At 36.2% G+C, this 576,716-nt stretch overlaps 1 protein-coding gene and 1 pseudogene across 3 annotated transcripts; both read right to left on the bottom strand.

The window, feature by feature from the left end:
* Window positions 1–204,208: 204,208 nt before the first annotated feature.
* LOC143670311 (melanoma-associated antigen B1-like) lies at window positions 204,209–206,705 on the bottom strand. Of its 3 annotated transcripts, none has more exons than XM_077145018.1 (3): window positions 206,619–206,705; window positions 205,756–205,876; window positions 204,209–205,669 (listed from the first exon to the last, which is right to left on the bottom strand). In XM_077145018.1, the coding sequence occupies exon 3, from the start codon at window positions 205,660–205,662 to the stop codon at window positions 204,628–204,630; it is 1,035 nt and encodes a 344-aa protein (XP_077001133.1). In that variant the 5' UTR covers window positions 205,663–205,669; window positions 205,756–205,876; window positions 206,619–206,705; the 3' UTR covers window positions 204,209–204,627. The 3 variants fall into 3 exon arrangements, with proteins under 3 accessions (XP_077001133.1, XP_077001131.1, XP_077001132.1); XM_077145016.1 differs by having other exon boundaries at window positions 205,777–205,876; XM_077145017.1 differs by having other exon boundaries at window positions 205,777–205,876; window positions 206,626–206,696.
* A 13,503-nt stretch (window positions 206,706–220,208) lies between these two features.
* LOC143672115 (large ribosomal subunit protein eL33 pseudogene) lies at window positions 220,209–220,560 on the bottom strand (annotated as a pseudogene).
* Window positions 220,561–576,716: the final 356,156 nt, after the last annotated feature.

Here is a 576,716-nt window from a genome sequence, read left to right as displayed (position 1 = left end):
AATCAGACCACATGCTCTAAAGTAACTCAGAGGAAAGGGACAATACCATGCTTCATAGAAGAAGAAAGGAGATATGTTTTGCCTTGAAATATAGGTAATCTTACTAGAGATTTCTGTGTAATCAGCAGTGTACAAAGTGTGTCACCCTTCTTATTATGCTGACAGAAAGGCAGAATGCAGAAAAGCAGAGATTGACACAATTCTTATGGCCTAAAGTGAAGATAAACTAACAACCAGTAAAATAGTCTACCTACAGCAGTGTTTTCAAGTAATAGATCAGTTAAAGTAACGGTAAACGAGCTGCATTGCAGAAAGCTTGGTATAGTAGAAATAACCTTGATCTAGATGTCAGAATGCTTGGGTTTTGTCCTGGTTTGAAATAGTTATGTATCCCAGAAAAACCATGTTCTTCTAATCCAATCTTATGGGGACAGACCTGTTGCTGGGTGGGACCTTTTGATTAGATTATTTCCATGGAGATGTGACCCCACCCTTTCAAGATGGGTCTTAATCAGCTTACTGGAGTCTTTTAAGAGGAAACCATTTTGAAGAAAACTCAGACACAGACATCTTGAGATGCAGAAGGCAAACATTCCAGGAGATGCCAGAAGCTTAGAGAGCCATTTGAAACCAGCAGCCAGGAGAGAATGACAGCAGACATCACCATGTGCCTTCCCATGTGACAGAGGAACCTGGATGCCAGTTGCCTTTCCTCTAAGAAAGTATCCTATTTTTGGTGCCTTAATTTGGACATGTCCATATAACTTGCAACTTGATAAATACCCTTTACAAAACCAATCCATTTCTAGTATAGTGCATTCTGGAAGCTTTAGCGAACTGAAATAGGGTTCAATTCTAACATCTACTATTTAGTTATACCACATAGGCAAACTATTTCACTCTATTTTTTTATTGCCCTCATGTGTAAGGTAAGGTTAGTAGACTTGATGGAAGCTAACGATGCTTTTAGTTCTGAAATATTGTGGTTCAATGGGAAGTCATTAAAGGTTTTGATCAAGGACAGTGATGTGCAAAGCAATGCAAACATATAGTATGCATGTTGGAGGAGAGTCTGGAGGCAAAGGCAACCAGTACAGCATTGTACTATGTCATGCTTGAAGAACTGTTCCATCTATCAACTTATTATAAATATGGTGTACTTTATTTAATATCCTATTTATGTATGTTTGTTTGGTGGCTATTTTCTTTTTTGATGCTATTTGTGATTTTAGAAACATAAAGTCCATATTCCACTTTGCTTCTTTAGTTTCATGACTTTGTATCTCTACACAATTTGACCTTAATTTAAATTGTGAAATATCTCTGTTCTCATTTTTAATAGGCTAGCCTACTTTCCATTCATATGATACTTCCACTTGAATTTTAGATTGGTATTTCATTATTTTGCACACCTAGCTTCTTTGAAGCCATCCTATACTTATAAATACCATCCTTTTTTCCTACTTATTTCTTATAAGTAGAATTTATTTCCTAATAAATTCTATTTCTTTGAACTGACTTCTTTGTGTTGTTAAGTTTTTAAAATTTATTTTAGATAATAAAATGCTATCTGGTTATCATTCTCACTAAAATGCTATATATTTAAAATCATCAACAAATGTTCTCCTGTTTATAGAAAAAAATATTCCAGGTATTCCATAGAAGAAATTTAAGCATCTTGTGAGTGCATGAGCCAGCAGATATCTATATATTTAAGCCCCACATGAGTTTCATATAGAGTTTCGGCTATTTTCTTAAGTTGGTAATATATGTCTTTTATTTCTGTAGCAGGTATAGGTGGACTTTTTTCTGTAAAGAACCAGATAGAAAGTACTTTAGTCTTTGGGGGCTATCTGGTTTCAGATGCAATTATTTAAGTCTGTTATTGTAGCACAAAAGCAGTAAAAAATAATACATAGAATGGGCATGGCTGTGTGCTTCGATAAAACTTTATTTACAAAAACAGGAAGCAGGCTGGATTTATCCTGGCAAGTCCTAATTTGCTGATCCTTGATCTACAGTATCAAATGTTTGATAAAATTGTATATAAGCATCATTTTTCATTTTGAAATATAATGGGAAATGTTTACCCATTATATTATTCCATATTACAAGCCTGAAAATTTTATGCGATATACACAATTTAGCTTTCATGTATCTGACACTCTGGCAAAACATGAAGTCACTCCATTTCTTGAAAAACATTTATTTATAGTCAAACTTCTACAGGATGACAATTTTACTCTCTAAATGATCTAAATGATAAATATCACTCCTAGTTTTAGGAACAAACATGGGAAAATAAATTTTGTTCAGGAGCTGCAAGGCTGAAATTCAGAGACTAATTTTGCTTGCCTTCCCCCTCTAACGTAAATAGGACTGGGAAAGCTTCCGAATCGTTTATATGTATATCTCACAAGCCTAGGCACAGTGGTGGAAACACACAGAGACAGGGTCTGCAAAAGTCCACTAAGGCGAGTTCAAAGAACAACAAAAAAGTAATCAAAGGGTTTATTATAAAAGCATGGCAGTCTCTCACTCACCTCAATTGCAGAGAATGTAAGTGAGCCTCACAGAAAATAGAAAATCATGAAGTACTTACTCTCTCAATTTCTCTCTTCTTCTTTATTCCCATATAATTTTCCATCCATGTGTCTTTATTCTTTCTGTACCACTGTTCTCTCTGAAACTTGCCTGTGTCTAAAATTTTTAATTTTTCCCCTTCATAATTTTGGCACAGACATAGTTTTGGCTTGCCATAATATTTATTCTTGATTTTCACCTACCAAATCTCTCAGTTCAAGTATTCAATGTCTTCCAGCTACAATGACTTTATCCCTTAGTTCAGATTCTGGAGAGTGAGCGGCGGAGCAATTGAGTGAGCAAGTGAGGGAGAGATTCTGGTTGCCTGCTGGTAGGCAATGGATGCTTGGTTTTAAGCCAGTTGCACCCCATTTGAATGAGGTATGGCCAAAAAAGGTACAGGCATGTAGTCTGACCCCAAAACTACAGCCACTTTAGGTTGAAATAAATTCTGTGGGTAGGAGCAGAGGGCACTGAAGGAAAATTGTCTGAAATGTTTGCTACAGACTGGAAAATAGGATTCCTGCAATCAGGGGAGTTATTATCTTTGGAATTAAGAGTGAGCACCCCTTTAATAGCAGAGTTCATAAGAAAGAGAGTCCTGCCAATAATCATGACTTTTTCAATGAATCCCACCCAGGATAAGTAAAGATTAATCTATACCTACACATATCAAAGTAAACCTGCACACTAAAGACAAAAGGAAAATTTTGAAAGGAGATAAAGGGAAAAGAGAAACTGATTTCTTAATACGCAACAAGGAAAGACAGAAGCAAATGGAATAATATTTTTAAATTCAAGGAAAAAATTTCAATCAAGGAATATGTATCCAGGAAATGATCTTTCAAGAACAAAGAGTAAATAATAATTTCAGAGTAACACAAACTAAAAGTTCATTGCTAACAGGGTAATGAACTTTAGTACATTAATGGTACTTGTAAAGAATATACTTGAACAAGAAGGAAAATGATCTCCGAAAGAAGGTCTGAGATACAAGTAGAAAATGAATGAAGGAAATAGTAACTTTATGGCTATAATAAACAAATAGACCATTTCAGCAATAATGATAACTAATTTGTGGTATTAAACAATAATCAACATAAAACTAAACACTGTAAAAAATAAATTGCAGCTTGTAATGAGGGTGGTGTGAAGAGTCAAATCATTTTAATTCCCTTCTAAGATTTGAAAGAGGGCTGATTAACTTTAGATTGAATTGAGTTATATATCTGTGGTAGACTGATACATTGGCAACCTACAAAGAGTCAGATCTCTTGGTGGCTCATGGTGATTTATGTCCAGATATAGATGACTCCCACATTGGCTCTGTAGTTGAGCAGTTTATTATTCTTCTATTGCTATGTAACAAATTACCACATATTTTGCAGCATGAAACAGGACACACATTTATTATATCAGTCCCTGTAGTTAAGAAGTCTGGGTACTGCCTTGCTCAGTTCTATGCTTCAAGGTCTCACCAGGCTGAATTTCAGATATTGACTAACACTGTGGTCTCATCAGAGGCTCAACTCAGGAAAGATCCACTGCCAATTTCCCTTAAGTTGTTGGGAGAATTAATCTCTTTGCACTTGTAGGACAGAAGTTCTCGGGTGCTTCTTGGCTATTGGCCGTGGATTACTCTCAGCTCCTAGCAGATGTCTGCAGTTCCCTGCCACATAGTCCTCTCCAAAGACAGTTCGGGGTGTGACTGCTTTCTTCTTCAAGGCCAGCAGGAGACTCTTTCTCTCCAGTCTGCCAAGAGGGAGGCATATAATATAGTATAATTATGGGAGTGACATCTCATCACCTTTTCCATATAACGCAACTTAATCAAGATTGGGTTCATCCTATCATCACTGGATTATTCTATTGGTTAGTAGCAAATAAAAAATCATGCCCACACTGAAGGGGAAGAAATTATACAGAGAGTGAATATGGGTGCCGCTCTAAGTTCTATCCACAACACCCATATGGGCTGGGATATGAGCAAGTATGATGTAAGCAAGAGAGTTCTAAGTACCTGCACATTTGCACTTATCTTCTACCTGGAACCCAGCTTCTACACTCTAAGAAAATCTAACTGTTATGTTGGAGAGAAGGATAGTTGGCATAGGATATCCCTGGAAGATGAGATATATTCATGGGGAGGCCACATGGAGGAGATTTGAGCTCTCAGATAAATGGAGTCTCATGAGTGACACCAGCTGATACAATGAGAAGCAGCACAACCACAACTCAATCTACCAAATGTACCAGATGAGTCAAATGAGAAAAACAAATCATTATTGTTTAAAACCACTAATCTTTGGGGTGGTTAGTTATGCAGCAAAAGGTAACTGAGACAATATCTATGTTAAAATGTCTAGCAATATGTCTAGCAATATGCATAACGTTATGTTAAAATGCCTTAAAAAGAATAGCTTTTTAAAATTCCAAATTAATGGAGGAAAACAAAGGGAAGGAATCAAGCAGACCAAGACAAAAGTCCCAATTGATAAGAAGGCAAGAAAGGAGACTAAGTAAATACATAAAAAGCTGAAGGATTAAAAAGCATAAAATAAGAATAGAATTATAAAAGTAAATATCCTTTAGGGCAAAATGCATTAGAAGGGATAAAGAAGATTACCATATCTTGACAAAATGTTAAATTCACCAGGAAGCTATACAATGACTTTAACACAAAGGCCAAGGGGAAATAACAAAAACGTTATATGATCAAGGCAAAAAGCTGCTTTATTAGGAAATTTATTATTATAGGTTAAACCAAATGCATAAGGGAAACAAAAACCCTCCTGTCCAATGAAGCAGTGTGCTTGGACTGGATATACATGAGTTTTGCTAGAGATGAGAGTCTTTGATACCCTGATCTCACAAATGTTTATAAAGGTGTTGGCAGGTAGGAATTTGTGAATATGTTGTGATGCTGCATTGCTACAAAAATTTAAATTGCAGCTGAATTAATCATCTGTCCAAAAATTAGGGAGGTTACCCAGGATTATCCATACAGTTCCAATCTAATGAGCTCTTAAAAGCAGAAGAGGGAGACAAGGGAGTTTGTCAGAGAGATGAAAAGGAGGAAAAAGGAGGAGAGATTGGAAATGTGAAGACTGTTGTTGCTGGCTTTGAAGATGGAGAAATGGGACCAAGGAACAAGGAATGCAGGTGGCCTTTAGAAGCTATTAACAGCCTACAACTGACAACTAGAAACATCAAGGAACTGATTTCCACCAACAACCCAAATGAGCAGTAAATGGATCCCCCCCGTGGAGCCTACAGAAAGGAATGTGGCTCTGCCTACACCTTGGTTTTAGCTCTGCAAAACTCATATTAGACTTAGGATTTTTACAGAACTCAAGATAATAAATTTGTATTGTTTAAGATGCTAAATTTGTGGTGACATGTTATTGTAGCGATATAAAACTAATACAGAAGTGGTAGGTCGGTTACCCCCAATTGAATCAGAAGACCCCGAAACACATCAGGATTACAATGTTCTCAGATTCTAGTTGTCTAAGAAGTTTGGCTAATTGTCTAGGAATTTATCCATCAGTATTTGATTTAGGTGAAGTCTTGGAGTCCCCAGAGTCCTTCATCAGATGACCTGGATTACCACTCCATAAATCTGGATGCACTTAATAAAAATATATATAATCAAAATTATTTTACTTAGGTTTCCTAGAAGAATATCAAATCCACCATCCTCAACGAGGATGTCACAACCCTCTCTTAGGGCTTGACAGTTAAAACATAAAAGAACACAAAACATACAAAGGGCATGCAAGACTCAAATAATGCAACAATAATTTTTTATCTAACAAGCAAATATAAAGCCCTGCACCACAAACTGGAAAGACCATCGTCCAGCCCATATGGAAGATTTATGAAAATAAATAAATAAATAAATAAATAAATAAATAAATAAATAAAAGATTTATTGCTTGTCCATATAGCAAATTTCATTAAAATCCAAAGATTGCTATCACACAGAATACATTTTGTCACCATTGTGTTACAAATGTCTAAGTTCGAAATTAATATCAAATGGCAGGTTAGAGGTGCTGGCACTTCAAGCATTAAATTTGGCCCTAAAAGACTGTAGTTAGGGCAAAAGCTGGAAAAGGCTGGCAGATGAAGAAAGCTGCTGTTGGGCTGTATGTGTGTGTGTATGTGTGTGTAGATGGATTTTTTTGTTGTTGAACACATTAAAGGCTTTAATAAAAAATGTTAGAAGTCCTGGAAGAACTTGGGTGACTTCTCTTTGGCTGGGGCAGAAGTTCCAGGTGTCTTTAGGGCTACAGCAAAATCAGAGAAAGGATTAGGCTGCCTCCATGTTTCAGTCTTTGCTTTCGTGGTGATGCTAAATTGGGAAATTATGGATCACTACTGAAATCTGCAGCAAGGCAGGAAAGAAAGCAACAAGGATGAAAGGAAAGGGACATATTCCTGCTCATTTTTTCAAAATCCTGTTTTGTAGTAAAGAGAATCCAGGGGAGGGTCACAAACCAGTCTTCCATAACAAGTAGGCAACAATGTTAGATAAATTGAGCCCCAGTCTGTGAGGGAAAAGAGGGCTTAGGATTTTGCTTTGACTCTTAGGGTTTCCCCTCCTCCCTGAGGTCATAGCAGTAAACTTTTTGAAGGAATGTAAGGAGTAATGAGCATAGAACAGTTCTCCAAGTCTCATCCCTATGTGGGAAGTATAGTCTTCTGCTGTCCAGGCCCATCCTCAAACATACTGCTACTGGAGCAGCACTTCTAACGTGCAAATCTGAACTTGAAACTTCTCTGTTTCATATCTTTATGCATGTCTTCCAAGATAAAGTCAAATTTTCTCTTCATGATCCTCTATGTTCCAGTAATTTCCTACTCCTTCTTTCTCATCTTCTTGTTAAGCCTGCACAGATACTGCAATCAAACTTACAGATCCTGAAGGTAGTAATGCCACGTTCTATGCTATTCCTCAAATACTCTTGCTGTTTCCTTTCTCCAGGAGGTTTTCTCCTTTCTTTTGTCTTCCTAAAGAACTCCTTAACCAACTCTTTTTTTGTTTTATATTCTGTGAAGCATTCCATGACTTCCCCTAGGATACTCATGCCAAACACAACAGATCACTTCGTTCCTCCACCAGACTTTGATCATAGCTCCAAAAAAAAAACTCACTACTTATAGTTCATTTACAAATATTTAAAGAATTTCATCTAATTATGAAATATCTTTTACATTTTAAATGTCTGTGCTTGTTTGAAACTACTATGTACCCCAGAAAAGCCATGCTTTAATCTTGATTCAATCTTGTAGGGGGCAGCTGATTCAATATTATAGGGCAATAACTTTCGGTTAGATTACTTCCATGCAGATGTTACATACCCAATTGTGGGTGCAGTCTTTTGATTAGTTGGAGATGTGACTCCACTCACATCTTGTGGTCTTGATTATTTTACTGGAGTCCTTTAAAAGGGGAAACATTTTGGAGAAACCTCAGAAACAGATGCTTGGAGAAGAGTTGCTTCAGAGCTGACAGCAACATGGATTTTTGGAGATGCTCGGGGTGCCAACAGAGAGAGCTGAAGCCTAGACATGGGCAGAGCCTAACAGACATTGCCATGTGCCTTTCCATGAGATGCTAAGCAAGCAAGAACCTGGAGAGAGCAAAGGGAAGCCAAGAGATGAAACCCAGCCCTAGAGAAGCCAAGTGAGGAACTCCCACAGAAAATAGGCTGAAAGCAATGGAGGCCAGGAGCAAGGGACAAGTAGTTGCCAGCCAGGTGCCTTCTCAGCTGACAGAGGTATTATGGATGGCATCAGCCTTTCTCAAGTGAAGGTAACCTCTTGTTGGTGCCTTAATTTGGGCATTTTCACAGACTTAGCACTGTAAACTTATAACTAATAAATTCCCTTTATAAAAGCCATTCCATTTCTGGTATATTACATTCCAGTAACTTTAGCAATCTAAAACAATGTCTAACTACAAAAAGTGTTTTAAGAGATAATTTGGTTATAGTTTGAATTACATCAGTAATGCCAAGCCAGAATGAACTGTCTTGTAAATCTTTGAATAGAGAGGAAGTTTAGGCTCAGGAACCAAAATGGAGAAGTCATAGAAGAGGATGATGCAGCCTGACTTGTGTTTTTTTTTTAAACTGAAACAAATTTGTGAGGACAGTGGTAAGATGTCCCATTCCATCTCTGCCTTCCTATCCTTATACCTGTCAGCTCTACTCTATTAAGCTTTGCAATCTTTTTTTTTTTTGCCCTGAAAACCTCTAGCCATCTGAAATGAGAGAAACATTCATAATTCCTAGATATTGATGTGTCAATGAGCTATGCATCTACTGAATGGAAACATTATCCAAATAACACTTCTGTAACTTTCAGATTGGTATATCATGAGAGAACATATCCAGACCCCATAGGAATTCATCCCGAACTTGTCTTTGCATGTTTGGTTTGTATAATTTGTGATTGAACATTAAGCTAACCATCACTGATAGGATTCTAACAGGAAACAGAAAAACAAATGCTTTGTGGGCTTTTTTCTCCTGGTAGCTATCAGTAGGCAAACACTCTTGTGGTTTCATTGACTGCTATATTGGGGGAGATGCTAATGATATAAATCCAACACATGCTTGGAAGCACAGCACAAGTTAAAATATGCAACTAACAGAAATAAAAACCGAGGGCCGTTTGACATACTCATAGAGTGTTTTTTCTATATTTAGAGATAATTAACCATGTTAGGAGATCAAAAGCATCTTTTTTGGTCCTTGAAAAGCTAAATATAAACTGCAAACAGACACCAGCAGGTTCACTAAATTTACAAGATGCAGAATTTGTTTTGCAAAGGAACTAAGCCATGTTTTATAGCTAGTCCCCTTTTTCATTTCATATATGCTTTTCAAAGTGTACCTTAAATAAATCATTTGCTACATACTGTTTCCAGTAACATAAGTTAATTTTCTTAGGTAGAAACATATTTCCTGTAGTTACACACACACAGAGGGGTGGGGGAGGGGGGAGGGGGAGAGGGAGGGGAGGGGGAGGGGGAGGGGGAGGGGGAGGCAGAGAGAGAGAGAACCCTGATGTAGTCCTTCACAAAATGGAAACAAGCTTTCTCTTTAAATTTGTTCTCACTGGATTGCTTTACATGAAATTTTAAGCCTTGAAAACAAAATTTACATTTTGTAATTATAGTAGATAAATCAAAATACCAAAAAGTGGTATAGTACAAATTCTCTTTATTCAACCTATTTAAACCCAGTCCTGGTTTATTTAGGCTACTTAACTCCCACAGACACTTCAAGAATCATCTTCAAGAATCACGGCTACTTGGAGACTTCCGGAGAAGATGGCGGCTTAGTAAGATGCGCGGATCTTAGTTTCTTCTCCAGGACAGCTACTAGGGGAGTAGAAACGATACAGAACAGCACCCAAAGCCACAACAGAGATAAAAAAGACAGCGTACCCCATCCTGGAATGGCTGGCTGGCTGAGAGAAGCCGCTCGGGTGAGATCGCCGAGGCGCGTGGGCTTCACCGGGCGGGGCGGCAAGCGGCCGGAGTCACTCCCTTCCCCCTTCCCGGGCCGGCTGGGAGAATTGGAGAGGCGGTCCCCTGAAACCGCGGCGGCTGGCGCCCACACCACGCGCAGTCCCCCGGACCAACTAAGAGAATTGGATCGGAAATCCCCAGGCCGCGGAGAACGGTGACGGGTGGGGGAGGCCCCTTCCAAACCCGTGACTCCCCGGGAAAGTGCACTCTCCTGGGCGGGCCGCTGCTGCTGGCGCCCTCCCGCCACGCTTGTCGCCCGGGCGACTAGGAAATTCGGACGGGCGCTTTCCCGGGCTGCGGCGGCCAGCAACCCTTCCTGCATTCGGACCCCGGGCCGGCTCGAACTCTTCCAAGCCGCTTCGGCTAGCGAACCTCCCGGACGGCAAGAGTTTTCCAAAGTTAAAGGTCCCATAGCACCTTTTACTGGTGGGACCCGCAGACAAACGTGTGCCACGAGCGCCACCTACTGGGCAGGATAAGAAAAACAGAACCCAGAGATTTCACAGAAAAATCTTCCAAACTTTTGGATCCAATACCCAGGGAAATCTGTCTAAATACGCAGACGCCAACAGAAGATAACGGATCACGCTCAAATAATTGAAAATATGGCCCAGTCAAAGGAACAAACCAATAGTTCAAATGAGATACAGGAGCTGAGACAACTAATGCTGAATATACGAACAGAAATGGAAAACCTCTTCAAAAACGAAATCGATAAATTGAGGGAGGACATGAAGAAGACATGGGCTAAACATAAAGAAGAAATAGAAAAACTGAAAAAACAAATCACAGAACTTATGGAAGTGAAGGACAAAGTAGAAAAGATAGAAAAAACAATGGATACCTACAATGATATATTCAAAGAGACAGAAGATAGAATTAGTGATTTGGAGGATGGAACATCTGAATTCCAAAAACAAACAGAAACTATCGGGAAAAGAATGGAAAAATTTGAACAGGGTATCAGGGAACTCAAGGACAATATGAACCGCACAAATATACGTGTTGTGGGTGTCCCAGAAGGAGAAGAGAAGGGAAAAGGAGGAGAAAAACTAATGGAAGAAATTTTCACTGAAAATTTCCCAACTGTTATGAAAGACCTAAAATTACAGATCCAAGAAGTGCAGTGCACCCCAAAGAGATTAGACCCAAATAGGCATTCTCCAAGACACTTACTAGTTAGAATGTCAGAGGTCAAAGAGAAAGAGAAGATCTTGAAAGCAGCAAGAGAAAAACAATCCATTACATACAAGGGAAACCCAATAAGACTTTGTGTAGATTTCTCAGCAGAAACCATGGAAGCTAGAAGACAGTGGGATGATATATTTAAAATACTAAAAGAGAAAAACTGCCAACCAAGACTCCTATATCCAGCAAAATTATCCTTCAAAAATGAGGGAGAAATTAAAACATTCTCAGACAAAAAGTCACTGAAAGAATTTGTGACCAAGAGACCAGCTCTGCAAGAAATACTAAAGGGAGCACTAGAGTCAGATACAAAAAGACAGAAGAGAGAGATATGGAAAAGAGTGTAGAAAGAAGGAAAATCAGATATGATATATATAATACAAAAGGCAAAATGTTAGAGGAAAATATTATCCAAACAGTAATAACACTAAATGTCAATGGACTGAATTCCCCAATCAAAAGACATAGATTGGCAGAATGGATTAAAAAACAGGATCCTTCTATATGCTGTCTACAGGAAACACATCTTAGACCCAAAGATAAACATAGGTTGAAAGTGAAAGGTTGGGAAAAGATATTTCATGCAAATAACAACCAGAAAAGAGCAGGAGTGGCTATACTAATATCCAACAAATTAGACTTCAAATGTAAAACAGTTAAAAGAGACAAAGAAGGACACTATATACTAATAAAAGGAACAATTAAACAAGAAGACATAACAATCATAAATATTTATGCACCGAATCAGAATGCCCCAAAATACGTGAGGAATATACTGCAAACACTGAAAAGGGAAATAGACTCATATACCATAATAGTTGGAGACTTCAACTCACCACTCTCATCAAGGGACAGAACATCTAGACAGAGGATCAACAAAGAAATAGAGAATCTGAATATTACTATAAATGAACTAGACTTAATAGACATTTATAGGACATTACATCCCACAACAGCAGGATACACCTTTTTCTCAAGTGCTCATGGATCATTCTCAAAGATAGACCATATGCTGGGTCACAAAGCAAGTCTTAACAAATTTAAAAAGATTGAAATCTTACACAACACTTTCTCGGACCATAAAGGAATGATGTTGGAAATCAATAATAGGCAGAGTGCCAGAAAATTCACAAATACATGGAGGCTCAACAACACACTCCTAAACAACGACTGGGTCAAAGAAGAAATTGCAAGAGAAATTAGCAAATACCTCGAGGCGAATGAAAATGAAAACACAACATATCAAAACTTATGGGACGCAGCAAAGGCAGTGCTAAGAGGGAAATTTATTGCTCTAAATGCCTATATCAGAAAAGAGGAAAAGGCAAAAATTCAGGAATTAACTATCCATTTGGAAGAACTGGAGAAAGAACAGCAAGCTAACCCCAAAGCAAGCAAAAGGAAAGAAATAACAAAGATTAGAGCACAAATAAATGAAATTGAAAACATGAAAACAATAGAGAAAATCAATAAGGCCAGAAGTTGGTTCTATGAGAAAATCAATAAGATTGATGGGCCCTTAGCAAGATTGACAAAAAGAAGAAGAGAGAGGATGCAAATAAATAAGATCAGAAATGGAAGAGGAGACATAACTACTGACCTCACAGAAATAAAGGAGGTAATAACAGGATACTATGAACAACTTTACGCTAATAAATACAACAATTTAGAGGAAATGGACGGGTTCCTGGAAAGACATGAACAACCAACTTTGACTCAAGAAGACATAGATGACCTCAACAAACCAATCACAAGTAAAGAAATTGAATTAGTCATTCAAAAGCTTCCTAAAAAGAAAAGTCCAGGACCAGATGGCTTCACATGTGAATTCTACCAAACGTTCCAGAAAGAATTAGTACCAATTCTCTTCAAACTCTTCAAAAAAATCGAAGTGGAGGGAAAACTACCTAATTCATTCTATGAAGCCAACATCACCCTCATACCAAAACCAGGCAAAGATATTACAAAAAAAGAAAACTACAGACCAATCTCTCTAATGAATACAGATGCAAAAATCCTCAATAAAATTCTAGCAAATCGTATCCAACAACACATTAAAAGAATTATACATCATGACCAAGTAGGATTCATCCCAGGTATGCAAGGATGGTTCAACATAAGAAAATCAATTAATGTAATACACCATACATTATTAATTTTCTGCAGAAAAATCACATGATCATCTCAATTGATGCAGAGAAGGCATTCGACAAGATTCAACATCCTTTCCTGTTGAAAACACTTCAAAAGATAGGAATACAAGGGAACTTCCTTAAAATGATAGAGGGAATATATGAAAAACCCACAGCTAATATCATCCTCAATGGGGAAAAATTGAAAACTTTCCCCCTAAGATCAGGAACAAGACAAGGATGTCCACTATCACCACTATTATTCAACATTGTGTTGGAGGTTCTAGCCAGAGCAATTAGACAAGAAAAAGAAATACAAGGCATCAAAATTGGAAAGGAAGAAGTAAAACTATCACTGTTTGCAGACGATATGATACTATACGTCGAAAACCCGGAAAAATCCACAACAAAACTACTAGAGCTAATAAATGAGTACAGCAAAGTAGCAGGTTACAAGATCAACATTCAAAAATCTGTAGCATTTCTATACACTAGTAAGGAACAAGCTGAGGGGGAAATCAAGAAACGAATCCCATTCACAATTGCAACTAAAAGAATAAAATACCTAGGAATAAATTTAACTAAAGAGACAAAAAACCTATATAAAGAAAACTACAAAAAACTGCTAAAAGAAATCACAGAAGACCTAAATAGATGGAAGGGCATACCGTGTTCATGGATTGGAAGACTAAATATAGTTAAGATGTCAATCCTACCTAAATTGATTTACAGATTCAATGCAATACCAATCAAAATCCCAACAACTTATTTTTCAGAAATAGAAAAACCAATAAGCAAATTTATCTGGAAGGGCAGGGTGCCCCGAATTGCTAAAAACATCTTGAGGAAAAAAAACGATGCTGGAGGTCTCGCGCTGCCTGACTTTAAGGCATATTATGAAGCCACAGTGGTCAAAACAGCATGGTATTGGCATAAAGATAGATATATCGACCAATGGAATCGAATAGAGTGCTCAGATATAGACCCTCTCATCTATGGACATTTGATCTTTGATAAGGCAGTCAAGCCAACTCACCTGGGACAGAGCAGTCTCTTCAATAAATGGTGCCTAGAGAACTGGATATCCATATGCAAAAGAATGAAAGAAGACCCATCTCTCACACCCTATACAAAAGTTAACTCAAAATGGATCAAAGATCTAAACATTAGGTCTAAGACCATAAAACAGTTAGAGGAAAATGTAGGGAGATATCTTATGGATCTTACAACTGGAGGCGGTTTTATGGACCTTAAACCTAAAGCAAGAGCACTGAAGAAGGAAATAAATAAATGGGAACTCCTCAAAATTAAACACTTTTGTGCATCAAAGAACTTCATCAAGAAAGTAGAAAGACAGCCTTCACAATGGGAGACAATATTTGGAAATGATATATCAGATAAAGGTCTAGCATCCAGAATTTATAAAGAGATTGTTCATCTCAACAACAAAAAGACAGCCAACCCAATTACAAAATGGGAAAAAGACTTGAACAGACACCTCTCAGAAGAGGAAATACGGATGGCCAAGAGGCACATGAAGAGATGCTCAATGTCCCTGGCCATTAGAGAAATGCAAATCAAAACCACAATGAGATATCATCTCACACCCACCAGAATGGCCATTATCAACAAAACAGAAAATGACAAGTGCTGGAGAGGATGCGGAGAAAGAGGCACACTTATCCACTGTTGGTGGGAATGTCAAAGGGTGCAACCACTGTGGAAGGCAGTTTGGCGGTTCCTCAAAAAGCTGAATATAGAATTGCCATACGACCCAGCAATACCATTGCTAGGTATCTACTCAAAGGACTTAAGGGCAAAGACACAAACGGACATTTGCACACCAATGTTTATAGCAGCATTATTTACAATTGCAAAGAGATGGAAACAGCCAAAATCTCCATCAACAGAAGAGTGGCTAAACAAACTGTGGTATATACATACGATGGAATATTATGCAGCTTTAAGACAAGATAAACTTATGAACCATGTAATAACATGGATGGACCTAGAGAATATTATGCTGAGTGAATCCAGCCAAAAACTAAAGGACAAATACTGTATGGTCCCACTGATGTGAACGGACATTCGAGAATAAACTTGAAATATGTCATTGGTAACAGAGTTCAGCAGGAGTTAGAAACAGGGTAAGACAATGGGTAATTGAAGCTGAAGGGATACAGACTGTGCAACAGGACTAGATACAAAAACTCAAAAATGGACAGCACAATAATACCTGATTGTAAAGTAATCATGTTAAAACACTGAATGAAGCTGCATCTGAGCTATAGGTTTTTGTTTTGTTTTGTGTTGTTTTGTTTTGATTTTACTATTATTACTTTTATTTTTTTCTCTATATTAACATTCTATATCTTTTTCGGTTATGTTGCTAGTTCTTCTAAACCAATGCAAATGTACTAAGAAATGATCATGCAGCTATGTGATGATGTTAAGAATTAATGATTGCATGTGTAGAATGGTATGATCTCTAAATGTTGGGTTAATTTCTTTTTTTCCGTTAATTAAAAAAAAAAAAAAAGAGAAGGGATAATTGGAGATGAAGGGATACAGACTGTACAACGGGACTGGATATAAAAACTCAGAAATGGACAGCACAATACTACCCAATTGTAATGCAATTATGTTAAAACACTGAATGAAGCTGCATGTGAGGTATAGGTTTTTTGTTTTTGTTTTTTTTGTTTTTTTTTTTCTTTCTATTATTGTTTTAATTCTTATTCTGTTGTCTTTTTATTTCTTTTTCTAAATCGATGCAAATGTACTAAGAAATGATGAATATGCAACTATGTGATGTTATTAAGAATTACTGATTGTACATGTAGATTGAAATGATTTCTAATTGTTTTGTTAATTCTTTTTTTAATTAATAAAAAAAAAGACATTAGGTAACAAAATAAAAAAAAAAAAAAAAGAGAAAGAGAGGATCTTGAAAGAAGCAAGAGAAAAGCAATCCATCACATACAAGGGAAACCCAATAAGACTATGTGTAGATTTCTCAGCAGAAACCATGGAGGCTAGAAGACAGTGGGATGATATATTTAAATTACTAAAAGAGAAAAACTGCCAACCAAGACTCCTATATCCAGCAAAATTGTCCTTCAAAAATGAGGGAGAAATTAAAACATTCTCAGACATAAAGTCACTGAGAGAATTTGTGACCAAGAGACCAGCTCTGCAAGAAATACTAAAGGGAGCACTAGAGTCAGATACAAAAAGACAGAAGAGAGAGGTATGGAGAAGAGTGTAGAAAGAAGGAAAGTCAGATATGATATATATAATACAAAAGGCAAAATGGTAGAGGAAAATATTATCCAAACAATAATAACACTAAATGTTAATCGACTGAATTCCCCAATCAAAAGACATAGAATGGCAGAATGGATTAAAAAACAGGATCCTTCTATATGCTGTCTACAGGAAACACATCTTAGACCCAAAGATAAACATAGGTTGAAAGTGAAAGGTTGGGAACAGATATTTCATGCAAATAACAACCAGAAAATAGCAGGAGTGGCTATACTAATATCCAACAAGTTAGACTTCAAATGTAAAACAGTTAAAAGAGACAAAGAAGGACACTATATACTAATAAAAGGAACAATTAAACAAGAAGACATAACAATCATAAATATTTACGCACCGAACCAGAATGCCCCAAAATACGTGAGGAATACACTGCAAACACTGAAAAAGGAAATAGACACAAATACCATAATAGTTGGAAACTTCAATTCCCCACTCTCATCAATGGACAGAACATCTAGACAGAGGATCAATAAAGAAATAGAGAATCTGAATATTACTATAAAGGAGCTAGACTTAACAGACATTTATAGGACATTAAATCCCACAACAGCAGGATACACCTTTTTCTCAAGTGCTCATGGATCATTCTCAAAGATAGACCATATGCTGGGTCACAAAGCAAGTCTTAACAAATTTAAAAAGATTGAAATCATACACAACACTTTCTCGGATCATAAAGGAATGAAGTTGGAAATCAATAATAGGCGGAATGCCAGAAAATTCACAAATACGTGGAGGCTCAACAACACCCTCTTAAACAACGAGTGGGTCAAAGAAGAAATTGCAAGAGAAATTAGTAAATACCTCGAGGCAAATGAAAATGAAAACACAACATATCAAAACTTATGGGATGCAGCAAAGGTAGTGCTAAGAGGGAAATTTATTGCCCTAAATGCCTATCTCAGAAAAGAAGAAAAGGCAAAATGCAGGAATTAACTGTTCACTTGGAAGAACTGGAGAAAGAACAGCAAACTAATCCCAAAGCAAGCAAAAGGAAAGAAATAACAAAGATCAGAGCAGAAATAAATGAAATTGAAAACATGAAAACAATAGAGAAAATCAATAAGACCAGAAGTTGGTTCTATGAGAAAATCCATAAGATTGATGGGCCCTTATCAAGATTGACAAAAAGAAGAAGAGAGAGGATGCAAATAAATAAGATCAGAAATGGAAGAGGAGACATAACTACTGACCTCATAGAAATAAAGGAGGTAATAACAGGATACTATGAACAACTTTATGCTAATAAATACAACAATTTAGAGGAAATGGACGGGTTCCTGGAAAGACATGAACAACCAACTTTGACTCAAGAAGACATAGATGACTTCAACAAACCAATCACAAGTAAAGAAATTGAATTAGTCACTCAAAAGCTTCCTAAAAAGAAAAGTCCAGGACCAGATGGCTTCACATGTGAATTCTACCAAACGTTCCAGAAAGAATTAGTACCAATTTTCCTCAAACTCTTCAAAAAAATTGAAGTGGAGGGAAACTACCTAATTCATTCTATGAAGCCAACATCACCCTCATACCAAAACCAGGCAAAGATATTACAAAAAAAGAAAACTACAGACCAATCTCTCTAATGAATACAGATGCAAAAATCCTCAATAAAATTCTAGCAAATCATATCCAACAACACATTAAAAGAATTATACATCATGACCAAGTAGGATTCATCCCAGGTATGCAAGGATGGTTCAACATAAGAAAATCAATTAATGTAATACACCATATCAACAAATCAAAGCAGAAAAATCACATGATCATCTCAATTGATGCAGAGAAGGCATTCGACAAGATTCAACATCCTTTCCTGTTGAAAACACTTCAAAAGATAGGAATACAAGGGAACTTCCTTAAAATGATAGAGGGAATATATGAAAAACCCACAGCTAATATCATCCTCAATGGGGAAAAATTGAAAACTTTCCCCCTAAGATCAGGAACAAGACAAGGATGTCCACTATCACCACTATTATTCAACATTGTGTTGGAGGTTCTAGCCAGAGCAATTAGACAAGAAAAAGAAATACAAGGCATCAAAATTGGAAAGGAAGAAGTAAAACTATCACTGTTTGCAGACGATATGATACTATACGTCGAAAACCCGGAAAAATCCACAACAAAACTACTAGAGCTAAAAAATGAGTACAGCAAAGTAGCAGGTTACAAGATCAACATTCAAAAATCTGTAGCACTTCTATACACTAGCAATGAACAAGCGGAGGGGGAAATCAAGAAACAAATCCCATTTACAATTGCAACTAAAAGAATAAAATACCTAGGAATAAATTTAACTAAAGAGACAAAAAACCTATATAAAGAAAACTACAAAAAACTGCTAAAAGAAATCACAGAAGACCTAAATAGATGGAAGGGCATACTGTGTTCATGGATTGGAAGACTAAATATAGTTAAGATGTCAAGCCTACCTAAATTGATTTACAGATTCAATGCAATACCAATCAAAATCCCAACAATTTATTTTTCAGAAATAGAAAAACCAATAAGCAAATTTATCTGGAAGGGCAGGGTGCCCCGAATTGCTAAAAACATCTTGAGGAAAAAAAACGAAGCTGGAGGTCTCGCACTGCCTGACTTTAAGGCATATTATGAAGCCACAGTGGTCAAAACAGCATGGTATTGGCATAAAGATAGATATATCGACCAATGGAATCGAATAGAGTACTCAGATATAGACCCTCTCATCTATGGACATTTGATCTTTGATAAGGCAGTCAAGCCAACTCACCTGGGACAGAACAGTCTCTTTAATAAATGGTGCCTAGAGAACTGGATATCCATATGCAAAAGAATGAAAGAAGACCCATCTCTCACACCCTATACAAAAGTTAACTCAAAATGGATCAAAGATCTAAACATTAGGTCTAAGACCATAAAACAGTTAGAGGAAAATGTTGGGAGATATCTTATGGATCTTACAACTGGAGGCGGTTTTATGGACCTTAAACCTAAAGCAAGAGCACTGAAGAAGGAAATAAATAAATGGGAGCTCCTCAAAATTAAACACTTTTGTGCATCAAAGAACTTCATCAAGAAAGTAGAAAGACAGCCTACACAATGGGAGACAATATTTGAAATGATATATCAGATAAAGGTCTAGTATCCAGAATTTATAAAGAGATTGTTCATCTCAACAACAAAAAGACAGCCAACCAAATTACAAAATGGGAAAAAGACTTGAACAGACACCTATCAGAAGAGGAAATACAAATGGCCAAAAGGCACATGAAGAGATGCTCAATGTCCCTGGCCATTAGAGAAATGCAAATCAAAACCACAATGAGATATCATCTCACACCCACCAGAATGGCCATTATCAACAAAACAGAAAATGACAAGTGCTGGAGAGGATGCGGAGAAAGAGGCACACTTATCCACTGTTGGTGGGAATGTCAAATGGTGCAACCACTGTGGAAGGCAGTTTGGCGGTTCCTCAAAATGCTGAATATAGAATTGCCATACGACCCAGCAATACCATTGCTGGGAATATACTCAAAGGACTTAAGGGCAAAGACACAAACGGACATTTGCACACCAATGTTTGTAGCAGCGTTATTTACAATTGCAAAGAGATGGAAACAGCCGACATCTCCATCAACAGAAGAGTGGCTAAACAAACTGTGGTATATACATACGATGGAATACTATGCAGCTTTAAGACAGGATAAACTTATGAAGCATGTAATAACATGGATGGACCTAGAGAACATTATGCTGAGTGTGTCTAGCCAAAAACTAAAGGACAAATACTGTATGGTCCCACTGATGTGAACAGACATTCGAGAATAAATTTGGAATATGTCCTTGATAACAGAGTCCAGCAGGAGGTAGAAACAGGGTAAGATAATGGGCAATTGGAGTTGAAGGGATACAGACTGTGCAACAGGAGTAGATACAAAAACTCAAAAATGGACAGCACAAGAATACCTAATTGTAAAGTAATCTTGTTAAAACACTGAATGAAGCTGCATCTGAGCTATAGGTTTTTGTTTTGTTTTGTTTTGTTTTGTTTTGTTTTGACTTTACTATTATTACTTTTATTTTTGTCTCTATATTAACATTCTATATCTTTTTCGGTTATGTTGCTAGTTTTTCTAAACCGATGCAAATGTACTAAGAAATGATGATCATGCATCTATGTGATGATGTTAAGAATTACTGATTGCATATGTAGAATGGTATGATTTCTAAATGTTGGGTTAATTTCTTTTTTTCCGTTAATTAAAAAAAAAAAAAAGAGAAAGGGTAATTGGAGCTGAAGGGATACAGACTGTACAATGGGACTGGATATAAAAACTCAGAAATGGACAGCACAATACTACCCAATTGTAATGCAATTATGTTAAAACACTGAATGAAGCTGCATGTGAGGTATAGGTTTTTTTTTTTTTCTTTCTATTAATGTTTTAATTCTTATTCTGTTGTCTTTTTATTTTTTTATTTCTTTTTCTAAATCGTTGCAAATGTACTAAGAAATGATGAATATTAACTATGTGATGTTATTAAGAATTACTGATTGTACATGTAGAATGGAATGATTTCTAATTGTTTTAATTCTTTTTTTAATTAATAAAAAAAAAGAATCATGGCTACTGGATTATAGTTAAATAGTTTCAGGTATTTCCTTCTAGTTATTCTAATACACTAAAAACTAAAAAGGGATATATATATATATATCCCTTTGTTTTTGACATATATCCCTATATATATACATATATATATATATATATATATATATATATATATACACACATAATGCATAAGAATAACCTCCAGAATGACCTCCCAACTCTATTTGAAATCTCTTAGTTACTGAAACTTTGTCTCATTTCTCTTCCCCATTTTGGACAAGAAGGCTTTCTCAATCCCATGATGCCAAGTTCAGGCTTATTTCCACGAGTCCTGTCCCACGTTGCCTGGGAGATTTATACCCCTGGGTGTCATGTTCCATGTAGAGGGGAGGACGGTGAGTTCACCTGCCAAATTGGCTTAGAGAAAAAGTCCACATCTGAGAGAGGTTCTCTGGGGGTGACGCAGGCATCATTTTAAATAGGCTTAGCTTCTCCTTTGCAGGAATAAGTTTCATAAGGGCAAGCCACAAATTAAGGGCTCTCTTTTTCAGCTTTTTAAACAGTTGCTGTATGGGGTAATGCTGACTTTCAGAGCTGCAGCACCCTAGCTCTAAGTCTCAGGTGTCACAGATACTGAAAGTTCCAGGGACTGACATGTTATACAAAAGACCTCAGCATCTCAGAATTTAGAAAGAACAGCTACAACTGAGGAATAGCTGTGAGTGCTGTAAGAGCTTATGATCTAGGAACCTTTACAATAAGCTTTTCCCTGATAACCTATGATCTTGGCTTCAATTCTTTGTTTGCACATTATAATTAGTCCATGTTAGTGATGCATTATAATGTTTGTCTTTTCGTTTCTGGCTTATCTTGCTCAACATACTCTCCTCAAGGTCCATTCACGTTTCTGCTGAGGAATCCATACATGGTGCTATTGAGCTTCCCTTGTATGATGGATTACTTTTCTATTGCTGCTTTCAGGATTCTCTCTTTGTTTTTGACATTGGACAATATGATTAGTAAGTGTCTTGGAATAGGACTATTCGGGTCTATTCTGTTTGGGGTATACCACGCTTCTTAAATCTGAAATTTTGTCTTTCATAAAAGATGGAAAATTTTCAGTGATACTTTCCTTCATTATTCTTTCTGCCCCTTTTTGCCTTGCTTCTTCTGTGACACCCATAACATATATTTGCATGCTTCATGTTCTCTTTCAGTTTCCTGAGATCCTGCTCATATTTTTCCATTCTTTTCTCTATCTGTTCTTTTGTGTGTAGGATTTCAGATGTCCTGTCCTCTAGTTCATTAATCCTATCTTTTGCCTTTTCAGATCTGCTCTTGTAAACTCTCCATGGTTTTATATCTCTTCTATTACACTTTTTATTCCCATAAGCTTTGTCATTTGTTTTATCAAGCTTTCAAGTTCTTCTTTATGGTCACCCGATGTCTTCTTTATGTCCTTCATCTCTTTTGCCATATCGTTCCTCAACTCATTATTGATTTTTAATTTTATTTGGCATGTTTCTTTGAACATCTTTAATCAGTTGGTTCAACTCTTGTATATCATTGAATTGTTAGTTTGTTTCTTTGACTGGGCCATATCTTCATTTTTCCTAGTATGACTTGTAATTTTTTGCTGGTGTCTAGGCATCTGATTTCCTTGATTAGTTTATTCTGGAGGTAGTTTTCACTGTTTTACCTACGGTTTTCTTATTGGTTGGATTTGTTCTCTATCTGTTCTTTGGCACTCAGTTCAATTGATTCTAGATCTCTAGCATAGATTCTGTTTAACTGATCAGCTCATGTTTTTCTTGTTCTTGCCCTACCTATATGGAACCTTTTTTGAGGAGGGTCTCTTCAGATATTATCTACCCCAATCAGATTTTCCCACACTTGACAGGCCAAGGTCTCAGAAGGAGGGTGTAATCAGTATCAAGTTTCCCTGACAATGAGATCCAGCAGGTTGTCAGACTTTCCTGTGAGGCCTCTAGACTCTGTGATTTTCCTATCCTGCCCAGCAGGTGGTATGTGTCAGCCCACAGGTTCCCACCACATAATGTGATATGGTGCCTTTTATTCTCACTGAACCCTTTCCTTGCCAGAGGTGTGGTTGAGACAGAAGCTGAGGTAGAAGGTAAACTTAAGCTGTTTCTGTTTTCCATCTCCTGAGATCTGAATTCTCTGAATGAAGGTCACCACTTGAGCTGGGCCCACCTTTCCTTTTCTTGGGGAAGATATGCCCTTTAGAGAATTGATTTGTTACTTTGTCTCTCAGACATGTATTTGCTCTGTCCTTGCCTGGATCAGTATCAACAATTGAAAATGCCTGAGGCTTGTCTCTAATGAGCTACTTAGAATAGTTTAAAAACAAATAAGAAGAAACCCCTTTACAGACCCAGTCCCTAGCCCCCAAGGTTTGCCAATCAAGAGCTGGAACTGGTACCCAGCTCTGTGTGCCCCTTTTATGGGGCCACAGCCCTTTTCCAGTATTCTGATCTTGGCCAACTCCAAATGCCTCCATTGTCTTGTTTTGTTTGTTATTTTTCCCATCAACCCTGCTTCCTCTCTGCTGGGAGAGACCTCAGGGTTACCTTCCTTTTTTCTCTGGGTTTACTGTGCTTGGAGCTTGTATTTAACAGTCCAAATGTGTTCATTAAAACTGCAGTTGAAGCTTAGTTGATCTACCTTCCCTTGCTCCTGGTAGAATCTGCTGCTTTTTCCCACCGGGAACAGTATCCAGCAGCATACTATGCCAATGGGGAGGGACGACAGTTTTGTGCTGTGATCTTGGCCCTTGCACCCATTTTAGACAGTTCCTGGCTATTTACTAGTTGCTCTAGAGGACTAAGTAAATTCCACACCTCCCTATGCCACCATCTTGCCCCACCTTCTCTCCAGCCAGGCATATTTTTCTTGATTATAATTTGTGGTCTCATATTTCTTATAGGATAATTGCTAAACCTCCAAGGGTGACATTTAAGATCCATTTACAATATGGCTTAGGCCTACATTTTAAGCCAGATCCTTAATTATTTTCTCTAAACATCCTCTGGTGGCATTCGATTATTCATTGCTCATTGAACATATTATTTACTTTTCTACCTCCAAACATTTCCTTTTGACTCTATTGGGAATGTCCTTTTTAACTCACTTCCCCTCTCCTTTCTTTTCCTCTCCTCTCTTCTGTCTCCCCATACTCTCTTATCAATTTTGAGATTTCTTTCTCTTCCTGAAATGCCCACTCAAATGTCAACTATTTGGTATAACCCCCCCACACACACATACACACATACACCTATAATTAAGGACAGCTTTATCTGTATTCTCAGAGCACTCTGAATAGAAATTTGTTATACAAATTTGCCCCATTATCTCCATATCCATTCTTCCTACTAGATCCTAAGATATTTATACTCCTTCCAACTTTTCTTGGCTCCAATACAACCTGTTGCACATACCCTGTACACAATTGTTCAAAAATTTTTCCATGATTGCATGGTGCTATTGAGAATGAAAACATTAGTTTAGAGCAGGTGTTCTAGTTTGCTAATGCAATATACCAGAAACTGAACCGCTTTTAAAAGGGGGAACTTAATAAGTTACAAGCTTATAGTTCTAAGGCCATGAAATTGTCCAAGTTAAAACAAGTCTATAGAAACGTCCAATCTAAGGCATCCAGGGAAAGATACCTTGGTTCAAGAAGGCTGATGATGTTCAGGATTTCTCAGTCTGAAGGGCACATGGTGAACATGGCAGTATCTGCTGGCTTTCTCTCCAGGCCTCTTGCTTTATGAAGCTTCCTGGGAGGTGTTTTCCTTCTTCATCTCCAAAGGTCACTGGTTGGTGGACTCTGTGGTTCTCTCATCCTTCTGTCATAGTTCTGTGGCTCTCTCCTTGTTCTCAAAAGGAATTCTCTCCAAAATGTCTCCTCTTTTATAGGATTCCAGTAAACTAATCAAGATCCACACAGGATGGGTAGAGACATGTCTCCATCTAATCAAGTTTAATGCCAACAATTGATTGAGTCACATCTCTGTGAAGATAACCTAATCAAGTTTCCAACCTATAGTACTAAATAGAGATTAGAAAAAAAGTGTTGCTCCCACAAGCTTTATTAGGATTGAAACATGGCTTTTCTAGGGTACATAAATGTTTTTAAACTGCACAGTAGTTATAAGCAAACTACTGTTTACATAAATAAAGTTTTATTGGAACATAGCCATGTTCATTCATTTATGTACTGCTGTTGCAATAGATACTATATGGCTTGCAAATCTAAAATATTTACTATCTGGCCCTTTATTGAAAAAAAATTGCCAATGCATGGTTTAGAGCACTCTAGACTAGTTCGATTATGGTAATAATATATACTTGGGGGTACAATGTGTCAGCTTAGTCTACATATTATTTAGGGTAATATATGATGACTTAATAAATAATTTATTCTGATTGCCAGTTTTATGTGTCAACTTGACCAGGTTATAGGACCCTGTTATTCAATCAAATGCTAATTGAGGTGCTGCTGTGAAGGTATTTTGTAGATGCAATTCAAGTCCATAATCAGTTGATTTTAAGTAAAAGAGATTATCCTATTTCTGGAGGGTCCTGGTTCAATCATTTGAAAGGGTTAAGAGCAGAACTGAGGTTTCCAAGAAGGAGCAAATCTGCCTGTGAACCATACCTTCAGCTAGTGCGCAAGAGTTTTGCCCTTCCTGGTGACAAATCCTACAGATTTTGGAGTTGCCTAGCCAGACCTCACAATCACTTAAACCAGTTCTTTGTAAAGATCCCTTAATTACATTCTCTACTGGTTCTGTTTCTCTGGTTGAACCCTGACTGATACACGTATCTCTGTGACCCGAGGAGCTAAATCTCACTCAATTAAAGGAGTTCATTTTCCATCACAGGGAGGATCTATTCAATCATATTAAAGCCTTTTTATAGGAGCCTTGAGTTAGGAAGTTATTAAATTATATTATTGTCCTAATTTTGCCTTAACCTGACAGAAGTAAAAAAGCACTATGATATTTCTTACTACTTCACCTGTTTCAGTCAGTTATGTAATTCTCATATCTTTTATTTGAATATCATCAAAGCTGTTATTAAACCCCCAATTTTTACTTTTTAAACTTCTATATATTTCCCTTAATTCTCTGACATTCAAAAGATATACTATCTTTCCTCAGTGGCAAAGGTTACTTCCTAACCCCCAATGTTCAACTGAGGGAGAAAAGTCAAACCAAATTAAAAGGGAAAAAACAAAAAACCCTCATTTTTGGTCTGTGTAATCTTTTGTCTAGATATATCTGGATTGCATTTCCTCTTATGTGAAAGGAAACACTGTTACTTTGACTTTGCTTATCAAATAATCTTCCTTTATCATTGAGGTTCAAGACCTGAAATATTGTTCTTTCAGGTCTTCTGCTTTGCAAATAAGTTCCCTGCATCCTATGACCTGCAACAGAATTCAATATTCAGTCTTCATAGTGCACTGTTTGCTCCTGCCAGGATCATAAATATAACATTGCAGGGATGTAGGGTTATGGTATTAGACCAAGGATCTATTTGATGAGTGAAGTGACTGAAATTCTAATCAGAAAATGTTAGTATGTATTTTTAATCAGCAAAATACATTTGAATCAATGATTATCTTTTAAAATAAATATATCCAGTGTTTTAAAAACTAATTGCATGCTTCTTATTCAGTGAACTAGATATCAGATTTCCTGGGCTCTCAGCTTGGATTCTAAAATTGTTATCTGCATGATATGGCCAGTTACTTAACATCCCTGAGTCTCAGTGTCCCCATGTGTAAATAATATGAAGAATTTTTTATTTCTCCCCAGAGTATTATTCTCAGAATCTAAGGAGATAATAAAGGTGAAATTGCTGAGACAACTTTAATGTCAAGGTCATATTGTTTTGAGGACAATGTCACAGGAATTTTTGAGAGTATGTTGAAAACTAAAGGCACTTTCCCCCCAAAATGCACGAATTGCCACACACATGAAATTCCGCTCTTGTGCACAGAGGGTTCGCAGTTCACCCTATCTTTGGGTTGATCCATGGAACTCATATTTAGAATCCCTATTCTAAAGTGTTATGTTAATTTCTAATATAAAATTTTTTATTAGAGAATTTGTAAGTTCACAGAAAAATCATGCAGAAAATACAGAGTTCCCATATGTTCCCATATTATTAACACTTTGCATTAGTGTGGTACCTTTGTTACAACTGATGAAAGAATATTATTATAATTTTATTATTAACTAACTATATACCATGGTTAACATCAAGGTTAATTGTTTGCATGTACAATCCTATGGGGTTTTTTTTAAGGTTTTATTGCAGTAATACATATACAACCTAAAATTTCGCCTTTTGACCACATTTAAATATATTAATTTCAGTGCTGTTAATTACATTCACAAAGTTGTGCTACTATCACCACCATATATTACCAAAACTTTTCTATCAACCCAAACACAAATTCCGTACCAATTAAGCCTTAACTCCCCATTCCCTATTACTATGCCAGCCTCTGATAAACTACATTCTAGTTTCTGACTCTAAGAATTTGCTTACTCTAATTAAAACAAAATGTGATATTTATACGTACAATGGAATGTCATTCAGCCATTAAGGGAATGAAGTTCTGATACAAGTCACGATATGAATGAACCTTGAAAACATCAGGTTGAGTGAAATAAACCAGACACAAAAAGACAAATATTGCATTATGTTAATTTAATATGGCATTGTTTTATACAGATGTATAATTTTATAAACAATCTGAAGTAAATGAATTACGTGCTGTGTGTTTGTTTTTCCTCATCATTTTAAATTATATTCTTGACAAATGTGTTTTGCAAGTCATTCTATTGCTAATCTTCAATTTATTTCCTACCAGTTTTGCCTCTGGGTAGGACACTACCCTCTGCAATTTATTAGGGAATTAAAGAATAAATGACTATTCCAAGACAACAGTGCAGCATGAGAGCTCTCCTTTTAGCTTCAGAAACTATACAGAAAGAACAGAAACACACTTCAGTGTGCATAGATTTATAGTAACTTTTAACAGGTTTTTGCCTTCAAGGCAAAGATCATTCTCATTTGGAAGTAGTCATCCTACCTTTGGACATTTCCAGCCAAGCTCCTCTTCCAGTGGGAATGTATATCATTAAGCCAAGAACACATTTAACCTAAGCTACCTTTGTTATATGGAACTTTAATTGAGTGACAATTGAAAAACCTTTGAAAATAAGGGCAAGGTAGAATAAATAGCTCATAAGAAAGAATAATAATGAAACACAAAGCTTGTTCTTCTAGCCATATTGTCTGCAGTCATATTTTCTTTTTGAAAGGGCCACCAAAAATTATGAGTAAAATACCCTCCCCTTTTTGACAGGCAGTTCGTATACTTGTGGCTTGTGCAAACAAAACTGAGAGGATTTCCATTTAGACATTAATCTATCAGGTACACAAACACACGCGTGCACCCATGCACACTCACCTAGAACTTTAATGAAAAGGCATCGAAAAGGAGAAAAATGTGATCAAAGATATCCAGTCCCTTTTGGGACTTTGTTATGACTAATACTATTCACTTGCTAAGTTGGCATTTCTAATAATAGTGATGGTCTTTTCAAGATCACGTGTTCTGGCCAAGAATGGCAAATCACTCCTATTCCTCATTCAAATATACTTGTGGGAGCCTAAAACAGAAGTCTTTCATTCTCAAACACTGTAAAATTTTGACTATTGTTAAAATTTATCATTTTCCCTGACTTCTTTTCATCACCTAGAATAGAAAAGAAAATAGGAAGAGACAGTATTCAAAAACGAAAAATAATTCATTTTTTACATTTACCCATATACATTTATTTTTTCATGTGGCTTCAGTCAATTGTCCTTTCAAACTACAGAACTCCTTTTTTATTTCTGTTTTTTTCAGTAGTTTTATTAAGATATATTCACCTACCATATTATCTATCTGAAGTGTACAATCAATAGCTTTTAGTATAATCACAGAGTTGTGCAGTCATCACCACAGTCAATTTTAGAACATCTGCATTACTCCAAAGAGGAGAACCCTATCCCTTAGCAATCATCTCTCAATTCCTTTACCTTTCCCCAGCCCTACATAACTACTAATCTAGTTCTATGTCTGCAGATTTATTTATATTTATATTTTATACAAATGGAATCATTGCATATATAGTACTTTGGGTTTGGTTTGTTTCACTTAGCATAATGTTTTTTTTTAATTATTGCTTTTTTTTAATTTAGAGAAGTTGTAGGGTTACTTAAAAGTCATGTAAAAAATACAATGTTCCCATATAACCCCCTATTGTTGATGCTTTGCATTGGGGTGTTACCTTTGTCACAATTGATGAAAGAATATTAAAATATTACTATTAACTATAATCAATAGTTTGCATTAGTCTATTTTCCCCATATACCAACCTATAATTAACAGCCTGTAATAGTGATGGATATTTGATATAATTCATGAATGAACATTCTTATAGCTGTACTATTAATCAAATTCCTCATCCACAATGGGGTTCACAGTATTATACACTCACATGTCTTATATTCTTTCCTCCTAGCAACATACACAACCCAAAACTTCCCCTTTCGACCACATTCATATACATAATTCAGCACTGTGAATTATACTCACAATACTGTGTTACCATCACCATTATCAATTTCCAAACATTCAGAATCAACCTATTAGGAATCCTGCACAAATTAAGCATTAGCTCCCCATTCTGTACCCCCATTCTATCTCCTGGAAACCTAAATTCTGGATTCTAACTTTATGAGTTTGCTTATTATAATAAGTTCACATCAGTGAGATGATACAATATTTGTCCTTTTGTGTCTAGCTTATTTCACTAAACATAATGTTCTCAAGGTTCATCCATGCTGTCACATGCATCAGGACCTCATTCCTTCTTGCAGCTAATAATATTCCACTGCATGTACATGCCACATTTTGTTTATCCAGTCATGTGTTGATGGGCACTTAGCGTACTTCCATCTTTGGGCAGCTTTGTATAAGGCTGCCATGAACATTTGTGGGCAAATGTCTGTTCAAGTCCCTGTTTCAGTTCTTCTGGGTATGTACCTAGCAGTGGGATGGCTGGATCAGAGGGCAATTCTGTACTCAGCTTCCTGAGGAACTACCAAACTGCCCTCCACAGCAGTTGTACCGTTTTATATTCCCACCAGCAGTGAGTGTTCCTCTTTCTCCACATCCTCTCCAACACTTGTAGTTTTCTGTTTGATTAATAGTGGCCATTCTAATAGGTTTGAAATGATACCTCATTGTGCTTTTGACTTGCATTGCCCTAATAGCTAGTGATGTTGAGCATCTTTTCATGGGCTATTTGGCCATTTGTATTCCCACGTTGGAAAAATGTCTATTCAAGTCTTTTGCCCATTTCTTAACTGGATTGTTTGTCTTTCTATTGTTGAGTTGTAGGATTTCTTCATATATTCTTGATCTAAGCCCCTATTGGATGTGTGGTTTCCAAATATTTTCTCCCATTGAGTAGGTTGTCTTTTCACTTTCTTGACAGTCTTTAAAGTGCAGAAGTTTTTAATTTTGAAGAGGCCCCATTTATCTACTTTTTTCTTTCATTGCTTGTGCTTTGGGGTTAATGTCTAAGAAACCATTGCCTACCACATGATTTTGGAGATGCTTCCCTACATTTCCTTCTAGGAGTTTTATGGTCCTGGGTCTTATATTTACATCTTTGATCCATTTTTAGTTAACTTTTGTTTGTGGTATGAGATAAGGGTCCTCTTTCATTCTTTTACATATGGATATCTGGTTCTTTCAACACCATTTGTTGAAAAGACCATTCTGTAGTAGTTGAATGGACTTTACAGCCTTGTCAAATATCAATTGGTCATTGATGGGAGGGTCTATTTCTGAATCCCAGCTTGATTTCATTGGTCAATGTTCTAGTTTGCTAGCTGCCAGAAAGCAACACACCAGAGATGGATTGGCTTTCAATAAAAGATTTATTTAGTTAACGTATAGTTCTTTAGAGGAAAGGCAGCTAATTTCAGCCAAGGTTCTTTTTTACACGGGAAGGCACAGAATGATCTCTGCTGGTGTTCTCTCCAGGTCTCTGGGTCCAACAACTTTCCCCGGGGTGATTCATGTCTGCATCTCCAAAAGCCAGGGCTGAGCTGCGAGTGCTGAGATGAGGTATGCTGAGCTGTTTGGGCTGTGCTACATTGAGCCCTCTCATTTAAGCACCAGCCAATTAAATCAAACATCATTCATTGCAGCAGGCATGCCTCCTTGCCCACTGCAGATGTAATCAGCAACAGATGATGTTCACATACCATCGGCTCATATCCACAGCAATAGAACTAGGCACCTTCACCTGGCCAAGTTGATACCTGAATATAACTGCCACAGTCAATATATCTATCTTTATGCCAGTAACATGCTGTTTTGACCACTGTAGCTTTGTCAGGAAGTGTAAATCCTCCAACATCATTCTTCTTTTTCAAGATAGTTTTTGCTGTTTGGTGCCCCTGACCATCCAACTAAATTTGATAATTTGTTTTTCCATTTCTCTAAAGTAGAATGGAATTTTGATTGGGGTTTTTGAGTCTGTAAATCAATTTGGGTAGAATTGACATCTTAACAGTATTTAGTCTTCCAGTCTATGAGTATGGAATGTCCTTCAATTTATTTAGGTCTTCTTTGATTTCTTTTAGTTAGTAATGTTTTGAATGCTTTGTAATTTTCTGTGTATATGTCCTTTACATACCTGGGTAAATTTATTCCTAGATATCTGCTACAATTTGTTGCTATTGCAAATGGAATTTTTTTCTTGATTTCCTCTTCAGATTATTCAGAAACATTACTGATTTTGCATGTTCATTTTGTATCCCCGCAAATTTGGTGAATTCATTTAATAGCTCTCATAGCTTTGTTGCAGATTTTTTTGGCACTTTCTCTATGTAATCTCATGCCATCTGCAAATAGCGAACGTTTACCACTTACTTTAAAATTCTGATGCCTTTTATTTCTTTTTCTTACTTAATTGTTCTGAGTAGAACTTCCAGTACAATGTTGAATAACAGTGGTGACAATGAAATCATTCACTTTTAAAAATACTAAATCATGGCTTAGAAAAGACAGAACAATTGCTCAGTTTTATTATTTTTTTGCAACTGACTTCAGAAATGGCCTGTCTTCTATTATTATATAATAAAATATGAGTATTTTGATACAGTGGTAGGTTTATATGGCCAAAAAGTCAATACAGTACTCTAGCAGATGCTGATAAAGCTGAGATAAATGCAACTTAGATTATGGTATTGAAATACTAATGCAAATTCTTCAATAATATGACAAGCTAAAACTATTTATGTCCACCATCTAACAATTTGGACACTTTTAAGCAAAGGATAGATATATTCTCAAGCAATGAATTTCCAAAGTTTTATAGAATGTCATACATGGTGATATAATTTCTAATTCACCCTTTCTAGGCCTAAAGGAAGCAAAAAATGCAGGGTAGCATGTTGAGAAATGGAATTTGTATTCCACTGATTGTCCAACATTTTTCTTAAACTCTTCTGTTCTCAATGAGTGCAAATTCTATAGATGATAAAATAAACATGACTTTTGAATCACTTCTGAACAGTGCTTGTGAGTTTTTCAGAATGTGTAGTATAGCAGCAGCTAGCACAGTTCACATTCCCAACAGGGTCAGTTGAAGGTTGACACAAAACATATAAGGGTCATTTTAAAAATAGTTTGATGTTGTTTTATTGAGAAGACTGTAAGTGGTGGCATTTCATTATCCCAATATGAATTAGACATAAATAAATTCAGCAAGTACTAAACAGATTTAGAGAAGTACGCATTTGATACAACATCAAAGTTAAAGCCATTTAAAAATTCCTTCAAGAATATAGTATGAATAGCAGAAGTAGTGATAAAAGAAAACTTTCCCAAAGTTAAATTTTATAAAAGCCTTATTATAATGTAAATTACCCTAATTTTGTTTCTTAAAATATGCACATTTAATTATCGATTACCTACAATTTCCTCAAATCATGGTTAAAATTTTCATAGCTATTCCCTGTAGATAATATCTTTATTAATTCAATTTTTCTATAACCTTCACTTAAAAGGGGGTAACTTTTTCTTAGATCCTATGCTTCCTAAGCAATTTAACAAAAGCAAGATTATTAATGCAATCAAGAAATATAAATTCATATGTAATAGAGAGTTGACTGACACAGTTTCATCCAATTCAAGGAAAATGACTGAATATTTTTACTTAACTATCTGCACTGTCTAATAAGTAATTCTCGTTTATGATACCTCTGTAGATGTTGCCTCCGTACTGAAATGAAAATTCTTTAAATAGGTTGAAAATAATGCAAAGATATAAACACAATGAAGTACGTGATTTCCCCCTCATTTAATAGGTAAGGAATCCACAGAATAGGTAAGGAATCACCTACACAATATGCTTTAAGCAGCTCTTATGTCCACAGATCTCATTTACCAGTTTCCAATCCTGAAGTTTTGCTATGAAATCGTGTGGTAATGATTCTTCTTCCTAGTTTAGGTACTTGTAGTCTATAAACATTATGGCTCTATAGAATGGTTTTGTATCCAGATCTTTTGTCATAGTATATTTTCTTAGAGGTAGAGCAGAGACACTGTGGTTCTGGAGATCAGAGAATGGATGGGGAAATACAAAAGCAGAAAATAATTCATCGACAGATACAATTCACCAGGTTCACAAAGATTAGTTTTGGTATTTGAAACACTTGACTATGAGTGTTACTAGGCTAAGGGGGGTGAAGCTAAGAAAGCTGAAGACAATTTGTCAAACAACAAAGACATAAAGGTTGATCCATTGTTTTACGTAGCTACTGCAAAATATATTTTTCACTTAAAATAAATAATAAAGAGAAAGAATAAGGGCATCCGTAGAGAAGCAACATTTTTGACAGTCCATATCTGGGCACCCATGACCTTTTTGTAGGAATTAATCACAGGGGCCAAGGAATCACCCATATTCAACTGTGCTAAAATGTAGTTAATTTGCTAATTCAATTGGACACACAAGTCTTAAAAATGAGGGTTACCCTCAATTTAGCTGTTTCTCAGCATAATCCGTAAATAGACTATGTAATTTTCCATAGCTTCAATTGACTTAAAAAATAAATGCTAAATGAGTTCAGAGCAAAAACATTGATCTTGACTTGTGTTTTTTAAAATATGCTTCTTTGCATAAAAGTAAACTGTGGATGCAATATAATATATATTAATTATATACTAGCGCAACTGTTTTTCCCAGTTTTCTTGCTTTGTCTTTAATTTACAAAATGCTTTTCATTAAAAATATTTCTTTTTCTTGAATGGACTTAAGCATTTTAATAAAGACATTATTACCTCTGAATATGCCCCAACTCCCACAGATACAGAAAATGTAAAATGTAAAATAAATTCTATGTCTATGAAGACAGTAGGGTAATTGAAGTGCATTTATTTTGGTCTGCCTTCACAAGTAAAACGTATTTCAGTTAACAGATGGAGAAAAGTCTGGAGGTCTTAAACCTAATACTACTCTAATAAACTCAACATAAGGTTCTTATTTCCCTAACATAAAGCAACTTAATTCAAATGAGGATACAGAGTAAATATTACTTAGCACTCATTATGAAGTGTTAAATCAATCTTCACAGCATGCGGTCCAAGACCGACAAGTTTAGTTTATTCAGGTAACATAACTTGGGTATATAAATACGTCCTCCCTCAGAATCTAAAGCACATTTCATTTGTTGAAACCAGTCATTTTTAAGTACCTACTAACTAGCATTCTGTAAACAGAATGATTAATATTCATTATAATTCTATCCTTTGAAAGCAGGATATTTGGATGGTTCTTGATACCTGGACTGAAAGAGCTGAAAAATTAATGTCCATTATATGGTGGGACAATATGAAACTTTGTGAAATATAATTATGCTTGTATTTTTATCTTCACTCCTTATAAGTGTCATCCTATGAAAGTATCGTATATTTTCGTTCCAATTTATAAAATGTAAATTTACTTACCATTTCCAAACCAATTCATTAAGCAAGGATTGAATTAAACATGTTACATAAATAGTATTTTTCAAAAGTTCATAAAATTTTTTTTAGTAGTTTGGCAATTCCATTTGCCTACTATGTGTATATATGTATGTATGTATGTATGTATGTATGTATGTATGGATGGATGGATGGATGGATGGATGGATGGATGGATGGATGGATGGATGGTTGGATGGATGGATGGTTGGATGGATGGATGGATTTCTATATATATATTACCTACAAATACCTTTAGTTGGAACAAATCTCTTAGATATTCCAACAACTGTAAAATAATAAAAACAAGAGTGTCATATCTTTTTGTATCACTTTCCATTAGAATAGAAAATACTGGAAGTAAATTAGCACATATCTGTTTCAGCATGGCTTCTATCTTAACCTAAGTTACCTGCAGAAAGCATATTTCAGTTCTCTTTTGATTTTGACACTGCAATTATCCATACCTTAACAAGAGGTTTGAAAAGAAAACTAAGTCTATTTGGTACCATCATGTGGCAATTCAGTGGTGCTAACTAGATTCACAATATTACGCTGCCAACACAACTATCCATTACCCAAACTTTTTCATCTCCCCGAACAGAAGCCTGTAATGCACTCTGTCTCTATGTACTTCCTTATTCTAGGTATTTCATATAAGTGAAATCTGTATCCAATGCATGTCCTTTTGCATCTGCCTTCTTTCACTCAACATGATTCCTTCAAGTTTCGTCCAGGTTGTAGCATTTATCAGAACATTATTCCTTTTAATGTCTGAATAACAGTCCATTGTATTTTATACCTCTTTTCTTTTTCATATGCTGTATGATGGGAGTCACATTTCATTCTTTTTCTATGTTAGTATCCCATTATTGCAACACTATTTATTGAATTTTTGTTGTTTGTTTGTTTCATCCTTTGTTTTGCTTGCTTGTTTGTTTTGGGGAAGTGCATGGGCTGGGAATTGAACCTGGGTCTCCCACATGGCAGGTGAGAATTCTACACTGAACTACCCTTGCAGCCCTGTTACCACGTTTGTTTATTCATTCCTCCATTGGACAGTTGGATTGCTTCAACCCTTTGGTTATTATGAATAATGCTGCTATGAACACTGGTATACAAATAACTTGTCAAGTCCCTGTTTTCAATTATTTGGAGTGTATATCTAGAGGTAAGATTGCTGGGACATATGGTAGTTCTATGTTTAACTTTCTGAGGAACCATTAAACTGTTTTCCACAATGGCTGCACTATGTCACATTGCCACCATCAGTGCACAGGATTCTGTTAGGCACAGAGTTATTAAGGAATCCACAGACAGTGAGTTAAAGCTTAACAGACTTATTGAAGAGAGAGAAAGCAGAGAGAAAGCAGGCAGGCGGGAGACAGCGAAAGGAAAGAAAAATGGCTCCTACACCTTGTTCTGGGAGTTGTGTTTTAAAGGGACAGTGACACTGGGAGGGGAGGGTGCCCACTAGGTGGTGTGTTGTTCCTTGATTGGATGGGAGCTTGTTGACTTAGGGTACGATACATTGTTGAGATACCAACACACTATTCTCCTTTGATGTGCAGCTGCACGTATCAGGCAGGGTGAAGCACTTGCAGGGGCGGGTGTTAGCAGCAGAAGCAGATTATGACTCTATTTCTAGTTATCTGGGATGTCTTCATTCATTTGGAGAATACAACACCAGGCAGTATGGCAATTGGTTTATATCTGGATCCCTGGACTTGCCAAGGACACTGAAGAGGGGGGCTGAAGGGCACTTTGCATCAAGAGTTTCTTTTGCTCTTAGAATTCTTTTTCTCAGACCTAACAGAGTCCTATTTCTATATTTCTCCAACAGTTGTTATTTTTTTCTTAATAATAGCCATTCTAGTGTATGGAAAGTGATACCTCACTGTGGCTTTGATTTGCATTTCCCTAATGGCTAATGATATTGAACATCTTCTCATGTACTTTTGGGCGATTTGCATACCTCCTTTGGAGAAATGTCTATTCAAGGACTTTGCCCATGTTTTAACTGGCTTTTTGTTGTTGAGATATAGGAGTTCATTGTATGTTCTGGAATTTAAACTTCTATCAGATATACAATTTCCAAAATATTTTCTATTACTCTGCAGCCCTGTTTTTGATGGATGATCCTATTCTTAGGGGGAGTGTCATCAGGTATTGAACAGCATCACAACTCCTCACAAGAGGAATACGTATGTACTTTGCCATGTTTCCAAAAACCAAAAGAGAATACATCTTCTTATGCTTCCCCCATCCTCATGTACCATGATCTTGTGAGAAAAATTATTTTTTTTACTGTTTTCTCTCCTTCAAGTCTGTCATATCACAGGCAGTACAGCCCATTTCTCGTTAGTTAATTCCTACTAGTCCCACAGAAACATAACCATGTTCTATATGAAAATCTTGAAAGAGAGTTGCCTTCTTCTTTGTCTGAATTCACCTCAGAAACAGAATCTTAAGAACTCCTATAAATAGTTAACACCATTAGATTTCAAATGGGAGTTATACAATTTTAAAGCATATTGGAGCTTAAGTGTTTGAGTACTCTAACATACATTATTTTCCAAATAGGCAAAATGAGGCTCTGGGAGTCCAGATGACTTGCCAGTCTCGTGCCATTGCAGTGCAACCTGCTAACTTTCACCAGTATTAGGTCATATTAATAATGGCATTGGTCACTCGAGTTGGATATTCTGTTACATGTGGCCAAAATCATGCTAATTGTTACCACTGCTATTTACTATGAAGTATCTAACGCTTTCCAGGGCTACATTGAATCTGGAGTCAATTCCCCTTTCAAGATTCACCAAAATATCTAAATATTAAAAGAGAATTTTAATTTTAGCTGAGATTTATCATTAATACCTCATATATTTATTCAAAAGTTGTTCTATAAAGTTTAAATTACTGCTTTTCTATTTATCTTATAGCCAATATGTTATGTATAAGGCCCTAGAAACTGGTGTGCTTTTCAACAGTTACCTTCATTTGCATGAAAATTCTTAAATTGTGTGAGAAAGTGTGAGAGAATGCAAATATTTATGATGAAGATGTTTCATATATTAGCACTATGAAATCAGAGAGGCCAATATAGAATCTAAGATTTCAATTATTAGTGATGTAAATAATCACACCACAAAAATTCTGAAAACAAAAGTTTGAAACAGAACCAGATATCTCACTGAAGGGGATCTTGCAACTTGTCTAAATGTGGGAAGGGTAAATTAACTATAGACTTAAAAGTTTCTTATAGCATCATTCTTATAAGGGTAGCAATATTCTAATGATTACAGTTGTATTCTATTTATAAATTGTGTAGAATTGTATTTATCACTCATATTGGTAACTACTTTTTAAGAAATAACTCCATTACATTAAGATATATCAAGAAGAATCTGTTATATTTTATTTCATTTTTAGATCTCAGCTCAGTTAATATTATTTTAAAATATAAGGCTGTGAAAGGTCCCATTCTTACTTTATTTCATTTTTAAATTACTCTATTATTACATTATTCTAAAAACTAATTATTTATTAAACTATCTTATGTTTGCCCACTTTTCCCAATATCTACTCTCATTTCCCTCCATTCCACATATAGTTACTCATCATGTGTTATATCGTAACATATGCATGTACCCTTAAAAATCATACTGTTGTTTTATATGTTTTACTATTTGTACATGATATTGTGCTTTAATTCTTACTGTATTTCTTACAATTTTCCACTAAACCCATTTTTATGATTTGTTCTCGGGCTCTATGTATAGCTAATTAATTGTTTCTTTTTAAATACTTTTTATTATGAAATATAACATGTACAAAAAAGTGAAGTATATTTCAGCAATGTACATTTGAAATTTTATAACAAATTTCAAAGTATGCTGTATTAGTTAGGGTTCTATGGAGAAACAGAATTAACAGGGAACACTCGCTAATATAAAATTTATATAAGTGTCTCACATGACCACGGGAATGCAGAGTCCAAAATCCGCAGGGCAGGCTGTGAATCCGATGATTTCGATGGAGGGTCTGGATGAACTCCACAGGAGAGACTTGCCAGCCGAAGCAGGAATGGAAACTGTCTCTTCTGAATCCTCCTTAAAAGGCTTCCAGTGATTAGATTAAGCATCATTCATTGCAGAGGACACTCCCCTTTGGCAGATTACAAATGGAATCAGCTGTGGATGTAGCTGACATGATCATGATTTTATTCTATGAAATGTCCTTATCACAACAGACAGGCCAGCACTTGCCCAACCAGACAAACAGGTATCACCACTTGGCCAAGTTGACTCATGAACCTGACCATGACATATGCTATGGGTTAGAATCCCACCAGTTCAAGCATTTCATTCTAGCTGCTCTAAGACACCGGAGACTGAAAGCGATATCAATATAATGATTTAGTAGTCATAGTCATTTGCTTTTTGGTTTTTGAGAAAAACTATTTTTCTGTTTTTTGAAACAGAAGAATAACTATTTGTAAAACTTAGCCTTTTACCTAACAATTTACAGGACTGAAAAACTCTGTGCTGCTTATTTTCCATTGTTCAGTCTTCCATTGTTCAAGGCCCCATCTCCACCCTTCCCTGTGCCTACTTGGGCTCCCCTGCAGGTAGCATCTGGTTAGATTTTTCGAAGGGAAGCACCAGCAATTTGGTGCCACAAATCTGGTCATAATGCTATTGCCTACCAGGTGACCCATTCTCCATGACACACTTCTCAGTGGCCTCAGGGCCTATCTGGCCTAGGGACATCTGGAGGTTATAGGTTTCTGAATAATTGTTTCTTATTCCTGTACAATAGTCTACGATTTGTATTTCTTTATCAATATATAAAAACAAATGAGAGTTTTACAATATAATCCACTCATTCAAACCTTACTTTGCCAGGATGTGTACTGTTTCCTCACTTATTGCAACATCCATATTGTCTAATGTAACAATGATTTGGCCTTCAACAGTCATTTTATTAAAATCTTCATAAGAAAATAATTAAGAAATGAAAACCAACAAAGTAATCTATCAGAAACAGAATTTGGACTGTGATTTTTCAATGTTCCTTTTCAGTCTATCTGAATCACAGGACTGGGTGTTTGAATGTGTGGATTTAATCCCAAAACTATCCCTACACTAGCTCTGATCTTTGATTAGTCACTTAACATCTCTGGACTTTTTTTTTTCACTAATTACATTTTAATTGGGCTATATAATAGCAAATGTGCTTTCAGATTCTAAAACTCTAAGCTGTTTAGAATAGTTAAAAAATGGTATATTTGTCTAATGGTGGTTTAAACATGTGCAACACAATTGCACTGTTCTCCAAACACTGGTATTAATAGCATTCTTTCTCATAGAAACATGTAAACATCCTCTTGGATTTCAGAGATAATCAAACCTATAACTATGAACTGAATTTTAATAACCTTTGTTGAAAATGGTGAATGGCAACACACATAGGGTTACAAGGACATCTGCTAGCAATTCATAACTATGTGAAATGATCGTTTTTGAGAACAATGCAGGTCATCCACATTAGCTGAAAGGACGCTTTGGATCAAGGTGCATTTACGTTCAAATCCCAATGTTGTTCTAAATATTCCCGTCTCTCCTAATGAATTCCATAGAGATAAATACAGAGAACACACACACACACACGCACAACAGGAGGGATGGTTACACTTATTACATTCAGTGGCTTCATCTTCTGGTAAGTGATAGATTTGCTCTTTCACACTGCCAAATCCTATGCTTCCCATCTATCAAAATCCCATTACTGTTATAGCAGAAATTTTTGTGAAATTGGAATTCAGGTATTATGCTTTAATTTGGACTGGTGCTCTCTATGTTTCACACACAACTGTTATCCTGAAATCTGCGTGATCATCCTGAAAATTCCATTTGGTTCTTTTCCATGTCAGAGCACCTGTTTCATGATATCCTTGTCTTCTTTCCTCATTTCCTGGCATATGTTGCTGGAAGGCATCATTTGGCAAACTTCTCTTAAAAGGTATATGGGAGGGCAGGCCATGGTGGCTCAGCAGGTAAGAGTGCTTGCCTGCCATGCCCGAGGACCCGGGTTCAGTTCCCGGTGCCTGCCATGTAAAAAAAAATAAAATAAAAGGTATATGGAAGGTGTATTTTTGAGACTTCTAATTGTCTGGAAAGCATCTTTCTTCTCCCTTCACCTGCTTGATTGATTAGATATATTAAAATTTGAAAGCATTGTTCCAGTGTCTCCATGTTACCCCTGAGATGACAAAAGCCATTCTGATTACAGATACTTTTACATTTTTCCTCTTGGGAATCTGGTAGCAACTTCTTTTTGTCTCTGGGACTCTGGAATTTCATAACAATATTATTTGGAGTGGGCTTCTTTTCATCGACTGTGCTAGGCACTTGGCAGATTCTTTCAATCTGGAAATTCATGTATTTCAGTTCTGAGGAAGTTACTTGAAATAGTTACTTATTTCTTTCCATAAATTTTCTGTTTCTTTTTTTCCTCTCTTGGATGCTTATCATTCAGTTATTAGGCTTCCCGGAACACTCCATTAATTTTCTACTTTTCCTGGCTTGGCCTTTTGCTATATTCTCATAGAACTGTCCACCTTTATCTTTCAATTCTCCCACTGAGATTTTCATTTTTTCTGTTATGTTGTATCAGGCAGAGTCTTTTGAGAAGACAAAAATTACACCTGTTTTTCAAACAGAGAGAATTTAATAGAAAGAATGGTTAATTGGCTATAAGGTGGTTGTCACGGTCAGGTTCATGTGTCAACTTGGCCAGGTGGTGGTACCTGTTTGTCTGGTTGGGCAAGTGTTGGCCTGTCTGTGGTGATGGGGACATTTCATAGAATTAAATCATGATCACGTCAGCTACATCCACAGCTGATTCAATTTGTAATCAGCCAAGGGGTATGCTTTTTTAATGAGTGATGCTTAGTCTAATCACTGGAAGCCTTTTAAGGAGGATTCGGAAGAGACAGGCTCTTCCTACTGTCTGTGATTTCAGAGAAGGAGCCTTATGAGCCTACTGAACTCGTACAGGTGTCTCTGATGAGGGCGGGTTATGCTGCAGCTTCTTATGCAAAGTCCTGGAAAAACTGCAAACTGGATTTAGTTGCTGTTCTTTGAAGGAAGTACTGCTGCTGAGGTGGAGAAGCGCTGCTGGGAAGCGAATGAGAATAAGGGAGTCCTTTGTCCTTGTCCCAGCCTTCCAGTCCCCCTTTTCTACTCTTCAGTGGTGGAGCCTAAGAGGAAGCAGCAAATGGAAGGATGGGCTTGAAGCTGGGAGACAACTTAAAAAAGGTTTGTATTGTTCTCTCAACATTTCTTTTCTTATAACTTTCTGGTCTTATAACATGGGTGTAATATTTTCTCTCATCTCTCAGTATATATTGAGGTTTTCTTCTCCCACCCTAGTGCCTGTTCCTCCAAGTTACATTTTTCTATTATTTATTTACTTTTCATCGTCTTTTTCTCCTACTCTTCTTCCTCGTTTTGCTTTTAATTCTTAGCTGTCATATTCTGTGTTAGAAACTTTCTGGGAACACTTGGGCATCTGCCAATAATTATAATCAGGAGACTAAAACTCTGAATATGTGGGAGGTACTTAACAAATTTAAGCTTTGCCTTAGGTGGGTCTGCATGGGAAATTCTTAGGGAAATCCTGGTGGCAATATCCGCCTTTTGAGCTAGTCACATTCTCCAAAGTACTTTTCGAGTCTCTTGCTTAAAGGGTAGCATTTTGCCATTGAGCTCAGTAGGGAAAGAGTTCTGAGATATAATCATTTCAATAAAATTGTTACTATCCATCTATTTTTTTTCTTTGCTGTTTTCCTCTCATTTTTTCCCAATCTGTTCCTGTGGACATCTATCTTATGAAAATGATCTTCACTATATTAATATTATAACAATCATAATATTCTAGTGAAAGAATCCATTTTAACACCAACATTGAGTTGTTATATTTAAGCTGTTTATTAAGAGTACATGCGAAAATGATTTTTAAGTTAGGTATTGATTATTGGGGCTAGAAAATTTAGGCTAATAGAATCATTGTCAGGACGTTTTTCTCACTACCTTTCTTCTGACACTTTACACTTTTCAGTGGCCTTAAAAATGTTTGCAAAGTTTATTTTTTAAGTTTTTAGGGTGATAAAATTAAAAAAATTAATAAAATTAATAATTCCATACTCTTCAACTTTAAACACAAGTTGCTTAAAATAGATATACTTTTGAGAAAGAATTTTGTAAAACACTCAGCATGGAATCCTGAAATGCTTAATGCTAGAGGTTTCACTTTTTCTAAATTTGATTTTTTTAAAAGAAAAATTATAACACTCTGTAGAGTCACTTAAGTCCCTCAAATTTTATGCTGCCGTAAGAAGTAGAGTTTACCCCTGAGTTACCGTATGCACCACAGGTAATCTCTGTGCCTCCCACAGGTTATAAAAATTAATCATCAGTATTTTATCTCGAGGAAATTGTCATTAACCAAGACTGATGCTTTAATAATACTGTAGATGTAATAATAGCTTAATTTGGAATTGAATTTCAATTAGTTTTTCTGTAAAGAATGAACCATTATTATCAAGCAATATCAGAGCCTTAAAAATCTAATTTGTATTTGTTTTCAAATCAATGAAAATTTGTACTTGTTTTCAAAAGACAGCTTCAGCTTATCAACACTTTAATATTAGATGTCCGTTTTGAGGTGAGCTAAAGAGAAAAGTAACTGGAAAACTGCTTTGTTAGTATTAAATGAGTATACATTCAGATTTAATCTGACAATGATAAATGTAGATTTAGTGTTTAAATATTATGGGTCTCATTTTTTGACTTGTGTGCTCTTCATATACTGCCAGAGGCACAAATTGAAATTCCCACGTTATAAAGTATCCAATATAATATCAAAGAGCAAATTAATTACTTATTCTAAGTAAATATGATGTGCCTAATAAAGAGCTAAATAAAAGAACCACAAATATTTTAGTCTAATAAAAATAATAGATATTTATTGAATAGTCACTATGTATCAGATACTACTTTGCTGAAACTTTCATTTCTATTAATGCATTTAATCCTCACAAAATAGTGACATAGAGTATACCATTTCCCCCAATTACACAGAGAGAAAATTAAAGTCTAAAATGCTTCAAGAAAAGAAAAAAAATAAATAAAAAGAGCTTCAAGGTCTTGTCTAAAATCTATAGCTGAGGCAATACTAGGAAGTCTGTTATAGCATCAGTGACCTGAATCACTGTGCTATTCTGCTATTTATTCCTAACATTATTAGCACGATCGGCATTCTATTATACCACACGTGGCAGACAGGATTTGCCCTCCCCTCTCCCCCAAAGATGCACGCATCCTAATCTCCTGAGCCTGTGTACATGTTCAGTTCCATGCTAAAGGAAATTAAGTTTATGGATAGAATTAATGTTACTTATCATCTGTTCTTGAGATAGGAAGATTATGATTGATTATCTGTGTGGGCCCATCACTGGGTCCTTATAAGTGGAAGAGGGAGACAGAAGGAGAAGCAGACAGATGACAGCATGGCAAGGACTTCATCCAATGTTGCTGCCTTTTCAGATGGGGGAAAAAGGATGTGAGCCAAAGAGTGTGGGTGGCTTCTAAAAGCTGGAAAAAGCAAGGAAACAGATTCTCCCTTGGAGTCTCTAGGGAAGAACACAGCCATGTCAACACCTTGATTTTAGTCCAGTGAGATCCATTTTGGGTTGTTGAACTACAGTTTGATGTATTAAGTTTGTATGTTGTTCTGAGCCACTGAATTTGTGCTGACTTGTTATAGCAGCATTAAGAAACTAATATGTCATCTCAAAACTGAACAATAAAGAGCTAGAAAATACTTGTGGAAATTTTCCAATTCGGTTTCAATTTTGTCTTTTATTTTTATAAAAGTGTGCCTTGCTTTTTGACATGGTGGCCCAATATTTACATATATTGGAGACTCTAGCAGACTTTGTCAAAACTGTAATTGAGAAATAAGACAAACAAATGCTCTGTTTTCTGCTAATCTTCAGGCAATTGTGTGATACCATTCATGTAAATGGGGTAAAGTGTCCTTTGAAAAATCTTCAAAGTGTAAAACTATGTAATATGCTTTTTTGACTAAATCATTAAATCATGCTGAATTATAAGAAACAATTGTAAATTGTTCTTTCCTGTTTTCTCACTTCAGAATTTCTAGAATCATGAGCCATTACAAAATACCCCCAAACTCAGTGGCTTACAAAAAGCATTTACTTCTCATTCTCATATCTGCATATTGCCTTTCATGGATCTACTCCAGGCTGCATGGTGTGGTTCAGCTGGAGGGCAATGCTTCAGGCTGCAAGTTGTGTTCAGGTCTTGTACATGGGTCTTGTTCTTAGCCCATGATGAAGAGAGTTGCTTCCTGGGGAATATTTTTAGTGTGTTGGTAGTCTTAAGTTCCCTGATGGGTGAGAAGAGACACAGGAGGGCTCTTTAGTTGTAGATTCAAAACCCATAAGCTGTTACTTCTGTCTACTTTTCATTGTCCAAAGCAAATGCTTTGGCCATGCCATAAATCAACGAGCAGGAAAGTAGACCCCTCCCTTGGAGGTAGCAGCAGGGAAAGGAATGAATATTAGCTAAACAGTGATATAATGAACAACGCCTAAAATTAAAAATTGATCCTGAAGTGAGAGGGTAGTTCAGTGGTAGAATTCTTGCCTGCCATGTGGGATACCCGGGTTTGATTCCTGGCCCACGCACTTCCCAAACAAACAAACAAAATTCCATAAATGGTGCTGCAATAACAGGATATTCACATGGAAAAGGAATGAAATGTGACCCCGCCATGCAGCATACAGAAAAACATTGCTCTTAGCCAAGGTATGAATTATTTTTATGTCTCCCTGGGTATTGTTATTATTTATTATATCATCACTTAATTATCTAGGGGCAACTCTCTATTCAACCATAAAGAGCTTGAATATTAAAGTGACTTAAGTCATACTTTTATTTCCTGTGATTTTTATTCAAAATTATACTTAGGACTCTCACAAAGTACCTCTATGTACTTTATTAGCTTGGGGAAAAATTTTATAATGAAATGAAAATGGGCATTTAAACTTGTATCTTAGAGTGGTTATGTCTCTTTGTTGGAAGATACATAAAAACACAACCCCACGGCAATTAGAAATATGAAAATGAGAACCTAGTCTTGGAGAAGAAATATAATTTTTTCCAGAAACTGCTTTTTTAAAACAATTTCCTGAGAATTCAGTATAAGGGCCAATTATAGTCTTTGACAGAAGAGGAAGGTCTTAATTGTATCTTTGAACTGTGGGGAGTTTTGTTGCAATGCAACAAACAGTCTTCTTTCTATCTAGGTAACAAATAGATCTATTTTAAGAAGTTATGTTTAGTGCTTTTGAATGTATGGTTGATTGGTCAAAAGTGTTCCCTATCCTCTAAAATTAGCCACCTTATTAACTGTTTCATAATGCTGTCCAGCTAATTGGAAAAAAATAATAATGTTACTCATCAGTAATAATAAGCATTGAATATCACTCTCTGGGATCTAGTCCAATAACACTCTTAACATATAATAATACTCATGAGTTTGAATTTTTATTATATCTTAGGTAAAAGACTATAACAATAGCATTTTATTATTATTTTAAGTGTCTTTCATCAAATATGTTCAAAGCTAATTTCCTTAGAAAATGTCCCCATTTTAAATTCACCTCTGTTATATCATTTTTAAGACATGGTACTTCCATTTAATCGATAGAAAATTAAGTACTCCATAATGAGATTTGCTCTGATGAATTAGTATGGGAATTACAGTTAAAATTTTAGCTCATCTGCTGGTTCTACTCTTTGCCCTTTAATGAGGGCAATTAGGTGAAGAGAATATATAACTTTTACCATACAAATATTTAAGGAGCTTACCAAATTATCTTCTCACTATCTAACTTTTCTTATTTATTGAATTCTATTTGAGGGTATCCTTCTCTTACAAATCCTTCGCAGCCTACCCCTAGACTTTTAGCCTTGTTGGCGTCCTGTGGTTTGTCTTATCCATAACGTAGTAAGTACCTTGTTCATCTGTCATACTTGGTCCCTCCCTTCCGCTCTCCCTGTTGGGTAACAGGTTCAAGCAGCATGTAACTTCCAGTTACATATTTGTATTATATACATGTACATTATTTTAACTGATTCTCTTTACTACTGCTAGTTCTATAACTTTTCTAGAATTAGAAGTAAAAAAGTGTACTATCATTAAACAATTCTCTCCTCCCCCATTACCTACAATACCATTTTCTCTTGTTTATGTATTTTAAAAGTTATCTAGTGGGACAATGATTTTTAGCAGACTCTCTTCCTTAATTTTGCCCATAAGAATCACTACTGCCCAGTTTCCCAGTCTCTATAAAATTCTTTCTCTACACTTATCATGTGTAAATCCACTCAAATCACAAATCTCAACCACCAAGATCCATCATGTTTGCAAGATCCATTGACATTTTGATTAAGCATACCCCAAACTGAGCTTATGTCTCTCCCATTTTCCCTTGTATCGCTTAATACCATCACTATCTACTCAATCACCCAAACCAAGGGCTTTGAACTCACTCTAGATTCTTCCCCTTTTCTCATCCTCTACAAATTTCCGCAGATTCATCTCCTCTATTAATTTTTCTATCTGTTCTATCCTCACAATCTGTTCTACTATTTTAATTCAAACCACCAACCAATCTATTCAACTGTGTTTATTATCATGAACTCAATTCATTACCCAGCTCCATGACAATACCAGCTATACTGTTTGTCAGCTCTCTCTTGGATTCAAACCCACTTTCTCTACTTTGCTCTGTGCTCAGGCAGATGGATCTTTATTCACAGGCTTCTTTGCCTTCTGGCTTCTGGTTGGCTTCCACTAATGGGAAACTCAGGTAGGAGATCGGAATTGTGTAGAGTCAGCTCTGGGGTGTTTATTTATTAGCTTGATTCTCTCCTTACTGAGTCTTGATGACTTTGGCTTATTTCCCTACATATGGCCATAGCTCTTGTGCTTCCTGCTAAGCCTCGATGAGTCACGTCTTACTAGCCACATGCTTCTTGTGAAATTAGTTAATGTCAATGTCTTGGTCCTCTCAATGCAAAAATAAGAATAATAATCTCTCTTTCACATGGTTTTCATGAATATTAAATGATATCATGGACTGAAGCACTCTGTGTAATATCTAATATATAGGTTGAACCATAGAAAAGTGCAGCTTTGGTAGGTCAGATAGTTGTATATTAGCAATTTCAAATGGTCCAAACTCAGTATAAGTTCAAGAAATGTTAACTTGTGTTATAAGTATCATCATTACTCTCTCTCATCTGAAATTGCTATGAAAACTCCCTACTTGTGCCTAACTCTAGCCTTAGCCTCTGTTTCTTAAACGTGCGGAATTCTTTCCAACATTAGAATGATTGTGCATGAAGTTCTGCCTGTTATGTAGAGTCACCAAAGACTGGTTTCTTTCCTTTTCCCTTTCATGTATCAGTTTCAATATCACTTATACAGAGAGGCCTTCACTGACAGACTGAAAAAGCAAATAGAAACATAGATATGATGTATCTCTTCTGAGCATAAAGTTCTTTGTTTGAAAACCTTAGATCTAGGCCTTCCTTCTTTCACTGGTTTCATCTCTCACCACACTCTCACAGACCTTCTTTACTCTCATCATAAGAAACTATTTACACGATACATCACCTGGTTTATTTATGTATTGTTTCTTTATTATTTTCTGAGTCTAGAATGACTATTTCCTCTTCTCTTCTGAGCTAACTATTTATCATTCTTCAAGGCTCAGTTCAAGCACGTTCTCTTCAAGATTGTGTTATGAGTCTTTCATCAGGTTTAGCGAGCCCTCATCTTTGTTATCCTAATAGCTAGGCCTAAATTTTAGCACTTGTCACAATATGCTTCATTGTTCATTTACTTGTATATTGTTTCCACTAGACTGTGATTTCCCTTTAAGCCACAATGCATAGTAGAGAGTTGGTGCTCAATGTACAATATCGTTAATCTAAAAATATCTTCTAGGTGTTATGTTAAATGCTTCGAAGGGAAGGGTTAACCAGAGGGCTGTAACCTATTCCCTTCCTAGCTGGACAAGAGGGGATGGGTGATCAATGACCTCTACCAGTTTGGCTTGTAAACAAGCTTATGATATAGATTGTTCATTGTAAATAAAATATGAGTAGGGGGTAGTTAAATGAGCATTTTCTATTAGTGTGATTTGCAGTACATAAAACAGAAGAGTTCTAAAACTATCAAGAATTCATTTGGTAATGCAAAAGCGAAATTTGTCACAATTCACTAGAAGATGGACACCTGACAACTTGGGGTCCCTCCAGACAAGAAACGTTCTATCTGCTACTGATATTTCTCTGTATCCTTTGAATAATTAGTGCAGTTTGGTGGTGTGCAAGATCTATTATTAGTGAGCCTGACTTGTCAGGTAAGCCCTTTGTGGTCATAGAGATGTTAAACGTGAGAAGGTGGACTATAGATGGGAGTGTTACTATGTCATACTAAACAAGGTCTCTACTTCAAGGGCCTAATTCTGTAATAAGGTAAATGGGAAGTAGGATTGGACAGCTGTCAGAGCACATAGGTGCCAGATAGGAAAAATAAAAGGTAACAGTTTGAAGTAGAGAAGAGCCTAGGTTTATGGAACTGAGGGATCAAAGCGAGAATTTCAGGGCAATAGGTCGTGAGGGTTTGAGACAGAGAAATGGACAAGTTGTGGTACTATCACGGAGCAATGCTACGACCTTGCAAATCACCCTTGGGTAAGAAGTAGCATTAATGCCTAACCCTAGTGGGGTTTCTCTGAGGTGAAAATTGCTCATTTAACTTCCACAGCACTTGAAATCATATATTTTCTCTGCCCCTTTAGTCCATTCTGAAAGATCTACTATGATATTTACAATAAGGAAACTGGGTAGATGAAATAAGGAAGGAATCAAAGATTTGGGAAAATAATTCCACTTTCTTATTAGCTAACGGATTAAAACAAAAAGCACTGCTTCACCCATTTTTCTCACACATATATCCTTTTCTTCTTAATAATCTTATTAAAAGAACCTAAATTATAGATCAGAATGTTTTTGTCCTTTTTTCTCCATTTACATAGATGACAAACAGCTTCTGTATTTTTAAGTCAAAAACAGGAAAATACAGTACATCAGGAAAACCTATGTTATAACCCAAACATAGTTTCCATTTATTTCATTTTAATTCATTTATATTTTGATGCCAAAAAGAAAAAATATATATAAGAGAATTGAGGGGGAATGAATCTTAAAATGAATTTTGAAATTCTGTGAATTTTCACTGACTATGACCCTAATGAGTAAAATCATGAATGTTCTTATATATATATATATATATACACACACACACACACATCTATATCATGTGCATATACATATATATATATATATATGTATTCTTATATATATGAGAATAAGATGACCACTGTTATCTAGGGTGAGATGTTAAATTTCAATAATACTATCAGAGACATACATATAGATATTCCATCAAACTAGATGGCTTAAAACAACAGAAATATATTGTCCCACAGTCTTGTAGTTAGAGGTCTGAAACAAGGTGTCAACAGGGCCATGCTTCCTCTGGAACCCACAGGGAGAATCTGTCCTTGCCTCTTCCTCATTTCCAGTGGTTTCTCAGCAATCCTTGGCATTCTTTGCTTTGCAAATGTAGTACTTAAATCTCGGCCTCAATTGTCACATAACATTTTCCCCCTCTGTCTCTCTTCTCTACTAACAGCCATGGGGGGTAAGGGCCCATGCTACCACAGTATGACCTCCTCTTAATTTAACTTATTTCATCTGCAATGATCCTATTTCCAAATAAGGTGACATGCTGAGATACTGGAGGTTAAGACTTCAACATAAATATAAATTTGGGGGGAAGCAATTTATACTTGTGCAGTGTGAATGCAGAAGAGTAGATTTCCTCTTCTCTCTTTACATTTGTCTTTTAAGAGTCATGAAGGTAGAAGAATTGTATTTTTCTTTCTTCCTTCTTTCCCTCTCTTCCCCTTCCCTCTCCTTCTCTCCCCTCCCCTCCCCTCCTCTTCCTTCCTCCTCTCTCCTTCCCTTTCCATTTCAAACAATGTCTTTGAGATGATCTAATATGAATGTCAAAGATATATGTTATTCTTATATGAAATAAAACAAAATAGATGAGAAACATTAGCTCGAGAGAAATTAATGTGGGGAAATAAGATAAAGCTAAATAGTAAGACTAGTTTTAAAAGTCCTCTTATGATCCGAAACATTTTCTACTGGGGGATAACATAGTTTGGATTCTAAGTACTCCATCAGACCAGTAAAAGAGGTTTACTAATAGTTATGTGGTTCAGAATATATGTAAGATAAAGAAAAGAAATCAAACAGTTCCTCCAAAGAAATACAGCTATTTCTGACTCTGAGACCAGACAGAAATTTCTTTCATAATCCTCATAGAAGGAAAACCACAAAATATGATGTACAACATCTTTGACATTCTTCTAATAAATGTAGCTGTTGGGTTCCTAGAAATATTTAGGCTCCACAATCCTGCAATAAATGCCGCTATTTACTATATAAGAATATATAGGACTTATTAGAAGTCTGTCAACATAAGTTATCATTAAATGAAATTTTAAGTCTCTGAAAAGCTGTCTACAAAATGGGCTAATAAAATGTGGCCCAAAATCATAATAGGACTATAAAGACTGCATTTTATCCTAATGTCCGTAATGAGCTATTTGTGGATTTGTAGCCATGGTGGTGATGTTGTCAGATTTGATTTTTGAAAAATTACTCCATTAGCTTTTGGGAGAATGGATTGGGGTTTGACAATAGAGGTAAAGTCACAATGGTATTGTTCCTGTAAGAAATGAAAAAGGAGGACCTCTTGTCAAAGATGACTGTATACTCAATTTTTTTCTCTCTAAAATATTAGTCTCCTACTTTCTAACTTCCTAGGATTTTTTAATGCCTCAGTCTTTTAATGCCTCATCTCCTTCAGGATTCATTTCTAATTTTCTCACTTCCTCCCAAAAGTCAGGTGTTACTCCTCTGTGACCCCTGTGTAAACATCATATTTTAATATGTTTTGGCTTATCTATCTTTTTCCCCACAGAGATTGTGTCTCTGATCTCTGTATGTGTTAGTCTAGGGATATAATATGCAATTATTAATGAGTGCATTAGTATCTAAATGCATAAAGTAGAATGTGGTAACCATGTGGAAACCTACTAAGCCCTCCAGCTTCATATGTTAATGAATGAAAAACAGTATTAAAATCCCTTAGCATGGCATGTAAGTGTATCCAATTTGGATAAATATAAGAACATGGAAATAGCTTTAATAAATCACACCTTCTAAACTTTTTTAAAAAATATGTTATTGTAAAAATCATAGATTCAAAAATGTGTTAGAAAGACAAAAAATAGTTTCATTTCATTTTAAGAGACAAGGTCATTTGTTTTCCAGGAGAGGGGATATCTACTGAACAATGACAGAGAAAGCAAAATGTTTCTGAGCAATGGAAACAAAAATAACAGTGGACCAGTTCCCTCATCCCCAAGTCCAACCCCTAGGCTTTATACCCTGCCACTTCAAGCCAATAGTGCTTTCTCCTCTTACTCTATGTATCTGAAAACATAAGCTTTCTATCTGGCAGCATGATTCTTACAATTGATTGAATAAAAATATAATCGAAAAAAAGCATGTTGTCTTGCATACATTTTAGCTTTACTAATGTTTCTTTCCTGTTTCCTTTCTGTAGCAAATGGTGGTAATGGTGAGGATACTTAAGGACATTTAAAGGTGGGCATATAATCTTCCAGGTAAATGACATTTGCACTTGCTCAAGTGCCTGGGATTGCATCACTTGCAGAGACTATTGATTATAATGGCAAATAGCAGTATCTTACACTTCAAAGGTGAAAACATGACTTTGAGCAAGACAGCCATCTACTTCTTAGAGACTACACTGATTAATCTCTGACAACATCTATAGATTTCACCTTACACTCTGCCAGTTTTCCAAGGCTATTTGGCACTGGGTCTTAGACAGAGCAGAAAGGGGAGACATCATCTTAAATTATGGTGATTTGGTATGGATCTGAAAAACAGGGTAGGAATACCCAAAAAAGGTGCATAAAAATAAATGTCACGAGGCATGGATGAAAATGCATTTTATTAAAATGCCATCAGTTTAGTACATATCTCAAGAACATGTTCTAATATTTGAGAAGTGTATGAAACAGTACATAAAATAATGTATTAATATTGTCACCTATAAGAAGATGAATGACAAGGACTTCATGCAAAAGGTATTAGTTGTTTGTGTCCATAGATAAAGTTTTAGTTTACATGTTACACAACAAAGGTAATTTTTTTCAAGATTGCATCAATTACTGCTTTATTTTTTATTTTAATTTTTGATGACTTGTTTAATTATGGCTGTCTTTTTACTTTTAGGAGTTGGATATTTGGTTCCACTTGTTTATTTTTTCCTCTTCATGAAACAGAAATGAACTGCTGCTGATCTTTGTGCAAGCAACTGTTTACTTGATATTTTTAGATCCAGAAGCATTACTAGGAAAAATCTTGCCCTTGTGGGTATTTCCTAGGTTAAATTCTGGGAGCAGATACTATGACTTTCCATTCAGGGGCAGTACCTTGTTAGCTGCTTTAATTTTTACCAGAGACTGTCAAACCTACTCCGAGCTCTGTGGACTCCTAAAGGGCATGGTTCTGCACTTCACTGACAAAACAGAATAGCTGTGATCCCAGAGCTCATCTGTGAGTAACCTCAAACTCATGGACACTTTTTTTGGATGCTGTATGGCAGGGTCACATATTGTTATTTTTCCATGTGAGTATCCTGTTATTGCAGCACCATTTTGTTGAATTTTGGTTTATCTGTTTGGTTTTGCTTGTTTGTTTGTTTGGGAAGTGCATGGATCGGGAATTGAACCCAGGTCTCCAGCATGGCAGGTGAGAATTCTACCACTCAACTATCCTTGCACCCTCTCACAGCCATTTTTGTTTTCAACTATAAATGGCCAGACAGAGGAACATAAAATGTATGTAAGTTTACCTAAAGCAGCCCCCTCTAAAAATATTTGACCGCAGAGACTTTTCATTGTGAGAAAAGCATGAGGCTCTTTGAGAATGGGAGTGGGAGAGGAAAGATGAGCCAACCAAAGAGAATGAAGAAAAGTCTGGGAACTGGAAAGAATCCCAGAAGAGAGGGAAGTCAGATCAGGCCTGTGATTGAGAGAGACATGGGAGAGACAGCATTCAAACAGAGGCTATTTGCCACCATAATGTGGCTATCTGGCTGTCTTCTTTCTACCACCTTATGTCTGGCTACACCAAGGTTTATCAGAAATATTTCCATTGCATACTAAGTGTACTGGATAATAAAGTCCTTACGTGTCACTGTATGTGCGTGTGCCTGTCCATGAGAAGTGCCTGAAAGAGGAGCCAGGGGTCATGACGGGTCATAGATTAAACTAAAAGAGCATACTGTCTAAGCCCTGCGATGCAAGGTAAGATGTACCCCCCTTTCCACCTCACTATCTCCCCTTTTTGGAAAGTCTTTTAAACTAATGAGTAATTTACCAAGATCCTTTTGGAAAATGTCCATATGCCCTCACCCCACCCCCCTGATTACACTGAATTAAACATTCAAGAGCAGGCACTTTAAAAAAGAGCTTCTTTGCACTGTGTCATGGACAGAAAGGCAAAACAAAAGAAAGATGTGATGCCATCTGCCTACCTGTCTTCATTCCCTTCTAGTAGTCCTCTCTGCAATTGGTAACAATGACAGCAAGAATGAGAACCGCAGCAAAAATAAAATAACAATTTTTGAATACTTCCTACATCACTGACACTTCTTTATGCTCAAGGTCCCAAGAAAGGACATTCTCTCCATCCTAACAGTTTTTCTTAGGGTGAAAGTGGCTATGATGGGTGTGATGGAACAATTTCCCTTTGACCAGCTCAGGGCTTCACTTTTTCTGTATCCTCCCACCTCTTTTTATTTGTTTGTTTTGTTTTTTTGTTTTCTTTTGCTTTTGCTTGGTTTGGGTTTTTGCTTCTATATTTACTTACAGGCTATGTAATTTGGCTCAAATTCCATCAGAAATTTATCATCTGGATAAAAATATACTTTCAGTCCCTTTTTTTTTTCAAGTAAAAAGCTTATTTTTAAAACTAATCAATGTTTCTTCTTCCTCATCGATATATAGAATGCCACTTTATCAACACTAATGGTATTGATTCAGATGGGTCTGACTTTGGATTGTGGCTCTGTCAGTTACTTGACTATTTTTCTAGTTTGCTAGCTGCCGGAATGCAATATTTCAGAAACAGAATGGCTTTTGAAAAGGGGAATTTAATGAGTTGCTAGTTTACAGTTCTAAGGCCGAGAAAATGTCCCAATTAGAAATGTCCAATCTAAGGCATCCAGGGTAAGATACCTTGGTTCAAGAAGGCTGATGAAGTTCAGGGTTTCTCTCTCAAGTGAGAAGGTACGTGGTGAACACAGTCACGGTTTCTCTCTTAGTTGGAAGGGCACATGGCGAACACGGTGTCATCTGTTAGCTTTCTCTCTTGGCTTCCTCTTTCATGAAGCTCCCCGGGAGGTATGTTCCTTCTTCATCTCCAAAGGTAGCTGGCTGGTGCACTCTGCTTCTTGTCACTATTTTGTTCTGCTCTGCTCTCTCTGAATCTCTCACATTCTCCAAAATGTTTCCTCTTTTGCAGGACACTAGAAACTTCTCAAGACACACCTAAATGGGTGGAGACATGCCGTCACCTAATCCAGTTTAACAACTACTCTTGATTACATCATATCTCCAGGGAGATGATCTGATTACAGTTTCAAACATACAGTATTGAATAGGGATTATTGTGCCTTTATGAAATGGGATTTACATTAAAACATGGCTCTTCTAGGGGACATACTATAAAGATACTTTGTATCTCTGGGCCTCGGTTTTTACCTCTCTAAAATTGAGTGGATAATGTCATTTAGGATTCTTGGGAGGATTAAGAAGAGAACTTATAATGTGTGGCAGTCAGCAAAATGAACAACAGGAATTCTCAATTATCCCAGCCACTCATGTGTTTTAATCTATTAACTTCACAAACACAAAATGAATTGATAAGGTGAATAATTTATTTAATTATCAGAGATTTAAAATGTCATTTTAAGTGCTTTTGCCAAAGTTTTAAATAATGGTTTATATATGATTTTAGATTAAGAAATTCAGTTCTAATTCAGGGTATTATTCTAAACCCCTATACAAAATCTCAAGTAGAGTGCATCACATTTTGTTATTTTATGTGGATCTCAGTATTATCAAATCAGCTCGTTTGTCCCTAAAAGAATACCCAGTGCTCTGAGACTAAACAATTCACTCACTAAGTTTATTTTTCAGAAACCTATGACCTCCAGATTGTTCCTTGGTCAGATAAACCTGAAAACGCAGAGTTAGCAGTCTCTCCAAGGGCATCACCCAGTTGTAGCCCCATACCCCATAATGTCAGCACCCCTTTACCACATGAAGAAGTACACTGGCCATTACCCAACATCCCTAAAGATTGGGAGAAGGATCAAAGGAAAAGTAGGAGTTGTATCAGCAAAAATAGGATTTAAAAAATCAGTATGACTACTGAATCATTATATTGATATTTCTTTTTAGTCTCCAGTGTCTTAGAGCAGCTAGAAGGAAATACCTGAAATGGTAGAACTGTAACCCATACCATACTTTGAAATTTGTTCTAAAACTACTTGTTAAAATGTACTTTGAAATGCATCATTTTTTGTATATATATATTTCACAATTAAAAAATGTTAAAAAACATAAGCTGACTTTTAATGAACTAAAATTCCCAAAGTAAAATGTATTTGTAATACATGAATTTCCATGTAGATATCTTCTATTTACAAATTGATTGTGATGTAAAATAGTTGTTTCTTTTCTGCTTATATTTTTTGACTTGATTGTAGTTCATTTCTATTGTTATTTTTATTGTTTCAGTTTACTAGGATATTCACAACTCCCCAGCCTCTGGAAAAGAAAAACATCAAAAGTGGATAAGTTTATTTACAAAACAGTTTCTATAAGGAATCCTGGGATCCAGTTTGTTCAGCCAGGGCACATGTTTTCTCTCTCCCTCAAAACACTGGGTTGGATCTTAGATTGTGAGAGCCTTGCCTTTCAGAAAACCACAGTTACTTGGACAAAGGGAGACTGCCAGAAGCCAAAAGCTTGTCTTCACGCACAGAGCACTCGGTGACTATCCGCCTTAGCAGTGAAAATGTAGGAATCCAGTGTCAGTTACCAGTTAGTAGTCCCAAGAGGGAAACAATATCTCTTTGGTGATTAAGCCTCCAGAGAAACCTCCTGCCATCTCTTGTTAGAGTTCATTAAGTTTTGGATTGAGTTCTTTTTTTTATATGTAAATATTATATGAATTTTTATATTAATTGGCCCATGTTACTATGGGGTTGGGCAAATCCTATTTTGGTAGGGCATGTTACTAAGCAGGAAAATCCAATGAAGGTTTTTGATGAATTCCACAAGAGAAGCTGGCTAACTGAAGTAGAGATGGAAATTCTTCTCTTACTGTTGAAGCTATCTTCTTAGTTGATTGCAGATGGAATCAGTCGTAGGTACACCCAATTTACTGATGATTTAAATCCATGAAATGTCCTCAGAGTAACAAGCAGGCCAGTGCTTGTTTGGCCAAACAAATGAATGCCAAAGGGTAGTCAGGTCAGCACATGAACTAAACCATCTTACCATATAAAATGTCAGTCATTGTTAATGTTACTGCAGTGTTAACAAAAGAACTTTTGCAAACATTGCAAGTGCCACAAGTTGTATAATCAGACCAAGGCTTTACATCATTGCAATGAAAAGGCAGCAATTGGGCTTTATAATATGTAATTCCTTGTGATTTTCTCATGTCTTTTTGTCCATAGCCATCTGGGCATACACTGAAAGTATAATGAGCTTTTTTCTTTGTTGTTCTGTTTTTAATGATTTTTATTGATAAATACACAAATATTCCATACATGGTATACAAGCAATGACTCAAAATATCGTCAAATAGTTGTTTATTCATCACCATGATCATTGTTTAAAACATTTTTCCATCACTCCAGAAAAAGAAATAAAAAGAAAAAAGAAAAATCTCATACATACTATATCCCCTACTCTTCCCTTTCATTAACTACTAGTATTTCCATCTACCCTATTGATTTTAATCTTTCTCCCCCCTATTATTTGTTTATTTTTTATCCATAATTTTTACTCATCTGTCCATACCTTAGATAAAAGGAACATCAGTCACAAGGTTTTCACAATCATACAGGCACATTATAAAAGCTATATAGTTCTACAGTCATCTTCAAGAATCAAGGCTACAGGAACACAACTCAACAGTTTCAGGCACTTCCCTGCAGCCACTCCAATACACCATAAACTAAAAAGTGCATTCTTATATACTGTCTATATAATGCATAAGAATAACCTCCAGGATAACCTCTTGACTCTGTTTGAAATATCTCAGCCACTGAAACTTTATTTCATCTCATTTCTCTCTTCCCCCTTTTGGATTGAGTTCTTGATGCTGTTCCTATACAGTAAAATCAGGCACCATGATTTACAGACTGCCAATTCTCTGAAAGAGATCATCATTGATATACTTTGAGTAAAAGTAGTTTCTTAATGTCTAAAGGACGGAGAATTAAGGGTGTATGGAGCAACAATCATTAAGGAAAATATCCCGAGATATTACCCTCATACTGCATATACAACCACCTGGTCATTCTTGGGCAAACATTGGTGTCTACAATTCTCCATCAATCAGACTGATAACTCTGGAGAAACATCACAGCTTTCATATTAAAAGGTTAAAGTCAAACGTGCGGACCAAAATTTAAGCTTCACACTGATTATTGTGTGGTTTTGTCAAAGCTATTTAACCTCTTTATGTTTCAGTATACTAATATGTAAAATAGAGGTGCTGATAATAACTACCTTGCTGGGTTGTTGTGAGCATTAAACTTGTGAAAGCACCAGACCCAGGATAAGCATTCAATAAATGTTTGTATTCATTGTTGCTGCAGCTGGTACTCTAACCAATGGAATAATCTAAGACATTATAAGATAGGACTTCACTTCCACAAGGGTTCCATGCACCAGAGTAACTTTCCAGACACCTACAACCTCTACATGGGTCCCCGGTCCAGATAAGTCCTGACACCTAGCCCAACCTCTCCAGAACATCTGATAGTTTCATCTCCCTACCCCATATTAGTGACAGACCCTTCCAATGTCAAAAATTTAGAATTGCCATAGCCCAAACAACCCTAAAGAAAGGGATGGAAAGATCAAAGGTGATGGTGAAATAATACACAGAGGATAGGGTTTAACAAATGAATATGAATGCTAAATCATTACATTGATATTTCTTAGTCTCCAGTATTTTAGAGCAGCTAGAAGTAAAAACCTAAAATTGTGAAATTGTAACCTATGTCTGAAATATGTTCTACAATTAATTGTGGTGCTGTGTTTTGAAATTTACAGCTTTTTTGTGTGTATGTTATTTTTCACAAAAAGAAGGAAAAAAAGTTGATTGTGATGATAAAAAGGTATTTAAGCCCTCTAGCCTCCTATATTGTGGAGCAGCTAGAAGGAAAAATCTGAGATGATGGTATGGTAGCCTTGACAAACTCTGGGATCTGTCCTGTTACTAATTGATGAAGAGTGCTTTGAAAACTATTGCTTCTTTATTTCTTTGCTTTGTATATATGTTATACAATACAATAAAATAAGTTAAAAAAAAAGATAGGAGTTGGCAATATTCATAGACAACTACACATAATGATTAATAATGTTACTAACATAGTTTACTCCACTCTACTATTTAGGTGAGTTTTGCAAAGTGTAGATCTTTTTATTTTATTTATTTATATTCTCCCATATAACACTGCTTGGTAGAAAATATTTGCCACTTGGAAGCCCCTTCACTTTTCTCTTCACTGTTTCTTTTGATTAATTGCTAAACAAATGGCTGTTTGAGTCACCTCCTTCTGATCCTACTAAACTGCCATACAAAAATATCCATATGGCTAAAGGTTAAAGATTTTCAGTCTCTCATAGGAGAGAGCATACTAATTAGGTATTCAACATTGAGGGATTCATAGAAGCTGGAGCTGAGGGATATGTAAGCTTTAGGCTACCATATTTTGGGGGTCATAAGCAATCTCTACATGTACATAAATTCTTAAAGGACTTTAACAGTTTGAGTGACTCAAACCACAAGTAGTATATGAACATACTTTGAGAAAGTTTGGAAAATTTTGGTGAAAATTTGTATTAAATAATGGAGATAGTGTTTTCTAAAAAATGCATAAGTTTTCATTTCTCTTCTATATTTCTTGGGTTATGACTTCCCCCATTCAGTCAGAGGCATTCATTTGACTTGGGAAAGATTAGGATTTTTATAACAGGAATACAAAGAGATATGGGGATCAATAGTCAGCTTTTGAAACCCCAAATCAGCTTTGAGTTCAAAGCCTGGCAACAGTTTTAAAAGTCAGGTTTTATAAAGACAGAAAAAGATTTCTAAATTCCTTCATGTTTCATTAACATACTAAGAGGTGTACTTGGAGGACTAGATGATAGAATTTTCCCATATTTTAGAGAGGACAGTCCTTTTACCTTCCTGAGTTGTGACTGTCCTCTCTAAAATAGTAGCCAGTGTTAGCCACAGTTTCCTTCAATGTCTTCAAAATTGGGCTGAAACTAGGGGAAAGGGGCATTTTAGAAACACCAAAATAAGTATGGGAGATCTTGAGAACACTAGGGGTGTAGTTTATTGGGAAAAGTTTGTAGGAAGCTGCTGAAAGCCTAGGCATAGCTGAAAAACCTTTCTCTAGGCAAATTTCAATAGGATGTTGAATTACAGCACAGTGGTAGGAAAGAGAGATGGCTAGATTGATGAGCCTGAGGCAGAATTCGTGGTTTCCCACAGCCTGGGTATATGCTAGGTGCCCTAGTGAGAAGACTCAGAGTTGCTAAGAGTGCCAGTGACCCCAAAGGTAGACAAAAGGGGCTAAATTGCAGAGAACAAAAAGCTGGTATCATGGACTCTGAAAGTCAAGTCCAGGCCCTCTTTTGTAAAGGTAGTCACTCATCAAAAAAAACTAGAATAAACCAGCTACTCTGCATCTGATACCAGAGAGAATTCACAGGACAAGTGATAATGAACTCCTCTCCCTGCTGCCAGGAGGACAAATCATCCACACTCCTACACACTTTGTGAATACAAGATTCCCTGTTCTCCCAGAAGAGTAATTAAAACCCAACTAAAGGTCGGTCCCCCGCTCCTTATTGGAGAGAATGAATGGAATGAAAGGGAAATTAGAAGCCTGAACCTTTCCCCCGATTAGACTGATTTATAACAAAGATGAAAATCTAAACTGGGGAAAAAAAAAAAAACCTCTCAATATTGCCAATTTTTTTCTTGACCCCTATGGTGTGCATACTTATTCCTGACTAGGAGGTTACAGTGGATGAGATGAGGACGGTTTGCATGCAAGGTAGTTTCAAATTATAATGTGGAAGGAAAAGGCTACCACTCAGTATCTGGGGGAAAAAAAGGTAAATTTATTGCTTGTTAAGCAGAGGAGAGCTGTGCTTGCTTGGCACAGTCTCTTTGAACACACACACAAAAATATGCTGACAGTTATAGGTTTTAAGGAAGCAAGGAGTTCAGGGATGGGCAGACTTCAGAAATGGGAGTCTTTAGGCACTGGTTGATCTTTAGTCATGGCAGCATGGTTACCAGAGTGTGACTGCTGCTGATAGGTGGACTTTCAGAAGCATGAGACTGTTAACCATCCATTGTTGTCCTAAAGCCTGTGTCCTCTGGCCACTGATCAGTTGGGATGAGTGTAATACAATTCCTTTGTGGTTACTTGTTGCTACGGCCAGAAAACAAGTTTTTTTCCTAGAAAACAAGGTGTTTTGCTTGTGTTTATCATTACTGTTATTATTCTCAATAGGAAACAAAGAAGCTGCATTCGTGTCACATCTGAGCATGTAGTGTCAAACTGCACCTCTGCTTTCAAGTAAATGTTAACTTAATATGGTTGGCATTGCAGGTTTATTTACATGCAGATTTTACTCATGAGCTTCTGTTCCTTAAAAATTCTGCAAAGTCAAATATAACGATAGCACTAATAATCGCTTTGCTGAGCAAGGAGAAATAGTATAGTATATGACTGGAAAATGAAGCTGCTGCTTGGCTGACAAAAATTTTTCTTTGATGATGTTTGTGCTACGCCTTTCTTTGTATTAGTTTACTATCACTGCCATAGCAAATTACCAAACAGTGCCTTAAAACAATGTAAATTGATTATCTTAGAATTTGAGTCTTAAGTCTGGCATGGGTCTCACAGGGTTAAAATCAAGGTGTTTGCAGGGCTATGTTCCTTCTGGAGGCTCTAGGAGATCATCCATTTTGTTTCCTTTTCCAGCTTCAGAAGCCATTCCTCATTCTTGACTCATAGTCTCCTTTTCTCCTTGAAAGCCAGCAACATAGTTTCTCTGATCCTACGTCCATCGTCATATCTCCTTTTCTGACTCTCTTCTTCTACCTCCCTCTTCCACTTCTAAGGAACCTTGTGATTACATTGAGCACAACTGGATAATCCAAGACAATCCTATTTTAAGGCCATCTAGTTAGCAAGCTTAATTTTATCTGCAAACTTAATTCTTCATTGCCATGTAACATAACATATTCCCAGGTTCTGGGATTAGGGCATGGACATCTCTGGGCACTATTTTTCTGCCTACCACACCCTTCTTTTGCTAACAAACTCCAACCTGATTTCTATCAGAGAGGTGAGCAAGAGGGCAACTGAATGAATTTAAGTCAATCGTTGGACTTTCCTTACCAGGTCACAATGAACAATCTATTGGAATAGGAACCCATATGACCAAAAAGGGGCAATGAAAACCTTTCCCTAACTTGCCATTAAGCTGATAGAATGCAGTGTTAGAGAAGAATTGTTCTTGTAATAATTCTTTTTTGTTCTTTAACCTAGCTCAAATTGTGCTTCCTTTCTTTCAGTCAAGGCGTCTTCTGCTTCATTGACTGAAAGAGACTGTACAGAATTTTGATGCAGGGGAGGGGGGAATAATTTTCAACCTGAATATCCACCTCTGAGATTGGTACTAGTTGAGAAGTGATATGGACAATGATTTATTATCTAATTTGCTTTATTTTCAGAGAAAGCAGTGTGTGAAAACCTCCAGAAAGGAGTCATAATCTTATTTCTTAGCTGGATCCCCATCAGCAGCTAAAAGGCTGTGGCACTAGAGGGTAATAAATCAGCTTAATATGGTATTGACTAATGGTTTTGTAATTTTCAAAGTGCCTGTATTGTTCTAAATCTTATTAGGTTTTTACACTGTGTTGATATGATTTCTTTTTGTAAAAAAAGAATATGCTCAGAACTTATTGGTGACCTTCCAATTTCATTCTTGTGCTAAACAGAAACCATGGCAACCTGTAGATGGAGCATTTCATTTTTTGTTTTCTTTGTTAAAGAAAATCTCAATCTTCTTGGACTAGTCTTCTTTCAGATAAAAATCACTCTACTATAGATATATAACAGGAGCATATTTTCCAAAACCTTGAAATAGATTCTAAATATATTGTTTTTCATAGTGTAATCCCACCAAAATCTAAGTGGTTAAAAATGTATAAGAAAGTTTTCTTTTTTTCAACAGCTTCTGGATCATGTTTTCCAATACACCATTGCAATTCCTTAACACAGCATGTTTTCTCTTTCCTTGACAAACCATGAGAAGTAAAAACAGAGCTAAGTGACTACATTTTCTAGCATAGGTCATAATCCACTTGATCAGAGTGTATTTTACATGGATTAAATATGAGCATGCAGCAACTTTTCAGTTGTGTTAAAGCAGACAAGGCATTTTATTTATTCTATGTACCAAACTGATCTATGGGAACTACTTTCAGGATAATATTTATAATACAATGATAATACTAGTTTAAAAAGTGGCATTATGATATTATCCATAGAGTCCCTGGCTGTGAATCAGGACACCTGGATTTTAAAGATCATTTGGTTATCCATTCAAGAAATATTTATCAAGTACTTGCTAAATGCTGTAAGGTACTGCACCATGCACTGGGGTATAAAGTGGTTAACTAAACCATAAAGACTTCAGCTCTCATGGAGTCTGCTGTGAGAGATTAAACAGTATTGAGTTCTGTGAGGGACCTTATCTGAGCACAGTGAGAGAATAAAAGGGCTATCGAGGTGTGGTAAACTGAATTATGGTAATTTAAAGTCATCTATGCCTTAATCCCAGTGATTCACTTGATTTACTTCTGTGGCTCTTTTGAGACTCTTTATATCTCATCCACATATGGCCATCTTTGCTGCTTTTTGTTCATATTCAGTGTGAGTTCCAATATCCATGTTTCTTGAAATAATTTCTTTATCTGTCTGATTTATCGTTCACCTACTTTGCCCCATCCCAAACCCCTGTAAATATATAAGCACAAGTGGATACACACACACATACACACACACACACACACACACACACATACGCATACATCCCTCTAAAAACACACTAGAAGGCTTTTTCATTCATTAAAACAATAGCAAGAGTCCCCAACCATTGCATTGCTAAGGACTGGGACTTTGGTTTGGAATTAGAACAGATGTTTTGTTTCTTTTATCTTTTCTAAATTTAATGATTGTCATTCAGTGAAGCAAAAAGAAAAAATGCCTTGCTGAATGGAACAAGAACCAACAATGTAAAAGGAAAAATGGAAACGTCATACATAGTGCTCAAGGAATGTGTATCTGGGGGACACTAGACATACTTTCAAAGTTATATGCTACAAGGACTGTAAAGTTAAATGCCAGAGCTCAGAGAAGGGATTGTTGGTGAACTGCCTTCTCTGTTACCTTTTTTATTTTAAATTATTTTTTCATGTACTGATGTATTCTGTGAATCTCTTGGTGGAGCAAGTTCTTTAATCATATGCTAGGGATTTGCATTTGAAAATTGATTCCACCTAAAGCGACCAATTCACAAACAAACACTGAAAACAAATCTAGTAGCACTTTCTATCAGATGAGCCTATGCACAGGCTTGCACATGTGTGTGAAACAGGATGCTAAAACAGCCATTTTCCCAGAAAAACAACTTCAAAATGTATTATGGATGAAACCCACATGCCTTAGAGAAATCTCCTATGTAGAGATCATGCTGGGGTATCTTATTCAAGAAAAGAATTTCTTTCATACACATGGACTTGAAAATAATTTATACCTGAAGTAGAAGAAATGCATGATTCCCTGCACTTTAAAATAATGGTATCAAGTAATCTGAGTTGAGTAATGTTTTTCTTCCCATTTACTAAAATGATAACATAAAACCTTCAGTGATCCCTTAAAGATAGAAGAGAAAATGTGCAATTGACGAAAACAAAGTATTTGAGGGTTCTAGGAATCCTTTCAATACAACTGTCTCCCTTTCTTTGCTAGCCTCTTTGCCTCCTTTATTGTTGGTCCATTCTATAGAGTCACTCTGCAAACCAGAAAATAATACCCAGGAATTACTCAACATCTTAAAGCTTGGGGAAGCATGTTTGCTAGTTCACATTATAAGTTTAACATATAACTCGTGGTGAAACGTGCTGTTAATTTAAAAACCTTGAGAGAAATTAAGAATTATTATACCTGTAATGCAAAAATCTAGATACAAGGTAAAAATAATAAAACAAAACTACTTTTGGTATTTGAGATGATTAAGAATTTATCTGTTAAATTACTTTAATTTATCCAGATGTGATATTTCAAACATTCCAAGTTTAGTCATTCTTTTTTCTCTGGGAGACTAATATACATATTTTTAATCCAGTTTGATAAAAAAAAAACTTTTGAAATTGCTTCTGCATACATGGAAAAGGTAAAATTACCACAGTAGTTGCCCATTTAAAAAAATAATTCAAAACTTAAAATATATACTGAGAAGGCTACTGTGCCTATATATGATACATTGTAAAGCATTAATTTAAAAATATGCCACTCTTTATTTTTATTAAAAGAACATTTTAAGATATTTTAAGATATTGATATCTTAAGATATTTAAGATAGGGACATTGGAAGTCCCTTTGATTTATTACTGATATTTTCTAGGAGTAACTGATTTATCATTGCAGGATATTAAGGAAATGATAGTCACCTTTGAAAACTATTTCTTCAAATGTTTGTGACAGTTTTTCATAGACTATTAATCTTGAATCCCACTTCCTTTTTTTTAATAATAAAAATATTCTGCATTGATTTGTCTTACACTGGCAATAGTGCCAGTTTGTGCTGACTTGGGGCATATTTTCCTTCTAAATTCCCTTTCAGAATTATGCAGCATTATTCTGCACTGATTTTTTTTTTCTAAAGTAAATGGTGATTAAACCTTTATCTCCTGAAGAAACATAATTTGAAACCCTTCCTGAAATGGAAGCATTCCTTGCAAACTCTATTAAAGTATGGAAAAAATAATTGGGGCATTTTAAGAATGAAATTTATTTCCAGAACCTATGATTGCAAGTTTCCTTAACTGAAAACGATTACTGATTCACTCATGTACTTGTTTGCCTTGGTGATATCTAATTCTACATAATACTCATTGTACTTCATTTAAAAAAAAATAGATGCATGAAGTGAAGGTAAAGCAGTCCTTGAATATTGCATATTTACTTTGTAGCCACCAATATGTAAATCTATATTGTTTCAGAAAGTTACAATTTTATTCAGAGTACCTATATAAATTCTTTGTTTTTAATTGTTTGCTAAAGGTAAATAATTATCCTTACTGATTATCCAAGTTCTCATAAGACTCTTATATTGCGGAAACTAGACTCAGTGAATATAATAATTTATATTTAGGTGGCAATTAGCCTTTTTATTGTGTTTAAAAAAGAATAGGGAAGAAATAGATGTTTCCTCAGCCTGGTCTTTATTTCATGTGCTATAGATTTAAATTAACTGTTGGTTCTGAACCCATTGTCATTTATTTAAATCAACTAAAGGAGAGCAAAAGGGCCAATCCAAATATATTTAAGATTAGGAGGAAAGGTTGAAAGATTCATTATCAGGATCTAAGTTTTCTATTGATTTGTGGATACTGTAATCAGAAAGAGAACTTCATGATCTTGGCAGCCCGGTACCCGAATAGCACCATGGAAGGGCAAGTTTCTGACCCTAAAACCCTGTGAAGAACCAGGCAGTGTGGAGTGAGTTGCTACAATGGTGCGTCACGGGAGCAAAGGTTCAGGGCACAACAAAAACTTTCAGCAAATGATCCCTTTATTGTACCGTATAAGAAGTCCCAAAAGGGCAAATCTCCTTGTTACTTGCACAGCACATAAAGTCCAAAAGAGCAGGGGGAGAAGTCCCATAAGGGCTGGTCTCCTGGGGTGACTATGCTGCTTGAATGTGGGTTTTATCTACTTTGGTGAGGAAGGAGCCTTACCACTGAGAATTCCTGTTTTGATAAATATCTGGGGCTACTCCTTCCTAGTTTCAGGGGTTAGGATCTGGCTCAGGCCTTTTCATTAGGCTTAATATCTCCCCCAGGTTGTGGAAGGGCACGAAATAGAAAAGGAAGTGAGGGTACTGGAAGGCAGGAGGAGGGCTGCTTAGGGTATATTTGTAAGTTTCCCATTGAAGGAGTCAGGAGGGTGGTGAGGGCTGGGTGATGGTTGCTTAACAGGTTTCAGAAATTTCCCTAACATTGGTATGTAGCATTTGGCAAACTGATTCTCATTTTAATTGGAAAGAATAACTGTGAAGTTAGCTGCGATAGGAAAATAGTTTACAGCACTTGGCAGATATGACGATATACCATTGAAATCCCTTTTCACAAAAGGATTTGCTGGTCAGTAGCAAGCAGTGTACTTAGCAGATAGCCTCTAGCTATCAGTACCTTTAGGATATACTTTAGCTTTAGAGTTGAGGTCACATTCTTCCCATGTTGATCCCCAGATGATAACTCTGCCGGCACCCTGACTCCTATAACATTCATCGCAATGGCATCCACCGGCTTCTCTCAGCGCACATCAATCACTACATAAAAGGTCTTGAATGACCAGCTGAGGGAAGAAGAAAACGCCTGAGCTTGGGATACTGATGTCAACTCAGAATATGGATACATGCTGAAAATGGACTATGGCCATATCACATGCACATGTAAGGATAGCCTTGAAAGACAGTGGGGAAAGAAACCCAATGGACAGAATTGGGCGCAATAAACCTGATCATCCACTTTGCATAGAAGGACAAGTGGCCAGTGGTAAGAATATACAAATATGCCTGGGCAATGGCCAAAGGGCCGGCCAGCTGATCAGGTTCCTGGAAGGAGAAAGACTGGGAGATGGGAAATAAGGTCTGGAAGATAGGTATGTGAAAGGACATGGAAGTGGCAACAAAATGAGAATATCTTGGTATCACACCTTAATGCCCTCCAGACATTATCCTCCACTGGAGAGACGCTAAGCAACCAAACAGGCCAAACGACTCCGCAGGTTGATTTTAGCCAGACTTCAACACCGGTCCCTCCAGAACTGCCACAATTAGGCAAATGAGTGGAGTAGTCACAGTAGCAGGGATGGAGGGTAGCATGGGTTCAACACTGTGGACAATCCCCTACCAAGGCTACTCTAGCCATTGCTGCCTCTGAATGTCCAACTTCGCAGCAAGAGAAACCAATCCCAAACTTTTGGTTAGGCAGTTCTCCTCCTGGAGACCTTCTACCTTGGAAGTGGTTTATTCTCTCAGGTATGGGCTTTTGGTTTCTGCCCACACTATCTCAGCTAACACCACTATTTATAGTCATTAAAATGATTCTGTAGCTATATACTTAGTAATATAAAAATGTTTGTGGCATGTGACAAAATGTATAAGCTTCCGTCATCATTCAACTATGGATGTTTCTGTACGTGTATGGAAAACATTACCCCAGATTGATTACAGTGATTATCTGAGTGGTCATACTTTGTATGAATTATTTACTCAGTTTTTACTTCATGCTATAGGCTAATTGTTTTATAAGGAACATGAAATATTTAAATAATATTGTAATTTTTTTAAAAAAGCAATATTATAAAACAGCATTAGTTCCCACCTCAACAGAGAATCAGTGAATGCTTATAAGAATCATCTTCTTCATTCCATGTCCTGTAGTCCAGCCAGTAAGGCTGGAGAGTGCAGTTATAGAGTCCTAGGTCCATCTGAAGAATTACAGGAAAATAAATGGTCCAGAACAGAAGTTTATGTCTCCTTCCCAAATCTTTGGCAGAATAGCTACAGTAGTAAGTGAAAATTCACTTCGCTTCAAAACATAGCTTACATTTCTTAAAATTTTGTCTCTTTTTCACAAAAGGAAGAGCTGGTGGAAAATGTACAAAAATCTCATCAATTGTATAAAAAGTAAGCAAAAGTCTTGGATGCATCAGCAAGTATATGCCTCTGGGGATCCATAGCCTGCCTAATAGCTCTGAGTCTGTGTGACTGCTATCTGAAAGCAACATTCAAAAAGGCTCCTTGGGGACAAAAGAATTTGAGTATGAATTGCTTGCTTAATTTGTGTTTGTTGTCAGGAGTATGGTAAACCAAATCAGAATGTCTTACTTAGCAGCTAATCAACTCACCGAAAATGTTTAGGGATCAATGTCCAATCATATCAGTAATTATTCTCCATCAATATATTATTGCAAGGGAAGAGATTAGCAGGCATCAGTTTAAAACTACAACTGTGCAGCTTCAACTCAACTCATAGCTAAAACAGTATGCCATCTACAAAAATTTTACAATCTATCATCTAATGTCCTTTTCTCTTCCCTTTATCAAGTTCCTTTTAGAGACAGATAACTAAAATGACTACACACTAATCTTATTTGTATCTTAAATCCCGAAGTACTGCAGTGTAGAATAAAGACGTAGATAGCTTTATAAGCTAAGTAATGTAATAGATATACACCCCCATTTTTGGAAATAATCTGATAAATGTGTCCTCGTTAAAATGAATATATTTAATACATTTTATTCAAATGTCAGTATTAATTTAGCATACACTATTGAAATCATTTGATCATCATGATGGAAAATAAGTACTTCTTCTTTCAATTGCTCTACCTGCTTTTTTTCAGACTGTGGTAACAGTTCCAGACTGATTTAATGAAGGTAAATCATGCAGTAAGAATGTGAAATTAATTGCCATTATTAAATATATTTCAAAGGGCACAAAAATCATCTCCATATTGGTATGATAATTGAAGTCTCAAACCGTTTTAGAGACCAATATTTAATAGGTTGAAATATATTTTCTAAGCATAGACTCTTAAAAAGTTTTTAATCATGATTACTTAACATCTCCATATGTTAAACAACTGGATTGACTATTATTTTGCTTACTCAGGAATTTTAACTATCATGGTCTTTTTTTTTTTTTCCCTCACTTCCATCAATTAGTGTCAAGGTGGCTACTGCATAAATTAATAGCTGCTGGGTATGTACAAAGCCCTGTAAAAGCACTCTCTTGAACTATAGCTGATTTTATCCACTACTCTTGAGACTTATTTTGTAAGCTGGAAGAAAAGCTATATCAGCAAATTACAAAATGCTATTCACTCGTTACTGTGTTCCAGACAGGATCTGTCTAATCCTGTTTCCAGAGGAGCTGCAGTTGAGTTATGAAGAGGTAAAAATAACAGCAGTAACTGCTAATAGAAATACCAAGCTCAGGCAATCCATGGCATAGGACAGATAAATTTTCAGAGACTGAACAATTGAATAGTTTCCAGAGAGTAGTCAGTGCTGACTTTCACTCAGCAAAATCATAAAGGTGCAGGTAATCTGAAAGGTCACTGTATCAGGTAAAATTAGACTTGGCTGTGAATGATGAAGAAATGCAAAAAACCAGTGGCTTAGAAAAGAAAGAATTTTTTTTAAAATAGAGAAAGAAAAGCCTAGAAAATTATCCCAAAGATTAATATGACAGTTGCAGGATTCTATTTTATTGTGCTTCCATCTTCATATTTGACTTCTTCTTTGTGGTCAAGCGGCTGTTCTCACAGTAAACATCATACCTGCCTTCCAGCTAGCTGTAAGGAAAAAAGGAAGGAGGAGGATTCCTCCTTTTACAGAAGCCTTCTCCCTGTTACAACTATCAACATTTTGCATGTGCTGTCTCGGCATCCATGTTACTTTGGCTAAGCCACTTGCCTTAACACAGAACTTTGGCCTAGTTAAAAACAGTTTCCAGCCTTGGGGAATAAACTCCCTCAGAGCTGAAACCAGCATCTGCAGACACCACCTCCACCACCCACAGACCTCACACGGAACCCACGGCTTGTCCCGGTGATAAGCTCACCATTCCCACACACTCCCCAATCCCTTTTTCCTTTTGCTTTAAACTAACTCCTGCAGGAAATCTACTAATCTCTACCATTGCAACACGATAAAGGGACAAACCCACATGTCCCTCTCACTCTGCCTGTGTGCTCCCCAACTGCTGGTTGAGTCACAGGAGCCAACAGCACTCCCTTTTAACCCTTCATGGCTCTCGGACCTGTAAGTAACAAACATTCTTCTCTCCTGCATTATTTTAACTGATATGCTAAGTGATGATTATGAATACTGGATCGTTATATTGATATTCCTTTTTTGCTTTCTGGTATATTAGAGTAGACAGAAGTCTCTGAACTGTAATCCAGCTGCCTTGATCCCAGATAATGATTGTACAGCATTTATCTTGTGCCCTTGTGACTGTAAAAACCTTGTGACTGACCCTCATTTGTACACCATTGCATTCGGTTTTTCAACTTTGGAGTCGTGATCATTAAATACAGCACCCTAATATTTATTAATGAAGGGTCCTGGATCAGCCCAGAACTAACCCACCCCAATTCCAAAGTTATCTTGATAACCAAAACTTGATTAACCAAAATGGGCCTGCATGACATGCGCAGTAACTTAGGCTTTAACAAATAAGTAAACTATACCTCATAATACTAAAATTCACACCCATCGTCATATTGAGGCCACCATTTTCTTATATATGTTGTGATTAAACATGTAACCAATCTGCGCGTACTCAATAATTAGATCACCTCTAATTACATCATCTGGGGCCACTGTGCTCATTACCCTACACCTGACCATCTATTGATATTATAAAACTACCAGAATTACTGCAGCTCAGGGAGACACATTTTAGGCCATCTGATCTCCTGCTTCACACCTAGCAATAAACTCTCTCTCTTTGAAATCCTGGTGTCGCAGGAATTGGTCATTTGAGCACATCAGGCAGAGAACCCACCACCTTTGTCTGGTAAAAACTTGGTGACCCTCCAGATGGGAGGAAATGTGGTAACCGATCCTTTTGTGGCCACCAGATAATTCTTGAGGCCTGAGGTTTGTAATCATTTTCTCTGTTCTGCCAGCATTCCAGACCCTTTTGGTGCCTTAGAAAGCTTCAAAGAGGGAAAGTATTTTCAGTTCCAAGTCCAGGCATCTGACTGGGTGTGTGGGTCATCAAGGTAAAAATGATCAGGAAGTTAGTTCCATTTCCAGAACAATCCCCTTGCTCTGACTATTACACCTCCTGTTTTCTGAGTACCATTCTGAACAGGATTTGAGGCCCTGACCTGTTTTTGCCTGAACAAGGTTTAAAACCCTGGTCTCCATTTGTCTGTTAAGTATACTCCTCGAAAACAAGTCACCCAACAACTAGTGGGTAGTTAACGAAATTACATATGTCTATTTAACTGTTAACTGGTGTGTTACTTGAGTACAGTAAGTGTTTAATTGTTAATTGGTGTGTTTGTATCTAATTATTAATTGGTGTGTTACTTAAATATATAACTGTTAAGTGTCCTTAAATTTGTTAGTTGGTATCTGTGCCAGTTTGAATCTGTTGTGTATCCCAGAAAAGCCAGTATGACAATCAATATACTCTTGAGTCACTACACATTCAAATTCTTCCACATACTTGAATACTCTTGTTCATAATTTTATGATGCTATGAAAGTGAAGAGATTTTTCAACCTCTAATAGAAGGAATAGAAAAGCAAATACAGTTGCAAAAATGGCAGTGATAATATCTAGTCCGATTCTTGTTTTTATGATGACTTTTTGAATCAAACAAATGCAATTTTATTCTGCTTAGATATGTTCTATCTAAATGTATACAAACTAACTGATAAAATAAATTAGTATTTTATGTACATTCTCAAAATTCCCTCTTAAAGAAGTCTAACTAGACAGGTTGCATAAACTGAGCAATATACCTTGTAACAATGACACATATATAATAAAAATGAAGATATGCTGATGCCTCAAATATATCCTATTTAGGGATTCATTTAAGTCTAGTAGGAAATGTGAGATTTTGTAAGCTTGATTTCCTGGATATCAAAAAATCTGACTTCTTAATTACTTTGCCACTGTACTCCAGTATGTGGAAGAATTTGAATTGGTAGTGGCTTTGTTAATGTCAGTATATTTTTGATAGTAAGTGCTGTCATGAAAGGGGAAGACAATGCTTGACTTCAAGGAGTTTATATTCTAGTTGGAATATACTTGTAGCAGGGCATAGTATAAGGCAGTAGTATTTAAAGTATCTGCCAATTATCTTAACAAAGGAGGAAAATGCTGGGAGAATATTTTTTAAAGCAGATGGATGAAGAACCACCTCATAGAAGAGAAGACATTGCAAGACCTTTGAATAAGAAAATAGCATTTGAATAAATAGAGCTCAGAACTACTTTTTTTTAGAAACCATAGCTTAATTTTGTGAACTAACATATACTTAATATTATTTAATATTTAGGAAAAATTTTGATGAAAAAATGAGGTTTTTTTTCTGGATATAAATCCCTTAATTATTGAGGACTTGATTATATTTCAAACTTGGGCTCTTCTGACCTTTGAAGGTAGCGTTCAATTGGACTGAGAGATTTTAGGCATATTATGAAGTAATCATTTGTGCGTTGTGAGTAACAGTTTATAAATGCCTGGCTGCATTCCAAACTCAGGCATAATTTTTTCTTCCATTATGTTGTAATATCTCTGTCTCTTCTCTAATTCATGAATAGTTATTGGATGGTAGTATGCATGTTCAAAGAGCTTTGTAAATTTGTTATCTAATTTATTTCTAATTGTATGCAGAGTGGATAAATAAAGACTTTAGATGGGATAGATAGTATTTTTTATTATTTTTCATACTAAGATGACCATATTTTATGATTAAAGTAATATTGTTTGTTGTTGTAAAATGTTCACGAAAGTGAATTTTGTTTGTATCTGACTACATGCCCTGAATGTAAAAGGAAGATTGTAGAAGTTTTGAGAAAGTGAATTTTGTTTGTCATATTCATTGTTTATTATATTTCCTGAATGAATATGGATAGTTGAAGAAGGTTTATAAAAGTGAATACTCTCTGTCATAGTTAATGCTGATGAAAAATTTGACAAGCCTGTTTATAATATTTTTTAAGGAAAGCTTTTGTGTCAAACCATGCATTCATGTAAAACTAAAGTTTAGCTTTCTCTCTGTAAAAATAATGTGGATTGTTAGTCTGCTCTTAATGAAAAGTTACAAAAAGTTTTTCTTATCCATCCAAGGACTCTGTCTAGAAGACAAAGATTATATATCAGAATAATATTCTTGTTAATGTTTATGTTAACCTTAACATCCTTTATTTCAGAAGACAATTATTCCTGCTTTTAAAGGAAAACTGTTACAAAAGATTTGTTCTTTAACTTTTGAAAGTAAGGTGCTAAAATAGTTTAACATATTACATACATAGTAGGGGTTTGGGAAGTATCACAGTAATTAAAAAGGACTTTTCTGTCTGTTAGCTAAATTTGCATGGGTGAAATATTATTCATATATATATATAGATTATATAACACTCCCAAAGACTTAACAATGTTCTCACTGTCCGTGTTATATCCTGATACTGATCTGTATGATGTTAGATAATGGTATGATTTTGTTAGTCATAATTTTAGTTGTTCTTAGAAAAAAGGTTACAGATCATGGAAACAACCAAATTTTCTTGTTAGTCGTACCACCTTTCTCTAATGCTTCTCTAAAAGTATATGTGGTCACTTATAAGTCACAACTTTATCTGAAACAAAAAGGGACTTTAAAAGAGGAGCAAGACAAATATATAAACTATGTTTTACCTATTAAGGTAACCTAACCCTGCTAAAAGTATAAAGGTGAAACAGGACAAAACCTCTGCTGTGGTTTGTAGTTAATAGCCCCAGTATAAGAAAACTGTCAAATGTTTCTATTTCTGACAGCAGCTTCATTTATAAATGTTTACAAGAAAATTAAGGCTTAAATAGCAAGCTCTTACAGCAGTCATATTTACTCTTAAGCTTTAACTGTTATTTCTAAATGCTGAGATGATTTGCTCTTTCTATAACCTGATAGTTTCCTGGAACTTTAAATATCTGTGTGGCACCTGAAACTCAGAGTTAGAGCTCTCCAGCAGTCAAAGTCAGCATTGCTCCATACACCAATTGTTTAAAATGCTGAAAAAGAGATCAGACTTCTATTAGAAGTGTGAACGAAGCTGATCTGGTTAAGACTATGGTAAAGCAGAACACAGTGTAAGAAATAATATTGTCTGTATCCTAACACTTTAACTTCTATGTAAGACCATAAGAGGAAGTGTTTATTTTGTCCAAAATTTAAATTTTCTGTAGCACACTATCTAACTTAACCTGTCTGTTCAGTTTATTTAAACAACCTTATTCAATTTTATTTGACATGGAAGCTAAAATAAGGAATCAAATCTTGAAATTCTGCATGTGTTAATGTCATGCCCTGGTGTATTTCAAAGTATTTGGGGCAGAAAATGAAAAAGTATTTGTAAAATCCCTTGAGGGACTGGAAAAAAATGGAACTACTAAACTTGCATACCTGGGGAATCCCTGCTGTTCTCTTAAAGCAATAGGGGCTCCCAATTTAATAAGCCATGCCCTCGATCTTGAAGCATCCCCTTATGAAACTTATTTCTGTAATGGAAAAGGTAAGCCTACTTATAATTAATACCTAAAAGTCAACCCACAGGACCTCTTTTGTTGCTCAGATGTGTCCTCTCTCTCTAAGCCAAACTCCACAGGTGGACTCACTACCTTCCCCACTATGTGGGACATGACATCCAGGGATATAGATCTCCCCGGCAATATGGGACATGACTCCTAGGGATAAGCTTAGCCCTGGCATCATGGAATTGGTTGACCAAACGAGGTGAAAGAAATAAATACAGTTTCAATGCCTAAGAGATTTCAAACAGAATGGAGAGGTCATTCTGAAGGCTACTCTTATGCAAGTTTCAGCCAGATATTGCAAACTGGCACAGTATGGCAAACCTGAATCAGTGGCATTCCTGGATACCCTTCAGGATACCCTGGGCTCAAAATAAGTAAAAATTGTCCTTATTAAGTTTGTTTTTCAGATATTTAAATCCTCTGGATTGTTCCTATGCCAGAAAAACACTGAAACCCAGAAGTACCAGTCGTTCCAAGAACAACCACCAGTTTTACCCCTCTGCCACGTAATGTTGCCACCTTTTTCAGCATGAAGAAGTTAGAAAAGTCATCAGCCATCTGTCCCTCAAGATTGAGAGAATTATCAAATGAAAGGGAGGAGTTGTAACCAAGAAGTTAGGATTTAAGGATGGTAATGATTCCTGAATCATTACATCAGTATCCCTTTTTTGCTTTCTGGTATATTAGAGTAGACAGAAGGAAATACCTGAAATCTCTGAACTCTAATCCAGCTGCCTTGATCTCTGATAATTGTATAGCTTTTATCTTATGTCCTTTTGATTGTAAAAACCTTATGACTGACCCTCACTTTATACATTATATCTATTTTTTTTTTTACTTTAGAGTCTTGTGTTAACTAAAGACAGCCCCTAAGGTTTATTAATGAAGGGCCTTGGGTTAGCCCAGAACAAATCCTCCTCAATTCCAAAGTTATCTTGATAACCAAAAACTGTATCTAACCAAAACGGGCTCATCTGACATGTGCAGTAGCTTAGACTTTAACATATAAGTGACCTATACCTCATTATAATACTAAAAATCATGCCCATCATCATATTGAGGCCACCATGTTCTTACATACTTTCTGTGACTAAGCATGTAATCAACCTGGACATGCTTAATAATTAGATCACCTCTAATCACATCATCTGGGGCCATTGTGCTCATTATCCTAAAACCTGCCCATCTTTTAATGCTATAAAACTATCAGAATTGCTACAGCTCAGGGAGACAGACTTTAGGGCAGCTAGGCTGTCTGATCTCCTACTACCTGCCTAATAATAAACTTTTTCTCTCTTTGAAACCCTGGTGTCTCAGGAATTGATCGTTTGAGCACATTGAGCAGAGGATCCACAGCCTTTGTCTAGTAACATTACAGCCTCCATTTCCCATTTTGTGGCATCGGACCTCTACTGGATTCAGATTTAAAACCCAACTTAACTAATTCAAAACACTCCATTTAAAGATACTTCCTGAATTTGTTTTTTCACCACTCCCATATACATTCCATTGTCCAGAACTTAGTCATATGGCCACCCTTAGATGCATCTGAAGGTACTAAATATAATAGGTTCACTGCGGAAGTGTGGGTTCAGCAAAAAATTGAGTTTCACGATTGTAGATAAAAAACAAATAGCAGTCCTTGATACAGCCACAGAAATTTGCAAAACTGTTGTGACATCTATTTTTGAGACCCAGGCAGCATTAACACAGATGTATTTGGAATTTTGCAGACATGAACATGAAATATATATGGAAAATCTTCACAGAGCATCATTTTCCCTGATGCTAAGCAATTTATATTTTTTAACATTAAAACAAATGTAATTATTTAATGGGGTACACTGTAATTTTTCATGATTAGATAAAGTGAATGGCAAGATTTTAAGTAAATATTCCTTTTGAATAGCTTATCTTTTTTCTTTCATTTTAGAGTATACAGGTAATTGTACCTTGTGCTTTATTTTATGACTACCTTGCACAAGTATTTCAAAAAAAAAGGAGGGGGATGATACGAAAACTCAAACATGATGGCTATGAGGGGGTAGCAGATGCTGGGTCTTAAGCCTTGTTTGTATGATAAAAAAAGCTGTTAATTCTTCCTGTAAGGCCAAGGTGCTTCCTTTTCCACTCTACTATCTCTCTCCTGTGTGCACATATAAGCTTTCAAACATATTTGTGGATTCCTCTGGCCAAAAAGATGCAGTTTATTATTATCTTAGAATTTCATCTTCATTGCTGAAAATAAAAAACAATTCAAAAAGCATAAAAGAAGAAATAAAAACTATCCAGAATATAAATCCCAAAATATATATGTCCATATTTATAATTTTTGTGCCTAAAAATTGGGACATATTTTTAAAATTTTTTCCCCTTGATTTGTGAATTTCTGTACAAATATTTGCAGTATATTTCACATTCTTTACAAATTCTTTTTAATAATTCCATTAACATATACCCATAAAGATATATTATAATTTATTTGATCAGCACCTATATTTTTGCTATTTGAAATGATTATTAAGATTGACATTTGCCAATTGACCTCAATTTTCTCTTTGTAAACAACCATGATTATCTAAGATGAATTAGCATAAATGGACTTGATTAAGCAAAAGAGTTTTATTAGGTTAAAGGATTTTGATGCTTTCTGGAAGAAAATCCGCTCTTCAGAAATTTTGTAGTAATTAGTTTTCTCAACAGTGCAGGACAGTGCTCATTTTACAGAACCTTAACCAACCGGATATAATAACATAATCCACAAATAAATATCTTTTCAAATTGCTATTTGAAAAATATTATTCTACCCCTGGTTTATTACTTATTTGATTACTAGTACTTTTTTCATATGTTTGTGTCAACCAAGAAATAACAAACTGAGCTGTAAGGCAACAAAAAATGTTTATTTGGGGTCTTAGAATTGCAATTCAGGGAACACATATCAGGTAGCAACCCAAACTCAGTCCCACCTTGGGGCTTTTAAGCAAGGGTTTCTAAAATAAAAGGAAGTTTACATTAGTTGTTTGTAAAGAATAATTGGTGGGGCAGGCCATGGTGGCTCAGTGGCAAGAACGCTTGCCTGCCTTACCAGAGGACCCAGGTTCGATTCCCGGTGCCTGCCCATGTAAAAAAGAAAAAGAATAATTGGTGGATATTTGGGGCTTTGCAACAGTCCTTCATGTTAGACAATTTACCAGTTGTTTTTATTTTGTGTTTGGCTCATTGTGTCCATATATCCTCAGAAACATCTTTGCTTTTGGTTTTGTATACATTGGAGTTTGTGATATTAAGCTGAGACACATATAAAAGTAAGTTCCTGAATGGCATCCCAACTCTAAATTTTTTGCATGCTATATGGTATGGGTCACATTTCATCCTTTTTCCATGTGAGTATCCCCTTATTGAATTTTTGTTTGGTAGGTTTTTTTGTTTGTTTGCCTGCTTGTTTGTTTTGGGAAGTGCATGGGCCGGGAATCGAAGCCAGGTCTCCCGCATAGCAGGTGAGAATTCTTTTACTGAACTACCCTTGCACCCTGCCAACTCTATTTCAAACCTCTTAGGCATAGTAACTGCATTTTGCTCTATCTCTTCTCATTTCTCCCTTTTGATCAAGATCTTTCTCTCAAAATTTGGTATTAAACCCTCCACCCTCGGAATCATGTGCCGCATAGAAGGGAGGTTTGGGGTTTATCTGCAGAGTTTGGCTTAGAGAATGACCGCAGTCAAGCTTAAAGGAGGTTCCCAGGGAGAGTCTTTAAGGCATTAGTTATATTTAAGCTTATCTTCATTGAAAGTTTCATATATTCCATGAAAATAAGAATATTCAATAAAAGTTTCCAAATTCTAGAGGGTCAGGCAGGGAGAAAAAAGGTAAATGTTTGCTGAGTTATAGTTTAAGGGAAAAGAAATAAGGATTCCTTGTATTTTAAAAAAATAAAACATCAGCAATATTTTAAACAAAATCCATAATCATTTTCTTTTAATACATTCAGTCCTAAGTAATTAATTTTTGCTCTGCTCAATTTTGTGTTAGCAAATTTATGAACTTGCCAGCTTTCATTAGATTTCTAGAAATCTTGTCAGTCCCATGGTATGGTTTTAAAATTTTTAAACAATGTCATTAGACGCTGGTGCCCCAGAGTACCTGGCATGCTTATTTCCACAGGTCTCTGAGACAGTATTTTTGTGTCAAAGATGAAGCACTCTGGCCTGTAAGTGATTGGAAATGTTTTCATGAAAATAGTAGCATAAAATAAAAAATTATCTGTGGATTACAAAAGACTTTAAACATGAAAGTTCAAAGAATGGCTATGGTCAACTTACTATTGTCTTATAGAAGTGAAAGATTTAATGAGAGTTTATTACAAAATAATGCAATTCAAAGGATATTAGCTTGTTTTGTGGGAGGTAATATATTTTTAAGAATTAATGAATCTATGATTGATAATATTATGCTAATGTTTAATATGAGGCAGATTAGCACCAGGATATTTTATGGACAGTGAGGACACTGACAAATATTTAGGAAATTTGTATAGTTTTTGGAATATATATTAATAACATTTATATAAATCCAATGAATAGAAGGTCAGAAAATCCCTTTTAATTTGACACTTTCCATGCTTTATAATATGTCACATAAACCTTTGTCTAGCTCCTTTTATAAGGGGACAGAGTATATTCTTTGTGATTTTCCAGGGGCCCTCTGGAAATCCCAAAGGCCGTTTAAATAAAAATGTATAATTTAGCATTTGATTTGAGAAGGCAAAATGTCAAAAGTTGTCAGATGGGTTGAATACTTGGTTAAAAAATATCACAGTCACTGTGAAAAAATATTTGGCTCTCTTTTTTATTAAAGTGACAATAAAAGATTTTAAAAGTAAATATAGAAGATAACATGACTGTAAAATAGCCAATTTTTAAATTTCTTCCTTAAAAGTGGGAAGACTTGTTTCTTTTAAATAATTAAGGACATGATAAAATTAACAAATTTCAAGAAGTTATTTTGATAAGAGAAAGACACTCTGTCTTTTATATTGATTTTTCAGAAAAAAACTGTTACAACCTCTCATTTTTTTTTTTTTACAACAAACTGGCATTTCTTTAACTGACCACATAAAGTATTTCATATTATCCGACATAAGTAACATTTATTTCACTTGTGATATTGAGTGCCAAATGTCCTGTGGCCCTTAAACCATTAGAATTTTAGTAGGTAATACATGTATATGATATAAAATAAAAAACATACAAGGCGAGCCATGGTGGCTCAGCAGGCAGAGTTCTTCCCTGCCATGCTGGAGAAATGGGTTCGATTCCCAGTGCCTACCCATGCAAAAAAAAAAAAAAAATATATATATATATATATATATATATGAAAGGGTATACAATACAAAGTTTCTCTCCTGTCCCCTGTTACCTAGTCATTCTATTTCCCCTTCCTGGAAACAAATATTGTTATCAATACCATGTATGTTATTCCAGATATAATCTGTACATATACTAGCACATTCAAAACAATTCTTTTGAAATTCTCAGCAAATCAATATCTAGTAAAGAGACTATATCTGTCATCAAAAACCTTCCCAACAAAGAAACACCCAGGACCAGTTGGCTTCAAGGAGAATTTTATCAAACATTCCAAGAAGAGTTAATATGAGTCCTGCTCAAACTCTTCCAAAAAATTGAAGAGGAGGGAGCACTCTCTAATTCATTCTATGAGGCCAAAATCATCCTCATACCAAAGCCAAATAAAGTTACCAGAAGAAAAGAAAATTACAAGCCAATATCTCACATGAATATAGATGCAATAATCCTCAATAAAATACTAGCAAATGAAATCCAACAGCACATTAAAAGAATTATACACCATGACCAAGTGGGACATAATCCCAGATACGCAAGGGTGGTTCAATATAATAAAATCAATTAATGTAATACAACATATTAACAGGACATTTACAACCTCTTATTAAGAACAGATCAATAATGCAAGAGAACTTAGTCATTTTTATAGAGAGAAAACCAAATTTTAGTTTTGCATTAGAAAACTATTTGGTACCAAAGTTCTTAATTTTTTTTTTTAATAGATCCATCAAATCTTTTCCAAGTTTGACCACAAAAAATAAGATTCCTTTTCCACAAACCTTCTACTACTTTTCATATCCATTCAAGTCTTGTCGTACACTTTTCTCTTTCTTGTTCTGTAACAACCAGCCATGTATTTTAGTACAAAACTACTTTCTTTTTCCTTAATAAAAACATATCCTGTATACCTTATACATTTAAATTAGCAAAATGATTTTGGCAACTGTCTTCAAGCTCATGACTTACAAAACAAAATTACTGCCCAAACAAATCTTCTCAGCATAATGACTTAATTTGGTTAAAAACAAATGTACACATATATATGCACACACATAAATAATCATTTAAGCATCTAGTAGATATAATACTAGCTTACTTGATCAGGAAACTTGTATATGGTAAGGAAGGACATTTCTGAAAATGCATGCTTCATGTACTTAACGATATCTCAGAAGACAGGTTATTTTTTAAAATCAACAATATTATATTAGAATACAAATAGAGGACTTACTGCTTAAAATTTTCAGTCATGAGTCAGAGAAAAAAAATAGACTCAGAAGCATAGAAAGACAGAATACAAAGAACTAAAACGCACTGGATTATGTAAAAGAGCTGGCTTTCTGTCCTTGCCCCACTTTATTTTTTTTATTGGAGTGTTTTTTGTTTGTTTGTTTTTGGTAAAGAGGCAATTTTAGAATTATTATATCTGTTGGGAGTTTTTAAATACTAATTGGAGATGTATCCCATTTTTTGTGGAGTCTGGAATTTATTTTTTTAAGGAAAAGCCTTTGGTATGGCATTGACTGCATCCTCAAGAACTCGGCTTCCCTTTCTGGGAATATGCCCACCTGTCACATTGGTACAGTCCCTAATATCATCTAGGCTTTTCCCATGTAGTCACCTCAGTCCACTTTTTTTTCCCCCAACCCAGTCTCAAAGTCATATGCACAAATTGAAAAAGGTCAGGCAATCCTGGATTATAAACTCCAATTAGAATTCTAGATCACTCATTAAAAGTTTTGAACTGTTTTAGGAATGGGGAATTCCTTAACAATCATCCTGAACTCTGTTCTTGATCAGGGTCTAAAAGTTTTTGAGAGTGTCCTTCTGGCATCTCAGGTCTGGTCTTATAGGTCATTTGCCAAATTTTAGTAGCCAGGCAAAGAGGGATACAAGGAAGGGACACAAAAGGGGGCAGTAGGATTTGGAGAAGCAGAAACAGCAGCAACCTCCAGTCCAGTCTTTTCAGTCAGAGTTCTTAAGGCTAGATTTGTATTTCTCTTACGCTCTCTGTAAGAAGTCCTTTAAAGAAATAGTTTTGGGATCAAATACTCATTTGGCTGACTCAGCATACCCATTAAAGTACGCCGTCTATTGTTTCTGAGGGATCCTCAGTAGGATTTGGAATTTCCTAGGTTATGGCTCTTAGTTCAGCTTTAGTTCAGGGATCATAGGTGACAGAGGCAATTCCTGAGCCTTCTTTATTAGGTTTAACTTGAAAAGGGGCTGTGAGGGTGGGTCTGCAGGAGCTTCCGGGCTCTTGTTATGAGAGGGCAACTCTAGGGGGCTAAGGGTCAAGAGAAACTGAAGCAGCCTGGGAAACGTCAAAGGTTTCAGATAGTTTTCCAAGTTTAGTTACGCCTTTACATAAGTCTTTGTTTTGTTAATTTGGTATTTGTTTCTTGAAGAGAGGCAATTTTGACATGTGTCATGTGTTTGGAAGCTTCCAAGTACTAATTGAAAAAGGGATCCCACTTAAATCGTTTGCTCTTATAGCCCCTATTATCGAATTGTGTGCACTAATACACTAATGTGGGCCTATCAGAAAAGCCTCATTCTGTCCATTGTCCTTCAAAATTATCTTTAGTATACCAGATCCAGCCAGACAATAATCTACATGATGCAGGACCACAATTCTTACACATATAACCAACTGTAGTGCTTCGTGACAGTGCACCATTGGAATTTTTTGAAGAACTAGAGCCCACTGTTTCGAATTGAGAGCAATCCTGAAGTCAAAAAGCCTGAGGGAATTTATCTTCGGGTTGAGTTAATGAGATGGTTTATAGTGTACCTTTCACAGGCTACTTCTTTCACCTGGTGGACAGCCTGTGCTCTAGCTGTCGGACCTGCGACCAGGTGTCCCTAGTTGCATGGAAATTGTCTTGAAGGTGGCAGGCGACCTATTGTCAATCTAGCCCATTGTGACCACCTTATTCTTACACAGGAGTCTTCTTAAGTCTCTGGAAACCTGGGCTTCTCAAAGAAGAAGGCGTTTTAAATGCCTGACCCAGGCTTACCAAAATGATTATGTGATTGCTCTGTCAGGACAAAAGTTAATAAGATGTTAGGGTGGTGTCCCTCTCTATATCAGAGAAAGAAAGGAAGAAGAGATTCCAAATATTTGAGAACTCACCAAACAAGAGAAATTCTTATAAACCAAAAGGGCAACAAAAGGACTGCTGCCATCAGTCGAAACCAAACAAACAACAACCAAAAAGGTCAAGATAAACCAGAAGAACAAAGCAGAGGCACTCAAGCCCAGAACCTCAACCAACAGAAGGGAGGTTCGGAGCCAAGGGGACTCACCGACAGGATCCTGGGGCTGTCAGGGAGATGACAGGGTGCAAAGGGCCCTAGCAGGAACCACGCACAAATCCAGGGGCAGCTCCGGAGTGGAGGCGGCGGTTGCTTCCCATCCCACTTCCGAGCACCAGGTGATGTCGACTGAGAAAAAACAAACCGAGCTACAAAGCAACAAAGGCATTTAATTGGGGGTCTTAGAATTGCAATTCAGGGAGCACATGTCAGGTCGCACCAAACTTTTTCCAGTCTGGAAGCTTGCATGCAAGGGTTTTTAAAGAAAAAGATTACATAAAGTGTTTGTAAAGAATCTTGATTGGTGGGTATATGGGGCTTCCCAAATGTCATTTGCGTTAGACCGTTTGCTGATTTCTTTATCTAGTGTTTGGGTTGTGACATCCAAATGTCTGCAGAAACACTGTTGCATTTGGTTTTGCCTACCTTGGCAGTTTGTGACATCTGGCTGTGACAGGCATAAGAGTAATTTCTTCTGTGGCCTCCTAACTCCATTTTAAATCACCTGACTCCATTCTAAATTTCTTAACCATGGTAACTCGATTTCATTTTATCTCTTTTCTCCCCATTTTACTGTTGATTTTATAATTTCCTTATAGTTTATATGAACTATATTATGTTTGTCCTTTATATTAATTAGTCACTATGAAGTGACGGTACTTGATGAAGTTTCCTAGTCTATAACTTAAGGATTATAGAATTTGTGAGAAAAACTCCTGTTTTGTTCTTTAGTATAAAGTCCCAAAAAGTAGGCTTGCTTAGGAAAAAGACATGTATAATTTAAGGCTTTTGATGTCTTATGGAAATGTGACTGTAGAAAGTCTGTATTAATTTAAAATCCAAATAATTTGGGGATAGGTTGAATTGCCATCAACCTATTGTGTAGATACAGTGAGTTCAATGCTTTAGTCAATCAAAAATAAAGTGGACAAAGACTATATATTATACAAATATGAGCACTGAACTGCTCATTGGAAAGTTGACTGTCTGACTTTAAGCCAGTTGTTTAACACATCTATTGAAAATATGAATAGGCTCTGTGGTCCCTTTTCATAACTCAGATTCTATGTCTATATCTGAAAATTAATGGAAAGTATGAGTTCATTATGTATTTCATTATTATTATCTAACAATAGGGCCTGAGTAACTTATGATAAAATTCCGTTTACTTTCCATAGGTACCATTGGCTTGGATACTTTGAAAAATGGCACTTAAAGATATATTACTAATTAATTATCAAGTGTTTAAGGATATATTATCAGCTTTGATACTATCTTTTTAGAAGATTCTAGATCAATCCTCCTCAGATTTTAATTTGCATACATTTTGTTAGGTTTAAAGAAAGCCCAGCGACAAACTGGTCACAGGCCAAGGAATTTATTCAGGCACCAGCATGGTGGGGGGCTGAAGTCAGACTTTAGCCTGACAAGGAGAATAATGGAGGATTTTTTATATCTGAGGGACTGGGCAGGGAGATACGTGGGGTGCGACAGGAAAGGACCTTGAGCTGGTGGCCCGGGGGAGGGAGGGAGCCTTTTCCGACAGGAGAAGAACTTGAGCTGTTGGCCCAGAAGGGACAGAGTGCGGAGCGGGATGTGGACAGAACAGTCTGTTTCAATACCACCCCGGTGTCCTTGGGGGATGGCTTCTGGTATCTTGTCTCTTGTTCAAGGTCCAAACCTATCGCATATCACTTGGGGGTCTTGTTAAAATGCACATTCTGATTCTTTGGTCTGCAGGGGGGCCTGAGATTCTGCATTTTTAACAAGGTCCCAGGTATTGCCTAGCTGCTGTTTCCCTGACCATGATTTGAGTAGGGAGCTTCTAGGATGCTTTAACCAAATATAACTTTGCAATGAAGACTTTACTTCTGGAGTCACCAGATCATTCATTAACGTAACGAAAGTCTTGAGTTTCCAGCTATAAAATGGACTAATGCAACTTGATTATAATGTACCTTTTCAATTTAGACACTAACAATATGTTTGAAATGAAAGAATACTTTAGTTATATTTTTTAAATGAAGGATAAATTATATTTTGCCTGGGGAAATTCAGTTCCTAAATATCTTCCCATTCTCTGGAGCTGGGGGAACACAACCCCTAATGTCACAGTGCTTGGGTCCTGCCTGCACTGCCTCTACCAGTTAGCCTTATGAAGAAGGCAGGATGGACAAGCATCTCTCCCCTGGTATTGGGACCCACGAAAACACGATTGGCTTCCTTCTTGCCAGACTAGAAGAGAACAATCTATTATCTGACAGGACAACTGAAACCTTTAACTCCTTCTTTGACTAAGGAACCTTTTGTTTCTTTTCTATCATCTTCGGAGGGCAGGTGGATGGCATTAAGTTTTGTGAGTGGTTCTTAATCTAATGGCTGCTTATTACCGTAATTTTGGGAGCTTTCAAATATACTCCTCGTGAGCCTTATCCCAGAGCTCGGTTGGTTCCTGAGCCTCCACAATTTTTAAAGCTTCTGCAGTGATTCAAATACACAGCCACGGTTTTAAACCTCTGGACTTGAGGGAAGAGACCCTGCTCTAGTTCCCCTTGTAGAAGTAGAAAAATATTAAGCAGACTAACAGAGGTGTGAAAGGAATGGAAGGGAAAAAAAAAGGCCTTGTAGACTCTCAAGTAGGATTGGCAGATTTAGCAAATGAAAATAAGACATTCAGTTAAATTTGAAATTCAGATGAAAATGAATATTTTTAGTATAACTATGTCCCATGCAATATTTGGCAATTATACTAAAATGTGTTTGTTGTTTATCTGAGATTTAAATGTTACTGGGCATCCTGTATTTTATCTGACAAGTGTACTCACAAGGGTTGTCTGGGAAGAAAATGTGGCTAATACTTAGAGCAGGGACTACGTCGTTATCGACAATGAGAAGGGTAGTAACTACTAACTGATATTTAAAATGAATGCATTAACTGAGAAAAAGGATTGATCGTTAAGATTAGGATTTTGGTATTAGCTTGACTGTTGGTACTAGTTTTTTATTTTGCTTGTTTGTTTACATGGGCAGACACCAGGAATCAAACCCGGGTCTCTGGCATGGCAGGCAAGAACTCTGCCACTGAGCCACCATCGCATTGCCTTTGCTACTGGTTTTAATGTGGCGAGTTTTCAGGTTTTTATCCTAATTGTTCGGCTTTGTTTTCTGCTGATATAGTTATGTTATTGTGAATTTGGGAGAAGTTGAAGCCCGAGATAAAATTAGAACCTGCTTTGACTCTTTAACTAGAGCCCAAATCTGCTTTGTCGGAACATATCATTTTAAAATGTTTTCCATGACTTCTCACTAATTTCCTTCCCAGTCGAAATCTTTCAGCAGGCAGGCTCTCTTTGAAGAGACTGGAAAAACAGAATGTGACTTGGATGACCTTGTGACTCAGAACCCGTGACCCTGTCCCTTTCTACTTTATTACTATCTTTAGTGGGTCATAGGAACCAAACAGATTGTGAACTGAGGAAAGACCACAACTGCTGGATGGAGAGATATAGGTATTATTCAATAGAAATTGCATGCCTTCTTCAACAAAGAAGCGATGAAGTGCCATGGTTCCCTCCATAACAGGTGTAGAGGAGAGAATGTGCACAGGAGAATGAACACATCACTATGAGAAGTAGGTATGATAACTTCCAGTGATTTTTGATTTCCTTTTTAGTTTTCTTTGATTGACATGGATGCCACAACTGGAAAAGGCAAACAGACAAACAAAAGCAAAACACATATGGGCTAGCCCAGGCCATATCTGCCTCCCACATCAGCCCTTGCCACCACTGAGCAGAAACACAGAACATGTTATCTGGGGCTGTGAAGCAGACATACTGAGCAACTAATGGAAAGCCATGTGGGGTGGTAACCACATATGCTAAACAGCAAAGTTCTGTCCTTTGTCAAATAGGCACCATCTAGTAGACAAAGTTTGGCTTTTTTTTCAAACGGCTATCTGCAAGCAAGTAATTAAAAATCATTAAAGTGTAGTTTTCAGATTAAATTCAGGTTTGATCAAATGTTGCTTTTTCAGTCTCTGATTTTGGGCAAAATGATCTATTGCCATGAAAAAGATCTCACTGATTCTTATGGTGATATTACAAATTAAGGTTTTTATCTAAAGAAAAAATGTTTTAGAACCAAAGATATGGTAGAATTTACACAAGAGCTTAGTATATTCTATACAAACACAGTTGTGATTATTTGCAATGATCATTCAGAACTATATAGCATTTCGTATGTAGTTTCTGTAATGAAAGACTTTTTAGATAATACCTTAAGATAAATTCATTCAAGTTGTAGCTCTTTCGTGTATTATATTGACCTGAAGTCTTTTTACTGTGCATTTGGTTCTACTTGTCTGATTTTTGTTTATCAGTGAAGCAAAGTTCTTAATGCACAAAGACCTCTGTGCTATAGGTCAACACATTTGTTAAAGAAAAGACTGCAATGGACAATATTAAACGGGCAAGGATGACTTTATTCAGGGGCTTCTAGAATAGGGGAGAGAATGGAAAAGTCAATTCTAGTGAAACAGAGGACAGCGAGGTTGTTAAGAGCTGAGACTGGGTTGGAAGCAAAGCACGGACAGACAGTAGGGGGCTGAGCACTGGGGTGAGGAGGGATTTACTGAGGTTGTAATTAGGATGGTTTGGTTCTACCCCAGTTGGTGGGGAAGGAAGAAGGAGCTAAGGAACCATCCAGCAAGGCATCTCTTAGATGCTTGGATGGTGAAAGGGCCGGGGTGGGAGGGAGGTCAGGGGCCTTAAGTCAGAGAGGAGTCTGCTGAAAGTTTAGTCAAGCTAACGGGAAGTTAAGGCCTTCTTGGTCACATTGAAAGTCATAAAATGCTGGCAAGTCATTAAATCCAGCAAATTCAGAGAGTAGGACTATAAGCCTGCATTTTTTTTAAGTGCCTCTACCATCCAGAATTGTCTTCCTTCTTCTACTAAGTCTTCTATTCCAAGGCCAGGAATCAAAAATGGAGCAATTCCTGTGTGTTTCTCAACTGGAATACATAATACTGTGGGGATGCCTTAGGTTCACTTGGGCTTTATAATTCACCAAGATTCCTAGTGTACCAAGAAGTGACTTTCTTTATGATCTGGAAGGCTAGACTGGAAGGCCACAGAGTAGAGATCAAACCAGTCACCTGGGAAGGATTTGCAAACTATGAATCCTTATATAGAATAGAATCTTGGTACCCCATCAAGGTGTTGCCTATGTTAATAGTTCATTATTTTTATAGGTAGGTAGTATTTCATGGTACAGATGTATCCCAGTATGTTTAACCATTCACCCACTAAATGCTATCTGGGTTGTTTCCAGGTTTTGGGCATTACAAATAAAGTTGCTATGAATATTCATGTACAAAATTATTAACAGAAACAGAAAACAGAACCCCTCTCACCAAAGGTGGCTGGAGAAGTTCAGGCTACTCATTGTAAACTTCAGTTATGCAGAGGCATAAATGGTGCAATAATCCAGAAGAAAGGATTTCTTCTAAGGATTAAACTAAGAAGGATTTATAAGGAAGTTGATATTTGTATCTGACCTCGAGAAATAGGAATACTTTAAAGCTAGAGGATTACAAGTGTGTTTCATAAGCAGGGGTACCTAAAGATCCAGAAAATTTAAGTGTAGACAAAGGCACTGGTATACTTGAATTGAAAGGCTTATAGTTCAGTTCCACCTTTAGAACTAGGCAACAGGAGCCTCTGACTAGGCCTCATGCTGTAGAGGGCTCCACGTGCCATAGGGACACACACAAATGATCTCATTTTATCACACCTGGTGCCTATAGCACCTGGGATCAGACGCACTCAGTGCTAGCACAGAATAACAGATCAGTCCTAAATATCTGCTCTTATCAAATACCACTCAGGCCCCAGTGAAACCTTTATCCCCATCTGTTGTCCTCAAAACAAAAGATGACTGCATCCAAATGCCATGAAGCTTTAAGAGTTGGGCCACTGCCAGCATGGAAGTTGGAGACATATTCCTTCAGAGATTGGGAAGAATTTGAGTGGCAGAAGCATTTAAGTAAAAGAAAAGACAAATTAATTAAGTTGTCAAATGCTTTCTTTCAGAGAGCCTAAATACAAGTAGGTTCTGCATAATGAAATGTCATCTCCCAGTAGTTCAAAAGATTCATTTTTTGCTTCCTTTAATGTCCCAACTGATGGGGATATGAATTGGGATGGGCTTCTCCAAAGTTGCCCGTGGCAGCTGAGCAATATTTTACAATATTACTCTTAAAGTTGTATATGTAGACCTAGACACAACATTGTTTAAATTGACAATTTTGTATATATATATATATATATATATATATACACCATATGTTTTGAATATTTAATAGATTTTATAATTTAAAAAATTAAACTAAAAATCCAGCTTTGAATAATATTCTTTTAAAGTTTGGGTATTCATTACTTACACATTGTATTATGCCTTCTGATTTACGATGGGTATGGCTGAACATTTTGGAAGAAAAATAAATTTTTATGAAAATAATTTTAATTTTTGGAGCTTATCCATTTAATCTTATTTTAATTTTGATGACTATATATATGTGTACATATGCATATATATGTATTCAAATTCTGGGCAAACTCTGAATCAAATTATGTTTATTTCTTAATCCTTCAGATCAATGTTTTCCAATAGAATTATCTGCCATAATGAAAATGTTCTCTATCTGCCTCATCCCATAGAACACATCCCCATCAAAATATGCCTATTGTGACTAAGAAAGTAAAGTTTAATTTTGTTTCATTTTAAATATCTTAAATTTGAATTCCCATGTGTGGTTAGTGGCTCCTGTATTGGACAGCACAGCTCTAGAGCATTACTTTCTATTCAACACAAATCATAGAAAAATATTTTATGACACAACAATTAGTGATTTTGTTGAAGTAAAACCAAGAAAAGTAAACTTTGTTGGATAACTATGTCATAATTACGAACACAGGAATAACCATCCCATTACCAGAATATCTCGGACATGCGCAAAGCAATTATGCTGAATCATCTTTATATTTTGATCCTTTTAAGTCTCATAGAAACAGCTTTGCACATATTTTTTTCTCAATATGAAAGTCTATCAAAGTAAAAGGATGAAGCCTATTTTATTTAATTTTAGCTTGATTTACATCCTTTAAATATTTAGATCCATTGTACGTAGTCTTCTTTTTCCTCTTTTCCCAAGACTGATAGAAGGAAGTTATGGGAGAATAAAGTTGAAGGTATTAGCCAGATTATAGATGAATAGATTTCTAGACAATTCCAGGTTTGGATATTATTTTGAGAGCAACATGATGAAAATTGAAAATTTTTGAGCTCTACAATACCCTGTTTTATAGAGAATGATCTGGTGGAAAATATGAAGGAAAGATTTGAGGAAAACAGGAGCACAGGCAAGACTCTGGTGTGAAATGATAAAGGCTCAAAGTGGTAACAGTGCCAATGTGAATTAAAAAAAATAAAAGAAAATGCATCCAAGAAAGAATTTATATGCTATATTTCCCTGTTGTCCTTTGAAATTACGTTACGGAACTCAAAGGAAGAATTAGGACCAAAGATAGTGGAGTTAAATGAGAAATGAGTGACATTTTTCAAACTGTTATCTTGAGACAGAGGCATGGAATTTGCAAGGAAAGACTTTGAATCAAATTCTGGTCTCACTTTTCAGCTCTCTGTGAAACTTTAAAAGCACAACACTTGAATTCTTTGAGCAATCTTTTTGTCATCTATAATAAAATAAAGACAACACCTGCCTCCATAGATGACTGTGAGATTCAATACAGATGGGTGTGGGGGTGGGGATTGGGGGGGTGGAGGAGGAGCATTTAGTATAATCATGAGCACTATGCAACGTGTAATGATAAAAAAATCATGATCTATTTTCACGTTAATCATAATAATCATTAACCATAACTGCATGGTTCAATTTATATGCAGATTTATAATATTTATGAAAATCATTCCCTTGGTGGTTTGCTTTTCTTTTGTGAAAAATGCTGAGCTCTTTTCAGATTCCTAAATCCATAATCTCTGAAGATTTCCAAAGCCAGACAACTATGGCTAGAACTATAACAAATGTGATAAATTATTCGGAAACGGAAACAAAAAGATTTGCAAAGTTCTTTCATGCATTTATAAAGGTCATTATTTCAATAAAGCTAGGTAATCCAGACATTTCTACTCATAGTCAGTTTAAGTAACTATTTGCCATGGCCTAAGTGCTTTCTAATTAAATGGATGGAAGGACCAAAAATGTATATGTGTGTGTGTGTGTGTGTGTGTGTGTGTCTGTGTGTGTGTGTGAGAGAGAGAGAGAGAGAGAGGGAGAGAGAAGGAAAGAACATATGTTTCAGAGTATAACATAGCATAGTTCAAGAGGTTTCTAAATTAATAGACTATTCTTAGTTTCCTCCCCCTTGGGAGGTTTCATTTCTTTAATAAGAATTAGGAAAAAGGAAAAATCCATGTCTTAAATCCTCCATAGAGCAAAGCGAACACATAGACTCAGTATAATCAAACATATGCAGAAGGGAAAAATTTCAACATTGCAAATGAATAACCAAATACTGAGGTTTAAAGGGTATGCCACTGCCAGACGCCATGGGGCTAACCTATGCTCATCTTGTGGGGTCAGTGAGTTGACTAAAGTGGTATTCAGGATTAAATTAAGGTTATTAATCCTATTTCAGTTACTTCAAAGAGATGTTTCTTGAGCAGCAAAAAAGTACCCTGACAAGAAAATAAGTCAAATACATCCATAAATACACATCTTAACTCTTTTTTTTAAAAAAAATGGGCAGGTACTGGGAATCAAACCCGGGTCTCTGGTCTGGCAGGCAAGATTTCTGCTACTGAGCCACCGTCACACCCCCAATATACATTTTTAGTGCTGCACAAATCACTAGAAACTATATGCATTTGATTTCTCAGAAAATGCCTTTTAGGCATACCTATGCATTTTAATAACTGACAAAGCTCACTAAATATCAAGGTCTTAAAATCATTGTCAATAATTGCAATAATACCTAAAAGATGCTACTTATTGAGCATCTCCCATGTGCCACATTATGTTAAGCAATTTACCTGAAAAAATATGTACATATAACCATAGCCACAACTCTACATGTTTTTTTTCCACAAAAGAGAAAATTAAGACTTAAAGAGGTTCCAACTCTCTCTAAGAGACATGCACAGCTAAAGATATTTGCTGCTTGCTCCCACCCACCCAATGCTTTGTCTTGTTACCATCCATCTCAGTAACGAAGTGGGTGTGGGGGTAGAGTCCCAGATTTTGGCTTTTCCTGATACCCTGAGTTTCACAGATTTTTATACACCCTTCAGCTTGAGTGAAGAGGGATATAAGTCACCTTCTTCCAGGAAAATCTCCACCTTCCCGGAAAATAATCTAAATTTTGCCACCAAAACTACCAAAAAGGCCATCAAAACTAACCTAGGCATTCTCAAAATCCCTGTATACGTCAGTAACTACAAGAAACTCAAGATCTCAAATATATGCCTTATGGAGCATGCCCTGTGGTTCTGGAAATCCCTAGCCATTATCACTCCTCTCCAACTCTCCAGACCCTTTCGTTCTATTCCCTGGAAAATCCCATCTTTCCTGCAGGTTCTTGCTCTAACTGAGAGCCCCCATTCCACCGACGGTGCTGCTCCCTGTCAAGTTTCTTCAAGTATTGCTTTGCTTTCTCTCTCGAAGCCTTCTTAGAATTGGGCCTGAAAGTATGATTGATGTCTTCCTTGTTCCTATCTCCACTCACAGGCAATTGTACTGTTGCCTCCCTCCCTACTCCGGAATCTTTGTCTTTGAAGGTAAATGCTACTGACATATCATCTGCTTTTCCTACTTGCTGTAGGTATCCATGGATTGCAGATCCTTCTCTCTCACCCTTATTACTTAACAAATTGATTTCCTGGCTCATTCTCACTCTTCCCAAAACTACTTCTTTCATAATTTTTGGTGATTTCTTCTATATCCAAATATGTGCACATATTTGGCCTTTTCTCCTGTTACCATGGATGAATTGGCTGTGCTGCTGGTTAAGGCTAAAACTTCCTCTAGTACATGAAATTGTCTCTTCTTTACAAAGAGCCATTTATTTTCTGCATTTCCTGTGACTCTATAGTATTCTTCTCTCCCACTGTAAGAGAGCGTTCCAATCGCATATGAATATATGCCCGCTCTCACCTAACTAGTATCCTAATTCTCTGCTTCCTTCCATAAGAGAAATCCTCAGAAGACTTGTCTGCATACACTGCCTATACTTCTCTTCCAGTTCTTTCTGGATTTCCTACCAATCAGGTTTTTTGTTGCTACCACAAGAACTTACATTTGACAAGGCCACAAATGATTTCTATATTGCCAAATCTATCAGTCAATCCTCAGTTCTTACATTACCGGGTGGGTCTATCAGCAGCATTTGACACCACTGTCTACCCCCTCCTTTTTCTTTATTTCTAGGACATCCCTCACTCTGGGTTCTCCTCCTACCCTCTGCTTAGTCTTAATTGCCTTTACTGGTTCTTTCTCACCTTCTCATCCCCTGGGGCTCAGTCTTTGGGCTACTTCTGTTTCTGTCCTAGGTGACCTCAAACAGATTCAGGCTGATAACCTTCAATTCCTATCTCCCCTGAATGTCAGTCTCATTTATTTAACTGCCTACTTGACATCTGGCTTGAATATCTAACAGGTATTTCAAACTTAACATGTCGTTAAACTATTCTTCCTATAGTCTTATCATTTCTCTCAGAATAGAAGCAAAACCTTTACCCTGACCTACATACACAATCTGGTCCTCTGAGATTCTCCTGATGTTGTGTTTTACCATCTTTCCTTCCCTTACTCATCAAGTCCAGACCACTGACCTTCTTGCTAATCTCAGACATTGAGAAATAAAAAAGCAGTTCCTGACATCTGGGAACTGGGCGGACACACGATTAGAGTTATTACAAGCTAGCCTGACATTCGCCGCTAGGCCTGCTGATGATTTCAATGGCTTGTACAGTACCAGGAATGTGGTCAACACTCAATAGATATGGTTGAAGGAAAGGATGAAATTAATCAATGAATTAAGTGAATATATATATATTAAAAGCAAAGCAACATAATATGGATTTTTTTTCATTCTAAATATAGCATAGTTAGGGTACCTGAAGTTTCCTATATGGGGTAAGCAATGCTAGACTTGCCTGAGCATGTTTAGAGAAAATTATTATCAGTAATCATTATGAACTTCATTTGGCTTGCATGAGCTTCTTCTAACTTGCTCCTTCAAAATCTGCTTCTGACTGGCTGTTTTGCCTTCCAGAACTGCTAGCTAACCATCCATTTGACTTTTTTTAGGAGGGTAAGAGGCCTTGATTTTGCTCTTAGTATGTGTTTCTTCATGAGTTTGGCTCCCATTTGAACTTAATATCTGCCTAAAATAACAAAAGATTTGTGTGCTGGTTTGAAAGGATGTATGTCCCCTTGAAAAGCCATGCTTTAATCAAAATCCCATTTCGTAAAGGCAGAATAATCCCTATTCCATACTGTATGTAATTAGATCATCTCCCTGGAGACGTAGCCCAATCAAGAGTGGTTGTTAAACTGGATTAGGGGAGATGTGTCTCCACCCATTTGGGTGGGTCCTGATTGGTTTACTGGAATCCTATAAAAGAGGAAACATTTTGGAGAATGAACAATTTAGAGAAGAGCAGAGCAGAATGATGTAGCCACAAGAAGCAGAGTCCACCAGCCAGCGCCCCTTGGAGATGAAGAAGGAAAACGCCTCCTGGGAGCTTCATGAAATGAAACCAGGAGAGGAAGCTAGTAGATGATGCTGGGCTTGCCATGTGCCCTTCCAGCCGAGATAGAAACTGCGACTGTATTTGCCATGTGCCTTCTCACTTGAGAGACAAACCCTGAACTTCATTGGCCTTCTTGAACCAAAGTAGCTTTCCCTGGATGCCTTTGATTGGACATGTCTATAGACTTGTTTTAATTGGACATTTTCTCAGCCTTAGAACTGTAAACTAGCAACTTATTAAATTCCCCTTTTTAAAAGCCATTCCGTTTCTGTTATGTTGCATTCCGGCAGCTAGCAAACCAGAACAAGTTGTGTGGTTTGAAAAATAGGAGGTAATTTTTCTCTCATTGTGGTTCCTTTATTCTTACAAGCTAAATTGGTGGCTGCTGATAGTTAACCTAGATGTAAGTTCAGTTCTGGATGGTTTAAAGCCTGAATATAAGACTGTACTGTGATTGTGTTGATGAGTTGAACATAATTTTATTTTTCTGTCCCTCAAGATGGTCACATCAACTTGAGTATCTGATGTGGTTTTCTAAACTTCTTATTTAGGATATACGCAGAGAAAAAAATGAAGGTTTTGCCTGGTGTTTACCTTTCGAGGGTACTCCTGTGAGGGAATTCTCCAGGTGGAACATAAGGAGTCATGCTAATAAATGTGTTAAAGCTTATAAAATGTCTAGAGTTGTTATTTTAACAAGTAATTAAAATGTGTTGAAGATATATTTTTAACTCGGGAAGGAGAATTGATATATTCAAAGCAGGTAAATATTCATATTATAAAATATCATATATTTTTCTAGGCCTATAGATTAGGAAAGCAAACGTGTAATATTTGTTGACTAGGCTACAGTTATAATTTGTGATGGTAACTTTTTAAAAAATTTAAAGTCCCTTTTAGCATATTAGTTCAAAGGCAAAACCTGGCTAGTTTAATTTGTTTTAATTTAAGTCAAACTTTCTAAAGATGTATCATTATCATAAATAGAGAATAACTATAATTACTTTTTTTTTCTTTTGTGGGGGGTGCATGGTCCGGGAATCGAAACCGGGTCTCCCACATGGCAGGTGAGCATTCTAACCACTGAACCACCCGTGCATCCTACAACCACTTTTTTAAAACACTGCAATCAGGGAAATGTGTATTTATTTGCCTGTATCTACATGCAGCTATATTGTAGGATTGCTTGCAGAATGTATACTGCGAAGCATGGATTTTTATTAGTATTTTTTTTATTCAAAGAGGTATGCTAAAAAATGTTTATTTATCAATTAATGGTACTACAGCTAGCTCTTACATCTCTGCTGGAGTCTCTAAATACCTTATATACCCTTTACAACACTCAGGCATAGCAATTTATTTTTTCTCCTAAGAGAAGAAGAATAATGTTTTAGTTTCCCAGTTGCTGAAACAAATACCAAACAATGGGTTGGCTTGACAACAGTAGTTTATTGGCTCATGGTTTCCGGGGCTAGAAGGCTTGCTTCCTCCCCGGGTGAGTGTCTTCGGACTGGATGGCAACCTTTGGAGTTCCTTGGCTTTTCTGTCACATGACAATGTACATGGCAGCACCTTCTTTCCCTTCTGGGTTCCGTTGACTTCCAGGTTCTGGCTGCTCGTTGTGGCTTCTCTCCTTCCATGTCCAGTTTTATTGGATTAAGTCCCATCCATATTCAGTTTGGGGACAACTTAATGAATCACATCTTCAAAGGTCTTATTTACAAATGGGTTCACACCCACAGGACCAGGGGTTGGGACCTGAACATGACTTTTGTGGGGGACATGATTCAATTCCCAAAAGACAGCACGACTCTTCAATATTCTGAAAGAGGAATAAGCCACTAGCCTTATCTGAATCATTGCAGAAACATTCTGGAAATTAAGCATGCTAACCTCCTACACCCATTTAGAAATACCTGTAAGTAAAACATACCAAAAAGAACATTAACAACCAAAAAGCAACAAAACAATAAAAATGACTCCTTTAAACAAACAAACAGTTATTTTATCAAAAAGAATTATTGTATGGACTACTAATACAACTCTTCTATATTTCCACCCTAAGAATATTTCAGACATGGGAAGCTTCCATTCAAATATGATTTATAAAGTCATCAAGGACCGTTCTCTTCTTACCCTCCTTTCCTCTATTCCTTCAAACTTGCGCTGTAAACCCCATCCCAGAAAATAATCTGACTATTCATTTTTCACTTTAAGCAACAATTTTCAGACTTGGCATTAAGGGTTGGAACTTGTTTGGGAAGGATGCCTTAAAAGAGAATAGCAAAGCATAAACAAGATGATTTTCTCCATCACATCTGACTTTGACTCTAATATAGAAAATCTAAATTTACTGATCAAAGTTTGTGATCCTTATTTTATATAAAATTTTAAGCCCCATAAATAAATAAGAGTGAGATGAGGGCTATATTGCTATTTTTATTTTCGTTCTCAAACAGATACAATTTAACCAATCTAATGAGAATACGTTCAAGAGCATTTACATTTTTAAATTGCAAATAATATTTGGTTCCATAAGGATTATTTGAATGCCTAAATTTCAGCTGCAACCTCTTTAATCAGCTATAAATGAAGTGGTTTTTAGAACATTGTTACTTTATTGAGATAGTAATTAAAAAAAAACTAGGTATAGTGAAATGGACCAAGATCATATATGCTATATATCTATTAATATTTCCACATCCGTAAATTTATGACTGAGTGCCAAAGGGCTGAGGTAAGAAGTGAAGGTGGTACAATGATGTGGGCCCTTTCCTGTCAGCTGCTTAAATGAATAAATAAGCTTTCTTGCAGAATAAATCTCATCACTGAGGAGAAATTGCTTGTAGTATTATCCAAATTTAGGAGAATAGTAGTAATAGGGGCATATAAAAGAAGAAGTTCAAATAAAAATTAGGGAACAGTGGAGCAGATCACAAAAATATGTGAAGTAGAAGTTATTATTAATTCAAAAAAATAATAGCCGGGCACTCTAGAACAATAAAGTTAAAAAGCTCTCCTGGGCAATCTACTCTCTTAAAAGTTAAGGAAAACAGGGCAGGCAATTGTGGTTCAGTGGCAGAGTTCTTGCCTGCCATGCTGGAGACCCGGATGTGATTTCCAGAGCCTGCCCATGCCAAAAACAAAACAAAACAAAAAAGTAAAGGAAAACAACTTTTATTTCAAAATGTTATATAAATATATATATTCTGGTCCAAACCCAATACAAAGTTTTGATAAGAAAAAAAGGAGACTGGGGGCAGAATAATGTCCTATAGACAATTACAGTACCATGAAAGTACATGCACACAAACTAGATTCTTTTAAAAAGCAAAATATATTTCAATCTAAAATTAAGTAGGAAAATAACAAGCGCTATGAAAGAGCTCATGAATCAGAATTAGAATAATGCAGCAATGAAATGGCTAGAGAAAAGAATGATTTGACAAAGGAAGTAGCAGAACTCATAAAAGAATTCTAAATAAAAGAAATATTTCAGTAATGTGAACTAAATTTAGAAGGAGCTAAAGAGTAAAGGAACACAAGGGTACTGCTCTATGGAAGGTAGTAAAGAAAAGAAGAGACATTTTTAAGGTCAGAAGGAAATGAAGAAAGGATTAAAAGTATAACTGAGAAAAATGAGAGAAATGGAACTTAAGTAATGAAAAAGTAATAAATGCATAAAAGGAGTTCTCCATCCCCCCAGTAAAGCATTCAAACAGACAAATGTTTAAATCTATTAGGCAAAAAAAGATTTTCCTGAACTATAAAGAAAAATTGAAAATATATATTCAAAATTCATATCACGTACCTAGAAGAAGTTAAACAAAACTACCGATACTGAGACAAGGTTTTTCTTCTGCGGGGGTTGGGGGGGAGGGGGGGCGTGCATGGTCCGGGAATGAGATATGTTTTAGTAGAACTATTGGGCTATAAGAAAGAGGGAGAAAAGGAGGAATTCTGGCAAAAAAATCCAAGTCAAATATAAGGGAAAGACATCAAATTGTCCAAAAGCAATACTTCATGTCAGAAAACAATGGAGATGTCTATTTATAATACTCAGTTAAAGAAGATGTGAGCCAAGTATTTTATATTCACCCAATCAACCTTTAAGTTTTAAAACCAGAAGCAATCTTTTGGACATGCCAGAACTAAACAAATATTTTATCATAATACTTTCTTTAGTAATATACCAGAATATAAACTTTAGACATCCTGAATGGTTTAAAGAGTGACACTAATTTAAAGATTAGTAGTGAAATTAAGTATTATGTATACATAAGACCAGAGGTGAGTTTTAAGGGTGATAATATAGTCTGTATGTGCTCTGAAAAATAAAGATGAGCTTAACTGTGAAAAATGGAAAGAGAATTGGGAGAGTGCATGAAAAGTAGAATAAGCTTGCAGATTGCTTTAAAAGTATTAGAAATGAAAAAATAGGCTAAAAATAAGGTAGAGTTCCAGAGTCTTTTTCTAAAATTTTACTTTTTCTTATATATTGGCATTGCATGACATCATATAAGAAAACTTAAGATTTGTGTAGGGAAATATATTAAAAGAATTGAAATTATGATTCATTTAACATTGTCAAAATTCTTTAATAGACTTCTTTCAAGATAGCAGGGCACTTATTTGTATTTCCAGAACTACATTACTTCTAAAATGGAGATATGGACTGTTTGAAAATATACTCATCATTAGTCCATTCTCAATTAGCTTTCTTTTTAATGGCAATAAGTCGGGCTATTTACTATTTATTTTGACTCAAAGGCATTCTAGGACAAACCTTTCATTACAATCACAACATCCGTTCACATTCAGAACACCAGTTAGTAATTGCTGAACCATCCCTGGGATAGGGTTAGAAGAGAGACAACTAGAAATTAGAAATATCCTAGGAAGCAAAAACACAACATTTAAGAAGTTTATTTTAACGACATTATTTGAAAATGAATTTGCTTGTCTGATATGCCTTTAGCAAAGTACTAACACATCAGTAAAATTCAAGCACTGTGGAGAAATAATAATGTCTCAATCCTGATGTCTTGAAAATACCATCTATCTCCAGTCTTCCATCAGAATATTTTTGAGGAGGCTGAAGAGTTAAGTAAGAATTATATTTATAGGAACCAGTTTTCATTAACCTGTTTATTTTTAATTAAATCATACCATTTGCTCAAATTATCTTCAATTAACCAGTATGCTTCACTTGCATTATAATAATTATTTCAGAGTATTTAAAAATTATCAAGATTCCTAATGTCATGCTGTTTTATATCATAAGGCTTTTTTTTTTTGTTTCTGTCTTGTAAACTTCCCTATCAATATTCTGATTTTCCAGAACGTATCCCTCTACGTTTAGCCTCAGTTTATCTTCACCACCTCCTCTGATGCCTTTCTCTGTAAATCATCAGCCCCTGTGAATTCAACCAAAGTTTTCTGTGACTCACTCATCCTTTTCAGCAGATGGCACTGTTATTTAGGCTAAACAATTTGTCAACAGGGCCAGGCAATTATTCTCCTAAGATTTTTTCCTAAGACAATGGGGTATCTGTGTGTGTAAAATTAACACTGACTCATGCTAGAAAAGGAAGAAGAACTGAAGAAATCCCTCATGAAGCAAGGCTACACTAAAATCATGAAAATATTTAAGATGTCACAAAATAGCCAAGTGAAATAAAAGTTCAATTGCCATTTTTTTGTATTCTTATTGTTGCTAAGTGCAATTTAATGTTCAAATAATCTCAAGGGCATCTTTGTAAGTCAAGACTAATTTAGTGCAAGGGCTAAATATCAAAATGTTCTCTTTTGCTACTACAAGTTCAGGTTACCAGTAAATTGGTTTTATATAGTCAAATCTTTTTCAGATATCTAATTCCCTATAAATAGAAAAGTGAAGCCAGGGCTCTGTTGGAGTTGGGATTGGAGAGGGTTGCCAGTAAGGAATGTTTTAATACCAAGTGAATTATTTATTAGCCAAGTAAAATTAGGCCTTTGTCTCAGTTTTATCCTTAAAATAGGAATGATAATACTGAAATGCAAGTTTATAACAATAAGGGATAATAGCATAATTTTAATTACCCCAATAGCTCAGCAGAAGGACCAAAACCCGAAAGTGCCTGAAAGAACAGGATCAAAGGGAATACTCTCTTCTCTAACAACAGGTTTTTCTACTCGTATTTCAATGTCATTGCCACATTGCCTCTAAGAACACCAGCAGTAGCCTTGTAGGTTGTCCTTTGTAGCTGCAAGTTGGTTCCAGCTCCAGCTAAGCCAGGTCAGACCACTCTTTTTGTGCATGCCAGGGGGAGGCTATTCCTAACCATAGAATCCAACTTTGTATGTATACAGTGATTATCAGAAGAAGGAATCAGGGACTTTGAACCACATTCTTAAAGCTTTGTTTTTGTAAATATAGGTAGCCCCTAGGGCTCTCCTGATTGTCCAGCTCCAGATTACACAGGCAGTGTATGTATTTGGCCTCAGTCTCCAACAAATACATCGCACTTAATGATTCCTGTGGTGCCTTGGACCTGTACATAGCCCAGAAAATCTTATTCTTACAGCTAATCCATTCCTGTGAGCATAAACCTATTTTAAGTAGGACCTTTTGAAGAGGTTACTTCATTTAAGGCATGGCGCAGGGTGGGTGTTTTGGTTTGCTAAAGCTGTTGGAATGCAATATACCAGAAATGGAGGAGCTTTTTTAAAAGGGGGATCTATCAAGTTGCAATTTTAAAGTTCTGAGGCTATAAAAATTTCCAAACTAAGGCATCCAGGAAAAGATACCTTGACTCAAGAAAGGCCTCTGTCAGTTGGAAAGGCGCATGGCTGGCATTTGCTGAGGTCTTTGGTTTCTGGTTTCAACCAGCTTCTCCGGGGGTGTTCTCTTTCTTCATCTTGAAATGTCTCTACCTTTGTCAGCTCTGAAGCTTTTATTCAAAATGATTCCCTTTTAAAGGGCTCCAGTAAGTGATCCACCTTGAATGGGTGGAGACATATCTCCATGTAAACCACCTAATCAGTGATCCCATCCACAGTTTAGTGGGTCACATCTCCATGGAAACAATTTAATAAAAAAAGATCCCACAGCAATATTAAGTCAGGATTAAAGTACATGGCTTTTCTGGGGTACGAAACAGCTTCAAATTGGCGCAGTGGGTCTCAATCCTCTCGCTGGAGTCTTTATAAATGCAATGAATACAGAGAGAAGGAAAAGCCAGGGAAGGAAGAAGCTGAAATAAATCAAACCCAGAAGAGAAGGGAGAGACTTAGCAGACGCTACCATATGCCTTGCCATGTGCCTTACCAGGTGACAGAGGAGCGAAGGATCACCAGCAATCAGTCTTTGGGAAGAAAGCATCACCTTGATGATGACTTGGACATTTTCTTGGCCTCAAAATTGTAAGCTTGTATGCTAATATTCCCATTGTTAAAGCGAATGCATTTCATGGTGTGTGCTTTGAGTAGGCTAGGGAACCAAAACGATTCCCCTCTCCAAAATTCAAAAGAAAAAAGAAAAAAAAAATGGATGGTCACACAAAATACTTAGTGAGCAAGGTAGTATTTACTGACTGACTTTATTTTTTGCTAGGAAGTGTATTGCCAACCTCCGCCCTGCCCCCAACCCTCACCACCTCTAGCTCCTCCTTTTATCACCCAGTGATCTGCAGATCATATTAGCAAATTGGAGCATTCTTAGATTGCAGGTGGCATAAATTAATCTATAGGAATCAGTAGTAAGAGTAGCTGTCATAAAAAAGTAAAAAAATGCTGGGATAAGGGAGTATGAGAAATGAGCACTATTCCATGAAATAAATGATCAATGCCATGATTGCTATGTATTTAAACTAACAAATTAGTGGACTCAATCAATCAATCAATACATCAATAGCATCCATGACTTTTAGCTTCATTTCACCTTGTCCTCAGGGTCATCTTTGGGTGCTGGTGTTGATCCACAGAGAAAAACTTGATTCCTAGTAACCTGCTGTGGTTATTCACCTTAAATTTCCAGAGTACTAATTCTCAACCTTTTGTTTTCAGTCTTTGGTTTTTCTCCTTTCTCCATTCATTTAAGATGTAGGACACATGCTCCACAGGTGTTGTGAGTCAGTCAGTAACTGAAAATTGCTTTGACTGCCCTGGGAGGCAGGTTTTCAGAATTGGGGGATGGAGTTTGGAGTTGTGATATGGCCACACCCTACACCAGAGAAGATGTTTTCTAATATCTTGCTACTGGGAAGAGGGGTTGAAAAACCAGAAGACCTCGTATCAGAAACGTATTTTAACAATATCCCAAGTTGATTCATAAAAGACTCCAAATCCTTGGAACTACTCTCTGTAACTTGCTTCATTGCATTTACTACTAAAGGTGCATCAATCCACCACTCATTCTCAGTCTTTCCCATTTCTAATCTTTTTCCTTGTCTGTATTTTATTTCTCCTTTGGCCACTCATATCCCATTTACAGCTCTACACTGAAGAAACTCTTTCAGAATTAGAGAGTCCTGGAATTTCAGTCTTAGAAAAGACTTTGAAAGCCTCATAGTTCTACTTACCATTCGATTCCTGATTCTCTGCTGTAAACTCTACTCCTAAAAATTGTCCAGCCTCCTTTTCAAAGGCCAAAATATGTGAAATATACTATGCCCTGAGACACCTCCTCCCACTTCTAACAACAAATTAAAAAATGTCTGCATATCTTTCTCTATACTATTAGCCTTTTGCCTCAGATGTATATTTCAAGTCAATCTGGACAAATGTTTGGATATGGTCCTCAAGTCTCCTCATTCCTTTATTATAAAATTTCCTCCAAGACTTTCTAAATATATCAAACAAATGAGGTGTGGAGTGTTTATTTGATCATTATTGAATAATGTTATATGCTTCTTGTTCACAATAGATGAGTAGATGAGGAGGCTATTTCTTAAAAACACAATATAAATAGAGTTGCTTTTCTATTTGGTCTTCAGTGGAATTAGATTTTCTGTTTGACTTGGCAGCCCTCAGTCTCTTATTAAGAAAAAGATTCTTTACCACCCTATACACACCATCAATGCCATACTCTCATCAATGGTAGGACTGGTTCAAATATATGACAGGGCTTTTTGCAGAAGAAGAAATCAAGTCACCGAATAAAAAAAGTAATAAAATTTGGTCTTGAACTGAAACCAAACCTACATTGCAGATGCTACCTTTGAACAAAAAGAACCTAACTAATTTCATAGAGTAAAATAAAACATACTGACCTTCTGGGCAAAATAAATTTCAGTCTAAGGAATGGATTCTAAGTTTGGTCTAGGGACTCCTGATGGTCCTTAAAACCTACCTGATGCATCTCCAAGAAAAACTATTTTCATAATAATATTAGGATGTCATTTACCTTTTTGCTCTTCTCTATCACACATAATACACTCTAATTTTCCAGAGGTTCTATGACATATGATATAACAGAAATGGTCACATACATGTAAAATTGACTACTTTCTAGTAAACCAGATATTAAGATGACTTACAAAAATGTGAGACTATGTCATGCTTCTCAAGTATTTTTATTATGGAAAAGATAGCTTTTAACAATAAAATTATGTCAATGTGTAGTGGGTTTATTATTACTTAAAAATAATTTTAAAATCTATTTTATATTTTTCAGTTTAATTTCTAATATGGTAACTATTGATAGATTTACCTACACAAATAAAACTTCTTGTGGTCTTCCATAAATGTTAAGAGTTTAAATGGTTCCCTAGAGACCAAACAGTTTGGGGACCACTGATCTAAAGATACAAACATGTATATCTATTCTTCCCTTAATTTCAAAGAATTGAACCCTTTATTTCAAAGAATTGAACCTAACAAATGACCAATTTTTAAAGAAAATGAAAACATTGTTGTATTATTTTCAGAATGTGCCTTAGAAAATCTGATCCAAAGTAAAGGTAGACATTGCAGCGAGTTCAATTAATAGGAGCACTGTTAGCAATTTACAATGCTGAGTGAAATACTTAGAAAAAGCATCAAGATGAAAGGAATGGAAGCATTTCTGTCAGATAAAAAGTGTTACATATATTTACTTATTATCCTTCACCATTTCTTAGAAGAGATCACAAAAATTAAAAACCAAAACATTTAAAATATTTTAAAACCCAATTTTTCTAACCTGAATAATTTTAATATTATCATTTTTAAGAGGTTTTCTAAATAAAAATGTAATTTCAAATAAAAAATATTTTCCCTGCATGTGTTCCTTACTTTAAATATATGAAGAAGCCAGTAGATGACAACAAAGCAACAGATAAAATAGTCAAACAAAAGCATCTTGTCTGATGTTAAAGGATTCCACTATGCTTTTCTTTTCCTTGTTAAAAGAACTTTTTGGAAGAACTCAGATAAGGCTAATTTTTGCCACCATGCTCTGACAAAACATCTAAATCTTGTTCTGAAGTCATTGGTTTGGGCTTGGACTACTTCTAAGAAAAATCTGCCAATCAAGCTAAATTGTGTGATGGCTTGTCAATCCCTGTCCACAAGCAATTAGAAGAAAATGACCTACAGCATTTCCACTTGTACAGTGAGAATTTAAAGGCCTGCCTCAAAAGGTGAAAGACTATTTCATTAAGCCATGGCTGACAGAGAAAGGTGACCCTCCTGATGGGAGTGCAGTGATAAATAATGTTGCTCTAGCAATGAACAGTAGTGATTGTGCCTGGGGAAAAAAAAACAAATTAGGGCAGACCTACTCAATATGAAGCAACAGGCTTAGGTTACAGTAATTTGCTTTGCACTGCTTTGATGCTTTCTTTTAGAATAAAATTTGGTAGACCTTCTAGATTGTATTTCCCTTTGGCACATATATAAGTTTGGGTATGTTAGGGCTCCAGTAAAAGAAATCTAATGTAATGGTTTGAAAAGGAAAAACCTGGTCTTTTTTGTATATTTTTATATAATTTTTTGTTGGAGAAGTTGTAGGATCTTGTATATTCTCAACACAAAATACAATAGTTGATTATTCCCACTCAGCTTGTATGATCTAGCCTGAAGACCTTGCTTGTTAACTTATCTCCTCCATAATCTTGAGTTTAATTAGATCCTTCTTTTTCCTCCTTTATTAAAGGAGAAAAAATAACATTTGCCCTTGCTACCTTAAAAGACGGTGAACCATGCAGTGAGCTAATAGGTATGATCCGTGGAAGTCCATCGTAAAACTTGAGTTAGTCCATTGTAACTAACTCTCCAGAAAATTGGATGGGAATGCGGAGGGTTTGAGTGTGAAGGGGACAGAATGTTCCAATTACCTGACACGGTGATTTTGTCGTTGTTTTATATCCCTCTTGTGTACAGGGACAGGAAAAATGGTTTAAAAAAAACAACTGAACTGTACAAATATAAGTCAATATTATTGGTGGTGGTGGTAGTATAGAATAGGGGAAATATGAGGGGCTTTTGACAAACGATGACCTGGATTCAAATCCCATCTCCCATGTTGCCGTGTTGCATAATCAGGTTACTCAAGATTTATGAACTTCAGTCGTCTCTTGACTAATAGAGATAATGATTATTACCTTAAATCAGTGGTTCTCAAACAGGGGTGATTTTGTCCCTCAGGGGATATTTGGGACTGTCTGGAGACATTCGGTTGTCATGACTGGATGGAGAGTGCTACTAGTGAGTAGAGACCAGGGCTGCTGCTTAACATTATGCAAAAAATAGGCACTCCCTAACAACAAGCAATTATCTGGCCCAAAATGTCGGCAGTGCTGTTGTTAAGAAACCCTTAGAGGCTGTAGTGAGGCTCAGATGAGAGTCCCTATTTGGACACCCCTAGCAGAGTGTCTGGGGCAGAATGAGTGCTCAAAATACTACTAGGTCCTCTGTTATTAATTAAATGTGTCAGGTTCACCCTCCAGTGAGTATAAATGTGTTGTCTATAGCAGTATTGTACATTTAGATGTGCTGAGCCCCCACCTATTATATTAATTGCATGTCTATTTTATTTGAATTCTCTTAATACAGTTCAAGGATGCCCCAGGGAGGTTTCCATGTGTCTCATAAACGTCGCCAGTCTACTGAGGCAGGATGGGAAAGGGACAGGCAAAAGGCAAGGAGCTTTCTCTCATATACTGAGCCACTGCCAGCAAGTCTTCCCTTTCTTTTCTCTATTATCTGCAGGATAGTCTCCTTATTAGAATATTAAATTTTCTTAAACACCTGGAATTATAAGGCTTCCTTGTGAAAAATCATTTTCAAAAAATTGGTTATATTTACTAATGGACTGATGAGTCATAAACACTTTACAAACTTGAATATCCATCACAAGTGTATCCCAGTCCAACCCATCAAAGTCTTGGAGGGCAGTATCTGGCAATGCAAGTACAGTGAAAGTTGATTACAAAACAGATCAGAAAATTGGATAATGTCAAGTATTGGTAGAGATATGGGATATAGGAAGTTCCATGCAGTACTGCTGAGAGTATAGTCTGGTACCAAATGATCTAGTCAAATTAAATAGATGATACCCTAAAGTTAGCAATTCCACTCTAAGGTGAACAGGCCAAGTGATCTCCATTGAATCATTAGTTGTGGGGTTTGGTGGAGGTAGAAATTGGAGGTAATAAGGTAATCTGTTTGCCCAAACCTGGGAGAGTAGATAGGTCAAAAACAGTCATTGTATACCATTGAGTATTTCGCAAAAGTAAGAAACAATGAATTATATGCCATAACTATGTGGTGGTATTTTTAAAAAGAGATGTAAAAAAATATCATTCATATAAATTAAAACTAGATGCTCATATGTAATATATGTTTTTAAAATATAAAAATTAATAAAATATATTAGAATACTTGTACAGTGTGGAAGAAGTGTGACAAGGAGGAAAACGAGAAAGAACAAAAGGGAGGAAGTCAGGCAGGCAGGCAGGTAGGAAGAAAGTTTTCTTGTATAGACAAATGGTGGTAATACATTTTGACATGAGGCATCTACAACTTATATCCACATTTAAGATTTCAAGAAAAGTGAAATTTGCAGATCTTATAAATGATGCAGGAAATGGGAATTTCAGGAAGATGCTGCTAGAGAATTGCTTGAACCATACCGTAAACCACTGACAAATGAGAATCTTCTTAAAAATTGATTCTGTTTTTATTTGCTGGCCAGGAATCATTTTGAGTCTAAACGTCAGGTGATAGGCGCTTCAAAAGAGAACTATTTGAATTTCAAAGAATCAAGAACCATCTATAGGTAAAATACAAAATTTCAGATATTATTTTCCCAAATGGCCCCTTGATCAAGTTGTGGATTTGGTAGCAATTTTTTTGTGTGTGTATGCTGCATGGTGGAGGTCACATTTCATTCTTTTTTCATGTGAGTATCCCCTTATTGCAGCACCATTTGTTGAATATTTATTTGTTTGGTGTTTTTGTTTGTTTGTTTGATTGTTTGGGAAATGCATGGGCCGTGAATCAAACCTGGGTCTACTTCATGGCATGCAAAAATTCTACCACTGAACTACCCTTTGTACCCCCTTGATAGCAATTTAATCTGATAATTTTAAGTATAAACTGAACTTAATTTTGAATTCCATTTCAGGATAATAATCTAATATAAAATTTTAAAAATTTGAAATACAATTTTAATCTTGATTTTTAAAAATATTTTTATTAATACAAGAACATATAAACAGGGCAGGCAATGGTGGCTCAGTAGGGCAGCGTTCTTGCCTGCCATGCCAGAGACCTGGGTTCTATTTCCGGTGTCTGCCCATGCAGAAACAAATGAACAAACAAACAAAGCATACAAACATTCCATACATGGTGTACAATCAAAGGGTCACAATATCATCATATAGTTGTAAATTTTATTCTTTTTTATTTCTTTTTCTGGAGTGATGCAAATGTTTAAAAAAAAAACTATCATAGTGATCAATCTTGATTTTAATATGATTCATTTTTTTTCCAAAATCATTAAATGATGTTGTTGGGACTGAACCATGTCTCCCATAAAGACATGTTCAAGTCCTAACACCAGGTCTTGTGCGTGTGAACTCATTTCTAAATGGGATTGCCAAAGATCCTGTTAAAATCAGGCCAAACTGAAACAGGGTGGGGCTTAATCCAGTATGACAGGAGCAGTCCTGACAAACTAAACTGATATCTTGATCATTACTTTCTTAACTCCACTTATTTGAGAATACCTTCCTACCACTCCACTAAAGCGTCATATGGCAGAGATCCATTTAAAGCTTTATTGCTGGTCTTCTCAATGCATCCTTCTGGTGGCTTCCCATTCTTGCTACTTCTATCATTGTGGTGTATATGTTTGACTCCTAATCCTCACGGCATCTTTTCACAAGACCCTTAGACTCAACTGATTCCCGGTCAGGAAACAAAAGCAGAATTATCCCATTCCCCAATGGATTCTAATGAAAACTGGCCATAAACTCAGGTACAGCTACCAGGGGAAATGTTGGAGAACTGAGCTGGATCTATAAGGAATCACACATGTGATGACACATGTGTTTATGCTGTATCGAGCTCCCTAGCATCTTACCATCTCAAGTTGAAAAAGGTACCCCTTCTGAACAGTTGGACTTACTGGGAAAGTAATTTATTTTTTTCTTTGTTTTTATGCTTCTGCATTAGTAGGTTGGTTATTAATAAATGTGACACCTATTGTTTGGGGAGAAAAAAACTGTATTGCTGATTTCCAATACAGCAGTGTGGCTTGCAAAAGATCAACCCTTCTAAGAACAAACAGAAATACTTAATAAATTTAGGGAAAAAATATATGTGAAGGAATCACAGAGATACCAGGGTAGCCAAGACTTGACATCTAAGATACAAGAGAGAAGTACACTGAGCTAAATGCAGCATTCTGCATTGCACTATCCCTTGAGGCATACAAACACAAGGTTAAAGGGTCAGGAACTGTAGCATAATAGTAGGGGGCTTAAGGCTGAAAAGCAGATAATAGCTCTAGGAAGTTTCATAGAATTCAGGAGTTCACTGAATGCCAGGGAAGAATGGTGCTGGTAACATTTTAAAGATTTGGATTTGGACTCCTGAAGGGCTACAGGATAGGAAAAAGGGCAACCCAGAAATAGACCAACCTTCTCAAAGATAAAACCAGCCTTGAATTAGTTCAGGCCAAGTTGGGATGAAGGTGATATATTTATCTTCCAAGTGTTTGCTAGAAAGAAAAGAAAGTCTTTGCTGAAGAAAGCTCAAATAATCTAGAGCCCTAAGTATCCCTACAGTTTTTCATACTCCATGTGTCCATTCAAACAAAATTACCAAGGACACAGGGAAAACGAGAAACAATATTAGCAGAACGATAGGCATCCAAATATTGACGTTATCTCCTTAAGATCTTATAATAACTGTGATTAAACAAAACTATGCCAAGAGTCAAGCACTCAACTATTAGAGTGGTAAAAATCTAAAACTTTGACAATACCCTCTGTTGGTAAGGCTATGGGGAAATATGCATTCTAACATAGTTATTTGGAATGCAAAATAGCATAAATTCTTTGGTGAGGAATTGGGAATACCTTATAAAAATTACATATTCATTTTTCTTTTGACAGTGCAAGCCCACTTGCAGGAATCTATTCTAAATATACACTTGTAAAGAATACAAAATGATGTGTGAACAAGACTGCTCTGCAGAACTATTTTTAATAGCAAAGGAATGGGAAAAAAATCTTAAAAGTCAATTATTAGGTGACTGAGTGAATTATCTACGGTAATCCACTCAAGGGAGTTATATGCATCTCTACAAAGGAGTAACAAATATCTTTCAATTCATCTATGGGATTATATCCTAGATATATTTTAAATTAAAAGAAAAGCAAGTTTAAGGAAACATGCACAACATGCAGTGTGGTTCCACTTGTCCAAAGCTGCCAGGTATTGAGGCAACATGCTAAACTAAAAGCCTTTATTCACTTGCTGTGATAGTATAAGCAAGAAGATACAAAGGAAATGGTGTGGCTTCTCCCAGTGTTCCATTTATTTTTCCCCAAGGAACAAGGGTCACTGGCTGGGATCAGGTGGACCAGCACAGCTCAGATAGGTAGATGGGGAACAGAAGGCAGGATATTGTCTTACTTCAGAGGGTGCCCAGAAAACAAAAGGCTCCTGATGTCTTATGGACCTGGGTGGAGGCTGAGGTGGAAAAAGGAGTGGAAAAGTACTCATCAGATTGGAGAAAACCATTTTCAAGCCCTCCAGCCATTAGGAAGTCTCAGCAGAAGTGCCTGAACTGGGTCTCAGCCGAGGTACCTCCCCTGAATGGAGGAATTGAGACCAGGAATGAAGAAATGTAAATAAGCCTGGCTGGTGCTTCGGGGTACACCTGAGATCTTGATGGCAACTTCCTACAGACGCCATAATACAAGGGCTGTGCATCAAGTCTGGTGTGAGGAGGGCAGCTGGTAGCTGTCCTACCAGGTAAAGCCTTTGTAATTCCCTGCGGTCGGGCCTGCAAGATCACCCAAAAGTCTGGGAAAAAAACTTACCTAAAAGAAATTTACATAGAAGTGATGGGGAACTAGAATACTCTGCTGCAATTTGTTTTATTCTATTTGATTTTAGAAGTATGTGTGTGTGTATATATATATAGTATATATGAAATTATAAAATTATGTAATTATAAATTGTATTCATACAATTATAATTACCTATAATTAATTATAAATACAATTTGTAATTACTTATTTATATAATTATAAAGTACAATTTATAATTGCATGTTTATGTAACTATAAAATACAATTAAATAAAAAACTAATATACTTAAAAATCCAAAAGCAGTGTGAAACAAAGCAACCAAATTACTTATTGCATTGGTGCTTCAAGCATACCAAGAGAAACTATTTCAAGTGACTTTAAATCTCAATAATTTGACTGTCCATACCTAGTAGTATGTACTCTAAGGACAAAAATACTGCCTTAGAAAATATCAAACTGTTTTCAGTAATCGTGTTGCTGATCTTTATTTAAATGTTGTATTAGAGCAGATACAGGTTTAGAGAAAAATCATGCAGAATGTACAGAGTTCCCATATACCAACCCCCCAAACATGCAGTTTCCCTATTGTTAACATTTTGCATTGGTGTGATATTTTGTTACAACTGATGAAACAATATTATTATAATGGAGCTAATAATGTTAGTCCATTGTTTACATTAGGGGTCTCTCTTTGCATTGTGCAGTTCTGTTTTTTTCTTATTTGGTGATAATTTATACAATCTAGAATTTCCTTTTTATACCCTTTACAAATATAAAATACAGAGGTGTTCACTACATTTGCAAAATTGTGCCTACATCAACATCATCCATTGCCAAACAGAGACTACATACCAATTGAACAATAACTCTCCATTCCTCTTCCACACACCATTCTTGATAAACTGTATTCTAGTTCCTGACTTTATGAGTTTGCATATTTGGCTCATTTCATACAAGTGAGAACGTACAATATTTGTCTTTTGGTGTCTGGCTTATTTCACTCAACTCTTCAAGGTTCATCCATGTTGTCACATATAACAGAACTTCATTCCCTTTTGCAGCTGATGAATTTCCATTGTCTGTATATACCACATTTTGTTTATCCATTCGATTGATGGACATATGGATTGCTTCTCTCTGCTGGCAATTGTGAATAATGCCACTACAAACATCAGTTAGCAATATCTGTCTGAGTTCCTGCTTTCAGTTCTCTGGGTATATACTGAAAAGTGAGATTGCCAGGTCATACAGTATTTCTATATTTAACTTTCTGGGAAACTGCCAAACTGTTTTCCACAGTGGCTGTACCATTTTACCTTCCAACCAGTATCCTATGAGTTTTCCTATATTTCTCCACATCCTCTCCAGGATTTGTTATTTTCCATTTTTTTGAATAGTAGTCATTCTACTGGGTGTGAGACGGTAGATTATTCTGGTTTCAATGTGCATTTTCTTAATCACTAATGATGTTGAATATCTTTGCATGTATTTATTAACCATTTGTATATCTTGTGTGGAAAAATATCTATTCAAATCATCTTGTTAAAATTGGGTTGTATTACTTTTTGTTTTTGAGTCACAGGGATTTTTCATATATTCTGGGTATTAAACCCTTATCAGATATATGGTTTCCAAATATTCTCTCCCCTTCCCTAACTTGTCAGTTTTCTCTTTGAGGGAAAAAAAAGTTTATAATTTTGATGAAATGCCGTTTATCTATTTTTTCCTTTGTTGTTCATGCTGTTGATGTAAACTCTAAGAAATCAGTGCTTAACACAAAGTAATGGCAATGTTTCCCTATGCTTCCTTCTAGGAGTTTAATAGTTTTGGTTATTGTATTTAGGTGCCTGATCCATTTTGAGTAAGGATTCTTCATTCTTTCACATATAGATATTCAGTTTTTCCAGCACCATTTGTTGAAGAGTCTATTCTTCCCCTACTGAGTGGATTTAGCACCCTTATCAAAGATCTATTGGCCAAAGGAGTGAAGTTTATTTCTGAACTCTCAATTTGCTAGCATTAGTCTATAGGCCTGTCTATAGGTCAGTACCATGCTATTTTGATTACTGTAGATTTGTAATAAGTTAAAATCAGGAAGTGAACAGGAATTTTTTTCTTCTTTTTCAAGATTGTTTTGGCTATTCAGGTCTTACCCTTCCATATGAATCAGATGATTGGCTTTTCCATTTATTCAGGGAAATCTGTTGGAAATATCATTGGGATTGCATTGATGTGCATATTGCTTTGGGTAGAATTGACATCTTGAAAATATTTAGTCTTCCAGTCTGTATTAGCTAGGGTTCTTTAGAGAAACAGAATCAGCAGGAAATATCAGTAGGTATAAAATTTATAAAAGTGTCTCACGTAACCGTGGGAACATAGGGTCCGAAATCTGTAGGGCAGGCTGGGAAGCTGATGACTCCGATGACGGGTCTGGATGAACTCCACAGGAGAGGTTGCCGGCTGAAGTAGGAAGAGAGAGTGTCTCTTCTGAATCCTCCTTAAAAGCCTTCTAGTGATTAGATTAAGCATCACTCATTGCAGAAGACACTCCCCTTGAGTGATTACAAATGAAATCAGCTGTGGATGCAGCCAACGTGATCATGATTTAATTCTCTGAAATGTCCTCATAGTAACTGACAGGCCAGCACCTGCCCAACCAGACAAACAGGTACCACCACCTGGCCAAGTTGACACATGAACCTGACCATGACAGTCCACCCCTTGTTAACTTGGCAACTATACACATCTACTTAAACCATAATTAATTTCTAAATAGAAAACAATTAAAGTCACATTTTTTCCTCACCTAACAATACTCAACTGTCCTACATACAACAGGAAACACATTAGATCTCCCCTCATTAAACACTTCAGCTGTCCATAGTTCTTTGCCTGGTGGGGTGACCCAAACTTTCATTCCTGAAGTTTCAGAGTCATTGGTAGTCCTGCCTGAATTGGGTTGTTGCAGTTTTCTATTGATTTTAATCACAGGGAATGGTAGTACTAAAAGACACCTTAGGGGATCTCCTATATTCCAGGAAAACTCTTCTTTACCTCCGTTGCATAGTTGTACTCCTATTTCCCCTGATAGTCAGGGTCAGTCACACCAGCCAGTAACGTAATGCCCTTCTTGCTTGTTGATCCAGGGGCATGAGAAGCCCAAAGTGACCAGGTGGCAGCCTTAGATTCCAGTTCAATGGAATCATTGTTGTTTCTCCTGGAGGAAGCACTCCCCTTTTTGGAACTAAAACCTGTAGATCAGCAGACCTCAAGGTCGCAAGAACAGGAAGCAAAAATTTCCTAGCGGATCACTAGGGGTAATAGTGAGTGGTGCCACTCCCATTTCCACCTTTTGGTTCCTGGACCCATGGATCCTGGCTATGGGAGAAACAGCACCACACAGCGGATGCTGATTCAGAGCATACACAGCTTCCTCGAGAACATTACCCCACCCTTCAAGGTACTGCCACCTAGTTGGCACCATAATTGAGTTTTCAAAAGGCCATTCCACCGTTCCATCAATCCAGCTGCCTGTGAATGATGGGAAACATGGTAAGACCAGAGAATTCCATGAGCATGTGCCCATTCCCACACTTCATTTGCTGTTAACTGTGTTCCTTGATCAGAAGCAATGCTGTGTAGAATATCATGACGATGGATAAGGCATTCTGTAAGCCCATGAATAGTACTTTTGGTAGAAGCATTGCTTGCAGGGAAAGCAAACCCACATCCAGAGTATGTGTCTGTTCCAGTTAGAACAAATCGCTGCTCCTTCCATGAAGGGAGAGGTCCAATGTAATCAACTTGCCACCATGCAGCTGGCTGGCCACCTCAGGGAATGGTGCTATATCAGGGGCTGAGTGTGGGTCTCTGCTGCTGGCAGATTGGGCACTCAGCAGTGGCTGTAGCCAGGTCAGCCTTGGTGAGTGGAAGTCTGTGTTGCTGATCCCATGCATAACCTCCATCCCTACCACCATGACCACTTTGTTCATGAGCCCATTTGGCAATGACAGGAGTTGCTAGAGAAAGAAGCTGACTGGTATCCATAGAATGAGTCATCTTATCCACTTCATTATTAAACCTTCCTCTGGTGCGCATTCACTTGGGACACAAATATCTTCATTTTTTTTAGCCCACTCAGAAAGGTCTATCCACATACTTCTTCCCCAGACCTCTTTGTCACCAATTTTCCAATTATGGTTTTTCCAAGTCCCTGACCATCCAGCCAAACCATTAGCAACAGCCCATGAATCAGTATACAAATGCATCTCTGGGCAGTTTTCCTTCCAAGCAAAATGAACAACCAGGTGCACTGCTCAAAGTTCTGCCCACTGGGGGGATTTCCCCTCACCACTGTCCTTCAAGGACACCCCAGAAGGAGGTTATAGTGCTGCAGCTGTTCACTTCCGGATGGTACCTGTATATCATGCTGAACCATCTGTAAACCAGGCCTGAGTTTTCTCTTCCTCAGTCAATCCACTGTAAAGAACTCCCCAAGAGGCCACAGCTCTGGGCTGGGAAAGACAAGGTAATGTGGCAGGAGTGGAGACCATGGACATTTCAGCAACTTCCTCATGTAATTTACTTGTGCCTTCAGGACCTGCTTTGGCCCTATGTCATATATACCATTTCCATCTTATGATGGAGTGCTGCTACACACAACCAAATTTATGGCTTGGTGGGTCAGACAACACTCAGCTCATGATAGGCAACTCAGGTCTCATGGTAACTTGGTGGCCCGTGGTTAAGTGTTCAGTATTTTTTTTTTTTTAACATGGGCAGGCACCAGGAATTGAACCCGGGTCCTCTGGCATGGCAGGCAAGCGTTCTTGCCTGCTGAGCCACCGTGGCCCGCCCAAGTGTTCAGTCTTTACTAAGGCCCAGTAGCAGGCCAAAAGCTGCTTCTCAAAAGGAGTGTAGTTATCTGCAGCAGATGGTAAGGCTTTGCTCCAAAATCCTAATGGCCTGCATTGTAATTCTCCTATAGAGGCCTGCCAAAGGCTCCAGACAGCATCTCTATTTGCCACTGACACTTCCAGCACCATTGGATCTGCTGGATCATATGGCCCAAGTGGCAGAGCAGCTTGCACAGGAGCCTGGACCTGTCGCAGAGCCTCCTCTTGTTCAGGTCCCCACTCAAAATTAGCAGCTTTCCTGGTCACTCGATAAATGGGCCGGAGTAGCACACCCAAATGAGGAATATGTTGTCGCCAAAATCCAAAAAGACCAACTAGGCGTTGTGCCACTTTTTTGACATAGGCAGGGCCAGAGGCAGCAACTTGTCCTTCACCTTAGAAGGGATATATCACCATGCCCCACACCACTAGACATCTAGAAATTTCACTGAGGTGGAAGGCCTCTGTGTTTTGGTTGGATTTATCTCCCATTCTCTGACATGCAAATGCCTTACCAATAAGTTTAGAGTAGCTGCTACTTCTTGCTCACTAGGTCCAATCAACATGATATCATCAATATAATGAACCAGTGTGATATCTTGTAGAAGGGAGAAACAATCAAGTTCCCTGCAGACAAGACTATCGCATAAGGCTGGAGAGTTGATATACCCCTGAGGTAGTCAGTGAAAGTATATTGCTGACCTTGCCAGCTGAAAGCAAACTGTTTCTGGTGGTTCTTACTAACAGCTATTGAGAGAAACGTGTTTGCCAGATCAATAGCTGCATACCAGGTACAAGGGGATGTATTGATTTGCTCAAGCAATGATACCACATCTGGAACAGCAGCTACAATTGGATTTGCCATCTTGTTGAGTTTACGATAATCCACTGTCATCCTCCAAGACCCATCTGTTTTCTGCACAGGCCAAATAGGAGAGTTGAATGGGAATGTGGTGGGATTCACCACCCCTGCATCTGTCAAATTCTTAAGAGAGGAAGTAATCTCTCCAATCACTCCAGGAATCGGTATTGCTTCTGATTTAGTATTTTGTTAGGTAGGGGCAGTTCTTGTGGCTTCCACTTGGCCTTTCCCACCATAATAGCCCTCACTCATGAGTTAAAAAGCCAATGTGGGGATTCTGCCAGTTGTTCAGTACATCTATTCCAATTATGCATTCTGGAACTGGGGAAATAACTACAGAATGTGTCTTGGAGACCACTGGATCCACTGTGACATGGACCTGAACTGAAATTCCATTGATCACCTGGCCTCCATAAGCCCCCACTCTGATTGTTGGATCAGAATGACATTTTGGGTCCTCTGGAATTAATGTCACTTCTAAATCAGTGTCTAATAATACCCGAAATATCTGGCCATTTACTTTTCTCCAGTGCACAGTTAACCTTGTAAAAGGCCATCGGTCTCCTTGGGGAAGGCTTGGAGGAAGATAAACAGTATAAATTTCTGGTAGTGTAACAAGGTCCTCCCCCAAAGGGACCTGGCCTCCCCTTCATTCAAGGGCCTCTGGGTCTGTAAACTGTCTCAAGTTTGGAAATTGATTAAGGGGCCGTGACTCTCTGTTTTTGTAATTCAAGTTAGACTTCTGTTCCCTTGCTCTAGAACTCTTGTTTATACAGCTCAAACAAGAATTTAGTAGCCTGACTATCTATTGTACTTCTAGGTACCTCGTGATTTACTAGCCAATGCCACAAGTCCCTGCAAGTCAGATTATTTTGACTCCTGCTTTGAGTCTGCTGTCTATTATGATAGCCACGCCTACCTTGTCTTTGGCGATTAAATGCTGCCACCCGACTTCTGCCCACTCAGAATCCAGTCATCCCCATTGTGTTTAAGGATTCCAGCTCAGTGACAGTAGTTCCCACAGTAATATCTGCCCTACAGAGAAGTGCAACCACAGAGCTCTTCAGGGATGATGGCACTAGTCTCACAAATTTATTTCTCACTGTTCTGGTGAAAGGTGCATCCTCCAGACATTCCTGGGGTGTAAGAGCAGGCTTTGCATGATAAATCCACTCTAACATTCCAATCTCTCTAAGTCTCTGGATCCCCCCATCTACATATACCAGGGCAGTTCTGGCATTTCAAACTCAGGGAATGTCAGCTACCTTTTGATGCATGTTTCAAAAAACATCCAAACAAACAGTTAATACCTTTTCTAACCCCTTGAGCTATAACATTGAATTCAGAATCTCTGCTTAGTGGGCCCATATCAATAAATTCAGCCTGATCCAGCCTTATATTCCTCCCACCATTATCCCACACCCTTAAAATCCATTGCCACACATATTCCCCTGATTTCTGTCTATATAAATTGAAAAACTCACACAGTTCTTTTGGAGTATAACGTACCTCCTCATGTGTGATACTTTGTACCTCACCTTTAGAGGCCTGTTGGGACTTTAGTCTAGTTATAGGTCTGGAAAAAATGAAGGGTGGTGGGGGTGGGTCATGAAAAGAATTAGAAATATCTTCCAAACCATTTGCTTCAGGGCCTTCATTTGCAGGTTCATCTGGTGAAACAGGATTAATAACTCTAGGGCTAATCCCTTCAGGAGGAGGTTGGATGGCCATCTCCTCAAGGCAGGCTGGAGGTGGGGCGGTTACGTCCTCAGGGCAAACTATTACAGGATTATCTATGGAAAACTCAGCATGACCTAGGGTTTCAACCTCACCCCTGACATCATTATTAATCCATATGTCACCATCCCAATTTTTCAGGGTCCCACCCCCTTCCAATCAATGCCCTCACTTTAACAGCAGACACCATGCCTGACTGAGATTACAATTTACATTGTAAAGTTGCTACTCTAATAATAAGATTCTGAGTCTGATTTTCAGAGATCTCAAGTCTACAGCTATAGTAAATAAGATTTTCCTTCAGGATACTCATAGAAACAGTTACATCTGTCAGAAGGTGCACAAGCTTCTCATTTGAAGCCTTAAGCCCATCCCTTTCACCCCTTAATGTAGCCAGTGTATCTAACAACAACCAGCCAACATCTCTATACCTCCTATTTCCACAAAACTCTATAAAGGTGTCAAAACATTATCCCCCAGAGCCTGGCTTCGTATAAGCGAAGCATTAGAAGAATCTAGTAGAGATATTTTGACTATCTCTTTTGCCAACTCACCCCATGGATTGGCAGTATTATTCTGATTACAGGAGTCAGAGTCCTTAGTTCCTCTGAGTCCAGTCAGAGTAGAAAACCATTCATAAAAATCCATTTTTAAGATTCTGTTTCTTAAGAACCACCCCACTCCTGGTACCAAGGTGTATTAGCTAGGGTTCTTTAGAGAAACAAAATCAGCAGGAAATATTAGTAGATAAAAAATTTATAAAAGTGTTTCACGTAACCGTGGGAACGCAGAGTCCAAAATCTGTAGGGCAGGCTCTGAAGCTGACGATTCCGATGGAGGGTCTGGACGAACTCCACAGGAGAGGCTCGCCGGCCGAAGCAGGTAGAGAGCCTGTCTCTTCTGAATCCTCCTTAAAAGGCTTCCAATGATTAGATTACACATCATTCATTGCAGAAGACACTCCCCTTGGCTGATTACAGATGGAATCAGCTGCAGATGCAGCTGACATGATCATGACTTAATTCTATGAAATGTCCTCATAGTGACAGACAGGCCAGCACTTGCCCAACCAGTGGACAAACAGGTACCACCAACTGGCCACGTTGACACATGAACCTGACCATGACACAGTCCATAATGTACAATGCCCTTCCATTTATTTAGGTCTTCTTTAATTTGTTTTAGCAATATTTTATAGTTTTCCATGTACAAATCTTATGTACCCTTTGTTAAATTTATTCCTAGTTATTTGATTCTTTTGGTTGTTATTTTACATGGAATTTTTTTACTGATTTTCTCTTCAGATTGTTCAATACTATGGTATAGAAACAGCACTGATTTTTGCCTGTTGATCTTGTACCCCACCACTTTGCTGAATTCATTTATTAGCTCTAGTGTCTTTCTTGTCAATTTTTCAGGATTCTCTATGTATCGAATCAAGTCATCTGCAAATAGGCAGTTTCACCCCTTCCTTTCTGATTTGGATGCCTTTTATTTCTTTTTCTTGCCTAAATGCTCTGGCTAGAAATTCCAGCACAGCATTGAACAGCAGTTGTGACAGTGGGCATCCTTGTCTTGTTCCTAATCTTAGTGGTAACGCTTTTGGTTTTTTACCATTGAGTATGAACTCAGCTGCAGGTTTTCAAAAGCCTTTTCTGCATCGATTGAGATTATAGTGTGCTTTGGTTCCCCGCCCCTTTGTTTTATTAATGTGGAGCATTACATTAATTCATTATCTGATGTTGAACCACCCTTGCATACCTGGGATAAATCTCACTTGTTCATAGTGCATAATTCTTTTAATGTGCTGTTGGATTCAGTTTGCTAGTATTTTGTTGAGGATTTTTCAACTATATTCATGAAGGACATGCATCGGTAATTTCCTTTTACTGTGATATCTTTATCTGGCTTTGGTAATCGAGTGATGTTGGCCTCATAGAATGAGTTAAGAAGTGTTTCCTCCTCTTCAATTTTCTGCAAGAGTTTAGCAAGACTGGTGTTCATTCTTTGAATATTTAGTAGAATTTAACAATGAATCCATCTTCCTGAGATTTTCTTTGTTGGGAGATTTTTGATTACTGATTCAACTTTTTTACTTGTTATTGGTTTGTTGAAATACTCTATTTGTTCTTGAGTTCATGTAGGTCGTTTTGTGTGCTTCTAGAAATTTGACCAGTGAATCCTGGTTATCTAATTATTTAGCATACAGCAGTTCATAGTATACTCTTATAAGCCCTTTATTTCTGTTGGGTTGGCTATAATATATATTTCAAATATCTTGAATAAAGAAAAACATGCATATATATTTTGTGTGAAGTAACATTGCAGGCACACTATCATGATTTTATACGTAGAATGTAAAGAAAAGATTTATATTCATTATGTAAAAAAAACAATTACCTTCTTTTCTTCTGGGTTAACCACCTGGTTTTCCTTAGGGTGAATGGATGGATAAGCATGTTTATGCTGACATTCATGGTTTGTTATTTGAAAGAAGACCTTCAAAGTTTTTAATCAGATTTCAAAATTTCAAATGGCTACTTTGCAAAAATGATTCTAATCTGATGCCTAGGTGGGTTTTTATCCACAAAAGCATGAAAAGAAGTTACAAACATAATCCAGGCATCAGGTACCAGATTCTAAAATGTCCCCAAGATTTTAGCCCCTCACTGTGCATCCTGCATAATCTCCGGGACAGTGCACATGACGGATTTTGTTGCTGTGATTTAGGTTAGGCTAAATTGCACAGTTGGCTTTAATGAAGGAGATGATCCAGACGGGCCTGACCTAATCACATGAGCTCTTTAAACCTAGAAGCTCAGAGTTGAAGCCTGAGGGGAATCTGACAAGAAAGATTCTCTGTTGCTGGCTCTGAGATGGTGGTAGCCACATGGCAATGCACTGAAAACAGCCTCCAGGAGTTCAGAGTGGCCACTAGGACCTTAGAGTGATCCCGGGCTGACAGCCAGCAAGAAAATAAATTCTGACAACTTGAATGGGCTAAGGAAAGAACCCTGAGATTCAGATGAGACTGTAGCTGGCTACACCTTGATTTCATCCTGGTGATACCATGAGCAGAGAACTCAGCCATGCTGTATTCATGGCTTCTGACTTACAAACCTGTGAGCTAATAAGTGGGTGTTGTTTTAGGTCCCTAAATCTGTGATAATCTGGTACACTATAATATAAAACTAATATACCAGGCAAGATATAAATACAAATATGTCCTAAAGTTCTTTAAATGGAAGCATTTCATCTTTTAAAAAAAGAAGGAAAAAAATTAAATTGCCCATAATATAGTATATTCTGAAATATTTTTGTTTTACAAAATTAGAAACATATTTTTTCATGTGCAACACTGTAAGGATGAGTATTTGGCATAGCAACAATTACATGAATTAAGATGTGGTTATCTTTATAGGGCAGTAGTAATTTGAGAGCTTTTTGAGGGAGGTCAGTGCCTACTTCAAGGCTATGGATTGCACTTTGTAACAGTTTTGCCTAATGGCTTCCTATGAATCCCAAAGTTGGGTCTTTATTCTGTTAGGTTGAATTTTCTTTGGAGAGTTGGTAGTTACTAGTTAGGATCAAAGGGTGCTTTATAGTGCTGTGTGCTAGCAGAGATTTATGGCAGGTTGAATGCTTCTCCTCAGGCTCCGGAGTGATTTCTATGAGTAGGCTATTACTTTGTTATTAGCTGTATTTTCCAAATGCCACGAGGATAGGACAGGACTCTATGGGTAAAGACCCCAGGGGCCCATCTCTTAGAAGTTTCAGTGCAAAGGTAAAGCTTTGCCTAAGGAGTACATCACGAAGAAAACCTTTAGAAGATGAAATACTTTTAAAAAGCTTTTGCAACTGTACATGCATCTAAGAAACTGTTTCTGAAAAGTATATATAAAGTATACAAGCATTTTGGGAGGAAAGAAATTTATTTTGCTAGTCTGCTCAAATATTGGCAATCAAGACTTAAAGGGTTTTATGGGGTACTAAGGATTTAAGTACAGTTAATCACCAGGTGCAGTGATAATTCCATTTCTGTTTTGGATTATTCTAGTGGTCATAAAGGGATGCGATATGAGTTTTCCTCAAAAGATAATAAAACTTACTTGAATTAGTAAAGCCAAATCTTTCTCTCCCTTTTATCTTTATCACTATGTGTATATATGTATGCGTGTATATGTATAATTATATACAAAATTCTCATTATATATAATTATAAATATACCAAGTAGATTGGGCAGGACTGTAGTGGGAAATATATATGATGATATATACAATATACATATATATAACCACATATTATGATATTTTATATATAATTTTGCAGCCAGAATCTGGGTTCATTCTAACTGAGACAGAAATTAAATCTCTACTTGATATTTCCAAATTTTTCTACTACCTCCACAGTATCAAGTCACTAATGTTTATGACCTATGCAAATGTCATTTCAAATATCTTGTTTTGTTTGTTTTTTTGGAAATCTGTCTGCATATAATTTCTGCCCTATATTTAAGTGTTGCGAAGGAGTGGACTGTGTTCATTAAGCTCATTTTGTCCAATTCGCAGCATTTTACCACAGACACTTGGCTGCTTATTAAAACATGCTTTTAGATGTTCTTGATAGCACTGACTAGTGGTCTGAGAAGAGGAGGAGGAAAATATTATTTGGCCTTTAAACCATCTCTGAAGCCTTTTAGCACTATGGCCTTTAGCAAATGGACCCAAAATCTCTGTTCCCTAATCTATACATTTTCTGCCTTTAGGGATATTTTTGTGGAATTAATAATATGTGAATTACTTTGAGATCTGCAGAAGAAAAACCTTCTCTAAATGCTGAGGGTTGGTTTAATTGTACCATAGGGGACATTTGGGTTTATATTGTAAAGCATGCATATTTATAGCTCTTTTATTTTAATACTGGTTATTTTAGCTGAAGAAACTCTTTTTACTATGGAGAATGCCTGGTATTTTCTTGTTAATATTTTTTAAAGATATAAATGATACACTGTAGAAGTTAAACCCAGAGGTCAAATGCTTTTTGACCTTTTATGCTTCTCACATAAGAGGAATGTATATTTTATAATTTCTTTTTCATCACACAGTATATATCATTAGTGTGTTGCAGCCATGCTTAATACATGAATGGAGAGATTCATTTTATGAGAGTCTAACATGGGCCTATTTCTCTATAACATCCTGATGTGCAATCTCACTTGGTCATTAAGGAATGGGGTTGAGTGAAGAGTGCTTTTTCCTGTTTTCCTCAACCCCATTTTATAGTCTTTGTGAAAAGACCAAATGAACAGGTAATACTATACCCACTATATGGAAGCTGATAATGGTCTAGGCATATACAGATAAATTCAGTTCTCTTCCTAGGGGGCCTCAGTCTATGGGGGCAGTCAGAAAACCATTTCAATATAACTAGTTCTATAATAGTAGTTTATATGCTATGTTGCAAGGCTCTGTGGGAGGGAGACACTTTCTTCCTTTGTATGTCTAGGAAAATTTCAAAGATGAAATGATATTTCACCTGGGACTGGAAAATGAAGAAATTATTTAAGTGTCTTAGGAAAATGGGTATCACACAGCAGAGGTTCACAAAAGTCACTCCATGGTTATATTAAAACAGAGAGGAAGGTTACCCACTTAGTTGGGTCTGAGGGATTTCACAAAATTAAACCAATCTTTATACCTTTCCCTCTTTACACCTGACATGTGAATCTAGGGAGGCAAATATGCATACTATCTTGCTAGTCATGGGTATTTGCTTATCAGCTTTTCTCTCTCTCATCCCATTTAAGGGCAAACCCTGCTTTCCACCATGGAGACTAAAATACCGCATCTTCCTTTTCCCAGCCTCCCTTGCTGCTAGGTGTTTCCATGCCACCAAGTTCTGTCCAAAAAGAAGTCTGTGGGGGAGGAGAGGTGAGAACTTCTGAGAAAGATTTTCTTCCTTGTTTACAAGAGGTATGAGTGAAAACAAAACAAAAACCTGTATCTACTGGGCATTGGATAGATAGAAAATACTCGCTATAGTCCCTTAGCTAAAAAAAAAAAAATGTTTAGTATGGTTTTCAGTAGCTAGAAAAATGCTTATTGTGATCATTTCACTCAAGTAGCATTGAGTTATTTTAAGCCTAAAAGCTGTTGTTAAAATAGCTTGCAGTTAATTTAATTTCAAAAATTTACTCTTTGCTCCTTTTCTGTTACAATAATAAAATCCTCCCTTGCTCTGCTTGCAGGAAAGAAACATCAAACGAACTAAAATCATCACCTTCCTCCCTTTGAATGACAAGATCAAAAGCCCAAATAGTCCACAAAAAGAAGGGCTAAAGATAATAGGACATGTTTTGGAAAGACTTTTTTTCCTCCACTTCCTTGTTATCTTCAATAAACTCACTTTCTCACTAAAACAAAGAGACTTGTTTCTCTGATGTGGGATCAGGTGGGCCTGACTATTTTCTGATGGTATCTACCAGTTGTATGCAGATTTGATGCTAATATTACCTCAACGTCACCATGAGGTAATAATCCTGAGGATGACGTCAACACTGAGTGTAAAAAAAGGTCATTTTGGCAAGAGCCTGGATACTTACTGACATCACTAAGCGTCTAAACTGATCTAGGTAGTTCTTCTTTCTCAACTTCCTATTAAATAAGGTAAAGACTGTATTTGCTGTCAAAACCATGCTAACGCTAATGGGAAGAATGCTAATATATACCTCTCTGTGATAATTTTTTTTTTTTTTGGCATGGGTGGGCACCAGGAATCAAACCTGGGTCTCCGGCACAGCAGGCGAGAACTCTGCCACTCTGCCACCATCACACTGCCCTCTGTGATAATTTATGATATGATTTTATGATGTCAATAATAAATAGTTGAACATATATTTTAGAGTATGTGCTTCAATGTATGGCATCCAGAAATATTAACAAATAGCTAATATTTAAGCAAACATTTTATTAGTGAAGGTATTTACAGATTTTTAAACACAAGCGACACATGTTTATTCATACTTTTAGTAAATTGGATTGGTTGGTGCACTAATCATGGCAATTAGAGTTTGATTGCTAAAGACTTACAGGACCAAAATGATATGGCTTATGAAACTACAGTTCATTGCAGGAAAAGGATACACCATAGCAACAGCTTGAAATTCAGGATATGCATCACAGCCAAAGGGTGCCAAGCTGCAAGGCTCTGGAGAGTCCAAGTTCAAGCAGCAACAGTCCTCCCTCTGTAAGGGCCATACCAAGACACTTTCAAGAACCACTGATGTATATACAGAATACCTCAGAACCAGGAAACCCAAAATGGAATCTCATCTGGGCTTCTTATACTCTGCTACTCAAGTAGACATTCTTGCTATGTAACCAGCCCCAAGGTCAGAGCACTCCTGGGGCAGAGGAGGTATGGAGGAGGGTCTCCCTGTAACCAGGTGCAAGCTGTCAATCTCAACATCATCAATAAATAATGCTGACAAGGTAGTACAAGCTGTCCCAAAACTGCCCTTGGACTCATGGCTACAGAACAACACTAATAATCAGTATGTTTCATGCATTGATCAGTGATCAGGGTCTTGCAAGTGCATTTCTTACTTCAGCAAAACAACTCAGGCCAATTTCAGGCCTGCTAGAATGAACTCTCAGCACAGGTGACATGCTTTACCTTAAGCAAATTGCTTGTGCCACAGTATGCATACCTGGAAGCAACAGTAGGTAATCTTTTTTTAACCTTTTAAAACCTTTTTATTTTGAAATAATTTCAAATTTATAAGACAGTTGCAAAAATAATACAAACCCTGTACAGAGAATTCCAGCATACCCCCTCCCAGATCCCAGATCCACCAACTTTTATCATTTTGCCACATATGCCACATCACTCTATCTATAGAGCCATCCATATTTTATATTAGCTTTTGAAAGCTTTGCTGTTTTGCTTTTCATGGAAGGACAAGAATGCATCTGGAAATGGAATTTTTTTATGTAGAATAGGAGGTAAGAGTCCATTTTGATTTTGAAATATACCATTTAATTATCTTGGTACTATTTATTTAAAAAAGCATATCTTTCCTGCCACTTTGCATTTCCATTTTATAAATAACAGGTTTATTGAGATATAGTTTGCATACCATAAACTTTACCTTTTAGAAGTGTACAATTCAGTGCAGGTTATCGTAAGATAACTTCTTTTAAAAATATCTGAAAACCAAATTTAATACTGTTTGAGAATAAAACATTGCAGACATAAAGAACTACACGAATGTAAAATGCTACATTTACTGCCACTGCTTGCTGTACTCTAGCTGGATCTCAAATATTTTGGTCTCAGGAACTCTAAAAATAACTGAAGACCCCAAAGATTTTTTTGTTTCGGGGTATATTTATTAATATTTACCGTTTTATAAGTCAAGATAAAACATTGAAAAATATTTTTAAGGAATGCTATCTAAAGGAACAAAAATCATTAATAAGAAGCATAGCACTGTTTAATATTTTTGCAAATTTTAAACATATCTGCCTTAATAGAAAACAGCTGGATTCTTTTATGATATTGTTATGATATGTTGTTTTGGTAAAAGTACATATATGAACAAAGTATGGCCTCCCAAAGTATGTAATTGGAGAAGAGAGGAATATCTGCAAAATTATGCATGATTTTATAGGTCTGTCTCATCTGGACAAGTACCAGCCTTGATTCTTAGGAATAACTTTTTATTGGGTACCATCCTTTACTGAACCAATTGGGCATGGTCTCCACAGAGTTTGGTTCATCTCCACACCAATCCAGCATACAAACATTTCATTCAGATGCCTCTACTTGTATAGCTGTGAGGTTGCTCTAACAGCTTAATGTTGGTATGATTATTTGTTTAACGCTTCTATTCTGAAGTGACTCACCGTCTTATAACCTGTACACCAAGGTCTCAGGTCCTCCTGTCATCTCTACCTCTTGAGATTCAGAAGGCCTAGAATTGAATTAAGGACTAAATAGGGACCTTACTGTCCACAGTCATTCCCTGGCATCTGCTTTTTGGTTGCTTCCTTCTTCCTTCCCCCATGAAATATATTCTGAGGGCTCCCCAAATAAAGTGCAAACTTTGGGCACAGTTCTGTAACCAACCTTTCCTCCCAGAAAAGTGGCTTCCTTCCCCAGTCAGGAACCCTGAATGATCTCTAGTAGAAAATCAGAGAACTGTGTTTTCCGGACAAATGGTGAAGTGTCCATTGCTATGGCACTTGCAGAAGAATGACTGGGAAGATTAACCATTCAGGTCAGAAGGAACAAAAACAAGTAGATGCCTCTAGCAGCATATGGTGCCCCACGTCACAAGTCAAATTTCAGCAAAGCATTTTTTTTTAAAAATTAGGCTTAATTTTTTTTCTTTTTTGTAAATTATGGAAATAGTACACAGTCATTACAGACAAATACATGTGAAAATGGGTATGAAAAATACACCTCATATGTGTTATGCCAGCCGTCATGGTCTCTTTTCTCTATCTTACCTAGAACACCAGGCATGTAATGGAAGAAGCAGAGAAAATCTGAATTCCAGATATTACAATCAAAACCAAAAATAAAAGTATCTCTGATTATTTTTTATTGTTTAAGGATAAACAATAAGGATAAAAACTGTTTAAGGATAAACAGTTCCTTATTGATGATATTGAATTGATGGTTTAAAGAGATCTATCAATGGTTTGAGATGATGGCTGCTTTTTTTAAAAAATGGTTCATCATAAATTAATTTTCCCTTTCTCTTCTTCTAATGGCTCTGATAGGCTCAGGGTTTCACCCAATCAATTGACAGATAAAGGCAAAGTTTCTCTTGGCTAATTTTTGTCTCTCAACATTTTTGTTGCTTTTTATTTATTTTATGGGTTGCTTATTTTAGGTCTAGAATTTTCCTTTATAAATTATCCCCTTGTCTTCATGTCAGTCAGTGAATTCATTAGTACTATTTAGTGATAATCCATTTGCAGAAATCTATTAGTCTAGAAGAAAACTAAAGTTTCTAAATATATCAAAGGGCAGTAATCAAGTATCTCAAGAAGAGTGAGTGGTTTAGCTCTTCTTTTAGCCATTTACTCTGGGAAGAAGTCTTAGGGGAGTTAGCTATGAATGTTCACACGAAAGTCTGTCAAATCACATTGGAGGAAAAAAGTGCAAATGGTTATGCAACAATCATTTTTGAAAATAAAAAGCCCAAACTGTAAATTGAAAGTAACTTTCCATGAGAAAAACTTTCCAGATGACCTAGTTCATCTTACTGAGAATTTTGATATCAGAATGCAGCACAATTGCCAATGACATCCTGAAAAGGGATGTGAACATGTGAAGGTGGGGGTGGGAGAGAAGGCTGTAGAAACAGTAGCTGTTTACTCTGTATGTTTTAATCATGAGTCTTGTACTAAGTGATGTTATTTGAAACTGCCATAAAAGCCAATTGTATTTTGAACATTAGGATTTAGCCCTAAATCTAATGTCTTGTAAATATTAAGGACAATGTATAAAGTGAATGGACTGGATTAAGCATTCTCTTCTTATACTTGAGAAAATTTTCCTGATGGAAAGAAATTATTTCCTTCAGGTGTTTAGTAGCCAAATTTATTTTATGTAATTCAATCACTATAAAATTTAGACCTCATTTTTTATACCAAGGTATTTTATCCACATGTGCTTCCAGAATAAAGACACATGAATGAATACCTAAATATTGTATCTGTGTGAAGGAAGATCAACAAATGCTTTCAGGACAAGAGAAATGAGCTAAAATGTGTTAAAATCTTCAGCTTATTCTCAACAAAGACATCATGGGGACGTTACTAAATTTATCTCACATCATGTTACTTTTCAAACATGCTAATGTTTTCCCATCTTACTAATGGCAAAGTACCTTAAAATTCCCATAGTGCAGTATATTATCCAGCTCCCATTTATCTCACTGTCCCCTAGTTCTCTTTGCTGTAGCCAATAGGCCTTCTTGCTATTTCACAAACAGGTCACTAAAATGCCCATCTCAGAACCTGTGCATTTGCTAGTCTGACTTTCTGTAACACCTTCCTTCCATCCTCTACCCATGTCTTTGTTTGCCAGGGCTGCCATAACAGATATCATTCAATGGGTTTGCTTAAAAAACAGGATTTTTTTTGTCTCAGTTTTGGAATCTAGAAGTCTAAAATTAAGGAATCGCCAGGCCATGCTACATCTGTAGCATTTTGGTGATGGCTTTCCAGCAATCCTCCATCACATGGCAATCTGTCTTCTTGTGTCTTTTCTCTGGTTTCTGCTAACTGACTGTGTATAAATTTCCTCTACTTATAAAGACTTTAGGCATATTAGATTAAGCCCCACCCTGACTCAATTGAGTCTCATCCAAATAGGATTTTCAAAGTTCCTATTTACAAATTAGTTCACAACCACAGGACTGGAGGTTAGGACTTGAACATATATTTGTGGGGCCACAATCCATTACTCACTTTGGTATTTACTTAAGTACTATCTCATTAAGGCTTTCCCAGGGTACCAAATGTCAAATTTTAACCCCCACTCCCATCATACTCTATTGCCATTCCCTAATTCATTTTTTTCCTTAGTAAATGTAACTTATTTATTTATTGCCTTCCTTCTACAGTGAATTTTGGTTAATTGAATATATTTCACATGAGGGAAATAATTTCGTCTCTTTGCTTCACTTGTGTGTTGCCTTAACGAATGCTTAGAATAAAATAGCTACTTAATAAATATTTGTTGAATGAATGAAATGATAAATGAATAAACATATTTAGAAAGAAAGTACTACATCTTATAGTATGAGCTCAAGTCTACACTTCTCCATTAAATTATTGGTATCCATTTCTAAATTGGAGGATATCTTCCTATCTTTTATTTTGTAATTACCAGCAAAAGTTCAAAACTATTAATCTGCATTTATTGACATGCTGTAAAATCTACTTGACTCTAAATATAACAGTCTTTACAATCTCACTAATTTTACCCTATCAAAGAATGAGATTACTTTTCAAGTTGGAAATCACAGGATTGCTTTAGTAGGACTAAGCATATATTTAATTAACCAAAAATAATCCTTATAATTGGTCTCAGGTAACTTTTAAAGATATTTTTAATGTTTTTAAACACTTTTTATTGTGAAATATAACATATATACAAAAAAATCAATAAATTTCAAAGCACATTTTAGCAAGTGTTATAAAACAGATTTCAGAGTTTGGTATGGGTTATTTTTCCACAATTTCAGGTTTTTCCTTCTAGCTGCTCCAAGACACCAGAGACTAAAAGAAATATCAATATAATGATTCAGCAGTCAAACTCATTTGTCAAATCCTATCTTCTCTGTTATAACTCCTCCTTCTCATTTGACTCTTCTCTCACTCTTTAGGGACATTTGGGCTATGCCCATTCTAAATTTTTCATGTTGGAAAGAGCTGTCAATAATATGGAATAGGGGGGTGGAACCAGTTGATGTTCCCCAGAGGCTGGCCCCTCTGGGTTTCAGGATATATCTGGCCTAGGAACCATCAGAAAGTTGTAGGTTTCTGGAAAGTAATCATAGTACATGAAACTTTTGAAGAATCTCAGATAGAGCCACAGGTGTTCTTGGGATTAACAGGAATGGTTTTGGTTGGGGTTTAGCAAACCATGGTAATTAACAATATCTAGCTAAAGCCTCCAGAATAGCCTCTCAGCTCTATTTGAACTCTCTTAACCACCGCTACCTTATTTTGTTATAAATCTTTTTCCCCTTTTGGCCAGGAAGACGTTGTTGATCCAACAATGTCAGGGCCTGGCTCATCCCTGGGAGTCATGTCCCATGCTGCCAGGAAGACTTTCACCCCTGAATGTCAGTCCCAAGTAGGAGGAAAGGCAATGATTTTCCATGCAGAGTTGGGCTTACAGAGAGAGAGGCCACATGTGAGCAACAAAAGAGGTTTTCTGGAAGTAACTCTTTGGGGTGACTATAGGTAGTCTTAGCTTCTCTGCTACATAGATAAGCTTCACAAGAACAAGCCTCAAGATCAAGGCTTTGATTAGGACATTGGAGTCCCTAATACTTGACACGGTATCAGGTGCTTCTCAGATGGTAAAGCTTAATATTTCCATATTTTTTCTCCTGTCCCTCAAGGAACTTTGCCAGTGCTTTTTAATTAACAGCCCAACATACTCACAGATGTATCTGGGTATTACCTTAAGCCATCTATGCTCTCCTTCTCATTCTGGGCTCCATGTATTTGGGTTGTTAAATGAGCTATCCAGACAGGTTGAGTTAGATTACGTGCTGCAGAAAGTTTATGTTTTGGACAAAATAAACCTCTCTTCTTTTGGTCTCATAAAGTAGGGAAGTTCTAAAATACAGATAATGTCATCCTTACCTGATTTGCCTAGTCCCAACCCTATCAGCTTCATTCTTATCTCTAATTGAAGCCTGATCTCTTTTTCATTTTCTTTAACCTTCTTGTAGTAGCAATGCTGAGTTTCAGGGCTGCAGAATTCCAACTCTGAGTCTTATGCATCACACAGGCAGCCAAATTTCCAGGGAGATTCCAGGTTAGACATATATAGCACAGCATCTCAAAATCTAGAAGTAACATTTACAGTTTGGGCTAGATGTGACCCCTATAAGAACTGAAAATCTGGACCTTAATTTTCTTATAAGTATTTTCTAAAAGAGACCATGCGATATTTGTCCTTTTGTTTCTGGCTTATTTTGCACCATATAATGTCCCCAAGGTTCATTCACTTCATTGCGTGCTTCACGACTTTGTTCATTTCTGTAGCCACACAATATTCCATCACATGTGTACCTCACAGTTCACCATTCCATTTCTCAGTCGATGTATCCTACAGCCACCTCATCCATTGGGCATCATGTATAATGTCCAAAGTCAGCAATCCATGTCTTACATTAGCCTCCATTAGTTATACAATCATTATTACTCTCAATTTTAGACAATTTTCATTGCTCAAAAGAGAAAAATAATTGATAAACATATCCTTACCAAATAGAAAGTCAAACTTCCACTTAATTTCTTGTCCACCCACCCGCCCCATTATTTATCCCTGTATTGCTGTGGTACCATTGCTGCCTATCTGTTAAACATAGACCATATCATGCAATAATAGTTCTCCCCCATATCTCTCTATTATTGACCCTTTGTACAAGATTCATATCTTTGAAGTAGTTCATGAAAGAACTTATTTATATTTGTAATGTTAATCAGTGGGATACCTGGCTCTATACATCCCTTTTCAATCATGTTCATTTTCAATATGGCACTGTTACTTATAACTCCACTAATTACCATCATTTATATCCTTTCTCTTACATATAAGTTCAACCTCATTGGGTAACCTTTCTCTTGTCTCTAGCTTCCGAATACCCTAGGTGTGCTATATTCTACAGTGCAACCTTTGAGATTACCTTTACCAGAGTCATAATAGCAAAATCATACAGTATCTGTCCTTTTGTTTCAGACTTATTTCAGTCAGCATTATGTCCTCAAGGCTCATCCATCTTGTCATGTGCTTCAGGACATCATTCCTTTTTACTGCTGCACAATATTTCCTCATATGTATATGCCACATTCTATTTCTCCACTTGTCTGTTGATGGGCACTTGGATTGATTCCAACTTTTAGCAGTTGTGAATAAAGCTGCTTTGAGCATTTGTATGCAACTGTCTGTGTCACTGCTTTCAGCTCTTCTGGATACATACCAAGAAGTGACATTGCTGGGTCTTTGGGTAACTCGATATTTAGTTTCCTAAGGAACTGTCAAACAGTCTTCCATAGTGACTGTACAATTATATATTCCCACCAGCAGTGCATAAGTGTCCCCATTTCTCCACATCCTCTCCAACATTTGTAGTTTCCTGTTTGTTTAATAGCAGCCATTCTTATAGGTGTATGGTGATATCTCATTGTAGTCTTGATCTGCATTTCCCTTGTAGCTAATGAAAATGAGCATCTCTTCAAGTACTTTTTAGCCATCTGTATTTGCTCTTCGGAAAAATGTCTATTGATATCTTTAGCCCATTTTATAATTGGATTGTTTGTTGTTGAGCTGTATGCTTTTTTTTATGTATATAGGACATCAAACCTTCATCTGACATATGATTTCCAAATATTTTCTCCCATTGAATTGGTTGCCTCTTCACCTTTTTTGACAAAGTCCTTTGAAGCACAGAAGCATTTGAATTTGAGGAGTTCTCATTCATCTATCTTATCCTTTTGATGCTTGTATTATCCATTTCCATTATCCCTCTTAATGTCATCTCTTACTACTCTTCCACTTGCTCATGTTTTGGCTATAGGTTTCTTTCTTGTTTCCTGGACAAATCGGTCATGCTCTGCTGTCCTTCATTCTGAAATAACCTCACCCCACATAGCTATAGAATTTATTTTCTCAAGCCTTTTAGGTTTTACCTATGACATTACTGCTGTCTCCCTGGAGCCTTGCTTCCCACCCTATCTACAGTTTCACCCCCTTTCTTCTCAAACTCCTTGCCTGTTTAGTTGTTGTTAGTCATTATAAACATCTAATATACCATATATTGCATTTCTTTAGTTTATTTATCTTATCTCCTATGTCTTAGGATATACTTTCCGTGAAGGATAATATTTTAGTCTGTTTTGATAACTGATATTTCCACAATATCTAGAAGAGTACTGCCCTCTCCTCAACCAGAAGTTTGGGAAAAGCAGAGAATATAGTCACTCTGGGCACCTACCTGTTTGGGAAGTTGGCAAAACATGAGCCTTGATTGAAGTTTTTTTTGCATTGCACCATGGAATTCTCTGGGGGGTTGTCTCAACTTAAGGGATTTTAATTGACAAAAAGAAAAAAGAAAAACTATGGCAGGTTAGAAACAATAGGTTGGTTGAGCAAAAATTTTCTTTCAATGAGATGATCAATTTGCACTGTGACCCATTAAGGGGAAAGTCATTTCAGCCAGGACAGTTTATTAAAGATGCACATGAAAGCATAAATTAGAAGGCCTGGTTTATTGTGGGGGCACTCAGTAACTATTCAATGATTCTGAATTTGAAACAGAAGAAGTATGGTGGTTGATGAAAATTTGCTAAGGTTTTATGCTACATGCTTAATACATCTTATTTCATTTATTTCTCACAACAATATTGTAATGTATCCACTATTATTATCATTCCTATTTTACATATATGGTGGATCCGAGGCTGAGAAAATTGCCTCAAATCACACAGTTATTAAGTAAAAGAGTCAAACCCAGATCCTGGCATGTTTTTTTCCAGAATCCACACTTGTAACCACTAGGTATGTTGCCTCCTAGCTTCCTTTCATAAATTTTGTCCTAAGATAACATTAAGGAGGCTAGAAGAAATCTCCTTTCTTTTCTTCCGTGGAAAGAAAGCAATATTAATATTTCTACATGCAAAAAAGAGAAACAGTTTCCTCTGAGTTTCATATTTAAATTATCCTGCGCTATTAGTGTGATGGAAATGACAAACCAGCAAGGAGCTGTTTGTGACTGTAGTAACTTAATCAAAGGCAAACTCATTTAAATTTTCTTTTTCCCCTTTCTAACAAATTGCTGTAAATTGGCCACTTAACTTCTCAGGGCATGGCTATTAATGAGTGACTGGCTGTAATAAGATTTTAAAGTTTATAGGAAAGGCAGTATGCAAGTATGAATCATAAATTCTTATGTTTAGAAGTTTCCATTTGCAGACAGATTTAAAATGCCGTTTACAAGGTGAACAAGCACTGATAGAAAGAATAGTACAGGCTAATTTTATGTCTGGACACAGGCAAGAAAGTATAGGCTTAGAAATGAAAGTTGTCAGTGTCTTGGGAAATATATAGATGCACTTGGAAAGATATTAAAAGCTTAGAAAACATATATTTCTCTTCTAATTTTGTCTTTTGGGGAACCCAGTTAGATTAGGGACATGATAATTTATAGAACATTTCATGGTGCAAGTCGGGGTCATTAATTTAATACTGTCCACATCCATATGAATAAATGGAATGCTTATATATTTTCCCTTGGGTTATAGTTTTCCTACTGAGAAAAGTCAATTTGGATAGGGTTTATATTCATATTATGTGTCTATTTTTCTCCAATTATTTGTTTAATCTTTTCAGACTTGCTTAGTCACTTGAACATCTTGATCATACACCAGCTGTCTGCTTATTCTTTAGCAGTCATCATAAAATACACATGAATCTCTTTCTAGAGTACTTTGGGCTATTTTTAGATTGCCCTTTTAACTAAGTTTCTCCTCTGGGTCTCTCTACTGTTGTTGGAATTCAAATAAATTTAGCATCTCAGATGCATCAAAAAATAAATGGAGAAGAAGTTGTTTAGCTTTCTAGAGGGTGCAACTCACCAAGGTGGTTGTGGCAGTCAGAATAATGGTCACCCAAAGATGTCCAAGTTCTCAGCCCTGGAAACAATGAAAAGTTGGCAGGTGGACTTTAGGTTGCTAATCAGCTGAGCCTGGGACCGAGAGATTATCTTGGATTGTCTGGGTGGGTTCAATGTATTCACTAGGGTTCTTAGAAAAAAGGCAGAGGTAGTGGAGTCAGAGAAGACATGAAGATGGAAAGAGCAGTCAAAGTGATACAATTACAGACGTTGAAGAGGGAAGAGGACCATAGGCCAAAGAACACAAGCAGACCGCTAGAAGTTGGACAAAGCAAGATAATGGATTATCCCCCAGAGCCTCTAGAAAGGAATGCAGCCCTGCCAACCACTTGAATTTAGGTCAGTGAGATCCATTTTAGATATCTGAACTCCAGAACCGTAAGATAATAAATTTGTGTCATTTTCAGTCACTGAGTTTGTGCTAATTTGTTAAAGCAGCACCAGGAAACAGACAGAAATTAAACATTTTTTTTCTAGTCTAAAAACTCAAGATGTTTTAATCGACTCTACTAACATTGACAAATGCAATATTTGTACATTTTATAAGTAGTTTAAGTACATTAGTGGTTTGAATGAATTAAGTTTTATTCTTTAAAAATTCTTATTCTTTTTTGTTTATGTGGGCAGGCACTGGGAATTGAACCCGGGTCTCTGGCATAGCAGGCGAGAACTCTGCCACTGAGTCACCATCACACCACCCTCTTTTAGTATTCTTTTTAAAACCCATCTCTGTGCCTGTTTATTCATGAATTGAAGGGGCTGCCTGTCATTGAAAATACTAGCATTAAAGTGGATATAAAGTGACTAGAAAATAAAGGAAAGAAGGAAATATACTTTAGAATTTGAAAATATATGTTTAAATATTCAGAGAAAGAAAAGAAGGCATAGTGATAAAGTAAACTAAAAATATAGGGTTTCTCAGGCTTTTGAGATTATGGAAAACTATAGTTTTAAATTTCAGTATTTTGTAAATTCCTGCAATGAATATACATGACTTTTACTGAGAATTAGTAGGTAGATTGATTTATAGAAAGCAAAGAAAACAGATAAAATATAACCCTGAGAACATGATTAAAATTTATTATGTCTACTAAAAGGGAGAGTGCCTTGCTACTACTTGGTTTTCATTAAGATTGAATAGATTTATTGATAGAAATCTATTCCATACATAGGTTTTATTTCCACCAATCAACTGCTTATACAACACAATAATATTCATTCCTATAATGCTGATGAGTAAAGGTAGGATGATAATGTCAATGAAAATACAATGATCATTTATTCATTCAAAGCATTTCATTGTCACTTTTTGTTTGTTTATCAGGGACAGTTCTAAGTGCTTCAGATAATTTGCAATTAAGAGGGAATATTAGTGTAATTGCGGACCTTTCATTGAATCAGTGAAAGACAGACCATAAATGACAGATATAACAAATAAATGAGTGACATTTATTTTTCATAGATAAAGGCTATGGAAATTAGAAAAAAGATTGAACATGGAAAAGAGAATCTGTAGTGATGGGTTGGGTGAGTTAGTTTACAGCTTTGTATAGGGGGATCATTCTAGGCCTCATGCAGAGAGTGACAGCTGAAAAAAGCTTGAAACAGTGTCCTCCTGTGAACCCTATCAATTTTGGGAAGAACACACCAGACAGAGAGAAGGGGCAGTGCAAGGACAGGGGTGTGCCTCACATTTTCCTGAATGAGCAAGGAGAACTATATGGCTAAAGCATACAGAGTAGAAAAATATATGAATAGCAAAAACTCAGAAGACGGGAGAGAAGAAATAGAAGTCTATTGCCATACAGCTCCTACACTGTACATGAAGTAGCATCTGATTTGAAGGTAGAGTACAGTAAGCCAATGTGTATATTAGGAACACTAAAGCAACCAATAAAAAAATGTTTTAAAAGGTCTAACTAAAAAGTCAATGGTGGAGATGAAATGGAATCATAAAAATACTCAAACCTAAATAAGGCAGGAAAAAAGGCATAAAACAGATTTGTCAAACAGAAAACAAATATCAAGAAGATAGATTTAAAGGCAATTGAATCAATATTTATAATAAATATTAATGGACCAGAAATTCCAATTAAAATGATAGATTGTCAGACTAGATACAAAGTCAGACTCAACTATACCTAGGATAGAAGAGATGAATGTGACGACACAGATTAAAATTAAAAGGATGGGAAAGGGCATGCCATATAAAGTCTAATCATAAGAGAGTTAGAGTGTTTATAATTCAGACATAGTATACTTCAGCACGTCGAGTGTGACCAGACACAAAGAAGGGTGTTCTATAGCACTTAGAAGATTAAAGAATCAAAAAGACTCTATGAGCCTAAATGTGTATGCAGCCACTTAAATCGCCTCAAAATATGTAAAGACAATTTGAACAACAATATCAAACGCTCCTAATTTATATCTAAAGGACCCAGTAGGGGATATATTCCATTTTAAATTCCCGTACAATTGCAGATTAAGTTTTTCTAGGCATAACCAACAAGGCTTCAGAGTGTTATTTTCTAAGATTAAACTGAAATTTGTATTTTTCAATTCATGCTTAGCTTTTATTTACCACTTTATGTATGGGAAAAAATATAACAGATAGCCCTACTTGAAAGCATAGAGAAACATTGTGTAGTAACAGCAACAGGCTAATAAACAACAACCATGACAAAACACTTCTCTATGAAATGAAAACAATTTTCTCTACAATACAAGGATACAAAAATTTCAAGTCATTTGACTTTGTGATTATTTTGCTGCAATTTTTAACTAAGAAAACTGGGTGAGTTGCCTAGCTACCTAATATTTTCTTCCTAAGCTATAGGCTTTACAACTGTAAAGCACAAACAAAAGAACATAATAATTTAGAGTTAATATAATTTTGATCTTCTAGATCCTTGACATTTAATTTCTTTTTTATATATATCGATGATCCTTCTGCAGCCTGCATACATTTAACTTTGATAGACAAACAAATGTGAAAATCTCAGGTCATTGTACTCCTTATCTAAAGGTTAAAAATGATATCCTGGGTCAATTTTATTTTCCAATATGTAACATTTTTAATGCTCAGATTATTCTTAGGCACTTTCGGAAATTTCCTTTCCTTTTTTATGCCCTCCTTCCCTCTCGCCTTCCTTCCCAACTTCTTTTAATCCTTCCTTCTTTCTTAGCTTAAAAATAAAACAGTGAAGCTTCCCTCTTAAACTCTTTTTAAAGTCCAAGCTGTAAGTATCCTCTTTTTGGGTGTGACCCCTTTTATTTCAACAACCACATTATATACTATCTTAATATTTTTATCTGGTTGCATTTTTAACTGGAGATGGTGGGAAAAGAACTAGACGGTCTGACATGCATTAAGTACCCATTGGGCATTGGACAGTAATAGACACTACTAGGAAAGGAAGAGAAAAACACTGTGTCCATATCTACCCCTCCCTCCAATAAAGGAATGACCAAATGAGGATTTCCTTATAGTGTTTACTCGGGATATTATTAATAACATGATGTGATGCCGAGATGTTATTACAACTTATTCAAAGATAATTGGGTAGTAGGCTAGTGTTAATTCTCTGATTAATCATTTAATTATTCAGCCATACCGAAAAATTCCTCTACTAAAATATCATGTTGAGGTAGTGGGATGAGCCTACCTACCAGAGAGTTGCTAACAGGATACTTGCAAACGGTATATTTTGACCTTCTAATTAAAGCTCTAAATTATTAGCTTCATAGTTTCATAGTTTAGGTGAATATTACATTCCAGAAGTACTTATAGAATAGAAATACAAAGTGATAATGCAATTTTATAAATTGTTGGCCAGAGATTGATGTACTTGCTTTCATCTGCTTGTACTCAGTATTAAAAACTTGACTTTTTGTGATTGATTCTTTTTAAGGTTAACTATTCCATACACAGCAGGTATTCAATAAATAATGTTGACTGACAGATGGTTAAATGCTAGAATGTGCTTCATCTTCACAGGCAAATAGACACCTGGTGATTGATTACAGTCAAATGTTCTTTAAAATATATTTTGTGCATCTTTCAGACTAATTACTTGCTAAATTTAATTCCAAATACAAAATGGCTTACAAGTATCATAAATTAATGTGATTTTTTTTATTATGGGACTTTTGAAACCAACTGGTTAAAATATTTTAGTGCCACACTATTTGCTGTTTAAAATTCTATTTTTAAAACTTGTAAAGATATACAAGGTAGTTTTTCTTCAGCTATTGCTGTAGTAAATTCCAGGAAAGCAACTCTAAAAGACTACTGCTTAATTTTTAATGAGAAAAATCAAGATATTCTATGTTCATTCATTTCTTTTAACTCATGAAGCTGAGATAGGTTATATAAAGTCATATTTTCTCACAAGGTAAGTTAGCATTTGGTAACTTTAGCCATGATTTTTCCCAACATAGTAATAACTTTTTTAGGTCCCTTCTCTTTCAATGCCAAAAACCATATTAATTCCATTTTGTGAAGATAACTCAAATTTTATTTTCTTCTTATCTTATTTGTGCATGTAAATGACCGCATTTCTTTCTTTTCCTATATAGAATTCAGAGAAATTTTTTTCTTTGGGAATAATTTCATGGCAATGCCCCAGTTATGGTTATCCAAATCAACAAATGTAGTGATTAAGAGGTTAAAAGAAGTGCCTTGAACAATTCCAAAACACACTTTAAGTATACATTTTCTATGACATTCATGACATCTTTATTCAAATGTTTTCCGGATTCACAACTGAACATCCAAGGTTTCCAAATTAGTATTAAGATCATAATATTTTTTAAAACAAACATAGAAAAGTAAGTAAAATTAACAGGCTACCCTTGTCATACAAAAAAATAGCAATATGCTACTCTTGCTTTTATGGGGGTACTTTGAATATCATTGATTGAATAGTTGTTAAGGTAATATGTGGCACATTCTGATCTATTCTTTTCCTCTTTCATAAAGTGATGACGCATGTCATTGTTGCACAAACGACTAAAACTTTCCCTGGAATTACCTTTCGTGACACCAGATGGTGCTTCCAATTATGAATCTGTTCTAAAGAAAGTAATTATTTGGAAATGCTATAGAATATTAGCACTGAAATCATTCTTTTTCAAGATGATTTAACTGTTAACCTCCTTCCCAACCCTACATTTTACAAATGAAGGTAAAAGATAAATGACAAGTGACTTATAAAAATTCTTTCAGATTTTTAATGACAGACCTGGGTAGGAGCCCAAGGATTCTGGCACCTGGTTCTTCGAATTAAGTATACAATAATTTGTACTAAATATCCTGTTTCTAGTCACAGGGAACTGTTTATACTATATGCAATTCAGACCTGGTGTATACAGGTGTGTGTGTGTGTGTGAATAAAAATCATCTCAGGTCAGTTTCTTTCATTGTTATATCAATGTCATGTTAACTAACAACACTATTTAAACTAAAAAGCCTCTGTCTTCTCAAAAGATATTTTATTACCAAGCTTTAGCAAATGAGTAGCTGTATTTTCAATTAATGTTATTTCGTAGAATCCTATTTATTAAAAGAACTTGACTGGACCGTATTAATCATTTGTACCATATTTACTGATAAATGCATCACACACATTCACTAATAATTTTGATACTGTCATGCAAGGTTTGACTTATTCTGTATACTGCCAAAACTGTGTGCTGCCCCAATGGAGACATTTAATAGGGATCTTAGAGGAAATATTATGAGAGGAGGCATGGCTCTTCCCTTGGTAGCAGTTTTTAAGAGTGAAAGATGTAGCCTTAAATACTCTAGCTCACTGTTTTCCAAAACTGGGGCTGTCTTTCATGGGTTTATAAATGCTTTTTTTTTTTTTTTGATATTTTTCAGCTTGACTGCCTCTTGCAATATTGGGGAAAGCTCTCACTATCACTTTTCCAAAAGATCCATTAGTTTTCTTTAGTCCAAAGCCATAGAAAGTGTCTAGTTAGCATATGCAAAACTTTGAAAGCATACCAGCAATGACACAGTATTAAAGGAATGGCCAAAAAACTCAGTATGGACTGGACGGAAACCAGATGCCCCTGGGACACAAGATGGCAGGAAGTAACACATAGACCCATCGGGGACGTTGCTGCTGGAATTAAAAAGCTCCAAATTTTGGGGGGGTCGTTTCTGCATCATTTTGCATGTGATTCAAAGTCCCAGGAGAGAGCTCTGAATTGATTTGGCTGAAATCATGACCCGCACATTTTTGGCTCCAAGAGGGTAGGAAATTACATTTTTATTAAACTGACATAAAATGGGGGCTCAAAACAAAATTGGGGCACATGAATTAGAGAAAAAGAGACAGCAAAAGTCAACAAATAGACATCCCAAAGATAGATATAACCAGGAAACTTTATTGCTAATGCTTTGCATTTACTTATATGTCAATTAATTATTGCCCTTATCAGAAAATGTTTCTACGTAATTCAGAACTTCTCATGCAGACCACTGATTAAAGAAAGCTCTTGTTGCTAAATCAATACGTAGTTTTAAATGCTCACCATTCATTTAATAAATATATGGAGGGTCTATTCTCTGCCTTCACAGTACAAGGTATAAGTATGAAATGATAAAAAACAAACAAAAACACAGGGAGGTGTTTTCTACTGTTTACCATCTTTTCTCAATGCCTTTCATTGGCTTCTTTGATCCCACTTTCCTGTTTTTTTATCTTTGTCATTCTTCTTGAGTTCCTTCCTTCCTTCCTTTCCTCCTTCCTTCTTTCCTTCCTTCCTTCCTTTTTCCGTCCCCCATCCCCTCGCCCCTCCTCCTCTTCTCGTCCTCCTCCTTTTCCCCTTCCTGTCCTCCTCTTTCTCCTTCTCTACCTCCTCCTCCTTCTTTTACTGCTTATTCTCTTCCTACATAGTCATGGAAATATAACAGTATTTATTGAATGCCTGATATTTTCTAGGCACTACATCCTATGATTAAAGAAAACTCACAGATTTATTGCTTTCATGGAATTTATAGTCTAGTATGGGAGTCAGACAATAAATTCTTAAACCACAATGTAATTTTAGGGAATGATAAGCACTATGAAAGAAATAAAAGCATAAGGGAATAGACAGCACCTGGGGAGCAATTTAAGAACTCATTTGCAGTTTGACCTCAATTGATGGAGTTACTCAAAACTCTTTGCTGGGTCTTGATTATATTTTCACACTTTTCTGGTCAATCTCATTCAGTCCTGGGTCTTTAGTTTCTATCAGTAGGCTGTGGAAACCATATGACTTTTCCAGTCCAAATCTCTCTTACCTTCCAGACATGCTTATTTTATGTCCAGTGAGAAAATGCCATTTTCTGGTCCCGGTGACCCAAGAAACTCATCAGGTTCAAAAGTGAGATCATCATATTTACCCTCAAACCCTGCCTCCACTGCTGTGTTTCTACCTCAGTCAATGGTCTCACCATCCAACTAGTTGCTCAAGGCTAATCTCTGGAGGCATCTTTGATTTCTCTCTTGATTCACCTTCCATATTTAATCAATTACCAAGACTTACAGTATTTGCTTCTGAATTTTGCTTTGATCTATTTCTTTCCATCTTTATTGCCAACTCGCAAGTTCAAACCATTATTAATGCCCATTTTAATTGATTATTGCAAGTCTTTAACAAATCTTCCTCAATCTGGCCCTAGTCCCCTTAATTGTCCATAATTCTGATCAAGAGAGGCTTTATGGACCCAGTGTGGATAGTTCCATTACCCTGCCCCCAAATTTCAGTGACTAGTTATTTTTCCATAGATCTTTAAATCCTCGAATAGGTTTATTATATTCTTCTCTATCTGTCTGTTGCTTACCTCTTCCGATGCTACCTTTTCTAATCCCCTGACTTATACTGTTTATCACAATTCTCCAAATGCATTTCGTGTTTCTTTAATCCTTGATGTGTGCTACTCCCATTATCTGGAAAAATTTCCCATTTTGTCTCATTTCCTCACTTTCATTATCCCATTCCTCAATTTAGCTCTGAAGCTGCATCCGTTCTCAAATATTGGATCTCATTTTAGATGTCACATCCTCTGAGAGCCTTTTTTTTTTTTTTTTTGGTGCTATAAGTACATGCTTTTTCTTTCTGCTCCCATCAAATTTTGTAATTCTCCTTTTTTAGCAACTTACTTGTTAGTTGTTTTTCTCTAGGTTCCATGAGGACAGGAAATTTACCTCTCCCTTCCTCTCTCTCCCTCTCCCTCTCTCTTTTATATACCCAATCAGTCCAGTCTCTTGGTCAAAGTAGGTATTTGAAAAATGGCATTGCCTCTATTGTAGAATGAGTAAGTAAGCGGCTCTAACAAAGAGATACCATACATTCAGTAGTTTAGAGATGTGGCCTCAGGACCCCTTAACACTATCCTCAATTATTGAAGACACCAGGTTTTTGCTTACATCAGCTGTATCTATTAATATCTCCATATAGAAATTAAATGTGATAAAATTTAAAAACATTTATTAATTTTAAAACAACAAAAATAAACCCATAATATATTAACAAAAATAATATTTTACTTCAAAAACCTATATTTCCAAAACAAACAAATTGTCCCAGCTAATAGGAGCTTAAGGAGACATGGCAATTAATGTAATGTGGTAACCTGTATGAGATCATGAACCAGAAAAAAGGATATCAGGTAAAAACTGAATAAAGTATGGATTTTAGTTAATAATGACACACCCACACAGAGAGAGAGATGACAGAAAGACAGAATTTGACAGTATTCACCTAGTCCTCTTCAAGATAAGGAGAAGATATAGCCACATAAGTGAAAATCTAAGTTCTTGCTAAGTGTTTCCTTGCTAAATCCTCTCACTGCATACACCTGCAATTATCTATAATATACAAATGTAATGAATGCAGAAGAGGTCAGTCAAACAAGAATTCACCTCTGAGGATTTAATCAAGTTTGGGGGAATCTAGACCAATATTCAACCCCCAGACCATCTTGAGGGCAGAGAATCAACTTTGTGCATAATGGATGTCTTATTTTCTGAACAATCCATTTATAGGGAAAGGTAAGCAAGATGAGTATAACATGGCAAAAATCTATCACTTAACTATCCTGAACTCTATACTAAGATATGTGCTGTCTTGGACTGACTTGAATCATATAATGTCTAACATTTACAGCAAACTTCATTATTGTGAGATAGTTGTAAATATTTTGCACATTATCTCATTTAATTCTTACAATATTTGAGAGATATGGAAACCGTGGCATAGGAAGAATATGTTAAAAAATGTTAAGTAGAATGATACTCCAGGAAGAAAGTGGGTTCTGGAGCTGTGAAGCTTGCGGCAAATTTCTTAAGCCCTCTGTTCCTAAATTCTTTCACCTCATCTCATAGGGTTGTTAATAATATATGGTGCACAGGAAACACTTGATGACTGTTAACTGCTGTCATTAGGATGTGACCTTTATAAAACAGTTAAGTGTACATTTAGGTTATAAATTCTTATGTGTACTACTTACAAAAAAGAAGATCATTGCATGAAAATTTCATTCATACCTAAATTTTTGGAAATTTGACAATTACCTCTTTGTCTTTGACAATTAATCTAAGTAGTCGATCTCTTATCCTCAAGCAAAAGGTCACTTTCCTATATAAAAAATACATATTTGTAAACATCTCATATGTCCGAACTATAAGCACTTAAGTAATTTCAAGTCATAAATATGTTGTTTATGCCCACTAACATCCCTATAGGACAAGATTTCTACAGTATTTGCATTTAGCAGATAGGATTTTTTATTCTTACTTTTGTTACTTGCAAGTTAATATTTATTTTCTTAAACAGGCACTGTTATAAGAACAAGAATATATAGTTATTTCAGAGAAGTGATAAATAAGAATACATCTTAGGACATAACATAAAGTCACTAATTCATATAATAAATTTGGTAGCTTTTAGGAAAAACTTATAAATCCATCTCTAACTGAGGCATATATACCTTGCAAAAAAATCCCTAGAGTTACACATACATGGCAGTTTTCATCAACATCATCACTTCAGGAGTTACACTGAATATGAAAATATCAACCTTGATTCTAACTCTAAAATCTGCTTTTATAACTACCTACTCAGCTCAGATTCTGACCTGGCGTTAGTGAGTGATATTTTACCTCTGGGACAATGAGTTAAGATTTTTTAAATGGGGGAGGACAGAGAAAATGATGAGTTATACTTGAAGATTTTAGAAAGTGGAAGGGAAATTTTCATTCAGAATATGAATGTCTCTAGGAGAAAAGGGTAGACAGATATAAAGTTTTTGAAAACCCTCAAGGTAAACCAAGGAGACCCAGAACCAGGCCAAGTGGTCAGGACGGTAATAAGATTAGTGAACAAAATCATATGACATTGTAAACTAGCAGGTGGACAGACCTTGTTCCAAGGAAGTTGGTGAGAAGGAAATAGAGGACCTGGGCGTAGGGACAAGCCAACCGAGTATATTTCCTAACCTAACCACGTGTGTGGAGGCTGGGAGTTTGGAGTGTAAGAGCATGAGTGAATTGAAAGAGATATGATTGTAGAAGCCTAAAAGTATATTTCACTAAAGGGTAAAATGAGGAAGCATTAAGTATCTTCAATCAAAATCATGCTATTCATTGTTTACCTGCTATTTAACATGACATCATCAACTCCTTATAGATATTTAATAATTTCCTGCAATGTATCAAATGCCATATATTTTTTTTACCCTTTATGTGGTGGATCCCTAAAACTTAATACATCAATGATATTAAGAAAATTATCACATATCTATTGGCATCTTTATGAGGACAGAGTACATATGTACTGCAACATTCTATATATTGCCTTTATCTGTGAAGTTAAATCAAGTTACTCCTTTTGAAAATAACTCATTTAGCAGCCACATTAAAATTCATATTGTAAATAGGATTATGTCCAAACCATTTTCAGAAAAGGGCACCTTTGTGTCATTAGGGAAGTGCTCTTTTTAAGTGTCAGAAGCATATAAGTTAGCAACTGTCACTAAGAAAGTAGCCATCTGTCATTATTTATGTCAAAAGGAACACCCATTGACATTGCTTAAGTGAACTCTGTTAGCATTCTTCTCTCTTGTTTAGTTATTATGTCTGCAATTGGTCATTTGCATGAAAACCCACTGGCAGAAGCCAAAATACAATTTTAACATTAACTATATGCCAAGTAATATTTGTGTTTCTTTTAATGAAATAAGGAAGCAAGAACCAAAAAAGTAATATTTTTCTCATCAAGAATATTGTCTGGTTTATCACCATGAATATCAATAGATGACAATTCAATGCATTTTTACCATTTGTACCTTCTAACATCCATTGCCAAATGTGAGAACATGGAAGCTATACATTTCAAAACCATTATACTACTCCAATAACATATTACTCCAGTATAACAGTACAAGAAATATTCTATTCTAGGAAAAATGATAGCAAATAGATAAAAAGGGGGAAATGTCATGTGCTTATAAGTACAATCTTAACCTTTTTATAGAAAACAGAATTATTAAGATGGCTGTGAAATATTCAATTATTTCTTCTTAATTATGGGATGCATCATGGTTCATTTCCTTATCTTAAGTACTTCTGTCTTATTTCATTTGTAAGTCATTTGTCTTTCATTCTATTCATCTTTTTCCAACTTTTATACCCCTAAGATAAATTTAGACATATAACAAATTACCCGTTAAATAGTTGGCCTTGTCAAACTGATAGGCAGAAAGGGAAAAATTGCTCATTTTTGAAGGTCCATTTACTTATTAATGACAGAGCAGGTTACTGTATTTTCTGCGTATGAATTACTTCACCCAAGGTAGAGAGCCTGGTGTAGAGAAGGGGGATGGAACTAGGCCTTTTGAAAAACCATTAAAAAACCCTTCTATAACTTAACATTCCATTTGTTACAAAAATGGTTTTGAAATATATAGCTTCTATTTTTACAAAGTATTTGGAAGGAGGCAAAGCAGCAGAGCCAGTAAGGACACTTCCTGTGGTTCTTTATGGAAAATTATTGGAGAGTGTGCTCCATCTTTTATAACCTGTGAGACTTCGGGTGAGATGCTTCACCTTCCTGAACCTTAGTTTCCTCATCTAAGAGATGGGATGAATGATAGCTACTCAATAGTGTTATTTTGAGGATAAGTTATCTAAAATAGAGCAGCTAGCAGAGTTGGCATTAAATAATTGGTAGTTAAGAATGTTATCCTTACTATCAATCATGTTACAAATATTGGGTGAGGTGTATAATATTCACTTATCCAAATACAATATTATATATAGCTGAGAATCATTAAATTACAAAGCTTATATCATTCTATGAAGTATGAGACACATTTATACATGCGTCTTCATACTTTGTAATTGATTTTATAATTTCATAGCCTTCTTTCCTAATCAATTCTTGCCAAATATATTGAACTCTCTATCTTTCTATCACTGCCTTCTTTGGGCACAGGAAATACAATGAACAAAATCAACAGTCATCAGTGTGTCAGCCTGATAAATATCTTATGAAAGAACATTCCAGTGGAAAAAAAATCAGCTTGATTATGTTGACTGGTCTCCCAGCATTCACTGTGACTCTTGACCAATCACTTATTTCCAATGCATAAAAAATTATCTGATTTTTGCCTCCTGCCTGCTTAAATACCTTTAGTGCTTCTGATTGATTTTAGAAACAAGACCAAATTCTTGAAGGCTTAGACTCAACTTGTCTTAGAATTGATGGAATTCAAGCCCCTTTGTCTTTCTTTCCATTCCTCAAAATCTTCATTCTTCTTCTCGCCACGGGGATTTTCATATGCTGTTCCCAACAACTGGAATATTTGTCGAAGTTGCTCTTCATCTAGGCCACTTAGATTCATTTTATTGCTGTTGACTCACACATTACTTCCCCAGGGCAGCCTGCACAGACAGTTCACCACCCTCCCATGTCTCTGACTCCAGATCAGAGTAGCACCACATTCCTTTCCTTCAGTTAATAAAAAAGGTATGTGTGGTAGATTGACTCATGTCCCTCCCAAGTACATGCTTGAGTCCTAACCCCAGGTTCTGTGGGGGTGAACTCATTTGTAAATGGAATCTTCGATGATCCTATGAAGGCAAAGCCAAACTGAATCAGGGCAGGTTTTAATCAAGTATGGGTCCTTATAAGTGAAATAAATTGAGATACAGAAGCAGAAGTGAGGACTGGCCACAGGAGGAGACAGCAAGAGACGGGTCACCGTGATACTAAATGCCTGTTGTGTAAGCCAACCAGCTTGTGATATCTGTTACAGCAGACCTGGCAAATTAAGACAGTACGTAACAATTAAATTTCCATTATAAGTAATTAGCTCCACGTACATTTTTCTTGTATATACATGAAATAACTCTAAGATAGATAAATCTTTAGATAGGACATATGTATTGTATTTGAAGATTAATTTGAATTATTTAAATACAATCAGCATCTCTACTGCTTTAGAAAATGCTGTCTTTAAGGATACCACTATTACTACTCCACCCAGCAACTCTACTCCTAGGTATCTACCCAAGAAAATGAAAACCTATGTCCACACAAAGATTTGTATGTGAAATCCACAGCAGCTTTATTCATAATAACCAAAACCTGGAAACAACCCAATATGCCCATCAACTGGTGAATGGATAGACAAAATACGATATATACATGTAAATAGTATACTATTCAGTCATTAAAAAGAATGAAATATTGAAGCAGGCAACAATATGGATGGACTTCTAACACGTTATGTTAAGCAAAAATAGCCAGACACAAAAGACCACATATTGTATGATTCCATTTATATGAAAAGTCCAGGAAAGGAAATTTTAGAGATGTAGAAAGTGGATTAGTAGTTGCCTATGACTGGGCATTAACTGAAAATGGACATGAAGGATCTTATTGGAGGGATGAGAGTATTCTAAAACTAATTTATGGCGATGGTTGCAGCCCTGGGTAAAGTTACTAAAAAACAATGGGAATTATGCAATGCATGTAGCACATTGTACCAAACCAAATCAGGCACACCGTAGAAAACTTAATAAACCTTAGCTACTGGTATTGTTTTTTTAAAAAAATAATTACACAGCATGCCAGATTGCCCCCAAATGTCATGATCTGATAAAAACAAATGCTGCTGTGCAAAGCTGACTCTCTCTTCACTTAATTCTTCATCACAAGTATATTTCTTCCATATTATACATGCAGAATATATAAACAAGAATTGGCCATGATGATGGCTAATTGTCTTCAAGGAGGAAAGAGAGTAAGAGGTACTCTTTTAACCACAATTCAAAACAGTATATACTTGGGACAAGGAGAATGGATATGTCTTTTGTTTTCTTTAACAATTCAAGTGTGGGAAATGCAATGGTTAAATGCACCCACTGTAACTACATGGGAATGTAAGCATGTTTAAGCTAAACCACAAATACATACATGCACACATAAATACATACATACTTATATTCACATATATATAAACAAATCCATTTGCTCATTAGCCATATGCATCACACTCTTATCAAAATCTCTTTGTATTGTTGATTGATGATTTTATTATCAGTGTAGGTAATTCTTCCACTACCTGGGTTTCCCAATTTGTGGACCTCCTTTCCATCCATTCTTCTTCACCAACCACTGCATGATCATTCACTAACTCAGTCATGAATGTATGGTTGCTTAACCTTCAATAATATCATTTTCAAGCATACCACTCTCTGAAGACTACTTCCTCCAGTACCCTGTTTTAGCTTGCTAAATCTGCTGGAATGCAACATACCAGAAATGGACTGGCTTTTATAAAGGGGATAGATTTAGTTACAAATTTACAGTTCTTCAGAGGAAAGGCAGCTAGCCTTCCTCTGGCTTTCTCTGTCACATGGGAAGGCACACAGCAATGTCTGCGGCCTTCCCTCCCCACTTCTAGGTTCAAACAGCTTTCCCTGGGCGATTCCTTTCTGCATCTCCAAACATCTGGGTCTGAGCTAGCTCTGAGTTCTGAGCTGAATTGTGCTGGACTGTGCTGAGCTGTACTGAGCTATTTCTCTGGCTTCTAACTTCTCCTGTTAAGCCTCACTCATTGCGGAAGGCACTCTCCTTAGGCCACTGCAGATGTAATCAGCATAGATGAGTTTCATATGCTGATGATTTAAGTCCACAGCAACAGAACAACAGGGCACCATCACCTGACCAAATTGACACCTGAAACTATTTACTACATACCCCAACTTCAGCAACTCCTTGATCTTACGAGGCCAACAAACCATTAATGCTAAAAAGTTTCCATGTTCTTCTCCCTCCTTCCAATTCACCATACTACCTTTGCCTTCCACTTTATTCAGATTAAATTTCATGGTATAGCATTATAATCATCATAATAATGACCCACAACTTAATACCTGCTCATCTTTTTCATTTCATCTGCCTGAAATCTTGAGTTGTAACAGTTTGAAGTAACACCTGAATGAGGATATTGTTGGTAGGGACTTGGAATGGATGAGAAGTAATCACTGAAGTAAGTAGAAGAATTATGATAGCAGAGTACCAGAAAGATTTCTGATTCCACTGTTAACATTGATTAAGAAATGTTATTGGGATGAGTTCAAAACAGAATTTTATGGCAATGAAGACTAGCTTTCTCATTTACCTTTATAGTTCTGATAGAATGTATAACTACAAGTGACTAGCCTAGTCCATTCTCTAATTAATGAGCTGAACTAATATTAAATACAAAATGGAAACTAATTCAGCATACTTTTACGCTTCTTCATGTTAGCATGATTTTATTTTTAGAGCTCTACTCTGTTTGATCCAATATCACTCTCCCTTTCATTCTGGCACATATTCTGTCTAAATAAATTCATTTCATAATCTCATGATTTGAAGTCGATGACTTTTGACCTGGAAATAAAAATGTTATGATTATTAAACCAAAGAACACAATTGGCAATTTGAATTTCAGTGTTTGCGTTATAATGCACTTGAAGGGAGAACATTTTAATGGTGACTTATCTTTGGATGAAAGGAGATCAAATCAAATAGTATGAAATGATGTGAACAGGTGAACTTTACTATTGCTCTCCAAATGCATAATGTGAATTCCACAGTAAAATTAGTCTGGAATATGTAACAATAAATGAATAATTTACTTACGTTGACATGTGCCTCATTCTTTTCCTGGTGCGCCTATCTCTTAAGAATTGTGATTCTGATAGGTAAAAATAAAATCAGGAATTGGTAACATAGAAAGCATTCAAGTTCTGAAAGTGAACCAAAGAATGTCTATTTAATGAACACATATAATGTGTAAAGTTATCATCTAAGGCTGCAACAAACTGCACTAGTACATACGATACTTGTTTGCTCTTTCAAAGACTTTTGGGGCTAGTTGTTCAGATAAATATTGCATTCTTATAAAAAAATCTAGGCTAATGCAATGGAAGATGGATGGAATGAGAACAAACAAAAGAAAGGAAGACATTATACAATAAATTAGGCCAGTTCTAAAGAAAAATTGTAACAATATTTAAAAAAAAATCAGTCAATCTAGTTGTACTTCAGGTAAGTAGTTGAATAGACTTCAAATTAAACTTCCTGTAGCAAAGCATTATAAACTCAGTGGGAAGGTGGATGAGTGTGGTAAGGGGAGGGGGAGGTTGACGCCTTTAAGGCACTACAGAATGACCAAAATTAAACAAAAACTGGAGGAATGGGAAATGCCCTGAGCAAAATTCTTGGGTAAAAGGACATTTTCCCTGAGGGTATTTCAAATTTTATGAGGTTTCTGCAACTAAAGATTTTACTGGCAGAAGGAGTCAAAAGACAAGAGTTTAAGTGTGCCAGATCAGCTGAAAAGCGATGAAGAAAAAACTGTAAGGAGGGGCCATATAAAGGGAGCTCCCAAACATATACATAAATTCTGCCCACATTCTTGGATAATCCCTGAAATTTGCATTAGTTGTGGAGATTCCAAGTTTTTCCGCAGAAGGCTGAAGCAACTGAGAGGTTTCAATGGCTGCCCATCATGTGTGGGCAGCAAAAATAAGAGTTCGCAGAATCCAGAATCTGTATATCTCATTCATAACATGCACTGAATAATACAATTTTACTAGATATGTATGGAGACAGAGAAATGTGATTCATACCCGTAAGAAAAAAGCACCACATAAACCAAAACCTACAGCTCACATCAAACGTAATGAAGAAACATACAAAACTATTCTCTTAAGATTGGGAATAAGAGAGTCTTTTTCTCTACTCAATTTGTACCTGACATTACCAGTTAATTTGAAGAAAGGAAATAAAAGACATCAAGAATGGAGAACAAGAAGTAAAACTGTATATATGTGTAGATAACATGATTATATAGAAAACCCTAAGGAATCTATAAAACTTACTATCAAAATAAGTGGTTTTTAGCAATATCAGGGGTTCACTGTCAATATACAAAAATGATTTGTGCTTTTATAAACTAGCAATGAAAAAATTTTTAATTCCATTTACAATAATATGAAAATATAATATTCATAAATAAATACCGAATTCAGAGATCTCTACCATGAAAAAGAACAATATTGAGGGGGAAATTTTTTTTGAAGACTTCAAGAAATGAAGCAATATACCATGACCATGGGATTGGAAGCCTTAATGAAGTCAAGCTGTCAGTTCTCCTCAAATTGGTATATAAATTCACCTTAATTGAGTAATATTCGCAGCAGGATATTTTTTGTAGAAATCAATATATTGAATCTAAATGCTTATGGACTAGCAGCTACAATAGCTAAAATAATCTTAGAAAAGTGGAAGTGCATTGGAAGACCTATATAACTTATCTTCCAGACTTCATATAAATTTGCAGGAATTAAGTCCTGCAAATTAAGGTTATTGGCATAATGATAGGCAATAGTTCGATGGAATGGAATAGAGCGTGTAGAAATAGACACACATACACATAACTGATTTCTTACAAAGGCTTCTTTATACGAGTACACACACACACTTGCAAATCAATGAGGAACTTCAATAAATGGTGCTGGAATAACTGGATATGGAAAATAACCATAACATGATGAAGTAATTCAACATCTATGTTTTCACTCAAAAGAGATAAAAACATATATACAAAAGATTTGGATAAAAATGTTAATAGCAGTTTTATTTAAAATATTTAAAAACTAGAAGCAACTCAAATGCCCATCAACTAGAGGACGAGATAAACAATTGTGGTTATTGTACAAAACCACACTACTCAACAATTAAAATTAATAAAGTACAAGTACACTCAACATCATAGATGAATTTCACAGATATTAAGATTAGCAAAAGTATCGGCTACAAAAGTATATATACCATATGATTTTATTTACATGAGGGTCTAGAAAAGAACCAACTAATCCAGTGGGAAACAAGTCAGAAAAGTGGTTGCTTGCGCAATGTAAGTTGACAGGAAAAAAAAGTGACGAGAGAATTTTGTCAGGTGATGGAAATAATGTACATCTGGATGGAGGCATGAGATTACATGAGTGTAGGCATTTGTTAAAATTCATCAAATCTTGCAGTTAAGAGTTTCGCATTTTATGGTATGTAAAATTCACTATATTAAAACACTCACACAAACAGAGAACAAATAAAAAATAGTGAACTCCACTTGGGAATCTTGTTTTCAATACTGCTGATCAAGATGACGGTCAGCGATTTTGAAATTATTTTCTGTGTACCTAGGCTCAAGCAAATACTTTAATATACTGAGAATAATGGCATCATACGCAGTTTTGCAAAGACGTTGGGCTAATGTCCACTCACGCACGCGGGCACGGCAGTTCCCATGAAATGTTCCTGCATGTAAGATCTAAGTAGAGCAAAAGACAACTAGGTTGGATCAGAAAGTGCTACCAAGACAGTAGAAGAACAAACAGGAAAGCAGTATTATAGAGACTAAGGGAAAAGAGACTGGAAGGAGCAATTGATCAACATTATTGAAGCTGGCAAGAGTCTCACAAAATTAAAAACAGCAAAGAATTCATTTGATTTGGTGTTTAGGAAGTCATTGGGTCATTGGTGAGATATGGGTAATGAATTCAGAACGAATGTATGGGGAGGTGGAGTGTGTCTTTGATGTAAATAGATTTCTGTGAATTGAAGAAATAAGGAGCTATGTGAGCATATGCTTGGATATGAATGAAAGGATAGAGTTAGAAAATGATTGAGAGCGGGAACTGGGAACAAGATATTTTTTTAAATGGATATGCTCACCTGTTGATATGGAGATAAAGAGCCAATAAGGGGTAGAGATTTTAAAGGAGTTAAAATGAATAAAAATAATTTCTACAGACAATTTAAGGACATATGTTCCAGACGATAGTTTGGGGTAAGGTCCAAGGTAAAATTAGAATGGCTAGCATCTATTTAGTGCCTACTGTATTCCAGGCACTATACGAACTATGCTATTTATAATCCTTAAAGCAACTTTATGTAAGGATCCTTATCCCCGTTATATAGATGAGGAAATGGGGAGACAGAGGCATGAAGCAATGTGCATGAATCAAACAGCAAGGCAAATACAGAGCCAGGTCTGAAACCGTATAATATGGCTCTGGAAGCCAAGCTCTTATCACTACCCTAAATTTGCCCTAGAATGGAAACTAGAAGACAAAATATATGGATTTTTAGCAAAGCCTGTCCCTGATTTGAAGCAGATAAGCCTAAATTCAAACTGAACAATTGTATTGCTATTCAAAATCTCTACCCAAGTTTTGACCTCTGCATGCTTTTTTATAATATATTACTACAAATATTTTGTAACATGGTTCCATGAAGCATGCATATCAGAGAAAGTTTGTTTGCTAATAATAATAAACCACCAGAAAATTCTCCAATGTTAATAAAAATAGTGCACACTAAAAACTAGGTATCTCCCTTATGTTTTTGCTGAGATAGATCTCGTATTTGTTTATTAAAATATACTATATTTTTATAGAGTTGATCACGGATGAATTATCGCCACATTGTTAAAGAAAAATGTGCTTAAAACAGTATAGAAATTGGATCATTAAAAAAAATGCGGGGGGCGGCCATGGTGGCTCTGCAGGCAGAGTTCTTGTTTGCCATGTCAGAGTCCAGGGTTCGATTCCCGGTGCCTGCCCATGGAAATAAAAAAAAAAAAATGAAGCAAGGGTAGTTCATTGGTAGAATTCTCGCCTGTCATGCGGAGACCCGCGTTCGATTCCTGGCCCCAAAAACTGAAACAAACAAGCCAACAAAAGAAAGAAATAACAAACAAACGAAAATTCAACAAATGGTGCTGCAATAACAGGACACTCACATGGAAAAAGAATGAAATGTGATCACCGCCATATGACATACAACAAAAAAGTTAAAAATAAACGTAACTAGAATACATGGCTAAAATTATTAAATAACCAAATAAAATTAAAGAAACATTGTCTCTTCACTTGTTTTTATAAATCTCTATATAAGTTATTAACTTAACAATAAGAGACAGACTCAATACTCGAATAGCAACTGTGAGGGAAGCATAATGTATCTCATTATGTTTTATTGTGGTTACTTTTCTAAATGCAACTTTGCTAATGGCATAGCTAAAAGGTGTTTATCCCAAAGGACCTTTAGAAATCTCCTATTAAAAGACCAAGGAAAAATATTATCCTTCTTGGTTAAGGACTGACATATTCCTCAAAGCTCTTTTTTCACCTTTTTGCATTTTCTTTTTTTACACCTGTGTATTCTCATTTGATGAGCTCAGGCACCTAGAGTACTCAGGACAAATCTCCGCTATGATTTCCAAATCTGGTTATACCCAAACTCTCTCCTCAGAATGCTGAATTAAACTTGACATCAGTCTGTCAGGAGAGTCTTCAGTATTTGTCCCATTATAATGACCTTATGAAATAGCTGTTCTATTCACTATCCATATTTACTCACTCCAAATGTCCGAATATTCCTATGTGCCTGCTTTTTATCTCACTCTATAAGGGTTAGGTCCAGACTGTTTAATTATTGCATTGTAACTTCTGTAGCTCCTGATTATGCTCATACATTCATTCATTAAACGGATCTTTGTTGAGCGTCTACTATGTGCCAGGCACTTGTCTTCATGGACTTCGCATCTGAATTGAAGGACAGTAAATATCATAAATTATAAGGTACAATGCTGTCCAATAAAACGTTCTGCGATTATGGAAATGGCCTATAATATCTGCATAGTTCAGTATAGTAGGCACTAGATGCACGTGGCTATTGGACACTTGGAAAGTGGCCAGAGTGACAGAAGAAATAACTTTTAACTTCATTTAAATTTAATTAATTAAAACTTATATTTAATACTGTATTAGGGTTCTCTAGAGAAACAGAATCAACAGGGAACACTCGCAAATATAAAATTTATAAAAGTGTCTCACATGACCATGGGAACGCAGAGTCCAAAATCCGCAGGGCAGACTGTGAAGCCAACGATTCCGATGGAGGGTCTGGATGAACTCCACAGGAGAGGCTCGCCAGCCGAAGCAGGAAGAGAGCCTGACTCTTCTTTTTTTTTTTTCCCATGGATGGCGATAGTGAGAGACTGACTCTTCTGAATCCTCCTTAAAAGGTTTCCAGTGATTAAATTAAGCATCACTCATTGCAGAAAACACTACCCGTGGCTGATTACAAATGGAATCAACTGTGGATACAGCTGAATTGATCATGATCTAATTCTATGAAATGTCCTCATCGCAACAGACAGGCCAGCACTTGCCCAACCAAACAGGTACCACCACTTGGCCAAGTTGACACCTGAACCTGACCGTGACAAACACATTCATGTGTTTAGTGGTACCTATTGGTCCAGGCACAATATTAAGGTTGATAAGTCTTATGTAGAAAACAAAATAAAATGAAAAAGAACGGGACAAGAGGTGGGCAATAGGAAGGGTGATTCGGCAAGATTAGAATTGTAAATAGGCTGCTTACAGGATGTTTCATTGAGAAGGTGAAAAGGAACATGATAAAGGCAAGAAAGAGGCAGAGAGTTAGCCATGATGATATGGGGGCCGAGGGGAGAGACCTTTCAGGCACAGGGAACCACTTATGTTGCAGGTTGGCCCCTGTCCAAAATCCCATGGTTGGATTTGTGCTGGGCAGACTGTGGTGAAGCCTGCTTCATTGTATCTTCAACGCACAGATTCCAGGTCTTTTTTTTAAAGAACAAGTCCCATACTTTCTTCTCAAAATGAATACCCCTGCAAATATTTGAAGACTACTGACCATGCCTGCATTTTTGCTTACTCTCGAAGAATTGTTCTAATGATTTATTTGTTAATCTATTTATTTATTAAATTATTCAAAAATCAGTTTATTTCTTTAAGTCTCACCCTTTTACCAAGTGGTAGCCTATTGGTTATGCATGTGGGAAAAAAGAGTTCAAAATATATTAAAATCGGGACCATTCTCTATCAGATAGATCAGGAACAAAGTTAAAGACCAGAAAGCAGATATTGTAGAATTCTCAAAATTTGAACAATTCTGAATTTAAGCACTGACTTTGTCTCCATCAAACCTATAAGTCATAGCAAGTTTCATAGTCTGTCTTCTGCAAGAAGGAAAACAAGTAATCATTAGGTTGCTTAATAAAAGAAACAATTTTCTTATCTTTGGGGAGTTTTGATGTTTTTCAGTTTTTCATGACTATATATGTGAAGCAGATTAATGTTGGCATTATCTATAAGTATATCCTTTAGTGAATGGAGTGTTTTTCCTCAATTTATAATTACACATGAGTATATGAAAACATTTTATTGATAAATATTTTAAACTTCCCAAAGAAGCTTGAAGTTCCCTTTGACTGCCATTTCCAAACCAGTTTCCCTACACGTATGCATGCCATTTCCTTTTCCCTGGAGGCAACCAGTATTATAAGTTTGATATTTAACATACCAGAACTTAACTATGTACTTGCATAAGTATCTATTTCCATATTAATGGAAGTGACAGTTTTGCTTTTTTGTGTGTTTTCCCTGTATTTCATTTTTCAACAAGCTTTTTCTTTAAGCAGTATGTCTTGAAGCTCTGTGTCATCTATATTGGCCACTTATTCTAATTACTGCATGACACTTCATAGGATAGACATACCACAGTTAATTCAGCTATTCCACTTTTGATGGTCATATAACTCATTTCCATTTTGGACAATACTGAAAGGAGCATCCATGCACAGTACCCTCGTCATCTCATATGCACTTGTTTCTAAAATGCAAGATACTTAGGGATGGTATTTCTGCATTATTTTATTTTTAATAGGTACCAATTGCTTTTTAAAGTGTCTGGACTAATGGACACATACAACAGCAGTGTAGAAGCATGCTCTTTCCCCAGATACCTTATCAATACTAGGTATTTTCCAATTTCTGGATGCCAGCCAATCTGATTGAAAATGAATTCATTGTTATTTTTTTAATTTGCCTTTTTGTGATGACCAATAGGACTATTACTTCATGTATTTATTTGCAATTTAAATAGCCCTTTCTTTGATTTCCTTGTTCTTATTTCTTGCCCATTTCTCTATTCACTTGCTTCTCTTCACTTTATTGATTTATAAGAATTCTTTAAGTAATATGGACTCTAAATATATTTATTTATGTATATATCATTATATTAGTTTATTACATTATTATATTTATATTTGTTATATTAACATTTACATATAAATATATTCCCATCCAATTATTACACATTTTTTAGATTTTATTTTTCTCGTATAATTTTATTTTAGCGAAATTAGATTTGGTGATCATTTTTTGGTCAAGTTTTTTCATGTTTATATCTACTTAAAATAGTAAACACTGAAAAGACACTCCACATCATTCGTCATCAGGGAAATACCAATCAAAACCACCACTTCATACTCACTAGGATGTCCATTATATCAAAAAAAATTTTTTTTTAAAGAAAATAAGTATTGGTGAAGGTGTAAAAAGGAATGAACATCTGAAACATGCTTCAACATGGATGAACCTTGGAAGTATTATGTTGTGTGAAATATGTCATTTGTGAAAGGACAAATATATGATCCAAATTTTATAAAATATCAGAAAACAGCAAATCAGTACAGATAGAAAGCAGACTAGAGATTACCAAGAATAAGGGGGCGGGGAGAATGAGGGACTCTTCCTTAACAGATAAAGAGTTTCTGTTTGGAGTTGTGAAGCTTTGGTAAGAATGGTATAATGATGATAGCATGACATTGCAATTGTAATTGATTTCACTGAAACATACACTTAACTATGTTGAAGATAGGAAATTTTGTTTTACATACGTTGCCACAATTAAAAAAAAATCTTGTAACCTAAGGTTATAAATATCTTCCCTTTTGTTTTTTATTGATCATTGTATATCATTTTTATTTTTCTCAATGGTCTGGGAGAAATACCAAAAAAGTTTTTTCACATAGTCACTGTGCCTACATCTTACGCAATAGCTAATATTTTCTCCATAATATGAGATGTCACTTTTTCTCATAAAATAAATTAGATAGATAGATAGATAGATAGATAGATAGATAGATAGATGATGGATGGATGGACGGATGGACAGATAGATAGATAGATGATAGATAGACATAGATGTTGATGTCTCAGGACTCTCTTTCCTGTTCCATTTGTCATTTTGTCTAGTTCCTTATCAGTACCACACTACAGCCTTTGGTTTTAGTTTCCTATTGCTGCCATAATAAATTACTGCAAAGTTAATGGCTCAATACAAAGCAAATTTATTATCTTAACAGTTCTGTCAGTCACAAATTTGACATGGGGTGCATTGGGCCAAAATCAAGAGGTCAGCAGAGATACGTTCCACCCTGAAGGTTCTAGGGGTGAGTGCATTTTCTGTTAGTTCTACTTGTTGGCAAAATTCATTTTTTTGCTGTTGTTAAGACTGAGGTTCTGTTTGCTTGCTGGCTGTCAGCAGAGGGCCGATCCCAGTTTCTAAAGGCTGCAGCATTCCTTGGCTCATGATTCCATTCCTCCATGACTCATATAAAGATATAACTTAGCCAACACAGAAAATTCAGGATAATCTCCTCTCAAAAACCTAAACTTGGTCATACCTGCAATGTCCCATTTGCCATTTACAGGTTCCAGAGATCAGGGCATGGGTATCTCTGGGTGAGGAGCATTATTCTGCCTACCACACCTTTTAATAAATGATAATAACTAGGAGAACAAGTGTCCTGATTTATTTACCTCTTTAAAAACATCTTGCCTGATAATTCACATTTACTCAACTACATGAAATAGAATCAGCTTGTCCAATCCTGCGAACAGTCAGGCTGTGATTTTGATTTTTACTGTTTTAAGTATAATAATTCCTTTGAGAAAATCTGGCATCTTTATAATATATAATTTTCCAAGCAGGTCTTCATTTAGGTTCTTCAGTAAACTCTGATAGCTTTCCACTTAAAGATCTTGCATTGTTCGTAAGTTTAGACTTGCTTGATATTTTTGTTTCAAATTTTGAATAAGCTCATTTCTTGCCATCACTTCTTGAAATTATTATTACTGTCCTGTAAGAAAACAATTTTTTGAAGTTCATTTTTATATGAAAAACTTATTCCACTGATAACCTATAAAAAACTGTCAACTGATTCTTTTGTATTTTACACAGGATTCGAACACTCTCTGCAAACAATAAAAACCCTATACTTCTGTTTTGTAATTATTTATAACTCTTATTTCTTTATCATGTCTTTTTGTAAGTATAAGCATTACCGATTTAATGGAGAGTAATAGATGGGATAGCAGCCAGACTTGTCTTAGTTGTGACTTAAACAACAATGTATATAACATTTCACCATGATGCATGATATTTGCTATTACCTTAGAGTTGATATCCCTTATCAAGTTGTAGGACAAATGGGTTGCGGGGATATTGTACACCAGTACAAAGGACCGTTCACACATTTTTGACTGTCTTCCCAACAGTCCTTCCTTCCTTCTTCTTGAGGTCAGACACCCAATTTTTTTTTTGCTTTGTGTTTGCCTATTTTTTTAAAGGAACTGGCAGCTACATATTTAGGGAAAGTGGGACTGGCTTCGACCCCTGGGGCTCACTACAGTAGGCAAATTATTGTGGTCTCCTTTCATTTGCTACTTATGATTTAGCCATGGGTTTATGACTTAATCCTGGCATATGGAACCAGCTGGGTGGCTTTGGGGTATGATTTCCCTTGCCAATAATAGAGAAGAGACAGGAAGAAATGCCTGCTTCTGGGCATTTCCTGGCAAACTGAGAACGGCAGAGTGGAAAGATGGAGAACACCTGGGTCCTAGACCCATCACTGTACCACTGAATTAAACAGCTCTGGAATCAGCCTGCCTCCATCCTTCACGAAATGTGAGTAATAAATAAAGTGACCATGAGGCCTGTTTTGATTGGGACAGTTTGCATTTATACCTGTTTCCTGCAGCCTTAGTAATAGCTCCTCCTATCACTTCCCAAAGTGTCACAGTTGGGCAGTAACTTATATGGTGACCTTACTAATAAATTACTCAGTGTTCCACTATTTGCAGACTCAAGCATTCTTATACACAGTGAAGTTCCCTTAACTCTTTTAGATTAGTGTTTTATTATAGACAAGTGTAGAATTTTATCAGGCTTTTTCTCGGTATCTTATCAGCCAGGGTTCAGCTAAAAAAAAATCACAAAACTCTCAAAACTCTTGCTGCTCTCTGAAGCCTTCACATATCCCCTTTATTTTTATCCAAATTTTATACTTATTCTCAGTGGAAGGTTTGGTCTGACACAAATTGCTCAATTATAGTCAGAAGCAGAAGCTTGTGCATAAGATTTTAAAACTTTTATACAGTAAAAATCAAAAGCAACTTTTATTTTAGTTATAATTTTAAAGGTAATTTATGTACTTTTATATTTTATAAAAATGTGGAAAATATCCATGAAAGAAAAATTGTTAATAAGAGATAAAAATATGATGCTAGTAGAAAATGTGTCAAAATGATAACATAATGCCTCAAAGAATAACAAAAAAATATGAGTAATAAGTGAATGGACATAAGTCAAGCTCATTAGAACTCATAGAGATATCAAATTAAATGTATCACCTTTTGGAAATTGTGGATTATGAAACTGAAGAATATTAATGTTCTGGTGTTTATTGTCAATGGCTGTAGAACTACCTAGACACGCCTCAAAAATGCTTTCAATGTATAATGTGTTGTAATTAAAGTATTCACCTTTCAATGTCATCACTTCTCTTCTTAGATATTCTAAAGAAATAACTGGGGTTTCAAGCTCTACGTACATGCACAAGCACAGATATAATTTACCTGAAAAGCAGTTAAATATGGATAAATTGATATAATAGAATATCACACTTCACAATATTTCCAAGGTATACTATGCTTCCTGTTTCCTTTATATATGAAGTCTTTGACTTTGACCAAGTTAACTTCTTTTTTCTCAGGTTCCCCATATATAAAATGAGCATATTAACAATACATACTTCACAGACTTATTGAGACAATCACAAATGCCAATAATAGTACTTGGCTCCATAAAAATGTTATCTATTATTATTCTCATATGTTGAGTTAGCACACATACTGGGGGATGGCAATTAATAACTTTTTCAATCCTTGTGCCAGAAAACAACTTTGTTTCCTTAGAACTTTCTATGTCTAAGCAGGTGTATACCAGCAAAGAGAAGTAATCTAAATAATCTGTGTTACAGACCAGAACTTCTCAAATGTTCATGAGCCTATGAGTCACCCGGGAATCTTGATAAGCTGCAGAAAGTGATATGCTGGCTGTGATTTGGAACCTGCAATTATGCATTTCTAATAAGCTCCCAGGTGATGGCGATTCAGCTCGCCCATAGAACCCACCTTGAGTGGTGAGAGTAAAGATCAGGGGGTGAGCAAACAATGACCCATAGAAAAATTCAGCCTGCCATCTACTTTTGTAAATTAGGTTTTATTAGAACACATCGATACTCATACATTTACATATTAGCTATGGCTGCTTTTATACTACAAATGCGACAGAAACTCTATGGACTGCAACGCCTGAAATATTTACCATCTGGCCCTTTACAGAAAGTTTGTTGATTCCTGGTACAGACGCATACTTTATTTGTGTTCTTGAATAATAATATAATATTTTCAAAAATTATAAGATATAAAGACAAGAATTAATGACTGTTAAAAATATAACACCAACAGACATTTTGAACTTTTCTCTCCATCTCATTTTTATCAAGCCTCTAGTCTCATCAAATTGTATGTACAGTTTACCCAAGAGTTAAAAGTGGAAGAAAAGATCTTTTTCCTGCAGAGTCCACAATGTCCATCTTGAGGAAAGCAGGGAGTGGGGAGGATAAGGGATGTCAAACTGTAAAGTAAAAAGTTCCAGTGATGCTGCTTCTCAGTCATAGATCTTTCTAAATATGAATTAGGTCTGTATACCAGACTACTAAGCTATTAATAGCCCTAAAAGTGCTTCCATGCGATAGTCAACATCCTATTCTAGGACACCCAGAAGAGCCATGGCAGGTTCAAATCTATGACAGGCATTTGTTTTATAGATAATGTTATCTGCTAAGGAATCACTAGATAATGTTATCTGCTAAGTTGGCTACGTAGACTAAGTAACATTCTTCATTTTCAGACATATAGAAAAGTGCAAGCCTCTTCAGGAGAGACATTAGCTTGAAGACCGCATAACAAGCATATGACTGAAATGAATTAATGGAGGAGGGAAAGAGTATGAGCTTTATGCATGTGTAAGTTCAGCAATGAACTCTCAGAGGTTGCAAAAATCATGTTAGGTATTCTTTTTTCTAGTATGCATATATTTTTAAATGTATGCAAGTTGATATTGGGCTGTATTTCTCAAACTTATTTTCCACTCAGCATTCACTTTTTTTTTTACATCTTTCTACGTATGAAAGTGTTTATAATTTGTTGCTTGAACTACTGCATTATACCCCAGGGTGTGGTATCCATATATCTCCTGCCCTCAATCATGGATACTAGGATTGTTTTCAGTTCTCCATCTGCACAAGCGATGCTCCGGTGTATGTCCACTTGTAAACCTTTATATAGAAAATGTTCAATAAGCATTCACTGGATTCTACGTGATTGAAGAGTATTCAATTATTTTGAAAAACTATATGTTGCTAAATGAAAATCTATTCACCTTAACATGTAAAATATAACTGCACTTTCTTTACACATAAATATCTATTTGCATCTATATGCATAATACAGAAATATAATTAAAAGGATATATGTAAAATGTTTCTTGTTTTCTTCTTTTTGATTATTTTTATGTCCCAGTATTTCTACAGTGTATGTGCATTTTGTAAAAAAAGAAAAGAAAAACTCAGAGCGTTAAGGAAAATTGACAAGTTCTGTGTGCATATGATTGCTGGTAAATTTAGGAATAATACTTTAAGGATATTTATGCCAGGCCTAAGTAAAGTCAAAACTAATTAACCAATTGTCTGATTGATTGGTTAATATATTTAGGTCATTACTGACTTATCTTTTGTTTATATGTAAATAAAAAATATGTCCGAATATATAAACATGCACACAAACACACACTTATTTCAAAGACTGAAGATACCCTTATTCTATTGTCACAGTTAAGAATAACTGACCAGGTATAAAAGCCTGAGCTGAAAAAAAAATTGCTCTGGATTTTGCAGAGATTTGTTTCAAAGGATAGCTGCTGATCAATCCAATTGTTCCTCTGAATAACTTGCATCCACCTACTAAGGGAATTTTGTTCTTTATATTTCTGGCATTGCGACTAACATGACGAACATGATGTAAGAATATAATTCATTACTTCATTTATGGTTTTGGGTACTACATGGACTTGCTCATATAAACATACATGCACTTCATTTCAGGAAAACTTCCTTGTTACATTCTGATAAATCCCTTCTTTCTATTTTCACCCCACTTCCTCTTTAGTTGGTGTTGGATCCTATAGACTCATCCTCTTTCTCATCTCTTTCTCTTTTTGTTCTAATCTTGGAGAAGTTTTCTCAACTTTATTTTTTTCTGATCTACTATTTATCTCTAATGTCAGGTAACATACATTCACTTTCCAAGAGCGCTTTCTTGGTCTATGATAGTTTAATTAAGTGCTTTCATTTTGTTTCATATATAATATTATGCCAAGACTACTCATTATAAAAAATTTGAACATATTTTCTGATCTCTGTACCATTTTTTTTTTTACTAATTTCTTTGTGTTTGCTTTGGCACTCATCTTCCACTGTAGACACTTTTCTCGAATATCAAATCATGTTTAGCCAAAAAGATGACAGAAGTGTGTTTACTGACAGAATTCACTTTGGGGAATTGGGTGGTATTTTCAATGAAACGAGACACAGAATTTCAGAATCTGAAGTCTTATCTCCGTGGCCACTGAGTGTCTCCAGAAAAGAATGATTCCAAATCCTGTCTTGAGTTCCTACTTAAGACCTTAGAGGAAGGGTGATACTGGTTCTAGAATTCCCTATATAGATGGTCACTGAGTCCCTCACCACTCTCCCCATCCCATTCTGCCAGACAAGAATGCCTCCTAACTCTGAGTGTGGAGATTCTTCTCATCACTTGTTCGAGGAAATAACCCTCTGGTTTCTTAACTGGGACATTAGTAGCCATACGGAAAAGGTCAGAGGATGAGCATTAATGCCAACTTAATTCACTCTGGAGAAAAAAAAAGTCACTTTGTAATGATTTTAACTCTAAGCTTTGCTGAACATTGTATTTTTTAAATTTCTTTTGCAATCATTTTAAAAATTTAATTAAATGAATTTAAAATTTTTGTCATATCATTACAACTATTTTATGTATTATTATTTCTGATTGTACAGAGTATGCTTAGGAAATCACCATGGAACAAATTATAACACCGTCTCCTTACTACATAATCCTTAAAAAAAAACCTTTGACATTTTCAGAAAGATGATATATTCTGTCCTTTTATTTACAGTAACTATTAAATCATGGTCACTTTTGGTTCCAGATGCAGATACATTTCGTTATGAATGCCACATTCTTTTGAAGGTATTATATAAAGTAACTCAATCCAGAAAGTTTTTAAAATTCAAATCTGATATTCTACCACCGCCAACCCTGTCATGTTAGCCACTATTGATTCAATATCCTGGACCATAAATGAAGTTTCAAATAATACTGGTATCCCAAAGTACCACACTGAATTTAATAGCATTCATGAAAGACAATAAAAAGAAGAGTTGATAAGACAGTAAAATGAAGGAAGACATTTCAGAAGCTGCAGTTTTCTTCATATCAGAAGCAACAAAGAGTGCAAAGGGACTTTCATAATCTCTGTTGCTGAAATGGTGTCAAGAGATGACTGGGAAATACAGAAGGCCTGAAAGTAGATGAAAAGTAATTTCTCACATTAGTGTTGAGCAGAAACAACAGAATTAAGGTTTCATGCTGGCTGTTCCAGTTTGAGGCAATTTAAGATCACATCCTTCTTACGTTATCTTTCTGTCCTTTTTTTGTTTGTTCACTTCTCTTAAACCAGCTCTCAAACCTCACTTCACCTATGCAAGTATCTTTTTAATTTGTAATATTTCCTTAAAATTCTGTAGATAATTCAATCTTTAACTGTGAAAAAATGAAGTATTTTGAAGATTTTTTTGAAGATTAGCTTAACAACTAAAATTTCAAAAATATGAATGGCACTGGAGTCAATAGAGAGTGGGTATAAGGTGTTCCGCTGTCCAGGTGGAACAGAAACTGTTCTGGTTTTAAAACTGAAAGTCCCTAAAACTTTGCTAAAGCTGATAAAATGCAATATACCGGAAATGGGGTGGTTTTTACAGTGGGGATTTATGAACTTACAAGTTTACAGTTCTAAGGCTATGAAAATGTCCAAATCAAGGCATCAACAGGCCATACTTTCTCCCCAAAGACTGGCTACTGGCGATCCCCAGCTCTTCTGTCACATGACCAGGCACGAAGCAATGTCTGCTGGTCTCTCTCTTCTCTCCTGTGTTTTCTTGCTCCCAGCTTCTGGCTTCAGAGATTTCCTCTCTGTTTCTGTGGTTTCTCTCTTTTCTGTGTGTCCTCTTTCAGCTTCTCTGGCTTTTCCCTCTCTGCTTCTGTTTGCTTCTCAAAATTTTACCTCTTAGAAAGGACTCTAATAGGAGGATTAATACCTACTTGGTGAATGCCTCATCTGAAACAACCTAATCAAAAGATCCCACCACAATTGTTCTACTCCCACAGGAATGGATTAACTTTTAAGAACATGCTATTTTGTGGAGAACATCCAGCTTTAAAGAATCACAGTCCCATATCCCAGAAAACTCCGTCTGTTCTGAGTAAACTGGGATAGTTGGTCACACTAGTTTGCAATCAATTTTGATCAAAAAAAAGAGTTACAAAAAATCATTCAGCAAGGCTGATAAGTATTTTACAGATCATAAGTATTATGGAAGACACCGGTCTAATTAAAATGTAAATAGCTCACATCGCTATAGCACTCTAATGCATATTCTACTTTACTCCCCAAACAATCTCAGAAGAGAATCACATGGTTTGTTTTGTAGATGATAGATAACCATTCTTAGAGCCACTGGCTGTTACTCAGGTACGTTGCATTTCTGATGCATTTCTCATTTCTTTACTAGTCTATCTAACTAGAGTTTCCCAAACTTTGCTGCACATTGTAATCTACTTGGGATCAAATAAATAAACTGATTCTTGACTCCCGTTTCCACACTTCCCAATTTAATCTAATTGATTTGAGTTACGACCTTTGCATCAGAAGCTTTAAAAGCTTTCCAGATGATTTGAATACGAGCTAAGTTTGGTACATAATGGTACACAACTAACTGCTAACTAGAAGCACCTGGGAAAATGTGTCCCTGCCCAATTAGAGCAGGGCCCTTGAGGATGGTGTCAGGCGTCCATAGCTTTAAAAAGCTCCCTTGATGATTCTAATATGCAGCAAGGGTTGAGAAGCGCTGTGTGAAATGCTTGGGGATGACTTATTTTTCTCAAAACAGCAAATAGCAATTTCTTTGTTTTGTCCATATACCTTGCACACAGCATCCCCACTTCCATAAAGGGAGTGCTTTTGTACCCAGTTCCAGATTTGCAGATTGTCATCACTCAATATCCTATTCAAATCTACCCAGTAAGTTTATGACTCAAAGTGATTCCTGCCTTTGAGTACACAACCTGGTCAAAAAGCTTCATAGTTCCCCACCATGAAGATCTGAATTCATAAATGCCATTTGTTCAAGGAGAAAAAGGCCTTCCAGATTCATTTCAGCCATTTTATATGAGAAGGTTAAATTAAATTCTTAACAGTGAATGGTGCTTGCTTTCCAGAATGAGAATGGGTTGGATTGCATTAAAAGTAGCACTAAATGTAAAAAGAAAAATCCACATGGATTTTGATATTTTGTGTCTAGCTGAGCTATGAATTAGAGACTTTTGAAGCCTTATTCAGCAGTGAGGGGAAATGTAGTTGGCAGAAAATAGCTGTTCCAATCCTAGATATTACTCCTTTTAACTCTTTGTGGTCTCAGATGGTGTTGTTTGTGTGTGTGTGTGCATGTATGCACACTCCAATCATCAAAATCCAGAACAAGACTTGTCTGTAACTCCTCAGTTTTTGAAAGTATCTCTAAAATGAAGGAAGAGAAATTCAATTAAAGTTGCCATTTTTCTCTTGCTCCTACTTTTAAGTTTAGATAGCTATATTATTTTCAGTTCTATAATTAAATATGCATTATATAATAACTATGTAACTATTATATACTTATTATTATATACAGTATTGTAATCTTCTTTGCCCAAATATCCTTCCAGTGATAGCATATGCATATATAGACAGATACATCCTTATATTTATTGTTTTACAAAAATGAAAGTAGTAACTCACTCTTCTGAGTCTTGCTTTTTTCATTTAACAATGTTTTGGAGATTCTTCTATACACATAGACAAAAAGCCTTCTCCTCTCTTTTCACAGTATTCAAGTATATAGATGTATCGTTCTTATTAATCAGACCCTTGGCAATGCACATTTGTTGTTTCCAAATTTTTGCTGCTGTACAATAATGTAGCAATGATGACATATTTAGTGTTGACTCCTCGATTTCTTGAATCCCAATTTGGTATTGAAACACTGCTTTCAAATCCTCCAGTCTCAGTTCCTGTTGTTGCAAAGAGAGGACTTAGGTTTCCATGTCAGAGTAGACTCATCACAGTATTCTTGGTTCTTTATGAGATCTACGACTAAGCGGTCCTGTCTCTACTTCTTCCTGCTCTCTCCTATGCCTAATCTCTACTGCTTTGGTATACCTTTCATTTATTTTATGGATTAAGGTTTAGTAGTCTCATAGATCCAATAAAAAATGGAGTTTACATTTTCATTTTTAGGTTCCCTTCAGCTCTTAGATGATTGTGGGAGTTAGTAGGAAGGAATGCTGATATTATGTCATCATTTTCAAACTCTATAATTTCAGATCACTATAATTTTCAATAATATACTAAAAACTCATTGACTGTTACATAAATGTGAGACAATAACTTTATGACCCATCATATGAAAAGGTAATGAATGTCCCTACAGAATCAATCCCTCATCCCCATCTCTAGCTTTAATTAAGAATACTTAATTAGTTACAAAATATAAATATAATAACTAATATTACCCTAATATTTGGGGAAAATGAGTAACTGAGAAAATATTTTAGATAGAGGTGAAGGATAGCAGATGTAGGAGTGTTTTCTTTTTCTCAAGTGTGGGAGTGAGTTAAGACAAAGAAAGAAAAGAAGGAGGGATGGAGGGAGAGAAGAAAGAAGAATTTTAGCTGTGCCAGTGTCTTAAGTAAGCTTGAATTTTAACTTCCCGGGCTGCTCAAGCAGATACCATGAAGTGTACCATATTAAACAATGGTAATTTATTAGCTCATGGTTTTGAAGTTAAGAGAAAATCCAAACCAGGGTGTCAAGGTGATGCTTTCTTCTTCAACACCAGCATTCTGGGACTGCTGCTGGCAATCCTTTGTCCTGAGTTTGTTGTGTGCTGTTTTAGTTTACTAAGGCTGTCAGAACGCAATATACCAGAAATGGACTGGTTTTTATCAAGGGGATTTATTTAGTTAAAAATTTACAGTTCTTTGGAGGAAAGGCAAACAGCTTTCATCTGAGTTTCTCTGGCACATGGAAAGGCACACGGTAACGTTTTCTGTCCTTCCCACCAGGCTTCTGGGTTCAAAAGGCTTTCCCTGGGACTGTTCCTCTCTGCATCTCCAAATGTCTGGGTCTGAGCTGCAATGTGCTGGGCTGCTCTGAGCTCTCTTCTGGTCTCTCTCTTTTAAGCCTCCAGCTAATTAAATTAAACATCACTCATTGCAGAAGGCACTCTCCCTTAGCCCACGGCAGATGTAATCACCATAGATTTCATACGCTGATGATTTAAGTCCACAGCAACAGAACAACGGGGCACCATCACCTCGTTAAGTTGACACCTGAACCTAATTACTCATATGGCAGGGCACATGGCAGCATCTCCTGGTCTCTCCCTTCTCTTCTGGGTTCCATTGCTGTTCAGTTTCTGGCTATTCCATCTGCGGCATTTTCTCTGTCTGTCTGAATCTCATCCTTTCATAAAGGACTGCAGTAATAGGATTAAGACCCATCCTGACTGAGGTGGGCCGCATCTTAATGAATAACCTCATCCAAAGGGTTCTATTTACAATGGGTCCACACCCACATGAATAGGTGAGGTTTGAGAACATATTTTTCTGGGGTACATTACTCCAAAGTACCCCACCTTTTTACGGAGAACCTGACTGCTGCCACAGACCTTCAGGGTTTCCCAAGGGAAGTGTGAGAATTGCAATTAGCAGGTGTCTTTTGTAGACAACTATCTGAGCAGAGGTCACCGCCCCATCCTGTCATCTTTATGCCACCTTTCTGCCAACTCAACTCTTCCCACTTTGGCTACCAGCTGCTCAATTTCCTACAACCCTGGGAGGTGGTGGCAAGTTCACATTCACTACAGTGATATGAATGAACAGAAATCTGAGAGGTGGAGCTATATGCATATACAGAATTGCAATACTGATGCATATAGCTCCAGCTCTCAGATTTCTGATCATTCTCAGTTATGGCTTTCCAACTTTAGATAGGTAAATTATCTCTATATGACATCTTATTCTTCATTTAAACAACTTAACACCTACCAGGTGCAAGGAACAGAGTTGATATTCAAAAGAATAAAAAAACTAATAAGGGCATGTTCCCACCTTGCCTTCAAGAAGAATATAGTTTCATATTATTTAACTGGTGTACTTGTGTCTAATGAAAGATTTAGATTTGATTTAATTTCACTAATTATGCAAATTTTATATGAAGATACTTGCTACTTGCCCCCTCACCCCAAAAAACTTTATTACTACAGAAAGAACACATGATAAAAGCCAATAAATCACTTCTTTATGTACACATGTTGGACTGTATTTCAGTATAGCATTTCTTAAAAATTACCCACCACAAATGTCAAATCTATAATTTATTTAAACTTAATGAGGAATGTGCAATTTGAAATGTATGCAACTCTTTCACACTCATTCTATAGAACAGGGTACATATTGAGCATACTAAAGATGTGTTGGTCTGACATTTTTATGATTTCTTTTAGAATATATGATCTCACCATCACTGAACTATATTTTTTATAAAAAGGCGATATTTTCCTGGTGAGGTTTGCAAACATAATATGCCATTGCTTTCATAATAATGAAATATTAGTACATAATACCATTGTATCTGTCTTTTACTTTTATTCATTCATTCATTCATTCATCCATTTATGCATTCAGCATTTCATTAATCAATGGCCAAGAACAATAACTCATTTTTCAGTACTTCCTGAATACTAGACATTCTGCAGGAAACTTGTATCCATGATCTAAATTTAGAGTTTTTAATAATGATATGACTCTACTTTTACTATTATTCTCCCTTTACAAATGAGTAAGATAAGACTCAGAGATATTAAATAACATATCCTTTGTCGTATAGCCATTGAGATTCCATACTAGTGCTTTATTGTTTACATAATTATACTTAACATGTTGTTGAGTCCTTGTTAAGTGATTAAAATGCTAAATGAATGAATGAATGAATGACTCCTTGATTTGTAGTAATCTACTATATAGCTTGTGATGAAGGTGGTTATGACAATATTCTACAGTAACATGTGATGAATTTAAAGTTCATTAATCACTTCAAAACGTTAATTTATCAGATTCCTCTTATAATATGTAGGACACAAAATTGAAGGGGAAAGAAACAACTCTGTGAATTAAATCAGCTCCTCTAGACTGGTCAGCATAAACACTAACACAGTGAGGATTAGCATGTTTTAAATATTTGAATATGGTTCATGGGAGTTCATGTTATGACCGTTAATATTTCACTGACATTGGGCAAATTTATATTTCTCCTTCCATATGTGGACAATACTTTTATTTAGTTTCCAATGCTTTTGTGCTTGTTTGTTTTGTTTTTAGTTCCTTGATTCTTTGTTTTGTTTTTGCTGGGTGTGTGTGTCTTTGTGTGTGTCTGCACTCTTTAAGTCAGTAAGAATATTGATAGGAAGGAGTACAGTTTGGTTCCCATATTTCTATTCTTCCCAGAAGTCTGAGACTTCACCATTTCATCCTTCTTTCCATTTAGAAAAGAAGACAGTATAGGCAAGTAACTGAAGACTTTTATTACAGCCAAACAGAAGAAAACTAAAGGAGTTAACTAGAGGCAAGAATAGTCACAATTGGACAAACATTTTCAGTAATTCCCTAGATTAACGCAGAAAAGCCGTGTTCCTGGAAATTCGAATCTGTATTTGCAGAATTGCGTATATCACTTAAAATGCACTAAAATGCTTGATGTATCAATTTCTCAACTCAAAACGAAAACATTTAAGGATGAGTTGAAGGAATCCCGTTTTAAAGACTGAAAAAAAAAGTTTGCCATAAATTTCAAGTTTGAAAGTCAGCATTTAGTGGGAAAATTAAGTGAGTTAAAAAAAAAAAAAAAAAAAAAGCGTTAGCGGGTGGGCCATGGTGGCTCAGCCGGCAAGAATGCTCGCCTGCCATGCCAGAGGACCGGGGTTCGATTCCTAGTGCCTGCCCATGTAAGAAAAAAAAGTTTGAAAGGCACCCTGTAGGAAAACAGTATACTTTCCATTAGCACAATAATTTTCTACAGAAAATATTGAAAGAATGGATCATTCTTTCTTCACTTGAGCAACTGATGTATTAGCTGGCTTTCATTCTGGGATCTTGCCAAGTCGCTCTAAACAAGACAAATAAGACTCAGCATGGCAAGGTGTCTGTTGAGGGAGGAATTGACTTGTTGAGGGGAACTGAGGAAAGGCAGATTCAAGTCTCCAGTATCCTATCTCACGCTCACTCTGGGGCACACGCTCAGTGAATGTATTCCTGGCACAGCACCTTCATCCCACACCTCAATAAAACTGTCCAGTTATGTATTTACTATGTAGGTGTGCTTCCAGCCCTCGTTGCTGGATTTCAGGACAGGTGTCATAAATTTACATTATTAGCCCGTTTAAAATTGGAGAAGAAGATTATTAAAATATTGTATGGAAGTAGTGAAGTGTTGGAAGGAAAATGTATCCACATGATTTTTTGAGGCAATACCAGGCTGATAGGCTATTCTCTAAAATGAGGGAAGGAAGCCAAAATTGAGCAAGTAAAGGAGAATGCACGTAGTAGAGAAAGTGTTATTTACACACACACACACGTCCATACAAACATGTGTACACATATATGTATGTATACACATATACTTACATATTAACATCTTAATGTATTTTACTGAAGAAAGTAGAAAGTAATTTTAAGCATTATAAAAGGGAGGAAAGATTAGATGATAATAAGAAAACTCCCTGCTCTCTACAGGTGGCTGGCAGAAATCAGAAGTAATAAAACCCACCTTAAAAGATGTAATCAGTGCTTTTGTGAAGACTTCAATCACTAGACATAATTTGGAGAACCTCTGAAGTTTCAAATAGAAAACCTCCAAACATCCAGTCAAGAAAAATTAAATAAACGAAAATTAAAAATCAATCTCATGAATATGTTACTTATTTGTAGCCCACTTGCTTCTCCATTGTTACATAAAACTTCAACCATCAATGGAGTGAGCATAATAGAATTTTGTGGGGGAGAAATGTGTTACCAAAAATTCAATACTCAGTCAAATTATTGTCACAGTTAATCTGATAGCTTGACATTGCCTTATATACAGTAAATCAGGAGACATATTATGCAAAAGTCTGTAGAAAAAATAAATCTTAAACAAGGAATGTATTCTCTAACATCAAAATAGCCCAAACATAACTGTACATTTAATTAAGAATTGTAAGCATGCTTAAATAACTGGAAGAAAATACTATAAATTTCTCAATTGAAAAGATACATACTATTAATTTTTTTAAATGAAATAGTGGATGGAACAAGAAATTCTAAATTCTACATTTAAAATGAGTCAGGTAGAAAAAAGATGTAAGAATAAATAGAGCATTGTAATAATCATAATGTTCTATATCTGACAATAATAAAGACAAATGTGAACTCGATGATTTTTTTCAAAATGTAAAAGAAAGCACAAAAATTGTATTGGAAGACTAAAATAAAGTTCAATGAAGCTTTTATTTTTAAATAAAATAGCACTGGTCTATGTAAAGCAGAAACCTTTAAAATAGGGAAAATAAATTGATAAAAAACGCAATAGTATGGGCAGATATTAACTTATTCTTTATCTCCAATGAAACAAAGTTAAAACAATTGTGTTAAAACATAAACATTCTAAAATAACATGTAAGTTATAATGCATTTGAAGAACATATTCTACTTTTATGTTATAAATACCATCTAGAACACTGTGGTTCCAAGTAGACATGTAATAAACCTTATTCTCTAGAAACATTTATTATGCCTTATTTTCAAGCATTTGATGGGCAAACATTTGTAAAATTACCCATATGTTATGCCACAATGTATATATGAAAATAAAAACACTCTTGGAGTTAGATATGATTGTACAGGCCACATTTTCTTGCCACAATGCCATAATAAAGCTAGAAATGGCATGACAAATGTATAAAGAAACAAAATAATACTGAGTTTTAAAATCTCCTATAAATTCACTAACATCAAACACAAATTCAAAACTACATTAACAAAATATGTGTAATACAGAATATATTTAGGAAATGAAGTATTCAACATACATCAAAAATTTTAAAATGAAACCATAACAGCACACACATCCTTGAATGATTTTGAGAAGTGAGCAAAACTCAAAACATGAGACATAAATATTAAAGCCAGGAAGCCAATGAAAATGATAAAATTAAAATAAATAAAGCACCAAAAATGTATTTATTAATACTGTAGTCATAAATGTGAATGTAAAAAGAAACAATGCCATACCTATCCAATGTTTTGGGTTTTTTAAAGAAAATAGAACAAAATAAATAACGAAATAAACTTTCACTAATTATGTTAAAAATTATCCATTGCCAAGCTACTACAGCTCAAATCCTAATTACTGTTCTGTGGTGGTTACAGTTTCATACATTCTTGAATTTCAGCCTCAAGAAATCTAGTTAAACAAATGACATGGATTTCATAATCATTAAAAATAAATAAAACTTCATACCATAAGACGAAATAGATAACTTACTAGTATTCAAAGATAAACCAATTTAAATAAGTTACAATCTTTTGACAATCAAATTGAATAAAACATATACATTCTGTGTTTCTTTGAGCAAGGGCTCGTAGGATCTACCATTTTTATAATTTGTGACAACTATTTGGAGCATTATATGGAACACACAACAAAGTCCTTACACTTTAACCTAGCAATTCCAAATTCAGCTGTTTATCCTAAGAGATTACTAACTAAACTGTTAAAAGAGTCAAGTAGATAATTAATTTGTTACATTATTTCTAAAATGAATGAAATTGGGTACAGTTTTACTATCAATTGAAAAATTTATCAGTAAATTAGAGAAAAAAATGACTGCATTATGATTATGTTCTATAATAGTATTTAGTACTAATCACTTACATTCATAATGAAATTTTACATGAAAACTTGTGCTGCAATTGCTATGTATATCATGTAAGTATTTCTATTTAAGTATTATAAGTATCTATTAACATGAATTCATAGAACAAATTGCAAGTTATATGCTAAAATGCTTATTGTATTTTTCCTTCCCCTTTTAAATAACTAGTTATTGCTTGCATGATAGAAAGCAATGTGTGCTCAATAATGAGAATGCAACAGAGAGATTCACAAGAATAAATATTTTTAAAATGTCGCAGTATTTGGTAATGAGAATGGCATGGGTGGCATTAGAAGAACTCGTTTCAGAGTAGAAAGAAAGGTCAGGAATCCAGATTCTGGTGGGTGAAGAATTGAATAGAGAAATGGAAATAGAAAATACAGATGCTTCTTTAAGAACATTTGCATGAGAAGAGGAATAAAGAGTTTATATATCAGCAAGATGAGATCAAAGTTCAAGAAATACGTATGAGTTGGTAGATACCTCAGTATGTTTGGTGACTAAAGCAAAGAACAAGTACAGAGATTGAAGAAACCAGAGAATGGTGACCACCAGCAAAGAAAGATTGCGAGGGAGGGTGTGGTCAAAGTGACAGATGGAGGAAGTGGCCTGGCTCACGGTGAGAGAGACATCATCCTCTGAGATTCAATAAAATGTGGTGAAGAAAAGGTGAAGGCAGGTCAAGCGTTTGGGATTGGGGGCAAAATGTTCAATGGGAGCAATGATCTCAATGGGGTAATAAGTATAAACTAGGTTATCCCTCGATAATTAGATGTCCAATAGGGCGCTGCAAGAGAGGGGGGCTCAGGAATACTTGTTACGTTATGATTATGTTCTAAAATAATATTTTAGAATAGGATAGGGGCAGGAGCCAAACGTAAACTCACAAATTCCTGGGAAAGTTCCGAGGGCCCAAAAGAATTTGGGAGCTTTGGATTTGTCATGGTATGAATCTGCAGGTATGTGTGATTTTTTATTGAAGTCACTTAGCCACCCATGTGAAGTGAACAAAAAGGCAAACTGTGATTGGTCATAGTGTGAGACTAGACAGGGACAATAACAAGAGTTAATTGTATATAGTTTCAAGAGGGAAAGAGTTCTGGGTGAGCAGTCGTGTGGCCCTGAGACTGAGTGGCCTGGATACACCTAGGGCCGGTTCCCCAGTCCCTGAACTAAGACGTAAGATGCATTGTTACCCATCAGAGAAGAAATTTATCAGCCAGCTCTCAGGTCACCTGGGAAGTAAACGCTGATGCACTGAGAACGATATTAGCCTGAAAGAAATATGAGCCTGTAGACAAGAGTGTAAAAAATATTCCAGAAACAGCTTGGAGATCCAGATTTCCTCTTTTCTTAGAGATCTTAGAAAAAAATGAACAATGAGATAAGAAGATAACAGATCAAATTATTCTATCATGCTAGAACATTTAAAATAGATAAGGGGACCTGAATACACACACACAGTATCAACAAACTGTTCTTACTAAGTATTATGAATAAATTATACAAGATTCTGTTATACAAAACTAGTTTCAGTATAAATCAATATTTTTATTTTAAATGTAGATTTCTTACCACCACTGAAAGAAGTTTTTTATGTGTTTTATTTTAAAAACTCAAATAATTTCAAGTTTGAATTACCAGTCTATAATTTTCATTTTTGATTCAAAATTTGTCACTACTATATAATTATTGCTCAAATATGTTTCCTTGTTTCTATCTCTATTATTCCTTTTCCATTTTTTTCTTAAAAAGTTATACTTTACATTCTTTTTGATAATGTTTTTCAACTTTGTATTTTAAGATCAATGCCACAGTTGTTTTGCCGCTATTTCCTTTTAAGATGCTACTTCATGAAATCAATACTCTGATGTCATTTGGTCAGCTGGAATAATTGAAATTAATACTAATTTCTCAGTTTCCTTGAAGAAGAAAAGTAATATTCAAAATGTTATTATTTCATCTCTTCTCAATTTAAGTAAGAAAGTTTAAACCACATTCTGCATTGTTCTACCACATACTGAATTTCCAAAGAATGCAAAGCATGCAAACTGGGGAATGATGCCATAATGTATTTATGTATTGCATTTGCTATCGTAAATTTTTCTCTGGCTTTTTAATGATGCACAGAAAAGAGCGTCAGTGTTTAAGGATGCAACATACTGGAAATAGTTTTAGGGAACAAATAATTAGCCTTTTGGAAGTGTGTGTTCATTTCACACAGCAATCTGTTCCTTCATCTCCTCCTCCTTCCTGTTTTGAAGGCAATTGTGTGTGTTACATACACCATCTGCAGCTTTACTGACAGGTGCAGGGTCAGTATTATCCCTCCAAGCATGGAGTTTAGCACAAGCTGGAAATTCCACCAGGCAATTTAGGAGATTTTGAAACCAACCAAAAACCAACAGCCCATTTTACCAGTAGATATGAGCATTTTTGTTAGCAGTGCTCGTAATTGTATTTTCAAGACCACATAAGTTTTTCGTGGTTTAGAACTTTACCCAGCAATAGACCTATACCAATCATGCATTCTTACACATGTTAGAAATAATGCAAAATTCTCAGCAATGTGTTCTTGTTTTAATAACATAAATTATTTGTTGAAGCTAATCTAAATAACATTTTGACACCCTCCATGAAGGCCGATTTAGTCCTCACTCTACTGGGATACTGTGTCCTGACAATTTAGGAAAAGGAAAATCCTTGTGAAACTTCTTAGAGTCGTCAACAGGGGAGGAGACATATTTTGGGGTCTCATATGGGAAATCTGCCATTTCCCTTTGGTGTCATGTCATGCATAGACATTAACTGCTATAATTCAGGTATATTATGAATGCGGTGACATTTGTGTTTTAGCCTAGGTAAATAAATAAGCATCATATTTAGCATCTATTTAGTCAACCTTAATACAAATCTAGAGATTTCATATATTTCCTTCACCTTCATGCTCAGCCCACTCTAGTATCTAAGACTCATTCTGAACTTTCAGAGTAGGATTGCCTTGGTAAAGTGATCTTGATTAAGGATATTTTCTTCAATTAACAAAATCACAAGCATTTAGCATTCACAATGAAAATAGATCCATCTTTTAAGGGCAATCTTGAAAAATACATATTTTTTTTGAAATGGAACATTAAAATCATTAAGACTGTTTACCATTTTAAAATTAGAAACATTACTGTCCGTAACTAAACCTAAAACAATTTAATGCTGCTCCTTAGGGAGCGGATCTGATAAATTATGGTAGCCATATCACAGAACACAAGTCATTAAATTATGAAACAGTCTCTAAGAGATGAGGATATAGGAAATGTCTGAAAGTATACACAGAAAGAATTAATGATTGCTCCTGGCAAAGAGGACTGGGTCGGGAAAGAGCAGAACAGACATGGCATAACTATTCCCATGAATAATAATGTGTTTCCCTGTAGACCAATTTATCCTTGATACCCTCTGTTCTCAAAAGGTTGCTTGGTCTGCAGGGAATAAGGGAAAATAATTCTAAAATACTTTTTGAAAGCTTAATCTCATCAGATTAAAACAATGATACAAGGAAATCAGAAGGGATAGCTTTGCTCTGGGATTTGACCACTCAGTGTCCGCTGCCCAAGGCTTTTTTTCCCTTAGATACTGCTTTGATGAGTTCTATCAACAATTCCTAGTACTCCAGCTTTTCTGTGCATCCATTGCAAGCCAATTCCCTTAAATAAATGCATTGTTTCTTTAGGTAGGTAATGGATTTCCATATAAACCAAAGGCCGCCTAACCTGGAATACTGTAATAAATGTTCTGTTCATATTTGAATATGTTTAAATTTCTATTTAAATTATATCTTTCTATACTATTGCAGTAATATTCTAGTACTATACAATATATTTATATATTCAGGTATTTTTCTTTGACTTTATTATCAGGGGGACTTTAGAATTATCTTAAATACCAATCATATTTTAGATGATGTTAAAATCACTTTTTTCTCCACCTACTTCAAAGTTAATTAATATGTTGCACTACTCCCTCTATCAATTGGAGTTTGCCTTTTCATGTAACACGGAATGACTTTACTGACCTTTATAATTTAGTATGAAGCGAGGATTGGCAAATAATTGTGGTTAAACTTAACCTCAGTGATGTTTCTATCCGGCAGTCCATTAATTCTGTATCACTGAGAAATCACATATCACATGCCACATTCACAGAGTTAACAGTAATGACAGTCATTTACTATGCCACTGTAAATGCATCAGCTCAGTTGTGCGAAGGACAGTTGTATCACTGCAGCTTGAATTATATAAGTATTTCCCTTACTTTATGACAATTCAGCCAAATAAATGTTTATATCTTATTTAAGTTACAGAAGAGCTTTTCTATATTTCCCAAGAGTATCTTAAAGGTTGAAATAATTCTGCATTAATCCATTCCCTTAAATATCCCCATTTCAATGACTTTTTAAATAGTTACATAATATATTGACATGGATAAACTGAGTATTTTTAGAATACTCAACACAATCCTGGGAATACAAGATTCTTAGTGGCTAATACAGATGAACCTTGAATATTATTCCAGTGTACTTTCAATACCAACTCAATTTGAAAGTAAATTCGCCCATCTTATTTTAATACTCTGGATGAGATTCCATTAACATGAAATGTAGACTCAAAACTCAAGTTACCATTTCTTATTTTCATATATACATAGTATATCTTTCAGGATTATGTTCTGACTCTCTGAGTCCTATAATTTGGTTTAAAAAGCTCATATATTATTGAGGAAGGGAAAAATATAATCACTAAGAAGTGGACATTAAGGAGATCTCTATAATATTCCATTTCTTTTCTTTCTATTATGATATATCAGAATGTTTTATTTTTACATAAAATATGTAAAAATTTTACATATTTTATGGCAATGGTCCATTTTCATCTTTGCATTTGCAATGAAAATTTGTGGAAAGAGAAATGCATTGAAGTTTCAGAAATATTTAGAAATCTATGCATGTCAAACCTGAGAAAGTAGCATCCTAAGATACAGCTCAAGAGACAATCCTAATTCTTTCCTTGGCATTCATCACACTTATATTAATGACTCTGTGATAGTGCTGATAATACTTTATGGTCATGGACATGTCTACATGCTTAACCCCTTCCCCACTGGTGACCTTTTAGAGGGCATTAATTTTTTATTACTATATTTGAATGCTCAGGACCAAGGATATTACATGGCAGATGTTAGGCCTTAAGTGAACATATGGGAAATGAAAGAATGAGTGAATGAATGAATGAATAAACACATTTTAAAAATATGAGTCAACACACAGACCAGAAATCTGGAAGTATAGAAAAGCATTTTAGATTCATACCGAAGTTATACCTACTACAGGAAAAAAACTGATTTTACTGCATTCGTAATTTAAGGCTATATCTACTTACCCAAAATTGCCTGAAGTGAAAAATACCAAAAATATCACTTGATATCATGTAGAAGAAGAAAAGATTTGACTAAATATTTAGTCTGTTTTTGGCTATGCTATGTAAGCATATATTTTTAATGAGATGTTAAAATAATGCTTTCTTATTCTAAATCCTGATTCTCTAACAAAAATAATGTTTGTAACAATAAGAATAGCCAATTTTTTGAGCAAATTGTAGTAAGAGTTTTTTTGATTTTTTATCTTATTTAAACCTAGTAACCTAACCTGGTATTATTTCTCTGTGTGGATGGAGGTAGGGATGAAAGTATATAAAATAATAAAAAAGATGGTTTTTTAAGGGTGTCTTAATATAACACTTCTCAAACTCTATTTATCATCACAGGACTCCTTTATCAAGTTAAAAATGAGGGAGGTCCTGGGGCGGGCCATAGTGGCTCAATGGCAGAGTTCTCACCTGCCATGCTGGAGACCTGGGTTCGATTCCTGGTGCCTGCCCATGGGAAAAAGAATTTAAAGTGATTGATGACCACGAAGGGCTTTTGTCCATATGGTCTATATCTCTAATTATTTACTGTATTAGGGATTAAAACAAATATTTAAAAATATGTACTCAGTACTACACTTAAAATGACACTAACAAGCCATTACCAAAAAAGCGTATTTTATGCAAAATAACTATATTTTACCAAAAATATAGTGAGAAGAATGATATTCTGTTTTAAAATCATTATACTTACTGGCTTAATAGAACAGCTGGATTCTCACATCTACTACTGTGTCCAATTTGTTTTAATATCTCATTTCACATAGTCTTTGGAAAACTCCACAGTACACTCATGAGAGAATGAGAATTAAAGGCAAATAACATCCTAAAATTATTATGAAAATAGTTTTGACCTCACGGACCACCTGAAACGGTCTCAGTGTTTCCTAGAAGTTCCCAGAGTAAACATGGAACACTACTGTCTATTTAATAGTTTAGATAATCAATCCTTCTGAGTTTTGTGCTTTGGTTCGTAAATTGATTCACGAACTTTCCCTACAGTAAACCCCAAGTAATGCTATAAGTCTGTGAAGTTTGATTACTTTCTAGAATTGAGAGTGATACAAGGGACTTGTTCATGACAACTTTGTGGAATGGGGACAAATACATTGATGATTTACGTATAACGTGTGTACAGTGCAGATATCTTTTGATTGGATTATGTGCTATTATATTCCACATGTCACTGTGTGGAATGCATTGCTACATGGTATGCTGTGGGCACCCAGGTTCAGGGCACAACAGAAACTTTCAGCACATGATCCCTTTATTACTTGCACAGCATAAAGAATCCAGAAAGGGCAAATGATATCTTTATCAGAAAGAATCCAAAAGTGCGTGGAAAGAAGTCCCATCAAGGCCCAGGACAAGATCCATAGATGGCAGCTCTACATGTTCCACTTAGCAATAGAGAAAAAGAAACCAAATCTATACTGTTTTTGGTGAATTTAATCCAGCTGGGGGGGTAGGGGTGAGGGGACCCTGCCACTGAAAAATCCTGTTCGGATAAGCATTTTATCAGATGGGTTTAATTTAAAAAAAAAACAAAAAACCTTAAGATTTAATTTGGTGTTCAGTAAATAAGAGCTGGACTTACCAAAAACAGGAGGTATAGAGAACCACATTCCTATTCATTTGTTTCTTTGTTGAATTCACATTTATTAAGCACTTAATTAGGGCCTGGCATTTGTACAGGTGTAAAACATATATGCTAAGTGAATGTAAGGATGAATGTGTAAACAGATAATGCTAAGACCAAATGTCATCTACCTTTCAACCCTTAAAAGAATAAGCCAGAAATTTAAATAATACTGTGAAATGAAACTTTTTTAAAAAAATGAATTTTGCTCTGTTTAACAACAACAAAAGTAACCCTATTCCTTATAAGACATAATCTTGAGAAAATCCTTAGATTGTATTCTAAATGCGGTGGGAAGACATTGGTGGGTTATAAGCAAAGGATGAAAGTGATTTAATTTTTATTTTTAAAGAAGCCGATCTGGCGCTTTTGAAGAGCATGAGCTGTAGCTGTATAGGGACTAAAATGAAGGCAAGGAGACCATTTAGAAAGCTATTGAGATTGTTCAGGCAAGAACTGATTGAGATAGAAACTGTGGTATTTGTGATAAAATTTATGAGAAGTGGCCAGATTCAAAGAATATTTTAAAGTAGACCTAGCCAAACATGCTGATAGATTTATGTAGGGGGTAAGGAAAAGAGAGAAGTTAACAACAACTAAGGATTATCCCTGAATGGCAAGGTGGTCAAGGAACTAAAAAGTTGTATGTGGGACATATTAAGTTTAAATTACCTATACATAGCATAACTGCCTTTAGGACTTATTTCATTATTTGCACTGAGTTGATCAGTTTCTAACTAAACTAATGTAATATGAACTAGAAACTTATAAACTCAACCGAAGCTTTCAATCCAACTGTGTTACTAGAAATAAATGATTTCTTCTTTATCTTTCAAAGTTTCCAAAGGGCAGTTAAGCTGTTTTTCATTAACCACTACCCATAAGGGTCACAAATGGGTAAATGTATCTAGGATATGTCAGATATCCATATATGCAAATTTCTCTCTCTTCCTTTTTTAAATTTCAGTAAAACTTTTTGAGATCTTTTTACTTTTTCACATTTTATTTGTCATTTCTAAAATATTAAATTTACAACCAACATTTTGCAAGCGTATTCTACATACAATGCAATACAAGAACTGGATGTGCTTAATTCAGTAAGTTTTGTCATGTATTCGGTGTGTAATGATCGCCAAAATCATTTCAAGCACCTCAAAAAGTTCCTTCATGATAATTTAAAGTCAATCCTCTCCCCAGGCCCCTTATCTCTGGTACCTATTGATATGCTTTCTGTAATCAGAGTTTTGTCTTTTTTAGAATTTCATATCCATGAATCAAATAGGAAACTTTTAAGGGTCATCCATACTGTTGCATATTTCAGTTCATTCCTTTTTATTGCTGAAGAGTATTCCATTGAATGGAAGTACCACTATTTATCCTTTTCTTTCTTTTTTTTTTTGGTGAATACCTAGGAGTGTCATTCCAGAGCCATACATGAAATGCATGCTTAACTTTATACTTTTATATAAACTAAATAAAATAACATTAAAATATAAAATCATTAACATAAGAAAAGGTATGCAATCTATTATATTAGCATATAAATTTGAGACCATTTTGTAATGGTCTACTCTTTCCCTAAATTGTACCATTTTACATTCCCACCACTATAGTATGAAAGTTCCAGTTGCTGTTTGTCTTCGCCAATATATGTCATTATCAGATTTTAAGTTTCAGTCATTTGTGTATGTTATCAAATTGTTTTCATTCATTTTTCTCTGATAACTGTTGGTTATTGGCCATTCATATATTGCCTTTTGATAAGTATTTGTTCTCATCTGTTTCTGATTTTTAATTGGGCCATTTTCTACTAATTATTGAATTATTAGTGTTCTCTACATGTTATTGGTGTGAATCCTTCATTGCAAACATTCCTGTGTCTTGACTTCTCATTTTCTAGCAGTGTTTTATCAGAGAAGTTTTTAATATTGATGTAGCCCAATTTATCATTTTTATCTTTTATAATTTATGCTTTGATGACATATTTGAGAAATAGTTACCTAATTCAACCTCACAGAATATTCTCCTGTCGCTTCTTTCAGACGTTATATATCTCTAATCTTTAAATTAGGTCTAAAATCTCTTTCAAATTATGAAATAAGGAATGAAGCACATTCTTTACATAGTTGCATATGGATTTTCAATTTTTCCAGTTTTATTTGTTGGAAAAATTATTATTTTAATTGTCCATGGACCTTTGTCAAATAGCTATTCATTATATATATGTGACTCTCTCTCTGGGCTCTCTATTTTATCCCATTGATCTGTTTGTCTACCTAATACCACATGTACTGATTACTGTAGCTTTATAGTAAATATTAAAATTAGGTAGTTTATGTTTTTCAATTTTGTTCTTCTTTTAAAGAAATGTTTAACTATTTGAATTCCTTTGCACTAGCATGTGAAAAGAGAATAAGCTTGCTAATTTCTATCAAAAGTCTTCTATGGTTTCATCATGGTTGTTTTGAATATATTGTACAATTTAGAGAAAATTAACATCTTGGCAATATTGTATCTTCATGTTCTTTAGCATGCCATAATTCTCCACATCTATGTCATATTTAATTTCTTTCACATGGATTTTACAGATTTTAGAGCATAGATTTTGCACATGTTTTCTTAAGTTAATGATTTCATATTTTAATGTTATTTTGACTATTATACACATATACGTATATAAGTTTATATATATTCAATTTGCTTTTGTTGATAGTAAGCACTCAAAAATTTGTGTAAGATAAACAAATGGATGCAAAAGCAGTACTAAAATGTTCATTACAATTCCATTTACCAACATTAACTAATTTAATACTTTAATATATTTTCTTCACTCAGCAAACAAATTACATGACCTATGGCAGTAAATGTAATGAAAGATTTGCAATGCCTCTGTGATGGTCAGGCTCATGTGTCAACTTGGCCAGGTGATAGTGCCCAGTTGTGTGGTCAAGCAACACTGGCCTATCTGCTGCTGTGAGGACATTTCATGGACTTAAATCATGAGGGCATTGGCTGCATCCATGGCTGATTACAACTGCAGTCAGCCAAGGGGAGTGTCTTCTGCAATGAGTGATGCTTAATCTAATCAGCAGAAGGCTTTTAAGGAGGATTCAGAAGAGACAGGCTCTCTTCCTGCTTCTGCCAGCCAGTCTACCCTGAGAGTTCATTGAGGACCTTCATTGGAGCTGCCAGCTAGCGGCCTGCCCTCCAGACCTTGGACTCTTACTTCCCCATGGTTGCATGAGACACTTTTATAAATCTCATATTCACAGATATCTCCGGTTGGTTCTATTTCTCTGGAGAACCCTAGCTAATACAGCCTTTAATATGGAAACTACAAAAAAATTGCAAAAGTTTTGAATCAATGAAGAAAAACACCAAGTAAAAGGAGAGCCAACATCATAGAAATGTCAGGTGTCCTATGATTCATCTATTGATTCAAAGAAATGCCAATGAAATTATTTCTCAGATTTAGAACTACAAAAGCCGAGATTAGTCAAGATATCCTTGAAGAAGACAAATAACAATAAATTACTTGCCCTACCATACATTAGGAATTATTGCAAATTTATGATATATAACATAGGATAGACTAATAGATCAGTTGAACATAAGAGAACAGAAAGAAAACTATGCGTACGTGGGAAGTTGCTTTATGATAGATCGCCTTTGCAGATCAGTGAGGAAAATGGATTATTTATTTATTTATTTGCCATTAAAAGCAATATGTTTATGATGCATCAGACACTGCTTTATATGTTTGGGATATAGCAATGAATAAACAGACAACAATCTTGCATCTGTGGAACTTCTTAAATAAATTGAGCTGTATCAGTAACACATGTTGAAAAAAATGAAATTAGAACCTTACTTTTACCATATCAAAAAAATCGGGGCAGGCCACGGTGCTCAGCAGGCAGAGTTCTCACCTGCCATGCAGGAGACTTGGGTTTGCTTCCCAGTACCTGCCCATGCAGGTACCTCTATAGAGGAGAGTGGTGTATTGAGTCTCCTACTATTGTTGAAACATCTATTTTTCCCTTCAGTTTTGCCAATGTCTGTCTCATGTACTTTGGAGCTCCTTGATTAATAGCATAAACATTTATGATTGTTATATCTTCTTGGTGAATTAACCCTTTAATTAGTATACAGTGTCTTTCTTTGTCTCTTATGATGTCATTACATTTAAAGTCTTTTTTTCTGATATTAATATAGCTATTCCTACTTTCTTTTGGTTACAACTTTCACGGAAAATCTTTTTTCCATCCTTTCACTTTCATTCTGTTTGTATCTTTGTGTCTAAGATGAGTCTCCTGTTACTAGCATAAAGCTGAATTATGTTTCTCAATCCATTCTGCCAATCTGTATCTTTTAATTGGTAAATTTATTCCATTAACATTCTAAGTTATTACTAAAAGGTGTCTCTTAAATCCACCATTTTATCTTTTTTATTTTATTAGATCTATATATTCTTTTCCCTCTATTTCTTTTAATCCTTTAATTACCCTTGTGGTACTCTTCAATTCTGTGCCCTCCTCCAGGCCTCCTTCTCCTGTCTTTTTTTTTTTTTTTTTTTTTTTGTAGCCAGCAGAACTTCCTTTTGTATTTCTTGTAAGGCCAGTCTCTTGTTGACAAGTTCTTTTAGGACTTGTTTGTCTGTGAAAACTTTAATCTCTCCCTCAGTTTTGAAGGACAGTTTGACTGGGTGCAGAATTCTTGGCTGGAAGTCTTTCTCTTTCAGGATCTTAAATATATTGTATGCCTTCTCATCTCCAGGGTGCTAGTTGAGTAGTCTGAACTCAGTCTTATGTGGTTTCCTTTGTATGTAGTAGATTGTTTTTCTCTTGATGCTTTCAGAATTTTCTGCTTCTCTTCAACCTTTGGCAGGCTGATTAGTATATGTCTTGGGGAAGGCCTATTTGGATTTATTCTGTTTGGAGTTCTTTGGGCTTCTTTGACTTGTATTTTTATGTCCTTTATAAGGGTTGGGAAGTTTTCCCCATTATATCCTCAAGTACTCTTCCTAGCCCTTTACTCCTCTCTTCTCCTTCTGGGACACCAATAATTCCTATATTTGCATGCTTTGTATTGTCTATCATTTCCCTGAGGTCCCATTCAATTTTTTCCATCTTTTTTGCCATTTGCTGTTTTGAGTCTTCAAAGTCAGTTATCCTGTCCTCTTTATCACTAATCTTTCTTCTATCTCTTCAAATCTGGTGTTGTGTGCCTCTAGTATGTTTTTTATTTGGTCCAAAGAGTCTTCAATCTCTGTGATAGCTGCTATTTTTCTATTTATTCTTTCAAATTCCTCTTTATGCTCTTCTACTATCTTCTTGATCTCTTTTATGTCATTTGCCATCTCACTTACTTTATTAAATAGCATTGTATGAACATCTTTGATTAGTTGTTCCAATGTCTGTGTCTCCTCTGGTGTTTTAATTTGGTCATTAGCCAGGGCGATATCTGTCTACATTATGATAGACTTAGTGCTGTTCTATTGTTTTCATTGCATATAAATATCGTGATTGATTTACATTGGGAGTTGATTTCTTTCAGTAGACTAAGACCTTGTATTTGTGGGATGGATGTGCAGTAGGGAGCAGGGTACAGGGAGGGGCACAACAGTGCAGTGATTTAATGCAGCACAGGTATAGTCATAGGTTGGGGATGTTACGCTGGTGCTTGTGAACGTGGGCGCCCAGTGGCCGGGGAGGCTGTAGCTGTGCGGGTACACCAGTCTTGGGGTGGGGGGCGTAAGCCTGGTGTGCGCTGATTTAAGGCACGGAGCCCTTTTTGTTCATGCATAGAGCTGTGGCAGCAGGTCAGCGTTATGCCTTCCTGTGTGGGGGCAGATGTGAATGAGCAGCACTGTTAAGCACTTTCTCAGAGGGACACGTGCACACACAGGTCTAGGAGTACAGTAAACTGAAGTTCCCATAGCTGAAGGATGTGATTGGAGGCCCATGTGCATCTGATGTGCAGAGCTCAGGGCGGGGTGGCGTGAGGCTGTGTGACACTATGGGTGGGGGTGGGTGCAGCCTGGGTATGGAGTTTAGCTCCAGTAGCCTTCATGCACTGGCAACAGCATGCAGGTAACAGGGAAGGGGAGGTAGTGCTCAGGAGGGGTGCAGAAGAGGTGGGTTGGGCTGCACCTGGGATGGGGGTGGGGGCCAGTTACACACACTGGGGACTATAGGACGGTGGGGGCACTTGGAGCACAAGGAATGGGATCAGATGACAGGGATTGGGTGATGGGGTTCGGGTGCATGGGGTATGGGATGAATCGCGGATCACGGGGCTGTGCTGGTGAGGGTAGTGCATTCAAGGAATGTGGCCTCATTTACTTCCTAGACCCCTTCTCCTTGTTCATCCATGCACTCCAACAGGCTCCGTGCCTCCCTATGAGGCTCCAACTTTCTGCCTCTCAGTTCCCTGGCCTCTGCAACCAGGGCTGCTCCATGTGGTGCAGAAGTCTCTCCCAGGTGAGTTGCCCTCTTGAATTGCCATCTCAGTTGCCATCCTGTCCCTTCTCTAACTTTTCAGTGAAGCAAGGCTGAATTTGAGCTACTCTATTCGGCCATCTTCACGGAAGTCCCCCTGTGCAGCAATAACTTTGGATTAGATGGTTTCCATGGAGATATGTCTCCACTCATTCAAGGTGGGATTACCTACTGGAGCCCTTTAAGAGGGAACCATTTTGAAGAAAGCTTTAGAGTCACCAGAACTAACAGAGCCCATAAAGCCAGAGACCCTTAGGGATGAAGAAAGAAAACACTCTTGGGGAGCCCATTGCAGAAGCTGGGAGAGAAAGCTAGCAGATCACACCATGTGCCTTTCCTGCTGACAAATGTCATCAGCCTTCTAGAACCAAAGTATCTTTCCCTGGATGCCTTAATTTGGATACTCTTATAGCTTTGCCTTAATTTGGACATTTTCATGGCCTTAGAACTGTAAACTTGCAACTTCATAAATTCTCCTTTTTAAAAGCTGTCCCTTTCTGGTATATCACATTCCAGTAGTTTATAATCTAGAACAGCATGGACTAGTCTGAGCTAGTTCTAGAACTTGATAGAAACCAGAGGCCAGGGGTGGGTAAGAGAGTAAAAGATGTGTACACTTTCGTCACCTCACAATAAGGAGTTAAAATCTCTCAGAAGGTAGAATTGCCACAGTTAAATGAAGTTCATCCACTGCAAATTTTTAGGAACATAAAAAAATATATTTTCAAATATAACTTTTTGTTAACTAGAATGAATAGCTATGGTCTATTATAGATTGATAAGGATGAACATTAATACTTCTTATATTTCCGTTTTCTGTACAATGTCAAATAATATAGATTAACCTTAGTGCTATCCATACAAATATTCAATAAATTAATACTAATTCTTTTCAAGAGGAAATTTTCACAGACTGACATAGAAATTTATGATATGTGAGGAATTGTGATACTTATTGAAAGTTACGATCTTTAAAGTAAAACTAATTTAAGATTCATACAGAAGTAATATATCAGCTTAATAGAATCCAGTCATAGTTTATCAGAAGCGATTATGTTGTAGACGCTGTAGGTATTATGCCATAATTCTCTCTTGAAAACTATTCTTAGGAGAATCTCAGTTCATTCTTTAAGAGAATACGTTACGAATTGGTGCAAAATGAGTGTGGAGAAAGTATAGGCGACCTTCACATGGGTGATAGCCTGAGGAATTGATGACAAGATGAAATTTACTCCTCCTGATTGTTTTCAATTTCCTGGGAAACTCCAAAATGTTGACTGTTATTACTTAATCAATGTGCATTGATTGCATCACAGAATTTGTACTGATTAGAATACAGCAAGCACCTACTGAAAGTTACATTTTTTTTTCCTTCTCAAACACAATCCTCAATGACCATTTTGTATCCACCAATTCTATCTTTTTTACCTGCATCTTTTTGGTTTATTAACTAATTGTAAATATCAACAGTAATGAAGCATAAAGCAGGGTTTTCAATAACCACTTCTGCCTCTTATAGCACTCAGCTATTTAGAATAGCAACTCTTACAACCCTTAGCTCTTCAGGACACTAATAAAATTTGCTGATGTGAATTTTCAGTCTGTGTTATAGGCATGTAACTTTTTTTCTTTCTTTTTCTTACAATTGCAGAATAAATACAATTACTTTTCCTTACCCTGAGGAAGGACTGGAAAACTAAATAAATCCTTATGCCATCAAAAATAAAGGAAACAAGGGCAGTGTGATGGTGGCTCAGCAGGCTGAATTCTTGCCTGCCATGCTGGAGACCTGGGTTCAATTCCCAGTGCCTGCCCATGCCAAAAAAAAAAAAAAAAAGAGGAAACAGTTTTTTAGTTAAAGATTTTATCCGTAAGATCAACTTGCCATCATCATTTACTACATAAGGTGAAAGGGGGATAAGAATGAAGAGTGGGTGGGGGGTAAAGGGACATATAATGTATGTGGGATGGAAACTAAGGGAAGAATTCTGAGTAGAGGAACTAGTGGTGAGGGTTTTAGAAGTGGGCACAGACTCTTGGTTATTGATTCTGACGATGCTGCAGAAAAGGCAATGGGGCCTGCTTCCTTGGAAGATATGCATAAGTGGAAATAAAATGGAACATCCCAAGGAACCTAGCTTAATACATAACATCTGTTTAGGAGCTTTCTCACTTACCAATGACCAATCCCTTCCTTGAAGAACAACCCACATCATATTCAATATATTTCATCTTTGCTTGCTTCCAGAAGTAAATTTGCTGTTTTATTATTTGTTGAAGAGCCAGAAGGAGATTCTTGGCAGTACCAATAAGCTTTGTTTAATTTGATATCCTGGGGCACTTGTATCCCAAAATGGCTAACCTTAGACAGTAATGACGATTTTAGTGCGAACTGAGACCACCTGCGTTCACATAGCTTAGCAATCTGGACAGAGAATTTAGGCCACCTTTGCCAATTTGACCTCAATATTTGTTCCTAGGAACTTCTTGTCCTAGAAGACAAAGCTTTTAAACCAATACGTAACTTCACTTTTTGGCTCAAGAAATTGTTAAAAACTGATTTGTCTAGGCAGACTGTTCATCAAGACAAACAACTTTCCTCTTAGGACAGTAGATTTCTCACATTAGCAAACAGCTCACTTACTAAGGCTCATTAAGTGGACACATCAAGACTCATGTCAGGATGCTTTCCTAGCAGTGTTCACTAATCACAGCTCATTTTTTCCCAAACTTTCCAAATCCCAATCAATTTCATGCCTTGGAAGAAACAGCTTATGAACCCTTATTCCAGACCTCATAACTATTATAAATATTCTCTCCTGATACCCCATTCAGATCCAATATTAACTCTGTCAAGATGGTTTCTTCCTTTACTGAAGTAACTCTAGGTTTGTTTTCCTTGATTAACAGGTTTTCTGATAGTCTTTTGGGAGAATCAACAATAGTAAAACCACCAAATCTGTGCTTGGCTTGTGGGGTTAAACACTATTAGGACTACTATGTTATCCAACATTGTAGAAAACGTACATGACTCAATGTTTGAAGTTCCCTTTTGGTTTTATTTTTGATGTGATCCATGATGAAGGTGGGTAAGCAAAACAAAAGAGAACTAATACTAAATAGAGCATTCAGTATAGGGGAATAATAAAACCCAATAAATTATCATTAAGTTATATCTCTTTGTAAAAAAGGAAAAGAAAGAAAACATTCCCTTGGTTAACAACATGCATTATAGGTGGCATCCTAAGAACTGACAAAAATAAATGCCAAGCTCTATGACACTTCTGTGCATATGACTCTGAGATGTGTATTTGGTGGGAGGGTGTGTGTGTCATGTCCATTATTTACTAGACATTTAAAATAGGCCCAATAGAGTCGCACATTTCAAAGATATCAAAGGTTTGTACTATGTACAAACAAGTGAAATGTTCCATGAATTCTAAATCTCTATCCAACACTTTGAGTTGGTTTATCGACAAATAGGAAAACAAATATTGGATTAGTAAAGCGAGTGTAGGCTAACACTTTGGAATACGAATCTTGTAAAGAACTTTCTTGATAAAAGTAATTAGAAATACAATTGAGCATCATAACTGTCTTTGGCATACTTAATGTCAATTGCTATCATCCAGTATTTTTTTTTATTAATTAAAAAAAAATTAACCAACACAACATTTAGAAATCATTCCATTCTACATATGCAATCAGTAATTCTTAATATCATCACATAGATGTATGATCATCATTTCTATAGCTCAGATGCAGCTTCATTCAGTGTTTTAACATAATTACATTGCAGTTAGGTAGTATTGTGCTGTCCATTTTTGAGTTTTTGTATCTAGTCCTGTTGCACAGTCTGTATCCCTTCAGCTCCAATTACCCATTATCTTACCCTGTTTCTAACTCCTGATGGTCTCTGTTACCAATGACATATTCCAAGTTTATTCTTGAATGTCCGTTCACATCAGTGGGACTATACAGTATTTGTCCTTTAGTTATTGGCTAGTCTCACTCAGCATAATGTTCTCTAGGTCCATCCATGTTATTACATGCTTCATAAGTTTATTCTGTCTTAAAGCTGCATAATATTCCATCGTATGTATATACCACAGCTTGTTTAGCCACTCGTCTGTTGATGGACATTTGGCTGTTTCCAACTCTTTGCGATTGTAAATAATGCTGCTATAAACATTGGTGTGCGAATGTCCATTTGTGTCTTTGCCCTTAAGTCCTTTAAGTAGATACCTAGCAACGGTATTGCTGGGTCGTATGGCAATTCTATATTCAGCTTTTTGAGGAACCGCCAAACTGCCTTCCAGAGTGGTTGCACCATTTGACATTCCCACCAACAGTGGATAAGTGTGCCTCTTTCTCTGCATCCTCTCCAGCACTTGTCATTTTCTGTTTTGTTGATAATGGCCATTCTGGTGGATGTGAGATGATATCTCATTGTGGTTTTGATTTGCATTTCTCTAATGGCCAGGGACATTGAGCATCTCTTCATGTGCCTTTTGGCCACTTGTATTTCCTCTTCTGAGAGGTGTCTGTTCAAGTCTTCTTCCCATTTTATAATTGGGTTGGCTGTCTTTTTGTTGTTGAGTTGAACAATCTCTTTATAAATTCTGTATACTAGACCTTTATCTGATATGTCGTTTCCAAATATTGTCTCCCATTGTGTAGGCTGTCTTTCTACTTTCTTGATGAAGTTCTTTGATGCACAAAAATGTTTAATTTTGAGGAGCTCCCATTTATTTATTTCTTTCTTCAGTGCTCTTGCCTTAGGTTTAAGGTCCATAAAACCGCCTCCAATTGTAAGTTTCATAAGATATCTCCCTACATTTTCCTCTAACTGTTTTATGGTCTTAGACCTAATGTTTAGATCTTTGATCCATTTTGAGTTAACTTTTGTATAGGGTGTGAGATATGGGTCCTCTTTCATTCTTTTGTATATGGATATCCAGTTCTCTAGGCACCATTTATTGAAGAGACTGTTCTGTCCCAGGTGAGTTGGCTTGACTGCCTTATCAAAGATCAAATGTCCATAGATGAGAGGGTCTACATCTGAGCACTCTATTCGATTCCATTGGTCGATATATCTATCTTTATGCCAATACCATGCTGTTTTGGCCACTGTGGCTTCATAATATGCCTTAAAGTCAGGCAGTGCAAGACCTGCAGCTTCGTTTTTTTTCCTCAAGATGTTTTTAGCAATTCGGGGCACCCTGCCCTTCCAGATAAATTTACTTATTGGTTTTTCTATTTCTGAAAAATAAGTTGTTGGGATTTTGATTGGTATTGCATTGAATCTGTAAATCAATTTAGGTAGGATTGACATCTTAACTATATTTAGTCTTCCAATCCATGAACACGGTATGCCCTTCCATCTATTTAGGTCTTCTGTGATTTCTTTTAGCAGTTTTCTGTAGTTTTCTTTATATAGGTTTTTTGTCTCTTTAGTTAAATTTATTCCTAGGTATTTTATTCTTTTAGTTGCAATTGTAAATGGGATTCGTTTCTTGATTTCCCCCTCTGCTTGTTCATTGCTAGTGTATAGAAATGCTACAGATTTTTGAATGTTGATTTTGTAACCTGCTACTTTGCTGTACTCATTTATTAGCTCTAGTAGTTTTGCTGTGGATTTTTCCGGGTTTTCGACGTATAGTATCATATCGTCTGCAAACAGTGATAGTTTTACCTCTTCCTTTCCAATTTTGATGCCTTGTATTTCTTTTTCTTGCCTAATTGCTCTGACTAGAACCTCCAACACAATGCTGAATAATAGTGATGTTAGTGGACATCCTTGTCTTGTTCCTGATCTTAGGGGGAAAGTTTTCAGTTTTTCCCCATTGAGGCTGATATTAGCTGTGGGTTTTTCATATATTCCCTCTATCATTTTAAGGAAGTTCCCTTGTATTCCTATCTTTTGAAGTGTTTTCAACAGGAAAGGATGTTGAATCTTGTCAAATGCCTTATCTGCATCAATTGAGATGATCATGTGATATTTCTGCTTTGATTTGTTGATATGGTGTATTACATTAATTGATTTTCTTATGTTGAACCATCCTTGCATACCTGGGGTGAATCCTACTTGGTCATGATGTATAATTCTTTTAATGTGTTGCTGGATTCAATTTGCTAGAATTTTGTTGAGAATTTTTGCATCTATATTCATTAGAGAGATTGGTCTGTAGTTTTCTTTTTTTATAATATCCCGCTTTACCTTGAGCTCAAGCACAGTGAGGGGGAACTCAGGTGAAAACAGGTGATTGGAGCTGAGGGCCTGAGGAGTTTGAGGCAGCTAGAGTTCGCAGCACAAAGTACCCGAGGGTAGCTATAAAGGGAACGTCAGAGCCCATACAGGGCTGAAAATACTTCTATTCCCACTAGTCAGAGTGGAAAATCGTACCATTCCTATTGCATCAGGAAGAGTACACTGAAGTGTCTTGCCTCTGTACTAGACCTGTGTTAAAGTGTTGACATCCAACAAAGCTTAAAAAAAGCAAAAACTGAAAAAGATCATAATGTTTGCGGGTAACTTAACTAAGCCCCAGAACAAAGCTTAAGGGCATGTATGCAATGGAAAAAAAGAGTATCCAGCCCAAGAGTCCTGAATAAGTGTGAACAGGGCAAAATTCACAATATTTGGCACCCAATAAAAAATTATCAGACCTGCAGAGATGCAAGAAAATATCAAATAGTGAAGAGAATAATGGATCAAAAATGATCTAAATATGCTACAGGGAATGGAATGAGTAGACAAAGACATCTAAAGAGTTATTACAACTGTTTTCCATATTTTCAGGAAATAAGAGGAAAGATTAGCCATGTTAGAGACATGGAAGATAAAAAACATCCAAAAGGAACTTCAAGAGGTGCAAATTACAATGTCTAAGATAAAAAATATACCGTTTTAGACAGAAAAAAAAGAAAAATTAATCCATATGTGGAGTGGATTTTCAAGGCACAATAGAAACTTTCAACAAATGATGCCTTAATTGTACAGAATAGAGTCCAGAAAAGGCCATCTCCTTGTCATTTACCTAACACAAAGAGTCCAAAGGAGCAGGGGAAAGGACTCTCATGGTCAGTCTTCTGGGCTGGCCGAAATCTCCCCTGGGTTGGGGTCAACCTGGTAGAGAGTTGGCAGTTCCCCGCACTTCAATTTCCCAGAGAAGAGACCCCAGTCTAGACTGTTTGAGTGTGGGTTTTATCCACCTGCGAAGGGGGAAGGTGGCGGAGGTGGCGGTGGGTGCTGTAACTGAGATAACCTACTCTGAAAAGCATCTGGGGCTGCTTGTCCCAGGTTTAAGGTCTGGCAGGGCCTTTTCTTTAGACTTACCATCTCCCCCAGGTTGTAGAATGGCACACAATAGAAAAGGAGGTGGAGGCAGCAGAAGACCTGAGGATGGCCGCTTAGCCTGTGTTTGTGACTTCCACAGAGTAGGAGGTAGGGCTAGGTGCGGGCTGGGCAATGGCAGCTTAACAGGTGTCTGTGATTTTCCCTGACACCATACATGTTGGAAAATCACCATATATTTTATAGTATCAAAGTTTGAAAAACCCCCAAATCAGATTTAAAATAATACACGCTAGATGCTAATTGTGTTCATCACTAAGGAGGATGCCAAATTTACTAGCAACACTAAAAGGAGGCAATTGTGCTTTTTCAATATTGTTAGTTTTTGCTTCAAGTATATATCTACTGTTGTCTTTATAATCACAATATTTAAATAAGCCTGACAACAGATGCAGTAGTTGTGTGTTAGTCAGATAAAGTAACTGCTAGCTGATGCATCAGACAAAACCTGAAATTTGAACAGCTTAACACCACAAAAGCTTATTTCGTGTGCACCTAAAATGCACCCAGGCTCAGGGCCTCTCTGCCCAAGTAACCCAGGGATTTATCTAAGCTGCTTCCGTGTGGTTCCACATCTAAATATGGAGTGTCCATGTTTGCTACTGAACAGACAGAAGGCATGGGGATGACTAAGTGGCTCTCAAATGTCTTGGCTTTGACTGACAAACATCACTTCTGCTAATATTTCTGTGCCAAACATAGTCACATGACTCTTTGTAACTACAAGTGACCTGAAAATATAGTGTCCCCATGAACTCAGAAAGGAGAGCAAGACAGGAGGTAGATGAACCCTTGCTCTCTCCCCCATCAATTGTCACATAGCTGGTGCCAGATAAAGAGCAAGTATTAGAATCTGTTATGGAAACAAATCTCTTTATTTCCTGTTTCTGAGAAATCTCAATTTGCCTTGCTATTCTGCAACATTTTTCAGAGCCTACCACCTGTCAAGAGCTTCCTAATATAGAACCACATCGAATTTTCAAAAGGTTCCTCTAAAAGCTCAGCAGGGAATCTTTATCATCTTCACTCAATAGTCCCTTTCTGCACTGACTTTTGCACTAAATTTCCATCTCAGTAGGATGAGAATGTTCTCCTTCCTATTGGTACAGGAGCAATATATTTTCTGACTCTCTGCTACACTCAACATGGCTGAACATGCAGAACTCTTTCTGGTTCAAGTAGGCACACACAAAAAAATCAGGGTTTTCTTCTGGGGCCAGGACTAAGATAAGAGGCAGAGGAATTATGGTCATTTTTTTTTCACCTTGTAGAAGGACTTGGTGTTTTCAAGAATTCAGCCTCAGTAGATGTATACTACACAGTGATTTTCATGGCATTCCCTCACTTACAAGGGAGGTTTTTGCTTATTGAACGCCTGCATAAATTCACTCATTGGTGTATGTGATCAGGAGCCTATTGTGGAAAAGGCACACCTTTAAAACGCTACTACAAATACCAGGGTGGTTTTCAATTCCACTCCCTATCTACAGGGTTATTTTCCCAAGCTAGTAGATTCTGTGCCAAATCAAACTACCTACCAGCCCATAAGGAAAATATTTTGAGATTGTAGTGGAGTCACTCAGTGGGTCTAGATCTCCATGACCAATGTTGAAGGGTCTGTGTTACCAGAGGGCTTCCAGGGTGAAGGAAGTGCCTGCCAAGGAGGTGGAATGCTCTGAGTCAGATCGAGGACAGGTGATGCTGGGCTGTCTGTTCTCCTGGGAGCAGTGCACATCCTTCAGAGGAGGGGGCAGTGAAGAGCTGGCCAGCAGCTTAGGGTCCAGTTTGGACAGGAGGGTACACTAGGCAAGCCCTAGGGGAAGGGTGTGGGCATATGGGACAGAGCTGGAGCTGGACAAAATGCCAGCCTCTGGGCATAGACAGTTCTCAAGAAACCCTGGGGCTAAGGGCAGCAGAATCCTAGATGATGAAGTTCACAGACAATCCCCCCAATTTTATTTCTCATATTAACCTTCCTTCTTTAGTGTTTTGGTCAACGGAGTCCTTTTTATCCCTTGTGTAAAACATGCTGGAGTAGTGAAAGAGGAATTAAGAAGTAGTCAGCCTCAGGCTGAAAGGAGTGGAACAGAGTGGGGTCTAGACAAACTTAACCATGGGTCTATCTAGTCACAGATCTGTCACATACCAGCTATTGGATCTGTGGAGGGAATTGGATAAGCCCTATCTTGTAGGACTTTTGGAAAAAATATGTACTGTATATAATGTACCTGGCAAGATGACTGGCAAATATTGGGGTCTCTAATGAATGGCAGAGACTAGTGCATCTGTTATTTAATGGGGTGTGGAGCTGTCTTCAGCTGAATGCAAATCGAAGCTCCTATTTGGGTCGAGGATCCACAGCTTCCCTCTTTCCTGCTGCCTTCACATCCAAATGACCCCTATTTTCATTCTTTTCATCACCAGTCAAAACTGAGGCTCTCTTAGAGTGTGTCAAATCACACTCAAGACATCCTAATTAAATGAAATTTTAGTGATGTGGGTTCTGGTTCTACCAGACCAGGCAAAAAGAGGCAGCCCAGTGGCTTCTGAGCATCTCACTTCAAGGGAACATACCTCCACTATCTAAGAAACCCCCTGGAGATGATGTCATATAGCATCCAATTTGTGCACTGGGACAAGGGCAAAGGGGACCTTCCAATCCTGCTCCAGGTGGAGGTTTCTTCCTAGTTTATCTACAGTTCCCAAATCACTTCTAAGAGCAGTTTGCCATTACGGAGTTCTGTCTCTCAACTCTGAGACACACCATCTCAGGATTTGACTCCGGCCCACCACTCCCCCGGCCTCACTTAACCCACCACCCAGCTTAATTTAAAATGCCCTCCCTCAGGGACTTTCAGTTTCATACAACCCCAAATTGCCTTGCTTCAGGGAATTTACACTTAACTATTCTCATCTGAAACACCCATCTCTTCACCCATTCTTTTTACTTTTCTTTCAGATACTAAAGAATATCTCAAATTTTCCCATATGACTTCTGCATCAGGACTAAAATTTTATGGCTGTGGGTCAGACTTCTTTTTCTTACCATTCCCAGTAACAGCAGGAAGCTTTTCAAAGAACAGTTCCTCCATTTAAGTTTGGAAAATAAAAGAGACAGTGAGCAAGATTTATTAAGATTTATTGAGATTTCATTTCTCATACATCCTTAAATAAGTTAGGCAAAAAAAGATATATATCTTTTAATTTAACAAACAAAGAATAAAATGAATAAGGCAGACTAAGAATTACTCTTTTTTTCACCATTTTGTGATCTCCACGATTTTACTGTGGGATCCTTTCACATTTCCATGAAAATCCCTACATCAATGCCAGGTTATCCTGTTCTGAAACAACAAAAAGCATTGCAGGTTGTTCAAATTTTTTTTTTCACAAACGCAAAAACATACAGTATTAAAACTGATAAATAGCAATAAATGTATTATCCATTACATTCACAAACTTAAATTCTAAAGCTAAATAAACTTTCTATTAAAAAGAACATCTGACAAAGAACAAAGATAAACCAACAAATTATTCTTACAGAAGATGAAAATAAAGAAGATTAACTTTGATCCCCCCAGCCCAACCTTGGCCCTCCAATACTTAGAAGGTTGACTGCTCTTTTCAACCCCACACTGAAATATCTCCCTCACGCTTCACTTGTGGGAGAAGTCGCTGGCCAAGGCTCTGGGCCGTGCCCTGGCCAGGGTCATCGTGCCAATCCTGCCTGTAAGACTGGCTCCAGCCCTCTCCTGCTCATCCCTCAAAGCTTCTTGATACAGGTCAGGGAAGGAACTAGGGACGGTATCATTGATCTTGGCCAAAACCTCCAAGACTTTCATCTTGGTGGTTTCAGCATGGGCCCTTGAACCCCACAGGAATTCATAGCGTGGAGGATCACTGTGGGGCACCTGGCGGTACTCCAGGTACTTTTCCTCCACCAAATCTTTGGTGAGGAGCTTCCTGGGCTCCCCAAAGATTAAGTGCTTCTTCCCAGCAAAAACCCCTAATGCATTCAGGAATTCCCATATCTCCTCCTCAGTGGCACGGTTGCCCTTCATAAAGATCACCCCCAGGAGGGTCATCAGGAGACCCGTCCTTGGCAAGCCATCCTCACCACTCAGACTCCCTTCACTGGTGAGGGTTAATTTGCTGACAAGGGAATAGGACTGACCACTAGGATCTATCTCCTTCAACTCAAGACCAAAAACCAGCTCCAGGCGCTCAGTGGCTCTCCTGAGGATCTCAGGAAATAGATTCAGGTACTTCTTGTTGACAATCTTCAGCATGGCTGCCTTGGTGATGGGCTCCTTCGATTTATACTTCTCCATCAGGAACTCCACCAACATACTCGCCTTCCTGGTTAGAGGATCTTTACGCGAGCTCTCATCATAGCATGCAACCTGAGAGGAGCTTGGACTTTTCTCATCTCCGCACCTGGCACCATCATCAGATCTTGGGCAAGAAAGAGCTTTAGTGGAAGTGGAAGGGGATGGGGCTGCCTGAGACCCCTGGGAAATGCCAGCAGCAGGAGAACTCTGGAGAGTACCCCCAAAACCAGGAGAGAAGGAAGGAGTGGACTCTTCTTCCTCTGCTGGAGTGGGCTGAGCACCCTCAATACCCTGGGTTTCACCTTTGGCCTGGCGGCGTTTCTCACGGGCCCGGATTTTACTCTTCTGACCACGAGGCATGATGAACCTGGTAAGGGACAACAGGCAGGAATGTGGGTAGGAGGACAGGGGTGTGGGCCCACTGGAGGAGGAAGGATGTGGGGATGTGCACACCTTCAGCAGGAAGATAATCACCTGGTCTGTATTGAAAACCAGCTGTGCAGGTTTCCTTGAGGTCACTGCTCTAGGAACCCTCAAGGTCTCGTTCTCCTGGTCAGCCTGTCCCTTGAGGACCCTGCGGAAGTAATTGCTGTGTGTCTTAGGCTGCAGCGTGCCAAACTCATTGGAGCTTATTCAGGTGACAGCAAAAATCAGGCAGTAAGACCCCTGCTATGGAGGGTACAGAGTGTGTGTGTGTGTGTGTGTGTTTGTGTGCGTGTGCGCGCGCATGTGTAGATCCTCTCAGTTCACATACAATCTTATCAGTTGTCCGCAGGATTTGGTACCCCTCCCCACTGCTGCTTTGACATTGACACCTGGAAATTCCCTAAGGCACGTCAGGGGGAAGTGTAGAGACAGCTCAGCCCACACCCTTGGCAGGCGCACCCTTAGCCAATGTTTTCCCCCTCCCTGAGACTCCTGATAAAAAGTAAGGGGCGCCTCAATCCTGCAGCCTCGCCGACCTTCCCGGGGCCTCCCGGGGCCTCCCGGGGCCTCCCGCAGCTGTGGGGTGGGGATCTTTATCGTCCCTTCCGCATTGAGATATAAAGTACCCCCCAAGTCCTCACTCCGGGTCCCCTCCTTGTTTCCATCTGGGAAATTTTCCTCTGCTGACCTGAATATACCAGTCTCAAACAAACACTTTTATTCCCCTAGACCCAGAGTCGGAAGTGAAGGACCGTTGGGCTCAACAGTCATGGCTCCGGTGGGCCCTGGGGTGGGACGGGGGCAGGCAGGGAGCAGTACTACACGGGGACCTGTGGGGCCTCAGCTCTTGAGTGAGGCCGGTTTCCGCAGCTCTAACTCAGGATATTCACCTCGCACCTGCTTTCTCCTGGGGCTCCTCCCTTTGACCGGAGGCCACACCTCTCACGCAAAGGTGTCGAGGCCCACCGCTGGCCAAGGCGGAAGTCCAGGCAAATCACTTCCGGTCACCCCACCTGGGGTTTGCTAGGACTGATGGGAAGAGCGGGGCTCTGCGCCGCCCGCACTCTTGGTGGGGAGAAAGAGATTTTCCCAACCCACACACAGGCCTTTCATTTACTCCTGGCTGGCTCTGGGACTTCATCTGCTGAACCCAGTCAACCCTGCTCAGATTAAAGCTCTCGCTTCCTGAGATGCCTCCATGTGGAAGAAATAGAGATCCTGAGCCTTGCAGCAGTGCCTAGGGCTTCACAAGAATGACAGTAGGGGCAGGGCTCTCTGGGAGCGTTCTCTATTATGGAGGGGGAGGGGAAAGATTTCCCTCAGACCTGGATTAGCATGCCATGATACCTTGCTGTCTCTTCAGATCAAAAACCTCGACTTCCTGAGTCTTCTGATGTGGAAGTACAGGTATATCTCATATGGTTGTTTCTGCTTGGGCCTATCAGAGCTGATTGCAGGCAAGGGTTGCAGACTTTGTGGGGTCCCCTTCTTCCTGGTCTGTGGAAGAACCTCATACTGTCATCTGGCAGGGCCTAAGATTTCTCCCTTTTCTGATTTAAGTCAACCCCAACCTAACCAAGGCCATCAAGACCCCCAAGGAGAAATTGAGAGGGGTCTTTGACTTGAAAGCTCTTCCTGGGGACTCCTTTGGCTGTTATCAGAGGCAGTCCTCAAAAGCTTAAAAAAAATGAGCCCCTCTCCTAATTGTTTATGATTCACTGTGATACTTGCTATTCTATTTTAGTATGTTCCTCATATTCTATTAAAATGATAATAAAAGACCTGTCCTTATCCACTAAAAGGTTTTCCATTGGTTATGACCACAATTCCTGGAGTCAACCTTAACCAACCCAAACTACTGTGCTGTCCTGATATTGTTCCATGGTTCTTGCACCTGTGGTCTCGAGCTTTTTCCAATGGAATCAAAATTCATTGCCCCAAGAACGCTGGGAAGTAGCAAGGGCCAAACTTTGAAAGTTTTATCCCAAGGATCCTGTTACCTACCTTCTATTGCAGGTCACCTGCCTCAACTCAGGGCATGCCCCCACCTGCCAACAGGTGTTAGTTGGGACTTAATGTCCCTCAGGGGTTACTCATTTTGGTCTTTTTGCTGTTGCTGCTGATGTTGCTCTTTGTTATTCCTTCTTTAGTTTTCCCAGGATTGCTTTCTGTTTCCATGGGAAACGGAAGTCCTGGTTTGGTTGTCATCTTGGCAGCTATGGGTAATGTGCTAAATCTGTGAATAAGTAGAATTAAAGGAGAAATAAATTAAAAATTAACATCGTGTTTGCCCCACGAATAATCTTAGTATACTGTTCTATTTGGGGCTTCTTTTACCTATCAGTAAATTTTTATAGTTGCCTCCATAAAAATCAGATACATTTTACTTAGATTTCTTTTTAGATTTCTTTTGGATATTTTTGCTGGTGTGGATTGTATATTTTCCATTACAAGTTTTAATTGGTGATTTGTGAGACAACCTCCTGATTTTACTATAGTGATCTATACATCAGCTCTCTGAATTTCCTTATACATTTGAGTATCTTCTGTGCCTATTCCTGTGCATTTTAAAATAAGAGGATCGTATGGTTACAATTATTATCTCCTTCTTTTCATTAGTGAAAACATATTTATGTTGACACTGTTGCATATGACAATGTGTTTACTATATAGTCTCCAGGTTTGTTTGTTTGCTTTTCCTATTTTTCTAATTTAAGAGATTTGGTTTTTTTAAAGCAGTTTAAGAGTCACAGGAAAATGAGCAAACGGCGCAAGTTCCCATATTCCCCCTCTCTTCCCACTCAGAGTTTCCTCCATTAACATTTTCCATTAGTTGGTACATTTTGTTACAATTGATGAACCACTATTACTGCATTATTTTTAACTTAAGTTCGTAGTTTATAAGGTTCATGCTTTGTGTTGCACAGTATTATGGGTTTTGACAAATGTATAATTTAGTGTATCCACCGTTATAGTATCATGAAAAAATAGTTTTGCTGCCTTGAAAGGCCTTCTGCCCCACCTGTTCATCCCCCTAACACCTCACCCAGAAGCCCTGGCAACCACATATCTTTTACTGTCTCTGTAGTTTTGCCTTTCCCAGAATGTCACATAGTTGGAATCATATTGAATATAGCTTTTTAGACTGGCTTCTTTCACTTAGCAATATGGCATTTAAGTTCCTTCATGTCTTTAAGTAGCGTGATAAGTCATTTTTAACGTTGTTGAATAATACTCCATTGTATGGATGTACCACTTGGTTTGTCTGTTCACCTATTGAAACATAACTTGGTTGCTTCCAGTTTTGGGTAATTATGGATAAAGCTGCTATAAACCTTTTTGTGTAGGGTTTTGTGTGGGCATAACTTTTCCATGCATTTAGGTAAATACATAGGAATGTGATTGTTGGATCAATGGGTAGATCTATGTTTAGCTTGGTAAGAAACTTCGAAGCTCTCTTCCAAAGTGGCTATACCATTTTTTGCATTCCTACCAACAATGAATGAGTATTCCTGTTCCTTCACATCCCTTACAGAATGGTGTTATCAAAGTTTTGGATTTTACTCAGTCTAATAGGCATATTGGCATCTCTTTGTTGTTTTAATTTGAAATTCCCTAATGACATATAATGTTGAACATTTTTCCAGGTGCTTATTTGCCATCTGTTTGATGAAGTGTCTGTTCATAGTTTTTTTGCCCATTTTTAATTGAATTGTTTGTTTTCTTACTGTTGATTTCTTTTTATATTTTGGATACAAGTCCTTTATCAGATAGGTATTTTGCAAATATTTTCTCCTAAGTCTGTGGCCTGTCTTTTCATTCTCTTAACCTTGTCTTTCACAAAGCAGAAGTTTTTAATTTTAGTTTTAATGAAGTCTCACTTATTTTTCTTCTTTCATGGGTTGTTCTTTATATGTTCCACTTAAAGAGTTATCACCATAATCCAAGATCACTTAGATTTTCTCCTATTCATTTTCTAGAAGTTCTATAGTTTTAAGTTTTGTATTTCAGTCTGTGATCCATTTTGGGTTAATTTTTGGGAAAGGTATAATGTCTGTGCCTGGATTCATTTCTTTGTATGTGGTTGTTGATCTTTTCCAACAATATTTGTTTAAAAACTATCCTTTGTCCATTTGTCAAAGACCAGTTGACTATATTTGTATGGTTCTGTTTCTGAGCTCTCTATTCATATGTATTTATTTATTCGTTCCCAATTACCACATTGTCTTGGTCACTGTAGCTTTACAGTAAGTCTTGAAGTCGAATAGTTTCAGTCCTCTGACTTTGTTCTTCATTATTATATTAGCCACTTATTCTGTTTGATGTTTTCTGAGCTTCCCAGATCTGTGGTTTGGTATGTCATTAACTAGAGAAAATTCTCAGCCATTGTTACTTCAGCTATTTAGTTTGGTTTTTCGCTTTCTTTTCTTTCTAGTATACCCATTATGCCTATGTTACCCCTTTAGTGATTGTCTTGACATTCTGTTTGGTTTTGTTTTTTGTTTTTTAATTCTCTTTTCTATTTCCATTACAGTGTGCGAAGCCTCCATTGACAAATGTTCAAGCTCACTGATTCTTTCCTTGGCTGCATTCAGCCTACTGGTAAGTCCACCAAAGGCAGTCTTCGTTTCTATTAAAATGGTTTTAATTTCTAGCATTTTCTTTTGATTCTTTACTAGTGTTTCCATCTTTCTGCTTAAATGATCCTTCTGTTCTTGCATGTTGGCCGCTTTTTCCATGAGAGCCCTTAACATTTCTATTATAGTTATTTTAAATTTCTCAGTTTGATAATTCCAAAATCCTTGCCATACCTCAGTCTGGTTCTGTTGCTTGTTTCATTTCTTCAGATTGTGTTTTTTCTTGCCTTTTAGTATGCCTTGTAATTTTCTGCCACAAAGTGGACATGGTGTAATAGCTAATAGTTACCAAGCTAAATAGGCCTTTAGTGTGAGAATTTATGATTGTCTGGCTAGGATTTACTCCATGGTTACTGTTTTTTGTAATTGAGGTATCTGAGGATTCAGTTTCTTCCTCCAGTATCCTTGTTTTTCTTTCCCATTGTGTTTTCTGAATTTCCCTAGCAACCAGTTCTTAAATAGAGTATAAGCTATATTTTCTGTTTTTACCTAGGATCCCTGTTGATGCGGAAATGTGGTGTGGTAGAAAAGGAAGTGTTTTGTAATACTATTTCCCCATTGGGTGAGAAAGAAAAGGTAGAGGGAGCTGAAGTTGATGTTTCTTTCTTACCCGTATCTGTTAGGTTCTGGAGAAGTAGTTTCCCTTGAATGCAGGTGGAAAACAGAATGCCTTGGTCATTTTTCGAATTCTTCCCTTTTTCTTTCCCCTGCTGGCAGCACAAGGGGAATTTTCTCCACACTTCATCGTGAAAACCTCTCACGGGACTCTTGGAGGTAAAGCTCATGAAAGTTTGGGGGCCAAAGATTGAGCCCACAGGAAATTTTAACCTTCAAGCTAGTCCACTCACAGTCTCCAACAGTTTGTGGTTACAGGTTAAGTTTTCCTACTTGTTTAGCGGCTTCTGCTCCTCATAAGTTGTGATTTTCTGTATTAGCCCATCTCTCTGGCTTTCAGGGTATTGGTTTACCCCGTGACCTCAATTCTCTGATAAATCTAAGGAGTGATTAATTTTCAGTGTGCTCAGCTCTTTCTGGTTGTTAACATGGGAGTAATGACTTCTAGGCTCTTTATAAGAGAGAGCAGAAAAATGTGTGTCCAGTTTTCAGCAGAAGAAGTGGTATCATATGTCTGTCTTCTGTTTGTAACATTTCACACTTAAGTGTGTTTGCTGTAGATTTTACAAATTGGAAATCCCCTTCTGATATAAGTTTGCTAAAGTTATTGCCACGAACTGGTGAGAATTTTTATCAAAGGCTTTTTCTTTGCACGTTCAGATTATCAACTGTTTTTCCTCCTTTTACTGCTAATGTAGTGATTTCCAATTGACGGTATTTATAATGTGATATCATCTTTGCATCCCTTGGATACATCATATTTCTTCATTTAATTCACCACTATATTGGATATGCTATTATAGTAGGTTGAACTATGTACCATAGAAAAACATGTTTTTTATCTTGATCTGTTCCTGTGAGAGTAAACCCATTATAAATAGGACTATTTGAGGATGTTATTTTTAGTTAAGGTGAGACCTGCTGAATCAGTTTGGGATTTAATCCAAATTACTGGAGTCTTTTATAAGTAGAAGTAAATTCAGACATAAGAAGAGAAAGCCATGAGGAGGCAAGAAGCTGGAAGTCAATGAACCCAGGAAGAAAAAGGAGAAGATGCTGCCACGTACATTGCCATGAGATGGAATGGCCAAGGACCCAGAAATCGCTGGCAGTCAGCCTCCGAACTCCACAGTCTTCAAGGAGAAAGCGTCACCTTGCTGACAACTCTTTTGGAATTCTCCTAGCCTCAAAACCACGAGCCAATAAATCCTCACTGTTTAAGTCAACCCACATCATGGTATTTGTGATGGCAGCTGGGAAACTCAGACAGCTATGAATTTTTAAAAAAATTGTCCCTATCTGAGGGATTTTTACTGAAGTGTTCTTTATTGAGGCAGGTTTATATGGTCTTTGGATCAAGGACAGCTAGTTATTTAACATAGTTGTGTGATTTTCCATCTTTGTGCATAGTTTGGAAGAATTTACATAAGATGTTGAGGAGTTTTCCCCTGACCATTTCATGTAACAGGCCTCAAACCTGGTTGGACCTGGAATATTTTGAGGCTTCCAGAAATTTAAACTAGAGTTTTAAATGTATTGTTAAATTAAAGTTTTCTATTTCTTTATGGACATATTTAGTCATGTATATTTTGCTAAAAATTGTTCCATTTCATGTAGGTTATCAAATTGGAAGGCATGATATTTACTAAACAAATTCTTTTATGTTATAGAATTTCTCAAACATATACACCAGTACAGAGTATAGAAAAATGAATCCAAGGTACTGGACACTCAGCATGAAAAATCCCATTCGTTTTACATAGGAGCTCATTCAGATTGAGGTTTATTCATTTATTTCTTTGTCTTATTGGCAGAGTCACTCCAGAGGTGATGCTGTATACTTCAGTTAGGACAAAAATAATGTCTGTGTATGAATTGTTATTTAAGATCCTCACCTTTATCCATTAATTCATTAAGGGCTACAGAATGCTAATCCTCTGATTCTATCATTCTTTGAGTTTATTACTTCAAATTCTTCTGTCTTCTTTGTTGCCATTTGTTATCTTGAGGTAATGGTAAAACTTGTTTATAGTACTCTTTTAATCTTTAAGGCTCTTCTGCACCTATATCTCATGCAATTTTATTTACCTAAAGTGAACTGTATGTCCTTCTTTCTTTAGTAATTGGTGATACTTATACAAATTATTATGTACATCTTTTTAATGAGCTGGATTTCATTAGTTGACTCCAGTGTCTCCTAATTCAGCATTTTTACATGTATGTTCATTGTTTCTAACCTTCTATTTCTTTGCATTTAATATACTATTCTTTAACTTCTTGGATTATTTGGATGCTTTAAATATTTTTTCTAATAAATCTATATGATATCTGAGATATTCCTCTGAGAACCACCTGGGTTCTTTTGCACATGTGGTGTTATAAACTTTTATCTGTAGTATGCAAATTGTTTAAAATTTGAATATATCTATATATTATACTCTTAGAATTCTTGAATTTATGTATGTATCTATACTATATATCTATATTTCTGTCTCTATCTATACCTATATATATATATATATACACACACACACACACATACATACACAGACTCTAGTGAGTGTAAAAATTTATTTTTGAGAAGAGAAGCAGAGTAGATTTAGAGCAGATTTCAGGATCCATGGGGTATTTTGCATTGTTATATTTTACTTCTTAATGATAGAAGAGATGTGAGCATATTTAGCTGCTAGAGATAGAGTTGAGTTTTTTCTCAGAATGAAAGAAGGTTTTCCCTTTAAAAAATGATCAATGTAATTGACCAAGTGTAATAGGGATTATCCAGGAAACATAAATCACTCTAAATGTATAACTCAGAGGAATTGAATGCAGGAAGTTGATTACTTAAGTGATAGGTAAGACAATCTAGGGTGAGTTGGGCTAAATAATACTTAGCATATATTGAAGTTACTCCAACCTCTAGTGCATAAGGGACAAAGAGAAGAGATAGTATTACTGGAGCCTGGGGAATTTAGAGCAAGAGAATCTGCAGACACGATGAGTCAGTCTGATGGAGGATCTAGTCATGGAGAAGAGTAGCCATTGAAGTAGAAATCAATAGATATACAGAGAGAAGGAGTACAACTCTGAGTACTTTTCATCTCCTGGGCTGTAATCTCCTGTTGTTGCCACATCTTAACTTAACCAAGCTGGCTTCCACATTTTGTGGGGAATAAGATTTGGGAGTCTGTCCTATATGGTAGAGAACAGAGAAGGTGAAACATGAGGAATATATCAAAGGGCAAATGGGGCCAGGACTGGTATATCTCATGGACGAATTAGATGAAAAAAGTCATATCTTAATTAACAGAATAGTGTTTTATAAAATTCAGAAATCATTCATGCTAAGAAAAGATGTTATCAGAGAAGATAAAGGTTATCTAAAACAAACCCAATAGTGCACATTTTAATTAATGTGAAAATATTGAAGAGTTTTAATTTAAAATTGGGAAGTAGAAAATAATGCTTGCTTTCAACATTTTTATTCAATATTTAAATGAAAATACTATATAATGCAGTAATGGGAATCAGAAGAATGCAAAGGGTTAGGTATCAAAAAAAAAAGAAACATAGCTACTTTCGTTAACACATGTTTAGAAGGTATATGAAGAAAAATCTGAAAATAAACTTTTAAATAAATAAAAGTATTTTTCAAAGTTGCTAGGTATAAGACCAATATGCAAAAGTAAACTTTGGGAACAACAAACATTATGAAGATGAAATTAGAGAAAATATAGATTGTGAATTACTGTAACAAAATACCTGGTACCAAAGAACAAATAAAATGAAGTATAGAATGTCTGGAAAAAATATACGTCAGTTATTTAGAGAAATTAATAAAGACCTAACTAAACAGAGAAATATCATATGTTTGAGAACAGGAAAGTTCAGTATTGTAAGCATGTTAATTGTCCCAAAATTTAATCTACAGATAACAGTATTATAGTTTGTTAGCTGTCGGCATGCAATATACCAGAAACAGAATGACTTTTAAAAAGGGGAATTTAATAAATGGCTAGTTTACAGTTCTAAGGCTGAGAAAATGTCCCAGTAAAAACATGTCTATAGAAATGTCCAATCAAAAGCATCCAGGGAAAGATACCTTGGTTCAAGAAGGCCAAAGAAGTTCAGGGTTTCTCTCTCAAGGGAGAAGGCACATGGTGAACACAGTCACAGTTTCTCGCTCATCTGGAAAGGCACATGGTGAACACAGCGTCATCTGCTAGCTTCTTCTCCTGGCTTCCTATTTCATGAAGCTCCCTGGGAGGAGTTTTCCTTCTTCATCTCCAAAGGTCACTGGCTCATGGACTCTCTGCTTTGTGGTGCTGCAGCATCCTCTGCTCTCTCTGAATCTCCTTCATTCTCCAAAATGTTTCCTCTTTTATAGACTTCAGAAACTAATCAAGACTCACCGGAATGGGTGGAGACATGTCACCTAATCCAGTTTAACAACCACTCTGGATTACAATGCTGAATAGGGATTAGAAGGAACAGCTGCCTTTACACAATGGGAATAGGATTAAAACATGGCTTTTCTAGGGTACATACATCATTTCAAAGCAGCACAAACAGTAATCCCTATCCCCACCAATAAATTAAATAGGCCTTGTGTGTGAATGTCTGTCTAAATGTGCATGAGTGTGTGAAATTTAGCAAGCTGATTCTAATATTGAAATTGACAAGCACATTTCCAAGTACAGTCAATATACTTTTGTGTGTGTATGTGGAGTTAGGCATGAGTTTATTAGGACTTATAGACAGGAGAAGATCTTCCATGGTAGTGACAGGCTCTGTAAAATAAGAGTTAGTGCTCCGTAAAAGGGGAAAGGAATACAGGGGCTTATAAGGTTTTAGAACAAAGAAATTTCATAGGGTGTGACAATAGAGTTTCAACAGCCTCTCATGACACAGGGGTTTGGAGGTTTGTTACTAGCAGCGATCAGGGGAGGGAAGTTTCAGTGTCTTCTTTATGATACTATATATACCTTCTTTCCCCGCCGAGGAGGTCTGATGACCTTTAATGTCTGGCCCATTCATAGAGGCAGCTATGTGCAATGACTTGCTTCAGTATGGAGGGGAATGCTCTCAGTATGGAGGGGAATTCCGGGCACTGGATCCTCCAGTCCACCCCCACGCAGCAGACTGTGTTGACCATGGGACAGACGTTGCATCCATATTCCACAACAACAGTATAAGAGAAAACAGAACACTAGGGGTACCCCACACAGAGATCACAACCCCACAAAGAGATGCCGCCATGGCCAAGAAAAGGAATTAAACCATTTCCCACTTACTAGAGGTAGTGGGGACATGGGACTGTTCCCACGTACAACATCCTGTAAATGGGAAAATTCTTTTTCAGATTTTCTGATGCATTGGATTTTGCCAGGCCAGCAGGATATTCCATGCACTCCAATTCATAGGGGCTCATGGTCCGAGGAAGGCCAGTAGCGCCTGAAAATGGCAAGTCCATGCAAACCCAGTATTGGGTTCCACTGTGGGCATGAGTTACAACTGAAGCCCACTGTAGGAAGATGTTTACTAGGGCAGGACAGGAGAAAATGTTCCACGGTGGTGGCTGGCCATGCAAAATAAAAATTAGCGCTCCGTCAGAGTCAGTATACTTTTAACTTTTTTTTTTAAATTGTGAAATATAACATATTTACAAAAAAGTAATAAATTTCAAAGTACATTTTAACAAGTAGTTTCAACACAAATTTCAAAGTATGGTATGAGTTACAGTTCCACCATTTCAGGTATTTCCTTCTAGCTGCTCTAAGATACTGGAGACTAAAAAGAAATATCAATACAATGATTCAGCACTCATACTCATTTGTTAAATCCTATCTTCTCTGTTACAACTCCTCCTTCTCCTTTGATCCTTCTCTCAATCTCTCGAAATATTTGGGCTATGGCCATTCTAACTTCTTCATGGTGAAAAGGGGTGTCAACATTATGGGGTAGGGGATGCAACTGGTTGATACTCTTGGAGAGACTGGTAGCTCTGGGTTTCAGGGCTTATCTGGCCTAGGAACCATTTGGAGGTTATAGGTTTCTGAAAAATAAACTTAGTGAGTGAAACTTTTATAAAGTCTCAGCTAGAGACCTGAGTATTCTTTAGGGTTTACGGGAATACTATTGTTTGGGGCTTAGCATACCATGGCAATTAAGAATATCTACCTGAAGCTTGCATCAGAGTAACCTCCAGAATAACCTCTCAGCTGTATTTGAAATCTCTTAGCCACTGATACCTCATTTTATTCCATTTCTTTCCCCTCTTTTGGTCAAATAGACAGTCAATATACTTTTGAGAAAGAAGAAGAACATATGAGAACTTAATCTACCAGATATTAAGAATTATTTTTTAAAAAGCTGTAGAAATTAAGAGTTTGTGGTATTGGTTTAGGGATAAGCAGATAGATCAATTGAACTGAATAAAGTATCTCAAAACAGACCCACTTATAGTGGATCTCTGATTTATTAAAAATGCCAGTGTAGAGAAGTGGGGATAGAACATTCTTTTCACTAAGTAATGACAGTGAAACAACTGGATGCACATAGTATAAACAAAATGCACTGGAACCCTTCCTCACACTATACACAAAAGTCATTCACTTGTGGATTAAACACATTCTTTAAATTTTTATTATAAAAATATTCAAACTTATATAACAATAGAGAATAGAATAAACTGTCTTTGTGTATCTACCAGATAGAGAGCCAGCAGCATAGATCAAGTAGGGCATCTGGAGGGCAAAGGACTGAAAGAGACTGGGGACACTGATCATTTGAGTGACAGGAGAGCTAGAAATCATAGAAGCTAAGGAGGAGGAAAAGGAAGGGCAATTCCTTCTTAAAACGGCAGCTGTGTAAGCCCCCTTGTCTTCTACAAGTTGGCCCAGTTACCTCATGGGCTTTCATGTTAAAAGAGTAGTCTATGGGACTTTGTGCTGACTTCAGAGAAGACTATCTGTGACAATGATCTGTCCATTACATCTACCTCCACACCACTAACCCTCTTGAATTGTAGATCTCTGAACCTCCAGACATATAACCTGGAAAGTACCATTCCAGAGAGTAAGGAACAGAGATATTTCACTCACTATAGATACATTGATAAGAACCAAAAAGACATTAGTGACAAAGAGTTCCAGCTTGTCCAGTATGCAATGGGAGCAGTATCCTACCTCTTGTACACCAGGATGAGTACTCCATTTGTGTAAGAAAAGTTTAGACCTCTCCTCTATTTTGGTTATGTAGAGGTCTCCTGCAAGTTATGCTGCATAGCAGGGAAACCCTCTGATATAGACCCACAACCAGAATTTGGAGTAATTAATGTAGCGAAAAAGAAGTCTCTCTCTCTCTCTGCTGACATCAGGGATACTCTGAGTGGAGAGAGGTCAGGAAGTTAATGTGATCCTGAGCTAATTTCAAAGTCAGTTGGCAGACAACTTCAAATGATACCATTGGGAGGGCCTCCTCCCCAGGGAAATGAGGGTAGGATGTGTCCTGGAAGTGTCTAAATGAGAACTCTCCACCATCTAAATGCTATTTGGGGATCTTGGTTAAAACGTTTTGGTCACCCAAAAATATGTCCACAGAGTTATAAACTGATGGGGAATATGAGGAGGATCAGCCATATTTTAGATATCTTGTCAACCTTGGGTACTTTTCAGCCCAGAACAAAGAGTGTTCCCACTACGTATTTCCTTCCAGCTGCCATCATCCTTAAGATTAATGAGCATCTCTTACTCAAACGTTTCATGAACCAATTTCTGCCTGTCACTCCATAACTATTTTAGGCTTAGAATCTTGGAATCTTGGAATTTAGGAATAGAGAAAGACTAAAATAAAGAGTTAATATCTGGGTAGAAATGATACACTTTGTTTTCTTGTATTAGTTTTCAATGCTGCATAACAATTTACCAAAAACTTAAAGATTAAATAAACACAAATTTATTAGCATACAGTTTCTGTGTGTCAGGAGTTCAGGCACAGCTCGACTAAGTTCTCTGTTTTAGGATCTCATCTGGCTGCAATCTGGTTCAAGTTCAGTGTGTTCTCTCTTAATGGCTCAATTGGAGAAAATCCACTCCTAGCTCACTCAGTTTGTTGGCAGATCTCATTTCATTTGTCTATTTGACTACAACTTTTTTTTTGTCTGACTGTTAATTAAAGGCCAGTCTCAGTCCCTAAATGCTCCCTGTAGTTCTGTGCTACGTGGCCTTCTCCATAAGCAGTTCACACATGGCAGGTTTATTCTTCAAGGCAAACAGGAGAGCAAGAATCTATCTTCTGGCAAAATTGTGGTTTGTATAATGTCTTAATCAGGAGAGTAACATCTCTCCTTTGACATGTAATACAATCAATAACTAGAGAGACATTCCATTATCTTTGCCATAATTTGTTGATGAGAATCAAATCACAGGCACTACCCATCCTTAAAGATAGCCATACACAGGGCATGGCCACTTGGAGGAAGTGTCATTTGGGCCACGGTGGACTCTGTCCTTCAAAGTCTTCTCTCTGTCTCCATTGGTTAATATTCCTACCTTATGTAAAATACATTCATTCTTATGAAAATCATGCCCAGTGGAGCTGTCAGAAGTTCAGTGTATGGCAACTTCTCTTACCCCTCAAATCCCCATCATTTGTGATGTCTACTTTCCTGATGAGAATACTGAAGTGCTAGGTAGAGTCTAGTCCGTTCAGGTCAAGGCCAAGGAGCAGCTCCATTTGCTCCCAGGCTCCCTAGAGGATCTCAGAAAAGGGGTCCTTGTTTTTTTTCTTATTTCGGTCTTCATTTTTTAAATTATTCTAATGATGCATGACTACATTTGCATGCAAGAGATTCAAGCAAACACAATTATTTGCAGTAGTGAAAGAGAATATCCACTTCACCTTCTTTCCTTTTCAACCCGCAACCCAAAGATAACAAATGTTAATATTTTAGTCCCTTTCTGTGAATTTAGATGTGATAGCATATATCTATATTTATATGTATATTTATATGTATTCCTATACACACATATGTGCTCTTGCCCATATATAATTGCGTGTATTAAAAATTATCATGTCTTGGGTCTTATATATAGTGTATGAAGCCTTGGAGATCTTTCCGTATCATATGTATAGACCTACATTTTTGATTTTAATGTTTTAAAGTATTTTCATTACTTGGAGGTTCTATAATTTAAATCTATGTGCTTTTTTTTCAATTTTATTTGTTTTTCAGTAAGTGTGAATCCTTGAGGGGTACAGCATTACATGGATTTGGTGTCCAATGGCCTTAGCAGGAAGATTGCTTCAGAATTTGCCACAAACCATGCCATTATTTCCATGGGCACAAGTTATTTTCCCCAGATTATTCCGGTTTTGTTAGCTTTACTGCCAGGAGTCATTGTGTTGGTTTTTGCTACGTATGCATAAGCACATGTCTTGCCCAGATAGAATTCAGTTTCACCTTGGGCATAAATACCTTCAGTTTTAAGAAGACTGTGCACTCCTGCTAGTTCTAGAGACCCCACTTACAGTCAGCAAAAAGAGCCTTGGACCACATGGTCTTCCAGACATATTTGCCATTTCAGAAGTCCTTTTTCCAGCATGATTCCCCACAGGCTCCAAGATGGTGAAAAGAAGTCTTTGTGCCTTTCACAGACATTTGGTATATTGATAGTATTTCGCTGTTATGAACAAAGAAATAATGAACAGTTTTATTACACAGTATTTTACATACATGCAAATACTGTTTTAGTAATTTTTAGGCTACAAGAACTAACTGGTGGACTTCTACAGCCCTATGGTATGTGAAATAGTTACAGTGCACAACTTATCATGGGGAAAATGATCAGAATATGTTCCTGGTCATCTTCACACTTTCCTGGTTAGAGGGTCTCTGCATGAGTGCTCAGTGATAGCTGTGGCCTGTGAAGTGCTTGCTGTTGGCACTTTTATTAGTTCTTGTGCATGAAACAGCTGCGGCCCTATTGGTGGAGGATCTGGCATTTGAATGGCCCTGGAGAATATTCTATGGCCTAACAAGAGGCAAAACCTGGGAAGTACAATTGAAAAGATAGGAGGAGGAAGAGGGTGCTTCTGCTGCTGTCTGTGCCTTGAGACTCCCTAGGCCCTGGGTATCAACTCAGCACATCTCCCCAAAGCTGCTTGAAATATCTCAGGGATAATAATGGGGTGAAGCTGTGAGGGCCCTCTCTGTTTTGGAGTTTGGTTCTCCCAGTCCTCCCTCATGGAGGTCCCCATCTAGGATCCATGCTCCTTGATTAGAGGCTGTGTGGGTACTATCACCTCATTGCATGCTCTGACTTTTGCCAAACAACATCCCATATAGCAAATGGGTCAGAATCACAGGGTAAATGTCAGAAGGGGAAGTTGCTGCACAAGGCAAGGGTCCCAGAATAGGTGATGGGCTGTAAGAGAAAATCATGCTGATCTATTCCTTCTCTTCACCAGGCAGACTTAGCATCTTGAGATGGTTCTGTGTATCTCTGATGTTTTGACAGTATCTAACATTGCAGAGTCCAGCACAGTGACATTTTTAAAGTCTCATTTGCCATAAGAAATACACACCAAGTGTATATGCTAGTGATTTTGTGTTTATATTTATATATCTGTACATATACATAATCTCAAAAGTCCCAAGAAAATATCTAGCCCCTAATGAAAGGTTGAACTTAAATGTAAAGGAATGGATAGAAGTGAAGATAGTTCATTAGTGGGTTTATAAGTAATATTGCCATATTGAAGGTGAACATGAATGAAAGGGATTGTATAGCACCATGTATCCAACCAATTAGCACTACAAATATAAATAAGTTCTTGCATGAACTACTTCAAAAGTGTGAATCTTGTACAAAGAGTCAGTAATACAGGGGTATGGGGGAAACTAGTATTGTATGCTGTTTATTAGCTAGGGTTCTCCAGAGAAACAGAATCAGCAGGAGATATCTGTAAATATAAAATTTATAAAAGTGTCTCACATAACCCTGGGAATGTAAGAGTCCAATATCTGTAGGGCAGACCACGAGCTGGCAGCTCCAATAAAGGTCCTTGATGAACTCTCAGGAGAGGCTGGCTGGCTGAAGCAGGAAGAGTGATTGTCTCTTTGGAATCCTCCTTAAAAGCCTCCTGGTGATTAGATTAAGTGTAACTGATTGCAGAAGACACTCCCTTTAGCTGATTGCAAATGCAGTCAGCTGTGGACACAGCCAACGTGGTCATAATTTAAGTCCATGAAATGTCCTCATAGCAGCAGAACAGGCCAGCGCTTGACTGGCAAGACAACTGGGCACCATCACCTGGCCATGACACATGCTATGGTCTATGCTTAATAGGAAGACATCAAGAGTACCACAGCAATACCAGGGATGAATAACTTGGGGGAAAGGACAAGAGTGCAGGGGAGGTTTGGACTTTCTATTTGGTGAGGGTGTGTTTAACAGTTATTTTCCTCTTTGGAACAATGTAATTTCTCTAAAATTGAGAATTTTGATGATTGTAAAACTAAATGAGATAATGTGAGATATGGATTGTTGACTTTGGACATTATATATCATGCCCAATGGATGGAGGTGGCTTAAGAATACATTGACTAAGAAGTAGAATGGTAAGTGTAGTATATACATATGATCGAATATTGTGCAGCTACAGAAAGGAATGAAGCTGTGAGGCATGCAATGAGGTGAATGAACCTTGGGGAGACTGTATGATGCAAAATAAGCCAGCAACAAAAGGACAAATATTGTGCAGTCTTTTTGAGAAAATACCTATAAGAAAATTGGGGCCTAGATTGTAAGCTGTCATAGCAGTTACATTAGTCCAGAGCTGTTAAAGTTATTTCTAGATTCTGAGATGCTGTGCTATATATGTATAAGCTGATATCTCCCTGGAACTTTGGGTACCTGTGTGACACCTAGGACTCAGAGTTGGAGTTCTGCAGCTCGGCAAGTCAGCATTTCTGCATACGGCAGCTGTTAAAGAAACCGAAAAAGAGATCACACTTCAATTAGAGATAAGAATGAAGCTGAATGTGTTGGGATTAAGGTGAATCAGAATACTGGGGTTAGGATGACATTGTCTGTATTTTAGAACTTCACCTACTGTATGAGATGATAGGAAGAGAGGTTCATTTTATCCAAAACCTACATTTTCTTTAGCACATAATCTAACTTAACCTGTCTGGATAGCTCATTTAAAGAACCTAAGCACATGGAGCCCAGAATGGAAATGAAGGCTTGTAATTCTGTATAGCTTAAGGTAATACCTGGATACATCCTAGAGTATGTTGGGCAGTTAACTAAAAAGTATTGGCAAAGTCCCTCGAGAGATGGAAGAAAAGATAGGGAAGTATTAAGCTTTACCACTGGGGAAAGCCTGAGATTGTCTCAAATATTAGGGACCCCTAAGTCAGTAGTCCAAAGCCTTGAGGTTTGCTTTCATTAAGCTTATTTATGTAGTGGAGAACCTGAGCCTACCTGTAGTCATGCCTAAGAATTACTTCCAGAAAACCTCTTTTGTTGCTCAGATGTGGACCCTCTCTCTCTTTAAGCCCAACTCTGCAAGGAAAATCTTTACCCTCCCCCTGCATGGAACATGACATCCTGGGGTGAAAGTCTCTCTGGTAAGGTGGGACATGATTCCCAGAGATGAACCTGACCCTGCACCGTGGGATCAACTACACCTTCCTGACCAAAGTGGGAGAAGATATATAAAACAATAAGGTATCAGTGGCTAAGACTGTTCAAATAGAGTTGAGAGGCTATTCTGGAGGCTACTCTTACACAAGCTTTAGCTAGATATTGCTAATTACCACTGTTTACCAAACCCAACTGTTCTAGTTTCCAAGCTACCAGGATGCAATATACCAGAAACAGAATGGCTTTTAAAAAGGGGAATTTATCAAGTTGCAAGTTTACATTTCTAAGGCCATGAAAAATGTCAAAATTAAGGCAAGGCTATGAAAATCTCCAAATTAAGGCACCAGCAAGAGGTTGCTTCCACTCAAGAAAGACCAGTGAAGTTCAAGGTTTCTCTGAGCTGCAAGGGCACATGGGAAGCCTGCTAGCTTTCTCTCCCGGCCTTTTGTTTCATGAAGCTCCCCCAGTGGTATTTTCCCTCTTCGTTTCCAAAGATCTCTGGCTGTGTGGGCTCTCAAGCTTTTTCCAGAATGATTCCCTCTTAAAGGGCTCCAGTAAGCCACCCCATGTCAAATGGGTAGAGATACATCTCCTTGGAAACCATCTAATCAAAAGTTACCACCCACAATTTGGTGGGTCACATCGCCATGGAAACAATCAAAATGTTCCCACCCAGTGCTATTGAATGAGTATTAAAAAAAACTTGGCTTTTCTAGGATACACAGCAGATTCAAACTGACACACCAACCAACACTATTCCTGTTAATCCTAAAGAACACCTAGGGCTCTATCTGAGATTCTCCGAAAGTTTCATGCACCAAGATTACTTTCCAGAAACACCAAATGGGCTCCTAGGCCAGATAAGTCCTGAAACCCAAAAGGGCCATCCTCTCCAAGAACATCAACTAGTTCTGTCCCCCTATCCCATATTACCAACACCCCTCTCCAAAGTAAAAATGTTAGAAAGGGCAGAGCCCAAACACCCCTAAAGATGTGGAGAAGGATCAAATAGAAGGAGGGGTTATAACAGAGAAGATAGGATTATCAAATGAGTATGTTGAATCCTTATGTTGATATTTCTTTTAGCTGCTATTGTCTTGGAGCAGCTAGAAGGAAAAACCTAAAATTGTGGAACTGTAACCCATACCAATCTCTGAAACCTGTTCCATAACTACTTGCTACAAGGTACTTTGAAATTTATTGCTATTGTTTATATATGTTGTCTTTCATAATAAAAAATGTTTTTAAAAATAGCCCTACTACATGTGATCCACTCTGATATTCACTATTTGGTTTTTTAGTTTATTCACTATATTCTATTAAAATACTAATGAAAATGGCCAGTACTTATGTGTAACGACTTTTCAGATGATTATTACTGTATCTGCTGGAGTCATATAGCTTCAAACAAGTCAAATTTTTGTGCTATGCTGATATAACCTCATGTATACTGGCACCCATCATGTGAGGTACTTTCTCAGATTCCTGCATTGAAATAGTAGGAATTCATTGTCCCAAGGCACCCTGGTAAGAAACAGGGACAAACTTTTAAAATCTCTGCTCCAGCCAACCCAGACATCTGCTTCCTTTTGCCTGCTGACCACCTGCCTCAACTTCAGGGCGTGCCTCTCCTCCCTTCACTATGAAGAATTCTTAGAGTGGACTTTAGATCCATAAAGAAACTATCAATACGTTGTACTTCATCAGTGTTAAAACCTTTCGCTCTGTAGAGAGACACTGTTAAGAGAAGGGTAAAAAGAAATAAGAGCCATAATTGGGGAGAACGTATTTGAAAATCACATATGTGATAAAATAATTGTACCTAGAATTTAAGAAAGAACACTCTAAACTCAAATGTAAGAAATGAAGACATAAGACATAAGACATTTAACCAAAGGGGATTCTTTGATAGCAAAGAAACAGGTGAGAAGATATTCAACATTATTATCCTTTGGAGAAATGTAAATTTAAGTTGTGATAAGATGCCTCTACACACAACCCACAATGTCTAAAATAAAAATTACTGTAAATACCAAGTGTTGGTGAGGATGTGAAGCAATTGAATCATCTCTCATACATTGATAGTAGAAATGCAAAATGGTCCAGATCTCCTAGAAACAATTTGGCAGCTACTTATAAAGTTAAGCATACATTTAACATATGATCAAACAAGCCCCTTCTGAGAACTTACCCTAGAGAAATAAAAACATATTTTCACTTGAAACACCACATAAGAAATGCTAAAGCAGCTTTATTTGTAATACCCCGAAAAACTGAAGATAACCCAATTGCCCTTCAGTGGATGAATGGATAAGTTACATCATACAAAGGAATACTACTCAGCCATTAAAAACACACAAACAACTAAACAATTTGGATAATTCTCAAGGTTATTGTGCTGAGTGATAAAAGCCAATTGGAAAGTCAAATCTTAAATTCAATTTAAATAATATTCTCAAAAGGACAAAATTATGGTGATGGAGAAGAGATCAGTGGTTGCTAGGGGTTTAATTTGTGGGGAAAGTGTGACTCTAAATGGGGCACATGAAGGGCTTTCCATGTGATGATTGAACACTTCTATCTCTTGATAGTGGCAATGTTTACACAAATCTATAAACATGGAAAAATTTGGTAGACCTACAACCACTCCCCCCATATCATATGAGTGTGTGTTAAAATTTGCAGTCTGATTTAGGTTGTAATTTAGTTAACGATATTGTTCCAATGCCAATTTATGAGTTTTGATAAATGTACTGTCACTAAGTTAACTGATGTCTTTGAGTGAGGCTGAGTGAAGGGTTCACCAAGAGTATCTGTACTATTTTTTTTTTCTTTTTTGGCCTGGGCAGGCACCGGGAATCGAACCCAGATCTCTGGCATGGCAGGAGAGAACTCTGCCACTGCGCCACCATTGCCCGCCCTATTTTTACAATTTCCATGTGTCTAAAATTATTTTAAAATATAAATGCTTAAAATAAAATAGGGAGGCTTCAAATTGTGATACTAATTAGTAGTGTCTACTGATGTCTTGTTATTCTTCCCTCATAGACATTTCTCAGCCACCTTGCATTCGTTGGGCCACCTGAAATTGATATGTATATCATAGAAAGAGTGATTTAAATAAAATGCAGAGCTATAAAAAGGCAGTGGGATATGACAGTATTGCTTATGAGCAATCTTGGAGTGATGATTGGTGGAAAAGTTAGAAAATAAAGGATAGAGAGAAAAAATCTGCTTAAGGGGAGAATATCCCAACGTTTCTAATAATACAAAGAAATAAACAACATTGCCTGCAAATTTTCTTGTTCATCTATCTCATCATGGACCTTGCCAGTAGTGGATAAAATATTTTTAATAACACAAGTCACTTCTATATTCTACAGTAACCTCTCAAGCAGTGAAAGTTGTTTCACATTTTACTATAGATCATGTGACAATTTAGGGGCCGGCTCCAAATATATATATATATTTTTTCAATTCCATCAAGCTTGGGTTATTACTATAATTAAGATAGAGCTTGATGTGTACTTTTACAAAAGCACGTGATCTCTGGGATGCAATTTCCCCAGCTGTACACTTAGAAGCGTGAAAAAAATCAAGTCTAGGTCCCTTCACGTACTGAAACAATTAAAGAACTCTAGGGCAGGAAGTAGACTTACCTGTCAGAAGAGAAATCATCAGGAGCTCTCCCAAAAGGAGACAAAATAGGGACAACATAAGAGGACACAAGAAGAAGAAAAGCAAAGCAAAGAGTCATTAGATTAAGAGAGTCCCATTAAAAGCTTGGCAGAGCAGAAATGTCGTGCACCGGAGGGAGGCTGGCTTGAAACCTAACGTGGTCCATGTATTCCTCTGAGCCACTAAAACAAGACAGTCCAACATACGGTTATGTACCTGGGGATACCTGTGAAAAGTTTGACATATTTACCAAAATGTTGTCATATTATCGTAAGGGTAGGATTGAGAACTCTGTACACTGAATAATGCACTCTCTCTCTCTTTCTTTCTCTCTCTCATTCCCTCCTTTCCTCCCCCTCCCTCTTTGTCTCTGTCTCTTGTCTTTCACCTGCTACTTGTAGTACCCAGAAAAGCTGCACTCAGCAACAGCTTTGTTTTTTGTCTTACAGGCATAATCAATTATTTATAATATTGGTGTTTTTTTTGATATTCCATGTTAGAAACAATAGAAACAAACTCTTTGTGTCCTGACCTTGTTGGCTTCTACTGTTTCTACACTCATTCTTATCTTATTTTTCATCACTCATATTTTAAAATTTTATATAATCTTACTATACAGTATGCTTTTTAAACAAACCTCCTCAAATTGTTTATGGATGAAATGGGGTACAACTACATTAATGAATAAATCAATAAATATAATAAAATAAATAAAGGGAAGAGAAAATGACAGAAACACTTTTCAAAGCACACAGCATAAAAAGGGCTTGGGGAAAAGTAATGTTAGATGGTGCAAAACTTGCCGTATGTTGATGATCAAATCAGATAATCTGCAGAATTAACTCTCAATCAAAAGCATTTGGTAAAACTCCAGGTTTAATGAATTTTGGAAAGAGGGCCAGGATTCAAAACAAAAAGAAGAATGTTCACAGGAAGAGAGAGAATATGTGGTTCGTCTAAAAAAGGAAAAGAAGTGAACTTGGAATAGATAATACCATGGGCAGAAAATATCTTCAGTACAAAAGTAATATGGAATCTTTTCAAAGTGAGTGAGATTATTAATAACTTTGTTAGCAGAAAAACATATGAATGAAAACATTATATTAGAGGAATTGTTAATACAGAAAATAAGTGTGCAAGATATTGCTAACAACTAGGAATGTGACAGCATTTACACTAGAGAAGAATTATGGTAGACGTGAATCTCAGTTCTGTTTATAAAGTTTTCACTTTGTGAAAGGTACTCATGTTAAATTAAGAAATACTGCGTGTATCCTATGAAGGAAAATGCTCATTTACCTTACATTGTTCTTATGAAAATCAAGGAACGTTTAAATAAAAGTGGATTTCAGCCACGACTTGAAATTAATGGCAGCAATGAAGAAAGAACATTTTTTAAATAACATAGTTTGTTTATTATGAGATTTGACAAGAACCATATAAGCACAAAATTTGCAGTTCAGAAAGTGGTCGGTGTTATTTCTTGCTGCCGATAGTGCCTGCATGCAGTCCTTTATATTGTATCCAGTCACCTCAGGGAGAATATGTTTTTGCTAGGAATATAATTTCTACTTTTAAAATATTAGTTAATACTTGTTTTTCTAGAGTAAGCGCTTTTAAGTTGGTTGAATACAATATAGTTCACCACTTGGATTTCAAATTTCTCTCCTACTTAAAAAAAAGGGGTAAACCAGAGGCTGAAAAGATTAAGGCAGGAGGTTGAACAACATTGGGGTGGGGGGACAAAAAACAAGAGAAGATGTGTGGTTTTTTGGTCTCTGTATCACATTTACAAACTTTATGTTTATTATAATTATGAAGGTAATGCATATATGTTTCTGCATTTTTGGAAAATACTGAAAATACTGAAAGCATAAATAAGAACACAAATAAATCACATAAATTTCCACCAACAAAAGGCACATTGTTGATATTTTGCTGTACAGGTTTATATTCTCCAAGTTATATTTAAATATAAATATAAATATAAATATCTCTCTATATATGTCTATATATACATGTATGGAGGGTTGCGGGGGGTAGCCCACAGTCATTCAATCCTACTTTTAATTAAAATGCATTTAAAATGGTTTATACTTTTGAGACATTTGCATGCTGCAATAATTTAGTTTTTCATATGGGTTATAGTGTTTTTCTGGTAAAGATAGACTAGAGGGACCACATTTAATCACTTGCCTGAAACAACTGAAAAACCAGATAAAATACAAAATATATGTAGCAACGTTTTTCGATATATTCAACATCAGAAAGTGATCCCTGAAAGATTTGAGTTCAGTATATAACTGTACTGTGGGCTCCATCCGGTTGCCAGGAGCCCATAGTACAGAGCGGGGAACCACAGGTGAAACCTGTCAGTGTTCATGAGTTGAAGAGATGGAGCCCAGGGCCTGGAGGCGGCTGGAGTTCACTGCATAAATTACCAGAGAAGAGAGAGCTGCACAGAGAAATCCAGAGCACACACAGTGCTGGGATACTTATTGTTCCCACCAGAGTGGGAACCTCTTTGTCCGAAAACCTCAGGGAGAATACTCAGATAGGTTTTGTCTCTTTGTAGTGAGGCAAGATCACCCCTAGGCTATGCTGATGTAGTACACCTCACAAAGCTTAAAATAACCTAAATTTTCATTGTGAGCCCCAGAACAAAGCACAAGATTATGTTTATTTAAATTAAAACAAATCCAGGCCAAGTGTGCTGGGTAAGTGTGAACAAGGCGAAATTCACAATCTTTAACTTCCACTCAAATATTACCAGGTTTGCAAAGAATTGGGAAAATATGACCAATACTGAGGGGAAAATTAATTGATCACAACCGATCTTGAAATGATGCAGACAATAGAGAAAGTAGAAAATAACAGCAGAAGAGTTATGATAACTATATCCCATATGTTCAAGAAACAAGAGGAAAGAATAACCACGTTGATTACAGACTTTAAAGATGTAAAAAAGACCCAAAATGACTTTCACAAGGTACAAACTACAGCGTGTAAGATAAAAATATACACTGGTGTGGACTAATGGCAGAATAGCCATGGCAGAAGAAAAGAAAATTGAACCCATGTCAGTTGAAAAATTACATATATTTCATACATATATATGTATGAAGGAAACTAGAATCAGCTTTAGAATAATATACACCAGATGTTGTGTTCACCACTGAGCAGGTTGCTAAATTTAGTACAAATGTTCAATAGAGGGCAATTGTGATTTCTCAGTATTGTTAGAAGTTTCTGCTACAAGAATGTATGCACCATTATCTTTGAAATTAAAATATGTAAATAAGCCTAATAACAGAAATAATAGTAGCTGTGCATTTGATAAAAGTACCTGCTAGCTGATGCATCAGACAAAATCTGAAATCTGAACAGGTTAGGACAGCAAAAGTTTATTTCCTGTACACCTAAAATCCACCAAGGCAGGGGCCCTCTCCTATATTTGACCCTCGGATCTAGGCTGCTTCCATCATCTGGTTCCATATCTCAACGTAGGATCTCCACATTTGCTGCTGAGTAGACAGAAAGCATGGGAGAAATAATGTATTGGCTCTCAAAGGCCTTGGCCTTTAAGAGACAAACATTGCTTTTGCTCATATTGCAGTGCCAAAAGTACTCATGTGATTCTAGTAACTATAAGTGATTTGGAAATATAGTGTCTCCATGAACTCAGAAAGGAAGTCACGACCAAATGTAGGTGAGCCCTTGCCTCGCATCAACTGTTACATAGCAGGTGCCCAGTAAAGAGAAGGTATTGGAATTTGTTATGGAAACAACCGTGTTTCCTGGTAGTGTTTCTGAAAAGGTTAAATTTGCCTTGCTATTCTGTAACTTTTTTCAGAGCCTGCTAGTGACAAGAGCTTTGTAATACAGGATCACCTCTAATTTTAAAAAGGATCCTCTAAAATCTCAGCAGGAAAGGTTTACCATCTTCACTCAATAGTCCTTTTCTGCACTGACCTTTGCACTAACTTTTAGAATCTCAGTAGGATGAGAATGTTCTCCTTATTAGTGCATGAGCAATATATTAACTTGTGACTCCCTGCTACCCTCAAAATGACTGACAGGCGGAACTGTTTTTCTGGTTCAAGTAGGCACAAGAAAAATGCAGGTTTTCTTCTGGAGCCAGAGCTGAGATAAGAGGCAGAAGAATTATGGTCAATTTTTTTCACCTCTTAGATGAACTCAGTGTTTGCAGGAATTCAGCCTTAGTAGATGCATGCTACACAATGATTTTCATGGTTTTCCTTCACCTACAACTTATGAGGGAGGTTTTGCTTATTGAACACCTAGGCAAGCTCCCTCTCTGGTGTATGTGATCAGTAGCCTGTCTTGAAAAAGTCATACCATTAAAATGCTACTGCAAAAACCAGGGTGGTTTCCAAACTCACTCTCAATCTACAGGGTTATATTCCCAAGCCAGTAGATTCTGTGCCAAATCAAATTCTACCAGCCCATATGGAAAAAATTCTGAGAGTGTGGTGGAGTCACCCAATGAGTCTAAATCTCAATGACCAAAGTGACCTTTATTTTTAACTTTTTTATTGCATAATATAACATATATACAAAACAAAAAAAGAAAACAGCAATGATTTTCAGAGCACTCTTCAACAAATTGTTACAGGACAGAGCCCAGAGTTTATCATAGGCTACTGTACCATCCTCTCAGATTTTTCCTTCTAGCTGCTCCAGAATATAGGAGGCTAGAAGGAATAAATAATTTTTTATCATTACAATTGACTTTTTTCTTTTTTGTGATAAATAACATATATGCAAAAAAAGCAATAAATTTCAAAACACAACACAGCAATTAGTTGTAGAACAGATTTCAGAGTTTGGTATGGATTATAATTCCACAATTTTAGGTTTTTACTTCTGGCTGCCCTAAGATACTGGAAACAAAAAGAAATATCAATTTAATAATTCAGCAATCATATTCGTTTGTTAAACCCTACCTTCTACGTATAAATCCACCATCACCTTTGATCTTTGTATCCCACTCCTTAGGGGTGTTTGGGCTATGGCCATAGTAAATTTTTCGTATTGAAAGGGGCTGTCAATAATGTGGGGTAGGGAGATAGAACTAGCTGATGTTCTGGGGAGGCTGGCCCCTCGAGGTTTCAGGGTTTATCTGGTCCAGGGACTCATCTAGAGGTTGTAGGTTTCTGGAAAATTAACCTAGTGCATGGAACCTTTGTAGAAACTTATATATTGCCCGAGGTGTTCTTAGGATTGGCTGGAATGGTTTTGGTTGGGATTTGGCAGTGGCAATGGTGTTCTTTAGGATTGGCTGGAATGGTTTTGGTTGGGGTTTGCCTAAGAGGGACCTCCAGAGTAGCCTCTTGACTTTATTTGAACTCTCTCAGCCACCGATACTTTATTAGTTATACACCTTTTCCCCCTTTTCATCAGGATGGCATTGTTGATCCCATGGTGCCAGGGCTGGACTCATCCCTGGGAGTCATCTCCCATGTTGCCAGGGAGACCTTCACTCCTGGGTGTCATGTCCTACATAGGGGGAAGGCAATGATTTCACTTACAGAGTTGGGCTTAGAGAGAGTGAGGCCACATTTGAGCAACAAAAGAGGTCTTCCTGAAGTAGCTCTTAGACATATCTTTAGGTAGGCTAAGCTTCTCTGCTACCTACATAAGCTTCACAAGAGCAAACCTCAATGGGCGGGCCATGGTGGCTCAGCAGGTAAGAATGCTTGCCTGCCTGCCATGCCCGAGGACCCAGGTTCGATTCCCGGTGCCTGCCCATGTAAAAAAAAAAAGAGCAAACCTCAAGATCAAGGATATAGCCTATTGATTTGGGTGTCCCCATTGTTTAACATAGTATCAGGGTATCCCCTGATGGTAAAGTTTAATAGTTCCATATTTTTTCTCCCATCCCTCAAGGGACTTTGCCAATAGTTTTGATTATCTGCTTACTACTGTATTCTAGGATGTATCCAAGCACTACATTAAACTATACAGGATTAAAGGTCCTCATTTTTATTCTGGGCTCCCTGTGTTTCAGTTGTTCAAATGAGCTATCCAGACAGGTTGAGTTAGATTGTGTGCTACAGAAAATTTAGATTCTGGACAAAGTAGACTTACTTCCTTTGGTCTCAGAGTAAATGCGGTTCTAAAACACAGACACTGTCTTCCTCACCCCTGTATTCTGAATTACCTTAATCCCTACCTAACTGGCTTCATTCTTATCTCTAAATACCAGGTTATACATATATAAAACAACCTCTCAAAATCCAGAAATAATAATTACCGCTCCAGACTAAATGTATCTGCTATAAAAGCTTACAATCTAGGCCCCTGTTTTCTTTTAAGCGTTTTCTGAAGGAGACCATACTGTAATAATTCTTTGGTTTCTGGCTTATTTTACCTCACCAAATGTCCCACAGGATCATTCACATTGTTGTATGCCTTGCGACTTCATTCCTTTATGTAGCAGCACAATATCTGATCATATGTATATACCATCTTTTGCCAATCTACTTCTCAGTGAGTGTATCCTTCAGCCACCTGCATTTGTTAGGCATCATGTATAAGGTGCAAAGTCCACAGTCCATCAACACTCTCAATTTTAGATAATTTCATTGTTCCCAAGACAAAAAAAGAAAACAATAAACACACCCTCACCAAATAGGAAATCTAAACCTCTTAGCTCTGGTCTCTACCTCCATTATTTAACCCTGCTGTTTGCTGTGGTACTACTGATATTTCCCTGCTAAACACAGCCCACAGCATGCAACAGCTGCACCCACGCCCCCATACCCTGGACCCAAGCATCTCCCACACACCAATCACAACCCTGAAGCAATTCCTACAAGAACCCATTTATATTTCTCATGTTAATCAGTGGGACATGTAGATCTATACAACCCCTTTCAATGTTGTTCACCTTCAATGTGGTAATATTACTTATAGACCCACTAGAGAACCACCTTCACTTCTATCTATTCCCTTACATTGGAGTTCAACCTTATTAGCTAACGGTTCACCCATCTCTAGCCTCTATGTATTTCTGAGTACCCTATATTCTGTATTATAAGCCTCTTATTGACCTTTACCATGATCATAAAAGTGAAATCATATAGTATCCTTTTATGTCTGGCTTATTTCACTCAGCATTATGTCCTCAAGGTTCATCCATCCTGTCATGTGCTTTAGGACATCATTTCATCTTACTTTCTGCATAATATTCCGTCGTATGTATATACCACATTTTGTTAATCCACTTGTCTGTTGATGAGCATTTGGATTATTTCCATCTTTTGACGATTGTAAATAATGCTTCTATGAGCATTGGTGTGCAAATGTCTGTTTGTGTCGCTGCTTTCAACTCTTCTGGGTATATACCAAGTAGTGCTATGGCTGGGTCATCGGGCAACTCGATATTTAGTTTCCTAAGGAACCACCAAACAGTCTTCCATAGTGGCTGTACCATTATACATTCTCACCAGCAGTGCATAAGTGTACCAATTTCTCCACAACTTCTCCAACATTTACAGTTTCCTGTTTGTTTAATAGCAGCCATTCTTATAGGTGTGAGGTGGTATCTCATTGTAGTCTTGATCTTCATTTCCCTTATAGCCAATGAAAATGAGAATCTCTTCATGTGCTTTTGAGCCATCTATATTTCCTCTTCAGAAAATGTCCATTCGTATCTTTAGCCCATTTTATAAATGGGTTGTTTGTTCTTTTGTTGTTAAGTTGTATAATTTCTTTGTCTATACAGGGTATCAAACTTTTGTCCAACATATGATTTCCAAGTATGTTCTCCCATTGAGTTGGCTGCCTCTTCACCTTTTTGACAAAGTTGTTTGAGGTGAAGAGGCATTTGATTTTGAGGAATTCCCATTTATGTTTATTCTTTTGTTGCTTACACTTTGGGTATAAGTTTAGGAAGCTATGTCCTATTACTAGTTCATGAGGATGTTTCCCTACATTTTCTTCTAAAAGCTTTATGGTGCTAGTTCTTATATTTAGGTGTTTGATCCACTATGAGTTACTTTTTGTATAGTGCGTAAGGTAAGGGTCCCCTTTCATTCTTTTGGCTATTGATGGCCAGTTCTTCCGTGTCCATTTATTGAAAAGACTATTTTGTCACAGTTCAGTGGATTTAAGTTCCTTGTCAAAAATCAGCTCACCATAGATTTCGTGGTCTATTGCTGTGCTCTCGATTCAGTTTCATGGGTCAGTACTTTGACCTTTGTGCTGGTGCCATACTGTTTTGACCACTATAGCTTTATAATAAGTTTTAGAGTCAGGAATTGTTAATCTTCCAATTTTGTTCTTTTTTGAGGATGCATTTAGCCTTTTGGGGTCTCTTTCCCTTCCATATGAATTTTTTAACTACCCTTTCCAAGTTTTCAAAGTAGGTTGTTGGAATTTTGATTGTTACTGCATTGAATGTGTATATCAATTTGGGTAGAATTGACATCTTAACTTTATTTAACCTTCCTATCTATGAACAGGAAATATCTTTCCACCTATTTAGATCTCCTTTGATTTCTTTTAGCAATGTTATGTAGTTTTCTGTGTACAAGTCCTTTACATTCCTAGTTAAGTTCATGCCTAACTACTTCATTCTTTTAGTTGCTATTTTGAATGGAATTTTTTCCTTAACTGACTCCTCAGTTAGGTCATTGCTTGTGTATAGAAACGTTACTGATTTCTGCACATTAATTTTATATCCCACCACCTTGCTGAATTTGTTTGTTAGCTCCAGTAACTTTGTTGTAGATGTTGCAGGGTTTTCCAAGTATAATATCATGTCATCTGCAGATAATGAAAGTTTTACTTCTTCCTTTCCAATTTGGATGCCTTTTATTTCTTTGTCCTGCCTGATTGCTCTAGCCAGAACTTCTAGTACAATGTTGAATATAGTACTGACAGTTGGCATCCTTGTCTCGTTCTTAGTCTCAGGGGGAAAGCTTTCAGTCTCTCTCCATTGAGTACAATGCTGGTTATTGGTTTTTCATATGTGCCCTTTATCATATTGAGGAAGTTACCTTTGAGTCCTGTCTTTTGAAGTGTTTTTATAAGAAAAGGACGTTGAAGTTTATCAAATGTTTTTCCACATCAATCGAGATGATCATGTGATTTTTCCCTTTTGATTTGTTAATGTACTGTATTACATTAATTGATTTTCTTGTGTTGAGCCATCCTTTAATTCCTGGTATCAACTCCGCTTCGTCGGGATGTATAATTCTTTTAATATGTTGTTGGATTCGATTTGCCAATATTTTCTTGAGAACTTTTGTATCTATATTCATTAGGGAGATTGGCCAGTGTTTTCCTTTGTTATGCCATCTTTACCGGGTTTGGTATTAAAATGATACAAGCTTCAAAAAATGAGTTAGGTGGTGGTCCTTTTTTTCTCAATTTTTTGGAAAAGTTTGAGCAGGATTGGTGTTAGTTCTTTTTGGAATGTTTGATAAAATTCCCCTGTGAAGCCATCTAGCCCTGGGCTTTTCTTTGTAGGAAGTTCATTTTATTTTACTTTTTTATTGTATAGTATAGCATATATACAAAGCAAAGAAATAAAAAAGCAATAGTTTTGAAAGCACATTTCAAAAAGTATTTACAGAACAGATCCCAGAGATTGTCATGGGCTACCATGCAATCCTCTCAAGTTTTCCTTTTAGCTGCTCCAGAATATAGGAGGCTAGAAGGCTTAAGTATTTTTTATCATCACAATTGACTTTTTTTCCTTTTTTTTTGTGAACAATAATGTATATACATAAAAGCAACAAATTTCCAAGCACAGAACCCCAGTTAGTTGTAGAACATATTTCAGAGTCTGACATGGGGTACAATTTCACAGTTTTAGATTTTTACTTCTAGCTGCTCTAAGATACTGGAGAATAAAAGAGATATCAATTTAATGATTCAGCATTCATATTCATTTGTTAAATCCTATCTTTAGTATATAACTCCACCATCACCCGTGATCTTTTCATCCCTCTCTTTAGGGGTATTTGGGCTATGGCCATTCTAAATTTTTCATATTGGAAGGGTCTGTCAGTAATGTGGGGTAGGGAGATGGAACTAGAGTTGATGTTCTGGAGAGGCTGGGCTAGGTTTCAGGACTTATCTGGACCAGGGACCCATCTGGAGGTTGTAGGTTTCTGGAAAGTTACTCTAGTGCATGGAACCCTTGTGGAATCTTATATCTTGCCCTAGGTGTTCTTTAGGATTGGTTGGAATGGTCCTGGTTGGGGTTTGGCAGGTTATGATAGGTAGCAAGGTGTAACTGAAGCTTACGTAATAGCAACCTCCAGAGTAGCCTCTCGCTCTATTTGAATGCTCTCTGCCAGTGATACTTTATTAATTTCACTTCTTTTTCCCCTTTTGGTCAGGATGTCATTGTTGATCCCATGGTGCCCGATCTGGATTCATCCCTGGGAGTTACCTCCAAATGCCGCCAGGGAGACGTTCACCCCGGATGTCCCATGTAGGGGGGAGGGCAGAGATTTCACTTGCAGAGTTGGGCTTAGAGAGTGAGTCCACATCTAAGCAAAAAAGCGGTCCTCCAGAAGTAACTCTTACACATACCTATAGGTAGGCTAACCTTCTCTGCTGCCTACATAATAATTTTAACTCAGACCTTCAAAATTTTATGCAGATCCCAGAAACCCAATGGTAAATTTAGAATGTTCCTGATGGACAGCTGCCAAAGGTGGCAAATCACATCTGGCATTAATAAGAAGATCTACAGTTCTCTCAGGGCTTGTAGAACTAATGGTAGGACTACCTCTAATTTTGGAAGGCCTGTGTCCAGGATAGACCTCAAACAAGGACAGCAACACTGTTGGAGTCTTTAGGTGTGGGCCAAGCAATAGCCTCAAACAAGAAATATGCTGATGCCATAACTCAAACTATCCAACCAGCTTTGTGCTTCATTTGCTGACTTTGGTCAGTGAAGCAAAATGCAGAAGTTAATTTCCCACGTCAGTGGGAATGTTTTGGCATATTACCATTGACTGAACTCCAAGGCACCCAGTGCTGATTACTATGCTGAATACACCCTTCTGAATTAAAACTCCCATGCCCATTTCCCTCTATCATTTTCCACTATTCACTATGGACAATTTCACTATCGTTTCATATTCACTCATTGTTATCCTTTTTTGTAGTGTGCTACTTAGATTGCTGCTTACAACTCCAAACATCAACATAGCTATCTAAACAAGATTCGGACCAATTGAGAAGTATTACGTACTTGATATTACAATAAACATGTATTACACTGTCATTGCTTATGATAGTCAGGCTTTACAATTGTGTGATCCCTCCCCAAAACTCCCCCCCAAAACAATTACATAGTTTAATCTTTCTAGTGAAGTGAGTTAACCCAATTGGAATAGCAGTGATCGCTAATGCCATGTAGTAGAGAAGCTGAGGATAATATAGTCTGATAGATAATATGGTCTAAAAGCAGGTTCCAGCTGCTTTTAGACAATTTTAGAGAATAAGAGAACTTGTATAACCTTCATCTCGCCACTGCAATTAGAATGATACCCATAGATTGTGTGAGAGAACCAACTGGAGAGTTCTTTACCTTGCCATCAGCCAAGGTACTACCTAAATCCATTAATTAATCATTCACCTGGATCAATCAAGTATTAATTCCAACATCTTAGACTCCTCTTTTTTCCCCAAGCAGACCTGAATATAGTAAGGAGAGAGAAATCATTCTGCGTGTTTCTCTATACAAATTTATGAATGGTAAAATTCAAAATCTTTAACAATCAGTGTGGCATGGGCAGTGACCTATGGATACCTTGTGTGGCCATACAGGTAGGTGAATGCCAGCTGAGTATCAGTTCTAAGCAGAAACCCAATGTGCAGGTGGCAGCTCATGGCACACCACAGAGGAGAGCCACATAGCATGTTGCCTTTAGAACATAAAATGGGAATCAAAATGAGTCTCAAAAATTTTGGAAAACCTTGGAATTTTAGAAAATTTGAAATACTGTATGTAGCAAAGTGTACTGTCATCTCTGTGATGGAAATCTTTAACCTGCGTGGGTGTTGAAACAGACTTAGACGCTTGATGAATTATTTTAATAAAGGTTTAGAAGTATTGTTTACTTATTTAAAAGAGTAAATAAATGCTCTGATTTCTTTAAATGAAAATATTTTAAGGTGTCATTTGAAGATGTGCAAATATTATAGGACTAGTTGATATATACCTATTTATTTTCTTTTAGGTAAGTAAATTACTTGTTGCTTTGTTATTGTTATTATTCATTAAATTATCAATGTTTGGCTGATTGTATGATTTGATTAGAAAACTGCTAATGAAGCCTCTTTTTTCCTGTCTTGGTACAGTGGTTTATTCCGGAACAATGAAACAACAAAACTAATTTGTCTGTGTAGCATGTAATTTATAATCTTACCAAATTAGCATTATTTGAAAGTGAGTTAGATAAAGTTAAAGTTTTGCCTAAAAAGTAAATCACGTAAACAAGATTGTAGAGTCCTCTAATAGCATTAATAAAAACACAGCAAAATAGATTTCAATTTTGGTTTCCTATTGTTACTGTAACAAGTTACCACGGCCTTAATGGCTCTTTTTTTTTTTAAACATGGGCAAGCACAGGGAATCAAACCCAGGTCTCCAGCATGGCAGGTGAGAACTCTGCCACTGAGCCACCACCACACTGCCCTTTGTGTTGTTTTTTACAACACAAATTTATTATATTACTGTCCCGAAGGCCAGAAGTCTGAATTGGGACTTACTGGCCTAAAATCAAGGTAATGGCTGGCCAGCTTTCATTCAGTGGGCTCTAGTTAAGTATTGTTTCCTTGCCTTTTCCACCTGCTAGAGGCTGCTTGCATTCCTTGGCCTGCACGCCTTCCTCCATCTTCAAATCCAGCTGCATAGCACCTTCAAATCTCTCTCTGACTGTTACTGTCCTGCCTCCCTCTTTGTCTTATAAATACCCTGGGCCCACCCAGGTGACACAGGACAATCTCCCACGTTAAGATGCTAACCTTAATCACATCTGCAAAGCTCCTTCTGCCATATATGGTAACATATTCAGAGGCACCAGTGGCATGGACATCTTTGGGGACCATTACTCTACCTACCAGACTTACTAATTGATCCAACGCTACACATGCTCTGACACTTGTTCAAAGCACGTCCCCAAAAGTGAATCTACACATTAAAAACTTTTTGTTCTTGTTGAAAACTATATTCAGGTCACTTCATAAACTCAGAGAAACTCAACAATTTTCAAACACATTTTAAAACAACTTGTATAGTTTTCGTGATAAAATTTTCCACAATTAGCCAAGACCAATACGATTAGAGATTATAAAATTATGTTTTAAATCTAAATTTTCTGTCTTAATGCTTGGAAGCTGTTTATTATTACATATTTTCAGGTGCTACTTCAAATATTTTAGACTCTGGAAAGGAAACTCGCAAGAATTTTTACATTGTAATTGTCAAGTCATGGAAAATATTTAGTGCTTTCCTTACTATTTTAAGAGGTTTTCGTTGTGCTTCTTCAGGATTTTTATTTCAGGAATTCAATTTGCTACGAGAGATTGGGAAACAGTGAATAGAGAATAATTTCATCACTATAATTCTGCATCTATATCCTTAAGATATAATTATCATCAATTTGAAAAATTATAAGTGCATTTAATCAATCCCTATTGTCATATATTTATCTTCAGAGTTAAATGACCAGATTGAGTTCTAGTCTGTCTTTTGTTAACTTAAAAGATATTCCATTACCTTCTGTTCTTCCACACATAATTATTTCAGACATTCTGGGCCATGAACTTGGCAGGCCACTGAGAATAAAGTGATAAACAAGCTTGCCTTCAGTGGAGCTTACATTCCAGCTGTGAGTTAAAACCAGTTAAAATAATAATATAACTTAATGCAATAGCAAGCAATGGCAAGGCCTTGCATCCCTGTGCAAATGTAAGCTCCTCAGATGCAACATCTTGCTGTCTTATGTAGGAGTCTATCTCAGGTGCATAGAACAATGACTGGCAGGTGGTGGCCATTCATGCAGATTTTATGAAAAATTTTATAAATTGCTTATGCTAAAATTTATTTTCTACAAACTGCAATTTTCCCAAATGTCCCATATCTAAATTTTGATGGCTACTGACCTTCTGTGCCACTCCAACTCATAAAATGCACTGATAATGGAAAGGTGGAATAGGGAACAAGTTAAACCTAAGATAGGAATCTTTTTATATAGTCTGAGGAACATAGAATAGCATAAAATTTTGTGTTAGATGAACTGGATTTATATCATGAAAATAACCTCCTTGTGAGTAGAACCCATCTTTGCCTTGTCTCATAAGGATTACATCTTAATAATCTCCAGGAGGGTAGTGACCTTGTTCATCTTGTTTTTAGTATCCAGTAGGCACTCAATAATTATAAAAAGAATTATAAATTAATAATATATATATATACGGCACCTGACTTAGAGCCCAGTAGGTAGAAAGGTTTCAAGAAATATCTATTAAACAAATGAACAAATTTGTTTTATTTATGAAAATAAAGAAAGGTACATATTAATTATGAGTCTTAGAATTCATCTTTTAAAAGTATCAAATCCTTACATCATTAAATTGGGAAAATTAAAAAAAAATGATATTGGAGAAATTTGAGCTACTTTGCTTTGCGTTTTTAACTATAGAAATATGGTGAAAGTGATAGTAACAATTAGAATGTATGCAATGTAAAACCTATACGTGGGAATAGGGAAGTAAAGAATTTGCTAGAAATAGGATGTGTAATGTAGAACAGGAGATAAGGGTATGTCCACCGATAGTAGCAGAAAAATTTCTTCTGATAATGTTAAGTGCTAAGTTACTATTTGATCAGAATGAAAAGCTACTGTACAGCATGCATTGACCCTGTCTAAGGAATTTTTTAAGAATCAAAAGCAATATGTGGACTTTTAAATAATAGTGAACGTTTTTTGTTTTAGCTATTGAATGCACTTTAAAAGGTTTTTAGCTAGGCATATTTTTGCTCAGGGACACTTTACAATACAAATGTCAAAACAGAACACCTGAAGCTGACAAGAAGAAAAACCATTTAATATTGTAATGAATATCAGACTCCTAACTTCAGAACCTGTTCCTGGAGATGAGGAAAATAAACCTCTAACTTGTTTAAGTAAATGCTATTTTGGGGCCTTGTTACCTGTAACTGAACTTAGTCCCCAACTGCCACATTTCCAAAAGATTTTCTCAATTAAAAATAATTGAACATTGCAGGGAGTAACTGACTAGGTCTTGGGGCAGGAAAAAATAAATAATGGATTGGAAGACCTTGTTGCCAGTAAACAAAGATGCCTTTGCAATAGATCTATAGTAGGGTTAAAAGATCAAAGGCATGCCCTTTAAAAGAGCTCCCACTGGCCAAGATGTGAAAAGAGTAAGACATCAAAAAGAGAATAATAATCAAAATTATTTGGAACATGTGGAAAACCTTAGGTACATAAAGATACTTGCAAATTGAAAAGTTAATCCAAAATATACAAAAGTCCATTGTAAATACAAATGTAAGATGACTATAATACAATATGTTCAAATTTATCCTTACTTTAAAAGGGAATGCAGTGATAACTTATTTGATATTTCCTTTTTGTTTGCTCATTTATTTTACGTTTTCAATTAAGTGTAGTTATGCAATTTTTGTCTCTTTTAAGGAAAGGATACAGGCTATAAGGAACTGTACGAAAGCCACATAATTCTGTATAAAATCAGGAGGACTAATGAGTGCTGGTGTCCACACATAATAACCAGACAAATGAGAGTATAGCAATGGGTTACAAGATGATATATTAGTCAAAAATCTAGGGAAGATAACTGACCACATAGACTGAATACATCCTTTCCTGGAAGCATGCATATCTGGATAACTTAACCTCTTATAATAAGTTGCTGGTAAGACATAATGAAGTAACTTTTAAAATGAGGAAGAATATTCCAGATAAAAACTGCATAGGCATGCGAGGAAAGGGAGACAGCAGAATCTGAACTGAGGCATGACTTTGCAATGAACTCTGACCCTAAGGAGGGATATGGACAGTGAATGCTAGTGCAGGCATCTTTCAAAATAAAAATAGATCCTTTGTTATGGCCAGAGTAAACTAGCTTGGCAATCTGATGCAGTGATCTTTTTCTTTGGGGTCTGCTAATATTTCTGTAATCTGATGTGTAAAGTTAGTGGAGAAATGGGGCAAAGCATCAATGTTGATATTTTCATATTGATTTAACTTTATTTGTAGTAATAACATTTATTATCATGGTAATAATCTGTGCATGATAAAAGCATTGGAAGTAAATGCAAGGCTTTGACTTGCTGGACATGTGATTGTGTTGCTATGTTTACGAAGATTTGACAAAGTTTATAATCAACATTTCCATGCCTAACAATGCTCAGTGCATTTTGTTTAATGTTATTATTTGTGCAAGAGTCATTGACTATTTAGAAAAGTTTGCTTCATGTATTTATAACTTTATTAATTATCAGAAAAGTAGTAGTAAATATTCCTCTCCATAAACAATCGCCCTTCTGATAGTAACATTCCCTGCAACATTTCTATTAGGCCCATAATATCTCCTAAAGGCCAAACTCTCTAAGAAATCATTACCTCCAGGAAAAGTCAAATAACATATCAAACAAAGTGATAAGTACCTCCACTGTTGCACAATAAATAAGCAAACATGTACATTAGAATAAATGGGCACAAAAATTCTCAGTCAGCAGCCATCCCCATTAAAATTTGAATAATGATAATGCAAGCAGCAGTTGTACATAGAAATCTCTTTCTCACACACACACCCTAAGCAAAGAATATGCCTCAGAAAAGAAACTATCCCATGAAAAAGTAAGCATTCCAAAACATATTTTTTCATCTCAAAGATATTGACAAGATTTTTTTTCCCTAAAATCAGAACTATTTAATGTTCTATCTGAAGGCTTTTCAGAGTGGAATATAAGATTTCAAAAAAGGACAAGGGAATAAACTAAGCTCTAGGAATAAAAGGAAGAAAACACATTTCAGAGACTAAAGCAACACAAATGAAACAAGCATGACTGAAAACATAATAAAAAACATGGTTAGCAGCCTCTTGATTATTACCAAAACAAATTTGAAAAAAGCAAACCTGAAGAATAATCTGTGCTTGTAGGAATGATGAATATGGAAGACAAATTAAACACATACTCTTTAAATGTATGAGAGAAAAAATAAACCATACACAGTAGTGAACCCACTGAATATCAACTATATTAAAACAATTCAAATGGACATTGATAAAGACAAAGCAAGCCATGCATAAGGTGCTGAAATCATATCGACTTCAGCCATTTCCACACCAACATTCAACTCAAGATTGCACATCAAAGTTTACTGGAGTGTGGGGGAGAGCATGTTTCAAGAATTCTGTAACCCAGCCAAGTTTTCCTTCAAGTTAAAAGCAATAGAAAAACATTTTAAGGCATATAATGCCCAGAGAATATCGCATTCTTCTTAAAAATAAAGCTCACAAACAAAAACTACTCGGTCACATAATCCAGCTAATTAGTTGTGAGATTTAAAATGAAGAAATCAGAAGTGACATAGAATATGTGTAGTGATGAATAAGTGTGTGATGTGTAATGTGAGGTGATTAATTCCCCAAATTGAAATCAACTTCAATTTGGGGATTTTTCAATTTGGGGAATTGATGCTTTGGTAAGAATCATAGTTTAAAATATTATATAAATATGAAATTTGACAACATTAGCAATATTGTAAGTGAAAAAAGTCTGGGCACATTGAAAAGAAAGTTGGAATAAATAAGTGGTTGAGTACCAATTTCCTCAAATTTCGCAGCAATTTTTGCAACATAAACATGTGCTGAAACCAAAATGGCTACAAATTCTTAATGTCTGTGAAATATCTTTGTTATTTTAATTACTTGTACTCTTTAGATAAAAAGCACTTATCTGAAGCTTTGCTATTCCATGTTTTTCTTTAGTTTATTCATTTTCTTTGGTTATATAAAAATAAAAATAAATGCATTTATTTATTAAAAGTTATCTTTTATTATACCAATTATTAAAATAACCCATTCACTATGATTATATTTTTATACAATTGTTAGAGTCTTTCTTTGTTTTTTTGAGTATTTCAGTTTCTTTTGATGGACTTGCTCAAAACTGGACTTTTCCCTCTGCCCACTCCTCCTTCCTTTTCCTCCTTTCCACAGGTTTTCATCCCAAAAGCATTCCCAGATAAACAACCTGCTCTCTAAACTTCATCTCAGAGTCTGCTTCCCAGGGAATTCAATCTATGACACATTTATTCATAATTTAACGTACAAGTAGAATAATTTGTTTTTTAAATCTTCCACATTGCAGCTGAATACCTGTGAATAATTGTATAGGTCTTTTAAATCTCAAAGAACTTCTTTGCATCCGACAAGGCAGATTTTTCTAAAAGTAAGTTGAGCAAGGACTTCCACAGACATTGTCTTATGTGAACAATTGTCAGAACCTCAAATTATCTTTTGCTCTGATTAGGGAACTATCTGATAATGTAGTCAAACTGCTTTAATAATATACTATAATGCAGCAATTCAATAATCAATGAATAACTATGGAACATATAATATGTTGAACATACTGGTGATTGAAAGACAAAATTTCACTGACCCTGGCTTTGAAGGATTCTAGGTTGTGAAAATTGAAGTGAGGTTTTTTAAATACTCCACCCATAACTATCTGTTCTACTTTGCTAGCTGCCAGAGTGCAATATACCAGAAACGGAACGGCTTTTAAAAAGAGGAATTTAATAAGTTGCTCGTCTACAGTTCTAAGACCGAGAAAAATGTCCCAATTAAAACAAGTCTATAGAAATGTCCAATCAAAGGCATCCAGGAAAAGATGCCTTGGTTCAAGAAGGCCGATGAAGTTCAGGGTTTCTCTCTCAGCTGGAAGAGCACATGGCAAACATGGGGGCATCTGCTGGCTTTCTCTCCAGGCCTCTTGTTTCATGGAGCTCCCTTGGGGGCATTTCCCCTCTTCATCTCCAAAAGTCACTGGCCGGTGGACTCTCTGCTTCGTTGTTCTGCAGCGTTCTGCTGTGGCACACATAGACAGGGGGAGGGTGGTGAGTTTGCTTGTTGTGTTGGCTGGAGAGAGAGGCCACATCTGAGCAACAAAAGAGGTTCTTTGGGGGTAACTCTTAGGCCTAATTTTAAGTAGGCTTATCCTATCCATTGCTGGGATAAGTTTCATATGAATAAAAAACAAGATTAAGGGCTCGTTTTATTGATTTGGTTGTCCCCACTGCTTGCAAGAATGTCAGGAATTCTCCAAATGCAGAAGTTGAGTTTTTCCCACTTTCTCCCCATTCCCCCAAAGCGACCCTGCAAATACTTCTTTATTCTCTGTTCAAATCACTCTGGGATTTATCGGGGCATCACACTAACCTGGACAAACCAACAAAATCTCATGTCCTATTCAAGGTTCTATGTACTTAGGGTATTCAGTTAAACTGTCCATATAAGTTTAATTCGGAAATGCACAACTCAAAATATAAATTTTGTACCAAATAAACATTTCTTGCTTTAGTCTCACACAGAAGTTGAAGTTTTAAAATATGAATGACCATCTATTTTCAACATCCTGCAATATTCCTTTGTTCTTCCTCATGCAAAAACATTTTTTAATTTGTACATTTAGTCACTATCATTGTACATTGTAGGCATTTCTAGATTATACCATCTCAGTCTTTATCGTCTATCTTTCCTTCTGGTTTCATATGCGCCCCCAGCCATTCTCCTTCTTTATTCTCAAATTCAGCTTCATTCAGTGTACTTACTTTATTGTGCTACAATCAGGTATTAATTGTGTTATCCATTTCTGAATTTTTACAATCAGTCCTGTTGTACAATCTGTATCCCTTCAGCTCCAATTACTGAATCTCTACCCTATTTCCATCTCCTGATAACCTCTGTTCTTAATGGAAATTTTCCAAGTTCACTCATTAATGTTAGTTCATATCAGTGAGATCGTACAGTACTTGTCCTTTTGTTTCTGGATAATTGCACTCAGCATAATGTCCTCAAGGTCCATACACCTTGTTACATGGTTCATGACTTTATTCTGTCTTACAGATGCATAATATTCCATTGTATGTATATACCACAGCTTGTTTAACCACTCATCTATTAATGGACATTTGGGCTGTTTCCATCTCTTGGCAATTGTAAATAATGTTGCTGTAAACACTGGTGTGCAAATGTCCGTTGTGTCCTTGCCCTCATGTTCTCTGAATAGATACCTAGCAATGGTATTGCCAGATTATATGGCAATTCTATACTTAGCTTCCTGAGGAACCACCAAACTGCCTTTTTTTCTCACATGGGCAGGCATCAGGAGTCAAACCTGGGTCCTCTGGCATGGCAGGCAAGCATTCTTGCCTGCTGAGACACTGTGGCCTACCCCAAACTGCCTTTTGCAGCAGTTGTACCATTTTAAGTTCCTTCAAGTGGGTAAGTGTGCCTCTTTCTCCACATCATCTCCAGCACTTGTTGTTTTCTGTTTTTTTGACAATGGCCATTCTAGTTGGTGTCAGATGATATCTCATTGTGGTTTTGATTTGTATTTCCCTAATAGCAAGGGAAGTTGAACATCTTTTCATGTGCCTTTTAGCCATTTGTATTTCCTCTTCTGAGAAGTGTCCGTTCATGTCTTTTGTCCATTTTTTAGTTGGGTTGTCACAAAGAAAGTAGTTGAAAAATGTAAAAGTAGAAATGAGAGAGGCGTCAAATAGTATACTACAAAAGAAAACAAATAAATATGAAAGTAGCTGTTCTAGTTTGCTAGCTGCTGGAATGCAATATACCAGAAACAGATGGCTTTTAGAAAGGGAAATTTAATAAGTTGCTAGTTTACAGTTCTATGGCCAAGAAAATGTCCCAATTAAAGCAAGGTTATAAAAATGTCCAAATTAAGGCACTGAGAAGAGGTCACTTTCACCCAAGAAAGGCCAATGGGTTCAGCATTTCTCTCTGAATTGTGAAGGCATGTGGCGAACATGGGGACAGTCTGCTAGCTTTCTCTCCCAGCTTCCGGTTTCATGAAGGTCCCATGGGGGGCGTTCTCGTTGTTCATCTCCAAAGGTCACTGGCTGGCGGACTCTGTGGTTCTCTCAGCCTCATGTCTCAGCCCTGCTCTGCTATAGCTTTCTCTTTGTTTCTTTGTCTCTTAAATGGGGCTCTCCCCAAAATGTTTCCTCTTTTAAAAGACTAAGGGGTGGAGTCACAACTCTATGGAAGCTATCTGATCAAAAGTGACCACCCCTAGTTGAGTGGGTCACACCTCCAGGGGAACAATCTAAAAGTTCCCAGTAATATTGAATGAGGATCAAAGGACATGGCTTTTCTGGGGTCCACCACAGATTCAAACCAGCACACTATCATATATTCAAGTATTGTTCTTCCCACTTTTTTCAATATTGACTGTGCAGAAGTATTTATTTTTAATTTTTCCAAGGCAAATTCATTTCCAAAAATATTCGGAACGGCTTTCTATCAAGCAGGAAATTCTTAAAGAGACTACACTTTCACAGTTAGCTCTACTCAGAAACTAAGTTTAGGAAACTAGCCCTACCTGTTTAATATTATGTCATACTAACTCCCAGAATCTGACTAATAGTATTTAATGTGGCCCAGCAGTGGAAACAGGCAACACTAAAAATGCCCTTTAGTAGGTTTAGACATAAGATTATGTCTAAAGTTCAGAACCCTTAATTTTCATTTTAAAACCTTTTGGTATGTTACTTTTGACACATATTTTCCACCAACATCTCCATGGGTGATAGACTACCCTATGTTAACAGCAAGGTAGGAAAACAGACTTACATAACAGCATTTGGCCTACTTCAGAAAATGCAGGGAGTCAAGATGTACATTTGAAGTCAACACCACCGAATTTGCTTCTATACGTATATTCAGAGTACATTGTCACTATGAAATATGCTCCAAATCCTCTCATTTCCTATCATAACATCTTCTCAATCTAAGAGAAGAAAAGTTCTTTAGCTTATACTGCACAAACCTAACAATGATAGCCAGAAATTTAAAATGATCAGCATTACTACCAAATAACAAAGCTCTGAGAAATCAGATTGCCTCTTTCATGTGATTTTGGACAAGTAATTTAATCTTGAGGAGACTTGTTATCCTTGTCAGTAAAATGGAGTAAATAAGAGCAACAATCTTTGAGAGTTGTTATGAGGACAAAAGGATGTTGTGTGTCTTGTCCCTTAGCAGAAAATACACTAATTGCTGAAAAAAAATGAACTCTATACTCTAGAGTTAAGTTTGGGCCACATGTTGGATTTCTGGCCAAAAGAAAGTGAGCAGAATTGACACAAGCCACTTTAAGATAACTTGCTAACCTCCATGTTTGTTATCCTTCAACTCTTACCTGAATAGCGAAAGCTCCTGGGAGAACTTTGAGGCCTTAGAAATGGTGCAACCACTGACCGAAAGGAACCTCTAATTCTGAATCTCTGTGACATAAGAAGAAATCCACCTCCATTTTTTTTTAATCCCTGAGATCTGGGAGTTATTGTAGCAGATGGTCTACCTCGAATAAGAGACAAAAATGAGAAAAAAACTTTTACTTACTTAAGATTCTTACGATCCTAACAGTCGAGAGAGCATATAAATCCATTTTGTTAGCCCCTATTTTTGTCAACCTCCCTCCAAAGAAAATTTAATACTGTTACCTAGAAAAGACATGAACACTTCTCTAGTGCTTTTTCATTAAATTATGTCTTCTCTTAATATTGTGAGATACTTGAGCCACATCGTGTATCCAAAGTATCTAGTCCAACTCTTGGTGCCTCATAAGCACTTAATAAAATCTGAAGACTAAATTCCATGTAGAATCTTAATACATCAAACAAACAAGCACTTGGCAAATCATCTTTAAGAATGACAGTGGTGCTGCTGCAATAACGAGATACTCACATGGAAAAAGAATGAAATGTGACCCTGCCATAAAACATACAAAAGAAGAAAAAAAGAATGACAGTGATTCAATGACACTTAAAAGATAGTTCTTCTTGTGAAATATCTAAATTCTTATATGTTGTAAACTTATTTCCTTAAAAATTAACAAACATGGCAACATAAAATTCATTTGAATTTTCTTTTCCCATTTCTACATTGATCTCATTAAAATGTAATACCCAGAAATAGGCCTTCTAAAGTCTAGGCACAGAGGAAGCTACTCAAGTAACAATAGATTTATTTTATAAAGTAAGAAACATGTATTTGAATACAGTACCCATGACTATGTCCTGAATTTTCCCTAAAGATACAAATTAAAGTAAATGATTTTACAGTCCAAGGATACACACCCAACAATTTATCAAATGACTAAATAGACCAGTTACAAAAGTGACATTTCAAAATTTATGCTTCTGCCATTACTCATTCCAAAACTTTACTTCAGTCACTAACAAAATTATGAACACAATCATCTTTTCCAAAATTTACTTAAAATTGCAGGAAATTCTCCTTTGTTTCCTTCTAGTATTTGATAAATATTAGCAAGCATATAAAAATTCAATACACACTTACATTCCTTCAAGTGTCATCCATTTTTTTTTAAGAAACAGCAACCTAAGTCATGAACTTGAAAAATTTGGTTTCAAGTAACTTCTCTATTCACATCAGAAACTTGATGGTTCAAAGAGAAACTAGTGAAAGACAGATTTATACTGTAAAAAATGAAGTATTCCATGAGAAACCGAAGAAGACAGAAAGTGGATTAGACATTTAAAGAACAAAAGGTGCAATGATTTTATTAATGACTGGAATAAAAAGAAAAGTTCTGACAAGACATCTATAAATTGTAGTCTATAAAATACTTTACAAAGGAACATTTTTTCATTAGATTGTTTCAGGTAACTTCAGAATAAAAAAAGAAAGTCTCAATATCATATTGGTCTTGGGATTGTATAGTTTATTTAAAGAGATGTGCCATGTGTTTTAGTTTGTTAAAGCTGCTGGAAGGCAATATACCAGGAATGAGATGGCTTTAAAACAAGGAGAATTTATTAAGTTGCAAGTTTATAGTTCTAAGACCATGAAAATGTCCAAATTAAAATACCAACAAGAGGTTACCTTCACTCAAGAAAAGCTGATGCTGTCTAGAACACCTCTGTCAACTGGGAAGGCAAGTGGCGAGCATCTGTTGGGGTCTTTGACTTCTGGACACTTCTGTCAGCTGAGAAGGCACATGGCCACATCTGTGAGCTTCCTCTCCTGGATTCATCAGTGGTTTCCCCCAGGGCATTTCTTCCATCTCCAAAGATCTCTGACTGTGCGGGATCTGTTGGCTCTGAAGCTTTTTCCAAAATGGTTCCCTCTTAAAGGGCTCCAGTAAGCGACTCCACCTTGAATGGGTGGAGATATATCTCCATGGAAACCATCTAATCAAAAGGTACCACCCACAATTGTATGGGTCATATCTGCATGGAAACAATCAAAAAGATCCGACCCAAGAATATTGAATGAGGATTAAATAACATGGATTTTCTAGGGTATACAGTAGTCTCAAACCAGCACACCATGTAATTAATTTATTATTAAATTAATTAATATAAATTAGTAATTTCTATATTTTCTGTTTTTAGGTGAATTTACTTTTCTTCTTTCTAAATAATTTTTTAAAATATTATGTTCTTTTATATTCTCCTGTATGAGCATATGAAATTAAATAAACACAAAATGTTTAATTTTCTATAAATCTGTCTAATAATTCTGAAAGTATTTATGTGCATCAGTTTCTTCATCTGTAAAATGAGGATATTATTAATTCCTAAGTTGGTTGGCAGAATTAAATATGTGTGAAACTATAACTGATATATAATAAGTGCTGAATAAATGTTAATGATTATAACATGATTATGACTAACAATTCTAATTTAAGAAAATTGAGGAAAAGTACTGTAAGATTAAAGTGAACACAAATGGTATAGAATCAGGAAAAGAGACTCATGTACTATATACTTATAAATTTAATATGTGTCTTCCTTCATTACTTAAGTTTGGAGTAGAATTACCATTAATTTGAAATTTGTGATAATCAAGACTTTAATACATTTTAAAGTACTTTAATACTCTCATGTGAATTTGTATCTCTTAAAAACTTTGGTTTAGTTCTGTAACTTGGAATGATACAAATGAAGGAGTATTCAAATGAAGTCCAAAATTGAGTTAGAAAAAATATGACTGTTAGATAAGATTACAGTGAAGCTTTAGAGTGTGTTCTCCTTGAAAACATATGAGAGAAGGTAAAAATTTGGAGCCAAGAAATTTTTCTCCCCACGTATATATTTTCCCTACTGGAAAGTACTTGAATTGGTAGAAAACTTTGGCTCAGTTGCTGCCTTCTAAATGAAGAGAATGTTATCAAACTGGATGTGGAATCCAATTTACACTTTGATTGCTTTTTCTTTCCATTATATATTTACAAATATGGCACTCCAGACAACAATTCAGACTACTAGCAGGTAAATATTGTGCTGCTGATTTTGGGTGGTGGTTTGGGAACTACCAATAATGCAATATACATAAATCCACTCCACCATATTCGTGGAGAAAAAACTTTTAATCTCTACTTTAAAACCATGAAGTACTCTGTTTAATTATGTTTTTAGAGTTATGTCTCATAGAAAGAGATGAGTTACAGGGGGACCATAGAAGTCAGTGTTAAAATAAAATATCAGAATTGTGTCAAAGGGAAAATAAGGAAATGGGAGAAAAGTTAATTTTCTAATATGAAAAGGACAATGAGAAGGTGAATATGCTGGCATGGGAAGTAAATATGCAGGTGCAAACTTTTATTTTTGCTTTTAGTTATAAATTCAAAAATTAACTGAAATTCTCAAAACTATACAAATAATTCAAGTGAATATATGTTATTTCATGTTAGATGTAAAAGAAACTGAACTTGAAAAAATGGAAAGGGCAGTATATATCTATTAATGTGCATTATTTTTATTAGAGCAGTGGCAGGTTTACAGAAAAATCATGTAAAAAATAGTTCACAAAATTACAGACCAATATCTCCTATAAATATAGGTGCAAAAATCCTCAAAAAATTACTAGTGAACTGAATCCCAAAAACGCTAAAAGAATTATACACTATGGTCAAGTTGGTTTATTCCAGGTATGCAAGGGTGGTTCAGCATAAGAAAATCAATTACTGTAATACACCAAAATAACAAAATGAAGGAAAAAAACACAGCAACTTCTCAGCAAAATGGCAGGATGCAAAATCAGTAGTATTTCCATACACTAGTAATGAGCATTCTGAGGAGGAAACCAAGAAAAACGCCATTTACAACAGCAATAAAATAATCAAATACCTAGAAATAAATTTAAACAAGGATGTAAAGGACCTATACACAGAATATTACAAAACATTGCTAAAAGAAATCAAAGAAGACCTAGATAAATGAAAAGACATTCTATGTTCATAGTTTGGAAGACTAAATGTCATTAAGATGACAATTCAGCCCAAATTAATTTACAGATTCAACCCAACCCCAACGAAAATTCCAATAGCCTACATTGCAGAAAAGAAAAAACCAATAATCAAATTTATTTGGAAGGGTAAATGGCCCCAAATATTCAAAAACGTTGAAAAAAAAGAACAATGAAGTTGGAGGACTTACACTTTCTGACTTTAAAGCGTATTATGAAGTTATAGTGGTCAAAACAGCATGGTGCTACTATAAAGATAGTTATATTGACCAATGGAATTGAATTGAAATAGACCCAACAAGTCTTGATATTCAACAAGGCTGCCAAGTCCACTCAACTGGGACAGAATAGTTCCTTCAACAAGTGCTGCTGAGAGAACTGGATATCCATATTCAAAAGAATGAAAGAGGATCCCTATCCACACCTTATAGAAAAATTAACTCAAAATGGATCAATGACCTAAATATAAGAACCAGGGCCATAAAATTCCTAGAAGAACATGTAGGAAAGCATCTTCAAGATCTTGCTGTAGGCAATGGATTTTAGACTTTACATCTAAGGTACAGGCAATGAAAGAAAAACTAGATAAATGGGATCTCCTCAAAATTAAAACTTTTATGCTTCAAAGTCCTTTGTCAAGAAAGTGAAATGGCAACCTACACAATGGGAGAAAATATTGGAAACCACATATCCCATTGGGGTTTAATATCCAGAATATATAAAGAAATCCTACAACTCAACAACAAAAAATCAAGTCAATTTAAAAAAATGGACAAAAGCCTTGAATAGACTTTTTTTTCCAAAGAGGAAATACAAATGGCTAAAAAGCACATGAAAAGATGCTCAAAATCACTAGCTATTAGTGAAATGCTATCTCACACTTATTAGAATGGCCACTATTGAAAAAAAAACATAACAGAAAACTGCAAGTATTGGAAATGATGTGGAGAAATAAGAACACTCATTCACTGCTTGTGGGAATGTAAAATTATACATTTTACATCATGGAAGACAGACTACGGTTTTCTCAGAAAGCTAAGTATAGAACTACCATATGATCTGGCTGTCCAATTTTTAGGAATAAACCCAGATGAACTGAAAGCAGGGACTCAAACACACATTTGCACAAAATGTTCATAGCACCATTATTTACAATTGCAAAAAGATGGAAGCAACCCAAGTCTGTATCTACTGATGAACAGATGAACAAAATATACTATATACACATGATGAAATATTATTCAGCTATAAGAAGGCATAAAGTCCTAATGCATGTGTCAACATAGATGAACCTTGAGGACAATATGTTGGGTGCATATACCAGACCTAAAAGGGCAGATATTATATGATCCCGTGATATGAACTAATTATAACAAACTCATAGAGTTAAAATATAGAATATAGATTGCCAGGAGAATGGGTTAGAATAAAGGGAGCTATTGCTTAATTTGTACAGAATTTCTAGTTTAGGTTGATTGCAAATGCTTGGAAATGGATCGTGGAGATAGTAGCGTATGTTTATAAGTGTAATTAAAACTGCTGAATTATGTCAGTGAATTTGGTTGAAAGGGGAAGTTTTGGGTCATGTATATTACTAGAAGGAAAGTTGGAAGATAAACCATGGGACTGTGATGCCTGTTGTGGATGATGGACTGTGATTATTACTGGATGATGGGCTGTGTTTAAAAGTACAAATATAAGACTATTCTTTCATGAATTATAACAATTTATGAAATTATAACTATTACAAAGTATAAGTATTACTAGATTTTCATAATAGGATGGTATATGGGAAAATATACCTAATGTAAACTGTGCACTATAGTTAGTAATGTTTTAATAATCTTTCAAAAATTGTAACAAGGTACCACACTAATGCAAAATGTCAACAATACGGGGATATATGGGAATATTGCATTTTTATATGACTTTTCTGTAAACCTACAACCTCTCTAATTAAAAATAATGATGATTAAAAAACATTATGCTAATTAAAGAAAAGCAGACACAATGTACTGCAATTGGTATGATTCCATTTATATAACATGTAAATATAAATAAATTTATAGAGACAATTAGGTTTGTGGTTATGTAGGGCTAAGGAAAGATAGAGTGATTGAGAAGTGACTGCTAAGGCTATGGGGTGTTCTTTTTGGAAATAATGAAAATGTTTTAAAATTGATTGTGGTGATGAATACACAACATTGTGATAATAATAAAAACCATTGATTGTACACTTTGGATGGATTGTATGTATGTGCATGTATCTCAATAAAATTGCTTTTTTAAAAAAGAAGATACTGCAAAGAGGTTCATCTCAAAAAATGTCTGTGGCCACTGAATTGATGACCCAGTCTCTGCTAATTTCTTTAAGAGCCAACCTTTTGGGACAACTTAGCTAGAACAAGCAGCAACTCATATATCTTTGGTATGAATCTTGAACCAGAGAGTTTCCACTGCAGGCCTAATCCTGGGGCCTAATCCGCTGTGAAAGAGTCAGCCCTACATTTTCCAGAGTTAATGGCCCACTGTAGCTTGAATCCAAGGTTCTTTGCCATTGTGGCTTGAACCTCTGCCCTTCATTGTCGATCTTAAATATTACTGTACAGAGGTCGTAACATCTTGGCATCGTCATTGGCCACTGAAGGAGTAACGAACTTTGCCCAGACTGATGTTGTAGATGTAATTTCCCATGGACATATTTTCTTCATATTACAGTGCTCCTTCATCCTCAGCCAGAGCGGGTACCCTCACCAAGACACTAGAAAATATGAGAAATCTCTCAATATGTTTTGCGGAAATGCTTTGTTAATGGAGAGAAATAGACTTCTTTAGCTCTTGCTGTTATTGTGGGACAGGGACAGAGTGTGAAGAGGAGACATGAGGATCTCAAATAATTAAGGCTATCAAAACTAGAGCTGTATTAAGAACCTTGTTAATATCTTTATTGGACCTATAACATCTTTGTATACCTAAATCCTGCATATCATAACACAAGTTATATGTAGATGTCTTGTCCACATATAATATTAATGAATATCATAAAAATAAAAGTCTAGCGAAATAATACATAAATTATATAAAATTAAAAACTCTTTTGTACCCACTTGGACATAAAATTATTCACATACAATTACTCCTATATAAATCTGTAAACAATATTTCTTCATGAACCTCGATGTGCAAATTGACATATATATATGGTATATGCTTTGAATGATTAGAAATATCCAAAGTCACTTAAATCTTACTCAGGGCAGGCCACAGTGGCTCAGCAGGTAGAGTGCTTGCCTGCCATGCCAGAGAAACTGGGTTCATTTCCTGGTGCCTGCCCATGCACAAACAAAAGAAAACAAAACAAAAAACTTAATCTTCTATTTTAACAATTTTTAATGTAACTATTGAGTATTTTTAAATTCAAATGTTCTGTTTGTTCAATTTTTTGGTTTCAGTAAGGCAATTTTAAATGAATATACCTCAATTTTGACTCATAATTATTTCCACAACAGCCTGAGTTTGAATATATGCATTTACCTTGAAGAGTTTAAAATGTAGTTGTGTCTAGATATTTGAAAAGTGATTCAACTATAAATCACTGAAGCCTAATTTATCATGATCGTTCATTTTCATAACAACCAAACAAAGATCAAAAAGACTTATTCAGGGGAAGATGACAGAACAGGATAGGCAGAGTTCACCCCTGTTCCCACGGAAGAAGTAGAGAAAAGACAGAAAATGACCAGGACAGCAGTTCTAGGGTACAAGTGACCAGGGAGGGACTTCTACAGTATATAGGGGCGTCCTGGATGAAAAAGCAGAGAAATTACGAGAGGATGGGGTGAGTCTATACAATCTTGACTGCACCTGGGGCTGGCTTCTACATGTAGGCTGGAAAGGGTGTGGAAGGAATGGTGCACTCCCGTGATCCCATTTCCACAGCCAACTGAGGAGATATCCTGAGCACAACATTAGGTTGTTCAAAATAAGCTAGAAATAAAAAGGCAAATATCATACAGTCTCATTTAGAAAATGCTTATAAGAAAACTATGGCCTAGATTGTAAGCTCTTAGAGTAGTCATATTTACTTCTGAGTTGTAAGTGTTATTTCTAAATTCTGAGATGCTGTACTCTTTGTCTATAACTTGTAGCTCCCTGGATCTGTGGGTACTCGTGTGACACCTAAGACTCAATGTTAGAGTGCTACAGCTCTGAAAGTTAGTGTTACTCCATACCACAACTGTTAAAGAAGATGAAAAAGAGACTTTAAATAGAGGTATGAATGAACCTGATGTGGTTGGGACTATGGTAAATCAGAATACAGGGTAAAGGATGAAATTATCTGTATTCTGAAGTTTCGTATTTGTTCCAAAATTTAAATTTTCGGTAGCACACTATCTAATGCAATGTCTGTCCAGTTTATTTAAACAACCAAAATACATGGAACCTAGAAAAGGGAATGAGACTTGATGATTCTGTATAGCTTAAAGTAATACCATGATACAGTACAGAGTATGTTGAGCAGGTAATAAAAAAGTATTTGTAAAGTCCCTTCAGGGTCTACAGAAAAAAATATGGAACTATTAAACTTTCCCACCTGGAGAATTCCTAATATTCTCTCAAGCATTAGCAACTCACAACTTAATAAGTCAAGGCCTCAATCTTGAGGCTGGCCTTATGAAACATTTTTCTAATGGTGAAACTGAACCTACTAATAAACACGCCTAAGGGACACTCCCAGAGAACCTCTTTTGTTGCTCAGATGTGGCCTCTCTCTCTAAGCCAAAACTCCACAAACAAATTCATTCCCCTCCCTACTACATGGGACGTGACTTTCAGAGATAAAGCCTCCCTGGCAATGTGGAGCATGACTCCAAGGGATGAGCTTAGCCCTTATATCATGGGATTGAGAATGCTGGCTCTACCAATGGGGGGGGAAATAAATGTAACAAAATAAGGTTTCAGTGGCTAAGAGATTTCAAACAGAGTTGAGAGGTTATTCTGGAGGTTACTTTTATGCAAGCATCAGGTTGATATTACAAATTGCCATGGTATGCCAAGCCTCAACCAACAGTATTCTTGAAAACCCTAAAGAAAACCCAGGGCTCTAAGACTTTAGAAAGTTTTAGTCATTATGTTTATTTTTTCAGAAATTTAAAGTCTCCATATTTTCCTATGCCAGATAAGCCCTGAAACTTAAAGGTACCAGCCTCTCCCAAAACATCAACCAGTTGCATTCCCTTATTCCGTAATATTGACACCCTTTTTCAACATGAAGAAGTTAGAATGTCCATTGCCCAAATATCACTGAAGACCAAGTGAATGATTAAAAGAGAGAGAGGAGTTGTAACAGAGAAGTTAGGATTTCACAAATGATTATGACTATTGAATCATTATATAGATATTTCTTTTTAGTGTCTTGTGTATTAGAACATCCAGGACAAAATACCTGAAATTGTGGAACTATAACCTATAGTATATTTTGAAATTTGCTCTATAAGTGCTTGTTAAAGTCTACCTTAAAATTTATCACTTTCCTGTATATATGTTATATTTTACAATAAGAAATGTATAAAAAAAGATTTATTCAGGCCGCTGATTGAAGTAACTTGAGGAATTTTATTTATTTTAAAATATAATCTCATTTAGATGATCTCATTTGCCAATCCTGCATAATCAATTGTGTCCACATAGAATGATGTGATGAGAAAGTGCTGAGAATTTCTGTGCTCAACCACAGTTCCACTGTCAATTACCAAAGTAATTTTATTTATGTACACTAATTGTATAAATATATATATTTATACATTATAAAATTATCTTATACACATCTATTATACAAGTGTATGTATGTATAAGCAAATTTTATACATTTATATGTTTTATAAATTAACACTAACATTTATTTAGTTTTACCCATATAATAGCCACTTTATTTGCATTCTATTTAATCTTTCATCTCTGCCCTTTCATTTGGAAGCATTTTCCTTTTCTCAAAGATATACTTTATAATTTCATACATTACTCCTCCTCTGAGTGGCAAACATTAAGTGTTGGTTGGTTTGGAAAACTACTCCATGTTTGCTTTAATCAAGAAGGACTTATTTTTGAGTTGGCAATATCATTCTAAACTATTGCTTTCTTTCAGCACTTTACAAGGTATTTTCAGCTCCATTGTCATTTTTCAAATCCTCAAGCAAAAGTGTTCTTTAAATGAATAAGTGAATAAAGGAAGGAGGGAAAAAATGGGACTCATAGAGGAAAGGACACTTGAGATCTCAGCTATTGGTCTGTGATCTATAACTTATTAGAAGGGAATCTCCTTTCCTTCTGGATACTTTTAAGGCTTTCTTTTTGCTTTTATCCTTGTGCATTTCCATCATGATGTGACCTGGTGTTAATATATTTTTATTCCCTTGGCTTGATATTCTTTGGTTCTTGTATTTAGGGACTCAAGTTTCCATTAATTCTAGAACACATATACTTATTATCCCTTCAAATATTACTTTTTTCTCATTTTCTATTATTTTTTCCTGTTGTTACTCCAATTAAAATTCTGTTAGACTTCTCATTTTGTTCCTCACATCTATGATGTCTTCTTTTGTTTTGATCTTTGTATCCTTGCTTAGATTTTTGTTTCTTTTGACCTGCATTCTAATTTACTACATCTTTCTTTAGCTATGTCTACTCTGCTGTTATCACTCTTGTTAGAATACGTTTTTCATTTATATGTTACTGAACATTTCATATATACATTGCTAAAATTTTCAATCTAGTATTTTATCTACTTAACTATAATATGCATAGTAGATTTTTTTCTAATACCATACATCAACAGTTCCCAAAACTGAAGGCTGTGCATATATGTTTGTCTAATGTTTTTGCTGGTCCTTACTCATTGAGTCATATTTCCTTGTAAACTGTGTGTATTATATTTGGAAACATATATGTAGAAATAGCTTAGGCTCAAAGTAATATCTTTCTATAGATATGATTATCTTTTAGTTTGAGAGGTATCTCAGAAATGCTAGTAGTTAAAGACATCTTTTTCCAGGTTAAGTGATTGAGGACTTTTGGAGCACTCAGATGACTTGAAGCTAAGCTGGAAATTCCTGTAAGCATTGGTTCCCTTATTCTTTACCTTTAATCCTAGGAAGTGACACATTAGGATCCCAGCCCAAACTAGTGGGGGTAGGGAGTTTGGCAGTTAAAAAGGTCCCTGTCTTTGGTAGACCATGGGCCCCACTTTCATTCATTTAGATTTACAAAACCACCAAAATAAAATTTCAGATTCTCATCTACTCCTCATAGATATATATGTTCCCAGTACAACAGAGAGTGTTGATGTTTATTGTGCCTCTCAAGATCTCTCTTCTCTTCCAAACATTAGTTTGTAATTCTTCACTATTTTGTCAGCTCTCTGCTCCTTTAAAACTTTCAAATAAAATCATCCAGCTTGTCTTAAATGGAATAATCGTGCATAAATTACTTAGTCCAGCTTTATTTGACATGAAATAGATTGGGAAGGAGATACAAGGGTGGCTGTATAACTGTTAATTCGTGATATAATCCTTCCCCCATAATTTTGCCCAGAGAGGTGATTGATCCAAGATTATGCAGAGAGTTAGCAATAATATCATGGTGAAAACCTAGGTTTCCTAATTGCCTGTCTGAATATTTCCTCTGTAATTGTCAGAACAGTGTCTTTCATATTTTAGATGTTCAATAAATGTTTATTGGATTAAATAATTAATACATTTATGTAATGTACTTTTATATAAAATCCCATAATAGGAACAAAACTAAACTGCATTGATTGTTGCCATTTATATGCGTCTTTAAAAAAAGTAAAATTCTCCTCTGGGTGGCACTCCTGATTTCATACTTACGGAAAATAGCCAGCAGAGCTTATTTATGCAACTTGAAACAGTTCATATCCTATTCTGCTTTTCTCTACCAAAAATGACATAATTTAATCTTGGTTTCTTCATTTTTAAAACCCAGAGGGAGAGTTTCTTTAAATGCAAAATACAATTATTATCCAAGTCCCAGGTTTTAACAATGGACTAGATGCTATACAAAGCAAAGTTTTAAAATTAGCCTCGTATACATGAGCCTAAACAACCCCATTGCTGCATTTTACTGTTTAGAAAGACGTTTTCTATTTAAAATCCTCTGTGGAAAGGACATACCTGAATCATTTTATTGTTAGAAGTATTTTTTTTAACTACGAGGACTGGCATGTTTTTCCTAAAATGTAGAAAGCTAGAGAAGCTGTCATTTCCATAGTGACAATAAGGAAAAGCAGTACCAACTATAAAATCATAAATTTTCTTGAAACAATCGGAGATCTGAGGTCACAGAATAACCAACGAGGCTGAAATATGAGGAAAGACAGGCACTTTCCAAGTGAGATACAGTGTGACCATTGACTCACCTCAGGAGGTGAGGAGGAAGACAGGTCTGGCACATAAGTGCCTAAACAGACTTCAACTAAAGTATTTAATGATTTCCTAAAGACCGAGTGTGACTGCATACACTTGAAGGGTCTTCTCCAGGACCTCATCAGATGCTGGAGAGAAATATTGGGTGCAGGACAGAATATCGGAGAAAGTATCCCACAGTGCTTTTAAACAAGCAATGTAATTCAGCACGTCAACAGAGAAAAGCTGCAAAAACAGATGATTATTTCGATAAGTGCAGAAAAACATTTTAATAATTCAATATCCATTTAGGATGAAAAACCTCAAAAAACTACAGAAAGGAGCTTTCTCATCCTGAAAAGGGCATCTAAAAAACCCTATAAATACTATCAATACTTAATGAAAAAGACTGAATGCTTTCCTCAAATTTTAAGGAAAAATGCAAGGATGTCCATTTTCATCAGTCTTATTCAACGTCATCTTTTAGGGGGTAGACTGCACACCATGGCAATGCATGCATACAAATGTACATGCATACCTAAATGATATGGATTAGAAGCAAAGAAATAAAATTGTATCTATTTGCAGAAGACATGCTTTTTCTATAATTTATATACAGGAAATCCTGTAGAGTTCACTAAAAGCTACAAGAGGTAATAAGTGAATTTAGCAAGGTGATAGGTTAAAAGGCTAATATAGAAAAAAATGAACTTTTTCCCTTGTATTTATATATACTAGTGATAGACAATTAGAAATTTAATAAAAAAAGAAAACACTTAAAATGAGGTTTCACATTGAAGATAGCTAGCAGACACTATCTCTGCCAGATGATCAAGATCAACTTCAACAGGGATAAGGTTTTTTTTTTTTTTTGAAAACATGTAACCCTGATACGATATGATGGGAATGACACTTAATCTCTGTGGCCTTCCCCTCTAAAACATATAATTCCATTCTACTCATGGGAAAAATCTCAGATAAATCCCAATTCTACAAAATTCTCCAAAATACCTGATTAATGCTCTTCAAAACTTTCAAAGAAAAAAACAAGGAAAGTCTGAGAAACTATCACAGACAGTGGGACCTAAGTAAACATGAGATTGTGGAACAGAATTGTAAGGCAACTTTGGAAAAACCTTTTTTTCATACAAGAACCTGTATGAGTGTTTACAGTGGCTTTATTCGTAATAACTCAAAATTAGAAGCAGCCCAAGTGAAAGAATGCATAAATAAGCTGTGGGTTACCATGCAGTGGACTATTACTTGGCAATAAAAATGAACAAAAAACTAATATACATAATAACATGGAAGAATCACATGGGCATTATGCTAAATACAGGTGACAACATTTATTATTCAATTTATATTTAATTTTGAAAAAAAGGTAAAACTATAAAGACAGAAAACAGATCAGTGGTTGCCAGGAGCTGGGGCTGAGAGTGAGGGATTAACTATAAGACAAAGTGGTGGGTGATGGCACTGTTCTTTATCTTGATTTTGGTACTGGTTGCAAGACTGTATTCATTTGTCAAAACTCACAAAGCTGATTCCCGTGAGTTACTTGGGCCCCATAAGTAGTTCATGAATGCTTAATGAAGAACTATCTTTCTGCATCACTCAATTTAAATCAACAGATGCTTTTACTGTATGAAACAGATACTGTGATAGGAATTAGGCATATAATAAACAAGAGGGTTATTGTTCCTGGATATATCTCCTGCCTTCACAGAATTTAAGATTCTCATCCTACAGAACAGACCTTCAATTGCAATCTAACATGATAATCTCTAGGTTGATATATGAGAACACAGAAGGGACACATAACAATTTACTGGAGTGAGCAAAACCTTTTCAAGATGATTTCTAAGTTGGTGCTTTGTTTCCCGGCTGCTATGACAAATACCACACGATGGGGTGGTTTAACAACGGGAATTTACTGGTTCACAGTCTCAGAAGCTAGAAAACTTGCTTCCTCCCCAGGTTATTAGCGTTCAGGCTGGCTGATAACCCTTGGGTTCCTTGGCTTTCCCATCATATGGTGATGTTATCTCCTTTCTGTTCCAGGTTCTGTTGACTTCCAGCTTCTGGTTTCTCCCTTCTGGCTCCTATCTCTGGCTTTCTCTCCTTCAAGCCTCCAGTAATAGAATTAAGACCCATCCTGATTTGGTTGACCACATCTTGACCAAAAATAACATCTTTCAAAGATCTTATTTACAATGAGTTTCCACACATAGGAATGTGAGTTAAGATTAAGAGCATGCTTTTTTTTTTCTGGGGTACATAACTCATTTTGCCATAGTTGGGTTATGGAGCGTGAGTAGGAATCCATCGAGGAAGTGAGGGAGAAGAATGGAGGACAATAATCCAGACAGAAAGAGCACAGTCTAAAAAAGCCCCAAATCATTGAGAGACAATAAAAGGATTCAATAATCTGAGAGGTCCTCCTTATGACTGGAATATAGATGGTGAAATGGTTGCTGAGGGACAAAACTGGAAATCCAGATAGAGATGGTGTCATGAAGAGTCTACTATATGAATGTGTTTTTTCATATTTCTGCACGGATATAATTATAGTACAATTTGAGTATACATAATTCTACATATTTCATTTTCATAATCCTATGCAGATACTATAATACTTTAGTTTCTCTTAATTATTTGAGCATAATGTATCAGGAACATTTACATGGCTCCTAATCCGTGGTTACACCTTGAAATTAATCTTTCAGAAGATCGATGGTCTGCTCCCTTTACACTCTCTTGTCTGCTCTTCTTTTCTAAAAATGCCTTGTACTTTACAAGAGTAATTATCCATCCTGTTGTCCCTCCTCACCCACACCAGACAGGCTCACAAACCACTGACTAATCTTCAACCCTAAATGACGTTGCCTTTTATCCCATTATGACAAACATTTTGATACCATGTTTGCATGTGTGTGTGGTTTGTTTGTTTCCCATTGAAAAAGCTGAATTTCTCTTATAAGTGTGTTTATTTAACTTCTAGGACATGGGAGTCAAAGGAATTACTGTAAAGTTAGGATGCTACATAGCTCAATATAAAAACACAGTTTTCCATAGCAATTTTTATTTTAAAGCCTGGCACGTCCCACATTTTTCTGATAAAGCCGTTCTCCGAAGAGTCATCATTATCAGAGGATAGTTGAAAATGCACAGACTTTGACATTTCAGTCAAGGTGCTAACCACAAGATTTGGTGATTTTGTGCAAAAAAAGGAAACACATGATAGACAAGAGACAGAGAAGGTCAGTTTTAATTATATTGTCTGAATTGTCTGTCTTGGTTTATATAGATTTGGCTTCATGACCAGCATTGAGTCAGAGAGAAATGAAATTATGTGGATGGCTGGTATTGTCAAAATAATGGCCTCCACTGTGCTATTTATATTTCAATATTCAAATTGGGTAGATGCTAATTAGTGTTTTTATTAACTACTGATAACAACATTGGGAAACTTACTAAAATGTTTTTTTTATTATTGTACATACTGAAATAAATGAGTTAGCAGCATTAACTGAATGATTTACTCACTCATCTAGTGATTTCATTTACTCAACATTCATTTATGGTATAGCACTGGCCATATGCTAGGTACTGAGGATTTAATAGTAAGCAAAAAAAAAATGTTCCTGCATTCGTGTTCTCAATCTATGATATGGTTAAGAGGTAGGTATGTTAGCAAAGCAAGAAATTTGAAAAAATCGAATTTGGTAAAAAATTATTTCAAACGTCTTTGAGAAGCAAGCAGGGATAGTATTAGGACTATTGGCTGGTATTCATACAATAATCTAAGTTGGAAACACAGAAAAAAATATCAGCATAGTGATCATTACTTACCATGTGAGTCATATTAAGCTACAGCTGGCTTCTTTCTCTTGAGCCAATTAGAGCATTTCAACTCTGCTAAACACACAGCAAGTTTTTGATATTCAACAGAGTATTGTTATTAAACAGCATTTTGTTTTGTGACAGTATGCAGAAAAATTGTTTTCCACATCAAAATGGGATTTTGGAATGACCCTATATTAGCAATATACTTCTCAATCTGTTTCTCTTGTGCCACCTGCAGGGGTGTTGACAGAACTAATTCCAAGAGGATATCCATGCCCAAAATTGGCATTTCTGCCTTTTTTTAAATGTCTTACATGGAAAGGAAATATTCTACTTGTTCAATGCTAATGACAGACATTTTCCTCCTTTTTAAAATTTCTGTGGTTTAAATAAGTTTTATAATACTTTTGTTAATTTTTTATAACACCCACATACCATGAACATTTTCCATGATTCTGTAAATGATTTAGACCAATAGCCTGTTTTTCTACTATTTTGGTTAAACTATTAATGTCACAGATTGAATCAGTTGTGTGAATAGTTGCCATATAAGCCCAGTGTATTGAATATCAAAAAAGGTAATTCTCTAAAGGAAAAGGGCATTTAACTGCAGTGCAGCTGTTCCCTGCATTTGTCATCTGTTCTACTAATGGATGAGGGGGGTGAGAACCCGAAAATATGCAGGACCTATCATTTATTTTTAATTATCATAATTACTATTAATCATTATTCATCAACTCCTCACACATATTCTACATCCTTTTGACATATGATTTGGCCTTACTAAATATGTCATGTTTGTGTTTTAGTACTGGTAGAAACTGTATTGGTTTACAGAGAAAACTTCAACAGAGCAGAGGATCCATGCATTGGGGAAACAGAAATAAAAACGAAATATTTTACAAACCCAGAAAACCTCTCCACAAAGGCAGAAGGGAAATAAAAACAATTTTATTTATTGAATAAGCATTAAACCAGTATGTGATGCATCATAGGCAATCTGCAAAGAGATTGCAAAAACAGAACGCACTCTTTTTAGGTGGTTAAGGGGATACAGCCTATTACACACACACTCTCAAGACATCTCAGACAGAGATTTGCAACCTGGGGTTAGGGGCTCACTGGATGGTTTACTTATCTCTTCCCAGGAAACTGGAAAGCAAAGGCAGTACCCTCCTTGAGCACATTGCAAAGAAGTATACACCTTCTTGCATGATGAAATTTGCAAGAGGCTCATTTGACCTTTTACATATTAAATTTGCATACATTTTAAAAATACAAAAAAAAAAAGAGAGAGAAGTAACAATTACAGGTTTCCTAAAGTAAATGCCAAGAGAGTTGGGCATTGCAATCAATGGGGAAAATTAAGCCCTTCATTAATATTTTTAATATTATTGGCTTTTACATATGCCTATATTTGTTTTCTTAGTATAAATACATTTTTATGTTTAGATTCATATTTATGGAGAGCGATTGTCATCAAAAATGCAAAAGAGGTTTTTTTTTTCTGAAAGAAAAGTATTATCTGTCCTGATACATTTGGAGCCTCTTCTATAAGTTATCCAATGATCATGATATAACAAATGTGGGAGAGGGAAGTTTATACTATGCTGCATCATTAATCTCTGTTTATTTTATCAAGTGACCCAGGAGAAACAACAATATAGTACAATTTTTTTAAGACTTCACATACATGGAATTCTGAAAAAAGCATAACATAATTTATGACTGTTGGAAATTGAGTATTTTTTGTCAGGCAAAACAATCCATAAAACTCATATATTCAGATTTTTTCACAACCTACAGAGCAAATATTAAAGCTCAATATTCTTCCTGAAGAATATTGAATGAGACAACTAAGCGAGTAAGCTATGCCTGACAGTAGGCACATTTCATCATTGCCTGATTCACTTTCAGTGCCTGGCACCAATTAATACTGATGGTCCTTTACCTTTTCTCCTGAGAAGTTTGAAGACATCTTATTGCAACTACTTCAAGGGCTGGTGAGATGGGAATTAGAGGAAAGTGTGTTCTTTGTCTGATTTAACCCTAACTATGCCTGCAAGTAATTGGATCCCTGTTTAATTCTTCTATAGATGATTGAAAAAGGTCCCTTTTTCTCCCAGAACGCTAGTTGTTCTTTAAAGGAGTTCAGGCTCGTCTTAGCCTCCGTAGGCCCCAGTTTAATCACCTGTAAAATGAGGCTTTTGAGTCAGATCATCATTAAATACACTTCCAGCTCTAAAATGTTATGATTTTACACGGATGGTGAGATTTCTCCCTGGAGCTTTTCACTCTGCACTCTGCCACGAAGCCAGGTTCATAACAATGAAGAATTTCAGCTGGCATTAAATATGATCAATGCCCCACAGGGAACTTGCAGCATTTCCAAATCCACATATATAGCACCCAAAGTGAAGACTGGTGCAAAAAATGATGGCAAGGACAGAGAGCAAAATTCAATAATAAACACATGCTGGGTTCCCACTGATAAATTTAAAGAAAGAGTAGAGTTTTGAAAACAAGAAAAGAAAAGAAAAAGGAGGATTAATTAGCTCTACATCTGACGAACAGGTTTAAAATCACCTTAGAACATTTGAACTGGAATAACCGAACTGGTTCCAGTTCTTTATATTAGATGAACAAGTTTGGCTGTTTCCAGGTAGCTCTGCATGTGATTCTCCTAGCTCTATGATTCTTATTGTTTTCCTTCATGCCAGCTGATGCCTACATGCCTCAAATTTCTCACTGGGCATCTCTGATACCGATCAAATGCGGTGGGTTCTTTGCCTGATGAGCTCAAATGACAAATTCCTGAGACACTGGGGTTTCAAAAAGAGAAAGCGTTTGTTACTAGGCGTGTAGTAGAAGATCAGATGGTCTAATGGCCCCAAATCTGCAGTGATTGTGATAGTTTTATTATAGAAAAAGATAGGCAGGGGTTAAGATAATGAGCACAGTGGCCCCAGATGAGGTAATTAGAGGTGATCTGATTATTGAGCTTGCGCAGATTGATACATGCTTCGTCACAGAATGTTTGTAAGAAAATGGCAGCCTTAATATGATGATGGGCATGAATTTTAGTATTATAATGAGATATAGGTCATGCATAGGTTAAAGTCTAAGCTACTGCACGTGCCAGAAGGGCCCATATTGGGAGATTCAGCTTGTGTTTTCAAGGTAACTTTGGAATTGAAGTGGATTAGTTCCGGGCTGACACAAAGCCCTCATTAATAAATATTAGGGGCTGTCTTTAGAGATCATAAGACTTTAAAGTTGAAAAATCAAGTAAAATAGGTACTAGTGAGGATCAGTCACATGGTATTTACAATCACAAGGGCACAGGATAAAGGCTATACAATAATAAGATCAAGGCAGTTGGATTACAGTTCAAACTTCAGGTATTTCCCTCTGTCTATTCCAATATACCAGAAAGTAAAAAGGAATGTCTATGTAATGCTTTAGTAATCACGGTCATTCCTTAAATCCTAACTCCTCACTTACATTTCTGCCTTCCTCTCCTTAATCCCTTAATGTCCTTTTCTAAAACTTAGCTTAAAGAACTACCATAACTTAAGTGAGAGCCTGCTCAAAGAGAAACTGACCTGAATGTATGGTTATTCTCCCCATCTCAGCATCGCTATTATTATTTCCATGAAGACAATGAGATTTGGAAGAAATTTATGAAATATCTTGGAGCTGAAATCATGATTGATCAGAGAAAAGGATAGATCATATCAGTCCCCCCAACCACTGTCCAACAAGTTTTAAAAAATAGTATACTAACACTTAAAACCATATATGTTTTTGAAATGTATGTGCATGCATTGTTAATGCATTTGCATATATTGTTTGTCTCTAAATAATTTTTGAAGCAAAATAAGCTATTGTCCAACTCTAGATTAATTTATGTGCCATAAAAATTTTGATTACATAAGTAATTGTAGTGACTTTGCCTTTCAGGCACCTTAGTAAAACCTAAAACTTAAAAACTTTTGCTTTGTCTCCCTTGCAATGCCCTACTTTGTGAGACTGCTCTGAGTTTGGTGATCACTTTACTATTAAGAAGGACAAATATCTACAAAATTAAAGCTAGTGGACACTTTAGGTTTTGTTCTTACAGTTTGGTCATCTTCAACTACTCTCTCAGTTCATAGCATTGATGAAATGAATTTAATTTGTCAAAAATTTTCCCAAACTTGGGTGGGCCACGGTGGCTCAGCGGGCAAGAATGCTCGCTTGCCATGCCAGAAGACCTGGGTTTGATTCCCGGTACCTGCCCATGTAAAAAAAAAAAAAAAAAAAAAAATTTCCCAAACTGATTTGTTCATGCTGTGTGTTTTGGAACAACTGGTCAAATGTTGGCCCCCATGAAGAAAGAATAATAAAAGCATGGATTTCTTCTTTAAATACAGCCTGGAAGCTGAAGGTGGTGTTGTATTAAGTAGACTAGAAGTTCTCAAACATTTTGGTCTCAGGACCCCTTTATGTTCTTGCAAATTATTGAGGATGCCAAAGAACTTTGTTAATTTGGGTAATAGTTTTTGCTATTTGCCAGGCCCAAAATTAGAACTGGTGGTTTTAAAAAGACTAATTTAATTCACTTAACAAAAATGATAACCCCCTGACATTTTAAAGTAACATATTTTATGACAAAGGATTTTGTTTTGCAAAGCTAAAATATAGTGAGAAGAGTAGCATCATTTTATATTTGTGCAGATATCCTTAAAATCTGGCTTACTAGAAGACCACTGGATGCACATATTAGCTTCCACATCCACCCTTCCTGCAATATTGCATGCCATATAACCTGTGGATAACCCCAATATACACTGTGAGGGCCTTCAAGTGAAAAAAAGAAACTAGTGTCAGCATTATTATGAAAATATTTCTGACCTTGTAAATACCTGAAAGGATCTTGGGGACACCAGGGGTTTCCTGCAACACATTTTATGAATGGCTATTAACAGTCTCCTTGAGCTATCATTTAATGCTGCAGTTATTTGATAATCATTTCTTGAGCTTCTTACGAGGAAAGAACACCATGACAGTTACGAGAAATGCAATGCTCATTAGTGGAGAATTCTGAGAAGTAAATAGGTAACTACAATATCATATAGCAAGTTGTATCTGCAGGATGCTATTGGAGAATGTAAACACATAACCCAAGTCATGAGAAATTAGAGAATGATAGAATTTCAGGGATCATCGGTAGTTGAGAGATTATCAAGTCCACAGCATTAGATGGCAGATGAAGTAAATGACTCTTAAAAAGATTAAGTAAAATCCTTGTCGATTAGGATCTTTAAAAAGACCTTCTGACTATTTCACTAATACTCTGTTGCTTCTGTTCTTCAGGCTCATGGTCAGAAATGTAACTAGCTAGAGTATTATTCCCTTCCTTCTGTTCATTTCCTCTTTTCAAATATGGGCAATTACTCTGGTTTTATCCCTCTCTGGCTTAGCATCTGCTTCACAAACTTCAACCACTATCTCTCCAATGTCTAAAAATCCCTTGACTCATTGTTTATGTGGCACCTGTTTGGCAATCCTCCAGTCCTGGCTAAATTTCACCAAGCTGCTATAGAAACACATACAATTGGGTCTTAGCCCAAGGTCAAATCTCTGTAAAGCTAGAAAAGGATCTATATTCTCTATTTATGATTCACAAGATCCCATGCAAAAGCTCGTGAGATCAATTTATTAATAGCGTTGTACAAATATTCTATATTCTTATTATTTCTTTACAGTTCAACATACAGATTTCTTAGTAAAATATGTTCAAATCCTACAGTGTGATTGTAAGACTGAGCATTCCTTTAATTCATATGTTCATTCATTTAGCTTTTATATATGTTTTGAGTAAATGTTATTAGGGACATGCTGATTCAGGATTGTTTTCTTCCTCGAAGAAAACAGGAAACAAATACAGGTACATTCTTGTGGTGTTCTCCCCCTATTTGTTTAATCATAATTTTCCAGATCAGGTTTAGTGACCCACCCTAAGATTTTCAACATTTTTAAACAAAGTATCATATGGTCTTCCATTAAATAAATTTTGTGTCAACATTTTTGAGCTGCTTGAATTGGAAGCTTGGTTTATTTTCAATCTGAGGTGCTTTCTAATCAAAGCATTTAAAACCATACTCCTTAAAATTTATCAGTAAGTGTTTTTTATTTGCTTATTATTGAATACAACATCTCACTTTTGCTTCCTTCGTCTTTCTTCTTTTAGAAGTAGTTCCTCTAAGAATGCTTTCAGAGAAGATTTGATGAAGAGATACTTTGTGAGACCCCACATAGCTGAAATTCCTTTCGTTTTATCATTCTTGATTGCTCATAGTTTGCCTAAGAATGAGATTCTAAGGTGAAAGTTATTTTCCTTGAGACTTTGAAAACATTGCTCCATGTTATTTTAATTTCCAACATTGCTAAGATATTTTCCTTCTTATTTTACATGCTCTCCTTTTTAAGGATAATCTCCTTATTTCCCTCTTTAGAAGTTTTAACAATTTCTTTTTACTTTTGGTTTTCTGAAATTATGGGCAACTTTAAGATTTAGTTACTACTTTTTAATACATTTATTATATTCACTTACTCTGTTCTGTACTTGGGGGATCTTTTCAATCTTAAAATACCTGCATTTTTTTTCCAGCTAATTTGGCACCTCTTCTATTATCCCTTTAAAATTTCCTTTTAAAAAAATCCATTTTGGTTTATGGATCGTTCTTAAAATCTTACCTTTTATGCTATATGAAATCCTGTGAAATATATCACATTTATAGTCTGTAGCCAATAATTCTATAATCTTAATAAATTAGGACTTTAATTCTGCTGTTTGCTGTTTCTGTTGACTTTTGCCTATAGTGAAAGATTCCTACTGTGTTTTCTAATATTAGATTGTGAGCTCCTGTTCAGCAGGGATTTGATAGGGAGAAACAGTTGAGATTGGTTTGAAGTATGTTTCCCTGACCCTTGTATTTGCTACTCTTGGGTGCACCGAGGGTCATTAATGGTGCAATATTAGTTTCCATTTTACATTTTACGCTTCAGAGTGCACCCTTTCCCCTGCATTTCTGATCTGCAGAGGTTCCCTCTTTATTTATTGTAAACTCTGTTGTGCATTCAAGATTTTTGCCATATTTTCCCTAGACTGTCTGGATAGTTTATAGTAGTGTTCCTTCGGGTTATCTAGTCCTTCATAACATGTGAAAAATTCCCCTACTTTCTATGTTTCAGTGTTTCCTCATTGTTTCCTTTTCACATTCTATCTCAGTTATGGTCTTTTAAATGCATAACTTTTCTGTCATTACTATGCCTGAAGTGGAAAACAGAGATAGCATTATATGCTCTATTTGACATATTGAATTAGAACCTTCAATTAGTACTTTATACTGTAGTTAGAATTATGTTTTGTTGTAAAGCAAAATCAGTCTTGTCATGCCTATGTTTAAAATTCTTCAAAGGTCACCTAGTGGGATTGTAGAACAAAACTCAGTCTTCAAAGTGCTTACAAGGTCTTTCAAAATGACTTATCTGGCACCTGGCCAGAGATGTCATTGGTTAGAATTGCCCTCAATATAAAGATAATGGTCAAGGGCCTCTCTTTGCCATAACTTTTTCCTTTGAGCTTTGAAAGGCTAAGCAATTGTGATGTTCTTTGGGGTAATTTTGAGCTTTGGAGGTGGGAGGGAACCTATGGGTTTGGGAGTGGGGAAGGTTCCTGGGGATCAAATTCATCCATACTCACTCTAGCTTATTTGGGACACAGGATTTTCCCTCACCCATCAGCCCCTGGGTCTCAGAGCTACTCATAGGATGCTCCTTAGCCTCCTTTCCACACTGGCATGTAGTGGGGAAGAGAAGAAAGTGTGCTCCTGGTAAACCAAGTGTAGTTTTCTAGAAAAAGGGCACAGTAGAACATGAAGGTAAAGGGAGCTCCTCCTTTCTAATAGCCACCCCAAGCACCAAGGTTTTGTCAGTGAAAGCATAATTGTCAGGGTCCTCATGCAGCCTTGATGCAATGCTTAATCTGCTTTGGCTTAGCTTCCCCAATGTCCTGCCTCCTGGGGAGAATAGTCTTCTCTTGGTCATCCCACTTCCTGCTGTCCCAACTATATTTTGATATCTTTTGGTATACTTAATGCATATACCTGCCACCCTTTGGTGGAAATATGTGCTTTACCCTCTTTACCATGCTGTACCCCATCCTTCCACCTCATTCCCTTATATGAATCTCTGCCACTTATTCTTGGGTCTTAGTTTTCCCAGGCTCTAGCATATGTTAGCTCCTCCCGGAAAATATTCTTATACTGCGTGCACTTTCTCTATGATCAAATTTCAGTGAAACTACTTATAAAATAAACACACACACATGCACAGACTTGGTAAGATTGGCAAACACATTGATCATTTTATCTTATTTTTATGTAAATAAGCCCAAAGCCGAGCATAAGACCTAGCACATAGAATGGCTGAACTTGATTTTTTTTACTTGATATCCATTTTATGTGTATAAATACATTTCATTTTCATATATTTGTGTCCTCATGTCTATCCTAGGTTGACTCTTAAAATATTGTATCTTTACAGCAAGATCAGTGGTACATTTCTTTTCTTGAATTCTGTACAGCATGACCATAATTGAGATATGGTTTATGATAAAAAATATTTTTTGAATACAGTAGATACACTTAACAAATTAAGCTATGAATTTAAGCTATGAATATAATTTTATAAGTGACTCCTGGAGCACTATGAATTAGAAACTACCTGAAAAAAACATTACTCTAACAATTTATTCTAATGCCCTAGGAAATTGTGCAAAATCTCCTAAGAATGTTATGCTTCTGTAGGATAGAAACATACAACATCCTGAGTCATAGATGTTAAAGGAACATCTAAAAGTATAATGTACAATTAATGAAGGAAAATTAAACATTCAATTGAGTTACTCTTTCTGCTGGAAGGAGAAATCAAATATACAGGAAACATTAGTTTCCATTTATCTTCAAGTTCAAATCTGTATTCACATACATATATTTGCATTTGCAAGTTCAGATTTAATAAGCAGAAATGATTATTTTCGGCTGTAATTGATTATAGACAGCCTGTGAGGATCAGGCTTAAAATGTAACTCTCATAATCCCACCAATTCAATCAAAATACAAATCACTGGGCCTGTGATTTAACACTTCCCTATTTTCATTAACTGTATTATTGCCCCAGGCAAATTCCTAGGTTGAAGCTGCTTATAAGATGCCAACTTTTCCTGACTAAGCACATTTTACCACCACCGTAAATGTGCCTAAATGGAGATCCTGGATGGTGTTTTAATAGGAGGGTCTTGTCTTCCATTTCTGATCTACATTTAAAATATTAGCTTTTTTAAATCAAATCACTGATGTTTTGATGAGAGAATTCAAATCTCCTGTAAGGAGGGCCAATCACGTGACTTCCACTACATTAGTGAGTCTCAAACTTTGCTGCTTATGGAAACACCTGGGGAGCTGCAAAAAGAACTGATGCCTGGGCTCAACCCCCAGAGGTCCTGAGTTAATTGATTCATTTCAACTTCCAGGGCATGGGATTTTTAAAAGTGCCTCAAGGATGAAAACCATGACACTAATTAATAGAATAATAATGAATTGCCTAATCACAGAGCAGATGACGACACAGATAAAACTATGGTTATAACAGGGAACCTATTAGTCCTGTAAAAGAATATTTTTGAAAGAATGAAAAATTAAATTGAGGTTGGTGGAACTGCGTGCTACCTTTATTTCATGGAAATAAACATAAACATCCTGGTAAATTATAATCAGGGAACTCACTACTCATTTTGTGTTTATTTTCTTATATAAGGATAAAGGGAACTGTCCAAGATTCATCTATTCATTAATACAGCAAATATGTATTGAGTTCTTACACTATGTCACTCACTCTGCTTGGTTGGCTCCTCCTGTAAAACAATTAGGAGGAAGCTCTTTGTTTATTCCTGACATGAATTAACCATAAGTCAAGGAAAAGGGACACAAGTCTTGAAAGCAAAGAACTTCTTAAGCACAGAAGGTCTCCGTAAGATTCCACCAACTTGGTAGGTGAACTGAATTCCTAATACTGCTATTACATTTACTTGCCACACATAAATGAATAAGTGAATCAAGAACCCCTATGTGGGGTGGGCCACGGTGGCTCAGCAGGCAAGAATGCTTGCCTACCATGCCAGAGGACCCGGGTTCGATTCCCAGTGCCTGCCCATGTTTAAAAAAAAAACCCTATGTAAAAGTATATAGTACAGCAAAGCAGATAGTAGGTGCTTAATATTCCTTTCCCTTTAGCTTCCCCTGAAACCTAGATTGTTATTGCCAAAATAATAATTTGAATGCTAAAGTATCCTTTCTGTCCCAAATTGTTGCTTTCATTACTGCCAGTTTAAGAAACCACACTTCCACAAACAATTCAGTGGTATATAAAATAAAATTTACAAATCTGATTTCAAAATATTTGTTGTATTTTGGGTGAAGTTCCCAGAATTTTTGTGTATTTTCATAAACAAAAACACACACCCCTTTAAATGCACATGCAACCATAAGCACATATGTATGCATTTATGTGTGTGTGTGTGTGTATATATATATATGTATGTATGTATTTGGCAATATTTCTTTCTTGGATACTTTCCATATTAGCATTCATTGAACTGTTTCATCCTTTTTAATAACTGCCAAGTGTTTCGTAGCTTTTTTTTTCTCATTTTAAAAACTAAAGTTGTTCCAAAAGTTTCACTAATTCAGGGAAAGCTTCTTTGAGAAGAATACATTTCTATGTTAATGGAAAAGATCCAATAGAGTAAGACAAATTGATGATGGAAGAGAGGAAAGGAATTGTGGTAACTGCAGAAATTAAGTCCTTGATGCTGAAAGAAAGATCTTAAGTCCAGGACTAGGGCTTTGATGGCTGAAATTTACTTTATTTACATAACCTAGATAAGTCAGAAAATACATAAACAGATGCAGATAATTTGGTTAAATTGTTGGTAAGACATGAGGCAACTACTGGCTGATTTTTCAAGGTATTTTTTGCAATAGAGTTTTAGGGGGGAAGACATATCTGGAGTTTGGGGGAAAAGGATTCTATGTGAAATAATCTCTGAAAGAGTGGAAACATGACTATACCGAGGAAGTTTGCAGATATTCTAACTAGAAAGGAGCACCTTTTAAGCATCAACAGTTATAAACTTAAAGGGAAATATTTCAGCAATAACGCGCACTATTCTCCAATCAGCATTCATCTGCCTAGGGAAAAACCAATGAGTAGAAAAGCATCTACATATAGCCAAAATGGAAATGTATTAGGTAGGGTTCTCTAGAGAAACAGAATCAGCAGGAAATATCTGTAGATATAAAATTTATAAAAATGTCTCACATAACCTTGGGAATGCAGAGTCGAAAATCCGCAGGGCAGGCTGTGAAGCTGGCAACTCCAAAGAAGGGTCTGGACAAACTCTACAGGAGAGGCTCATCAGCCAAAGCAGGAAGAGAGAGTGTCTCTTCTGAATTCTCCTTAAAAGGCTTCCAGTGATTAGATTAAGGATCATTCATTGCAGAAGACACTTCCCTTGGCTGACTAAAAATGGAATCAGCTGTGAATGCAGCTGATGTGATCATGATTTAAGTCCAGGAAATGTCCTCATAGCAACAGACAGGCCAGCACTTGCCAAACCAGACAAACGGGCACCACTACCTGGCCAAGTTGGCACATGAACCTGACCATGACACGGAACTTAGCCAGTCATGTACAGTGGAAGGAAAGAAGGACAATGTCATTGAAACGAGTGACTAATATGGAATGCAAATTCCAAGTTGGATGATGAAGGAAGTGAGTAACAAAAGGGCTACTATATAATAATTAAAATGATAGAATGGACAATTGGAAGCCACAGTGTGGTCGAAATTTTACAGGAGATAAAATTCTAGACTAAGTAAGCCAGAAGAAGGAAATCTTGGTCAGAGCATGAGATGATTACAGCAGAGATTTTAGAAGGATGCAATTTTGAGTAAAGGAGTGAGAGTCAGTAGTTGAAGTCAATGAAGGAAATGATCACTGTAGCAGGATGTTCAGGAACTCAGAAGACAAAGGTATGGAACAGATCATCCTTATGAATGTTGAACTATCCATATATGATGTGATGAGAAGTGGTATGAAGAACGAGTGTAAGCTAGGTGCTGGGCACAATGGTAAATGAGAAGTGACCAAGCTGGCTGGTAGATGAAAGTGTTAATGGGAGTATAAATTAATCAAGACCCAGCATGAATTTCAGAAGATCCAGGGTTTTGAAAGAGGAAGAGGATCATTTAGAAACAGCAATGAGAGCAAAGAAAGCTCTTACTACTTCAATCCCTAATTATCTGTGTGGTGGAAACTTTCCATATATTTCAAGGCACTGGGGTATGAACTATGTTGTGTCCAATTTACTATTGAGTTGTTTGCCTACATCTTGTTTGCAGTATATATATTCTGAGTTCTGCTTCTCTGATTGTTATATATGTTCAAATAACTTTCCCCAAGCTATCTACTGTCTTTTAAATTTGTACAGTATTATAAATATATATTTTTGCAGAAAATTGAATTTTGAAATAGTTGAAGTAGTCAAGTTTCATATCTTATAATTTGTTTTTTCTCCCTTACCAGAAGCAAGCAACTAGTTTCTGGACTTCACAGTATCAACCCTGGATTCAGGTGAAGGAAGATGAATTCATTCCATGTCATCATCCTGTCCTTTAGAATCCTAATAACTGAAAGTAGTTTAATACTTGTCCTCAGTGCCTCTTTCCTGGTCCTAAATAGTTTGGGCCTCAAGAATTTAGCTTCCATTCACTACTTAAGATTCCTATATATTATATATACCTACATAATGTGTTTTTATATAAATATTTTTCTTAATAATTTTTGTATGTTTAGATGTAAAGAATGTAGGTTACACATATAGCTGCTCTACCATATGAAAAAGTCAAGAACTTTTAGTCCAGGGAAAATATATCAAACCTTGTAAATCCCATACCTTCTCTCTAATGAGGTATCCCTAATGCTTCTATATATAGTATAACAGATTAAATAGCCCAATCAGTTGAACATCCCAATAGAAAAGTGAACAAATTTCATGGACTATTTGGAATTACTAAATTACCAATAATCATGTAAAAATAGTGAAAATACTAGTAACCCAATGAATGCATACTGAATTAAGAATGAAATGCAATATGTTACTTATACCACTGGTGAGATTAAAACAGATATTAACCCCAGGGTTCCAGTTTATTGGTGAATAGGCATTTTGCATGCAACTGAAGAGATAAAATTGGTGTGGATGTGTTGGAAAGAAATAAACTCAAAAATTTAAACTTTAAAGTAGATTCCTATATTAATAATTTACTCTGAAAATTTTCAACACTTTCATGCAAAAAAGTATGCAGAGAGAAGTTTATGGTCATGGTATTTAAAAATATATAAAAGTTGTAAAAATATTTGTAATGAAAAGATAACTTGGAAACTGTTGCAATTAAAATTAAAACTACAGAAAGATGCTTAATGACATTGGAAAATACACAATTAAGCAAAGAAATAAAGGAAGATTGCAGAGAAGATCCCACTTAGGTTAAAATATCTGTGTGTGTGTGCGCATGTGTGTATTTTCATGTTACAATGGATAGAAGAATATACCCACCTCAAGGTAATTGTAGTTATATATGGGCAAGATTCATTTTGTTGGGGGGATGACTATTTTCCACATATATTGCATACAAATGCACTCAGACATATGTATATATGTATATGTTCCTTTTGTAAATAAATAAAAAGACTTATTCTTTAAGATTGAATTAAGTAGGGGTGCAAGGGTAGTTCAGTGGTAGAATCCTCGCCTGCCATGTGGGAGACCCGGGTTCAATTCCTGGCCCATGCACTTCCCAAACAAACAAACGAAGAACCAACCAAACAAAAAATTCAACAAATGGGGCTGCAATAAGGGGATACTCAGATGGAAAAAGAATGAAATGTGGCCCCCGCCATACAGCATACAAAAAAAAGAGATTAAATTAAGTAAAGGTTTAGGTAAAAATCATGCACAACAACTATTATTTATCATAAATTCTAAATTAAAACAACAGTTCTTACTACCTTGCTTTCCCTTATCATACCATTTGGATGTAATCTATAACATTATATAAAAGTCAATTCTCTATTGCACTCATCTTATAGGCCCACACATTTCTTGAATTTTGTTTCCAAACTATGTAAGATATCCTCACTGAAGCCTGGGTTTATTAGACCCATATTCTTCAAGGACAAAAAGAGTTTAGATGTTTCTCTTCTGCATTGCGCCCTAACTACTAATAGTGAAATATTTCAGAAACAGTAAGAAAATGTTTACACCTTCTGCTGATTTTCCTTTCATCTTGGATTCTGTGAGTGGAAAGTGGGATGGGTTAAACAACAAGAAGTCAACCTCAATATGCCTAGATGATTCCCTACGGGAACTTCCTAAAGAACACATGTGAGTTGATGTCCTCCTAGGTTACCAGGAGTTGGTAACACTAAATTGAGTTTAGATACTTATGTATTTAAAGTTAGATATTTAAAATGCTCTATCTAACAAGTATTGTGCGTATCTGTGTGTGTATGTGTGTGTGAGAGGGAGAGAGAGAGAAAGAGAGAGAAAGTGCGCTAATTCCCAGCCCAAGTTTTAATTATACTAAGCTTTATATTTTCTTCTCGTTGCCCTCTATTACAGAAGCTTTGCTTATATTTGCTTTCCATGCTGAGGTTGTGATTTCTGCCATGAACCATTTCCTATTTCACTGTATTCAAGATTTTGCATTTAATTTTGGGAGCTGGAAGGGAACTAGTCAGTATTAGGCTTTTAAAATTGTACACTTAATTCCAGAATGAAACAGACCAATAGTCTTTATAAGAAAATAAAAGAATTATTCTCATTAAATGAAGTGGAAATCGTTTTGTGCACCACAAGTGCAAAATATTTTTGTTTTAGTGTTTTGTAAATTAGATTTGCTAAGAAAGTAATACAATTGAGCAAATTAGAAATACCCCCTTACTTCTAATCAGACGACTATTAAGAGTAAACAAACCTATTAAGAATGAACCTATTTGTTTCCTGGTGCCTGCCCATAAAAAAAAGAAAAAAGAATGAAACTCTTAACCTCTCAAGCTCGAGCAAGATATCAGTAAGAATCACATAGCAACTTCCAATAACAGAAAATAATTATGACAAACACCATCCTATGTAACATTGACATAGCACTTACTATGTGCCATGGATTATTTAAAATATTTTCTATATATTAACTCTCTTAACAACTCTGTGAAAGTAGGAACTTATTACGCCCATTTTATAGATAAGCAGATTGAGTCACAAGATGGGTTAAATAACTCAACCAAGGGTATACTGATAGGATGCATAAGGAATTAGAGCAAGCATTCTGGGCTCGTAAGGAGTATGTGTCTTAAGGACAATGTTGAGGCTGGGTCTTTACCAGGGATGCGGTGATTGGTATATTAACTGCCATCTATTTAGTTAATGACCCCGAAGACCTAATGTTCATATTTTGACATTTTCAAAGATAAAAAGCTTCTGGAAGAGCCTTGAGGAGATTGAAGAAGAACTATCGTGGAGGAGCCTGCCCAAGCCTTGAGACTAATCTGCTCTGAAACTAAGTGTGGAAAAGGAAGCAGAGTCCAGTTTTGCTTTTTTTCCTTGACTACTAAATACATCCAAAATCACTTTTTGCTCTTATCAGAGTCTGGGCATAGAGTGTTCTGGTTTGGTCAGTCCATAAAGGTAGGTAGTTATTGCCATCAGAATGTTCATCTCTATATCAAGTGGCACACAAGTAACACAGAGATATAATCTACTTACAAAGTATTTTTTTTTACATTACAGATAAGACAAAACTGCTTTTTGAAAAATATCCCCACATTAATTGGGAGGATATTAAAAGGAAAGGTTTATCTGAAAGAACTGTTTGTGTGCTTTCAGAAAGTAATGTGTTGTCAAAAGCAAGGTCTTGGTGCTTTCTCCTCCATCTCAATTCAAGAGAAAGGACTTGTGGTAGTTAGAGTCAGTTGTCAACTTGGCCTGGTGAAGGTGCCTAGATCTATTGCTGTGGACATGAGCCAATGGCATATGAACCTCATCTGTTGCTGATTACATCTGCAGTGGGCTAGGAGGCATGCATGCCTGCTGCAATGAATGACATTTGTCTTAATTGGCTGGTGCTTAAATGAGAGAGCTCAATGTAGCACAGCCCAAGTAGCTCAGCATACCTCATCTCAGCACTCGCAGCTCAGCCCAGGCCTTTGGAGATGCAGAAAGAAATCACCCCGGGGAAAGTTGTTGGAACCCGGGGGCCTGGAAAGAAGGCCAGCAGAGATCACCCTGTGACTTCCCATGTAAGAAAGAACCTCAGTGGAAAGTTAGCTGCCTTTCCTCTGAAGAACTATATGTCAACTAAATAAATCCCCTCTTATTGAAAGCCAGTCTGTCTCTGGTGTGTTGCGTTCCAGCAGCTAGCAAACTAGAACAGGACTTTTAAAGAGTCCACTTTCACGACTCAGTATGCATCACCTGCAGGTTATTTTGTTTATTTTTTATTTCATTATAGACTAGAGCAGGGACAATGTCTGGGGGCCTATTTCACGTCACAGAAACATAAAAGACAAGAGAAAGCCTGAAGTGGTCTCTGATACCAGAATTTAGGACTGTGTGTTGGAATGTAATTGCCAGCCGCAAAGTGCCTTTAACAGCCTTGAATCTGGGTATGTTCTTCTTGGGACTATGTGACAGAGCACTTGTGGATTTGTATGATGTCCTGTATAAAGGGCCGCTTAGAGCAGCAAAGAGGCCCCACCTCTTCATAAGCTGGAAATTACCACCAGAGGCCAAGGATGTAAAGAAGTGGTGATTCCCATCTGGACGAGAAAGCAATTCTCTTTTGTCAAAAGAAATATCTGTGGGAAGGCCCTGGGGCTGAAGGTTGGACATGAAGGAAGGTCTCCAAAGAAACTGAAAAAGTCCTTTTGAAATAATTTTCAAGTTCAGAACATTGAAGCTCCATCACAAGAATTTTCCTGCTCTCTCCGTTTCTTGGCTTCACATCCCTCCATCTGCTCCACTTGGAAGTGGACATCAATTATAATGAGAAAAAAATTAGCAACAAAAATTTAAAAAAATTATAATGAGATGGATGGAGAAGGACAGGTAGACGCAAAAGCACAGAAAGGTGAAGAGCCCTGCATTCTCATTGCAGGACTGATTTAGGAAACTTTAAAAAATTCTCACATTGAAATATATATCTTAATTTTTAGTTAGAGAATGGCCAAAAACATTATGATATTTGTCCTAATTTTTATCCAGAGGCAGGAGAAATCCGGTTCTATCAAATACATTTAAGGGACAATAAGTAGGCAAAGTTGTTTTCTGATTACATCACATGAGTTCTGTGTGTTCAATATGTTTACTGGTTACATGAAGGATGCTATAAGAAATGACCATTTACTTTTTAACTTACTGTTGAATTACTGTTTTGTTGTTGGAGATGCTTACATTAATTACACAACATTCACTCTGTGGACCCATGACAATAATTTGCTAAAAACTTAGTTTTGAGGAAGGGTTGCACATTAAAAAAAAATGTGTTATTTGATTGCTGTTGTTTTTAATCTGATAAACATTTCACACCTTAAATTCTATCTAGATTATTTCTTCATTTTAGAAGCTGGAGTTTTAGCAATTGCAGTCTTAGTGGAAACTAAATGTCACACTCAAAAGAGAAAAATTCAAAGAGTATCTAATGAAGGGACTATTTAGATATTTAAGTATCTAAATATTCAGTTTGTAGGGAAAACACTAGGGACAAGGGAGGAATCTGGGGCTAGTAACAGCAAAGCTTTTACCAATCCTTAGCCTGGAGTTCCAAGGGAAGGAGTTGTTAGCAGAACCCAGAACCTGTTGTGTACAGAAGGTTTCCTTCAAAGGCATGGTGATTTTATTCAAGGGAAAGCCAGGCTCAGGTGACCCCACAGGTAAGAGCAAAAGGAATAGATATACTGACCGCCTCTTACCTTTCTCTGGCCTCTGCTGGGAATCCCTTTGGTGGAATTCAGTTGGAAATCAGAGGGCAAGAAAATCTGCTGATGCCAAGAGTCAAGGTATAAAGGGATGGAGAATTGCACTGCAGAAATGAATGCAATTATCCAGTCAAATCTTCTTAGCACCAAATTCAGTATCCTCCATAAAATTTGTACTTGTCTATATTTGTATATTTCTCAGTTAGCTAAGTTTACTCTTGACTCTATTCTTTTTTTTTAGAATTCTTTTCCCTTTGTCCTGATATCTGAAATGTATATTTTAAGCTTTTGTTGAGGATAAGCTTTTTTTGGCCAGGCACCTCTTTTTGGAGCAAAGCAAAGTGTAAATATATATTTTAAAATATAAAAAAATTGATTACTTTATCAATTACTTGATGCACTCCTTGTATATTTAATTAGTGTCTCTTACCAACCAAATGGGCTCTAGTGCCAGAACAAAGTCCCATTAACTTTAATCCTAGAACCAGGCATCATTGTACAGAATCAATATCACAAAATATTTTCAGAAAAGGAATATGAAAAACTTCTTCCATACAAAACAGAAAAATCTCGCTTTCCAGTTGAACTTCAAATTACTGAAGACATAGTTATCTGCAATTCCTCAAAGTGATCAAAGGCCCATTTCAGGACCAGAAAGATGCATGGAAAACTGAGTTTTCTTCCCCTGCAGCAAATAGCTCCAATCTGCTTTCAATGCTAATGCAAGATACAAGGCAGTGTAAAGTGCATTATATTCCATTTTTGTTGTGATAATTCCTAGATATCTCTGCATGCCAAATATCAATATGAGAAAGTTAGGTATACACCTGTGGTTGTGGTTAGTACACCATCACGTGCTATTCTAATGATCTAGGTTTTTTCTAGTAACACGCTCATTTATCGTTCTTTTATGTACGTTTTGGTAGAAAGAATGGGGTCTTGAAGTTTGGTTTCTCTACTTTTTTACTTTGTATGGCAAAGTTCTAAGTGAGAATTCAGACATCAAATTACTTCTATGTCTGGGTTAAAAATGTGCCACATCCAGGAATAACAAAACAATCCTTGCCCTTCTGTAATCAGGCCTATTATTTCAATTATCTGAGAAACTATTTACTAGATAAGTATACAGGCTTTTATATGCTATGGTACTCATTCCTCTAAGATCAACTCCCGACTGGGAATGGAATATGATGATTTTATACAAATATAGGCACCTGGGAGTCAGAAGAAGTATATTTTGGTTGTGGCTACGGTGGTAAAATTTGATGGATTTTATTTCTTTCATTTAAGGGGTTAGGTAAAATATATAAAATGAATTGACTAGTGCTAAAGAACCAAGAGTTTAAGGAAGTTTCTATAAGTTTTTTTAATATATCAGATTGGGTTCCTTCTAAAGCAAACCCTGACAGAGATTTGAGTGCAAGTAATTTATTCGGAACCTTCCAGGAAACACCTGTTAGTGAGAGGAGACGTGAACTAGGAAAGGAAAAGAAGCCAACCAAGGTTGTGTTATGACTGTGATTAGATTACTCTTGTGAGAAACCAAGGTGAAATCCCACTGGAGAACTTCTGGAATCCTGTGCAAAATATGCCTCAGAGACACCCGACTGAGAGCTAAGGAAGCTTGGATATTTGCCTCTAAATCCCATCTGTTGTTGGTTGAAGGCTTTTCTTAAGGCTAAAACCTCATCAGGAATTCTGGTCTGTTCCATACATACGCTGAGGGCTGGCAGGTGCTTCTAGGAGAATGCTGTAGGCTTTTGCTAGAATGAGCTACAGGGAAATGTGGGCATAGTGTCAATATTTCTGCTAAAGGAGAAGAAAAGAAAAGCCAATAAATGTGACCTATGTGTTCAATGTCTCCATAAGCTCCTCATGCTTCTGAAATGCACTGCCTTACCACTTCATGTTTCCCTTATAATGGAGCTTATTACACTTTATTTTGTGCTGGTTTAATGTTCTGTCTTCTTCACTAGATGTGTGAGAGCATGTATCATATCAGTTCAAATCCTCATATAATGTATTAGTGACTAGCACAATACATGATGCATAGCGAGTACTTAAATGCATTTGCTGGCTGAGTTAATGCATGAATGAATGAAGCCTTCATGATTTGGGAATGGAATGAACATTAGAAAGTAGTATCTATATATTCTAACTTCAATCATATTCTGTTAGAAACAATTCAAGGGACCAAGACTGCATTTACTTATGTGCATTTTTAAGAATTTTTAGAGCATTGTAGTCACTCAATAAAGGCTTCCTAAATTGATTTAGAAAAAAAAGTGGTTTAGATCCCACTATGGAATTACGTAGGAAAAAAATTAACAATAAATTAGATGCTGAGTTTATTTAATTTTATATGCAATTGTTCCCAATGTTTACTAAGTTATGTGGGAAAAGTACATAAGGTAGGGTTATATTTGGTGAGATTTTTGTTAATTGTGAATGGAAAAATGTTAGATTTTGTCTGAAAGTGTCCATTTCCAATTCAAAATCTCATAATTGTACAAATAATCAGTGTATATGTTCTTATTTATCAATAGACAAATGCTTACTGCTCCAATGATTAAGAAACTAAATCTCATTAAAACTGGTATAAATATTAGAGCCTTCTCCAAATTAAAATAAAGTTTTAGGAGCGTTCTAGTAATGCATGGTTCTTTTCTTCTTTAATTTTGGAGAGCATCATTACACAACACTGTATTTTCCAAGAGCATTCATTAACTGAGACAAATTATGCAATTTCAATATCAATCTATTGAAAAAGAGATCCATTTGTTCCACATGATAATGGTGGAAATAAGCCTTTTTTTGATAGCTCAAAGAGCCAAAAACTGGAATTAATAGTCCTCGTCTATTTAAATAACAAATTAGGTCATTAATTTAAATGTCAAATTAGGTTACTAAAATACTAAACGATGCATCATTATTTCTATTATTATTTTCTGCAGCCAATAATAATAAACAATAGGTGTTGGAGAAGATCAAAGTTATTGGATTTGATTGTGATAATAATAGGTCACTGTATATAGACATAAATTCAAAATTTATTAATTTTAATAATTTCAGATTAGGTTTATTATAGCAGAGTGGTTAAGAGTACTGTGGAGTTAGACGGTTTGGATTTAAATCCCAGCTTCTTTGCTTAGTGATTACATGAACTTGAGCAAACTAATTAAATTCTCTATTTAAAATGATCTCATCTGCAAAATGGAAAGGGCAATATCATATCACATAGCATCATTTTAGAATTGAGTACTAAGAAATATAAAACATTTACCTAACATCACTAGCTATAATGAAGAATTAGCGTTAAAAGTAAACTTTCACGACAACTAAAAAAATAAAATATCTAGGAATAAATTTAAGCAAAAACATAAAAGACTTGTATACAGAAAAGTAAAATCATTACTGAAAGAAATTAAAGAAGATCTGTATAAATGGGAGATTTTCCATGTAATAGATTGAAGAATTAATATCATTGTGGTAACAATACTGATCAAAGTGATTAACAGATTTAACCACAATCTTAACCAAAATTCCAACAGACTGCTTCACAGAAATGTAAAAGCTAATCGTCAAGTTCATATGGAGGAGCAAGAGACATCCTTCTCTGCCCCCATGCACACGCACACACACACACAATAGCCAAAATTTTGAAAAGAAAGAACAACGTTGGAGGACTTACACTTCCCAATTTCAAAACTTATTACAATAATCAAACCACTGTGGTACTGGCACAAGGACAGACATATAGACCAAGGAAATAGAACTGAGAGAGCAGAAATCAACCCACACAACTATGGCCAATTGATTTTTGGCAAGGGTGCCAAGTTTCCTCATGGGAAATTAACAGACTCTTTAACAAATGGTGCTGGAAAAACTGGATATCCACATGTAAAAGAATGAAAGTGGACCTTTGCCCCATACTATGTACAAAAATTACTTAAAATGGATTAACAACCTAAATATAAGTGCTGAAATGATAACTCTTAGAGGAAAACATATGGAAATAGCTTCACAACCTTGAATTAAGCAATGGATTCTTAGCCTTTTGCCAAAAGCATGAGCAACAAAAGAAAAAAGTAGGTAAACTTGACTTCATAAAATTGAAAACTTTTATCATCAGAGGATGTACATCAGAGGACATTACCAAGAAAGTGAAAAGACAACAAACAGAATGGGAGAAAATGTTTGGAATCTATATATCTGATAAATGTTACTATACAGAATATATAAATAACTCCTACAACTCAATAAAAAAGAGACAACTCTATTTAAAATGGATAAAGGACTTGAATAGACTTTTTTTCCATGGAAGATCTACAAAAGACCAATAAGCATATGAAATGATACTCAACATCTTTAGCAATTATGGAAATGCAAATCAAAACTACAATGAGATACCTTCTCACATCCTCTAGAATTCCCATTATTAATTAAAAAAAAAGAAAAAAGTGCTGGCAAGGATCTAAAAATAGAAATCATGGTACATTGTTGGTGAAAATGTAAAATAATGCAACTACTATGGAAAAAAGTTTGGCAGTTCCTTAAAAAATTAAATTAGAGCAACACAGCAACCGGGAGAGATATTTGCATACCATTGTTCATAGTAAATTATTCACAGTAGTCAAAATGTAGAGGTAACCCAAACGCCCACCAGCAGATGAATGGATACACAAAGTGTGGTATATACATACAAAGAAATATTCAGCCCTAAAAATGATGAAGTTCTGATACATGCTACTACATGAATGAATCTTGAAGATATCATGCTGAATGATATATATCAGACACAAAGGGACAGATATCGTATGATTCTACGTATATGAAATATCTAGAACATGCAAATTCATAGAGACAGAAAGCAGACTACAGATTATTGGGGAGAGGGTAGAGAAGGGGGAGTTAATGTATAAATGCTTGCCAGGTTCCCTTTTCGAGTGATGGGAAAGGTCTGGTAATGGATGGTTTTGAAGGTACAGAACATTGCAAAAGAGGTTAATCCCACTGTATAGTATTCTTGGGAGCGACTGAGATTGGAAGGTTCTTGTTGTGTATATGTTTCTACAATTAAAAAGAGAGCAAGTGAAGAGACTATAACAATGAAATGCAGTACATGATTCTGGACTGGATCTAAGAATGGAAGAAAAATACATAAAAGAACATTACTGGAACATATGAGAAGCTTGGACTATGAACTGTAAGCTTTATATCAGTGTTAAATTTCTTGGTAACTGTAATTAAGGTGATTGCATAAGAAAGCATCCTTTTTCTTAGGAAATGTACATGGAAGTATTATGTGTTCAGAAAAACAGGATGTATATAATCTACTCTCGAATGTTTAGAAAATAGATGGATAGACAGACAGATAAATAGGCAACTAGAGGAAAGAGAATAATACAGCAAATGTGGCAACCTGCTAAATGTTGATGGACCTGTTTAGCTTGGTGGGGGTTGTGTTGGAGTTCTCTGTATAAATTTTGTATTATTTTTGTAACTGTCCTGTAAGTTTGAAATTATTTCAAAATAAAAAGTTTATTTAAAAATTAGATTTTACATAGTGGTTTGATAACTGCTAAAGACATATATAATTAGGAGATAAAGGGAGCTACCATTCTTTACTCTAATTCTGGAAATAAAAGCAAGAAACCATGTCAACAATAAGGAAGAATAAAAGGGAAATGAGCTAAGTTAGCTAAATACAGAAATATTCATGGAGTTGAACAGCAAGTGAGAAATTAGTACAGACTGCTAAAAATGAGTATCAGGAAAGAGTATGCATGCCTGTGCAGGGAGATGATTCTGAATGCCATAATTTTATATGTAATACAAAGAGAACAGCTCCGCCCCCCTGCTCCACATGACACTCTCAATATGCATTGGTCTAGCAGTGCCTTAGGAGGAGCTCACCAGAATTCACCAGCTGGAAATCAGTTCTTTTTCAGATAGCTACAGACAAGTCCAAACTGCATATGCCTGGAAGCAGTGTGGAAAAAATAATGGCTAGGAATGACGGAAGTATAAATTTTTAAATCGGGTTCAGCCATAATTTAAAAAGCAAAAAGAGAAGACTATATTTCACTTCTCCTTTGATTATACCTCCAGGGCTTTACCCAGTTTTTCTCTTAGGCGCTCCAAATGCAGAAGTTCTAACCTTTGTGTTCCTTAGGGCCCTGGGTTTTCCTACTGATGCCTCGGGATATCACTGCAAGGATGTAAGAGGGTTCAATGTCCAAGAGGCTCCTTCACCTTCAGTTCTGCCAGGGCAGCTCCTCTTTTATCTGTTTATATATAGTGTGTGTAAGAACTCATTTGAAAAAAAAATCCACTGCTGTAAAGAGTTCTAAAGAAACTGCTCTAATTCTCTTGAAATCTGTCCTTAAGAAAAGATATTTTCTATACATTTATCAATGTAATTCCTATACCACATTAGTACCTCCTCATTCCTCTATATAAAGGGAAGGAAAAATGAAGAGTATTTTCCATTTGTAAAAGTGTTTCAGTACCAGAAAGCAAATATATAAGGGATTTATTATAAAGGAAGAAGATTCTTAGATTCAAGGTTAATATTTCCCCAAGGAAATACCAGGGAACTTGGTCTACATATACATAATTCTATTTCCATAGTTCTCTGAGACTTTAGAGACTTCTTTTCTTATCTGCAAAATAAGGATAATGACTATTTTTTAGTGTTGTTGGGAAGATTAAATGATAGACAAATGTCCTTTTGCATAAGGCCTAGCCATGACCTAACAAATACTCAAAAACTCTTACTGTCAGGAAATCAAACCATACTGGAAGCTCCAAACTTTATCTACACTTGTTTAATGTCTTAACGCCTTTCATTTATTAAAAGAACACATAGAAATAGTAGACTGAAAAAGGTGCAAAATATAAAAAGCATGAAAGAGCAATCGAATAGAAAATACAGTTATCTATATTGTAGACTATGGCAATTAGCAAGGCCTGCTCTCAAATACCCTACTATGATGACAATATCATAAATGAGAAGACAGCTGGGAGTATCAAAACATTCCTGATTGCTTGTCAATTCTAATAGCTCTTACTTTTTCACGTTGATATGTGTAGCAGTTTTTCTAGTTCTGGTTGTTTTGGCCACTGGACTTACCTGAATTTACTGGCCTGAGTCTGATATCTCACAATATTGTAAAAGATCATGCAAAATGCATTGTGAGAGTTTATGGCATGGAAAGGATGGTTTATAATACATATGTGTTTAAATAGGCACTAAAAATAATCTTATTGAGCTAGGGAAGACTTATTGAAGGAAGTGATATCCACTTTGAGACAGGGCAGAAGGAGAAAGCATAAGCCAGGGAAGAGGTTTTTGGAATGAAAATATTTCAATCAGAGAGACTAGGATATGAGAAGGCCAAGAATCACAAGAGAGATGTGACTATTGGGAGAGAAGAATGATGAGGTAGAGTCAAATTAAAAAATTTGTTAACCATGATAAGAAGTGTGTACTTACTCTGAGTGATGAGAATTCACTATGGGAGTAATAAGATCAGATGTGCATTTTAAAAGGGCACTTCTGGTAGTACTGAGAGGGGGTGGAGAGGAGAGAGGCAAAACTAGAGGTAGGGAAGCATGTTAAGATGTTGCTTCAATTATTCAGTCATGTAATGCAACAATTTGTATTAGGATAGGAAAGTGAGGAGGAAAGCATTGAATTGACTCCAGAGAGGCATAGGAAAGGGATCAACAGGACCTCGTGGTGGCAGGTGGGAAGCTAGGGAGAGAGAAGGAGTTATGAGAACAGCACCCAGGTTTTCCCATAACTCCTCCCTGAGCAGCACATATAAAGACGGTCACAATGAGTTGTAATAATCATGAACATGAACATGTTTTTCTTTATAGCTGCAACTGAGAAATTAGGATTTAAGGGATGATTATGTTTGCTGATTCAATAGATTGGAGTAGACAGAGGAAAGTACCTGAAATCTCTGAATTGTAACCCAGCTGCCTTGATCTCTGATAATGATTGGATAGCCTCTATCTTGTGCCCCTGTGATTGTAAAAACCTTGTGACTAACCTTCACTTGTACCCAGTTATCCAGTTTTTTTACTTGAGAGTCTTGTGATCACTAAAGACAGCCCCTAGTGTTTATTAATGAAGGGTCTTGGGTCAGCCCAGAACTAACCCACCCCAGGCCCAAAGTTATCTTGATAACCGAAACTGGATCTAACCAAAATGGGCCCACCTGACATGCACAGTAGCTTAAACTTTAACCTATAAGTGACCTATACCTTTTATAATACTAAACATCATACCCATCAGCATTTTAAGGTCACCATTTTCTTATATACATTCTGTGACTAAGTGTGTAATCAATCTGCAAATTAGTTCACCTCTAATTGTATCATCAGGAGCCATTATGCTGATTATCCTAAATCTTGCCCATCTTTTAATACCATAAAACTATCAGAATGACTGCAGTTCTGAAAGATAGAATTTGGGGTCGTAGGCCATCTGATCTCCTTTATCGTGCCTGGCAATAAACCTTTTCTCTTTGAAACCCCAGTGTCTCAGGAATTGGTCATGTGAGCACATTGAGCAAAAAAATCCACTGCCTTTGTAACAATTATAGCAGTTGCCACTATGAAAGTACTACCAAACAATACGTTGTTTAGTTTTGCCAGTTTCTGAATTTTATAAAACTGGAATATTCTTTTGTGACTTGCTTCTTTCTCTCAGGATTATTGTCCCAGCCTGAAGGGGCTTTTCTAGCGGAGAGACCAAAGAAAACACCAGGTATCGACTGAGACATGAAGCTTCATTATAGGGACTTACTTAAAGGAGTGAAGAATGAAATTAATCTAGGAGTCAAGTTGTTCTGATGGCGGCTGATACAGAGCTCAGTGGGAAAGTGTTCCTCATTGATCGGGGGGGGGGGGGGAAGCAAAGTTTTCCAGCGGGCACAGACAAAGAAGGCACAGAGCCAAGAGAGGGAATGCACATGTTGCTAACAAAGTTAACTGTTTCTTAGTGTTTGTCTCTCTGGGCACGAGTTTTCAAGATCTAACCTTGGAGAAAGATAACGAAGGCAAAGAGCTGAGGTAGTATGTGCAGGAATGTGTGTAATTGCTGACAAAATTGGAAGAGTTGGAGGATATTGAAAAATGCAGAAACATTGCTATGCTATAATCCATTCCATCCCACAACTCTGTTACAATCTTTTTGCCACCTTTTCCATATAAGTCCCTGGGCATGGGAATGGGAGATTACAGGTTTATAGCATACAATGTTGAGAAATGAGGCCACAACTACAGTATAAACAGCAACAAGGTAGATAAATAATCAATAGTATTCAGTGTGCTAATAAGAAGAGTATAACGATAACGCAAAGGTAGGTAAGCGCTAAGCCATTGGGGATATTTGCATGTTCAGCAGGAATATATGAGCAACAAGTAATGCCAATCATGCTACAAGTACCACTTTGAGCAGCAGTGAGCATATTTAAGACTATCCATTTTCAGAACACTACTTTTTCCATTTGTTCCATTTTTCCATTTAAAAGATATACTATACTTTGTATTTTTAAGAGCATGAGCAGAGTTATTAGCTACAGCTGTTACTTGTATTAGGGCATCTAAACCTCCGGCACTAGGGAGAGGTAAATATGATCTGGCTCGTTTAGAGTTGTTTTGTTTTTCTGTCTATACAGTCTGCCATGCAATGATATTTCGATCACATTCCAATGTGAACAGCCATTTTAGGTGTCAGTGTGCAGCTGAATTAGAAGCATTATGTCCTTCGATACACAGAGGAGGTATGTTGCTTGGGATGCCATTTTCAGCAGCCATCTAGGTCAAACCATCCCAAGGAGATGTTGTGGATGGGTGAGCCATGTTTAGATGTTCTCTAACAGTCAGTCTCATTGTGGAATGCTGTTACTTTAATAGAGAGATAATTAAATTGTAGTTTGCATCAATATATTATTTGATACTAAAGACTTTTAAAATTGTATAGCCCTATCAATTTTTTCTTAAGTTTGACCGTAATTTGCTTTTCCATGAACTTGCTGCAACTTACTGTATCTGTTTAGGTCTTGTCCCACATTTTCCGCATTTTGTAATAACTATTCATTTTATCTTAGGACAAAACTACCCTCATTTTCTTTTAATGAAATAATGCATCCTTTATATCCTTCATACTTAAGCTACCAAAATAAATTTGGATGCTGTCTTTCAGCAAACATCTCACAACATACAATCACCAGTAAAATTAAACTTTTCAGAATAATGCTAAATACCTCAATCACTTTAGTCAATGTTTTTTTGAAACAGCAATATATAATTTTTAATAAGAATGGCACATGTAGGTATTACATTGTCTTTACAGTTTTGTTAGATCATTAAGGGCACGTTAACTGTATGTATATGCCCACCATTATAGGGCACTGAACAAAGGCAAAGCTGGGAACAAGCTTCACAATTTTGTGTAACAGTTATCAAGTCAGAGCATTTTAGAGGGATGCCTAATACTTTTGGCCACTTGCCATCCCATGGCTGCTCTATTACACCCACCTTTTTTTTTATGCAATCATAAGGCAGCCTCCTCAGCAGGTGGGGGACATATTAGGCAGACAGGGCTAAAGTATCTGCTTCTTGGTTACTAGGCGGAGAAGTTTTTCTCAATTTAATTAATTCCCTGGCAGAGTATTCTTTTATAACTATAGTTTTATTTAGTGGCTAAGCAATGCTGTTAAAGGGACTTCATGCCAATCTGACAATTTGCACTTTTGCTAATTCCTTAATTGTATCAGTTACTTTTTTTATGTCTTCCCAGGGATTCCAGATTTTCTAATTCTGATCTTTTTTAGTTAACATAGTTTTAACCTTGTCTGGTTCCTTTTCCCGGCCTCCTCATTTTAAAAACTGACAGGCTAGCACTTCATTTACTTTTTAATCTAATTGCACATCATTTATTTTTTAATCGAATTGCTCCAAAAGGCTTGTTACTAAAGCGGAGGTGGAAGTCTGTGTATCTCTTTCTAACTGCAGCTTTTTTTCAACCTCTGGATTTCTTTGTCTTCCTGGGACAGTCTGCTGCAGCTGGCTGTATCATACACAACGATGGCTGCAACACAGTTAAACAAGTGGGTGGTCCCAGGCCACCCTGGGATTACCCCCTGTGGAGTCTCTCTTCCCCATATTAGGGAATTTACATACAGGAGAAATTATTGCAATCCACTCCAGGGTTCTGCAGATCCTAACAGTCCTGTGACCTGTTGCAGGAGGGCTATTAGTCCAGCCAGGGAGGTAGAAGCATCTCCATACTCCTTTGACAGAGCCCATTCATCCAGGAGGGTAGCCACCCCTCCCCACATAGACATCACAGGCCATCCCAGGATCCCCATTAGTGAGTCTCCTTTCCCAGTTTTCACGCCATCAGCAACCGGGGTCTCTTTAGCCTCCTGGCTGGCTCGCCAGTTGCCCTGGCCTGAAGGGGCGTTCCCAGCTGAGAAATCAAAGTAAACACCAGGTAAAAACATGAACCTTTATTATAGGGAAAGAAATTAATCTAGGAGTCAAGCTGCTCTGATGGCAGCCGATACAGGGCTCAGTGTGAAAGTGTTCCTCATTGATCGGGGTGGGGGGTGGGAAGCAGGGTTTTATAGTGGGCATAGACACAGAAGGCACAGAGTCAACAGAGTGTATGCACATGTTGCTAATGAAGTTAACTGTTTCTTAGCATTTGTCTCTCTTAGCGCAAGTTTTCACAGAGTTAAACTTGGGGAAAGATAACGAAGGCCCAGAGCTGAGAGAGTACATGCAGCAATATGCATAATTGCTGACAAAGTTGGAAGAGTTTGGGAGGATATTGAATCATGCAAAAATATTGTCATGTTAAAATTATATTTTTGATATACTTATGTGTGGTTGTGTTTAACAGAAGTTCATTCAATTTCATGGCTGATTAGTGTGTTAAATGAGTATACCAATGTTAATTTATCTTTTGTCTGGATAATATGCATTTGAATGTTTCCAATTCTTTTCTGTTATGAACCATGTTGCTAAGAACATCATTTTACATGTCTTCTGTTGCACATGTGCGACAATTTCTCTTACGAAATTGCCCATAAATAGAGCTTCTAGGTTGTGTGTATTTCAGTGGTTATACCAGTTTATGCTTCCCCAGGGTTGTAAATTCCAGCTGTGCTGTATCTGTGCCCACACCTGATATGGTTCAACTTTTCTTTTCCCTTCTTTCCTTCCTCCCTCCTTCTCTCTCCTTCCTTCCTTCTTCACTATCCAAAGAATCTAGTGTAAAACTATAATCCATTATGTTTAATATTCTATTTCTTTGATTTTTAATGAAGTTGAATATTTTCTTATGTGTTCCCTGTCTGTTTAAACTTCTCAGCTGTGAGTTTTCTGTTCTAAGTTTTCCTTTTTTCCTACTGGTCCCAGATTTTCCTCGGGCTATTTTAGGATTTTGTTTTCATATTGCAAACATTAATGATTAATGCATTATAGGTATTGTGATGTTCCCATTTGAGATGTATTTTTTCACTTTTAAAAAACATGTCCACTTATATGTAATATTGAGAATGAGCAAATTCACAGAGACAGAAGTAGGTTAGAAGTTACTAAGGACTAGAGGAAGAGGGATTTATTGCTTAAGGGAGAAAGAGTTTTTGTCTTGGGTTATGGAAAAGGTTTAGAAATAGAACATGGTGATGGTAGCACAACATTGTAAAAGTAATTGAGACCACTGGATTGTACTCTTTAAAAAAGGTTAAAATGGCAAATTGTATGTGATATACATATTATGTTACCACAATTTTAATAAATAAATAAGTAAATAAACATTTAAAAAATATAACTTGAGATAAAATAGAGTTTTTAATTTTAAAATGTATCAGTCTTTTTATGGTTTTTATGCTCTTTATGTTTAAAAGTCCTACTCTTCCTAATAGTCGTAAATATAATCTCCTATGTTGTCTTCTAAAGCACTGTATATATGCCTATCACATTTAAAACTATAATAGAATATTAAATTTTATTATAATAGAAATTAATTTTTATCCATTTTGGTAAAAATCCAAATTCAATGCTTTTCTCTATAAACTCTCTTCTCTGTGCCTGCTTAGATATTTAGGGTAAGACATTGGGTAATTGGAGCTGAAGGGATAAAGACTGTGCAACTGGACTGAATACAAAAACTCAGAAACGGACAGCACAATACTACCTAACTGTAATACAATTATGTTAAAACACTGAATGAAGCTGCATGTGAGAATGATAGAGGGAGGAGGGCTGGGAACATTAAAAAAAATATGATCACATGATTGTTTTCTTCATTCAGTTAATAGGGTGAATTACCTAGATTTTCTTAAAGTTTTAAATCCACCTTTTATGATGGTGGATTTGATAAATGATAAATCATCTATATTATATTTTATATGTATTTTGTTTATGAGGCTTGCATTAATGTTTATGAGAATGTTTGATCTGAAATTTTGCCTTTTTGAAATGTTGCTGATGTGTTTTGATGCCCAGGCTATGCTCACTTGCAATTTTCTATTTTGGGAACAATTTGGTTTTATTTACACTAATTTTTTATTAAATCATTGATAAAATTCACAGCAAATATATTAAGGATTAGACTTGTCTTTGTGAGAAGAATTGCAAATTACAGATTTAATCTTTTCTATTGTATTCTGGTTTTACTTTACTTTTTCTCTGCAAAGTCAACTGTCCATCTTATTGTTGCATCTGTAGGGTAATTGTTTCTCCCTGCTGTTCTAGAATTTTCTCTTTGTGTTTGGCTTTCAGCAATCTTACAATGTTGTTTGAGGTATGGACTTTGGTGTTTACTCTGAAGTTTCCAGAGCTTCTGTGGCTTGATGTTTTTCTTTATGAACTTTGAAAAATTCTCATCTATATTCCTCTTGAAATATTACCTGTTTTCCATTCTGTAATCATTTTTTTAGGATTCTAATTGCATGCACATTTACCTTTTCCACTATACCCCATATGTTCCTTATGGAGTTGCCAGTATTTTCCATTTATCTACATGTTTCATTGTGAATATTTTCTTCTGACCTCTTTAACTGTGTCTAATCTGCTATGAACCACATACATTACATTTTTAATTTCAATTATTGATTTTATGTTCAAGAATTTTATCCCAATCCTCTCATAATTTCCATTTCACTGCCAAAGCTATTCGTCTCATTTTTTATTTCCTCGAACATTTTGGGCATGGTCATTAAAATATATATGTCTATTAATGTCATTAATTGCATTCACATCCAGATCTTTCTATTTTCCATTGTGTCTCCTTATTTAAATAATATTTATCTTTTCTCTAGTGTATCCTTGATAGTTTTTCATTGATTCGTGGACATAGTATATGAAACGCCATAGAGATCATTTTAAGTCTATTTTGACATATTTTTTTCCTCCAAAGAAAATTTATTTTTGCTTCTACCAGCTAGCTGGAGCACTTTCTTATGGCATATAGCCCTTTGTGTTAGCAACACAAAGCTTATGGAGAATTATGGGAATTCTGAACCTTAATTATTGTTTCCCAGCCCTATGAATCTTTTAGAAACATTGCCCAGCTTCTTAGCCTTGTTACTGGCTCTTTATTTTTGGCAGATATCCCAACAGGGAAAACATTGCCAAATCCACAGTTCCGTTTTTGTATTTCTCTTATTTCTTGCCTTCCATGTTAGCACTTTAATACCTCTGAACCAGTGATATTGTTTCAAAAAAAATTCCAAGTTTTTGTTGTTCTTTGTGGTTGGGTTGGCCCAAATTAACTTGTCTACCATTACTGGCAGCGGAATATTGTGGTTCTTTTTAATACAAATTTTCTTATATTTATTGAATCTTCCTTCTGTCTCTTAATTGGCCTCTTTCATTTCTTTAAACTTAGTAAAATATTCTTATTATAATACCTGGCTGATAAATCTAGTATCTCTTGTATCAGTTGGTCTCATTTTGCTGTTTTTTTTTAGCTCATGCTCACAATGATTCCTTCCTTTGCATATTTTGAGTTTTTTAAGATGAAAAACAAAATGCAAGAATGAACAAAATGCAGAATATCAAAATGCAAGATTGAAGCTAGAAACAGAAAGGGAAGTAAACCGGTGGGGGTCAATAGACAGCAGCTCTGCATGCCTCACTTCAGTGGAATTCCTGTTCGGTTAAGCATCTGGGCCGACTTGTTCCTGGTTTTGGATTTAAGGTCTGGCAAGGCCTTTACAATAGACTTAATATCTCCTCCAGATTGTGGAAGGGCACGCAATACAAAAGGAGGTGGGGTGGCGGAAAGCCAGAGGATGCATGCTTAGTGAGAGTTTGTGACTTCCCCGGAGAAGAAGGTGGGGGGTGGTGAAGATTGGGTTATGGCCGCTTAACAAGGGTCTGTGATTTTCCTAACCAGTAACAACTTCAGAGGCAGTACTAGGTTTTAATTTTGAGACCTTGAACAAGTTTTAAAAGTTCGACTTTCCGTTACCTCACCTGCAAAATGAGGATTTAACCAGTAAGGGATGAGAAGATGAATTTTAAGTCAGGAAAAAGGATTTTCAGTAAATAAACAAACTTAAAGGTTGAGATAAAATTTTAAGAGAAGGCCACTGCCTAACTTCTGAACAAAGCATGTCTTTAACAGAGTTTTTCTGACAGGATTCTCTGAAGTCCACTGAAAGCAACAGAGTTCAACCAGTTAGCTTTGAATTCCATCTCCACTCCTCTTTTTACATTTACAGGTAACAGTCTTCTTTGAATATTTGACTTCTCAGAGAAGGTGGGGACAATTCTGGCATTTAGATACCAAGAAAAATCTTTGGCCTCATGCAACCACCAGCGTCATGGGAACAGGCTGACAGCATCCTTAGCTCAGCAATAAGGAGTAATTTTTCGAGGAGTTTTCCTTTTTCATAGTAAGCATCTCTCCTCTCCCCCATGCATGCATTACTACAAGTCCCTCCCATAAATCCACACTTACAAAAACATAACAACCGATACACCATAAGTCCCTGGGGTACTATCAGGGAAGTTGGCAGTTCAAAGATGCTTGTCCTCAGGCATTTCCTGTAAGTCACCAGGTCCTTCTTGTAAGCAATTGTACTTGTAGATCTATTTCAGGAATATAAAAGCGGGTTCATAGATAAGGGGATCTCTCTCTCCATAATCTAACGCATTTTGTAAAGGAAATGTCACCAAAAACACTTAGGTGAGGAAAGGTGCAGAATATAGGGGGTGTGGGAGTTGTTATATAGGGTTGTGCCAGTTTGAAACTATTATGTACCCCAGAAAAGCCATGTTTTAATCCTGATCCAATTTTGTGGGGCCAGATATTGTTTAGGGTGGGAAATTTGGATTGTTTCCATGGAAATGTGACACACCCAGTTATGGGTGTGGTCTTTTGATTAGATGGAGATGTGACTCCACCCATTCAAGGTGAGTCTTGATTAGTTACCTGACTGCTTTAAAAGGGGAAACATTTTGGAGAAACCTCAGATGCAGATGCTTGGAGAACAGTTGCTTCAGAGCTGACAGAGAAACGGATGTTTGGGGATCTTGGATTGCCCACAGAGAGAGCAGATGCCGAGACACAGGCAGAGCCCAGCAGACGTCTCCATGTGCCTTCCCATGAGATGCTAAGGAACCAGAACCCAGAATTGTATCCTGGAGGATCTAAGTGAAGGCCCACAGATGCTTAGAGAGGAAACCACTGGCATCAGAAGTTGGAAGCAATATAACAAGGACCAGCAGATGCCTTCCCAGGGGACAAAGGTGTTCTGGATGACATCAGCCTTTTTTGAGTGAAAGTAACCTCTTGTTGGTGTCTTAATTTGGACATTTTCATGGCCTTAGAACTGTAAACTCGTGACATAATAAATGACCTTTATAAAAGTTGTTTCATTTCTGGTGTATTGCATTCCAGCAACTTTAGCAAACTAATACAAGGGTCATCCTCAATAATAAATATTTTAAAATTTGCATATAAAAATGTAGGAAGCTTTAGAAAGTCTCTGTCAAGCTTGCAATTCAGAGCAGTTTACTAGAATTCTGTTTAAAGTTAAGGAATCCTGAGCAACTTTCTGGTGAAGGCCTTAACCAGAGGTCTTTCTTCCCATAGAAGAATGAGAACATCCATTGATAATACCGGTTATACCCCAATATCCTGCTTTCTGTTAATATCACAACAGATCTACAGAGCCAGTACTTCTAATAGTCCAGTACTATGGATAAGTTACCCACGGCTCAATGATATAAAGCCATATTATTCATATACTTTGTTTATTAAAGAATTTGAATGTAGGGGAATATAGGTAAGTACTGCCTGTGGTCAAACATTATTATTAGCCTGTTCCCTTCCCTTCATGACATTTTAGACACATGATAGCACTTTCAGTTGAATCTTTCTCTCCTCTTCTTTTCCATGTGTGGGCTCAGTCTGGAACCTTGAATGTTAATAATGGATAAGGGTGGCAAGATGTGATTTATAGATATCTCCTAACCCTATCTCCAACTTTCTTCAAAGGCCAGAGATTTGGCATGAGGAGGAACAAAAGGAAAAGTGGCAAAGGCTGGCAATGTTGGTAATCCACCCCCTCTCTCTTTTTACTGCTTATTATGGCTTCTTTGCCTGGTGCTGACTGTTATCTCAGTGGCAGTTATTCAAAGGCTTCATTTTGGATATTTTTTTCTAGGATATCCTAGAAACTCACCATAACTTTCCTGTCCCCAATTGGCCCTGAGTCTTGATATCCTATTCCAGTTATTTTCCTTCCCTTTTTATTTTTAGCTGCAGTATTGCTATTGGATTTCCTGCATTTATCTCTGAGCTTTCAATCACAGACTATAATTATTCAGGCATACACAGTTCCATTCATCTTGGAGAGACAATCTGCATTTATTGGCAACTGTCCCTATCTTGGGCCTGTAACCTGGTCACTTCAGATGATCCTATTGATCTCTTTCCACAATCACCTGCACTCACTTTTCCCAACTCCGAGCTCCTGTCACAAGATTATTCCAAAGAACTGCTAAAATCACCTTGAACTGGTACCCATCTGCGGAAAGATTACCTGGCATGATATTCACTTGCCATTCAAAACAGAGTACGGGCTGATCCAATCCCTCTCCCTTTCTATGACCTGACACCTCTCCTTTTAACAACTCTATTTGGATAAACACAGAGGCAAATCAGTGAGCTTGCTACATTAGCAGTCATCAAAATGGGGAATGGAACGCCAGTGTTCTTTTTTTCATATACTTTCAGCCTTTACATGTGATTCTTCTTGAACTTCTCCCCTTTAGATAGCCTCAGGAGTTGGTGAATATCCTTTCACCATGCTTCATGTTTACTATTGTCATGTAACAAACCACACCAAAACCCAGTGGCATAAGACAACAACTTGATTGTGCTCACAGATTCTTTGGGTCAGGAACTTGAACATGGCACAGTGGTAACAGCTTTCATATAAGTTAGGAATACATGGTGGCCTGGGGCTGGAATGAGTCCGAGTCATCTTCATTCACTTGTCTTCTTTCATTTGGGCCTTAAGCTGGGACTGTGAGCCACAGCACCGATATATGGAATCTCTACATGGCCTGAGCTTCCTCACAGCATTTTGGCCCCAGATATTTTTACATGATGGCTCAAGAATACAAAAGCAAGTATCCCAGGAGAACCAAGCCAAAGCTCTAAAGCATTTTCTGACCTAGCCATGAAAGTCATGCTGTGTCACTTTTGCTCTTTTGCTGAGTTCTAGGGGTCATAAGCAAATTGCTAAAGTCATCTCATATTCAATAAAATGTCCCTCTCAATGGGAAGAGTGGCAAATAATTTGCAGATATGTTTTAAAACCACCACAGTAAACAACTTCACCACAGGTGCTATTCTGTATCTCCACTTGTCTAAGACTTGAAAATAAACTGGTAAAAGGAGGATAGTTTGGATGGTACCTAGTGTGAGTGGGGTCAGTTGGTCAACCATTTAATTTGCTCTAGGGGAAGTGCCTGGCTCCACATTTAGATAGCTCTCTGTATAATCCAGGGCAATTCTTTCTTCTTTAATAACTTTATTGAGAGATATTCACATATCCTATGTGCCAGTTTGAAAATATAACCTACCCCAGAGAAGCCATGTTTGATCCTGACCCAATCTCGTGGGGGGCAGCTGTATCTTTTAATCCTGATTCAATACTGTAGGGAAGAAACTTTTGACTAGATTATCTCCACAGATATGTGGCACACCCAATTGTGGGTGTGATCTTTTGATGTGACTAAACCCATTCAAGGTGGGTCTTGACTGGTTTACTGGAGTCTCTTAAAAGGGGAAACATTTTGCAGGAACCTCAAAGCTGATGCAGTCGTTTGGAGAACAGTTGCTTCAAAACTGACAGAGCCGGTGTAGACGTGCAGATCAATACAGAAATAACCTGGGCGCTAAGCAAGGACTCACAGAAATAGCCAGGACCTGAAGAGAAGAAATCTCCAGCCCTGGCAGATGATAAGCTAAGAGATGAAACCCAGAGTTTTGTCCCAGAGCAGATAAGTGAATGCTCGTAGACACTTAGAGAGGAACCACTAGCGTCAGAAGCTGGAAGCAACAGAACCAGGAACAAGAACCAGCAGATACCAGCCAGATCACCCTTCCTTGAGCCAAGGTATCTGTCTCTGGATGCCTTAGTTAGGACATATTTGTGGCCTTAGAACTGTAAACTTATAACTTACTAAATTTCCTTTTTAAAAGCGATTCAATTTATGGTATACTGCATTCTGGCAGCTTAACAAACTATTATACCATACAATTAACCCATTTATAGTGTGCAGTTCAATGGCTTTTACTATATACAAAGGGTGGGGCCACCATCACAACAATCAACCTTATAACATTTTAATCATCCTAAAAATAAATCACATACCCATTCTCAGTTACTCCCCATTTCCTCCCAATCCTCTAGCCCTAGGTAACTAATAGTCCACTCTATCTCTATAGATTTGCTTATTCTGGGCATTTGCTATAAGTAGAATAATATATAATATATGGTTGCTTGTGACTGGATTTTTTACTTAGCATATGTGTCTTCAAAGTTTATTCAGGTTGTAGCATGTATCAATGCTTCATTCCTTTGTATGACTGAATAATCTTTCATTGTAGGAATGAACCACATCTTCCTTATTCATTCATCAGTTGATGGATATTTGGTTTTATCGATGAATGTGCCCCCTTGAAAAGATATGTTCAAGTTCTAGCACCTGGTCTCATGAATGTCATCCTATTTTTAAATCACATCTTTGAAGGTTTCATTAGCTAAGATGAGGCCACACTGGATCAGGGTGTGCCCTAAGGAAAAGATACTTGGATTAAGAGAGAATGAGAGCACAAGTGCCATGTGACCAAGGCGGAGGTTGAATTATGCCATGGGTTGCTGGCAAGCCAGAACCCTACAAACTTCAAAAAAATCTTGATCCTGATGACACCTTGATTTGTATTTCTAGCCTCCAGAATTACAAGACAATTAATTTCTGTTGCTTATAGCCAACCAATTTGCGGTACTTTTTTATGACAGCCCTAACAAACTAAGACATTTGGGTTGTTTGCATTTTGGGGTAACAATGAATAATTCTGTTGGGACATATTCATGTACACGTTTTGTTTGACCATGCACTTTCAGTACTTCGGGTATATGTCTAGGCATGGAACTGCAGGGTCATAAGGTGATTCTGCGGTTAAACTTTTTTAGGAATAGCTAAACTTTTTTCCACAATGGCTACACCATTTTATATTTCACCCTCAATATGTGAGGGTTCCAATTTCTCCACATCCACGCCAATGCTTTTAATTGTCTGTCTTTTTTATTATAGCTATCCTAGTGGTATGAAGTGGTATCTCATTGTGGACTTGATTTGCATTTCCCTAATGACAGATGATGTTGAGCATCTTTTATATGCTTATAGGTAATTTGCATTTCTCCTTAGGAGAAATGTCTATTCATATCCTTTGTTAGTTTTTAAATTGGATTATGTGTTTGTTTTGTTTTATTATTATTGCGTCTCATGAATGTGATCCTATTTGGAAATCAGCCCCTTGTAAGTGTATGATTTATAAATATTTTCTACCATTCTGTGGGTTATTTTTTTGCTTTCTTGATGGAATTTAAGCACACAAATTTTTGGCTTTATTATATTCCAATTTACCTATTTTTAAATTTTGTTATTTGCCATGTTGGTGCCATATCTATGAAACCATTTCTTAACTCAGCATTACAAAGATTTACTCCTATGTTTTCTTCTAATAGTTGTATCATTTTAGCTTTTATATTTAGGTCTATGACCCATTTTGAAATTGCACATGGCTGTACAGTTGTTCCAGCACCATCCCTCATAGATTTTTTCATGACTCTCCTTCCAAAAATCATTTGACCTTAAATGTAAGGGTTTGTTTCTAGACTAGAATTCTATTTTATTGATCTATATGTACTTCTTTCTTCTTTGCTGCAGCTCTGAATCTAATCACCAATTCTAAGTAAAAGGAAAATGTAAATTCAACATATCTGACCATAGTATTACACCATATTGACGCCTTTATAAATGAGAGGTAAGCTAATCCATGGCCTAGAGGGAGATTCAAATCAGCGAGTGAGCTTTAATTCCACATGAATAACAAGGGCTAGACCTAAGGTTCCTAGGTATAAGATGAAGTAGCCTATGCCCATGGAAAATTGGAATTAATTAAATTAGCCCACATTTTTTAGACTGACTGAGCTTTACATTAGTTGAAGGACTAATGAGGGATTGTAGTGCTAAGTAATTGCCTAATGATACAGAGTGGCTTCCTTCGAGTCACTCCTGTTAGCAGCCAGCCTCCTCTTTGAAGTTCAGTGAGGCTGACCTTTGGCTACAGACTTTCTATCAATTTTCACATTTGAGAGTTTTAAATATATTCGGTTCTTAAAACCTGTCACCTCCAAACTATCCTAAACTACGTCTTCCCAAATTATGTCATTCATCTATAAACACATCGGGCCTTGCACTCTAGCCCTTCTCTGAGGCTCTACACAGAGAATTCTTATACTAAAGCAATTCAGCACACTCCCTTGCTGATCAATCAAATTATTTTGTCAAAGGCAAGGTTTTAAATTTCATCATTGCAGATGAATAGCTTAAATTGCAATTTACCAGTAAGAATTGTACATTGAAATTCATTTAAAAAAAAGAGTGATCAATTAATTGAACAAGTTAAAATTAGAGTTTGATGAGAGATAAGGAAGGTCAATGCAAAAGGAAGACATTACATGGTACTGGATAAAAGAAAAAAAATCTAGAAATTGAAGTCTAAGGGCTCACTAAAGAAAATCTCAAGTGATTGCAGGATTTTAAGAAATATTTAACAATATGTACGCCAAATATTTAGACAGTAATGCATACAAGCTATTTTTGCCCTGAACACCTGTAACAGTGACATAAAGGATCCATGCTAGCATTGCGCACTTAATTAAGAACATTTCGTAAAGAAAACCCATATCTTAAGCGTTTCATCATCAAAGTATATGTTAATCACAGGATAACTCTATTCATGTGTGGGTGTTTGTAGTATCTACAAGTATAAATTTACCAAGTAGAAGCTAGCATCAATTACTTCCAAAATTCCTAATGATCTGATGGCCCAAACTATAGACAATAATTTGTATAATTTAGGAAATTATCTGTGACTTGAGAAAGGGAAATTACCCAAATTTCAGCCCATATAAGAAGCTATTTATTCCTGTTTAATATTACCTATTAAGTTATGAAAGATAAAATTATTAAGGCAAAAAAATTGAGCCTTTTAGTAGGCTCAATATTAAATCCTGCATCAGAAATTGCTTAGTAATTAACTTCCTGAATATGCACTTGTAAGCTCTGTAAGTATAACCTGGGTCTCAAGTTTCATCAGGACATATACACAAATGAGGTGTACGCTAATATTATGGATTACATTACATTCTGTCTTCCTCTTCTTTGCCTAGTCAAACTGACCAGTTATTCAGGCACCTCAAAATCTAACCAAGTTGAACCAGTCATAGTTCTACAAAGAAATAGAACCAACAGAATCTAAGTATATGTATGTGTGTATGTGTGCATGTGTGTGTGTTTGTGCGTGTCAAGAGAGATTTATTTTAGGGAATTGAATCACTCAATTGTGGGGGTTGGGAAGCCCAAGATCCTTAGGGCAAGTCAGCAGGCTGGAAATTCTGATAAGAGTTATGTTGCAGTCTTGAGTCCAAAATCTACAGGGGAAGCCAGCAAACTGGTAATTCCAAGGGGAATTCTGTCTTGAGACAGAATTTCTTTTTTCTTGGAGCCCTCAGTTCTTTGCTCTTAAGGTCTCCAACTAATTAGATGAAGTCCACCCATATTTTTGAAGGTTATCTCTTTGCTTAATGCCCACTGATTTTAGATGCTAATCACATGTACAACATACCTCCACAGCAGCATGCAGGCCAGTGTTTGACCAAGCAACCACACATCATAACCTAGCCAAGTCAGCACGTAAAATTGGCTATCCCACCAGTCATTTTTTTGTGCATATGTGGCTCATGTTTGGCTCTGCATGACTTTGTTGATGGTGGCTCCAAACAGAAGCCACTTGGAGGTGAGCCTCACCACTGCCAAGACTGATAGAGTGAATCAGACACGGATGATAACTTCTCAGGTGTTCAAACCTACAAATTATCTTAGGGTTTATACATAAATATGTTATGTGCCTCCTGGGGGGTTCTTTCCTTTCTTTCTTTTTATTAGAAAGGTTGTGGGTTTGCAGAAAAATCATGTAGAAAATACAAGGTTCTCCTATACCCCCCTAGTATTAACACCTTGCATTCGGGTGCTACGATTGTTACAACTGATGAAAGCATAGTTTTATAATTGTCCTATTACCTATAGTCCATGGTTTACCTTAGGGTTCACTGTGTTGTACAGTTCCATGGATCTTTTTTAAATTTTTATTCTAGTGAAATATATAAAACCTTTCCCTTTTGGCTTTTGATGAGTACCAGCTTTTCTGTGTTTCCCTTATCAGGGAGTTTTTCCTTGCTACCCCACTCTGTGTTGTACTTCGTCACCTGTATATTAGATAATAGAACCATATAATTTATTGCCCAAGTTGGGGGCAAAAGGGATTGCTAGACAATTGGAACTTCAGGTCAATAGACATAAACTGGGACTGCTGGGAAAAATTAGACATATGGTCATCTTACTGCTACACCGTTGCTGTGTTTACTTTCATTTCTTACAGAATGCCTTGTGAAAAGACACTTTTGTTCTGCCTACATCTCTGTTCCTAGTCAGCTTATATAGAAATTGAAATGTCTCTGAATTGGTGAACAATAACTGAAATAGGTCTCTATTGTTTTCTTCTTCCTGCTTGACCTCAAATTACCCTGTAAAAAAAAAAAAGAAATGCACCTTTTTCCTTGCTATCCTTTAGCCTGGAACTCTTACTACACAAATTGCCTCCTGATAGTATCCAATTCACCACCTCTTCAATCTGGGCATGGCTCAATTTCTATTTAGAATCAAGAGGAGCCTTTGCATTATTTGAATAAATGTGAACTAAAATGAGTTTAGCATAAAATCTAAGATTCATGGATTTGCAAGTAAGGGTTCTCAAATTTTATATATATATATATATATATCCTTTTTATCTATAGACAGAAAAGAGGGAGAGAGCAAATGGAGGAAAGCAGGAAGGGAAGTGAGAGATGAATTGGGGAAAAAAGACTAAAAAAGAGGGAGCGGGAGAATAGAAAATTCTCAAAAATCATTAATAATGAACCCAACACTTCAGAATTATTGAATAGAGGAGAGCTTTTATAAGGGCTTTTTTTTTTTTTTTGAGAAAGTCAACTAGGAAACCTTGAGCCACTTATGTTGAAAGTGAAAATTTTTGAACCAAAAATAGGCAAGTAAACATTATTTTGTCTTCCTTTCAGCACAGTGATGATATTTTGCAGCATGATAGATTGAAGTTGTTTCAGATATTCCACAATTTCAGTGATTTTCACCCATTGAGACTCTATTCAGATAAAAGGATCAATCTAAATTCTGATGGTTAAGAATTGCATGTGCCACTTTTCAATCATATTTCAAGAACTCAAGTGAGTAAACCAAATAATTTCACAGCATTTTTGTCCTATCTCAACCCTTTGTATCTGGGTTTCAGTGGGTCCAAGTTTTAATCCCTCTTTAGCACAAAGTAGAAAGCAAGTTATAAACAGAAACGTCTGAAGTCAAAAATCAGTGCAATTGTTATATTATCTCTTTGATTTCAGTGCTTGAAGCATCCATAAAGAACTATTTGCACATATTTTCGATCTGTTAAGGATTATAGACTGTAATATATGTCACAGTTTTTTTATATTATCAAAAAGATCTGAATAAAATAAAAAAATTTCTTATTTCCACCCATTAATGATTATGGCTTATGCTAAATAATGCCAACAACTTTTATTTCTAATCAGTCCCTTTTGTTGAGAACAAAAACAGAAGCATCCGTGTCTCAGAACGAATGGGTTTTCTAAAGCCTTGTGGGAGATGGCTCTCAAAGATGACTGAAACAACCACTCCCATCCCACACGTCCTTAGGCAATGGTACGTGGCTTCTCCTCCCAGTGAGAGGCAGAGTAGAATCTGGGCTGGCCTTGTGACCTTCTTTGACAAGTAGAGGTCGACAGAAGGGATATTGGACAAACTCTGAGGCTTGGCCTTGAGAGACCTTGTAACTTCATTTTTCACCCTCTTACATTCTGAGGATCCATGCCCCCTGCTGGTTAGGAATCTGAGCTAGTAGAATGTGAAGTAGTAGAACTAGCCATGTGCTCATGCTTACTTACAAGAGAATGTCAATTATGTCGTTTTTCACCCTGTATATTATGTGTCTTCTACTACTACTCTCTGTTAGTCCTTTCCTACTCACATTTAAATATCTTTCATGCTGTCTTATCTTAAAATATTTCTTCAGCCCTATCATCACCCCTACCTAGTTAGTAGTATATCTCTCCTCCTCCACTTAGAACCAAAACACTTTAAAGAGTTGTCCAAATGCAGTGATTTTTACTCTTGCTTCAGTCTCTCAATGTACGACAATCTGACTCCTGGAGCACCACTGCAACTGATAACGCCAATGATCGCACTATATCTAAATTCAATAGAAATTTCTTAGTATGTTGTTCTCACTGAACCTCCTTTCTTCCCTTAATGTTAAAAGGCCTTACTTTGACTTTTAACCACTCTCTACTCTTGGCTTCATGACACTTCATATTCCTGTTTTGGCTCTGACTCTGCTCTGTCCTCCTCAGTGTCCCTGAGTAATCCCCATTTTTTGCTGTTCATCCCTTAAACTATGATTTCCTTTAGAGCGGTAGTCAGCAAATTGTGGCCCGCAGGCCAAATCCGGCTCTCTACCTGTTTTTGTAAACAAAGCTGTATTGGAACATAGACACACTCATCCATTTATCTATTGTCTATGGCTGATTTTGTGCCTCAAGAGCTGAGTTGTGTAGGTGGAACAGAGGCTACGTTGCCCACAAAGACTAAAGTATTTTCTGCCTGGCTTTTTGCAGAAAAGGTTTGCCAACCCCAGACTTAGAGCTCTGTAATGTGTTCCATTTTATTTTCACTGTGTAACTTTCCTGAATGAACTCAACCCTACACACACACACACACACCACACACACACACACATGCACACAGTGGAGTTAACATCAATCTAGTTGATAAACTGATATAAAAATCTAACTATAATCCAAGTACTAGATTCAGATGGTGTGTTGGATATTCCCCATATATTTCTCCATGTACATTTTACAGTGGTCTCAACCCTGTTTGTGCCTAGAGGAGGCTGATCTTTCTGGTTTGGGTTCCCTAGACCTTTGTTTTGAATTGAGTTACTTCAAGGGGAGACCTTAGTGGAATATGGGAGCATAGAAGGAGAGAAAGAGTTTAAAGTATGTGTCCTGCTGGCTGTCTCACTGACAGGCCTGAGTTTGGCAGTAGTTTTGTTCTTTTACTGAAGACTGCATCTCTTGTCCTGTGGGGGTCCTCTACAACTATAAGCCTTGCCATGTGCTGGTTACTGTTCATTCCCCTATTCCCCTTAGGCCTAAGTAGGAGCTCCCTGCTGTTGCTAGCTTCAAGTATTGCACCAACCTTATCAAGTTTACCCACATTTTATAGCAATCCTACCTTAAAATCTCTTTTATCATCCACTTTATTTATGCCTTCTGCTTTCTGCCAAGATTCTGAAATAGATCAACAGCCTTCAGGACATATAAGTGTACATATCTTATAGTTGTCCAAAACTAAAATATCTCCACTGCCCACAAACAAATAATCTGCCAATGACAGCTCATCTTCCTGTACTTCTGATTCTAAGAAACAATATCAAGTTTCGTTAAGTTACCAATTTCATAAATCTGGGTATTTGTCTTGGCCTCTTTCGGATATCTTATGTCAATATCCTAACACATTCTGTTGTTCTTACTAAATTCACACCAGGCCACCTAACCACCATGCAAATTCCAATCACTCTGACTACCTCCAGCATCCCATTCTGACATTCTATTTTTCACAACGTAACCAGACTCAGTTTTCTAAATTGAAAATCTGATCATGTCAGCCTCTTAAAAAAAAAAAGAACTTTTTAACTATATATCTAAAATAAAGGCCAAATACTTTAACACAACATACCTGGTCCTCCACGAGCTTAACCCATTTACCACCCCCCCCCCCCCCCAAGTCTCATCTCTTACCACTTCCCGCACGGTTTTCTATGCTCTGAGCCATACTCAGTTCCTTTCATATCTCTGAAGGTGCCATGCACACAACTTTAATAACAATTCTGAGACACTGGGGTCATAGTATGTTGCAGTCCCCATCTCCCCACTCTGATGCATTTCCCCACTTTCCCTTCTATTATTGTGTTGGCAATAGGTTATTCGAGTTTGAAAGGCTGTTGCCACCCTTCATTCTGATAAGCTTCCTCTGCACTAAAAAATGGGGAGGGGTAATTTCCCATTAAATTGAATTGTAGAAAGTTGTTTTGTAAATCATCTTAAGTTCCCCTGACCCACACTTTTCTCACTTTGGGTACATAAGTAAGTTAAAAACCTCATCCCTCCTCCCCCACCCTTGAAATAGAAAGATTTTAAGTATGGGGGTCATTTTGCTCTTACAAGGGTTCCTCCTAGCTGTTGCAATATTGGAAGACTCTGCCATGTTTCAATGTCTCTAATCTGCAATTGAGGGGCATGTGATTAGTCAATTTATTATATAAAAATTTGCTTACGTTTAGCTGAATACTGAGTGAGTATCCCTTATAGCTTACCTCTCTCATCTATCTTTAAAAGGAGATTAGTGTGCAGCCTAGTTACTTGCTGTAATAGTTAGGTTCAGGTGTCAACTTGGCCAGGGGATGGTGCCCAGTTGTTCTGTTGCTATGGACCTAAACCATCAGCATATGTATTTCATCTATGACTGATTGCATCTGTGGTCAGCTAAGCACCATGCCTTCTGCAATGATTGCCATTTAATTTAAATAGCTGGAGGCTTAAGAAGGAGAAGTCAGAAGAGAGAGAAACAGCATCAGCAGAGGTCAGCACATCATTGCACAACTCAGCTCAGAGCCAATACAGACACAGACATTTGGAGATGCAGAAAGGAGACACCTTGGGGAAAGCCATTTGAACCCAGAAAGCTGCAAAGAAGGGCAAGCAGATGTTGCCATGTGCTTTAACAAATTGGTAAGTTTGTAACTAAATAAATCCCCTTTATAAAAGCCCACCTATCTCTAGTATGCTGCATTCTGGTATCTTTAGCAAACTAAAACAGGTTTTGGTACCAGAGGAGTGAGGTGCTGCTGTGTTTGCAAATATACAACATGTTGGAATGGACTTTTAAATGGATAGGGGGAGGATTCTGGAATAATTGTGAGGAGATTGATAGATTGCTTTGAAGAGACTGTTGGTAGAAATGTGGACTTTAAAGATACTTCCACTGAAGCATTAGCCAGAAACAAGGAATGTGTCGTTGCAGATTGAAAAGAGGGTGACCCTTGTCCTAAGGTGGTGGAGAATTTGGTAAAACTGAGTCCTGGTGCTGGATGGAAGGGAGAATTTGAATGTGATGGTCTGGGATACATGGCTTAGGAGATTTCCAGGCTAACTGTGAAAAATGGAGCCTGGTTTCTCCTTGCAACTTATAGTAAAAAGCAACAACAAAGGCATAACCTAAAAACTGAACTTTTGTGTACAAAGAAACCAGAGGTTGATGGTCTGGAAAATGCTGGGCTGCCAGAAAGTGAGGGCCCAGAGAATGGTGCCCTATGTGAGGATTTATCCAATCATGGAACCAGTCAGCCATTGTCCTGTCAGAACAAGACAGGATTAGAGATGGAATTATCCAGAAAGGATTTGTGGAAAGTCCTATTGTCTGGTGGCTTTGAGCCCTGTAAGCTACAAACCAAGTCACAAATTTTTTGGAACCCCTGCCCGTCTGGACTGTAATGGACAGAAAATTGACCAAGTGAAGGAAATAAAGCTTCAGAGGCAGATCCATGGAAGCTAAAGTCTGAAGCCATTAAATCTCGGGCCAGGAGAATGGATCTACCTGTGCATGTAGAAGGGGTGAGTTTGCCTCAGAGGCAGAGGGCAGGCCTTCTAACTTGATGTTTAGGAAGAGTTCTGGTGCCTCAGGCCACAGAGAGGGTGGAGAACATTCCCTAGGTATTGGTGGAAGCCTAGTCTACACCCCATTGTTCTGAAGGGGTTGAGTGTGTGTCCTGGAGATGGCAGAGAATCTAGGTGCCGCCCAGATGCTTAAGGAGGGTGGAACCAAGAAAAAGGTGGTCTCTCCAATGTTCCCCAATGTTGCAACCCTCATCCCAGTGTTTAGAGAGAATAGGGCCACTGTATAGGCCCTTGGAAAGGGTGGAACAGCTGCTTTCTAAAACCATGAGTATGAATGACTCTCAGAATTTGAAATCTGATGGTGTTTGCCCTATAGGTTTTTTGGAATTGTTTGGGTCCAGTGATCTCTGTTTTCCTTCCAATTTCTCCCTATGGCAATAAGATCATTTATCCTTTGACTGTTCCTTCTTTGTAAATTGGAAGAAGATAACTTGCTGTAAGTTCACAGGTCCAGAGCCAGAGGAGAATTTTTTCTTAAGACAGACCATGACTGTAACTGACTTTAATGAGATTTTGTAATATCTTTCAGTTGGTATTGTATTTGTATTGTTACTGAAACAGTTTAAGGCTTTTGTTACCTTGTGCTGAAATGAATGTATTTTGTATATGGAAAGATTTAGTGTGTTGTATGCAGGTCAGAGGAACACTGTTAGGTGAAAAAATATGTCTGTTATCATTTTATATTCAGAGATTATTAAAAATACGTCTATTAAAATAAATACAAATAAATCATATTAAGTATGATCTAAGGTGATGTGTATAGATGCCAAGTCGACAAGTGGTAGACACTGTAGTAATTAGGTTCAGGTGTCATGTTGGCCAGGTGATGGTGCCCAGTTGTTCTGTTGCTATGGACTTAAATCATCAGTATGTGTATTTCATCTATCACTGATTACATTTGCAATTAACTAAGCAGAGTGCCTTCTGCAGTGATTGCCATTTAATTTAATTAGCTGGAGGCTTAAAAAGGAGAAGCCAGAAGCAAGAGAAACAGCATCAGCAGAGCTTAGCACAGCCTAGCATAACTCAGCTCAGAGCTCAGAGCTGACACAAACCCAGACATTTGGAGATGCAGAAAGGAGACACCCTGGGAAAAGCCATTTGAATGTAGAAGCCAGGAGAGAGGGCCAGCAGACATCACTGTGTGCCTTCCCAAATTAGTAAATTTGTAAGTAAATAGGTCCCCCAGTCCATCTCTGGTGTATTGCATTCCATCAGCTTTAGCAAAGTAAAACACTTGCCAAAGATTATAAAATAAGGGAAAGACAATGGTGCAAATTCTTATGAGACTATACGCATGCACTAACAATTGCACTATTTGTCTACAAAATTCCTTTTGTTTAGTGGTTATTCTGTAAAATAATTAGGGAAAATTAGTTAATTCTCTCTTATTGGGCATTTTATCATGAAAGAGATAGGGGAATTCTGTCCTTGTACATTCTAGAGAGCTGTGGGTTTCCCCACAGAGAATAGTTCTCAAAATCTAAACTATGATTGGATTGAGTTCTATTACTGAAACTATCTACTGAGTTGTATGTTATCCAGAATGATACAATGGTGGATACGTTCTGGTCCCTTGGGAAATAAGTCTATGCATAAGAGGTAAAGGGAGCATCTTGACAAGTCTATTTTCTAAATTATGGAGGTCATTGTTTAAAGAGATAAATTCTGAACTCACATTCCAGGAACTAGCGATACTGAGAATCTCTAGGCATTTGGCATGAATATTTTCTGCCATGTTGGAGTCAAATAATTGGGCCCAGATTAGTTCTAAAGTCTTCTCCCTCACCAAGTGACTGGAGTCATCAATTAACATTCTCCAAAACAGATAGCAGTATGGCTGCTGAAAATATCAGTATTATCAATTATATTTTTATGATGCATTCAAGTACTTAGCAGAACTACCAATGATGTATTCAAGTCTATACCAGCTATGCAATAATAGTAGTAATAATAATAATAGTTTCAGAGAGATCCCTGACTTTTTTAGCAAAGATTTATTGGCCATTCCCCTTACCCCTCACTCTCAGCTAGGAACTAGTGCAACATTCACTTCCCCAATGTTTCATCCAACTGAAGTAGTACTAATTTCCCTAGTGGCATATGTTTGATGGTTATCATGGATACTACCGCAGAAGGATGCCTCAAAAACTCATCTGTGTGATCTCAAGAGCACATTTTACTCTTCAGTGTCCTGAATTTGTCCTTTTCTTTTTGGAAATTTAATATTTTTATTGATCTTTGTGTGTTGCAAGTAAAAAAATGTTTCTCTCTCTCTCTCTCTCTCTCTCTCTCTCTCTCTCTCTCTCTCTCTCTCTCTCTTTGGCATGGGCAGGCACTGGGAATTAAATCCATATCTTCTTAATACTAGATCTGATTTATAATGAATACAGAACTTACAGGCAATACAGCTACCCATCACTGCCACATGGCATTTTCCTTGTTGCTGGTATTTTTTATATGAGTGGTCTGTCACCATTCTCTACTTCAAAAAGCACTCAAACTTCACAGTGATGGATTATTTTATGTCAAAATTTCACATTCCACAGTACCAAATCTCACTCTTAGAACAATTGTGATTAGTGACTTATGTTACCTCTTTTCAACTTGACAAGGAATAGTTTGTGTGGATAATGAAAGACTGCGTGTGGGCAGGAAAATTTCTAACAGGACTCTGTGACTGACACCTCTTATGTGCCAACTCAGATCCTCTTGATCTTACCCATCTCTGCTGTCCTTGGCCACTGGTTTCAACCAGCTAATCCCCCCACTACACACAACAGCCATTGCTGCAGCTATCAACTTTGTGTGACCTCATACAGGCACAATTCAATACTACTCCACCTCATAGGGTGCTCTGGTCTCTAGCCTGGAACTTCCCTGTTACCACTGAGGTGTGAGACAAAAGCACGACTCAGAAGTGTGTTGGAATTGAAACTCATGAAGAAGTAGCTTTAGCTAAGAAAATATGGGAGCCAGTGAATAAAATATTCACTATGCTTCCCTCCAACCAGCTCTCCTGAGACTTGGTAGTTTTATAAGGCTTCTCACATGACAATCCCTTGAGATGGAGTAACCAGTTGCACCTGATACCAAGTAGAAACCAGGTTGATAATCTTTCCTCATACTGACTCCTTTCTCTAACTTGTTCTCCATTTTACTCACTCTTGCTTCCCTGGGATTGCATTCCCTAATAAACTGATAGCACATAAGGTTTACCTCAGGTTTACTTTTTTAAAGAATATAGACTAAGATAGTTGATTCTGGAGTGGCCCTAGAAAATAGACTCAGGATGGATTTTTGGAGTTATTGCCTGATTAATGGCAATAGCAATGCTATTTTTGCTGGTTGGTGGGGCGAAGACAGCCAATGTCATACTATGGCATCACAATTCACCTTTGGTTAATAGGGATAACATGCAGGCAGATGATGAAGATTTAGAGTACATGATTGCCATGGAAACTGAACTTTATGAGGCCAAAGATTATTCAGAATGATTGTTTAGTAGGCCATCTTCTCTTAATTGCATTTAAAGCATAGCAAAAATGAAATAAATGTATTAGGGAAAACAACTGACAATATATGGCATGCTGTAAAAGTCAGAGGGCCTCTCATTCCCATTAGATGCAAGGCAGGCTGGCCCTGATCTTGTTATAAACAAGCTGCTAAACACACACACACACACACACACACACACATATATATACACATACACACTCACTTGCAAGATGTTATGGAAAATGTCAACATTGGCTGAATATTTGATGGATTTAAGGAGTCATTCATTTCTGATGTTATAAAGAGACTTTGGTTATATTTTTAAATAATTTTATCTTTATATATATATTAATACTTATAAATGAAAGGAAGATGTCAAGAATCTGCTAAAAACTTATTGAGTGAAGGGGAGTATAAATAGAACAATATTGGTTCTGTATTGATAATTGTTTAAGCTGGGAGATGTGTGCATGACCTTCACTTTATTATTATATATAGTCTATAAATATTTTAAATGTTCATAGTATAAATTATTATTATTATTATTTTAAATGCAACAGAGCAGAAAAAGAAACAAGAAAAAAATGTAACAGAGCTATTGAAAAGAAATGCAGATATGCAGCAGCTGATAGGAAAAGAATGGAGTCCTAAAATCTGGAATGGGGAAATGTGATGGATCAACCTGAAAATTTTATACTCACAAATTCCTTAAATTCTCCCAGCCAGCAGAACCAATCTCCTCATCTTCACAACAGAATAGTCTCCCCTTGCTGAAGACCGCTGCCCTACAAGTTGACTCTTTGTCCCTTGTCTCAAGATCAAGATCAAATCCCTCCACCTCTCATTGCCTCCAAGACAATGACCAAGGTCAGGTCTCAGCACAACCCATGCAGGCAAATACAGTCCTTGATCCAGGACTGGAATCCCTACTGTCTTCAAATTTAATATTAACAAAAAAAAAATGGCTAAGTATATCATTGCCCTGCCCCATAAACTTTAATGTTCATACAAATCACCTGTGAATAGTGCTCAGCTACAGATTTTGATTCGATTGGTCTATGGTGGGCCTAAGATTCTCCAGTTCTGAAAAGCTCCCAGGTGATACTAGTAATGCTGGCCCATGACATACCCTTTGAGTAGCAATATCTAGAGCAGACCAGTCACCTTGGTATCACTTGGAAGCTTGGTAGAAATACAAAAATCTCAAGAGCTTCCTTAAAACAAATGAATTAGAATCTGTAGTCAAACAAGAGCCCTGGATAATTCCTATGTGCTTTAAAATATTGAAGCACAGTTCTAATGCACTGGTACTCAAACTTGGCTGGGCATTGGGATCAACTGGGGAGATGTAAAAAAATATTTATGCCTATGTCCCACCAAGAGAATTCTTGATTTTTTGGTATTTGGTTCAGCCTGGACATTGGAGTTTTTTTTAATCCTGCCAGGTGGATGGTACAATGGTGGCTCAGTGGCAGTATTCTCATCTGCCATGCCAGAGACCCGAGTTCATTTCCCGGAGCCTGCCCATGTAAAAAAATAAAAAAGTAAAAAAAATGCTGCCAGGTGATTTTAATATGGCAAAGTTTGAAGATGAATGCTCTAAAGCCTGGTTACATGAAGTGTGGTCTATGAGGCAGCAGCTTTGACATCAACAGGGAGCTTGCTAGAATTGTAAAATCTCAGGCCCCATCCTAGGCACATTGCTGCTGATTTTTCTTTGAACAAGATACTTTGCTGCACATGAAAGTTTTGAGAATAGCAGTTCTAAAGGTGTGCTATTCGATACCAGTAGCCTAGATACTAGCCACATATGGCTGTTTAAATTTGAACTAATTTTCTTTAAAAAATGTATTCATCATCTTGCCACATTTCAAGTGCTTCAATTGTCTCACGTAGTAGAAGCTACCATGTTGGACAATGCAGATATAGAACATTTTCATCATCGCAGAAAGTTCACTCTGACAGTGCTGCTGAGAGTATGGCATGCTTATATTTAAAAGCATTAGGCAAAGCCAAGTTTAAAATAGATGGAGAAAGCTGAAAATAGATTGTAGTATCTGAAATAAGTACCCATGGAAACATAGATTCATACTACTTTATAAAAAGTGTATTATAAGTAAACGAAATTCTCTCACAAAATTCTAACCTTGCTTAGAGCTCACTGGTGTATCTCCTGCACACAGGTCCTACAGAATAATTATTTTAATAAAAGCATTCCAATGGGTTTATGGGAAGAGAGAACTATTTTATATTCTGAAAAGGCTATTTCTTCCCACCTCCCATTTGTGCTAAAGGTGTCTCTGAACTGTGCTCAGGCAGTTCTGCTCTTACAAGATGCTTCAGGGAATAGGAATTTACTCCCTCTGCTTAAGCTAGAAGGATAAGTAAGAAGCTTGCTGATTTAATTTTTGAGACAGGTCTTGACGTTTTGCTTCCATTTGCAAAATTGTCCTCAGGGGTTGAGTTACTCACCAAGCCAGCCAGCAATTTCATCCCAGGTATGCAACTGGGGGCATGCTTTGTTAACATGCAGCAACTGAACACTGCCAGGGTCATACCTTCTGACACACTTGTATTCCTGGAGTGTAGGATATTCCTGGAAGGAAGTCCTCCTTCCCCTTCTAATTGTGAAATCTGAAATGGGGACAATTTGTTTAAAGGCACCCTTGAGCATTCCTATGTAGGATTTAGATTTTGACAGTAAGTGATCTGCAGCTTTAAAATGGAAGCTTTCACCCCACCCTAATGTGTCGGCTTCTAATTTACAAGGAAAGATCTCCTTTGTCTTGTGGTGAAGCATACTGCTACTAAGCAATAGAAAGAAAGAATGGCATGTGAATTAGGGATCGTATTTCAAATAGATAATTTATAAGAAGAGCGTTTCTGTAATTTTCACATTAAAACTATTGTTAAAGCTCTGATGTTTGAGTATAAAAGGGAGAAGAAACCAAGAGAAGATACTTTTCTAACACATTGATCACCTTTCATCCTTATAACTTGAATATTTTGTGAAGCAAAATGGGTAAGGAAGATGATTTGAACTTCCTCAAGTGTAAATTTATTTATTTCTCCAAATTACAGAAATCCATTAAACATTTATAGACCAAACCTTAATGGCCGCTTGAAAATATAGGTAGAAATTAGAAAGGAATGCTCAAAGACATAATAATATTGATGGAAACTTATGCATGCACATGCATTTTCAAAGATTTTGTTGTGTCCTCTTATACAGGTATGCCTATAGAACGGAATAAATTCTCTTTATACAATCACTGTGGAGTCTGATTAAATGTTGTCTATTTTATGACATGCATAATAATAGCTTAATGCAAAAAAATAAAAACAATTCAAGTTGAAAGAAGAAGTATAGATTTTACTGGATTATCCTTTGTTTTCCATGCCTAGGATAATGTTGATTTTATCAAGCAGGGAATTTGGAATCATGAACATTTCAAATCTGGAGTGTGAATTTCCACCTGAAGTGAAACTTTACTGATACCAGATTTTTCCTGACTCAGTTGACTCAAATACCCTTGACTACTCAGTAATTTTTCCAACACTGGGGAAAGAATCTCAAGGAAAAAAAATCCAATGGCTTAACTATTATTCTCAAATAATAGTATCCCAACCTTATTAGGGGTTCAAGCCCAAATCTAAAGGTAACGTTCCAAACAGCACCTCCTGCATTTCTAAAACTTAACCATTTTTTCTCAAGCTAGAGGTAATAGTAGTCTTTAGGCTTGTTTGACTTTGTTGAGTGTCTGCTTTGCAAGGGTAAGTGAAGACAGATTCTAGACTTACCAGAGAATAAAAATAAGTTAAAAGCTGTCTTGTTCATAGTCCCTTTGTTCTAGCAATGGTGTTTGCTGTTTGATGTAGGGAAGTAGAATAGAGTGGCATAAAGCCAGATGCCTGGATCTTACCTCAAAGTTACCTAAGGAATTCAGAAGTAATAAAAGTGAATCACAAAGAAGAAGTTATTAGAAAGAAATGTTACCAATAGAACTATTTTATTGAAGGGCAATAAATGTTGAAAAAAGGTCAGAGAGACATGGCAAGCTGAAAAGAGAAGGTAGAAATTTTGGACATTTAAATCATCATTACCCTATAAAATAGTACTAAAGAATAATGTGCATTGCGTATATACACTTAGAACATATATTCTAGCTGTTGGAATTGAATCATGTATGCCACAAAAGACGTGCTCAAATCTTAATTGACACTCCTGTAGGTGTGACCCCATTTTTAAGTAGGACCTTCGAAGATGTTGTTAGTTAAGGTGTGGATGCCTTTTTGAATAGAATCTCTGAAGTTCCTTTTTAGATGAGGCTAAGCTGAGTCGGTATGGACTCTTATAAAGAGAGAAACTTTGGACACAGCCAACCAGTAGAAGCCAGAAGTCAGAAGAAACGAGCGGAGCAGACACAGAGAAAGGCAGATTGCTATATGCTGGAGGCAGAAATACAAGTCAAGGAACTCCAAGGACTGTGGCAAGCCAGCACCAGAATGTTACAGACTTCAGGAGAAAGCATGACCTGTTGAGACCTTGATTTCAGGCTTCTAGACTCCATAATTGTAAGACAATAAATTCTTGTTGCTTAAGCCAAATTAGTGTGCAGCATTTGTCACGGAAGCCCTAGCAAACCAAGCCACTAGCAATACCCCATAAATAAGTCATGTTTACATTTCATGCGCTCATTTGATATTTAGATGAATGTTTTGTGCTATACAAAGGAACAAAGCTTTGAGTGGTGCAACAGTGGCTCAGTGGCAGACTCCTTGCCTGCCATGCTGGAGACCCAGGTTCAATTCCCGGTGCCTGCCCATGCCAAAAAAAAAAAAGGAACAAAGCCTTCATGCATAAATAATGGGATCACAATTCAAATAACTATGGGGTCTGGGCAATATAATAAAAAAGTGAAATGGGTGAAATGGGAACTGTCTTGATCTGTACAACAACTTGTTGAGCTAGGAATATACGTAAACATAGAGAAATCAGAAACCATGGTGTATATGCTGAACTGCAGTTTATCATGAATGGAATATAGAAGTGTGAGATATGGCAAGACACAAGAAGAGAGATCAGCAAACGCTAGATTGTGAGGAACAGACATACCATGCTAAGGATTTCTTTTTATTATCATCACAAAACCTTTTTTTCTTTTTTGTGAAAAATACATAAAAACAAAACAAATTTCAAAGCACATCACAACAATTAGTTGCAGAACAGATTTCAGAGTTTGGTGTGGGTTACAATTCCATAACTTTAGGTTTTTACTTCTAGTTTCTCTAAGATACTGGAGACTAAAAGAAATATCAATATAATGATTCAGAACTCGTCATACTCATTTGTTAAACCCTACCTTCCCTGTATAACTCCACCATCAGCTTTGATCTTTCTCCCACTGTTTTGGGGTATTTGGGCTATGCCCATTCTAACTTTTTCATGTTGGAAGGGGCTGTCGATAATATGGGGTAGGGAGATGGAACTAGTTGATGTTCTGGAGAGTCTGGGCCCTCTAGATTTCAGGTCTTATCCGGTCCAGGGACCCATCCAGAGGCTGCAGACTTCAAGAAAGTTACCCCCGTGCAGGAAACCCCCACAGCATCCCATGACGTGCCCCAGGTGTTCTCCAGGATTGGCTGGAATGGCCCTGGTTGGGGCCTGGCAAGCCATGATAGGAAGCAATGTCCAACCAAAGCCTGCTCAAGAGTCACCCCCAGAGCAGCCTGCCAGCTCCACCTGAATGCACTCTATTAGTCATGTTTCCTTTCCCCCTCCTGGTCAGGATGGAACCATTGATCCCATGGTGTCAGGGCTGAACCCATTCCCAAGAGTCATCTCCCATCCCACCAGGGAGACTTTCATCCCTGGATGCCGTGCCCCATGCATGAGGGAGGGCAATGATTTCACTTGCAGAGTTGGGCTTAGAGAGAGTGACGCCACATCTGAGCAACAAAAGAGGCCCTTGGGAAGTAACTCTTAGGCATGCCTATAGGTAGGCTAAGCTTCTCTGTTACCTACATAAGCTTCACAAGAGCAAACCTCAAGATGAATGGCTTGGCCTATTGATTTGGGTGTCCCTAATGTTTGACAAGGTTTCAGAGGGTTCCCTGGTGGTAAAGTTTAATAGTTCCATATATTTTTCCCATCCCTTAAGGGAATTTGCTAATACTTTTTGATGATTTGCTTAATATACTCTGGGATGTATCCAGACATTACATTAAGCTATGCAGGATTAATAGCATTATTCTGGTATCCCTGTGTTTGAATTGTTTAAATGATCCACCCAGATAGGTTGAGTTAGATTATGTGCTACAGAGAATTTAGGTTCTGGCAAAATAAACCTTTCTTCCTTTGGTATCAAAGAGTAGATGAGGTTCTAAAATATAGACAATGTCTTCCTTACCCCTGTATTCTTAATTACTTAATCCCAACCTGATTGGCTTCATTCTTATCTCTAAATACCAGGTTATACAGATATAAAACAGCCTCTCAAAATCCGGAAATAACAATTACCACTCCAGACTAGATGTGACTGCTATAAGAGTTTATAATCCAGGCCCCTGTTTTCTTATTAAGCATTTTCTAAATGAGATGATACAATATGTACTCTTTTGTTTCTAGCTTCTTTTGCCTCACCAAATGACTCACAGATTCATTCACATTGTTGCGTGCCTCACAACTTCCTTTTTGTGGCAGCACAATATTGGATCATATGTATACACCATCATTCACCAATCTACTTCTCCGTCAGTGCATCCTTCAGCCACCTGCATTCATCAGGCATCATGTAGAGGGTTCAAAGTCCATAGTCCATCAACATTCTTAATTTTAGATAATTTCATTGTTCCCAAGAGACCGAAAACCAGTAAACACACCCTTGCGAAATAGGACATCTAAAACTCCTCTTAACTCTTGTCCCTCACCCCCTTATTTCCCTCTGCTGTTGCTATGGTAGTGCTGATGGTTTCCTTTTGAATATAGCTCATAGCATGCAATAGCAATTTTTCCCCTGTACCCTGGACTTAAACATTCTTTGTACATGAATCATACCTTTGAAGTAGTTCTTGCAAGAACTAATATATATTTCTAGTGTTAATCAGTGGGACACATAGGTCTATACGACCCCTTTCAATCTTGTTTACCTTCAATAAGGTAGTATTACTTATCTATTCCCTCACATTGGAGTTCAATCTCATTAGCTAATGGTTCACCCATCTCTAGCTTCTATGTATCTCTAAGTCCCCTATATTCTGTATTATAAGCCTAGAATTTTACCTTTACAATGGTCATAAAAAGGGAATCATACAGTATCTATCCTTTTGTGTCTGGCTTATTTCACTCATTTACTCAGCCATTGTGTCCTCAAGGTTCATCTATCTTGTCATGTGCTTCAGGATGTCATTTCGTCTTACTGCTGCATAATATACTATTGTTATGTATACACTACATTTTGTTAATTCAATCACCTGTTGTTGCACACTTAGATTGTTTCCATCTTTTGATGATTGTGAATAACGCTGTTATGAACATCAGTGTGCAAGTGTCTGTTTGTGTCACTGCTTTCAGCTCTTCTGGGTATATACCAAGTAGTGCTATTGCTAGGTCATAGGGCAACTTGATATTTAGTTCCCTAAGGAACCCCCAGACTGTCTTCCATAGTGGCTGTGCCATTATATATTCCCACCAGCAGGGCATAGGTGTCCCAGTTTCTCCACAGCCTCTCCAATATTTGTAGTTTCCTGTTTGTTTAATAGCAAATGCTAAGGATTTTGCATTTCATCCTTAAAAGTATGAGGCAATGAGATATTTTCATGCGTCCTTTAGAAATATGTTAGTAGCATGTAGCATTCTGTTTCTTCAAGAGACTGAGGTCTAAAGAGGTAATCTTTGCAAAAAAGAATCTAGGCAATGGCACAACTGCAATTCAAACTGTCTGACTTTCAGACTCGCATCTGTTTCATCTTAAGATGTGGCTATTTTATATTGTGTGATATGATGGGGGTTTCTACTTTAAAGTCAAGCCAATGACCATTCTTTATTTATATTCAAAGGAACTGTCTTTGAAAATTTCTGGGGACTGGGGTTGTGTGTGTGTGTATATATATATATATATTTATTTATAAAATAAATACTGAGTGCAGTTTTGTGTATGTTTCCATATTTCATACACATATAATGATGATGAAGTTACAGAGCATGTAAAAATCACTCAATTTCTTTCTGTGCAAAACCATTTCAGAAGTTTATCTTCAGAACTAATTAGCATTAGTACTAATTGGTTCAAGTATTGACTTATGTGACCTTTAGTAATGGCCTCTAAACACTAAATCACGCCTAAGTAGAACACTCTCTAATGTTGTCTGTTTTATGTTGTTTAATTTTTGTTATGCAAGAAAACTTAAAATGTTAAAGAGAACAGTATAATAAGCCACCATGTGCCCATCATCCAGCTTCAACAATTAGTAACCGACGTTCCAAATATTTCATCTTAAACAGTGGTTCTTAAACGGGGACAATTTTGCTTCCTGGTGGAAATCTCTCAAAAATGTCTGGAGACGTGGTCACAACTGGGGGGAGGGTGCTTTTTGCCTCTAGTGGGTAGATGTCAGAGATGCTGGCAAATATCCTCTCATGCACAGGGGCAGCTGCCTGCAGCCCAAATATCAATATCTCTATAACTGACCATAATTTATCTTATTCTGTATCAAATTTTAGTTTCACCCCCTCAAACACCCCAACAGTAAATAAAATATTTTAAATTTTTAAATATTTTTAGCCACACACTGATAAAGAAAATATGATACATTTATATTTCCCCTAGACATAGACATTTTTTAGGCACTTACTCATTTGTTTCATTGTCCTTTATGTCTGACCTAGTTCCTGGCTCCTGATGAGTAGTCAAATAATATTTGCTGAATAAATGAACATATTTTTTCAAGGTGGCAAAAATAATATAAACATAAGTCATATAGAAGCTGAGGTTGGATATGTCGCAAATATAGTAGTTCAAAAATTTTTGACTCATGTGGACAAAAAATAAATTGCTTCAAAGGAGGAATTTGTGAAATCCAAATGTACAAAGATATGTTAATTTACATTGAGGACAAGTCTTCTCCCTGAATAGAGTGGTTTATCTCCATCATGAGCAAGCAAGTCCAAAATCAACAGGGACATAAAGATATTGAGTTATATCCTGGGGTTAACCAAAACTAACATCATGGTAGACTCTGACAGAATTTGAGGTTGAGTTCTCCTTCCAGGTGCCAGAATGCCATGCATGTAGGCATCCCTAAACAGGCTGCTAGTTCCTGAATATCTAAATTTGTGACAATTTGTAAATGAATCACCATGCCCTCCATAGAACTTGGCAACTAGATCAGCGCTTCTGCATCTGGCATTGTACGCAATTTGCATATTGTGGAAGTGAAGCACTTTGCAATTTCTGAAGCCCATCTCATTATGGTGCTATGAGCTCATTGCCATGTGCTTTCCATCTTTAGTTCTAATTTCAGGGCAGCCATAGTTAAAACCTAAGAACAAACATACATAGCTTATGGATAATGAGTGGCTAAGCTGGTTTTAGTTTAGTCTACTTGAGATATTAAATTGAGAACCACTCGACTTACCAGAGTGGAAAACAGGACAAGCCAAAGATCTTCCTCAATATCACTTTTCACAAAATACATTTTTAAGAATAGTACTTGAAGTACTTTAAGTGGGGAACATGCCAGGAATGGTTATTAAGATTTATACTACTTCCATAATTCACACTTAGTTTCCATAAAACACTTTTAACAATCAATAAATTAATGGGAACCATATGCTAAAAATGTGTTTCTGAGATCTGACGATATATATCTTCTATTCTGTGTGCAATTTGATTTCATTATTATTTTAAAAACAAGAATAAACGAGGATATGAAAGTGGAGCTTTTGCAAATGTGTTTAACATGTATATTTAAATTAGAATTAAGAGAAAATCTTAGACGTGTACCCTGATGTCAGTTTCCTTTACACATATTATAATGAGCCATCCAAGTGGAAGAGGCACATAATCATGTGCTGTCTGGGGGGTTTGAAACATGTCCCCATGTTTAGGTCTGAACCCCTAGTCCTGTAGGTATGAACTCATTCATGAAAAGAAACCCATGAAGAAGTTATTAGTTAAGACATGCCCAAACTGAATGAGGGAGGGGCCTTAATATGGCTGAGGTCCTTATAGGCAAAGGAAATTGGACACGGAAGAAGACAGACCACAGGAGCAGCCAGAAGCTGGAATCCCCTGATACTGTATCAAACTTTAGGGACACCCACATCAATAGGCCATGCCCTTGATCACGAGGCTTACTCTCGTGAAGCTTATGTAGATAGCACAGAAGCCTAGACTACCTATAGGCATGCCTTAGAGTTACCTCTGGAGGACGTCTGGTGTTGCTCAGATGTGGCCTCAGCCTCTCTAAGCCCAACTCTGCGAGTGAAATCATTGTCCTTCCCCCTATGTGGGACATGACATCCAGGGGTGAAAGTCTCCCTGGCGATGTGGAAGATGACTCCCAGGGATGAATCCAGACCTGGTACCATGGGATCAACAATTCCATCCTGACCAAATGGGGGGAAAGAATCATAATTAATAAAGTATCAGTGGCAGAGAGAGGTCAAGTGGAGTCGAGAGGCTACTCTGGACTTATACAAGCTTCAGGTAGACCTTGCTACCTATCATAACCTGCCAACCCCCAATGAGGACCATTCCAGCCAATCCTAAAGAATACCTAGGGCAGTTGATAAGATTCCACAAGGGTTCCAGGCACTAGAGTAACTTTCCAGATGGGTCCCTGGTCCAGATAAGTCCTGAAACCTAGCCCAGCCTCTCCAGCACATCACATAGTTCCATCTCCCTACCCCATGTCAGTGACAGACCTTTCCAATATCAAAAATTTAGAATTGCCATAGGCCAAAAAACTCCAATGAGAGGTATAGAAAGATCAAAGGTGATGATGGAATTATACATAGAAGATAGGGCTTAACAAATGAATATGAATGCTAAAATCATTAAATTGTTATCTCTTAGTCTCCAGTATTTTAGAGCAGCTAAAAATAAAAACCTGAAATTGTGAAATTGTAACCCATGTCAAAGTCTGAAATATATTCTATAACTAATTGTGGTGCTGTGCTTGGAAATTTATTGCTTTTTGTATGTATGTTATTGTTCACAAAAAAAGAAGGAAAAAAAAGTCGATTCGGATGATAAAAAAGTATTTAAGCCCCCTAGCCCCCTATATTCTGGAGCAGCTAGAAGGAAAAATATGAGAGGATCATATGTTAGCCATGACAAACTCTGGGATCTGTCCTCTAACCACTTTTTGAAGAGTGCTTTGAGAACTCTTGCTTTTTTATTTCTTTGCTTTGTATATACGTTATACTATTCAATAAAAAAGTTTTAAAAAATGCATCCTAGAATCAAGGAATTTTGGCTGCTATGTTTGGCTCCCCTACAAACTTGCTCGTTCCGTACTTTTCTTTCTTTTTTAAATTCTCAACCTTCGTTTTGGAAATTGATGGAATGGTTCGGTGTGCTATTTAGAGAACTGGAAATGCTCAAACAAATGGAATTTATCTCAGTTTTGGGAGGTCCTAACAACATGCTTCTACCAGAGTCCACATGAGCAGAGAATAAGTACCAAACTGTGGTCTCCCAGCTCAAGGTAGAGGTTCCCACCCTTTTACCTGCTGGATGATCTTAGATTTACTCTTGGAGCCCCCAGAGACAAAAGGAAAGAAGCTTTTCCCACACAGTCTGCCTGTTGGAAAGAAAGCTGGACCTGAAACAGAATAAACATTCACCTGATTGTTGAGGAGAAAAGAATTTATTTCACAATCTTGCAAGAATGGGTGCACAGCCGAAATATGGTTGATGCACCAAGCAATAGGAAGCAGCAGCATTTATTCCCTAAACCTAGCACACAGATGCCTCTCTTGTTTCTCCACTAATTGGATATTCCAGACTTTACAGCCTATCTGAGCAATCTAACTAATTCAAATATCCCACCAAAAGTTCCTGCTTTTGATGATGTTTCACATCCCTGCGACCCTGTTCATTACTTGTTTGAAGTTGTTCTTATCCATGTAGGATCTGGCGCCAATTCTAGGCTTACACCAGAGGCCGTCTCCTTCCCCTGCCTGTGAGATCAGTCTGAGCTGGTTTTGCGTGAAAACTAAACTTAATTCTATTCTTACGTTGTCCTCAAGTCCCTATGATACAATAGTAAAAAAAGAAAACAGGGCGTAACATTGCATGTGTTGTCCTATGAGTACCATTATGCAGATGACCTACTTGACAGAAAAAGCATTAAGCAGCGTTTTTCAAGTGTGTTCCTCAAAATGCTTTGAAACGTTTCTAGAAAAAAATGAAACCATTTACCCTTTTTCTTTTTTCCAAATATTTTTAGAATTACAAGAGTTGTTACAAGTAACAGAGGATTACCATATACATTTTTCCATTGAACTTTTAAAATTTGATTTTATTCTTTTAAAATTTTTACAAACAGTCCCCTTTATACCCTACCAGTAACCTCTAAACTGCCTTCTGTCTCTGCAAATTTGCTATTTCTAGTCGTTTCCTGTTAGCGATATACATTATTTGAGCTCATGTGCCTTGCTTATTTCACTGAGCATAATGTCTTTAGGGTTCCTCCATGTTGTAGCATGTCTTGCAATTTCATTCTCTTTTATGGCCAAATAATATTCTTTTGAGGTATGTACCACATTTTGTTTATCTATTCACTTGTCAATAGACATACATTTCTACCTTTCGGCTCTTGTGAATAATTCTGCTATAAACATTGGTGTACGAGTATCTATTTGAGAACCTGTGTTCACTTTCTTTGGGTTTATACCTAGCAGTGGAATTGCTAGGTCATATGTGGGGTCTCTACGTTTCTTAATCTGATGAATAATTCTAAGACTTGAATTTATTATGAATATGTATTCATGATAAGTTACTTCAACACAATACTGAAGAAAGAATATTAATGAATGTTCAGAATATTTTCACAGTATGGGGGAGGGAAGCAAATTAAATACAAACCAAAAATATATTTTCTGCATGCTAAGAAAATATTTGTCTGAAAGAGATCATAGGACCATTTTATGTTGCTGTGTCTTCACATATGCACAAAATGCTTTTGGCATCTTTAAAAGTCAGTGAAAACTTTGTTGAAGGGTTGTCACACGGTTAAATTACAAGTCCTACTTATTCATAGATTTATTTTGGTGTACTAAAAGAAGAAAAATATATACACTCACATGCATGTACGTACACATACAAATATATATATATTTACATATATATATGTGGCACAGACACTTCTTTTGCAAACTGCTTTGGGGATAAAAAGCAAAATTCAGTCAATGAACCAATGTTTTTACTTAAATATGTTGTAGTGTATAATGAATAAGTAATTATCCATTTTCCCACAATCATTTTTTGCAGGTAGATATAGCAGAACTGCCTTGACTTTGAGCAAGCTAATTTTGTGACTTTGAGTAAACCTCCTTGGATCTTTATTTCTCCCTTTCTCAAATCAGGAGTTTAGCATGTTGTTTAAACCCTTTCATCTTTAAATATAGGGCTATTTATAACTCCAGAGGGGTTAATTATGCAATCTACTTTACAAGGCTATTGTGGAAATTAAATCAGATCATATGTTTAAAGCACCTAACACAGTTTCTAGCACATAATACATGTTCAAAAATATCAGTGTATTATCCAGGATTTTCAGTAGAGGCTTATAAAAACATAAAGTAGCATAATTATAAGAGGGGTGCCATTGGCCCCTATAAGTGACCAATAGGTCTTCATTGGACTTGTCTAGATACAGGGGTTTAAACATTGTTATTGGAACTTTTTCCCATCGCTCTGCTCTGCTTTCCTCTGTATTGGCTTTGTTATCTATAGACGTCTTGGACATAATTGGAAAAGACTGGTCTTTATAAGTTTATAGTTACAGAGAAAAGAAAGAATATTTCCTGTAGTTCTGGCAACAGCCTCAGAAGGATTCCTGTCTGGCCAAATAGTGAGGCCAGGGAAAAGGAACACTCTTGAAAAGTATAGTGGGATGTTTCTCAGAGATGGAGTAGGGTGTTAACCCAAGTTTGAAATCCATGGGCTAAGCAGGATTGTTATGGCTTGATGGAGGGGTCCTTCAAGAAAGGATGAGCCTCCCGGGAAAAAAAAAAAAAGGTAAGACCATTACAGTTAGAACTTTTTGTATAATGATTATTTTCATGCTAACACAAACTCACTTAAAAGTCTCTGATTGAATGTTTCTTCTAGCATTTTCTTTTCTATTATTCTTTCCTGGGCCATTACTTTATTCTGCAAGATATTCTCCTCCTTTGCAACATAAACTGGCAAGTAATAAACATTCAAGTGACTTTTATGTAACTAGGTGCATGACACAAGAAGTTAAATCCCAGAAGACTGATATTTAAAACATTTGCTCAAGATTACCAAAGAAATACAATGGGGATCTAGGCTTGGTTGGATCAACTTTAGAAAGTGATAACCGTGGAAAGACGACGTTTTTTTCAAAAGTGCATTGGGAATAAATATTTATTTCAATGGTGAAATCTAGGACAGAAGTGATCATTGATAATTAAAAAATAATATGGTATGACATATAAAAGCATGGGTGAAAAGGCTTCTCTGTTATTTGTGGACTGACTCCTAGGTACATTTGCCAAAATAGAATGGTTCTCAGCTCGGAAGTAGAGTGAGCAGTTTAAATGTTAGGAATTCTAGAGCACATTTAATATGAAAGGAAGCATTTTTCCTGTCTCTTTCCATAGCTAACTGAAATTTAGTGAAGAATTAACAGCAGAGTCTACTCTTCAGGGTTATTTAAGGATCTTTACAGCTATGGCAGTATTCATTATACCCACAAGTAAAACAAATGATCGAAGGGCAGGATTCTATGATCTTCATGTTGTGATGGTGTTTTAATGGGAGACAAATGTAACATTTAATGCTATAATTTAAACAAAAAGATTATTCTTTTATCTACTTATGTACTCGTAATTTTTAAAAATATAGTTTAAACATTTTTTATTATAAAATATATACACAAAGCAAAGAAAGAAAACAGCAATCATTATGGAGGCACTCTTCAACAAGCAGTTACAGCGCACATCCCAGAGTTTGTCATGGGCTGGCATTCCACATCTCAGATTTTTCCTTCTAGCTGCTCCAAAACACTAGAGGCGAGAAGGAATATTAACATAGTGATTCAGCAACCATACTCACTTAGTAAATCTGATTTTCTCTGTTATAACTCCCGCTTCTCCTTTTATCCTTCTCCCAATCTGTAGGGATTTTGAGGCAATGCCTGTTCTGAGTTTTTCATGTTGAGAAGGGGTGTCAACACTAAAGGACAGAGGGATGTAATTAGTTGATTATCTTGAAGAGGATGGTCCCTCTGGATTTCAGGACATCTGACCTAGGAACCCTCTGGGAATTGTAGGTTCCAGGAAGGCAAACCTAATGCATGAAACCTTTATAGAGTCAGTTTGAGCCCTAGGTGTTCTTAAGGGTCAACAGAAGTGATGTAGGTTGGGATTTAGCAATCCATGGCAATTATCACTATATCTAACTGAAACTTGCATAAGAGTAGCCTCTATAATAGCCTCTTGACTCCATTTGATCTCTTTTAGCCACTCATGCCTTGTTTTATTACACTTCCTTTCCCCCTTTTGGGCCAGAAGACATTGTCAATCCCACGGTGCCAAGGTCAGACTCAACCCTGGGAGTCGTGGCCCATGTTATGTTGTCAGGGAGATTTGTCACCCCTCAGTGTCCTGTCCCACATAGGGAGGAGGGTAGTGATTTTTTTCACTTGCAAAGTTAAGCTTACAGAGAGAAAGGCCACATCTGAGCAACAAAGAGTCTTCCTGAAAGCAACTGTTAGGTCTTGTTATGGGTAGTCTTAGCTTCTCCCTTACAGAAATAAGTTTCGTAAAGACAAGCCTCAAAGTCCAGGGCTTGGTCAATTTTCTTGGGAGTCCCCAATGGTTGAGAAGATAACCAGGGTTTCACAGATGGGAAAGTTTAATAGTTTAATATATATATTTTCCCTTTGGATCCTCAATTACTCTACCAATACTTTTAAATTATTAGCCCACCATATTCTGAGATGTATCCTGGCATTACATTAAGCTATATAGAATTACAAGGCCTTGTTGCTGCTCTGAACTCCAGGAGTTTAGATTGTTTAAATGAGCTATCCAGACAGGTTGATTATGTGTTACAGAAAATGTAGTTTCTAGGCATAATAAACCTCTCTGCCTTTGGTCTCATACAGTAGATGAAGGTCTAGAGTACATACATTATCGTATTTTTACCCCTTCATTCTAATTGGCCTTAGCTCCTTCAAGATTGGCTTCATTTTTAAACTCTGATTGAAACCTGATCTCTTTTTTGGGTACTTTAACTGTTATTATATATAGCTATGTTAATTTTCATGGGTGCAGCACTCCATTTCTGGGTCCTAGGTGTCACAGAGTTACTCAAAGGTCCAGGGAAATAACCAGCTGATACACATGTAGCTCTGTCTCTCAGATTCTAGAAATACATTTACAACTTCAGACTAATTGTGGCTGCTATAAGGACTTACAATCTAGGCTCCAATCCTTTATAAGTATTTTCTGAGAGAGACCGTAGCATATTTGTTCTTTTCTTTCTGGCTTATTTTGTACAACACATAATGCCCAAGGTTTATTCAGTTCGTTGTGTGCCTCTCAACTTCCTTTTCTGTAGCTGCACCATAATCAATCATATAAACGTATCACAGATCACCATTCTGCTTCTCAGTCATTGTATACTTCAGCTCCCTCCATCTATTGGGCATCATGGATGGTGTCCAAAATAAACAAACCATGTTTTGCGGTATCCTCCCTTCATTATAGAATCAGCAGTACTCTCCATTTCAGACAATTTGTATTAGTCCATAATGACAAAGAACAGAAAAACAGAGTCACTTAATACCAAAACTACCCCCTTATCACTTGTTCCTCTCCCCCAATATAGTGTTGTGGTACTGCTGATGTCTTCCTGTTAAAAATTGGCCATAGCATGCAATTTTAGTTTTCTCCTTATATCCTTCTATTATTGACTCTGTCTACTATTGAACCATGCAATTTTAGTTTTCTCCCTATATCCTTCTATTATTGACTCTGTCTACTATCGAACTTTTGAAATAGTTCATGCGAGAACTTTTTTATGATTGTAGATTTAATCAGTGGGACACATGGCATTATGCAACCCCTTTCAATCATATTCACCTTCAATATGGCAATGTTACTTAAAACCCCAATAATTAGTTACCATCATTTCTATACATTGCCTTGCATTGAGGTTCAACCTCTTTGGTTAGACTTTCCTCAGTCTCTAGCTTTTGTATACCTCTAGGTCTGCTATATTTATGGTGTAACCTCTGAGATTACCTTTACCAGAGTCATGATAGTGAAAAAAAAAATACAGTATCTGTCCTTTCGTGTCTGACTTATTTCATGCAGTCCTCAAGTTTCATCCATGTTGTCATATACTTCAAGACCTCATTTCATCTTACTACTGCATAATATTCCATTGTATGTACATAACACATTTTGTTTATCCACTCATTCATTGATGAGCACTTGGTTTGCTTCCATCTTTTGGCATTTATGAACAGTACTGCTATGACCATCAGTGTGCAAATGTCTGTTCGTGTCACTGCCCTCAGCTCTTTTGGGCATATACCGAGTATTGGTATTGCTGGGTCATAGGGCAACTCAATGTTTAGTTTTCTGAGGAATTGCCAAACTCTCCTACACAGTGGCTGCACCATTATATATTCTTACCAAAAGTGAATAAGTGTTCCAATTTCTCCACATCCTCTCCAACAACTGTAGGTTTCTGTTTGTTCAATAGCAGCCATTCTTATATGTATGAGGTGGTATCTCATTGTCATCTTAATTTACATTAATATGTAGTATCCTTTGTCTCTTAAGATGTTTTTGTATTTAAAGCAGCATACAGATGGATTATATATTTTAATCCACTCTGCCAATTTGTATCTTTTAATTTGTGAATTTAACCCATTAATATGCAACATAATTACTATAAAAGCAGTTCTTGAATCTGCCATCTTATCCTCTAGTTTTTATTTGTCATATTTGTCAGCGCTATATATTCTTATCTTCACTCTCTTTTTGTCCTTTGAGTTACTGTTACTGGTATTCTTCAGTTCTGTGCCCTCCTTCAGGTCTCCCACTCCTGTCTTTTTTTTTTTTTCCAGCTTAAGGACTCCCTTTAGTATTTCTTGTAGGGCAGGTATCTTGTTGACTAGTTCTCTCAATCTTTGTTTGTCCATGAAAGTTACTGTCTCCCTCAATTTTGAAGGACAACTTGGGTGGATAAGGAATCCTTGACTGGAAGCCTTTTTTGTTCAGTATCTTAAATATATCATACCACTATGTTCTTGCTTCCATGGTATCTGTTGAATAGTCTGAACTTTTACGTTTTTCCTTGTGTGGAGTAGATTGCTTTTCTTACTCTCCTTTAAGGACTGTCTGTTTCTCCTCAATATCTGACAGATTAGTATGTGTCTTGGAGTGGGCCTACTTGGGTTTATTCTATCTGGAGTTCATTTGGGCCTCTTTGATTTGCATAATTATGTCTTTTATAAGGGTTGGGAAATTTTCCTCAATTATATCTTCAACTAACTTTCCTAGCTCTTTACTTTTCTCTTCTTCTGGGACACCAATGATTCTTATATTTGTTTGTGTCTTGTCTATCATTTCCCTAAGATCTGGTTCCATTTTTTCCAACTTTCTTGCTATTTGTTCCTTTGTGTGCTCTAGTTCAATTTTTCTGTCTTCTAGATCACTTATTTTTCTTTCTGCTTCTTTGAATCTGCTATTGTGTGTCTCTAGTATATTTCTCATTTGGTCTACTATGTCTTTCATCTCTGTGATAGCCATTTTTTCTATTTAATCTTTCAAATTCCTCTTTATGCTCTACTAGTATCTTTCTGATGTCCTTTATTTTTTTATAAGTATCCTTGAGTAGTTGTTCCATATTCTGTGTCCTATCTGGAGTTTTGATTTGGCCTTCTTGGACCAAGGTATTTTTCCCTGGGTGCCTTAATTTGGACATTTTTATAGCCTTGCCTTAATTTGGACATTTTCATGGACTTAGGACTGTAAACTTGCAACTTACTAAATTACCCTTTTAAAAAGCCATTCCATTTCTGGTGTACTGCTTTCCAGTAGCTTTTGCAAACTAGAACACATGGTATATCCTTTGCCATCTTTTCACTTTTAAGCTATATGTGTCTTTATTTTTAAAGCAGGTTCTTTTTGTAGGCAGCATATGCATGGATCATGCTTTCTAAATCTAATTTGTCAATATTTGCATGTGGAATATTTAGATCATTTGCATTTAATGTGATTATTAGTAGATTTGGATTTAAATCTACTACCTTCCCGTTTGTTTTCTGTTTGTGTCACCTGTTCTTTGTTTTCTTTTTACTTATTCAACTTGTAGGTCGATTAAAACAGGCCAGGGTGCATGGGTATTTCAGTGGTAGCATGACCACCTACCATGCAAGCCACCTGGGCTTGTTTCCTGTCCCGTGTTTCCCAAAAAGGGGAAAATGAATAATGACAATCAAATAAAATATAATAAAAATATGAAAAATGACCACAGCAACAATAAACAAGCCTCAACAGTAGTGGGCTCCAAAGTCATGAGACATCCCAAGATATATAGGGGATGAACTCAGACTAGTACCCACAAAAGAGAGCAAAAATATAAAAATAGATAAGCAAGTGTATAAAATAGAATAGAATAATAAAATATATAAATAAAAAAGAATCAATAAAAATAGAAACATATAAAATATATAAATAAAAATAAAACCAAAAAATAACAATAATTCTATTAGTAAATATATATTTAGAAAAATATATATACATATAAAAGGAGGGGAAAAAAAAGAATTAAAAAAAAAATCCTAGGCGGATAGGGTGTTAGCCTGCTTGCAATTACCCCTCCATACCAGCAGGTGGCGATGCTTAGGCACCTCCCCTCCTCCGGCCAGCACCTTTCCCTACTGCAGTGGCGGGTCTGCACTTATCACTTCTCACCAGCTGGTGGTGCTCACGAAGCACCTCCTCCCTCACACTCACACCTCCCTTAGTGCAGTGGTGGCTGTAAAACGGCTTGTATGGTGGGAGAGCTGCTCCATTAGCAGGATGTCCAGTTCTGGCATACTGGACAGGGGAACCAACCAGCGCCTGGGGGAATCAGCTGACCTGCAGTGCCCAGTGCCTGGGAGATCCACCACACACCGCACAGCCAAATTTGGCTATTCCCTGCCAAGTGACTGCTCCCAGGGCCTGGCCTCCCGGCTGGCTATGTAGCTGCTTGGGGATGTTTCCCCAGGCAGCAGCTGGGGCAGGTTGGAGCAGGGGGACATTTGGTTCCCTTTGATCCACTCCTTCCTGCGGGCCGTAGCCCGCCCTGGGTAAGGATCACAGTCCAGCCCACCTACCCCCCTTTCCCTGTTCCAATCCCCCTGCTGCTCCCCACCCCAAAACACCCTTGGAGAAAGTCTTTGATTACTCACACCCTGGGACCACGGTCTCGGTCATTCTGTCCCCATCCCCTATCTTGTTCTACGGAACAGGAGTGAATTCAATCCACTCCACTCTGCCATCTTCCCAGAAGTCCTAAAAGTACACTTTTAATTTTAGAATAGTTTCAGATTTACAGAAAAAATGCAAAGATGATACAAAGAATTCCCATATAACCCACATCCAGTTTCCCCTGTTATTATCCTCTTACATTAAAGTGGTACATTTGTCGCAATTAAAGAAACCATATTTAGTTATTATTATTAATGAAAGTCTATCCTTTATTCAGAGTTCCTTACTTTTAACCTAATGACCTTTTTTATATCCCAAAATCCAGTCCAGAATGCTACATTATATTTAATTGACATATATCCTTAGGTTATTCTTGACTGTGACAGTTTCTCCAACTTTCCTTGGTTTTGATGACTAGAGAGATTTGAGAAAGACTCGCCAAGTACTTTGTAGAATGTCCCTCAATTGGAGTTTGTCTGTTGTTTTTCTTGTGATTAAACTGGGCTTTGGGTTTGGGAAAGACGAGCACAGTGGTAAAGTTTTGAGCTTTTTCTTGTAAGGACAGGAATGACAGTTTACAAGCTCTTTAAACATAACAGCTGAAACTTGACTGATGATATTTTAGGTGAAGTCAAAGGCACTTAAATGATCTGTATTGGAAAGGTTTAAGTAGACAGGAGAGATATGTAGACCTAACAGAATTACTGCTCTTCTCTGATATCCAGCTCACAATGTTTGCTCTCAGAATAGACACAGTGGCTCTTTCCACTTGATTATCCTGAGGACATGTCTTACTTTGATTCACTTTCATCATGCACATGAGGAAGAGTAATGGTGGCAAAATATTTTCTTCTTGGAAGAGAATTATTTGATTCTATAGTAAGCGAAAGCTCTGGATAACAGTATCACATACAAAGAAGTAAAATTGTTATCAGTTTAATTTATATACAGTATTTCTAACATGGTGGGATAATTTAGAATAATGTCTCATATAAGAACTATTTTTTTCCGTCTTTGTCAGGTCCATTTTCATGAAGAAAGCTGTTTCAGTATCTGAAGTCTAATTGTTTACCATTAACCTATTTTGGAAATGGGGAGTACTTTACTGATGGACTTTTCCAAGTAACACCATGCTATTTTGTTAAGAATTTCAGCATATATCCAATTTAAGATATGCAAGATAAATATTTTTTTCTAAATAAGGAATATTTTTTCTATAATTGATTCTTGATAGGCTTTACTGAAGCATTAAACAGCCTATATGTTTTTATCAGAAGGAAATAGTAGCACTTCAAAATGTAGCTAGATATGGGGTTGAAGGTGAGTGCATTTAAAAATTTCTCTCTAAAGGCCCTAAATGGAAGAAAAAGCCTTTACTGTATGCCTCATGGAAAATGGTGATTATGATCATCTAGTTTGCTTTAGAAAACCTTTTATAAAATTAAGTAAAGTACTTTAATGCATTAATTTTTCCCTTTTTGGAATCAAAATTGCTCAAATGCACAAACAGAATCTTATAATTCTAAATGTACTCAAATTTCTAAAGTCAAAATTGAAAACTACGTTATTAAAATTATGGTCATTAAAACTGACTCTCTTTAGTCAAGAACCATGAAAGCAAAATGAACAAGGTGTAACTTTAGGTTAATATTTTAAAAGTTAAAGGTGGTGGAGTAAACAACTTTTTCCCACTAGATTCCATGAGATCATCACAAAACAACAGAAGAAATGGAACAAAAACAGAGAAGAAACACATTTTCAATAAGCCAATGAAACACTCACAAATTTCAACTATAAGTTTTAAAGTCCATCATAAGAAAACAATGAGACCTAGACCCAAATACCATGGGTTGGAAGGGTGTTCTTTGGGCAAGATATTAATTTCTTTAAAAGTAGGTGGTCCAATTTTCCAAGATCTTGCCAATACTCCTGTATCAAGGATGAGAGATCTCAAAGGTGGGCAGCCATGGCAGAAGGAGACTATTTCTTTAAAGACCCTTTCCATGGTTAATATTAAGTAAACTGGAACTGAGGGAATAGCCATGAAGATACACACTCTATTTACATTCTAGCCTATGCGCTTCTCAACTGTTTTTACTTCAAAAACTTCTGCAGTTTGGAGGATATCAAAGAAACTTTATGTGAGTTATCCCTAATTAAAACTAAAACTGAACTGCGAAATGGTTTTTTTTTTATTAATTCTTTTAAAAATAAAATAAACCTATTGTATATTGTGTCAGTTTGAAAGGATTATGTGCCCTAGAAAAGCCGTGTTTTAATCCTGATTCATCTGTGGAGGTGGCCATTTCTTTTAACCCTTATTCAGCACTGTAGGCTGGAAACGTGACTAGATTATCTCTACAGAGATGTGACTCACCCAATTGAGGGTATTAACCTTTGATTAGATGGAGATGTGACCCCACCCATTCCAGGTGGGTCTTGATTACTTTACTAGAATTCTTTTAAAGAGGAAACATTTTTTGGAGAAAGCGAGAGAGCCACGGGAACCAGGAGAGCCCATATACCAGAGACCTTTGGAGATGAAGAAGGAAACTGACCCCAAGGGAGCATCATGAAACAAGAAGCCTGGAGAGAAAGCTAGCAGATGTCACCATGTTCGCCACGTGCCTTTCCAGTTGAGAGAGAAACCCTGAATGTCATCGGCCTTTTTGAACCAAGATATCTTTTTCTGGATGCCTTAGTTTAGACATTTCTATATTCTTGTTTTAATTTAACAATTTCACAGACTTAAAACCATAAATTTGCAACTTAATAAATTCCCCTATTTGAAAGCCATTCTGTTTCTGCTACATGGCATTCCAGCAGCTAGCAAACTAGAATGCACATTAACATCTGCAATAATTTTTTTAAATAACCAGATTTTTAAAACAACTAAATTTGGTTAAAAGAACAACATTTTTTACAATTTTGCAAATCTTTTAAATGTCTGGCTCAACAGGAAACAGCTGAATTCTTTTATCAGATTAAATCTGTTGTGTTATCACATATCATGTAGCCTCTGTAAAACGTCACGGTACATGTGACAGAGAGTGAAAAAAACAAATAATGTCTTAGTAATAGGAAAATAATTTTACCTTCACAGTCATTCAGGAAGGGTTTTGAGAAATCTCAGGGATCCATGGACCACGTTTCAGGAACTGCCATTCTGATCTATTTTGTGGGTCAAGGGTAAAAGCAGGAGATAAAGCAGTGACCGCCAAAAATATCACTAAAAAGGCATCCTGCTACATAGGGCCATCTCCTCAAGCCATGCAGAGTCACATAACTATCAGTTTTGTGGGAAGGCATCAAAATAAGTACCATGGGCGGGCCATGGTGGCTCAGCAGGCAAGAATGCTTGCCTGCCATGCCAGAGGACCTGGGTTCGATTCCCGGTGCCTGCTCATGGAAAAAAAAGAAAAAAAGTACCATATACAGTAGCAGTTCTCCCCCAAGAGACTAAATGATAAAGAACCCAAGAGCACATATGCTTGGAGACTCAGAATCCATTTGGGTAACATTAAGGACATATTAAGGGAGGAATTTTGATTACAGAAGTGAATGTAATAAAATAGGTATATACATTTTAAAATATGAATTACTGAAACCCATGGCATTAGTTAAATGAGCAACAGGAAGTGTAATTTTCTCATGTCTTGACTTTTCATAAAATATGTAACATTATTTATATCTTTCTTACATTTACAGATTTTTAGAAAGTAATATCTGAAATTCCAATGAACAGATGAAGTTCAGTTCATACTTTGTATCATTGATTCTTTTATTCCTTTTCTGTTAAAGTTAAATCAGATTTTATTTGATAGGTAGATGAGAGAAAATTGTAAAATAAAAAAAGCATATGCTAAAAGTGAATGAAGTCAAAAGTTGATTGTTTAAAAAGATTAATATATTTGGCAAGCCTCTGGTGAGATTCAGCAAGGAAAAAAAAGCAAATACTAAATAAGCAATATTAAAATCTTTTTTAAATGACAAAACCCAAGAAGCTGCAGAAACTGAACAAATGGTACATTAAAAAATGCAAAACATTTTGACAATAGATCTTTGTAACTAGCCATCTGTAGGAAATACAATTTCTTTCTGCCATACGGTGAATGGTGGGTTCGCCTCTAGATCGTACAATTATGTAGTATTGCATGAATGACTTAGTTTCATTCTATCAATATTGGCTCACGGAAGTAAGTACCAATCCTCTGCTATAGTATCTTCGTGTGGACAGAGACTATACATAAAGAATACCACTATCTGGGTTACTAAATATTGCTCCTAATTATCAACAACTCACTAAATGAGGGGAACCCATCAGAAGAGATGAGAGGGAAATAAAGTACTTCATCCTGTAATGAGGACAATGTTGTTTTCTCTTATCCTTCCTGTTGAGAACAACTTGAAAAACTTGACGAATTATAAATTGAAACATCTTTAGAAAGACCTCTATGATATACAAAGAGAAAGAAGACTTGTGGAGAATATCCCAAGGGGAAAAGAACCCTGGAGAATAATTCCATGTTTTGCATATAGTTTCCCATTGGAGCATTTGCTTATTTTTAAAGATGCAACTAAAAATTGAGAAAGTGAGTGATCTCAGAATTATGGATATTGGAAAGCAATGGAATCCAGGTCTTGCCAAAAGGAGGAGCCCCAGAAAACATCCAGAAGGGAAACAAACTAGAGACAAAACCCTGCTATGAAAAAGAATCATCAAACATACCTTTAGAGGAAATCATCTTCATCTAGAGCATAAAATTATTTCCATACTATATCATATGCAATGTGAAGTACTAAATAAAACATAACCAGGCATCAGGGAAAAAGTGCAAAATTACCTGTAACAAAAGAGAATGAGTGAACTGGAAGATATATCAAAAGAAAATACCCAGGAGGTAACACAAAGGCAATTACAGAAAAGAACATCAGAGATACATCAGCAATCAAACTCAGATCGGTCAACTCTGAAACATATGCTAGTAAAATTATTAGACTTTCAAGATAGAAAACCTCCTCTGGGATTTCAGGTGAAAAGAACAAGTAACTTACAAAAGAAAAATATACCAAGTTAAATCTGACTTCTTGACAGTAGTTCAAAGCAAGGCAACAGAGAACATTTTCAAGAAATACAAGATAAAGTGAGAACCAAGGATTTTATATCAGGGCCAGGGAGTCCTTCAAGTACAATGCCAAAGAATACCATGTTAAGCATGACAGACCTCAGAGAATATTGTCTCATCCCTTATGAATCTGTTGCACTCAACTAGAAAGTAGTTTCAAGCAACCCAGTGATGACATGAGAAACTTCAGGAAAAGAACTGGCAGTGAGCCTTGAATATATTTAATGAATAAAGGTGGGGATAGAAATATTTTTTCTGTCAAGTATGAAATTTCAAAAACTAGAGAGAATTGAAAAGTAGAATAAGCTCATTTCTTGCCATATGGATGGCAAAAAAACTAATATTTAAAGCTTACTAAAAATGTTTTTTTTTTAATTTAAAAATTAAAAGCAAAACAAAAACACCCCATTCTGAAAAGGAGAAAAATGGAAACCTAAATCTTAACTTTCAGTAGTGACGATCTTGGACTGCAGGCGGCATGAGTTGGAAAGTTTGGAAATCAAACAAGGAGAATCGAGTGCCGCGACCTTGGCGCCGTTAACGAGTCTAAGCAGCTTATCTAGTCGGCCGCAAACTAGTTCTGAGTTTAAGAAAGGAATAAGTTCGTCCTGTTTACCTAACAGGGGTTTCCTCTTCCCCTTCCCCTAAAAGCAATCTAAATCTAAGTCATACTCAGCGTTCAAGAAGAGACTTCACAATTGGAGCTGAAGGGATACAGACTGTGCAACAGGACTAGATACAAAAACTCAAAAATGGACAGCACAATACTACCTAATTGTAATGTAATTATGTTAAAACACTGAATGAAGCTGCATCTGAGCTATAGGTTTTTTTTGTTTGCTTGTTTGGTTGTTTTTTATATATATTTTTTGTATTTTTTATTTTTATTTTTTTACTCTATATTATCATTTTATTTCTTTTTCTGTTGTCTTGCTATTTCTTTTTCTAAATCGATGCAAATGTACTAAGAAATGATGATCATACATCTATGTGATGATATTAAGAATTACTGACTGCATATGTAGAATGGAATGATTTCTAAATGTTGTGTTAGTTAATTTTTTTAATTAAAAAAAGAAAAAATATATCATTAAATAAAAAAAGGATTATGACATGATATTAGAGCATTAGTTTAAAGGTAATCAGTAGGAAAATAATTTAAAATGTCCTAAGTACCAAAAAATTCGAATGAGAAGATCAGAGAGTGAAACCCAACATAAAACACAATAAACATAATGCAAAATAATTTAAAAGCGCTGAGTCCAATTATATAATTAAATCAGACATGTAATAAAGCATATGGGCTAGGCTCACCTATTAAATAAAAAAGTATTTGGGGAGTGGTTCATAAGGCAAAAGCTAAAAGTTAAGAGATATAACTTTAAAAGGTGATTCAGAAAGTATAGCTACAAGGGGATAAGAAAAAATATATCAAGTGTGTTCAATTAAAATGGCAATTCCAAAATTGGACAATTCACAGCAGAGGACAGTGATCCCTAAGAGAACTGGTATAAGCATAGGACTCACCTAATAAATTAGTGAACACTATGATTTATTTATTTATTTATTGAGCCCTATGAGTGCTTCATTTTACTAACTGGAGTGAGTATCCAGGCAGCAGTATGGGGAGGGACTAACTGAAGGGGAAACCTGAAATCACCCTTACTTGAGGAGAAAGACCTAAGAATTCAGAGAAGTGAAGATGGCTAGTGAATGCAGGTCGAGTATAAGAGAAGTCTGCACAGAAAGAAGAGAGCAGGACAAATACCTCCAGAGCATTGCAGAGAGTTCTGTTTGAATCTTCAGCTGCAGGCACATTAACGCATGAATGGGAGGAAACCAACTAAAGCTGGGAAAACAAACTCTGGAGTGAAGCAGACAGACCAATTATCAAAGCTTGCACGTTGCCAGGAATAGTTTGTGTTCCTGCAAGATAAAGAAAAAAATGTATTGTAACACAAGATACATTAGGTAGAGTAAAAATAAAGATATGTTCTCAGTAGTAGGGAAAAATATTAGCCCTAGATGAAAAGTTGCCGTAGTCAATCTAATACAGCTTCAAAGCAAAATTTAAAAGGATGAAACTGTTTCTAGGTAATGTAACTGAGTCACAGAATGATGCATAAGAACATTAAAAGGAATGAAAACTATTCAACACCCACCAAGTTAGAATTCACAATGTTTGGCCAAAAACAAATAAAAACCAAGACATTCAAGGAAGTAGGAAAATATAAACCAATAATGTGGAAAAAACATCAAATAGTGAAACAGACCCCAAAATGACACAAATTATAAGATTATTAAACAAAGAGATTAAAACAGTTATAACACATTTAATATGTTCAAAAAAACAGCATGAGCATAATAAAATACGTGGACAGCATAAAAAAATTGAACTTCTAGAGATGAAAAATACAACTCAGTGAAAAATACACTGGATAGGATTAAAATCCAATTAGACATCACAGAAGACAAGATTAATGAACACATCAATAGAAACTCTCCAGAATGAAACTATAAAGGCATAAAGATGAACAGAGCATATGTGACTGTGGACAATTCAAGTGACATAGCATAGATGGGATCACTGCAGCCACTAAAGCACAAAATGAAGATGTATAGCTAGCTAACTGCCAACAAAAGAATTTTAAATGGCATCATGAAAAACATTCAACCCATAGTAGGGGAGAATAAGTAAAAAGAAAATAAAGAACAGGTGAGACAAACAGAAAACAAACAGCAAGGTGGTAGATTTAAACCCAAACCTACTAATAATCACATTAAATGCAAATGATCTAAATATTCCACATGCAAATATTGACAAATTAGATTTAGAAAGCATGATCCATGCATATGCTGCCTACAAAAAAACCTGCTTTAAAAATAAAGACACATATAGCTTAAAAGTGAAAAGATGGCAAAGGATATACCATGTATTCTAGTTTGCAAAAGCTGCCAGAATGCAGTACACAGAAATGGAGTGGCTTTTTGAAAGGGGAGTTTATTAAGTTGCAAGTTTACAGTCCTAAGGCCATGAAAATGTCCAAATTAAGGCAAGGCTATAAAAATGTCCAAATTAAGGCACCCAGGGAACAATACCTTGGTTCAAGAAGGCCGATGATGTTTGAGGTTTCTCTCTCAGCTTGAAATGCACATGGTGACATCTGTTAGCTTTCTCCCCTGGCTTCTTTCATGAAATACCCAGGGGCATTTTCCTTCATCTCCAAAGGTCTCTGGCTGCGTGAGCTCTGTCAGTCCTGTTGGTTCTGCAGCTTTTTCCAAAATGGTTCCCTCCTAAAGTGCTCCAGTAAGCAAACCCTACCTTGGATGGATGGAGACACATCTCCATGGAAAGCACCTAATCAAAAGTTAGCACTCACAATTGTGTGGGTCACATCTCCATGGATAATCAAAAAGCTCCCACCCAGCAATATTCAATGAGGATTAAAGGACATGGCTTTTCTGGGGTACACAACAGAATTAAACCAGCACTTGCTAACACTATTCTAAATAAAGCTATATTGGCTATATTAGGGCGGGCCATGGTGGCTCAGCAGGCAGAGTTCTCACCTGCCATGCCAGAGACCCAGGTTCGATTCTTGGTGCCTGCCCATGTACAAAAAAAACAAAAGCTATATTGGCTATATTAATATATTTTGAAGCATATATTAGAGTAAATAACTTTACCTGGAATAAAGAGTTATTTCATAATGACTAAAGGGTTAATCTTCAAGAGGACATGTATGTCCTCAATGTTTATGTGCCTAATAACAGAGTTTCAAAATACTTGTATCAAACCATTAAGAGAAATGAAAGGTGAAATAAACACATCCACAATTATGGTTTTGTATTTAACACTCCTAAGTTAATAACTGATAGAACAAATAGTCTTAAATTTAACAAGAATACAGGAAAGTTCAACATCACTATCAATTAACTTGACCTAACTGATGTTTATCCAACACCCTGCCCATCAAAAGAAGAATACATTTTCATTTCAGGTGCACATGGAACATTTATAAAGATGATAACCTTGCCACAAAAAGTCTCTGTTAATTAAAAAGGATTAAAATCACACAAAATATGCTTTCTCACCACAATGGAATTAAATGAGAAATCAATAATAGAAAGATATGTGGAAAAAGTTTGGAATTTTCAAATTTGCAGGGTTTCTGCTATTAAATGAGGTCAGTGATTGGGAATGGGGACATATGGGCTGATCATACCGAGGGTAGGGCACTGAACCTCTACATTCTCCTGAGTATTCTTTTTTAGATAAACTTGTAATGCTCTTCTCTGAGGAATCAGCCATCCCTCCTCTATCTGAAGGGATTAACCCTGCTTTGCCCGATAAACCTTTAATTGCCTCCCCTGTGGAAACAGCTCTCACACCTCTATCTGAGGCAATTAGCCCTGTTTCCCTAGATGAAACTAATAAAATGCCCTGTCAGTTGACTTGCAAGACACTGCTAATTCCAGCCTTCTTTGTTTCCAGACCTATAACTAGATCTGAAGTCATGTAAAGTGTGCCCCATGAGGAGATGCTCTACTCTTGAAAAGAATTTCATGATTTTTCCATTATATATAGACACAAGTAGAGGATATGTGTGGGAAAAGAGATTAAGAGTGTAGAATACAGGCGGAAGGTATATGGAGTTGGATCAGGCTGAATTTATAGATATGGGTCCAGTAAGCAGAGATTTTAGATTCAGTGTAGTAGCTCAAGGGGTTAGAAAGGGCTCTAACAGTTTGTTCAGTTGGTTGGCTGAAGCATGATCCAAAAGGTGGCCAACACCAAATGAAATTGATATGCCAGGACCTCCCTGGTATAAGTAGATGAAGGTATCCAAAAGCTTAGAGAGACTGGAATGTTAAAGTGGATTTGTCACATAAGTTGGACCTGCTCACCCACCTCAGGATTGTCCAGAAGACAGAGCTTTCACCGTAATTGTGAGAAATAGATTTGTGAGAGTAGCCCCATTAGCCCTAAGAGCTCTGTGGTCACTCATCTCTGTGAGTCCCAGATTATTGTGAGAACTGCCATCACGAATCTTGGATCCTTAAATACAATGGAGATGACCGGATCACAAACACACACACATACCCCTATATTGATAGATAGTTATCAAATTGTTTGCTTCACTTATGTGTGGTTTGTTGTGTACTAATTATATCTCTGTAGAGCTGTGAAAAGAATCAGTGTAGGCTAAGTTATGTAGAGGTTACAAGGAATAGAAAACTTGTGGCAGGTTTTACATAACAAGAGTTCTTTCTTTCTGCAATATACCTGTCCAGGAAGAGCTCCAGAGCATCTGCTGCCCATGCAGTGGTTCAATTTTCCCATCTGTTTAGACCGTGCAGCACTTCTATATATACATTACAGACTAGTATGGGAGGACTGGAGAGTTGAAAACTGAAAAGTGAATTCCTTTGACCCAAAAGATACACTTCACTTCTGTTCACATTTTATTGAGCAAAACTAGTCACATGGCTATGGCTTAGAGCCTGGGAAATGGAGACCTCTCTGTACCAGAGAGAATGAATGTCAACAAATTAAAATCAAACATGGCTTTCAAGAAGACATAAACATCCATGTGATCAATGTTTATCAGGCATTGTTATATCTGAGATTCCCCTTTATAGACTCATCTGTTAGCTAAACTCTCTTTTCATGGAGGGAAGAGTGAAGAGTGCCTTTCTTTTAACATGACCCCCCCACCTCCAAATTCCAAGAAATGTATGTTGTCTCTTGGTTTGAGTCATGTGGATATTTCTGTACCAATTGCCAGGGGGTAGCAATGAGATTCTATGATGGGTCAGGCCTGTACCCTGCTGCCTCCCATAGATATGGTGCAGGCAGATCGCATCTGTAGTGATGCTTCCCAAAAGAAAATTAGAGTGCCAATGATAGAGAGAAAGAGGTGAGAGAAGGGGGGGGAGGGAGGGGGAGAGAGAGAGAGAGAGAAGGAAGAAGAGGAGGAGGGAGAGGGGGAGAGAGGAAAAGAGGAAGAGAAGGAAAGAGAGAGAAAAAGAAAGAACACAAAAGAAAGCTAGCCGTGCAATCAGCAATGAGATTACTGTTAATAGCAGGATTTGTAATATTTGAAAGCTTTCATCCCAGTCTAAAGGTTGTTTCTTTTATTGAAAGGAAGTAACTGACTAAATCACTATAGTGTCATTGTTTTCTTCTCTGTAAATTGAGAGCCCTTCATCATATACTGGATTGTATGAACACTACACAACTGATTTGTGCCATTCTCTTGTCAACATACTCTGCTATGGTGATGTTATTTATATTTGACCCCGAAGCAGCACTCTACAGAACAAGGACAACAGTTGAGCCCAGTTTGACCAACACACACAATTATTTTCTTTTGGGTCCTTCAAATTATTGGTAGAAAAATCCATCCCCACCTCCTTCCCATCCTCATAATTATCAATGAGAACACGTAAATGTCCTTTTGATAATCTAATGTCAAAAAAATAAAGTCTGTACACTTTTCTTACAAACCTCCAAGTCCAGGCAAATCAATAGACAAGAAAGAGAAGAATCTTAAGCAAAATAGCTCTTATTGTCTTAAATTGTTTTTTTTTTTTTCTTCGTTCTCTACATCACTTGAGGAAAAGTGATTCGATTGGAAGAGATTTCTTTTATCTGACCCTGCATCACCTGTCTCTAACGTTTCCTTCAGATTCTGGCAGGGAAAAGAGGATCAGCAGTAAAAACAGCAGATGGGGGACCCATTTATTAGGTAATGATCACTTTGGGTTTGATTGGGGGCTATCAGTCAACCGTTTCTAGATGCTTTTAGATTAAAAAATAAAATGTCTGGCTTATGCAAAGCTAGTTTTCGGTTTGTAATTTTTTGTCCTTTCTAAATTAAAGCTGGATTTCACCTAGGTAGCACATCGCACATAATGATGTGAACTCTGACCTTTGAGTTTGAGAGGGCAAAACAATTTCTACTATATTTCTTTTCTTAGCCACTCTGCTTCTTTTATCCTTCACATTTAGCTTGCTTGAAGAGAATTGTATTTCTTAGACTTCTCACTTAAAAAATCAAAGAATACAATACCAGGTAATGAAAATATATCTATAACAATTCAAATTTACAATTGCACCACAAACCCTGGGTATATCCATGTTCTAAAAGTACACAGAGGAATTTTTTTTTTCTCAAAGGAAAAATCCTGTATTTGCCTGAAATATCTGAAAAATTATGTTAGCATGTACACCGACCAGAGCAAGATGCTTGTTGATTCTGTATTCCAAGATACTTCCCAATATTCATTGTCCTCTTTGTCACAACTGAATTTGTAATTAATTTGAGGAAGCAAAGAAGACTTGATAAAAGGATACTAAAGAGTGAGCAAGTGAAAATAAATACGTGAAAGAAACAAATATAGTTTGTGCTTACGCCTTTAGAAGAAACATTATAAACATGGTCTAATTCAGTTATAAAAATGATCAACTAGAAACTTGATTTTTTAATTTAATTTTTAAATTTTTAAAATTTTTAAAAGGACTAAGGGTAAAATATGTTTAAAAATAAGGAAGTAGTAAAAAAAAAAAGGAAGCGGCACAGTGAACACAATCAATTTATATAAATATGTAATACAAATAGTTTCCCACAATTATTTATTTAAAAAATTATCATACTTATTGTCAACTTATTCCTATTTATTCAATTGCTTTTCCTGCTACTATAAATAAGATATCTTTTTCCATTACATAGTTTGTTATTATTATTAAATAAGGGAGGCCATTTTTTAAAAATTAATTTTATAGTAAGCTGCTTTACTGTATTGTTTTATTTTTATTTAATAATCAATTGAACCCCATAGATCTTTCTATGTTACAAAATAACGTATGGATTATTACTACCAGAGCAACTTTTCAGAGTAATGGAGATAGTGAATATTTTATCTTCTTCAACTTTAATTATTTGCTTCAATATTTAACATAATGCTTGCTTTCTCTTGAGATATGCATATTTTATCATGTTAAATAAGTTTCCATGTATTTATATATTCTTTTAAATCTTTGAAAATTAAGAACGGAGATTGAATTCTATCAAAGACATTTTGGAATTTATGGATATGATCATATACTTCCCTTACATTTACCTGTAAATACAAATATGCTGAATTAATAGAATCATATTATTTATATTGCAGAATCAAACTTACAAATATAGAATAAAGCCCACTTGGTGCAGTGTATTTTAACGATACCAACTTCTATTTACTGGTATTCAATTTAAAATTACTTTGATCAAAAAGTCGCAAGACATTGTTAGGGTTTTGTATTAGCTAGGGTTCTCTAGAGAAACAGAATCAGCAGGAGACATCCATAGATATAAAATTTATAAAAGTGCCTCATGTAACCGTGGGAATGTAGAGTCCAAGGTCTGTAAGGCAGGCTGCAAGCTGGGAACTCCAATGAAGTTCCTCAACGAACTCTTAGGAGAGGCTGACTGGGCAACCGTGGGAATGGAAGAGTCCAAGGTCCGCAAGGCAGACTGTGAAGCCGACGATTCTGATGGAGGGTGTGGACGAAGTCCCAGGAGAGGCTCACCAGCCAGAGCAAGAAGATTGACTATCTCTTCTGAACCCTCCTTAAAAGCCTTCCAGTGATTAGATTAAGCATCACTCATTGCAGAAGACACTAGCCTTAGCTGATTACAAATGCAATCAGCTGTGGATGCAGCCGACATAATCATTATTTAAGTCCATGCGATGTCCTCATAGCAACAGACAGGCCAGCGCTTGCCTGACCAGACAACCGGCACCACCAGCTGGCCAAGTTAACACATGAATATGACCATGACAGGTTTTCTTTAACATTGTTTTCAAAAGGTATGTTGAGGTATCACATTGTGAATTTAATTTTCATTTCCATAATGGCTAATACTGTTCAGTATCTTTTCCTGTGCCTATTTGCCATATGTATCTCCTATTTGTTAAAGCATCTGTTCATAATGTGCCCACTTTTAACTGGACTGTTTTCTTGTTATTGTGTAATGGAAGTTCTTTACAGACTCTTATTACCAGTCTTTTGCCAGACAAGTGTTGTACGAATATTCTCTCCCAGTATGTGGCTTTCCTTTTCCTTTTCTTAATAGTGTCTTTACAAGAGCACAAGTATTTAATTTTGATGAAGACAATTTTATCATTTTTTCATTTATAGATTTTCTTTTTGTGTATTATCTAAGAAAATTTACCTAACCTAAACCATAAAGGTTTTTGCCTGTGTTTTCCTCTAGATGTTTTGTACTTTTAGTTTCTACATGTAGTTCTATGATTCATTTTGAGCTAATATATATATGGTGTGGGGTATGGGCACAGAATCATTTTATTTTATTTTTTTGTCATTTGCATTTAGGTCTATTTTTGGATGATTTCATAACTCTGTGTCTGTCCTTTCACTAATAAAATGCGATCTTGAGTCCTATATTTTTATGATCCTTGAAACATGGTAGTGGAAGTCTCCCAACTTTTCTCTTTTACAAAATATATTTGACATGTCTAGGTCCTTGATTTTTCCATAAAAATTTTAGAATCACCCTGTCAAATTCTACCAAAATGCATGTTCAGATTTTAAATAGGATTGCCTTGAGTCTTTAGATCAATTTGGGGAGAATTGACACTTTGACATATTTAGCTTCTCAATATATGAACACAATCAGAGTTCTCATACAGCTTTGGTGATCACGCAAATTGGTACAGGAACTTTAAGAATCTAGTAGTTTCTTATATATTTAAATATCCACTCACCATATGTTACACCCATTCTATTTCTAAGAGAAATAAAGACATATGCATATATAAAAACCCATAGGTAAATGTTTACATCTGCTTTATTCATAATGACCAAAACTGGAATCAACCTAAACATTCATCCACAGGTCAATGATTAAACGAAGTGTTGTACATAACATGCAACAGAAGATTATTCAGCAACAAAAAGGAAACCTCTATATGCATAACCATATATGAATCTCAAAGTGATAGATGTCTAGTCCAGAAGGGCTACAAGCTGTATGATTAAATTGATATGATATTCTGGAAAAGACAAAACTACAGAGACAGAAATAAGATTATTTGTCATTGGTGGAAGTAGAGGGAGGGGACTGAATACAAGGTGGCATAAAGGGACTTTTTCAGGTGACAGTCATATTTTATATCTTGATTTTGGAGGTAGTTGCATGACTGTATATGTTTGTCAAAATTGATGGAACTGTGCATCTAAAAACGGGTGTATTTGAAGCAACCCAAGTGTCCACCAGCAAGTGAATGGATAAAGAAAATGTGGTATATCTACAAAATGCAATATATTTCAGCATTAAAAAGAAATGACGTATCAGCATGTGGTACAACATGGATTAAACTTGAAGGCATCATGTTGAGTGAAATAAGCCAGTCACAAAAGGATAAATATTGTATGATTTTTCCAATAGGAAATACGTAAAATAGGCAAACTCATAGACACAGAAGGCAGAAGAGTGGTTACCAGAAGAGGAGGGGAGAATGAGGAGTGATTGACTAAAAGGTTTGAGTTTCCATTTTGGAATGATGTAAATAGTGGTGAAAGTTGCACAGCACTGTTGATGTACTTGATGTCATAGAACTGTCCACTTAAATTTGTTAAAATGATTTTTATGTTGGATATGCAACTCCAGCAGGGAATATTGGGAGGAATTAGTGGGAAAATAGGCAAATAAAGCATTAAGGCAATGGTTAATAGTGGGATAACCAAAAGGTTTCTCAAAGAAAGAAGCAAATGACTATTTCTTTAATAAAAAAACATTAATTTAAAAAATGTTCACCAAGGAGCAGTCTGCCCATCAGCCCTATTCCTTTTCTTTTTCTAGACACTTTATCTTTACTGATTTTTTTTTTAATTTTAGATATTATGTTATCCATTGACCATGGAAGAAAAGGATTTAGATCTCTGTATGCTAATGTTCTTCACTTACATACAAACACACATTTCTGCTATCCTCACTTTCCCAACACCACAATTTTTAGATAAACCAAATTTCAATCTTAATATTATACCTATGCAAATATTGCCATTTCTATAGCTCAGAAGGATGGGGCAGGGAAAAGGTTTGCAGCAAGTCCATAGACAAAATAATGTCAAAAACTGAAGAAATCAGTAGTTTCAACATGTTTCGAAATAAGGAGGTAAAATTCAAAAGAGTTATCTAAAGTTGTTTCTGTTTCTAGGGATCAGAACTCAATGTTGGGGAGCAAAAGCCCTGCAGTCATTTTAATTTTTTACAATTATGCCTTTTTCTTTGATAACAGTTGTGCTGTTTTGACACTGTTATAAACCCCTGAAAAGCCATATTTTTCTAATCCAATCTTGTGGGGGGCAGAGCTGTTGTTGCGTGGAAACTTTTAATTAGGTTGTTTCCATAGAGATGTGACCTTGCCCATTCAGTGTGGGTCTTAATCCACTTACTGGAGTCCTTTAAGGGGGAGACATTTTGGAGAAAGCATAGCTGCTTGGAGAACTGACACAGAGAGCAGAGAGATGAAACCAAGACACAGACATTTAGAGATGCAGAAAGAAACACTCCCCACCCACCCCACCATGAGATGCCAGAAACTGAGAGAGCCATTTGAAACCAGAGGCTGGGAGAAAAGGATAGCAGCCTTCCTCCAAAAATGTATCCTCTTTTGGTGCCTTAATTTGGACATTTTCACAGCCTTTGAATTGTAATTTAATAAACCCCCTTTAGAAAAGCCAAAAACTATTTTTGTGTTATGTATATTTTACCACAATTAAAAATGAATTTTAAAATAGAATGCGCAGCAGCTTGTACAATGATAATGTAACTACATTTATTGGCATAACATGCTATCAATAACCAGTGTAAGTAAAAACAGCGATTTCAAGCAGCAGGTTTGGTATGATAATTTTATAAATAAAAATGTTAGGATTATAAAAAAATATATACCTCGATAAATTAAATAAAAAAGTGAGAAAAAAGGGCAAAATTCATGAGATTTTTGAAGTTATATTTTATTGTGCTATATTTGTTTGATTGTGTTGTCGGTTTTATGCTAACTCGCTAAGGTATTTTTGTTGTGTCTAATTGCAGGCCCCTTCTCTTTCACTATTCTAATCCAGCTTCCAGGATTTTTCTTGTATAATTTATTTGGAAAATCCTTTGCCCTTTTTGTCACATTTAATCTTTCTGGAATTTGATCTTTCTGGAAACTGAGTTTGATGTCTGTCCTACTGGATTGCTCTTCTCTCTGTCTTCCCTCTTCTTTTTTTCTCCTTTTCTATTTCCTGTTTTTGTTTTCTTTGAATTTATCGCCTACTATTTATTTTTACTTTTGGAGCAATTTTGTTTTTAAATTGCAAAGTCTAGCTTTTGATCTCATTGTTCATTTATAGTAACATCAAATGTTTGTATTATTGATGAAATATTTTTTTCATAAAATACAATTTACATTAGTTCCCTTTTTGTTGTTGCTGTTTGAAATGATCTCGTGTTCCAATAATTATCTTTTTTTTGGCCTTTATATTTTCGTGTTCATTTCTCTTGGTTATTCTGTCATCTGTGGCCTTCTTTCCTCAATATCTAACAGTCTTTCACATCAATCTATATTTATGAATGAGCCTGACAATGAGCTTTGCATAGGTCTGGACAACCAAAATGCTTTGCTTTAAAATGAGCACTTTAGATCTCAGTCATTAAGACCTGAGAACTTTTCAACACCCGATTGAAAAAGGCATTAATCAAGTGCTGCCTTGGATTGCCTCAACAATTTATTTCAATATCAAAGTTTCCTTTAAGTGGTTTTTTTTTTTCATTGTTGGGGAGATGAGTCTGTCTGAGACCAGGTACAAAGATTCAGACGACTGTGGAAAAATGAGATGGGGGTGGTGTTTAGGGATGAGTTAAATACTTTCACAGTAATAGCTGACTTTTGTCCTTATCCATATCCCCATTACTACAACCTGTCACCATACCAGTGGTGTCCATGGCCAGAGGTCTTAGGGTTGTGCTAGGTAGGTCTTCTTCCTTCTCCACAGCGAGTCCCGCTTGAATAACCAAGTCTTCTGCACAGGTTCTGCCACTTCTCAGGTCTTCCGTGTTTTAGAATTTTGGTTTTGCTAATTCATCCTCTACTGGAATTCCTTGTGTGTTTTATTCTTAACATTGTTGAGAATTACATCTATCTTCTTATTCTTTAATATAATTTTCATTTGGTCTTTAAAGAAGGAGAAAATTAAAATGAATGAACTAAGTTTGATCGCTTGCCTCCTCATTTTATTCTTCTTAAAAATATTTTAATTCCATGCATATAAGCAACTTTTATTCTTGACTATAAAAACAAGGTTTCTCACAATGAAGGACATAGAAAAATATAAACAAGATTAAAAGTAGTAAAGATTATGTGGAATTTCAGTAGACAACTTCTACTAATGTTTCATTTAGGGATAAATAGGGATATTTTAGGGATATTTTTCCCTAGCTCATTTTCTGCCTCTCTCTCTCTCTGTTTTAAAATTTTCACTATCACTATAAAAGCATCCACATATATACATATATATATATATACACACACACACTCGAGCATTTAATGTTTCTATATATGGCATTTTATAAAATAATATATTTTTCAATTTAAGTCCTTAAATTAGAAAAGAAGATTGAAAATCAATAAACCAATACATCTCAAGAAGTAAGAAGCAAAGGAGAAACGTCACAGAAAGAAAAAAAAGTGAAAAAGGTAGAAGAGAACAGTGATGACAGAGAAAATAAAGAATCAATAGAGAATCAGCAAAGAGAAAATTCAAGTTCTGGAGAAGAATGACATCTATGCTTCTCTGGGGAGAATGATTGTGATAAAAAGAGAACATTAAAAAACATAAATAAGAGCCTAAAACAAATAAAAACTGAAATTCATAAAAAAAGAAAAGAAAAAGATAAAAAGAAAACTATAGATAACAAAGATATTTTAAAGTTTATAAGTTAATACAATGAATAATAAGTCAATAGACAGGTAAACACAGGTAAAATGGAGCATATTTTAGAAAAATAAACATTTATTGATGCAATAGTGACTCCATAGAAAAAATACAAAATTGATCAGTTATCACAAGAGAATAATTGTTTACCGCCACTCTAAAATATACTTCCAAGCCCCACAATACCTCCAAAGACTCCAGTCCCAGAGCATTATATAGCTTGTTTTGAGAGTCACAGAGTGTTATGTAGTATGCAATCTCAATAGTTCAAAGTTTTGCTACATGTAATGTTATATATTCATGCCCATGCTTCCAGCTTCAACACTTCTGTATCAGTAAAAATAGAAAAGTTTTTCATTTATTCATCAAATGCAAAAAAAAATTAACTTCATATGTTATTGAGTAAGTCACGATGGGTTTTTTACAATTGCATACATTATTACATCTGCTATATTTGGGATATCTTTTTGCACGTTACTTTTTGCTTTCTTGCTATAATTCTGTGGTATGCAATTCAGATGATATACAATATGAAATTTGTAACTGAGCATATTTCACTTTTTGTTTTAATCTTCAGGAATTCCAGGACCACATATGCAGTTCAACTTGAGTAATCACAAATATGTTCTGGGCATTTTCTAGAATAACTTTATCACTGTTCCCTTAATAATATTTTCCCACATGTATAAGTCCTTCCTATGCTTCATTTATGTATTTATAGTTTTCATGTATCATATTTCTCATTGCAAGCCACCATGAATAGCATTTTTAATAAAAGAAGAAGTAAGTGTAAAATGAAACCCAAAACATAGAGATACAGACTCACAGGCAATTTAGAAAGAAAGAAATTTTAAAATAAATCCTTATATATAGAAAAAAATTTCTGACTCAAAGTTTAATCTAGTTATGCCTGGAACCTTAGTATATCATCTGAAATTTTCTTTAAATTTTTTATTAGCAAACTACTTCAACTTTTTTCTTTTTAATTTTAAAAGCGTTTCATGACTTTTATTAATAAAACTTTTACAGTCCATTGCTCAGCAATTAGTATGGAACAAAAAATGATTATTTTTTGTGATTTTTGTGTGAATTTAAAAATTGTAAGTAGCAAAAATCTGTTTAGATATAACATTTGTGCTTACGTTTCTGCATGTGTGTGTTTTTAGATGAGCTATTTCCACCTAGTAGAGATAGTATTTTTATTCCCATATGACATTATGGCTTATGCTTTTGGCTCTAAATTTACCTGGTTTACATCATTAAATTTCGGCATGTGCAGTTCAACAAAATCAATTTGACCAAGCATCTCAATTATTCAATACTTCTTCATTTTTAAAGGAAATTTGCACACGCAAATTAGTCACTATGCACAGTAGTCTGCCAAGAAGAAATCGAAAGGTTTTGTTGCTCCTTTCCTTGATTTACGTAGTACTGTTCTTTTCACCCCACCGAATTACTTCAATGATGTCTTTGGCAGAGATTTTACTAAATAACTTGTGGCCCACAGCTTTGGAATGGATGCTTCAAGTGTGACTACACTCTCTGATACTCTTGTTGATTAAGGGTCTTTGACAGAATGTGAGTAGACTGTGGCACAACCCACAGACATTTCTGTGGTGAAAAGCAAATGATAATCACTAACGGGAAAAAGGCCACATGGTGCCTCTGTTTCCATGACAGTACAACTTTCATCACTCTGAGGTCGCAGAAAATGACATCTCAATTCAGCATGTACCAATGCTCAGCTTTCCCAGGGCAGATTCTACAGCAAATAGGCCAATATGTGAAGCACAATGGAGTAACATAAAAACTGCTATTGAGTTCTGGTAAATTATATGTTATCTCCAGCTGTTAATTGTAGGTTTGGTGCCTTTTGTTTTAATTCCAGAGATGTGCAGAAGTAGAACCCTTTATTAAGTGCATCCAGTATCAATCTACGAACATCCCAATTACATGTTGCTGGTTGATAAGAAGTCAGGTTGAACTAAGTAAGGAATGTTCACCAGTAATGTGTCACTGGGTATAGAAAGAGATGCATGCCAAAAGCACGATTCCCTTGTACTGCCTGGATTTTTTCCTTAGTTTATTTCTTCACTAAATAAACAACTGTCTTAACTGTGTCATAAATATGAGTAAACTTTTGATATATGTGTAGAATCTAAGCCAACTACTATTTTGTAATTGGACACCTTCCACTATTTAATTGCTAAGACATAAGAAATAATTCTAGTGTGGCTCGCATTTTAGTGCCTTAAAGAGAGTTCAGAATTTTTGTAAAGCGTTGTAATTTCCAGTAGCCGTTTGGGGGTGACTAACAAAAAGGCAAAATCTTGGTAATTTCAACTTCTGCTTTTGAAATATGCAAAACTATTTCTCAGAGTTAACGAAGAGTTTACGTTTGTCCGTATAATGTCTTCATCATCTGCTGAAGCATTAGCCTTTTTAATGTGAAAAATCTGTTGTAGTTTAAAGTGTAATCATCATTAGCTATGTACTTGTTTTGTCCAGTAAAACAAAACTTCAGCAGTACTAATGTTTTTATAGATTTAAAGCATCAATGAAAATGCTTGCCAGAGAAGTAAGATGAATACAGTATGACTCACTGAATAGATTAATTCAAAAACCAGTCTTTCCATGTTTCTCCCATGAATTTTACACAAAGATTAATTTTGTGGAAATATAATTATCTGAAATGAAAGTACAGTCTATAAAGCTATGTAGCTTTTCAAGTGGATATGCCAATACCATAAACTCTATCCATTGTGTCACATTATAAATATTAGCTTCTGTTATTACACATTTATTGAGAGTTATGCAATTTGTACATATTTGAGGGCACATTTGTAAGCCTCATTAATTTAATTATTGTATTTCTCAGTTATTGGTAAAATGTCAGTATTTCATTTATATTAGTAGTAATTGTGGTAACACATTGCTCCTAGGTTTTGAAATTTTCAAATATAGGTAAGATGATATTTCATCCAAGTGTATGATTGAAGTTTCATGCATATGTACATAGCATCACAGTTTGATCCTAAACAGTGACTCCTTAGTGAGAGAGTCAAGCTGAGGAGTAATAATATAAATGAGATTGAAGCTAAGATATGCAATGAAACAAGACTAGGGTATACTAATGCAGGCTGAAGCCACAACATTTTTTCACATACATATTTTTTCTTTGGGAAATTGTGGAAAATGACATCTTGCAAATGTTATGTTTTATGATGAATCAACCCTCAAGAGAGGAGGTAGCTTAGAGGCCTTCAAAGATCTCAAATTAAATAGCCTTTTCTGGAAGTTGGAATTGTTTTCCATATACACTAATTTTTAGCCAGTATTTTTTAGCATTGTCTTCAGTTTTCTTATCTGGTGCTCTCTTCATTTGATATACAGTTCAATGTCTACAGAAGCAGGCTTTCTCTGGTCTCTATTAAATGACAATAAGACCTAGTCTTCTCATTCTCATTTTGACCATGAAAACACAGTCAGAAGTAGCTTTGTGGCATCCAGATTACTCCACCAGAGTGAAAATGCTCTAATAGAATCTAAGGGTAGCTGGGTGGATTTATCTTCAGATATCTAAAACTGGTTGTTGGCTCTGTTATCTAAAGTAAGCATTAGCCAAGATGAAGTCTATGGAACATCAGCTCTGCCAGGTGCTCTGAAAGAAAAGAAAAACCCCTACTGTCAAAACATAAGTTTGGGGAAAAATCCCCCGTTTCTGTTTTGGAGATTCATAGAAAAGCAAATCACTTATTAATTTTCTTAACAGATCATTTCCTTGGCCATTTAATTTTTTGTTTGTTTCTAGTAATGCCTATTTTTAATCTTTTTTATTAGAGAAGTTGTACATTTTAAAACAATCATGCAATAATACAGGATTTCTCTACATCACTCCACCACTAACACTTCATGGGTGTGGAAAATTTGTTACAATTAATAATAACACTTTTTTGTATTACTATCTTTTAACAGTAGTTACATTTGTTACAATTGATGAAAGATTGTTAAAGTAGTACTATAACTATTGTCCATGGTTTACATAGGAGTGTTTTTCTCCATATTCCAGACCTATTATTATAATTTTTCATGCATGTCTTTATTTTATTACTCATCTACCTAAACACTAAATAAAGAGAGTGTCAGTCACACAGTTTTTACAATCACACAGTCACATGATTAAAGCTATATAGTTATATGATCACTATCAAAGATCAAGGCTACTTGATACTAAAATGCCCTTTACCCTACAGAAATAATGTTCTGAGTAATGTATTTTGGGAAATTCTATGCTAGAACAATGACTTCCCATTTTTATCATTAATTAAATCCCTCTTATTATTTTTCCCAATAAACCTCATGCTTTAAAATGATTTTTACTAATGTCTTCAGAACAAAATTTTGTGAGAGAATACTGTTAGACTTTTTTGAAATGTTGGCAGGGAATAAATCCACTGACCTTCATTACTCTTTATAGAGTTTCCTTGAGTTACAGATTTGAAACTGAGAATCATTACTCTAAGAAGAAATCGCTTGTTAAAAAATATTCTCTTCATTACTGTCATATTTAGTTGTTTCATGGTTATAAAATCTTTACCATTTCATTGGCATGTTTTGCTCAGCCCGTTGAGATGTGGGAAGACTGCAACTTTCAGTGTCACTAACAGTTCCCCAGGGATGCCTCTCTTCTGTGGACATCAGGGATTCCATTTTCATCTTCATCAGGTAATTCAAAATCTAGATGTCTGTCCTTCCTGTTAGTCTGATCCAGATCTGAGGTTTGGCCAACATCTGGCACATGCAAATCTTACACAAATGATTGAGGTTAATATTAAGAGTTTAAAGGAAAATCCTTTATCTTGGATTTGAAAGGTTTCCCTTAGCTCCACATTGTTCTTTGTTCCAGTTTTGAGAATAGGAACAAAATTCCCCAACTTGAAGAAATAAATCATTAACAGATATTTAAAATTATACTTTAATATACATTCATCACAATATTGTTAAATTTCATTTTCAAACTTTTATTTAATGTCCTCAGCACACAAGCTTTTAATGAATTGTTTTAACTTACCATAAGGAATTTTGGAATTCTCTGAAACTATGAATAGCACAAGCAGAAAGCATGATATCCATTTTTATCTCTTCACTGGTATTAGAAATTAATTTATTGTCATTCACATAGGTATCAACAAACTATTATCTGAGAAGGAAAATTTTCCTATAGTTGAATTTTGCATTATTTGATTTGTCTTCTTTTCTAGAAGCAGTAGGTTTGCGTTCTAAGAAATTAGATTGCTATTGCAGGAAAATTCACATGCTACCCATCACTGTGCACTGTTGGGGACTTTCTCAAGAAAAACAAGTATGTTTTTGTTTTCTATCTGTCCCTGTTTATTAGTTTGTTACTCAGGAGATACAGTACTAGTAGAGGTGAGGCAAGATGGTGGCATAGTGAGGTGTGGAATTTAGTTGGTCTTCCAGGGCAGCTAGTAAATAGCCAAGAACTATATGGAACAATTACTGAGGGGGTGTGGGCACCAGTGATCAGACACACGACATACGCCAGTCTGGTTGGGGTGGAATGGCTGAGACTCTGAACAGAACTGTAAGTCCCTCAAGCCATGGAGGCCAGTGCCTGTCCCCTATGGGCAAAGCAGGCTGGTTCCCGGAGGGGAAAAGAAGCAGAATTTATTAGTAGCAAGGGCTTAGCTCAACTAAGTGCCAATTGTGGAATAAAGTAACAAATTCAGACTGCTGAAAATAGACCTGGAGCACAGATAAACCTGGAATAAGCACTAAAGGAACCAGGAATTTTCACCCCGGCAGAAAGGGGGCAGGGCTGACAGAAACAGACAAACAGACAGAGGCTTTTTGAGTTGGACAACACAAAATATTGGAAAAGAGCTAGACCTCAAGAAAAGGGGGCACATAGAACCTAGGGATACCTAGAGCCACAAACCAACTCCAGCTCTTGATTGGCAGGGAGTAGCAGGGTCTGGCTCTGAAAAGACTTGTTGCTTCCTATTTTTTTAACCTCTTATCGGCTCATTAGATAGAATTGCAAGCATTATCAGGCTTCAACACTGCCCCAGGCTAGGGCAGAACTAAGGCATATCTGAGAGACAAAGTAACTAGTCAGGTGAAAAGGGTTAATTCCCTAAAGGGTGTATCTTCCCCAAGAAAAGGGAGGTGGAGCCCAGCTCAAGCGGAACCCCTTCTTCAAGGAATTCAGGCTCCAGGGGCTGGAAAACAGAAGCCATCAAAGCCCATCTGCTACTGCAGCCTCTGTCTCAACCATGCCCCTGGCAGGGAGAGTCTGCTGAAATTATAGGCATTGCATCACTTTACACTGGTGGGGAACTGCAGGCATACAAGTGCCACATGCTGGGCAGGATCAGAAAAGCACAGAGTCTAGAGGCTTCATAGGAAAGTCTGACAACATGCTGGGTCTCACCCTCAGGGAAAACTGATGCTGACTACTTTCTACCCCTGAGATGTGGGCTTGTCTGGTCTGTGAAAATCTGACCGGGGTCGATAATACGTAAGGAGACTCTCCTCAAATAAAGGCTTCATATAGGCAGGGTAAGAAACAGAAGAAATAAGAACTGAAAAATTTTGATCATTTTAACAGAACAAATGCTAGATGTCTAAATAAATTGAGCTGAATATCAAAAAACAGATAGAGAACAAAGCCAGCCAGCAAGAAAAACTTGGGTAAAAGTGTGAAGACAACATCCAGAATAAACTAATTAAGGAAATCAAATGCCTAGATACCAGTAGAAAATAATGAGTCATACTAGGAAAAGTGAAATATGGCCCAGTCAAAGGAACAAACCAATACTTCAAATGAGATACAGGAGTTGAAACAACTAATTCAGGATGCTTAACCAGACATACAAAGTTTCATCAAAAAGTCAAATCAATGAGTTGAGAGAGCATATAAAGAAGACTTTGAGCAAGCATAAAGAAGAACTTGAAAATTTGTAAAAACAAATTGCAGAACTCATGAGAATGAAATGTACAGTAAAAGAGATAAAAAATGAAAACCCACAACAATAGATTTGAAGAAAAAAAAAGGATTAGTGACCTAGAGGACTGGACACCTGAAATCCAATACACAAAACAAAATATAAGAAAAAGTGTGGAAAAATATGAACAGAATCTTGGGATTGATTGAAAACATGAAGCATATGAATGTCCATATTGTGGGTTTCCCAGAAGGAGAAGAGAAGGGAAAAGGAGCAAAAAGACTAATGGAGAAAATAATCACTGAAAATTTCCCATCTCTAATGAAAGACATTAAATTACAGATCCAAGGAGTGCAGCATATCCCAAACAGAACAGATCCATGTAGTCATACTCCAAGACACTTACCAATCAGATTGTCAAATGTCAAAGACAGAGAGAGAATTTTGAATGCAGCAGGAGAAAAGCAATCCATCACATACAAGGGAAGTTCAATAAAACTATTCTGGATTTCTCACCAGAAACCATGGTGGTGAGAAGGCATTGATATGATATATTTAAGATTATGAAAGATAAAAACTGCCAACCAAGAATTCTATACACAGCAAAACTGTCCTTCAAAAATGAGGGCAGGCCACAGTGGCTCAGCAGGCAGAGTTCTCGCCTGCCATGCTGGAGACCTGGGTTCGATTCCCAGTGCCTGCCATGCAAAAAAAAAAAGTTAGAGGGAGATTAAAATATTTTTAGTTAAAGAGTCACTGAAAAAAATTGTGACTAAGAGACTAAAAAATTGTGACTAAGAGACCAGCTCTATAAGAAATATTAAAGAGAGCACTACAGGTAGATAGGAAAAGACAGGAGAGAGAAGTCTGGAGAAGAGGGTAGGAATGAAGACTCTCTGTAAAGGCAAAAAGAGAAAAAAATTGGATATGACATATAAGATCCAAAAGACAAAATGTAAAAGAAATTACTGCCTTTACAATAATAACATTCAATGTTAATGGATTAAACTCCCTAATAAAAAGACTTAGACTGTCAGAATAGGTTTAAAAACAGAACCCATCTATATGCGATCTACAGGAGACTCAGTTTAGACCCAAGGACAGAAACGGATTGGAAGTGAAAGGTTGGGAAAAGATATTTCATTCAAACAATAACCAGAAAAGAGCAGGGGTAGCTATATGAATATCTGACAAATTAGACTTCAAATGTAAAACTATTCAACGAGACAAAAAGAAGGACACTATGCATTAATAGAAGGAACATTTCAACAAGAAGCCATAACAATTACAAATATTTATGGACCGAGCCAAAGTGCTCCAAAATACATGAGGCAAACAAACACTGACAAAACTGAGGAAGGAGTAGTCGCCTCTACCATAATAATTGGAGACTTCAATTTCCCTGCTCTTATCAATGGAAAAAATATCTAGACAGAGGATCATAAAGAAACAGATTTTGAATAATACAATAAATGAACTAGACCTACAGAATATTATGCCCACAGTAACAGGATACACATTTTCTCAAGTGCTTATGGATCATTCTCAAAGATAGACCATATGTTGGGTCACAAAGCAAGTCTCAATAAATTTTAAAAGATTGAAATCATACAAAATACTTTCTCATATCATAATGGAATGAAGTTGGAAATCAATAACAGGCAGAGGGCCAGAAATTCACAATTGTATGGAGGCTAAACAACACTCTTAATCAACCAGTGGGTCAAGGAAGAAATTACAAGAGAAATCAGCAAGTATCTCAAGGCAAATGAAAATGAAAACACAACATATCATTTATGGGATGTAACAAAGGCAGTACGGAGAGGGAAATTTACTGCCTTAAATATCTATGTTTTAAAAGAGGAAAGACCAAAAATTGAGGAATTAAATATTCACTTGGAAGAATGAGAGAAAGAACAGGAAACTAACCCCAAAGAAAATGAAAGGAAAGAAACAAAGATTGGAGATAAAATTGAGAATATGAAGACAATTGAGAAAATCAACAAAACCAGAAGTTGGTTCTTTGAGAAAATCAGTAAAATCGATGGATCCTTAGCTAGATTGACAAAAAAAGAGAGAGGCTATAAATAAATAAAATCAGAAATGGAAGCAGAGACATAACCACTGACCCTGCAGAAATAAAGGAGGTAATGAAAGGACACTATAAACCACTATATGCCAATAAACTAGACAATGTAGATGAAATGGACAACTTCCTAGGGCGCCATGAACAACCATCAAGAAGAAATAAGCATTCTCAACAAACCAATCACAAGTACAGAGATTGAACCAGTCATCAAGAAGTTCCCAAAAAAGAACAGTCTGGGACAAGATGGCTTCACATCTTGTCTACCAAGCATTCTAGAAAGAATTAGTACCAATCCTGTTCAAACTCTTCAAATAATTAAAGAGAAGGGAAAGCTATCTAACTCATTCTATGAAGCCAACATCACCCTAATACCAAAGTCAGACAAAGATATTACAAGAAAAGAAAATTATAGACCAATCTCTTTAATGAATATAGATGCAAAAATCCTCAACAAAATACTTTCAAATTGAATCCAGCAGCACATTAAAAGAATTATGCACCATGACCAAATAGAATTCATTCTAGGTATGCAAAGATGGTTCAACATAAGAAAATCAATTAATGTGATACCCCATATCAAAAAATAGAAGTGGAAAAACCACACAATCATCTTGATTGATGTAGAAATGGCATTTGACCAAATTGAACATCCTTTCTTGCTGAAAACACTTCAAAGGATAAGAATAGAAGGGAGCTCCCTCAATGATAAAGGGGATATATGAAAACCCACAACTAACATCATCCTCAATGGGCAAAGCCTGAAAGCTTTCCCTCTAAGATCAGGAACAATGCAAGGACGTCCACTATCACCATTGCTATTTAACATTTTTCTGGAAGTTCTAGCCAGAGCAATTAGACAAGAAAAAGAAATAAAAGGCATCCAAATTGGAAAGGAATAAATAAAACTCACTGTTTGAAGATGATATAATACTATATGTCAAAAATCCTGAAAAAATCTATAGCAAAGATACTAGAGCTAACAAATGCATACAGCAAAGTAGGGTACAAGATCAACACCCCCAAATCAGTAATGTTTCTGTACACTACTGATGAGCAATCTGAGGAGGAAATCAAGAAAAAATTCCACTTACTATACTAACAAAAGAATAAAATATTTAGGGATAAATTTAGGAATAAATAAATATTTAGGATACAAAAGACCTATACACAGAAAACTGCAAGAATTGAAAAAAAAATCATGGAAGACCTAAATAAATGGAAAGGTGTGGTAGTTAGATTCAGTTGTCAACTTGGCCAGGTGAAGGTGTTGAGTTATGTTGCCGTGGACATGAGCCAATGGTACGTGAACCTCATCTGTTGCTCAGTATATCTGTGGTCAGCTAGGAGGCATGCCTGCTGCAATGAATGATGTTTGATTTAATTGGCTGGTGCTTAAATAAGAGAGGTCCATGTAGCATAGCCCAAGCAGCTCAGCATACTTCATCTCAGCACTTGCAGCTCAGCCCAGGCCTTTGGAGATGCAGAAAGAAAACACTCCGGGGAAGGTTGTTGGAACCCAGAGGTCTGGAGAGAAGGCCAGCAGAGATCACTCTGTGCCTTCCCATGTAAGAAAGAACCTCAGTTGGGAGTTAGCTGCCTTCCCTCTGAAGAACTAATGAAATAAATCCCCTTTTATTAAAAGGCAATTTGTCTCTGGTGTGTTGCATTCCAGCAGCTAGCAAACTAGAACAAAAGGCATACTGTGTTCATGTATTGGAAGACTAAATATAGTTAAGATGTCAGTTCTACCCAAATTGATTTATAGATTCAGTACAATACTGTTTTAGTTTGTAAGCTTCCAGATGAATTATATCAGAAATGGAATAGCTTTTATAAAGGGGAATTTATTAAGTTTCAATTCTAAGGCTCTGAAAATGTCCAAATTAAGGCACCAACAAGAAGTTACCTTCACTCAGGAAAGGCCTATGATGTTCAGGGCTTCTCTCTCAGCTGGAAAGGCACATTGTGATGTCTGAAAGCTTCCTCTCCAGGAAATGTCAATAGCTTCCTGAGGACTCTGTTGATTCTGGTGGCTCTAGTGACTTCCTACCTTTTTTCAAAATGGTTCCTTCTTATAGGGCTCCAATAAGCAACCCCACCTTGAATGGGTGAAGACAGTTCTCCATGGAAACCATCTACTCAAAAGTTACTACCCACAATTGTGTGGGTTACATCTCTATGGAAACAATAAAAAAGATACCACCTGGTAATACTGAATGAGAATTAAAGGACATGGGTTTTCTGGGATACACAAGAGATTCAAACCAGCACAAATGCCAATTAAAATCCCAAAACTTACTTTGCCGAAATAGAAAAAATAACCAAATTTATTTGGAAGGTCAGGGTTCTCTGAATAGCTAAAAATATCTTGAGAAGGAAAAATGAAGTGGGAGGTATTACATTACTTGACTTTTAAGCATACTACAAAGCTAAAGTGGACAAAACAGCATGGTACTGGCATTAAGATAGATATACTGACCAATGGAATAAAATTGAGTGTTCAGGAGTAGACCCTCTCATCTATGCACAATTGATCTTTGATAAGGCAGTCAAGCCAACCTCTCTGGGACAGAGCAACCTCTTCAATAAGTGGCGTTTGGAGAACTGGATATCCACATGCAAAAGAATGAAAGAAGATCCATATCTCACACCCTATTCCAAAATTCACTCAAAATGGATCAAAGATCTAAACATTAGAGCTAAGACTATAAAACTTTTAAAAGAAAATGTAGGGAATTATAAATCTTGTAATAGGAGGCAGTTTCCTAGAACTTACACCCAAAGCATGAGCATTGGAAAAAAAATAGATAAATGGAATCTCCTCAAAATTAAGCACTTCTGTACAACAAAGAATTTTGTCGAGAGTAAAAAGGCAGCCTATGAAATAGGAGACAATGTTTGGAAACCACATATAAGATAAGGGTTTAGAATCCAGAATATATAAAGGGATTCTTCAACTCAACAACAAAAAGGAAAAAGACCAACAATACAATTAAAAAATGGCCAAAAGACATGAACAGACACTTCTTAGAAGAAGAAATACAAATGGTTAAAAGGCACATGAAAAGATGTTCAACTTCACTGGCTATTAGGGAAATGCAAATCAAAACCACAATGAGATATCATCTGACACCCACTAGAATGGCCATTATCAGAAGAAGAAAAAAAGAAAATGACAAGTGCTGGAGAAGATGTGGAGAAAGAGACACACTTATCCACTGTTGGTGGGAATGTAAAATGGTACAACTCATCTGGACGGCAGTTTGGCAGTTCCTCAGGAAGCTGTGTATAAAATTGCCATATGATCCCAAATCAGGTATATATTCAGAGGAACTGAAGGCAAGGACATAGAAATTTGCACACCAACATTTATAGCAGCATTATTTACAATTGCCAAGAGAGAAAAACAACCTAAATGTCTATCAACAGACGGGTGGCTAAACAAGCTGTGGTATATACATACAATGGAATATTATGCAGCTGTCAGACAGAATAAAGTCATGAACCATGTAACAACATGGATGCTGAGTGTAATGTCCTTGTGGACATAATGCTGAATGAAATTGTTCAGAAACAAAAGGGCAAATACTGTATGGTCTCGCTAATATGAACTATCATTAATGAGTGAACTTTGAGAGGTAAAGTTAAGAGCACAGGTTACCAGGAGACAGGATGAGGGTAGAGTTTGGGCATTTGGTGCTGAAAGAATGCAAATTGTGGAACAGGATTGATTATAAAAATTCAGAAATGGGTAACACAATACTATCTGATTGTAGAACTGAATGAAGCTGAATGTGAGTATGATTGAGGGAGAAGAGCTGGGGGCATGTATGAAACCAGAAAGAAAGATAGAGGATAAAGACTGAGACAGTATAACTTAGGAATGCCTAGAGTGGACAATGACGGTGATTAAATATGCAAATATAAAAACGTTTTTGCTTGAGGATGTACAAATGAATGTCAACATTGAAAGGTGTTGAAAATGAATGGTATAGGGTAAAAAGTACAATCAATGCAAGCTAGGGTCTAAAGTCAACAGTCACATTGTAATATTCTTCCACTGAATGTAACAAAGGCATTATTCCAAAACTAAATGTCAACAAGTGTGGGGTATAAGGGAGGGGTATGGATTCTTTGTGGAGGAAGAGAAAATGTCCTCATATAGATCATGGTGGTGAATGTTTGTGTATTTACTTAGGTTGGATTGTATAATGTGTGAATAAAACTGTTTAAAAATGAACAGAGAGAAACAAGTGCTACAGAAAATGTGGAGAAAGAGATGTACCTATTCACTGTTGGTAAAGAAGCTGAGAAGTAATAGCCCCTTTGGACGGCAGTGTGGTGGTTCCGAAGGAGGCTAGGGTTTGGGTTGCCATATGATCCTGCAACCACATTGCTCTGTATATACCTGGAAGAACTGAGTGTGGGGACACAAATGGACATTTGCGCACTGCTGTTTATGGTGGCAGTGTTAGCGAGCCACACTGGATAGAGGTGGCCAAAGGGTACAGTGACTGAGGGAAGGAAGGGGAAACTGTGGTGTATACATGCAATGGGCTACTGAGCAGCTGCAAGAAGGAATGAAGTTGTGAGGTAAGCAACTAGGTGAATGAAATGGCAAAAACGAAAAGACAGATATTATCATGCCTCAATCATATGGACTAACAATAATGTATGAACTCAGTGAATTGAAGTTGAGAGCCTGGGTTAGCAGGTTGAGGTGTGTTTTAAAGGGTCCTAGATTGTAAGCTCTTATAGCAAAAACATATATTCAGGAGTTGTAACTGTTATTACTAAATTCTGAGATACTGAGCTATTTGTATATAACCTTATCATTCCCATAAACTTCGAGTATTTATGTGACACCTGAGACTCAGAGAGCTCTGAAGCTGTGTCAGTATTATCCCATACAGGAACTGTTAAAGTCGAAAAGGTGATCAGATTTTGACTAGAGATATGAATGAAGCTGATCTCGATTAGACTAAGGTAAATCGAATACTAGGTAAAGGGTGATATGGTCCATATATTAAAATTTCAACTTCTGTGTGAGACCAAAGGGAGAGATGTTTATTTGGTGCAAAGTTTATATTTTGGGTAGCATATTACTTATTTTAACCTGTGTGGTCAGTTCAGTTGAACACTGCAAGTACATGAAATCTTGAAAAAGGTATGAGATCTTGTTGGCTTATCAAGGTTAGTTTGATGCCTTGATCCATTCCAGAGTAATTTTCGCAGTGAATAAAAAAGTATTTGCAAAGTCCTCTTGGGGGACTGGGAAGAAAGGAAGAAATTTACAACTCCCCCACTTGGGGATTTCCTGATATTCCCGCAAGCAGTGATGACAACCAAATCAATAGGCTGAGCCTGAAACTTATTCCTGCAAAAAAGAAGCTAAGCCTACTTATAATTGTGGCTAAGAGTCACCCCCAGACAACCTCTTTTGTTGCTCAAATGTGGCCTCTCTCTCCAAGCCAACTCAGCAGGTAAACTCACTACCCTCCCCCCCATGTGGGACATGACTCCAAGGAGTATAAATCTCCCTGGCTACATGGGATAGAAATCCAGGGATGAGCTGGGACCTGGCATCATGGGATTGAGAAAGCCTTCTTGACCAAACAGGGAAAGAGAGACATGAGACAAAATAAAGTTTCAGTGGCTGAGAGATTTCAAACAAAGTTGAGAGGTTATCCTGGAGGTTATTCTTATGCATTATATAGATATCCCTTTTTAGTTTATGGTATATTAGAGTGGCTGGAGGGAAGTACCTGAAACTGTTGAGCTGTGTTTCAGTAGCCTTGATTCCTAAAGATGATTGTATAACTATTGAGCTTTTACAATGTGACTATGTGAGTGTGAAAACCTTGTGTCTGGTGCTACTTTTTTTTTTTTTTTTTCTTTTACATGGCAGGCACGGGGAGTCAACATGGCAGGCGAGACTTCTGCCTCTAAGCCACCATCACACTACCCTGATGTCTTTTTATCCAAGACATGGATAGATGAGTTAAAAAATAAGAATAATAAATAAATGAATAATGGGAGGATAAAGGGTAAAAAATTGTGTAGATTGAAATACTGGTGGCCAATGAGAGGGAGGGGTAAGGGGTATGGGATGTATAGGTTTTTTCTTTTTTCTTTATTTAATTGGGGTGATACCAGTGTTCTAAAAATGATCATGGTGATGAATGCACAACTATGTGATGATATTGTGCTCCATTGCTTTTACACCATGTATGGACTGGATATGTGTGAAGATCTCTTAATAAAAATATGTATGTAAAAGGAGACCATACTAGCTCCTCTCAATTGCCATGAACTGGATTCTAACAATAATTTCACTACACTATCCTAATGTTCTAAATAATGAAAAAATATTTGGGTTAAGTAATATATCTATGTGTAGTGAAAATCTATCTTAGGAAATATCAAATAGAAATTTTAAATCTATAAGTATGTAAATACATTACTGAATGTAGCTTTTAATTATGCCCCCCCAAAAGAAAGGACAATGTGACCAATAATTAAAGCAGAATACCAAATGGTAATGACCCAGACACAAAACACATGCAACAAACACAAAACAAACATACACATACAGACTCAGTCTCTTTTCAACATACATACACACACACGTTGGCTAAAAGTTACATGTTTCCAAGAAGTATCACCAGACTCTTTTTTGCCTTGGTTTGAAAATTAATTTTTGTGCATTAATGAAAAGCAGAGTGAAGAGATGAGTTACTGACACCTGTCCAGGGTGTTTGAGCTGACACACGATGTTAACACAGTAATAAACAGAGAACGGTTTAGTTCATGGTCTGACAGTTTTCAGTTTAATTTCAGTTTTTGTCTATTTAACTGTTTGAATTGCCAAAAACACTCTCACATATTCTCATTAACTTATGTTCCTATACTAGTATGGTAACCTGTACAAATATATTTCACTCATATTCTTTATTTTATCTGAATATTTTCCAAAATTATTCATACACGTACGTATAATATTAAATATTTGTCTCTGAAAACTCTCTGGATAAATTTAACTTCTTTTATTTCTCTTATCACATTTCCTTTAACACACCTAAAAATATCAGGACTTATCCTTGACAATGTTATGAAAGAAAAAGAGGAGGGAACCATTCAAAGAAAAGAATGAGGAAGTCTTCTCTTCTGTTCAGGGTTTTGGAAGGGTTTTGACAAATAAAAAATGATTTTTTTTTAAAATTGCTTCTAACAATACTTCATAAATAAGTCAGTAAATGCCAAACAGATATATACAGGTTTATATACAGGTTAAGGGTACTTATTTTCATTAAAGTCAGATTTCAGAATCTTGATATTGAGATTCTGTATTATTGTAGTTTCATAATATGTTCATTTCCTTACTATTTTTCTTTTGGCGACTGTATTTTTTAATATGCACATTGTTTTGAACCCATTTTTTTCATGATCTCATTGATAAAAGTCATTAGAATAAGCAAACTTATAGCATCAGAATCCATAATATAGGTTACCAGGGACTGGGTTGGGGGTAGAGAACGGAGAGTCAATGCTTAAATTGTACAGTATTTCTATTTGGATTGATTGTAAAGTCTTGATAATTGATGGTGGTGATAGTAGCACAACATTGTGAATACAATTTACAACACTAAATCCTATACATGAATGTAGTTCAGGGGTAAGTTTTAGGCCATATATTTGTTTCTAGAATAAAAATTAAAAGAAAAAACAGGACTATACAACACAATGAACCTGTTTGCAAACGACGGACTATAGTTGATAGTTCAATTATAAAAATATGTCCTTTCATGACTTATAACAAGTGTACCACACTAAAGCAAGATGTTATTAATAGGGTAGGCATATAGGAAATCTGTATTTTATGCATTTATCCATGCTATTTCTATAAATATCTTCTCCAACAAAAATTATTCATAAAAATAGAAAAAAAGGCTATATTTGATATCTAATGGTTACCAAATAGTCTACCAATGTTTACATGACTGAGATAAAAAGTTGCTAGAGACAAAGATATGTTTAGGAGATTACAAATCATTCAAAGGAAGGCACACAGTAATTTAAAATAAATCAACACATGCAATGTACATTAGCCATGCCTAGGAGAGAAAGGAACATTAAATACTGACAAGAAAACAAGACTGGTTTATAAATGTAGGTTCATGACTATCCATAATATTATAAATCCTCATTTTCTGCATTAGGGAGTACCTATATTACAATACCTATATTTTCAGGTGGGTCACGGTGGCTCAGAAGGCAAGAATGCTCGCCTGCCATGCCAGAGGACCTGGGTTCAACTCCCAGTGCCTGCCCACGTAAAAAAAAAAAAACCTACATTTTCATTCACAATATCTCTCTGTATTTAACAGTATTTATGCATCAAAGGAAATTACTACCAAAGTGAAAAAGAATGGGAAAAAAATATTTGGAAACCATGGATCTGATAGGGTTTAATATCCAGAATGTACATAGAATTCTTCCAACTTAACAACAATAAGACAAAACACCCAATTTAGAAATGGGCAAAGGACTTGAATAGACACTTCTCCAAAGAAGATATACAAACGGCCAATAAGGACATTAAAAATGCTCAAAATCATTAGTTACTAGGGAAATGCAAATTAAAACCACAATGAGATACTATAGCACACCTAGTACAATGGCTATTATGTAAAAATGGAGAAAACAACAAGTGTTGTCAAAGATGCAGAGAAATAGAAATCTTAGTTTGTTGTTCATGGGAATGTAAATTGGTACAGCCACTGGGGAAAACGTTTTGGAAGTTCCACAAAAATTTAAACATAGAATTACCATATGTACCAGAAATCCCACTTCTATTAACGTTCCAAAAGATGGAAAGCAGGGGCCTCAATACATAGTTGTACACTAATGTTCATCACAGCATTATTCACAATAGCCAAAAGGTGGAAGAAACCCAGTGTCCATCAACAAATGAATGGATAACAAAAATGTGGTATATTCATACAATGGAATATTATTCCACTATAAAAAGGAATGAAGTCATGACACATGCAACAGCATCAATGCACCTTCAAGATGTCATGTTGCATGAAATAAACTAGACGCAAACAGTAAATATTTTATTATTTCACATTCATGAAAAAACTAGGTTACCTGGGGGTGGGGGCAGGTAGGGGTGGAAAGGATAAAGACTGGGGAGTTAAGGCTTAAAGAGCTCAGAGTTTCTGTTTAGGATTATGAAAAGTTTTGGTAATGGATGGTAGTGATGGTAGCACAACATTGTGCATATAATTTGCATCACTGAATGCTGTACTTGAAAGTGGCTAAAATGGGAAATTTTATGCTGTTTATATGTTACCACAATAAAATTTTTTTCAAATATTGAAAACTATAAGTTGTACTTAACATAAAAGCAGTGGTAATACTGCTAGGTTGTTTAATTTTGTTAACGTGACCTAGAATTCCTAATTCTGTACAAAATGAAAGTCTCCCAGTAACAGCAAAACTTTCACTAGAAATGCTTGATGGAGGGTAACTTTGTTCTCTCAATGACCATAATACCCAATCAATGAATCCATCTACTTTTTCAAGGCTGATTAATAAATGTGAGATGTGGCTATGCAATATTAAAGCAACTCAGACTATTCTCTTTATAGACAATTAAATATTTCCATGCAGTTTTCCCATTAATGTAACTTGCTCACTCTTCTGTCTGTTCTCCACTAATAGAAAATTAGTCTTTGAAACCAAAAGAAATAATCTGAAGCTTTAAATGGATGATTCCTGCTTTATTTTGTTATATATATATTTTTGATACACATATATATATATGTATATCAAGCATTTTGCAAAGGCTATGTTGGCTATACTGCCGAGATGCTTCAAGAGAGATGCAAATTAATTTATTACAGCAAAATTGGGTTGATATAATTTTTTAGGGCTGCTTGAACGCATCAGGGAACGTGAAATTAAAGCAGAACGCCACACAAAAATCTCCAGGAAAAGTGGGATTGTGTGTGATAAATGAAACTTGCTTTTCTTGTTTCTTCATGAGAAAAACAAAATGGATGGTTGAATCCAATTCATCGACACCCCTAAATGGCGTTTAAGCATCTGCTTCTTGGATGGCTGTGGGTTTACCACCCAGGGTGCTGAGAGCCTCTCACGAACTGACTAGCTTCCCTTTGTTCTGATCTCTATTTATCTCCTCAGGCCCAATTCTCTCCTCCTTCTGCAAAAGACTGAAATTAAGTAATGCTGTGTGCACTCTCTAATTTTAGTCATAGCATTCTTCTCAGGATGGTGGGATGGAGAGAGTATATTGTGACAAATATTTCACCCCCTTCCTCAATCTAAGGATGATAATTTCGGTGTCGTTTATAATAGATATGGGAGGTTTAAAAATGTCTCCCTCTTAGCAGCTGTAAAATTGTTATCATAAAATAACATGATTTTAGCTATTTCATTTCATTGCTTTAGAATTAGGGGGAGGAGTTATTTGGATGTGAAAAAAAAATTTCAAAGATTCCGTGAACATCTATTCATCTGGAAATAAATTTTAAGGGTAAGGCTATAGTTTTTAAGAGAGATTTAATTTTACAATATTAGTTATGTTTCTGATTCATAAGTTTGCTTTGCCAAATTGATGCTCAAAGTTGCTCTTGACAAGTGAACTTATAAAAAGTTTCTCGGTGATTTTTATACAGTAACTCTACATAACCATATGGTAGAATTCATACTTGCAGTCCTTGCAGTTTGGTGGCGGCATTATTTTTAAACCCTTCTTTGATATACCTCTGACTTTTAGTAGCTACAAAACAATTTATAAGTTTCAATAATGGCTTGCTGGTTTGATTCAGTCTCTGGTTCCTTGTTATTCTTACTGATATGCACTCCACACAGTAATTGTGAATATAATAGGATTTGAGTTGACTGGATGAACTATGAAAATGTAAATACACAAGAATGATAAAAATATCTGCAGAAATCTAGGGAAAGCATTGACTGGGTCCATGTGCTAATCTAAATAGCCTGATCTGCCCACAGTTTTCATTCAGTCTTGCCATAAATACAGTATTTACAGTATTACAAGCTAAGTATTTGGTATTCACTGGCACCATCTTAAAGACCTTCGAGAACACAAAGCTTCATATACAAATAAACCAAAAAAATTCTGGTATGATGTATGCAATGTCTGGGGTGGCACAAGATACTAAGGGAACACGGAGGAGGGAAAGTAGTAGGTGGGAGAAATGATCAAGATTCTTTCCGGAAGAAGAGATGTTGATATGGAAATCTGAAGGAGAGTGAATGTCAGATGGAGAAGAAGAGGGAAGGGGAGCCTAGGGAGAGGAAGCATGAAGAACAAGATGAAGGAGTGGGGAGGGATGTGGTTGGATGATGCTAGAAAGAAGAGAGGCAGAGAGGTTATCTATATTAGCCAGGGACAGCTTATTTGGGCTGGGTTCTGAGGCGAAACTTGGCTGAGTGGCCAAAAGGCATTCTGTAGGAGTCTTTTACTGTAACAGCAGTTAACAGTACCTATTTACCACTTCACTGAAGCATTCAACTTCCCTTCTTTTGTGAGTTGGTTCCCACTTCTGGAACAAACAGCAACATGCCCTAAACAGATCTCACTCTGTTGTGACCACCACTAACCCACTATCACCATCACCGGTTCCCATCTCCCTGTATAACAGCTTTCTGCTCACAGAAACACACTTCTATTTGAGGCCCAAATTAGACAATACATCTGGACTATAGCTAATAAACCATTCACCATGCCAAGGGATTTAGGCCTCTTGTAGAAGTTAGCATCGATACAAATGCATGTGAATTTAGCCCCTACAATAAATAAATAAATTTATTTATAAAAACTAAACTCTTTAATTCTGATGTTTACTCAATTGTATGTGACGGGTTTCATATAGAGGAAAGGCTGGACTTATGGAAGATACCTACCAGTACTACTAGAGTCAATGCTAAATTCAAATAGCAAGATTTTCAGTGGTCTTAAGAAAAATTTTTAGATGCAGAAAGATACAAAAGTAACAATTATTTAACAGAAAATGTTTTCTACGTACTAAGTTGGAGTGACAAAAAGGAAAATTGAATGCAAACTGTCACTTGCTGATGCACATTGTTAATTTTAGACTAAATGTTAATTTTACAATTTAAATTAGCTTATCCTTTGTTATCTTAGAAAAATCATGCCAGACCAAAATAATCCATTAAAACAGAATAAGGTAAATACAAATATAATTGGAACTTAAATATAAACAAATAAACAAAACTTGTCTATATTGTACAGCTAACCATAACACTGCTGAAATACAGCCATCTGTTGGACTCAAACAAGCTTTATTTTGAAATTGTTACTAAGGATAGCTAAGAAGCATCTTGGATATCCCATTCCAAACTTGGTTCTCCTTTCGGAATATTCATGAATTGTTTTAATGCTTAAGGCATTTCTCAAAATTTGGAGGTAGTTCCATTGAGGGTTTCTTAGTTTGGTTTCTATTTCTCTGAATTAAAAAAAAAATCGCTCATTGCAAATCTATGTTTTTAGCAAAAATCTATGTTTAAAGGTCATATTTCTATGGCTGTGTTGTGGATCACTCAGAATACATGACTATTACTTTGATTTTTCTCTTTACTTTTAGGTATTTCTACCATACATTATTAAATGGACAAACTGAGAGACTCTTCCGTAAACATATGATGAAGCACTTGTAGAGAATAAGTATAGGTCTGAATCAGCAAAGAGTTCTTGGGTCCCAGGAAAAGGAATAAGGCTAACCAGAAATTATCAATAAATGTGTAATACTGTGCAGTGTATAAATTTGCTACTTCTGTTAAACCACATAGGATGCCATAAAGCGATCAGTGGGGCTCACAATAGAATATAACAACAGGAATTTTTGTCTTTTGTACACTGATGTGTCCCAAGGGCCTAGGAAAATATTTAACATATAGTAGATGCTCGTTAAATATTTTCCAAATGAACAAACAGAGGAGGAAGTAGAACAGATATCATGCTTATCCAATGCTACTGTATGTAGGAATTGTGATGAGCATAGGTGCCACCTTTTAACAGAAGAGACTGTTGAATGGTGAATTTAACTCATCTAAGGGCTCACAACTGGCAAGCAAGATCCATCTAAGAGGCTGCCCAAATTATATACCAGCAACAATCATAAGATACTCATAAAATGTACCAGAAAGAGTAGCAGTTGAGCACTGCAATTAGCAATGGAAGCCCCCATCATGGAGAATCTAAGATTGAAGGAGCAGTGGAGGTTAATTGCTGTGGATGGCACATACCACTGTTCTTAATCGACTGCCAAGATGGACTTCCAGGAGCCACCAGGAAGATATGTCATTGAGGACACTTGCTGATAGGTTTAATGTTTAAAGAAAGCTTACACTGTCAAATTAAAGAAAACATTTTACTTGAATGTCCCTGTACACGTTTTCTATTGCTGCTGTAACACATCACCCATGCACTTAGTGGTTTAAAGCAACATAAATACATTATCTTACAGTTCTGTAGGTCAGAAGTCCAACATCAGTCTCATCAGACAAAAATCAAGGTAATGAAGGGCTGCATTATTTTCCAGAGCCTTAAAGGAAAATTCATTCCCTTGCTCATTCAGATGTTGGCAAAATACAGTTTCCTGCAGAAGTCTCATTTCTTGCACAGTGTCAGATGGGAGATCCCCTTGTATCTAGAGGCCTCTCTCATCTTTGCACATCCCCTTACATCCCAGCATCAGCAAAGGGGCATGGAATCCTTCTCATGATGCCATCTCTCTCACCTCCTCTTTTGTCTTTCTCTTCAACTTTTAAGGTCTCATTTGATTAGATTTGGCCATGCAGAATAATCTCTGTATCTCAAGGTCCTTAACCTTAATCATGTCTGCAAAATCTCTTTTATCATGTAAAGTAACATACGCACAGGTTCTAGAGATTAAGACATGGACATCATTAGGAGGTCACAGTCACCATCCTGACATGTAGCTCTCTTAACATTTTGATGGGTACAGAGATTGTCAGCCTTTTAAATCAGTTTCTCAATCAAGAGATAAAATAATTCATGACTGGGTAAACTCAATGAATTTTCAGTAATCTCTTAAATCATAACTAGTAATTTCTTACATTACAATTTAGCATTCAGTATTTATGTAGTTATGACTCCTTTAGAATAAGCATTTCATTTATCTTTAAAGTCTTTTTTTCTTTCTTTCTTTGAATGTGGTCCTATCCTTTATATCTAAAACTTGTTTTCCCATTGATTTTAGATTTGAATCAGCGCCTGCAACCGATTTTCCTTTTGTAGAGAACTAGAATGTGGTTTCCTAGCAGTCACTGAGTAATGATCAAAATTTGACATGTGGAAAATAGAGCTGGACTTCTTCCCAAAACTGCATAGCCCAAACTAGTTAACTGCCGCCCATACATCAGTTTGAGATTTAGGAAAAAACAAGGTCAGGGAATTAAAAGGAAAATAAGAGAAAAAAATGAAATGGATACTTCAGAATGTATTGCATCTGCTCTAAAATTTGGTTTACCTAACAAAAATTATAAAATTAATCTTGTTCCACTGCCTACTCAAAGAATTTTAACAGAATGGTTTAAGAAGCATTTCCTGTTTTTTGGTTTGTTTTTGTTTTTGTTTTTTAGATTTCTGACTGACATCCAAAGCAAGGAGGGCAAGAGAAAAAATATTCTAAAAGGATACCTTAGACTTATCAATGCAGAAGAGAAAATGCAGTAGCCAAGTTGGTTCCATGACCATCCTCCATGCCTACCAGATATAAGAAAAAGCTTGAAATTCCTAAAGGATATATATATTTTAACTTCTATTTAGAAATGATTTTAGACTTACAAAAGACTTGCAAACCCTTCACCCACCTAAATGATATTTTTAATAGGAAGAATTTTATAGGAGTAAAGAGTACTCTGGCATTTTACTCCATCCTTCAATCAAAGTCTTAGGAGCCCCCAGAGATGTACTCATTGTGACTTGAGTTCACCTCTGCTGGATACTTACTGAGTTGCAGAATTTGGTTGTCTTCCTGTGTAAGACCACTGGAGCAGAACACTAAGGAATTCTTGGGCAAATCTGACACGTCCCCAAGAATCTTGGAGTATCATGCTTGAAGGAATCTGAAATCAAGAAGCAGACTGATGCTGCCTGTAATGGGAAACACCATTAGGCAAGCTGTTGTCCTTATTTTGGTGGATGAGCTTTCTTGTGGGCCATATGAGCAACTGGCTGATTACTGAGTTTACTGCGAAGTTGTGTTGTGGCTTACATTTACAAAGTGAGAAGTTATTTTTCACTTTGTAAAGTTGTTTGTGGATCATGTAGCCAAGTAGCTATCTTCCATCTTGAAGCTCTGCCACCCTAATACATGGCTTTGTACGTTGCCGTATAGGGTAAAAGGAAGATGAGGCACTGCGCTGTTCCCTGACCTAGACAATGTTCCCTTTTATGACCTTTTGCAACCCTGTTCACTTATGTACCTAAATAAAGAATATAAAGTCATTTTAAAAAGTGTAGATGTTTGATACTTTGATCTAAGCAGTCCTACCATTTAAGCATTGAATGCTAGGTTACAACTTAAGAGATCAATTGATAAACAGAGAGCACATTTAGTTTCTTGGTAAGGAATTTCATACTCTTTTTGCTAGATTCTGATCCACCAGGCAGGGTCTCTCCTTGATTATCAAACAGAGAAGCAGAATCGCTTAGTACACACCAAATATTTCATGAGTTCTATAACTTTACCTTTCTTTTGGTTAGTTTGGAGTTTTGTGCCTTGTTCCTACAAGCAAGCATGGAGTGGATTTGGTATGTGCTACTTCTGAGATAAGGGGGAATAATCTCTTCTGTGAGTATGTATATAATTTTTTAAATGTAGCATGATTTTCAAATATAGTATCTTTCAATTTTCACTCCCTGGAGAGATAGTATTTAATAGTGGGGGAAAAATCACAAATTTTGAAATAAGAGAATGAATTATAAGGTTTGTCTTTACTGCTTAATGAGCATATGAACGTACACCTCTACATTTTAGCTTCCTAATCTATAAAATGGGAATTATTTGGATCCCAACTGTGACTAGTTTAAATAGCAAAAGTACTTAAGCTTCCAAACTATCAGTAGTTAGAGAATATATTCTATTTATGGGCCTCCAGTTCAAGCTGGTGGACTGAGAACATTTTTGACCTTGCCTTCTCAGAGTACCAAGGAAATTAGAGAAAATTTGTGAAATTTACATAAAAGCTTGGGAAAAATAGAAATAATGCTGCTAAAGGACTGCTTTTTAAAGTGATTTCATGGAAATAGAAAAAAATCTGGGAATATATTGACAAAGAGTAATGGAAACTCAATTAAGATGCAAGAGACAAGCAAAGACCTTCCCAACAGAATTTTGGAGACTGTTCAAAATAAGAATCTATTGATGTGTAGAAATTGTTAAAAAGCCATTCAAAAATATATCAGCTTAAAACAACAACTGTTTTTTGTTGTTTTCACTATTGGTGCTTGGTTTGATTTTCTCTCAACTTTGTGGGTTGACTGGCTTGTCTGCTCTGTGTGATGCCAGCTTTAGCTGCAATCATGTGGTTGCTCAACTGGGCTGGACTGTCTAGGATGGTTCATTCATATGTCTAGCACCTTGATGGAGACAGCTGAAAAGTTGTGCTCAGTTAGGACACTAGGGTGACCAGACCTTTTTCCATGTAGCCTTAGGGCCCCTCCTCCTTTTAGACTCTCCACGTGGCCTTTACACAACATCTCTCCAGTAAGAAAGTTGAATGCCTTACTTGGTAGTTCAACACTACCACGAGTAGAAAAGTGTAAAAGTTACCAGGGCTCCTTAAGGCTTACGGCTGGAACTGGCACATCATTCCTTTACTGCATTACATATGGTAAAAGTGAGCCACACAACCAGCCCAAGTTCATTGCTGTATCGTTTGAGGCTAAATGGACCCCAGAAAAATTATTTTCTTAGAGTTAATCCATTCCTGTGGATGTAAATCTACTGTGGATGAGACCTTTTTATTAGGTTACTCCAGGTGGGCCGTGGCCCAGAGTAGATCTTAATTCTCTTACTGGAATCATTTCTAAACACGATAAATACAGAAAGACACAGAAGCAGAGAAAAAGCTACAGAAACAAGCCACAGAAGCCAGAAGCTAGAAGCAATGAAACCTAGAAGAGAACAGAGACCAGCAGACGCCGCCATGTGCCTTGCCATGTAACAGAGGTGACAAGGTTTGCCTGCAGCTCGTCTTCAGGATGAAGGTACTGTCTTGATGATGCCTTGATTTGGATATTTTCATGGCCTCAGAACTGTAAGCTGGTAAACTAATAAACCCCCATTGTTAAAGCCAGCCCATTTCTGATATATTGGATTTTGGCAGCCCAGCAGACTGAAACAACTGTCAATGGAGAATATTCAAGGCTGTGAATACCGGGAGGCATAGTTCAATGGGAGAGGCCTTTGAGATTACCCATCACAGTTACTCAACAGAAATTAGCATTAAAGATTAATCTCTAATGCTAATGAAATCTTTAATTAATCGTTAGTGCTAATTAAAGATGAGCAGTCTGTAGAACTAGGAGACTACCACCTTTTCCTTCTTACCTGGGCAGGTGGCTACAGGTAACTGTGTTCTTGACCCAAATTCTTAGGACTTGAAGGATGCAAGCAATCATTAAAAGAAGAACTCCTAGTGATGTTCTTTGGGTCTGAGAGAAAAAGAGATTGGTATTTAACATATGCCCAGTATTTTCACAATAGACTATATTATGGTGAGGAAATGAGGGGAGTAGAATCAAAGAAAAGCCCTTTTAGACAGGAGTAAAATGTACCAATGTTTTCCACCTCCAGTAAAAGTGACCTTCAGACATTGATATCAATAGTCCAAGTCCAGGAAAAGACAAAATGAGGAAACTACCCTCTACAGCTGCAGAAACGTCTAATGTCATGCAACTTAATTAATCAATCTATTTCTCCTTTCATGCATATAAAACAGAAAAATAGACCACCAGATAATAGTGGAAAACCAATATCATGGGAAAAATTTAAGATAAAAACCTGCACTGCATACACACTTTAACACTGAAACTAAAATAAGCCAAGAAAATATAGATAAAATAATACCATTATTTGATATCATGTAATGGATTGGATTAGATAGTAATAATAAACAAAAGTAAATTATTATGGAAAAAATAAGATAAAAAAAAGAATGCCAGGAAATTGATATATTATTTATGAGACTAGAAAATAATAAAAAAGTAATGCACCAAGTGAATAATAACTAGATAGGAATAAAGACTAAACTGGTGTTCTAGAGGATATAATTTGGGAAATCCTGCAAGTTGTAGAGCCAGACAGATTTATATGAAATATGAGATAGAAGTTTAGAGAAATGAATAATTCATCCAGAACTAATGTAGCAGCAGTTCTTTAGAAGTCAAGAGCAAAGATAATGAAGGAGAGGGAATAATTAAGTAACAAAATCATGTCAAATTGTATTTTCAGATCTAAACTCATACTCACTGAAATATAAAATAACAAAATATTTTTAACAAGTATGCACAGGGTTCTGTCACTTGAGCATTCTCATTTGACTAATAGGTGTTTAATGACATAGCAGTAAATCAATCAATATAAGTTTAATCTTATTCTGGGAGAACTTCAAGGATCTCCCTGAATGAGGCTTGAGAACCTAGACCCTGCTATACAAAACTGTTTTTTTTTTTTTTCACAAAATCATATAGCTAATCACTATGACAATATTCTTAAGGACCTTATTTGTAGCAATGGATAGCATTTGTTGGGCTCTACCTATGTGACAGATACTTTTCTAAATAAAATATATCACTTCTTTGGATCCTCACAAAAACACTAGGTGGTTTTCAGAGGAGAGTCCAGATTTTGTGGGGTCTGAAGTTTATTATTTATAAAAAAAGTGGAAACTTAAGGTCACAAAACTAGTATGAAAGTGCATATTTATCTGAATGGGGAAAGATATCATGACAAATTACTGTGGTATTGGAAATGGTCCCTTTCTTTTGAGAAACTTTAGTTGATTTTCCAGAAATGCCTTTTATAAAATGCTTCCAGTTAGCCCTGATTCCATTCCTCAATTCTTTATAGAGGAAGCCACAAAAGTGAAGAGGCCTAAAGTTTAAATTTTATTGGCTTCATGGTAAATTCACCTTGGGAAATAAGTACCATTATTATACTTAAAAAGAAATGGAGGCACAGTGCACAGCTGTTATTAAGTAAATTTAGGTCATCTGGTTTGAGAGACTGTGCTCTTGACCCCATGTTACATTTCCAGTCACTGGTTCCTTTCCTGGAAGACCTTGTGCAGAACAGTTCTAAGGAGAACTCAAGTTTGTATGTGAGTTGATTAAAATCATGTCTTTTTAAACTTGTTTATTGTAATAACATATAATCGACTCAAAATTTCCCATTTTTTAACCACTTGGAGGTGTACAGTACAGTGATATTAATTACATTCACAATATTGTGACACCATCACCAACATCCATTACCAAACTTTTTTATCACCTCGAAAAGAAACTCTGCACCCATTAAGCAATAATGCTCGATACCCTGGTTTAAAAACTGTGGTATATATACACAATGGACTACTAGTCATCCATAAAAAGGGATGCAGTTCTGATACATGCTACAACATGAATAAACTTTGAAGATGTCATGTTGAGTAAAATCATGTCTTTTTAAAGTAAGATTCTTACTTTTTTGTTATTGATGTATTTGTCCCCATTGATAGAGTCAGAAGTAACGTTTTTCACCCAAATAGGGCAAAAGAAAATGGCCCTTGCATTTTCCTATAGACCTACAAATTCTAACATAACTAACATGTTCTGAACTGCTTTCCAGGTGTTCTTCAAGATGCCTTAAGTCTAGGCTGTACAAGGCATTAGCCTTCCAATCACCAAGTTAAAGACTTGATTTTGGAGATATAAATATCTAGCTCATTGGAGGTTTCAATCTTAAGGTAGAATGTTCAACTGACAGCATGTGGAATGAATAGCCTAGACACATGTATCAATTGGAAAAACAGAATAGGTGAGGCTATTTGACTGTATTTGGCTATAACTTTGGTTTGCTTCCACCTCATCGTGATCGAAAGAATATGTGTGGTCAATGGGGAGTTGCTGGCAGACCTAAAATAACTTTATAGTATATATCACTCATATTTTTTTTCCTTTGAGTTTAATGTTTTAGACTCAGTTTAAACAAAGCACAGTATATTTATTCCAATTTCATATGTGAAATGAGGAGGTCAGAGAGAGAGCAGGGAGTCAGAGCATATAGGCCATTTTAATTATTGTGGTTTTTCACTAAGAAAGATAGGGAACTATTGCAATGTTCTGAGTATGAGTATGATATCTTCAAGTAAGACTATTAAATAAAATTAAGTATCTGGGCTGTTTTGTTGCAAATAAACATTATTGATTAAAATGTCAATATGTTTATTGACAAAATGAGGACAATTAAGAGAATATGGCAAGAATTCTGGCCAAGGACTGTGGTAACTTGGAGCAAAGATAAGGGTAAGTTGTTATCTATACAAATGGTGGGAAGTGGTTGGATTTGAATCTGAAAATAGAGCCAGTAGGACTCAGCGGGGTGAGGTGAGAGCAAAAGGAATCAAGGTTGACTATTTACGTTCTGGTAAAACTAAGATAATACAGCATTACTGTGATGGGTCTTACTCAGCCCATTGGATGGGGGAGACAAGAAAATATGATTGAGATAGTGAGGCTCTGATTGTTTGGGGGCAGAGGAAGGTTGGACAGAGATCTTATGAAGATAACTGGTCTCTCGAGACTATTTTCCTACTTGCCGTCACACTGTGAAAGATGGTGGAAGGATAGTGTGACCAGGATCCCTCTGAGTACTGGGGATCATCCTGTTTTTGGAGTAGGTTGGTAAGAATGATTGTACCTTTATTCAATCCACTTTCCATCATCCGGACTTCTACAGGCAAATGGACTTTTCTGAAGTGACCCACCTTTCTGGATTGACCTCATCTGGTTCCCCAAGGCTGGATACCCTAATGAGGAAGAAACAAGAGGTGAAAATGCCTCACAGAAAAAGAAAGTGTGAGAGTGGTTTAAACTGAACTGCTCTAAGATAGGATGGGTCACAGAACTGAAAAGTTTAAAGAAATTTTGTCAATGAGTGAGGAAGAGAATGTAACCAGATTATAGGAGTTCGGTAGAAAAGTATGTACATAAACAAACAAACAAGATCAAAATCCATGAAGAAGGAATAGAGGAAAGGAATCTCTGTCCTGGAGGTGAAACAGCTTCATAAAAAGTGCAATCTTAAAAACTGCACCACATATGGTAGCCTATGACAAACTCTGGGATCTGTCCTGTAACTACTTGTTAAAGAGTGCTTTGAAAACTATTGCTTTTTCCTTTCTTTGCTTTGTATATATGTTATATTATACAACAAAAAGTTGAAAAAAAAAACTTGCACCACATATCCAGGTCAAGAATCAGATAAGAACTGACAAAATGTGAACAGTTAAACAGGGGTTATTCTAAAGGTCAAGAATAAGTTAGACCAAGTACCAAATAAGAGCCTTAACACAAAACCAATCAACAATAAAAGCCTAAACAAGTGGGAGAATGGAACTTCAGAGTTGTTTTGGTTTACTAAAGCTGCCAGAATGCAATATATCAGAAAAGGGTTGGCTTTCCAAAGGGGATTTATTAGTTTACTAATGTAAAGTTCTAAGGCCATAAAAATGTCCAAACAAAGGCATCAACAAGAGGAGATCTTCACTGAAGAAAGGCCGATGGTGTGCCATGTTCCTCTGTCACATGGGAAGGGACATGATGATGTCTGCTGGCCCTTCTCTCCATGGTTGGTTTCAAAATGGGTCTCTCAGCAACTGTGGCCTTTCTGGCTTCTCCTGGTGCATTTTCTTCCTGAGCACTCTCTCTCCTTTAAAGGACTCCAGTAAAGGATTAAGACCCAACTTGAATTGGGTAGGTCAAATCTCCATGGAAACAATCTAATCAAATGTCCTGCCCACAATAGGTCTGCCCCATGAGAACTGAATTAAAAGAACATAGGTTCTTCTGGGTACATAACAGATTCAACCCAGCACAGGAGTTAAGTCATTAAGACAATCGGATGTCTAGACCTTAACAAAAAAATACAAGCCATACTAAGAAACAGGAATATGTGGTTCAGTCAAGGGGAAAAAAACAAAACTTCAGAAGACCCCCAGAAGTTGGGACAACTAATCAAAGATGTTCAACAAATCTCCTAAATCAATTCAAGGAGATGAAGGAAAATATGCATAAAGAGATAAAAGATATCAATACCATGTGTGAGTATAAAGGAGAATTTGAAAATATAAAAAGAAACCACAGAAATTATGGAGATGAAGGTGCAATAGTAGAGATTAAAATATACAGCAGAATTGAACAGGCAGAAGAAAGAATCAGCAACTAGAAGACAGGACAATTGAAATCATACAATCAGAAGATTAGATAAAGTAAAGAATAGAAAAAATTAAGCAGTTTCTCAGGGATTTGAGTGACAGCATAAAGCATGCAAACATATGCATAATGAGTGTCCTAGAAAGAGAAGAGAAGGGAAAAGGGGCAGAAAGAATATTTGAGGAAATAATAGCTGAAAACTTCCCAACTCTTACGAAAGACATAACTATACATGTCCAAGAAGTTCAATGTACTCCAAACAGAATAAATCCTAATAGACATACTCTGAGACAAATACTAATCAGAATATCAAATGCAAAACATAAAGAGAGAATTCTGAAAGTAGCAAGAGAAAAACAATTCATCACATACAAGGGATTATCAATATGACTATATCTATGTTTTTCATCGGAAGCCGTGGAGGCAAGAAGGCAGTGATATGATATATATATAATATATTATATATATTTGAAAGAGAAAAACTGCAAGCAAAAAAATTACTTTTTGGGAAAAACAGTCCTTCAAAAATGAGGGAGAATTTAAAATATTCACAGATAAACATAAGAGTTCGTCAACAAATGACTGGCCATACAAGAATTACTAATAGGAGTTTTGCAGTCTGAAAGGAAAAGACAGGAAAAAGTAGCTTGGAGTAGTGTGAAGAAAAGAAAATGATCAATAATGGTAAATAAAAGGGTAAAAGCAAAACCCAATAGTGGTGTAAAAGCAAAACCCAATAGTATTGTATACTCAACATACAGCTCTACTCTTTGATTCATATCAGAGCCAGAATAAAATTGAACAAGAAAAGGCTATATTTCTTGGTAATGTATGTACATAATATAAAGTGGTAAAATGGAACAGAAACAACATAAATAGGGGAAACAGAGATATGATAGCAGAGAATGTGTATGCTGTTGAAACTGAGTTTGTATCTTTGCAAATGAGTAGGTTATGGATGTAGGTCATATAATATAAACCCTAGGGTAACCACAAAATAAGTATTTGAAAAAATATACAGATAAAATAGACTTTAAGTCAGAAACAGTTACAACGGACAAAGATTGTCTTTACATACTGATAAAGAGATAATTCAACAGGAAGGATGTCAAATATAAATATAAATGGTCCTAACAGCAGAGCCCCAAAATATACGAAGCAAATACTGGCAGATTGGAAGGGAGAAATTGGTGGTTATACATTAATAGTAGGAGACTTTAATATACCACTGTCAATAATGGATAGAATATCTAATCAGAAGATCAATAAGAAAGTCCAGGACTTGAATGGTACACTAAACCAGCTAGTTCTAACAGACATTTTTAGAAGCTTGCACCCAATGAAAACAGAGTACATGTTCTTCTCTAGTGCTCGTGGATCATTCTCCACAATAGACTATATATTGGATCACAGAACAAATCTCAATTAACTAAAAAATATTATAAATCATACAATGTATATTATCTAACCACAATGGACTGATGCTAGAAATCAATAGCAGAGAGATATTTGGTCCTGGGTTTTCTTTGTGGGAAGGTTTTTGATGACTGAATCTCTTCACCTGTGATTGGTTTGTTGAGACCTTCTGTTTCTTCTCGAGTAAGTATAGGTAGCTTGTGTGTGTCTAGGAATTTGTCCATTTCACCTAAGTTGTCTAGTTTGTTGGCATATAGTTGTTCATAGTATCCTCTTAAGATATTTAAAATTTCTTCAGGATCCATGGTTACAATCCCTCTCTTATTTCTGATTTTGTTTTTACGCATCCTCTCTCTTTTTTTTTGCTTTGTTGGTCTAGCTAGGGGTCCATCAATTTCACTGATCATTCTCAAAGAATTAACTTTTGGTTTTGTTCATACTTTCTGTCATTTTATTGTTTTCCAGTTTGTTTACTTCTGCTTTTATCTTTGTTATTTCTCTTCTTTTATTTGCTTTGGGCTTAGTTTGCTGTTCTTTCTCTAAATTCTCCTGGTAAGCAGTTAATTCCTCGATTTTTGCTTGTTCTTGATTTTTAATATAGGCATTTAGGATAGTAAATTTTCCTCTCAGCACTGCCTTTGCTGCATACTACAATTTCTGATATGTTGTATTCTCATTACCATTCATCTCCAGATATTCACCAATTTCTTTAGTAATTTCTTCTTTGACCCACTGATTATTTAAGAGTGTGTTGTTTTATCTCCATGTATTTGGGAAAGCTCTGGTACTTTGATGATTATTAATTTCCAGCTTCTTTCCATTGCGGTCAGAGAAAGTCTTTGGATAATTTCAATCTTGTTAAATTTATACTCAGTTTGTGTCCCAGCATATGATCTATCCTGGAGAACATCCATATACATTAGAGAAGAATGTATATCCTGCTGTTTGGGGATGTAATGATCTATATATGTCTGTTAAGTCTAATTTATTTATCAAATTGTTTAAGTTCTCTATTTCCTTGTTAATTCTCTGTCTGGTTGTTCTATACATAGAAAAGTGGTGTATTGAAGTCTCTCACTATTGTTGTTGAAACTTCTATAGCCCCCTTCAGTCGTACCAGTTTGCCTCATGTACTTTGTAGTTCCTTGATTGGGAGTGTAAACATTTATGGTTGTTATTTCTTCCTGGTGAATCGTCCCTTCTTAATATGTAGTGTTCTTCATTGTCTCTTAAGATGTCTTTGCATTTAATGTTTATTTTATCGGATATTAGTATAGCCACTCCTGCTGTCTCTTGGTTACAGCTTACATAGAACATCTTTTTCCATTCTTTCACTTTCAATCTAATTCTGTCCTTGGGTCTAAGATGTGTCTCTTGTAAACAGCATATAGATGGATTATATTTTCTATGCATTCTGCCAATCTGTAACTTTTAGTTGATGAGTTTATCCATTAAGATTCAGAATTATTAATGTAAAATCAGTTCTTGAATCTTCCATCTTATACTTTAATTTTTATTTGTCAGATCTATATATACTTATCCCACTCTCTCTTTTTATCTTTTATATTACTGTTACTGTTATTCTTCAATTCTGTGACTTTCTCCAAACCTCCCTCTCCTCTCTCTTTTTTTTTCAGCTGACAGGTCTCCCTTTAGTATTTCTTGTAGAACAGGTTTCTTGTTGATTCGTTCTCTTAGTCATTGCTTGTCTTTGAAGATTTAAATCTCTCCCTCAATTTTGAAGGACAACTTGGCTAGGTACAGAATTCTTGACTGGAAGCCTGTCTCATTCAGGATCTTAAATATATCATATCACTGCCTTCTTGCTCCATGGTGCCTGTTGAGTAGTCCAAACTCAGTTGTATGTGTTTCCCCTTGTATGTAGTAGATTGATTTTCTTGTGCTGCTTTCAAGACTTTTTGTTTCTTTTCAACACATGACAGTTTGATTAGTATGTGTCTTGGATTTACTCAATTTGAGCTCATTGGGCCTCTTTGATTTGGATATTTACATCTTTTATAAGGGTTGGGAAGTTTTCCCCGATTATATCTTCAACTAACTTTCCAAGCCCTTTACTCTTTTCTTCTCCTTCTGAGATTCAAATGATTCTTATATTTTGTATGCTTCTAGTCTATCATTTTCCTAAGATACAACTCCATTTTTTTTTTCTGTTTTTCTTGTCATTTGTTCCTTTGTGCACTTTAGTGCACTTCAATGGTAGAACGCCCACCCACCATACCAGAGACTCAAGCTTACTTTCTGGCCCATGCACCCATAAAAAAGAAAAACCATAATAATAAAATAAAATAAAAATACAGAAAATATGAAACACAACAACAACAACAAAAGTCACACCTCACCAGTAGTAGGCCCCAAAGTCAGAAGGAGACACCCCAAGATATATTGGGGTTGAACTCAAACTGGTGTCCACAAAAGGGAGAAAAAATAAAAATTAAAGAAAAAGTAAATAGATAAAATATAATAGAATAATAAAAAATAATATATAAAAATAGAAATGAAATCAATAAAAATTTAAATAGATAAATAAATAATAAAATAACAATAATACTAGTAATAAAGAATATATACATATAAATACATTAAGAAAAAAGAGGGGGATAAAAGACAAAAGAAAAAAACTAGGGAGATGGAAAGTCTGCCTGCCTGCACTTGCTACTTATCGCCAGCAGGTGGAGCTCCTGAGGCTTTGTCAGCTCCTTAGGCCCGCCCCTCCCTGATTGCAGCCACTGGCCTATGCTTACCGATTCTCTCCAGCAGGGGGCGAGCCCAAGGCACCTCCTCTTCTTAGGCTCCATGCCTGCAGGGACCAGCTGGAGAAATAGCATGCATGGCGGAGGGGCACCCCTTGGCCCATGGCAGTGGGAAAGCTGGTCCCAGTGTGTGGGACTGGGGAGCTGATCAGTGCCTAGTGTGGAGAAGCCGATTTGCATGTAGCACTGCACCCAACAGGACCTCTTTTCATGACACCTGGCTGGGGGTGCCCTGCCATCTTCCCCGAAGTCCTGGACAAATTCTTAGAAATGCATAAACTACCTACATTGATTCAAGAAGAAATAGAGAAGTAATCAAAAACCTCCCAACAAAGAAAAGCCCAGGACCAGATGGTTTCCTAGGGGAATTCTACCAAATATTACAAGAAGACTTAACTCCAATTCTGCTCAACTTTTCCAAAAAAAATTGAAGAGGAGTGAACACTCCCTAACTCATTGTACAAGGCCAATATCACCTCATAAAAAAGTCAGATAAAGATACTACAGGAGATGAAAACTACACTGACTTGAAATAATTAGAATAAGCTAACTCACTGAGAATCTAGAATATAAATTACCAGGGATGGGATGGGGATAGGGAATGGGAAGTTAAAGCTTAAAATGCACAGGTTTCCTATTTAGAATGATGGAAATGTTTTGGTAATGGATAGTGGTGATGGTAGCACAACATTGTGAACACAATTAACAGCACTAAACTATATACCTGAATTGGTTAAAAGGGAAAATGTCAAATGAATATATGGTAGCAGAATAAATTTTTAAAAAATCCATGGAACTACAATACACAAATAGTGAGCTCTAAGCTAACTCATGACTTTTGTTTGCTTGTTTTTTTAAGAGATGAGGAAAAACTAAGGGCCAAGATCCGGTTGGATAGCGCCTTGAATGCCATGCTAAGGATATGCAGAGTCTCTGTAGGGGAAGCATACCAAGTAGCGTTTTAGGACAATCGCTCTAGGTGGGAGAAAAGATTGGCTTTAGGCAAGGTCACCAGATGGAGACTTGATGGTGGTATTTTGGACTAGGGCATTGTGTTTTGGGTGTTATGTGAAGGTTCTTTGGGTGATGAGACACAAACACAGATAGTCAGCCATCTGAGAACACATGAAAGGACAGCTGTATTGGACCAAAGGGTCTGGAGGAGGAGAGAGGAGAATGTGGGTTGCAGTGAGGCCCTGTCTTACCTAATCTAGGGTACTGCAAAGGGCCATGAAGGAGGGGAGGGAAACACATGTGTAACCCATGGACTTTTACTTTAACATGACTATTTTAAACTAACTGACTCATGATTTCATCACTTTCTTAGGGTTTAATGATAATTTCAGATCATAATAAATACAGCTTTGCTCAGCACTTTTTATCACACTGTGGCTATAAGAAACTAAAATAGCTCAGCTAGCCTTCATGAAGGTTTATCCATGTAAGGACGGTCATTCAAGCTTAGGGTAATTAGTGCACTGATACTGAGTTTTTATTCCTTTCTACTTAAAAAGACATCTCACGAATTTGAAAAAGCAATCGTGCTCCCAGAATATCTGGCATCTACCTCCATTTCAGCAATTGTCATGTTCCATGTCAGGGGTCAGCAAACTTCTTCTACAAAGAGCCAGATAGTAAATATTTTCAGTTTTGCGGCACATACAGTTTCTTTTGCAACTATTCAAGTCTGCCGTGGTAGAGTGAAAACAGTCATAGATATTATGTAAAAAAATACGTGTGGCTAGGTTCCAACGAAATTTTATTTACGAAACAGGTGACAGTCCAAATATGACCCATAGAGTGCTGCTTGCCATCTCTGCTCTACATTTATTGTTAGCTTCACTGTCTGTCTTTCCCATTGACTTTACTTGATATCAGACATCATTTCAAGTTTATGTCCAAATCATGGTATATTATCTAGAATATAGTGGAAATGCAATAAATCTTGAATAGAATATTAATTTCATATGAAAATTATTTTGAATGTGCTTTCTGACTACTGTGATTCATTATATTAGAACAGTGTTCTGAGTGATTCTGAAGTGTGCTGTACAAATTCTAGTGCCCCAATCAATGAATAAATACAGTTAATGCTTGATGACTTGTTAATAAATATTTTGCAAGGGCGTAGTTTTTCTTTAATGCACTAATTTTTCTATTTTTAAAAGCACGATAGTTTTGTTGTGAAAACTTAGGAATACAGGATTTTTTAAATGTGTAGCTATCAGTAGGAAGGGTAATCCCATATACTATTTCAATGACTGTTGCAAGAAGGGACGCATGACCATTGGTATGTTAGAGTCAGCTCACAGGCGTTGATTGTGCACATCTCTTACCTGTTCTGTGTGCAGTGGTATAGCACTGGTAGCTTGAAATAGGCCATCGTGAGAGTATTTACACCACAGGATTTGACAAACTTGCCCATGCACACACAATTTACCAACACACAACTGCACAGAATATGGCTGACCAGTGAGGTGAAAAAAAGTTATGTTGGAGAACTCTCTCAAAATATTTTCTTAGTCTTAAGAAAGAAGGTCAAAAACATATATTTTCTTTCATCTGGATCTGGATGTTTTAGCCTATCATCATAGCTGCTAACAGAAATGCTTGGTTTTGGGGGGGAAAAAGGAGAAAGCAAAGCTGGCACACAGCAAATAGCACAGGAGTAGAGCTGGAGACCTTTTTCAGATCAGCCTGAGAGTCTTTCCGATTCTGGACGTCCCATTATCAGTGAGTCAATTTGCTAACCTAATATTTGAATTTTCATTCCCTTCTTCTGGCCCTAATATTTTCTTTCTAATCCAAACATTAGGAATATAATCCTAATGTTCGGATTATATTCCTTCATTAGTGCTTATTTTTAAAAGGTATGGGTCAAGGGTGGGCCAAGGTGGCTCAGCAGGCAGAGTTCTCGCCTGTCATGCAGGAGACCCAAGTTTGATTTCCGGTGCCTGCCCATGCAAAAAGAAAATAAAATGGGGGTCAGCTATGATATTGTTTTACGCATTAGCCCAAACAGTGACTTAAAACACACCTCATTTATCTTTGTCCATGTCAGATAGGGATCAATCTAGGTTGAACTCAATGGTGCTTGGCTTCAAGTTACAGGTGAGGTTTGTATCTGCCCCACATATTTTTCATTCTCCATTAACCAAAGGGTTTATTTGTAGGTTGGAAGAAGCTCAAAAGGAGTGAGTGTAAATATATCCAAGGCATTGGAACACTGTCACATCCAGCCAGATGTCACTGTTCGAGGCAAGTCACAATGGTCACAACATCAATGAGTGGGAACTGTACTCCATCTTTAGGACAAGGGGGTGAAAAGTCACATGACAAAGCAGCTAAACAAAAGGAGGGGTGAAGTTCCAATAATATGTTACTTCTTGGATCTTACACATAATCTAAATTGTTAAAGTTCTGAACACGAGCCCCTGTTATATATTTTGATGGTCACACCATCTCTTCAGTAAAACAGGGCAAATGAGCAAGGCAAGTAAACAACTTCCAAAAGATTTCATGGACAAATTCTTAAAATTTTGCCTTGAATATGCCATTCCCATGCTCAAAAACATTCATTGATTTTCTATTACATACAATGCAATTCCTTACCTCTTTGCTTTAAGAACATCCACAATTTAGCCCAAAGCTCTCAAGCCCTCTTGTCTAAGCCAGTTCATATCATCATTCTGCTTATCTTGGACTTTGGTCATTATTTTGCTCCACTGGGAAAGCCTTTCCTCTTTCTCTATCTTCTGATTTCTTGGATGACCAAGGTCCCTGATAACCGAGTTCAGACTAATCTCTTACTTATTTAAATTCCTGTAGAATTTATAAGCTGCAGTACTGATTTGGCACTGATAATCATAAAAAGAGCAGCATAAACTCTTTGCAACACTGGCTATATGGCATCCTGGGAGTAAGGAGAGGCTAAGTTAGTAAGAAAGAAGCAAGTGGGAATGCACCCAACTCCAAAGACAAAAGTTAGAAACAATCCAGGTGTGGGACGTAGGCATACATGAAGTTAGGAGGGAGGGATGTGGAGGGAAGTGGAGGGACAGCATACAGCATCAGAAAATTTCTTCCAAATCCTACCTTGCTGGTGCAAAGAGCAGCTGTGCTATATAAACAAGCAGGGTTCCCACTGGTCCTCTGGGCAGGACAAGCCTAGAACCAATCGTGTACATGTGCAGTGGGGAAAAGACTAAATAGAATCTAACGATTATAACCTGCTTTGGCCATTAGTTCTTTTGTATTCATGTTTATAGCTAACACTATGGAAGTGTTTCTCCACAACTTGACTTTAAGATCCTGGAATGCAAACTCTAGTTTGTAATGTTTATATTACCCAAATCAATAGGAATTTGAGCATGGTTGACTTTGAGTGAGTGCAATTTATTGATAAATTTAAATCTACGCTTTCAAAAGCAAAATTTATATTTTTTCAAAATGATTTCTTGGCTAAATCTGGAATTTATCATTAAAAATTAATCCACTTCATTTATATGCCAGATATAAATATATGACCAAAATAACAGGACCAAAAGTAACTTCTCATATACATGAAAGCAATCCAAAATGTGAGATAACATGAAAGTTCTATTTCTTAATTTGTTTCCAGAAAACTGTTACAGTCACAAAATAATCCCATACATCTATTGCCTTCGGTGTCATTTGGGACCGTAGACATCACTGCCAAGTATTCCTGTTTAAATTAAACCTTTCCTCAATTCAAGCAGTATGAAAGGCCAGTGCATATATTAAAGCTGATGAAATAAAATATCAATAACCACCAACAAAAGTACAGTGAATATTGAATGTGAGTTCTACTTAGCTAGCAAACAGGGTGGGGGGATACGAAACTGAAAGCGTACTCTGATTACATCTGTACATTTGTATATATGAATGTGAGATTGGAAATGGAGAAGAGTTAACCACCCCAAGAAACAATAATTGGTTGAGCAGGGCTGGATGCTAGAAAACAGAGTCCTACAAAACCCATGCAAAGCAGAAATTGAGGGGCTTGACACCCAGTTCTGAAGGACCACAGTATGAAGTTTCCTATGAAAATTAGCAAAACAACATGAACGTTGCAGAAAAACAAACATCACAGTTGTGATTCCAAAGAGAGACACAAATATGGAAATGAAATGGCCCTCTGTAAATTTTTTTTTTTCTTAAACAAAAGTGTCATTGTATTTGGGAAAATCTTGGCAGGTACTAGGCAGGCAAATGATAATAGCAGCCATAACCAACCACAAATGATCAGGTATAATTGCTTTCTGGTAGCTAAAGCCAAGCAAGTAGAACCATGCCAAGAGACCAGAATTGTACCTGAATAATGCAGCAGGGCAAATCAGAAATAGCATTCACTGGAATAAGATTAAAACAGACTTCAAACTGTCACATGAAGGAGCAAGCGACTACAATAGCCAAGTGAGGGCTTGGTACTTTGTATATTTATTTATTATTTATTTATTTTTACTTTTATTTTTAAAATCCAACTAGGCTATATTATACTCTTATGTTATCAACATAAGTCATATTACTGGAGATGGATCCATACTCAAAGTGCACCCAAAGAGCTTGTGCTAAATTTGCTTAACACACGTAGCATTCTCAGAAGCCCAAGGTAATGATTCAGGTTTTTTTTATCATTTTGGATAGGGGGAGATCATGCCAAGTGTGGTGAATCTACTTACTTAAAAGTAAGAAACAAAGCTATGTCATCACAATTACCCCTAGCTGGCATTTTTAAGGACTGGGGCCAATGAATGTAAAACATTTCCTATAATAAATACCTAGTGATAGATGTTATAAGCAATAAGATTTCTGGACTAAAATAGATATACATAGATAATTTATATATGTAAAAATAGAGTTAATTTCTTTCAGTCATCTATAGGAAATAGAGAGGAAATTACAGCGATGTCAGATACATCTTTGATCCACATATCTCATTTTAACTATTATTCTAAGCTTCCACCTACTAAATTTAATAAATAGGAACATCTCAAGATTCTCATTTTTTGTAATAAAGGTGAATGGAACAAAGGGAAAAAAAGGATGATGACTAATACACAGAGAACATAATCTTATTTGACTTAATTAAGAATTGCCTGGCATGGCCATTTGTTTCATGAATTGTTTAGTGGCGTCTACCGATCAGAGTCCTCAGCCAGTACCACTAATCCATTAAGGAGGAATGTAGCTGCATTTGCCACTGCGCAGCTGCAGAGGAGTCTAATATTATTTGTATTTCTGTTTTGGAGAGAGAAGCAGGCTTTATCTCATCAGGAGAGTTATACCTCAAACACAACATGGAGATTCAAACACTGGGCAGACAAAAAGAAATATGAATATTCACAAAAATAACCAAAGCCTACAAAACAGTTTAATGATATATTACAATTCCTTGTTGAAGAAGAAAAATACCTACTTCTAAACTGATACTTTCATTTTCAAAAATAAGAATGACAGGTGGTACGACAGTGGAGCAGTGACAGAATTCTTGCCAGCCATGCCGGAGACCTGGAGACCTGGGTTCAATTCCCGGTGCCTGTCCACGCAAATAATAATAATAATAATAATAGTAATAATAATAAAATAAGAATGATGACATACTCCAAAGTAATATAAAGTCTAAACCTTTCAGTATGCCCTTTATTGTTTGTTTTCATTTTCTACTGCTAAAACAAATACCATATAACAGATTGGCTTCAACAATGGGAATTTATTGGTTCATGGTTTTGAGGCTAGAAATCCAAAAACAAGATTTCATCAAGGTGATGTTTTCTCCCTGAAAGCAACTTGTTGAACACGTCACCATTATCTTCTTGCCCCGTCTTAATTTCTGGGATGCTATGACAAATGCCACACAATGGTTGGCTTAAACAATGGGAATTTATTGGTTCATAGTTTTGGAGGCCATAAATCCAAATCAAAGCATTGGCTAGAAGGCTTCTTTCCTCGTGGGTGCATCTATTACTTTGTTAGGTGCATCTAGAATGCAATATACCAGAAATTGAACAGCTTTTAAAAAGGGAATTTATTAAGTTGCAAGTTTGCAGTTCTAATGTCCAAATTAAGGTATTAAGTAGATTTTACCTTCACTCAAGAAATGCTGATGCCCTCTGGAACTTCTCTGTCAGCTGGGAAGTTATGTGGCTGGCGTCTGCTGGGCTCTTTGGCTTCTGGACACCTCTGTCAGCTGGGAAGGCACATGGCTAAGTCTACTAGCTTTCTCTCCCCACTTCAAAACGCTTCCCCAGGGGCTTTTCCTCCTTCATTTCCGAAGGTCTCTGGCTGTGTGGGCTCTGTCAGCTCTGTCAGCTCTGAAGCAACTGTTCTCCAAGTATCTGTATCAGTTAGCATCTCTATGGTTTCTGAGCCCTCTCCAAAGTGTTTCCTCTTTTAACTGATTACAGCAACCAATCAAGACCCACCCTCCTAAATGGGTGGAGCCACATCTCCATCTAATCAAAAGGCCATACTCATGATTGGGCGTTCAACATCTTCCTGGAGATATTCTAATCAAAGGGTGACAACCACAGCTGGGAGTGTCACATCTCTGTGGAGATAATCTAATCAAAAATGGTTTCCACCCTACAATACTGAATGGGGATTAAAAGAAATGGCTGTCTCCACAAGATTGGGTCAGGATTCAAACGTGGCTTTTCAGAGGTGCATAACAGATTCAAACCGACAGTGCAGTAGTATTCTAGCTGGCTAGGAATCCTTGTGATTCTTTGGCTTTCTGGTCACATGACAACCGAGTTCACACCCACAGGGATGGGATTAAGATTAAGAACATGTTTTTCTGAGGAAGACAATTCAACCTATCACATGCCCCCAAATTCCTGTAGCCTCTGAAACCATGAGCCAGAAAATTCCTGTTGTTTAAGTCAACCCATTGTGTTGCATTTTTCAGAGCTGCATGGAAAACTAGCACAGATAACAAGTGGAGAACCATAACCATGAAGCACGTCTTTGCTGAAACTACTGTCTAAAGGCAAACTTAGTAGGTCACAGTGAGTATATAACTTTCCATTTTTATTTCAGAAATTTATATTCTTAGACTAACTTCAAGGTCCCCTTTAAAAATTTCAATTTTGTTAAAAATAAAATTTTAGTATTAGTTTTCTTTTTAATACACCTTGTGCCAAAGTTTACTCAGTTTACTCTACATAGGTTTAGGTTTATACCATTCACATAGCATTGTATCCTTGCATTTCAGCACATTTTTTTTAATTTAACAAACATTCCAAGAAAATTAAAAATATGGAATGTTCTTTTTAACTCCACTGCATAAATCTTAAAATCTTGTTGTGGTGAATTAAGACTTCTATTTAATGAAATTTTATTTTTTTTTACTCTTCCCCAGACTATTCTCTCACCTTCTACTCCCCAAATAGCTTTTCATCAGTGTTTTGGTTTGCTAAAGTTCCTGGAATGCAATATACCAGAAATGGATTGGCTTCTTCAATGAGAATTTAGTAAGTTACAAGTTTACAGTTCTAAGGCCGTGCAAATGTCCAAATTAATGCACCATTTTGGAGGAAAGGCTTCTGGCATCCAGGGTTCCTCTGTCATATGGGAAGGCATATGATGACGTCTGCTCATCTTTTTCTCCTGGATTGGTTTCTATGGCTCTCTCTCTCTCCTCCAGAGGCTTTTCTCTGGACTTCATTTCTTAGCTTCTCTGGGCTTTTACTGTCTTTTCTCCTCTTGCAAAGAAAGGATTAAGACCCACCTTGAATTGGGTGGGTCACATCTCTATGGAAACAACCTAAAGAAAAGGTCCCACTCACAATAGGTCTGCACCCATGGGAACAGATTAAAAGGATATAGCTTTTCTGGGGTAAATAACAGATTCAAACCAGCACAACAGGCTGAGGAATTTTCATCATTTTGTCAACTCACAGTCAGTATGAATCTGGTTACCTTAAGCAATGCTGTGATAACAAATAAACCCCCAAATCTCTCTTATTTAGCATAGAAAACTTTGCTTCTCTTTCATGCTATGGGTAGTCTGCTATGGGTTCCAGGCATCTCCTCATTGGAAAGTAAATCTGGGATCGAGTATTGTTCTAACTTGCGGCTTTCCAATCTCAACCTGTGCCTTTGTGGATTTCCAAAGCAGAGGACGTGAGACCATGAAGAACTCCCACATCACTATTTCTCGTAGCCTACTGAAAGCTAGTCACTGAAAATTGTGTTGCAAGGGATCCTGGGAAATGTAATCCTTCTGTGTGCCCAGGAAGTAGTGAAGAATCTGAAATATGTGAGTACTATATGTCTCAATCATGCCCAATTTTCCCAGCACAGGTTTTCGTAATAGGTAATATTTAGGAGCTGCCCAAACCAGACACTTATTTTGTTTTTCTGGCAGCTATTTTTGACGTTCTTGATCTGATGCTTATTCAATTCCTAATTTGATTGTAGGAGTTTTGTTATGTTTTTTTTTAAAGTATTTCATCAAATACTGTAGAAGAAATGCTCTATGGCCCAGCTTCTTTGAGGCATCATTACCTGGGATTGACAGCTTGCCTTTAGGAGAGTTCCATAAAATTCCATATTTGCAAGGCATCATTTTTCCATCATGGTCACATAGGAATTAAAAAAAGATTATTACATAACATAAAGTTGCCTTCATGCTTTTTTTATTATTATTACTTACTAAATAATTTGTTTTAATTTCCTGGCTGTTAAAACGAATACCATACAATAGGTATATATAACACTCTAGGTATTCTTTAAGATTGGCAGGAATGGTTTTAGTTGGGGTTTGACAAGTTATGATAGGAATATATTGCCTCACAATTTCATAACCTAGAAGGCTTGTCTCCTCATGGGGACAATATATTCTAGCTGGCCTGCAATCTTTGGGGTTCCTTGGCTTTTCTGTCACATAGCAGTGCACATGGTGGCATCTTCTCTTTTCTCTTCTAGGTTCCATTGACTTCCAGCTTCTGGATGCTCCATGTGGCTTCTCTCTGTGTCCAATTTCCTCTGCTTATAAGGGCTTCAGTCAGATTGGATTAAGGTCCTCCCTCCTTCACTTTGTGCACCCCTTCACTAATGACAGCTTGAAAGGTCCTGTTTACAAATGGGTTCACACCCATAGGAACAGGGTTTGGGCCTGAACCTGCCTTTTCTGGAGGACATGTTTCAATCCCCAACAGCACATTGAACAAAGATAAATGCAAAGACACTGTCATATTTTATAATTATATAAAATTATAACTAATTATATATGAACATATATGTGTGTGTGTGTATATATATATATATAGTGCATGTATATATATACTATATGCAAATATATATATATTTTTTGAAGCTTTTTTTTTTTAATACATGGGCAGGATCCAGGAATCAAACTGAGGTCTCCGGCATGGCAGGTGAGAACTCTGCCTGCTAAGCCACCGTGACCCGCCCAATATATAACTATTTTTAACATAAATTTTTGATACTATTCCTAGAAATCTCCCTAAAGCCACAACATTATGAGAAGTTTTTCTCAAAGATTTGCGTGGCTATACTCCAGAAGTTCAAATAAAGTAAATACGTATCTTAGGAATAGATGGATGATGGCTGCAGTGCAGAGAAGGCATTGTTTTTTATATCTAAAGTTTTCCCTCTTAAATTTTTCATTATAATAGATAAAGCAATGTGCTATATTTATCCTGAGGCTTTCTAGTCTGCCTGGCACAACCCTAAAATAGACATACTTCGGCCTGAAAAGAGAAGCTGTACTGGATCAACACTTAATTGACTATTTTAGGCTATTTTTCCTGATCCAGAAAATAATCCATTGTATTTAGTTTACTCTCTCAAAATCTACAAATATTAGCCCCTCTAGTAATAAGAACAGGAGTCACATATTTCTTATTTAACCTCTGCCAATTCTATGAGGCATCTGTATAAGAGGCATCTTATTTTCTCTATTTATTTCCCTTTATTCTCAGTATCTCAGGCAATGTATGCATATTTTTCATCCTCTTGTAGAGAGGGTTTGTCAATAAGAGAAAACCGAAGAGTTTGTGGACTTCCAAGAATGTATTCTATGCCTCTGAGCCATCTCCTTCCTGCAGTGGACTAGATGGAGCTCTGGCAGCCATCTGGGGATTATGAATATAAAAACAGATTTGGCCCTGACTTAGGCACCTGACTGTACACCATCCACCGCTACCTTCATACTTTATATCACTTGAGGATATCAACCTTACATATTTAGTACCTCCGGTCAGATCTCTTATGACAGAGGCACACAATTCACAGCGGATTCAATAAATTCACACTTATAGACGTTATAGAAATTATCCAAGTAGGACTGTCAACTCCAGTTTGACCTGTTACCTCATGTTCATTTTCTTACGCTATATGCCATTATAAATGTCCTAGGAATTGAGGTTTTTTTTTAGTGCTCTGCAGCAGTTTGTTTAAAGCTAATGAAATATCACATATAGTAAGCAACTTGAGATTGAAATAAACAAGTGGTGAAGAATATGGTAAAAATTGTCCTCATTTTCAACCCTAGTTCCAAACTTTGCACTCACCTTAAAGAGTGGGCAGTTTCAATTAGTAAATTATTTTGTTACCAGTCATTAAAAAAGCTGACTTCTTCCTTCGTAAAGACATATTTATTGATATGTATAATCAACAAAGGAAAATCCAAAACAGGACTAGTTTTAATAAGAGGAAAGAGAGAAAGGAAGGAAAGAAGGGAGGAAGGAAAGAAAGAAAGAAAGGAGGAAGAGGAAGGGAGAGAGGGAAGGAGAGAAAATAGACAATGAATCCACTGTGCTTGTGATATTCCTCCGTATTGAAAATATAACATCTCTTCATTTATCTCCATTCTGGCTTCTAAGAGAATAATTTTAACATGAAAGTGTAGCAAGAACATTATATATTTTTTCTTAACTTTGTATAATTTTTTTCTACACATGATCTGAGAACCTATTGATTTTATACTAGTCTGCTAACAAAATTCTAATAGAGAAGAAATTATCAGAGAGAATCAGCACATTCTGAAGATTTTCTCTGGCACCTCCCAACTAGAGAATCCTCTTCATTCTAATCGAAAACTCTTCACAGGGCTCTGGCCTGTTTAAACTGCCTAGCTAAGAAGCCATATTTTTTTTCCCTTTTAAGTTCCACAGAAGTTAATGCACCCATGTGAAGGTTTTATGTTAAAAAATATTTTAAAACCTCACTTGTTTTGCTTTCCGAACTCTTCTTAAATGCTAAGTAACTATTTGGCTGAATAGATGGTGTCATGGTCAGGTTCCTGTGTCAACTTGGCCAAGTTGTGGTACCTGTTTTTCTGGTTGGGCAAGTGCTGGCCTGTCTGTTGTAATGAGGACATTTCATAGAATTAAATCATGATCATGTCAGCTGCATCCACAGCTGATTCGGTCAGCTGCATCCACAGCTGATTCCATTTGTAATCAGCCAGGGGAGTGTCTTCTGCAATGAGTGATGCTCAATCTAATCACCAGAAGCCTTTTAAGGAGGATTCAGAAGAGACAGGCTCTCTTCCTGCTTCGGCTGGCAAGCCTCTCCTGTGGAGTTTGTCCAGACCCTCCATCGGAATCGTTGGCTTCACAGCCTGCCCTGCGGATTTTGGACTCTGCGTTCCCGTGGTCACATGAGACACTTTTATAAATTTTATATCTGTGAGTGTTCCCTGTTGATTCTGTTTCTCTAGAGAAGCCTAACAATATAGATGCCTTTAAAAATGACACTATAGCTAAATAAGCTCTATACTTGTACTTTATCTTGGGAAATATTTTGAAATAAATTTATGTTTATGTTTCATAATACAGTTAAATATAAATACTTTTAAAATTGTATGCTCAAAATTTTTAACTCCTTAGATTACTATCAAAACTTTCAGGCAGGGTGGTGTGATGGTGGCTCAGTGGCAGCATGCTTGCCTGTTATGACAGAGACCTGGGTTTGATTCCCGGTGCCTGCCCATGCCAAAAACAAAACTCTCAGACATTTCTGAAACAAATTTTTATTTATTTGATTATTACGGTTACTCTATTACTTAGTAATCTAACACCAATAGATATACTAGTAAGACAGATTCCACATTGTATGTTGTGTAAAACATCAAATCTGCATGTGGAAATAGTCTATTTTACAACAAATATATTAAGCATTATGTACCACTAAAGTAAAATGCAAATTTCTTTAGAAACACATAATTTGAATATAAAATTGTTCAATCTGTATCCAAAACGTGGGCATCATCCACTCGATTAAACATTTCTTATGAAATAAAGTTAGTGTTCCCCCAGAATAACTTAATAGTGATCTTCCTTCTAGATGCCAGCACCTTGCCTAGACAGAATTGAGACTCATGGCTTGGTGGAGCCAAGGTTCACATTTAAAACCACTGTAAAGGATGATAAAGTAATCTCTGCCTATCTTGTGTTTCTCAGATTGTGCCACACTAGGTACAATCACTTTTGTAATGCACAGCTTGCATTTCTTGGACAATGAATTCACAACTTTGCCCCAGTTTTTCTTCCAATGCCTTTATAGGCTACTGTGGTGGATAGAGAGGTGCACAATTCATATCTCCTTTCAATGAAGGATTTGTTGCTCCAGCTGCTGGGAGTGCGATCAGCAAGCATGCTTTCACTCTCGTCCCCTGCAGGGACTGTGTTCCAGCTGCCGGAATTCAATATACCAGAAACAGAATGGCTTTTAAAAGGGGGAATTTAATAAGTTGCTACTTTACAGTTCTAAGGCTGAGAAAATGTTCCAATTAAAACAAGTCTATAGAAATGTCCAATCAAAGGCATCCAGGGAGAGATACCTTGGTTCAAGAAGGCCGATGAAGTTAAGGTTTCTCTCTCAAGTGAGAAGGCACATGGCCAACACCGTTAGGGCTTCTCTCTCAGCTGGAAGGGCACATGGCAAACACGGCATCATCTGCCAGCTTTCTCTCCCAGCTTCTTATTTCATGAAGCTCCCCAGAAGGCTCCTTCTTCATCTCCAAAGGTCACTGGCTAGTAGACTCTGCTTCTCCTGGCTATATTGTTCTGCTCTGCTCTCTCCAAAATGTTTCCTCTTTTATAGGATTCCAGTAAGCTAATCAAGACCCACCCAAATGGATGGAGACATGTCTCCCCTAATCCAGTTTAACAACCACTCTTGATTAAATCACATCTCCAGGGAGATGATCTAATTACAGTTTCAAACATTCAGTACTGAATAAGGATCAGAAGAAATGGCTACCTTTACAAAATGGAATTAGGATTAAAACATGACTTTTCTAGGGTACATACATCCTTTCAAACCAGCACAGACCGCCTCAGCTGCAAAGTGCTGCCATGACAGGTTCCTCGCACTTCAAGCAATGATTGATTGATCAAGGTGGTGCCCAAAGTGACCAATGCAAGACAACTCTGACGGTCAATTTAGCTACAAAGTTCCCTTTGGGAGTTAGCTGAACCTATTGTTTGGGCTTGCCACGCAACTTCACTTGTCCATCTGCCTAATCCTGCTTCTTCCCTCTCTCTAATACAGGTTTTGTACCCAAGGGTATTCCGTACTGACTGTCTTGAATTTAAACCCCATCTCAGAATCTGCTTATCCTGGACCCAAACAACAGACACCATCTGAAGTAGTGATGGATTTATTTCTAGAGTGTATGACAGGGTAACACTGAAAATGAATGTCTCTTTTTTTATGTTCATAGATCTGAAAAATCATTAGTTTTCAATAATTTTCCTGTGTTTTAATTTTCTTCTAATTAGTGAATGACTAAATTTTTGTTTAATGATTTAATCATAATTTAGTTCCTGGTAATTTGCTAATTTTCTTTTTTTTAACTTTTTATTTTGCAATACTTTCACACTTATAAGAAAGTTACAAAGTTAATACAAACTCCATATACAGAATTCCAACATACTTCTACCCCCTCAGATACCCATATCTACCAATTTTAACACTTTGCCACGTTTGCTATATCACTCTATTTGTCAGTGTATCCATCTATTTTTCTGCTTATCTATCAATCCTTTTTCTGAATACTTGAGCATAGATTGTATACATCACACTCCATGAACACTTAATACTGCTTGTGCATTTCCTAAGGACAAGGATATCCACTTTTGTAACCACCTTTAGTGAAGTTATTAAGTTCAAGAAGATTAACATTGATATAAAGTTTTTTATATTTTTTCATATGTCTCCAAAATATACTTTTGGGCCTTTTATCCTTCATTATTAGATCCTGTCCAGGATTACATATTACATTTAATTGTCATTACACTTTAGTTGCTCTTTCTTCTTCTTTTTGATTGTGGGAAGATATATACAACATAAACCTTCCCATTTCAACCACTTCCAAGCATACCATGCAGTAGGATTACTAATATTTAACTGCTGTGGTACTCCCAACACCTTCTATTACTAAAACTTTCCCATTTCTCCAAACAGAAGAGATGGGAACCCTATACCCATTATGCGGTAACTTCCCATCCCCCTGCCCCCACCTTCAAGCCCCTGGCAACTGCATTGTAATTGCTGTCTCTATGGGCTTACATGTTCTCTGATTTTTTTTGTAGTTACCATAGGGAGCTTAAATTTAACCTCCCAAACCTCTAACACTCTTTTATAATTGGATACCAACTTAACTTCAATGAAAAACACAAATTATGTTCCTATACCCTTTTTTTCCTCCCTTTATGTGGTTCTTATCACAAACTACATGTTATGCATTATGAGTCAAAAACTACTGACATCATTTTAAGCACTTGCCTATTAAATCCTGTAGGAAGTAAAAAGTGGAGTTTCAAACTCAAAATTCAATAATACCATCATTTATATTTGCCCATGTCATTAACCTTGCCAGAGATCCTAATTTATTCATGTGGCTTCAATCTACTACTCATTGACCTTTCCTTTCAACTTGCAGAACTCTCTTTAGCATCTCTTGCAGGATTGGTCCAGTGGTGATAAAATCCCTCAGCTTTTGTTTATCTGGAAATGTCTTAATCCGTCCCTTATTTTTGAAAATCAGTTTTGCTGGATATAGATTCCTTTGGTAGTTTTTGCTTTCAACACTTTAAATATGTCATCCCCTGCCATGTTGACTTCATGGTTGCCCATGAGAAAACAACATTTAATGTTTTGAGACTCCCTTGTATGTGACACTTTACTTCTCTCTTGTAGCTTTCAGAATTCTTTCTTTAACTTTGGCATTCTACAGTTTGATTATAATGTGTTGCACTGTGAGTCTATTTGGGTTTATCCTCATTAGAGTTTATTGAGCATGTTGGATGCATATATTTATGTCTTTTGTAAAACTGCTGAAATTCACATCCATTATTTCTTTGAATATTCCCTTTGCTCCTTTCTCTCTTTCTTGTCCTTTGAGATTCCCACAATGCATATATTGGTAACTCTGATTGTCTCCCACAGGTTCCTTAGGCTCTGTTCACATCTCTTCATTCTTTTTTCTTTTTGCTCCTCCAACTGGATGACTTCAGTTGTCTTATCATCAAGTTCACTGACTCTTTCTTCTGCCAACTCCAATCTGCTGTTGAACCCATCAAGGGAATTTCCATTTCTGTTACTGTGGTTTTCATTTCTGATTGGTTCCTTTTCATAATCTCCATTTCTCTCTAGATATTCTGTTTGTGTTCATGTGTTGTTTTCTTGATTTCTTTTAGTTCATGTTTTCCTTTAGTTCTTTGAGAATATTTAGGACCATTCTTTAAAGCCTTTGTCTGGTATGTCACAGGTCCTCCTCGTTGATGGTTTCTAATGCTTTAATCTTCTCCTTTGCCTAGGCCATCAAATCTGCTTCTTTTTAAGTTTTGTATTACTTTGTTGAAACCTGGGCATTTTGATATTTTAATGTGTTATTGTTTGAATCATTGTCTGGGGTGTCTGTTCCTTAAGTTTTTGCCCAGCTATTACTGTGATAGAGCTTTTCTTGAATGTCAGAAGCTAACACTAAGAAAAAAGAAAACACCTTTCCCAGTCTTTGCAGATTGACTGGCATGATCGCACTCCTTCAGAAGTTATCCATAAAGTGAAGTTAAAAATAGCTCTAGGTCAAACCACAGGGGTCTCCCTCAGGTTTTCTGATCATGTCTCTTTTCTTGGGAACAACAGGTAGCCTAGGAATTCTCCCATTTACCTGGGTGAGAAATGTCCTCTCTTCCCTAGGAAGCATTGTTGTCATGGTCTATGTAGCTTACAGCCAGCAAGCCCTTGCCCCAGGCAGGACTCAAGTGTTGTCCCACAGGATTTTTTAGGAGATACCTGTAAACTGGCTTCTATATGCAGGGCAAGTTCCTGGGTGGGAGTCCTTCAGTACACCACTAGGCAGACATATATACTCCCCGTATGGTATGTGTGTTACTCCCTCCATAACAGAGCCCGGGGATCTGCACTGGTATCAGGGCCTGGTTCTGTGCTCAGCTAGTGAGGAGTCAGGAAGGGCCAGCCAGGAAGCCATGAGATCCTATTGCTTTTAAGCCTTTTCCTTGATTCAGTATTCACCCTACTATTTCAACTCTCTAACTGTTTTCTAGAACTTTGAGAAAGATGTTTCTGCCAGTTCTTAGTGGTTATTCAAAGCTTTTGTTGGGGGACAGAGCCTTAAACGTCTCACTCTGCCTACTTATTGGGGTGGATGACCACATTCTAACTTACTAAGTTTCATTATGATTTTCTCAACCTATAAATCGTAAAGTTATTTCTTTATTTCAAAAGGTTTGAGTTTTATTAATAATCTTTTGTGTTATTGGTTACTAATTTAATTATACTTTTGTTAGGGAATGTAGTCTGTGTGATATTTGTTCTTTGAATTTATTGTGTCTACATAATGGTTGAATTTAGTAAATATTCTTCATGCACTTCATATTAAAATATACATCTCATGTTTTGACATGGAGTAGTCCTTGATAACCTTATTGATTTTGTTCATAGTGTCTTGACAATTTGTAAATCCATACATTAAAAATATGTTTCAGTTTTTTGTTTGAGAAGTATTTGAAAACCCTCTCATTCTAATTTTTGAATTTTCTCTTTCCTTGAAAGAGGTGAACAGTTATTAGGTACATACTGATTATTTTTTATTATATAGTGATTATTATCATGATATTGTGATACATTCTAGAGATCTTTTTTCTTAAAGTTTATTTTGTAACCATTGTGAGAAACTATTTAAAGAAACACACTTTAAATATAAGGATGAAAATTGGTAGATATTACAGGTTCGGTTCCATACCACTGTAATGCAGCAAATTCTGCAATCATGTGAATTTTTTGGTTTCCCTGTATACATAAAAGTTATGTTTATATGATATTGCAGTTTATTAAGTGTGCAGTAGCATTATATATAAAATCAAGGTACATACCTTCATTAAATGCAACACAGAAACATGAATTGAGCACATGCTGTTGGAAAAATAGCACAGACAGACTTGCTCGACAGAGGGTTGCCATAATCCTTCAATTTGTAAAAACCATGCTTATCTGCAAAGCACAATAAAGTGAAGCACAATAAAAGAAGGTATGTCTGTACATCTATAGTTCTATCTCTATGTCTCTACAATCTGCATATCTATATGTTTTATTTGGAGACTTCAGGTCATTTGCATGTATGTTTATTACAATATGTTAAATAACTTTCATAATATTCATTTTCCATTTGTTGCAGTTTTACTGGGTTTATTTTTCTCTGTTCTTGACTTCATTTATTAACTATCTTAAGATATATTTTTCTCTTTACTGTACATATACTGTATATGTATTTTCTTGTTGTGTAAACATACAATTTTAACATCCAAGTTTGGTTGAACAAGTTTCAAAGGTCACATCACTACCTTTCTCTGAAATAATACAATGATCTTAAAAATCTAACTCATGTTACTTTTACTTCACATTGTAAATTATTGTCCAATATCTATGTTCAACTCGTATGTTCATTATTTGTGTAAATTACCTACACGTTTATCAATGTCTTCTTTCACCAATCCTTCCAATATATCTGTCTTTAATATCTGGATTAATTTGCATCTCAAAGTGTATATTTGAAAGTTCTTTCAGTGTGAATCTCTCTCTCTCTGTCTTTCTCTGAAAATGTTTCTCATTGGTTTTTTTTTTTTTTTTTTTTTTTTTTTTTAGTTTCTTAGCTGCCAAAACAAATAGCATCCAACAGTTTAGCCTAACAACAGTACAGTATTGGCTCTCGGTTTTGAAGCTAGAAGTCCAAAATTCAGGCATCAGCAAGGCAATGTTTTCTTCCCAAAGACAGGCATTCTGGGCTAGCTGCCAGCAATCCTTTTGGTTCCTTGGCTTTTCTAGAACATGGCAATGTCTTTTCCTTTCTCTCCCAGGTACCCTTTGAAAGTCCCGGGCTGGACGCAGGTCGGAACGTAAAGCAGAGACAGAGACATGACACCGGCAGTGGGGGGAGGAAGATTTGTTAGCAGAGGGACAACATGGAGAGTTGATTCAAGAAATCAACTCCTGCCCACCTTGATTTGGCTAGGAGTTTTAAAGAGAGTTGGGGATAGAGTTAGGCGGAGAGTTTCTCATAGGTGGATTCTTGGGCGTTTGGTGGCTTTCCATTGGTGAAAACACTGCCTTAGTTCTGCAAGGTTGTAACTGCAGGAGGGGGAACATTTGGGCAAGGGAGTCATCCTAAAAATGCTGCAAGGTCTTAACTGCCAGAAGGCAGATATTTATGCACAACGGTTTATCACCAGGTGGGGGCCCGAGAGCCTCAAGATTTTGATTCTCTGAGGCAGTACCTTTGTCCTTGATTGTTTCTCCAGTTCAACTCTCACACCCTTGACTTCCAGCTTCTGCCTGGTTCCCATGACTTCTCCTTCTGCATCCAGTTTCCTATGCTTATAAGGATTTCAGCTGTATTGGATTAAGGCCCACCCTCATTTAATTTGTGGACACCTTAACTCATAACATCTTTGAAGTTCCTATTTACAAGTGGGTTCATACTCACAGGACCAGGCGTTGGATCCTAAACACGCCTTTTGTGGAGACACGATTTAATCCGCAACATTGCATTTGTTTGTGATGGGTATTTTTTTCTGGGTATATGGTTCACTTCAGTAGTTGTTTTCTCTCATTACTTTGAATATTTAATTTCAGTGTATTCTGGTTTCTATTAATGATATTGAGAAAATCTGCTATGTAATTGTTGTTCCTTTGTAGATGATTTTTCTTTTTCTCTCTAGTTACTCTTAATATCTCTATTTGGTGTTCTCCAGTTTCACTGCAATTTTCTAAGGGTAGATATCTTTTTATTAACCTCAGTTATTTATTATGTTTCCTGAAATGAGAGATCCATACTTTCCATCAAGTCTGAAAGGTCCTTAGCCATTAGTTCTTCTAATATAGGTCCTCTCTCATATTTTTCTTTCACAAATTCCAATTTGATATATGTTGGGCTTTTTAGTCAATTCTCCAAGTCTCTAAACATCTCATATTTTTCATTTCCCAGGCTCTCTGTGTTGCACTGTGGGTATTGTAATATAGCTTTGTATTTACTAATTCTTTGTCCACCTGTTTTAAATATGCTATTTAACTCCTACATTGAGATTATTTTAATTTCAATGATGATTGGTTTTCATTTCTAGATGTTATATTTACATATTTTCAAATATGATTGATGTATTTTGACTATATCTTCTCTTACATGCTTTCAGTTATATACTTTATTCCTTTAAACACATAAATTATTCACTTTATATGCTACTACAATAAACTCATTATCTGAACTCGCTGTTGTTTCATTTCATTCTCATAATGGTTTAAGGCTTCATATGTCCTGTAGACTGGGATTGTGAGCTTGTGTAGAGGGGATTTAATCTTTTGAAATCCTATGAATGCTTAGCTTTAAAGCACTTTCTTCCACAGTAATATTGAATTGGCTCCTCCCAGATGTCCCATGAGCATTTGCAACCAGGAACCACTTTTTGCGTCAGTTTTTCAAATCGGAGTTGATTAGAACATGGAAAAATAGAAAATTGTACATGATACATGTGCCAGACTGGCTGTACTTTTGATTTCCCAGGCAAAATTGTTTTAACCCATCCAGAGGAAAATCAGAGCAGGTGAATTTTTGGACTCCCACTCCCTTTTATGATGAGTTGAGTTTTTTAAAGTCTACTCTCTCTGAATATGTAAACATCGAGGTTCCTGTTTTCATATACAGATCTCAATTTCCACTGCGTCATCTCCTCTATTTATGTGATTTTTTAAATCCCTTGGTATCTGAAATGGGTGACTCCCCATCATTTTTTTCCCACAAGAAGTCCATTTCCATTAAAGACACCTCTGATTGCTCCAAAAGTCTTCCTTATAATGGGCAGAAATGATTTCATTAGTTGAACCTCAGTGACCTCAATTCTTTCCAGCTGTTTCTCCAAAACGACCCTCAGGGAAAAAATCCTGAATGTATTTAATCCTCCTTTATTTTAACAGAAAACGCCCATTGTCTTGTGCACCTGTCTGCCTCCTAAAATTCATGTATGCACACACACCCCTCATATACAAGCACATGAACACAGGACTAAGTTTTCTCTTTCTTAAGCTAAATGTTCCGAAGTAGTTAAATCAGATTTTAAATTTGGGTCCAGGTGGAGGTCAAGTGTGACATTATGGGAAATCAAGCCCATAAACACATGAAAAAAGATAGTTTGTCCCCAAAAGATCCCAAAGAAAGAAAGAGGTTGCCATGAGGGGGTTAGGGAAGGGTGATCAGCTGTGTGGAGGGGCTTCCCCAGCAGGTGGAGAGCACACGAGCAGAGCAAAAGGGACCTGGATCTGTGTTTTTATTGTGGTTCAGGGGTAAAGGTTAGTAGATAACCCATCAGAGTCAGAATTGGTTAATTTAAAGCACACACACACGAAAAGGGCCTAGGGGTTCCAAAGGCAGACAGGATGGTTCTGGGTGAGAGCTGCATGTGATGTGGGTAGTAGCCACAGATGTGGGTTTGGGCTCTGGGGGAGTTTTCCCCAGGGCTGGAAAGCTGTCTATTAACTAGACCAAAGGTCAATGTTGAGGCAAATGGCTTAGCCAAAGCAAGACGGATGCTGAGACAGCACACACAAATTTTGATACTTAGAACACTACATATATCTATTTCTTTAAACCCTTTGCAAACGAAAAAGTTTCAAAATAATCTTTGCATTCTGGTCATTAGAAAAAATTCATCATGGTCCATCAACTTCTCTCTAAGAATACGGATTTCTTAAATAAACACATAAACCATGTAGGTTTAATCATTCAAAGGAGATTCGAACGATTGCCTCACTGTTTTTGCCATCACATTGTATGATATAAGCCTGATGAATTAAATTTTAATTTAAATAAAAGCCATCAATCATGGAATCATGGCCTTGCACAATTGAAAGGGACCTTATCTGGTTTAATGAGTCATTGAAGTCTATATTTTAATATAAATTGCTGTTAAACTAGATATCTATCAGAGTTTATATGTATAGACAATATTTTGCAATTTGTTGATAGATCAATCCCTATTGAAATTCATTTTTTAGTTCATCAGCATATCTGTAGATTATAATAGATGGCTGATAATCTTATCTATGTCTTTTGATTTGTAAAATGATTACCTGTTTGTTTTTCCTTTTCACTGTTTCTTAACCATCTTAGTCTTTTTCTTTACTTAGTCTTTTTTAAATTATTTTAGTTCTGATCCTGGTATTTTAGTTTTGGGAGCAGTAACTTTGCTTACATAAGCCAAAATATGAATAAAAATATCAATTATTACTCATATCAACCTAGAAGAAAAGAAATATTACATCTGAATTGTCTGATTAGTCTTATTCTCTATACTTTGCAACTCCAGAATAAAATCTAAATGCAAATAGATGAAGCTTAAATTTCTTACAATTTGTCTACAAGGAGCACAACTGCTAAAATTTAATGAGCAAACTGACTTGTAATATTGCTGTTATCCTACAGCAACATCTAAAATATTTCTGAAGACTGTGTGAGGGAAAAAAAAATCATTTAGGGAGAAAGGTTGTCATGAAACGTTTCTAATTGGAAACTATAGGAAATGAATTCACTTCTTGTCTTTTTTTTTTCTTTCACTTCCAGCCCCCAAAACAGTATGTTTCTAAGAGAAGGAAGCAACATAGAAATTGGTAACTGTAGACCATCTTTATGAAGAAGAAACATGAGTTTCCTTCATCATAATGAGAAAGAAATTCAGGCTTGTAATTGTATCAGAAAGATCATTTTTGTAAATAGCGATACTAGCCCATGAAATAGTGAAATGAAATTTCTTAGCCAAAAAAAAAATGAAGTTAATGTGCATGACTCCTCAAGCTTTATTTTGCTACTATGTACATAACTTTTTTTCTTTAAATTTGAAGTCTAAAACTTAAAGAAAAGTAAACCTTCTTAGAGGTTGATCCAATTTAGTTGATAACATTCTCAAGATATGAAAGTTTAAACGTCTCATGAAACTGAGCACTCTCTCTGTAGATAGATAAGTTGATAAATTGAGAGTTGATAGATGATAGCGACAATTTAAAAATCGTTAAATGTTATTTAACAACTAAGCTATGACTCTAATAAGGAAAACCATTCAACCTTGCAAGAGTTCAAGTTCAGCATTACATGAAAAGAGGTAAATTTTGTCACTCATAACTATTACTTATTCTGTTAAATAAGATAATATAATTTTCATAATACTATAAAGTACTATCACATTATAGAATAAATGTTACTAAATATATTTCCTTGTACAGAAATAAAACCCTTCTTAGAATAACTTCTACTCATTATCTAGTTCTCATTTTTACCTGATTCATTTTTCTTTAGAATAGTGCTTTCAATATTTTTAGATATAAGGAATCATATAAATCTTTTCTTCAGAAATAAAAACAAATCTCATGTCATTTTCCTCTTTTGAAATAATTTTCAGTTTTCTCACAATGGCAATTGCTGTAATTTGAATTGTCTCTAGTTTGTCTATATTCCTTGAAGATTATGGTGTTCAGATCTGAGTCCTGTGCTCTGGGTCTCAGCAGGTAAGGTACAACAGAATTCTCATCCTTGTTAGTCTAGATACTATATTTCTGAGGAATTATGATTTACATATTAACTATTTTTTTCCCCGCACTCATATGTTGAGTTTAGGAAGTCTAAAATTCTAACCCATTTGTTCTAGTTTGCTACCTGCTGGAATGCAACACACCAGAGACAGATTGGCTTTTAATAAAAGGGGATTTATTTTTGTTGGTTCTTCTAGAGGAAAGGCAGCTAACTTTCCACTGAGCTTCTTTCTTATGTGGGAAGGCACAAGATGGTCTCTGCTGACCTTCTCTCTAGGCCTCTGGGTGCCAACAACTTTCCCCAGGGTGATTTCTTTCTGCATCTCCAAAGGCCTGGGCTGAGTTGTGAGTGCTGAGACGAGGTATGCTGAGCTGCTTGGGCTGTGCTATCTTGAGCTCTCTCATTTAAGCACCAGCCAATTAAGTCAAACGTCACTCATTGCAGCAGACACACCTCCTAGCCGACTGCAGATGTAATTAGCAACAAATGAGGTTCACGTACCATTGGCTTATGTCTGCAGCAACAAGACTAGGTATGCTCACCTGGCCAAGTTGACAACTGAATCTAACAAACACACCATTCTATATGTACAATTCTTAAGCTCCTCCACCCTTTTATGCTTGCACATCCGATATTACAAAATATTTAAGTACACCAACTCTATGTGCTCAAAATAAGTTAAATTCTGTGAACATCTACTATTGCGTAATCAAGGAGAATATACCCATCTAATAGTGTGGTTTAAAAGAAAAGTTATAAAACATAAGTTAAATATTTAGTGATATGCCCAGCACACATTAAATCCAAAAATTAATGTAGTTTTTTCACCTAAGTAGCTATGGGTATCAAAATTGGGAAGTCCATAGGCAAGGCATTTAAATATTTTCTATTAAATTCCCACTGTTAGATCTGTCTCACTGCTGCAGTCTATGGACATCTTTTTTAATCCAGACCCTGTAATGTAGCAAACGTATTGTTTCCACTGTTGTGCCATCTGTAATTTTGATAATCATGCCTTCCAGACTTTGACTGTAGTGATTGACAATATTAGGCAGAACAGAACCTCCTCCTCTGTGTGCAGTCAACCATGGATAATTCTGCTTAATTGAACTCACATCCAGGGCATGTGGTTACTGCTTTTCATAGAAATAGCAAAAGAGAAAATGTCACATGCTTTGCTGATGGCCATATATTCACAGTTCCCTGATCTATTCGCCTAATGAGCTGTCAGGAAATGAAGGTAGTTTAGCTGCACTTCTCTTGATCTTTGTGAACTCTGTCTGAACACTCTTGAAAAGGCTTCTTTCGGAGCTGGGATTATCTTGCTAGCATGTTACTTTGCAATCTATCAGATCACGTATGGCCTGGGGATGCCAAGGGAAGACATTTTGTCATAAAACAGAGGTTCCTCAACCCTGAAATATTGTGAAGGTTCAGATGCACTTCAGTCCCATCTCTTTTTAATGTGCAGAATTTCCCTACTACACCAACTCAACATTTGCAAAGACTGGCAAAGTCAATGACAATTGTCATAAAGTTTTTAGTATGTTCGTGGATAATCTGTCTGGACCGGGATACTTAAACTCATATTTAGGAGCTTGTTAAATTTGGGGGCTAAGATTCTCTCTTGCCAATATTGGGGCAAGAGATTTCAGTTCAAAGTTAGGGAATACAAAATAAAAATAAGTATTAGATATGCTACTCTCCATCCCATGTTACCATGATGCCATCTCCTGAATTTCCTTTCTGTCACCAATTCTTGCTCTAACGCAGTACCAATGGCGTGTTTAGAAGGAGAAGCTTTTCACTGGTATTTAGTAGGGCATATTAAGGATTATTTTTAACTTTGATATAAGGTAAGGTGCCTGCAGAGGGCAGAATTCTGAGACGACCCCACAAGACTCCCAGCTCCTGGTATATAAACACCTTCTCATAGCTTTTCAACTTAAACCTACTCTAGGTGCTGCTGTGAAGAAACTTTTTAGATACAATTAAAGTCCCAAATCAGTCGACTTTTAGATATGGTTGATTATCTACATGAGTCTGGCCTAACCACATGAGCCTTTTAAAGCAGAGTTTTCTCCAGCTGGTCATAGAAGAAGAAATGAGAGAGAGAGAGAGAGAGAGAGAGAGAGAGAGAGAGAGAGAGAGAGAGAGAGAGAGACTTAAGTTGGCCTGCAATTAGTCCCCAAGGTGTGAATTGCCTATGGGGACCATGTGGCAAGAGACTACAAGAACCCTCTAGATGCTGAGAGCCATTCCTGGCAAACAGCTGGCAGGAAAACAGGGACTTCAGACCTACAACTACAAGGAAATTAATTCTGAAGGGAACTTAGAAAAAGGCCCAGAGACCCAGCTGAGAATTTGATTCTCAGCCACACCTTGTTATCATCCCAGTGAGCTTCTGGGCACAAAATCCATCCAAGCCATGCCCTAAATTCTCCCTCACAAATTGTGAGATAATAAATTTGCTTTGTTTTAAGCCACTGTTTGTGCTAGTGTGTTACGCAGCAACTGAAAACTAGTGTACTGCCTACATGTATGTGTAGAATTCGGTGAACTTTGACAAATTATAACCAACATCTGCCCCCAAGGGTGACAATTGCCTTGACTTTTTTTTTATGGGTTCCTTCTCATGCTTAAGAGCCTTATATAAATGGAATCATATTATATTTGCTATTTTGACTTTGACTTTGGCTTCTCCAACTCAACAATATTGTTAGTGGGATTTATCAAAATTTTTGCGTGGAGTTGTAGATACTTCATTCTTAATGGTGCAGGGTCTCCCATTGTGTGAACCAATCACCATTTATTTATCCGTTTGATTTATCAGTCCTCATGCAGGCCTGTTACAACTAGTGTTGCAGTCTAGTATATGTCTTTTGATCCCTATATGTATGCAGTATATTTAGTTTTAAACGGAGAGAAATCAAACTGTCAGTCATTCCAGAAATCTGTTTAAAGAGGTGTGATATTGAGTAAACAGTGCATTTTTATTCAGAAACTGCTGTATTTAAGTTGTGTTCAGCTGCATTCTAGATATGATCTTGATCAAGTTACTTAATCTTTCCTCAGATTCCACAATTGTAAAATACAGGGTATTAAAAAGCAGAATTTTTCAGTCTTCTCCTAAGGATTAGACTCTGTACTGCCCAATACAGTAGACATTTATCACTTGTGGCCACTTAAATTTAGATGTAAATTACTTAAAATTAAATAAAATTAAAAATTCAGTTCCTCACTTGCACTAGCTATAATTTCCATCGTCACATGTGGCAAGCGACTACCACATTGGACCAAAAAGATGTCCATGTTGGCGGGACGTTCTAGTGGACAGAGCTGTACATATATATTTGACGCATAAATGATACTGTCATGTGTTTCTTTCGCTCGACATCATCACAATTTTGAGACATCCATTTCTCCCAGGTAAATAAATCTCTAAAGTGTTCTAGCATTCACAAAGCTATGTCAGTGATGCCCCTGAAAGTGTTGTTCAACATCCTGTGGTATCTTTTATTTTTCCTTGTCTTTCTCTCTGCCTCCTTTTGATGATAAAGCCAGTGAAGGCCATGACCTGGGGAGAGCCACTGCTATATCTTTCTGTGCATCCTCCCTGCAGCAGTTTCTGGAAGTCTCATCATGCCAGAACACTCTAGACTAAGGCTGCCCTTTGTACTCTGAAAGCAAACAAATAAACACAACATCTCTGCTCATCCCTAATCTTCTGTCACAACCTTTGCAGAGTGTGGGTGCCTTGTCAACGTCTTACGGAAACGTTGCATGAAAAGCACTCGTTCGATTTCCCCTTTGCAAAATTCATTTCTACCTGAAATTCAGGCACACGGTCTTCAGGGTTGGCTTTCTCTTGAAAATCACCGAACTGTTCTCCAAATATCATTTCTCTTTGCTGGGATATTTCTTTCCTTTAAAATACCTATCTTATTCCGGTTACATTGCATTTCAGTTTAGGGCTTTCTCTTCAATAGCCATGGTAGTCATTATTATTGTTATTATTAGCATCAGCACTAGCATATTTTTATTGGTGGTGCTTATCACATATGATAGATGCTATGGGAGTTGAAAAAGTCATGACCTTTGTCATTTGGAACATAGCATGGAGGACGAAAAGGAAGATCTAGCCTCAAATAGTTATAAACTAAGGTTTAATATTATATCACTGGCAGTAAACATGATTATATCCACTGTTTTCATAAGACTTATAAGTTTTGAATATGGAAGTGATAAAAATCAACAAACATCACTATCTGTTTCTATTTTGCCTTTTTGTTTCTATTTTTTCTCTTTGGAGCTATTCATCTTTTAGGCAAGGAAGCAAGTACACATATGCTGTAATTTTAAGGAGAACTAACTATCCCATTTGCATTAATATATTTTTCCTCTCCAAGCTGCCTGAAACTTTCAGTTTCATATTGAGGCCACTTATATCCAGAAGGCTCTTGTTAAATATGAAAAATGCCCGTTGGGAGTTGATCAGCAAGAGAGATGTTTGATGATCCATTCATATCCGCTGAACTCCAATGAGCAGGGACATTTTTCAGATGGTGTAACAGAGGGAATGAAGTTCAGGGAGAGAAAGGAAAAAGGTTGAGTAAGCTGTGTGGCACTGTATTCTCAGTCCTCGCAGATGGGCTGTATACGTCCTACAGGCCCAGCATTGAAAAAGAGTTGGAGAAGGAGAATAAAAGCAGGTGACAGTTCCAGGCTTGTTCCTGAAACTCTGGCTCATGTTGTCTATTCTTACCAAATGCAGCTCGTGCTGTATTTCAAATATTTTCCCTTAGGCCTCCCTCAATAAATGTCTCAACATTTCTAGATTGCTTTGAAATCACAGGACTGAACGGGGAAGTTTTCTTCAAAGAGTGTGAGTATTTTGGACTCCCTAAAAATTTCTAGCAATATTTTGATATAAACCTATCATTGGGAAGCTGAAAAATGATGTGGAAACACAGGACCTATATGTGAGGCAGCCTGAATTCATATTTTCATATAAAGACTGTAAAATTGTACCAATAAGCAGACAGATTGTGAGTAAGAAAAGGCATGTTAAAACATAGAAGAGATTGCTCAAGAAAGGGATGACTGTTCTGTTCACATTGAAATGAAATAAATGAGGGACTTTACAGCTTAAAGCAGATCTTAGAGTAATTTATAATAGCTGTGAAGCTAAAGCCAAGACCTTCCCAAAATATGCATCTTGCAATATCAGAAATGCTGCAGAAACATCTCTAAAGTAATCAGTCACACACACAAACAGGATGAAACATACGCACATCCTTATATCACATCTAGTAAGATCATTGGTTCTCTTCACTCATATCATGTGTTCTTTTGTGCTAAATATAGTATATATGCCCATGCAACGTGTGGAATTTTTGGCATAACATGTAGCTACACACGTTATTTGTTGTATTACTCCAGTATTTATGTAGGCCAGTGGTTCTCAAAATATGACCCCCAGGTGAGTAGCATCCACATCACCTAGGAACATGTCAGAAATGAAAATTATCCAGCCCCACTCCAGATCTTCTGGATCAGAAGCTCAAAGGACAGGGCCCAGGGATATGTGTTTTAACAAGCCCTCCACGTGGTTCTGATGCATGGCACTGTCATAAATAATGATGCTACTTGGAGTATAAGTACGTCATCATTGTGAAAAGGGGGCTGCAATGTGTGACTGGAAAAAAATGCCCAATAATTTTCTTAACAAGAAGCAAAGATGTACAGGAGATTTCTGATCCCCATCACATCCTCTTATTGAATATCTCACACCCCACTTCTGTGCAAAAGACCATTTAAGACTCCATCGCCCTAACCAGCCTTCATTTCCAGAGCTAATTTCAATTAGTTGCCTTGGACATGAACTCCAATTTTTTTTTTACATTAACCCCTGCTTATCCATCTGACCAAAGTATCCTTTTCCCTGTTGAAATTGGACTCATGTGGGAAGCTATGAGGAATGAAAGGAGTAGTGCTCTGGGCATTTGAAGGCATTACTTATAAACCTGATTCTGAAAATAGTTTGAAACTGTGGGCACACCCTCACACTTATTTTGACCTTGATTTCTTCATCTATAAAATGAGGAAGTCGAATATAGTAAAACGAAGATTCCTTCTAGGCCTAAACTTATGACTCTATATCTCCTGTTCAGACCTGGATCTTCTACTTCCAACAAAATAGTTACCTAAACTTGTAAAATTATCTTCCCTTAAAGTCAGATATATAAAAATATATTTTAAGTTGCTGCCTTTGCATGCTACTCAGCAATATAAAATTAACACATATTAATTGAATAAAGAATTGACATGTGACAATCCAAGAAAAAATGACACTAGTGGTAAAAATTCCAAGAACATTTTCAAGGGGAAACCATGTTACGACAAGCTTGGTAAAATGAGAATTTGGACTGGGAAAGGTATTTCCTAGAGTACCTCTTCCTAAGAGCAACCAAATTATCTTCTCCTCAAATACTGTATAATCAATGCACTCTTGATGGACATTGTGTGACAGTGTGGTCTCCAATCAAATTATTCTACTCTACGCATCAATGTAGAAAAGTTTATTTTTAAATAGAAGTTTTTCTATTTACTATTTACTATAATTTGCTATTTAAAGTAATAAATTATAGTAGCAGTTATCAAGTCCTTGCTGTATATCAGGCACTATTTGAAACACTTTAAATGCATTAACTCAATATTTACAAAAATCCTTTGAGGTTGGTGATAATGGTCTCCAAATTGTCTAGGGAAGAAAACTGAAACTTAAATGTAATAAAAACAAAATAAAATTTCAAAATAATACTCATGTCAACAAGGAGCAGGGTTGAGACTTGAACCTAAGGACTGTGCTATTTTGCTCTTGACATCCCATTCTTAACCACTATCCCATGTCATTTACTGAGGTGATGGAACTACTTAACTAAGAATGATTTATGGGGTTTAATCACGAGGTAATTTTACTTTTGTCTCCCATCGCCCATACAAATTGACTAGCTAGGGACAGTTTCCCAGACTTAGTATGAAAATTCAAGGCAAGCCCCATGGTTACTCTCATTACTAAAAGATAATAAACATTCAACTATTGATATTAGTTCAAAAACAGAATCTTAATTCAGTAATTAAGATACACGATCAAAAAAAGAAAGATTTTTTTAAGTCTCAACTTGCTTTAAAATTTACTCATCTTTCCTGTCTACTCTTGGGCTCACTTGAGGTAGAAGTTGACTTCTGTATTATCACCTAGACTTTTGAATACTCTTTCCCTACTTTGCTATTAATAGTATATAAGTATATGATCACAACATGGTTGACTATCAGGGAAAAACAAGAGGTAGAATGAGTAGGAAAGTTCTTATTTGCTTAGTAATGGCATGTTGATCTAGTTCCAGCACTATTTAGATCTGAAAAGTGATTAAATCTGACTTTTTTTCATAGACGCTGTGATAGACTAATTGTAAAAATGTCCCAGTTCTTCATCCCTCCCTTACCCACCACCTATGCCCAGTAACTTGACAATGCCTCTTTCTCTGACTCTGGGGTTGTCCACATGGCTTGTTTTGACCAATGGAATGCAGACAATTGTGATGCAAATTAGGTGTTTAAAATGTGCTTGTGTGGTTAGGGACACCCAAATCAATAGGCCAATCCCTTGATCTTGAGGCTTGCTCTTGTGAAGCTTCTTTTTGTAGCAGAGAAGCTTAGCCTACCTATAGGTATGTCTAAAAGTAACTTCTGGAAGACCTCGTTTGTTGCTCAGATGTAGCTTCTCTGTTTCTAAGCCCAACTATGCAAGTGAAACCATTGTTCTCCCCACTGCATGGGACATGACATTCAGGAGTGAAAGTCTCCTTGGTGGCATGGGAGATGACTCCCAGAGATGAGCTTGGCCCTAACACCATGGAATCAACAATGGCATCTTGACCAAAAGTGGGGAGAGAAGTGTAACAATAAGGTGTCAGTGGCTGAGAGTTCAAATAGAGTCAAGAGGCTACTCTGGAGGTCACTCTTACCCAAGCTTCATTTAGACATTGCTCCCTATCATAACTTGTCAAACCCCAACTAAAACCATTCCTGCCAATATTAAAGAATACCTAGAGTGTTATATAAGATTCTACAAAGGTGCCATGCACTAACTTTCTAGAAACCTACAATATCCAGATGTGTCACTGGACCAGATAAGTCCCAAAACTCAGAGAGGCCAGCCTCTCCAGAACATCAACTAGTTCCATCCCCGATCCCATATTTTTGACAGCCCTTTCCAACATGAAAAAGTTAGAATAGGCATAGCCCAAATAACCCTAAAGAGTGGGAGAAAGATCAAGATGATGGTGGAGTTATACAGAGAAGGCAGGGTTTAACCAATGAGTATGAGTGCTGAATCATACTACTGATATTTCTTTTAATCTCTAGTACCTTAGAGAAGCTAGAAGTAAAAACATAAAACTGTGGAATTGTAACCCATACCAAACTCTGAGATCTGTTCTACAACTAATTGTTGCAATGACTTTGAATTTATCGCTTTTATATATATTTAAAGAGAAGGAGGAGTATAACAGAGAAGATAGGATTTAACAAATGAATATGACTGCTAAATCATTATATTGATATTTCTGTTGATCTCCAGTGCCTTGGAACAGCTAGAATAAAAACAAAAAATCATGGAACTGTAACCTATACCACACCAAACTTTAAAATGTGTTCTATAACTACTTGTTAACATGCACTTGGAAATGTATTTTTTTATATATATTGTATTTCACAGTTTTAAAAAAATTGGAAAAAAGTACGTAAATAAAGTGTTTCCAAAGGAAAAAAAATGTGCCTGTGTGAATGAGATTGCCCTCACTTTTGCACATCTGCCATTGCCATGAGAATATGCCTCTGTTGGCTTACAACAAGATGAGAGGCACGTATAATTCAGCTGTTCCAGCTAAGAGCATCCTAAACAAAGGTGGGAGTCAACCATCCCCTAGACATGTATGTGAGTCAAGCGGAGTTCTGTAGACACCTACCCGACAATCCTAGGTCTTGAACCATAAAGTCATTATTGTACGTACATAAATTTTGGTTTTATTGTTTGATATGCAATATTATTATTTCCACAGGAAGCTGATACAGGCAATCTCATGAGTTCCTGTGGGGGTCCTCTTGTTTTACTGATAGGGAATATCTCAGGCATTTCCATGTTGATGAGTTGCTCTTTCATTCTCTTCAGCCCCTTCCAGGCTATTTGTTCTATTTACCTTACTAACACTTCCAGGGGCTTTATTGAACAGAGTGTAAGAAAACTTCATTCTTACTAGCTCTTGTTCCTGGTTCATATCCAGGCCACGGGAAATATTCATACCATTTCTGCCCTAATAAATACTTGGAGTGCAGTCTAATTGCTAAGCAGACAGCTCTTTCTTACTGTTGGGATGCATTAAATATCAGTTTCTAGCGTCCATAGTATTCATGGACCTTCTATTAAGCTCATAGCAGAATCTCATTAAAGCTCCTTTCATTCGACTTGAGATTTAGAAGTAATAATATACTCTTTCCCTTTAGGAGGGAAGGAACTCACAACACTATTTGATCCAAATAAACCTACTAAAAATATTTTTTAAATATTTGCTTGAGTAAACTCTGGGAAGATACTAAGACTTTATTTGAAACTAGGAAGCATCATTCCATCCTTCCCTCCTTGGGGATGAGCAGACACTCACAGTACTGTTTTTGCTGAAATAAATGTCCCTCACAATCTTTCTGCAATCAAATCTACCACCTAATATTCTTTATAATACTAGGAAGCCTAAAATTCTTATGATCGTTTCTTTTTTGGACATTTTCACATCTTGGTATAAGACATTATTATAATGTGCTTCAATTAACACTTCCATTTTGACATCTCATTGTACTATATTCCCTTGAATAAACACAATTTTCCAGACTGCAGAAGATGACTTTTTTCCGCAGAAACCATTAGGTCAATAAAAATGACATCAGCTTTGACAACACTTGTCACTGAAGTCCTCTTTCTCACTACCTCTTGTCTTCATTATGGACCTACTAAATAAAATAATTTACTTATATAAAACTTCTTCCTTCTCACCATCCTTCCCAAAACTAAATACACACACACACAATCCCTTTATACAACATGCATGTCCATGTACAGACAAACACACATTCATGCCTAAGAAAATTAACTAAAAAGGAACACAAAAGAATATAGATTTTGGGTGCCCCACGGTGGCTCAGTGGCAGAGTTCTCACCTGTCATGCTGGAAACCCGGGTTTGTTTCCTGGTACCTGCCCAGGCAAAAAAGAAAAGAATATAGATTTCTGTGCACACTATTTATTCTGCACATGTTTTCTGGTTTTACCGAGCCCATATCCTTGTTCTCTGCTCAATAACTGTACTGTGATGGTACACGCATGGCAACATGAATCAATCTCATGAAAGCCTGGAATTAAACCTGAAATTTGGATGAGGCTGACAATAGAGAAGCATACCCGATTAAAATCACAGACATAACATCCAATTATGGGGAAAACACAATTTCCAAAGAGTAAGTAAAATAAAATATGTGCTGTTGGCATCACTATCCCAAGATGGAAAGAAAACAAGCAAAACACAAATCAGGGACATTCCAATAAAATGAGTACAGTGCAGCAGTGCTCAAGTAAGAGCCAAATGATATTTAAGAACCATGAGCAGGCAGGAGTTTAGCATCATAGAAGTTTAGTAGCCAGGACTGAGTCCTCCTGATTAGATCGGTTGCTGAAAAGGATAAATTGCCAGAATCAATGAAGTCCCAATCTTACAGGGACCAGAATATTTGGTAGCTTATTAAAGAGGATAACAATGAATTAATGAGCTACTATTTATTGAGTACTTACTATATGTCATGGTCAGGGTTCATGTGTCAACTTGGGCAGGTGGTGGTACCCATTTGTCTGGTTGGGCAAGTGCTGGCCTGTCCGTCACTATGAGGACATTTCATAGAATTAAATCATGAGCACGTTGGCTGCATCCACAGCTGATTGCATTTGAAATCAGCCAAGGGGAGTGTCTTCTGCAATTAGGAATGTTTAATCTAATCACTGGGAGGCTTTTAGGGAGGATTCAGAAGAGACAGTCGCTCTTGCTGCAAGCCTCCCCTATGGAGTCCATCCAGACCCTCCATGGTAGTCATCAGTTTCACAGCCTGTTCTGTGGATTTTGGACTCTGTGTTCCCACAGTTACGTGAGACACTTTTATAAATTTTATATCTATGGATATTTCCTATTAATTCTGTTTCTCTAGAGAACCTTAACTAATACACTATATTTGAGCCCTGGACTTTATGGTTTAAATTCATTTAATACTTATGATATAGGGTTATTAAATCCATTATATAAAGTAGGAAACCAAAGTTCAGTTAAATTAAAATTATGGTCCTAGGTCACAGAGTAAGAAAATATTAGAGTTAGAGTCCTACTTCCCTTCTATCATAATGAATTGATTGCTGAGAAATGACTGCCTGGTCAAAGGCTACCTTTCCAAATATCTCTTGTATCTCATTCTCAATAATGGAATATAAGTGGGAGTGATCTTAGTCTCTTCTAGGTTAAAGCGTTTAAGAAGAAAACTGTGCCTTCTCCATGCTCTCTTTTTCACCTGTTGTTTTGTAAACAAAGATTTCCAAGGCCCTATCCTAAGGTGGAGCCACCAAATGGAAGCCTGGGCTCCTCCATCACCAGCTTGAAAATCATCTTGAATATACACATACAACTGTTGCATGAGAGAGAAATAAACATTTATTACATTAATCAACAAGACTCGAGTTATGAGTTTGAACATCAGTCTATACACCCACTAACACATGCCTCTTAATCGCTGTGGTGGTCTACTTTCCTAAGGAAACTAAAATCTGTTCAGTGAGTACCTGCTTTTGAGGGTTATTATGAGTACTGAATTAATTAATTCGTGTAAAGCACTTAGGACAGTATATGACCCATAGTTCACACAATATAAGTTTGGAAATATTATGATGATGATAATTTTGTAGCTTTACTTTAACTCTAATTTTTTTCATTTTAGACTGAAGGATGGAAATTTTAACTGAATTCAAAAATACAGAATCTAAATATCAGAAGAGTTCAATAACTCGTCTGTAATTGAGTCAGAACAAATCCAAGCCCTTAGCTCTTGTGTTTTTTCCCTGCCACATGATGACATTTCCTGGATAAGAAAAGAGGAAGGTCAAAACTTTCTGGTTTGTCAACCAGTATGGAGTTTTAAAAGAATGCCTGAAGTCTCTAGATAAATTTAAAAGCTCATTTAGTCTAGCTGAAGTACAAGGTAAGCAATGAGTGAAAAGGGAAGTTTGTTGATAAAATTCTTTAAATTTTCCCAACCTGAAGTTGGACTTAGGGTTGAATCTCCAGTAGAAGCCAAAGACTTCATCTTTGTAGTTATAGAGATTCTGAGGCTGAATCTTCTGATTGCTTTTGGACATACACTTACTTTACCCACGGACTTGGGGATTAATTTGGGAATAAGGAACCACCTTAATTATCAGGAATGCACTCATTTAAAATCACCAATAAGCATGTGTTTAACAAGTCATCTTTATTTAGTTTAAATAGAAATTCCCCAAATGAAGAATGACTCAGGTCTAGACGACCAGTGTCAGATAGTACTTTCCGCTGTGATAAATATATAAATCCACACTATTAAATGTGTTAGCCACTAGCCACATATGGGTACTGAACCTTTAAAATGTGGTTAGTGCAACTGAAGAGTTGAATTTTTAATTTTCTTTAACTTTTATTAATTTAAATTTAATAGCATTTAATATGGCTACCATATTCAATAGTATGACTTTGGACTTAGAGTTATGATTCTAGGAATGAAACTGAAGTTTTAATGCAATATTTGTGTTTATTAGAAAGATGCTTGAAATTTAGGAAGAAAAAAAGGAACAAAATAGTAACATTAAAAGAAATTCAGGACTTGGAGAACTGAAGTTACGTGTACCTAAGTGTAGACCAGTTCAGTTTAAATGGTCAAATCTATATTCATAGACTGACTATTAGAAACTCAAGGTGAAGGCAACAGTAATTTGCAAGGATTTAAAACTGGGCAATGTGACCACACCTCATTTTCTTAATCCTAAAGCAAATACTCAAATTCTTTTTGAGCTTCCAAAGTCTCCACCTATTCTTTTATGTGCTCTCAGACCCAGTTAATAAATGAAGTTTCCTCACTTCACTGAGAAGATAGAGGTCTTAAGATGGGAATTCCTTCAGTTTTCCTTTCAAGCCTCTTAAAATGTATCTTTATATTTCAACATGCCCTGCTCCTCTTGCTTCAGAGAAAAAGGAATTGCTGCTTGATGCCAATTATATATCTCCTCCATTTACTCTTGACTCCACTAACTTCTGCTTTCTCAAGAGCCATCCAATTAAGCTGGATGTCTCTTATCTTTTTATCTTGATTAATTTGTCTCTAGTTAAGCGTATAAGTATACTCAAAATCTATGATCATTAAAATAAACCATTCAACAAATAAACAATGTCTTCTTCAAATTATTGCCTATTGTCATGTACACACTGTTCATTTACTTATTCTTTCATTCATTAAGTCATGTTTTTATTGTTTCTCTTCCCAAAATTCAATGGATTCCCTCTTTCAAAGGTTAAAATAATCACTAGAAACAATTTGGATCGAAAAGCACACAGTTTTCTTTTAAAATATCCATAATTGCTTTGGGTTAATGACATCAAGTTTTAGAACAATATGGTGCATGGATTTTCATGGCATAGCTGATAAATAGACTAGAGTTTCCAGTTTTTATCAGAAGCACTGTTATTTTTATTTCTACCTCATGATTGAGAAACATGCACACATATTGATTGATACTTGAAATAGCTTTGCTATCAGTGCAGTTATTCCAAAGGGTTGTATACCTTTTATATGGCATTTAACTTTATTAACAATGTTCTGGAATAAAATGAAATTTCTTTATTCTAAAGAAAATAGTACTCTCTGGCACATCAATTAAAAGGTACTAGCCTTGGTTCATGGAAATAGTTTGCAGTTTTTATGACAGAATAAAACATCCTTGCTATGGGAGCATAAAAAAACCTGCAGAAAAGAACTCAGTCTTTTGTTTCAAGTTGTTGTTGCATCCAAGAATGCGTAAATTTGTTCACATGATATGTGAGATGTTAGTTGTGAAGTTACTTAAACCACTGATGTGGAAAAAAATTGGAGTATCTGAAAATTCTTGGGATGCTTTGGGTCATGTCCATAATGCAGAATAAAGGCTATTTGTTTTTCTTAAAACATTTCAACAATTTAAAACTAGCATTTATGCTTTTAAGATCTCAAGTAAATGATTTCTAATGGAAAGTGTCATATAATTAAATTAGTTCTTGTTGGCAAAGGAGACCATTTTTTTCAATTATCTTCTAATATTTTATATTCTTCTCAAAATGCATTTTACGAAAAAAACATATTGTGGTTTTTTTAGAAACACATTAGAAAAACTATTGAGAAAGGGAGAGGTAAGTTGCAATTATTTAAAAGCAAAAGCCCCCAACTTGAGCCTTATGAGAAAAAATAAACAAAAATCATAGTGAACTTGAATCTATGATGAAGTTGAACGCATAGTTTGAGGGTAACAAAGATTATTAAAGATTAATAATAATTAATAAGGGTAATTCAGTAGCCAAGTCAAGACCAGCACAATTAAATGACCAACCAATCATTCAGATACTCGTATCGCCTATTTGTAGGTGGTACTAAAAGAACAATGGGATCGATAAGAAATAGAGTGCCAGGTAACTGATGTTTTCATGTGCATCATCTCACATCATTCTAAAATGCAAAGAACACCTTTGAAAGGAATTACAGATTGTTCCTTGTTGCTGACTCATCTGTATTGCATATTTTTGCCATTGAAATAAAAAATTGCCTTACGCAATTAACGATCAATACCACAACTATGAGAACCAACCGGCCAATAGTCCCCCAAAGTCTGCAGTCTTAGATAAAATTTGAACATCAATAAATTATCACAAGGAGCTGTTTCATATTACAATCTAAATTCTCATCAGTTTAGTACGATTTCAATTTACTTGCTTGCTCTAGAAAAGCAAGCGCGAGTGAGCAAGAGCTTCTGAGAGATGCAAGATTTTTAGAAAGATATTTTCCCCCAGAACTTTCTACTTCCACCCATGTTAGTGAAACAGGACATCAAACTACGCTTGTAAAAAGTTTTGTGAGTAGCACCTGACTCACATTACAAATTTCCAAGGAAAAATGCAAGGAAAGATACTGACACCTGCATAGCCAAATAACCTTCCAGTCTTTTGTAGATGCATATACATGCATATAAGTGTATATATGTGTGTATTATACAAATATATTTATACACATACATACCAAATTTTTAAACTGATCTAGGTGTTCAATGTTTCAATTTGATCTTATCCAGGAAGGACAAAGATTCTAGTTTGTGGATTTAAATATTAGTGTTTTTTTTTCTTAATTTAAAAAAAGAAGTGACGAGATGAACATTATGCATTTAATATAAATCTCTATCAACCTTACTTAGAGACACTTGCATTGAACATTGTTGTGATTGGGCCAGACTGGGTAAGAAATATTTTTCTGTGTACACAGGGGGTTTGTGGACAAGTCTTGTGCCCAAGAGGAAAGCACAGATAGGCAACTATCTATTGTATTGTAAAGATATTTTGATAAAGAGTAAATGAAAAATTGATAAGTATTCTAGAAATACATTGATTTGAAGAATGAGAAAATGCCCACATGTGCATGTGTTTGCCCTTAACCCAAAAATTCCTTTCTTCATTTCATATTTGAATTAAAGAACACAGACAAAAATAAACACTTTATTATTATTTAATAATAATAATACTTTCAAAGAATTATGTACTCTAATATTATAAATCCATATAAAGTATGGGTTTTTTTTAAGTGCTATTCAGATAACTCATTTAATCATCACAATAGTTCTATGAGATTTTTGCTAATATTCTCAACCCCAATTTGACAGTTGAAAAAACTGAGGCATAGAAAGGTACAGTGATCTGTCCAAAAGCATAAGGAAAGAAGACAGGATTTGAATATACACCCTCTACCTTAAGATTCTATGCTCTTAACCAGTATTCTATATTGTATCTATCAAAATAGTTTGAGCTTTGATATGGATATTATGACACATACAAACCAGAAATGCCTGAGAGCCAAGCAGTACACATTTCATGAAAAGATTTCACAACTTAAATCTTGGTCTAGATTTGCCATATGTTTTCAGTTTGTACTGAGTTTTTAGGCAACAAGCATACATTTCAGTTTTACCTAATTTGCTACCGTTTCCAGACATGTTGCCAATATCAAAGTTGTATAGGAAACTAGTTTAACAAGAAATGAATGTGGTATCACATAGACACAATTTCTTTTTCCTCCTCAAGGGGCACTCTACTTGCACAACACCTAGTACATTTTTGTATCTTTTGAAAATGAAAAGCACAGTAAGCGCCATGCTAGTGCCTTTTTGAAAAATTAGAACAGTGCCCTAACCTCTAGGCACTCTATTCCAATCTATTGGAAATTTTTTGCAATAAATGAATTATTTTATAATAAGACACATTACTTCTAACTTCCAGAACATTCTTGCAATAAATATTCAAAAAATTGACATATTATGTGGACATCCTCCCCCTTCAGATGTGGCACAATTGGGTTCTGCACAAACCTTGAAGCTGTAGCCAGTGGATCTGAGTCCACAGCTTTCAGCCATCATTCTCTGAAGGTAAAAAAAAGTAATCTTTCAGCTGAGATTCAAAGATTTCAGTTCTGGTAATTTGTTTCCTGGAACTTTAGTTCCCATAGTTATAATAACTCCACATTCTATTGGTAGAAGTATATGAGCTTTTGTATTAATGAGCCCAGATTTGAGAAAAATTCCCAATCACCTCCCTTGGAATCATTTATTCTCTTGGTTCTTATTGAGCGTGTGCATCTCCCTGTCATTGATGGTAACTTCTCTCAGGGAGGGCATATCGGAGTCCACTGGGCATTCCCCTTCCCTCAGACTTCCCTGGGTATACTGACTAGTTCAAAGGACACCATAAATGGGTTAGGTTCTGGGGTATGATTGCTCAACTCCAGCCACGCTGAAAAGGACCAGTGGTGGGTACCATCCTTAGCTACATCAGAGGTCTCCTAATTTCCCATGATGTCCTTTATTTATGTAAGGACTATGATAAAAAAAAAAGCTTTGTTTTCATCTGTAAAATTTTATTTTTCCTGCATCTTACTGTACTTTTCCATTTTAGAGGTACTGTTCTTTCAAATATAAAAATGGTTATATCAATTGCTATATACCAGACACTGAGCTAAGTAATTTATTTATATCATCTTACTTCTTCCCTACACCTCTATGGGCTAGAATAAATTAATATACCCATTACATAGACAATGAAACTGAGACACGGATTATGTGAAGAATGCGTCGCCTAGAGAAGGCATTACATTTTTGTATTTAGGGGCATGGACTCTGAACTCAGATACTGTGGATTAAAATGCTAGCATTGACCAACATGGTGATGGAAGACAATCCCCCTGAAAAAGTCTCCCCAAAGATTTAGCGAATAAAAGGACAAATCTCACTTACTTAGAATTCTGCAGGATGGTAGGGACTGGAGACAGACTCCACAAATGCTGAGTTGAAAGAAAAGAGCAATATCAGGTAAGAGGTTTCCATCCAAGACCCACCAGCCTGTTCCCATTGCCCTCCCCCTCACTTGATCCTAAACAGCTTGGGAATCGCTCAGAGACAGAAGCCTGGGTCCCTCCCACCATGGACAGAGACTATACAGCAACTCCCAGCAGTGATTCAGAACCCCATGCATATCAAGACACAGGGACCCAAGTCCACAGAGACGCAGGGTGGAATGCCAGCTGCTGAGGAGTGCTGCATACATAAGGGCCCTCGGGGTCGGGGAGAAAAAAGACTGAGAGAGAAACCACGGGAGAACTACTGGCAAGAACTGTTGTGCCTTCACTCAATCCAGTTTCTGTTGGTTGGACCACCTAAAATCAAAACAGACTTTACTGGAGTGACTCACCTTTCTGGATTGACCTCATCTGGCCCCTAGGGGTGAATACCCTAATGGGGAAGAAACAGGAGACAGGAAAGACTCACAGAAAAAAATTAAAAGGAGGAAGTGGTTAAATACCTGGTGGAAGATACAATGGGTTCCAGAATGGAAACCTGTAAGGAAAATGGGACACTGAGTGAGAAAGAGAATTGAAACAAATCATAGGAACTGGGGAGAAAAGTCTTCTCAAAACAAAACAAGTCAAGATTCCTGGAGAAGGAACAGAGGAAAGGTGGCTTCTAGAGGTGAATTAATTGCAGAAAAAGCACAATTATAAAAAGTACACCACATATTCAGGGCAAGAATCAGATAAAGAGCTGAGAAAATGTGAATAGTCAAAGACGGGCTACACTAAAGGTTCAGAAAAAGTTGGAGCAAGCATCAGAGAAGAGTCTTAACACAAAGCCAATCAACAATGAAACCCCAGACAAGAGGGAGAAATGGACCTTAAGAGTTAACCCATCAAGACAATCAGATGCTTAGACATCAGCAAAAAATTACAAGCCATACTAAAAAACAGGAAGATATGGCTCAGTCAATTCAAGAAGATGAAAGAAATATGAACAGAGAGCTAGGGGATATTAAGAAGACACCATGCTAGCATAAAGAAAAATTTGAAAGTATAAAAGAAACAACAAATTATGGGAATGAAGGTCACAATAGTAAAGATTAAAAATACACTAGAGGCATACAACATCAGATTTGAACAGGCAGAAGGAAAAACCAGCAAATTAGAAGAAGGACAATTGAAATCATGCAGTCAGAAGAACAGATAGAGAAAGGAATAGGAAAAAATGAGCATTTGAGTGACAGTACAAAGCATGCAAATATATGCATCATGAGTGTCTGAGAAGAAGAAGAAAAGGGTAAAGGGGTAGAAAGAATATTTGAGAAAATAATGGCCACTGAATTATAGAATTGAATATGATTTAAAGGAGGAATATTTGGGTGTATATATGTTACTAAGTTTTCAACAATCTATAGGACTGTGCAACACAAATGTGAATCCTGATATAAACTATGGACTACAGTTAATAGTGCAATTATCATAATATCCTATATCAATTGAACAAATTGCCACACTAATGGAAGGTGTTAATAGTAGGGGTGACTGTGTGAGTGAAGAGACTGTATGGGCACTGTGTATTTTCTGCATTATTTTTCTTTAACCCTTTAATTCTCTAATTAAAAAAAAGAAATTGGGCACATCTTTCCTTCTCAATCACTCTTCTATGGGACCACTCTATTATGGGTCTACTAACATATCTAGTGATGGTGTGCAAAGCTCAGGCAAGGTAATATCTATAATGGATAATTTTGTGAGTACATCTGTAAACAAGTATCAGTGATTCACATTTAACTTTGAATGATATGATGGCTTAAGCATCCATAAGTTAGGAGCCTGCCATCTCTGACCCCATACTTTCTACAGAGTAACTCTGTTGAGAGGGTCATGTGTAAAGAACTGGTGATAGCTGGCTTCCTGTGCAGCTGCTATGTGGTTAGGGAACATAAATTGAGTAGACAGGAGAACCCCCTTAAGGAGTTACTGGAGCACCATATTCAGATTAGGAGGCAATAGCTATGGACTCCTGGGAGTAAGAGTGGCAGAGCTGGCATCTCTTTTGTATCCTAGCTGTCAGGCATTTGGTAACTAGTAGCAGCAGGATGCAGATCACCACTTTTGTTATTAGCGGAAGGCTACATATTAGTAAAGGCTTCAAAATATAAAAATTACTGTACCAAAACACTCAGGAGAGTTCCTTCCTGGATACCCATTTAAAGGCATCTGGCAAACTTTTAATTCAAGTGATACTTTCTATTAGAAAATGTGGTTCAAGGATTAACCCGGAATATATATATTTGATCACATAAATATTAATGAATTTTAGAATCCCTAGATGTAAGAAAATCCATTTAAATAGTTGCCTTTCCCCACCAACCAAAAATATTCCATATGTTGCAAAAGATTATCAAAGGGGAAAGGGTATAACTTATAAAAATTAAACAAAAAAGTTCAGAATCCAGCCACTGCCATTTCCCACATTCTGTGAGTTCAGCTGTTTCCTACTCTCTCATGGAGCTTCATTTTCCCCTCTTTAAAATGGAGATAACAAATTAATTTTCACTGTTACTATTTTGATAATATTTTAAATTCACCTGGGATATGGTAGGCATTAAATGCATGGAAGTTGCAATATTAGTATTCATTAGGAAAAAAAAATCCTTTTCATTTGTAAAGCATTTCCTCTATTATAAAATGCTTTTAATCATACTCTTGTGAACTAGGCAGAACAACTGTTTTGTATTCCCATTTTATAGATGAAGAACCTAGGTCTTAGCTTTAGTGATTTGCACGAACCTTTAAGTGGTAGAGTCTGCACTGGAAATCAGGACACTTGACTTCAGTTCCATTCTTCTTTGACTTGTAAACATTTCTGAAATATGTACTATTATATTTATTGTTTTATTCAATGATTTGCTTATTTTAAATATATTTTGATAAATTTTGATGATACACAAGCATATGGAATAATAACACAATAAATATGTTCAAGGACTCAACACACAGATTTTATTTCAGTACCCAATCCCCTCTCTTTCTTCCTCTCCCCCTCACTCCTTCCTCCTCACCCCTTCCCAATTTGGGGCAGATTTGATTATAAAAGTATAGGGATTTAGTCCTAAAATGTACAGAATTTCTATTTGGGATGATAGAAATATTTCAGTAATGGATGGTGGTGATAGTAGCACAACATCATGAATGTAATTAACAGCATCCATTTATGTAATACCAAAAAGTTGGGTGATACAGTTTTTCAGGTTAATGTGAAAACTAGAAAGGGTAACTTTTTGGGCAGCATACAGAAAATGGCAACTGGCTTCTTGCAGCTGCTTATGAGAAAATACAAGAGAGAGATGAGCTAATGAAGGAATTGTCACTTATAAACAGTGTGTAGAGGAAATTTATGAGAGCCAGGACTTGTTTGGTTTGAAAATAAAACTGTTTGTCAACCTTAGTCCCTCTCAGCAAAAGCTCATCAAAGAAAGAAATGGCTGCTCAGCAAAGAAAAAGTTGAGAATGCCACCAACAAAGTGTAGACTCAGGAGGCAATGCCAAGAGTGTGGCTATAAAACCATTTGTTAAGGCAGGCAACGGTGGCTCAGTGGCAGAATTCTTGCCTGCTATGCCAGAGAACCGGGTTTGATTCCTGGTGCCTGCCCATGCCAAAAGCAAAAAAACAAACAAAAAAATCCTTTGTTAAAACCTCAGATTAAGAGTATGCTTTCTAAACATCTTAAAGACATCCCTTTTAGATCCTCTCAGTTGAACAATAAGGATTTTAAGAATATTAACATTACACAGCAGTTTCACCCGTGGGTCAAGGTAGAAAAAGGCTGGTCTTAGAGAGTTGTGAAGTTGATTCTAAATTGACCCATTAGAATCCCACAAAGAAGGCAGCAGACTCATTGAGCAAATACACCTCTGTCTTTAGATGGTTATTAATACAGTTTTTAGACGGTAAGAATTCTTACACAAACGCTGCAAATGTTACACATTTCATTTGTGGTAATATGTATTTGTTATCTCTTGTAAACGGTGCACACATATCTTAATGTCATCTTAAAAACAACAGGAAGCAGCATTTTTCTAAGCCCTTATGTTTTCCACCAGAGAGGAGAGGTCAGTCATTGAGGGGTGAGAATTATTGTGCTTCAAACCTAAAATGGTACATATGGCCAAGAGTGTTACAGAAAAATCAGTATGGAAAGAAGTTGATACTGGGAAGATTACTTAGTGAGGGTGGAATCAGAGCATGGGGACTGATTTTGTAACTTCCAGTGACTTATCTCTGGCCAGCAGGCAAAAAAAAAATAAGACATCAAACATTTCCCATTGTCTCCTCTTTCCATTTCCATTTCCCTCAACCCATAGAAGCAACTACTACCAGGCATTTAATGAGTTTCCTTCCATACTGTGTTTTATATTTCTACATATTTTTACATTTGGTGTTCAGAATAATCATGAATAGAATTATATTGTACAAATATTCTATGATTTTCATTTTTCTCTCAACATATTTTTGAGATCTAATCATGATAATATAGCCTTTCAATCATTTTAACTGCTGAGTAGCATTCTGAATTCTGAATAGAACATGTTTTACATATTCTTTCTCCATTTTTAAGCCATCAATGTCCCAATTCATTATTTGGCATTTGTTAAAGCTTCCATTCTGAATTCGTGCATATTTAATTGTGTAGTAGGTACCACAAGGCTAGAATATTTCTTTTCCTCTGATTGACTAAAGAGTTCTTTTCCAATGGTTGCATAGAAAGAGAAGTTAATAGTGTTGCCCAAATAATCTATATTCACATTTACATTATTTAGCTCGGTTTATTATATTCTAAGGTAAGTTTATTAAAATCTTGAAAGGGTTCAATGCAGTTTTAAATTTAATTTTTAATTTTGGCTATTTTATCTTATATATTTCAAAGACAAGCTTTTGGGTTTGGACAAACTTACGATTATTATGTACTTCTCTTGAATTTTGACTCAGTTAATTTTGACTTAGATTGTTGGCATGTGAAATTTTATTTTAACTAATATTCCATATTGCATCATCATCTTCTATTCATTTAGTTTCTTAGGTAAATATTGCCTTACATTGTTGATCATTCAAATTATATATGTCATTTTGCTTTTGGTGTTTCTCATGTAAGTTATATACATGTGATTTTCAAGGATCTATTCTCTCAATCTCTTCTAATAAATGAGTTTAACCCACTTGCATTGAGTGTTATTACTAATATAGTGAATTCATTTCTACTATCTATTCTAATTGTCATGTTTTGTTGTTGTTTACTGCTTTTTTCTGTATTCTATTACTCTGTTTTCATTGGAGTATGTAAATTTAAAATCTATATTTAATTTTGTATTTCACTTACAAATTTAGAGTTGGTCTCAATTTATTCCTCATCTTTTACAGACAAGGCCTTATTCAAACATCTTCAACCAAACTTCCATTTTCATCTATTGTTTTCCAGTCTTTTCATTAAACTTTGTTTTTGAACAATGCCAAACTTTTTTTCTTTTTTTGTGCTGTATGGCGGGGTAACATTTCATTATTTTCCTATGTAAATATCTTGTTATTGCAGCCCCATTTGCTGAACTTTTTTGTTTGTTTGTTTTACCTGTTTGTTTGTTTTGAGGGGAAGTGCACCGGCCGGGAATCGAACCTGGGTCTCCCACATGGCAAGCGAGAATTCTATCACTGAACTACCCTTGCACCCCCAATCCCAAACTTCTATTACAATCATTTTACGTTTGCAACATCTTTAGGGATAACCATTACATCTTTCATCATTGCTTCTTTCACCCAACTCCTTCCTTCTAGGTTCATTTATCTTCCTGTTAAAGTATGTCCTTTGGGGGTTATTTTAAGAAGAATCAGTGAAAAGTGAGGTCTCCTTATCTATAATTGATTGCAAGTGTTTTTATTCATCTTCACTCCATGGCTGTGCTCAAATTTTAAGGTTACCTATAAATATTAGTTTTGGAAATGCCTATTGCTTACTTACAGAGCAGACAAATTAATGTTATTGAATTATTTGTGACGCAAAATATAAGTTGTTACAAGAAGCTTTCTATAATAGCAAATAAGGCATTAGTACTTTCAGGAGACTTTTAAATCATCAGTGATATTACAATAGTCGCAAAAGTTATTTATTTTGCTTTAAAATGGTTGTTGAAACGACTTAAAAGCTTTTTACAAAAGCTAATAAACTTGCTTCTTTCTGTATCCTTGCTGAAATGTTTTTTTCCTCTTCAATCACTCTGCTCTACCTATGCATAAGATTTCTTGTTTTTTAAATTTTTATAAACAAACATTTGCCATTCTCCCCATCCTCCTATCCCCCTGGTAACCTCTAATCAGCTTTCTATCTCTGTGAACTTGCTATTTTTAGTCATCTCTTATGAGTGACATTACAAAATTTCTGTCCTTATATTCCTTACTTATTTCACTGAGCATAATGTTTTCAAGATTCTACCACATTTTGTTTAGCCATTCATTTATTGATGGACATGGGTTGTTTCCAGCTTTGGGTTATTGTGAATAACTCTGCTACAAATATTGATATACAAGTATCAACTTGTGACTCTGTTTCCATTCTCTTTGAGTATATGCCTAGAAATGGGACTGCCAGGTTAAAGTTGATTTTTAATTTATTTCATGCAGTCAATTTTCAAAATTTATCAAAAAATGTAACAATGTCTCTACACAAGCAAGTATCAGAAAGTTCTGACAATTCTGAATACTTCTTCCAACGTACATTGCAAGACTTCTACATTGTAGAAGAATGAAGGATGACAAGAATCATTAGCCTAGGTTCTTATTCAGGCTTAGTATTTTGTTTCCATGTGGAAAATATTAAATGACAGATATGCTATTTGTACATGTATAGTCAGAGAAATGCATGTGAAGATAGCTACATTTGGTTACTGCATAAAATATATCCCCAAAGCTATTAGAAGACACATTTGCAATGCCAAAATTTACTTTCAAAGATAAATGTTATTCGGTTACTTAAAAATGTATAGTCGTGTCTTGCATGGATACCAGACACATAAAGATTATATGGTAAAACACACAAAAAGGGTCTGAGCCTACCTATCGTATGCTGTAGGCACATGCATTTCAGCACAAATTCTGCAAAATTGCAATACTCTATGTGATGTTTTCAATCTGTTTCTGTTTACCAGACACCAGTGAGAACCTTGCAGGCTAATTGTACTTCTCTTTTGAAAAACTAAATTTGGGTGAAATGGAGATTTTGATGTTATATGGAATGTTTCTATTCGAATCACAGAGGATGTATGGGCCACTGTTATAGTAACTGTCATTTCTGGAGATGTGCATTACAAGAGTTACAATCTAATAGAGAGAAAGTTAACAACAGATGCCTATCCAAATGACCACATGTAGCCTTAACAGAGCAGAAGGAGTTGAGGTTACATCAGAGTAACATTGCTAGGTTTGCTCGTTTGTTTCATCTCTATGCTCTATTCCCTTCATCAGATCAGGAGATGTCATGAAAAAGAAATCACAAATAATTGTTGGGGCTTCAATCTTTTAAAAAATGAGATGTTTCTAGGGTCCATCTCCCCAGGCTACTTTAGGAACACTTCTCCTCGTCGACTCCCTATATGTTGCTTACTTTGATACTTCCAATTTGACCAAATTCTCTCTCTTCTCTATCTTCACCATATGAAACAATGGGAAAGTCTCTTGAAAGCTGACCACTTGTGGCTTCTTAGGTGATGAATTCTGTGTCAAGACAGCACAAAGTACCTAACATCCAAGATTTAAGCCAAGCAATTAAATAGAGTTATTTATTTATGTGTTTGTTTGTTTATTTAAAGGGGAGGAGATAATAAATAGCTTAACCTTTCAATTGGCTGTAGTTCTTTAAGAAAATCTATATCCTACACCATCAGAGAAGAGTTAACTTCAGCAAAGTAGACATGGGTAGAGCACTTCTTTACTATAGTTTCAACATTACATGCTGCTTACAAGCAAAATATGTGGCAGTTCAAATATATACAAGATTCCCTCACACCTTTTGCAGGTTACCTACACAGTCCTCAACTTGCTGAAAGAGATATTCCACTCTATTTTGCAAAAGAAAGCATACATGCATATATGCATATGTGTATTATGTGTAGGACATTTTTTGCACCACTAATTCAGGGATCAGCGAACGACAACCCACTGACCTGCCACTTGTTTCTGTAAACAAAGTTTTATTGGAGCATAGCCATGCCCATTCCTTTACATATTGTCTATAGCCACTTTTGCCCTGCAACGGCAAAGCTGAGTGGTTGCAACAGACCATAAAGCTGGCAAAGCCTAACATGTTTGCTATCTGGCCCTTTAATAAAATGTTTTCCACTTCCCACACTTATTAGTTAGTTTTAAATGAATTCAAAGAGTATATTTCCATAATCAATAAGCTGTCACGTGCCTTGCTTTTGGAACTAATGCTCATTTCTAAACATTTTTAGAGACTATTATATAATATACACTGTGGTCAATATTTTTTTCTATAAGCATTATTTGTGCAGTGAGCCCATGGCTCAGGTCATGAGAGTCTGAAGGGGCTGGCATCATTACCAGGGGGGAGCCTGACTTGACCTTTACTTTCAATAATGATCCAGTTAATGTCTTTACTGAAGGATAGATTTTGAATATGTAAAGGTTCAGATCAGCAGCTCATTGAACCTAATGAAGGCTGAGTTATTGATTAAGTAGGGTGTATCTGACATTCAGGATCCTTTGATGAACTCAGAAATGGGTAGTCCAAATGCCCAGATTAGATAAGGGAGAAAGAGGTCATTTGAAACTGGCATTGACTTTTATTAGTAGCTGTTTGCATCATAATGTCCATTTTTCCAGAGTCCAAAAGAAAGAGGATAAAAAAGTGATTTAACTGGATAATGGTCTCCTGAAAAGTTATATAACCTACTTCTGAAAAATCAGATGCTTTTGCTTTCTACATAGCTGGTATCATTTTACTTAAAATAAGACACCAATTCCAATAAAAGACCATGATGATTCCTCAAGAATGAAGGAAATAATCAACCACTTAATATAATAAAGAGATATTAGAGGCATAATCAACTCCACAGTTCCAACGTCTTTGACATTGAGTTAGATTATTCAACATGGTTTCTTTGATCACAAATTCATGTGGCACAATGGTGCAGTTTATTGTAGTCAAAAGTCTTAATCTATTGCTTATAAAATGAAAAAAAAGTAAGATTAGAGTTAGCCAGAGACAGAGAGTAAGGATAACATGAGTGTAATATATAAGAAGCAGGGCTATCAAATAGGAAAATATTCCAGTATTCTATTTGACTGATGTCATTGGTTGACAGAAATTTCATTGGTTCAGATCTGTGATTCTCAAGTCTGTTTCACTTTAGAAGCATCTGGTGTGCTTTTAAGATGACAGCAATTATGAGTATCTAAAGTCAAGAACCACAGAGCAGACTAAAGAAATGGACCAGACTTTCTCAAAGGAAAACGGAAAAATTGTACAAAGAAACAAGAATTTTTAGGAATGCTTTGGTAGTAAGACAATTAATAACATTCTATAAAGCAAGGTGATAATTCTTAGCTCCCAGTCGATTGAGTGAATTTATTTAAACTGAATATTAAGACAATTTACTTATAGAAGATAATTATATATGTTGGCCAGGACATTATATATTTGAATTGGAGTTTTGAAAATATTAAAATCTGAGATCCCTAATTAATATTTGTGTTCTGACCTTTGGAGAGTGACAGGCTGGTGAATTGCAACCTCCATCCCGAAAATTTTGTTGCAAATAAACCCAAAGTCAGGCAATCCCTTCTTTGACATTATGATTAAATAAGAGTATTTGTGCAGCATGAAAATGGAAAATAAAACTATGAAAGCGTTGATTTTTAAAAAGTTGAATTCTTTGACTTTTGTTCTTTAAAGGAGTTCCTTGTAAAATATATTCTAATTGTTCACTTAAATTTTTCTAGTGTGTCTTATGTAGCTTAATAGAAAAATTCAGGAAATCTGTTGAGAGTACTTATTTAATTATAGAAATTGAAAGCTTTCAAATACAAGAATTTGGGACTCTTCCAAAGTGTGGCTTACTACTCATTTTAGTCTTAGGTCTCAGAATGGACTGAGTGAAGTTTTGAAAATCAAACATATATATATATATATATATATATATATATATATATATATATAGTTATAAAAATATACAATTTTATTTATATACATAATTTTTAATTTTCTTGTGCCTTCTTATAGAAACTAGATAATGTTAGATATCAGTGAGCATTCATTTATCAAATTTCCAAAATATAGTTAGTTACATTCAACAAAATAAGTAGCCTGTACTAAAAAATTTTTCAAAGTCATGAAAGACAGAGAAACATGGAAAAAGTATTCAGGATTAAAGGAGATGGAAGACATACAACAAATAAATTCATGATTATGAATTGGGTCTTATACCAGAAAAATAAATATGGTAAAAGAATATTTTGAGACCATTGAAAAATTTCAATATGGTCCATGGAACAGCTAATAGTGCTGTAAAATTATAAATTTCCCAACTTTACTGTTTGCACTATGGTTAAGCATGAGAAAACTCTTAGGGAATATGTATGAGTAGATAGACTGATAGATGACAGATGATAAACAGATAATCAATAAATATAGGTAGGCAGAAATAGATATATCAGATAGATAGAATTACCAGGAGTTCATAAAAGATTGAAATTCAAGTTTAGGTCACCCTGCTTACCAGAACTATTTCTGGGTAGGATATTTGACTCTCTTACGAACCTCAGGCTGAGACAATTCTGAATCCTAGAGAACTAAAGTTCAACTACTGCCATGAAGACAATCCTTGGTGAAATTATCAGCCAGAACTAGAATGGAATACATAGTTAAGATTAACATGGATCTTTATTAACCTGGAGGGTAAGTGTGGTTTGGCCTCCCTCTTCTGGAAAACAGGCTACAAACCAAATTGTTCCCTTTGAGTTAAAGCTTCCTGCTCCCCATAGAAATTAAGTAAAATAATATGTTGGGTTTGAATTTTAAAAGCTCTAATTAAGTTTTGTAATGCATTTCTTTATAACATATAATTATGCCCAGAGATTATTTATGGTCCAAGAAAAAAAAGAATATATTTCTTTAGTTTTCTTCTTTTTCTTTTTATTCCTTCTCCCACCCTGTCTACTTACCTAAAGAATAGCATAAATAAAACAAAGAATGGAAGGCAGGCGTAGCAGACATTCTAGCTGTTGGATCAAAAGATGTATCAGAGCCACTTCTCATTCCTCACTGATTGATGAATGGAAAAGACAGGGGAGCCTCAAGGAATTGTGTAATGGATGTGAATTATAAATTTCCTCCATATTGAAGTGACTGTATCATTGTTTTTGACCCTTCATTGGATGTAGTCTGATAGGTGAAGTGATAACCATCAGTCATAGCTGCAGAAAAACATTAGATGGGTTGCCTATCCCACCCAACCGGTGACAGAGCTGCCCCAATAGCTTCTTAGCATTTTAAGACCTTTGTTATGAAATGTATTTTCTTTTTTTTTTAAATAGGCAAATGTTGTTACAGATATTTGTTTTCCTCTGCCTGTTCTCTTAACCCTCAACTCATCTCTAACACCTTTCTGTCTTTACCTTAAGTGATTTACTGCTATAAAGATGAACTTTATAAATAAACCATACGTAAAATCTCTTGACAAATACCAATATTTTTCCTCACTGTTTACACAAACACAAATTACACCTATGTGTGGAAAGGGAATAATTAGATGCTTATTTACTGCAAGAGCTGGAGGGGAGAGGAGAAAAAAAGGCAGAGCTGAGCAAGGATACAGTGGGACTCTGAAAATGTTGATGGAAACAATGAGTTTAGCTAAGACAAAGCCCCAAAACAATGAGAGTTCGTCCCTGACTACCTCTTTGTCCTCTTCTCTTAATCTTTCTGCGTTGCCTTCAAACACCTGGGTCACTTGCTGGTCCTTGAACATGCTGTCCTGGGAACTCTTTCCCCCTAGAAAGTTACAGGGCTACATGCCTCACTTCATTCCAGCCAAAATCGTCTCCACCTCTGAGCACACTTTCTTGACTGTCTTATCAAAATTATCAATGTTGTCTTTCTCTATCAACTTACACTGCTTTCTTTTAATTCAACTACTTATTATCACCTGGAATATTATTCATCCATTTTCTTATTTAAATGCATTCTGTCCAATCCTTTAAAAATGAATTCTGAGAAGGCAGCAACTTTGTCAATTTCAGTTACCCTTGGATTTCCTATTCAAAGAACACTAACCAGTCAATAAAGGCACTCCGCACATTTATGTAAAATGGAGAATGAATTCACGTCATCACTAATAAAAAGAAATGAGTTAATAAAGTTAAACAATAGACTATCCCATGCCTTCAGCCAAAGTAGACCTCAGGGAAGTTGATTTGGCAAGTGGGTTCCAAGAAAGCTAATTAGAAGCAGAATAGACCCAACAGGAAAATAACAAACAGCTCCTCCTAGAAATTAGGACTCAGTGGCATCTTCCAGGCCTGAGGTAAAAGATTTACGTCCTGTCATGAAATATTAGTAATCTCAAATTCCCTCGTCTAGGATATACAACCATCGTGAACTTCATGCATTGTGTTCCAGATTGTAATGAGCAGTATCAGAAACGGGGTACAACAAATGAAAAGGGGAAATTAAGAATGTGTTCTTGATTGATCTTTGAAGGAGTACAGGCCAGCCTTTTTTCCCTCAGGTCACGAAGGGGAAAGTTAAACTGGACAAAACTAATGGAAAAAAAATGATAATGACAAAATGAGCCTTCTGCTTGGGAAAATGCCATTGGCGGAGTGGCTAGTATCAGCCCTTAAACTTTATTAGTTATTGTTTGAAGACCCTATTTTATATAGAAGACTGGGATTATGTTGGAAATGTTTAACCCCCAATTCAGTTTTTCTGCTTTGCTGCTGTATTTTTTTCAACTTTATACTCTTAATTTATTTGAAGTTAGGTATGAAGGTCATTTTATACCGTTACATTGTATACTTATTGGGTGCTTTTTCATCTTTGCATCCTCTACAGCATGCTTCACACTTCTTTTGACATAAGGGATCAGCAATAGTGATTAAACTACAATTGTAATTGCATTTAAAACATTTACTTTTTAAAATATAATTATTAAATTTTACTTTTTTCATATTAGATACAACTCTAGTTCTTTACAAATATTAGTAACTCATCTGTAGTTCAACAATATAAAATGCATACACCCTTGAACTCCCAAGTCAATAGTCCAAGCCCTTGATCATGAAGGTTGTATGTAGCGGAGAAGCTTAGCCTACCTATAGGCATGCCTAAGAGTTACTTCCAGAGGTCCTCTTTTGTGCCCAGATGTGGCCTCTCTGTCTCCAAGCCCAGCTCTGCAAGTAAAACCACTGCCCTCCCCACTACATGGGACATGACATCCAGGGATGGAAGTCTCCCTGGCAACTTGGGATAAGACTCACAAGGATGAGCCTGGCCCTGGCACCATGGGATTAACAACAGCTTCCTGAACAAAAGTGGGAAAAAATATAACAAAATAAGGTATCAGAGACTGAGAATTCAAATAGAGTTGTGAGTCTATTCTGGAGGCTACTCTTATGCTAACTTTAGCTAGATATTGCCAATTACCACAGTTTGCCAACCAAACAATTCCTGTTAACCTTAAAGGACACCTAGGGTTCTAGCTGAGATTCGAAAAAAGTTTCACACACTAAGATTACTTTCCAGAAACCTACAACCTCCAGATAGTTCTTAGGCCAGATAAATCCTGAAACCTAGAAGGGCCAGCCTCTCCAAGAAAAACAAATAGTTCCATCCTCCTACCCCATAATATCAACATTCCTTTTCAACATGAAAAATGTTAAAATAGGCATAATTCAAATATCCCTAAAGATTAAGAGAAGCATAAAAGGAGAGGGGGGAGTTGTAACAGAGAAGATAGGATTTAACAAATGAGTCTGACTGCTGAATCATTATATTGATATTTCTTTCAGTCTCCAGTATCTTGGAGCAGCTAGAAGGAAAACACTGAAATTGTGGAACTAACCTATACCAAACCCTGGAATCTGTTCTATAGCTACTTGTTAAAATGTACTTTGAAATGCATTGTTGTTTGTACATATAAATTAAACATATTGCTTTATGTATATATAAAATGTCACAATAATGTTTAAAAAATAAAATAAAATGCATGCAAAAGATAGCTCATTCTCCGTGTCATTTAAGGAAAACCTATGAATGGTAAAGGCAAACTTTCAGGATGTGATTGAATTTTTGGTGGAGGTATGAAGCATTTGGGCAGTCAAAACAATGGTTATATCTTCTAGGCATTCTTTTTTCCATTGGAGTCATGATAATTCTTGTACACATCTGTGATCGTTCAACATCAAGGCCTAATTCTTCATGATTCCTCATACCCTGTATTGCTACTGTGGTAGTTAGGTTCAGATGTCAACTTGGCCTGCTGAAGGTGTCTAGTCCTGTTACTGTGTACATGAGCCAATGGTACGTGAACCTCATCTGTTGCTCATTACATCTGCAGTCAGCCAGGAGGCATGCCTGCTGCAATGAATCATGTTGTTTGGTTTAATTAGTTGGTGCTTAAATGAGAGAGCTCAATGTAGCACAGCCCAAGCAGCTCAGCATACCTCATCTCAGCGCTCGCAGCTCAGCCCAGGCCTTTGAAGATGCAGAAAGAAATCACCCCGGGGAAAGTTGTTGGAACCCAGAGGCCTGGAGAGAAGGTCAGCAGAGATCACCCTGTGCCTTCCCATGTAAGAAAGAACCTCAGATGAAAGTTAGCTGCCTTTCCTCTGAAGAACTATGCATTAACTAAATTGGCCTTTTATTAAAAGCCATCTATCTCTGGTGTGTTACATTCCGGCAACTAGCAAACTAGAACAGCTACTAAAATTCTGAATCAAAATTCTAGGTGATTTTAATCTCATTTCTTCTTGGCAAATACAGCCTTTCCAGAAAATATGATATCCTGAGAATGCTGATTCTTTTCTTTCTTAGCATACATTGTTGGTCCAGATTGCTTTCCCACACTAATTTTCCAAGTTAGGCTTCAAGAGATTTTTCTTGACCCTGTTTCTATGACCAATGTCAAAGGTAATTGTGAATGCACAAGCATCCCAGAACCTCTGAAGATGTAGAAATGCTCTCTTATTTAAGAACCCAAATATAAATACACTCAACTTTATCATCATAGTTAGTCTTCTTTAAGTAGCAACAGGTCCACATTTGCAGTAAGATTTTATTTCACCCTTAGTTTTTATTTCTCTAGGGAAGCTCACTGGCCTTCTATATTTATGATAAAATGATTTCATCTTCTCTGACTAAATATCTCTGATCTGTTCTTTTCCTTTACCACCCAATTCTAATGGAACTTGTTCTAGTTTGCTAGCTGCCGGAATGCAACACACCAGAGATGGATTGGATTTTAATAAAAGGGGATTTATTTTGTTGGTTCTTCAGAGGAAAGGCAGCTAACTTTCCACTGAGGTTCTTTCTTACGTGGAAAGCACAAGATGGTCTCTGCTGGTCTTCTATCCAGGCCCCTGGGTTCCAACAACTTTCCTTGGGGTGACTTCTTTCTGCATCTCCAAAGGCCTGGGCTGAGCTGCTAGTGCTGAGATGAGGAATGCCGAGCTGCTTAGCTGTGCTACATTGGGATCTCTCATTTAAGCACCAGCCAATTAAGTCAAACGTCACTCATTGCAGCAGACACGCCTCCTAGCCCACTGCAGATGTAATTAGCAACAGATGAGGTTCACGTACCATTGGCTTATGTCTGCAGCAACAAGACTAGGTATGCTCACCAGGCCAAGTTGACAACTGACTCTAACACAGAACTCTTTAATGCATCTATAACCTTTGTTCTTTGGCTTCAGTTGACATTCTAAGGCCTGAAAGTCTCTGACACTTTTAAAGAGAAGAAAGGAAATGAATAGGAGATCTTGAATGAGTTATTTTGATAATATTTATTGTGCACACACTAGATGTAAGGAAATGTGCTGAGTCTTATTTTCTATTATAAAACAATTACTGAGGCTGAAAAGAGGCTAAAACAGCAGTAGCCTGGCTGATAAACAAACCACATTTTAACTCTTCAGACTAATAAACTTACTTTTTTCATTTCCATTTATGTTTTCTGAAGATAGAGTCATGCATTCATATCTTAGTGACTGAAACGTAACTTTCAATATAACTCATTAATTCCACTTCTATGATACATATCCAACACTTTATATCTTTTAAATTGAGTTTTATTTCTAAAAATCCAAGGCAAATCACATGATTTTACTTGGAAGTTTTGCATCCCTCACTAACAGCATTCTTTACTTACAACATCAGTGGTGCATCAAACCACAAACAAGGAAATTTCTGCTTGTCTTTAATTTTTCCATAAGTCTTTATGTGATGGATGAAAATTGTACACTTACTTTATGAAATTATAGACAGATAACAAAATTATATTGGTGGAGAAAATATGTGGAATACCTACTGGGATACATCATAGGGTGTAGCCTCTGGCTGAGCATCAGACAGTTTTATGGCCATGTTGATATATTAACAAGAGATATTTGCTGCTTGTTACCTAATATGCACAAAAGGCTCCAAGAATCAGAAGGAACCAGATGGAGATAGGAACAAGGTGTGCAGCTGACCCATCTGCCCAACACACTGACTCTAGTGTGCAGTCCGAGGAAACTCAATGACTTCTCTTGAATAATCAACCTCATTCCAGAAGGTAGTCTGTGCACTTGGCCTGTTAAACATTAAGTTCATAAAAATAAGCATTTACTAGGCAGTCCACATAATGTAAAATGCCATGCCATTGCTTTTATTAGCAAGAACGGTTATTATCATATAGTTGATTAGTAATGTTTTTCATACTTGCTCTTTTATAAATGGAATCTCATTTGTTCTTTTCTGCCTACCTACTTAACTGATTTACAACCATTTATATCATTTCTCTCTCTAAACTGGTTTTTACAGTGCCTTCCAAACTGATACAATCTGCCAATCTAATTCAAGCCCTGTTTACTTCTATTTATGGTCAAAGATACATTTAATACAGCCGAGAATCATTTTCTAATACTTCAAAAGGCCCACGCTCATCTATCATTCTCCACATTTATGATCTCTTAGTTGGTTTTTAATCTATTTTATTGTGTTCTTATCAAAACTGATTTGACAATTTTTATGCAGTGACTTGAAACACTATATCAGCCACCTTATTGAAGCTTAGGCATTTATTATCCATAGTTCTCCCTTCATACTCTAATTTTATAATCTGCCAAAAAAAAAATCTTAACTTTGCCCAGCATGATTTACTGTTAATGATCCCATTGTGTTTATTTTGCATGGTTTCATTGCCCTCTAGATGTTTGCAAAATTTCTCTCCATCAGATTTATTAGTGACTAAGCTACTTTTTGTGCACATGGAAAGACTAAGTAGGTCTTTTGAAGATTGCGATTTCAGGTAAATCAGAGTTCTTTAATATTTGTAGCAATAGGAGATGAACTGGGGTACATATATGTAAATAAATAAATATAAATATAACTAAATATTTGCAACCCCAATAATCCTATGATGTGACTAAGACTACAGTAAAAATGAGGATTAAAGTTGTTTTTTTTTTTTTATCTGTACCTACATATGCCCATTTGAAGTAAAATGTTTCTAAATTATTTGGGAGAGTTATTAAAGTTTTTCTTACATGCTTTCACAAAAACAATACTTCAAGGTGACCTGGCTCCTCTCTTGGACGTCTTAAACACTTCTGCATGTATCAGCTATTTAATCTGTCCCAAGAGGCAGTTTCATTAATTTCACACTGCTTTATTTAGCATCATCTGCAATGCATTAGAGCACTCAAAATGCCATAGTGAACTCTGCACCATATAGAGTTGGAAAATAAAACCTGGCTTCCTGCATTCTGAGTCATTTCATCACCATCCAGGGTTAAATTTACTTTCTAATTGCCCAGTGTCCTTTATGGAAGTATTACCTTCACCTTCTGACTGAAACCCATTTCTCCAAAAGACTCATTAATCACATTGCCCATGGATATAGAGAAACACACACTATTACTCTCTTCTTGGATCCATGGCACAAGCCTTCCTCTTAGAATTATGTCAGCAAAAATGGTAGACCAACAAACAAGTCAGTCAGTGTAAATCATCTCATGTAGAGTCTTTTCATTGATTTTCCCAATGCTTCAAGATGTTTGAATCTCAATTCAGGCTTAAGGTAGAAGATCTTCTCCACGGACACTAAGGTATATGTAGGAGTTTTCACTTATGTTGGTGGAACTAGGAAGTGTTTGGTATTTAAGCTAAGCATTGAGTTGTAGCATATCGGTTCCAAATTCTGTGTTGGGCATCAAAAATGTTTCTTCTTGGCTATGTTGAATCAGCAGAGAATGGAATATGTTCTGACAGAATATCTAAAGGCGTTTCTTGTTACATTACTCTTATGACGCCTGACTGGTTAAAGTACCTGGCTCTTTTCTAATGATGCAAGCATTTATTATCCAAGATGCTATGTTCCAGCATTCTTCTAGGTATTGGAATCAAAGATGGCCACACTCTAGAGGGAGGCCAGCGACGACTTTATCATAATTTATGCTGATATTGGAGGTCTGTATCAAGGTATATAGGCAGCACAGAGGAAGTAGGGCTGAGTCTGCTATATCTGGGGAATCTTATTGAAATGGAAAGAAAAGGTCCACCATAAATTTATTCTTAACTTCCATTTCTTCATTTGAAAATAGAGTTCAACCAGATAAGTCCTAAATGTATGGCTGGTAGAATTCCTTAAAGTATTTTAAGATTTGAAGAAATTACTTGCTATTGGTAAAATTTGTTGTATTAATATAAGGTGAAGGGTTGAATATCTTCATATCTTCATTTTCTCTCTTCCCTTTCTCCCTAAAACTCATTCAGCCATGCTTTCACCTCTAACTCTTCTCAGAAACTTCTCTTGGTAAGACCACCAGTGAATTAGACATTGCTGAATCCAAGGGTAGATTTCTCGTCTTCATTTTGTTCATCTTTTAGTAGCATTAGACATTCTTACAACACTATTATCATTTGCCTTCCATGACACACTATCTTCTCCTGGTTTCCTCCTACCTTACAAAAGTAGGCTATTCCTTGAAAAATAAAAGGATATTCATAAAGGAGTTGATATCATATTATGGCATCATTAAACTCACTCAGAAGACCACATTTGACTACTATTCACACAATTTGCCTTAAATATGTGCTATGATGTTTTAGAAATGAAAATGAAAGCCTAGTTATATATGATATAATAACAAAAAATAGAAAACATATTAAATTACTATTTCTTTTCTTTAGATTCAAAGATGTTCATCAATATTTCTACAGCTTCTAGTCAAGCATCAGGCATTTAAAATTTTAAAAGGTGTTAGCATAAAACAGATTGTTTCACATTCTCTAAATTATTGTTCATATATTTATACATGATGACACTGAAATTAAATAAAATGTCACCATCATTTTGTTTTTTTAGTCATCCATATCATCTTAACTGAAAAATCTTAATTGAAAACACGGTTGTATCTTCTCTCACTTGCTTTCCCTACCATATCTGGTTATAGGGTTTCTTTAAGTACTCACTTGACTTTGTTTTGTTTTGCATGGGCAGGCACCAGGAATCGAACCCAGGTCTCTGGCATGGCAGTTGAGAATTCTGTCACTAAGCCACCATTGCACCGCCTTTAACTATTCACTTTAGATGCCAAGATATTGAATTATATCCTAGACCTTTTTTTATTAGGATAGCACTTACCTTACAGTCATCGTATTACTTTTAATTATTGGGAAACATTTAGTTTACTCCATAATATGTCAGACATTATGCTTTGGACAGTATGGCAAAGACAAATCAGACTCAGTTTTTTTTTCACATAAAATGAAGCTAAATTCTCAATTAGTGATTCCAATAATGAATTTATCATTTTAAAAACCAATTTAAATATTCTGGCATTAATGGGAGCTTCATGTTCAAACACTACGGAGTTTAAAAATTAAATTACTGTAGTGTTTTTTCTAATACATTTTATATTGCCACAAATATAATTAACTGACTTTTAAAATCACAAATGAAAACACAACTATGTAAAGACATTACTATTGTTTTGAAAAATACTTTACTGTTTTGCAAAATGACAGAACAAATACAGAATATCAAATCGAATCCACAATATTCTGTCTTCTTATCATTCAAACCTGATATTCTAATGTTACACTTTCATAAGTGTTTCAACTACACAGTATTGGCCTTTACATATATTTGTTTTTACATGTCCAATGGCACACACAGCGGAAAATTAATAAAACTTTACTAATTAAGCTAAAAGGAAGAACCTTATTTGTGCATATATGTGTGTGTGATTGTGTATGTGTGGGACTGTGTATGGTGAAATAGTGTGGTTGTTGCTCTTAAGTGATCATGGGTACCATTTAATTAACACTGTCATTCTGCGTTGCAGTGAAGCACTGTGGAACTCCACAAAAACGATTGTGAGATTACAGAAACCACTATCAGACATACATGGTCCACACTTGAGAAGTAAACAATTCCTATTAATCTTATCTCCCTTCTAAAAGTAATTTATCCCCTGTCCTCCCACTGTTGCCTCCTTTCTTAAGGTTTTTATCATGATTCCTGAGTCCTTCCACACTCACTTGCAGTGAACATAAAAAATGAGTCTCAATTCCAATAAGTGAGTTAAAGGTCATGGATGAGCCCCGCACAGTGGAATAAAGCCACGCTTCCTTAGATCTTATGCATCCATGTACATGGCTAAAATGAAACGAAATTTGAATCACTATCTCCCCCCGCAACTAATTACAGTCCCAACAAAACTGTCTTCCCTGAGTCAACAGATCTGATCTTAGCATGTCACTAACTTTGTGTGCCAGTCACCAGAAGCCCCAATGACCAGCTTACCCCTCTTCTCCCACAGCCTTTACTCCATATGGCTCTGCACCATCCCTATTCTGTCCCTGTGGCTTCTGGGATTCACTACGCACATTAGAAAAATCCCTTGTATCCTCAACTCTTATTTTTATGTTTGCTTTACCCTTTGTGAGGCTTTCCCCCCAAAAAAACACTGCTTCATCTGAAGCTTTCCCAAATGATGGCTGTTGTTTTCTTTCACAGCTGTCATATGTCTCCTCTAGACATGTACTAGGAATCCCCCTCATGCCAATTCTAGAATATTTTATATTCCTTCTCTCTAAACGCCCCACTTATGAAGCCCACATCATCAATTTATATTATATCTTGCCCTTCCATGCTATTGATTTCCACTAAACCCCCAGTTCTTCTTCATTCCTGGCAGATTTTAGTTTCTCCCTCACTGTTACTCTGGCTATTACTGCACTTGACATTACTGGCAGTGATTTTAACGTATATGTAAACAATCCTTCTAACACATTGTCCTCTCAGATCTCTTTTCTTCCAGATCTTGCCCTCCATCCTACCACATCAACACATCCATAATCATTGCCAGGAGCAAAGATTTTCTGAAGTACTCAAATTATGCCTGTTTTGATTATCAATTAAAGTTTAACAACCTCTAAAAGAAGTGATTAAAATAAAACATATTATTTGCTTATGCATTTGGAATCTGGGCCAGACTCAGTCTGGCCTCATCAGGGCTGCACTCAGACGTTGAGCTGGGCTGAGCTCATCAGATATATCTATAAAAAATTAAATGGATGTACAGAGTGAAGAGGGAATCACGTTTAGCTTTTCCTCAAAAGCATGCAGAGAAGCCACGTTCAAGCATTGCTTCAGTTTCCTAGGGCTGACATGACAAGTATCACCAACTACGTAGCTTAAAACCGCAGAAATGTATTATCTTAAGGTTCTGGAGGTGAGAAAAATGAAGACAGGGTGTCAGTAGGGCCAGGCTCCCTATGAAACCTATAGGGGAGAATCCTTACTTGCCTTTTCTAGCTTCTGATGCTTGCCAGCAATCTTTGGGGCTCCTTGGCTTATGGATGCGTCACTGTAACCTTTGTCTCATCCATCTTCAAATGGCCTTGTCCTCAGCACCTGCCTTTATGTTCAAATTTCCCCCGTTTTATAAGGATATCAGTCTTACTTAGGGCCCATCCTCATCAACTGGTCTTATCTGAACTAATTGCATCTTCAAAGACCCTATTTCCAAATAAGGTCATATTCATGGGACCCAGGGTTAGGACATAAATTTGGGAGGACGCATGTCAACCCATAACATGCATGCAGAAATTTAAATTGTTAATGTCTGATGCTTAAATATTAATAAAGAGTGAAATCCAATGGAAGTGGCAAGATTTTCATAGTAGGTATTTTGGTTTGCTAAAGCTTATAGAACGCAATATACCAGAAATGTGTTGGCTTTTATAAAGAGGATTTATTAGCTTATAAATTTACAATTCTAATGTTGTGAAAATGCCCAAATGAAGGCATTAACTGGACAACACCTTCTCTGAAGAAAGATTGTCAGCTTCTGGGACACCTCTGTCATATCGGAAGGCACATGGTCAGCGTCTGCTGGTCCTTCTCTCCTGGGTTTCATTACTTTCAGCTTCTGTCTTCAGTGGCTTCCTCTCTCAGCTCCTCTGGGCCCTTTTTCTCTCTAAGCTTTCCCTGGACTTTCACTGTCTTTTATCCTCTCAGAAAGGCCTCCAGTAAAAGGATTAAGGCCCACTTTGAATGGTATGGGTCACATCTCAATTGAAACAACCTAACCAAAGGTCCCATCCACAATAGGTCTGCATCCACAGGAAGAGATTAAAAGAACATGATCTTTTATAGGGTATATAACCAATTCCACCCACTTCAGTAGGTAAACAGCCATAACTTTATTCAGTGAATAAATATTTGAGAACATATTCTGCATGTGGCACCATGCTAGGTGTTAGGATATGGCAGTGCAAAAGGCAGTCAAGCTCCCTGTCCTCAGGTTACAGTCTAGTGGTGACGACACAAATACTGGTAGACTAATAAATATACAATGCGATCATAATTCATGACAAATGTCAAGAAAGAGATGAAGGTGGTGATCTGCTTGATAACAGTGGACCCAGGAAACTTTTGTACATGGTTTGGTAGAAAAAAGCCTTCCTGAGGAGGTGATGATTAATATCAGAAATGAATTAATATGAAAATTTGAGAGAAAAGAGTTCATGGCAGAGAAACTGTTAAGAACTAAGTTCCCGTGCCTTGTTCCAAGCTTGGCTGATTCAGGAACTGAAGGAAGAGAGCAGGGCAAAAAAGTACAGAGAGAAGAGTGGTATGAAGTGGTATGAAGGTAGGTGGAAGCTAGCCATATAGGACTTTGGGGTCCTGCATGAAGTCTGAATTCCATTCTATGTATTGTGGGAGTTTGGTAATGTGTTTTAAGCGTGGAAGTGGCATAAATTGATTTATGTTTTCACTGTTTAAACTGATTAGTCCCAAAGAAAAGTCTTATGGATGCTCTATTGGGAGCTGTCTTCAATAACATTCCCTAAATGCCTGATAAATTTGTGGACAAATAACATTTATGGACACAGACATTTCAACAAATGTTTTGTGTCTGAAGTTTAAATACGAACAACAAGCTGAGGCACATCAAATGTGTGGTGGGGCCTTTCACTGAAGTAAATGAAAATGTACAGTAACAGAAACCTTCACAGTAATACCAGAATTAGTGTACTCAGAGGGCTAAGAAAGTTATTGTCGCTATTAAACAAAATTAGAATGTCATAAAATTGACAATGATCCAAGAATAAGAAAGAGCTCTTGAAAATTAAAATGGGATGGCTGAGATAAATAATGTAGTAAATGTAAGCAGAGATGCACTGAGGGAAGTCTAGAAAATAGAGCAAAAGAGAAAGAAGATAGAATTTTGGGAAAAAATAAGAAAACCAGAGGATTATCAGAAAATCAAACACACTGATGGATGGTAGTCATTCCATTAAAGTGAGTCTGAAAGAAAGTGGAAATATTGCAAGCATTGTATATTTAAGGGAATGGCTGTCATCTATTTGGATGTTTGACTTTCTGAATTAATCAAGAGTACAATTATAAAAAAGTGCTTCCAACAATTGTAATAAGTGTTCCACACTGGTGCAAGGTGTTGGCGGTGAGGTGGGGTATGGGGATCCTGTATTTTATGCCAGATAGTTCTGTAAACCCACAATTTCTCTAATAAAGCATTTAAATAAAAAGGGGAAAGATGTGGTTTAAATGAATAAGAAAAATTAAAGTTAATGAATAAACTCATAACATTTTTTGAAGAAAAAAAGAAAGAAAATGATCAAAGAAATAATATCAGAAAATAAATTTTCAGGTGGCAGATCATTTTTGAAATCTGTAATAAATGACAGGTCATCATATAATGGTGAATTTTAGAATCAGTGCTAAGCAGATGATCTTAAAAACCTTTTCAGAAAGAAAAACTGTTACCACGTCATGAAAAAGAGAATGGATAGCAAAATGATGCTGAATTTTTTAAAGCTACACTGCAACTTAGAGGGCAAAGAAGAAAAGGGCCTTTAAATTCTGGAGGAAGTTATTTATTAACCTAAACTTTACAATTCTAAGACAAATGACCAATTACATATAATAGTAGAATAAATATATTATAAGCTGTAAATGCCTCTGCCCTATTATTTACATCTAGAGACCTCTTATTAGGAGGTTAATGGAATATGTGCTCCAGAAAAACAACAGTGTAAACCAAGAATGATCTGGAAAATAGGAGCTCCAACATGGAAGGGCAGTAATTTAAAGGTGTTAGAGAAATTAAGCTCCAGAATGCACGGTTATGAATGTGGTTTGGAAAGCAACCAGTCCACAATGAAAGAGAAGAGAGGCCTCAAAAGGGAAGACTTCAAGGAGAACAAATTTAATTCATGTGTGAGATGCTCTTGTTAATTCTGTAAGAAAGAGATGCTGCAACATTTGGTGGAGGACACTGTAGGTTAAGAGAAATAGGCAAATGTATATAACCAAACACATGGCAATGTGCGTTTTACTGTAAGGAAAGTAAGCATTATCTAAGAAAATATATCCATACTGCAGGACCTGTCAACACAGTGATAAAATATTTAATTTATTAAAATGTTGTTTTCAGATATATACATACATACACACACACACACACATACAGATTCATCTTTCCAGTTGAAAACTTGCATTTATCTTAAATGCTGTGACCTTGTTTCTCTTCACCAATGTATATCAATTCGGTACTTTCATCAGTTTTTTGAGACTAGAATAAGTCTTCATCATCTATCATTATTTTCATAAAAATAAAGGGAACTATTTATTTTCTTCCAGCAAAGAAGATTTGCAGACAAAGACGTCTTCCTACCTTTTAATGTTTTCAAATTGTTTGCAGGTTCCAATAATGTACTCAGAAAGATAATCACCAGGCACATGTCAGGTGGTCCCTTAAGGAAACCATTCTCTAGATGGCCTTGGAGGAAGGTATAATTTCAATTGTCTTTGATCATGTAAAATGTCCTTTACCCTGATCAATTAATGATGGTGATTTAAAAGAGTTACCAACCTAAGAGACATTCACTTGAAAAGGTGATTTGCATTAAAGAAAAGGTGTTCTTGAAGTCTTTTCTCTTAATCCAGGAAACAGTAATTCTTTATAAAACGAAAGCTTTCATTGTCTGAAAACAAAATTACATTCCTTTTTGCCATGCTTTTAGCAATGAAGCAGAAACAAGTAATTGGTTTGGAGCAGTTTTAAACAAGTATCATATGACTCTAATAATGTATTACTAACAAATTGTTCCTTTTTGCACTTTTAAAAATAAATTCCCATGTTGATCAGATAGAGATAGAAATGGTATTCTATTATCTGTGTGATCTGACACCAAGAAAGGAGGGGAAATGATATAAGTAATATAGTCACTGAGCATGGTCTAAAGCAAAGGTTTGATAACCATGGCAATAGCAGCCATAGAGTTTTTTTCCCCTTCTTGAATGACAGACATAAGTTTCTAGTCACTTATAAAAAAGGGCTATTCTAGCTCATCCATACCCATAGATAAATGCACATATACACATTTATCAAGGAAATTGGAAATATTAAAAGTACAGACGACCAATTGGCGTTCCAGGAAGATGGTGGAATAGGATAGATTGAGTTCAATCCTGCTCCTAGGAATGGCTAGAGAAAGGAGGGAGGGTGACTGAGATGGAGATTCCAGGGTGTAAGTGAACTAGAACTCCCTTCTGCACCACATAGGGAGGCCCTGGTTGCAAAAGCTGAGGAACTGAGAAGCAGAAAACGGGAGATGTCCAGCTGGTGCAAACAGCCTAATGCTAAAGGAAGTAAGCCAGGCCCAATTTCCTTCAGTGTGCTACCCTCACCAGCACAGCCCTGTGACCCACAACTCACCCCACACCCCATGCACCTGAATCCCATCATCCCCCTCCACCATCCCCATGCTCCAAGCGCTTCTGCCCCACCAAACCTTCGTGAGCGGACCTGCCCCACATCCCCACCCAAACTTCAACCCAACCCGCCTCTCCTGCACCAGCACAGTCTCGCAATGCCCCTCTCGAGCCCTACCTTCCAGTCCCTGCACTCTTGCAGGCTGTCACCAGCACATAAAGGCTGCGGGCGCTTACCTCCATACCAGATTACAGCCACCCCCAGCCCACACAATCATACAACCCCATCCCACCCCCTCTGAGCTCTGCACAAGAGTACATCAGAACTCTTGGATCCGTGCATGCACACAGCCCCCAGTCACAACCCCCAGCTCTGGGAAAGCACTGACCTGTGCATCCGGGACGCATCCGCCCCCAGCCCATGCAGTCATAACGCAGACCTGCTACTCTAACTCTGCACATGCACACCAGAGCCCTGCACCCTAGGCCAGCACACAACAAGGCTATGACCCGCAGATCCAGAGCCACATCCTCTCCCCCGACTGCTGGGTGCCCTAGCTCACAGGCACCAGCGTAGCATGCCCAACCTGCACCTATACTTGCACTGCAATGCATCACCACACTGTTGTGCTCTGCCCCGAGCCCTGCATCCTGCCCCACATCCATCCCACAAATACAAGGCTTTCAGAGTATTGAAGGAAATCAACTTCCAAAGTAAACCAATCAAAATTTTTACATGCCACGAAGACAGCAGAAGATCATTAAACATATCATGATGCAGACAGACATATCCCAGCTTAATGACCAAATTAAAACACCAGAGGAGACACAGACATTAGAACAAATAATCAAAGATGTTCATATAACTCTACTAAATAAAATAAATGGGAGGGCTAATGACATAAAGGTGATCAAGAAGACACTAGAAGAGCATAAAGAGGAATTTGAAAGAATAAATAGAAAAATAGCAGGTATCATAGAGATTAAAGATGCTCTGGACCAAATTAAAAAATACTAGAGACACACAACAGCAGATTTGAAGAGACAGAAGAAAGAATAAGCAAACTAGAGGACAGGACAACTGATTTCAAACACTCAAAACAGCAAATGGCAAAAAATGATGGAAAAATTTGAATTGCATCTCAAGGAAATGATGGACAAAAGAACATGCACTAATACAAGAATCATCGGTGTCCCAGAAAGAGAAGAGAAGTGTAAAAGGCTAGAAAGATTAGTTGAGGATATAATGTTGGAAAACTTTCTAACCCATATAAAGGACATAAATGTACAAGTAAAAGAAGCTCAAGGAACTCCAAATAGAATAAATCCAAATAGGCCTTCCCCAACACACATAGTAATCAGTCTGTCAAATGTTGAAGAGAAGCACAAAATCCTGAAAGTGCAAGAGGAAAACAATCTACTACATACAAGGGAAACCACATAAGACTGAGTACAGACTACTCAACTGGCACCATTGAGGGAAGAAGGCAGTGGTATGATGTATTTAAGATCCTGAAAGAGAAAAACTTCTAGCTAAGACTATTTTACCCAGCTAAAGTGTCCTTCAAAACTGAGGGAGACATTAAAATTTTCACAGATGAACAAATTCTGAAAGAATTTCTCAACAAGACACTACACAAAATACTAAAGGAAGTTCTGCAAGTTGAAAAAAAAGACAGGAGAGGGAGGTCTGGAGGAGGGCAAAGAATTGAAGAGTACCAGTAATGGTAACTTAAAGGCTAAGAAGAGAAAGAGGGAAAAAGAATATATAGTTATGACAAATAAAATCCAAAGATAAGACAGTGGATTCAAAAAAGGTCTTTACATTAATAACTTCGAGTGTTAACAGACTAAATTTACAATTAAAAGATACAAATTGGCAGAATGGATTAAAAATTATAATCTATCTTGTGCTGCTTACAAGAGACTCATCTTAGATGCCGGAATACAAATGAATTGAAAGTGAAAAGATACAAAAAGATGTTTCACACAAGTTGTAACCCAAAGAAAGCAGGAGTAGCTATACTAATATCAGGAAAATAGACTTTAAATGTAAGGGCATTTTAAGAGACAAAGGAGGATACTATTTATTAATTAAAAGGACAATTCACCAAGAAGAAATAACAATCATAAGTTTATGCTCCCAATCAATGAACTCCAAAGTACGTAAGACAGACATTGCCAAACTCAAGGGAGGGATAGATGTTTCAAAGATAATAGTAGGAGACTTCAATACACCAATCTTCTCTATAGGTAGAACAACCAGACAGAAGATCAACAAGGAAGTAGAGAAGTTAAATAATTTGATAAATGAATTAGGCATAACAGACATATATAGGTCATCACACTTCAAAACACAAGGATATACATTCTTCTCTAGTGCTCATGGAACATTCTTCAGGATAGATCATATGCTGGGACACAAAACAGATCTTTATAAATTTAAAAACATTGAAATTATTCAAAGCACTTTCTCTGATCACAATGGAATGGAGCTGGATCTCAATAACCACCAAAGAATGAAAATATTCACAAACATATGGAGATTAAATAACACACTCTTAAATAACCAGTGGGTCAAAGAAGAAATTTGCTAAAGAAATCAGTGGCTATCTGGAGATGAATGAAAATGAGAATACAACTTATCAGAACGTATGGGATGCAGCAAGGGCTGTGCTGAGAGGCAAATTTATTGCCCTAAATGCTTATTTTATAAAACAAGAAAGAGCAAAAATCGAGGACTTAACTGCTCACCTGGAGGAACTTGAGAAAGAGCAGCAAACTAACCCCAATGCAAATAGAAGAAGAGAAATAACAAAGATTAAAGGAGAGTTAAATAAATGGGAGAACAAAAGAACAATAGAAAGAACCATAAAACAAAAGTTGGTTCTTTGAAACAAATCAATAAAATTAATGGGCCACTAGCAAGACTGACAAAGAAAAACAGAAAGAGGATGCAAATAAACAAAATCAGAAATGAGAAGGGATGCGTTACCACAGACCCTGAAGAAATAAAATAAATCATGAGAGGATACTATGAATAACTATTCCAACAAGCTAGACAACTTCGATGAAATGGACAAAGTCCTGGAAACACATAAACAAGCTACACTCAGGAAGAAATAGAAAATCTCAACAAACCCATCACAAGTAAAGAGATTCAATCCGTCATCAAAAATCTTCCTACAATGAGAAGCCCAGGGCCAGATGGTTTCACAGGGGAATTTTATCAAACATTCCAAAAAGAAATAACACAAATCTTACTCAAACTTCTCCAAAAATTTGAGGAAAAAAGAACATTACCTAATTGATTTTATGAAGGAAATATCATTTTAATACCAAAACTGGGTTAAAATGCTATAAGAAAAAAATGCTATAAGAAAGGAAAACTATAGGCCAATCTTCCTAATGAACATAGATGCCAAAATTCTCAACAAAATACTAGCAAATCGAATCCAGCAACACATTAAAAGAATTATAGATCACGACCAAGTAGGGTTTATACCAGGAATGAAAGATAGTTAAGACTTGGAAAAGCTAGTTACCAAATTCAACTGGGAAGGAAAGAGACCCCCAATAGCTAAATGCATCCTAAAAAAGAAGAACGAAGTGAGAGGGTTAATACTTCCTGACTTTAAAACTTATTATAAATCCATACTGATCAAAACAGCATGGTACTGGGACAAAGATAGAAGTATTGAACAAAGAAATTGAACTGAGAGTGCAGAAATAGACCACCAAATCTATGGTCAACTGATTTTTGTCAAGACCCCCAAATCCACTGAACCAAGACAAAATAGTCTTTTCAACAAATTGATATGGTAGAACTGGATACCAACAGCCAAAAGAATGAAAGAAGACCCTTACCTCACACCTTATACAAAAATGAACTCACAGTGCATCAAACACCTAAATATAAGAACTAGCACCATAAAGCTTCTAGAAGAAAATGTAGGGAAATGTCTTCAAGACCTAGTAATAGGCGGTAGCTTCCTAAACTTTACACCCAAAGCATAAACAATAAAAGAAAAAAAAACATAAATGGGAACTCCTCCAAATCAAATGCTTCTGCACTTCAAAAGACTTTCTCAAAAAGGTGAAGAGATTCAACTCAATGGGAGAAAATATTTGGAAATCCCACATCAGACAAAAGTTTGAAATCCTATATACATAAAGAAATCATACAACTCAACAAACAAAAGAACAAAAAACCCAGTTATGAAATGGGCTGAAGATATGAATAGACATTTTTCTGAAGAGCAAATACAAATGGCCCATACGTACGTGAAGATATGTTCATTTTCATTAGCTATAAGGGAAATGCAGATCAAGACTACAATGAGATCCCACCTCATACCTATAAGAATGGCTGCTATTAAACAAACAGGAACTATAAATGTTTGAGAAGATGTGGAAAAATTGGGACACTTATGCACTGCTGGTGGGGATGTATAACGGTATAAGCACTATGGAAGACTCTTTGGTAGTTCCTTAGGAAACTAAATATCGAGTTGAGCAATGACGCAAACAGACATTTACACACTGATGTTCATAGCAGCATTATTCACAATCGCCAAAAGATGGAAACAATCCAAATACCCATTAACAGACAAGTGGGTCAACAAAATATAATATATACATGCGATGGAATATTATGCAGCAGTAAGACAAAATGACTTCCTGAAGCACATGACAAGATGGATGAGCCTTGAGGACATAATGCTGAGTGAAATCAGCCAGACACAAAAGGATAGATACTGTGTCATTCCACTTTTATGACCAGCATAAAGGTACAATCAGAGAATTATAAAACAGAATGTAGGGGACTTAGACATACATAGAAGCCAGAGATGGGTGAACCATTAGCTAATGAGGTTGAACTCCAATGCAAGGGAATAGATAGGAGTGAAGGTGGTTCTCTAGTGGGTCTATAAGGAATACTACCATATTGAAGGTGAACAAGATTGAAAGGGGTTGTATAGACCTATGTGTCCCACTGATTAACACAAGAAATATAAATTAGTTCTTGCAAGAACTACTTCAAAGGTATGATTCATGTACAAAGAGTGTTTAAGTCCAGAGTACAGGGGGAAAGCTGCTATTGCCTGCTATGTGCTATGTTTAATAGGAAAGCATCAGCACTACCACAGCAACAGCAGAGGGAAATAATGGGGGAAGGGGCAAGAGTTAAGGGGAGGTTTAGATTTCCTATTTGGAGAGGATGTGTTTATTGGTTTTCTTTCTCTTGGGAACAATGAAATTATCTAAAATTGAGAGGTGTTGATGGACTGTGGACTTTGGGCCCTCTACATGATGCCTAATCAATGCAGGTGACAGAAGGATACACTGAATGAGAAGTGGGTTGGTGAACTACGATGTATACATATGATCGAATGTTGTGCTGCTACAAAAGGGAACGAAGTTGTGAGGCACGCAACATGTGGATGAACCTGTGGGACATTTGGTGAGGCAAAATAAGCCAGAAACGAAAGAACAATTATTGTGTGATCTACCTTAGAAAATGCTTATAAGAAAACAGGGGCTTAGAATGTAGGCTCTTATAGCAGATGCAGTTAGTCCAAAGGGGTAATTATTATTTCTGGATTTTGAGAAGCTGTCTTATATATCTATAACCTTGTATTCAGAGATAAGAATGAAACCAACCAGGTCAGGATTAAAATAATTCAGAACACAGGGGTAAGGAAGACATTGTCTATATTTAGAACCACATCTACTCTTTGAGAACGACGAAGAATGACTTATTTTGTCTGGAACCTAAATTTTCTGTAGCACATAATCTAACTCAATCTGTCTGGATAGTTCATTGAACAACTGAAACACAGGGAACCCAGAAAAAGAATGAGGACCTTTATTACTGAATAGCTTAATGTAATGCCTGACTATATCCTAGAATATATTAAGCAGATAATCAAAAAGTATTGGCAAAGTCCCTTGAGGGTTGGGAGAGAAAATATATAACTATTAAATTTTACCATCAGAGAGTCCCCTGATAATGTATCAAACATTAGGGACACTCAAATCAATAGACCAAGCCCTTGATCCTGAGGCTTACTCCTGTGTAGCTTATGTAGGTAGCAGAGAAGCTTAGCCTGCCTATAGGTATGCCTAAGAGTTACTTCTGGAGGACCTCTTTTGTTGCTCAGATGTGGCATCACTCTCTCTAAGGACAACTCTACAAGTGAAACCATTGCCCTCTCCACTACGTGGGACATGACATACAGGGGTGAACGTCTCCCCAGCGGCATGGGAGCCCTGGCAACGTGAGATCAGCAATGCCATCCTGACCAAAAGGGGAAAAAGAAGTATAACTAATAAAGTATCAGTGGCTGAGAGAGTTCAAATAGGGTCGAGAGGCTACTCTGGAGGTTACTCTTATGCAAACTTCAGTTAGACACTGCTACCTATCATAATTTGCCAAAACCCAACCAAAACAATTCCAGCCAACCTTAAAGAACACCTAGGGCAAAATATAAGATTCTACAGAGGTCCCATGCACTAGAGTAATTTTCTAGTAACCTACAACCTCCAGATGGGTCCCTGGACCAGATAAGTCCTAAAACCTAGAGGGCCCAGCCTCTCCAGAATATCAGCTAGTTCCATCTCACTACCCCATACTGTTGACAGCCCATTCCAACATGAAAAAGTTAGAATGGGTATAGTCCAAATACACCTAAAGAGTGAGACAGAAAGATCAAAGGTGATGATGGAGTTATACAGAGAAGTTATTAAGAGTATGATTGCTGAATCATTGTATTGATATTTCCTTTAGTCTCCAATATCTTAGAGCAGCTACCAGTAAAAACCTAAAATTGTGGAATTGTAACCCATATCAAACTCTGACATTGGTTCTACAACTAATTGTCGCACTGTGCTTTGAAATTTATTGCTTTTTTGTATATACATTATTTTTCACAAAAAGGAAAAAAACTTATGATAAAAACATATATATATGTTTATATATATACCTTCTAGCCTCCAATGTTCTGGAGCAGCTAGAAGGAAAAATCTGAGATGATGGTGAGATGATGGTATGGTGACCCATGACGAACTCTGGAATTTGTCCCTGTTGGAGAGGACTTATTGAAGTCCTCTTCAACTCACACTCTATATGTACACGGATATACATTTACTCATTGTATGTCTAAACTAATTCTGATTGCTTCTTAAAATATGTTTTTATTTTAGAACAGTTTTATATTTCCAGAAAAATCGCAAAGATGGTACAGAGTTCTCATATGCTCCACACCCAGTCTTATTAGCGGAGCATATTTGTCACAATTAGTGAACCAGTATTAATACAGTATTGTTAGCTAAAGTTCACAGTTTGACTAGATTTTCTTAGTTTATACCTAGTATCTTTCTTTTTTAAAATCTGTTCCAGCATTCCACCCATGACATCCCTGTAGGCTCCTCTTAGATGTGACTTTCCTTGTTTTTGATGACCTTGACATTTCTGAGGCATACTGCTCAGGTATTTTGTAAAATGTGCCTCAGTTGAGATTTGTCTGCTCAAACTGGGGCTATGTTTTCTAGGGAAGAAGATAAAATGCCATTTTCATCACATCATATCAAAGGATACTATCCCCATGACTTACTACTTCAGATATTGAACTTGATCACCTGGCTGAGGTCGTTTTTATCAGAGTTACTCTTTTTCTTTCCTAATCCCATGTTGCACTCATTGGAAGGATGTCCCAGTATTAGCAGCTCACACAGAGTGAGAAGGTAGGGTCCACTCCTTGAGAGTGGACTAGCCACATAAATGATTTGGAATTCTTTACATGGGAGATTTTTCTCTTTCCCTGTGTTTGTTTAGTTAATCAGTTATTTATATCAGTATGAACTCATGGATATTTATGTTGTTAATAGGTTATAGTCCAATACTACTTTCTTCTGTTGCTCAAGTGTTCTTTTCCCCGCTTTCAGCACTTTAAATATTTCACTCCTCTCATCTCACTTACATGGTTTCTGATGAGAAGTATGATGTAATTCTTATCTTCGTTCTTTTATAGGTAAGAGTTCCTCTCCTTTGACAACTTCAAGATTTTCTCTCTCTTTCTGCAGTTTGAATATGATATGCCAAGATATAATTTTTATTATTTTGTTTTGTTTTGCTCTGTTGGAGTATTTATCCTCCTTCCTGTTTTCTGAGCTACCTGGATCTGTGGTTTTGGTGCCTGTCATTACTTTTGAAGCAGATTGTTAATGTGTCCAAAAAAGTCAATGATTTTCAGTTTGTTCAGCATTTCTTTGTAGTAAGGGTGGGAATGATGACTTCTAAGTTATTTAAACATAGGAATATTTGCACTGCCCCCAGTGGGTGTGAGGAAATCATGTAGAAAATATAAAATTCCCATATACTCCCCCATATATATATACACACACACAGTTTTCCCTATTATTAACACTTTGCAGTAGTGTGGTGCTTTCATTAAAACTGATAAAAAACATTATTATAATTATGTTATTAACTGTAGTTCAGAGTTTACATTAGATCTCACTGTTTGTGTTATACAGTTGAAGAATTATTTTTTAATTTTTATTCTGGTAACATATGTACAACCTAACATTTCTCATACATTTTAAGCACTTTCAATTATATAATTAAGTGCTGCTAATTGGATTCACAATGCTGTGCTGCCATCACAACCATCCATTACCAAAATTTTCCATCAACCCAAACAGAAACTTTGTAGCACTTAAGCATTAATGTTTCATTGATTACTTTTTCGAAATATTTAATTTTGTATAAATTCCAGTGGAACTAGTATAGCTAAATATAGTTTACTTCGTCCACATCCCTGTGTATTTGGGTATGCTAGGAAGAATTTTCATGCACAAATCGATACCAAATTTGGCAGCGTATTTGGAATCCAAAGTTTTATATTCCTTAGCTGTTGGAGTTAGCCTTGCTGTCACATGCCAGATGTCACTCACTAAGTATCCATGTCTCACCAAATTGTCTCTTAACTCCCTAATCTATTCAGATTTGACATTTTAGTAGGTATGGGCTTTATTTCCTGAATTACATGCTGTTTTCCTTATGGCCCTGGAAACATGTCTGATATACATACTTGCTTAGCTTGAATCCTCCTAACTCACCTAATCTTTCCATTATTCTCTTCCTATATCACAACAGCTTGCACAGGTTGCTCTCCAAAAATGCATAAAGGCCATCTTTAAAAATTGTTTTCTGCTTGATTATAAGCACTGCCACTGCTTAGATATTTCCAAAACCAGTTTCTTCCAAACGTTGATGTCATTGACAAGGTATTCCCTTTCCATCACCAGCCTTAGAATACTGTCTTAGTTTGCCAGGCTTCTAGGAAAAATACCACACAATGGGTTGGCTTAAAGAATAAGAATTTATTTGCTCACGGTTTTGAGGCTTAAAGAAGTCCCCAAATAAGACATTGGCGAGGCGTTGCTTACTCTCAGCATCTGTAGCATTCTGTTGCTATTTGCCTCATGTCATGTAGTGATACCCTCAGCTTTCTGGCTTCTATGACTTCTGGGTTCTTTTTATAAGGCCTCCAGTAATTAGGATTAAGGCCCACACTGGTTCAGTTCACCACACCTTAATTAAACATAACATCTTCAAAAATCACACCCACTGGGATGCAGATTAATATTAAGAATAAGTGATTGTTGGAGTATATAATTAAATCTACTACAGTCACTGTGTTAGAAACTATTACTACCTTTCAAGAATGCCACTGTATTAGTTTCCTAGCCCCCGACTCAACTTGATTTTCCTTTTTGATGATCTATTGAAGAAGTGCTATCATGAATTGCAGCTAAGGCCATACAAGGTTAAATTATCGTTTGGATGTATTTTAATAAAGCGGCGAAACAAATCAACACACAAACATACACATACACACACATATATACACATACTCATACCTGCACATGCAAACAAACTTAACAAGTGTGCATTTTTTACTGGAAGAGCATTTTATTTGTGTAGTCATTCAAACCACATTAAACATTCACAGAATAATTAGATTTTTGTTTCATACATGTTAAAGATTTCTTTATAAGTCCGGATACAAAAAGTGTGACTTCTTAACACAAGGAACTTAAAATAAGAAACAAACAAGAAATTGAATAGGCCCACTAAAATCAGAGATTCTAAATGTTTTCCCTTGTTTGCAGAAGCTTATAAAAGCTGAAATAAAGTATTTCTATACTACATAAGAAACATAGCTATCTATGACAACACAATTTAATAGGAGCTGACAAAATACAATTCAGCAGACCTATAAAGGGAAATACATCAGATGCTGAAAAAGAAGAAGCAATTTTCCATTTATTTGAGAGGACTGAATTGCTGGGAGTTGCCACTTTTACTGTATATCAGTTCTCTCTTTTCATTCCATTTCCACAATAAACTGGACAAATTTGGGATTGAATACAGCCATTTAGGAAACAGACCATCTTAAAAACAGGATAAATAAAGATAAAAGTTTGACATTGCTCACCTGTCTTCAGTGACTAGAATGGAAATCCCTTAAATCTTTTCTTAGATAGTTTCAGAGGTAGTGTTCAAGCTAATTGATGCTCAACAGAAAAAGATTTCTAGCTGTTCAGGAAGTCCTCTGAGGTTGAAAACATCTTGAAGCACTTGCAGCAGAAGAAAGTTTTGCTTTGTCTTAGCTCAGTTGGCTTCAGTCAAGATGAAGCCTTCTGATATTTCAGAAGCTGAGAGTCTGATCAGAATGGTCCACACTACATTAAGGTGTCCAGATGAATGAATAGCATCTCTGTGGCAAGGGTATTGTACTAAAAATTGGTTTATGGATCAGGTGCTAATCTCCAGCAATAATGATGCTTGAGGCAAGGAAGGTTTTAAAGCCTTAGGATGGACACAATTGGATATTGTATCGTTTTGGGGTGTAGGGTTGGGTTTATTATCAGGAAAACTCGAGACAATCAGATGTAAAACTAGTGATGAGATTGAGGAGGGCTTTCCTTTTGAAGTGATGGAAAATATCATGAGAGATTATGGTAGCAATGTGACAAAGTTAGACCACACATAAATTGGAAGAGAGGGTGGTTAGTCATGCACCTGAATATGCTTTCCAAATCATAACACAGATTAAGGAGAGCACTGTACTCACTGGGTGGAGCAGACAAACATATAACCTTAGGGATGTAAAGGCAGTTGGTAATTGGGGGTTAGAGAACTGGAAAAGAGGAAGCTGTAGAAGTGCCAAAAATCTATGAATAAATTCCCCTTGGATACTTGGCCAGCTCCTAAATTGAGCATGTACATTGTGAAATTCTGAAAGACCAAGCCGAAAATAGCACCTAAAGTCTGGAAAAAAGAGCAGAGATTTTAAGAGTCACACTATGCTGGGGAGATACTGGTGTCTGAGCCCTGAACAGGAGAAAAACCATCAGTAACATCCCAGATTTTCAGCCAACACCTCAAAAAAGCCATGTCCTATATTTTAGTTTCACAGCTGCAAAAACAAATACCGTAACATGGTTGGCTTAAACAATGGGTATTTATTAGCTCACGGTTTGAGGGCTAGGAGAAGTCCAAAACAGAGGCATCAGCAAGGCATTGCTTTCCTCCTGAGAAGTAAGCAGGCTGGGGCTGGCTGCTTGCAATCTTTGGGGGTTGTTGGCTTTTCTGTCACATGGCAGTGCACAGGGTGACATCTCTCTTTTCCCGGATTCCACTGACTTCCACTTCTGTCTCCACCCTGTGGCTTCTCTCTTCATCTGACTTCCACTCTGCTTATAAAAGACTCCAGTAATCTGGATTAAAGCCCAACCTGATTCAATGGGGCCACACCTTAACTAAAGGAACATCTTGAAGAGATCTTATTTACAATGGCTCCACACGCACCAGAGTATGGACCAAGACCAAGAATGTGTACAAACGTGGGTACACAGTTCAGTCCACCACACTGAGAACTAAAGATGATGCTCAAAGAATATGGGCAATCCTGAAATGGACCCACCGAAGTTTAAAACTAAGCCTTGATAGGATTGTGATGATTAAGAGGAAGATAATATATTCAGAAGCCTCTTCAATCCTCTATGGTGTCTGGCATTCTATAAGGAAAAAAAATGACTAAAAATACAAATAAGCAGGAAAGAGTTACTGAAGAGTTGCTGTTCTACTTTGCTAGCTGCTGGAATGCAATATACCAGAACCAGAATGACTTTTAAAAAGGGAAATTTAATAAGTTGCTAGTTGACAGTTCTAAGGCCGAGGAAATGTCCCAAATAAAGCAAGTCTATAGAAATGTCCAATCTAAGGCATCCAGGGAAAGATGCCTTGGTTCAAGAAGGCTGATGAAGTTCAGGGTTTCTCTCTCAAGTGGAAGAGCACATGGCGAACACAGTCACAGTTTCTCTCTCATCTGGAAAGGCACATGGTGAACAGAGCATCAATGCTAGCTTCTTCTCCTGGTGTCCTGTTCCATGAAGCTCCCCGGAAGGCATTTTCCTTCTTCATCTCCAAAGGTTGCTGGCTGGTGGACTCTGCTTCTCGTGTCTATGTCATTCTCCTCTGCTCTCTCTGAATTTCTTATTCTCCAAAATGTTTCCTTTTATAGGACTGCAGACACTTATCAAGACCCACCCAAATGGGTGGAAACACCCTCCACCCAATCCAGTTTAACAGCCACTCTTGATTAAATCACATCTCCAGGGAGATGATCTAATTACAGTTTCAAACATACAATATTGAACAGGGGTTAGAAGAAATGGCTGCCTTTACAAAATGGGATTAGGATTAAAACATGGCTTTTCAAGGGTACATACATCATTTCAAACCAGCACAATTGTTAATACAATTGATCCCAGAGATGGTATTGGAATAGACAGACAAAACCTTCAAAATAACCCTAATTATTTTGCTAACATTGTGGTGAGGATCAAAGGAAATCATGTATACACAAATGTTTAATACTTAAATATTTTCTTTCCACCTAGACATTTCTGGAAAAGCATTGCAAATTCTCCCCTTTCTTGATGCGATATAGAGTACTAACCTCAGAAATTATTATTTAGAATTCATAGATGAGAGCGAGACTAAGACAATTAGCGTATTATTTCATATGATTTATACTCCAATTTTGTCTTCCTAAGAATACACCTTGTTAGCAATGATTGAATTTCTGCCTTAATTAAGTATAGTAACAAGTTATTTTGGCTATGTTCTGCCAAAGATGCCGAATTTTAGTCATAATAGATTGCATTTGTTAATTTAGTATAGAGAGTGAACTTTCATGAGCATTTGCTAAGTTCTGTATATATTTTGCTGTAATCTACTATTAAACTGAAATAGTAGGTGTTGAGGGAAGAAATGTGTTTTAGTTTCCTCATTGCTAAAGCAAATATCTCGCAATGTGTTGGCTTAAACAATAGGAATTCACTGATTCACAGCTTTGTGTCTAGGAGAAGTACAAATCATGACATAATTAAGGTGATGCTTTCTTCCAAAAAACTAGAGTTCTAGGACTAACCATTGGTAATCCTCTGAAATGGCTTCCTCTGTCACATAACATGCACATAGAAGCTTCTCCTGACCTCTCCCTCTTCTTCTGAGTTCCACTGTCTTTCAGCTTCTTGCTTCCCAAACCTTTCTCTCTTTCTGCCTCATTTTCATTGTACTTATAAAGGACTCCAGTAGTAGGGCTAAGACCTGTCCTGATTGAGGCCATGCCTTAGCTATTATAACCTCATCAAAAAGTCTTATTTATCATAAGTGAAGGTTCAGGAATGGATTAATTTTGTTCTGGGGTACATAGCCCCAAACCAGCACAGTAAGTATTAACCCTCCCTATTGTAAGGCTAAAAGATAAAAAAAAAAAAAAGTTCTTGTGGATTGTAAACCTTATAATAGTTCAAACCGAGAATATGAAATATTACAAGAGGCAAAACTCAGCAAGAATAGAACAACATATGTGCTGAAGTATTACACGAAAAGTGTTTTCTATAAGAAATTTCAGTAAATTATTATCATCATCAAAAAGCACTTAAGGGCCCACCTGCCCCTGAAGCTCTTTAAAAAGTAAACGAGGCAAATTAGATGATAAGCTATTTTAGTATAAAATATGGTGCGTTTATATATCTTATAAATAATTTGTTTAGGACCAAAGTTTAGTATATCAAGAAAAATACATGTTCACGCTATTTAGGTTATTGATGTAGCATATAATCATTATGCAAAATTATTTACCTTGAAGCTTCAGCAATAACACTGTAGGGTAATAATAGAAGCTTGAACATCAATAGGGAAATAATAATTTAATGCCATATTATTTAGAATGGAAAATATAAAAGGTTTGTGTAAACTGCTGAAATTCATCATTCTCCAGGCCCTTTGCCTAAGCCATATCTAAAACCCGGTGGGTAGTCCTCCATATAATATCATGTAAAGGAGAAAAGAAAAACACACATGATTATATTTTTCCTTGCTTTTTAATTTTCCTTGCTGTCAAAGTACACAGACTAGTTGGCTTAAAGAACAGGGATTTCTTTTCTCACTGTTTGGGAGGCTAGAAGCCCAAAATCAAGATGTCAGCAGGACCATGCTTTCTCTGAAGCCTGGAGCACTCTTGTGGTGGCTGGCCAGCCAAACCGAACTGAACCTCTGCCTGTGCCACATGGCCATCCCTCTCCCTGCCCCTGCTTCAGTATGGCCTCATCTTAACTAATAACATCTTCCAAGTTGCTATTTACAAATAAGTTCACATCCCCAAGTACTGGGGGCTAGGACTTGAGCATGTCTTTGTGGAGAACGTGATTCAACCTACATACGTATCTAATTCTTTCTCATCAAAACATTTACTATTTAATCAATAACCTTTCATTTCTGTGCTATTTACCAACTAATTCATCTATAAATTTATTCATGTCCCAATTGGTTACTGAACATCTACTTGTCTGGCAGAATTCTAGCAAGTGATGATGAGAGTAGAGACGACAAAGCCGCTGCAATCATGAATGATGCATTCTAACTACTGGAGCAGTTAGAAAATAAGTCAGGAAATAAGTAGATAAGGCAACTTCAGATCTGAGAATTACACAAAATATTTTAAAATGCAAGGTTCTAATAAAAAGTGACAGGAGCTGCTTTTGGATTCCAGAAAAAGCAAAGAAATGAATGCCAATTAAAAGTAAGCTATGTAGCGATTTTGGAGACTAGTACTCCAGGCAGAGGGAACTGCAAATGAAAAGGTGGAAGAATGAACTGGCTTCATTCTATGTTTGAGAAAAAGTAAAAAGACTAGTGCAGCCGGAACGGAGGGAGAAATTCAAAAATAATTCATGCAGAAAATACATTGGAGACTTTTAAGAAGATATGATCTGATTTAAATTTTTAAACACTTCATTGATTATTATATGTATACGTATATATACATATATACATAGAGAAAAGTTCATAAATCACTATTACACAACTTGATGAGTTTTTAAAAATACACACACCCTAGTAACAAGTACACATATCAAGAAACAGAATATTACCAACAGCCCGGTAGCCCACCATACCACCATACAACCAAAGGTAACAATTCTGACATTTGTCACCATGATTACTTTTGCTTCTTTTTGAACTTTTTAAAAAAGCATCATTTCATTTGCTTTTAGCTCCTTTGCACAATATTGCATCTGTGAGATTCATCCATGTACTTGTGTGTAGCAATAATTTCTTCACGATTTATTTTTCATTTCTGCCATTGACGTTTAAGTTGCTTCTAGTTAGGGGATATTAAAAATAACGTTGCTATGAATATACTTGTACATGTCCACAGGTGAGCAAATATATGCATTTATCTTAGACATACACCTCAGATAGGTATTAGGTATAATACTGTTCATTTCAGTAAGTACTACCAAAGAGTTCTCCAAAGCGGATTGCCAATTTATATTCATCTGCATTGCATGTAAGTTTTATCACTCTACATAATCTCTAGCACTTGATATTTTGAAATATAGTTTTTCTTTTGTTTTGTTTTGTTTTTGCATGGGCAGGCACCGGGAATCGAACCCAGGTCTCTGGCATGGCAGGCATGAACTCTGCTACTGAGCCACCGTGGTCCGCCCTTGAAATACAGTTTTTTAAAATAATTCAGCCATTCTGCTTGGCATGGTGTGATGTCTTGTTATTTTCAAGCCATGTATTTCATAGTTTTCATTTTTATTTAAAAATCTCTGTTTTGCATATAATATTCTATACATTATAGACGATGCAATGCTTCATTTTTAAATGTACAGTTCAAACAGTTTTCATGAATATATACATCCATACACCCACCCCCACAATCCAGACATAGAATATTTTCATCACTAAAAACCTTCCCTCATGTCTCAGCTAACCCTTGCCCACCCCTACCCCAGGCAATCACTGATCTGATTTTGGTCACACTCGATCATTTTTCTTCTTCTATAATTTCATATATGTGCAATCATGCTGGACTCACTATTTTGCGTCTGCCTTTTCTTCTTCCACATATTTTTTTCAAGATTCACTAATGTTGCATGTATCATTAAGTTGTTCATGTTGGAATTCTAGAATAGTATCCTAATATGTGTATATGCCACAAAATGCTATCCATTTTTTACATCTAGGCATTTGTTGATGGATGTTTGAGTGGTTTCCAGTTTGGTGTTACTATGAAAGAAGTTTCTATGACTACTCACCCCCAAGACTTTATGAGAACCTGTTTTCTTTTCTCTTCACTCCATCTTGGAATGGAATTTCTGGGCCTCATGGTAAACACACATTTAGTTTTATTGGAAAATGTGAACAGTTCTTCAAAGGAGGTGGACAATTTTACACACTTACCAGAAATATATGAAAGTTCCATTTGCTTTTACATGCTTGCTCACATTTGGAATTGTCACCTTTTCAATTTTAGCTATTCTAATAGATGTGTTGTGTTAATGGTGTTTTCAGAAAAGCAGAAGTTTTAACTTTGATGACTTAAAATTGATCTTTTAAAATAATTAATGCTTTATATGTGCTAAGAAATATTTGCCTACCCATAAGCTGCAAAGATTTTCTCATATGATTCACTCTAGAAATTTATAGGTTGAGCTTTTACCTTTAGGTTTATGATTCACTTAGAAATGAGTGTATACTATGAGGAATGGGCCAAGATTCTCTTTTTCATATGTATATCTCAGTGTTTCAGTACCATTTGTTGAAAGGAATACATTCACCATTTGATTATCTTGGCACTTTTTTGAAGACTCACTGTACATGTACGTGTGATATTGTTTGTGTGATGATGTATATGTGATAATATATCACACATATTGTATGGGTGATAATGTATCACACATAATGTACATGTGATAATGTCTTAATGTTCTGTGTGTTTATCCTTTACATCAATACAACACGGTCTTGATCACTGTAGCTTTATAATGCTTAGAAAGCAGATAGTATATGTCTGCCAACTTTGTATCCTTTTTCCAAAATTATTTAGCATGTCCAGGTCCTTTAATTTTTTGTATATGTTTTTAGAATCAATTTCTTGGGGAAAATAAACTTGATGAATTTTAATAGAGATTACTTTGAATATATGGAACAATTTGGGGAGAACTGAGATCTGAACAATATTAAATTATCCAATCCGTGAATAAGATATATCAGTCCAATTATTTAGGTTTTTCATTTTTCTCATCACCGTTTTATAATTACAGGCCTTTCATATATATTGTTAAATTTATCCCTAAGTACTTCATGACTTTGATTCCCTTTTAAAATGAATTGATACTGAATAAATGTAGTGAAAGTAAATGTCTTTAGCTTCTATTAGAGGAAAAATACTCGGTCTTTCACTATTAATTTTGATGTTAACTGCAGGTGTTTCAAAGGCGTTCATTATCAGAATAAGCAAATTCCCTATTTTTCCTAGTTTGGCTGGGACTTTATATGATGAGTGGGTGTTAAACTTAATCCAATTTTTTTTTTACTCTACTGAGATTATTTGTTTTGATTGTGCCTGTTTTTGTATTGACATAATATATTTTTCATTATATTCTCTTATTTTCCTTTTAATGTCTCTAAAAATTGTAGTTATGTTTTCTTTTTAATTCTTAATAGGGGTCATTTTTTGCCTTCACTATTTTCTCTTCATCGACATAATTAGATTTTCATAGATTTTGTTGATCTTTAAAAGAGGCTTCTTGGGTTTCATTACATTTCTCTACTGTTTTCTGTTTTTTATTTCCTTGATTTCATATTGCATTTTATTTATTCCCTTGCATTTGATTGCTTTTGGTTTAGTTTTCTCTTCGTCTTTAATTTTCTTCCTTTTATTAAGTTCCTTAAGGTGGGAACTTAAAGCATTGATTTAAAATATATATATATATATATACACACACAGATGCACACACACACACATATATATTGAATGCTTTAGCTACTTTCCACAAATTCTGATATGCTGTAGTTACTTTAATTTATTCTTTTTAGACCTATGAGTTATTTAGAAGTGGATTATTTAATTTCCAAATATTTGAGGATTTTCCAGGTATCTTTCTGTGAGCGAATTCAAATTCAATCATGCTTTGATCAAAGAATATACTGTGTACCATGCCAATTCTCTGAAATTTATAGAGACTCATTATATGGTCCAGTATATGATCTATTTGGTGAATGTTCCATCTAAAATTGAAAAGCACATATATTCTGCTGTTATTGGGTTGAATGTTCGACAAACAATCAAGTTTCTCTTCGTAGTTTCCTATGGAATAGATCATTTTTTTCCTGAACCTATTGAGATGACCATGTGATTTTTCTCCTTTATAATATTAATATGTTGAACTATACTGATTGATATACTTATTCCAATGTTGCATTCTATGAATATATTTGACTTTACGTTGTAACTTTTACATAATGCTATTTTGATTGGTTAATATTTTGTCAAGGACTTTTGCCTCATGTTCATGAAGGAGAATTGGTGTTTAATTGTCCTTTTTTGTAAAGTATTTCTCAGGTTTTGGTATCAAGGTAATGCTGGCCTCATAAAACAATCCGGGAATGCTGTCTCTTTTTCTTTTCTGTAGAAGTGTTTGTGTAAGATTGATTTTATATCTATCTTCACTTTGAAGTTATGTTTCCCTGGAGTTTTCTTTCTGGGAAATTTTTAATTACAGATTCCATGTGTATAGGAAGCACTCTGACAAATAAGACAGAGACAACTCAACTTTCACAAAATGAGCGAAATTCTGGAGAAGGAAGATTACAGAAGATGACATTTGATTGGCCAGAAAAACTATAAGAAAGTTCTCAAATTCAATATTCATCTGCGAAATACAAATTGAACCCACTGAAATACATTACATATCACCAGAATGGCTAAAAAAATTCTTGACAATGCCAGATGATGGGAAAGATATGAAGTGGACATTGAAAAACTGGCAGTATTTTAAACCTGATATGCATAGTCTACAACCACACATTCCAATTTTATGAATATACCCAATAGAAATGCATACTAAAAGATACGTATAGTAATATCCATAATTGCATTATCTGTAATAGTCCAGAAAAAGAGTAAATTCAAATCTCTATTCACAATAGCATTGATGATCAAATACAATGGAATTGGATACAATGGAATACTAAACATACCATAGGTGAATCTCACAAAATAACATTGAGTGAAAAATAAGGACACAAATTAGTTCATATTTTATTGTTACAATTATATGATACTTAAAAACAAGACAACACTGTCTTTTAGAGTTCAAGATAACAGTTCCATTTGTGAAAGGATGGCTAGTAATGGGAATGGGCCTCCATTGGAACCTCTTGTGTGCAGGTATTATTCTACTGCCTTAATCAGGTAATACTTATATATGTTTTCATTTTGTAAAATTTTATAAAGAGATGCATTTATTATTTGTGAATTTATCTGCGTGCTTTTAATATTTTAATAAGCATTCAATTCAAGCAAGAAACATATTTATAAATAAATCAAGGGGTTAAAATAGCAATAAAGGAAATTAAATTATATTTATAACTGAATATAAAAAAATTCTAGGATGCACAAATGGCCCTATAATGGTCGTACGGAACACAGATCCTGCAGGTCCTTAAGGCAGTTGGTAGATCCTTCAAAGGGGAGAGAGCTGGCCAGCCATGTTAGTTACCTGAGAAAAGTAAACTAAAACCACAATGAGATGCTAACACATTCAACCCACAAGGACAAAAATTTAAATAGACAAATGACATCAAGTGTTAGTCAAGATGTGATACAACAGGAGTACACGTTTACTTTGTGTGTATAACTTCTTTGGAAAACGAAGCATTATCTATTATGGTGAAATACGCCCATACTCTAGTGCAACTGTAGTCCAAGATAGATACCCAATATCCCACATGTGTACAAAGGTGCATGTGCAAGGATGTCCATTGCTACATTGCTTAAAAAAACCCAAATGTCCATAAGCAGTAGCATAGATAAATGAATCGTAGCATATCCCATAGTTATGCAATGGAATACTACGCAGGAATGAAAAAGAATGAACTAAGCAACATGAGGAACCCTAAGTGAAAGAAAGTCAGTTAAAAAAACAGCATTTAATGGCTGGCTAAATTTTATTCCTTAACAATACATAATTGGATAAAAACATTATAGCTAAAAGAAAATATTAATACCATAAATATCAGCAATATTTCTCTCCACAATGTAGATATTGAGTTGTCATCACTAAGGAGCTTCTGTGGACATCCACGGTGCCAGCGATGGTCTGGTTCTTGACCTGAGCACTGGTAATGTGGGTAATGTTTTATAATAATTCGTTACCCTAAATATTTTCAATTTTATATACTTTATGGTTTCATATTTTACAGTAAAATATCAAGCATTTGCAAAAGGCATTACTTTCAGTTACATAAAATAATTGTCTTATGTACTTATATAATTTTTGAAAATTTGTCCTCAGATATCTCTGTTATTTTAAAGCTAAGCTTTCAGCTTGAACGTCATGTTTCTAATTAGTGAGTTGGCCACAACGTAGTTACTTTCCTTTGCCTGATCACAGTTTCCTTTCCACCTTTGGTCAAGGTCAAGCTTATAAATATTCTGGCACTGGAGCCAACACATCAGATGTGGGAGCACAACAATCTTTTGTTTCTCAGGATGGTTTCATTGGCGGCATTGAAATGAACTTTTGAGCTCAATCAAGTGTCCTCCCACCCTCAGGTACAGGGAGGGTCATTGCCCACCTAAGATGTTCTCTGGCAGTTTCTACACAACCAGGAAACTTCATTATACAAAACTAGATATGCCTATTCACCTACACACACACACACACACACACACTCACTCACACACACACACTCATGAAAGGGAGGATGGACTGCTCTTACTCTTCCTTGAAGGGGCATCACAACCCCTGGAGAATTGTGGAGTCCAAGGCCTTACGCATGCACCTGAGCTTTTGAATGAAATCCAGCCTACTTGGATTTCCTATCTTTATTTTCTATCTTCATCCTCTCCCCAAGAAATCACAGCAAAAAAAAACATTGGCTTTATACAATATTCCCTTTACTTCCTATTAAATCATTGCACCTGCTGCTTGCCAGGGTAGTTAATTAGAGTTAGGAAGAAGATTCTGACAGTAATCCATTAAATCTCCGTCTTAGATTTCTGCATCATTCTGTGCCCATTTTACTCATTCTATCTACACTTTGAATTCTATATCTCTACTCAAGATCCTTCTTCCAAGTTCCTGAATAAGGAACTATAAATCCACAGAACATGTTTACTTGACATGCCTGCCCCACTGAAAGCTCAAAATCGACAAGGCAAGAAAAAGAAATACAAGGCATCAAAATTGGAAAGGAAGAAGTAAAACTATCACTGTTTGCAGACGATATGATACTATACGTCGAAAACCCGGAAAAATCCACAACAAAACTACTAGAGCTAATAAATGAGTACAGCAAAGTAGCAGGTTACAAGATCAACATTCAAAAATCTGTAGCATTTCTATACACTAGTAATGAACAAGCTGAGGGGGAAATCAAGAAACGAATCCCATTTACAATTGCAACTAAAAGAATAAAATACCTAGGAATAAATTTAACTAAAGAGACAAAAAACCTATATAAAGAAAACTACAAAAAACTGCTAAAAGAAATCACAGAAGACCTAAATAGATGGAAGGGCATACCGTGTTCATGGATTGGAAGACTAAATATAGTTAAGATGTCAATCCTACCTAAATTGATTTACAGATTCAATGCAATACCAATCAAAATCCCAACAACTTATTTTTCAGAAATAGAAAAACCAATAAGCAAATTTATCTGGAAGGGCAGGGTGCCCCGAATTGCTAAAAACATCTTGAGGAAAAAAAACAAAGCTGGAGGTCTCGCGCTGCCTGACTTTAAGGCATACTATGAAGCCACAGTGGTCAAAACAGCATGGTATTGGCATAAAGATAGATATATCGACCAATGGAATCGAATAGAGTGCTCAGATATAGACCCTCTCATCTATGGACATTTGATCTTTGATAAGGCAGTCAAGCCAACTCACCTGGGACAGAGCAGTCTCTTCAATAAATGGTGCCTAGAGAACTGGATATCCATATGCAAAAGAATGAAAGAAGACCCATCTCTCACACCCTATACAAAAGTTAACTCAAAATGGATCAAAGATCTAAACATTAGGTCTAAGACCATAAAACAGTTAGAGGAAAATGTTGGGAGATATCTTATGGATCTTACAACTGGAGGCGGTTTTATGGACCTTAAACCTAAAGCAAGAGCACTGAAGAAGGAAATAAATAAATGGGAACTCCTCAAAATTAAACACTTTTGTGCATCAAAGAACTTCATCAAGAAAGTAGAAAGACAGCCTTCACAATGGGAGACAATATTTGGAAATGATATATCAGATAAAGGTCTAGTATCCAGAATTTATAAAGGGATTGTTCATCTCAACAACAAAAAGACAGCCAACCCAATTACAAAATGGGAAAAAGACTTGAACAGACACCTCTCAGAAGAGGAAATACGGATGGCCAAGAGGCACATGAAGAGATGCTCAATGTCCCTGGCTATTAGAGAAATGCAAATCAAAACCACAATGAGATATCATCTCACACCCACCAGAATGGCCATTATCAACAAAACAGAAAATGACAAATGCTGGAGAGGATGCGGAGAAAGAGGCACACTTATCCACTGTTGGTGGGAATGTCAAAGGGTGCAACCACTGTGGAAGGCAGTTTGGCGGTTCCTCAAAAAGCTGAATATAGAACTGCCATACGACCCAGCAATACCATTGCTAGGTATCTACTCAAAGGACTTAAGGGCAAAGACACAAACGGACATTTGCACACCAATGTTTATAGCAGCATTATTTACAATTGCAAAGAGATGGAAACAGCCAAAATCTCCATCAACAGAAGAGTGGCTAAACAAACTGTGGTATATACATACGATGGAATATTATGCAGCTTTAAGACAAGATAAACTTATGAACCATGTAATAACATGGATGGACCTAGAGAATATTATGCTGAGTGAATCCAGCCAAAAACTAAAGGACAAATACTGTATGGTCCCACTGATGTGAACGGACATTCGAGAATAAACTTGAAATATGTCATTGGTAACAGAGTTCAGCAGGAGTTAGAAACAGGGTAAGACAATGGGTAATTGAAGCTGAAGGGATACAGACTGTGCAACAGGACTAGATACAAAAACTCAAAAATGGACAGTACAATAATACCTAATTGTAAAGTAATCATGTTAAAACACTGAATGAAGCTGCATCTGAGCTATAGGTTTTTGTTTTGTTTTGTGTTGTTTTGTTTTGATTTTACTATTATTACTTTTATTTTTTTCTCTATATTAACATTCTATATCTTTTTCGGTTATGTTGCTAGTTCTTCTAAACCAATGCAAATGTACTAAGAAATGATGATCATGCATCTATGTGATGATGTTAAGAATTAATGATTGCATGTGTAGAATGGTATGATCTCTAAATGTTGGGTTAATTTCTTTTTTTCCGTTAATTAAAAAAAAAAAAAAAAAAAGGGAAGGGATAATTGGAGATGAAGGGATACAGACTGTACAACGGGACTGGATATAAAAACTCAGAAATGGACAGCACAATACTACCCAATTGTAATGCAATTATGTTAAAACACTGAATGAAGCTGCATGTGAGGTATAGGTTTTTTGTTTTTGTTTTTTTTTGTTTTTTTTCTTTCTATTATTGTTTTAATTCTTATTCTGTTGTCTTTTTATTTCTTTTTCTAAATCGATGCAAATGTACTAAGAAATGATGAATATGCAACTATGTGATGTTATTAAGAATTACTGATTGTACATGTAGATTGGAATGATTTCTAATTGTTTTGTTAATTCTTTTTTTAATTAATAAAAAAAAAAATCGACAAGGTTATGATTATGAGTTCACGCCAATCAAGTCATCCAAGCCTAGGTTGACCAATTCATCTCAGTTTTCTGGGTACTTTTCTGATATTAGCACTGAAGTTGCAGGTGAACCGGATGATTGGCCACCCTATTTTTATCAAAGTCATCAAAGATGCTAAGTCCATGCTTAAGTCTGACAGTCAACTCTTCTCAATGTACTCAAACTCTGAGCATATTTTCGCACAGCTGATCATTTCTTGCTTCTGAGAAAACTTTGTTTCATGGTTTTGCTCCTACTGTGATAGCAACTATTTATCATTCTCTGTTTCCATTTTCTCTTTTTCTTCCCCATCTCTAAATTCTAAAGGTTCTTTCCTTGATATTTTCTATCTACATTCATTCCCTAAAATAACTCACACAGTCCTCTGGCTTAAAATTCCATTTTAGGCTGATGATTCTTAAATTTATATTTCTAAATCTAAACACATCCCTGAGCTCCAGATTCGGGCCTTTAATTACTGACTAAACATTCCTGCTCAGATGTTTAACAAGCAACTCAAACTTAATGTTACCAGTAGAGCCCTTGATGTTGCTAACTCTCCTTTCAGTTTCTAACATCTCAGTAAATAGTACAAGAATTTTCCCAAAATTTTAGACCAAAGAGCTAGAAATACCCCCTTGCTTCTTACGGTATCCAAAATCCAATCTATTAGTCCTAACCACTCTCACTCTACTCTCAAATTATAAAACAAATATAAAATCTTTACACCAACATCACAGCTAAAACACTAATCCAAGTATCCATTAGCATTTCTCACTTGCCTACTTCGTTCCTTGAATGAAACTCAGGAAGGGCTGAAGTTTAATCCTACCAGGACAAGTATTTGGAAAATTACCCTTGATACAGAATTTTTGGTACTGTTGGCTTTATAGCTGGTGGTGGATAAAGTTTATATTAATTAGTTACACATGTTAACAGGTTGGCAGAAAAAGGTAGTCTCCATTAGTCAGGTCGGAGAGGATTCAGGAAGGAAGGTTAATATCCCACTACGAATGTTGAAAACAAGCTTTTCATGCTTGGCAAAAACCTCATTTCAAACAGATAGTATTGTTTGCAATTATATGTTCCCTTGGGGGACACTGAGTGTGCTGGGTTGAAATGATGTATGTAACCTAGAAAAGCCATGTTTTAATAGTAATCCCATTTTTCAAAGGCAGCCATTTCTTCTATAATCCTTGTTTAGTATTGTATGTTTGAAACTGTAATTAGATCGTCTCCCTGCAGATGTGATATAATCGAGAGTGGTTGTTAAACTGGATTAGGTGACAACATGTCTCCACCCATTCGGGTGGGTCTTGAATGGTTACTGGAGTCCTATAAAAGAGGGAACATTTTGAGGAGCGAGAGATTCAGAGAGTAGAGCAGAACAAAATAGCCCCGAGAAGCAGAGTCCACCAGCCAGTTCCCTTTGGAGATGAAGAAGGAAAATGTCTCCTGGGAGCCCTTCCAGATGAGAGAGGAACCCTGACTGTGTTCACCATGTGCCTTTCCAGATGAGAGAGAAACTGTGACTGTGTTCGCCATGTGCCTTCTCACTTGAGAGAGAATCCCTGAACTTCATCAGCCTTCTTGAACCAAGGTATCTTTCTTTCCCTGGATGCCTTAAATTGGACATTTCTATAGACTTGTTTCAATTGGGAATTTTCTCAGCTTAGAACTGTAACTATACTAAAATTTTATTGCACCACCACAAGGAAAAGTAAGTTTGTTAACTGAATAACAAGTTATAAGCACAAAATGGGCATTCTCTGGGCTAAATAAAATGACTAAAAGAAAAAAATATGGTCCCTACATTTTGACAAAAATTCTATATTCCATTAATTAAAAGACAGACTTCAAATTTCAATGACCTTAAATTCTACAGTAAATCTGCAATTTAATGGAATAAGTTAGGACCCATTTCATGTGTCATACAACAGGAGATAAAATACTCATTTTATATTTTTTATTTTTCAAATATTATGAATTGAAGCACACAGAACTCTATTTAAGATGATTTAAAATCACTAATAAATTATCAACTTTTATTCTAAGTATTAAGTCCTGAATACACACTAAATGACTGCGTTACTGGAAATTATTTTCCAAGTAGAGAAAAGAGATTTACTAGTAAAGAGATACTTGTTAGGTTCTCTTGACATTGACTTTAGTAGTTCTTGAATTCAGGAGCAGTGCATTTCGTTTAGGGCAAGGATGGCTAGAGAAAAGCTTTACAAATGAGAAAGGACTAAACTTAAAAAGGGCTCTTAAGTAGAATTTAGAGTTCAAAAAATAAAGAACAAAAAATAGCATGGACTTCTGGGAAGATGGCAGAGTGGAAGGGAGTGAGTTCACTGCTGCTCTGTGAAACAAGATAGGGGACAGGGAGCTAACAGTCCTCGGCTCCAGCTTGCACAGCTGCCAGCTGGGGCAACCTCCCCACGTAGGACAGCGCCTACAGGGAGCCCAGCAGCATGCCAATCACCCACCACAGGGTCCGGCCTCGGTGCAGTGGGGATTGAGCACCCAGTCCAGCGTGGGAATAGCCGGCCTATAGGCGCCACATCTGGCAGACCCGCTAGCCCTGCAAATCAGCTGATCCCCTATGCTAGTTGGTTCCCCAGTTCCCCTGGCAGAGACTGGCCAATGGGCCATCTGGGCCAGGAGCAGAGGAGCAGCCCCCCTGCCCAACACGTGGACCTCGAGCCCCTTAGGGCTAGGAGGGGCAGAGCTGAGGGAAAGAGGAGACTCGAGGGCGCCACCTGCTAGCCCGATGTAGTAAGTGCAGGTTGGCTGCACCAGATGGGGAGTGGGAAGCCTGAGGGAGGAGAAGCCTCACAGTCGCCACCTGCTGGGCAGAAGGGGTAAGTGCAGGCAAGCTAACTCCCTATCTGCCTAAATCTTCATTTTTACTTTTTTATTTTATTTTTTCTTAATTATCTTTTTTATTTCCCCCTTTTTAAAATATATTCTTTCTATGCATTTTTATTAGTAGCATAGTTGTTCTTTTCATTATTTTTTTAAATTGTATAGCTATTTTATATGATTACATTTTATTCTTTATTTTCTATTTTTATTTCACATATTAGGTTTTATTATTCCATTTCATTTATTTTTATGATTACTATTATTATTTTTCTGTTAAATTTTCTCTCCCTTTGGTGGGCACCAGCTTGAGTTCACTCCCGGTATATCCTGGGGTATCTCCTTTTGATTCTGGTGCATACTATTGTTAAGGCGTATTTTGTTGTGGTTCTTGTTTTTCATTTCATATTTTCATTATATTATTATCTCTTTTTCTCCTTCTTTTATCATTCATTTTTTGTGTGCATAGACAGGGAGTCGAGCCTGGGCATCTCATGCAAGGGTACATGGCAATTTGGAAAAAAGATTCAGAACTGTCACAGACAGAGGCATTCAAAGATTCGGACACTTAGAGAACATTTGCTTCAGAGCTGACAGAGATGCAGAAATTCGAAGATGCTTGGAGTGCCAACAGTGAAAGCAGATGCCTAGACATGGATAATTGGAGATACAAAACCCAACAGATATTGCCATGTACACTCATGAGATGATAAGCATGTCAGAGCCTAGGTCGTGTCCCAGAGGAGCTAAGTGAAGGGCCACAGATGCTTAGAGAGGAATCCACTGCCATCAAAACTTGGAAGCAATGGAACCAGGAGTAAGGACAGGCAGGCACCGGCCATATACCTTCCCATGTGAACAGACATTGGCCTTTCTTGGGTCAAGGTATCTTTCTATGGATGCCTTAGTTTGGACATTTTTATGGCCTTAGAATGGTAAATTTGTAACTTAATAAATTCCTTTTTAAAGCCCTCTGTCCCCCAAAGTAAATTCCTTTTTAAATCCCTCCTCTCAAAAAAAAAGAAGTATCAGGCATCTAGGAATAAGCCTAACCAGGGATGTCAAGAACTTATACACAGAAAATTACAAAGAAAATGCTAAATGAAATAAAAAATGACCCAAATAGATGGAAAGCTATTCCATACTCATGGATAGGAAGGTTAAATATCGTTAAGATGTCAATTATACCTAAACTTATCTATGTATTGCAATACCAATAAAAATCCCAACAACTTACTTTGAAGACTTCGAAAATTTGGTTATCAAATTTATTTGGGAGGGAAAGAGACCTTGAATAGCTAAAGATACCCTAAAAAAAAGAAGAGTGAAGTGAAAGGACTATTACTTCCTGACTTTTAAGTTTACTGTTAAGCCACAGGGGCCAAAACTGCATGGTACTGACACAAAGATAGAAGGAATGACCAGTGGAATAGAATTGAGAGAACAGAGATTGACCACCGAATATGGATATTTGATCTTTGATAAGGCCCCCAAATCCATGGAACTGGGGCAGAATAGTCTTTTCAATAAATGGGCATGGGAGAACTGGATTTCAATAATCAAAAGATTGAAAGAGGACCCCTACCTTACACCCTATAGAAAAATTAACTCAAATTGGATTAAAGATCTAAATATAAAAGCCAGTACCATAAAACTTCTAGAAGAAGATGTAGGGAAACATCTTCAACAGCTAGTCATAGGAGGTAGCTTCTTAAACTTTACACCTAAAGCACAAGCTGGGGAAGAAAAAATAGGCAAATGGGAACTCCTGAAGGTCCAGAGGTTCTGTGCCTCAAAGCACTGTTAAAAAAGTGAAGAGGGGCGGGCCGCGGTGGCTCAGCGGGCAAAGTGCTTGCCTGCTATGCCGGAGGACCTCGGTTCGATTCCCGGCCCCAGCCCATGTAACAAAAACAAAAAAACAAAATACAATAAAAAAACAAGAAAATGTTTAAAGATGTTTCCCTTTCTTCCTTCCTTCCTTCCTTCTATCCTTCCTTCCTTCTCTCTGTCTTTCCTTTAAAAAAAAAAAAAAAAAAGTGAAGAGGCAGCCAATTCAATGGGAGAAAATATTTGGAAACCAATATCAGATAAAGGCTTGATGTCCTGTGTACATAAAGAAATTATACAGCTCAACACAAAAGAACAAACAGCCCAATTATAAAATGGGCAGAGGAAATGAATAGGCACTTTTCTGAAGAACAAAATCAAATGGCTAAAAAGCACACGAAGAGCTTCTCATCTTCATTGGCTATAAAGGAAATGTAAAATAATACAACAAAACAATATCACCTCACACCTATAAGGATGACTGCTATTAAACAAACAGGAAACTATAAATGTTGGAGAGGATGTGGAGAAATTGGAACACTTATGCACTATTGGTGGGAAGGTGGAAGTCAGTTTGGTGATTCCTCAGAAAGCTAAATACTGAGTTGCTCTATGACCTGGCAATACCAATACTCAACAGACACCCGAAGAGCTGAGGGCAGTGACGTGAACAGACATTTGCACACCGATGTTCATAGTGGCACTATTCACTATTGCTAAAAGATGGAAACAATCCAAGTGCCCATCAACAGATGAGTAGATAAACAAAATGTGGTCTATATATGTATATATAAGTATATGATGGAAAACTATGCAGCGTTTACACTAAATGATGTCCTGAAATTTATGACAACGTGGACAACCCTTGGGGACATAATGCTGAGTGAAATAAGTCAGGCACGAAAGGATGAATGCTCTATGATTCCTTTCTTTTGACTCTGGTAAAACTTCCAGTGTTTTCGAGCAGCTAGAAGGAAAAATCTGAGATGAGGCTATGGTAGCCCATGACAAACTCTGGGACCTGTTCTGTAGCTGCTTGTTGAAGTGGGAATTGTTGCTTTTTTCTTTCTTTTCTTTGTATATATATGTCATATTTTACAACAAAAATGGTTTTAAAAAAAAAGAAAGGCAGCTAAAGTAATATTAGAGAAAATAAATTCCTGAAATAAAAAATTGAAGATGTTTAGTAACATAGCTCAATATTACAGCCAAGCTGATATTTGTAACAACTTTTTACTTACTATTTTGAGAACACACACAGTTGTTGTTGTCGTTGCTGTTGTCGCATGCTGTATGGCGAGGTCACATTTCTTTCTTTTCCCAGGTGACTATCCCATTATTGCAGCACCATTCGTTGAATTTTTTATTTGTTTGTTAGTTTGGGAAGTACATGGGCCAGAAATCAAACCCAGGTCTCCCGCATGGCAGGTGAGAATTCTGCCACTGAACTACCCTTGCACCCCCACCCACACAGTTTTGATAGTTAATCAAATGGTATTCAAGATAGTGTTTACTGTTTCTAATTTAAGAATCTCTTATATCTGTATTTATAGATTTTTTTTCCTTCCTTGCTTTAATTTTAAGTGGGTTTATGAAACATATCTTACAAACAGGCTTTACAATGATTACTTGGATATTTTATTTACATATGCCTATGGATAAGCTAACTAAGATATCCATTTTAGGTGGTTATGATTTTCACATGTTAATTGTAAAAATAATTATATCTTCACATTTTCCTGAAGTCAGGAAAATATTTAGTAACATAAGTCATTATTATAGCATTGTAGTTATTTGCAATAATTTTCTACCTGATATTTTGAGAACATTCACAGTTTGGAAGGCTGATCAAATGGTATGTAAGTTAATGTTCAATATTTAGAATTTAAGAACTTTGCTATCTGAATTTGTAGATTTTTTTCCTTCTTGCCTTAGTTGTAAATTGGTTTATGAAATTGACTGGAAAACCCAGGTTTTACAATGATTATATGGATGTGTTATTTAAATATACCTATGGTTAAGCTAACTAAGATATTCATTGTTGGTGGTTCTAAGTGTATTGTTTGTTTTCGTAATTAAAAATATTTTTTTAAAAAAGAAATATGCCATTTGAGAGAATAATAGAGGTGAATGGGTGGGCAAGAAAATGGGAAACAGTGTATTTAAGGGGCAGTGAAAAGAACAGTTTTATTGAAGTGGAAAGACAGAAGTTGATAAAGCAATGAAATTCCAGTAAAGGACAGATCCTGAAAGATTCTGAGTCAAACATTTCATTCTGTAGGCAAAGGAATAAATGAACATGTGTGACTAATGGAGAGGCAATTAGAAAAATATTTTAGGAAGATAATGTGACTACAGTGTGTTTTGTGGATTGAGGATTATAGAAAAGAACCAGAAGATTACATAGATTAGTCTTATGATAGCTCAAAAGCTCTATAATTGTATGTTATAAAAATGAATAAGGGGGTGCAAAGGTAGTTCAGTGGTAGAATTCTTGCCTGCCATGTAGGAGACCCGGGTTCAATTCCTGGCTCACACACTTCCCAAGTCCAACAAACAAACAAAAGCCAAGCAAGCAAACAACAACAAATTCAACAAATGGTACTGCAATAACGGGATACTCACGTGGTAAAGGAATAAAATGTGACCCCTGCCATTTAGCATTCAAAAAATAAAAAGAAATGGATGGCATATGCAGGAGATCCAGGTTCATTTCCTGGTCCATGCTCTTCCCCTATAAAACAAACAAACAAGCAAAACAAACAAAAATTCAACAAATGGTGCTGAAATAACGGGATACTCACATGGAAAAATAATTAAATGTGACCCCACCATACAGCATACAAGAAAAAAAAAAAAGAAATGGCACGTGGGAGAATCACTTTTAGTTTAATTTCTGGCCCATGCACTTCCAAACAAACACAAGCAAGCAAACAAACAAACGAAAAACCAAGCAAACAAAAATTCATCAAATGGTGCTGCAATAAAGAGATGATCACATGGAAAAACAATGAAATGGGATCCCCGCCATACAGCATACAAAAAAAAAAGAAAGAAAAAGAATGGCCCATAGTTGGTTTAAGGGAGACTGATCTACAAAGTGATCCAAAAATCTAATGAGCGTAGTGGACTAGATGATTTTTCTGGCTCACCTGAGAATCTAATGCATATGTTCCTGTTTAGTCTATGACTGCCTTCCATGCAGTGACTCAAGGATCAGGCTCCTTCAATCTTGTTGCTCCCTGTCTCTTAGGACTACATCACCTTATGCATCCAGCCAGCAGCAGGAGGGCAGTGTGGAAGAACCACAGCCAATTTCAAAGCCATGGTCCAGAAATGGCCCACATCGCTTAGCTAGAATTCAATCTTGAGCCCATAACTAACTTGAGGAGATGATCAAAAATGTTGTTTCGTTCAGTATCCTGGAATAAGGAAAGAACACAGGATTTTGTGACTAGTTACTTGCCTTTGTCAAAGTAAGCCATTTTTGTTATCAAATGTCCCTTTGAAATCCTCTTCCTATAATTATAACCCTTGCACCATCCTCCCCACCCCCCCAAAAGAGAACTTGGTCCAATCTGGTCACTGCATCTACATTAAAATCTAGTTTTGGGGGATGCACAATTCCTTCTATCAGAGGTGGATGTGACTCCCTGTGGTGAGGAGACCTAGCAGATAGAAAGGCAATATATCTTTCACCATCCTTAAACCCAAAATACAACAGCAGGCAATGGCAGGCGATGAGAGGAAAATCATGATAATATCTTCCATTTGGAAAATGGAAAATATACAAAACTTACTGGTGCATAGTAAGATGACTACATGTAAGACAGATATTATTAAGAATCCCTGCCATGGGAAAGCCTTTGATTAAATTCTGATTCTGGTCTCTGAAGGAACTTCATTTTTGATTAGCTTCCAAGGCCACATCTGTAAGAAGCATTGGGGAGTTTATCTTCCTTCAGTGATGCAGAGATATACAGGCCACCATTAATCTAGAGCAAATTTGTAACTCAAAGTTTGGTTACTTTGGCAATTCTGTTTTCTAAAAAAATTAATGGATCTCTGATATATTTGCTCCATATTCAGGAGAACACACACAGTCTTTTAATCTGTATGCCTTGTCTATCCCGTTCTATTTATGTTTATAGATGGATTCTTGCATGAGCTAATGTCTGGTTTTCTGACACTGCTAAAGCCAACAATAGAAAAGACACTCTAAAGCTCTGGCTCTTTCGAATAATATTCTTTCCTGAGTCAGTAGACAGTGTCTTATATTCAATTATACAAGATGTAAATTATATATTTGGGAGTACTTTGAAAGAGAAATATTTAGGATGCATATATAGGGCTTGGGCAATTAAATAACCTGAAACCTTTAATCATTCTAAATCTGAGGTTCTTGGAAAGAAGCCATGCTTGCCTCTAAGGATGAACATGAAACCCCTGAAATTGGGGAGAAAAAAAGGCTTTCTTCATTTTCTCTAGCAGATTTGGGAATGAAAGCAAACTGCAATATTAAATGAAGGAAACCATATGTGTAGCCAATAGCACCTCTGTTTGCGCCTCTTATTGTCTTTCAGCAAAAGAAAGTGTCACACTCATTCTTTCTTCATAGAAGAGCTGAAAATCTTAGGTAAAACACAAAGCTCAATTCTAGAAAAAGTAGGGTCCAAATGAGTAACACAATATGGATAGAAACAAGTGTATCTGAAAATAAAATGCAATTTCATAACTGGGTGAAAATCATATACTTCAGCATCAAGATGACAACTCTATTTTGCAGCAATGATTGTCTTGCAGGAGCAGAGGCAGTCTATTCAGCATATTTCTCCGTGTATGTATTTGTGTGAGAGATGAGGTATAGGCCATCGGAACGTCATTATATGTTTTAATATATAATAGTACACATACATATCCTTCTTTTACAGTATTCATTATAGAACTATATATTATACTTTTATAATTATTATAAAATATTATGTGTATATACTTAAATGCTATTACCTTAGAATGAAATAATGATTATGTTTCCATAGAAGAATATAACAAATCCATGAAACTTGGGGAAAATGTGAATCATTTGAAATTGATAAAATTTTTATTATTTAGATAAAAGTCTTTGTTCTCATTTTGCTCCTATGAACCATGCATATTTAATAAAACATTTACCCAAAAATCATTCTGTTAACCACACAGAACTCCCAAGCAGGTTTCTGTGAAAGAAGGGATAATTAAATACTTAAGGTGGAAAGCAATTGAGGGTTCTTTATATCTCACATTAATAAATACAATTCGATTAAAAAATCTTTAGCCAAAATAATGTGATTTTCACTTTTCAAAACAGAAGATACAAAATATGAATTTTTATTTATATTTGTTGATTTCTTAAAAACTCCCTGGTTTATTTTAGCATGGTAACACATATATATGGTTTTATATTATGCACATGCATGCATTGATATACATACAGACACATCATTTACATACACATATGCAAATATACATACACCTATTCATATATTCAAGGCAAATTTTATTCTCAAACAAATGGTTTAATCCATCTCTAAATGCTTCTAGTTTCCATGGTGTTTTAGTTTGCTAAAGCTGCCAGAATGCAACACGCCAGAGTTGGATCAGCTTTTCATAAGGGGATTTATTTAGTCACAAATTTACAGTTCCTCAGAGGAAAGGCAGCTAGTTTTCCCCTGAATTTCTCTGTCACATGGAAATGCACATGGTGATATCTGCTAGGCTTCTCTCCTGGTTTCTGGGTTCCAACAGCTTTCCCTGGGGTATGTCCTTTCTGCACCTCCAAATATCTGAGTCTGAGCTGGCTCTGAACTCCTCTCTTCTGACTCCTCCTTTCAACCCTCACTCATTGCAGAAGACACTCCCCTTAGCCAATTGCAGATGTAATCAGGCATAGATGAATTTCACATGCTGATGATTTAAGTCCACAGCAACAGAACAACTGGGCACCACCACCTGGCCAAGTTGACACCTGAACCTAACTACTACATGTGGCTGAAGTATTGATTGGTAGGATTTCGGGACCACACTTCTCTCTTTACCTTATAAATTTTATGTTTTTTGCAATTCAAATTATATTGATCTTGACATTGGAAAAAAATCTTATTTTTATCAGCTTAGAATAGAAAAAAAATCTTATTTTTATCAGCTTAGAATTCAGAGATGTTTCTTGGCAATATTTCTTAGTAAAAGTTTTTTGCTTTTTTTATTTTTTGCTTTGTTTTGCTAAATGTTTGGTTTTATAGCTTTGAATTTTGAAAAGACAGGAGGCTTGATTTGTTTAAATTGATTATTCTAAATAAATATGCTTGAATTTGGCTTTACTATTTCACTGGCAGATATTTTTACTAAGAGATATTTTTACTTTTCATTATCATATTTGACCACAGTAGTATAAGGAAAAGTTCTCATGGCGTTCAACCCTTTTAAAATTAACGTCGAAAAAATATGGTATTTAATCACTGATATATTTTATTCATTCATTAAACATTTAAGCAGTAACTTAAAAGAACCTCAAGGCAATTCACATAACAAAATTAAGATCAGAAGCAATTAGTGATGCCAGTCATGCAAAACATCTGAGTTTTTCCATCCAAAACTCAAATCTCAAACATCAGATATTTATATTAGGATACTACCATTAACTGTCTAATTTTCATTTTCAGATTATTTCTCCCTGATTGAACAAGGAATATTTTTGTCGAATACTTAGCAGAAGGTTTCTGGATGTTTTCGTTATGTTTCACAAGAAGCACAGGTCATGTGTTACAAGCTTCACCGGGGACATCTCCACATCTTTGCTATATATATATACATATATATATATATATATATAAACTGTTTATATATCTATAAACAGGTTAATACAATAAACTACTGTTTTATTTATCCTTAAAAATAAACATCTTTTGGAAAAAAGTTTTAAGGATCACTTTCCATATATAACTTTGATAGTATTTATTAATTTCTTTTTAAGTACTTCATTAAGACATAATTCACATACCATACAATCACCCCTTTAAACTGTAAAATTTTTTCTAAAACCTCCAGATTTTTCCTAGGCCAGATAAACCCTGAAATACAGAGGAACCATTCTCTCTAAGAATATCAATTAATTGTATCTCCTTACCCTATAATGTCAACACCCCTTTTCAACTTGAAAAAGAGTGACCATTGCCTAAATACCCCTACAGATTGAGAGAAGGCTCAAAGGAGAAGGAGAGCTTATAACAGAGAAGATAGGATTTAACATATGAGTATTGCTGCTGAAATATAATATTGATATTTCTTTTTAGTCTCCAGTGTCTTGGAGAAGCTGGAAGGAAAAACCTGAAATTGTGGAACTGTATACTTTGAAATTTGTTCTATAACTGCTTGTTAAAATATACTTTGAAATTTGTCACTATTTTGCATGTATGTTATATTTCACAATAAAAAAGTTAAAATTGGAAGAAAATAAATGGTTTTTAATATATTCACAGTTGTGCAACCATAACCACCGTCACTTTAAGAACATTTTTGTCACCCCAAAAAGAAACTACTCCCCATTTCTATCCAACCCCCTAGACCTGAGCAGTCATTAATCCACTTTTTATCTTCATGGATTTTCTCACTATGGACATTAAAAATGTTATCGTATACTATGTGGACTTTTGTGCTAAAATACACCTATCTTAATAACCATTTTAACAATTTTTTTATAGTTTTTTTTATTAATTAAAAAAAGAATTAACAAAACAATTAGAAATCATTCCATTCTACATGTACAATCAGTAATTCTTAATAACATCACATAGTTGCATATTCATCATTTCTTAGTACATTTGCATCGATTTAGAAAAAGAAATAAAAAGACAACAGAATAAGAATTAAAACATTAATAGAAAGAAAAAAAACCTATACCTCACATGCAGCTTCATTCAATGTTTTAACATAATTGCATTACAATTGGGTAGTATTGTGCTGTCCATTTCTGAGTTTTTATATCCAGTCCTGTTGTACAGTCTGTATCCCTTCAGCTCCAATTACCCCTTCTCTTTTTTTTTTTTAATTAACGGAAAAAAAGAAATTAACCCAACATTTAGAAATCATACCATTCTACATATGCAATCAGTAATTCTTAACATCATCACATAGATGCATGATCATCATTTCTTAGTACATTTGCATCGGTTTAGAAGAACTAGCAACATAACCGAAAAAGATATAGAATGTTAATATAGAGACAAAAATAAAAGTAATAATAGTGAAGTCAAAACTAAACAAAACAAAACAAAACAAAAACCAATAGCTCAGATGCAGCTTCATTCAGTATTTTAACAAGATTACTTTACAATTAGGTATTATTGTGCTGTCCATTTTTGAGTTTTTGTATCTAGTCCTGTTGCACAGTCTGTATCCCTTCGACTCCAATTGCCCATTATCTTACCCTGTTTCTACCTCCTGCTGGACTCTGTTACCAATGACATATTCCAAATTTATTCTCGAATGTCTGTTCACATCAGTGGGACCATACAGTATTTGTCCTTTAGTTTTGGGCTAGACTCACTCAGCATAATGTTCTCTAGGTCCATCCATGTTATTACATGCTTCATAAGTTTATCCTGTCTTAAAGCTGCATAGTATTCCATCGTATGTATATACCACAGTTTGTTTAGCCACTCTTCTGTTGATGGAGATTTTGGCTGTTTCCATCTCTTTGCAATTGTAAATAACGCTGCTATAAACATTGGTGTGCAAATGTCCGTTTGTGTCTTTGCCCTTAAGTCCTTTGAGTAGATTCCCAGCAATGGTATTGCTGGGTCGTATGGCAATTCTATATTCAGCTTTTTGAGGAACCACCAAACTGCCTTCCACAGTGGTTGCACCTTTTGACATTCCCACCAACAGTGGATAAGTGTGCCTCTTTCTCCGCATCCTCTCCAGCACTTGTCATTTTCTGTTTTGTTGATAATGGCCATTCTGGTGGGTGTGAGATGATATCTCATTGTGGTTTTGATTTGCATTTCTCTAATGGCCAGAGACATTGAGCATCTCTTCATGTGCCTTTTGGCCATTTGTATTTCCTCTTCTGATAGGTGTCTGTTCAAGTCTTTTTCCCATTTTGTAATTGGGTTGGCTGTCTTTTTGTTGTTGAGTTGAACAATCTCATTATAAATTCTGGATACTAGACCTTTATCTGATATATCATCTCCAAATATTGTCTCCCATTGTGTAGGCTGTCTTTCTACTTTCTTGATGAAGTTCTTTGATGCACAAAAGTGTTTAATTTTGAGGAGCTCCCATTTATTTATTTCCTTCTTCAGTGTTCTTGCTTTAGGTTTAAGGTCCATAAAACCGCCTCCAGTTGTAAGATCCATAAGATATCTCCCCACATTTTCCTCTAACTGTTTTATGGTCTTAGACCTAATGTTTAGATCTTTGATCCATTTTGAGTTAACTTTTGTATAGGGTGTGAGAGATGGGTCTTCTTTCATTCTTTTGCATATGGATATCCAGTTCTCTAGGCACCATTTATTGAAGAGACTGTTCTGTCCCAGGTGAGTTGGCTTGACTGCCTTATCAAAGATCAAATGTCCATAGATGAGAGGGTCTATATCTGAGCAAAAGGTGTATCCTGCTGTTGTGGGATGTAATGTCCTATAAATGTCTGTTAAGTCTAGCTCCTTTATAGTAATATTCAGATTCTCTATTTCTTTATTGATCCTCTGTCTAGATGTTCTGTCCATTGATGAGAGTGGGGAATTGAAGTCTCCAACTATTATGGTATTTGTGTCTATTTCCCTTTTCAGTGTTTGCAGTGTATTCCTCACGTATTTTGGGGCATTCTGGTTCGGTGCGTAAATATTTATGATTGTTATGTCTTCTTGTTTAATTGTTCCTTTTATTAGTATATAGTGTCCTTCTTTGTCTCTTTTAACTGTTTTACATTTGAAGTCTAACTTGTTGGATATTAGTATAGCCACTCCTGCTATTTTCTGGTTGTTATTTGCATGAAATATCTTTTCCCAACCTTTCACTTTCAACCTATGTTTATCTTTGGGTCTAAGATGTGTTTCCTGTAGACAGCATATAGAAGGATCCTGTTTTTTAATCCATTCTGCCAGTCTATGTCTTTTGATTGGGAAATTCAGTCCATTAACATTTAGTGTTATTACTGTTTGGATAATATTTTCCTCTGCCATTTTGCCTTTTGTATTATATACATCATATCTGACTTTCCTTCTTTCTACACTCTTCTCCATACCTCTCTCTTCTGTCTTTTCGGTTCTGACTCTAGTGCTCCCTTTAGTATTTCTTGCAGAGCTGGTCTCTTGGTCACAAATTCTCTCAGTGACTTTTTGTCTGAAAATGCTTTAATTTCTCCCTCATTTTTGAAGGACAATTTTGCTGGATATAGGAGTCTTGGTTGGCAGTTTTTCTCTTTTAGTAATTTAAATATATCATCCCACTGTCTTCTAGCCTCCATGGTTTCTGCTGAGAAATCTACACATAGTCTTATTGGGTTTCCCTTGTATGTGATGGATTGTTTTTCTCTTGCTGCTTTCAAGATCGTCTCTTTCTCTTTGACCTCTGACATTCTAACTAGTAAGTGTCTTGGAGAACGCCTATTTGGGCCTAATCTCTTTGGGGTGCGCTGCACTTCTTGGATCTGTAATTTTAGGTCTTTCATAAGAGTTGGGAAATTTTCAGTGAAAATTTCTTCCATTAGTTTTTCTCCTCCTTTTCCCTTCTCTTCTCCTTCTGGGACACCCACAACACGTATATTTGTGCGGTTCATATTGTCCTTGAGTTCCCTGATACCCTGTTCAAATTTTTCCATTCTTTTCCCGATAGTTTCTGTTTGTTTTTGGAATTCAGATGTTCCATCCTCCAAATCACTAATGCTATCTTCTGTCTCTTTGAATCTATCATTGTAGGTATCCATTGTTTTTTCTATCTTTTCTACTTTGTCCTTCACTTCCATAAGTTCTGTGATTTGTTTTTTCAGTTTTTCTATTTCTTCTTTATGTTCAGCCCATGTCTTCTTCATGTCCTCCCTCAATTTATTGATTTCGTTTTTGAAGAGGTTTTCCATTTCTGTCGTATATTCAGCATTAGTTGTCTCAGCTCCTGTATCTTATTTGAACTATTGGTTTGTTCCTTTGACTGGGCCATATTTTCAATTATTTGAGCGTGATCTGTTATCTTCTGTTGGCGTCTGCGCATTTAGACAGATTTCCCTGGGTACTGGATCCAAAAGTTAGGAAGATTTTTCTGTGAAATCTCTGGGTTCTGTTTTTCTTATCCTGCCCAGTAGGTGGCGCTCGTGGCACATGTTTGTCTGAGGGTCCCACCAGTAAAAGGTGCTGTGGGACCTTTAACTTTGGAAAACTCTCGCCATCCGGGAGGTTCGCTAGCCGAAGCGGCTTGGAAGAGTTCTAGCCGGCCCGGGGTCCGAACGCAGGGAGGGTTGCTGGCCACCGCAGCCCGGGAAAGTGCCCATCCGAATTTCCTAGTCGGCCCGGGCGACAAGCGTGGCGGGAGGGCGCCAGCGGCAGCGGCCCGCCCGGGAGAGTGCACGTTCCCGGGGAGTCACGGGTTTGGAAGGGGCCTCCCCCACCCGTCACTGTTCTCCGCGGCCTGGGGATTTCCGATCCATTTCTCTCAGTTGGTCCGGGGGGGCGTGCGTAGTGTGGGCGCCAGCCGCCGCGGTTTCAGGGGACCGCCTCTCCAATTCTCCCAGCCGGCCCGGGAAGGGGGAAGGGAGTGACTCCGGCCACTTGCCACCCCGCCAGGTGAAGCCCGTGCGCCTCGGCGATCTCACCCGAGCTGCTTCTCTCAGCCAGCCAGCCGTTCCAGGATGGGGTACGCTGTCTTTTTCATCTCTGTTGTGGCTTTGGGCGCTGTTCTGTATCGTTTCTACTCCCCTAGTAGCTGTCCTGGAGAAGAAACTAAGATCCGCGCGTCTTACTAAGCCGCCATCTTCTCCGGAAAACCCCATTTTAACAATTTTTAAGCTACTTTCACTTGGCATAACGTTTCCAAGGTATATCCATATTGTAGCATGTATCAGTACTTCATTTCTTTTTATTACTGAATAATATCCCACGTTATGGACATACCACAATTTATTTATTCATCAGTTGATTGGCATTTGGATTGTCTCCACTTTTTGGCTGATAGGAATACCATTGATGTACATGTTTATGTGAGAACATAACTTTTCATTTATTTTGGGTGTATAAACAGGAGTGGAATTGCTGGATCATATTTAACTTTTGGAGAAACTGCAAGACTGTTTTCCAAAGCAGTTACATCGTTTTTACATCCTCACTGAGTGTATCTGTTTTCCTGTTTGTTTGCATCCAGACCAACACTTGTTATTGTATCTCTTTTTAATAATAGCCATACTAATGAGTGTGAAGTTGTCTCACACTGCATATTTTTAACATTTTATTGTGCTAAAATACATAATATAAAAAATTTAAACCATTTTTAAGTATATAATTCAGTGACATCATGTACACTGACAATGTGGTGTAACTTTCATCACAATCTATTTCCAGAACGCATTAATTATTCTGCGTTAATCAAACAGAAACTCTGTTCCCATTAAGCACTAACTTCCTGTTTCCCCCTCCACCAAGCCCCTAGTAACCACTACTCTGCTTTCTATTTCTATCAATTTGCCTGTTCTAGATACATCATATAAGTGGAATCATACAATATTTTTCCTTTTGTGTCTGGCTTAATCACTTAGTAAAATGTTTTCAAGGTTCGTCCATGTTGTAGCATGTATCAGAACTTCATTTCTTTTTACGGCTGAATAATATTTCTCTGTATATATGTACCAAATTTTGCTTATCCATTTGAACATTGAGGTTGTTTTCACTTTTGGGCTGTTGTGAATAATGCTGCTGCAAATTTTGGCATACATGTATTTGAGTCCCTGCTTTCAATATTTGGGGCATATACTTAGGAGTGAAATTGGTGGGCAATAGGGCAATTCTATGTTTGAGTTCTTGAGGAACTGCTAAACTGTTCTCCACAGCTAATGAACCATTTCACATTCCCACCAACAAAGGATAAGGGTTAAAATTTCTCTACGTTCTCTCCAATATTATGTTATTTTCTATTTTTACGATAATAGCCATCCTGGTGGGATGTGAAGCGGCATCTCATTCTGGTTTTGATTTGCCATTTCCCTAATGGCTAATGATGTTGAGTATCATTTCATGTGCTTATTGGCCATTTCTAAATCTTCTTTGGAGAAATGTCTAATAAATGTCGAGTCCATTTTAAAAATGGGTTTCTTGTCATTTTGTTGAAGGGTTTTAGGTGTTCTCAGTATATCCTGGATATTAAACTCTTATCAAGCATATGGTTTCCAAATATTTTATCCCATTCTGTTGGGATATTTTCACTTTCTTGATGATGTCTTTAGCTGCACAAAAGTCTTAAATTTTGATGAAGCACAATTTATCTATTTTTTTTTCTGTTTCTTGTGTTTTTGGTATAAAGTCTGAGCTTCCATTTCTAAATACAAGATCCTGAAGATTTTCCTGTATGATTTCTTCTCAGAGATTTAGTGTTTAGCCCTTATATGTATATCATTGATCCATTTTGAGCCTATTTTTATATATGGTGAGAGGAAAGAGTAGAAGTTTCTTCTTTCGCTTGTGCATTTCCAGATTTCCTGCATCTTTTGTTGAAGATACTATTTTTTCTCAATTGAACGTATTTGGTGCCTTTGTTGAAAATCAGCTAGCCATAGCTATCAGGGTTTACTTCTGGGCTCTTGATTCTATTCCATTGATCTGTATGTTTATTTTTATGTGAATACCACCTTATTTAAATTATTATAGATTGTAGTATATTTTTAAATCAGGAAGTGTGAGTCCTCAGTTTTGCTCTTTTTAAAGACAATTTTGGTTATTTGGGCCCCTTGCAATTCTGTTTGAATTTGAAGAGTGACTTTTCTATTTCTGCCAAAAAGAAAAGTTGTGATTTTGATAAGAATTTTGCTCATTTTTAAATCATTTCTGGTAGTATTGATATCATAACAAAATTAAGTGTTCCAGTATATTAACATGGAATGCCTTGCCATTTATTCATATCTTCTTTAATTTCTTTCAGCAATGTCTTATAGTTTTTATTGTACAAATCTTTCACCACCTTGATTAAATTTACTCCTAGTTATTTTATTCTTTTAGATGTTATTGTAAATGGAACTGTTTTCTTAATTATCTCTCCAGATTATTAATTACTGTATAAACACAACTGATTGTTGTATGTTGACCCTGTAGCCTGAAACTTTGCTGAACTTATTTATTCGTCTGAATAGCTTTCTTGTGGATTCTTTGGGATTATCTATTGTGGGATCATGTCATCTGCAAATAGAGATAATTTTACTTCTCCCTTCTAATTTGTGTGCATTTTATTTCCTAATTTCTCTGGCTAGAACTTCAAGCAATGTTGAGTGAGAGTAGTGATAATGGGCATCTTTGTCCTATTCCTGATCTTACAGGAAGAGCTTTCAGTCTTTTACCATTGAGTATGATGCTAGTTGTATGTTTTTCATGAGCATACTTTATCACTTTGAGAAAATGTCCTTCTGTTCCCAGGTTACTGATTGTTTTTATAATGAAAAGATGTTGGATTTTGTCAAAAGCTTTTTCAGCATCAATTGAGATGCAGGTGATTATTTTCCTTCCTGTTGTAATATTGTCTATTATGTTGTCTGATTTTCCTGTTGAACCACCATTGGATTCATGGAATAAATCTCACTTGGTCATGAGGTATTATCTTTTTAATATACTGTTGGATCTCTTTGCCAATATTTTTTGAGGATTTACAATTAAACCTAACAGACATATATAGGCACTGTACCTCACACTGGCAAAATACACATTCTTCTCAATTGCACATGGATAATTCTTCAGGATATACCATATGTTAGGCCACAAATCAAATGTTAATAAATTCATAAAGATTTCAATCATGCAAAATAAGCAACCAATGGGTAAAAGAAGAACTCTCAGGGGAAATTAGAAAATAATTAGAGGCAACTTAAAATGAAAACAAAAACATACTAAAACTTATAGGTTCCAGCAAAAGCAGTGCTCAGAAGGAAATATATAGCTGTAATTTCCTACATTAAAAAAGAAAAAATATCAAAACCAATTCATCTAAATTCACACCTAGAGGAACTAGAAAAAGAAGAGCAAACGAAATCTAAAATTAGTATAAGGAAGGAAATATTAAAAAGTAGAGTGGAGATAAATGAAATAGATAATAGAAAAAGAATTAATGAAACCAAAAGTTGGTTATTTAAAATGGCCAACAAAGTTGACAAACCTTTAGCTAAAGTTGACAAAGGAAAATAAAAAGGGAAGATACAAACAAAAAAATCAAAAATGAAATGCAGACATTACACTACACTACATTATGACCTTACAGAAATTAAAAGACTTTTTAAAAATACTATGAACAACTGAATGCTAAAAAACCATATAACCCAAATAAAATGTACAAATTCCTATAAACACAAAAAAGTATCTAAACTGACTCAAGAAGAAATAGAAAATATGAAAAGATCTATAACAAGTAAAGAGATTGCTCAGTAATAAAAACTTCCCAACAAAGAAAAGCCCAGGACCAGATGGCTTCGCTGCTGAATTCTACCAAACATTTAAAGAAGAATCAACACCAATCCTTCTCAAACTCTTACAAAAACTAGAAGATGAGGGAATAATTCCTAACCCATTCTGTGAGGTCAGTATTACCCCGATGCCAAAGCCAGATAAAGACAGCACAAGAAAAGAAAATCACAACCAAATATCCCTTATGAAAATAGATGCATTTACTTCTTGATTGTACTATTATCTGAATTAAAATAAATTGGACAAATGAATGCATGCATATGAAAATACTGGCATATACAGTATGCATTCATGACATGTTCTCATATTATAATTTAAATGAATAACTTTAAATTGTGTGTTTGGAATAAAGTATAGTACTTCTTTTAACCATGACATTTACTCTTCAAAACTCTCGACATTTTCTTTCTTTCTTTCTTCGCCATCTCAAAACCATTATCTTAAGACTGACAGATACTAGTATGCCTGATCTCACTCTTCAAGTCTTCAACTCCTTTTCCACAGTACAACACATATGCAAAATGAATGCAATCTAGAGTATAAAGCAGCACCACGTATTATATGCACTGATGCAGATCTTACATGGCGTCTTTTAAGACAGTGCAGTTTTGTCCCTTTCAAGTCTCTGATTATGCAGTTAAACCATAAACTGTTAGTCCATGCTCATAATTTGCTATTTAGACTTAGATCAGGCTCTCTTTTCAAACAAGGTGAACTAATGAACGGGGTAATTTGAAATTTTGCCCACTGGGAAGATTTTTTCTTTTGATAACATCTATCTGAGCCATCCTCTGTCAAATATAATCATTGACTTCTGGTATGGGTCAGGATATCATGCAGAATCTTTTTTAATATAAAATATGCACAAATATTTTCTTCAGTTCATTCGCTGCAGACCATTCCCTAAGTCATAGCATAGGAGGCGCAGCAATGCAGCAAGGGTAGGCACACTCAGAGTTTGAATCATCTTGCTCATTTTACTAGATGTTGAGGCACTCCAGTCACAACTGGTGAATCAAACATGTTCTGTTTATATCGGGCTGCTCAGTTTATGTGGCCACTCGATTTTACATGGTCAAGAGTACAGATACTACCAAGATCTCATTTCATATAAATTCATTCAACATATATATATATATATATATATATATATATATATATATATATATATATATATATATATATATATTTCATGAAGAATGCTTGGCCTTTCTAGAAAACCCTAGGGGATTACTCTGATTTGCTTTTGGAGCTTTGCCATAGATCTAAGAAGAGTAATTTAGGTAATATTGTATCGGCTCACACAAAATGCCCATTTGAAATATCTGCTTGTAGTGAGTCTTGAACTAGCTGAATGGTGTTTTTAAGATTTAACTCAAAGCATATTTGTGTGAACTGAGTATAGATTGAGTAGTTCACTCAAATGTTGTTGAATTCAAAATTAAAGAAGAATCCTTAATTTCCATGTTTACTTTGTAATAGTAGAAGGTGTAATCTTTCCTCCACCTTGAAGGGAATATTTTTTTAAATATCTTTTCTTAATTTATTTTATTTATTAAACATACCAACATACAAACACATTCTTACCATATGATCATTCCAATCTACATATATAATCAGTAATTCACAATATCATTACATAGTTATATATTCATCATCATGATCATTTCTTAGAACATTTGCATCAATTCAGAAAAAGAAATTAAAAAAAACAGAAAAAAAATCACACATGCCATACCCCTTACCCCTACGCTCTCATAAACATCAGAACTCTCTCTCTCTCTCTCTCTCTCTCTTGCTCTCTCTCTCTCTCTCTCCTGCTCTCTGTCTCTCTGTCTTTCTCATCTCTCTAGCTAGCATGTCTCTTACAAAGGCTTATGAGGTTTCTACTAACTCTTTTGGTTCAATCAGTGTGACAGCATGATATAGTTGATCTGGGTGATAGTTAAATGCTCAAGGTTAACCTTTGGTTTAGATTCCACAGCCATGATGCAAGATATCTGCCTCTTTCAGGTGATGGCAAGCAACATCTGTTTCTTGTTTTTGTTTTCTCAGCTCATTGCCACAGTGTTTACAGATTGATAGTTGTGACAAGATGTCAGGAATTACATAGATTGTCTCCCTGTAAGGAAATCCCATATGGAACAGCCACTTATTAAGTACATTTATGGTAATCCACTGTCATTCTCGCAGACACATCAGCTTCTTCATTTGTCATTCTGGGTTGTTGAATGGGGTTATGATAGGCATCTCAATTCCTACATTACATTTTCAATCATTTGAACTAACTTGGTGATTCTCCCAAGGATGCTGGATTTATTTTTATTTATGATTGTACCTTGTGGACATGATTTCAGAGACATATATTTGCTCCTATGCAACAGAAAAATCAACACTCTTTCAGTTCGTGAGCAAAAAAAAATGTGAGATCCAGCCATTTGTTGAGAGTGCAAATCATATGATCAACCACTGGTGAAAGGAATACAGAATGTGTTTTGAGATCACTACAATTCTACTGTGAGGCAGACAGAAAACAATTCAAATTATCACTGGACCCTTATATGGCTGCATTCTGACTGACAGAATTAATTGTTGTACTGAGTCCACAAAAGGTAAAGCTAGCTCAGAGTCCATGTAAAAAGGCCTGGAAAAAATCCTGGCATTTCCCTTTCTCACGTACAAACATGCGTTGGTAAAGGACCATAGGTCCCAAAGTGAAAGATGAGAATAAATTGACCAAGTGTTTATGGCATGCTTCTTCATGGGTACTGTCTTAGGTTGGATTTCTCAGAAGCAATCTTGTGACAAGACTTCATATGAAAGTGATTAATATGGAAGTGTTCCCAGAAGAACTATTAAGGACATGGAGCAAGACGGACCTAACAGAGGAAGAAATTCAGCAAATGTTTGAACATTAAGTAGCTCCAACTTATTCCAACAGGGAACCCTTAGATTGTAAATCTAGTCTGGTGGGTATTTCGGAGTTCCCTGTATGGGTTTTGTGTTGCTTTTTCAGCTATCCTGTAAGTTTGGAAGTGTTTGAAAATAAAAATTTAAAAAACAAAACAAAACATTAATTGTTGGAAGAGGACTGAAGAATCCTTCAGGCATTTCCAGCTCTCTGTGTGTGGGCACAGTAGTTTCAGTAGCTCAAAGGCAGTTCTCCAAAGTAGAATTGGAAGTCAAGGCACACCAAACTTGGAGGAGATGCATGTAGAAACATTGAAGGGAGCTGAGGGGATCTGAATGGAGAACTGACGAGGTCTACAAGACATACCCGGTTTCCCCTTAATTCAAGGGCCATTTTAACTCCAGAGAATTGAGAGAGGTAATGGGGACTCAAGTTAGGGATTCATCCAGTAGAGTTGGGTTTTTTTATTTTGACAAATAAAATGGGACTTGGTGGGCTACGCATCTATTTTTCCCTAAAGACACCATGGTAAATTAACCACTGCCAAAGGGCAGTGCACTCCAGATCATTCAGAATGATCCTGCTAACCTCGATAATGTAAGTATGCCATCTTGCTTACTATTTTGGACTCCTTTTCCACTGTGTGTCTAAGGAATCTGTCATCCTTATTAAAATTAAGAACTTTAGAATATCTCATCAAGCATCAAAAACCTAGGGAAAAATCATCCAACAGAGCAGTTTTCAAAGATTCTGGTGACTTGACCATCAATATAGTTCTTAAAGTCTTCATTAAGAGAATATCTTCTCGGCCTTATTGGGAGAGGGCACAAATATTGCATGGGGAGGTGAGTCACACATTGAGAATATTATAGCATTCCTATCATATGAAATATTTGAACTGTTTATATTACACCAAGAAATTTTGGCACCTCTGTTATACGTAGTATAATTCACATGTCTACATTGTGCCTATGCCCTTGCTGCCAGAGGACAGGGGCCAGTTTATGCACTGACTGTTTACTCAGAACCCATTACATCTTATTCCTTCCAAGGGTTTTGCTAAAAAAAATCTACCCCTCTTCCAACAAAGGCAAGTGGCTCATGGAAAACTGGGTCTGATTAGTTCAGATATGTTAAGATGACTTAATATGGACCTTAAGATATGAGGGAAGTCAGCTAGTGAGCTTCTGGAAATGTTTCCACACTCTTAAGGGAGTGTCACAAGAAGAGACATCATCTCTTCTTACCCTGGACGTTCTTATATAGATGTGCTGGCTAAATTGCCGCAGCTACCAATCTCAAGAAGTAGGCAACTATGTGGAATGAGAGTTGGGGAAGATAATGGTTTCCCTGATGTCATAACTGAGCTATTTAAACATCTAAACCTGAAGTCTTCCTCTACCCTTGAGCTTTGTGATATTTGAGATAGTGCATTTGCTTATCATTTAATCTGGTTTGAGGTGGAGATTCTGTTAGTCGTGGGTGAAAACACATTAACTGATAGGAAGGGAAATATCTTGTCTCACTGGCTTCCATAGGTGAGGACAGATTTTTGCCTCTCAAGACTTAAATGTTAGTCATAAGGTACCTGTGTGTGTGATTCAGAATTTAAGCCTCTGTTGCAGGGCTTGTGTTCTGTTTTCTTTATGGACATATTGAAACTCTCAGAGCAAGAAAAGAGAGCTTAACATGGAAAGTCCCTTTTGTTAGTTCTGTTCCTACAAAACATGTAAGAGCCTCGTTGTGGCTCTTGGCTCAATATTAGTCATAGGCAAGCGAATACTTTCGAGGTTTTATTCATAAGTTAAAAAAACAGTTAATAATTAATATGATAAATGTCTTCTTAGCCAAATTATCAGTTTTAATTATTTAGTAGTCAGCAAACAGTATTGTCAAGGCTATGCTATCTTTTGACATCCAGAAAGCCACAGAGGCTTTCTATTTGAAGAAAGCACATGAATGAGACATCAAATAATCATAATAATCATAAGCCCACTTGACATTAATTATTAAAAGGATAGGAGGAAAAGAGATGTGTAAAACAATAAGCATATAGAATTGATTGGAAAAATTAAAGGCATATTGTTGGCCATAGGAAGTTTTAAATTAGTAATAAGAACATTTATATATGTTTTGAGTCAAATGTGGAGGAATGATACAAATGAAAGAGACAATTTAGTACCAAACATGTGACTCTAACAGATGCAAAAAAAAAAAAAAAAAACCTTTGAGAAAATAATCCACTTTACACCTACTGGTAAGAGAAACTAGGTTCAGTGAGCATGAAAAGAGACCCTGGTGTGAAACTGTGCAGAAAATTAAATGGGAATTTAAATGAAGATATTGGTCAGGACTACTGGGAGATTCATAAAAAGAGTATTCTAATAGGAGAAACTAGAGGTATCTTTTTCTAAACTAGAAATACAGCATTGCATTTAGCTCTCCCTGGTTTCAAAGAAATTTTGGTACACTCTATTGCATTTGCACTAAGGATCATCTAGTGAATTGAATCTCAGGAAAATAAAAACTATCAATAAGTGAGATGAGGGGACAGCTACATGAGTGCATATAAATATGAAAACAAAATGATTGTTAAAATAATTAAAAATAAAAGATTAACTAGAGCCCTAATGGTTACCTTAAGTAGTGTCAACTTGAAAAATCTTTGATGAGAATTTACATATTTTAGTGGAAATCCATATTTATATTGTGAATGAAAAATTAACCAAACTCTTTGTGGTGGTTTGAAAGGGTTTATGTATGCTAGAAAAGCCATGTTTTAATCCTAATCAATCTTGCAGGAGTAACAGTCTCTTCTATTCCCTATTCAGTACTATAGGTTGGAAACTTATTTGGTTATCTCCACGGAGATGTGACTCAATCAATTGTGCATACTAAACTTGATTAGACGGAGATGTGACTCCACCCATTTCAGGTGGGTCTTGATTAGTTTACTGGAATCCCATAAAAGAGGAGACATTTTGGAGAAAGCTTCAGAACAATGGGAGAATGAGGAGAACTTCGGAACGATGGGAGAGCAACAGAGCAGAGTCACGAGGATGATGAGAGAACCACAGATTACACTTGCCAGCAACCTTTGGAGATGAAGAAGAATACCCCTGGGGAGCTTCAAGAAGCAAGAGGCCTGGAGAGGAAACTAGAAGATGTCACCATGTTCACCATGTGCCCTTCCAGCTGAGAGAGAAACCCTGAACATCACTGGCCTTCTTAAACCAAGGCATCTTTCCCTGGATGCCTTAGATTGGACATTTCTATAGACTTGCCTTAATTGGGACATTTCCACGGCCTAAAAACTATTAACTTGCAACTTATTAAATTCTGTTTCTGGTATATTTCATTCTGACAGCTAGCAAACTAGAACACTCTTTTTTATTCTTTTCACAATTTTTCTGTGACTATTATTCTTTTATTTCCTTTTTTTTTCTTTATCTGAGTCAATAAAAATTATATTCTACCAAGGAGAAACTATCAGACCCAAATCAGTTTATGAGATGTCGCCACATCCAAAATAGGGATATACTGGCCATTGAGATTGGACGATCTTAGTCCTTAATCCAGGACTATCATAATTAGTATTGAAACAATATTTCCATCCATTCATTCCATCAATAGATACCTCATGAAACTCCTATGTGACTTGAGGAATGACCAAAATAACATCTTATCTTTCCTTTTTGATAAAAATTTCATATATTTATGCCCATTATCCTCTTCTTCCAGAGTGTACTCTTTCTTTCTATAACTATAAGATTAATATCAAAACTCAGAAACATCTTTAGACATGCCAAAACTGCATGACTGTGTTTTCATACTTTAAGGTTCTGGTCCGAATGCTTCTCAGCATGATTTTAGAAACCAATCTGGTCCTACACTTGAAGTTTCAGGCTAATTACCGTGGTCAATCCAGACCTCAACAAGAAGCTTTACAGACCTTTAGTGCTGTGTACAACCTCTCCTGAGCCCCTTTTTCAGCCACCCAAGGTAAGCATATCCCAGGGAAGCACTTACAATTAAGAGCTCTGTCATGGTCAGATTCATGTGTCAACTTGGCCAAGTGGTGGTACCTGTTTGTCTGGTTGGGCAAGTGCTGGCCTGTCTGTTTCAATGAAGACATTTCATAGAATTAAATCACGATCACGTCAGCTACATCCACAGCTGATTCCATTTGTAATCAGCCAAGGGGCGTGTCTTCTTTAATGAGTGATGCTCAATCTAATCACTAGAAGCCTTTTAAGGAGGATTCAGAGACAGGCTCTCTTCCTGCTTCGGCCTGTGAGTTCCTCCTGTGGAGTTCATCCAGAACCTCCATTGGAGTCATCGGCTTCACAGCCTGCCCTGCAGATTTTGGACACTGTGTTCCCATGGTTACGTGAGACACTTCTACAAATTTTATATTTACGAGTACTTCCTGTTGATTCTGTTTCTCCAGAGAACTGTAATACAAGCTCCTTTTCCACAACTAATTTAGAAACTCAAAGTTTGTCTACAACTTTCACCTGCATTGACCAAACTTTTTTCTATGGTGTTTCAAAATGTGGAGATCACATTCCACTAAATTGGGAAACTTTAAATGGCACTCAGAATTTTTCTCCAAATATATGTAGAAAGATTGAAACACTTGAAGGCCTTATTCTTTCTAAGGAAATCATATTATCAGAAAAGAGAAACAGCTGTCAAACAAAAATACTGTCTAGGAGAGATCATTTTAGCAAAGTTGTCGGTTCCGTAAGGGCAGGAATTATGCATGTTTTGCGACCACTATTCTATCTCCATGTACAAAGAATGCCTGGCACAGAGATGCAAATAAATATTTGTTTAATGAATGGTGGATATGTAAATCTCAGTGTTCATCTCAGCACTTGATTTCTGTCATTAAGGCTCAGTGAATCTACCTGTGCTTCTTAATTGTTAGCGCAGATCAGCTGATGGTCTCTCTCCTAAAACATATCTGTATTAAAATCAACTCTCAAATTAATTTGACACCACTTTTCCAACAAGTGATTTTCATAGTGCTGTACATTTTTATGAAAATAATATATTAATGTATTAATTATAATTATTATAATTATTAATATATTAATATATTTAAAATGATTGTTGGTACAATCCAAGGACCAAATAATATCTTTGGATGGTTGCATTCTTGGGCCATGACCTTATCCTTTAGAACGAAGTTCTTTAGAGGCAAGAAGTTCATCTCATTACTTCTGCTTTCTAATCCTTGTCGCAAGTCCAGAGGAGACGATCAATAAATATTGACTGATTTATTAAAATCACTCTAACATCATTTTAACATAGTCTACTGCTATAAAAATTTCCTATTCATTCCCTAACATAAATAGAGTGTTTTCTAAAGATATTTCTTGATTTTAGAAAGATTTTCTGGTTCTACCTCATCAAGGAAATTAACATAGTTATTAGATTGTTTTGTTTCCTATTAACTTTATGAAAACTGTTTTTCCCCTAGTTAGGAAACTCAACAAGGCATATTTCATTTTGAAAGTGAATGTGGGCCGAAGTGATGTATATGCTTCATATCTTTCACACTCAAGGTTTTAACTTAAGGTGTCATCACTCCAAACAACAGAGTTTGAAATAAATTATATGACAGTGATAAACACCATGATATTAAATGAATAGGCGGAGAGTATTATATGAGCTCATTTACAATATGCACAAAAGCAGTAAGCAGTACATGGAACAACCATAACATCAAGGACAATTGAGAATATAAAAATAAATCCTCAAAATCATAGTTCCATCTCAAATGTGTCAAATAAGTCAAGATAGATAGGAATGTCACCCATAAACTTGTAAACATGACAATGGACTTTTTAAACATAGCAACATATATCATGCATTGAGAACTGAACACAATGTAATACATTTTGATGCCATGGGTGGGGGAGACAGCAGAGTCTCAATACTTTGCTCTAAAAGCACCACTTATGTGAAACTATGATGTAATCAAAATGATTTAATCTTTTGTAACTAAGCCACAAGTAAATTTTTTTTTTAAGGTACAAGTAACCCTTCTTAGTTTTGCAGTTAGCTTCAGATGATGAGTAAAAAATTTGTTGATAGTGGAGGGAGTTGCGAGGGTAGTTCAGTGGTAGAATTCTCACCTGCCATGCAGGAGACCAGGGTTCGATTCCTGGTCCATGCACTTCCCAAACAAACACACAAACAAGCGAGCAAAAAGCAAACAAAGAAACAAGCAAGCAAAAAAATTAGCAAATAGTGCTGCAGTAACGGGACACTCACATGGAAAAAGAATGAAATGTGACCCCACCATACAGCATACAAAAAAAAAATTTGTTGATAGTTCAGTATTTTTTAATTGGTTACTTGCAATTTATTATAATGCTGCCAGGGTGTATTGTCACATTTCAAAAAGTTGATGTGCTAAATAAACATCCTGCAACTTTTAGTTAGATAACAGAAAAATCTTTCTCTTCCTCTCTCTTTCCCCTGCTCCCTTTTTACATTTATATTTGCACTGGGAATAGATATACTTATTTACAATTTTACCTTGTAAATGCTTTCATTTCTTGATTTTTAAAATTGCTATGAAATGGAGTTATGAGGTATCAGATTTGGTAGAATTTTCAAAGGAGAACTTGCACATTTTCTCAAGATATAAACTTTCATCCATTTTCACGGACTACTTAATATTTTTATTCACTAAGCCAGTTCATTACTCCATGTTTGGGAGAATTACATATTTTTTTCTCTCTTAAGGACAGAGAGGATTTCCATCTAATATTTTAATAGCTACAATCATCAGATCATTTTCTATGTGTCAAGCACCATACTAAATAATTTATATAGCTGTTTCAGTCATCCAATGCGGGTGACATACTTCCATTCATCTCAGGTGAGGAAACTATGATTGAACATTAAAGAAGATTCCAAAGATTACATTCCTATCACTTAATAGATTCAGTATTCAAATTCCTGTTGGCGTGACTCCACTGTCAGAAAGAAACTGCTTTTCATTTCAGTTTGCCAGCCAATGACCAGAGTCTTTCTGTCCATTCTGTCCTATCCTGTTTGGTTATTTGAGTCAAATACAGGCACACATGCTCCTAAAATCTTCCTTTATTAAAATGATAAATACATATAGGCATATATAATTATATCAATATAAATATATATCATTATAAATTCTATATCATTCATAATGATGCATATATAGAGAGAGAAATGAACAAAGTCAGGAAACACAACTAAAATATATACTCAGGGTGACAACCCAAAGGACCGACATATTTTTGTTCCAGTAATATGAATTCCCCAGGAGAAGGCACAAGTTGGAAACTACCATAAAATTGAAGTTGAATTCACCAGGAGAAGCAGGCTGGCTGAAATAGAGATATAAATTCTTCTTTTTGACTTCTGATATCCTCAGTTCTGCTTTAAGATCTTTGGCTGATTGGATGAGGACATTCCCCTCATTGTTAAGGGGAATCTCTTTGTTGATTATAGATGCAATCAGCCATAGATGGAATCAACTGACTATAGATGTTACTCTACCTACAAAATACCCTGGTGGAAATAATCGGGCCAGTGTTTGCTTGACCAAACAAATTGACAACATAACCTAGTCGAGTTCACACATGAAATTAGCCATCACACTACCACACTACTAATTTAAACATGGAAAACAGAGTTCATGATTTGAGACCGAAAAAAAGGAAGAAGTGAGGTCATGTATTAAAAGAGAAAACATATGGTTATTTTATTGTGCCATAAAGTAGGGTACCATAAGTCATTAATTATATATATATATATATATTAAGCAGCAGGTCAAGTTACTACTGCATATTTTATTTTGTTCATCTGGAAAACAGGAAGGGGTGACCATGTACCTCATAGAGTCCTTGAAGGTCATAAGAGAGTTAAATCCAGTTCAGATATAGTTGGTTGTATATATCTCACTGTGAAGACTGGGTTTCCTCTCTGAAATGTAATACCTGAAACTAACCTGATAGTTCCTTCTGATGGCAATCTCTTGGCTTCTCACATCATTTCAATTCCTTCCTGGTTACACTTTACATTGTTCGTTTTTCTCCATATTCCTATCACTAAGAATAAAAGTGGGAACTCAAACTGATAGAGTAAAACAGGGTACCACCTGACAATGAGGCCACAGCTTCTCTTGATGTTTCATTATCTCCTTTAATTGCAAGAAAGCCTTGCATGTGAGTATTTTCAGGATAAATAGACGAACTTTTCCTCATAGAAAGCTCTCCGGAGATCATTTAACCCTAGGCAGAGCTTAAAGTTAAGTTAACCATTCATCACTTTCAATGCAATGCAAAGACCACCTGGCTTCTTTTATCTACTGCAGGGGGAAAATCACTGCAAAAAATCCATAGAGCATTTGTCTCTGCCCATAAATGTCACGTCAGTATGAGTCCTGACAGCTTACAAGGGTTGCTCTGTCACAACATTCTCAGTAAATAGCTTTCTCAAGGGGAGTTATCAGAGATGAGGTGGTTTCATTAAAGGTTTCAAAACTATCTTAAGGAATTTCTGTCATAGTTATATGGTGCATTGGTAAAAAGTAGACAAGGTAAGGTAGACCATGAAAGAACCTGCCTTAGAAGGTACTGAACAGGTATAAAGAGATGGAAATTTAAGGAGGATATTGTTACCTAAAAATAAAAACAAATAATGATTACATAGACTGGAAGAGTGGAAGAAACAATAAAACCCATCAAAATAATAGAGAGGATTTTGAATTAACTCACTTGGAAATTCATATACAAAAGAATCTGTCATTCACAATACCTTTTAAGTCCCCTAACCCTTAAATGTTGAGGCAGTAGATGGAGTGGTGAGCAAGGGAATGTCCACAGAGGAAAGATAATTTCCCCTTCATATCCATAAAACTTTGCTACTTCTAGTAAGAGAATAAACGGGATAATATTTTAGAAGTTAACTGAGCAAACATGGTGTCTGCTCTAATGGGTTTTATTTGTCTAAGTTTCTGCAATAACAAAAAGTACTCAATCTCTTGTTGCTATTCATCAAGACTACATTTTCCTAATCCAATGTAGAAGGAATCATAAATACGTTTCTCCCTCACCATCCTAAATCTTGTCTTTTTTAAATGGTCCCAAATGTATGGAATTTCCAGTTCTTAAATAGATGTGTACAACGTGTGCTTTACATGAAAGCGCGGGATCACACCCTTAATTTCCCCAAATAAATATCCCCTTAATATTTTTTCACCCTGTCACTCATTATTGTGGAAAAAAACAACATACACACAAAATCAAATAAATTGTGATAAATGGTCATACCTTGCGTGTGCTTTTATATGATCTAGCCACATTGGGTATTTGATATTTCATCTCCTCTTTACTGTTTATTAGTCAAAAAAAATCAATATTTCTGTAATAATAGATGATATTTGACATGTCCTTGAGAAATCTTTTTTTTTTTTTTGCAAAAAATACTTCTTGAAATGGTGGGCCATCAGCTTGAATACAGTTATTTACTGTTTCACTTTTGGATGGTCATAAATCATTATTTTAATATTCAGGATATCAATATGTCCTTTAATCCCGGTTTTCTTTTTCGTGTAAAATAAATGAAGGCAGTTAACAAAATGTATCTTCTCCTTCAACATTGATGAATTTTAATTAGAACAAATGTGCTGTTTTGTTTCTTGTAATGAATTTCCTACAGCTGTTATTGCTCCTATATCCACATGATCTTCTTGAAAAATATCTCAACACTGATATCCAATATGTTTTCCCCAAGTATTTCGGTGCCCACTTATATATAAAATACTGCGGTAGTTAGGTTCAAGTGTCAACTTGGCCAGGTGATAGTGCCTAGTTCTTTTGTGTTGGACTTGAATCAATAGCATGTGAAAGTCATCTAGGGCTGATTACATCTGCAGTCGGCAAAGAGCAGTGCCTTCCGCAATGAGTGAGGTTTAATATAATTAGCTGGAGGCTTAAAAGAGAGAGGTCAAAAAAAAGCTCAAGGCAGTACAGCCTATGCAGCTCAGCGTACCTCATCCCAACACTTGCAGCTCAACCCAAACTGTTTGGAGATGCAGAAAGGAATCGCCCTGGGGAAAGACATTGGAACCCAGAAGCCAGGAGAGAAGGCCAACAGACGTCACCCTGTGCCTTCCCATGTAACAGAGAACTTCAGATAAAAGTTAGCTACTTTTTCCTCTGAAGAATTATAAGTTCTTAACTAAATAAGTCCCCTTTAATTAAAAGTCAATCCATCTCTGTTGTGTTGCCTTCTGGTAGCTTTGGCAGAGTAAAACACTCATGATGGTCTTTTCCATTGAGATATAATATTAGTTGGGAAGGCAATATAAGTGTGTGTATTTATATAAGTATATTTATTTATCTATGCATACAGATATATAAACATAGATACAACTTGTACAGAATTTCCGAACAGAGTGAGTGTGTAAACCAGAAGAATTGATGAAATTACCTGTTAGGGAATTATCCACATCTTAAACAAAAGAGGTTTTCTTTTCCCCAGCATCAAGAAGCCTGAAGAAATGGCATTAAGGGATGATGTAGTTGTTTGAGAAAGGTATCATGTCTTACAACATTTTTTGAACTTCCTTGCCCATTATCCTTTAAATAGGACCTTTGAAATCATGGTTGCAAGATGGCTGCTCCACTATAGGCATCAAGTTTTTGCTCAAGGCAAGATGAAAAGGACAAATGAAAAACAAGTTTAAACGATGCAGAAAATTTTCATTAGAAAAATCAGAGATTTCTTAAAAGGCCAACACACTGATTTCTGTTTATATGTCATTGGTTGATGATATGGCCATCCCAGCTGCAAAGGACCAGGGGAAGGGAGTGGTTTTTAACTAGACACATTTCCTCTGCACCCATGTCTACTCCAAAGAGAATCATCCTTCATGAAAGGAGAGTGAATATTCCATAGGCAATTAGAAAGGTCTGCAGGATGGATATGGAACTCATAGAGAGATAGCGAGGGATAACTCTGGATCCCTCCTGAGATATCTCAATTTCGACTAATTGAGTCCATGGGCGATTTGATGCCTTATTCATTTATAACTACTTTTAAGTTTTAGCAATATGCCATATAATTTGCATTTCAATCTTCTATGCACTCTATTGTGTAAAACTTTTTTTCTATGAAGAATCTTATACTCCAGTAATAGAGATGGCTATGTACAATGATTGAATAGTGTACAGTGAGTAACTAATGCATTTGCACACATACATGTATAAGTATATGAGCATGTATACATTTATCCATATTAGAGTTAGTTCAGTGGAAATTAGTGTCCTTGATACCTTAGACGTTGCTGGTGGGCTCCACCCCAATCTCTGGTCCAAGTTGCAACCTTTTTTTAAAATTTCAGGCTATGGTCAGGGAATTGGATTTCCTTATACACATAAAGGACAAATCAGGTGGAATCACAGAATTCCTGAAATTCTCCCGAGAATTTTATATTTGCATTTTCTTTATTTTGACTTTTCTTTTAGCTTTCCCCTTGCCTTTTTTTTTTTAATCTACATTTGATAGTCTTGACTTGACAATGGCTACTTTTATGGCTTCTGTGTTTGACTGTGTTTTGACTTCTGTGCTCTGATTTCTTCCTTTTATTCTGGCTTGATGCTAATCATGTATCAATGACTGTTTGATGGCCCACTCCTACCATTTCCTTGGCTGTACTTCCTTTGATGTGTGGCCTACCCTATGTGACTTTATTTTGGCCATACACAGAGAAATGTAGTAATTGATTAACAGAAAAATTAAAAAGAAAAAAGTCAACAGCAGTCTATACTACCATTGAAGAGCGTAAACGGTGAGTTAGTAAAGAGTGCAATATCAAAGTAATCCATTGGTAAAACTAATTTATTTTGGCCTCTTCAGGAATTTATCCTGAAATCCCATGGGTTTATCTCATCATCTTGGCTTCTGGAGTCTATTGGGCCTTGACAAATGTACCTTCTTGAAATTCCATCCTTCATTAATTTCCATAACCATTATATTCTCGTGGATGTCTCATTACCTCTCCATCTATACATTTTTATTGATGCCTTTCTCCCTATACACAGGTGAATATCTCTTTTGTCTCAATTGTCAGTGTACTCTGTTGCATATTTCATTCTTTTGCAGGCTATTGAGAAAAAAAAAATTTCTGCCAAGGTATTTTCCAGCTATGTCTATGCATATTGCTTTGAACTTCTAGGTAGTGCCTTGCAACTAGAATTCTATGGAAACTGTAGAGTTAACAGGGGTCCAGGGGCATTTTAAATCACAAATCTCATGGTCCCTAAAGTAATCCCTTTGTAAAGGGCATTGAATTAAGTGGCTGAAAACTCCCATTTGTTTGAAGTGCTCTCCAGGGAGTCAGTTACATTACAGCTTGGAAATGTGATCTGGCAGATAGTTGCTGAGCAACAAGACCTGGAATCATCTATGGAAGAAAGGAACTTCTATAAAATGTGATTAACTACTCCTTGGTGTGCATGGTGTCTTTATCATGAGATTGGATTATAGTTTAAAATGTTAATTGAACTTTGCATTAGGGTACCTGTACTAGTAACGTATTTTTCTCTTGCTAAGTAGAATTAGCTAAGGTATTTATTCATTAATTCATTGTCACGACCCAAAATATCTTGATATTCTAGTATTGCAATTGAGTGCAGGACAACTGCAGGAAAATACAGGTTATTAGGGAGTAGTACACATTTGATCATTTGCTCTCTCTACCATAACAGCTCAATTAAAGCTCTGAAATCAATAAATTCCTCACAATGGCTCAAACAATAAAGTTCATCACTTTCTCACTTACCTCACAATTTATTTTGCAAAGATAATTAAGGATGAAAATAGTTTTAGGTTATGTGTGGCAAATTTTATACACATTAATCTTATGTCAGTATTTTGGCGAGTTTTCTCATAATAATACACCTCAAGTCTGTTTTTTTGTGTGTTTTTGTGTTGTCTGAAAGTACTTGGTCTTCTTCCATTTAAGGGTGAAAAAATACATTTTTTAGTTACTGAATTTTACTTCCCAGAATTCATAAGGTTCTTTCATTTCTTCAGTAAGGCTTGGGTTGAGTCAAAGTCCACTTCCTGTGCAGTGATTGAATGCTCTTAAATTTATTAAAGTTTATCAAGGAGCAGTATAAGGCTTACATGACCAATTAACAATTAAAATAGGTACCTCAGAAAAGAGAAACAATGCTTGTCAGAATTCTTGTTTGCAAATAATAGAAAACTACTCTGGTTAATTTACGGAGAAAAAGGAATCATTGGAAGGGAATGAGATAACTCCCAGACCTGCCTGGAAGGCCAGAGGAGCAGCTGAGACCAAAAACTTGAAGACACAAGTTATAGCCAACATTTTCCTCCAGAAATGATCCACTGATGATACTACTGATGCGTGCTACCACGGCTTCTGTTGCCAGCCCCTCTGAGCATCTGCCATTATGATACCAAACTCCCCGGCCTCCAAAAAACTCACACCTCACAGTCCATTGCACTCCAATTCACTGCAACTTTTACATCTAATCTCTGATGGACAGTGAGGCCTTTGTTACCAATCTCAAGATACAAAGTCAGGGTCAGAGATCATGAAAGACAGCCACTAGAAAATGCTACCAAATATTGGCCTATAGCCCCCCTATTGGATTTCAGATATGCTGGAGGGTAAATAGATTCTGGGAAGTCAAAATGGTGAATGTTCTTTTAATTGTTCCATCCATAAAACACAGTGGAGTTTGTCACAAAATGAACTTTATTTCACCTACCCAACCAATTATTCCTTTTATAAGAAATGGAACCACGGAGTGATTATGGTATTATTTTCAAAGCTACTTTGATTTTCATTTCATTTATGAGAAATATTTGATCTTTGTCAATGCTACAGAAGTCTAATTTAGCCTTTAGTAGATAATAAAAATCTAATTTCTTAAACCATTCCTCTTTTTGCAATCATGAAAACATGGTAGTTAAAAAAAACCAGGTTAAATGTGTGATTGTAATACCATTTGGTACTACATAACACATAATCAGGTAACTACTACGGACTTTAATTTATTATGCTGTCATAACTTTTATTTTTCTCTATGATTGGATAATATTCCTTTCATAACTTTTATCTCACATTTTCTTCTAACTATAATATGTAAGAGATTCTGTGCTTTCAAAGAACAAAGGTAATTTTGCATATATGTACCGCATTATGTGGTTCTTCTGATCGGTAATAATTTTAAAGTTTGTTCTACTAATACATGGAAGTTCTCAGTTGCTTGAATCAATAGAAATTTCAATTTTAAATGCAACTTATCATTTACAATTATTGATATTATTCATTGTTTGTGATATATGGAATGGATTCACATTTCTGTTGTTGACCATTTTATAAATACAAAATCTGTACATCAAGAATAAAATGGGGTAGATATAAATATATATTGTAGAGGATTTCCAGAAAGATGGCAGAGCAGAGTGGAGTGCGTTCACTCCTGCTTCCTGAAACAAGATAGGAGACAGGAAGATAATGCCCAGGACCACAGATCCTGGGGCGTAACTAGTTGTGCTGATTTGAAAGGATGTATGTACCCTAGAAAAACCATGTTTTAATCCTAATCCCATTTTGTAAAGGCAGCCATTTCTTCTAATCCCTGTTCAATATTGTATGTTTGAAACTAATTAGATCATCTCCCTGGAGATGCGATTTAATCAAGAGTGGTTGTTAAACTGGATTAGCTGGAGGCGGGTCTCCACCCATGCAGGTGGGTCTTGATTATTTTACTGGAGTCCTATAAAAGAGGAGACATTTTGGAGAATGAGAGAAATTCAGTAAAAGCAGAGCAGAGCAGAATGACATGAGAAGCAGAGTCCACCAGCCAGCGACCTTTGGAGATGAAGAGGGAAAATACCTCCTAGGGAGCTTCATGAAACAGGAAGCCAGGAGAGAAAGCTAGCAGATGATGTTGTGTTTGCCATGTGCACTTCCAGATGAGAGAGGAACCCTGACCATGTTCACCATGTGCCTTTCCAAATTAGAGAAAAACTCTGGCTCTGTTCGCCAGGCACCCTTCCACTTGAGAGAGAAACCCTGAACTTCATCGGCGTTCTTGAACCAAGGTATCTGTCCCTGGGTGCCTTAGATTGGACTTTTCTATAGACTTGTTTTAATTGGGACATTTTCTCCACTTTAGAGTTGTCAACTCAACTAGCAACTCATTAAATTTCCCTTTTAAAATGCCATTCCATTTCTGGTATATTGCATTCGGGCAGCTAGCAAACTAGAACACTAGTCTAGGAGGCTCTCTGGGCAATTTTGGGGAGGACAGCATCAGCAGGGGAGAGCAAGTGCGTTGGGTGACCGGGATCCCCACTGGGCTGGCTGTGGTGCACTGGAGGTGAAATAGGAGGGAACTGACTCTCCTCGTGGGGCCCCAGCCTGCACAGCTGCCAGCTGAGGAAACCTCCCCACGTGGTTGCAGTGGACAGCGCCCGCAGGAGGCTGATCTTCCACACGTGGGTGGGCCTCCGGGTGGGGGCAGTGATCACCTGGTAGGGTGCAAGAAAAGCCGGCTGCAGTCGCGGTATCTGGCAGGCCCACCAGTGCTGCGGATCAGCTGATCCCTCACGTGCTGGTCAGCTTCCCAGTCCCCCAACAGAGACCTGCGGGCCGGTTGCTCCTGGTGGAGCAGACAGCCCCCTGCAGGAGCAGACCCCTTTGCTGAGCACGCCTATCTAGACTCCCTCCAGCCAGGAGGGGCGGAGCTGAGGAAGGAGGAGGCTCGAGCTCACCATCTGCTGGCCAGACCCAGTAAGTGCAGGTTGGCTGCACCAGATGGGGAGGGGGAAGCATGAGTGAGAAGGAGCCTCACAGTCGCCACCTGCTGGGAAGAAGGGGTACATGCAGGCGAGCTAACTCTATCCGCCTAAGTCTCTACTTTTACTTTTTATTTTATTTATTATTTTTTCTTCTTAATAGTCCTTTTTTATTTTCCCCCTTATAAGGCATATTCTTTCTATACATTTTTACTAGTAATATAATTGTCCTTTTCATTATTTAAAAAAACTTTATAGATATTTTATATCATTATATTTTATTCATATTATTTTTTATTATTCATGTCATTTATTTTTATTTTTACTATTTTCTCTCCCTCACGTGGGCACCAGCTTGACTTCACTCCCAGTATATCCTGGGGTATCTCCTTTTGATTCTGGTGCCTACTATTGTTAAGGTGTATTTTGTTGTGGTTCTTGTTTCTGCGTTTCATATTTTTATTATATTATTACTCTACTTTATTATTATTATCTCTTTTTTCTGCATGGGCTAGGAGTCGAGCCTGGGTCTCCGGTGTGGTAGTCAGCCATTCTGCCACTGGAGAACCCATGCACCCCAGCCTAGCTAATAAAAACAGACCCTGAAGTTGAATTGAACCCCCTACATGAGATCCAGATCTTGATTTGGCAGAGGAGAACTGACAAACAAAGTAAAAAAGGAAACATTCGCAAAAACTAAGTAAATGCAAAACTAAAAGAGTCAAGGAAACCAACTTGCAAAATAACCATATCAAGACAATCAAATGCCCTGAACACAACAGAAAATCACAAAGCACAAGAAGATCCAAGCAGAAATGGCCCAGCAAAACAACCAAATCAAAATTCTAGAGGGGACACAGAATATAGAACTACTACTCAAGGATATTTATAAAGAAAGAAAAGATATCAGGAAGACACTAGAAGAGCATAAAAAAGAATTCAGGAGGTTATACAAAAATGGCAGCTCTCACAGGAATGAAAGATACAGTAGATCAAATAAAAAATACACTGGAGACACACAATAGCAGCTCTGAAGAAGCAGAAGACAACAATGAGATATCACCTCACACCTATTAGGATGGCTGCTATTAAACGAACAGGAAACTATAAATGTTGGAGAGGATGCAGAGAAATTAGAACACTCATTCACTGTTTGTGGGAATGTATAATGGTATAGCCACTGTGGAAGTCATTTTGGAAATTCCTGAGAAAACTAAATATTGAGTTGTCCTATGACCCGGCAATACCAACACTCGGTATATACCCAGAAAAGTTGAGGGCAGTGACACGAACAGACATTTGCACATCGATGTTCATAGTGGCACTATTCACAATTTCCGAAAGATGGAAACAATCCAAGTGCCCATCAGCAGACAAATGGATAAACAAAATATGGTATATACATATGATGGAATATTCTGCAGCATTTAGAGAAAATGATGTCCCAAAACCGATGACAATATGGATGAACCTTGAGGACATAGTGCTGAGTGAAATAAGTCAGATACAAAAGGACAGATACTATATGATTCCATTATTATGACTCTGATAAAGCCACCAGTGTTTTGGAGCCGCTAGAAGGAAAAATATGAGATGAGGACATGGTAGCTCACGAAAAGCTCAAGGAACTTTTCTGTAGCTTCTTATTGAAGTGTGCTTTGAAAATTATTGCTTTTTTTTCTCTTTTCTTTTCATATATATATGCTATATTTTACAACAAAAAAAAACGGTTTAAAAAACTATAGTCAGTTATAGTAATATTAGAAAAAATAAATACCTGAATTAAAAAATTGGAAAATATTTAGTAACATAGCTCACTACTATAGAAAAGTTGCTATATGTAATAACTTCTTACTTGACATTTTGAGAACACACAGTTTTGATAGTTAATCAAATAGTATTTAATATTTAGAATTCAAGAAACTCTGATATCTGTATCTATAAATCTTTTCCTTCCTTGCTTTAATTTTAAATTGGTTTATGAAACATTGTCAAATAGGCTTTATGATGATTACTTAGATATCTTTTTTTTAACATGCCTGTAGATACGCTAACTAAGATATCCATTTTGGGTGATTAAGATATCCATATGTTAATTGTAAAAATATTTGTATCTTCATATTTTCCTGAAATCAGGAAAATATTTAGTAACATAGGTCATTACTATAGCAATGCAGATATTTTTAATAACTTTCTACTTGATATTTTGAGAACATTCACAGTTTTGACAGCTGATCAAATAGTATCTAAGTTAGTGTTTAATACTTAGAATTTATGATCTTTGCTGTGCTGGTTTGAAAGGATGTATGTCCCCTAGAAAAGCCATGTCTTAATCAAAATCCCACTTCATAAAGACAGAATAATCCCCATACAATACTGTATGTAACTAGATCATCTCCCTGGAGATGTAACCCAATCAAGAGTGGTTGTTAAACTGGATTAGGGGAGATGTGTCTCCACCCATTTGGGTGGGTCTTGATTGCTTTACTGGAGTCCTATAATAGAGGAAACATTTTGGAGAATGAGAGATTCAGAAAGAGCAGAGAAGAACGACATAGCCATGAGAAGCAGAGAGAACCAGCCAGTGACCTTTGGAGATGAAGAAGGAAAATGCCTCCTGAGGAGCTTCATGAAACTGGAAGGCAGGAGAGAAACCTAGCAGGTGATGCCGTGTTTGCCATGTGCCCTTCCAGCCGAGAGAGAAGCCCTGACTGTGTTCGCCATGTGCCTTCTCACTTGAGAGAGAAACCCTGAACTTTGTAGGCCTTCTTGTAACAAAGTATCTTTCTCTGGATGCCTGTGATTGGACATTTCTATAGACTTGTTTTAATTGGGACATTTCCTCAGCCTTAGAACTGTAAACTAGCAACTTATTAAATTCCCCTTTTTAAAAGCCTTTCTGTTTCTGGTATATTGCATTCTGGCAGCTAGCGAACTAGAACATTTTCTATCCAAATTTGTTGATTTTTTTCTTCATTGCCTTAATTTTAAATTGGTTTATGAAACTTACTGTGCAAACACAGGCTTTTAAAATGGTTATATGGGTACTTAATTTCAATATGCCTATGGTTAGGCTAACTAAGATTTTCATTTTTGGTGGTTCTAAGTGTATTGTTTGTTTTCATAAATAAAAAAATATATATTGTAAGTAAAACTCAAAGTGGATATATATCTGCATTTTTATCAAGAATCATAGGTTAACATTTTAGGAAAATTTGAAGGGGGGACGATATATACATATCTTTCATCTATAAGCTATTGTTCAAAAGTTCTTTCTTTCGCTCACACAAACACACACATTTTCTTTACCTTTGTACTTTTATCCTTTTTTCTGCTCCTTGCTTTCTGTAGTAACTAATTTAAAAAGTTATCACATATGGTCATGGAGTATTTTTGTATTTTTCATCTCGAAGTAGCAGAAATTGTTATTTGTTTTTAAAATGTTTTTTACATTTGTCCAAGTAATTTTCCTATAGAAAAGTAGCTTCATAAAATAGTAGCTTGTGATTGATAACTAAAATTAGCTCTACATATGTACAAAGAAAGTGTAAAGGATTTTTAGCATGTCTGTCAACCATGGCCAAAGCTTAGAAAATCTCTCACTTGTAGTTCGCAGAAAATGGAAGAGGAAAGCATAAGGAGAACACTCTTCTACTGAAGAGAGAAAATAGACTGTGTGACACCAGAAGAAATAAATATATATAGTAGTTGTAATGGTTAGGTTCAGGTGTCTACTTGGCCAAGTGATGGTGCCCAGTTGTCTGGTGAGGCAAGCACTGGCCTCATCATTGCTGCAAGGACATTTCATGGCTGGTTGATAAACCAGAAGGTTGGTTTATTAAATCATCAATCAGTTGATTTTTTTAATAATTTGTGGCTGATTACATCTACGGTCAACTAAGGGTGTGTCTCCCACAAATGAGATAATCCAATCAGTTGGGTTTGATCCAATCGATTGAAGACTTTTCAGGGAGAAGAGAGAATTTTCACTGCTTCTTCAGCCAGCCTCTTCTGTGGAATTTGTTGAGACCCGCCATTGGAGCTGTCAGCCCTACAGATTTGTGATTCTTGCGTTCCTACGGTTGCATGAGACACCTTTGTCCATCTTATATTTGCAGGTATCTCCTGTTGGTTCTGTTTCTCTAAAGAACCCTGACTAATACAGCAGTTACCTGATATATCATTGTCAATCTATCATGGCCCCTATCTGAACTTCCCATTTTTAAAAAAGCATATCTATAACAAACTTTGTCACTGAGAGTATTGATTTGGATGCCAAAAAGCACTATATGAAAGAGCATCCACTGATGAAAACAGAAATCATCAACTTTGTTTTCACACGTTCATTGACTGGCCTCTTCTAGTACCCCGGGGTTCAGGGAAGGAATAAAAGTAGACAAGACAGCAAGAGCAGACACAGCTACAACAAACAGCCCTGCTCCTTACGTTGGCCATCCGATAACATTGATCTCTTGATGATTTAATCATAGCAAATAAGGCTAACGATTTACAAGTTGAAAGGGAAAGTCTCTATTCTAACTGAGAAGTAGTGGATAAGGCTGTTCTCGTTAGATTCCCCATAACATGTTGCTTCATTTCAGAAGTAACTTCACTGTGTATATTCAGAATTCTCCCTTCTGTGGAAAGTGAAACAAAGAAAGTAAAACACCAATAGAAGTGTGATCTCGGAACCAGGAAAAATGCCATTTTAAATTTTTATACATACAATTATGTGCCTCTATATTAAATATATTCCTTATTTACACAAGTTTTCATAAAGGTGCTACAAGGAAATGATGTTTTAGTCAAATGCTTTATTTTTATTTCTATCACTGCACACATAATTTCAGTCATTAATGAATGCTACTGTCTTTAAACTTCTAAAAATGTAAGTGTGATCATATAACTCATATATAGCTGCTGAACTCACGCAGGACTGAAATTTGTGTAGAATAATTTAAAATATCTCTTTAAATGTACAGTAATCACTTTATAATTCTGTTATTTACAGAACTCGCTTTAGTTACTGTGTGGGTGTGTGTACATAAATACTGATGATTTCCCAGACACTGTGCCAGGCACTGAGGTGTAAAGACACATAGGCAAGAGTAGCAGAGATACACCATTTCCATTTTGAGCCAAGGCCGTAACTCTTATTTTAGTGATTGCAAAAATTTATCCTGAAAGTGAAAAAAAATAAATTAAATCACCTTTTATTGTAGTTCCAGACATAATGCACTCAGTTATTAAGGTGTTGATATAATCAGGCAGTTGATGTAATTATTTGGTTGATGTCTGCTCCATTTAGTAGTTGGAGGCAATTGATTAAAACACACAGGGACGTCTAGAACTACCCCAGATCACAAAATTGATTAAAAAAAAAACTTTCAGATATTAAATTATTCTCATTTTTGTCTATTTCAGGCATTAGGCTGCCTCAGAATGATTCTCTTCTGTTTTCAATGTCTGAGGACGGGGGTCAGCTGAGCAGTTTGTGTTCCATATTGTGTGGCATGCTAATGCCATCAGAGTCCCTGTGCAAAAGAAATATCTACCATAGCAACCTCTACATATAATTTCTACCCTCTGCACCATTGATGAGTAAACCTGATGACCAATTGATATGATTTTTTGACATTAAAGTGGCTGACTCCAGGTAGAATGATGATGTAGGAAAAATATGCCTGATTTTCTTAGTCTGCTTTTTGTTTTGTTTTAGTTTTGTCCTTCCATTCTTAGTGGTGACCTGAGGAACAATACCTCTGTCCTCTTTCCACATTGACTCTTACTCTCACAGTTTCCAGTCTCCAAAGGGGGAAACGTGTTTCACAAACAAATTGTTATTTCTTCCAAAGTCCTCTGCAGCTCATCAACCTATCTTTGCATCAAAGTGTTGGGACTCCTATAATTATGGAATGACAAATAGCCATCTTTGAAGAGGGAAGATGTGTGCATAATTAGAGATTGTTTTTGCAGATTATCATGCTTTCACATGATGAATAAAGATTAAACAAACTGAAAAGGCAATAACTCAAGACAGGGAGGAGGAGTTATTATTACAGCATCAGGGTTGCCATGCTGCCTACCTTTCTTACTATAATTAAGCACATTTTCAAATAAAAAATTATAGAGGATCTACCTTATGCCGGATACATCATATGCATTTTTTAAATTTAGTACCCACAAGAATATTCTGAGGAAAAATATATTATAAAATTTTATAGCTGAGGAAAGCGATACTCATGTGAGTTATGCTACTTGCAAGGTCACATAGCCAGTAGGTAGCAGGGCTTGGATTTGATCTCAGATCTGCCTCACTATAGTCTCTCCCTGCCTATGGTAATATCCAATGCCTTTGTAGTAAATGCACCATGTTTATAATTGTACAGGGATGATGAAACTGAAATTAGTATGTCATGCTAAACTGATTTTCTTGACATGCTTTCAAATTTCACAAATTACCAATAATGCAATTATCCACATAACAGTGCATACCAAATCTTTCAGCGTATCTAACTATTGATCTGTATTTATATGTCCACATACCTAGTTATAATTATTTATCCCCACCCTACTCATCCCTTCCCCAAAGGGTTACTTTTTTAAGAGAGCTTGTAGGACTAGAACATGAATTGATTGAATATGATTTGGTTTGAATTCTATCACCAACTAGATACTATATCTCTGGCATGAAATGGGGAAAAAGAGATATTAAATGAGACACTATATTTCAAATACTTAGTCAAGGGACTGCAACAGTGCATGTAATTATGAGGATTTTTAAAAGTTAAGTTGAATTCCATCATGTTTCATTTTAACAACACAGGCAGAAACTAAGTCATCAAATAATATGATAAACTAATTTGATGTCAAATACTTAATTTACTTAAAAATCAATCCTGGTTTTCTGGTACAGGAAAAAAAAACGACTAAGCTTTAACTTCTGATCATTTTTAATGGATTTACTGAGGTTGCGTAGAGAAGGCCAATGCCAATACACAGTAGCAACGTGATAGAATTTCAATTAAAAATTAGATGTAGTGGGGTTCTTGCTTTCCTAAAAAGATTTACAGAATATGATACTGGTAAACTATCTCCCTGTCAACTAGTATTTTGTCTTGTTTTGTTGTGTTTTTCCCTAAACCATTGTTAATAGAACCCAAAAAAGTGATGGGCTACCTAGTATCATGTATTTGGCATTGTAGTATGGGATCAATGTGAATTTCAGTGAGACTGCCCTTTATCCATCTTTGGTAAATGCAATTAAAGAAAATGTTTTTTGCTGAACTGTATTTCTGTATATTGGTACACAAGTATTAAAACATTAATCATTTTGTAAAGTCAAATTAACTTTTGGAGAATACACCATTTAGCAAATAATTTGCCTATATAATAAAAATAAAAAGGCAGTTTGTTGAAATGATACTATTTTTGACCAGTAGTTTTAGCATTTTTTGTATTGTAGCTTGACTTTAAGTTTCAGAACTTGTTTGTCATTCTACTTTCTACTGATTTTATTTGTGAATTGTATTTAAAATATCCTTATATCACATATACATGGACCACCCCACCTATCCACAGCCATTGTATCAAACTTGAAGTGATATGGTGTTCTAGTTTGCTAGCTGCCGGAAAGCAACACAGCAGAAATGGACTGTCTTTCAATAAAAGGTGATTTATTTAGTTAACGTATAGTTCTTTAGTGGAAAGGCAGCTAACTTCCGACTGAGGTTCTTTCTAACGTGGGAAGAAGGCACAGGGCAATCTCTGCTGGCCTTCTCTGCAGGCCTCTGGGTTCCAACAACTTTCCCCAGGGTGATTTCTTTCTGCACCTCCGAAGGCCTGGGCTGAGCTGTGAGTGCTGAGATGAGGTATGCTGAGCTACTTGGGCTGTGCTACGTTGAGCTCTCTCATTTAAGCACCAGCCAATTAAGTCAAATGTCATTCATCACAGCAGGCACACCTCCTAGCCGACTGCAGATGTAATCAGCAACAGATGAGGTTCACATACCATTGGCTCATGTACACAGCAACAGAACTAGGTGCCCTCACCTGGTCAAGTTGACACCTGAACCTGACTACCACATATGGGTATTGCAATTCTTAATTTGTGTACTACTGAGGATTTTAATGTACATCAGAATGTCCAAAGTCTAGTTAATATGGTGTGCCAACCTGAGTTTCTTGATCATCATCAAAATTATCAAATTTCAAATAAATAATATCTTTGGCATATTCATATGCCAAAGATACTATATCTATCTATCCTCTCTCTCTCTCTGTGTATATCATCTGTTTATCTATAGATCAACCTTTTGATCTGCTGATCACCTATCATGATCACCTATTAACGAGTCACCTATCAATCATTATTTATCTACATCCCCCCACCATGACCTTAGAGGAACTTACTAGAATGTCCTCTTTTTCTTTCTCTGGGCTTCTTAACCTCTGCCCCTTAGACTTTCACTTCTGTTTTTATTATTCCTCCTGGTTGCCAACCACCCCTCCATTCTTTGTGTAGGAGCTCATCAAGTACTGCCAGCTTTCTAATCATCTTTCATAGTTGCTCACCACTACCTACCACTCATCCCAAAGGCATTTTAGGGTCATTTATGTTCTTTCCTATTTCTATGGTATTGAGCTAAGAGTTTCTAAAGTTTAATAGAAGAAAACTGTCATTGTTCTACATGCCTAGCACCTAAACTCTGGAGAATCACAGTTTTACAGCACAGCAGGCTAGTAATGAGAATCATTTGCAACAACTTTTTCAATGATTTCTCTAAATCATGCTCTTTCATTTGTATAAATCATTTCAGTTACATAAGTGGCTCAGAATTGTGACATTATTTAGTTGCAGAGGGGTTTATTTTTTAACAGTGCAGCAATTACATCCTAAAATAACTATTATTCAATCCATTCCGCCAGCCTTGGGAGACTAAGCAGATGTCAGATACTCTAAAATATCTGCCTTTAGGTGAGTCTGGGATGTTACTGTGAAAGAGGCATTTTAAGATTTTTTATATAGAAGGAGGCCAGTAAGTGTTGCACTTACATCATCACAGCAACAGCTCTCAGAGGGGCTTATTTGAAGCATAATGATTGGGTCTTGGAATAATACCATCTTAGAGCAAATGAGGAAAAGCTTAGAGCTCATCACTCTATTCATTTTATTTTAAAAGATGAGAGCTCACGTGATCCAAATAATTTGGGGATCTGCCTGAGATCATGCATCTAATTAAAGTCACACCCTAGGAAGATCTCTGGACATTTATTTGTCATTCCACTAAATTAGCTTTACAACATGTCCTCCAAATTCCATTCCACATTTACTGTTTTTAGTAAGAGCGAGAACCCTCATAATATTTTTAATGGAAAAAATGCATGGATTTTCATGTCAGAACACCCTGAATTTGAAATTTTTCTAAGCCAAAGCTTCAGTGATGTACATAGTACAGTCTAGAATGATGGAGTGATTCTCCACCTTCCTTCATGCATCATCATGTTTTTCCCACTCTAGTGGATTGTTCTCCTCAGCATGCAAACATACTGTCCTTCTAAAAGAAAAACTCTTCTTCACTCTTCATCTCCCTCCAGACACTTCCTTATTTCTTACACTCCTTTTTTTGGAAAACGTAGAACTATACAGAGGTGAAACTCTACACCCCATCCCCACTTATTTTCTTCCCATTCTCCTTTGAACTTATTTCAGCCAGGCTCTCTATTCATCACTCCAACAACACTCGTCAAAGTCACCATATGAGTCAGCTATGTAACAAGCACATAATCTCTCTGGCATTCATCCATCCCTGGTAGTCCATCTAGGAGTCAGGTGATAAAGTCTGGGCTTTGCTGGACCTCTCTAAGAGGCAGATTGGATCTGGGTCTGCCTCACGGATGTCTCACCTCCCTTGGACCAACAGACAAGCCAGGCCATATTCTTATCATGATGCTGTAGAGAGGCAAGACAAATGAAAATATGTTATACTTTTGAAGGAATTAGCACATTATAATGTGCTTCTGTGTTCAATTAACCAAAAACAGGTCACTTAGCTGAGTACAAGGGCAAGGGGCAGGAGTATACTTCCTATCTAGTGGGAACAACTGAAAAGCCACAGGGCAAAGGACATGGATAGAGACAGAGGTGAAGAGCAGGGGTAAATATGTTAATACACCATTGTCACTAATGAGCTCCATAGTACTAAATCAAATGGTCAAATCTAAGGGCTGATCTGTCTTGAATATTCAACAGCATGTGACACAGATGATCATTACTTTCACTTTGAAACAGATTTTCCCTTGGCTTTTAGCTCACCCTATATTCTTGGTTTTCCTCTTCCTTCACTGGGTCCCCCTAGATACTTGTTTGGTTCATCTCCATCTTTTTAACATTGGGATCAATTCCAGGATGTTTTTCTCTTTGCTCTCTATATTTTCCCCTATTGATCTCAACCATAGTCATGGATTAAAAACCATCTATGCACTGATAAATCACAAGTTAATAGTTTCAACTTGTATGTCTCCCTCTGAACTCCAGTTATCATATCCAAATCAGATGTCTAATAGAAATGTGAAAACTAATATATCCAAAACCAAACTGCTGATGCTCCCACGCACAAATATGCCCCTCCTAGTAGGCCCCCTTCTGTCTCCATAGTGGCAACTGCATACTTCTAGTTTCTCAGGCTCAAAACCTTGTGCTTATCCTTGAATCCCTTTTTTCTCCTACACCCTATATCCAATCGATCAGCAATTCATATTGGCTCAACCTTCTATATAGATCCAGGAGCTGAGTACAATTCCCAACCTCCAATGTCTGCCCCCTTCTCCAAGCCTCCTAACAGATGGTCATTATCCCTTTTTCCTCCCTATGCACAACAGTCTATTTTCAACACAGCAGCTAGAGCAATCCTTTAAAACACTTGGATTATGTCACTTAGGTCATAATAATCCTCCAGTGGTTCCTATCTCACCCAGAGTAAAGTCCAAGATTTTGTAATGGCCTTCAAAGACATACATAATCCCATTATGTCTCAGACCTCATCTCACACTACTTTTAACCTCACTTCACTACATGACAGGGAAAAAAAGTCAGCAAAAACCCATGCCCTTAGAGAAACGGAACTACAATTGTGAGAGCAGGGTCACGTTATATAATTGTGTGGGTTGCACATTAAACAACTCTAGGGAATAATCTGCATGACTGTTTATACTAAAGTTGCACAATACTCACCTGCGCCGTCTTAGGTACATGTCAGAGGAGAGACAAATACAAACAGAATGAATCAGGAAAATGCAAAATATGTAATATAGGTGTTAAGAAGAAAAACAAAGATGGAGAGGGATGTAGGAAGAGACTCAGATGTCCTACACAATAACAGGATGGATCCAGAAGGCCTTCATTAAGAATGTAAACTTTGAGTAAATAACTGGAGGTGTGAGAGCTTCTGAATTGTGAATAATTGGGTCATTATAGTTAAACAGAGGAACAGTATATGAGAGGAACAATATCTGAGATGGAAACATGTGTGGTGTGTTCCAAGAAAGGAAGATGACCAGCCTAACTGGAGAAGAGTGAGCTAAGGGGATAGTTTCAGAAAATGAGGTCACAGAAATAAAGGCGGCATGATGGTACAGAGTTCCGTACAGACTTTGGCTTTTACTCTGAGAGAGAAGGGAAGCCTCTGGCCGCTGTGTTGAAAAAAAAAAAAAAACACTAGGTAATTAAGGGTGGATATAGAGAGACCAGTTAAGACAAAGATGAGTGTAGCTTGGACAAACTAGGGTGGTATCATTGGAAATGGGTTGAAATGGTCGAAACTTTGATAGATTTTGAAAGAACTGCCACTTGCTGATGAACGAAATATGGGGAGTGGGAGAAAGGAATATTTTAGTGGATTGCTGTTATAAATTGTGTCGTTTTGTTTTCACTTTCTCATCATTTATCTGTTATACAGAAAATAAAATTGCGTTTTTTGAGTGTTTATCTCATATTAAGACAATTTGTTGAACTTCCTTATTAGTTCTAATGGTTGTTTAACTTGTCTTCTAAGGTAGCCTATGCAGACAATTTATCTTCTGCAAATGAAGTAAAAAAAAAAAATGAAGCATTCATATTTTTATATTTATTTTTCACATTTTTTAATAATCCAGAACAATTTTGAATGGTTCAAGTGATTTTAGGCATATTTGTATTACTGATTATATTAAAGATATTGCTTCAATACCTCACATTTAGGTATTATGCTTATTACCTATTTCTGGTAAAATATATTTCATGAGATTGAAAATGATCTATTTTTAGCTTGCTAAGAATTTAAATAAGAATTGCTGTTATAGGTGTCAACCTTTTCTAGCAACTCTTGAAATATCCACAGTTTCTTTTTGCCTTTAATATGTTTCTAAGAAGATTTTTATTAATATGTTTAAATTGTGGGAATTTTCCACTCAAGTGCTCAAGTTATTGGAAATGAAATCTACTAAGCCGTGAGTAATTATTCCTTTAAGAATCTGATTTTTCAATATTGGATTTCAGTGTTTTTATAAATATTCTGAAGTGAAATTGATAATTTTCTTTAAGTGTTATCTTCAACTAGTTTTGTTCTCAAGGTTAATGTGGCAAGCAGAATTAACTGAAAAGCTCTAAATATAGTTCTCTTTTGTTTAACCAAATACTTTGAAAGATTCTTCTAATGTTACTAATTCTTCCATATTTTATAACTCTAAGATCTTTCATTAGAAAAGAAGTCAGTGTAAGTATGGGTGCTTAGTTTGCCATCTTCAATCTGATCCTGGTCACACAGCATTTTGAATATATGCTTTAAATACTATTATTACAGTATTTTGGCTAAATTATCTACCTTCACTGAATATTTTTCTAAATATAACTTTGTCCTTGGATTCAAATTGATAAATTCGTTTTTAATTTATTTTCAATTATTGTATCACTGCATAGAATTCAGAGAATGTCATCTATGTGGTATATTTATTTCTATTTTGAATAAGTTTTAATTTTCTTTGTGCTCTGTAGCGTACTTAGTTTTTAGAAATATTCCACAACAACGTGACAAGAATATGAACTTTCTGTTCCATGGATGCAATTTTCTCTACAAATCTATTTGGCTAATCTTGTAATTCTGTTATTCAAATCTAATTTAATTTAATTTATATTTATTTATTTGACCTGTCAATTTCTAATATAGGAAATATTGTCTCCCTCTATCATTGTTGAGCCATATGTTTTCATCATTTTAGATATTTTACTTTGCATTTTGATATTAAATTCTTCAGTGGTTAATTACACTGAGCCATTAAGTATATTCTTGAGTGGTCATATCATTTAACAACAAAAATATCCCCAGATATCCCACTGAGTGATTTTACCTTAAACTTTACTCTGCCCGTTCATATCATTAATATTGTTATGTTATTATTTCTTAAATCTGTTTTTATCTATTTCTTTATTTTTAGTCTTGGAGTATCAATATATGTTTATTCCTTTAAAAATATTTAGTCTAATTTCCATCATAATAGCTTTTTTCCCCATTTGTGATTTTTTTAATTTGCACTTTTCTTTCCAAGCTTGATTTATGCAAATTTTTGTTATAATTGCTTTGCATTTTTTCTTTTCTAATTCCTTATTAGTTATAGATATGTTTCTACCTTTAGCTATCGTTACAAAATATCAATACAGTAATGCAAACCTTTGTGGGTCTCTCAATGTCAAAACTTAACAGTATCTATGTCCAAGACCACGAATCGTCCTCAAATGTCTCTTTGCAACATTTATTTTAGAAATAAAATATCTCAGTTTAAGGTGGATACATTGCCTCCCAGCCTTCTTTGCACTTAATTGTGGTCATGTAACTAATTTCTGGAGAAAGTTATATGAGAAGCTCCTGGTTCACTTGCTATTTAAAGAAAAAAAAACTACTTGCTCGACTTATCTATAGGAAGGGTTAGATGATTTACAAAGTAAATATAAATTTTACAGTGAAGTAATCTATACACACACGGACATACACACTGTTAAGGATTGAACTGTGTTCCCCAAAAAGACATGTTTAAGTTCTCACCTCTGGTCATGTGAAGTGAATTTATTCGTTAGTAGGATCTTTGAAGATGAGGCCAAACTGGATTAAAGTGGGTCCTAATCCAATATCACTGGCATCTTTATAAAGAGAAGAAATTTAGAAACAGAGACAGAAACAGAGAGGGAGATGGCCATGTGATGGAGACAGAAATTGAGTTACGCTGCTAGAAGCCAAAGAATATCATGGACTGCAGCCACCCACCAGGAGCCAAGACAGAGGCATGGAACAAATTCTGCCTTTTAAGTGCTAATGCCTTGATTTTGGACTCCCAGCCTCCAGAACTGTGAGGCAATAAATTCTGTTGCTTTAACCAACTAGTTTGCGACACCTTGTATGTGTGTGTGTCTGCAGGAGTGTGTGTGTGTGTCTCAGGTAGTGTGTGAAATATGATTATATGCATTAAAACTATAATGATAATATATTAACTTGAACACTACAAAATTGTGAAAAGTTGATTGTCTTGACCTGGAGAAATGGGCAATTTCATATGGTTCTGTCTAATGACAAACTAAAATTTATGGTATGAGGTATGAGATAGTGTAAGTATGGTAATTTAATAATTTTCCATAAAGGCAAGTAAAATACAGTCTTAACCTAAAAATTCAAGTAGATTTATTTTTTTCAATAAAAAGTATATATTAAACAGCTTATAATATATATAAATAGAAAAATAATTTTCAAGAAGCAGAAATGGACAAAGGTGAAATCTGCTCATATACTCATCTTTTATGGTGGAAAACCAGTAAAAGTTTTAGTAAATATATACATAATTTATTATAGTTTCATTGTTTGTAAGATGCACCATTATAGACTATATATTTTTTTTTTGGCATGTGCAGGCTCCAGGAATCGAACCCTTATTCAGTTAAAAGCATAATTTCTAGAAGGGATCCATAGGCTTTACCAGTCTGCCAAGGTTTTCATGACTTGAAAAAGGCTAATAATCTCTGCATAAGACAGAGATTCCCAATCAAATGTGAGTAAAGTGAAAAAACCAGTGCTTCAGACAGAGCTAACTTTGTTTTAAAAAATGGCCTATAGAGGAAAGGACATTGTATGATGGAAGAATAGAGCAGTTTGTTGAATTCTAAAAGTTTGCACTGGGTGAGGCAGGTGTAATACTGGTTGGCAAGAGATGAAACAAGAAGGTAAACAGCTAACATTTTGCATGGCTTTCTGTAGTAAATACTGAAATAATGATAATCCTTGCTCATTTATAAGCAGGGGAGATAGATGGCCAGATTCCCATTTATGTATCATCTGTGCTTTTTTCTCAGTTTGTTATGAATTGAGAAGCAGCCATAAATGTTACTTATTGTGTTTCTCCATGCCAATATTTCATTTTGAAAAAAAGTTGAGAATGTTAAGGACTTCTCAGAGAGAGTTGTGGAATGCATTTTTATTATTGCCATTATATTAATAATTGAAAACATTTGAACATATTTATGACCTCTGAGAAGATAGCTCTAGTGAGAAAGTGATTAAAAACACATCAGAGATGGAGCAATCACTGGATATAGGCATGGGTAGGGTCAACAACATGGATGGACACACATCTAACGTTATACTTAATGGTTAAAGCGAATAAGCCTTCCTGTTGTGGTCAAAAACAAGAAAGGACGCCCACTTTCACCATTGCTAATTGATACTGTGTTGGAAGTTTTAGTCAGAGGTAAGAAAATGAAATAAAAGAAATCTAAATTGGAAAGGAAGAAGTAAAACTATCTCTATTCACAGATGACATGAACCTTTCTAAACAAAATTAAAAAAAAAAAATCCATAAGAAATCCATTAGCACTAACAAACAAATTCAGCAAAGATGAAAGTTACAATATTAATATGCCAAAATCAGTTGTTTCTATACACCAGCAAAGAACATTCCAAAATGGAAACTTAAAATCAAAACAATTCCAGTTACAACATCATCTGAAAGAATAAAATATTGAGGAATAAATTTAATCAGTGAGGTGAAGGACCTATACGTTGAAAACGATAAAACACTGCTGAAATTAAAGAACGAAATAAATAGCAAGATGTCCCATGCTCATAGAGGGTAAGAATTAATATTGCTAAGAGGACAACAAGACCAAAAGCAACTTACAGATTCAATGCAATACCTATCAAAATACCAGAAGCCATTTTTGCAGAAATAGGAATAAGTGGATCCAGCTCAAGTGAAATCCCTCATTCAAGGAATTCAGGCCCAAGGCCTGGAAAACAGAAGTAATAAAATCCATCCAACTGCCTCACCTCTGTCTCAATTGCACCCCTGGCAGGGAGATTCTGCTGAAAATAAAGGCATTGCATCACTTTAAGCTGGTGGGAAGCTGCAGGCCGACAAGTCCCACATGCTGGGCGGGATAGGAAAAGCACAGATTCTAGAGTCTTCATAGGAAAGTCTGACAACTTGCTGGGTCTCACTCTCAGGGAAAACTGATGCTGGCAACTCTTTCCTTCTGATACATGGGCCTGTCCGGTCTGAGAAAACCTGAATGGGGTCTATAATACTGAGGAGACCCTCCTCAAAACAAAACAAAACAAAACAAAAGACTCCGTACAGGCAGGGCAAAAACAGAAAAATAAGAACTGAAAAATTCCAATCAGTTAAACAGAACCTAGGCTGGATGTCTAGAGTAAGTTGAACTGAATATCAAAGAACAGATAGAAAACAAAGGCATCCAGCAAGAAAACCCTAGCTAAAAGAGTGAAAAAAAACCCTCTAGAATAAACTAATTAAGGAAATCAAACGCCTAGATGCCAGCAAAAAAGTAACCGATCATACTAGGAAAATCCAAGATATGTCCAGTCAAAGGCACAAACCAACAATTCAAGTGAGATCCAGGAGTAGAAACAACTAATTCAGAATGTTTAAACAGACATGCAAAATCTCAAAAAAAAAAAAAAATCAATAAGGTGAGGAAAGATATAAAGAAGATTTTCCCTCTAACATCAAGAACAAGACAAGGATGCCCGCTATCATCATTGTTATTCAATATTATATTGAAAGTTCTAGCCAGAGAAATTAGACAAGAAAAAGAAATAAAGGCATCCAAATTGGAAAGGAAGAAGTAAATCTCACTGCTTGCAGATGACATGCTACTATACATCAAAAATCCTGAAAAATCTACAGCAAAACTATTAGAGCTAATAAATGAGTACAGCAAAGTGGCAGGGTACAAGATCAATGGCCAAAAGTCAGCAGTGTTTCTATACACAAGTAATGAGCAATTTAAGGAGGAAATCAAGAAAAATTCAATTTACAATAGCCAACAAATGAATCAAATATTTAGGAATACATTTAACTAAGAATACAAAAGACCTGTACACAGAAAACTACAAGAAATTGCTAACAAAAAATCATGGAATACCTAAATAAATGGAAAAGCATACCGTATTCATGCATTGGAGGACTAAATATAGTTAAGATGTCAGTTCTACCTGAATTGATTAATAGATTCAATTTAATACAAATTAAAATCTCAACAACTTATTTTGTAGAAATAGAAAAACCAATAACCAAATTTATTTGGAAGGACAGGGTGCCCAGAATAGCTCAAAATATCTTGAGAAGGAGAAACGAAGTGGGAGGTTTCACATTGCCTGACTTTAAAGCATATTCTGAAGCTACAATGGTCAAAACAGCATGGTACTGGCATAAAGATAGATATACTGACCAATGGAGTTGAACTTAGTGTTCAGAAATAGACCCTCTCAACTGATCTTTGATACAGTGGTCAAGCCATCCCACCTGGGACAGAGCAGCCTCTTCAATAAATGGTAGTAGGAGAACTGGATATTCATATACAAAAGAATGAAAGATGATCCATATCACATAACCTATACAAAAATTAATTCAAAATAGATATAAACCTAAACATTAGAGCTAACACCATAAAACTTTTAGAAGAAAATGTAGGGAAATATCTTCTAATTCTTGTAATATGAGGTGATTTCTCAGACCTTACACACAAAACATGAGCATTGAAAAAAACAAATAGATAAATGGGATCTCCTCAAAATTAAACAATTTTGTGAATCAAAGATTTTGTCAGGAATGTCAAGGCAGCCTAAGCAATGGGAGACAATATTTGGAAAACACATATCAGATAAGGGTTTAGTATCCAGAATATATAAAGAGATTCTTCAACTCAACAACAAAAAGACAACACAATTAAAATATGGGCAAAATACATGAACAGATACTTCTCAGAAGAGGGAGTACAAATGGCTACAAGGCACATGAAAAGATGCTCAACTTCACTGGAAATACAAATCAAAACCATGATGAGCTATCATCTGACACCCACTACAATGGCCTTTACCAAAAAAAAAAAAAAAACAAAAAACAGAAAATGACAAGTTATGGAGAGGATGTGGAGAAAGCACTTATCTACTGTTGGTGGGAATGTAAAAGGCAGTTTGGTGGTTCTTCAGTAAGCTAAGAATAGAGTTGCCATATTATCCAGCAATCCCATTACTAGGTATATATTCAGAAGAGCTGAAGGCAAGTACTCAAACGGACATCTGCATGCCTATGTTTACAGGAGCATTATTTATGATTGCCAAGAGATGGAAACAGTCCTACTGTCTATCAATGACAAGTGGTTAAACAAGCTGTGGCATACACATATGATGTAATGTCATGCAGTTGTAATACAGAATAAAGTCACGAAGCATGTAACAACGTGGATGAACCTTAAGGACATTATGCTGAGTGAAATTAGCCAGAAACCAAAGGACAAATACTATATGGTCTTCCTAACATGAACTAACATTTGAGTGAACTTTGAGAGTTGAAGTTAAGAACAGAGGTTATCAGGAGATAGAAATAGGGTAGAGATTGGGCATTTTGTGCTGAAGGAATACAGATTGTGCAACAGGACTGATGTAAAAATTCAGAAATGAATAGCACAATACCACTGGACTGTAGCACCATAATATAAGTACACTGAATGAAACTGAATGTATGATAGAGGGAGAAGGGCTGGGGGCATGCATGAAACCAGAAGGAAAGATAGAGGATAAAGACTGAGATGGTATAACTTGGTAATAACTATCGTGGGCAATGACAGTGATTAAATGTACAAATATAAACTTTTTTGCATGAGGGAGAACAAATGAATGTCAACATTGCAAGGTGTTGAAAATGAATCGTATACAGTAAAAACTACAATCAATGCAAGCTAGGGTCCATAGTCAACAGTAATGTAATGTTTCCACTGAATGTAACAAAGGCACTATGCCAAAACTAAATGTCAACAGAAGGGGGTGGCTATAGGGAAGGGGTATGGATTCTTTGTGGAAGAAAAGCAACTGTCTTCATATAAAGTATGGTGGCAAAGGCATGTCTATTTACTTAGGTTGGATTGTATGATGTGCAAATAAATCTGTTTAAAACTGAGCTGAGAAAAACAAGTTCTAGAGAAAATATGAAGAAAGAGATATATCTATTCACTGTCATTAGGGAAACTGAGAGGTGCAACCCCTTGGAGGGCAGTGTGGTGGTTGGGTGGGGTTGCCATTTGATCCTGAAACACCATTGCTCAAAACATACCTGGAGGAACTGAGTGTGGGGACACAAATGGAAATATGCACACTGGTGTTTATGGTGGCAGTGGTCGATATTCACAATGGATGGAGATAGCCTAAGGGGGCAATGACTGAGGGAAGGAAGGGTAACTATGGTACATACATACAATGGACTACTGAGCAGCTGCAAGAAGGAATGAAGTTGTGAGGCATGCAACTAGGTGAATGAATCTTAAGGATTCTATGTTGAATGAAATGTCAGGAACAAAAAGACAAATATTATCATGCCTCACTCATATGGACTAACTACACTGTAAAAACTCAGTGAATTTAAGTTGAGAGCATGGGTTATCAGGTTGGAGCCTATCGTAAAGGGTCCTAGATTGTAAGCTCTTACAGCAGTCACATACATCCAGGAGTTGTAACTGTTATTTCTAAATTCTGAAAACTGACCTGTTTGTATATGGTTCTTTCCAGAAACTTTGGGTATTTATGTGACACCTGAGACTCAAGATTTAGAACTCTGAAGCTATGAAAGCCAGCAGTACCCCATACAGGAACTGTTTAAAAAGTTGAAAAAGGGATCTGACTTCAACTAGAAATAAGAATGAAGCTGATCTGGATAGGACTAAGGTAAATCAAAATACAGGGTAAAGGATGATATCATCCATACTTTAAAGCTTAAACTTCTGTGTGAGACCAAAGGGAGAGATGTTTATTTGGTGCAAATTTTTAATTTTGGGAAGTGCATTATCTAATTTGATGCTTATGATCAGTTTAGTTAAACACCAAAAGTACATGAAATCTTGAATAGGGCGTAAGATCTTCTTGGTTTGTCCAGTTAGTATGATGCCCCAATATACCCCAGAGTAGTTTGGGCAGTGAATAAAAAAGCATTTTCAAACTCCCCTTGGGAGACTTGGGGGAAAGGAGGAAATAATTCAACTTCCTCATTTGGGGAATTCCTGATGTTCTCACAAACAGTGGGGACAACGAAATCAATAGGCTGAGCCCTTGATCTTGGGGTTTATCTCTATGAAGCTTATTCTTGTAAAGCATAAGCAAAGCCTAATTATAATTATACCTAAGAGTCACATCCAGAGAACCTCTTTTATTGCTTAAATGTGGCTCTCTCTAAGCCAACTAGGCAACTGAACTCCCTGTCCTCCCCCCTATTTAGGACACGACCCCTAGGGATGTAAATCTCCCAAGCAACATGGGATAGAACTCCCGGGATGAGCCAGGAACCAGCATCATGGGATTGAGAAACTTTTCTTGAACAAAAGGGCAAGAAATGAGACAAAATAAAGTTTCAGTGGCTGAGAGATTTTAAACAGAATTGAGAGGTTGTCTTGGAGATTATTCTTATGCCTTACGTAGAGGGATATCCCATTTTAGTTAATGGTGTATTGGAGTGGCTGGAGGGAAGTACCTGAAACAGTTGAGCTGTGTTCCAGTAGGCTTAATTCTTGAAGACAACTAACTGTATAATGAAATAGCTTTTACAGTGTGACTCTCTGATTCTGAAAATGTTGTGTCTGGTGCTCCTTTTATCTAGGGTATGGAAAATGAGTAAAAATATGGATAAGAAATAAATAATAGGGGCATAAGATTATAAATCTCATATTCACAGATTTCTCTTGTTGGTTCTGTTTCTCTAGAGAACCCTACTAATACACACGGTGTGAGAATATATAATAGATATCAATAAAATTGCATTAAAATTTAAATAAAATGAGGGTTGCAAGTAGTCAGTGTTTGTGCTGGTTTGAAAGGATTATGCACCCTAGAGAAGACATGACTCAATTCTAATCCAATCTCATGGAGGCAGCTTCTTTTAATTCCTATTCAGCATTGTAGACTGGAAATGTGATTAGATTATATCCATAGAGCTGTGACTCCACCCATTCCACGTGGGGCTTGATTAGTTTACTGGAATCCTTTAAAGAGGAAACATTTTGGAGAGAGTCCTTTTTTTTAAAGTGACAAGAACCATGAGAGCCCACGCAGTCAGAGACCTTTGGAGATGAAGAAGGAAAATGCCCCAGAAGGAGCTTCATGAAACAAGAAGCTCAGAGAGAAAGGCAGCAGAAGTCGCCATGTTCACCATGTGCCTTTCCAGTTTAAGAGAGAAACCCTGAACTTCATCGGCCTTCTTGAATCAAGGATATTTCCCTGGATGCCTTAGATTGGACAGTTCTATAGACTTCTTTTAATTTGGGCAATTTCATGGCCTAGAATGTAAACTAGCAACTTAATAAATTCTCCTTTTTAAAAGCTGTTCCATCTCTGGTATATTGCATTTTGGCAGCTAGCAGACTAGAACAGTGTTCAACAAAGAGTTTCAACTTTCCTTTTTTGTTTTTCACTTTTCAAATGAAAAAATAAAACACACACAGAAGAGAACCAAACCATAAATGCACAACTTAATAAACTGTTATAAGACAAACTTTCTTGTAGTCACAGCCAAGGTCCACAAACCGAACAGTGCAGCCCCCACCAGGAAATCGCTGTCTTTACTTTTCTGAAATTCATTTACTGCTTTTCTTTATAGTCTTTCTCTTCCTTATGCATCCTAGACAATATAGTTTAGCCTTACTTTTGTTTTTGTACTTTAAGTAAACAGAATCATACAGTCATATTTGTTTTTATCTTCTTTTACCCAATATTATATTCTTAAACCTCCCCTAGCAATTGTTCATTTCTGCTATATGTGTGCTTTATATATTACACTGTATGAATATATCACATTTGCTTTAGACATTCTATGATTGAGGGATGGGACTGTTTTATTTCCAGCTATAGATTATGGTAATTTCTAAACAAATAATAAAAAATAAAAACAAAGTCCCTTCTATGTTCCTCATGGTATTTGTCAACATCTAGCACATGAGTGCATTAAAAAATATTCAGTAAAAATGGGCATACGGATATAGGAAAATGTTAGACAAAAGAATAAATTAAGAATAGAAAGCTTAACTAACCATATTGGTTAAAAGATAATGAAATGGAAAGTAAAAGAAAAATCTTTTCATATACAGACATTCACCTTTTCTTTCTCTGATTTTTACGGTAATATTACATGAAGAAAATATGAAACAACTGCTATTTAAGTTTCCTAGGCTGCTGAGAGCAGATACCATGAAATGATTCAGCTTGAGCAATGGGAATTTATGAGCTTAAAATTTTAAGGCCAAGAATATGTCCAAATCAATGAAATCATCAATTCTAATCTTTCTTCCTGAAGACTGGCTGCTGGTGGTCCTTGACTCCTCTGCCACATGGCAAGGTACATGGTGGCATCTGCTGGCCTCCCCCTTCTCTTCCAGGTTTCTTGCTTTCAGCTTCTTTTTCTGTGGCTTTCTCTCTCTTTGTCTGAATTTCATTTTCTCATTAAGGACTCCAGTAAGAAGATTAAGACCCATTCTGATTAAGGTGGGTCACACCTTAACTGAAGCAACCTCATCAAAAGCTCCAACTTACACTGAGTCTATATCCACAGGAATGGATTAAATTTAAGAAGATGTTTTTCTGTGGTACATATTGCTACAAACTACTGCAGCTGCAAAATTAAAACTCACATCTACATTTTGAAAATATTATTAAAGATATGATAGTTTTCTACCTTGTTCCTTAACTTGTTTCCTTTCATAGTTAAAATCATATTAAATTAATATAACAGATGCCCCAAAAGTAAGGAAATAAGTTTTGATGCAGAAATAAAGGGAAAATAATATGATGACAAATTTTGGTTTTTAGGATGTCTAATCCTAAATAGGTATTCTTGGATAAGTTTTAAGGTGAATTATTTATGTCCTGAGAAAAATAACAGAATGCAGATTTTATAATATTTCAAAAAAAGGTATCTTCTTTATACAAATATAAAATTAGTTAGAGCTTTAATTAGATACATGATTAATAGCATTACTGGGATAATAGACACTATTATGTGTATAGAAAATGTTAATAGTATAAGGTGTATTTGAACAATTTTACTGCTTAGACCTCACTTTTCAACTGAGGAAGCTAAGGCTTAGAGATTTTAAATAACTTAAGGTCACACATTTTAGAATGACATAAATGATATTAAAGTACCCTTTGATTTACTCCTAAGCCCAGTAGGATTCTGCTAATTCTCAACAGACTGGTAGTTTCCAGATTTTTGCTTTATCAGAAGTATTTTGGCAAGTGGTTTTTAATTAACTGGTTTATACTCAACGTCGTCATAGATAATGTAATGTGCATATATTAAGATAATTTTTTTACTCAATGTATTTATATATTCTATGGCAATAAAAATAATACCTGTCAATAAATTTATAAATCCAAGAACTCATATGTCAAGACACATTTCCCAAAACAAAACTTATTATTTCAGATGTGCTCTCCCCCCAAAAAATATACTGGAAATATATTTTTTCCTTTATGTAGATAATATACTTCTTTTAGTGCAACCTAAGATGACATTAAGTTTTTATAAATATTATGTACACTCATACATGTACACTCACATGCATATATATTTACTTAATATTGCCAAATTATGCTTTGTTGACAGATCTATGAATATTAATGTCCTTGTAGCAATCTTCTTAAAATAGGTATAAAATGCATTTTGGTCTTGAAGAGGAAATAATTCTATTCATCTAGACATTTCAAATCTAATAAAGAAAGAAAAGTTAAAATATATTTTATGAGAAGGAATCACGGGGACATTATCCAAGAATTATACTCATCTTATTTTTTGGCATATTACTCTGTGATAAAGCATAAATTAAGTGCCTAACTGAATTTGTCAGAGCTAGGTACTTTTGGTATTATTCTACTAATAATAGCAATGGTTTCAATATATGAGAAACAGCACTGACATTGACCCCAATAAACTGATTTCCATAATTCAAATTCTTCAAGGGCAGTGGGGAGTGAGTGTTATGAACACAGTCATGTACCGTATCACTTACTCTTCAGTGAATGGGGCATATGACATACAGCAGTTCTGGAATCATAAACTGGAATCAGTTTCAAGGTATCTAGACCTTAAATTAACTTCAGGACAAAAAAGTATGAATTTTTAATGTCATAAAATAATGTACATAATACTATGAGCCTTTTCAAAACACTTTTAGTTAACAGAGTTTCAGATGTGTTTTTTTTTCCCCAGAGAGTTATGAAGGTGTTAGCTAATTAAAAGCTGTAACTTTTGCTATACAATTCTTAACTGGGGATGTGCTGTATAGCATGCAATCCTCAGAATTGCACAATTTCTGCTAGTATAACAGGAGATTCCAAACATTAAGGAAAGGGACTATAAATTTTGGCTCTAAAATAATTAATTTGGAAGATAATTTTAAAATGACTTCCAGGTTCACAAGTGTAGTTTACACACAAACGCACAACCAAGACATACTCTTTTTGAAATACACAACCTATGTTTGATTTTGATTAGAGAAAATTAAAACAGCTTTCAAAAAGTATCCTTCCCCAAATTTCATTGCATTATTTAAGAAGGCATAGTACATTTATTAGACAGGGTTTTCAGAGAATCAGAGCAAACAGGATGTGTACATGTGTATGATTTATGATATGGAATTGGCTCACATGACCATGGAGACTGACGAATCCTAATTCCTTGGGGCAAACTGCAAGCTGGAAATGACGATGCTGAAGTACTTAGTCTGAACTCCCTAGAAGAAACTGTCTGGATGCAAATTCCTGCAAATGCCAATACTGAAGATGAGGCAGAAATTCTTCTGCCCTCTTAAATCTTCAGTTCTTGCTTTAAAAACCTCCAAGTGGTTGGATGAGAGGAGTCTACCTTGCTGATGGTAATTTCCTTTGTTGATCTGTTGAAAATGGGTACAATCAACTGATTATAGATGCAAATCCAATCTTGAAATGCTCTCAAAGTAGCAAGCAGACCAGTGATTGATCAAACAACTGGACACCATAACCTAAGCCAAGCTGACACATGAAATTAACTATCACACTACAATTAGCAGTGATAAGAGAACTGAAGACTTGTTCATTTCCAGGTTTGCCTTACTTTACCATCTCTCTCTATATTTTAGATCTGTGCTACCCAATATGGCAGCCACTAGCCACATGTAGTTACTGAAGTTTTAAGTGGCAAGTCCAAATTAAGACAACTGTAAATACAAAACATACACTAGATTTCAAGGGCTCACTATAAAAAAGGAATGCAAACTATTTCAATAATTTTATGTAGAGGATTTGTAGCAATGAGAATAGTTTAGATATATTTGATTAAATAAATATAATGTGATGATTAATTTCATGTTTCTTTTTTTTAAAGGGGCTACAGGAAAATTTAAAATCATGCATGTAACTAGGATTTATACCCATATTATATTTTTATTGGACAGTGCTGTTCTATATATGTCTTTTAAATTACTACAGAGCCTACAATATATAACCAATAGGTAATTACACTGGACATTTACATGTGTGACTTGGTGGAGGTCTCAGAGTGTTCTGATGTTATAGGAGAACTGTAGTCAACTTTCATTCTTGAACCTAGATTGCTTGTATAAAATTCCAATTTTCAGCATGCAGAATGTTAGCACTCCAAACCATCATGTGGGTGGAACATCAAAACTTCAGATACAAATATCATCTCACATTAAATCTCTATTTCTATAAATGACTCACTCCTAAATTTGCAATTTTGCACTTCTTCAAATTTTCATTTATTTATTCATCCATCCATTTAGCCATCCAACTGTCTATCTATTTATTCAGGTACTACTCATTAATGTTCTTTCAACGAAAATATACCTGACCTCTGCTTAAGATAAAGTAAAGAATTAGCCATACAAAGATGTATGTCATTGCTGCTAATATCCAAGAGCCCAGAGTACAGTGAGGGAAGCTCATTATATGAGCATAATAATATGTGGTAAACATTAATGATTTACTTGAAAATCCGGAAACTGTCCACTAGAAATTACCATCTATTTATCCCACCAAAAAGATTACTTCACCATATTAAAAACAAATTCATCATCTGTAACCCAACTCATCAAATAAATGACTCTTAATTTTCGTGTTTCTCCAGTCTTACCTGAGATTAACATTCAATATCCCATCCTCCATTTACATTTGACACATTCATCCGTCCTTTCAATGTCCTCCAAAACCCTTGACACCTACCATCACTTTCTTCCCTTGGTTTCTAAGACATCAAAATTTCCTGATTTCCCTCTTACCTTTCTGGTTGCAACTTGAAGTCTCCTTTCCCAATTCTTCCTATTAACCTTAAGCTCTTAAAACTGGAGTGCTTTAGGTCTCAGTTCTGAATGCTCTTTGCTTATCCATATAAACTCACTCCCTTGTTGATCTCATCTAGTCTAATGGCTTTAAAATTCATTAAAGAAATTCAAATTGTGTTTTCACTTGATTTATTTTTTTAGCCCCTGACACTTCATATTTTAAAAAAACTGCTTCTCCATTCAATAAAGAATATGTAATAAAATTATCCTATTTTTTGTTCAATTTTAGTTTTTAGGTTCAAACTTGGAGTTTAATTAAGAAAGTTGAACCAGAAGAGCTTACATTCATTATTGCCAATAGCAGAGTTTATAATAAACTAAACCACAGAAATATTTAAGGCATTTTGTGACAGCATCTAGATCATATGTAGTCTCCCCAAAATTCATTTTCTTTGTTCTTTTTTACTTTAAATCTGACGTACTCTATATTTGAAACACCACCATCATACTAGTTAAAACTTGAAAAATTTTATGTATCATAAGTAATTTACATTCATGCTTTTATTTAACCCTCAATATATATATGCTTATTATGATGAGATTTAGTCTTAGGCATGCTAAATAACTTGTGCAAGGTAAGAGAGCTAATCAGTGGCATAGGAGAGAAGTAAACCCAAAGTTGTCTTATTCACAAATACACAATCACACAATCACACATTCACCATGAAAAAAAATCTTGAAGCATATAATTTCCATATTTCTGCCTTTACAGATGTGAAAACTTAGACAGAGGTAAAAAGTCTTGCCAAACTCATACAGTTACTAAGTGATGAACTAAGATGAGTATATGAAGTAATATCTCCAAGCTTGCTGTACTTTGGTAGCAAGAGATAAGTCTTAGAGTTAATTCCTGGAGACTAATTGTAATTGCTGTAAATAGCTTAAATCTATATTTGTATTATTTTTTAAAATCTTTGATGCTCAGTGATAAAACCAAGAATTTAGATGGAAGTATATAGACTATAAAAAGCTAGATATTTTTTAAGTGACAAAAGAATCAAGGTGAGATTTAAATACACACACACACACACACACACACACACACCCATATATACAGACATAACAGAAATTGTGTTTTTAAAGGAGAGTATTGCAGCATTATATTGTCCTGGGTCCCGTTGATTGCAGTTTTACCAAGGAGTGTGTCTCCACTTTTCTCATTAATGCAGATGCTCTCTTCTTTTCCCCTAATACGAATGTTAGAAATTCATTTGGCATTTATAGGTATTCATATGGGAATTTTACTTACTTCCTACATGTACCTGTTCTGATATAGCCAAAAACCATTTGGTGACATTATCAACTCATTAAAGTGAGAGATGTGACAGAAAGAGCACATGTCACATGGAATAAATATAAAAGTGTTAAACATTTAAGAAGAAAAAAAATCCATCTGGCTGGTTTCTCTGTGAAAAATGAGTTGTGTATGAAATTCCTTCCTTAACACATGACAGCTGATTAATCTCAAAATGGGTAGAAGCAGACAGTATTCAATTAAATTAAAATCAATATTGATTGAGGGCCTACTATATGTAACACATGCTAGATTTGAGAAACATTACATACAGGAATTAAAGTCTCTGCCATTAAAGTGTCTGTTTTCTAAAGGAAATTAGATTTTTAAAATGCATGCTAATAAAATTCAGATAAAATTAACAAGTAACTTATTAGAGAAGGAGAATCAATCAATTTAAGTGGTGGTGGTGGTGGTGGGGTCATCCAAAAAGATACAAGAAGCTACTTAGGTGAGCATAAATAGACAGGCCGAAATAGTATATTTTCTACTACTATTATCTGGTTAGAACATGTTTTGTTTAAACACTGGGAAAACTTAATGCATTACATATAGGAAAAAATATTGCTATGATTATAAAATGGTAATATGTAATAAAAAAGCAAAATTAATAGATGTTGGAAAACAGCAATAAAAATTACTGCAGAATTATTTAAAAGTTGAGTAATCCCTCCATTAAATTAAAAATATTACACTGAAATCAGTAATCAAATGCTTCTCAACAGGACGGGGCACAGTGGCTCAGCAGGCAGAGTTCTCGCCTGCCATGCTGGAGACCTGGGTTTGATTCCCAGTGCCTGCCCATGCAAAAAAAATAATAATAAAAAAAGGAAAAAAAAAGCCTCTCAAGAAAGAAAAGCCCAGGAACAGATGTCTTCACTCGTGGATTTTAGCAAATATTCAAAGAATTATTGCCAATCCGCCTCAATCTCTTTCAAAACATTTGAAAAGGAGGAATGATTTCTTATTTCATTCTATAAGGCTAGCATCATCCTAATACCAAAGCCACATACAGATATTACAAGAAAAGAAAATTGCAGACCAATATACCTTCTAAATATAGATTCAAAAATTCTCAACAAAATACTAGCAAACAAAATCCATCTGCATATCAAAAGGATTATGCACCAAGATCAAGTGAGATGAATCCAAGGAATGCAAGTGTGTTTCAACACAAAAAAATCAATCGGTGTAATACACCATGTTAATAGAATGAAAAATAAATCACCTCAATGCAGAAAGGGCATTTGACAAAATCTGGCACTGTATTTTGATAAAACCACTCAGAAAACTAGGAATAAATGGGAACATCCTCAACATGAGAAGGGTGTATATGAAAAACCCACAGCTGGCATTATACTCATTGGTGAATGACTGAAAACTTTACCTTACATCAGGAACAAGACTAATAGCTGTTACCACTGCTATTAAACATTGTACATGAAGTCTAACCAGAGCAATTTGGCAAGAAAAAGAAATAAAAGGCATCTAAACTAGAAATAAATAAATAAATCCATCCTCACTCACAGATGGCATGATCTTATAAATAGAAAACCCAGAAGAACCTACAAGAAAGCTATTACAGTTAATAAGCAAATTCAGCAAAGTGGTGGGTTCAAGATCAATATGCAAATATCAGCTGTGTTTCCATAAACTGGCAATAAGCCGTCCAAAAACGAAATCCATTTATAATAGCAACTAAAATAATCAAATATCTAGGAATAAATTTAACCAAGTATGTAAAGGACTTGTACAGAAAAGCCTACTAATCATTACTGAAATAAATTAAAAAACTAAAAAATGGAAATATATCCCATGCTCATGGTCTGAAAGTCTTAATATTATTAAGATGTTAATACTACCCAAGCAATCTACAGACCTAACTCAATCCCAATCAAAATTGTGAACACCTTCTTCACAGAAATGGGAAAAAATCATCATCAAATTCATATGGAAGGGCAAGAGACTCCAAATAGCCAAAACAATCCTGAAAAAGAAGACCAAAGTGGAATAGCCACACTTTCCAATTTCAAAACTTATAAAGCTACAGTAATGTAAACAGTGTGGTACTGGTGTAAGGACAGGCACATGGACCAATGGAACAGATTTGAGAGCACACCTCTACGGCTAATTGATTTTTTTTTTGGAGGGGGGTGCACGGTCCAGTAATCGAACCCAGGTCTCCTGCATGGAAGGTGAGCATTCTATCACTGAACCACCGGTGTACCCTTGGCTCACTGATTTTTGACAAAAAAGACAAGTCCACTAAATGGAGAAAGAACACCCTTAAACAAATAGTGCTGGGAACACTGAACACAGATGTGCAAAAGAATGAAAGTGGACCCCTTCATCTTTCCATATAGAAAACTCAATTCAAAATGTATCAACAATCTGATATAAGAATTAAAAGTATAAAACTGTTCGAAGGAAGCAAAGGGAAATATCTTCAAGACATTGTATCATGCAATGGATTCTTAAACTTTACACTAATGCATGAGAAATAAAAGAAAAAGAATAGATAAATAGATTTCATAAAAATTAAAAACTATTGTGTATCCAAGAACATTATAATGAAAGTGAAAAAAGAACCAAGAGAATGGGAGAAAATATTCGTAAACCATGTATCTGATAAGGGTTTAATACCCAGACTAAACATAAAACTCCTAAAATTCAACCACAAAAAGACAAACAACACAATTTTTTAAATGAGCAAAGTACTTAAATAAACTTTTTTTACAAAGATGATAGACAAAGACAAAATCATATGAAAAGACGCATAACATCATTAGTGACTAGGGAAATGCAAATCAAAAGCAAAATGAGATACCACCTCACACCCACGAGAAGGGCTATTATTTTAAAAGAAAAACCAAAAATAATCAGTGCTGACAAAGATGTGGAGAAATAAGAACCTTTGTACACTGTTAGTGGGAATGTAAATTGGTGTAGCCACTATGGAAATGTTAAACTTATAGCTAACATATGGCCCAGCAATCCCACTTCTCAGTATATACCCAAAATAACTGAAAGCAGGAATTTGGACAGATATTTATACACCGATGTTTATAGTAGCATAATTCACAATAGCCAAAAGGTAGAAGCAACCCATGCAACAGCAAATAAATGGGTAAAAAAAATGTGGTATATAATACAGTGTGATGATCCCCTTAAAGAGGAATGAAGTTCTGATACATGCCACTACATGGAAGAGCCTTGAACACATGACATTGAGTGATATGTTAGGCACAAAGGTAAAGATATTGTATGATTCCACTTACATGAAATAGCTAGAATATGCAAATTCATAGACATGGAAAGTAGAGTATGGGTTACCAAGGACTGAGGGTAAGGGAATGGGAGTTAATCAGTAATGGGTATAGAATGATGGGCAAATTCTGGTAATGGATAATGGTGAAGGTAGCGCACCACTGTGTATATGATTAGTCCTGCTGAATGGTATGTTTAGGAGGAGTTGAGATGGGAAAGTTCATGTTGTATATGTTTCCACATTTAAAAAATAAAGAGCAACTAAAGAGACAATGACAATATAATGCAATACATGACCCTAGACTGGATATAATAATGGAGGAGAAAAGGTTTAAAGGGAAATTATTAGGATATATGAAAAATTGGAATATAGACTGTATGCTTTATATCAATGTTAAATTTCTTGAACTGGATGATTGCACTCAAGGTGGTTACATACATAAATATACTTGTTTTTAGGAAATGTACATGGAAATAGTAAGTGTTCAAGGAGTATGATGTGTATAACCTTCTCTCAGATGTTTAGAAAAAAAGGTAACTACATTATTAGATAAAAACATAGATACATGATAGATACAAACAAATGGATTTATAGATAGAATGATACAACAAATATGGCAAAATGTTAAAATTGGTGGATCTGGGTATCTGGGGATGGTCTATGTTGGAGTTCTCTGTATTATTTTTGCCACTGTCCTGTAAGTTTGAAATTATTTCAAAATTAAAAATGTAAAATTGTTAGATTTATGTCATTCTTTATAGAATATTAAGCAATTCAATATTTCCTATACCATTTGTTCTTGATTACATTCATACAACAGAATCATTTTATTTTTTCATTTTATAGTAGGTTAAAGAGAACTATAGATGTGTGTAGATGAATTAGCAAATATTTGCCAAGACCTCACAATGAATATTTAAGAAAGTTAATTTCCCCAGACTCTTTCAAACATTGACATCCATTTGACCAGTACTATTCTTTGTATCACATATCTTCATTTACAAAACTTCTCTATGCTCTCCGTAACACTGAGGTAGCGATTCCAAACCAGATCTTAAAAGACCATCTGACTAAAAGATATTCTGTATAGCTAACTGGAAAATTTCTAATGATGTCCTAACACACTGACCAAATATACTTAATGACTCTAGATAATTGGAATTTTCCAAAATAAAATAATTCTGATGAATGTATTAACGTGATATGTCACAAATGATTATTCTTTTCAAGCAGATGGTGCATTTTCAGTAACAATTATTAAAGAGTAGATAACTATATTTAAACAAATTCTACCACCTACCATCATGTTTCATTTGACAATCTGTTCTTCTCAATACTAAGATTCCAAATTTTTGTGAGTGGAGAACTTTCTTAACGTGTTTTAGAGAAATACAAGTACATCTGAAATTTGAAAGTATTAGTGCTACCTTTTCAAAGCAGACCCAGAAATTCCCCATCATTCCTGACCATTTGAAAGAGATTCCATGGACAGTAAAGTACAAAATCAAGATAAATCACTTAATGGATCATAATACGAATGATCCATAATCTGCATCAAATCATCCCTAGGTACCACAAGGATTAGTACAAGAGTCTTCAGCAATAGTTAAAATACTTTTTTAACAATTTGCTTATGTTTTCTGCTGGCAAAATACAACACTTTATTAATATTTTCAGGAAACAAAGCTAAGGAAATATGTCCCTCCATTTTTCTATAATCTGTCATCAGAATTCTGGTTAGAATGGTCTGGTCACTTAGTCAATAAACTGAATTTATTACCTATTTTCCCAGAGCAAAGTTAATTCCATAATAACCTCACTGAAAAAAAGGACTTTATTTTGACCTAATGGCATCATCTCTAGGCCACCAAGCAGACTGATTTTCCTGAAGAAAACTTAAGTACCCCAGGGTCAAGTTAAACTGAAGCAAAACACAGCCAATGAGGATAATATATTTAATTTTAAAAGAGATAAATCTACTTGAATACTTTGGCTTTTTAATACACTAGAATTACTTAAAGTGAATAAAAATTGGTGTTTAGTTCCTTCTTAGGAAAGTGCCTTCCTCCCTTTTTTTTTTTATCTTGGAGCTGTGATAGAAATAGAACCCAACAGACCTGAAACCATAAGTGATGGAATTGCTGACTTGAAGTGGAGGTTGTGCTACACATTCCCTTAATATTCTTCCTGATTTGATGAAACATCATAAAAAGTGATCATTTTAAAGAACAGATTTCACATTAATATGAAAGTGTTCATTTATTAAGATGCTTGGTGACTGTTCTAGTTTGCTAGCTGCCGGAATGCAATATACCAGAAACCGAATGGCTTTTAAAAAGGGGAATTTAATAAGTTGCTAGTTTACAGTTCTAAGGCCAAAAAAATTGTCCATAGAAGTCTACAGAAATGTCCATTCAAAGGCATCCAGGGAAAGATACCTTGGTTCAAGAAGGCCAATGAAGTTCAGGGTTTCTCTCTCAAGTGGAAGGGTACATGGCAAACACAGAGTTCCTCTCTCATCTGGAAAGGCACATGGTGAACAGAGCATCATCTGCTAGCTTCTTATCCTGGCTTCCTGCTTCATGAAGCTCCCTGGGAGGCATTATCCCTCTTCATCTCCAAAGGTCGCTGGCTGGTGGACTCTGCTTCTTGTGGCTACGTCGTTCTGCTCTGCTCTCTATGAATCTCTCTCATTCTCCAAAATATTTCCTCTTTTATAGGATTCCAGCAAACCAATCAAGACCCACCCAAATGGGTGGAAACAAGCCATCACCTAATCCAGTTTAACAACCACTCTTGATTGGGTTACATCTCCAGGGAGATGATCTAATTTCAGATTCAAACATACAGTATTGAATAGGGATTATTCTGCCTTTACAAAATGGGATTTTGATTAAAACATGGCTTTTCTAGGGTACATACATCCTTTCAAACCAGCACAGTGACCCCCAGGGATGAGCCTGGGCCTGGCACTGTGGGATTATCAATGCCATCCTGACCAAAATGGGGAAAAGAAGTGTAACTAATAATGTATCAATAGCTGAGAGAGTTCAAATGGTCAAGAGACTACACTGGAGTCAGTATTACGCATGCTTCAGTTAGGAATCAGTGCCTATAATAACTTGTAAAACCCCAACTGAAACCATTCCTGTCAATCCTAAATAATATCAAGGGCATCATATAAGATTCTACAAAGGTTCCATGCGTTAGGGTAACTCTAAAACCTACAACCTCCAGATTGATCTCTGAACCAGATAAGTCCTGAAATGCAAAAGGGACAGCCTCTCCAGAACATCAACTAGTTCTATCCCCTTATCCCATATTATCGACGGCCCCCACCAACATGAAAACGTTAGAATGGGCACAGTCCAAATACCTCTAAAGAGTGGGAGAAAGATCAAAGGTGATGGTGCAGTTATACAGAGAAGGTAGGGTTTAACAAACGAGTATGACTGCTGAATCATTATAATGATACTTCTTTTACTCTCCAGTATCTTAGAGCAGCTAGAACTAAAAACCTGAAATTGTGGCATTGTATCCCATACCAAACTCTGAAATCTGTTCTACAACTAATTGTTATATGCTTTGAAATGTATTGTTTTTTTGTATATATATTATTTTTCACAAAAAGAAAAAAAAGCTGATTGTAATGATTAAAAAAAATCTCATTGGGGATTTTGAGTGGGATTACATTACATCAATAAATTAATTTGCAAAGAAAATAAGTGACAGAAAAAAACAACAACCTGATAGAAAATAATTTCATCTCTTTCATATTTATTTTTTTCTTTTGATGTGTCTACAAGAAGACGTTGAATGATCTTTGTAATTCTCATTTTTGGCTCACATTATTTTTCTATTGGAAAGCATTGCTGTACAACAGAGTTTCTCAACCACAGTGCTATTGATAGATTTGGCCTGGATAATTCAGTGTTGTGGGGAATGTTCCTGTGAATTGTAGAATGTTTGGCAACCTCTCTGGCCTCTACCCACTAGATGTCAATAGCACCTTCCTCCAATTTAGAAAACCAAAAAATGACTGCAGAAATTGCCAATTGCTCTCTGGGAGTAAATCTGCTCCTATATGGAAACTACTTACAGTATCCGAATGGCCTCATAATACTATAACAGGGCAATTTTGCAATGCTATATCTGAGAAAGGAGAACCATAAATGCCAGATATTCAAAGGCATTTCATTTATTGATTTGATATGATTAACATGATAATTATTTATCAATATGGTTTCTATTATAAACACAATGCCAGTGTATTAGACAGGAAGAGAAAAGAGCATAGAGAAATATGACTAAGGGTGTGATCATAAAACTGCGAATTCAATCACATATTTCCTTAATTTAAATTAAAAATATAGGGCGGGTCATGGTGGCTCAGTGGCAGAGTTCTCGCTTGCCATGCCAGAGACCCGGGTTCAATTTCTGGTGCCTGCTCATGTTAAAAAAAAAAAAAAAATATATATATATATATATAAACAAATGCAGATTCACAAAAATGAAATAAAAATTATGATGTGTAACTTTTGGTTTTAAAAAGCTAAGCTTTGCAAGACCATATCATATCTCATAATGACAAATCTATGCTCTAAATGACAATTCCATTTTAAATCTACATAATATTAGATTAATTTGCATGGATTTTTTCAATGAATTCCCTGATATGACTATGGATTACATCCAAGTAACAATGGCTTTTTAATTTATCCAGTATCAAATGAAAGTTCATATCTGACTTCAAAATCAGTGTTTTGCCAGATATGGCAAATAATTAAATTGTGTATGTTGAATAAAGCTCTAACTACTTGTTTTACTAATCATCTATGTGGCAACATAAAAGCGGATCAGATTACTAAACCTATAACTAATACCTATTGATTATACTGTTGAGCAAAGAAATATCTAGTATACTTAGCTCATGCCAAAAGCCTATAGCTACTTTTATCACAGTTCTGCTGCAGGTTCTTTTAAGTAGTTATTATTTCTTTATTGTATGTTGCCATGCAAATCAATAATCAACTGAATTAAAGTTTGTATATAATATTAATGTCTGTATTGATATTCAATATTGTTTTCAACTGTGAAAAAAATGACAGGAGATTTTATGCCTCATTTGTGAACTGTTTGAAGTAAAGGCAATAACCAAATCTTTCTAGAAAGGAAGAATCATAAATTTACCTAATGAAATACAATCATTTGTATATTTCTCATTTTTATTTTAAATTAAGGAAATGTGTATTTGAATTCACAGTAACTATTCCCAAGGCAAAGTTAATAATGTTAATTTTTTTAAAAGACTTCATTAAAAAGAAATGGAGGAAGGGAAGAAAATAACTTTTCAAATGACATGTAATAGCTATAAGCACAATTTAGCATTGTGCTCAGTAGGCATAAATGGCACAATTTTCACTGGGACAACAAAGGACAGAATATAACAGGATAATTTTCATTAACATGCTTGTTATCAAACACATCCTATGTGAGAATTTTAAGACAACTGTTCTATTTCCTTTTCTACTACTATAATCTTCCCATATCCCAAGGACATTATTAGCAAGTGGTTCATTGATGGACAAAAGTGGCAATGAAACCGTGACCCAAGGCTGTAGTCTTCTTTTTTAAACCACTGCATGTCCTAAGACTCACCTTATACAGTACAACTTGAACATTTAATAGTTACATGGGGTTTGGGGAGTTTTTTCATCAGTATAGAGTCAAATCAGTTTTCGGACCGCCCCCCCCCCCCAAAAAAAAGAAACAAACAAACAACTAACCAAACAGAAAACATAAAGACTAAGAAGGGTGTAGCTAATTGCTTATTGTCTCCTTGATTCTATGTTTTTATTACTAAGCCAGTGTTTAGTCATTGTGCAAAGAGATGTATGCAATGGCCCATAACATTCTTCCTTGGCGTACACAGTTTAGTTTAGGTATCATAATGGGGAACTTTGCAGCCATAAGTAAAGAACGTTGAGAATTGAAACAATTTTGCCACAAGTCACTCTGCCAAGGTAATCCCATGCTGAAGAACACTCCTTAAATAATAGACAGAAGATAATATGGGACCCAGATAGGCAAAACACTAAGCCCCACAACAGGAAACAGTCATTTACAACTCTTGATTAGAAATTCCTTAAGCAGTGAGCAACTACTGATGGACGTAGTGAGGGTTTATTTTTGCTCTCTCCCTCCTCTCTCTCTCCCTGTCTCTTTCTTTCTCCAGGAAAATGAGATACTCTGTACTCTGACTGGCAGCTTAGGACTCTTCCCTCAGTTTTTATGTATATACCGGGGTCATATCCTCAACCAAGCAATTATTTGGGGAAGGATGCACGATAAACCCAGGCAGGGTCCCTTGTAAAAAGTCCACACTTCATCCATTTTAGGTTGCCTTAACATTTTATTTAACTATAATTTATTTATCTATTATCTATCTGTCATTTATCTATTTTTATTTATTTATCAATGGGGGAGCAGTTTCACCTCCATGGCCTTCCTGTCTATTTGTTAGAATGTCTTTCTGATTGGCACCTGTCATTTGTCCCTCTAGAACTCAAATGCTAGGAGGCATGGGTTTGATTCTCCAAATGAATTTCGCAGCCCCCCTCCTTCTCATCTGACTAAAGGTGAGGGGAACACCACCCTCCCCTCACTCTGTGCAGGAATGTAGAAAGAGCATATTATACCCCAATTGGACATCGATTATAAACAGTTACTATAATTATCTTTCATACTGAAATTGTTTCAGAAGGACACATATTGATTGTGGTTTTTCTGAATATTGCATTTTTTGAAAAATACAATTCAATTACAGTGCTCTCTTTCTAAAAGGAGAGTGTGAGATTATAAAAAAATAGAAAAGTCTAAGAATTTGTAATGTATATTTGTTTATTCATTTATTTGTCATAAATGTCCAGATATTTAATATTTAATAACTATCTGGCTACTATACATGGGTATTTAATATTTAAATGTATATATCATCTGTTTTTAAAATGATACATACTTAAAACATGCAAAAACGTGGAAGAGCTCTGTCTTAACAACTCTCAATCCAATACACAGATTTTTGATAATAACAGGCACTGTGGCTTCTTTTTAAAGAAATAAATCATTTTTGATTCCTTGGGGAAAACATTTCTTTTGTTTCTCCACAAGAAGGAGCCACTGTCCAGAGGTCAATGTTTATTTTTTCTCAGTTTTATTTCATTGCATCTACATGGATCCATAAATAATGCATTATATTTTCTCTCTTTTTAAGCTTCAACTAAATGATGCAGTATCATTTGTATCCTTCTGAAATTTGTTTTCCTCTATCTAAAGTATATGCTTTTAAATTTTAGTGTTAATAACACGTTCACCATGCAGGAGTTGTAGAAGATGACATCGCTGACCCATTATGTGTACATCATTTTCTCATTAGTTTTTTCCTCTGCTGAGTTTACACACTTTGAGAAATGCATAATTTATTAATCTAGTCTTCTATATTATAGGTAGTAGGTTGTTTCACTTTTTTTCATGATTACAAGCACTGGTGCATTTAATAATTTTGCAAATGTTTCCCAGTGTTATGTTTTCTGGTTTTCTCTAAGGTATATTCCTATAAGGTGAATAGATAATCTCAAAGAATTAAAATCCTGAACCATTGTAAAGCTTGCCAAATTGCTGTTTTCAGTGAACATACAATTTTACACTATGGTGGTAACCTATGGTGACTTTTGTTTGCCCAGATTCTTACTAAAACTTATCAAACATTTGAAAAATATGGCAACCTGATGAGTGTTTGTGTATTTTTCAATATCAAGGTCACTTTTCCTTTATATTAGGTTATTTGTCTTTCTGTTTCTAATTTACTAACGTCCCTTATATATTCTGAATACTAATCCTTTGTCATTTTTGCACGTCAGGAAATATCTCCTGTTATTTGTGTTGTGTGTCGTGAGATTTAATTTCAGCAGCTCTGGAATTGGCCTGTCTTGCTTTACTGAAATAATTAAAGAACCTGCACAGCACTGACACTGGCCAATCCTTAAAGTAAACTGATTATTAGTATTGTTTTGTAAATATGGGTCTGAAGAGTTTGGGGTGGTTTGTATCTTGCCAGCATTACTTGTTGACAAGGGAGATTGATGATTTGCACCTGGTCTTGGTGAGGTCATTTAGTGCAGTTTGCCATTTAATATTAGTTACAGTGGAATAATCAGTTTCTGTGATGAGAACAAAATCAAGCAAAGCTGATTATTGGAAAATTGTATTACATACTGTTTGGATTATATTTCCAATAGCAATGTACTTCTTTGTGATTTATAACTAATGTTTCTCAGAAAATAAATAAACTTCTTAGGGTTTTCTTGAGTAAGTTCACTAAATATAGTATCAGACTTTTAACATGTCAGTGACTACAATAATCCAATAGTTTCAAGGGGTAGAGGGTTCACCTACTATGTTTCCTTTAGAGCAATGAACAGTTTGCTTGGACTAAATACAGATGGCAAGCTAATGTTCTCGGTGGGAAAATCTTCTCAACTTACCAAAATATTCTGTTTTAAAATAAATATTTTCACACAATGTTTTGTTTTGTAGCACATAATTAAGATTGCTCTACATGTGGGAAGTAAAATGGAGAACAGAGCTACTTATCTAGAAAAATAAAAATTAAAAAATATTTTTGAAGGACTTTTACACAACAATGTATATGCTACATATCCATATTAAAAAGATAAAATGTTGTGTATAAATATGTAAACAATACATGTGTAAACTGAAGAGACTGCATGTTTGGGAGTATGTTTATAACATGTCTCCATTCATGGGTTATACTTATCAATAAGTTCATATTTATGTAATGATTTCATTGTCTTCATTTGAAATACTTAGATGATGATAATGGGCTGCAAATTCAAGCGTCCACATTCATTTTTATTTATTATTTAATTCATTCATTGATAATCAGTTGTTTTGAATGTTATATGGGCAAGACAGTGGACCAAAGACCAAAGATTTTGAATATGATATGGGCATGTTCAGATATACAGAACATGACCTCAAATAGAGCCAAAGGAAAAAGAGATAAATACTAACGAATTATTCAGTGAGGGGAGAGCTTATACACAGCAGAGAAAATTAGGAAAAGCTCCATGAAGTAAGTGACAAGTTAAACTGAAACTTAACTATACAGATGATTTGGAAATGCAGTTCAGGGCAAGGTATTTCCAAGACAGAATATGATGTGAGTGAAATTAGAGTGTGAAGAAAACATAAGCTATGGGCGCAGAACAAAGAGAATTCAATTCATCCAATTAATTATGGATTAGAGTATATAAAATTGGTATTAGTGCAAATTTGACTGGAAAAGCTTGATGGAACCAGGTCAAAGTGGATTTTATACGTGAGCCTTTGGAATTTGGACTAAGCAGAACAGAGGAGGAAGCACTGACCACCTTTAAACAAGAAAGTGATATGTACAGTTTCCTCTGTTTAAAACAGAGTGGAAGTTTTTTAATCTTGAAACTTCTGAGCTTGATTAAGAGACCACTGCAAATATTCCAGAGCTGTGCTGTTAACTACAGTAGCTACCAGCCATATGTGCCTATTCAAATTTAAACTGAAGTTAATTAAAATCAAAGAAATTAAAAGTTCAGTTCCTCCATTGCACTAGCCATATTTCAATTGTTCCATAGTCCGCTTAATGACTACCGATGCAGGATATTTCCATTACTCAGAAAGTTCTATTGGACAGCATTGCTTAGAGCAAGAGATCTTATCTGTCTTATTTATGACTACAGCAATAGAGATTGGAGAGAGAAAAGAACGATGAGTTACCTCAGATGAATTTTTGAAACTCGGTGGTGAACTATCTGGGAAGGAACAAAATGAGCTGGGAATTAGAAATGAGCCATTGGAAACAGTTTAGGATAGGAAATTAACATTTGGTTGTCACCTGCATATGCTTGGTAAATAAAGAGATGTGATGAAAGTGTTCATGGAGAGAGACTTTGGGAATATAGAGGCAAGATTGGTTTTAAAACCTTCATTAGTAACTTAGGGATACAAGAGGAGTCAAAATATGAGATGTAGACAGAAAGATTGGGCAAATAAATGAATAAATAAAAGACAAGCCCAATAAACATTATAGACTCCAAAGAAGGAAAAAGTATTTCATGAACAAAATTACTAGGTTGCGCACAGAACTTCATTTTAATAAATACTGGAATATTCTTGCTATAATATCAAAATAGCTAAGGGCAACACTATTTAAAATATGGCATCATTTAAAATATAGTTAATACTTAGATAATTTGCTTCAATACTTTTTAATGACATAAAATAAAATCCTGTTAAGTTTAGTGTCAGATTCACAAGTATTTTAATGGCTGGAAACCTGGTTTGCCTTCCATAAAGTCACTTAATAACATTGATGTGTGGACAATCATTAACAAATTAATGACAGCCAAGTTTTTCCAACCACTCTATCGTGTTTTCCTCACCAACCATTTGAATGTTTTCGTTCATTCATATAAGCTTATTAAAGAAATTGATGAAATAATTAAATTTACATTTACAATTTCTGTATTTTGTCTCTCTGGTAAAAAAATCTGTAACTCATCTTTCTGGAAAATATATCAGCAAAATTATTTTTTTCTATCTTCCCACACAAACAATGTTGAAAGATACTATTCAGCATTTAAAAGACATCCCTGCATTTCAAAGTTATTTGAAATGACATAATACATATTCTAAATGTGCTAGTCATCAAACTGTTTAGTCTACTGTAGAATAGCATGAACTTGCCTGAGAATTTCATTAAGAAATATCTCCAGAGTGCATTTGACCTTGGTACATTAGATTGAAAATATGCTGATGGCTTGCATGGCCTAGGAATAAGCACTTTAAAACAACTTGTAGGATTCTAATTTCTCTTGGTTAGTGTGCTGCTTATGTTTAGTTTCCTGTATCCTAACATGTTTTAAATGAAAGTGCAATAAGTTATACTAAAATGTTCATTATGTAGGGGGTTATGGTTATTATAAAAAATGCATATTTAATTAAACTTTTCTTGAAATATTATTTCAGTCTTGAAAAACTAGTCATAGTGTGATACATGACTCTTTCCCTCTAATTTTACTAAAAAATTCCAATTAAATAAATTTTATTTTGTTTGTTTTAAATGCTTCTTTTAGTTAAGCAGAACATTCACATTATTATTTAAGTTGTGAAAAATGCAGTCATTAATGCAAAAGTGGTATTTTGTATTAATCAAATAATGCATATATAGCCCTATATAATCTTGAAAATGTTCAGATTTTCAAATATATACTGAATGAGATTGGAAGAAAATACATATAAATTATAATGAGGGCAGGCCAGGGTGGCTCAGCAGGCAGAGTTCTCACCTGCCATGCTGGAGACCCAGGTTTGATTCCCGGTGCCTTCCCATGCAAAAAAATATATATATTATAATGATTATATCTGGATTTTTTCTTAATATCCACCTATCTACAAGTAGTTATAATAATTATGCAGAATGAGAAAAAATGCATTTGTGGTAACTATAGTAAATCTAAAATCTTATCATTCAGAATGAGGATCTTGCCTCAACTGCTAATGAAATGGAGTCTTTGAAGGAAATTCTGAGTAGAAATCACTGAAAATGTTACTGTTTGAAAGTTGAGAGAGGAGAGGTTGTCATTTAACATATATTCAGTATATGATTTATCTCTTCCTGTCCTCTTATAAAAGCATTTCATCTGACTATAGGTTCCCCTTTATTGAGAATTTATGACAAATCAGAGAGTATATTAAGAGTACTGTTTAATTATCTAAAACAACCCAATAAGCTCATTATTTCTATTTCTATTTGACAGATATGGAACTTGCTAAGACCACTCATCCAAAGTAACACAGCTAGTAAGTCTACAGACCCAGCATTTCAACCAAGGATTGTCTAATTCAGATCCTGAGTTCTCCCCTATAGTTTCCATAAGGAAAAAACTAAAAACACTGAATACAAAAAAAAAAAAAGAAAAAGAAAAGAGGAAAATACCTATTACACAAATCCCACAACCCAGAGAAAACTTTGTGATGAATCTCTCTCTTACTTTACATTTATCATTTAAAATTATAAGTGTATATAATTTTATAGATCCAAAGTCATATAATAAATAGAGTTGCATATTTGGCTAATCTTGCCAAGCATTATAATGTGAACATTCCCCTATCTCAGTTGTTGCTTTCTAATAGTTATAGGAAATTCTTTTCTTTGATTTAATTTTATCTAAGGATATAAAAAGTATCAATCGTTTTTTTAATTATACTAGTTTTTTGTTAAGTTCTGCATTGCATTTTTCCTCAAACCTTCTATTTTGAAATAATTTCAAACTTACAGAACAGTTGCAAAAATAAGACAGGGGTGTGGGTGGTTCAGTGGTAAAATGCTCGCCTTCCATGTGGGAGACCCAGGTATGACTCCTGGACCATGCACCCCTCCCAAAAAAACAATAATAAGGCAAAACCCACACTAAGAACTCTTGCATACTCCCCAGATACTAGATCCACCAATTTTAGCATTTTGCCACATTTGTCATATCATTCTCTATCTATCTATCTATCTATCTATCTATCTATCTATCTATCTATCTATCTATCTATCTATTCTTTTCTAAATAATTGATATTAGGTTATATACATCATGCTTCCTGAACATATAGCACTTCCATGTACATTTCTTAATACTAGTGTTAATTTTAAGGTGAGCTAATACTTTATGTAATCTATGTTTCTTCAGTTATTTTCACATCATCTGTTAGTCTTCTTTGTTCCTCAAACATGTCTGACATGTTCCCTCCCTAAGACATTCACGCTTTACTGTTTTCTCTCTCTTAATTCTTCTGTCCCCAGACACTTGCATAGCTCACTCCCTTACCTCCTTCAAGACTTCAATCAAATGTCACCTTCTCAGTAAGGTCATAACTGGCTAATTTACTTAAAGTTACAATCATGAGGACTTCCAGCAAGATGGCAGAATAGGAGAGGCTGAGTTCACCCTGGCTCTGTACAACAAGGAAAGATGTGATAGAAAAAGGACCGGGACACTGGTTCCAGAGTGCAAGTGATTATAGAGGGTCTTTTACCCTGCATAGGGAGGCCTTCAGAGAAAAACTGGAGAAATTGGGACAGAGAATATGGGGTGAAGGTACTTGATCTTGACTCCACCTACCCCTGCAGCTGGCTTGGAAGATTTTCTTTTAGGCCCCTCAGCTGGGAGTGCCTGTGGCAAACTTGGAAGATAGCAGATGTGCTTTTCCTGTGCACAGACTCCACTCAGTTAAGGTAAAGTGCTTGCCTCCTGTCCCTGTGACACACTACTGTAGGTGCCTGTTTTTTGTTTTTTGGGGTTTTTTTTGACCAACATTGGGGGCCCTTCCCTAGGGAGGAAGGAGAGATATAGACTGGTGCAGGTTCGACATCCAAACAGCAAAAGAGATGTTTGGGTCTTGATACTGCTCCCCTTCTCCCATGGAGGTCTGGAGACTGCAGGTGTGTGCAGATGGAGAGGTGAGGCCGAGGAAGTAGGCAGAGATAAGTGTCGTGACAAGTTGCTAGACATTGTACCTGCAGTTAGGGACAGGTGGGCCTAAGGGGATGAGAAGATTCAAGAGTGCCACTTGCTGGGGAGAAACATAAAGTGCAGTCTGACAACTTGTCTAGCGGCCTAACTCTCAAATAAAGCCGTAAGTAGAACTGCAATCTCCCCCTTGAGATTAAGGACTTTGTTTCAAGGGGAAGGACTGACAAACCAAATCCCAAAGGGCATCTTCAAAGCTGAGACAAGTAGATTCGAAATCTTAGGCAAGGAAAGGAAATATATGCGTAAACTAACCTTAAGACATTAAAATACACCATCTACAACAGAAGATCACAAGAAGATCCAGGCAGACATGGCTCAGCTAAATGACCAAATTAAATTACCCAAGGGGACACAGAATTTGAAACAACTAAAGTGGTTCATAATGACATAAAGATACCAAGAAGACACTGGAGGAGCATAAAGAAGAAACTGAAGGAATAAATAGAAAAATATCAGATATCACAGAGATGAAAGACATTATAGACCAAATTAAAAACATATTAGAGACTCAAACAGCAGCCTTCAAGAGAAAGAAGAAAGAATATGAGAATTTAAAGACTGGACAATTGTACTTGAACGTTCAGAAGAACAAATGGCAAGAAAAATGGAAAAAATATAACATATGAGGGAAATGATAGACACCACGGAGGGTACAAATATAAGAATTATTGGTGTCCCAGAGGGAAAGGAAGAGTAAAGGGATAGAAGGGCTAATTGAAACTATAATGGGGGAAAACTCCCCAAACCTTACAAAAAGCATAAACACCCAAACTAAACAAGCCCAACAAAACCCAAATAGAATAAATCCAAATGCGCTTACTCGGAGACATATACTTATCAGAATGTTAAATCTTAAAGAGAAGCAAACAGTCATGAAAGAAATAAAAGAGATGTATTACATACAAGGGAAAACATATAAGACTGACCTCAGACTACTCAACAGGTACCATGGAGGCAAGAAGGCAGTGGTATGACATATTTAAGATTTTGAACGAGAAAGACTTCCAGTCCAGAATTCTTTTTCCTGCCGAGTTGTCCTGCAAAATTGAGGGAGACATTAAAATCTTCACAGATAAATAATGGCCGTGAGAATTTGTCAAAAAGAGACTTGCCCTACAAGCAATATTAAAGGGAGCCCTGGTAACTAAAAAAGACAGAGAGAGATGTCTCAGGAGGGTTCAGAATTGGAGAACATTAGCAACGGCAATTTAAAGGATAAAAAATGAGACAGGGAAAAGAATATATAAATCTGACAAATAAAAGCTATATGCAGCTATAGTAATATTAGATAAAATAGATTCCTGAAATAAAAACTTGAAAATATTTAGTAACATAGGTCATTACTATAGCAAAGATGATATTTGGAATAACCTTCTACTTTATATTTTTAGACTGTACACAGTTTTGATAGTTAATCAAATAGTATTTAAGGTAGTGCTTAATATTTACAATTTAAGAAACTCTGATATCTGTATCTGCAGATTTTTTCCTTGCTTGCTTTAATTTTAAAATGGTTTATGAAACATATTGTATGAACATAGGCTTTACAATAATTATTTAACTATTTTATTTAAATATGTCTATGGATAAGTTAACCAAGATATGCATTTTTGGTGGTTAAGATTTTCATATGTTGACTGTAGAAACATTTGTATCTTTATATTTTCCTGAAATAAAAAATTTAAAAATGTTCAGTACATAGGTCATTACTATAGCAATGCTGATATTTTTAATAACTTTCTGGTTGGTATTTTGAGAATTTTCACAGTTTTGACAGCTAATCAAATGGTATTTAAGTTAGTGCTTAATATTTAGAGTTTAAGAAACTCTGATATTTTTACTTGTAGTTTTTCCCTTGTTTGCCTTAATTTTAAATTGGCTTATGAAACTTCCTGTTCAAACACAGGCTTTACAATGATTGTCTGGATATTTTATTTAAATATGCCTATGGATAAGCTAAGATATCCATTGTTGGTGTTTCTAAGTTTATTATTTGTTTTCTTAAATAAAAATATTTAAAATCTAAAATTACAATCCTGCAATGACAAACTCTCCACTTCTACCATCTCTTGCTCCATTTTAAGCTTTATTTTTCTTTTTAATACCATCTGACATACACTACATTTTGCTTATTTATCTTGTTTACTATAGGTCCTCATCGACTAGTATGCATGCTACATAATGGGACAGAGATTTTTCCCTGATTTACTCACCGCTGTATCCCAAGTATCTAAAACAATGTCTTAAATATAATAGAGGTCTGATCAATATTGTTGAATGAATACATGAAGAGTCAACAATAAGAGAATTACAGTGCATTCCTCCTCCTTCCAGTTGAAATTCATTAAATTGAGCAATAAGAGTAAGTAAAGCAGTCTGTCACGTAACTGAGGCATGCAAAGATGAGTGGACCCAAGAAGAATGAAAGAAGGCCAACATCAGGTTGTCAGAAGACAGATAAAACACTACTCGAGCCTAAAGTGTGGTAGAATAGTCAAGCGGTGCCTTGTTTTATGCTAACTCTCTGAAAATATTTCCATCACAAGCAGAAACGTTCTGGGTATAGTAAGCAGACAGCCATCTCAATCACTATAGTGAGTAAATTTACCCACTTCCTACACTCAAGTAAGTTCAGACCCAGAGTGCCTTGACTGATGGGGAGGCTAAGTCACACTGAAGGATGTTTCTATACTGCAGCCAGAAGTGATTGCAGTGATTCCTTCAAGCTTTTCCTTAGAGAAAACAACAGCCATTTGCTAGGATATAGACACTTGCAAAAAGAATCTAACCTAAATTTCTGGGGATTATTGAATGCTGGCTCTGAATTATCTCTAGACCCTGAGGAGTCGGAATGGCCCCTTGATTCACTGGCCAAAGTGGCAGTTTAGGGAAACCACATACAGAATATGTCTTGAGCTAAATCCATCTAATAGTTACTTTACGCAGACCACAAATTTATCCTATCATAATTTCCTTAGTTTCCAAGTATTTTTTGGCAACAGATTTGTAGAGTATCTAGCAGAAACCCCACAATGGTGACCTGATCCACAGAATGAGAGCTATTAAGAAAACAAAGGCTGATCTGAAGACTGGACCTGTGTCCTTTCAAAACAGTAAGCCAAAAACATTACTGCATTCCTGAAGGATTTCAGAGATTAGAGGTACCTTCAAAAATTTAAAAGATGCAGTGCCAGTGATTCTCATTTAACTTCCCGATTTCTTCTGTACAGAAGGAACAGGGGTCTGAAGGAATGACTTTATATTATAAATTTATTCAGGTGGTGATGCCAGCTGTTGCTGCACATGAGATATCTTTATTGGAGCACATCAACACTGACCTTCGCATCTGGTATGGAGCTACTAACCTAGCAAATGCTTTTTTTTCAATACAAATCAGTAAAGATAATCAGAAATCATTTACCTTCCTCTGGTAGGGGCACCGGTACATATTCCTTGTCTTACCTATAGACCACATCAGCCCTTCTGTGCTTATTCAAAATATAATGCACAGGGACTTTAGTTTTATTCATATTCCTCAGATCATCACCCTGACCCATTGTATTGATCAAGATAAATGAACCTTATAAACTAAGAAGTGGCCAGCACCCTCAATGCCAAAATACAGACACACAATAGTCGTGAAAGTTCATGGGCATGCCACATCACTGATAGGGCACAGTGGGATATACCCTCTAAAATTAGAAACAAGGGTGGCCCACGGTGGCTCAGCAGGCAAAGTTCTTGCCTGTCATGCCGGAGACCCGTGTTTGATTCCCAGTGCCTGCCCATGTAAGAAAAACAAGTTAAAATCAGAAACAAGTTCCTGTAACTCGAACTACCCACAGTGTAGAAAGAAGCACAATTCTTGAAACTTTGAAGTACTACATACCACATTTGGGAGTGATTTTCTGATCCATTTAGGCAATCCAGGGACTAACCAGTTTTGAACAGGGCATAGAAGAGAGGACTGTGTAAGTTCAGATTGTGGTTCAAGCTGCCTTAGCACAAGACCTTATGTCGTAGGAGTGCCAGTGATACTTAAAGTTTCTTTGATAAATAGGCAAGTCCCCAAATCAGAGCAGAAAACCCTAGTTTTAGAGAAGGACATACTATCTTATACCAAAAAATCTTCCCAGTTTGAAAAGCAGACCCATGTCTGCTCTAGACTCTTGGTAGAGAATGAACGTCTGAATATGGAAAAGCAATTGACTGTGCAACCTCAGCTTCCCATTGTAGGTTATGTGCTGTCTGACTCACAGACTCAAACACTTGAATTTATACATAAATATTCCACGTTTTAATAAAAATGAAACATAGACTGCCGGGCCCAAGCAGATTTAACAGCACAAGTAAATTGCCTAAGCATGTGGCTCAGACTCTCCTTGTACCTACTTCTATTGCTTAGCTATCTCTCCCTCAACCCACACTTATGGCTGTAAGGGGAGTTCCCTAGGACAAGTTAAAAGGGTCAGAAGAAAGCATGGGCCTGATTTGTGAATGAGTCTATTCGTATGCTGGAATCAGCTGAAAGGGCAAGGTCACTGCATTACAGCTTCACCAAAGGGTAGCCCTGAAGGATCATAGTGAAGGGAAATCTTCTCAATGAATAAAACCTTAAGGAGTTTATCTTGTCCTCTTTGTATAGAAAGAGAGAACCTGTGATACTGACCTTTCTACAGTCACTCACAGGCAGTTTTGTAGTACTCATTGCGGTTTTGGTATTTGCCAGTTTTGTTCCTCAAAAGCCCCACAGCTCCTCTAGGACATTCATTTCTCCATGGTACTAGGTCTCACTGGAATCCAGTAACACCTTTTCTTCATCTTGCTTCCCACGATTAGGGTAAGTAAATGGATTTCTCTTGTTGCTCTCTAGTTGTCACAACATTCCCTATTGGTTGTCATAACATTGTCTTTATTGTTTATAACATCACCTCAGTAAATTCAGTCAAGCCTTTTCGAGTGAGCAAACTATTTTCTGAAGGGATCCTGACCAACCCAGATGAGATAAGTGGCCAAAATTTCCCCTTACTTTTATAAGAAAAATCTAGAGGTTCCTTGAAATCGAAAATGGTTTTTAAAAGAAAGTTGCTGCCATATGACTCTAATAATTAGACCATATTATGAATATGGTTCACTGTTCAGATGTAACCTGTGGGTAAAATGGTGAATTTAAACACCGCAATGTACCCAAATGCAATGGTGGGATGTGATGGTTAATTTTATATATCAACTTGGCTAGGCTGTGGTGTCCAGTGGTTCTTTCAAACACTGGCCTAGTTGTTGCTGTGGAAGTATTTTCTACATGAGATTAGTATCTGCAATGAGTTGGCCTTAAGTAAAGGCAATCACCTTCTATAATGTTATAATGTGAGTGGGCTTCATGCAATCAACTGGAGGTCTTAAGGGAAGAAAACCTTGAGTTACTGGAATGAGAAGAATTTCTCCCTCAAAACTTCAACATCAACTCTTACCTAAATTTCCAGCATACCAGCTTCTCCTAAGGAATTCAGACTCCAGACTTGAACATTACCTTTATGGAAATTTTCAGCCTGATAGCTTGCCATACAAAATTCAGACTTGCCAGCCTCCACAATTGGGTGAGCCAATTCCCTAAAAGAAATCACTTTTTATACACACACACATGTATACACACACATGCATATATATATCCAGTTCTGATTGATTCTGTTTCTCTGGAGACATCTAACATATGGGGAAAAACAGGATAACTGATAACCTACTAGATGCCAGTAGCACATGCCCTCCCCTATCTCTAATAGTTGTAACAACCAAAAATGTCTTCAGACATTACCAAATGTCCTTTAAGGGGCAAAATCACCCCAGGTTTGAAGTTAACATAAATAACAATGACTAAGATATATTTTCCTTCAACAGCATAGCTAACATCTGTTTGGTTTGCAAAGTGAAAAAAAATTCTTTGATTCTGTTCTTTTGTCTCACCAAATACTCAGTTTTGCCCTAGGTCAAGTGGAAAGAATTCCACAACACGTGGTTATTCTGATCCTGAGACGATATTTTCTAGCTGCTCCAACTGTGATCCTCTACATATGCTTTTTCTAGCCATGACCAGAGTTTAAAGATCAGCCATGGCCATGATGGTGCATTAGACTGGACCACTCTAATGCACATCCATCCAACACAGGTGGTTTTCTAGGTCATGGAAGCAGTGGCAGAAAGGTACTGAGCAGAGCCAGAATACTTCACTCGACCAAGCAACCTTGTCACCTCCTAGCACCTTGGAAAGCTCAGAGGCAAAATCTAGACTGACTAATTGAATGCTTAAAACAGCAGTACCTTTCACAAAGATGATTTTTAAAACTCTATGTGATATCTAAAAAGCCTCGAGTCAGTCTAAGGGATATGTAGAGTGTCCTCTGAGTACCAAAAATCTCAAAGATACAGTATGTTTATAGCTACACCAAAACAAACATGGTTTCCAATGGAATCCTGACTCATTTTTTGGATTCTATGTTAGAGTTCTCTAGAGAAGCAGAATCAATAGGAGAGATCTGTAAGTATGAGATTTATGAAGGGGTCTCATGCAACCATGG

The sequence above is a fragment of the Tamandua tetradactyla genome, chromosome X (genome assembly GCF_023851605.1).
Source record: "Tamandua tetradactyla isolate mTamTet1 chromosome X, mTamTet1.pri, whole genome shotgun sequence".
Taxonomy (NCBI): domain Eukaryota; kingdom Metazoa; phylum Chordata; class Mammalia; order Pilosa; family Myrmecophagidae; genus Tamandua; species Tamandua tetradactyla.
Note: the sequence above shows the minus strand (reverse complement) of the source record. Positions and strands in the feature narration are given on the sequence as shown.

Coding starts and splice junctions, on each gene's coding strand:
- LOC143670311 (XM_077145018.1), bottom strand. CDS start 205,662: ATGCCTCGTGGTCAGAAGAGTAAAATCCGGGCCCGTGAGAAACGCCGC.